We start from the raw sequence: 550,567 nt of genomic DNA, 5'->3' as shown, positions 1-550,567 counted from the left end.
TAGTCCTTTAGTCTTTAAAACTAAAATATAAACGACTTAATGTTTTTTTCTGAACTTACGTCCATTGTTATGAGGCTTATTAGTCTTCATCTACCAAACAGTTCGGACTGGGTGATTTCAGCTTTAGGTTTCAATTACGAGTATTGCAATTAGTCAATGAATATAAGTAACATTGTTATCAAATTAAAATATTTCCCGATGGCCCTAAATAGGCTTCTGTTGCGGGTTCGAATCCCACAGCAGACTAGAATATTTCATCCCATATCTCAATGTCCAGGAATGCTTGATAAACGACTTGATTTGGTATTACTCATTCAACTGGCCTGACGTACTATGATTTATACAACATCGAATAATTTATTTTAAAGCAATTATAAAATCTGCTGCCCGCTTTCCTTTCAAAATGGCGGTGCCGGTGGCATTGACCAGGTACTATTCCTAACAACAAACACATTATTTATATAAGCTATTGCTGCCAGCCTATTTACCCTGATGAAGGCGACCTGTATAGGATGTCGAAACGTCGGAATAAAAATACATTTTGCCAGAAGAGCTCTATAAACTTAAACACATTATTTGACCAATATAAACGAGCATCTGAATATTATGACGTAACCATTAATGACGTAGCCACTAAGCAACATTCTTTTTACACACAGCTGACTGGGTTAAGGTAAAATATCCCCCAGACCAATTTCATATGGGTTTTAAATAATTTTGTGTGTATACATATGAAAAGCTTACTAATGGAATAAGGTGGAGGCATTGTCAACATGTATGCATTGAAAATTCCCATGAAAATCGCATAGAACAGCATATTGAGATAAAACACGGCCTTCACGTATGCTCTCCACTTGTGGTTCAACAAACTCACTACCAGAGGATGGCGCAAGAGATTCTTTCGCTTTGCTTCCACCTGCGCATAGAAATCACAGGATACAACAGTTTTAGTTCGGAACCTAAATCTTGCTTAATGACTTATACTAGCAGATGAAATCATGCTTTTTCTCACCATAATATTTAATGGATGGTTTTTAATGAGCAGATTCAAGTCATCAGTATAGGGAACTGCGCCTTTTTCCACACGACCCTCCTCATCAAATGCCTAGTACAAAATCACATGTCAAACTTCAGGTAATTTAAAATTGCAACAAGCGGCTCAAATTGGCGTGCTACAGCAACTATAAAATGCTACAAACCGATTTTTTTGTCGAAAACGGTTTTTGAAAATAGAGAATTTGAAGTTTAATCAGCAGCAGAGTTACAATCGTTACATTGTAGATTTATGCAACGTAGAAATAAAAAGTTGCTCATGAGACTATTTTGAAAAGAATCAAAAAGTTGAAACGGGCAATTGCGCATTATTTTTTCATTGCTCGTATATTTCGTATATTTTTTGATTAAAACAATCTGTTCTTGTGACTCCTGGTTCATAGAAAATACTTCGTACCTCTCACGACAAGTCAGGTCTAGGTTTAACTTCACTTGTAGCAAGGATTTCACTTGTAAATGTTGAAAATAAACAAAATAAGGACTTAAGTCAAGAACACATCCATTTCTTAGAAATAAGGACAAAAATTTTTTTAGCCCCTCAAAATAAGGACAAATCTTAGAAATAACACAAGGACGGTATGGCAACCTTACGTATAGGTATGACTAAAATTCGATTGGAAGCCAGAAAATTTCTCGCAAAACATGCATAAATTATTTCTTCACGGCCTCGCACTTACATCGGAACCTTTCTCGTCCTCGATCCAATTTTTGCAGGAAAATTCATCGTCCAAAAATACGTTTTCAAATACCACCTATAAGTATAAGAATCTAACCCATTAATAAACGTATTTTACTATTTTTACAAGTTTAAATATCATTTACAAACATTTTTCTTATCGAACATGTTTACCAGGCACGAACAGTTGCAAAAAAATCAAAGAAAGAGTGCACAACGTTGGCAATGGAAAGTTGCGTAACATCATACAACCATGAATTCCTCATTCCTACCTCTTTGCCCATGTCTTCCATGCATTTTGAAAATACTTCCTCGGCAACTTCAGGCATCGATCGAATCAATCCTCTCATAGGCGTGTAAATTACCCTATCTGTCAAAAAAATATTTGTAAATTGGATTGGTATATGATTAGAGCAGTGGTTCCCAAGGGAGGAATTTACAATAATTTACTATTTTTTTCACGTTTAATTTTTACATGTAGTTTCTGAATAGACACCTAAACTTTCGAAATATGACCTGTGCTGTTGATAAAAGATCCGATTTTAAATAATCTTTGAATGTTTAAGAATCTACTGTGTTTATTAAAGTGGAATGAAAATGTTATAAATTGTCAAGAGAGGAATCTGTTTAAAAAGGTTGGGAGTCGCTGGATTATAGGGTGTGATAAACACAGTAATGCTCCATGTTTGATGCTCGGCCGAGCAGTTGCACAAACTGACCCGAGCATTAAGTTCGCATATTTATGCCCTACTAACATACGAAACAAGTTTTCCAAAGGTTAACCAACAACAAAAGTGACTGTTTTTTATATGCGCTATAGATGGTGGAAACAGTACTTCTCGGGCCTGTAGAGTTTAATACACCGCCGCTGACGTAAGGGACATGAAAAGCTAAAAACTAGCGTGGAAATGTTAATGTTTGTGACGTCACAATGCCCCGAGCGTGCTCGGTCGAGCACCGAACACTAACTTAAGATGCTCGGTGTTCGACCAAACAGAACATTTGCAGTTTTAGCCCATTCCTAAATTACCTACCATCATCTATATCGCTTGATCTGTTTTTCAAAGCTTTCAAGTTCACGTCTTGACTTTCTATAATCAATCGAGCACACGAAGGATTTCCTGAATGTATTGCAAAGTCTAATGCATTCCACCCGTGGTAATCAGAACGATCCATTACATCAGCTTTTAACCTGAAAAAGATTTGTTACAGTACGCTAAGCCCGATGGGATTCGAACCAACGACAGGCCATTCCATATGATTTTTTATGGGGTTCGAACCCAGGACACTCCTGTGGACAAATCCCGAGATCAGGTTTTTTTAGGTCTGTACATGGGTCAGGCGCCGGACCATTCGACCAAGTTCCTGCCCAATGCCACATGATAATGCTGGATGACCAGCTGATTCGGTACAACGCCTTCAATCGGCCTGGCATACTATGATTTATACATGAATGTGCCGTTTCTGCGTAGACGGTTCAGGGCTGATCCCAGTTTATGTTCATCTCAATTAAAAAGGATATGAGCAAAATTTCGAATCCATTAAACTAAAAAAGTGCTAAACTGAATGCTTGACTTAAACACATACAATTGCATTTGCATTTAGTGCAACACCAATATTTGTACATGATCAGTTTCATACAATGTTACATTTTTACAATTCGCATTTTAATATGAAGTTTTTCTAACACTTTTGGCCTTCAATGTAGCACGCTGAGATAATGTAGGAATCTAATCATATAAAAACTAAATCACGCAGATCATGCTTGTGTCAAAGGCATTTTTGGCTTGCACGTGATTATTAAACTTACTGTAGAAAAACACGAACTGCCTCAGTATTTCCCGCCAAGCATGCGCAATGAAGTGGAGTTTGCCCATCATTGTTTTTCGTATTGATGATGGCTCCTGCACTAAAGAGTACCTGAAGAGAATTGACGCTAGGTTCATGCAATTTTAACGTTTATGCTCAACGCCAGTGTGTTGTTGAAGTTACGTGGTGGAAGTTTAGATATTAGACCATTTACAGAAATTAGACTATTTACAGATACGCAAAACTATTTGCAAACATTTAGGCCAATGCTTCAAAATTTGGGTTTGATTAACAGTATCATATAAGATCAGCATGTTTTCAAACGTTGTTGTTTTTTAGAAGAAACTAAAACAATGTAAAAGAGCTACATTACTTCAAATATATTTTTAATAAGTTGGGTGCTTTGGGGCTTTTTGTCTTCCGGGTCAACTAAATATGCCGCAATATGAAGAACAGTTTTGCCTTTATTGTCACAAGCGTTGACATCTGAAAAAGTTGGATTCAATCAACAGAAGATTTTCTATCAGCAGAAAACTGAATTGACAAAATTGCTTTGAGACTGACAATTTACAGTTAAGTTTCTTATAAAAATAGTACTTGTTTACGACTTTCCAAAACAACGTGGGCTCTGTACAGTAGCGACAACAATCTTTGTTAATTTACGTTTTAGCAAAGAGGGTTGCAAAATTTAGACATTAATTGCTTTCAAACATTTAAAAGTTCAAATGCGACTAAATCTTCAAAAAACATCTTCAAAACTGTATATTAGATTAAAATGTTTTGGCCAGCCTTAACTTTGGTGCACCACTACTCAAAACAACGTTAATTGCCTATGTTACTTACCCGCTCCATTCTCCAAGAGTAATTTACACATCTCAACATGTCTGTGTTCAACTGCGTAGTGTAGAGGAGTGAAACCCTTAGTGTCTTTGAAGTTCAGTTGTTTGCTAACAACTGTCTTGTCGAGCTGTTTAAGTTTTTCCACCATCTCTTTCTTAAAACCGAAACGTGCAAACTGCGATTAAAAGAGGTCTTGATAAAACTTGTGGAAGTTAGTATACGAATGGTGTACACTTGTCATGTTGTGTGTCATATAATTCGTTTCACAAATTCCGCCTAGCGAAGTTTACTAAACGCATAGTCCGGGCATGGTTAAGTTAAGAAAGCCTGATATAGATTCTTCAGTAATAAAAAATTACAAGAAAATAACATACACAATAAAGGAAATAGAGAATATACTTGCCCAAATGAACGCAAAAAGGCGCTTTGTTTTATTCTCAAAAGATTTTACAAAAGCTTTAGGTCATAATAATCATTAAGCATTGGTCATACAAAAGGTTATAATCCATAATAGTGTAGACTTGGGTCGTGTCAAACAATTAATAAAAAAGCGCAAGGTAAACTATGACGTCATAGAGATCAAAAATATAATAGTTTCACCATTTGACAAGTCCATGACACAGTAGCACCGTGAACAAATGTGCAACGAACAAATTACGTGAGTAATGGGTTCGAACTGAGGCCATCCACAAAACAACAGTTCAATTAGTCACGCTGTTAGACACAAGACTGTCAACAACACTGTCACACTACTATAACCGAGTAAGTGCCAACAACAAGTATATCGGTTTTCAATCAGGATTTTTTTCTGTGTGTACTTTTTTCAGGCCTTGAAAATACCACAAAGTTTTTTAGTGGTTTCTTTCTTCTTAAACCCCACCCTCTTCCCCTAACACAGGGGTTCCCAAACTTTTTTGGTCTGTGGCCCAAATGTCTATTTAATAGCGATTCGTGGCCCACCACGTGCTGTAAATTTGGGCACAAACAAAAAAATAACTCAAAAACAGGCGAAATTTTCTAGCAATTTATTTTTAATGAGATACATGCTCCTGAAATTTGGCTACAAGATTCGGACTTCTTTGCAAAAATTACGTTTTTCAAAACAAAGCGCATAATATCTACAGTATAACAAAACAGTAGAATCTATTCAAATGGCTTTGTGGCCTATTGAAAATTTCTTGGTGGCCTAGTACTGGGCCATGGCCCACAGTTTGGGAACCACTGCCCTAACATAAGTGGTTGTTGTTTGTTTCACGACTGGTCCCACCAAATCTCTCAAGTAATATTTCGCCTTAGTGCGCCATATTAATCCGCTCTTATAAAACTTACATGACGTTTGTAATCACTCTATTTGTAGGACGAAAGTCGTTTAATTACCAGTTTTTACCCATGGTGCCCTTTACTTTTTACGCTTCATAACGTGTTAACTTCGCAGAGTTTCCGGCTTTGGAATTGTTTCAAATCAATTGCGTTGCTATTACATCTTTTATCAAGCAACATATACCAAACACTTGAACACGTAAATATTGAAACTATAGCTACCATATAAATGTGATTAATTGACTAATTTATTACCCACCTGATGGAACTCATTGCTAACCTCATTCCCATTATCGTCTTTCACCGTAACATCAAAGATCTTGTTAAGAAGTCGGTCTAACAGTTAAATAACAAACATTAAAACTATGTTAAATTCTGTTTTTTACGGAAAAAAACATTAACCTACTGTACTTTTGCATTAACCCTTCTTTAACTTGATTTTCTTGGCTTCCTTTACTTGAAATCACATTACCATTGTCCATATTTTACTAACTTACATTTAGTGCATTCATATCATATTGTCATGTTAGATAAACTGCATATTCAAGTTAGTTTGGCATTACTCAATGCTTGTATCATTATCAGCTTATTTATATCTCAGTTTAAACTCGGAAGTAAGCTAAGGATTCATTCTGGCTACAGTGCAACCTAAAGCCAGTGACGAATTTATAAATACAGTAGCAAAAAGTCTATTGCTGATAAGTGAAGCAGAGATATCTTTTCTATCATCTTTTGTAAGCTAAATCGGGCCTGTAAAGATCCAAAACAAACTGGTCTAACATTTGTTTACGCCTAAATCTTCAACAACAAAAAGGTTTAATATTGTTACACCTAACATTTTTAAACATTTTCACGTTTTGTGCCCTTATTAGATAATGTCAAAAGCTTACATAAAGTAATTCCGATAAGCTTACTTAAATCATTAATTATACAGAACAAAACAAGCCCAACTAGTAATCAAGTACAATTCAGCAGTTACCGAGCAAGTAAATGGACAATACCACAATCAGATATGAACACCTGCAACATACGTCAAAACAATTGCACATTCTACATTTCCTCTTTACCCTTGTTGCGTCATAGAAACACCATACTGGCTGCCAGGTTCGTACAAACAAAGAGACACTGCATACGAACAGTAATAACAAAGCAGTCATCTATTCTGATTAATTAAGTCTCGTTTTCACCAAGATTTAAAGATTTGTAAAAATAAAGAAATAATCAAAAGACGGTTTAGGTTTTGAATAAAGACTATAGGTCTGTAAGATTGGTGATTTAACCAGCGAGGTGACATTTACAGCTTTCTTATACAAGTAGGATGTTTAAATGTCGTCTCTCGAAGATTCAAATCTCTGTCATTTTGCACTGGACATCTTATTGTTGTAAAATTTCGCTGGATCTTATTACATGTTGTGTAGTTAATTAGCATGTACATGCCTCAACACTTGCCAGAAAATAGCCCAATTACAAATCAACGTGTATTTTTGTTTGCAAAGTTTTATAGTTATTTGCATAATATCGTTTAAACATTCTAAATGTCCAAATTCTAAACAGAATTTGTTGCAGGTTTTGGCATCATTTTAGTGTTGTAAACCTTCATCCATGTCATATCGTCGGAAACATCGCAAACAACCATATTTTATGATTTACCACTGGTCGATCGAGGGTAAAAGATGTTAGTGTCTCTTCTGTGTCCAGAAAGCTTAACTCCAATTAGATCAATTTTTGATCAACATTCTACTGCGATATAATTATCACTTTTGGCATGGGCTAATCATTACGGTTCCAGTAAGCTTATTGAATTGTCATGCTCACATTGCAACCGAATTTGGTTTCAAAGTGTGAATAAGTATAGGAGAAAGGCTTTCGGAAATACCGGTTTTTATTTTGCCGCACGCCACCAACTTTCCGCACAGCCTGCAAAAACAACCCGCGGGTAAAGTACGTCGGCCCTTCGTTGTGGCGTCATAGGCCTTCTCTTATGTCACAATAGTATATATACATAGGCGCGCGTAAAAGTGGACAGTGCAGGCCGCGGGCTATGGGATTGTGACTTTATAATCTAACTCGAAGGATAGATTTAACATTCAGAAGATATACACAAGCAGTATGAAGGGTGTTATTGCTTTGCTGGCTGTTGTTGCTATTGTAGATGCTAAACTGTTGGGCAGTTTGTCAATGCTGCCAAGTTTGGCATTTTTCTTCGGCTCGGAAAACAACACCTTGTATGATGTGAACGGAACAACCTTCACGAAGATTGCAACTGTAAAAAAGAACCAATTCTTTGGATTGAGTAAGTAAACCTTTACCAAGCTGACCGCCTTGGTTTAACCTAATGGCTTTGCAAAATCTTTGAATTGTTGTATGCAGATAACTTGGATAATCTCTTATGGCCGTTGGAACTAAAGGCAAAACTAGCTAAGCAAAAAGTGTTGCGAAAGAATTGCAACAGTTCTGCAGTGGACACATTACTAACATAAACTCGGTTAAAATCTTCAAACATCCTGGCACAGGGCTATTGGGCGATCAGTAGCATTTTTTTAATTTGGAAGCAACAGTAAAAAATTCGTCAGTAACTGCCGATTTTTGTTCAAATTTGATATGGCCCCAATGAACTCTTATGAGCCCTGATGCTTCATTATTTGATTGAAATTGCTTCGAAATTTATCTTTTTGCCAAAACAGAGGTCGAAAGAAAGGTTGTTTGAGTGAAGTTTGTTTTACTTGGTGCAAGAAAACATAGCGACAGAGTTTCACAGAAATAAGCACCAAAGAGCTCACAATAAAGTGATTTTAGCGCACGTCAAGCACAATATTGCGTTTTAATGTGGTGCGTAACAATCAAAAAGATACAATATGTATTGATTCAATGGTCAATCAACATTAATTGTCGCATAACTGTGGCCCAATAGGCTTGTTGACCAAAGTAACTGGAATAAAACGAAAACATTTTGCAGAGCTTAAGGGCAGAGTCCGTGGTGCATCGTACATGCTTCCTGACGAAGCCGCCGAAGACTTTCAGACATTCTTTTTCAAGGGAAGGCGTGTTTTTCTCAACAATGGAACTCACATGGTTCAAATGCCAGTTGGTTTGAAGGAACTCTTCGAGAATGGCCCGGTGAAATGTGATGCTGCATTTCCTGTGTAAGTTAAAATTATTCTCTGTATTTTTTAACATTTAGAAAAGTGTCTTATTTCACATAAAAAATGTCTCCATTTATTCACAGAGTAAACGGATCTAGAGATGTGATTGGGACCAATTTTATTTTGAAGAGGTCTATTTACGAGTGTGGGGCTGTTGGCAGCATCTGTGTCAAGTCTGATCTCGCCGACTATGCACAGTTTACCAATTTTTTGTCAAATAAAAAACAACGAGTTGCTGCGGCCCTGGGCCTATCTGATGGTGTGACTGTGCTATTTAAACAGGACATGTACGCCATGTAAGTACAATTAAGCAAGTATTTGCGCAAATACCGCAAATACTTACGTATAGTGTGTGTTTTTCAGCATTCGAGAAAAGAGTGGCGTTGCAGAAGAATTGGAATCCTTCTGGTAACAATCAAGCGGCGATCAAAGATGTACAAACGAATCAATTAAAACGACCAATCTTTGTGAATATTGTTGATTTGCAATAAAAGTTTTCGTTAACACGCGATGTACCTTGTTTAAAAACGCATGATTTTGCGCAAAGCAACTGCAATTCTTCGGAAATAAATATTGATTAGATATCCGACATGACTTACTGTTTATAACGTAGTCTTTTTAAGGGTGCGGCTGCTGCGTCTGACAATATTATGTCCTTTTTTGTAAAAATTTTGACATTGGCGTATTTTCAACGAGGTTTTTGCAGCTGTTTCCCGATTCCGTGGCGCTAGTGTAGTGTTTTCGTATTCCTATGTACCATTTTCATGCACGGTTTCAAAATTAATACAATACAATACAATACTTTTGTTGCAATAACCTTCTCTCATCGGATATCATAGTCTCGTATTTACAATCCGATGAGATCTTGGGGCGGGGGCAGCCAGTCAGTTGCAGATTTTTTATTTTTGGCAAATTGTGTCACTATTTTAAAACTGTTAACTAAAAGTGTTTTGCGTATTTTTTGGTTTGAATTAAGAGCATAGGTCGTATTTTAAAAGAACAACAGTTTGCTTGTACATAACGCCTAATAAACTGGTTTTTACAATGGACGATTACGAACGAGTTCTGCTGGTAAAGAATGAATGCTTCGTGTACAAACTGCCTCCAAGGCCTTCAAACCGAGGTTACAAAGCTGCAGACTGGGGACTGGACAAACCTCAGTGGACAGGCAGAATGAGAATTGTTGTCAAAGGAAAAGGACTCTCAGTGAAGTTAGAAGACAGAGATGGAAAACTTTTTGCCAAAGCCCCCATTGATATATATCCAGGAATATGTGTAGAATCTGTGACCGATTCCTCGCGATATTTTGTGCTCCGTATCATGGATGATAATGGCAGGACTGCATTTATCGGAGCCGGTTTTGCCGACCGTGGCGACGCCTTTGACTTTAATGTAGCTCTTCAGGATCATTTTAAACAGATAAAAACTGCAGAAACCATTGAAAGCACACCAGCAGTCCAACCAAACCTAAACTTGCAATTGAAAGAAGGACAAACAATGCGAATTAATATCGGAAACAAAGGGGCAAATAAAACACAAGCCAAACCACGGCCACAGGGTGCAGCAAAGGCTGGAGGGATATTTCTACCTCCACCACCGGGTGGGGCTCCTGTAGTCAAACCACCAGGCGGAGCTGTTGTTGAACCAAAGACAGACAATTCAGAGTGGGGTGAATTTTCCAGTTCCAGTGCATCGAACAATTCTGGAGGCGGCAATTGGGTTCAATTTTGATAAAAGTGAAATTTTAACACATGTTGTGCAATCTTAGCGTAGTTGTATCATTTCATTTGCTTGTATGCCAACTTAGTACTTAATGTGTGTATGTAACATTAACTTATAATAAGTCTCATTTCCTAGTATCTCTATCTATCAAATCATGCACAAATTTTGTATGTTATTTCAGTTTGTAAATGTGTAACATTTTCATCTTAGCTTGTTCCAGAACAACAAAATGAGTAGTTTTAAATGTTTACTAGTATTTGATAACCAAGCAAAATGTGTGGAAATCTCCGAAGGTAAATCAATGTGTTTGCATTAGTAGAAAAGCACAAGCCAGCGCATGGGTATCAACTTTTCAATGTTTTAAAATTTGTGCTAGTCATCTTGAAAGACAAATTATTCCCTAATAACTTTCAAAACCCAAATTGTGTGTCTAAATATGCATGCAGTTTTTTTTTTATTCCATCTAAAGAAAAAATAGAGAGATAAATGTTGTCTAAAATATATTATGTGTTGCAAATTCACATAATTGAGTCATAAATGTTAACTGTTGAATGCATTTTTAATTTTCATTGCTTTTCTAGGAACAACCAACAGGAGTCTTTTGCAATTATTGCGATCCACATTTCAAAACCAGTCTATCAGTTTGATTCAACAATGGAGGTCGGATTGGAACTCTTGGGTTGAAATTTCAGAAGATCATGTCGCAAATGAAGGCATGCAAAAATACAAGGGCATAAGTTGTAAGGTAAAATGATAATAAAACTTGTTTGCGTTTAATGAGAGTATAGAGATTAAACTTGATGTGACTTTGTCCGTTAAAAAAACGCAGGTTTGCACAAAACTCTGCCCTAACCATGAAAATATATCAAATCTTGATTTATTCGGATTAGTTTGGACCAAAAAATTAGTCCAGATTGGGTAAAGACCTGGATTAACGGATGTTGATTAGTTTATGTTACAAATCCTTTGTACCTTAAATTTGTTGGAATTTAGCAAAGATCCTGATTAATGAAAAGTGGGTTTAAAGTGGTTTAAATGATTATTGCCCCTCTCTTCTAGCCATCTCTAAACTATAAAAATGTTTTTAGTCTGTGGGAAACCTGTCTCCATCTACCAGTGTTGTATTTTGTTGTGATATGCAAGAACGATTTAAACCCGCAATCAAATATTTTGCTGAAATTGCTGAAGTCGGTAACAGAGTTTTAAAAACGTCAGAAAAACTTGGAATTCCATTGGTTGTCACTGAACAGGTCAGTTCTTAAGGTTTAACTGAATTATAAAATAAAATTGTCAATATTTAACTGTATGATATAACCTGAATTGCCTGTACAAAGTAGAGCTTGTAACTTAGATGTTGGATGTTTTTGGCATGCTTAATGGTTTACTCATTTGTTTTACATGTTAAAAAATTAGAACATTTTAGTAATGTTAAAAAAAATAGTATCTCATTGCTCATGTTTGAATATTTTGATGTATTAGTGCCACTCATTTCTGTTGCATACTTTTTGCATGCTTTCTGAATACTATTTAGTTTAACTGGTAGAAACCTAATTTACACACAAAAATCATTGTTACTTTGACATGACAAGTAAATTAGCGTGTTTAAAAGGTTCCAAATCTGAACACAAATTTACAAATATATACTCCAGACTGACAACTTCTGGTTTATATTGTAGTACCCAAAAGGTTTGGGAAAAACAGTTGAAGAACTGGATATTGGTCATGCTGCAGTCCTGGAAGAAAAGACTAAATTCTCGATGATGACCCCAAAAATTGTAGAATTTCTTACGTCACAAGTTCATTTGCAATCTGTTGTGTTATTTGGTGTGGAGGTAGGAAAGATTTCATACAGCTTTTCTGCAAAGCTATTTTAGCAAGACAAAACGCAGAATAATCACTACTGTTCATGGCCAAGTTAAACCAGAACATTGTTTATTAACCCAGGGTTTATGGACTGAAATGAGTTACCACAACTTTTTAATGACTGTAACGCTCCACACTTTTTGTAGAACACCAAATCAGTTTTGTTATTACCTTAGTTTGCCTGTACGATCTTATTCAAATAGAATCCAACGATTAAACACGATAATTACAGATACAAAACACACACAGCAATCTAGCCACACCACGAGACAAACGGGCGACAACCTCACGTAATCTCGATACCAAAACTTAAACACAGAAATCATAATCGCTTGGGCAAAAGTAGTCTAGATGCCCCAAAAGATTGAGAAACACTGAACTAAAGGTAGTTTTAAGCTTATTTTTTATGGTTATCTGAAAAGTGTTTGAACTAGGTTGCCATATATTTAACAGTCTTGCCCCAAAATGCTAACCCAAATGCACAAAAATCTTTCACTTAAATTAAATTTACACAAATTAAATTTTAGTAAAAGTAAACATGTCTTCAATTTTAAAGCAAAGTGATTTGTAAATTCACAGGCACATGTATGTGTTCAACAAACTGCACATGATCTTATTACACGAGGTTACGATGTTCATATAATTGCTGATGCAACCTCTTCGAGAACTCAAGCTGATCGGCATTTGGCTTTTGAGGTAATCATGTTGTTTCATTCAGTTCACTCAAACATGCAGCAGTTGATTGTCTTGGTCTTTGTGATAGCAGTTTATTGATTTGGGATAATTAACATGTGACAGTCCAAACTTCCTTTCCGTTCTACAGTTGCCAATTAATCTCTGTGTATTCTTTAGTTTATCATTGCAAAAAAAACTGCTAAAAAGTTAATATTGTGTTACTTTGACTGAAAAATGGAGCTCTTTTTAGGCTAAATTTTTTCTTGTATATGTTTTTGTTTTCATTATTTTTGCATTATGTTTTTAGAGGTTACGAAGTCTGGGAGCTTTTGTTACAACTTGTGAGACTGTGTTACTGCAATGGGTTGCAGACAAAAATCATCCTAAGTTCAAAGAAATTCAACAAATTATTAAAATTTCTCCGCCAGACACTGGACTGATCATGAAAAGCAACATCTAATTGAAGATTATCTGTTGGCATTTTAATTTTTTACGTTTTGTGCAATTTTCTAATAAACTGCTCCCATTGTTTATGATTGAATAAAAACGAAATTAGCGTGTTTTACAATAACACAGAAAATGATTTAAGTTTATTATCTATTTGTCCATTTAGCAGCCAAACAAGTTGCCATCGTTGATGTTAATTAGATGTTTGTTTTGAAAATTATTGATTTTCTTGTTGTAAATTAAAAACAGGCAAAACCAACTCCCCGAGAAAATTAATTATTCAGTCGGGCGCCAAATTGTGTCACGTGACTAATTGTCAACAGTAGGTAAAGTCCCAACCCAGTTTAGCAGATTTTGCAATTGCAAGCAAACGAAAAGACTTAGGTTTTGTAATGTAATAAATACGTTACGCACTATTTCATTGTAGCTTTAGCCGTTTTATTTGTGGACTAAATTTGTTAAAAATGTTTTAGATCCTACTGTTTATTTGCAATAAAATATGTTACTTATATTCCATCTGTAAAGCATTCAAGTTTCAGACAGCCCAAAATGTCGTATCCAAATGTAAGTAATTTCAGAATAAATGTTTTAGATATATTATTTCATAATTAGATTAACCCATGTTTAGTTTTTATTTAGTTATTTTTTAACTGTGAATAAGATGAATTCTACTTACAGCCCAAACTTCTATTAATTAATCTCTAAATTATACCTAAAATTGTTTTTGAATTATTTAGCAAGCACCTTATGGCCAGCAGGCACCTTACGGGCAACAAGGTGCTTATGGCCAACAGGGTGCTTATGGTCAACAGTCACAATATGGCCAACAAAGTCAATACGGCCAGCAAGCTGCGTATGGTCAGGGTCAGCCTTATGGACAACAAAACCCTTACCCGGGTGGCCCCAGCACCCCAAGTGCTCCAATGGGATCATACAACCAACAACCCCAATGCCCACCAGGGATCGATCCAATGGTTTTTGAATGGTTCCAGGTATTTATAATACTAACACAATTATATGATTTTTGATACGCATCATGCTAAAGTAGAGTTTTTTTGACACAAAATATACACTCATTTTCAAAGATTAAAAAAGGAACCAATAAATCAAAATAGAAAAAAATGTGGCATATTGTTGCACTATGAAATAAAATTAGTGGATTTTATAGTTTATCTGTGTAGGTGCGGTAGTGCTGCAGTTGTTCACCAAAATACTGTCTGTGAACCAGATGTGAAACCAAAGCTTAAACTAGAACAATAAAGCAACTACATAGTTGTTGTTGTTTAACAGGCAGTTTAGCTTCTTGATAGGCTCAACTATAATTGCTTAATATCTGTTCTTTTTCAGTCATTGTCTGCTGTTTCAAATAGTTTCACATTGCTATTTTGTTAAACCATTATCATCAATAAAGTTATAATGATGTCAAAAACGTTGCCTGTTCACTTGTTTAATGTTGTTCAATGTTCTTATTCCCCCTTAGACAGTGGACCAGGACCGATCTGGCAAAATCACAGCCGTGGAACTTCGCAAAGCTTTGATGAACAATAAGATGAAGCAATTTAACCATGAAACTTGTCGTCTTATGATTGGAATGTTTGACAGCAACAAGTAGATATATGCTATGTAGTACAGTTTAATTTATTACTTTGCAAAAAAACAGACACCCATTTCAATATTTGCTTTTGCATACACCCTTTACATATACACTCCAGTTGATTTTTCCAATTACTTTAAAAGTGCAATTTCTTTGTTTTTAGGGTTTGTTATTAAAATGTTTGTATTTTTTATTGGTAAATTTTATCACGATAACTGTATGAACAAAACAATAAATTGCTGTACAACCTTAAGCGAAACAAACTACTAACTTTTTCGAGTAATCTATTATGTTAACTTGTATCATGTTAGTTGTTGTGAAAAGTATTAAGAGTTTGTAACAAAATCAGGCAGCAATAAAGCGTTATGTTTTACCTTACATGCACAGAGACGGAACCATAAACCTCACCGAATTTCAGTCCTTGTGGAAATTTATTCAATCGTGGAGACAATGCTTTGATTCATATGACAGAGACAGATCGGGAAATATTGATTGCCAAGAACTTCACCAGGCTTTTACAAGTTTTGGCTATCGATTGTAAGTAATTAAATACTAACCGTAAAAAGTTGTTGCATCAAAGCATATCTTAGAAAAATGTAGATGCGATTATAATCTGAACTGTTGACAGAACTATAACAGAGGATGGTACCAAGCCAACTGAAGTACATAGACACACAGAATTGGTGGATTAAATGTAAGTTAGCAGGTGCTGGAAACATGTCAGGTCTTGACTGTATCCTGAAATCAGGTCAGCTTTCAGATGCAGCAAAGAGTAAGTACACCAAATCAGGTTGTTTTCTTGGCACTTCCATGTGGTAGGCCTCAAGTTCCAGAATGTTGTTTCCATGTGTCAACCTTTAGATTCTAGTTGTTGTGAAATGCAAACCCACAACACAAACTTATAAGGGGATTTTGATTTACCAACTGAGATGCACAGTCTTGTTTGTCAAACCTCCTTAAGGTGAATCGCATGCTTTTCAGCTTTTAGTAAGGCATGCATAGTTTGGAACCACTTCAACAAGTGCAGTAGTTATTGTTTATTTTCTGAAGACCGGTAAAATAGTAGCTACTGCTAGTAAACTAGTTATGACTTCATGAGGTAGTTTCGAGTGTCAACAACAAAAGGTGAGTATACTACAATAATGTTACAAGAGAAAAAAAAACTGGTGAGTTCTTTTCATTGTGAGTGAAAGTAGTTCTGATCCAGTGGAGTCAATGCAAATTTAAAGCAAACTTCTAGTAAGTGTATGTGTTAAAAGCATTAAAGTTAATTAGTACTAACATAGCTACATTTTGTTGTTTATAAAATTAATCTACAGTTTCAGAAAGTTGGCAGACAGTAGAAATGTTTACAAGGCTCAGGTTTAGTCACATTTTGTACCGTAAAATATGGTTTCACAAGTTGATGCAGCTAAAACTAGGATTATAGCTGTTCAGTTACTCTGTAAAACTTCCTGTTTTTATTCTATGCCTAAACACAAACTGAATGATGCATGCTTTTCCCTTTCCTGTAAACTGTGTAATACAAAACAAATTCTTTTTTGTTAGGTCTTTTGACTTTTGCAAGATGATTGTTCGTGTTTTTGACAAATCTTCTGCAAATACAATTGATTTTGATGACTTCATCCAAGTATCTGTTATGTTGCAAATTCTTACTGAAAAATTCAGGGCCAAAGACACAAACCAAAGTGGTGTTATTCAAGTCAGCTATGAGCAGGTTTGTTGAAATACTTTCTGCGAAACTTTGGTTGGAGTTTACCTTTTTTATAAGCTCAAACTACAGATTTACACACATTTAGTGTCAAAAATCACAAGGGTAAAATGCAAAAACATTTTGCAAACGCTTCGATTCAATTTTGTAGTGCCAAGATTGCTTTTTATGCATAACTTAAACTACTAGCTGCACAATATGGTTAAAAATGTTAAAGGCTTAAACTTTTTGCTTTATTATACGCTTTATTGTGTTTTTGCATTCATTTATTGCCACAATAATGTACAACTTTAAAACAACAACAATTAATTAAGCTAGTTTATAAAATTGTTATTTGTTTTTTTAGTTTCTGGAGATGGTCTTGGACAATACCTTGAATGTTGTGTGAAAAAATTACTGTGTATATAACCAATGACCTAATACCAACGATACCATGCAATTGCTTTTAAATGTGGTTTGTTTTATATCTGCACTACCATGTGTTTTTATTCATTTTATCAGATTTCAAATATGTTTCCTGCGATTGTTACTTAATGTTACCAAATAAACTTGTTTTTTAATTGCATCAAATGTGTCTATTTTGCATCCCATAGGGCTTTTGGGTGCCCAATCACCAAATTACTGTTTCTTAGTTGTTTTTCCTTCACTTTCATCTGTTTGTAGATATCTCTTGGGATTCCATTTACAGTCTTCTTCGACCTGCACAGGTAAAACAGAACATGTAGTAGACACTCTTATGCTTTTGATTAACTAAAGGAATATGTGGTTTATTAATTTACGCTGTTTTTTTGGCCTGAGTATTTAATATATTTTTATCAATCTACTGACTGATTTCAATACAATTTTAAGTTAAGTTTACAAAATTACATCTCAATCACGATCAGATGTTCCGAACCCAACAGGAGCAGGCCATATTTTTTGTTTTAACTAATGTTGTTCTAGTGCACGACAAAATTTAGGCTTTCAGTGGTTATAGCCCGTTATCAAATTAACTTTAACCCCTTGAGGACTTAAATAGTTAACTGCACATAGCTCGCCGATAAGGATATAAAATGTGTATGAATTAGTAGTGTTACCATAAGCACTATACGTCTATTTAAATGAGTTCAGTTTATTTCGCTTGATGAAAGAAAACATGACGGAAATAGCTGCACAACGTTGAAACGTTAAAACGTTGAGCGCAAAAAAGTTGATGGCATAATCGGTGGATCATGACTTGATGCGCTGCAGCTACGTTGTAAACTGCCGTTTCAATATTTTTTTTCCATTTACTTCATACCATGGTTTTAACGTTGCAGTTTCATTTGGAGGTTGCTGTAGTTTTGGGCGATATTGTTTGCTGAGCCAACAGGCTACTTTAGAACTGAACTGACTCGTACCCTTTTGAAAGATCATTAAGCACAAGATTGCATTTAAACTTACCCGCGTTCGTCTTTAACGGAGTTGAGATGTTGTTGCAGCTCCTTCATCTTTTCATTATGTCTCTTTTGTTTCATCTCAGCATCCAAATTTGCTTTCTCTGCGGCATTTCGCTCTTCGTCCTCCTTGAAAAAACGTCATATTCTAATTTATGACTTTTAAAATTAAGCTTACAAAAACTAGCAGTAATCAAATGACGTTTTTTCGGAAAAAAAAGGAAAGAAAACCTAGTAACATCCTCCCAAATAGCGGGCAACTCTACAGATGACCCCATGTCGGCATATAGGCTACGTGTTTAGATTAGGTATGTTCAATGACATTTGCAGCCAAATCGTGCCTCATTTTAAAGTTTTTTTAAAAAAAAGTTCGTCAGTTTTGGAACTATTTTTATTGTCAATATGGCCGAGAGGCTAGCGTAGGGGACTTGTGTTCGCAAGGTTGTGGGTTGTAATCCTGTCTCGGCTACTTGTATTTTGATGGACCGAACTAAATTAAAGTTACTCCTCGAGTCGAAAAAGTGCTAAACTTGGAATAAAACAGGCAGAACGCATTCAGGTGTTGCCCGCCCACCGAGGATAAAACGAAACCAAAAAGCATTTTGGCTACATCAGTAAAAAAATCGTTTTTAGCAACTGTTTGAAATACAATTACAAATAGTAAAGAAGATCGATGTTACAGTGTTTTGAGGACTCATTCAAGTCGCGTGCTAGATATTCAGCCGCTATGCGTACGGTCTCGCCACACAAAGAGTCTATTTCCAGCCAAGCACCTGGGAGAGGCGTTCCAAATCATTGTTCGCAACAAGTAGCGTTATTGTTACGAAACAATGCCCATTCTGTGGTGTCACATTGCGGGGATGAGCGATTTAAAGGCTAATCTTTCTTCACCCGTAACATGTTGATGTTTATTCTAGAACAAGTCGATTGTCTTCCCATTGTTGAAGCCCGGTCACAGCAAAACAACCTTGCCCATAGAGATCGTATGTGCTATGACAAAGTTTCTGTTTGGAATTTTTCTGTGCTTGGTAATGTTTTGACTTTGCAATTCCACTGTGTGGCAAAATCTTGTTTGTTTACCTTCATATACTTTTAGATAGCTGCAATGGACTATTCTAATTAACATTGCAGCCCAAAATTGCGCTAAAGGCGTCTGCATTTTCTTGAACTAGTTTTGGGCCTTTTTGTTTTTAGGGTGCAATTGAATAGGCCAATACTAGCATGGAGACGCCATGTTTTGGGCAATAAACGTCCCAGCATGTCTACAAACTTTTTTTGAGTCACCATTTTGCTGACCTTTGATTTTTTTCATCTTTAACTCTACGGCTATAAGTTGTACAGCTAATTTCCTTAAATGCATAAAGTTGTATTTTGTTTTTGACTGTAAAAAGTGCTACGGTATGAATTTGCAAGCAAAAATTAAACACCAATTAATAGAGTGTTTGCATTCATTCGGTAAATGCAAAACAGTTTAACATGACTTACCCTTTGTGCTTCGAGTCTTTGCAAAGCTGCACGTTTCTTGTCAATAACTCTCTGCCTTCTCAATGCTTCTTCATGGAAGGGTCCACAGCTTGATGCCATCTTTGCTCTGTTTCGTCACAATCAACAAGCGCCAGCCTTCACGATACTTCTCGAACATAGGTCTGGTGGTGGCAAACGACCACACACCGAGAATTAAAGGGGGACTGTTGAGGTTATTTGTTTTGCTCGAAAGCACTTTAAAGGTTTTGTGTTTGTTTGAAATAGTTTCTCAAGCACGTTCACGTTATTGTTTTTTATTATTATTATTAACTGTTTTCGTTTGGGGGAATATTATTGTTTTTTGATGCCTCCCCTTAAAGCTGGCTTTCAACGAAATTAGTCTTTGTCATTTCATTGTTTGTACAATAGGTGTACAATAAGTGTGGCGTGGCTACTGGGCAAGTATGGTTTATGTTTCCATCTCAGCAAATCCATTCAAACCAGTTTTTCAAAGCTAAATGTCTAGCCAAAAAGTTTTTATCAATCCATGGCTGCATAAATTCATCACCGCGGCCGCGCATGCCCATACACCTGCACTAGTTACTCCTTACCAAAGTCAACACTTTGCGCAATGCGAAACAACGTTTCTCTAAACCAGTTGTACTTGCTAATACTATCAGCCTGTTAGTCTTACAGGTGGTTTGTTGCTTATTAATGGGTAATATGACGTCACAAAGCATAGTCTTGCATTACAGTTGGTCGTTTCCAGTTTGTGCGTTCAATGAATAAATTGGACTAGCTTCGAACGGTACAAAACAGCAAAATGTCAAACGTTACACGGGAAACTATAACAGTGACCAGAGATGGTACAACTGCCGCAAATACCACAGTAAGCATGTGAAATAAGCATTGTAAATTTTTCTAACTAGGCTATTGGTAGTAATATCAGATCCAAGCTACATGGCTTTATTACTTAAAGATGCTGAATGATTTGACCTAGGTTGGTTTGGAACCGTTGGAAGTGATGAAATTGGTTGTTGGTGACAAACCAGATCAAACTGTGCAACTGCTTTTGACGTTTCTAATTCTCTACACTCTCATATATTTGTGCGCTGTGGGTTACATTGCAACTAAAACTCCATGGAAGACACCAAAGAGTTTCGCAACACACAACAGAATGCCAAAGGTGCTGATTGAAACTTGTTTTATTAAATTGTAAAAGGCATTTTCTTGAGTTTTTTATACGATTCTATATGATAGGAGTACAAAAACGAATTGCATTAAAAACACAAGTCAATAATAGTTGATTAAATTGTAATGCAAAAAACGTGACGATTTCTCAAAACATGTTTGTAAGTGCAAGCACAATATATTAGACACTTAATTTAGATTAGTGATGTACCGAATCGGCGAAATTTCGATTCGGCCGAAACCGAATATTCGGCGGTTTTGCCGAATAAATTCGGCCGAATCAACCGAATCATTTATGACGTCACGCGAAGTCGTACGGTACGCGTTTGACATTAAAACATAAGTTTATCTACCAGGCAATTAGTGCAGAATGGTTGTGTTTCGTCCTTATTTCAGTTCTGTGGGGTTTAACATTGCCTTAAGCATAATTTCCAACCCGGCAATGAATTACTATTTAGTTGTCTGCAGTGGGGAAAACGATAATGTGGTAAAAAATATAATAACTGACAGGATTTTTGTTGGTGCTAAGCAGGAAAGACACGCTTAACGCTTTAAATGTGTGTTCATAAAAGATTCGGTTTCGGCCGAATCGCAACAAATTATTCGGCCGAAACCGAATCTTTGCAAAAGTGGCCGATTCGGCCAAATAAATTCGGCAAACCGAATATTCGGTACATCTCTAATTTAGATACAACTGGAAGTACATATGTGTCTCCTATCAAGCAAAAAATACTTTGAGGTCATTTTGCTGCCAATGCTTTATTGCTAGTGCTTGCTGAAAGAAACCTAATGTGAAATTTTCTGAACATAACAAAATAAAAAGGCCTACTCCGAGTACAGTAATGTTCAGTTATATATTTTTTTCAAGTGTAAACCGTTGAAAATTATGTAATGTGAACAATTGTTTAAAGCACCCCTGTGCCCTTTGCCTAAATTTAAACCTTTCTGTACAGACAACGCGGAAATGAAACGGATGAGCGCAGCACAAACTCACGAACCCAACAACGAAGAAGCTAAAGCTGATAAACTGCCCCGTTCTCCGTACAAATAAGATTGCAAATGAAATCGACACAACGGATTTGTTGCGTCTTTTAGTAAATCATGCTTCCATACGAATAAGCTCCCGCTCCTCCGGCGCTCTGGTCATCCCAGTACGACCCATTATACGCGTAGGGGTCGTAATTTGCGGTGTAGGCCCCATTCCATTCACCCTGATACTGGGGGTAAGCTACAGACGGCGTTATAGCGTAGATCTGCTGGTCGTTGTACCCCGGAGGATTCCCCGCGCCACTTTGAGGGTAACCTTGGTAATAACCTCTCGAGCTCCCCCCAAAAGCTGATGGAGGCCGAGATGATGGTCTTCCAGCATCCTGTAAAAAAGTTTGTTGCATTGATAAATTCAATGTATCGTCACAAAGATTATTCGGTAATTTAATTATCGAGCCGTTTAATTGGGTAAGAAATAGCCATTGTGTTGTGTTCGAAATATATGTTACTAGCCACTGTTTGAAGTGAAGGTGGATTTTTATTTGTTTTCGAGTGCTTTTATTTCTCTAAATTATTTTGTTTTTCGCAAACACAAGCATCAAGGTCCCTTATGGCAGTGGTTCTCCACTGGAGGACCACTAGTGGTCTATGATGACTTTTTGGGTGGTCCATAGGACGTCCACTAAGTTTGGTGATAAACTAGAGATGATTGCATATTATATATTGAAAGAGTATCAAAATGTTTGCTGTTAATCATTGTATCTCATTTCTTGAAAATCGATTTTAAACAGTTATGTTTTAAGCCTAAATAGTAGTTTTGTATGCGTACTTCGATCTTGCTCAAAAATAAATTGGTCCACGACATTATTTTTACTGGGGCGGTGGGCCATGGCCTGAAACGAGTTGAGAACCACTGCCTTACGGGATTCGAACCCACGTCTGTGGGCACAACACAAACTGACCTGATATTGACTTTCGTCATCACCGTACATCCCCGAATCTGCAGACGTCACTGTGTGTTTTGACGTCACAGCTGCGTCATCGGAAAACCTTTCGTTTTCGTTGCGCTTCAGTATTCCTTGAGGATAAGTCCCGGTCCTTTTAGGGGTCCTGCTGAGATTGGGTTGGGACGCCGAACGACGGAGTTTACCCCTCCTGCCGCCGGTCGGAAGTGACGCAACGGACATTGCGCGTTCTGTGACGTCATAATCCGTGTCATAGGCCCCGATTTGGGGGGCGGTCCGGACCGACCACTCAGACGCCGTCGGTGATGGTGATTTTGAACCGTTCGCGTCTCGTCCTTGATAACGGCTGTTAAGGGAGAGAGTGGATCGGGTTCTTCTGATTGGTTGATTTTGTTGGTCGTTGCGAACGTCCAGCATTGATTTGGAACGATTAATCCGGCGGTTGTCCGAGTATTTCGATCCGCTACAAAAAAAGCATAAAATTGAACACAATGTTTGAGAGTTAAGAGGAACATAAGTTCATAATTGGGATCAGCTTTGGAGCGTTGATGCAGACCAGCGATCACGGCACACTCACATATAAATCACACTAGCCAGGCCTACTGCAGGAGCGATTCCGATTCAACCGGTCACTTAGTATCCCACATAGCAAGGCGTGGACTGGTAAAATCTAACATGGGTTGTGATTCGAACCCACTACTTAGCAACAATATTTAAGAGTTGTTTAATCCAAAACATAACTGCTAATTGTAAACCTCTGTACCAATTTGTTTCTGGTACACACAAACTGTTTTGCAGTTATTGTAGTTTTATATTTACCCAACAACAAATTTCAGCATATCACTATAGTGGGTTTTTTTTTTTATCAAACAACAGGTCTTATGGACCGTGTTGCCTGTTTGGCCGTTGTATAGGTACAAAACAACGAAGTTATTAAATCCGATTCTGAAATTTTTGGGGGGCAATATTAAACTCACTTGTAGGGTGGGGGCTCTCCGTAACTGGATTCGATTTCGTAAGGGCTCCCTCTGCTGGACACTGATCCTCTCACGGAGCCAGCACGGGAGTTTGTTCGATAAGTTCGACCTAAAACAAAACCATTTCAGTATGCTGGACGAGAAACTTTATCAAATCGCATGAAAACCTATGTTGGAAACGTACTCCTACAGCTTAATGCTATAAACAGGAAAATAAATGGTTTCCAATGGGTTGAACTAAAATTGAAGTCACCAACTGCCTAAAATCGAAAAAAAATCAAATACAAAATGATCATCGGACTTGCAATAAAACAGGCAGCTCGGCGGACTCATTGTGAGCATAACGCATTCAGGCGTTCCCCGCCCACCGAGGATAAAAATGAAACAAACAAACAAACAACTGTTTATTTGAATTTAGCAATTAGGACCTACTTTGTGGGGCTCCTCAAAAAGTATCTATCAGTTGCATATAGCAGTATAGAGTGTTTTGATTTTGCGCATATACGCAACTTTGCATAGCAAACACTCAAAAGCTTTAAATTGGACCAGTGCAAACCTGTATATTCAATGTACAGAGCTGCAAGTAAGACCGGATTCGATTCAGGCCTAACTGCAAACTAGGCAACATTTTATTTTGCAAAATTCCCTAGGTAAACCCAACTTTCAGACTTTTTTCAAAAGGCATCAGGCTGGGTTTCTGGCTCCCAGTCTGAGCTACATTTTGGTTTCGGCCACTTGTAACCCTTATTTACAGGTAAGAACTAGCATTGATTACAAACAAATTTTACCAGTAGTAGCTGTTGGAAGTAAATAGGGACGATATTTTGAACTTGATGTCGTCATCACCGATTCGGTGTCACTGAAATCAGACTCAGCTGGGGCTCCTGAAAAAAAAACGAAATGTTAAAAATATATACCATTTATATTGTAGCCTATTGGTTACCCAAATCTGTTGCAAATCCTTGTAAAATACCACTAATACACAAATACTCATAATAAAGTTAACACTTTTAAGCAGATTCAATTGTGTCCTGTAAAGTGTTTGTAATAAAGATTCAATATCAGAAGCCATAAAATTGAATGGCAGAAGTATTATCCAGTCTCGAGGTTTAAGTTTGCTTCCTACTCTTATATTATGATTTCTATGACACATTTTATTTGTAACAAGATCGATGAAACGTCTTTAGGTTCAATTTTGGCCGCATCCAGAAAATATTTCGCCAGTAAAGCTCAACAGCAAAAAATAATCCTTACCCGCATTTTTCTTCAATCTTTTCTTCCGTCTTTTTTCGAAATAGCAGCATCCACCGGCGCACAGCAAAATCGCTACAGCGAGAATCGGGAGGAAAATCGTCAGCACATTGTGATCTGTGACGTCACAAAGAGTTTGATTGTTAATCGCGCGTCATAATAAATAACATGTACTCAAGCGGTTATGAATTTGATGGGCAACATGTAGCTAATTACAAGCGATTGTTAGCGAACAATGTATTGTCCGTGAGGTCACCGACACGTCAGTATGCCAGCCTCGGGGCGTCACAATCGCTCTTTGTTACGTTTTGCCGCATACCTTACGAATCGATCGGGTTGCGAAGGTGTACGCTGGACAGTCCAATACTGGTTGGTCGTTAAATTTGCACATATGACTCTTGTCGTACAACGAACGGCCAATCGTAAAACAAGACCTTACCCTAACGAGCTACTTAAAATATAAACAAGTCGTATGAATTGATAACATTTTATTGCAAACGTTTAAAGACTGCCTGGTTTTATTATTAGTGTCAAAATTTTACCACACGCATATTATTGACTAGGCTACTTTTCATGGTTGGTTTAGTGATCCTAAAAGATCCTATCCTTTGGCTAATACATTTAAATTCGTTCTCTTCTGGCCAAGTGTTTGTCAATTCGTTTACAATAACTTTATTTTGTCAAATGTAGTAGAAACAATTTTGTAAATTAAGTAATAAAGAATGCAATATTGCACAGTACTGATAATGGCATTAGTAGTTGCTAAATCGTTTGAACAATAAAGCATGTCGTCTTTTGAGATCATGTATTCTGATATCTCTCGAAATTTTGGTGGTCAGTTAAACAGCACTACATTCCCACACAAATAGGAATATTTTGAGCTAATGCCTAATTTTGTTTGATAAAAGAATTAAAGCCCATACAGGTATTTCTTTTTTAAGTTAAAAAGTAAACAATAACAGCTGTGCAGTACTCAAGCTGTATCGTGTGCACCCAACTCTACTATAAATGAATTAACTGTAAAACCATCTACTTTTGGCAACGTGGCAATGTCATTCATGTCACAAGCAAAGAAAAACTTGAACGAAAATTGTTGGACTATGTTGTTGATACCCGGTATCTACAGTCCATAATTGTAACAAAGCGAATTATAACCAATTTCAAGTATTTTTTCGACCCTTTGCAATAACTTCGGCCACAACTTACCAGTGCTAGATACCTCAACAGTCGGTTCTTTTCCATGCGCCATTAAATCTTAAAAATTTTAAAAACTGTGCACAAACTGACTAAACTTTTGACAACAACCGAAAACCAACTTGAACAACAAAAACAAAACTCTGACTTGGACAGCGAGGCGCTTAACCTGGAGACGTTAAAAAACAAATGACCTTGAGACGTTGAAAAACAAATGACCTTGAAACCATAAAGTACACAGTACCCCTAAACCCTACTTCTATGACGTAATTTATAACTTGTTTATGGTACACAGGGGGGCAAGTTGATTAGTAAACAAACATCTGTACGACAATCGCAATTTAGTCGTCATAATTACAGATGATGATGTAATTAAATTACTAATTATGACGTAGTTACCTCTGGCCTCAGCGTTTCGTTTCCATCTTTCCGACATGATTATTCCGCGCGTTGTAACTACAGTTTAATGTTTGCTAACTTTCCAAAACCCGAACTCGCGAATCAAAAACTTGCCAGGCGGCATTCTTAACAGCCTCAGGCGAAACATTTTTGGCTTCACAACGGTTCAGACAAGTTGCTGCACACCGGTTGTGGACTGCAGCACGAATCTATGTGACGCAGATTTTCTGCTACAATTATGAATTTTACGGAAACTCTTTGCCGCTTCTTGTGATTATAAAGAAGGATCATTTTTTACCACTTGGTGCGCTGTTGCGTAATGTCGCCGAATGTACCTGATTTAAATTTTTGATGGACAAGATATAATGCAGCATAGTTTGATTCGAGTGTTTCTAAGTTTAATTTTATGCAGTTAATCTATTGTTTATATTGAAAGCTAAAATTTATAAATAAGTTCCAGATAATTCCAGACGTTCTAACATTTAAGCGTAATAATGCACGCTGAATGCTAATATTTAAAGTCTACTTGAAAATTAAGCGGGCATGTTTACGTGAAAATAGTTTCAATTTCGGCATTATTTTTCGCCCTATCGGAAAAATGGGGTCGCATGTAAATGCGGATTTAATTTTCATTTAAATTGGGGTCGCTTTTAAAAAAGGTTGAAGACCACTATTATACTCATTCGGGTAAATCATTGGCATTTAGTTGCGAAGTGTTTTTGTTTTTAAAGCAATAAGTACGTTTTAGTTGATTGTTTGTATTATGTAATATAATTTACAGCTTTACCACCACAAAGTAAGAAACCGCCCTAAAATTAAACCAATATCAAAAAGGGCGGGTTCGTTTTCTGTAAAAAGTCATTTCGGCGCAATTTAGCCAATGTCAAATTACTGTAATTTCCCATAGATTGGTCTGAATTCTTTTGTGGTGACTGGTACCCAGACAAGAAATTTTTGAAAATAGCTTTTACATTTTACGCAGAATCGTATGTCCACCAAAACGATAAATTCATTTTATTTATTCTATAAAAAAACATATTTGTACAACTACATATATCTGCACATATGTTACCCTACTCCGCAGTGATGTGGTTTTCTCATAAAACTTTGGTTTATTTTGGGTAGGACAACGTACTGTCGTTGTCACGTTATAGTTCTACGAAAACTTTGTCGCTTAACAAACACTTTACAAACACAGTTTATTACTTAAATTGTTGTTACGGCAAAGTTCAGTACTTTAACAACAAAGTTACTTTTTTACATTTGTTCAAACCACACTTAGTTTTCTTAAACTTTTTTTATTTAAATCGAACTTTTTTTGTCGTACTCCCATTGAATGATTTTGTTTTGTGTGTGTGTTTTTAAGAAAACATCTACTTTTTTGGAGGATTTTCGAAAAAAAGATACATATGATGAAACAAACAACTTTTTCATCGTTAAGTTTAAAGTCATTTAATTCTCACACTTTACTGCAATGTTAGAAAACGCGTGAAACGCGAACAAAATCTTAAAATCTAATAATTATACTGTGCAATACACAGCTGGTTTAATGTAACCGGCTTATTAAGTTCTAATTACATGTACTTTGAACACGCCTGCTGTCAACGACCGAGAACTAGTTTCTCCACATTTTTAACAATGCGGTTGTTCTCTAATCTGGGCGAAGGGGATTATCAAGCAACAATAGCGATAGTGACGTCACATACCATCTTCACTTTGATAGGAGTTGTTCCAAGCCTGACCATTTTTCACAAGGTTAATGAGTGTTAACCAGCCAATCAGGAGTCTTGTTGCCATAGTAACCTGTCCATATGCATTTGGGGTTTCAATAAGCAGCAGTGTGATTCCTATTTTACAAACCCATGCCTGAAAATAGACGTTTTTGTAATTATTTGCAAGACTTCTGATATTTACGAAACTTTATGTTGCTTTGTATCAAACCAAGACAGCTATGACCTCAAATTTACGTGCAAAAAATAGAAACCTTCTTTTGATTTAGGACTTGCATCAAACGTCTTCAAGTAGAGCACACTTTGATATTTCTCACAAAAACTAAACACCATATCAACAGTGACTAAAAGTTAAAACAAAAGCTTCACAAAAACGTTTTCTCCAGGGTGCTTGGACTATGCACGGCGATTGCATGTGAATAAAAAAAATTCATTAAGCGCTACTTTGTTTAATTGTTTGTAAAATGTTTGCATTAAAGTATTTTTGCAACATACAAGTTCTTATAACCTCACAAGTCAAAATGCATAGTTCATTAAAGATTACATTAAAGACTTGCAGGCAATGGAGTCAAACCGAATTATGGTCCAGTGACTTTCTCTTAACTTTGGGTTGACTACGTGCCATTAAAAACCACGAATACGTGTCTGATCGGATTGGAACACGATACGATTTCAATCATGGCATATTCAGATTTGAAACGTATGACATTCGTTCACTCCGAAATTGTGCTAAGATTTGTCATTTGTTGGATAAGTTGTGTGCCCTGATTGCCTCAAGGCAAAATATCTTGCAATTGTAGCATTTTTTTCGTTGCAAGTGACATTTTGATGCATCTTACCTCTGTTGCATTGTAGAAGTCTGCACGTGTGCAAAAAACTAAAAAATTTATGCCAAACTTGTGTGGCATTGGCTACATTCAAAAAAGTTATAATATATCAAAACTATATTAGTAATATGGCAAATTGGCTTTTCGTATCGTATTTACATTCTTTTATAAATCACCTGTCCTATGTTGCAAAAGTGGTTTGCCGAAACTTTTATCAAATAAAAATAAAGTTTTTAATTGCAGTATTAGACAGCCACATAATTATAAAATCATGAACAGATTCGCATATAGTTTTCTGTTGCATTTGTTTTTCTGTATTGCAAATGCAAAAATGAAAGTTATAACCTGAAACGTATACACTCTCATTGCCTGAAAAGTATAAATTCTTTGGCGGTATGTTTTTGAGTCTCTCATAAGCTTGCCCTCTAGCCATAGATTTCAAGTTCATTACCGATGTTTGATGTAGTTAATAACAAACACTAATTAATCCCCTACATTTCCGCAAGTCAGTGTTTTTGTGCTGAAACTGCACAACGCCAAATGGACAACTATGCGCAACAAAATATCATCGTATTTTCCATCTAAAGCTTCAATAAAACATCGGTATCGAAAAAATATACACAAAAGCCGACTAAAACATTTTTCCTTTCTCGTTTACAGTAGCACAAACGTTTTGCTGTTCGTAGGAACGGTCTTACTTAATTTCACTACTCAAGTGAACAACCTACTAAACATGACCAAGTGAGGTCTGATAATTTAGACGATAATTGCATCATTAGTACATTCCACCAGCTGAGCTGCTATAAGCACGTTTTAATTACAGGCAATAAGAGATAGCCTTTAACCTATATTAAAATTCCCAAATCACACGAAATATGCAGTTAAACAAGTTTTTTGTGTATAATAGAAATTTAAATAAAAATTGCCTTAATTTTTCTAAAGTATTTGTTTCGAAAGCTATTTAATAACTTTGCAGATCCGTGACTAGCGTTTCTGTTCAAAAGTTGCCCTGCCTTGCAAGAAATTTTCCATATTTAGAGTTTAGGACGCTGCACTGTGTATCAATAAAATGTTTGTTTTTAACCTAAAACAAACCACCGAATTTAGGTTAAATAATTGCGGACTAACTCTTTGCTATATTCTATTTCTATCTATATTCTACCTTTAAAATAGTCAAAATCTTTTAAACAACATGGCAAGTAAGCTAATGGAAATAAAGACGTTTTGAAAAAAATGGACTTTCTACGTTTTTATATTAATCACAAACACTTATCGAAGCGCATAAGTTGTTTCCCCGCGAAAGTATTGCTTTTTCTTTTTTCCAAGAAATCTTCAAAATATCATATTTCTGACTTTTTAAAATTTCAAATTTTCTTTTCTACAATAGCTTTCGCAAACTTTTGCAACACAAACAGTAAACAATTGTTAAATCATAGACGATGGTGTCAGCTCGTAACGAACGCTCTGCAATCTGTTGAAAATTGGTAATTGGGCGATCTGATAGGTTGATTGCCTCAAGCAATTGACAGTTGGCAAAACAAGCATTTGCATGTTTGCCACTTGGTAGCGCTGCTGGAGGCCAATATGGCCACTCTTGTCGTAACTAAACTTATTTAAATTACTAGATAAGTTGCTAATTGAAAATTGCAAGTTGAGCTCAGGCAATTGTAAAGTGGCTCCTGAAATTGTCTTTCATTTGTTTGGGGGAATTGCTAGAGCTAACTAACACCGCGAAAGTCTGTTCAAAACTATATGAAGCATTTTCATACATTTTCTGGATTTGTTAATACAGTGGAATAGTTAGACCTCGGTTTTTGGAAATTAATTGCAAAACCTAATTTAATGTTTGAAGCGTCGCCTGAACGTTTTTCTTTCTTTTTTACCAGTTCAAAGCCAGAACTCTTTCAACGACGTATTCTAACCAATTTTTTTAATGTTTGTATGGAGGTGAAGTGTCGCAGACTTACAGCACAACACAAGACCGTTTTTAACTTCGACTCATATGCCAAACCTTGAAAAAACTACGTAGGAAATAGCGTTTCCTATTCCCCTTGCGTCTTCTCCACAAGGGGCGCCATGTAGTTACGAACCCTGCATTTTTCGTGTGTTCAAACCATGGCGCGCCATGGTTTGAACCGAAAAGACAATTGACGCATAAACCACGCAGACGAATAATTTAATCGATATTGGTATTGGCACTTTTTTCTGTACAATCGCCGAACATTATATCTAAGCATATTTAGTTCAGCAAAATTGACGTTGTTGATTCTTTTTATTGTGCTTAAATCACAGACTGCGCCTTAACATGCAATTTTACTGCTAAAATGACAAAGATCCAAATTAAGTTTAACAATTTCTTTTAATAACAGAGTCAACTGTTTGTTTAAAATCCACTTCTGTTTGACGTTCTTTATGTCACACCCCTTTTCTCCAATTTATGGGAACTTTTATTCGGTCGGTCGTTAAATTTGTTATAAAACGTAACATCGCGTTAGACAAAAGCCTGCTTTTTACATGTTGGAGTTAACTGTCATTCAAACAAAACGATATAACTCGTGTATTTGATTTTCTCTTATAGCTAAAGCTGAAGTTCACAAACAAAAGGTGGCCTTTTGTTACAGCCAGTTCGTATGTATTGAATATTGTCTACTAGTTGGTTTCGCGCAATGGCATGTAGAAGCATAAATAAATATTTTAGTTGCGAAATTAAATGTTATTCTGACGAAAAATGTTGCCAGAGTGCTTTTATTTTGCCAGAAATGTCATCAATTGCAGCTGTCTTCTTATAAGAACTTAATAGTGACTGCTACTTGCAAATTACCAACAGCAGCGATTGTTTAAACTTTAACTACAAAGTGTAACTGAGTTTTCTAATCAAAGTTTGTCATGAGATAAAACAGCACAAACTCTCTAGTTTTAATAGTATTGTTTTCCTAGTATATTTTATCAAGTAAATTCACTGAAGGCGGCAGTTTAAATTAAAAAACTGCTTAAATTTTGGTTCCTTTGCATTGATTTGCTAAAATTGCAAATAATCACAGACATTTTCATGCTGCTTGTTTTTCTGTGTTAAGCTCAGGTGTCAGATAGACCAAAGAAAAGGAAACGATGTTGAGGTTCCTTGGTTCTGTGGCATGTTTGTTCTTATTGGTTGAAACTTCGCTTCAAGTCGGTATGCATAAGACATTGTATTTTTTTACTTTTTCAAATAGTTTGCTGGTTTATTGTAATGATTTGATGCTAAATTTAACCTCACCAGTAAATGTTTTCACTCTCTATTTGGTAAAATATCCTTTTCATGGTTCCCTTTGTCAATAAACTAGCCCAAATTATTAGACCAAGAAAAAGCAACATGCTAAATTATTTTATATAACTCATACGAATAAATGTAATAACATAACGACTGCAGCCGTTATGCTGCATTTTATGCACACAAGCGCAATAATAAGAAATATTACAACTATAAACTGATTTGTTTTTACTGGTCTGGATCATGTTTCCCTTATTCAAATAGAATCGCTCTCTTTTAACGTTGATTTCTATGTTAGGCATATGCAACCCGAAATTTTGCGACGTTTCTGACTCTCCGGGAAGTTTCTGTTGCACAAACCGAACCGACACAGACACCCTTAACCTCTACTGCAGTGCTACACAATGTGGAAGCGCTATCAACCAATACAAGACGTAAGGCCTTTTGTGTGATAAACTTTTTACCAATAACCAACAACTTGATTTTACTAAAGACACGTTTTTCATGGATGTAAAAATGCAACCCAATCCAGATCATTATTCTGAAAATGGTTTAATGGGCTAGCAAAAAGTTTGGAGTTTGGTAAACTTTCATGACCAGCACACATCATAACTACGTCATACCTGCTCATATACCAATGACCTTTGTATATGATTAATTATGTCATAGTGCGGATACGTCACGCACGCAATGACGTCACACATTTTTTTATAATCACATCAAAATTTGAAAAAAAAGTTTTAATGGACTTGAAATAAAACAGGCAGTCCGACGGCGTACTCGCTTTTGGAGCGTTGCCCGTCCACCGTGGATAAAATGAAACAAACAAACAAAAAGCCTTGACACTGTTGACTATGTGTTTTTTGTAGTGGTCTAGTTATTCTGGTGATTATTTTTTTCTTGGCAATCATTCTTGGACTCGGGTTTGTCATCTGCAAACTGGATCAGCGCTTTGCTAAATATCCGGAAAACGGATTTTATACGGACGGGAAAGCTGATGACGTCAACCGTGTGATAGAGGCTGGAAATACTAACCACGGATTTTCACTTGGAACTAGTATCTAGTAGTGTTGTGCTACGTCATAATTGTGTATGTGATGTCATAATTGCGTTGTAAATCAAACAATTGTTTAATAACATTAACTAGATAAGTCGTTATAGGAGTCTAGATAAGTCGTGAGAGAAATGTTTATTGAATGTTGACTAAGACTGAAAAATATTTTTTGTTGCGGTTTCAGTCATTTTGTGCCACAACGATTTCTAAATTATAATCGCAATTTCAACTATGCTTAAAATTAGATTACCGTGAATCTTGAATGCAAATTTCGAATTAACAAGACAAAGTCGTAAAAAATGGGATTTATCTATAATTTCTAAAACAAAAACAAACTGTGCCTAATCATGATAAACAAACGCCATGGAATGTTAATGTTTCGGCAGCACGACCTTGTTCGGTTAAGTTACTACTTTGCATACAAGATTAGAAACATCAAGTTTAAGGCCAATAATTTGCCGTCGCTAATCTTGACAACGCTTCATTATAAATTGCACAAAATAACTAAGAGTGGCAAATTACTAATTCACACGTTTTTTTGTTTGCAAAATTTCTCAAGCAAATTTGCGTTTTAGAACTCACACAATATATATTATATCACACAGGTATGCGTCCGCAAACAATGTTAACAAAACATTTACAGATTTTACTTCAACTGCTGTAACGCTGAGTTAGTATTTTGCTTGTTTAGAAAAATCACGGCAAACTTTGAAGATTAACCTAAATTGACTTTACAACCCTAATCCCGCTTACCTAAACTTGTTTATCTAATCAGCATGCCTAAAAACACTAAAATCCCCTTCGAGATAAAACCAAGATTTTAATAAATTTCCGTCTTGTGCCATTGATATCACACAAACATCTTACAAAAACACGAAAGCAGTTGACATCGAAATTCCAGCGCGAAACCTCAGACTAGACCAGAGTCAGTCAATTTGCATTCAAGAGCCTTAATAAGGTGGTGGTCGAAGTAAATGCTGGGCAGTTAGTCAGACAGAACGCACAGGGAAACATTTACTCTTTAGAAAGTCAATGAGAAAGATTTAGCTAAAGCTAAGCTTTTGTGCTGATTAAAGGTGTGAATTTGTTTAATATAAAATTGCCCTAAACCATTGGCATTTGATATAATTGGCTCTAGCTCTCTAAGATTGTATGCAGTGGGATTGTAACTTTGTGTTTGTTAAAATTTGCTTGTTTTTGACGACATCAGAAATTCATGAGCACAAGATGTTTTTGGTATAAATTGGTATAAATACTAGCCTTTAATTTTGTTTTTTTGTGTGTAGCTGATGTAACAGTATCTATTTTTGGTAAACTCTTAATAAGGTAAACATAATTGACAAAGCAAAAGATAGTTTTTGAAACATGCTATAAAACACAAGGTCGTTTGTCAATTAAATTTTTGCGCAATTATACTTTTGAGGTAAATTTTAGAATTGTCTGTAGTTACAAATACAAGTCTTGCAGAAAGAGTGAAACATAAGTGAGAAAGGAAAAAAAACGTTTTGAAAACGCTTAGTAACATTCTAATACAGTTTGGAAATTGGTACAAACAAAATAAAAAATGTGTATGTGATCGAAACAAATAAAAGTTATGTAATAACGCCAAATTATAACATGTGTTATAACGGGTAAAGGTTGGAAGAAAGGTTGTGCGGTAATATTTATGTTACAACAAAGATTGGAGAGAGAGAAAAAAAATAGTCTGCAAAACTAGCCTCGGGGCGGATTAGCAGCCTTTACTTCGAAACCTCATTTGCATACAAATATATTTCAATGTGCAATTACGGTGAAATTTATTCATGCTGAAAATCCCAAACAGTCTGGATCACCATAATTAAGTTTAAAATACAAGGTTGGCGGATTCGGTTGAGGTCTGCAGAGAGCTACCGCCGTTTGGGAAATCACAATAGAATGACTTCAATGAGCAACAGACTTTGATTGTTCTTTACTTAAGCCTCCTGAATGCTAAATTTTTGCAGATTTGAGATTTTATTTTATATAATAGAATAAAGAAGTCATTACCGCTATTGAAACTGAGATTAATAGTTAAAAATTAAAAAATGTAACAGAAATAAGACAATTGGCACTTCCGTTACTTTTTTATCAAGATGACAAACTTATTTTTGGTTTTTGTATTACCATTTAGGTTATTTTCCAATTTTCTACCTAAATTTTGCTAATTGTTTCCTATTATTTCAGATTTTCCGCTTGAAGTCTGTTATAGTAAACAAAAAATGAAAAAGTTTAACAGCACAATAAAAGGGCTACCTTGCTTTGCAATGTTTTGTAGTGTGCTGTTGTTTTCCAGTCCTTGTTTGAATGCAGAATCACCGAACATATCTTTGCATTATAGCGAACCACCAAAATATGGATTTATCTTGGACAATTTCAAAGGTATGCAAAACATAGCAGTGCTTCGTGGGGTTTGTTAAAGGATACTTTAACAGTAATAAAGGATACTTTAACAGTAATACTTTTGCTGTAACAATGTTAAAAAAATTTTCTAAAATTTTAGTACGGCTATACTTGTTTTTATTGTTATTTGATTATAGTTTTCACATTTTTACAGAAGCAGAAACCGGACCTGCCAAAAACTTGAAAGAACACACAAATTTTACGTCGTTTCAACCAAAAAATCCGAATCATTCCAACGAAGAAATATTTCCAATTGCATCACTTGTGACAATCGCTCTTTGTTTCGTCATAATCTGCCTTTCGATTACTTTTGCGGTGCAGTACGATCTTTGTGGACATTGCGTCAGATGCGCTTATGACGTCATAGAGGTACCGAAGGCGTCCAAAAGCTTTGGCTACGTAAGAGCTGAAACATCAAACGGGTTTAGTTCGAATGAAGGGTTTGTGTGACGTCAAATAATGATGTATATGACGTCCGAAATTCCACAATCCTTGCCATGTTATGTGTCATATTAGTTTTGCTGATTGGTGGGCTAAACAATGCACGTTTTTTTGTTTTGTTGATTTTCTTAGCCATAGTGTTGCGTAATAAACGTTTCTTTGATATAATGTGGATTTTTCTACTGATGGCCTTTATTTATTCTCCGAGTTTTCTATGTAGCAAAATTGCTTTTAAACATTGTGATGTAATTTTTGTTTTGAGCAAGCGCCTACTACTCGCAACCCTGTGGGTTCGAATCACGGCTTTACCTTTTGTTTTTTCTCGAACAAAAATCTTTAAGCGGCATATTGCTCTTCTAATTCGTGGTAACCTGGCGCGTTGAACTCAATCACCAGGACAGCCAAGTGGTTAGCGCAACCGCCCTGTGATCACAGGGTGATGGGTTCTAATCCTCTTTCGGTCGCTTGTGTTTCCCCGAGCAAGAAACTTGAGCGGTATTGCTCTAACCCAGTGCTTCCCGATCGGTTGAACTAAATTGAAGTTACCAACTGCCTAAATTAAACAATCAAATAAAAAAGAGTCAACGGACTTGCAATAAAAACAGGCAGCTCAAAAGTGGACCCATCGTAAGCAAAATGCATTTAGACGTTGTCCGTCCACCGAGGATAAAAATGAAACAAACAAATATCACTAACTTACCCAACTAGGACCATACGCTTATTTATTAATCAACGCGTCATTTTACTATTTTAGTTAGTTTACGCTAAACAAGCCATCACCGACATACGATCTGTTTAATATTTATGTTGTCAAGATCTCTCGAAAGTTTCCCACATCGCAAACGGAAAAGCTTTATTTTTCTGCTTACTTTGCAAAACGTGACGCCGGTCTTGTCGCAACACCTGCTGAAATGTTTGCAAACAAGACGGGAAGTGTATAAGGGCTCGTAAAACGAAAAGGCTTTGCGCGATCTGTTTCTGGATGTAAGCCGAATTTGATACTAAGAAACTTGTTGTTAAAGCGTAGTATAACTCTCGTAGTAGCTGTCGTCGAAAACAATGAAACAGAGAAGTAGTTCCAGTTGTATCTTGTACTTTAACTAAGAGAAAATGTCAGTCTTTTAAAGCAGTTTTGCAAACGTTGTTTTGTTAAATCAACTAAAAATAAAAATGCAATACGTACAACGACTTACAAACGATAAATTCAATTCTGATTGATCTCCTAAGTCCTTTTTCACATGTGTTTTTTCCATATCCTAAAGTGTTGCAATATTACAACGACATTCACCACTTCTCAATTTGCTACAAAGTCAGAAACCTTAAACGAATTTGCAATAAAGTACAGCGCCCAGTTATCGAAAGACTTTGTGCCTACTGTATTAACTATTATATTCGACGATCCAACGAAGTCTAAAGGCGACCCACTTTTACGGTTTCGACCCAGAACGCGCAATTTTGGAAAAAACGCATCAGCAATAGTCGTGAGACACAGCTTAGCTACAAGTCTACCATCAAGTAAAGTGTTTTTCTCCACCAGTTTTGCTCTCGAATTGCAAATTTAGCTGGAGTTTAAATTAATTTATGTCGTGATTGCAATGTCTGCATCGTAGAATAAGAAGTTGTCTGTTCGCATTTTGCATATCTAGGCTGTCAAAAACAACCCTTATGGTTTTCAGTACAGTTTGATTAGTCTGCAGTTCTGTAATTTTTCGGTGTATTTTTTAAACTCGTTTGCCATTGTTTCTGCATAAATGTGCTTGTGACGTTTGCATAAGGTTAATTCTGGTCTGAAAAACTTGTTCTGGTCTGAAAAACTGAAAAGCAATGTGTTTTAAAGGCTTCAAATGGAAGGTTGCTTTTCTGCTAAGGCTAGCAACTGACAGTCTACTAAACACACATAAAAACACAGATACAGAACACAGATGGTATCCTTAACCTTGTTTGCAATGGGAAACATACAGTGTGGCCTAATTGTATCATTAAACAAAAAAGAGCTGACAGTATCAATTTGTTACCTAGCAAGGCACAGGTGTATCCTTTAGTAAATGTCTATATGAGGCAAAGAGATTTGTAGAAAATGATAACGGCTTTGGCAAAAATTATTGTATGTCATAGTGGTCAGTGGCGTAGGCAGCCAAAAAGTTTGGGAGGGGCCAAATAATTTGATGTCTAATACAACTTTTTGCTAACGCTCGGCGTGCTTTTAGCAAAAACGTGACTTGTCAAACTGTGGTTTGACGGGACAACGAAACGCTTCATTCATTTATTCCATGTCTGCATAAATAAAAAAGCATGAATTTCGGCCTACAACTTGGTGACAAAAGTCATTTTTGGTAGTTTATATGTTCCTTTCATAGTTGAGAGACAATACCACAATAATGAAGGACGAAACTACACTAAATTTAAGTTTATCAATGTACAACTTTGAAAATTTGGGAGGGGCCATGGCCCCTTTGGCCCCTCCCTGGCTACGCCACTGATAGTGGTGCCGTCTTATTTAAGTAGTAACAAGTAAGCAGACGTATACATATGTGCAGTTTGATTGAGGTACCAATAAATCATAACATGTGATATAATAGTTTTAATCTTGTCAAACTGTACCTTAATATAAAACCGAAAATTACTTGGTGTGCCATAAAACTCACGCGTGCCAGGAGTTGCAGGTTTTGTTTTAGAACAAGAAATAAAATCTAGATAAAAACACATCATTGTTTTGTCATACAATAGTTTAAATGAAAATAACTGTATACACACAAGATTGCATGTTGTTTAAAACTGCGCAGAAAGGGGTACTTTATTCCAAAACAAACAAAACGTTTGAAGAAGTCAATGACACATAGGAGTTTGCTGTAGAAGCACTTTTTGTGATACTGGAGTCAGAATTTCGGATAAATGACTCACCCGTTCTGCTTGTCTGCACAGAACGTTTGCACAAGATTGACTTTCGGAGGTTTAGGGTAAATTCCATCAAATCAGACCTGATCGTCGTGAACAGAACAGTTGTTGACCCGTGAAATTGTAGTGCTGGGTTTGTGCTGGTTTACCACCAACACACCCAAAGGGCCAGGTTTGTTGTGATATTTTTGTGTTACGCTGCAAATCGTAGGGTTTTGATTTGCTTTCAGTTAAACCAGTGGTAGGTACTGAATGTGTGTGTTTTAAACCTAAAGGTAAAGAAAATGATTTGAGAAAAAGGTTTCGGGTCATTTGTTACAAAGTGTGGTCCTGCTGGAACTTTTTTCAGATAAAAAGAAAACAGCACGTGTAGTTTAATAGGCTAATATAAGTCGGTTATTGCTTTGTTTTGAGCTGATAAATGACAGAAGGTTTGATGTAGAACAGGGGTGTCAACTGTGAGGGCAAAAACACACTTTTACGTAAATCGAGAGACCGCATGTTTGAAAAGACCGCATGATTGACGCCCCTGATGTAGAACATGTACTTGCTGGTATTGGTTTACCACATTGTGGTGCATTCACATGGCAAAGTCTTTGGCGTTCTGGGTCCCTGCTATGTTGCATAAATGTGAATAAAGGTTTTGAACAGTTTTTGGCCACTTTCATTTTTATATCTATGGTTCCAGTGTATGCAATATTGCAATATGATTGACATTGCAATATGCTGGAACTGGCCATTTTTGAAAGAAATGTCAATCACTATTTTAAATATTACATAGTAACATTAACGCAAGTTATACGTCGTGCACAATGAGTGCATTTATAAGTTGTTTTGTTTAAAAATCGTCCTGTATCGCCTTGCGCTTAATACAGAAGATTCCAGATGTAAATAATTTGTCTTCAATAAGATTTGAATAAATATAAATTTGTAAATAATTGGATTTAAAATCACCCAATTAATACGTTGTTTTCACAATGCACGAGTCACGTTGCCTGCAAAATATTTTTGTGTTTCGTCTTATACATTATAAAAGGTGTTTAACAGTTTCACAATCGAATTAACTCTGATTACCAACAAACGATTCCTTTCAATACATCCATTAGGACACTGTTTTGGCTTTGTACATATTTGACTGAAATTGTTTAGCTGTTTGACTGAATATTCGGTTACAGCCAAACAATTTTAAGCGGGTTCTGTACATCATTATAGCTTTTCGGCCATTCTAACTTTGTTGTATGTAGGACAGTCTCAAGTTACATTAACTAGTAACTATCTTTTCTGTGTTTTCTAACAAATTACCGGTTTCAGAGTTTAGCAAAATGGATCTCTTTAGTACAAAAGAAAAAAGAAACAGTTTTGTAATGCTGCCCTCTAATGGTGAACCACCTAATAGACCACTGAGACATCATGCGGTTTTGTTGGTGCTTTCTATGTCTTTTTTCGTTGTGGCCTTGTTGTATGGCTGGCAACTTCACTCCCAATCCAAAGAGGTAAGTGTTTTTTTGTTTTCTCCAAGTTCATGAAAAACGTGAAGTCAATTATTCTTAAGATATATGTACTTAAGTTATTATATATTATTTACATATTTATATGATATATATGTCTTAATATCTTGAGGACAAATGATTCGATCCCCGGCCTGTTTCTCTGAGCAACAAAGAGTCTTTTGTTTCGACGAAAAAAATTCACATATCGTGTTAAAAGTACCAAGCCAATGAAAATAAATTTAAATCAAAAACGTATGTTTAAAAGCAAATTGTCACGGTGTCATATTTCTCCCCAATAACAGTTAGGTTTTTTTAAGGGATCTTTATGATATTTTTTAATACAGATTGCAGAGTTAAAGGAGGAATTCATGAAAAGTCAAGAAACCATAAAAGAGATGCAACAGAAATGCGAAACCCTGGTTTGTAGTTTGTATCTATTCTCAATAGCGTTTATATGTGTATGGAACAAAGCTGTACTTGTTATCAGTCACAAAGTGAGTTTTCGCGTTTCTAAGATTAATCAATGAGTCAACAAGTTTACGAATATTTTGGCGCGCGAAGTTTTAAAGCAGCGATTCTCAACCTTATGCTGACGACTTTTTTTAATCACTGCGTACCACCTAAACCTGTTTGAATAGATCTGAGTGAAACTGTCCAACAATCTCAATTGCTCTAACATCAAAAAAGATAGGCTACGATACTGAAATTTGGCGCCATCTTCTATCGCTTTTTAGCGCTCAAACTTTTGAAAAAAAGTTGAATAGATAGACCAAGAGATAAACCAAGTTTTCGTTTCTCGGCTTCTTGACCATGTGCACAAATCCAAGTCAAACCGGTCATTTTTAAGCGATAAGTCAACTTGCGTGTGTGACGTTAAAGCGATATTTTGGGCCATGATACTTTACCCATATTACATTAGCTCATCAAGGATAAACTTGTCAATCGAATTGCACTTTGTTTTTAGGTGCCGCATGACAACGCAACAGCCAGAACAAAAAGCCGACAAGAAAGATCTTTACCAGGTAATAAATGGATCGTTATTCCAATTGAAGCAGAAACTATGAAACTTCTATGATACTCACTCTTTTCTGTTTTCTGTTGTTTATTTATTTTTTTGCTTACAGAGGCTTTTATCGGTGCCCATCTCGTTGGTATTGGAGGAAGAAACACGCGTGTATGTGGAATTGACAGACATCTTTGCGAGCATCTGCAAATACCGAATATGGGTTAGTAGGTTTGTGGCACAAACTACAAATACTGAACTTAGAGTATTTTAACTGAACAGTATCTGACCCTTCAACAGGCAACATGCTAAAGTTGGGTCTCGTTATAACTTATCCACGGCTTTTGCCAAGTAAACTTGTAAAAAATTCTTGTTTCGGGTTTTTTAACTGTTTAAAATATGTCGGCAATCATATATGAACTTTAGAACTTAAATTCTTAACTTTGTGTGTGTTTTTTTTGGATTTTAACACAATATCTTCCTTGACCTATGAAAAAAAATTCACATACAAAACACGGTTTAGCCGGAAAACTGTATTCACTTTATCTAAAATCGTATGAATATTTCTCGCAAAAACCAATTAAACAGACTTCTTTTGGATTTGTAAATCCAACTTAAAAAACTTTGATTTTAATGTTTTAATTCTAATAGGAAATAACAAGCAGTTGAATATTACAGAAAAAGAATTACCAGCGACAGAAAAGTGTTTAAAATTTTTAGGAGAATACTTTTTATGGAGTTCGGATTCGGGAAGCACTTTTCCACCAATCAGAGTCGAAGTCATCGACGAACAGACGGATCCTGTCGGCACCTTTATTGTAATCAGAGCTGATGGATACTATTACGTATACTCACAGGTCAGTATATTAATCATTTGATTTTTCCGTTTTTAGGGTGATTACGATTGTAACTTATGACATTTTGATTAGTCAGTTATATTGGCTGACAGAAGTGTTCTTCCTAAAGAACACCTAGGATCGAAACGTTAGCTGTAATTTATTAGATATTACCTTTTAAAGTTTAATGCTTAAAATAACGGCCCAAATACACGTAAAAAGCGACGTGCTTTTTTGTTCAAATGTTTCAGCAAATGCTTATGACATTATAAGTGATATGAAGGGCCACATCAGCTTTTTAAGGCATATACCCCAAGTCACAAAACTTTGTCTCTACTCGAAAATGGAAAACTCCACCAAATTATTTTATTCGGGCTAGTGGTCCATGGCCTTAAACGAGTTTAGAATCACCATGTTAAGATTTTATTTTTCAATTTGCAGGTAAGCTATTCGGGAGCTGGAATGCATGGCACTGGTCATGAAACTGTTCAACTAAATGGCGTCGTGGAGACAGTTCTTATGAAATATATTGTTGCACAGAAAGTGTAAGTACAAAGCAGATAATTGTAAAACTGTCAGATATTATTTTCTTGCTCGACACATTTCAAATTTGCTTTAAACTTAAACGTAAATAAACTTTTTCTGACACCAAGACAATATTTTTTTTGATAGACCACTTTTTTATCGTTATTTACAACCCAAAACTTGCATTTATTGATCGTCTGTTTTAGAATTTGTTGAAACTGCTAAAAAGCTTATATGATAATGGTAAGCTGCAGACAGTGCGCACGTAAGGTCTCACTCTCATCAGTGCAGCTGGTGGCCAAAAATGGCTAGTGTAGTCATTCAACGGCACTCCAGTTTGTTGGGAGTAACAGGCTTATTTGCAAGTGTATTGTACCTACTGGGTAGTGACTGAACTAATTTCTTTGTAGCGGTGGTTACTGGGAAAGTGGACGCCGCCGGAGGGCGATAGACAGCGGTTACCATGGCGGCGTGTTTTATCTCTATGCCAACGACCGACTTGGAGTACGACCAGTGAATGTGAACGTTAGAAACGAAAGATTTGTTATGGAAAAATCGAAGTCATTTTTCGGCGCCTATTTTCTTCACACATAAATGCGTAAAACACTTACTGCTATCTGGCGGTATGTACAGGTTTACCACACCGTTCTTTTTTCTAAGATTTGTCCTTATTTTGGCAATGTCTTAGAAAAATAATGTACTTATTTCTAAGAAATGCCTTTGTTTGACTTTAGTAAAAAGTAAATCTAGACCTGAGTTCAATTTTTTGTCCTTATTTCGGGGTCCATGTCGATGGCAACCCTGTGTATGTACATATTATAAGTTCTAACACATTTTTCGTCTTAAGAATTATTTTGTTGTTGTAGTAATTACTGATTGACGGTAAATTACAACGGCCCGTTACAATCCACATCCCATTTTTGGCACTTGTAAGCAGTAGACTTTCGTAAACTGAAAGCAAACCAGTCCAAATAGAAACTCATTTGAAAATATTTAACCTTGATGTTTAAACCTATTCATTTCTTAACATTGCTCTTAAAATACTTTAAAACAAGTAGTATTTTTGATAACTCACTGTTTCCATATTTCTATTATCAAGTATTGTTAGTTTCTTTGCCTTGTTTTTTGTGCTATTTCTGTATTTTTACTTACACATATACATAATGCTGCCGCTTCAAACTGTTCCGTAACACACGGTTTGCAGTTTGCAGCTACATGTACCCTCGAGCGCCACCATTTGTCCATTTTCCTAATAAAAAAGTTCGTTGTTTACCTATTGGTGTCCTGAAGCGTTAAAAACAGGATTACCAGCGATCGCCCGTGTATGGACTTGTCACAATTAAAAGACAGCGCAGCAGTAGACAAACTAGGGTTTCTCAGAGCACCGGTCAAACATTACTGGTTTGGACAAACTTTGCAATACTTTGTCTTATTACTTTTTTAATGTCATTCTGGTTAATAGGCAAAAATTGCAGGAATAATTTTAAACTGAAAAAAACTCAAAAAATAAAAATAAAGCACAAATATATCGGTACACAACACCCGAAAATTGGTGAAATATTGCTAACCCGGCCTTCAACGTTTCAACGTCACGTAGCCACTACCTCGGCGATTGTTCCAGTGCCATTGTGACGCTTGTTCCAGTGCTTTTACAAAGCGAAATAAACTCAACTCAGTTTGCCGAGGTTAAGCTTTATACGTGCGAAAGTAACCGTAAAACCTGCTGAAGTCTATGTTTTTCTGCCACAATCGAAATATACTCGACTAAACGCAAGAAAGCAATTTAAAAGGTTTCGCGTTTTTGCAGTGATTAAACAGCAGTATTATATAAGTCGGAAGAAAAGATGCACAAATTTTAATATTACGTTTGGATAAGTTACTTTTGTTGCTGGCACATGAACGAAATACCCGAAATATCTCATCTCGTGAGTCGTGACATATCCAGACGTCATAAAAATCACGTGGCTGTGACGTAACACGCCCGAGTGGGTTTGTCTCGTAGATGACGTCACCTTGTATGTTTACCTTCTTGCCCTGTAGCGGTTAGGAAAGTTGGTTGTAAATTTTCTGCTGGATTAAAAGTTGTGGTTCATAACTTTGGCCAGCCAAGTTGTTAAATTCACTTTCGCTTTAAAGTTGATGCAGAGGAGAATACTAGTGGCAGTGTAGCTAAAATTTAGCAGAGAGATAAAAAACTTCTAATCTTCAGTTTATAATTGGATTTAAAATGTTTACGAAAAAAATGTAGACAAGAACAAATAAGAAGTGACTTTTTATAGTTGGTTCGAATTTGTTGACAAAGTTAGGATTTAAATGTCTCCAAAATATATAAAAAGAATGCTTGTTATATTTGTGTGTTTTAATGTTTATTTTCTGTTTTTTATGAAAATTAAATGCAATAAACCATTGGTTTGCAAAATATAACATAAATAATTATTGTAAAGGCCTTTTTCATCTATATGACATTCTTTTTCAATACTTTTCTCTTTTTTTTTCATAGTATTATTTGTTTTTGTGCCTTAAAACAAATTTTTGAAATGCAACAAGCTCCGGCACCCCCTCCAACTTCGTGCCATTCAAAAGTGGAACTGAGAGTTTCTTGCACTAATTTATTGGATAAAGATGTTTTGTCGAAATCGGACCCACTGTGTGCTTTTTTTGTAATGCAAGATGGACGCTGGTATGAAGTAAGTTGGCCGTTAAATAAATGAAATAAACATATTGCATGCGGACCATTTTGAAAGTTGATTGATTTATGAAATCCTGGTACTTAAATATTTTTCAAATATTTGTGACCACATTTTAAAATGCATTACATCCAGTGGTGGGATTCAATTTTTTTATCAGCCGGTTCTATCACAAAGGTCATATTTTCCTGCCGGTTCTGTTACAAAAAGTCTTAAAAAAATTCATTGGACGGTTGTATAGAACCGGTGCGAAACAGAAGAATCCTACCACTGATTACATCATCTTGCCAACTATTAAAAAACAAATGTTTTTGGTCAATAACAACCAATTTGCCAAGTTATTTTATAGATTGAAGAAAATTTGTACATACAGCACAGTTTGTTTCAAAATAATAATCCTTATGGAATTGTCTGAATTATATGATTTACTGGGTAACAAGTATCACCTGTGTTGCAATGGACAGAAATATATGTACTGCTGCTGCTCTATACCAATGGGACTTAAATGTACATGAATGCTGTTTATCTTGTGCTAAATTTTAAAAAAACTGAATCAATTTTTTCTGTCTTTACTTTAGCATGCCAGAACTGAGATGGTCCTCAACAATTTGAACCCAAACTTTGCAAAAACTTTTACCATGGATTATTACTTTGAGGAAGTTCAGAAAGTAAAATTCGCAGTCTACGACATCGATAATGCCAACCAAAGACTTTCCGATCATGACTTTCTTGGAGAAATCGAAGCCACTCTCGGACATGTAAATATAATTGCTTAATTTTTTTTTACCCAGTGTTTATAGTTTTGCCAGCTTTAGAAAAAAATATGTTAAGTGTTTAAACACTGCGAATAAATTTTTTTAAATGCTTACTTAAATTGAGGTTAACCCATTAACATTCTTGGCTTAACTTAAATTCAATATGTGTTACCAAATCGAATTACTGAATTATCACTTAATGTAAACAAAAACATAATATTTTAGATTGTATCACATGGAGTTCTTGATGAACCATTGCTAATGAAAGATAAGAAGCCAGCTGGAAAAGGCAGAATTAAGGTAAATATTATGTCCAAGGTAGCAAAGCTGAAATAAAACAGGTGAAATGTAAATTTAGCAATTTTTTTTTATATAATTAGTTGTTAGTAGCCCCAAATCAACATAAAAATAGATGTGCTGTTTTGTTGATCTTCAAATATTTTGATTGTTGATTGTATTGGAAATGTTTAATATTTTTGCCAGAAGTAACATAACTGGATATGACTTTATTTGTGGCAAAGAAATAAATTTTGTTGTTTAAACAATCGTTGTAATAAATTAAAATTAATTGATTGATTGATTGTTGGTGTTATTACTGCTCACAAAATATTGCTCAGATGATAATAATACTGACTGTCAAAACAATAGCCACAATGAGTATACATTGTATAAAGTCTTTCTGGTAGATTTTTTATAAATTTACATTTATATTAAGTCCCGTATTTCTAGGTTCATAATTCAATTGTGTAAAAAAAATATTGTTTCAGATATCAGCAGAGGAATTAGGTGGAAGCAATGAAGTGGCTTACTGCTCATTTAAAGGGACTAGTCTTGACAAGAAGGTAACAGTCACAACCGATTACACCAATTTTACAGTTGCGCAAGCCAAATGCATTATTTATGTCGAGGTTTTGTAACAAGAATTATTGATTTTGGAGGCTTTAAAATACCTGATAATAATTCAAAGCAAGCATGTATTTTGTTGGCATTTGTTACAGTTATCATGAGCAGCTAATACCAAATATTTGTTTTTGATAATAATATTGATTAATTTGTCCTTTTAATTTGGAAGTAATATAGCACAATTTCTGTATAATTTGTCACACAATATTATCTACCACAATAAGATGAAGATTATTTAGTGCAGCTTGTCAAAAGTTACAAAAGGAAAGAGTGTTCCTCTGAGAACAAAGTTAATTGGTTTTGCTCATTATGCATTATCTCACTTAGGATAACAATTGTTTTGTCAAAACATCTGAATGATAAAATAGCAATTATTCATCATAAAGCAGTGATTCATTCCGGAACGAAATAAATAATTTTTGACTCATATACCGGAACGAAATACTGAAATAAAAAATATTCAAAATACTGGAACGGAACGAAATACCGTTATTTTTTATTCCGGTATTTCGTTCTGGACATTTGACATCAAACAATTGCTGAAAATTTCGCGCCGTTGAGCTATAATAAAAATTGAAGTTCCTACAATTTACATCTGTTTGACCATCATTGACAAATGTTTGGTGACATAACAACTACCGACAATATTCCTTGTGTGTTACAACTTTCTTTCTTTTTTCGCTTTACAGTTGTAAAGACCACAAAGAAATGTTCTTTTGTTAAGACCGAAATACTGAAAAATACCGTTATAAATTTATTTCGGTCGGACAGGAACGAAACGAAAATATCGGTCCAGAACGAAATAACGAAATAAATAATTTGCTCAGAACGAATAACGTTATGTGGGTTCGTTTCGTTCCGGTATGAAACACTGTCATAAAGATATTATTTTTGATACAACCTACCATATTTAATTTTGTACCATTGATTTTAATGCATGTTTTATACAAAGACTTTCTAATCAACTTACCTATTTGTTTTATGTACATAGTTGTTTTTGGAAAAACGGAAATGTACAACTTTACATTTAAAAAAAAAGTATTTCTAGGATTTCTTTGGAAAGTCTGATCCGTACCTAGAAATCCATCGTGAAGGAGTTGATGGAAAGTGGATGATGGTCCATAGAACGGAAGTGATAAAAAATACATTAAATCCCACATGGAAACCTTTCAAGATTTCAACACAAAGTTTATGTGGTGGAAATCACGATGCTCAACTAATGGTAAATATATTGTCATGTATATCTTGTCAGCTTGTATTAAACTTTGCTTAAATGTGTACCATGTTTAGCATGTAGACAAACTGGCATTTCAGGAGCCAGACTCACTTGAAAATGTGTTTGCTTTGACTGACAAGTTAAAAATAATGTTTAATCTTGGTTTCTAAGAAATCTTTCTTTCTGGTTCTCCCTATTTTTAGCTGGAGATTATTGGCAGATTTGCTTATGATGATGTGCATTTTACCAATAGTTCAACATGGCAGGCTGTCTATGCTGTATAAGGCAAACTCACTGTTAAAAATCATTCAAAGCTATTTAGGAAATCCTGTTGAGCATATGAAATTTTGCATGTTGCCCAAATAAAGCCTTGCTAAAATATGTATTTAGGAAGTAACCATAGAGTTCGAAAATTAAATTTGTGCATAGTTTTTAGTGCAACACCTATGTCAAGAATGCCCAAACTAATTTGTGTTGTATACTTTTTGCCAAAATACACAATGTGGTCTTGTCTGTGTACCATGTCACATGTTCTGCGTTGAAATATTCCTAAAACTTACGGCACATTAAAGTTTATTAACTGGAGCAACTCCTAGGTCATTAATACCTAACAGCATATCAAGTGTGGTTTGGGCACATGTTGTTTGAATCTTTATGTTGCAACACAATTTCAACATGCTATTCATTGTGTAAAGCATCACTACATGTATTGATAATTAGGGAGGGTAAACAAAAGATGGTGTTAGGTCAACAATTTTGTAAAAAGCATTTCTTATAAACAACATTATTGTAACTGGCATTAAAGGAATTATCATTTTATTGTAAATGAAACCAATTACAGTCTTCCCTTTTTGCAGATCAAATGTTACGATTGGGACAATGATGGCTCTTCAGATTTCATCGGTGAATTTCAAACAACATTCCGATCATTTCTAGAAGCTGAATCATCTCCTGTAAGTTGATTCCCCTTTTTGTTGGTTGCTACGTTGCAAGTAATATGCAAAGTTTAAGATTTGACAATAAAAATGTATCACAGAAATTTAAGCATGACTGTTTTATAGCACAAGATTTTGCATTGACGTTTGTCGTTTATTGGCAAAATTCATTTATTATGTGTCCCGACAGCATTTGTTTTTGACATTTCTGTAGTGTTTAATTTTTTTCACATACAAAATGAATCGGTGAATTTCAAACAACATTCCGATCATTTCTAGAAGCTGAATCATCTCCTGTAAGTTGATTCCCCTTTTTGTTGGTTGCTACGTTGCAAGTAATATGCAAAGTTTAAGATTTGACAATAAAAATGTATCACAGAAATTTAAGCATGACTGTTTTATAGCACAAGATTTTGCATTGACGTTTGTCGTTTATTGGCAAAATTCATTTATTATGTGTCCCGACAGCATTTGTTTTTGACATTTCTGTAGTGTTTAATTTTTTTCACATACAAAATGAAACGAATTTAATTTCAACATGATAATGGCTTTAACCAAACATAACATAACTATGATTTGAAGATTGACAGCACAGCAAGACAGACTGTCACATTACCAGTAAATAGTAAATATTTTATATGCACAAGTACATTTGATAGTTTCTTATTCATTGGTTAATAGAGCGAGCCATAAAATAGTGTTGGAAAATGCTTAACTTGCAAATTAAAAAGTTTGAGAAAATTGAAACCACTGCAAATATGGGTGTCATATTTAGCATAAAAATCTTCAAAAACATTGTTTAACTATTATTCCTACGTATTTTAGGTAAAGTGGGATTGTATAAATCCTACCAAAAAGAGAAAGAAAGGAAGCAAATATAAAAACTCTGGAGTGATCCATCTAACTTCATGCAAAGTAGGTCTTGTCTGGGTATTTGTATGCTGTGAAAATTAAATGAGTGTTTTACAATTGTGTTTGTTTTATGCAGATAGAAGTGGAATACACATTTCTTGACTTTATACTGGGCGGATGCCAGATCAATTTTACTGTAAGTGGGAGAAAGTAGCAGTTTTTTATCAAAAGTTTTTTTTCCACTTAAACCCTTGAAACACTTTATAATAGTTCTTCTTGCTCAGGGGCCAAGGTTGGCACTTGAGGTAATTTTCATGGCACAGCAAATGAATGGCAGGCATCGCTTAAAAGGTTGCCGACCCCTGTTCTGGCCCATATATAATCCTTTCCTAAAGGAGATTGTTTTTGTCCACATATATTTTCCATTTTTTACATATGTTTTGCACATGTTTAGTCACAAAAGTTTAGTGTGTCAGATTTACATATGTGATAGGTGGTTTGCAAAGTTCTGTTGGCAGATATTTCATCATCTGATATGTAAAACTAATTGATTAATAGGTTTACATTTGGTGTGACAGGTAAAAACACATCTGTTTCAAGCATAAACGCAACCAGGCAATCTTCCTGCAGTTTGCAAATTAGCTGTGATTAATAAGTTTGTCATATCATGTCGTAAGAGTAATAGTTACTTTATCTAAAATTGATTGAGACTGCTGACATTTGCAGTAAGTAAGCTTTAAAATGTAAGTCTCGTTATAATAAAAGAGTAGACTGCATGGTTTTGTATCAATTGTTTTTCTAACATTTCAAAAAACCTCACCTTTGAAGGTTGCTGTTGACTTCACTGGTTCTAATGGGGACCCGAGAAGCCCCCAATCATTACACTTTATGGACCCACGGAACCCCAACGAGTACTTAAAAGCATTACGGTCTGTCGGTGAAGTTTGTCAAGATTATGATACTGACAAGTTGTTTCCTGGCCTTGGATTTGGGGCCAAAATTCCACCAACGTATCAAGTTTCATTCGAATTCCCTCTAAACTTCAACTTCCAAAATCCATTTTGTGCAGGTTTGTTTAAATTAAGGATTATTATGACTGGGGTAAAATGTGACCTAAAATGTAAAAAAATGAAGTATACATGTATCTGCCAGTTTTAAATACATGTAAAGTGATTGGGACATCCTTTTAAGTTACAGTTTCAGCTCTACTTTAATGTTACGTTTAACAATTTATTTATTCAGTCTGTTTCCATTTTATACAACTATAATTTGAATCATAGTACACCAGGCCCTTTGAAGTCATTATATGGAATCAATACAAAAATTCAATCCAGTTCTAGATTTTTCTAGCCTGTGCCTTGCCACATGGGAATGCCCTGGAGATGGGCTTGAATCATTATAATGCCTTCAATTAGCCTGGTGTACTATGATTTATGGATGAGTATGTTGTGATCGCTGGTCTGCATGGACGCAATAGGGCTGATCCCAGTATGAATGTATTCAATTTAGCTAAATTTAAACCATTCACATGTATGATTAGTTTACTTAACTTTTATAGCTAAAATTATATTTTCTGGAAACCCAGATATTTGCAACAAATTATTATTGTCTTGTTTTCAGGCATTGCTGGACTTGAGGCTGCTTATCAAACTTGTCTGCCGCAAATTCAGCTTTACGGACCCACAAACTTTGCGCCAGTTATAAATCATGTAATGCGGTTTGCACAAGAAGAAGCACAAAAAGGTGTCGCGTCAGTAAGTAATTTCCTTTTTTGTGTGTAAATAGAATAAAAAGGAATTGCAAGACCCATTTTGCTCAAGGCATGAGATACACTGCTCCTGTTGGCTGATGTATAGAGTTGTTTTGTTTTGAAAGCAACTTTTAACATGCCAAATTAAAGCCTTTGTATGTACATCCAGACCGATACGTTTAAGCTTAAATACTTTTTGTATAGATTTTGTTGCTAAATATTGGTTTTTAAAGTGTTTTAGTGTTGTAAATACAGTGCTCTACATGGTACCTGTATAAAATACGTAATAGATTTGTAGTATATGGCAAAGTTAGCAATTTAAAGATTTAGAAGATTGCAGTTTAAAAATTTGTTTTGATATTTTGTTTGTTGAAGTACCTGTATTATGTTTTGCAGAATTATTACATTCTTCTGATCTTAACGGACGGTGTCATATCAGATTTCCATCAAACTAAAGATGCGATAGTTGCGGCTTCACATTTGCCGATGTCGATTATTATTGTAGGAGTAGGTGGGTAACAAAATACTGGATCATATTAAATGTGAAGTATAGTTTGGTTTATGTTTCACTCTTCTGATTTTGATGTTGTATTTCCTAGCAGTAGTTAAAGTGGGGATCTTTTTTCTATGAATTAAACATTGTTAAATCGTTGAAAAGTTTTTCATTTAAAAAAAAAAATTTCATGTATGGAACAACTGACTCATTTCTTACTACAATACAACTTTTTAAATCAGTGTCTAGTCTTCCTGAAATGTTTTGTTGTAAATAATGTATTTTATTAGGTGGGGCTGATTTTACGGAAATGAATGTCTTGGACGGTGATGATGTTCGACTGACAGATCGAAGTGGTCGACCTTGTATGAGGGACATTGTACAATTTGTTCCTTTCAGGGATTTCAGAAATGTAAGCAATTGACTTGTTCTTTTTCGTTGTTTAATGCTTGTGTTGGAAATGTAAAATATTGCTTTGCTGTCTGTGTTGGTGTCGTTTTGTATCATTCTTTCAGAAAATCATTTTGTTGGAAAACGCTTTTGTTACAAATCTATAAACAAAAGCCAAAAACATTTTTTTCACAAAACATCAAAATATGGATTCACCACAAAGCATTTACATTAATATGCATTTTTTGCACTTTTTTATCCAACATTTGATTTAAATATCCCGCTGAAATATATTAAAAAATATTTGGCATTGTAGGTTAAGTAACAAGGGATCGATTAGAAGTTTTTTAGGTGGGGTATATAATAAAACATTTCCATATGTGTCAAAATAATCAACCTTTAAAAAAGTTGGCTTGCCATTTGACACCTAAATTGTACAATCATCCTTATAATAAATACACAACAAAATAAAAATATAATGTTTTTAGGCACCACGACATATTCTTGCAAAAAATGTTCTTGCTGAATTGCCCGATCAGGTCATTTCATATTATCGTTCACGCAAAATTCAACCTTTGAAAGACCCCAAATTGGCTCAGCAAAATCCATTTGGTTCTAATACATCGCCCCCTGCTTATGCTAACTCTTGAATTTCATTTGGTAAGCAGCGATTGTGGTATTGTGTTTGCTATGAGTTTTATTTTTTGCAATCGAAAACTCACCAACGAATGCTTGATTTTCATCCATCTCTTTGCTTTGCAATGACATTTATCTAAACACGTTAGGCCAATTTTATTTTTATTTTTTTGCTTTATTTTGTGGCATTGCATATAACTTTTGGATTTTCTTGCATTTCTAACTCGTTTACACTTGTAACGTGTAAAACAAGCATTCAAAAAAATCGTAAAAAGTGGGTAATTGCTCCAAACAACTGTAGAATTACTATAATAAAACACAAATACAACACACATAAACATCGGATGAATGTATGCATATGTATCTCCTGAACACATGTATATCAGGCAATTTTTCATTATATTTTTTCACATTTTTGCATTTAATAATTTCATGAATGCATTTTTTTGACAACCACAATTACCCAATCTACATTCATTGGTCATGCATTACTTGATCGTTCATTTTTCATCACATAGCAAAATTTACTAACAATCTTGTGCTTGTCCAGCTATTTCCGGCTTGGTGATTGTTTAAATGTAGTAGTGTGTTGTTATGTTATTTTTCACCAAGTGAACTGTTCTCAACCCAGTTCTACTCAAAAACAGTGACTCAATTGCAATTGCTTACCGCAAAATAAAGTAGCTTCTAGTAAACCTTATTTACAACAACTAAACCACAATGTTTTTTAATGCAGGCTGCACCAGCTGAACTGGCTAAAAATGTTTTAGCTGAAGTCCCCTCACAAGTTACATCTTATTTCAAAGCACGGAATTTCAGCCCATCTCCACGACAAAATCTTCAGCAGTTCGGTCAACCAATGCAAATGAACCCATTACCTCCAAACTAGCTTCATACTTATGTATGAGATATCAGTTTTGGCTTCCGAATATTTTTTAAGATGTTTGCTAGTACTACTTACTACTTTCAACTCAAAATCCAGTTAAAATTTTGCCAGTGTTCTGTGTTAATGCAAAAATTGTTTGCCTTTGAAGCCTTGTTTGCTTAAGATACACTATGCTTTGCTGAAAGCTGGTAAATCTATTTGCTTGAAAAAATGTATCATAAATGCAGCCTACTTAGAATTATGGCTGGTATTAAAGTTTCAACAGTAATTTTCACACTTTTTTCAACATTTGTGTTCTAGCTTGTGTAGTTTATTTTAGTATGCTTGGGCATTCCAAAACCTTCAGGTCTTAAAATTAATGTTTCATCTTTATTGTAGTGATTTGTTTTACATTTACACTTTTAATCTGTTTTAGTGTGCAGATTTTACATTATATGTTGCCATTTTTGTGCTTTGTTTCATTTCAAGGTTTATTGCTGCACTATAACCATTGTCAGTTTCATTTTGATCATGTTTCCAAAAGATTTTAAGTGATGTATAATTTGTAGCAATTTTATTTCTTTACCTTTGTCTTGCTACGAAAAGAAAAAATGTTTTTTTTTATGTTTCACTAATTTGGAGAAAAATGCAGATATCCCGTTTTTCCTTCATGTTTGCTAAAAAAATGTTTTGCTTTTTAACTTTACCTTCAGGATTTTATAAATATTTTTGCAGTGTTTAATTTTGACTTTGTATCGTAAAGAAAACGAAGAAAAACGTTTAAATGAAAAACGTACATTGGGTAATCATTTCTTTAAACCATGCTAGTGTACATGTGAAAATACAAAACAAATCTTGTACAATATATCACCAGTACTACCAAATCATTTTCCTGTACTAATTTAGGTGTTTTTTTGCAAAACTTGGCACACATGATATAATTCCACACAGTTTAGTATGTATTATCCCTCACTTTTATTAATAATATTTACTGTGTTATTTGACTTTGCCATAATTCGCGCATTCCGTTGTGTAAATGTGAAGGAAATAACTTTCAAAAACATACCGCTATTTTGGAAATATCTTTCAACGAAAAAAATACCATTTTGAAACTGTGATTTTTCGCGTTGGTTTCAAGAAAAAGAGAAGTTATGAAAGAAAACGTGGCAGTTTATTGAAAAAAATGTTCCAAATGTATTTGAGAAGCAACGGATAAAACAAAAAAATAGTTTGCATGTTAAGGATTACGTAGAAGTATAACTAAGATACAGTCAGTGTTAAACATAACATGCCTATTTTGCTTCGATTTGACAAGCTTTAAAATATTTGTAACTTAAGACAAGGCATTTATAGCTAAAACCCCTGGGAAGAAAAATAGCAACCACGACGCATGGGATTTATTGCGATTAGTGCCGTTTTTGAAAGGAAAAATGCGCTCGTAGCTGAGGCCAAATCCAAGGTAGGATTTATCAATTTTGTAAACAACCGTTTTTTCGCGAATAAATAACTTTTCGCGAACAGAATTGTTTCATAATTTATGTATTTTGAACCCACAAGGCAAAAAACAGCACGTTATAAATGTTGGGTGTTAAAAGACGAAATTAGGCTATTGCTTTCGTTGCTTTTAGTTGTTGAAAACTTTGGCCAAAGAGAGTGGAATGAATCGTTAAAGAAAGCACAAAACGGTAAATAGCTGCTGTCTGTAAGGTTATGACTGTTTAAATGTTATTTCTTTCTGGTACATATGTTTATCCATTAGTTAAAAATTGCTGCTTTTAATCAAACTGGCATTTGTAAAATTTTGTTTAATAACCCATTGGACCACCATAAGAAAAATCAAGTTAAAACATTGTGGAGTTTGCAGATAATTTTTATGGAGTGGAATTCAAACTTCAGGTAATTAATGTTTTAACTATTTTTTTATCATATTATACTTTTTAGAAGTGTTTTGTTGGTTTACCATTGTGAATCTTAGCTTTTAACAAACTACAAGGTAAGCTGCTATGATTTTTTTTTACTAATTTCTACTATTTTATGTAACATGTATGCTGATTCCTGCAGTATGTTATTACATGTTCATTAACATGTTAAACATATCTTTCTATTTCATCTTTAAAGTCCTTAACATTTCAGTTTGTTATTCTACAATAAACCTAAACTTACTTTGCTGACAATATTGCTATGTTGCCTTCACAAAAAGAGCTTTGACTTAACTGTACTCAAGCTTGCCACTTCTTGAACATATATTTGTAAAAACAGTTGCAATAGAAATGCTTTTTAATGGAGATACGTAAATATTGAACAACAACAGAAAACTATCTGCATGTTGACAGTGAATTCAACAACAACAACAATAGTAATATTCAGGAACTCTTGATGATAAATAGTGAAAAAACAAACAAACAAGCGGAGTGACAACAGGCCACACTCGCAATTGTGACTAGGTAAAGTCAAATAAATCAAAATGTGTTGCGACAAACCGTTCTGGCAAGTGGTTTAATGTTTTATTTTGTTGACAAGAATGAAATTTTTTTAAATGAAATCAAGTAGCTGATGTATGTCAAAATAATGTAAAAGTTGCTAATTCTAAAACTGTTTGGTTTCAAACCGAAAACGTAGAAAGCAGCATAGGGGAAAGTACCAAAACCACAACTTTGCATAAAAAAGAGAAATAAATTTGGACATGCACAAGAACTAGATGGGATACGGATACTTCCTTACATATTTCTTTAAAACCGCTGGCAGGGGTAGGTCCTCAATAACCGAAGGATTTTCCCATAGGCGACACTGTTTGTTTATACACGCTCGGCTGATTTGTTGGAGGCTGCGTACACCACCACCTACCGGCCGAACGAGTTGTATGGGAATTTCTTTTCGCGTGCCACGGTCAATGGAGTAACACAAAAACTGTCGTTTTTCGGATGCGCTACCGCCTCTAGTGGCGCCGTTGGAGTGCATGTTTCCGCCGCTAGGGTTCGCAACGGAGTCGTGGTGGTCTTCTATGGAGTGTCGTTGTTTTTTGGTTGCCAGAGCGTTGGTGTAGTGAAGTATCATTCGAATAACGCATTTCGTTCTCTCGGTTCGGTGCCGATGGGACTTGCTCGATTTCTTGCTGGGTTCGCTTTCTTCCGAATCGAATCCGAATCTTCCGTTCTTGTAAACGATTCGAATACTGGTTGCGCCTCGCCGCGTCATCAGACTCATACTGAAGAGGAATCTGTGAAACAAAAATTCAAGGATTAAACAAAATGTAACCACATTTTCAACCACCTTAAGTGTTTAAAACAGACATTTTTTGTGAAATGTGAAAATAATTTTTTTCTGTGACCGTCCAAACCAACTCAGCAGGACGTGTTGATAAAATGTAAATGCTAGTTTGTCAATTTTTGTTCTGGGGTTTTTACTTGTTTGTACCATAAGTCCTATTGTGCACATTTGCAAACAGCCAAAATATGTTTGTGTCAATTTGGGCTTTTGCAACGTAGAACTACGCAACACGGGCTTATATGCGTCAGTAGGGTGATGTAGACGCTGATGTAAATGTCAGAAACCGTTTCTACCTATTTGTCCGGATGCACAAAAAACACCTACGCTTACAACGGTAGCGTTCTTCTTGCGTAGTAAACGAAAGTAGGAAGTAGATGACGCTAGTTATGGGTCCCCTACGCTGAAGGGGACACATATTGATTTTACTCGAATTGTTTTTGTTTTTTTTCTTTTTTTTTCTTCCTTGTTTTTTTCTTCCCAAAGTTTGTCCGACTCGTTTTTCCATCAAATGTTTGATGGATTTGGCTGAAATTTACACAGATGGAAGATATAGTTATGTAGATGTGCATCCCACTTTGGTTTTGTTGATAACCCCAGTATTTACCCCGCTAGCCCCCTAAAATAGGTATTTTTTCCCGGAAGTTTGTCCGACTCGTTTTTCCATCAAATGTTTGATGGATTGGGCTGAAATTTACACATATGGGAGATATAGGTATGTAGATGTGCATCCCACTTTGTTTTTGTTGATAACCCCAGTATTTACCCCGCTCGCCCCCTAAAATGGGTGTTTTTACCCAAAGTTTGTCCGACTCGTTTTTCCATCAAATGTTTGATGGATTTGGCTGAAATTTACACAGATGGTAGATATATTCATGTAGATGTGCATCCCACTTTGTTTTTGTTGATAACCCCAGTATTTACCCCGCTAGCCCCCTAAAATGGGTGAGTTTTTAAACAGTTTCAGAATTGGCTGAAATTTGGATTTCTTGTATAGTATGCCATTTATAGGTGTCGATTGTTGTGTTCAACCCTGTAGTCCTAACATTTACCCCACAAGCCCCTAAAGTGTAAAACGTATTTGTATGTTACTGGGCACCACAAACGAAAGATTTCTTTGGAGCAATAGTGTTACAAGGGCAACCAGTTGTATGTTGCTCGTTGGTGGGTTGCTTGGTGGTCGTTTTTGCGCCATGGCAGTTAGGGGCTTGTTAACAGCCCTATGACGTCAGAAACAGTTTTGGGTTGTTGCTCAAAACACCTCTAGTGGTCAAAATTTTAAACATTGGCGGATTGGGCTGAAATTTTGCAGTACTATTGATTGAGTCATTGTGGTTTTTATATATTTTTTAGTTTGTGTGTCGAACCCAATCCCTAGTAGCCCCCTAAAATGGGTCAGTTTTTTAAAACGTTAAATAGGACATACTTCAAACAATATCTGGGGTGAATCTAATTTTATAGTTTGTATTCTACATAGTATTATTATTTAAGCCCAGTGCCGATCACTGTGTTTTACCTTACAACACCCGACTTTCTCATGGTTATCTCTTGAATTGCATTATTTTCAACTTTGCATGTGTGGGGACCCATGAGTTTTTGCCTGCAGAAACGACTTAAGTTATAAAAGACGATGGCTAATATGGGACCCAATACAAAATAAGCATAGGAAATATATTCATGTTTTAAAATAGGTTATAGTGTATATGCAAGGGCAATATGTGCTAAGCCACCCTTCCAGTTTAATTTTACTCAACTGACGCCTTAAGGCCTGTTTTAACGCCTTATCTGTTTTATATGAGGCTAGGAACAGTATAAAATTGAATACAGCTTCTTTAAGGAAATTGCAACAATCGGAATCACACATTAGCCGCCCGAAAAGTTCTTTTTTGGTTGCCAAAGGCTGGGATTTGGAGAAATATTTCATTTCTGCCCCTCTTTATTAACATACCTACTATTATAAGGACAGATCCTGTACATAGCATTTATATCTGCCCCTCCCTACCAATGTTATATCTCTACAAAAGTCATCCCGGATTAACCGAATGATTTTCAATCAAGTGACTGATATTGCCTCCCAAAATCGATGAGCGATTGAAAATATATAAGACTATTCAAATATTTTAATCCCTTTATGATTAAACAAACCAATGCCGCCCAAAAGCACATCGTTCATGTTTCGTAACATTTCAGTTTGTGCATACCAAATGTGACGTCACAACGGCCTTACATAACTGCTTCCGTTATGTAAGCGAAGTTTGGTCGAAATTTCTTCACTGACCTAGTTCGCCTTGGGCGCTTATGACGTAACAATCAGTATTTTTGTTGCATAACAATCGAACGAACTTATTTTCAAAAAACTTGGCAGGCAATGCATTTGCAGGAAAATTCTGATGGCGCTTAGTAGCGATTTTGTCGGTTCCTTTTTTGCTGTGTCATGACTTCGTAAGTTTTTATGCATCATCATGCTGGTGCAATTCTTTCAAACAAAAATTAAAAAATCGCTTTTTACTGCTGTCCAAAAAGTTTTTTGAAAATGTTCATTTTATTTCGATCAAGTGGTACTACTTCTGTCAGCAGGAGGCACTCGAGAGGCCCAACCTTAATCCGGACCTCTGGAGTCGAAATTAGCTGCGGTTTTGACCATTGGAGGGTGCGATTTCGCAGAAACTTTAGATCGATTACGTACTTCGGCGAAACGCATTAGGATTCGAGTCACACGAGGTCGTTTCCGAAACCACGCGAAACGATTTCCAAGTTCTGCGGAATTTCGCGTAAAAACGTGGCAAATAAACCACAAAGATGTCGCTTCTGGTTGTGAAAAACGTAGTTAGTGCCATTTTGCATATCTTGTTTAAATCTCTGCGTGTTTGGAATCTGCGATCGAATCAAATTTTTACGCTTGATGTTTCAACAGTTTATTCACAATTTCGCGGAAAAGCGGGGAACTCCCTGGCTTGCATTCGAGATCGAGAAAGTTGTTTTTGCACTTTGCGATGCGATCAAACGGTAAACGGATACAATTCCTATCTATTTCGAGCGTGGCATTTCCCCTAGCACTGCTTGAGCGATCAAACGAACACAAATTCGGTGTTATTTTCCCTGCAACTGTATATCACGGTGCACGTGCACGTAGCGGGGGTTTCTGTATAACAGGGAAACTATCGTCCAACGCAACCGAAACATAAGTGGAACTTTTTTAAAGTTTATGCAAATTTGTCGTGAAACTTTAATTACGTTGGTATACCCAGGCAAAACAAATCAAAATTTAATCACTCATCAGCCAAGTGTAATTGCCAGACAGCAAAACCCAATCCAGTATTTAAAGTGTTTGATGTCAACCTTGACTTTGAGAACGCGAAAGAGTATGATTGGCCGTCTGCGAAACCACGTGACTTTGGAAGTTACACAACCATTTTCTCAGAAACGTCAGTTACATAACACCACCAAACCGCAACCTTTTTGAGGCGTCGCTTTAATAAGCTTTGATTCGTCTTTCCTCGAAAAGCGAAAAGTGGAGATTGATTCACTACGTTATTTCGAACTTAAACCCAACGTCCTGACTCCCCGAATATCTCATTTATCACTCTTTGAATTACAAATCATGGCCACTACATTGAAAATATTGAATAATTTTTTTTAGATTTTTAGTATTCCATTCGCAAGAAGAAGCACGAACAAAACTGTGCTTTTGTGAAGTTTGTTCCGTGTTACGGTTTCGGGGTTAAAACATTTATGTAGTAGACACATATTTGCCCAGAAACAAAACCCTAATAATAATACTTGTCAAAATAAGTATTAACGAAAACAAAACTGGCCAATGACTGAATTTGCCGTGTCACCGGAAATCATGGCCAATTAAGCGTTATGAGAACACGAAATACTTGGCTCAATTGTAATCCACATGATTAATGACAGCCTTTGAAGTGCTGCCTGCCAATACGCAATTATTTCCTAGTAGAAGTGCCAATAAGCGTCAGATTTCCAGAAACAAGTCAAGATTTTCTGGAAAACTTGGCCTTTCCCACCTCATTTGTGGGAAATCCTTCACATTTACTGGTTTTGGTTTTTTTTTTTCAGTAAAAAAACGGGTTTTCGGAAAAAGTAACCACTACAATTACCGAATTCGTGATGTTTGGTAATTAAAGCGGTTCTACGAGATGTCAATTGTACGAAAAACTCAGGACATGGGAACCTTTCCAGGTAGACTGACACTACAATAGAAAGTCGCAAGCAACCACTAATCACCACTTTCTGCAACTGAAAAGGAAGACGCGACTTAAAACCGCGGGCGACTTCGTAAAACTGGAACAAATGTCAGGTGCGACATATCGGCGTTCCAGGAAAAAAGTTCGAAATTTTTAAAACGTGAGAGCAACAGCGCGGTGTCGATGTTTTACGTTGAAAGCTGGACGTCGATCAGAGAGAAGTGACCTTGAGATCATTTCAAGGTCACGCTCGTGATATGAGCGCGGGACATTTAGTGCTTCGCTCTCCCCATTGCGTGCGACCTTTGTGGACAAGTGGAAGGAATTATTCTCGAACGTTTTCGCAATATTTACGGCCTATGAATCGGGTTTCCTAGTAAGGAGCCAAGCTGCTCACCATATTAATTCCCACTCCTTGACTGGATACGCGTCTATATTCACACCAAAATTTCCTAATCGGTCCAGAATTTGGAAACATATGCAACCGTTCTTGGAAAACGTCGGATTACGCATATTGATAATGTCCATACATGACGTGTCAATTTCGATTTTTCTGCAATGTATATTTAGATTAATCGTTTTCTGGCTTTTTGACACAAAACTGATCCGTTTTATCGCGCTTAAACGTTTAATTTCAAGCAATCGGCTGTACAACTAACCACCTGGGATCAGATTTACTGCCTATCTTGGGGATATTATGTTTTTTTTTCAAATTTACAATTGCCTACATACGCTTTTGCATTACAAATGCCTAGTTTTAAAGCCAACGTTCTATGAACCGTTTCTCGTTTTTTTCTTGACAGCTTTTAAACACAAGTTTTGCCACCATGATTCTTTGACACACTAACCCCAAATCGTTTAAAAAAGTTTCATATTTATAATACCCTAAAAAAAACTTTGACTTAGGCGCTTCTATACGCTGTGAACATTTGCTGGTTTATTCCTAGAAGACACAACCGCAATGTTTGCGATTTGAGGCAACTTAAACCGATAAAATCAAGCTTTCCATCCTGAACTCAGCAATGACAAACCCTAATCACAACTTGGCGAAACCACAGGCGCATATTTTTAGAAGGGACAACCCTATCGAAAAAAACGGCTCTGTGGTGCTCATTTTAGAAGTTTTAGCCACTGTTTTAAGAGAGCTTTACCAATTGGAGCATGTTGCCTTTGATTCAGGTACTGTAACCATTTGGGTTAGGGATTTTAATTTCAAAAATTATAAATAGACCAGGACCTAATGGTCGGTTTTAATCAGGTACATAATATTTTGTTAATTTATTCCTTTCTTAAATACCAAAGGCTTTGAGAGGGAAAAACGTCTTGCAAGAAACTTTTGATTCTTGGGATTGCCTATGTTGTATTTAATGCGACTCTGTCTTGTTGGGCTTCAAACTCTAATGAAAAATTTAAATTGGCATCCTCTAACAAGGAATCGCCTTGATATTCTAAAACCGTTTGGACATAGATTTACGTCATGGCAACAGACCTTCTAACAAACGCGGCATTCTAAACCGCAGGCGGTCCATTTCCTAGAAAACTCTCACTCAGCTCTTGCACAAAGTGGCCGAAAGTTCCGCGAAGTAGAGGTTACTATGGTTTAAAAAAAGATCTGTCCGACTACGAGACAAAGGTGGTTCGTTGAAAACGTGACTTTTATATGCAACGGGAAAGCGCTCCAATTTACGTTTTTGGCTACTGTCATAACTGGTTAACTTCAAACTTTGTTTTCCGAACTAGAATTTTTTAAACATATTTTTCATTTTGCGTTCTTATTTGGTAATGTTTTTGTTTTTCCTAATCGAATAGCGCATACCGGACTCATTTATAGGCAAATTTTGCTTGACAGTGTTTTTTAATCGATTTTCACCGATCCTTACACATTTTCAAACCTATTTTTACGCACACACTTTACCAAAACTGTGTGCTTCCTTTAAAAGTTAAAAATGTGTTTACAGGGAAACCTTTTTGGTCATATTTCGCATTCATTTAAACTTTTAACAGACTTTCCACTAATGGGATTTCATGTGTGCTTAATTCTAAACTCTTACAAAATCTTAAACTTAATCTTACCGTGAGTCACTGCTGTCGCGCAGCAGGAAGGTCCCAGGCGGGGTTGAACGGAGTCTTATCTTGGCCTCCTGGCCCGTCATGGCGCCGCAGTACCAAGGGCATTCTTCCACGGTTTCAAACACTCCAGCCAAATGACAAAGCACTTGTGCGGCGTCCGAGACCCCAGTGGAAATAAAGTCGCTATCGCCGCGGATCGAGTCCCGAAAACCGGCGCGGGAATGTAGTCCGGCCCCGAAGTGTTGGTTCTCATCACGTGGGATTGTTGAAACAAAATCGCATTCACGGTCTTCGTTTGCACTGGAGTAAATGTTCGAGAGGAGTTTCTTAGCGTGGCAATAAGCAATTAGCCGCGCATACAACCGTTTCGAAAGTTCAAAATGCGACAGGGACGTTGTAACAATCGGCGAATCGTCATTCCCGCGCCAAACGTCGCCGGACAATCGTTTGTCGAAATTTCCTTCAAAATCGTTACGAAACAAACGCGGCTGTGACGTCATAGACTGTCGTCGACAGCAGCAATGACAGAAGTTCGTGTTGTTGTTATTTGTCGGCGCGGATTGAAAGTCCTGTTGCGTAGCAACCGTGACGTCACCCTCATTGCCCATGAAGCCCAACGACGGTGCCATGTTGGATGATGACGTAGAAGGTACAGATGATGATGTCACGAATTCGTTGACGTTTTGTGTTTGAAGAGAGTTGATGTTGCTGACGGGAAAGTGACAGTGGTTGCTATGGCGACAGACGCTCGAATCTGCAAAAGTGAAATAAAACGACTTAAGTAAGAAAATGTTTTCGGCAACACAAGGCGTTCAAAATCTTATGGTACCGAATTCAAAATATATGTGAGAATTTTCCAAAGTTGTGCAGACTCCAACTGCTACGAAGTACCGACTGAACCCTGCTTTAAGTTCACAAAACCGCCAATGCAACACACCTTGTCTATAACATCAGGTCTCGCTATAAGTCTTCCACAACCACTATCTGCGTCACTGAAAGCCTTTTAGGCATGGTGACGTCACAAAGCATGTCTGACGCGGTCTTTGCGGGAGCCCCACTGTTTATTGCTTGCTACGCGTAATTCCCAGTGCTATACACACAACACCTCTCCTAAAACCTTTGGTTCGGAACTGCGTTTTTGACCTCTGACACAATTTCTTTAATTTTACCCAACAACCTACGTCACATTATCAAGGAGCAGTATTGATGCGTTACCCGGTTTTAAATATAACTACAATGTAAATGCAGATATCAAATATGCGTAAAGAAGGTTATCATGTACCGAATGACAACCCCATGCTAAAAAAAACTTCTGTTGTTCAACAACTTGTGCGCGACTAAGTTATACGACAAAGTGGTTGATAACTTTACTAGCAAATCTGTTGTCAAATAACGCTTTAAAATTTAATCTTTTCTTCTTGCATGCATCAAAACTTGTCCCAAAAGTTGAACGATCTAATTGTTCTCATAAATGCACACCAACACTGCCTAACTAATCCCAATAAAAAGCACGACTTAATTTCTTTAAAACAACTAGTCTACTTTACAGCATAAGCTGATCTCTTTCCATTCGTTTCAGTCTTGTTTCTGGACCACTTCTGTGGCGATGTTCAGAGCGAGTGGTTGGCAGTAGTGCGTCAAAGGCGCCTTTTAAATGCCCGGCGCATCCCGCCAGTTCGCCTTACCAAGTCAAACATTTACTGCCGCTCAGTAACGCGTAAGGTCGTTTGAAGGGTTGCGGTTTGGGGGCGGCGCAGAAAGCGAGTCATTACTGAGAATTGTCCTGCCCGGTAAAAGGAACAGTGACGAACCTATATTCACGCTTGAATACGCTCTCATGGACCATTAAAAGTTCTTTCAGAACCAGTGCCGTTAACAAGTGGGGATTATGAATCCTCTGAAATAGAGGACGTTGAAATACCAATTGTTGATTTTTTTGTGAAAGTCATTATTGTTTAAGCTAACATGTTAACGTCCGGAGTAATAACTGCTTAACAGGAATACCTACTACCGCTGTAACTAAACCTTGGGTAAACGACAACCGATTTAAAACACTGTTACCATGAATCACTAGCTTTCAAACAACATGCTTTTCTTTCCTCGGTTTTATAGCAAGTCTGAGGCAATCTATTTGCATAGAATATTGCGCAACTAACTTTCTTTAGTTATTACTTCAATGTTAGGTTTGTGTTTTAGTATGGTATCGTGTCTTGTTGAATTTGACATCATTAATTCGTGGTCTTTGTGAGTATGTCGTCAGTAGCACGTCTAGTTTGCCGCCAAAACAATGAGTTCGAGGTCCCTTTAAGAGAAGTTCAAACTACTAATCATACCAATGACCAAGCACCTGTCAGCGTGGTTGTCACCTTTCCTGGTAACTCTAGTTAGACTTTGCGCTGTTCAAATTACTTTGTATACGAGACTGGCAATTTGCGCGATCAGCTGTTTCTGCGATCCTGGGAATCGCATTAAACAAGTGTCAGGATTCCTAGGAATTCTGCGCCAGTCTGGCAGTAAATTAAACCGCGCTGTATCCATAGGCAGTCGGAAGAACTCGTATTAAAGTGTGTGTGTTTTGACAACAGACAGCGCGCTGATGGGATGTAAAGCTTCCTGCTGGTGCGGAGTTTTTTTGTGAAATGTGAGATGTGTCTTTCTGACGATTGTGTGGATTTCGTAGTCAACCCTTCGGAAGTTATGATTCATTTGTCGCCTGTTGTCACCGCCGTGACGCAATTTCGCGGATTTTCTTTCCAAATTACTGGCTCTAGTTTCCACAAACCAACTGTGACAGTCAGTTTTCCCGCTCCCAGCAAAGCGTAAACATGAAAAAGCCTATTCGACGAAACACACATCAAGTTTTACGACCCCGTATTAGCTTGTTTCGTGCTTGACATTTACGATATCCACATGTTATGCAGTGCAACCGTTATTTTTGGGTCCTTAGCCTTCATAACATTTTGTTCAGCGCAATAGCACACACTCTGTAGGGTTGTTTGCAAGTGTTATGAAAAACAATCCCAATATTTGCAATCGTTGTTGTGTTCCCAAAGGTTTTATATTTCGTCTCTGCAATCTTCACCATTGTAAGTAATATTGCTTTTGCAGCAGAGTTTGTTCCCCAAGAGTCAATTTGCATTCGTAGAATTGCCTGCTTTGTGTTCAAATATGTGCTATTTTAATGTCACATAGATGTGTTTTAGTATGGTTAGGAACTTTGGTGGTACATTTTATTTGCAAAATCTGTCAATAGGTTAATAAGAGAAAAAAGACTGACAACCTCTGTTCTGCAGTAATGATGCATGGTCCTTTCAATCTTAACCACTGTAATCGGTATTCCTCTATAGAGTAGCGACGCCTTCAAGCATCCTGTTGTACCATGTGGTGTGGTGTGGTACTGCTTATAACATGGCGGTGGGAGTTGGTAAAGCTTTTCTTCAGGGAGTCCGAGGTTCTCCAACGAGGTTTCACAAACAAATCGGTCATTGTGTGGAAAAGCGTTTGTGTTTTTATGGTTGACTGCGAAGTTTAGTAAACAACCTGTTTAAGTTGTGGCAATTGCTAAAAGTTGTTGCATACGCGTTTTAAAACGATTTTAAAACGCTTGTTTTTGTAGAAATTTTAAAAAAGCGTCTAAAATCCCCGTTATATTGAGGTGAATTAATTTCAAAAGCTAATTTTAATGCAACTTGGACGTGTTATTGGTTAAGGGTAAATTGTCGTTCTATTGTCGATTGCACAAAATCCCAAAATAACCGACTTAAGACCTTCATGTAAATCGATCTGCTGTAAGACGAATGCCTGCTAAGTGCATAAACAACTTTGCTCAAATTCAAGTGAAAGCCTTATATACAGCAGGGCCGACGTACAGCGGTTTGCATTGACAAGTAATTCTTGCTCCACAATTCTGTTTATCAGTGAGGAAGTTGTACTGATATGAATAGGCAGATTTAAATGATGTGTGTATCCGCTTTGACTCAGACTTCACTCTTGTTTTTGCAAGAGTTCGTATGTGCCAAGGTTGTGCAATTGACCTTATAGCATTTGCTTGACATTGTGATAAACACTAACTCTATATATGAAGTGATTGTTTCTAGGAAAACATGTCCGAACTATTACCACTTTGCTTACGTAAAAACATAAATTAAACGTGTGGTAAACGGTGCATGAAGCAAATTTTTGGGGGACTGGAGATATGGAAAAATCGTTTTCCCGACGTATGGGGACTTAAAACGAAAAGTAATAAAATTATTTTCCCTATACACATTGCTATGTATAAGTTTTTAAGATAACGAAAAAATCTGCAATAAAATTACAAGCCCTGCCATATGTGGGGCTTAGACGATGGTAAGACTAAAATGATATCATTCCAATGCGTTACTATGGATCAGGACTTGGGTAGGCGAAAAAATATTTCCTACAAATATAAATACACATATACTTGCGGAGCTGAGATAGAGGAAGTGGTAAAAATACTTCTATGTTTCTTGACAGCTTGGGTTGTGTGTAAAACTGTTTCGAAACAAGTGCCTCTTTTGTGTGAACGTTGGAACGCGGGACGGCACGATCATTGTATTGTTATTGATCGCACGTTTGAATCTATGCACAATGAACCGAAAGGACTCTTGGAATCGCGCTTAACAATCGATAAAGAGACGCACAGAAGAAGCTTTCCAATACCGACGCCTTCAAAATTTCCAAGAACTGCAATGAGGGAAAGCCGGTCGTATTAGGTCTCGTGCGTTTGGTGATTTAAGCGTAGGATTATAGGTTTTGTTACGGAACGAATGACGGGTTCAGGGCTTTGCTTTTGCGGAACTTAAGCCCCGTACAGCGGGCTTTGGTGATTCAAGGCAATTCGATAACACCCAAAGCGTGCAGTTTCCTTTGAAACGCGAGATTTACAGCTGGTTTTTCTCACTGTAATTGACTTTACGTGGAAATGAAACTCACAAGTTTAAGGTGACGTGGCGACTGGATATTGGGTGCGCACAATTTTTACTGTTTGGTCGATTTTACTGTATTTGCTTCCTAATTTGTGTGATTTAACGCCTTAAAGTTGCAAATTTTACCTGACTTTTAGATTACGTACATGTTGTGACAATCGGTTTTCTAAATGCTAGTCGTGTTAAATATGCGATAAGTTTGCAAGGTAAAGTGTCTACAACCTTGGTTCAACTTATAAAACTCTTTCAAGAGTTTTTTTTCCGAAAAAGACATACAGATTACCAAAAGAACCTGAATGCTAATACGTTGACTTTAATTTGCGAAATTCTAAATGAACGTTTGCTGTCAAGTATGCGATGTTTAAATTTTGATCTTTTATCAACCTTCTTCCAGATAACTGAGGTACATTTTCCTCGACACCCAATGTCGGTAAATTTTCCCGCAATTCCCCTTTTGGTCAAAATTTGGCCGCAAAACAACAAACTTACGGTGAAATCAGGGCACGATCTGCTGCGCCCGGGGCAACGAAGCTAAAACCGACTTGGCCGAACACCTGGCTGTTAAAATCCAACACTTTGGCACAACATTTTTTTGTAACATTTTCCCAAACGTATTTTCACTATAGTACATAAAAAATGTCGATTTTAAATGGTTAAGATTTAGCATGTTTGGTTTCTTGAATATAAAAGTATTGTTGAATCTAGAACGAATCGCGAACGTATTAGAATTTTGACGAAATGCTTTCAAATAGATTGAAGCCTATGTAAAAAAGTGCCTTAAAAATTAGGAAGTTACGCGCCAATAGAAAGCTAAAACGTTGCATCGCATATGGAGTCATTAGACATTCCATAGTGCACTTCACCTTCTCCAGCTGTTAAGCGCTCAAAGTTTCATTACCAAGTCAACGCAAAATTCACAGAATTCGAGTTCCTGCAACAAAAGTGAAATAAGACACCGCATTCAAGGCTATACCACAAGTTTGTGGGAAGGGAAGGGCTCCTTGGTATAGCTAGATGTTTACACAACACAAACCGGCCGTAAAATACCCTTTTAAGAGGGCATACCCCCCGATAAAGAGTGTCGTTAAAATACCCCGCAGTGCAGACCACAGTTTTCCTACTGAGGAACTGCTCCTCACACGGCCCAATGACTTTTTTGCCGCGAAGTTTAAATACCAATGAGTACAAAGCGCAGCTTGCAAAACTTTGAACTGCCAACAACGCCGCATTTTTAGGAAATCCCCTTTAGAAAATCCTTTTCAGGTCACTTTACACCACAGTCTGGCTCGAGACTGAAACAAAAAACACCCCTAAAAGCGTTTTACAGTCTTTCTCCGACATTTAAAACCGCTTCACTTCATAAAATGCAAAAGTTCATAAAATGCCTCTGATGCACTCTAACTTCTTTTTGATAACAGCACAGTTTCTTTATTTGATACAAGTATGATAAAACTATCAAGGCACCGTTATCTGAGCCACTAAATTTCAACTACCCTGCAAATAATATTATCGACAAAAATGACTCGTTGCTTTATTTTCACGCGCTCAATCAATAAACAATCGCTGTCATTGAATGACCTTGCCTTTGCCGGTACGTTTACCTTTCACATGAATGTTCTAGGAACACCGTCTAAATTATCTATCCCACAACACACATACCATTCATAAAATTCTAACTCCTGCTGGAAAATTCGTTAATATTTAAAAGGGTACTGGGAAATTCGACTGTTTGACGTTCGAGCGTCAAGCGATCTGCAAATACTTCAGGTCGATTTACGTTTATGCGTCACAGCGAGCTTTATTTGACGTTGAATTGGCCCTGGGGCTAGACGTTGCGTCCGTTTTTGACGAGATTAATTCAGACTTACGGCAGCAATTACGTTGGTAGTGAACTATTTTTGAGCAATGCGTGTTTCAATTGAAACTGCTCCGAATTTCGATGCTTACTGAAAATACAATTTTGCCAAGTTGTATCTTTATAGAAAAACTTGCAAACTATTGACAAACTGCAGGTTTGTCTCTGAAAACGGCTGCAAATGCACTTGTTTGAAACTATGTAGTAGTTATGCAAAAGACAACATAGGTCTAAAATTTGACCCTGGCAATAGATCAGCGAGTGATTATCCGTTTCAAACACCTTTAACACCTCGTTTTTATGTGCTGTAACAACAACCTTCTGACATATCGCATTAAATATTTGAATATAATTTCTCTATACTCTTCCATTCTAAACGTCGTTCTATTTGGTGCAATGTCTTCTCTTTTAAGCTTAAATTCGGTACGCCTTGTGTTAAAACACATTGGAAAATGCAGCAATGAAGCTAAAGTTAAGGTTACTTAAGTTGCGGAAAATTATCCCTAAAATTTACCAGCAAAAACCGCTTTCAGTTTATCGGTTTAAAGTCGGGCTGTCACTTTATGATTGGTTCTTTCAACTTGTTTGTCAATAAACATGAGCAGCGTTAACGCAAAGTCCAGATTGTTTAAAGTTTAATCTTTATAGCTTTCAAACAACTATATGTAAAGCGAAAGTAAATGCAATGAATTTACAAGGCGATAAAACTTAACTGCCTTGATCAAGGTCCACATTTAATAACCTACATGTCAAAAGAATTAGCGCAAATGCAGTTTAAGCGCCTACTTCGGCTAAAAGCAAACTTAAAAGCTACCGCGTCATTGTGATACCACAATTAAGTTCTGTAGTTTGTTTGAATTCCGCTTCCTGTGCGACAAAAGATTAAGGGTGCTTCAGCCGCAACAATTAAATTGTATTTAATATGCAAACATATGGGTGGGCAACGAACCGCCACAAGAACCCTGGCCTTTTAAGGTATATCCTGTGACCTTTATTGCTGCTTCTATTTGGCTTGTGGCTCTTGTGGTAACTTAAGCGCTGTTATATGTCTGTGCAATCCTTTGCTGCATTGATTACCGCAACCAATGCAGCAAGGGATTGCGCAATTAGTACATATGACGTCACGACGTTCATACACTAAGTGAAATGACGTCATAGAATTCTCTCTGACGTCAAAACCAAAGCACAGGACCTAAAACCAGTGGTAAAATTCAATTTTTTTGTCAGCCGGTTCTATCACAAAAAGTCCATTGACAGTAACCAATAATGCTAACCGGTTCGCTGATCTCATGAAATTTCGTGAAACGGTTCCATAGAACAGGTGCGAACCGGCTGAATTCCACTACTGCCTAAAACCCACCTTCGTAGTCGTTCCAATCCATCCCGTCGCTGTGCATTGTGACATCACAGTGACAACAATCGCACTGACAATGCTGCGCTGTTCTGTGAGGTTGGGGAGGAGGTAGAGTTGACCAGGATTGTCCGAATTCTAGAATTCGCGGCCGACGTTCTAGGGCGTCTTCGTCCACGATCGTAAACAGAACAGCGACCGAGGTTCGAATCCGTATTGAACCTTGACCTTGCGCAACCGTTCTGGAATTGTGACCCGCCCCGACGCGCGACGAACAACCCCTCCAATGACGTTTGTTCCGACATTGTGACGTCATACAGCGACACGTCGAGGTCCTCCACGGGTTCCAGCGCTCGCGACCTCTCTGTGACGTCATTGTGCATCGATGTGACGTCACGTGGTCGCAGGAACAATCGTCGGTTGGTGAGTCGCGAGACATCGATATCCAACCCCAGTCGGCGTCGCGCTGCGAAAAAGACTCGTTTGAATCCGTCGAATTTTCCCTCGTTCGCTTCATCTCGACGTCGCAATCGCGAAAATTGTTCGAGAATTTACATTCCCCTTCGCGATTTGTCGTTGTCCAATCGCGTCGTTGTTCGAATCCGCTGTTGTCGTCTCGCGTCCTCTTATCAAATGCGAGAGACTTATGGTCGCCGTTGTCTTGCATAATGCCGCATGTTGTATAAGACGCCCTCGGGCGTTGGTTATGTAACTCGCATTTTGTATTCGGCACGGCTTCTACCGACTCGACGATAGCTTCGTTTCGCTCATTCGGATTCGCTCTGGTAGTTTCGGAAATGTTCGGATTCCGATCGGCACCTTCGGGTTGCACTGCCTCGAGTTTGATTTCTATGTCGCGTTGTGTGTTTTCAGGGGGTTCGATATTGACAATCAACTCGTTGCCCTTTTCCTTCTCGTTGTCGTCCAATGAGCGATTGTTATTTGTTCTGTCGCCACCAAGGTATACGTTAGGTTCAGCCTTGTCCCGGGCCGACAAAAGAGCCGGCAGGTCGCGCTGTTTCTGTTGAAACAAAATGCAAACGTTAATTATGGTTATTCACAGATAAAACAGTGCCAATCGGCAACCTGAAATGAACACAATATTGTTGCGGACATTGCAAGTTTATTGTCACATTACACAGTCCCGTCCTAAATACTAAGTTTTGATTGCATTTTATATCTGTGATATGTATGCAACGTTGTGATTTCTAGAGGAAGTCTTGATATCGCGGATTTGCCCACTTCTACTCGCAATCAGTCTAGAAATATGGAATTGACTTTCGTTAGTTCTACCCCCCCCCCTCAATTTTTGAAAGTCCATGTTCGACTACACATCAACAATGAATTTGATGCAATTGTCAACAACGAATATCCGCACAGGCACGGTTTGTCTAGCCTGGAGGCATTTATTTTATTCTAAACATACGGTTCAATGATTAATTTATAACAGAAGTTGACAAAAGCTTAAACATTCGTTACACCTCCGTTTACAAGTTGGTCCACCAAATGCGTTTGTTTTACGCGTCTACCCTTAAAAAAATGGACAAGCACAAATTTTCGCGAAGATATAAAAAAGACAACCTACAACCAGGAAATATTTGATTGCAGTTCTTACGAAAAGCGGTAGGATTAAATCTCACAGATGATACGGTTTAAAATCGTTCTCAAACGAAAACAAAAACCCCTAAAAATATGTTCAAAACGTATGAAGTTACCTTCGCAACCAGTTACAGCTCCTAATTTTAACGACTAAATTGAACAAGTTGGTTGCTACGATGACCAGAAAAATCGCTATAAAATAAAACACCCAAGTTGTGTTTTTTTTTTTTGCACTTTCCAACCTGTCATTCACAACAGGTTTTGTCGAAACATAAACCGAGTGCACAAGTGTTTATTTACACTTAAAACTGTTACCTACATTTCAGCGCGATTTACACAACCAATATTTGTCAGACGGACATCGCTGCAAACCAACCTTTTTCTTCCACTTGTCCCACATTGTTGCACACAGGCCCTTACAATGCTCAGTCAAATAAGGTTTCACAACAGACCCTAGTGGAAACCACACCCCTATAATTGGGAACAAAGTCCAAATAGACCAAACAGCAGATACAGACTGAAAGCTGCGTGAGAAAAGGACAGTTTTTGAAATATTTGACATTATGGTTCACAACCTGTCAAAAAGGTGTATTTTTTTCAAAACAATGGGCTGTTTACTTGAATATTTTAAATGCTGATACATCCGTTTGTTTATCGCGACGACCGTAATTTCTATTTAACCAAAACTAAACAGTAAAAACGATTGTAAACTTTTATTTCATCTTTCCTTTGTGAGGTTTTTTAACTATGTTTGCGCAAGTTTAACCGAAATCACCAAATTCTTTCTTCAAGTTTACAACATTCCCTATCTTACATTTACTGTAATTGCCTATTTTCTGTTCAAGCACTTGTTTAACGGAGACCGATCTAATACTACAACCTTGCATTTCTTGCACATCTCCGATTTTTGGTGTTTAAATTAAGGACAAGTGTCTTAATGTCTTGTCGCTATCTGATTTTACAAAACCACAGAATCACGGGAGGTGGCTTGTGGCTGTTTTACTACTTGTCAATCAAACCTGTTGTTTGCAGTGCTAACTTAACCTCATCCCAGTTCACTTTCTTTTCTTACTCGAAATCAATTTTTTTTTGGATTTAGCACCACTGTCTTTAATTGCAAGCACTTGATACGGAATAGTATACACTAATCTGTTCGTTTGCTTTTGGGTTATAATAGCTCAAGCAGCAAATAGACTTAAACGACGAAATGCGCAATTTTTAAACGTTTCGGCAAATGCTTATGTCATCATCATTGGTATACTGTATTTTGGGATATTATACACTTATAAAAATTGTCGTATTTCTAGCTGCTTTGTTTGGTTTCCAGCAGATATTACGTTAAAATCGTTAAGCCAGTGTTTGTAGCCCAAGCTGTAAACTAATGCACCTTCTTAAAGTTGCTTCTGCTTTAAGACCAAAACAACTCTTTTTGATCTTTTTTTGTTTTTTTGCATCTTTCCATGAGCAAGCGGTTAACTTCAGGACGTTTTGTGATAAATAAAACTTCCCGTTTGAAACAATTTATTTATATTTGGCTCATTAAGAATGTGTGGCCCAAGACCTTTTTGGTAACAGTCTGATTTTTTCATTACGACAACCTTTTTTGGAATGCTTGAAACTTGATGCTTATTATATGCCTATTTAGCTGAATTTTTGTCTGCTAGAAATATAAACAAAATACTTTTTTATTTGAATAAGCTAAGATATACTATCTTGCCCTTAAATTACAATGGCTAAACCGTAAGCATTTTTAACAGTAACATCTCGCATCCTATTGGCTTCAATCTGTCAACTATTGGTTTTCAGGAGTTTTACCTACACAACTGACTCTAGACCAGGCTGAGCTGTAGTGAGAAGCCTCCAGTACGAGCTGAATTGACCCCAGGTAACCTCAGCAATTCTCGAATACGTTTATTGTTTGCTTAAAACAAACATTTCTCGTCAAAATGCCTCAATGTCATTCACTGTGACGCACAAAAGCGACCTTTGTCCCTTCTTACGATTGTCCTTCAAACAACTCTTCCAGTCGATTAGTGTTTTACAAAAAAATGGAACCAAGGGCAAAGCAAGCATTTCGAAACCCATTGCTTAGGTCTTAAAGGAGACAAATATAAAAGTAAAAGTACCACTTTGAACTAATTTTGTAAACTCTTCTTTTTCGAGTTTACTTCGCTTTAGACTCTATGTTTAACACACGTGTATGCCTTCTGCTGTACAATTTTTGTGGCAGGTAACATAATTGCCTGCTGGCTACAAGAAAGGCTCACAGATTTAGCCAATGCAAAACATGTCCTTTACACAATTGCACTGTCGAAAACGCCCTGTTCACATTCACCAGCAAATACCAAACACCTAAAAAATGGCAATTCCTAAACTTTAAAATGGTTTACAATCCTGGCATTTCGAAAGTTAGATTGTAACTCTAGTGCTAATTATTCAAAAAAAAAAAAGTTTCAAAGCGTATCATCTATCTCGGTTTAAATTCGATTCGTACAGAAGTCCTATTTTTTTGTGATTTAACCTTAGAGGACTTTAGAAAGAACGTTTTCCCAACCCACCCTCCTTTCAAATGATGCAAAGTCCAACAGTTACTGGCTTAGCCTTAGCTTTACTGTTTTATAGAAAGGCCGGTTTTTGGTAATTCACTGTACTTCCAGTAAACGGAGCAGCTCAAAGAGAGCAAACATTTTCGCTTGCGCCGAACAACGACCTGTGTTTTATCGTGGCGTGAAACACTGCGATCTGTATTAGGTTTACATACATCCAACGGTCGCAGATTTCCACAAGTGCATTCCGAGAATTCTTTTAACAGGCAAATGCCTCTTTTCTGATAAATTGTTAGGAAATTTTTATTTGCCAAGATTCAAACAAAAGGAACATTGGTGCGCTAGGGGTTTACGTGACTTCGGTAATATGCTGAGTATATGTTATCGAAACTGGGTTAGAGTTCCGCTCATATGGCTGACGGTGTTTTTAGTTTCATTCTGGATGAAAGACCCACTGAAGTAGTGTTTAACAAACTCGTAAAGCTAAATGCAATTTTTTGTACACCTATAAGGTCAAAATTGCAACAAAATTAATGCACAATTATTTCAATGGGTAAAACAGCTTTGTCAACTTGTTAAACTCTGCAAAAACACAATGTTTTGTGCCACGGAGAAGATCTAACAAATGCTTTAGAGCGTTTGTTTTCAAGAAGTTTCATTTTCACGTTCAAGAAGTGTGTATACTCCTTGGGACTTCCTGGTGGGCTTTGTCTTTGGACCCGGTTCACATTTAAAGGATTCTGAATGGACATCCCTAATTATAAGGTATATTTCAAATTGTTTCATTTTCACGTTCAAGAAGTGTGTACTTGGGACTTTCTATTGGGCTTTGACTCTTTCCCCCCATCAACGACTTTCGTTAGTCAAGGAGCGTTTTGTTCAGTATTTCGAAATCCTGGTTTGCCAAGCAATGATTTGAACTTTGAACCGACAACCTTCATCGGGTAACAATGCATACAAAACTGCAATCGGAGCAATAATTGTTGACTTTCAATCATATTCTAACACAGTTCGACGAAATTCAATATTTTGCAATACTAAAACGTACATGAGGCACGTAAAACTAGCTACAGTGCCAGGATTTAAGTAAATTAACATTAATACTACTTCCAGAGTTTTTTTAACCTTTAGCACTAAAGCCTTAAAGCAAATAGCACATGTTAGTTATGTAAACTTTAATTCCAATAGAACAAATGATAAGCCAGTTTTTCAGGAAAGTAAAGCCCGGTATTCAACAAAAGTTCCACCTTAAAACTGGGAATTAAACTAACCAGGACAAAGCGAATGGCGGGACAAAATAAACATTGCCGTTTGCGTAACAATCATTATTAAACTTTACTAAAACTAGCGGCGGTTTCAACAAAGCCTTAACAGTTTTGTTTGGAGTATTAACAACTTGAAACTGTTCAAACTTGGTTGAACCCGGGGTTTTGAGAAAACAAACATGATGGTTTTTGGAACCTACTGGTTTGCGGGAAATCAAATTATTTAGCAGTAAAGATGAATCACTCGTTTGGTTTCATCGAAGTGTTTGTTGAATAGACTGTTTGTTCGATTTTTAAACGCTTCCAACGAATTTTCTTGGAACGTTTCTGGATTTTATGTAAATCATCTATGTTTTTGAAAAATATTTAGTGTTCATTTCGCTGAAAAAGTATTCACAAAAGTCTTGCGAGCGTTCATAACTAGTAACTGTAACCGATATGAGCATAAAAGCCAGAAGGCCGAAATCAACAACCTGACGAAGACCAGCGCTAATCTGAATGACAAGCGTACCTTGTTAAATTACCACGACATACCACGCACCTAGCGGTAATGTTATCGACTTTCACGAAACTGAATGTTGTTCAGGTAACGGTTGTTCAGCAAGCACACGTTAAAAACAGGACAACAAATTTTCATCATATACTTCGTCATTCAGACAACAATTCTGATATATGTTTTTGTGGCTTTGTTATCGACAAGGGACACTTTTGGTAAACACATTGGCCCTACAAAATTGTTTGCAGTCATTGATACCACTTAACTTTATTATAGTTTGTATTTTACCACCATCAAAATTACCCACAAATATGGTAAACAATTAACGCCTAAAAAATACAAGTTGTTACACAATACCGTCTTGCTTTATCTCACATAAACATCATACCTTGCTCGTGACGTCGTCAGTGTTGCTCGTCTTCCGGCGACGTAAAATTCTCCGTAGCTTCTTATTCATATTTCTCGCACAACAACGTATCAATTCTCATCCCGAAATTTCATGTGCAATTTCACCACAGTTAGCATTTAACTTACAAAACTCCTAAACAAATAGCCTAGATTTAAAATTTAAATGTTTTAGAAATTGGGGTAGTGTTTTGCCAACAAAACGAATTGTCGTTAAGTGTTAGTACATTGTATTTTATCCAAGTAATTTGAATTTGTTTTTCTGCAAGTTTCTACTGTTTTTCAGGTGTAGCTCCAAAAAGCTACTTACCAAATGATTAATTACCAAATGTATAAACTTTTTTTGCAAAAGTTACGAAAAATCATCATCTTTTTTCAACATTTTGAAATGTTACTTTGTAATGTCTCAATAAAACATACTTTTGTTTGAACTGATAGCAATAAAACGGGAAACAAAACGAACATTTGGTGGTTAGAATTCCAACAAAATAAAATCACAAATCAATTACAATCTGCTACTGTCAGTTTGCCAACCACAACTGTCAAACTTCAATAAACAAAGCAATTTTGTGTACAAAACACCATTAATAATGATAATTCCTTTTCGAGTGTAATTTGAGTCATAACCTTTAACTGAAAAGGTCACAGATGGCGGTATAAACCAAAGTTTGAACTTAACGCCTTCGCTTAAGCATCTAGCATCCTCACGTTAAATGCAAATTAAATCCCCCTCTTCAACAGCGATTTCCTTATTTCTTAAACTTAAAGGCTTTCCATTTATGCTCAACACAAACATACCTAACGCGTTTCTAGCTACTCTCGAAAGCCTTTATAGGTCAAGGCTGTTCGATTCGTGTGCGAATTATTGAAGCATGTAGCTGCGATTTTGCGAAAGGTCAAGCCTGCGCAGCCGCCGGATTTACGAGAAGCAACCACAGCAAGGCCGTCTCCATCGATGCATGACGCTCACGTGACGAAGAGAACGGTATTTCTCGCTGTTCTCATCCAACTTAAGTGACGCCCGGGGCTTTTAACCGAGTTGCATAAGCATAAGCCGTGACCTTTTAACCTTTGCGGGTGTTTCATTCGGCCTCGGTTGGAAAATTGCATCCAAGGGAGGCGATTGGCTACGATAGGAGCGTTGACCTTTGACATTTCAACACTTGTTTCGTGTTTCGTGGAAAACTTGAGTTGTCTTTGGTTTTCTTGGAAATACTGCGATGGCTCTTTCAACGAGGCTAATTTGAAACACATTACTCAATACTGTGGTATTTTTCCACTATTGCGTAAGGCCCTAAGATCGCAAGGTCGGTGGTTCTAAACCCACATCACCCCGTTGCGTGGCAATTAACCCAAGTACATTTACTACAAACCTGTTGACTTGGGTTTGGTATAACAAAATCCAACAACACTTAAGGTGTATAACAAAACCCAACAGCACTGATTTAAGTAAATGGTAATTTTACTTAAGCAGTTGGTATGGCTTGGCGACGCACTTATTATCAACGTTCGGCATTCAATACATAGTGCAAGTTTTGTAAAACTGTATACATCCCACATATCACATTCAAAAGAGGTTTGTAGCCTAAGAAGGGAAGGGAGGGCAACTCTTGTCAAACTTTGGTTGAAGTTATAAAGCGTCTTTAAAAACAGTCGTTGTTCACACATCGCGGTCAGCGTGTGTGGTAATGCCAACACACACACTATAAGCAGAATAATCACTTAACCGCAACCACATTTAACGCAAAAATACGGAAACCATGAAATCAGCAAATGAAATCATCGATTCCAGGATTATTATTGATCCAACAAAATGTCAAAAAACATCGCCTAAACCACGGGTTATTATTCATCACTTAATTACCAAGTTTTCCATGTGACCTTTGAAATACGGAACTGATGCGTACCTTGCACCTAAAGCAATTTTTTCGCAACATGCGTCATAATGGGGTTGAATGGGGTTCGCTTTCATAACAAGCTGCATAAATGTTTTTTGTGTGCACATTTTTTTCGCCTTGTTGGTCAAGCGCATCGAACCGCATGTGCCGCAAATTTGGTTGACCTTCAGTTTTGAACTTAAATGCCGAAATGCACTTACACCTATGACTGTTGCACAATTTAGCATTCTTCAGCAAAAAACGAGACGAATTTAGGAAGTTTACATTTTTCATGTGGGCCCTATCGTGCATTTAGCGACAATGATTACTTCATATCTCCAAAAAATTGCCAGCATTACCTCAACCACAGACCGAAAAACGTTCATAATGCCTAATCCACACAAAACAGACAGAATTACACAATCACCACACATCGCTCTGTTTTGTTTTGTCATTGAATCGTGACGCTGCATTTCCAGACACGAGTTACAGCCACTTCCGACGACTGGGGATTGTTCTAGTGCTTGTCGCTATGCGTAGTACCACCAAGCGACATAAACTCAAGTTAACTTACTCTAACCCAGTGGCTCTCAACTTGTGGTACGCGGCCCATTAGTGGTACACGGGGCTTTTCAGGTGGTACGTGAATAGCTTTTCGCGGTTCTTAATTCAAGTCAGATCAAGAATTGCAACTCAACTGACCCTTGTTAGCCCTGTTTTAGGCAAAACTCAAGCCTTGAACATTTTTTTGAAAATGCTAATTTGCTGGTTTTAGAAACGTGGTACTCTATAGTCAAGAGGAATAGGTTTGCTCTACCAATTCAAACAACCCTTAGGTGCTACGCAGCAATGGAAAAAGTGGCCAAAAACGCGAGGTTTAGAACCACTGCTCTAACAAATAGCTGATAAAGTTTTCTCACACTTATCTAATTTCTAGTTTTTGTCCTGCACTTTGTCTGCTGAAAACAGGCATAACCTAATCTGCAAAACTTTTGACAAACTTAGATCGTTCAGTCAAACAGTTTGACTTGCTACGTAACCAAATAATTTCAACCGCGACAGCAGGGAAACTGTCAGAAGACATGATGGCCTGTTCTTCGTGACAGGAAACGTCGATTGGGCCTGAGCTACTGGCAGCAACTACACTACGTACTGTACGTAGCACATCAACAACATTCGTCTAGTAGCAACTACTCGGGCCACATCCGACTGACAGTCGCAGACGTTAAAGGGCAAACTGTTGCCTATTAAGCATCGTCCGTCATTGCAAGACTAGTGACAAATCGTTTAACTAAACTGACACTTCTGTTTGCGATAAAACATGCTGAATTTATGCTGAATTCGAAAGATTGTTAACTTGCAACTAAAAAACTTTGAGGCATTCACAGATTCTTACCTAATTACTTTGGTACCTTAATGGCCTGGTAAACACAATTCTACTAAACATTTTCGCATATGTGTACCATCTCTGTAACCTTCCAACAACTTTTAAAGGGTTTGACTTCCAGAGGCGTGTGCCAACCGCTTTTCAGTCACGCCCCCTATAGTCTTTAAACCTAAAACAATGGAGAGCGCTGAGATAATTCCTAATTGCATTGGAAGGAAGTCATTTTTCAGACTGGAAGCTCAGTAGGTGGTCGCCCACAATTTCACAATTAACTACTTCCTGTAGTACGGCCGCTGGTCTATACCTATACACTCTGTTGGTGAGCTCTTTGTCAGCAATACTTTGTACTCTCTCAGTGAATTTTTGAACGAGTACTTTACCTTGGCGCTTTTGAAAGCGCGAGTGAAGTGGGTTTCAAAAACAATTTCATGCAGTCAACCCTAGAGTTTACTTTCTGCGCGACTTTACCTGACTTAGTTGGCTTCTAAACGGCATTGTGTAATTAACCAAAACTTGCAGGTTATGTAACGACTTAGTGTAAGATTAAATCAGGATTCTAAACAAGTTGGTGTACAAATGCATTGACCGTGCGCGATTAGTACGTCGCGGTTCGCTTCACTAAGATCGGTAATAAACCCGCTTCGGGCATTCGGTCGTGTCTGCAACTTACACACCAAATACCTGCTGCACATATACTTATAGGACTATAGTATGTTAAACCGCGACTTTGAGAGTACAAGTCGCGCTAACACCAACTTATAATATGGCTAAAACGCCAGTAATGTTTTTTATGAATGAAACGCGTTTTCCGTTCAAGCGCCAGTTGCGTAACAGCGTTCTGTTTTTTGGCACGCATCTGTTACGTAGTGTGTTTTTTCTGTCTGCTTTTATGTAACCTAACTACGTTGCCTGGTACGTGATATGGTGGTTGTTTGTTAAACACGTTAAACTTAATCAAAAAATCAGTAGTTAATGTGATCACATCTAAGAATGTTCATGAAACTGGATTTTGTATTTCAGTCAAAAATTCTCATTTTTCTGGCATGTATATCGCACTGTACTGAATTATCCGTTATTAAAGACTGATGTCAGTTTTAAATTCCATAATCTCGTTCTAGCTGTTACGTAACCAAAAATACCTGCCACAAAATGTCTAATTCAATTGTACTAACAACACAATAGTCCCTTTTACACCAACGACCTGATCATACATCTGTTCCATACTCTGTTGTATTGATTTGCAAGCACAGATTATATCCATATTTCTGCCTTAATTTGAATTCACTCTGCGTTACGTAACCATTTTCACAGCTTGGCAAAACACCATAAATTCAGCTTTAAAAGTCACTATTCTATAATCTCATTGTACCTATAATCCCCAGCTAGAAAAACTTTATTTTAATCGGTTCGAAGTACTTTTTGTTATCAATAGACGACTTTTACGAAGTTACGTAACCAAAAACCTGATCTGCTCAAAGTGACTAATTTCAACAAGAAACCGACCCTGATCACTAAACTCAATCACAACAACACATTATCGCCTGTTTTCGCATTTAAATCGTAACATTTTTAAGTACTTTGTTATAAAAGCGACCTTTTGTATGTTACGTAACCTACAACCTAATAAGCTCAGAGTATCTTGTTTTAACCAAAAAACACACTTGACCTTGCTGATTCATATTTGACTTTTACAGTTTCACATTTCTTCGACTTTTCACCCCAAACTTTTGACATTTGCGGGATAAAACACACGAAATCACTTTCATGTGACTGTGCAGGCATGCTATACCCTATACTAGGCTGGCTGCCGGTGCTTGGAAGTTTCGTCAAATCGCAAGTTACATAACAGAGCGCCTTAGGGCATGCTTTCACAGAAAATCCAATCTTTCTTGGGCGTACAAGCTCTCGTGGTGCTGATCCACGGCTTCGTCGTTGTGAGATTTCACTCGCTCTACGGCAAAATCCTTTGCATTCGAGGCGACAGCTCTCGTGGTTTACCTTTAACGCTACTTCGTTTCTGTGAAGTGCGAACGAGTCAGAATCACAAGCTCATAAGCCTGTCTTTTCGCTGAAAACCCGGCCACGCATAACACGCCAAGAGCAAGATAGCCACTTCGACAACCCAAGCTTATTAAAATGCGTTACGTAATAGACGATCTTTAAATTCGGTTCTATCCCCTTAACTGCATTTTTTTTTCAAAAACCTTCAAAAATCTAGGTAGTTTTAATACCAAGGAAACAATCATATTTCTTTAAAAAAGCCCTTTTAATCAACTTCCAAGAAACTTTAGAAAGTTGCGTTACGTAATGGACGATCTTGACTTTAGGTTCTATACCCTTAACTGCATTTTTTTTTCAAAAACCTTCAAAAATCTAGGTAGTTTTAATACCAAGGAAACAATCATATTTCTTTAAAAAAAAAAACGTTTTAATCAACTTTCAAAAAACTTTAGAAAGTTGCGTTACGTAATGGACGATCTTGACTTTAGGTTCTACACCCTTAACTGCATTTTTTTTCCAAAAACCTTCAAAAATCTAGGTAGTTTTAATACCAAGGAAACAATCATATTTCTTTAAAAAAGCCCTTTTAATCAACTTCCAAGAAACTTTAGAAAATTGCGTTACGTAATGGACGATCTTGCCTTTAGGTTCTATGCCCTTAACTGTTATTTTTTTTTGGAAAAAGCTTAAACAATGTGCGTAGATTAATACCAAAATTAATTCCTATTTTTTCTGAAAAATCTCGTTTAATCAACGGCCACAAAACCTTAGAAAGTTGCGTTACATAATAGGCGATCTTGAGATACGATTTCCTACTCTAAACTGTTCAGTTTTTTTACAACAATCTTAAAAAATCTACTTTGTTTCATAACCTAGAAAAAAAAATCCAAATTCTCATAAAAAATCTCTTGTAATCCACTGTCAAAAAACCTTGGAAAGTTGCGTTACGTAATGGACGATCTTGACAGTCGGTCCTATGCCCTTAACTATGAAGATTGTTTTTTGAAAGAAGTTGCTTAAAAAATATACGTAGTTTTAAAACCACGGAAAAATCATATATCTTCGGATAAAGCTCTTTCAATTAAATGTGAAAAAAACCTTAGAAAGGTTACGCAATGGACCCTCTTGGGATTCGGTTCTACCCTTTAAAGACTTAACTGTGGAGTTTTTTTTTACAATAAACTTAAAAAATCTACGTAGTTTTATTACCAAGGTAAAATCATACTTTTTTTGCGGAAAAATCTCGTTTTATCAACTGTCAAAAAAACTTTTAAAGTGGCGTTACGTAATAGGCGATTTTTAAAAATAAGTTTTTGTAACTGTAAAAGTTTTTTTTACGAGTAATATTTAAACAATATTAAAAAGGTTAATTAATTTCAATATCTTGAAAAAACTCCTTTATTCAAATGTCACAAAACCCAACAAAGTTGCATTACATAATCAGTGAACCTGAAATCAATTTCTCTAAATTGAAGTATTTTTTTTCAATTGAGCTCAAAAAATTTGAAAAATGTGTGCGGATTTTATTTGTGCAAAAACCGATGTTCCACAAGGTCATTCTAAAAATATTTGCGTTTATATTGTAATGCTGTAAAAGAACCGCTTTATATCTCAAGTGCAATAAGGTTGTCAACTGGCCTTTTGCTTAATAGACGATCTCTATAATCTAGTGTCTGTTTAGACTCGAGCGATTTTCGTTGTGTAATTCCGTTTAAAAATTGTAAAAAATAAGCATGTTGGCAGTTTCATGACTTGCAAGAACCTCTGTTGATCAAACCTTGCACAAATTTAGATTTACGTATCTGATTATTCCAATACTCGGTTCCATTTAGAGTAGATCAGAAAAGTTAAATAACAGAACAAAGGCACCCAAGTAGTTTGATACCTTGAATAAAATGTAGGAATTTTTGTACATCAAACGATATACCAATTTATTAGGTTTTATTACGAAATCTTGAAGTTCGGTTACCAATAAATGTTTTGGTGGTTTTAGCTTGAAATTGTATTATTTGGCAAACAACCTCATGACTAATTCAAAAAATGTAGGTACTATGTTCTAATGCCATGTAAGAACCGTTTTAAATCAAATGTCGCACAAGATTATAAAGTAGCATGTAACCTTTGGATGTGGTTTCCTTACAATTTCTGATACTCACTAAACAGTGTGTTTTTGCACCCGAGCTTTTACAACTTCCCAAAAGATGTGACACATTTCTGGTGACTTTTAGAAAACGTTTTAAATGTGATATCACACTGGCTTATGTGGAAATGTTACGTGATTATTTAATTGCAGGTGGTTGCGTTTAGATTCGAAAATAAATTGTTTATGAGCACAAAATCCCACACAAGGCACCGCTAACAATAGAATATTCTTTCAAATAAAATTAGAAGCAGTCAAATAAAATTAGAAGCCGGATTAAGGGTCTGTTGGCCTGTAGGCACATATAATAAGTGGCCCGAAAATCAGGGTTGCCAACAAAAAAATTAGAATTATCAGTGTTGCCAAATCATTGTTACAAACATCGTTGTGGCAACTATAACACAGGGTACCGTGCAAAAACTTGGTCATATGCCTAACTAAATAACAACTTTGCGCGTTTTGGCGATTGAAAACGCGTTAACTAGTTTTTGGATCTTACGGAGTAGATCGCTTTCAATACACAAAATAATTATTTTGAAAACATAACTAAATTTCTAATGATTTTAAAGTGGCCTGGATTTTTGACTGGCCTGTAGGCACGTGCCTACTTTGCCTAATGATTAATCCAGCACTAATTAGAAGTCATGTAAATAGAAATCGTTTTAAACAGTACTCAACTCAACCCTTTTAACACCATATTTCAACGGTCAGCGTTGGTTTATAGCCTAATTACGTAAATAATTTCAAGAAGGTTTAAATCAACTTTTTCTGTTAAAAAGTTGACAAATCGATTTCCTTGCTTCCATGGAAAACTGGGGAATTTATGGCAACAATTTCAATTTAAAACGCTCCCACAAGGGTAAATTCCCAATGTTGTGTATTTAACACGAACAATATGTTCTGAAAAGGTAAATTGGTAGTCAAGTTAATTGGGATCATTACGTAAAACGCTCATACATTCACGTTTAGGGGAACTACTGCTCTTGCTCGAGAAAAAAGGTTTTGCAACACAAGCCGATAAGAACGGAACTGACAGGTTTTATATTTGATCACGCGATATAACTAACATATCAATCAGGTTGTACACGTTGAGCTCTTGTCATAAACATCTTATTACAACCTGGACTTTGCACCAAATTTTTGTGTGCGCGGAATTAATGAACCTAATTGACTTTTGCCACATCACGTTTAGCCAAATACGTATGGCCCAAAATCTAGTAAGTTTTAGAAGATTATATCCCTAAAGCCACCAGCTTCAAGTATAACCGGTAAAATATGCGAGCGTCATACGGTTATGCAAGGATTTAGCATCACGCCGTTAGTTGCACCGCAGGTCGAGAATCTCCATTTTTTATGTTAACACGCAAGCGCTCAACTTACGTAACTCGATCGAATAACAAGTTGCCGTCAACCTTCTTTTCCCTTATTTACCTCTCGGTAGATAACTAGGATACAATTTTAAATTTTTTTACAACAAAAAATGGCTCAATATAAATGGTATGCACAGGACCTGTCCCTTTAAAGTAGGCATGTTAATGTCCACGATCACTGAGTCAAAATTGTTTCAGTCAATAATAATTAAGAATCAAATGCTTCTGACTCAAAATCAGTCCTTTATTTAACCTTCGTTGTTTGCAGTTTTTAGATATTGACGATGCCTGTCATAGGTGAAACATATATATATATATGTCTTGAGTGTAACAACTTCGTGTCTACTGATTTTGAGTCAGAAGCATTTGCTTCTTAATTATCATTTACCGAAAAAAATGTTTACCCTTAACCCTTAAAGTTGAGAACCGTTGCTTTATATGTTAGAAGCACAGAAACCCAAATTCATCGTGGTTTTACAAAGATAAACTGTTTTTATCCGCCATTTATAGCTGAAACATTTGCCACTGTATGATTGTATAATCATTTCAATTCATTGAACTAAGACTGGTAATGTCCAAAAGTTTATCTTTTGTTTGGTAAAATTGATTGACCTAAACACTTGCCTTTCTCTAAACCGAATTAAATAAACAACTGTGATCCCTGTCAAACATCTTAAATGTATGTGTAGATGTTTTGTTCACTGCTGTGTAGTTCTATTGTACACGTTGAATGTTTTATTCCCAGCCTTTAGTTGTTTTGGGTACAACGGATTAAATGAGATGGTTTCCTTTACTAGCTGGGTAAATGTAGGACATTGCGAACTTTAGGATAAACATAAACACTTGAGTTTTAGAGACGGTGGCATACTTTTGCCCTTCTCACAACAAAACAATGCTTTTACCATTTGTGCGTTTGTATGCTGTGAACAATTTTAAAAAGGTAGTTTTTATGATTGGTAAAAATCCTTTTTCGCCACACGATTGAACAAGTCCAAACACTATCTAATAACGTAAACCGCTACTGCCACAAACATTCGCTTGACCACACGACTTAGCTAAAAATATCTCACGAAAGCCAACCAGACCAACGTTACATGTATCAAAACACAAACCACTATTATATAAAGTGAAGAGAAATGTTAAAGCAAGTTTACACCCAAGGTCTGTGTGTGATTCACATATAAGGTTGGGTAGTTATTACTAACTCGGAGAAACGAACGGTGGTTGTGTATCCCTTGAGGATTTAAGCCAACCAAAGCCGGATGACTCAATCAAAACAGGTTTATCGGAAGTTTTTTTTTTCACTACTGGTCATTTAGACCAAAGTGTGGTTACTGGTCGAAAGGCTAATCGCCCTTGGTCTATCCGTCAAGATTTTCTTTTGACAGGAATAATTTAATGCCTTTAAACTAATGTTTTCTACTGTACTTCATAACGTCCAACAGCCCCGCAGCTATTTTCGTTTGTGGTTTATTGAGTGAAATTCCGTTGCAATGATATCTTTTACCAGCTGCCAAACTCAACTCGTCTTTGTGGGGATAATTTGAACAGAAGTCGTTAAGGAAACTGCCATTAAAAATACAGTCGTACCCATAGCATTTATTAAATAAAAGCTCACCAATTCACAATTGTTCAAATAAAGTCATTTTGCGATAAAGCAGCGCTTGGTGACCACTAGCGGAAAACCAAAAACGATGATATTTTAACGCCATTTGTTTTAGATTGTTTTGCTTGGCAGAGAAAACCCAAACATTAACGCCAAAAGAACAAAAATCCGATTGGAAAATACTATACTGTGGTAATTTATACCCTTTTGTGCTGGAATCGTCTTGTCCACACCAATATTACTAACGCAATCACCAAGAATGCACAAAACCTTACTTAGAGCCCGAAAAACTACAAATTGTGTTGATTTTTCTCACTTTGTGAACAATGCTAGAAAAAATAAATGTCCCTTACAGTACGGCCGGAAGAAATATTTTATAGCCAACTGAACGTAATTCGCCCAGTAGACAAATATTTTATACTTCAGGGAGGGGTTTATGACTCATTAAAAACAATTCGTTTCTGGTAATAACAAAAGTCAATAGGCCTCGAGGATTCGTGGGTAATTTTGTAGGAGAAACTGTTCAAGGTTAAGGACTTTGACCTCAATTGGGGTGAACCTACGTAATATCAAACACAACACACCTTATAAGACTCAACACAAACGTCATTGACTATCCTGTCTAAAACATTGGAGTGGGGTTCAAACCCGCGAAATCTAATCCAAAACTAATTTGCTTTGCGGAATTTATCCCAAAACCTAATTGTAAACTGCGTGGCCCAAACAGCATGACCACGTACATAAAACGCGATACTATATGTCAAATAGACTAAGGAAGCAATTTTTGCCCGATTTTCAAACCTAAAACAGTTGTGTATGATAGGGGTAATGAACAACCTTTTGCGAACAGTGTGTTTTCCTTTGCATACCTCATTTGACATTGTTCAAATAAAAACTTCAAATAATGTTTAAACACAAACTTTAAATAATTTTCAAATATAAACTTCAAATATTTTCATTCAGTTTAGGTTTTGAAAGGTTATAATTAACCTTCCGAACAGTTACAAAGTACCGACTGTAACAGTTACCTAGAAATTCTATTGTAACCCCGTTCCTGGAAACACGTGGCAACGGTTTAGAAGGGTGACATTAGAAGTGTTTAGAAAGAGGTCAAATCCAAGGTCACCGAATGTTAGCTTTACTCTCGCAGGTAAATTTACGCGAAGTACTTCTAAAACACCCAACTGAGGAGAAAATGAATTTCATGGTCAACTTTTCAATGTTGGTCACTATATAGTTTGTTTATCACACGCCAGCACGTTGCGTAACAGCTACATGTTATGTAAAAATATTGACATGTTTGTGTTCGGTTTATTTTTGGAAACACTTGCGTTGTGTGTGTTACAACAGTGGTTACATGCAAAGTGTTTGTTTTGTGTATAGGGCTTCAACATTTTTGCACAGAAACAAGTCGTTTAACCATGTTTCATGGCAAAACAAACATGCGTTTATGCAAATATAAAGATCAGTGATCGTAAAATACGGCCTCATACCAAATATAGTCCACAAAACAACATTAATTATAAAGGTATACGCATATTACAAAAACTGTGACTTTACTTCAAAAAATCAAATTAGGATCATTATTCAAACACTTATTTCAATGCCTGACGTGTTCTTTCACAGAAAATGCGGTTTTTCAAATGTCAAGTACAGTGTGTTAATCCACTGTTCACATACATGTGGCGACGCCAAAATAGCTCGAAATTTAACGTGGGAATGGCTAAGTATTACAAAACAGAACCCTGCTCTACAACACATACATGCGATATGGCTACAATTAGTAGCCGGATTTAGTTTATCCGGTGGAACATCCTTCAAACGAGCGAACCACAGAGTTTTACCCGCTTAGCGAAGCCCAATACATAACAAGAAATTTCCCAAAACCAAAAAGAATATTCGTAATTTTCAAATGCAACAGACCAAGTTTAACCCATGATGAATCGTCCACGCCCAAATGGTTGCTTAATTCCGCTTAGAAACACGTTTTATTTAAAATAGATTTCACCGCAAACGTTAGTAACGGAAAAACTTGTCAAAGCTCTTCTCCTATACAAAAGTACACACATTACGCCACAGAAAACCGGTTGTCAAAGTCAAACATGATATTACGTCATAGTTATGTCTGTGTTGTCACAATGGTGCATCAAGTGTTGTCCGCACATTCTCCTATGTCAGTGGTTCTCAAACTTTTTTGACCGCGACCCAAATCTGAGTTTTATGAATATCTCACGACCCAAGCCTCAAACATCAAAAAATTTAAATATTCTTATTAACGAGCCGAACTGCAATTTCGAGGCCACGCCGTCGCCGCATAGGAGTCTGCCCATGTCTAAATGGCTGCAGGCTTAACGAGGTCGATTCGTTTGACAACACTGCATAACAAAACGCACATTGTGGCTTTGCAGCACCATGATCATTGATAGAAGTGAATCCCAAATCTAAAAAGTTTCCTTGTATGAATACTTAATAATCCTTAAACGCTAACTGTTACATCTCCACGTCTAGTTTCGCAAGATTACCTTGTCCTTTTATTCCCCGTGCTATGACGTTACAATCGCTGAAAGGCTATTGTCGGTATGTTGTAATGATTGGTTCATTTACTGAACAACGTGTCAAATGAGGTGACTTTACTACTACATTAAGAAAATTCGTTTGTGTTTACTTAATACAGTAATAGTTCGTTTGGGCAGAATGGAATCACCGCAGCGCGACCCATTTTTTGACCCTGCGCGACCCATGTTTGGGTCGCGACCCATACTTTGAGAACCACTGTCCTATGTTAACGCTTTCTAAATAAACATGAATTTATTGCGTACAATAGAGTGTAATGGCAAATACAAATATGGAGCCACGTTTAATGAAAGAAACTAACGCTAGGGCGCTGATAAAACTAGTTTGCTAGAATTTCGTCCTCTCAAACTAGCTCTTATGCTTGCGTTAGAATTACGGAAAGATACAGGATACCACAGGTCAGGTTGTCAAGCAGGTTTTTTTGTTACAGTCATTTATTACATATACGAGTTGTTATTCGGGTCGGGTTCGGGCTTAATTTGCAAATAAAACCGGCTTGCCTGACTTCACACTAGACCTCATTTATGCCGCAATTCCACAAACTTAAAACGAGCATAATTCGGGCTTTGTTTATGAAAAAAATCGGGTTCGAGCCCGAATTTCAGGCCCGCTTTTAACTCTGATACATATATCTTGAAAAGTCACCCGATTTGCTTTGTAAATACTACACAGAAGAAAACACAAGCCATTCAGTTTCTCGGTATAAACTCTTAATTCTTAGTCCCATGTCTATGACAAGTAATTATCAACATGGTTAAAATAAAATTGAAAATTTCCAGACCAAAACGTGCAAACTATCTTCTGCAAAAACCTGCATTGTCACTTTACAAATGTAATTCAACAAAACGTTTTCTCAAACTGTTTGACACAATATAAGTACTATGCGAAACTGACTGCAACCATTAATAAAAATGCTTCCACGAAACAAGTGATATAATTTTGCATTTACTTTGCTGCGTAATGCCACGAAATGACCATAATAACAGGAAATGTTTATATGTAAATTGTTTCGTAAAAACTCAATGTGGCAAGTCATTTATATTTATATGAAATTAACTTGCTTAACCAAAGGCTACTTAAACCGTATGACAGTAGCTTTATAAACAAAATTCTAGGATTCTGTGTGAATAGGACACTGACGGTGGTGACAAATATACATATTTATACAATGTAGGCCAGGGGTCTCCAACACGCGGCCCGCGGGCCACATGTGGCCCGCCAGGCAATTTTCCGTGGCCCGCGGCGATATCAGCAAATGAAAAAATAAATTAATATCTCGTAAAATTTAAAGGATGTGTTTGTTTTATTCACCCTTCAAGTATTTCACAATTCAAAATCATATATCACTAAGTTAAAAAGACCAAATTTAACCTTTGTGATACATTATTATTATTGTTATGAAATAATGTAACCTTATTCTGATCATCAAAGCGTAAAGTTAAAATCCGTTAAGTTTTTGTGTCCGCTATTTTTGTTTAGCTTAGGGATATGGAACTTTTAGGTTCATGAAAGCCAACCAACATTTTGTTGACACTTATGTTGGCCGCATTGACTTTTTCAGATGCCTACAGGCCAGTGGTTTTCAAACCATTTCATTTACATAACAGACGTTTCGTAATTTTCCGCGGTCCACGATGAATTCAATGCTAAAACCAATTAAACAGCTTAAGCTGCTAAAAATAATTTAAACTTCCAAATTTATTTATTTATTTTACCTAAATATTATCAATTGGTTACGCATATCAAGGATCATAAGAGTGGGTTGTGACATCACAGACAAAACTAAGATAGGGAAATATGCGCAAACAATTGCTTTCTTTGTTGATTTTTATGAAATAAAAAAGCATTGATGAACAGATTGTAAACATTGTAAAGTCATGAGCTCTTGAAGGTCAACGAAAATAACGCCGTTAGCCACTAAGGGACCATGAACTAGAACATTTTGACATACAAGACTGCATGTGGCCCGTGGCCCTCAGAAAATTTGAAAATTGGCCCGGGACAACCGTTGAGTTGGAGACCCCTGATGTAGGCTATATATATATATATATATATAAATACAGTATCTCAAATGGACAAATGGCGTAACGTTTCATGCATTCAACTGTTATTTTCTATACCAACAGCGTGCACGTGCTATTTCGTAAACGGTACAACGACATTTATAGCCACTGAATTAAAACTTAGTCCTAATAGTTACAAAGTCATTGCCATGTTTAGGACAACGGCACAAAGCTTACAAGGAAATCCGCTTTCGTGCGTTTAACATACAACGGTTGCAAGTCCGCTAAAACATCCGCTTGAGTACTGCGAAGTCGTCAATGTATATTGCAAGTTTTTGCAGCAAATTGCTAAACAAATCACTGCATACGTGCACGAAAGTAACACTTAAAACCAGCGGTTATCAAGCCTTTCAATGATATAGCAGAAAACTTTGTAAACAAAAACACAAAAAGCTTGCTCAAAGAATCTAGTGGTTATAATGTGAATTCGTGACTGCTCTCTTTGCGCTCTAATGTACACACATAATCACTGCTATAAACAATTTGTTTTCGGCCAGCATTCGTAACGTTATAAGCAAACTCCTTTCAAAGCCTGTAAAAGCCATCGTGTGCACACCATACTATCTCTGTAGAGATCTTGTTCTGTAATTAATGTCGGGGCAGCGAGCGCCAACGTATAAGGACATCCTAGATAAACGACACTGCCCAATTTCCTATTTGTATGCATTGAAAAGGAAGAACTTGGTGTCATTTTACCACGGGGAATACCCCCTCTATACGCCTCTCTGTGTCCTGTGCGCATGAGGAGAAAGTCGTTTTTCGTGACCCGTGTTGTCCGTTCAAACTAAACGTATTTTTTGTTAGATGCTGCTTACTGCAGTGAATTTAACACTGAGCCAACCAAGTAGGTTATTAAAGGACATCAGAATGTATGTTGCATACCAAGACCTTTCTATTTTGTATCGAATAATGCATCTGTAAATTAAGCGACTGCGAATAGTTTATTCCTTAACCGGTAGAAACGTTAGCTTCTAATACCCCAAAATATGGTTAACTGCACAAAATTCTTTATAAACCCACTGTAACTGAGCTAGGATTTCTTGCAGCAGTCACAATAGTCTCAGTTCTGTTGTACTGTATTGCTTAAAACGCATTTACCATTTGTATCAAGAGGTCAAAAGCGTTTGTAAGGAGTGATGCATTATCTACAATACCAATTTGGACTACCAACATTACGAAGGCCGTTTATATATCTATTTATTTTAAGCCAGCTTTAACTCTAGTCTGAATCCAGTCAGTAAGTCTCAATACTAAGCGGTTTTAGAGACTCTAAACCGACCTTGAAACGCAAAAGCGCACACACCGGGCTAATTAATATTTCATTGGGCTCATTCCCCAAATGTCGTTTTTCCATTACTCCTGTGAGGCGCGCGAAAACGGGTTTAACCCTCAGGGGAATTAAAACTACGTCCAATCTGGCACTTTGATTCGTACAACAATGAATTAATAGACTGTCAGTCTATATAGGCCATTCACAGTTTTTCTCTTCACTGCAACAATAAAGAAAAGGACCCCAGTTGGTGTTCACCAAGGGATGTATATTTGATTAAAGGAGACAGTCGTTGCTATATTTTCACGTTTGCGTTAAATTTTAAAATTTTACTTTTAATTTTAAAAATACTTAAATAATAAATGATGATTTACACCTCATACTTGAAGTCACTGGGTTTTAAGATACAAAGCATTCTATTTGCGATTGCGAAAGGCTAAACTGAACCAAGCAACTTGACTAATTTTACGCGCACAGACCTTCACAAACCTTATACTATTGTTTATTTCACTGACAATACAATAATGTTTATGACAACTATATTTTGCTGAAATGTCCGAGTCATATGACTGCGTCTTATGCAACTTCAAAGACAGCTCTGTTCTTAGTTAACAATTATTTTACTCATGCTAAGAACAAACTAACAAATCCGTCCTAAAAAAAACTATAACAATACCTCATCAAGCTTACATAACAATACTGCAAGTCATTATAGTAGCATTTAACCACCCCATATGAAAAATTAAGCCCTTATCAAACATGTACAGCTAAGGTGAAGCCTGACATATAAAAACAGGCCTCCTAACGTGTACTACTATACTACGTGCCCACTCCTCCTATAATCACGTGATGCTATCATGCTCAATAGACATATATAGTGATTCATTTTAATCATGTCAATTCCTGAAAAGCCGACGGATGCACGAAATGTTTTGCGCCACTACAATGGCCCGTTCGGTCGTTTATTAGAGCAATCGTGCAATCCGACAGCCCTGTACACGCTGGAAAACAGCAAAGGATTTAGAGCAGTGGTTTTAACTATTTTGAGGTTGTTAACCCCAAGAGGAACCTAATTTATCTCACTTTACCCGCTGTTCTCAAAAATTGGGAATGCAAACTATAACGTCACAGAAAAATTACGTCATAAAACCAAAACATGATAACCATTTGTCAAATTATTGATTTGAGTACAATTACCCCAGATTAAGGACCACTGATTTAGAATACACTAACAAACAGTTTGATTACATTATGGAGCAATATGCGACCTTGGTTTGACGTTTCAAAATATATTTGCGTCGTTTAACACTTGGCTAAACCATTTCACGTTATGTTGTAGATCAGTGTTTCTTAACCTTTTTAGAGCTCGTACCCTTTGAGCTTTCATAAAAGTATCTCGTACCCTCTGTCTACAATGGCCGACAGAAGTAAATAAAGTTGTAATAATAGGAATTAAACTCAGTGTATTTATAACTTACGTGTTGAATGCATGCATTAAAACAGTCTTATAAGGTTAACAATATTTACAGCACACTAACAATCAGTCAAAAACATATAACATAGTAACTTAGCACGCATTCTTCACAAATATGCGTAAATAGCGTATAATTTCACACTGCATGTCGTACCCCCTGCTTTGGTGCCTCGTACCCCCAAGGGGTACACGTACCCTGGTTAAGAACCACTGTTGTAGATGGTGAAACACTGAACCAGTTAAGTGGGTTGCGGATGTGATTAGAACTTACCAATCAAAAGCCAACAGTGCACCTCTCCTAAAATCTTCAAAGTTGTGCACATAGCACGTTTGAAACGCAAAATACCTTTAAGCTTAAAAAATCTATATAAAACGTCAAATACTATTTTGGCTGCAAAAATCGTATCAAATAGCAATTCAATACTACATACTAATCGCGTAGCTTAAAAACTCTTCAATACCTGATACGTTTTTCCTGACAAGCGCAGTTGCAGAAAAAGGTGGTCCGTTTACAATGCCACATTCCACGCTAAATCTTACATTTTTAATCAATGTGTGTTTTTAAGTATACCCTGCAAACATCAAAATAACCCTATACTACACACTTTCGTTCCACCAAAACCACATTTGACATTTAAACCGTGCATCGATTTGCACGAGGTTGCTTGTGGAGCAAACTGATGTGAAAAACCGCTCTTTTGCCGCCGGCTGTAACTCTGAACCTTGTGTAACAAATGATTCCGTGTGAAACAAAGGACTTTACAACCTGTGTTGTAAATACTGCTGCATTATTTTCTGAATGAAAAAAGCGATTTGCTGGATTTCGTTGTAAAGTGAGAAGGCATTACAAAATAATATCGCGATCTTTGACAGATGCAAAACAGATCGAAACGACTTATGGGATATCTCAAACAATCACAACTCAAACTTATCAGTGTAAAATATACATAGGCCAATTTCCCAAAATCCAAGAACAAATGACCTAATGTTTTGTTCTAAACTTCAATAAAATTTACAGCAACTTTTCAACAAACTATAAGCAATTGTTTTATTGGATACAGTGTGTAGACTAAACCCGTACATTCCAAATAGTTAATAATATGACTTAACTGTGTCGCTATGTTTTCTTTCACCAAGCGAAATAAACTCAACTCAACTATAATCCCTCATATATGATTTTCGAATAATTAAGAAAATAGCACAATTAAATTTGTTATGTAGCCGTTTACGTTTCGGATTGTAAGCCTTTAAAATTTATTGTCTTATCGAAATGATAAAAGACCACATTCGTGTGTACTCATAGGTTACTTAGGGACAAAACAACACCCATCGTGTTTTGCTACAAAGAAGTCAGTCAAAATCTTTGTGAGGTGTTAAATTACATTCCACAACTTACACTCGTGATTCTTATCACAACGTTGTTTTGCATTTTCGAACTGAACTCGTTTGAACATCGTATCTAACCTTTTCTTGTTGACCCTAGACAAATGTTTGTCACTCGCTTTTCCAGAAAACGTTGTTGTTCAGCCCTTTTGACAACGTGTTTGCGAAAAACACTAATTTAACATGAAAGCTTTTTCAATAGGCTGTTCAATACGCAATGTTTGTGAATGATAAACAACAAGAGATTAAATGAGGTAAGATTTAAACATATGAATGGTTACTCTCTCAAACTAAAACCGTTATCTTAGATTTTAGCGAAAAAGTCATAGACTGATGATAAAATATTTGAAATTTGATGAACAGTAGCCATTTAATTAGGTAATTTAGCTTACCCAATACCACACCAAGCTTACATTACGTGCTAAAATATAACTTTTGATATGACTGCCACATGTCTGCTTTTTGGAGGCTTGAATTGACTTCGTACAACTGTCAGCAACTTTCAATATATGTTCTCATTTTAGTGATGAAAATGTGTAAGGTCTAACTTCTCAACAAGTCGAATGCGAAAACAGGATTGAAATATATTTTATTTTAAGGATACAACTGGAGTGTTTACAATAGCCAAATCGAAAGTAAGGGTTACAAGGGTATGTCCAGCGAAACAATTCAATCAAATACTAGAGACAAAAACACGATTCTGACGAAAACATCTTGTGTTGTTGTGAAACAATCGACCCGACAAATGGCGAGTTCTTTGAAACCACGATTAGAATGACGGACAAAATATTAAAGCGTAATAAACAGGCTCATTTCGTTTGCGCGTAACTACGTTATGAATATGCTCACGCCAATTTCCTGGAAACCACTAACCAGAAAAAGCTTCAAAACAAGCCTGAATGCAGTTGACCCCAAGTTTAATGTGTGTGTTTTTTTCTTTGTTGAAAGCCGCGTAAATTTGAATTGTTTGGATCCCAAATTTAAATCTATTTATACGCAAACGTATGTGTGTGTAATATCTACGAATAACAATAATCGAAAAAATGGTTGCTAATTGGGGGTCTCCCCTATATAGCGCCTCGCTACAGAGATCTTATATTAAATTATTTTTTGGCGTGAGCGTTTTTGACTAATTATTTTAATTTAAAAAAAATATATTTAAATCTGCACTAATTCAATTTTTGTAGCAGAAAAATACATTTTTCATTAATTTTTACTCGCAAGTAACTTTTAATTTTCCTGCTTAGATTACCCCCATGTACACCTTAAACATGTCCTGACTAATGCACTCTACTCGCAACAATTTATTGCACAATTTACAATAACCTAGAAATTCCATCAAAATTGAACATACTGTATCCTTCAAACATGCTAGAGTCTAGCAGCTAGACCTAAGTGAATTACACACAATTTTGGCAGTTTCTTGTGAAATCCACACAAGGTAATAACCTGAACCGCCATTTTGGCATAGTTAGTAAAAGTTAGAGAAAATACAAACAATTCTACCCGGATTTTGTGGATTAGTACCAAAACGTGAATATGTCATCATGCAGAAATATATTTAAAATCTAATTTTTACAATATTTTGAGAAAAACTTTACATATTGACAATTAACTACCCAAAGCAAACAAAAAAGTTTACACAAATGGTGAATAAGCACCTGATTGTCAAAAACATTCCTTGCAATATCCCACACAACAACATAAGAGGGCACAACAATTAATAACTTTCCTAAACTCGCGAATAAAAGCAAAAAAGTATAACCAAAGAAGGAATTTATCTCCTCTTTTTCTCCAATTTCTTCTTTTGTTTTTCTGTCAGTTCCACTGGTTCTTGGAATATCCATGGAGCTAGTACGTTTACCCAAAGCTTTTGCAGTGCTACTCCTGGAACCTAAATGTAAGATAAAAAGTTTATGGAAATGTGACTGTTGTTTTGGCAAAGGATTATAAAATGTTTAACTTGATTAAAAATCCTAATTTCTAGAATTGTTGGGAAACCTGTTTAATACAATTATTTTCTAATAGGAGTTGTTTTAAGGGTGATACAAAACACCATGAAAAGTTTAGTGTACTTCCAACTAAAAACATTTTAGGTGAAACATATCATAATGTTGTGCAGTGTATTAAGCTTAAGACTTGTATGTAATAGGTAAAAACATCAAATACAATGTGTGGTTTTTCACCAAATTTAAAATTTACAACATAAACATTTCATGATGCTTGTTATGTTTTTGCAACATTTTCCTTGGCATCAAGCCTAAAAAATAGATTCGGACATTTTAGACTAGTTCAGCACTCTTCCGTATCTTATAATACAGGGCTACTCAATTAGTTTTGTGAAAGGTCCAGATAGGAAAGGTAAAAATACCAAAGGTCCAGACACATCTGTAAATAATGCAACATGTCTTAGCCAACTTTGGTTATAGATAATGAGGAAAATAGTGGTACAAAATAAACACATTTCTTCAAGTCAAATGTTTCTGTCAGCAAAACAAAAGCTTGAATTGGGCACTGACCATAAATTAATTTTTGGCACGACGACATACAAAACACAGTTTGTCTAATTTTGCAGGATTACTTCCTAAGCCCTAAGGTAGTAATTCAAAATTCAGTTATTGCGTCATAGATACAATTGTGCGGAAACAATTGCCGTTTCGTTAATAGTTTATTGGAGTTTGGAAATACTTCATGCTCCTAGCAGTACTCCGAGAATCGATATGCGGACTTGAGTTAACTGTCGATACATAGCAACTATCAAGAAATTAACACACAATATAGCGCATGTGGCCGCAATCAAAAGACCGTCGGGGTCCAAATCCAACGCCCCAAAGGGCCGGATTTGGACCACGGGCCACCATTAGAGTAGCCCTGTTATAATACATACCACAAGCCACATGAGCCAGCAGTAATACGAGTAACAACTTGTAGCTTGACAAACAGCTGTCACCAGTAGGATGTCTTTTACATGTCTGTGAAATACAAGAAAGATTTTGTAACATTTGTGTCATCCCTAAGCTTATTTGGATGCAGTAGTATTACTGTATTGCTTTAGAATGTGTGTTTCAAAACTCACAGCCGAAAACTAATACATACTTAAATACAGAAAATATAATATTTTTACCCAACCATGTATTCAATGTGTGACTAACTGTCCATAGCCCACCTAATTTTACAAAACGAGACTGTTAGATTTAAATGCAGAAGCCTTAATTGCAAAAATACAGCAAACTTACAATACATGAACCATTTACATTGTTTTGGTACTTACTCTGACATTCCTGACTCCATGTTTAAATCCAAACCACTTGAAGCCATGGAGGTCATCATTTTAGCGCAGATTGCATAAATAAGTGTTGAAAATAAAAACCATCCCTGCAACAATGAAAAGGGTAATCACTCCTATATAAACATAATTGATTACGGCGGCGTGCTGTTAACAACTACAAGTCTTATAATTTAACTACATTCTAGTGTAGTAGAGAAACATGTTTATTGAACAACTAACATTTCAACTTACAATATTGGCAGTTTTGAAAATGTCATAATGGCTTGCGACTTGGACAATCACCTGGAAAACCTAAATCGACAAGTAAACAAAAGTGAATATAAAAAAATATTCAAAGTCATTGTCAACTAGTGCTTACATTAACTCCAATAACAATGTAGGCATAAAATTCCAGAGTTTGCTGATTTTCTTGCTTGATTTGCTTTGCTCCTTTCGTACCTTGTTTTCCCTTGGGCTGTAAATAGCAAAAAAATCTGTCCAGTTAAAACTTTTTTTTACTATTCTCTCTATTTAATTAGTGTACATGAAAGGCAAGTCAAAATTATTCTGCTGTTTAATTGTTGGCTCTCTTGGTATTGTTAAAATTGTTGGGCAACTGAAAGTCTTCATGTTGAGAAATTTTAAATTAACAAGCAATATAATTGATTGCAGTTTGCGGACATTAAAGGATTGTACTGCATGGTAGCTTTCAACCTTTCGAAATATTCTATTTAACCTAAAACGTGAAATTATTTTTGAAAATAGTAATAATTTAGACTTTAGTTATTTAGTGTTGTTACATTTTAGAAATATCCTCTGCTCGATTAACTGGCAACCATACCGCAGCATAATTTAACGCTTTCAAACCCACAATAAATAAGCCAAACTTACCGGCATTTTAAGTGAGAAACGATATTTTGTTCGTAAAAACAGACCTCTTTTTCTAAAAAAATATATGCCGTAAAGGCTTTAGTGATGTCTAAAACAAGTAAAACGTTACACTATGACTAAACTTTCCTACACTTGACAAAACAATATCTGCTGCAATTAAACACTTTTGTTTATTTTAGAGTCAGACCTTTGAGCCTATTTTCAATTTAATTACGGTACTTTTACCGGTGTCAGCGTTTTACACGTGCGCTCATCCGAATACTTAAGTTATTATCATTTTTAGGGGGCTTGTAAACTTAGAACCTTAATGATTTAGTTACAAGTATCAAGGCTTTGTTTGGTTCTTGTTTATCAAATATAAACTAAAAAGCACCTGTAACAAACAAGTCGACCATCACACATAGAAATAAACCTTTTTTGAACCCTGTCCAGTTCGTTTTATTACGAGTGTCATTATACAACGAATGCATAAGACTAAAAACAGGAGCAAAATACATACATGGCAAATGGCCCAATAGTCAGTAAAGCGGATAAAATCGTACAACAGTTTAAAACTTCAAAACAAGGTTGTCACTAAATAAGACCAAACTTTTTTTTCCAGTGGATAATTATGTACAAAACAACATATTGCTAAAAGATAGATGCCAAAAGGCTATGGTTTGGTGAGACCTAGAAGGTTGGTTGTTAAAAAATCAAAATGTGGAGAAAAAACTTACACTACATGACATTTTCTAGATGACAATTTGAAGCACACCCAAATGTTAAGTGAAAAAGTTTTGGAAGAAAATTTGTTTGCAATATGGGTATTTTTTGGTGAAGCAAAATTCTACCACTAAAATATGTACTGAAAATGGACCCCCCATGTGACGAAGTTGTATAAAAACGCTGTTGGTGTTTTGACTGGAACTAAAATCACACAAATACAAAAGGAAACATAACACAGACAACTCGTAAAATTGATTCAACAGGATTTGAATAACCGACAATTGCTTGTGACAATTTGCATTGTCTGTTGAACATTGAAGAGAGCACAAGACTATTTGAGTTTTCAGTTTTTAAGTGCTTAGTTGACTTTCATTTCTTCCCGGCTTTGCCCTTTGGTGCAGCGTTCCTTGGTGGTGTAACAGGTCGCCCCGCATTTAATCCCCCATACGGGAATTTTTTCTTATCAGCTGGCTTCAGAATCTAGAAATTTAAATAATTTTTGGTTTAGTTTGTTGCTAACATATATGGTACTTTTGCTGGTTTAGGGTTTTTGTGCTAAAGGTTTTTTTAGGTGCTTTGGATCTTTTTTTACTGGCAATTCAACTGTGGATAAATCTACCAACGATTGAAATTTATAAATTAATGCAGTGGCCAGAATTACACTTTTTGCATGACCTTGGAAAAAAATGTTTCAAAAGTTCACTACACCACTGCTACAATTAACATTATTTTTCAGTACAAAAAAATGGAAAACCTTTCTTTCATGCAAAATTTACAGATACAGTTTTAAGGATCCAGTTTTGATAGCAGTGAGCTAGCAACATTTATTGCAGAGTTATAAGTAGGGCAAATTTTAATCAGGGAAATTTTTGCAAGACTATTTTAATGCCAGGTATCGGCCAAATGGATTATAAGATTAAATTGTCGACAAACAAACGTTGCAAGACTAAATTTTCTTGCAACCGCCATGAAAGTCAGAAATTGGTTGCTGTTAATGGTGAAACCACCAAACAGATGATTCTTATATCTAACCTCCTAACACCAGACATGGGGTCGAATACAGGCGTCCTGTATTCGAATACTTTACGAATACTTGCATGACTGTATTCGAATTCATGAATACTTCGAATGCATTCGAATACGAATTGCCCCATGTCTGCATAACACCCAAATGGGCCTTGTCATTATGTTTTACCGACATAACAATATTTACATTTTTTGCATATCTTATATAGAACACCTCTCAAAACAAACGAAATTTTAAGATGAACGGACTGGCCTTTATTATTACATGACTTCCTTTTCATTTGTCAAAGGTTTTTGAGCATGTTTTACCATCATTAGTAAATGTCAGTGGGTCACCCTATTTTTTGACAATGGTTTTATGTTTTTAAACTGACACTTCAGTGAACAGATCGACAAATAGTCTTTTAGGTAGGGGGTGATTATCTACTCAAGCATATAGAGTAACATAGAGACCTCAAAAGAATGTAACATAAACACACCTGAAAGGAACACATAAGAGTCTCATCAACACTCATCATAGCTCCAGCGTTATCAAATTCCCCACAATAATTAGGGGCTGAAAACAGAGTGACTAGTTGGCGCTTGGCAAAGAATTCGTAACCGTCCTCTACAACCTGTAACAACAGCATCAAGTTACAACCAAACTCTGTGACAATTGTAACAGATTGTTTTAAGAATAAGTTTACAGCAAATTAGTGACGATTTTTTGTGTAAACAAGTGGCCATTGTCTGGTCTATTGTGCCAACAGGAAAGAGTTATTATTTTGACATCTCAATGAGTTTTAATTGAAATTAAATACCAGGGGATTGTCTTGAGTCAAGCGAAGTAGATTATCGTGCGACACAAAGTTCATTACTCATAAAAGTTTGACTACATCATAAAGATTTTGCCATTCTGTATTGGCTATTAAAGATAACTATTGTTTGGTTGTAAATGAACATGTAAAGGCTTGTAACACATATAGGCAAATAAACATAATGGGTGATAAAATATTTATTTAAGTTTGTGTTTCTAATGACAAATGTTTACCCAGTCATAAAACAATTGTTAAGCCATCGTAAAACATGAGCACTTTGTTTAATGAAATTTTACAACCTGTTTTCTATATTCTTAGCTTTAATACACTTTTAAATAGTTTTGACCTTTTTGAAGGGTGACAAAAATGTGAAGTGATAATGTGTGTGCAGATTATTATGTACTTTGACAATATAGGTTTATTTTATTACATAAAGTAAACCATTGTTTTCCAACCTATCCATAAACAAGCAATATTGTTAATGGGACACATATTAAAAAGGCTAAATATTTTTGTCTTATATCTCAGATTCATGCAAACATAGTTGCATTCTTCGATTACAAAATGTTTGTGGCACACTTGTCAATTTCTAAAGAGGCACATTAGTGTTCCATGACACTGTGGTTAAAAACACTACTGTAAACCCAACTAACACAACATGTTAGATATTTAATTGAGAAACTTAAACATACCTGATGGGCCCTACATATTAAATCCAGATCATGTTTGTGCAGAAATTTGGCAACAACTTCGGCACCAAATGTAAACGAGACCCCTCGATCGTTTTCACCCCAACCTGACACTTCTTTGTCTGGATCTGACCACAGGAGGTCACACAAGAGTCCCTGGTCCGGGACGTCTGTTGGTCGCATGATTCGACGGATTTGTTCCATGGATTGAAGATCAGGAGACAGACCTTAAAAGGTTATTTTACATATTTATTTATGTTTTAAGAAAAAAAAACTATATAAAAACTATATATTTTGGTTTTTATTTATGTCCGATTTTTATTCAGAAATGCGAAGTTTTTGGAGTTATTTGACATTTTATACTTTTTTATGATGCTTTTGCAATTTTTTTGCAATTTTTCACAAATTGCAAATTTATCTAGCACAAAACAATTATACATGCCAAAAATTTGACTTAAATATGACAAAGAAAAAGAAAAAAGAAGAAAACCTACAACAGTAAGCTACATTGGATGTACAAAAATAAACAAATTTGCATCTTCTATTTTGCACATTCTATGCAGCAAATTTAAATACGCAAATATGTTTTAGTCATGTCATGGTTAATAAACAGTAGCGGCTCTTGTTATGAGCATGTGTTACTACATTAGATACATTCGTCGCATGACTGTTACACGGCAGTGGCATGACACCAACAAACCAATTGGTGATTACACACACCATTAAATATTAACACCCAGAAAACAGGTTCCATTAAAGCTTATGGCAGGCCATATATTTGTGCATGTAATTTAAAACATCCATAATTTATTAGTTATCTTGGGTTATTTTTTCAATCCAAAAACAATAACATTTAGTGCATACATGAAAAAATCAGAATGATACTTATGTTTACAGGTGTTATATACTTAAAACTGAACACGAAACTGTTAACATGCAATTTCAAACATTTACAAATCTGTTGAATGTAATATTTTTTGGTTAAATGGATTTTTGTCATTTCATGATCAACTTTTAAAATTATGTTACATATTTGTTTATACTTGCATATCTTTCAATACTACATCTTTTATAGATGCAAATTAGATAGATATCAACATACAGAAATTTGATGTTATAATGATGTTTTGAATTTGCTAAGTATGATAATAAGTACGTCACTTGAGACAATCATTAACTTGGTGATTGTTTAGCTTGTCATATAAATTACAGCACCCAAAGGCAGTAATGACCATCATTATATGATTAGGAATAACATGAACAGTGATGTAAGATTGGCTGCTTCCATTCGACAGGTAATACTTGCAAAACAAATTGAAACTTTGCACTAAGGGATTCTTCAGGCAGAGCAAAATCAATACTAATTAACTCAGAGCGATGTTAAAATAGTTGAATCAATTAGAAGTAGTCTGTTCAGTAACATACAGACCGCAGTGCATTCATACAGGCACACCTCATGTACGATGGCTAAAAAGATTACATCAAACAATAACAACAATAGGTTGTTTGTATAACGCCATTCCAGCCATATACTCTTAACATCCAGTATTGTATGTGTATATTTAAAGCCACACATTTTGTCCAAGTGAACAAATGTGCATGTTTTTATTCACCGTCACAAATGACAATTTGTTTCGTTAAATACACAACATCCATAATTTAATACTATGGACAAAATGGTTTAAAAGGACACCTAATTCAAAATAGCATATTTTAATGTGCAGAGGTGAGTGTAGCATATAGCAACCCACACAAAATCAGTTCTTATTTCCTAATATGTTTCCTTACATATAATGACTGCAATAATCGAGTCCAATTTTTTAAGAACAAATGCAGATACAAATTTTGTGCTTATTTGTTTGCAATTGACCACAACTCTTACCTCCGTGACAGCAGAATATTTTTTCATCAATAATAGCGGCCAGGGGAAGGCAGTTAAAACAATCTGTGAAGGTCTTCCATAACTTGATGTTGTATCTTCGCTTGCCTGTGCAAAAAATTACAATCATTTGACTAAATAATAATAATAATAAAATTAACAAAAATAAATCATTAGCAATACAGGTGGTAGCAAAGTGCAACTTCCTACAGGAGTTTAAAAGTCATTTCAAACCTCATGTTAGACCAGGGGTCGCCAAACCGTGGCCCTGGAGCCGCATGTGGCTCTTTGGTCCCTCTGATGCGGCTCAGTTTTTGAAATTACCAAATGGTTTGGTTACAAATTCTGTGACAATTATTTTGATCAGAATAGCTCTTAGAGTGGTAAGGTTGGTGACCCCTGTGTTGGACCAAATCATTAAAATAAAAGCTGTTTATAGCTGTTTCAAGTTGACCTCACACAGTTGCTTAAATAATTTGTGTTTCTTATTGTATATATATACCACATGACATACAACTTTTTACCAATGACAAAACATTTGTTTTACAAAAATCAGAGACTTACATTCATCATAAAATCCGTAAATTCTGTTGATGCTTGCACATTCGTGGTTCCCTCGCAACAAGAAGAAATTTTCTGGGTACTTTATTTTGTATGCGAGCAGGAGTGCGATTGTTTCTAATGACTGCTTCCCCCGATCAACATAATCTCCGAGGAAAAGGTAGTTTGACTCTGGAGGAAAACCGCCATATTCGAATAGCCGCAGAAGGTCGTAATACTGGCCGTGCACATCTCCTGCAAAAGTATGACCATTGTGTTTAAAGTTTACACAGTTCCATATCTTGACATCATCATTTAAACTTGTTAATATTAATTGTTTGAACGTTATACGGCCAAAAATATCTATGACTGTGGTGTTATTGCAAAATAGGAATAATTCAACAAATTCTATTTCCATTTTCAATTAAAACAAGGCACAAAAACTTACCGCAAATTTTCAAAGGCGCTTCTAGTTCCAGCAAAATAGGTTGGCTTAAAAATATTTCCCGTGACTTGAGACATAGTCCTCGAATTTCATTTTCTGTTAGTTGGACATTTTTTCCAGGTCTTGATCCCCTCACTGAAAAAAAAAAAAACATAACAAACATCAATTTTCAAAAAAATAGTTTATAACTGGTGGCACATCAAAAATAGTTTATAACTGGTGATGTATTTAGAAATATAACTACTGTCTGCAGCTTAAATATGACCTTACCTTCCAATAAGTTACCGATGATTTTGTCGACATCCAGTTTGTTGGTCTCAGACATTTTGTCTTTTTGCAAAAAAAACAACCCAACCTACAATTTGCATACAGTGGTCTGAAAAGGTAAGTTTAAATTAATTTAAGGGCTGAAATTTTCCAACTTACTGGCAATGTTGGCATGCACAGGACATTTAAAAGTTACAAAAGCCGTTTCTTACAACCTTGAAGCATTTATTGTGATAAACATTCAAATATGGTACAAAACAAATCTTATGTGCTGGTCAATAACAAATGGTTTAAGTTAATTTCAAGGGAGATTTTAAACATGCACTACATTCTTAAACCAAACCTAAGGTTGTTTCCTATTTAAAAGTACTAGCGCGGAAAAACAACTACAAAAAAACACGGGTGAAACTGACAGTTGAAAAGGTGTTTCGTGTCTGTGCAGTTTGTTCCATTTGCAAGTGCAAATCGATTGTAACTCGATTATAAAGCTTGCGATTCGCTAAATCGCGTTACCAAACTTCACAGCAACAAATCAATCTGACGCAACGGCACAGAAATGTTGACAAAGTGACGCAATCGGCACATTTTGCGCAACACAAAATCATTCCCAATACTACGGGTCAACATTCTACTATTTCAACAAACGTCTGCTGCCGCGATATTTGAGACTAGCAACCGAGCTACTGACGTCATTAGCGTAAATTTGCGTCGCAGTTGCCATGTTTGTATTATGACGTCACTAGGTATAAATTACGACTGATGTGAGTTAATTTCATTTCAAATCGTCACCTTTTTGAAAACTTTGGGAAATGTACTTTGCTAAAAAAAATTAACGCAACTGCGCCATATTTTTATGACTTCTATGGTGAAAAACAAAACTTGTTTTTTGTTTAATGGTTTTAGTATTATCCTGGTTTTAGTTTTTTTACATGTCATTTTACGCAAAATATTTCTCTTCTGAACAATCTTAACTTTTTTACCATTTGTCCGGTATTCTTACCAAAATTTGTTTAGTAATTTGCGGTGACGTAACAAAGAAAATAAATTTTCCCGCGCTTGGGAAAATAAGTTTAAATTAAGCGTAACTAATTTCAATTGCATTTTTCTGCTCTAGTACTTAAATATTCCACACAAGTAGAACAGAACACACATAGGCGATTGTATTTCATTTGTTGCACAGCATTTTCACGAGTACAAGGTAACTTTTAAATAACATATTGTTCTGAGTACATAAAAACGAGTACAACGTATATTCGAAACATAAAAAAAATGCAAAAAGTGCGCTACGATATATTATTTGAAGACTTTCAATTTATAAAGAATAAAGAATGCTTCATTCTTAACATACTGGCCTATATCAATACCAGGTAAAATGTTTGTAAAAAAACAATCACAGGATTTGATCGAAAAAGCCATGTTAAAAAAACACTGTCGCAAACCCAAGTCTTTAAAACTAACCTTGATTAAAACAACTGCAGTTGATTGTTCCTTTAAATATACTTTTTAAACGTTTAGTTACATAAATTATACCTATACATATTAAAATTGCACAGAAAAATCAGCAATAAAGCAAAACTAAACATTGGTTACATACTGAAGGGTGCTCGAAATTTTGTGGTTAGTGAACTTAAACTGATATGAGCTATATCACACTTAACCACAGTTTTTAAAATTGATCTACTCGTGAAAAAACAAAAGAAAGTAAATTGAATAAATGTGGAAGACAGTAACAGAGGTCATCCAGATTGCCCTTTGCAAAAAATCTTTCAAATATCATGTAGGGACCAAATGTCATGTCAAAATAATTTTTAACAGAAACAGTTTTTAAATGTATCAAAATGTTTAATCACAAGAAAAATCCATTATTCTATTATTAAATCAGGTTTTGTTTTTCAAATTACTCTTTTTCAAAATTAGGCAAAATCTAATAGATGTTCAAAATAGGAAGATTCAAAATGATATAGCATAGATAGTTGACTTGTTGAGAAATGTTGAAAAAGAGAACAATGGAGGTATCTTCTAACTAATTTTGTTTACGTTATTTGATGATGTTTTGGAAGCAGGGCAACAAAAAAATCTAACAAACAGTCAAGCAAAAAAACGGAATGTTTGCAATAAAAGACACAGCTAGGAAGATGGAAACATCAGTAGAAATAACACCTCAAGTATTTCAAAAACTTTATCTCCAACCAGTTGGATTTGTGAGATTGTTTCTTATCGTCGACTTACGACGGTGTTGATATGTCAATTTGTAGTCTTGTAGGTCTGAGACAATGTAAACTGTCAGGCAGACTGTTCAAACTTTTTCATGCAAAGTCTTCATTAGCTTTAGCTGCATTTTACATTGTTATTAGTTTTGCCAAACACAGTGTTAATGCAGCTTTTGTTACAAAGCCACTTTTTATCACCCAGTTTGTACATTTTCTTGCAACAGTGGTACCACATGCGAAGGAGAGACAGTGCAAACAGTTCATTTCTAGCATGCATTGCAGTTTCTGACAACAAACACCATCAATTCCAAGCAGTCTTGATGCACAAACACTCATTGCAGGTTCGGGTTAGTACAACAGCAGCAATAGTTTCAGGCAATCACTGAAAATCGGTTGCAGTCTGGTATTAGTAGATTCTGGCATGTTAGTGCATTCCTGTTTGTTGTTAATTTCTTTTTTTCTTGTTTTTCGTCAGCCTGTGCACATCACCTGCTGTATCCTGTGAAGTCAGAGGTTTTGTCATAATATTCTTTATTTCGCCAATCCACGATCTTTGCTCTTCTTGGTCCTCACAGCATAGTAAATAGTCTCTGCATAAAAATGAAATCCTGTTCTTTATTTGAGCCGAAAAATGGACAAGATTAATACTAAATGACGAGAGAAAAAGAAAGCGAAGAAAAAAAGCTTTTCCATCCTAGTTGGTTTAAAAAAAATGAAATACAAAAACTAACAAATAGATTTACAAAGCCAATTTCAGAGAGTAAAAATTAAAAATATCTTTTTTATGTGTTAAGATATACAACTAAAAGCCGAAAATACACATGTTGAATACTGTTAAATGGTGAATATCTTTGCCTAAACAAGAACATTTTTCGCATGATTTTTGAATCTTGCCCACAATAGTGTTCATACATTATGTATGTCAATTTTCTCTGCACGTCATAAAATAACTTTGACATGGACAGAAAATACCGAAATTTTATTGCAGTCAAATTGGTAGAAAGCAAATTAGGCAGCTGAACTGGAAGCAAAGTGGTAGGTAACTTAATTTTGGAAAACCTCTTTCCATTGTTTAATCCAGTTACAAAAACTGGCAAGTTAAACTCAAATACAATTAACATTGATTTTACCATTTGGATAGCGGACTATTTGAACCACTTATGGCACAACAATTCCACTTGAGATGTTACAGAACAATTAGGCAAGCATGTGTAGAACTGATGGTATATCATGTAATACTAATTACATGTTATTTTTTGCAAAAACAGACCATTGTTATGTTTCTATTTGTGCTTTAAATGTTTTGTCAAAAGGTGATTTAAAGTTAAATTTGCTAACAAAGTACAACACAACTGTAAGCAAAATGGTTAGTCGCAGGTTTTAAAGATTTCAGTCCCAATTTTAAGTTTCTGAAAAAAAATTTTGCACATTTGAGAAAATAAAAATAAAAGACATTAAAATTGTGATTTAATAAAAAAAACAGAATACCACCAAAACATTCATGGTTATTTTAACCTTAACATTGTCACATCATAAAAAAACATCCCATTTTTTCATGAATACCATGGTATACATTCTCACCTTTCTGGTGTAGTGATGGTAATTCCAAATCCTTGTTCATTTTGACCAGCAGGTAAACCATCTCTTACCATGAAACCATCAGTGCCACTGCCTAGGTAGATTTCACCTTTTGGATAAGCATCCTAAAAATATAATTCATGTCACAATCATCACAGTTGTAAAAGGGCTAAAACCTAGCCCAAACCAGAAGTGTTTTTAAACAAAGCCTAAATTAGGTCAAAAGTTAGTGAAGCTAAGCACAGAGTTAGGTTTAAATCAAGCCAATTATATTCGAAACAGAGCCTGAACCAGCTCCAAAACGTTCTGACTAACAACTCTGCAATTAACATTCTATGAAATTTGAAAGTTACTTTTTTTATAAATAGCTCTCCAACAAGTTTCATGATTTTGGTTTTCACTAAGCTTTTAATTTTACTTTATAAGATATAGAAAAAAAATTTTCAATTAAGATGGTGACTGTAAATTGTTATTCCATTGGCACTAAAAAGCAACAATGAATAAAAATTCAATGTAGCTAGCAAGTTCAGTAGAATTATAATAACCCTAGATGGCCAACTTGTTTAACATATTGGAGAAATTAGAGCCTCATTGAAGAACCAAATGTATGAAAACACATTACAAACTACATAACCTCTTTTTAGAGGTAAATGCATAAAAATAGCATGTTGAAAATAATGAATACCAGTTAAGTATAAACTACAATTAAATGGTATACCAAAGGATTTGCAAAGTAAAGGAGTTTTCTCTTTTCCAGCGTAAACCATCGCCTTCTGTAGGCTTCTGTGTGCTGTGTAGAAAACAAAACAAAGTTTAACTTAGTATCAGCGTCACACAGGAATTGATGATGTAACGAACTGCAAGTCGCAATGATGTGACAAGACAGGTTAATAGGTTTAAATAATTAGGTGCTATTTAAAGCAATGTTACCAAATTTGATGGCGTATGTCTAAATACGTAAGGTAGATGGTTTGAAGTGTTTTGTAATTGAAAAAAAATCGAGCTATTTCGATAAAATTAAATGTATTTTTGACAAAAAATACTTAAAACTGGAATTGATTAATTAAGAAGCAAATGCTTCTGGCTCAAAATCAGCAGACACGAAGTTGTTAAAATCAAGATATATATATATATATATATATATATATATATATGTTTCACCTATGCAGGCATCGTCAGTTTACAAAACTGTATTGTATTGATAATCTTTAAAAAAATAAAAAATAAAAAAATAAAATCAGTAAGCAGAGTCAATATATGCATTAACTTTATTATCTTTCAAAATCCCAAAAACTTTAAACCAAGGAAATGGCCTTTAACTTGTTGCATAAACTGCACAAGACAATGACATGAAAACAACCAACCTTTGGTCCCGTTTTCATCATCCATCCTTCCTTTCCTTGGTGGCTGTTTAACCGATCCATAATCTGTAAAAACAACAACAATGAACTGTAAAGACGTGAAACGGTTATACATCCTATTTATAACACATGTATGGTAAAAGATAATATTACTTTTAATGGGCTTAACCTGCACAGTCAACAAGATTTGCATTTTTGTGAAAACACACCTGTGATAAGTGATATTAGGGTCATCTTTAGTTAACACTTTATGACCTGTTATAGAGACAAAAATGCAAAACTGCCACATTAAGTGTTACTGTATAAAGCATATTTTCAAACTTTATCAATATACAACTATCTACAACATCAAGTAGTTGATTTGCTACAGTGAAACGATCTGTTAGCATGACAGAATAAGTAATATGAGTTTGAATAATTTGCTTTTACCACGTCAGTGTCGATTCCAGGATATGTCTTTCTCAGGATGTTGAATGCTGAAGCTCTTAATGTTATGTACCAATCCCCTGTGTCCTAAAAACACAGAAAAAAACTGTTTTTTAGCTGAAAGAATTTGAATCATAAAAAATGGTTTTAAAACCAATTTTTGATCCATATTTTTTGTTTTGTACATCCAAATGACTTGTACTTTAAATACTGGTGCCAAAAAGGTTTTTAGAACAACTGTTGGAAAAAAGTTCAAATTTGGTATTTCACCTTTATATGACTTCATCCAATTCACAAAAATAAAGTGGCATCCTGCAATGCCAGTACATATCACAATTTAAAGCCCCACGTACAAAAATAGAAGGGTGGATTTTATACTGTGCATCACATGTTTTATGATTTCATAATTATGCATTACGTCACAAGGAAATGGGCTCAAACTAGACTTTGTGGCATAATCGACGTCCACTAATGATTATAAATTTGTTTTTCGTGGTGCCTAACAATAATTTACAAAAACATGACAATTACGCTCATATATAATGTTGCATGTTACTATATTACTTTGTTCTTTTAAGAAGGCCTATTTTATCAGTGACAACAGTTTATTTTTTTTAATGACTTTTAATAAATTTTTAACCCCAAGCTAAATCATTGGTTTTCATAAAAACATCAAAAAACAGCACACCAGCGTTGCTGTGGATTTAAAACAAACAAGCACAATGCATGATTATCTTGTCATAATACCGCAATATGAGTCAGTTACGTCACAATACAAAACTGTTGGAGACATGGGTTTGAGTCATAACTACTGGACGTTGTACCTAAATAGCTACACAGACGTACAGCAGTCAAAACAACATCCAAAAGCCTTTACATGCTATTAATTGGGCATAAATACACATAATTTTAGTCATTTATTCAAAATGTTAAGTTGTTTAAGATGATTATAGTCTTTATAAATGCTATCACTAACAAATCCAAAATACTTTAATTAATGTAATCATTTGGTGGCAAAAAAGGTTAGAAAAAAATAAATTAAATAAATCAGCTATTGTGGGCCATAAAAAACTTATTGCTTCTTAATTAATTAATTTATTCTGTAGCGATAACCAGTATATATTGTAATGATTTGCATTGTTTGGAATCCTAACAAGCCTGATAATTCGACACTAAGTATACATGTGTGCATCAAATCAACAATATTGGAACTGCCTTTTATGCCAAAAAACATGGATTTTAAACTATAAAAATTATCATGCTTGCAAAAATTATACCATCGTGACTTTTTTGTGAATGGTTTGATAAATGTTTTACCCTAAGTACTGATTTGTTCATTTATCGCTACAAGTATTTAGTTTGATTTAGCCTATGACAACCTTTTTGTATTAATCAGTAAAATAGTGGTAAACATGAAAGATGACACTATGTTGTGTAAAAAACAAACGTTCCAGCAATTAACCACTGTTTATCAATAAATGTTGAGAAATCACAACATAAAAAAGTGACATGCTCATCATGTTTCTATACCAGGAAGTGGATACCAAAGGTGATTAATCAAGTTAATTGAAAGAGTTTACTATGATTAACGACATGAAAAGTGTCTAATGTACAACGATAACCAGCAGATGCTGGCATGAATGATTAGCATCTGTGGGATTCAATGGCATAGACTCAATAATGGATAAGCAATCATGGTTAGAGTGCTATTAGATACTATATAACACCCAGGTGCAAACAACATAAAATGAGCAACTCATGGTGCATTTACCATTTTGGGATTTAACATAGTGACCAAAAATTATGTGCCTGACTATATAACTCTTACTAAAAATTTATGTACAGAAACAACTGTGCAACATGGACATAAAATCATTTTTATATGTTTTCATTCTTGGTTTGTATTCAATGGGTGGTTTTTACCAACTTTTTCTTATGTCAGTTATTTTGGTTTGGATAATTAGTACACAAAACATTAAATGCACAATAGGTTTAAATATCTTCCAATTTGACATGATTTTTACTTATTTTCACCTAAATGACAAAACATATCAATTGGATCTGCTCATATATTTGTTATTTAACCCATATTATAGGACTTGTGTGATAAACAGCTAGGGTCTTATCAGAACTGGCTACTGTTTTTAAGATGCTAAAACAGTGTTGGGAAATTTTACACACATTTTGAAACAGCAAGGAAGTTTCAGTTGCACAATGGTTTCTGTTCTTAGCATTCATGGAAAACAAATGTGTAAAAAACCCACAGCATAGAAAAATTCCCCAAAATTTTCTTACTTTGCCCTCATCTGCATAAACATAGATTTGTCTCGTGAGATTGTCCGTCTTAAATGCAAACTGTAATCCATTGGGATGGTTGATTTTTTCCGGAGCTAATGTTGCACTTAACGACGCCAACGGGATTGTTTGTTTGGGTTCTTTTGCCTGCAAAAACATAAAACATGAAAAACGATATTGTTTAAATGGTTGCATAAAATACTTACTTCCATGGCAAAAGAAAACCTAACACAAAAGATAGTTTACTTTTTAAGTTTAAAATTCATGCCGTTTATACAAAAGATTGTATATTTATTTAGAAAGTAGACTACTTTATCAATTACATTAAGTTCCAAAAAAATATATATATTGTTTCTGTAAAAACTGAACAAAATTACCAAATTTTATCTTCACTACAAATAGGAAAAACCTAAAAAAATGTAGAGAACAAAATTACGTCATCTTTGATATAGTATTTGAGAGTCCCTTCTTCTGTATTTAAAACAAATTTTCTTGGTTTAAATTGTTTGTCTTCTTTTCCTCGTTTCCATAATTTTCCAGTCTTGGTCCCCGTCTCATAGTGAGCTGTTCCTCCCATTGTCTCAAATTCCTTTCGGTCATACTTGGCATGAATGAAATGTTCTTTGTATACTCTATGTCATATAGAAAAAAAAGAAGATTTAAGTGCCTAGTTGTGGCATCACACAGAATAGGTAAGGCATGGCTTTTTAGCCAGTTGATCCCAACAAACTGAAGACTCACTAGCCAAAACAGCCACCAGCTGCACTGATGAGACCTTGCAGGTCGAAACAATGTGAACTGTCTGCAGTGTATAATTTATTGGTTTCATGCTTTTACATTCAAAGACTTGAGTGTTTCATAAAAGTGAAAATAAAATGTCGAAAAGTATGTACATTTTTGAAATGTTTTTTTTCATGTTTTTATAACACCAGGTAGCTTTTAACTGCTTTAGTATTACCACTACTCTTATAATACCAAAACATTTGAAAGCTAAGCGAGTTATATTTAATTTTGGGGAATCAATTTGAACTTACTGAGGGTCAGAAGGACTTGGTTTCTTGTAGTAAACAGGAATATATCTTTCCAGGATCGCGTTAACTGCATCGTTTCCACTTTCACACATCATCTACACAACATTCAGAAATCATACAGTTGCATGGGCAAATACCTTGTACATCTGGCGTGTCAAACTATAGCAAGAAACAGCCAATTAAATCAGAGTGTACATAAACAAACTATTTTTGCAGTTTTAAATTTATTTTTGAGGTGACAGCTTATACATATATATATAACAATTATTTCTTAACATTAAAATCTCAACCACATGAACCAGTAATTCAGGGGAGGAATTTCACTTATATATTAAACATGGAAAAGTCTTTATTTTGGTAGTAAAGTTAAAATGGAGCCTAACATTAAGTATTGTTTGCTTGATTTTTTCTTGTCTATTAGGTTTGCGTTTTGCAGAAAGAAAATAAAATTGTCAAATGAGATATTTATTAAAAGATTGGGAACCACTTCTTTAACATGCACATCTTGGATTAAAAAAACACCCCCAAGAATGGTTTTGCTCTTTAGTGTTTACTCAAAAACAAGAAGTATATTTCACCTGTACAGCATCATCAGCCCATTGGTCCAATCGACATGATTTTACTCTACTGACATGGGTTCCGAGCATTCGATGGATTCCCGAACAGTTTACGCAGATAAAAACACCAATATTGCTTGATGCCCATTCTGGATCTAACAATATTTTTGTTGTAAGTTTGTTGTACTGGCATAAACATACAACAACAAAAATCATGGTAACATAAGCCATGCTTTGGATTGCTTGGTTTAGCTGAATTTTGCTGTCATATATCCATCTGTCTATCTGCTTTTACACACAAAGCCAGCAAAATAATTTTGGCCACCATTAGCACAGTTTATTGCTTTTTGAAAAAAAAATGATCATAATGTAATGACATGTAATGACTCACAAAATTTCAATGAATGATAATTTACTTTATGACCGAACAAAAATAAACTGAATGATACCTTAAACGCAAATGCATGCAGTGTTATGAGATTTCTTCTCAGTGAAGAAAAATTGAATGCAAAACAGCAAGCATCTAAATTCATACATTAAAATAAATGTTGAAAAAAGCAGTTAACAAAAATATAATAAAAAAACAGATGGATACACTTCAAAACTTAATATACACAATAATAATTGTCTTCAAATATTGATGGTTTGTTTAGTAAATGTTTGCGCTTTTATCTTTTGAAAATATTTTAATTCACTTTATTTTAAATCTTTTAGTGATTGCCCAGTAACACAAGTATTATATTGCAGATTTGAACATATCAATTACATAACTATCAGTTACATCAAAAATCTACATCAAATTTCAATGATTTTATTTTGTCAAAAATTATTGACCTTTATTTCGTTAATAAAATGAGCAACTTTCTTGGTTACTTACTGTCTGATGAGCAGTCTGCACAAATATTATTTCCAGGTTTTTGCAGTAACTCCAAAAGTATCTTTTTGTTACGTTCTCCCATTCTGAGGTCAAGGCAATAGAGACAGAAAAGCAGCAATTTACAAACGCATTGTTATTGGAATTGTTGCTAAAAAACTAATAAAGTAGGTACATCTGAATCAAAGCAAAAAGTTAATTTAATAAAAATTAAAATAATCAGCTCATTGAAATCTAAACTATAAAATGGTTTGTTTGTATAAGGAACAGCAGACATTTCAAGAAATGCCGTTGCCGACATTAGTGCAAGTATTATAGTTGGTTTAATTTTTATACTCAGTGGACAGGCAAGACCTGAATGTGATATGCTTAACATGAGTCCAGCGCCGAGCTGCCTGTTTTATTGTGTTCACTAAACAAGTATACAACTAATTTTTGTGACTAAGGCAGTTGGTGACTTTCAATTTAGTTCAATCCATCGGGAACCACTGGGTTGGAGCAATGCCGCTTAAGTTTCTTGCTCAGGGAAACACAAACCACCAAGATAGGATTAGAACCTACAACCTTGTGAACAAAAGGTGTCAGTGACCGAGTGTTTAGCACTTTTAAATAAGCTACTTTTAAAGTCCATTGAAGTTGAACATTTTTTATTAGGCTGGTTTAAAAGTGCAACAGCCAAAGCATTTAAATGAGATAAATACTTTACATTTTGAATGTTTCAACAATGGCTGTGGCCATAATCAAATACAAAGTGTGAAATATGAGAAACCAAGTGCAGTTTAAAAAAAACGTCTGACAAAGAGTAAGACAAAAACTTTTCTTGAAAACAAAACACGCCAGCTGTGTACGACCTAACCATTATCTGGGGGCAAAACCAAAATTTGGTGCCTAATTTTCGAAAACGGTCGGCTGTAAAACCTAAGCCCTGATCTATAATGAATCTACCTTTTAAAAAGAAATACACATTTTTTAATAAACTAGATCGTGTATAACACCTATAGTGCCTCTTTATTGTCAAAAATACAAACTCGGCAACTAATTTGCCGGTGAATTTACTGTCACATCTGACCAACTAATCGAGATGTTTTGTTTTGATTAACCGCGTCACGGTTGGCTGCGGACACCGACAAACGTTTCCGTGTGAGTGATTTGGTCCGTTTTATTTTTATCTGTCACTCTATCCATATACCGTATTTGCTCGATTGTAAGCCGCGGCTTATATTGTTTTTTAGCTGCCGTTTGTGCGGCTTATAATTGAGGGCGGCTTACAATCGAGGGCGGCTTATATTTTAATTTTATACCGAAATCATTTCTGCACTCCAACATTTTAAATTATTTGGGGTTCAAAAAATGTATGCGTGTACAGATTATACGTCGATATACGTTCTGTCGGGTACAGTTATCAACGTAACTAACAGATATGGGCAAATAGTCATACCATATAACTACAGAAAGATGTATTAGGAAACAATCGTATCTAAAATTCCAGCGTGCGGCTTACATTTGAGGGCGGCTTACATTATTTTTTTAACACCTCAACATGCGGCTTACAATCGAGGGCGGCTTATAAACGAGGGCGGCTTACAATCGAGCAAATACGGTATAGGCCTACTACAAATCTATGCTCTATCTTTACCACTTCGTTCCAAAAATTTTTTTGTTTTTATCAACATTCCTAGTTTTGAAAAATCGCATTTTGCTTTGAAAAATAACTAGGCTTTTTCATAAACCAACCAAACCATTCATACCGAACCTTTAACTAACTCATGCAACTTGTTTGGTACAAAAAGTAAAAAAATGCAATTCTGCAAACCGATCAATCATATTTTCATTTATACCTCATAATTTCTTATCTAGGTTGGTTTTAATTAAAAGGTTATTGTCGGTACGGTACATTCGGTCGTTACCGGGCAACGGCAACTTTTGGAATTTACTGTCAAACACTACGTGAATCGTTGCCGCAAAACATACTAGAACTAGACCCTTCGTACTTTTGATCAGAATTGGTTGTAATTATTACCGCTTTAAAACATAACACACAAAAATGTCACTGAAAGCTATTACGATAGACGTTATGAGCCGTTTTGGATAAAAGTGCTTCTACACTTTTAGTTATTCATTTTTATTTGCCTGCGGGTAATAGCACCAATTAACAATATAGCACATACACAGTAACACTCGTGCAGCATAACACAAAGCATGCAACAAATATATACACATTACAATTCTTCAGTAAATGCACATTTGTGAAAACCTACTGAGGAGAGTCAAATTAAGTGCGCTAGCCAAACCCTAACAGGTTTCTTTATTTCTGTGCATGTGCACCTATTCACGAAAATACACGTTTTAGAAATAAGGTTATGTTCAACAAATCATTTCTACATATTTGCAGTAAAAAATATATTCATAGAGTGCTATGAACAAATATGTCATTTTACAATGGCAAAAACAACAAATGGGTACTCAGCTTTAAAATTCAACTATTTAAAAGTTTATCCAATATGAATTGCTTTTATACATCAAATGCACTAAATAAAATACACACAACTGCCAAAGTTCAATACAAATCAATTATCGTCATTGCAGTAATTCACACTTTCACAGTTGCGAGCAAAATAAAAAATTAAGGAACTTGAATTAGTGAAGTATACTACAATTACAATACAAAGTTTTACAATTGAAATCTTTCGTATCTATTTTGCCTCGATGGGAGACATTTTTAGACTCAAAACATCCACTTTCGGTCTAATACTCGCTGTAGAAATGATTTCCAAAGGTGGTTCCTGTAAAACGAGGTAAAGGTTTCACTTATTTTGATCATAAACTTACTGCACCACATGGCAAATTCAAGTGTGACATTTTGTTTCTTAAATGACAGAGAATAGAAAGTATGAACTGGTTTGTGTTTAGAATGCATGACAAAATGTATGTTTAGTGTTGCATGATAAGAAATGTATTTAGCAACACTATGATTAAAATACTACAAATTAGCTATAGCAAGGTTGCTATCAGCATGGACCTCAAAAAGAGGACAACCGAAAATGTAATTTTTATACCAAACAAAATAAACGTTTTTGAACATCTCTGAATTCATTCGAATCGTTTTGGTATGTTACGCAACACCAGAGAAAAAAGGTGGAAGTTTTGTAATTGTTGAAAATATGACAAAATAAGGACCCAAGTCAAAACAAGGACATTTCTTAGAAATAAGGGCAACATATTTTTCCAAGACACTGCCCTTTAAAATACGGCAAATCTTACAAATAGGGAATGTATGGTAACCCTGGCTATAGAAAAATGTTTTGAATAAACATAAGTTTAGATATGCATCAAAAAATTTACTATAAAGTGAATCTCCTAAAAATACATACTGGAGTGTCATCAGCAAAATCAAGATAAAAATTTTGCAGCACATTGCAGATTGTTAACTTGACAACTATAAGTGCAAATCTCATTCCAATGCAATTTCGTGGTCCACCTCCGAATGGTTGAAAAATCATCGGGTCAATTTTGTTCATATCCTCCATTCTGGAATATAAAATTAATAATGAGCACAAATCTGAGGTCTATATTGTAAATCGGAAAGAGTATTTGTGAAGCTGACATGTGCAGCATACAAGGCAGGCAACGGTTCTTGTGATTCGACTTTCGGCGGATTCTCCACTGAGCCTGTGTAGCTCAGTTGGTAGAGCGCGAGGCCAGGAAAGACTTCGAATCTCACTGCAGGCTAGATTTTTCTAGCCTGTGCCTTGCCTTATGGGAATGCTTGGGAGACCGGCTGATTCGGTATGATGCCTTTAACAGGCCTTGCATACTATGAATTTATATTTGAGATTTTCACAGAAAAAATGTATTATAAGGACCCTCCATTTCCTTGACATTGTTCTGTACTGTAACAATTTAGACACCTTTCTGGTTTGAACTTCATGGGTTCTTCCCAGTATTCTTCATCATGGGCCAACCCATACATGGGAATAATAATAGTTACTCCTTTTGGGATAGTTATTCCATTCATTGTTATATCTTCTGAGCAGTGACGCGAGTTTCTGTAATGCAGTAAAATGGTTATTTTAATTGCAGTATATTCAATGGCTTTGACATTAATGTAAACTTTGTATATGATAACTGAATATCGTAACAAAACTGCTAGGTGTTTTTAAAGTAGTGGGCTGTACTCCCAGGACTGCTGTTTGTGCTTCCATAACAAAACTTCATTGCAACCTTGCCTATTATTTAATTAGGGGCGCTATTGTCTAATACAAAATAATTTAAAGATCTTATACTGAGCCTTTTTCACACTTTAAAGGTTATTTACCAAACTGGGTGGTGGTAAATTAACTTTAAACTTACACTGGTACAGCAGGATATAGTCTCTGTGATTCATTAATGCACATCGTCAAATACTTCATGCTGTTCAGGCCTTCATATGTCAAACCACCCTGTAACCAATTTCACAAAAATGAATCAAAGACATACACAAAACAACAAACAAAGCTATGCCTAAATTCTGATAGAGCATGTCATGTTCATAGTTCTGAGGATCACATTCCTTACATATTCTTGTACAGTGTCTTGGATTTCCTGCCTCAATTTTTGTTGTACATCTTTGTGGGCAGCAAGGTTATAAGCCAGAAATAGTATAGTGCTAGATGTTGTATCGTAGCCGGCAAGAATCATTGTTATACTGTTCGCAGTTATCTCGTTCTGTGTAATACCTAAACACAAATATCAACCAAAAACACATTTTACTCATAACCTGACTTTATAGCATCATAATGTTGTTGTTTTTCAGACTTGGTGATTTCATTTTTGTCTTAGCTCCATACACACATAGAGGTTCTTGTCAGAGATTTGTCAGAGATTTCAGAGAAATCAGAGATTCTGATTGTCAGAAATCAGAATGATACGACCTTCAGAATGTATAAACCTATTCCTATTTATTTTAAGCAAAGTAGTTCTACTTTTAAAAAAAAATCCTATGTTAGAGTAACTTATATACATAACTATTTTAAACTATTACTGAAATGCCAAATTTCAAATACATTACAGTTACAACTGTAATTTAAACACAATAAGTTCACATTCATTTGCTGGTAGCGTATGTTCTTAGAAAAACAGACTGGTATTCATCAACTAACCAGATTTTTAAGATACTGTCATCAACAACAAAAATATTTTGTACCTTTCGCATTTTCATGTTTAGATTCCTGTTCTGATATTTCAGATTTAAGCATCAATCTCATAAAATCAACTCTCTGTAAAAATTTTAGAACACAATTTTTAACATTTGCTTTGTTTTTATTTCATTTTGATAAATTTTTGTGTGAAAAAGCAAAATTTAGCAGGATTAAGAGATTTTCTACTGCTCAGTTTATAGGTATGATATAATATATGTATAAATGTTGTACATAGATAAATCAGCTATAGCAACTAACATGTTTGCACACAAAGTGGTAGTTCTGTGTTTCCATGGCATGCAATACTACTTTTAAGTAATTGTTATACTATTGTGGCACATACAAATGATATCACATAAATAAACTTACATCAGTGCTTCCAGTTTGGGATTTTTCCTTTATAGCATTAGTTAGCGAAACAAAATATTGAATGGTACCCTTTGGGTAAACAGTGTAATTGAAAAAGCGCAAAACTTTTTCAAACGGAGGAAAAATAACTGTAAAAAACACAAAAAAAATTAAAATTCTGTTTTTTTAGAAATAGACATGTTCTTCTATAAGCATGCTAGGAAAAACATGTTTTTTTATTGTGAACATTTCAAACATGATCCACAAATTTAATTTCATCTTGGGATGTCACCTAGAACTGGTTTCTATGAATTTTTATAATTTAAGGCCATAAGGTGGAATTTTCTAAGAATGGGAAAAAAATTATTTTGTACTTTTTTTTATTATCCTAGGGCTATTGTGGGGTTGTAAAAAGAGTTTTTATCATTTATGGGTGAAATCAGTAAGCTACATTTAAGATCTGGGTAGGCTAAATCAAAAATCTGTACTTTGGACACACACTACAAAGACAGCCGAGTCAATATGCTCAAACCTATATTGGCTTGGATCAAACTTTTTATTGATTTTGTTTCCTTTTGAGTTGGTGATTTAGTGTATTCTAGTCTTACAACAAATATTTTTTTGACATGTTATGTAGTCTCTAGTACCAGTAGTAAAAAATACTCACCGGTAAGAATAAACCAAATGTTAAAAGTTCTTTGTAGATCAAAAATCTTCTTCACCATTTCTATCAGTTTTAAGTCTTTTCCTGTTTCCTAAAAATAAAGTTTTTATTAAACTAAGACCAAAATTTCATGTCTTTCTTTCTTTGATAAAATTTTCACACAATAAAATTACCTGAATATGGGTGTCAATACCAAACGCAGCTGCACATATAGAATCCATAGCCATCCTTCCAAATACCCTAAACATATTTGATGTCCATATAACCATGTGGTTTTAGCTACCAAAAAGTGCATATAGCTTGGCCTTACTCTTTAACATCAATTTTTCCATCATTCTCCTCTGATGTTTTTTTGATTTGCTTCACCATTAGCTCCACACATTTTTCAACGGTTCCGTACATTCCTTTTAGTTTTGAGGTGGAAAAATAAGGTGTTAATGTGTTCCTAACAAAAATATTGTGTGTTATGTAAAGAGCAATCATAGTACACCAGGCCTATTAAAGGCTTGTACCGAATCAGCTCATGTAAATGTGAAAAGCAAGTTAAACATGTTGAGGCAATTAAAAGTAGTGATGTACCGAATCGGCGAAATTTCGATTCGGCCGAAACCAAATATTCGGCAGTTTTGCCGAATAAATTCGGCCGAATCAACCGAATCTTTTATGACGTCACGCGAAGTCGCATTCAACGCGTTTGACATGAAAACATAAGTTTATGTACCAGACAATTAGTGCAGAATGGTTGTGTTTCGTACTTATTTTAGTTCTGTGGGTTTTAACATTGCTTCAAGCATGATTGCCAACCTGCCAATGAATTACGGATTTTTCGTCTGGAGTGGGAAAACGATAATGTGGTAAAACATATGATAATTAACGCGATTTTCGTTGGTACAAAGCAGAAAAGTCATGTTTAACGCTAAAAATGTGTGTTCGTAAAAGATTCGGTTTCGGCCGAATCGCAACAAAATATTCGGCCGAAACCGAATCTTAAAAAAAACGGCCGATTCGGCCGAATAAATTCGGCAAACCGAATATTCGGTACATCTCTAATTAAAAGTTTTAAAAATTTAGTCAGTTTAAGCAGAAACAAAAACTAAAGTCTTCAAATGATTTAAAACAAAACCAGTTATTTTACGGTAAGTAAGAACAGTTGGTAAAACAGCATTTTACCTTATTCTTTTCCATTTGGGCCCAGAAACACTTACAAGCTGGTTCTTCATTACTTCTCCATTCAAAAGATTTGAAGATGCCTTAAAAGGGTAATAATGCTTGTAATACATACCAGCCTTGTATATTCTACATTATTAAATAGTCAAAAGTTACTATATTGTCCTGTTCATTACAAACAATTTATTGCATTACAACTGTTTTGAATTAGTTTTAAAGACTGTTTCAAAACACATGAACCTAAAATGCAAAATTATAAACTTTAGACACATGACAATCGAATCAATCAGGTACAAACTAACACAAGCATTTTTGGGGTTGAATTTTCTGACAACATATAGCAAAAACAATCATGACACAGTTTGTTTATCTATTGTATATTTAATGTTCTAATATCAACAAGCTTTTTAAATACCTTACGGTCAGAGAAAGTGGAAAATTCCTTGATATAAATCTGTTGTAGCACATCAGTATCCCAGATCGTAATTCTACTTTTCAGGAATACGTAAGTCCTGTAAAAAATAGACGCAGGTAATGATTGAAAATTATGCTGCTATGTAAAAAAGAAAATCAATACATACCCATATACTTTACCAAACTTTTTTTTGTTCTTCACGTCATTGAGAAAAAACTGCAAATTTGCAAAGGTGTGGTAAAAATAAACTAGTATAGCTATTATTAAATTAAATAACCTGTTGAAAATTTTTCATGGCTGGCACTAAATTTCCCAAATTCAACAATGTCGGTGGATCATGTGGAATGCCAAGTTGTTTAAGGACCTGCCATTTTCGATGAATGTAATACCTGCAAAAAATATAATTTTATTAGGAACAAAATGGTTGAGAAAATATAGCATAAGCAACCAATTTTTAAACAGAAAATAATCTTTTAAGGCCTTATTTTTAAAAAGTTAACACTAATTTAACAACAAAAACCACCTTACCGTAATAATCCCAAGACTGTTCCAATTAAAATCCAAGTTTCAAGTGACAGTATGTCTAAGGCCGTTATCATTCTGTCTCTCAACGGCTGCAATTAGTATTCTTTTTAATATTTCAATTTGCAACAGACTCTACCAATCTTTTAGCCTTACTTGAGCTTTGTTTCGATGCCGTTTTCACTTTTCAGTAAGTCACGTTACGTTTCTCGTACGTTTTTATTGTGTGCGGCAATGTGCAATCAAGCATATAAATCATGTGACATTTAGCTGTTGCAATACCCCCACTTGGAAATCTTACACAAAAAAGTTAGATGTACGATGCATAGTTTTAGGAAGCCAAATTTGCGACATACGATGCCACGATGCCTTGAATGGGAAAACTGAATGTCCGAAAATGCTGCAAAGAACATGTTTATGGACCTTTTTCGAACCATCTCATCCATGCTTCTAGTACAGGGGTTCCCAACCTTTTTTGCTGCTCGTACCCCTTTGTCAGATCAGAGCATTCTTCGTACCCCTACAAAATTCTCATGGAATTTTTTCAGGAATATATTGCTAAATTAAATTGCTTTTATAGCTCAATTAAACGATAAACCGGTATTTCACACAGAAATTACTGGCGTGAAGTGAAAAAAGCATTGTTGTGAGACAATGAGGCTTCTTACTAAATAAAAGCTGCTTTGTGGCCCAAGGATCTTCGTACCCCTTGATGTACCATCTCGTACCCCCAAGGGGTACGAGTACCCCCAGTTGGGAACCCCTGTTCTAGTAGGTCATATCACATCTCAATGCTGTTTCCCATCTTCTGCTAATATACACACCCATTGTCGGACTTAAACCTCAACCTTATAATCATAAATTGTATTTAAATCGCCTTTGGGTCCATGTTTTGTCCTGAATCAGTCCTATTGTTTAGCAAAACTCACACAGTTAAGTTCATAATTTGCAATCCATTTCTCACCATTGCTGCTCATATACACTTGATACCAGGGAGTCGAACCGGAACTGAACCCGAACCCGCGAACCGGTTTGAGCGGTTAATTTCATTAAACCCGAACCCGAACCCGAACCCGAACCCGAACCGCTATTTACGATTTTCTAAAAACCCGAACCGGAGTTGAACCCTATATTTTGTTTGGCGTTGGACCCGAACCGGAACCGAACCAGTTAAAAAATGCAGTCTGTTTTATATTTTATGATTTTTTGTGCAAAACAGCGCACTGAAGAATACGCAAGATAACACATATAGGGCGTGTCAAAGATAACCGCACACTGGCAAAATTATTTTGGTGTTTGATAAGGCCAGGTAGATGATGGGTAGAATTGAATTGAAACGAATAAAAACTTGAAAAACTGCAAACCGGTTCGGACCGGATAACTTGCCCAAACCGGAACAAAACCCGAACCCGAAAATATACATTTTTAAAAACCGGACCTGAACCCGAACCCTTAAAAACAAAACCAAGTGAACCCGAACCGAACCTGAACCCATATGACAAGCGGTTCGACTCCCTGCTTGATACATTCAGTTAATGAATGTTTTTTTTTCATAACGCAAATGCAGAAATTAACAGTGAAATACATACAGTAACATTTGAGTACGATTGTACAGCAAGTATTATATGGCATGGGCATAACTTGTGCTTATCATAAAACAAAAAACGATTTGTATCATTCAATAATAGCACAAACATAATGGCAAATGACCATTCTGGTTGTCATCTAGTATGCAGAAAAGCAGCTACCCCTGTGTGCTTGTGCATAAACTTTCAGTCCATGTGCAACAACAATTACACCAAGTAAAACGCAAGTGATAAACAAAACTGGGCAGTATTTTATGCTAAATTTTCATGTCCAATAAAAAAATTAGGAAGCATTTGTTTGAAAAACATCTTGCCATACTGCAGAAATCATAAAAAAGGTTCCACAGAATCAAACATACTTAAAACATCAAAAACTTGCTGATTAACTTAAAACATCAATTGCACACAATGAAATCTACAAAATGAAATTAAAAGCTCTAACCTAAAACCAAATACTTCAACCGATAAAATTAGAAACTTGAATTTGTAAGAAATTGTTCAGCAAGGTTTTATATCTTTTGGATCTATTCTGTGTCAATTGGAGTCAGCTTTAGACTCAAAACATCGACTTTTGGTCTGACACTTGCTCTGAAAATTGTTTCCAAAGGTGGTTCCTGTAAAAAGTAGTCAAAGTTTAAATGGTGTCACTTATCAATGTACATGCATTAAAACAGAGAATACGATTTCAGTTGCATGAATATTCATTTTTAAAGTACACAAATTATGTTGATGTGTACTACTCAGATAAGCTAGTTAAGGCTTCAGGATTATTTGTTATTGGGCATTAAATGTCTTTAATATACATACACTTTTACCAGTTTTATTCAATTGACATTTTATGTCTATATGAGAGGCATACTGAAATGCTTTACCCTTTCTGAGAGTAAGTTAGTAAGTTACAAATTATTTTAAAATACATACTGGGGTGTCATCAGCAAAATCAAGATAAAAATTTTGCAGCACATTGCAAATTGTCAACTTGACAACTATAAGTGCAAATCTCATTCCAATGCAATTTCGTGGTCCACCTCCGAATGGTTGAAAAATCATTGGGTCAATTTTGTTCATATCCTCCATTCTATAAAATAAGTTTTAGCATTATCACTATTGTTAGTATAATTTTATGTTCGAAGTTGATTTTACTACTAGTGGTTTAGGAGAATGTGTCTCTCTAATAGTAAGCATATCGTCACTAACCAAATACTAAATTAGTTATGAGTACAAATGGTACCAGTGGTGGGATTCAGCCGATTCACACCGGTTCTATAGAACCCACCCATCACATTTTATGAAATCAGCGAACCGGTTAGCATTACTTGTTACTGTCAATGCACTTTTTGTAACAGAACCGGCAGAAAAATGTGACTTTCGTTAAAGAACCGGCTGACAAAAAAATGAATCCCACCACTGAATAGGACCACAAGCAGTTTTTTGACTCAAAATCAACTAACAGTTATTCTGCTTTTCCACAAGTTAGGTCAATCTTTTAGAAACCCTTGGATTTGGTTTACACTATTACACTGTTTAATATGTACACTATCAATACAACGTTTCTGATGAAATTGCCTTTCTGGTTTGAATTTCATAGGTTCATCCCAATATTCTTCATCATGCGCCATCCCATATACAGGAACATTAATAGTTACACCACCAGGAATTGTTATTCCATTAAGTGTAATTTCTTTTGAACAAAGTCTTGAATTCCTAAAAAGTGGCAAAAAGTAACAACTGTAATTTGGAGTTGCAATCATCTGCATTTCATTCTTAGTTAAGCAAAGTAGATCCTTGTTAATTTTAACCACAGGCTTTAAAAAGGGTTAATTTTAATCTAATCATTCATTTATAATAACGTAACTACATTACACAAAAAAACAACAGTATATATGTAACATCTTACATTGGTGTTGCTGGATAAAGCCTTAGAGATTCATTGATGCACATCATTAAGTATTTCATGTTGCTTAAACTTTCGTATGTCAAATCACCCTGCAAACAACCACTCAAAAAGTTACAAAATTGTACTACATCATAAAAACACCTATTACCAGTGGTGGGATTCAGCCGGTTCGCACCGGTTGTATAGAACCGTCTCACTAAATTTTATGAGATTAGCAAACTGGTTAGCGTTACTGGTTACTGTCAATGGACTTATTGTAGCAGAACTGGCTGAAAACTATCACTTTGATAGAACCGACTGACAAAAAATTTGAATCCCACCACTGCCTATTACCATTCATATTTATTGAGATAAAGTATGTTGTTTTAAACGCAAATGGGTTGGTTAACCATTAGATTTTTGTGACTAAAACTTTACTTACATATTCTTCTACAGTGTCTTGAATTTCCTGCCTTAGTTTATCCTGTACATCTTTATGAGCAGCCAAATTATAGGCCAAAAACAGTAAAGTGCTTGAAGTTGTGTCGTAGCCAGCAAGGATCATTGTGATACTACTTGCAGTGATTTCATTTTTCGTAACACCTAGAATAGCATACCAATTGTATACAGAGGCATAAGTTGGTTTCTTTTTGAAAAAGGAACTGAAGATAAAGGCAAAATATTTGCTGGATTTTCTAACACATCTTTGTTGAATAATTCTTATTCTCAAGTGTATACACATTTTATTGACAAGTATTTAATCGTAACATAACTTTTTTGTTTAAAAAGGAGCAGTTTTACTGAAAGGTGATTAGTCAATTAGCTCAAAATGCCAATTCAAAAATACACTTTGTACAATTTTAATTTTCAATGGTTGCTTGTTAATATATTTTCACTGATAATGAATTTGTTAAAGTATTGTAAACGCAGTTCCTATTTTATGCTCATTTGGTTTTCAGTATAAAGGGTATTTTCAAGTCAAGAATCAAATTAAATACAAACTGTTATTGTTTTCATGCAACAACAAACCATTACTTACCTTTTGCATTCTCCTTCTTAGAATCCTCTTCAGATATTTCTGATTGAAGCATCATTCTTATAAAGTCAACTCTCTGCAAGATTTTAAAATTAAATCAGCTAGATTAATATTTGTTTGTAACATGCAAATTTTACGGACCCACATGCTAACTATGATGTTGTTGTAGCATCATAAAACAGTTATGAATAGTCAGTTTACCCTCCATAAATTGTGTGAAAAGCATAACACAGTACACTTGGGCTTTAGATTGCACGACATCATATTGTTTCATTACCGATTTAATTAAAACATAAAATTGTTATATAAAGTACAACATACATCAGAACTTCCTGAGAGGGATTTTTGTCTGATAGCATCAGTAAGTGAAACAAAGTACTCAATGGTTCCCTTTGGGTAAATGCTGTATTTGAAAATATACAGGACCTTTTCAAACCATGGAAAAAGAACTGTAAAATAAAAATCTTTAAAGGCCATGGTTTAAATTCCCTGATCAAAATTCTTTGAGGAGTATATATTAAAACAAAAACATACATCTATACATGGACACAAAGCTACACAGTGATGGGACACTATTAAGTTAATCAAGTTTTCAAATGACAATTATTTAACAACATACTCAACACTATTTGTGTCAAACGTGTACACAACACTTGGTGTTTTTAGTTTTACATTTAAACTAGTGGTTATTTTGTGTTAAGTTTGTGATTTATTATTTTTAAATTTCAAACAAAAACCTAAAATTGATCAATTAAATTTTCTTGCCTTGCAAAAATCTAACTTTTAATAACACTTAATACGGTCTGTTGAACCTGTGCTATAGAAAAACAAACCCACTTACAGGCAATCATAAACCAAAAGTTGAAAGCTAATTGCAGTCCAAAGATCCTCTTCATCATTTCTACCAGTTTTGACTCTTTTCCGGCTTCCTAAAAATAAAATATGTTTTGAAATTCATTTGTGATTACAGAAGCACATCTGAATATTTAACATTAGTGTCAGAACACCTTACATGAAAACATACACTACTAACAGATTTGACAATTAAGTACATGAGGCATTATGCTTGTAATAAGCGTCTTTCTTTTAAACATAAACTTACCTGAACATGAGTGTCAACCCCAAAAGCAGCTGAACACATAGAGTCCATAGCCATCTTACCAAAAACTCTGAAAAGATTTTGATGCAATTATAATTGAAGTGTTGTATTATTGGTTTAAGATTCACTTATAATAAGATTTTCTACAAGGTGAATAGTTTTTCTGAACATGTTTAATTTTACATTGTTCTTACTCTTTTATATCAATTTTTCCATCATTCTCCTCTGATGTTTTTCTGATTTGCTTCACCATGAGTTCTACACATTTTTCAACAGTTCCATACATTCCCTTTAGTTTTGCCGAGGAAAAATAGGGTGTCAATGTATTCCTAGCACAAAAGCATGAACGATAGAAAAAAGAAAAATACATTACAGCCTGTAGAGAAATACAAAACCCATAACAGTACTTAAACATTAAAGAGTGTAAAGCCGCAGACAGTGCACACTGTTTCGAGCTATAAGATCTCAGTTCATCGCACAGACTAGGTGAGGCATTGGTTTTTTAGCCTGTTACTCCCAACAAACTGGAGTGCCGTTGAACGGTTCAAATGGACTTCAAACTGAAGACTCACTAGCCAAAACGGCCAATATCTTGTCATCACCTGCACTAATAAGACCTCATAAGTTGAAACAGTGTGTACTGTCTGCAGCTTTCCTTCATTGGCTCTATGCTTTTGTATAAAAGAGTGTGATTTTTAAATGTATGTCATGAAATTAAAACAATAAAAATTTGGAATAAAGAAAAGAGGAAGAACAGAAATGAAGTCTTTGGACACTTTATCCAACTTTTAAAATCAAATAATCACTACTAATTAAGTCCTAAAACAGCACTTTACCTTATTCGTTTCCATCTGGCCCCAGAAACACTGATAAGTTGATTGTTCATTATTTCTCCATTCAAAGTGTTCATAGACCCCTTTAACAAGTTATAAAAGAGTTATGTAACATACACTAGCACTTATTAAAGTCAACATTCCACTTACGGTAGTTATTTTTTTAGTTAACAAATCTTTTTTACAGCACATTCCCAGAAAACAGTGGGTAGTCTAAACTTTAAAGCTGTTAACAGCCATTGTGCAAAAGTCATGCAAGTGTTTAATACTACTTTTCTGTGTTAAGCCATGGTTATTTTTTTACAGACTTTTAAACACCTGACGATCGGTGAAATTTGAAAATTCCTTGATGTAAATTTGTCGAAGCACATCTGGATCCCAGATTGTTATTCGAGGTTGAAACAATACATAAGCTCTGCAAAAAAATTATGCAGGTAAAAAATACACACTACTACAAAATCGGGTTAAAATCACTGCATACCCATATACTTTGCCAAACTTTTTTTTGTACTTCAAGTCATTGAGGAAAAACTGCAAATATACAAATTTCACGGTAAACACCAAAAAGTACAGCTAATTATTTAATTTAAGAAACCTGTTCAAAGTTTTTCATGGCAGGTACCATATTTCCTAAATTTGACAATGTAGGTTGATCATGTGGAATGCCAAGCTGTTTGAGAACCTGCCATTTTCGATGAATGTAATACCTGCAAATAAACACAGTTATATAACATCACAATTATAGCTTTGCAATAAAGTTGCACACAGTGACAACAGTTTACCAGAAGAGAACATACAATGAAAATATTCTTAAACTTAAAACCATTTGGATTTGGAGACAAAAATTTTAACCGATTTAACGAACAATCAACAGCTTACCGTAATAATGCCAAGATTGTCCCAATCAAAATCCAAGTTTCAAGCGACAATATGTCCAAAGGCGTTATCATTTTGTTTTTGCAGCTAAGCAAAGGCTTCTCTACTGTCTTTGTTTCAGGGTGAAGCGTATTCTTTCTTGCAGTTTCTTGCAGTTTATTACGCGGACTTTAATCGCTCGTATTTAAGTGAGCGACATGTGTTTACGCATCGGCGTCACGTGACTTTGTTTACTTGAGGTTTTTGAAACGAGATTAGTGGTGCGTTTTCCTTATTTGGAAATCTATCGGGTAGGCAAAAAACAATTCCTACACAAACCAGCTACATAAATGATGCATCGGGTGAGCAATATCTAGTAACAGCACACGAAAAAACGAAAGTCAAAAACGGAACCATATTTGGGTTTAGCTTCTCGATATCACATAACCCATTTCGTCATTTATATGTATGCTGCGTTTGGAACTAGGCCAGGGTTTTGCAACTAGGGGAGAATTTAACGTAGCATTGCTGTCTGACGTCAAATGTTGCTCCATTACGTTACCAACTTATAGAAAACACTTCATGTGCAAGTTAACACGCCATATCAAATTCTGTTTATTTACAACCCACGGACAATTTCGTCCATGGTGGGTTAAGGAGTTCTTTAGATCTTGCTTGTTTAATCCATTTTGCATTTAAACCTTACACCAAGAAACTTAACTATCTTTTTTTGCAGTTTGGTACTTTTTAGGCCAAATACAACTTCATAAACTACATGGATGTATGTTATTTTAAACTATGGCAACAAATGCAGGTTTGGTGTTATTTACACATTTCACACAGTCAGCTTCTACCTGGTCTTTGTACTACATTATTTACACTTCCTTTCCAATAGTGGCAGAAAAAAAACAAAGTAAAAAATGACAAAATTAGCAATAATGATCAACAAAACAAATTTATTTGCATAATTGTTTTCAAGGTAACAAAAAATTAATGACACAAATTAACACACTACCACAAGACTAAAACACTGCTAAGATATCTTTCGACAAGTTTTTAAACACTACAATCCCACAGCAAACTCAAAAGTTGCATTTCCGTTCCCCCAACAGAAATTTGCCTAATGATCTGCTGTTGCAAATAGAAACACACTGAAAAAACAAGCACAAATAAAATGAAAAACGATTGCATACATAACTTAACATTTTGTGAGGCTCCTGGACAAAGGTTTGATTGCTTCACTTTTGTCTTCAAACATGTAGATGCCTAAACAATTATTTGCATTGTAAATAGCACCAACTATGCTTCAAAAGTAATTGCATCATCCACCAAATCATGTTGGTAAAATTGTTTCTAATACCTATACCGATCTGACTTAAAAGGTCCATTGACAGGAATACCAAGATACTTCGACTGTTTTGGGGTGAGTTTAGTTAATTCCACCCCTAGGTGATCAAGGTGCAATCTTGCAACTTCCTCATCTAAATACTTGGGAAGAGTGTAAAGCTTTCCTTTTTTGTAATTTTTGCAATCTTGATTATTGGTCCACAGTTCTATTTGGGCCAAAACTTGATTGGTAAATGAGGTGCTCATAACAAAACTAGGATGACCTTTAGCACAACCAAGGTTAACCAAGTGACCATCAGCTAAAACTAGGATGTGTTTTCCATTGGGCAATAAATAACTGTCAACTTGGGGTCTTATTGTGGTTTTCTTCAAGGCAGTTGCTTTAAGCCAACTAACATCAATTTCTGTGTCAAATTGCCCCATATTGCAAACTACTGCATTGTCTGGCAGCAACTCCAAGATCGATCCATCTATTACAGATGTACAAGCAGTTGTTGTTATCACTAGGTTTGCTTTAACTGCTGCATGATGCGCAGTGAGCACTTCATAACCTTCCATGGCTGCCTGCATGGCCACAATTGGGTCAATTTCAGTTACTAAAACCCTACATCCAGATCCGCGTAATGCTTGAGCACATCCCTTTCCAACATCTCCAAATCCTGCTACCATGGCAACTGAACCAGCAAGCATAATATGGGTTGCTCTTCGAATTCCATCAACAATAGACTCCCGGCAGCCGTATAGGTTATCAAATTTGCTCTTTGTAACAGAATCATTGATATCAATTGCTGGAAATGCCAAAATTCCATCTCTAACCATGGCATTTAAAACTTGTACTCCTGTTGTGGTTTGCTCAGAAATGCCTTTGATTCCATTCAACAACTCAGGATATTGTTTGTGGACTAGTTTTGTCAAATCAGCACCATCATCCAAAATCATATTTAGTGGCTGTTTATCGGGAAATATAAGAGTCTGTTTGATACACCATTCATACTCTTCCTCTGTTTCACCTTTCCATGCAAACACAGAGATCCCTGTTGCAGCAATCGCAGCTGCTGCCTCGTCTTGAGTGGAAAAAATGTCACTTGAACACCATCGCACTTCAGCACCAAGATCCACCAAAGTTTCAATAAGCACTGCAGTTTGAACTGTCATATGCAGACATCCAGAAATTCTTGACCCTGCAAGTGGTTTGGTCTTTCCTTGTGTTTTACGCAAAGACATAAGTCCTGGCATTTCATTTTCAGCAATTTCAATTGCTTTTCGACCAGCCTTGGCCAAACCAATATCAGCAACTTTGTAGTTGGACATAGTGTTATGTAAAACTACTTTTAAATGATGACAATCTAAAATATAGATTTAGTTAAGTGAACTTAGAAATAAAACATTTAAAAAGTGTTTTGATGCCAACAATTAGTATAGTTGGTACCTATGCATTGAAGTCAAGATTCTAGAACTGTACAAAATTCCAACTAAGGTAGCATGAGATTAAATTGAGTGTCATAAATCCCTAAAAGATAAATAATACATAATAAATAAGTGAAATAAAAGTGCATAGCAATGCACTAACTTCTTTATGTAGCATGTTTTTTTTGTGATTGTCTTGTTTTTACGGCCTTTCATTTGTATTGGAAACGTATGTAAACCATATAAATCAAATTATGCCATTAACCCCTCTTGTAGCACCTCGAATCTCACGTAACACGTTTGTTTTTAGCCCTAAGATCTGTTTTTATGGTACTGCTACTGCTAAATGTTGCTGTTAATCGTTTGCCTAATTACCAGAGAATGACAGACAAACTGATTTCATTATGCCTGAGTTATTGTAACAAGTTTAATAAACATCGAACTAAATCGTGCTTGTTGCTACGTAATTTCCACATCATGCCGTTTATTGTAAGTCCTGCTGTACGTCTAAATTAGTACTCTAATTACTAAGTTTCAGGAATTTGTTGTCATTGGTAGCTATCAATGTCTAATTAAGATCTTGTATGTGTTTGAAACATCTGTCAACAAATGCCATGCAAGTTGTCTGGGGAATCACTCTTGGGGTTTGTGACGTGTAAATATTTAGCGACAAGGAGAAAAACTTAATTCTGCGACTGACCCACAAATTCTTTTTTTGTCACAAATTTGATTTTATTTTCAATTTAATTTATGCAGGTTTGTTAAACAAAATGTGCCTTGGGGGAAATTTCGAAAAAATGTGGCCCCCAAAATTTTATAATTTTATTGTCCCCACTCGACCAAACCAAATGGCGCGTAACTTAAGTTAGTGCGATGTTATTTCTGCTCTACTCCAAAATACGCAATCTACCAATAAAACTAATTAAGATATTGACGGTAAGGGCTGTGAGGGTTTGTAATACAAATAACTGATAATTTAATCTCAGATACCTTTTGGGCCTAATTTGTGTTAATATGAGGTACCATACGGTGTTTAAATTAGTCCCCCTCAACACACATGAGAATAGACCCAAACTGGGCATCTAAAACTAAATTATAGTGTTATTTTTGTTATAAACCCTCACCTAGACCCTAAAAGCCCTAACTGTCAACATTTTTAAAAGTTGCAGAGTCGATGCAAAACCGGTAACTGGACTAAACTTTTTTGGAGTTAAGGCCCGTTTACACTATGCTTAGCGGCGCCTAACCTAACCTTACCTTGCGACCCCTTCCGTTTACACTGCGATTATCGGTGCGTACCTAAGTTTACTAAATAGTGTACTAGACGCCTTTTTTTATCTTACAGCAACTGTTGATGACCAGAATTTACCACGTAAATTTGTTGTCACCTATTTCAGATCGAAAAATGTTGTATCTATCTAAATTAAATCATATTTTGTTAGTAAACATGATTTTGATTCTTGGTAATCATACAGGATTGTTCTTGATGTTGTTGTATAAATTAGTGGCATGTTTATCTCACTTTCATGTTTCTATAACATGTAGTTCTCTGTGCTAGGCTAAATGTATATTTTAAATGCAATTAATTACAATATTTGAACACTATAAAACACAACATGCAATTATAACCATGTAATATTTACTTAAAATGAAGGCAAATAGCGTGCCATCATTTATTTTTGGAAAATGAACCAACTTTTTCCAATCAGAAACTCGTACACATCGATAACACAGACCGCTTGCGCAGGTTCAAGCAGCTTGATACGCAGAAAAACGCTCGGCAGGCGATCACTCGCTCATTTCTACGAGACATGAGCGCCTGAAATCAGTCAAGCGCGAAACCAGGCAGAAAAAATGAAACAAACAAACTTACGCAGGTTTGAGCGAGCGTGCTACACATAGTGTAAACGGGCCTTTAGTTGCATGGTGCAGGTTACACCTGAGATAATCTTGGTCAAATAGTGTTTATCTGGTTTGCTACTTGGTCAAAGAATGATTTTTATACAGTGGAAGAAAATCAAGAGAATTTGTGAAGAAATGAAAAAACAAAAACGATTTACACATGGAAATTATTTTCTAATAATAAAGGCCCATGTGAAGGAAATGTTGTAAAATATGTACATTTCGAAAGTTTACAATCACACTAAATATAAAAACTAAAGAAGTGGAACTAATAGGAATAAAGAATATAGAACATACTTTAATGGTGGTTAAAAATGAAAAAAGTCATTAAATACAAGAAATATACAGAATCTAATAAAACACAATTAAAACTGTGATGTAGGAATAGTTTCATGGTACATCCTCTAGTCAGTGCAGGTCTAATAACTACATAAATTGTGCTGAATTTTTGAACAGGTCAACAGCATGCTTTACAAGTATTTCTTCCGGCAATTGATCTATCCAGTTGAATTCCATGTTTCGATCATCAGCAAAGGGCTCCAAGTAGTATTTGAGCCTAAAAAAAAAAAAAAATAGATGTACATGCATATCAAGTATTTGTTTGGCTGTGTTTTTAGATAACATGGTTTTATGACATGGCTTTCTCTAATAGGTAAGGCAAATAGCAATACCTAGTAGAACATATATTGATGCATAATGTCTACAAGAGAAAATTTGAGACAACTGTAGGGTAGAACCCATAACGTGCATGGATTAGGCATAGTTGCAAACTAGCATGTGCTTTTACTGTTACTAATACACAAATTGTGACAAATTCCACGCCTTGTACAAAATACCCACCCTGATTCAACATTTAAGTCATCTTTCATGATGAGAAGGGAGTTAATTTCTATTTGTAGCTCTTCAATGTTGATTTGTGACAGGAAATCTTTTACACTGACTTCATTTGGAATCAGTTCTTGATTCTCTGTTACAAACAAAGGTAAGCATATAAAAATGTACAGAAAAATAACACGTCTCTAAATGTGTTTCATTACACATGTTGCACTTGTAGGCTGACATTACAGTTTACAGCAAACTGTTTGTCACTCTGTATTTCAAGAATGCAAAAGATGTTTGTTTTTTAAGGTTTATACCTGGTTTAACAATGTTACGGAATGGGTCCTGCTCCAACTGAGAATACTTAATTGATCGTTGCCAAGCAAACCACTCAAATAATGCCCTTGTGTGACAAAGTTTGGAAGAATTTGGAATTAACTCGGCCTCTTCTGGGGACAGCATCAAGTCTTTTCGGATGTAAGTGTTCAGATCCATTTTTTCATCGCTTTTCATCTAAATTGGAGACAACACGGTTTTGAGCAAATACAGTTACATCTAACTTTTGCCTTACATGTCAGTACAGCTTGGTACGCTTAATTTTACAGGGTATACTTTCTGATTGCTACATAGACTTTTATCTCTTACTTTTGTCTAAATTTGGTAAAACTGCGTTAATTGTCACTGCACTGTGTGTTACAAAATATAATGTTTTAAGCTAAGAAGCATTGGTAAATCACTCACCTTGGATAAGTACTTTACCACAAGTGTTAGCGTACGAACAGCCTCACATATGGCTGGCATTGTTGTTGTCCCTTTTAGATCTTCAAGCTTCTGAACCAGTTTAACTGAAAGCTTTTCCTGAAAAAACATAAATCATCCTGTAAAAGAAGATCTAGGATACTGGCATGTCACAATGGTGCTTTCATTTTGTATGGTACTAATTCCCTTTTTATATCTCAATGTTTTATGGTATCATAATAAACAAGAATTAAGCTATTATTCATTCAGTGGGGTATTAAGTTTTAATTCACCTGCTTTACATTCTTTTGCAGCATCAAAAATTCTTTTGCCATGCCAGTGTCTTGAAGAAACTCAACACATGGAACGCTCTGAAAAAATCTGATTGTCAATGGGAAATTTGTGCATGTAGATAATTTCCATTTTACACAAATAATGTGTTTCAATCAGTGGTGTCAACAGTTTTGTAGTGGCAGAACTCTTTTAAAAATCTGACAAACCTGTGGCTGTCGTGTAAGTACCCCCTTTTAAAAAACTAGAAAATCATTGTAACATTTTAGCATTCATGGAGTTTGCAAACTCGAGGTCGGGAACCACTGGTTTTCTGCATAAGGATTGGAATAACAATAAACTTGTACTGGTTTCTGATTCAGGATAATCACTTAAATAGGCTTAGCAATAATTAGGCGCATGATGAACAAAGATTTTCTGTTACAAAGAAACTATCCTTATAGGTCGAAACAGTGTGCACTGTCTGCAGCTTATCATTTATTGGCTCTATATGCTTTTACAACTATCCTTTTATTGTGTAGTTTAACCAACACAAAAGTTGTTAACCTACCGTTCTATCAATCAGTTTCTTGTGCATGATGTATCGTTGAAGAATCTAAAAAATTAATCAAACCATTTGTAAATAAGGTGTTTGTAGTGCAGTGCAACTAAAACAGGTAATGCATTTCTAAACTTTTAAATTATTTCTTAACTATCAATTTTGCCAACCTGTTTTTCTAGTGCTGGAATTCTGTACACAATTTCATGTTTTGACCCAGATGGAGTCATTGTGGCTTCATATTGTGCATTTGCCAAGATGTAAGGTAGAAAAATTTGCTCGTTTTTTATGGAAACAATGTCACTTGATGAAAGTTCAGAAATTTTGACTTCCTCAAATCTAAAACAGAAAAACTTCTGGTAAAGTATGTTTTGCACATAAAGTGTCAACAAATAGTTATAATTATGGGTCCCCTTCCCTGAAGGGGACACATATTGTTTTTGTCCGTATTTTTTTTTTCTTTTTTCTGTCTAACGCTGGTTTGTTAAACGCATTTGGTCAAGAAAGAGTGCTTCAAATTTATTCAAATTTGGACAGATGTTAGTTATTAATCTAAATTTGATCCTCCTGAAGTTTGACCCCGAATTACCCAGTGGTTCACCCACAGGCCCCCAAAATGCAAATTTTTTAAAACATGGTTTGTTATATGCATTTGGTCAAGAAAGAGTGCTTCAAATTTGTTTAAATTTTGTCAGATATTAGTTATTAACCAAAATTTGATCCTCCTGAAGTTTGACCCTGAATGACCCAGCGGTTCACCCACAGGCCCCGAAAACGTAAAATTTTTAACGCTGGTTTGTAACGCTGGTTTGGTAAAGAAAGAGTGCTTCAAATTTGGACATATGTTAGTTATTAATCCAAACTTGATCCTCCAGAAGTTTGACCCCGAATTACCCAGCGGTTTACCCACAGGCCCCCGAAACGTAAATGTGTCTAACGCTCGTTTGGTCAAGAAAGACACTGTAGGCAGAAGTCCCAAGAGAGTAACTCACTGGTTTACGATAGCAGGAGGGCTCAGCTTGACGTCGGACAGACGTTTTACGAGACGTCGTTTCGGTGATTAGAAATCAGCTGTTTTGCACAGCAATGCTATTTCGTTTTATTAAGTTGTCACTCACATTTTCAGTTTTGGCGAAGGTTTCACACCTATGACGTGATTTAAACCTAATAAGCGTGCTTCGGTTTCAGATATGTCAAGCAAAACTTGTTAATCAAAATAAAGTTGAAAAATCAAACTTGACATTTTTGCAAGATAAATGTGTGTTTTTTTAAATGCTCGTTGTCAGGTTGGCCGCCGCATGACCATGGGTTACTTAAGGTCAACTAGTAGGTATTACTAACACAGTTCAGAACTTTCTTTCATCATAATGTAGTGTTTTTTTGCTATCAATTTAGGAATCAACACTCAAGGCATGTATAAATTAGGTTAAACGGTTTTGTTGAACAGTAAGGACGGCGTGCTATTGAAAACGGTGTCAATAGGTCAAACAGTCGTTTGGCGTGTGCACCCTGAGAGGTTACTGCAGGTCAATGGTACGACAATATCTGGGTCAAAGCAAGAGATTAAATTAAAGTATTTGTTTCGTTCTTTTTTAATGTTTTTGTAATTATATGACAATAATAGTGCAAAAAGAATACGAACAATTTTTTTATTGTTGGGTTAATGCTTTCTAAAAATTTGTTTTTAAAAATCTAAAAGTCACCGCAACATTTGTTTACCGTAAATCCGCACAAACATGAGTGTGGGGACCCATTAGTTTTTGTTTACAAAAACAATCATATGTGTGGATCAAATGATGTGTATAGTAAATTGGTAAATATCGTATAGAATATATAAAATGGAAGTATATCGGAAAGCCACCCTTCTAGTTTATTTTGTTGTTGCATTGCTTTTTATTACAAATAACGATTTTCTGTTAAGGACTGGCAATGCCATATTTCTGGGTGAAAGCGATATCCCCAGTGTTTCGTTAGAAATGCACAGACTGAATTCAGTGTGTGGTGAATTTGTTACCTAAGTAATGCTTTTTATTGCATTATTCAAATTATAAATGACACATGACAAAATGTATAGTTCTGCATAAGCTGTGTAGTTGCACTGTTTTACTGGCTATTGTACTGGTAAATGATATCAAATGCCCTTAACACTCTTACTTTGGTCTTGGGTTCATCATCTCTGCACATTCCAGCAAAAGTTTGTTTTGTTGCTGGATAACATATTGGGTAAATAGCAGTGCACATTGGCCTCTGTCCACTGGACTGGGTAAAAACATTGACACTGGGCTTCGAAAGTGTAGGTCTTGTTCAAAATATTCACTTGGCAGATGCGATCCAATTTCCATTTTTAGTTGATGTCTCACCTGTTGGTGACAAGGTTATATATTTGCAGCTTTGCATGGTTTATTGTATGGCTTGAGTGCCATATTAAAATATCAAGTAATTTAGACACTGAGATAATATAATTTAGAGATAATATCAGTTGTTAAACCATTTTCTTGTTGTGCACATAACTATGTTGAAATCCGTTCAAGCTTATGAACCAGTTTAAGTGCAGAAAGTGCACACTGTTTCGGCCTATAAGGTGTCATCAGTGCAGTTGGTGACGAGAGATTGGCCGTATTGGCTAGTGTTGCCATCCAACAGCACTCCTGTTTATTGGGAGTAACAGGGTAAAAACCTATGCCTCACCTAATCTTAGAAATGCCACAACGGGGGCATACACCACAGAAGAAACTGGTTCTCAATGACCAAGCAAATGCTGGGGAACCAAAGTGAAGCTTATCATTTATTGGCTCGATGCTTTTACATTGATACCGCTATAAGTGGTTTTTGGGGCATGCCTTTGATTGCACTTGCACTCCGACTAACTATAGCAAAGTATAACATTTGAAATCACAATTGCTAACTATACTTCAAAACAGTTATGTTCAGAATTTACTATTACTAGTGTATGCCAGGCATCTGGAACCTTTTTACATCTGTATGCCAATTAACTTTTTTGGCTATAATGGTTATGGCTTAGAATAGCAATCAGAAAGCACATTGATTCGTGCATTTGAACTCAGTTTGTAAAGACCATTACATCACAACAAATGAAAAACATGCAATTACACATTCTCACTTTTTTACATTTCATAGCTGACTTACCTCATTCCAAAGGTTTATGTAGGCATTGAATTTATCTTTATGTATAATGCAGTCACTTGATTCCAAGTAACTTTCTATAGTGATGGTGTTTACATCATTTACATCAACCCTTTGCCGATATCTACACATACAAATCAGTGTCACATGGAGTGTGGTAACATATTCCAATCTCTTATGATTGACCCAAACATGATTTTGTTGCAAACAAACAATTTATAACTTATTGCAGAGTGTGTAATATCATCGATAGAAGAACCAGGATCACTTATATTTATTTGAAATAAACAGATTTTGCCTGGTTTACTTTTTATGTGTGTTTTAATTATGAGCATCCATTCTAGCACAGGGAATTATTGGAACAAGTTATGATCTACCATGTCAGTTCAATGTATTTAAACATTTGAAATATCAAAATTACACAACAGGGGCAAACCTTTCAACCAGTGCTGTTTGTATTTCCAGTATAAGTTTCAAGTGGCTAAGAATTGGAAGATTGTGGCTTTCCAAAATCAATTGCAAAACTGCACCTTCATCTAAAATAACACCAGATGATTAACATCAGTCCAATTACCAAATTTGTTTTGTTTCTGTTTTTGTCTATTTGTTGGATGGTATATGGAATGTTTTTAGGGATTTTGTAATACTTTTTTAACATGATTATGTTGTGCTATCATACTTGTTACTGTATCCTAATGCAATTTGCACAATTTCTTGCCATCATAGTGTGTCCATTGACAGGTGTGGTCAAATTGAATCATTTGTTTTTGGCTTTTGTACTGTATCTTTTTGTGGACTGAGGAATATCTCACAGATACTTGGTTTGTTACATGTTTTATATCTTAGTTAATTTTATGCACCTAGTCTGCACAATACTATTTCTCCAAGTTTTATGTTCTATTTTATATGTATCAGGGATGTGTCATCCTTATCAGTAAGGGTCCAAATACACATGACATATTTTAGCGGGTCTCTATATGATACCTGATTTGCTGGTCACTGTTCCACTTAGGGTTTGGCGCAAGTGTTCAAGGGTTATGTTGATGTGATACTGCCACAATGACGGATGGTTCCAGGAAACAATGTCAGCAACAACTTCATCTTCTTGTGTCTCTCCATTTGGTATTTCAAACACAAGCCTAAGTGATAATTCAATTATATTTTAATGCATAAGATTAAGCTTTTTACGCTTACAAACACCCCTGGAACCATGTCACAGTCCAGTTAGGGGCCACAGGTTTTTGCAAACTATCACAAAGTAACTACAGGTTCTGAACCACTGAATTAGCTAAAAATTGTCACTATTCGTTATCTACCATTTAGCTCACCCTAAAAAATGTGTTGGTGTCTTTGTAATAGTTTGCAATGTTTGTACATTTTTTGGAATTTTTTGACAGGAGCAGGATAACTGTGTTAAATATCAGAGTCAATGTAGTAGACTTTCGTGTTAATAAAAAAATGTCTAACTTACTTTTCTAAGTCACTTTGTTTTTTTGCATCCAAAACCAAGTTTCTTGCCTCATTGATCATTCTGTCTGCTTTCGCAAATATTGGTGTAAGATAGCAACGCTGAAATTCAGTTTCCCAGTTTTCTCTGGATTTCATTGATGAGAAGCCTACATCCAGACAGTTGTTTTGTTCCTGCAGTAACATATTTTGCAGTTTAAAATTTTGTTTGATTAAATATATTTCAAATATATTTGCCCAGAAACTGAACAGTCGAAATTGGTAACTGTAAGTTTAGGCTACAGTTATTAGGACATCATGTAGTCATGCAAAACATGTAATTAGTAGTTTTGTAAAAGTAAACTATACTGTTTATCATGTTTTAAAAGATGAAGTCACAGGAAGAAAGTGTTAAATGCTTAAACTGTTAAAAATTGTCTATAACTATGTTATAGTCAGGTTGCACTGGGCTACTTTTTTGTCTTGTACTTGTAAAGTTTCAGACTTAAGTGGAGGCTTTACTTTAATTACATTGGATCATTTATTGTTTTTCAGGCATTGCATTTTAGGATATGTATGTTGTAGTGTAACTACCTCTGATTGTGATATTTGTTTGAAAATTTGATGCAAAAGTAAAGCTGAGTCTTCCACACTTTTGCCCATTGAGTTCGCAAGCTGCTGCAAGTCTTTCTGAAGATGTGAAACAAGCATTTGCTTTGCCTCAGTGATCCCAGACACACCAAACATTCTATGGATATGAAACAACAGAAACAGATTGAGTAAGTAATTTAAATTTTGTTATGTATACTGAAAAGTATCTGTAACGTATACTGAAAACTAAAGACGAGTTTAAAAGATACAAAATATAATTTAGTGGTTAGTGTTGCAAAATAAAGTTGCATTAAGCATGTCACGAAATTATTAAACAGGAGTTATAAATTTTACAAAAAAAACTTCTTTTGGTTTACCTTTGAACATCCGAATTTTCCACATTAACCAGCAAGTTGGAATGAAGAAGAAATCTGATAACGCAGACACTCAGTTTGTTGCACTGTCGTTCAGGGGCAGATTGCTCACCACGATCTTCAGGTTGTGGTAACTTGTATCCCGCTTGACTTTCTTCTGTCAGTTCACCAGCTCTGTTTCCAGGCATCAGGTCCCCATCTCTTTTTCCTTTAACCCCTCCGATGGGCAGCTTACATTCAGGACAAAGAGTTCCAGTGTAAACCACTTTTGTGCAATCACCCACTAAGTAAGGGTGGTTGTTTGGGCAAACATACATTTTTGGTGGTTGCTTATTATAATCACTTAGCCATGTTTGAACAAACGATTTTACTTTGAAATAGGAAGACTCTGTCATTGTTGGCAAAAACTTTGTGCTGACATTTTGATCAATTTGTAGGTCATGTAAAGGCAACAAAAGATTGTCAGAACATGAAGCTGTTGCCATAACAGCGGACATAAATAATTCAGAGATAATGTTATCCATAAATTGGCCTTCTGTTCTGACTGTTGATAGGTGGTGGCGTAGACCATTTGATGCGTTGTAAACCTTATTACTGATGAAGGCTTTTTGCTGCATGCTGTCAAGTATAGATCCACATGTTGAAAGTTTTATTTTATTTCCAACAGTTTCTGATTCAATTCCTGACCACAACAAAGTACCAAGGATTACTTGCACTGCCGATTGTTGGTTAACCTCAGTAAAGATTGCATCCAGACTGTCAGGATTATCATCATGCATGATTTCATTCAGTTTTTGCTTTGTAGTTTCCACTGCCTTACCAGCGACAATCAAAAGACTTGTTTGATTTAGTAGTTGGTCATCATAATCGGTGAGCAAATATTGTGGGATAACCTTCTGGAAGTGCTCATGCTCCATCAACTGTGGAAACATACCAATCCCATAGCGCCTGCAGAAACTTTTTGTGACAAAAGCTTTTAAATTTTCTGAAGCTAATTCTGACAGGTTTTGTATGTTGTTGTACAAGGATTGATCTTCCTCTCCATTAACTAGTTCCTGGTACATTTGGGCAATCACGGTCTGCAAGATGTACCTTAAATTGGCTACCACATCAAGATGCTGCAACTGGCCATTGAAATCTTCATTCTGCACTTTGACAATTTGTTCTTGTAGCAGATGAGGCATCGATATATTTTCCACTTGCTGGTGCAATGAGTCTTCAATACAACGAATATAAACCATCATCAGATCCTGTTTACTTTCCAGAACTCGACCAACAGTTGTGAAATGGGATTCTAGTTCTTCTTGGATTTCATTACGGTCATAACGCAGCAGCAACTGCAGAATAAATGACCTTACTGTTGGTGTGTCATCAAGTGCTGATGATTGTAGTGGAGACAATTTTCGTGTTGCTTTATCTTGGATCACAAGGTTGTGCAAGGCATCGGTAACATGTTTCTTAGCATCTGCCTGAATGGCCATTGAGCCTGGAGCTGGAAAGCAAAGCGTTGAAAGGTATTCTAAGAAAAAACTTGTGCAGTTTCCTGAAAGCACATCCATGTCAGATTTTTGCTCTGGTGAAAAGACAGATGGTTGAAACTCAAAATCTTGAGGAATCTCAGCTCTGCATGTTGGACAACAACGGTCCATCAAAAGGAATTCAGTGCACTTTAAGCACATGAAGTGTTTGCATGGCAGAACTACTGGATCAACTACGGTAGCACGTTTGCACTGCTTGCATACAATATCCTGCCAGTCAAGTAAACACATCACTCTTATTTTGTTGACACTTCCATTCAGGTTTTTGACCAGAGTGTTCAGATACTTCTCATTGTTTAAACCAACTTTTAATGCACCTTTCCACAAACGTTTTGATGAAGGTAGAAGAACCTCAATGTAGCCCCTGTATGCTTCTTCATTTAAACCAGCAGGGACAAGTTGTTCCAGAAAGAGTGCACCAAATGCCAGAGCCTTCCAGGTTTTTCGTTGAGTCTCAGTTTCAGGGTTTTTCAAAATTGATTCTGCAACTGGCCCAATCTCTCTAATCAGAGAAGCCCAATCGTGATAGTTTTCAACCGTTTTTAGCTCATCAGACTTCTGTTTGATCAAGTCCAAAGCAGCACTAAATACTTCCAGTTGAATTGTGGGTTTGGTTTTTCCATTTTGCTTGTTCAGCCACATAGCAACATTGTCTTTCTTCAGTATGCTTGGAAAGACTTTCAAGATAATGCCTACTTGGTTTAACTGTTGGGAAAACTGTGTCATTAAAACAAACAATAGAGCAGGGAGATTGCTTTTGTTGGTTATATCATCATCTAGGTCCCATTGCTTTTGCCCATAAATACTGATCAAAGCATCTGCAATGAATTGATACTCCAGTGGTTCACCTGATCCACATTTGTAGTACAAATGCACCAGGTCATGGACAAAACATTTTAAAACCTGAGTAGCCTCAGTTTCAAAAGTGTATTCTAGCAATCCGTTCAGTTTTGTGCCCTTTAATATGGTGTGAAAGTGCTCAGAAGCATTTTGCTGATGTTGTAAAAGTTCCCAATGTTTCTGAAAATGCCTCAGAAGTTTTCGACTGAAGGGAAATTGGCAAACAAAGTTTTCTGACCCTTTGACAACAAACTGCTGCACTTTGTCATAGTTGTCCCATGAAAGTCCAAAAATCATTTTCTCCATAAACATCTTTATCCAAACCTGCTTTAGGTGTCGATTCGAGTTTGATGTTAGTGGACCCCAAAGTATGTTAAGATTTTGATCCTCGTCGATTTCACTGATGATGTAAGCCAACATGGTGGATGCAATTTTCTTCAGATAAAGCCACAGAGTTTTAGTAAAGCTTCCTCCTTCCTGAAGAGACATAGAGGATGCTGCTAAATTTGAAATCCAGTTTGAACCCTGGCCTTCTCTTTCATTTGCCAAATCAACTATGTTTTGCTTGATAAGGTTGACAAACTCCCGGCAAAAAATGTCATCAGTAGAAAATGCAGCAAATAAGTTACCATATCTGCTGACATCGGCTGATGGAAAATCTGGTTTGAGTTTGGTTATGGCCAGAGATAAGGAATGGCAGAGCAAATGGTGAAGATCAATTAGAAAATCTGGATTAGCAAAGTTGGTGGAAGTTTTTTGTCCTGGATATTCATGTAACTTTACTTGGGCTCCAAAAGCAAACAAGTCTCCTAAACTCATGTTTCGGATTTTGCTAGGCGGACCCAGATAGTCTGTGGTTACTCTTAACTCATCAACATACACATTGGTCCACTTTGCGCTAATGTAACTTTTGACTTGATTTCTTGCATCGTGTGTAGAATGTCGCTCAACAGTGAAGAGAAAGGCAACAATGAGGCGAGCATAGTGTGATTTGAGTTCCTCTTCCTGATTTTGAAGTACATTTGTTACTGCATACTTGGCACAAGCTGTAAGATTTAGTGGTGTGTGAGCCTGTGGACACTGGATAAGCAAAATAAATGTTCGAACCTCATCATCCATTGGTTTTGTTGATTTGATTTTGGTGATAAAGTTTCGAATTTTTTCAGAAAACTCATCAGCGGTTTTAAACTGCTGTAAGGTGATCAGCATGATTGCATATTTCTGCAAATCTAGTGACTTTTCTAGGATCCTTTGATCAGTTTGTGATAGAATATGTGAGAATGAGGTTACATCTATCAACAGTATACCAGTCTCCCAATGGGCTTCACAGCAACTTTTAAGCAAACTAAACAAGTTATCATGATGTTGGCTGTCAAAATATTTCTTTTGCCATTTTTGAGCCTCTTTCCAGAGCCCAGAGCTTTCCAAGCGTAGCACACTGTCGCATGTTGCTGTGTTTAAGAGCAGGGTTTGTGCAGATTCATAGGTCTTGGTTCCTTTTCCAGCGGTCATGACTGCAGATCCAGCTGTGTCATCCATGTATCCAACAAAACTGTCTTGTTCTGTGAACTTAACTTCCTCCTTGTTCCGAGATTGGGTGATGTGCGAGAATTCTCCAACCCATTTCTCCAATCTCTGAGCGTCTGTCTTTTGTTGAGGATTTAAAAGACTTCTTGTGGTGAAAATGTGTTTTTCAAGTCTGTTAATGAGAGGAATTGGAAACTCGTCATAGACAACATTCTGATTTTCCATTACGATGAGTCTAAACTCTTTATGCACACGGCATTTTACTCTGTGGCCACCAAGACCAAGATCCACATACCTTTGACCTGCAAAGGTCACATAATGCTGGTTCAATGCATCATACAAAGATTCATAAAGATCCTTCAAGTTAAGCAGGAGGACTGTGTTACCAGCTTCCATGCACATCTTGATTCGGTTGATGTTGCGACATTTCTCAGTGTAGTTGTTATCTTGTGGAAAGCTTGAGCCAAAAACCACCTCAAACTTTTGTGTTTCAGTGATATTTCCAAGAAGATCCACTGCTGCCAAATGGTTGGTCATCAAAAGAAGATACCGAGTCTCACAAAAGTGAGTGTCTTCTTCATCCTGAAGTCGTAAGTTATCTTGTATCATGGTTTCCAAGGTAACCTCTGGAATTTTTTCATCTGGCCATATTGGTGCAAAGTTTTTGATGAAAATATCCATACAGTCAAATTTGGCTCCATTAAAGTTTCTCTGCACTGCATAAAAGACATCAAAGAAATGTGGTGTTGTCTTGTCATCACAAAAAACAGCATAAATCATCTTTAGAAGACCGTAGTAATCCCTCAAGCCAAAGAATTCCCTGTCACACAGATTAAGCTCACCACCAGTTTCATTGTGTCGTTGCATCCTTTCCTCTTCAATTTGCAGATAAGATGTTGTTACTGCATCCACTATTTTTGAGACCTCATCATACTGTGTGGTCTCAGAGGAAAAAATGCCTCTAGCTGTTAGTTTCAGATCATCCTTAGTTGGTGCCCCTCTGTGGACAAAGAGACCCCTGTTCATCTTTGCAGGGTCCAGAGCCCAGTTCGAAATCCCAACAAAACCAACTCTCTTCTGAGTTTGACTTTCGTTTTGGCGACTATCATAAGTGGTTAGTTCACTGTTTGTGACACCACTCTCAAGTAATGGATGCAAAACTTTCAACGGCATTTTTGGTGAATCCTCAGCCAAGCCGATTTCGTCCAGGACTACAACAGCCACAAATTTTGTAACATCTTGCTTTTCCTGCAGACTGGCACATTGTTTGAACACACTTTCAATGCCAACTGCATCGGTTACTGGACTACACTGGAAAGACAAAACATGGATCTGTTTGAGTTTCTGAAAGACTTCATTGTTTGAGTTGGAACCTTGCATGGCATCTGTAACAATGGTCTTTGCCAGGGATTTTGAACTTCCAGGTTTACCGATGAGGAAGAGTGGAATCCGCATCTCAGTGCACATTACAATCATAAAAACATTTTCTCTCAGTGCTTCATTGGAAGCAATATCATCTCCAAGGGTAATAGCTTCTAGAAACACAGACTGGCAGGCTGTGATCTCCTGCTCTATCTCCGATTCTGTCATTGTGATCTGAAAGTTGGCAAGACAATTGGAAAGCATTTGTCTGTAATCGGTCCTCTCAGACAGTGTTACATGGTAGCACATTCCAACAGCTTGAATTAAGGATTTGACAGCTACAGTAGGTTGCTGATGAGTTGAAGTATCCCTGGTAACTTTATCCAAATCAAAGAGCCACTGTCTGTTGTGAAAGAACCACTTGAAGCTCACCAGACATCGCTCGACATCACGCAAACTGACAAACAAACATTCCTGGCGATTTTCTCTCATGTAAGCCTGGGATGAAGTTAGAACATGAACAATTAAATTTCTCTCACTCTGTGAGGACACACACTGGCGGATTGATTCATGATCAACCATTTGCTCAATGTAAACCTTCTCTGCAACATTCTTTAGTTGGCCAAAATCCCAAACAAGTGGGTGCATGCTGGGTGGAAGAGCTATTACTCTATAAACAAGACATCTCATGGGAATTTCACCAAGTTTGTCTGTGGTGTCATCTGTTTTCACTTTAAATCCAAGTCCAGCATTTTCCATTCTCTTAATAGCTTCAGGGCTGTGTTTTCTGTATGGGTTACAAGCAGCAACAATGTTCAAACTAGATTTCTTGATCGCCTTTCCACAGATGCTTCCATCACATACAAATTCTTTGATAGCATAAATTCCTTCTGTTGTGTTTGCCTCATCCAGAAACAGCAAAGTGTCAGTCTTGTCCTTGTTCTCTTCAGCAAGATCTGATGCTTCAGAAACTTTCTTCTGAATGTGCGTAACTGTAATACCACCATGCACCTTCACGATCACCATGTTCCTTATCATATCTTCTGGTTTGCAATCAGCTGAATTCACTCCAGTAGATTTTAGTTTGCTCATGAACTCAACCATCCTGGTTTTTCCACATCCAGTTTCTCCCATAATGATTACAGGAATATCACATCTGAATCTCATATGGATTGCAAGCATTTTAACCACATTGTCTGTTGTCAGTTCATATGTTGGGTCTGGATCCTTCACAATGCCCTTGATTCCAAACACCTGGTACAAGGTCTCAAGTTTTTTGTGGCGAGAGAAGTTGTCAAAGTTTTGCTGAAGATCCACTCTCTGTAGTTCTAGCCCTCTTACTAATTTCTTGTCCATAATTCTTTGCTCTATTAGCTGGTTTGTTTTGGAAGCAAGCAAATCCCCATTTGGATTGATTTTGAAATTCAGGAACGTCATTGACATCCGATCCTCATTGAAGAAAAGATATGGATGATTGCTTTGCTCCCAGCTTCTTCTTAGCTGATGCTGCTCAAAAACATCCTTCCCCTGTCCACGTCCTTGACTGACATCATCCAATGATGGGGTTGCAAAATCCTGAGACATACGTATCATGAATTTAACGACAAAGTTTTTAAAACCAGTAAGACCAGAGTCATGTCCCATGAGCTGGACATTGCAGAACACAGACTTTTCACAATCTCTCAGCTGGCAGTTAAGAAAGCTGGCAAAGTGTCGGGTTTCAGACCAAGATGGATCTTTTACACTGCAGTGGTGAAGAAGAGTCTCCAATAGTTCTTCTGGATTTCCTTCAGGTGGGTTTGACTCATCCTTCTCCTTTCCTGTCACTGCATCTATAACTGTTTGTGTGTAGCTGAAGTTATCAAGGTTTTGCTTGTGTCTTTTCAAGTACTGGTAAGGTCGCTGAAATGTTTCACTGGCAAATTCCTGCTGGTCCATTCCGACAGTAGCTTCATTCTTAGCCAACTCACCTTCAATAATTTGTTTTGGAGACAAGCATGTTACCCTTGGAAGGAGAAGCAGCAATTGGTCGAGAACATCCACCTACAAATTACAAAAAGTTTGTTATCACTGGCCAGTGGAGAAAGCTTTGTTTACAGAAAAAGGTAAAAAAAATATTATGTAGATGAAAGGCGTTAAAAGCTGCAAATAAACATCCAATTACAAAAAGCAAAATGGTTAACTAATTATAAAATTTAAGCTAACAAAAGTGTTTCAGCATTCAATACAACACCACAACCATCAAACCTTTTGCATGCAAGTATATTCAATGCAATAAACATGGGAGTTATGTTTTCTCCACAAAAATCCAAGACTGTCTTCAAACGACCCCAGGATGACCAGGTTGAAAAGAAAATAGTTGATTCCATTTTGCACCTTTAAAATCAAGTATTACGATGAACTGAAAAATGGGGTCACACATTTGAAAAAATCATTTTGTACTGTTGTTGTTAAAGCAGTATTACCTAAAAGGCAGGGCACTAATATCTGCAAGAATGTATAGACCTAAAATCAGTCACATTTTGTATGCCCCTGGCCTTACCCAAGATCTGTGAAGTTGCATTGAATGTAGCTTACAAATAATTACATTCCGTTCACTGTATATGGGTTTGTCGAACTCTAAATTAAAACGAGACTTTAGGCAGTGATACTGTCAACTATGTTAATGCAGAATTTGTGTGAAATCTAGATGAGAGCACCCAAAACAAACTTAGAACAGCATGCTTGCATTCACAGATAAATCAGTGTAAATGATAGGCTTGTTCTATGCAGTGTTTCATACCGGAACGGAACGAAACCAAATAACGTTATTCGTTCTGAGCAAATTATTTATTTCGTTATTTCGTTCTGGACCGATATTTGCATTTCGTTCCGGTCTGACCGAAATAAAATTATAACGGTATTTTTCGGTATTTCGGTCTTAAAAAAGAACATTTCTTTGTGGTCTTTACAACTATTAAGCGAAAAAAAGAAAGAAAGTTGCAACACACAAAAATTATTGTCGGTAGTTGTTACGTCATATAACATTTGTCAATAATGGTCAAACGGATGTTAATTGTAGGAGCCTCAATTTTTATCATATCTTAACGGCGCGAAATTTTCAGCAATTGTTTCATGTCAAATGTCCAGAACGAAATACCGGAATAAAATATAACGGTATTCCGTTCCGGTATTTTGAATATTTTTTATTTCGGTATTTCGTTCCGGTATTTGAGCCAAAAAGTATTTATTTCGTTCCGGTATAACGTTCCGTTCCGTTCTGGTATGAAACACTGGTTCTATGTTAATTACACTGATAACTAGTAGGTACAGTATTAATTAAATAAACAACTTACTGATGGTGTTATATCCAAATGTACAAAATGTGGATCAGTATTTCTTGCTTTGGAGTCAAGAATTGATTCCAGGACCATGTCAGGTTTGCAGTCCTTCTCCAAAAATCTCACAGTTGTTCTGTGGCAATCACCAGCCAATTTTTCTTTCATTCGAGATATATACAAGGATTTTCCTGCATTACAAACAAGTCAAGTCATAGAATAAGAATAAAAATGGATTTTGTTCATTTTCATGATTTTGTTTCATAAAACTTTTTTTAATAATGGAAGAAAAAATATTCACAAATTTTTGGCTGTGTTTTTACGTTCCAAGCTGGGATTAAATAATTTCAATTTTAATGTACCTAATCCTGCTTTATGGCAAGTAATGAACAATGCAGTTGGGTGTCCATTGGTAGTTTGGTCATCTATATTCAACTTTTCCTTAAGATATAGTTGGATTTCTTCAGGGGAATGACGTTCTGAGTAGTCAACCTTTTGCTGAAAAATGAAACAAGATTAAATTTATTGTATGTCTTTTTCATTTGACACTGTCTTAAAAACTTTTCAGTTTGCTTAAACGTATAGCCTAACCAATGCAACTAACTTTTTATTTGTTCCTGAATTGTCTATGCAGTGTAAACAAGTTACCTCATGAAAGAGTGATGCAATGAAGTGTCTCTGGTCAGAACACATTATGACCAGCTTAAACTCATTACAGTTTTCCTTTTTAAGTTGAGTCAAAGTGGTTTGCACAGAGTTGGCAACTTCAAAATCAAGTTTTTCTGTGTGAACCAAGCAGTAAATGCCCTTGCCTGAAAACCCCCCCATAACATTATAAGGTTTGCATTTCAGAACAGTAATAAATTACTACACAAAATTTCTGTGCATAGATACCTTTACTGGGCAAAAGTGTAAAAATTTAAAATAACCTTTCATGCCATTTTCAGCAACTGCCCGATGAAGTAACAAGCTGACATCATTCTGTGTAGTATCATTTGTGCATAAAAGCACTTCGGAAGCTGTGGGCAAAGGTTGTTCTGGTGAATTCATGTAGATAGAAACAAGTGTGGTGAAAGTATCTGCTTCCGGGCAAGTCACTAAATTCACACTTTCCACAAGGGCTGTTGGCACTTTTCTGTTAGGAAGTGTTGAAGGATTGACCATTGAACTAATGCTGTTGAGAAATTTTCCCAGGTGATCCAAACTGATGCAGTCAGCCAGTGAAGTTTTCTGATAAAAAACATCAGCTCAATTTGATAGAGAATGTGGTATCTCTTAAATTTCACAACAGTATGTCGGTTTGTACAATAACTTGGTCACACAAATCAGATATAGTTTTGTTGCTTTTAGTTAAAGTTTGTTATTTTTAGGTGTTGTACCGATTCTTCTTCCATGTAGCGCTTGCAGATTGTGTTGACACAAACACTTGGACGGTGATTTTTAGATTCCTCTTCTAGAAGTTTGTGGATAACTTCTAGTATTGACAAAGTTGATTTGTCTTTGACCACGGACTCAACAACACCCACACTTATGTTCAGATCTGCTAATCCTGCAAATATTGTTATTGTAATCAATTCACAGCTTTGCAACGTTGTAGTTAAAACCAATGTTTTATATGTTTAAAATTTAGTTTTTAGGTAGGCTAAAAAATTTATGCTTGCAAGATTTTTAGGACTTTTGACCTGAAATCAAAGACACAGAACAGAAAATAAAAGGATTAACAAATGTACAACAAAAAAACAAGCTTTATATTGCATATCAGCAAGTTTGTACCAATGTCACTGTCAAAATGTGCAGCATATTCCCTTATCAGATCATCTTCAGTTTCATTATCCAAACACCACATAAAAACTTCATCATAGTCTAGGTTTGTTGCTTGGTGTACTCCTGCTTTGGCAACAGAAGGTGACACATCATCATTGATGAGTTCGTGGAAAAGCTTTCGTTTTTGTTCCAATTCTGAAAGTTCCTCTGGTTCCTCAGAGTCTGTGGTACAAAAAAATGTGATACAGTTATTGCACATAAGTTGTATTGCTCCCTTTTGCTGTCGTTTATTCTGAAGTAACAGTAAAATGAGATAACCTCAAGTGGTCTATTACAAATTTTTGATCCCATGTACTTTAACAAGTCATCGCAAAACAACACCTCTTTTAGGAACTAAAGCTTTGAAAATGTACAAAAAGAAACATATTGACTGCACTATAAAACTCCTATTTACCAACTGTTTCCTCCTCAGGAACTCCATTTTCTTCTTTTGTGGTGACATCGCCCAAACATTTTAAAACATCATCATGGGCAATATTGTGTTTGATGACTGACATCAGTGTGTAAACTTGGTCTGGTAGATATTTATTTCCTGATGCATTAGCCAGTTGATGACATAAATATGTTATTTGTTGAATGTTGAAGTGGTTTAGGTGGTAGAATTCTGAGCGCTTGGCTGACAAATTTTCTCGCCAGCTAAAAATAATAACAAAATGATTCAATAAGGCTACATAATTAAAATGCCAGGACTCAAATTTGTATGTTTTGTTTTCATACCTTATTATATTGCTAAAAATAGTGGCCCTCTTTGCATTATTTAAAAATTTACACAAAAAAATTAAAAAAAGAATCTCTAATTGATAAAAGTTAGAATCATCTGAATTCCCTGTTCTTTAAACATGTTTATACCTAGCCAATGTATTTTTCATAACAAGGATCAGGTCTTGTAGTTCACCCACTGCATTTTCCCTGCATACTATCGGTGGGCTGTTTGCATCAAAACTTATCCGTATTATCATGCTTGGTTTGTCATCGTTCTCACATTCATTCCTGCAATGGTTGTCAATAGAGTAATTTTTGTCATTTCTCTAAAAAAAAACCTGGATATGTTTCTGCACATCATGTTGTGGTTGGTACCAGGGGTTTAATATCATAGCATAAAAGTGTATTTTATGTTACAGACATTAAAGTATACATACTTGATTTGAACAGTCCAATCTTTAAAAAGAAGGCATCCTGCCACTTTTAGTGCCACATATGCCAGAGCAAGATTTTCAACATGTGACAAAGTGTCAATAAAAAGTTGCACATCCGATAATCCCTTGTCCTCAATTAACATTAAACGTGACTGCAAATCCTGAAGGTCAGTCAAGGTCATTTCATTCGCATCTGGGAAACACCATTAGTTTAAAAGGACAGTTATGCCTGATTTTCGTGGTGATCACAATGTTTTTACCCATTTCATCAGTTTTGGAAACAAATTTCAGTTTTACTGAAGTAGCAACAGTTGGCTTCTTTCCGCCGCCCCCAATGATGTACATTCCGTTTGCATTAATGTTTTGTGCTTTGAGCAGTGAAGATTTCTCAACAGACCCATGAAAATCTTTAATCCCCTTCAGCCATTCTAAACTTAATGCTGTGGCTTTCTGTATTAAAAAATAATCAATTGTGAAAATATGATTACTTTTGTTTTTATCCCGGGTGGGTAGAGATAACATATTGCAGTTTAACATGTTCATTTTTTCAATGTATTTGAAGGATGAATGTGTTTTAGCATTAAATATATTTTTTTTGTCTGATTATGCCATTATTATTATCATTAATGTATTTTGCCAATGTATTAAATGAAACTAGAAGGGTGGCTTAGCACATATTGCCCTTGCATATACACTATAACTTATTTTAATACATAAATATATTTCCTATGCTTATTTTGTATTGGGTCCCATATTAGCCATCGTCTTTTATAACTTTAATCGTTTCTGCAGGCAAAAACTCATGGGTCCCCACACATGCAAAGTTGAAAATAATGCAATTCAAGAGATAACCATGAGAAAGTCGGGTGTTGTAAGGTAAAACACAGTGATCTGCGTTGGGCTTAAATAATAATACTATGTAGAATACAAACTATAAAATTAGATTCACCCCAGATATTGTTTGAAGTATGTCCTATTTAACGTTTTAAAAAACTGACCCATTTTAGGGGGCTAGTAGGGCAACTAATTGGGTTCGACACACAAACTAAAAAATATATAAAAACCACATGGACTTAATCAATAGTACTGCAAAATTTCAGCCCTATCCGCCAATATTTTAAATTTCGGCCACTAGAGGTGTTTTGAGCAACAACCGTTAATGTTTCTGACGTCATAGGGCTGTTAACAAGCCCCTAACTGCCATGGCGCAAAAACGACCACCAAGCAACCCACCCACGAGCAACATACAACTGGTTGCCCTTGTAACACTATTGCTTCAAAGAAATCTTTCGTTTGTGGTGCCCAGTAACATACAAATACGTTTTACACTTTAGGGGCTTGTGGGGTAAATGTTACCTAAATGTTAGGTTAAACAAAACAATCGACACCTATAAATAGCATACTGTACAAGAAGTCCAATTTTCAGCCAATTCTGACACTGTTTAAAAACTCACCCATTTTAGGGGGCTAGCGGGGTAAATACTGGGGCTATCAACAAAAACAAAGTGGGATGCACATCTACACAACTGCATCTACCATCTGTGTAAATTTCATCCAAATCCATCAAACATTTGATGGAAAAACGAGTCGGACAAACTTTGGGGAAAAAAACCAATTTTAGGGGGCTAGCGGGGTAAATACTGGGGTTATCAACAAAAACAAAGTGGGATGCACATCTACACAACTGCATCTACCATCTGTGTAAATTTCATCCAAATCCATCAAACATTTGATGGAAAAACGAGTCGGACAAACTTTGGGGGAAAAAAAAAAAAAGAAAAAAAAAAGAAATAAAAAAAACACAATTTCAGTAAAATCAATATGTGGGACCCATAATAATCTCTAAATAGAGAGTAAAAGTTTCCATTATGCCCAATAAAAAAATTATACACAGAAAGAGAACATTTGTTTCAATTTATGGCATAAGTTTGCTTTCAAAACTTCATTAAAAGAAATTGTATCATTAGTTTTGTTTCTTACCCATTTGGTCAAAAGTTCTGGGTCTCTTTCCTTCTGTTCCCACACTTTCTCTACAGCTTCAATAACCTCTTTAAACCCTGAATCATTTTTTAAGTCAAATATAAATGGTGCAAACCCCATGACGGCACTTAGAAAGCATGAAACTCGATCAACATCCTGAACTGATTCCCCAGCAGATATCATGGCCAGGTCACTCATAACTTTCACCTCACTGCGATCTAAACATAAAAAAAGATTTAAGAATTATCTCTTTCTTGTACATGCACCAAGGGATTGATTAGCAATGTGGGGAAAATAAGCCTAACTTGCTTACTGGTCTATGTATGTAATATGAGACACAATTAAACAGTTTTAACATGACCACAGCAATTACTTTGGATTGTTAAAGAACAATTTGTACGAAGAAAGTGTAGACAAACTGCGTTGCTTTTACCTTTCATTATTTGCAGCCACTCAATTAGTTCCCCTTTTTCCAAAAAGGATTCAAGCAAGACACATTTTTCTTGACTGACACCTTCAAGTGAGCTTCCAGCTTTCATAACAGACACAGTGATGGAATTTAGAGCTTTTTCACCAGACAAAATTCCTTCATCCTGCAAAAAGACCTTATGTCTTGGGCATAAGCACTGAACCTTTTTAGCCAGCTGTCCTATCTAAAAAGTCTAAAGCATGACTTGTGTAATTATTGTTTGAATAAAAGCAATAAAATTTTTCCTTAAAAAATATGCAAGTAAAATTGTTTTTTAAACACACAGCGCCTACCATTTGTAGAAATTGGACATTATCAATGTAACTAAAACATCACAATCATACATACTGCAAAGGATTTAATTTTGCCTTAACTGGCATTTTTAGAAGGGTAATTAAAGTAAAAGATCACCAAGGCAATTAAAAAAGTCACAATTCTGTCTACCAGTATTATGATCAAGCATTGCAAATGACAGGCAGGCAAACCCTAAGATGCAAAATTCTGCCCAGATTGGGGATTGTATTTTTTTACTCAAAGTGAATTTAAAAGGGAATGTTTTAATTTAAAAATGTAAGTCTTAAAAACAATTGATTGGTTTATTTTTGTAAAATTTACCTCAATTATCTCCAGAATGTCAAAGTCACCTTCCAGTTTTAAAGAATCTTTAAATGCAACAAAGTTGGAAAGATTCTTTTGTTGCTTTTTTAGAGAAAAATAGTTGCATATTTGATTTGATCTCTTTTTTATGTTTTGGTTGTCAGTTGGTGCTAAGGCTGTTGGGTCTTTACTGGAATTGTTTGCTACAACTCTTGTTGGAAATCGCAAAATTGCCTCCAATAATTGTGTTACTGAAGTTTGTGATGAACAGCTTTTGAAAAGGCTTTCAACTTCACACAGCAATATAGTCCCTAAAATAAGAAAAAAGTTGCTGTGTTAAGTGGTAAATAATCATTTTATCTTTTTTGTTAAAGTCCCATTTTAGAGGTTAAAAGCAGTTTCGAGGTTTCATGTTCAGAGAGAAACAACAGGCCCGGTAGTATGAAAACCAGCAAGCTTTTACTTATTAAACATCCCAAATTTGCAAAACACGGTAAATTTAGAAACAATATACACACCATCTGTCAGTCGTTGCTTCAATGGGCAAAATTCTGCTGCTATTTTTTTCCACACACCTTCAATTACATCATCAATAGAAAGTTGGATATCATTGTTTTCTGTGGCAGTTTTCTTTTCTGTTAGTGCTTCATTGTAGAGATTTGTCCAGTAAGACCAAATGGTCTCATTTTTGTCCAGCTATTAAAGTTTTATTAAAAATATGTCGTTATAATACAGCTCTATTTAGTGTTTTATTTAATATTACTCACTAAATCAGTTTTTTGCTCTGTTAAAAAGATAGGACTGACAGAAAATGGTAATTTGTTATTCACCCATAGCATGGACTTATTGAATAGCTAACCTTACCCTTGCCAGTATTTAATGAACCGTACCTTTGCTTCATGTATTTCCTGTATTGCTTGATGTTGATCACTTGTCAAGCCAAACAATGCAATTTCAGGAGGATGATCAGGGTCTGATTCCTCATCACTACCATCATAGCATTTTATCACATCACACCATTTAAGATTTGTAATGTCATTTAGAAGCCAGTCATCTTGAAATGACCCTAAAATTAGAAAAAACGAAGCTGAAATAAAACTAGTGTAAAAAATCTTTACTTTATTGTACAGATAATAAACTATCACAGCGAAATATTGTTTGAAGTTCTACACTGTGAAACCTTGGGCTGCAGATTGGCACATGTTGACAAAATGCTTGTTAGTTTCTTGAAATTTTTGCAGGGTAGCCAATTCGCTTTCTCTGGTTTGAAACAATGTCCTTAGAATATCTTCATCTTCTTTGTTTTCTTTGTCAACATTGGAATCCTACAAAAACATTTCCAAAAATTTGTCGTATTGCATAATCACATTGACAGCAGATAAGGCTTACTTGATTAAGAACAGACACTGCAACAATGAATGTTTCTTCACTTTGAATAATTTCCATTAAATTCTTGACACTTATGGATCCTGTTTTGAACATCTCCAAAGCCAAAGATAACCCCATTTTGCACTGAGATAAAGCTTTCTGACTTTTACTCCGTTTTGCTTGCTCACCATTACCTGACAAATGAAGTTTACCCTGTTTAATGCTGACAAACATAATCTCTGAAATAACTGATTTCATATTCACGAGTTACAAAAGTTGACTACTCTGATGGTGTTAATACATTATTAAGAACGATAAAAACAATTAAAACATCTGTTTGTTGCTTACCAGCGAATCTAAAGTAACTGAATGCAACTTGTTGGTGAAGTAAATGTAAGACTTTGTCAATGACATTTCCATGTGCTGTAGCCCAGTGTTTTGAAAATTTTTCCTCAATTATTCCCAAAACACCACTATTGTTTGTTAGGGTATCTGTTATTCCCTGAAACCAACTTTTGTTCTACCCAAACAATGAAGTAATTAGTCTTGTAAGTCTGACAAATAAATTATAAAAAAGTTTTGACAGAACTAGATTTATATGAAAAATGTTTGTGGTCGCTTTTTGAAGCAGAGCCCAGCACAGTGTAAAGATTGAAATAATTGGTTTTCGAGATTAATTCAGCATTTAACAAGCAGAAACGAGTAGGCCCTTACGCTTGTGTGCACACAAACTGACAACACTACACAGTTTAGGTGAAATGCAGAAAATCCAGCATACATATCATTTGGTGGGTTTGTTAAGTGTACAAGTGTTTAAGCTTTGCGCTATGACTGTCACATTACAGATTCTTGTTTCACCAACAGCCACCAGTGTATCCTTGTTTTTGTATATAAATTACCGATGTAAATAAATAGGTTTCGCTCTTACATATTTTCCAACATATGGTGCCTGAAAAGCTTTGGTTAATTTCTTACTTCATTCATGGATTATTCTAAACAGTCTAATCTCATCTATATTGTGGTGTTTGTGGTGCCTGTTTTTCGCATTGTTTGCACATGTTGGGTTTACAAAAAGTTTCACGCATAAAAACTATTTAGACCAGGTTTGAAATCCAAATATCTAGTAAAAGTTTAATTTAAACGGTCACAGCCGTCAATAGATGTAGTTTAGTATACATGTTCTCAGCTGCACAAATTCGTCTCTGCGCCAGCATGTTGTAGTAGTTTAGTGCATAATTAAAAAAAACTGCAAATTTATACTGCATTGACTTCTGTTGTTGGTGGAAAGTGTCTGTAAGAGTAATCGCTGATCTGACTGGGCTAAATTAAAATTGTTTCGCACTTGAGGAGTTGATTTCTGACTTGGGTTTAAAAAAGGTAAATGTAACTAAAAGTTAGAAAAAGATTTGAAACATTTTGCAATGCACTGACCAATGAAGTATAAAACTAAGGAAAAATACAGATCAAACAGTTTGTGTCCCCTGTAGGGAAACGGGGCATAATTACCTGCGCTTGCTCAATGTATGTCACAATAGCTTCATGAAAACAAAAATTCACAACACTGTTTGGCTCAACCTCAAGTTGGCTGGTGTTATCAAAATTTTGGATAAAACTGGTATCAGACTTCATTTTCTGAAACAAACCCGTATTATTTCATACATGGTTTTCAAAAGACTTGTGGTAATAAAATTAGCATATCCTTCTTTATCCATTGTAAAATAATAATAAAAAAACAGATACAAGAGACTGGTGTTAATTAATATTGTTTTGTGGTGCCACATATTTTAAGCAATAATTACCTCCAAAAAGAAAGTTTTCAGGAGACTTTTCACTTCTTTTTTCCACAGTTCTGCTGTTACTTCATCATTAACTTTCAAATCAACAAGATTGTTAAGAATCTAAAACAACAGGTTTATAAAAATTTGAATTGGGATCTTATTTTTGTCCCAATTAGAACTGTACTACTCTTTCTTACCACATGAGTGTAAAATGAGTCTTGAGTACAATAAAGCATTTGTAATAATTGCTTAAATGAGGTAGCCTTGTTTTGTTGTGAAGTAATTGTCAATAGGAACAAATTGTATTCACCTGTATTTTTCTGCTGTGTAACTGTTTTTCAGTGTCTTTCTCAATCCAGGCTTCCTTAATCTTTCGGAAAATGTACTTGAAATCTTCTTTGTCCTGTCAATGCATAATCTTACAGTTTATTGAATGCGATGTGTGGAATATAGAAGATAGAGTTTATTATAACACCTGCTGTTATATTTGGTTGAACAAATGTTTAGTATTAACATATAAATCAACACATTTTTGCTTTTACCTGAAAGTGAAATGTATTAGCTTTGTACAGGTACTGTTTATGAACGTTTTTTTAACTTTTAATAATTGGAATAACTTTTATGTTAAAACCTATAATAAACATTTTTTGCGTATTTTGTGCCAATGTCAATTGTATATCTACCTGTGGCAACAAAAACACAAGTGTCAAACTCCACACCAGTAAAGTCAGATTTTTGCTTCCATTTGATTTAATGCAAACTTGAGTGAACATGGATTGAATATCAGTCCTTATTTTGTCAATTTTATTCACACTGCATACATAAATGCAAAATAAGTTAGAAGATAATACCCTTTTAATTACTGTGTAAGACTTGCTGCTTACTCATCCAAAGTGTCAGAGATTTTAGTTTTAAGACTTTTATAAATCCAGTCAGTAACAGATGGGTTGTTGGCAAGAATCTGCGAAAATAAGGGTTTAAGATATGTGATAGAGCTAAAACAGAAATATGGTAAATACCAAATGATTGTCATTTTGGTCAAAGGTTGATTTTGCTAGCCTAAAAAGTTTTGTTCCATCAAACAAGTCTAAAAACTCTGCATCCTCTGAAAGTAGTTTGCAAATTGATTCCAAACTAAAAATTTCCTGGTACAACTTTGGAATATCAGGAAAATTTGGAGCCAACTGTTTCACTTTTTTGTGCAATTTTTTGGATGGGCTGCAAATAAGTGTTTATTGTTTGTTTTTTTCTTGTAAGAACCAAAACAGTATAAAAAAATATGCCAAGGAACCAGTTTTAATACAGGTATAAATTTTTGTAGAGCTTGAAGATATTTTCGCACACTTACGTAGCTTTTTTAAGCTTATGCATGAGTGACAATAGCATTGCTTTAGATATGACTTGTTTCCATGTATTTTCACAATAAGTGTGATCTCCATTGTTCATAAGAATGTATATCAGTGGAATCAGAAGTAAACAGTTTGGACTTTCATCTGTGTTTTTTAAGATGTGCAGCACACCATTCAAAATTGAACTATAAGCAACAAACAAAGCACACATATTGTTGTATTATCATAAATTTGTTTTTAATTGTTTTTTTTAAAGGCTTATCAAATGTATGCAAAAAAGGTAACTGTTTTTGTGGCTGAAGCAAAGTATTGTTTATAAGCAGTGAAACTGTAAGCAGCAGTTGTCACAATATACTTCCTAATTTTGTGTAAACCTGTTTTCTTCTTCGCAAATCTGAACTGCTTCATATATGTTTTTGTAGTCATCGTTGCTAAGTTTTGAAATGTTCAATCCAGATCTGAGTTTCTTCCAAAACTCTTTGTCACTATGTGGAGGGGTAATTTGAAATTTGCAGATAACACTGCACAATGCAAGATGTACTGCCAATAAATTGAGAGATGTAGTAACTTTTGGTATGTCTTCAAGATATTTGCGAAGTTTTTCATTCTGTGAAATATAGGAAGTTTGAACGAAACAATAATACATTTGCCGAAAAGAAAATTTTACTTACAACAAGGTGTATTTAAAATTCCTGACAAAAATAGCATTTTTAAAAAACTTATATGTTACTCTTAGGACTGTTGAAGACAGGGGTGTGTAACCTGTGGGCCAAATGCGGCCAATTAATTAAAGGTTGTGCAGCCCAAGGAGCGCTTGGATTTCAAATGTACTGGAAAATGAGTCCAATTATTAAATATTTTTGAGTAGATCAATGCACCCGGTGCTTTTCTGTGACCCGACAATATGCTAGAATCAAATGTGAATTTACTTGCTAACTTGACATAGGCAAACTTGGTATGCAACAAAATAAAATCACCTTATGTTATATACAGGTATGGCCTGCGATCTAATCATGGTAACTGTACTTAGCCCCACAGTGGCAAACATTGCACACCCCTGGTTTAAGAGTTTGTTTGTAATGTCCAGTAACTTTCATTTAAATCACATGGAAAATCAATTTCTGGGTGTTGTAAAAAAGCTACATACACAAGTAGCTTCATAACTGGATTTGGCTGAAAATGAAATTCCAAAAAAGGCAGAGGTCCACCACTGATCAATGTGTTCATAATATTGTTTAAAAGACTTGTTGTTGGCAGGCAACTGCATTGTTTCAAATGCAGGCAAATGCGTTTGCATGTGTTTTGCATACAAACTGTTGAAATCTCCCAGTGGTATGGTTTCACTTTCAGTTAAAATTTTGCACACATCAAACAGTATGTAGTTTCCTGCAAAAGGAAAAGATTGATTACACCTCTTTTTAATATATAAATATTTATAAATCCATGTGCAGGACCTCTATTAAATAAATGCACGACAATATTTCCAAAGCAGTCACATACAAAGCAACACTTACAAGAGCCACAAATAGTCAAAATATACCAATCTGGAAAATACATACTTTTTTCATCATAACTTCGTAATTTTCGTTTTCTGTTCACTATTTTTGATTTTGAATCCCAAGCATTTCGGGGTACTGCTTCCCAGTAGTCTTTATCATCAGTTTTGGTCAGGAATTTGTAAGTAAGTTCTGACAGATGTTTTGAAACACATACAAACGTGTGAAAACACTGTGACCTTAAAAAACACAAACAGTTCAAAATAAGTAATTGGGACTATTTTATGGTCATAACTAGTGGGATATTAATTCCGACTTAAATTAGTTTTAAACTGGTCACAAATACATTATTGATGGCAAAATTGTGACATTTTGTTCACCAAAACATAATCATGCCCTTGGACAAAAAGTTAAAAAATTTGTGTTTACCCACCTTTCATCATCTTCATGCAACGGAAATTGTTCTTTTAGGTTGTCAACATAAACAAACAAACCATTGGATTTTTTTAATCCGCCATCAACAATTACACGAATTTCGACAATCATTTCTACAAAAAAACAAACAAGAGATAGCACAATTGCTTTACTGTCTTAAATGACATAACCTACTGAAATTGTGGAAGGTATCATTATTAACATACATAAAAAGACAGGGTACCTTCACTTTTTGGTTCAGGTGACTGTATAAGTCCTAGATTTTTGCATTTATATGGCTCCATGCAAGTCATATTTTCACAAACTTTAATTTCCTCTTTGCCCCTTGATCTTAACATGTGACCATGATCCGGACCTTCAAACATTCATTGATAACATCCACTTTATTGATAACAGATTATTTTTTAGCTACTTTACATGATATTATGAATTTTGCAGTTAGACCATACAACATAAATACAGTTTGAGGACCTATACTGTTAAAACGTGCTGTCTATGTTTCATTCACATGATGATGTTGCATTGCATTTATTTTAACGTTTGCACCATGGTGAGTGTAGTATTTACTGCCTCTTTGATTTTACATTAAATTGAAACCAAGGCTTCGGCTTATATTTTCTCCAACTTTACAACTCGAAATGGCACCTTTCTTTGTCTCCATTTCCCTGTTTTCTTTTGGTGACTCATCGTTTGTTGCCCCATCTTTCTGCTTATTTGCATTTGTCTCCTTTCTACTGGATGGGTGTGGTTGGTTTAATTGTGCCTCATTAGTTTCCTTTTTTTGATGGATTTTATCTATATGAATGTACCAGTCAAAACTAACCACACAACTAAGAAGGTCTTCTATTTATTCCATCACTTCTCACCACTTTTTCCTGTAACTTTTGAAGTACCGGAAGTCATGTCGTCATTTTTTGAAGTCTGGCCTGGAGCAACAAATGAATATTTTATTAACCTGAAACTACATTATAGTGAATTTAAACTAACAAACCTTTGTTTGCATTTTTTTCATCTTGTTTTAAAATGTCTACTGCAAAGACATAGTTATTTTTTTAACTTTGTCAGAAGCAAGTTTGTTTTTTATTAGATGTTACTACTTACTACATTACCAAATAAACTGAGTACTGGAGCAGAAACAGACCAATGACAAATTAATCATGATATATTTAGAAAACAATTAATGTTTGTTTGTTTTAATTTTAACATTTTTAAGTTTGCAAACAAGTACACACCTTGTTTTGCAGAAGGGGTTGTGGATGATTCTAGGGTCTCACTAGATCTTTCTTTAGATAGTTCATCAAAGCCACGCTCTTAAACAAAGTTGTAACAAACTGACATTTTATTTACAGTTTAAATCTTATCAGTTTGAAAGAGAGTTTGCAAATACTTCTAATGTGTTCAAGTTTGTTGTGCTTTCAAATATAAGGCACATATTGAATAGTAACGCTTGTCTTTTGTTTGGAAAAGAATGGTTTGATTTTGCAAGTTTTGGAAACAAAAGTCTAGTTGCTGTATAATATGATTCCACAGTAGTTGACATTCTCAAGCATTTTGTTTTTACCTAATTTAAAAGTTTCATCGTGAAAGACAAATGCAGAAGGTGGACCTAAAAATAAATGTTAACAAAAAATTACTAATCACCTGTTATATGCTGATTTCAGCAGTATGTGATTTTGAATATTTTTGTAAATTGTCTTAATAAAATTATTTTGGGGGGAAAAGCAACACCAAAATGGAGCTTGTAAAATGTTTTAGTTATTAATAAAGTGTTACAATATTTGCATATGGTTGTTAATGTTACAGATTTACCCATAGGAAATCAAATTTTAACAAATATTAATTTGTATGTTTGTTCTAGGTTACTCATCATTTAACTTCATGGAGCTCACGACAAAAGCTTACTCAGACCAACAATCCTGAATTTTACCTATAGTAGTGTCTGCATCAGTCCCTTCCATATTTATTCTGCAATCATCCACATCTTTTAAAAAAAGGGATAAAAATGGTATTTTAAAATGCACAGATTGGTGTTGTATCAAATTGATAATAAGCATTTTTCTGATTAGACAGGTCAATATTGTAAATTTTTTGTTCAAATTAAAAATTGGGGTCTGCAATTTTGTGCAAGTTTAAAGTTGATGTTATTTTACAAACAAAATTGGGTAACAGCCTATTACAAAAACCTTCATAAGGAAAAAACAAAGGCATGGCATTCAATTGAAGGATTTGGTTGGAAAGGTTATTAAATTGCCACATAATCATTGTTCCTCCTAGAGACAAATTTCTAACAGGCCAGCACTAAATGCCCACTCAAGCTACTTTTTTGTCGAAAACAAGGGGGCAGGTAAAATGTTGTAACCATAAGAAAAAACATGATGTAAGCATAAATGATAAACATTGTAGGCAGAACAAACCCATTGGCGTTACTGAGGCTGCAGGGGTCATTGAAGCCATTTGGTGGTGCTGTTCCTGCAAGAGCAAACATGTTGTTTTGTATTTACAGAAGACTATTTTTTACCCTTCATGTATAATACAGTTGCAAAGGATATGGGGCAGTGTTTAATCAATTTTCAATGCTTTTTTGTGATTGGTTTATAAACATAGTTCGTTACTGTTTATAACATAGTCTTTTTAAGGGTGCGGCTGCTGCGTCTGACAATATTATGTCCTTTTTTGTAAAAATTTTGACATTGGCGTATTTTCAACCGTGAGGTTTTTGCAGCTGTTTCCCGATTCCGTGTCACTAGTGTAGTGTTTTCGTGTTCTTATGTACCATTTTCATGCACGGTTTCAAAATTAATACAATACAATAGCTCTACAAAATCCCTATATACCATCAAAAAAGATAGTTCGGGATTTTCAATCCATGCAACTAGTATGTGATAATATTTGTTATTTACTAACAATAAACCTTGCAAAATATCATACTTGATAAAATCCCTGTGGTGCTAGTGGTGGTCTGACCAGAGATTGGCTTTGAAACTGAAAAATAGCAGCAAAATACCGTGTTTATTTGATTGTAAGCCACCCTCGTTTATAAGCCACCCTCAATTGTAAGCAGCATGTTAAGGTGTTAAAAAGAACTGTAAGCCCCCCTCGATTGCAAGCCACACGCTGGAATTTTAGATACTATTGTTTCATAATACATCTTTATGTTGTTACATATATAATTTTTTGCCTATATATGTTAGTTAAGTTGATAATTGTTCCCAGCAGAACGTATATCGACGTATAATCTGTACATGTATACAAGTTTTGAACCCCAAATAAATTAAAAAGTTGATGTGTAGAAATAATATTAGTATAGAATTAAAATGTAAGCCGGTTACAATCAAGTAAATATGATAAGAAGACCATCGTCTTGATAATTGCGTCTTGGCAAAAGTGAGATATTAAATTATTTTATGAGCTCAATTTTACAACAAAACTTGGAAAGGTTTTAAATGTGCAAACTAAAATGCAATGGTATTTTACAAAATGTCAGCTTACCAAGTTCTGGAATTGATGGACTGGTGATAAGGCAGGTAGATTCCCAAAGCTAGGTTGAAATTGCGCTTGAGACTGCATTTGATTGAAAAGGCTCAACATTGCTGCCATTGCCTGTTGTTGATGCTGTGGACTGTATTGCTGCATGGAGTTTGGATTTATGACTGGGTATGCACTTTCACCAAATGTTGTTGGGATAAAACTTTGTTGAGTGTTTGGTATAGAATGCATTGATGCTTGCTGCAGACTTGGGGATTCCAACGCAGCTTCCATTTGATTTAAATTTACAGAAAGGTATTTTACAAATTTTTGGACATTTTCTGGGTTTTCTGTAAGCATTTTATGTGTGATCTTCAGCAACCATTCTGGACCCTTTGAAAACCTACATATATGTGGGTTTTTGAAAGATTACATGTTGTTATTTATGTAGAAGAAACCTGCCAACAAGTTTAATAGACACTAGGGGTCAAACAAATCACACACCGAGTCTGTTCATAGTCAACCAACATTGCTTGTTTGAAACAGAGTATTTCTTAAATAGGCTATTAGAGCTTGTTCACCAACCAAATCACAAAAAGCAATAGCTTGCAAACAAAACATACTCTTGCGTCAACCAACTGTACTAGGATTGGTCAGAGAAAAGTCAATATTTGTCATCTTTAAGTACAATTACCAAAAGTCCTATAAATAGCAAAAGTTTGTCCTTTTTAGTCTTTACACATTGATTTTTTTTTTTTTATCATACAGTTGAATCCGGTTAATGGCAAATAACTTTACATGAAAAACCAGTTAATTGGGACAGTTTAGTGAATCCCAAATGGTTGCCTATCATTTGCCAAGACAAACAAGTGAGTTAAATGCAATCCGCTTTATTGGAGAAAAACTGTAAATTGGGACAATTTTTAAATTGTTAACTATCAGTTGCTAAGTGATAAAAAGATGTGTGTGGCATGTTGTGGAGTGCCTGTGGGTTGTGCATCTCTTTGTTAACAAGTTAAACAAAATTGTGATTGTTAAAATAAATGAGACTAGCCTGAAGGTTTTATCGTGGTCAAAGAGCCTTAACGTCTACTTTTAGGAGCATCTATATTGCTTTAAATATGCACAACTTTATTTTTGCTGAGGTAGCGTAAATTCACAACTCTGATGACAATTTGTTTTGTTCATGCAGATTTCAGACAGGGCAAATTTTGGCAAATTCTGATTAACTGTTTCATCTGAATTGACACCACTATATTAGCACCATTTACAAGATTTTATCAACCATTGGTTTTACTGTTTTTAAGCTCATATATGTACTATCTAACCAAAATAAAATAGTACACCAATATGCATCAAGTGGTGTGTATACAACTTTTGAATAGGGTATTATAGGATCAGTGTCATTTGTGTATCATACCTGCTGCTAGTATGAAAAAATGTCTCATAGGCAGAGCAAACCAAATCATGCTTGGTTTTTAATCCTTTCCAGCATATAGCCATCCATCTAAAAGCTATTGCTTCCGGGTGATTAAAGCAAGCATCAAGAGCATGGGCAATTAAAATACCTGCACACAATAGTTTTGATTTTTAGCTAAACTAAAAAAAATTGATTTTTAGTTACAAAACCTCCAAAACGTAATATAAAATACCTGCTTCATTGTTAACACTTAAACGCAATACACTTTCCCATCCACTTGTTTTTGTTTTGTAGATTCCATCAGCAATATGATTGATTGCTTTGGATTCACATCCTGGTTGACAAGAACTGTATAACTTTTCAATTTTTTTGACAATATCTGTATAGATTGTAAAAAAGTATCCAGGTGCCAAGTTAACTTTTTGTGATACTGTCAGTACACAAAATGCCACAATCAGGTCACCTTTTGGGATTATTTTTTCTTCACACAAAATACTTGAAATCGTCAAAATTTGTTGAATAGATAATTCACATGACAACATAGGTTCAATGTTTCTCAAAAGATTGGGATCAACAAAATGCTTTGTATAAGATTTTGAACTCTTAAAGTATTTTGGAACAAGTTACAAAATAAAAATGTTATTGTACAATTTAAACCAGTGGTTCTATAACTTTCATATTTCTAAGAGCTTTTGTCTATAGAGGGGAATATATTACTCAAGTCATAAAAAAAATTATGATTATTATACCAGAAAATTTATGATTATTATACCAGTCTTATCAACTTTTTCCATGAGGGCTGCAAAGTCGAAGGTATTACAAAAATAGCGTTTTTTGTGACAGGCCCATGTGACCCAAGACAAGCACCTCATCATAAACTACAATGAAAACCTTAAAGTGTCAGATTTCATAGTTACTAGTCGGAAAAATGCTTTTAATCTGAGTCAGCATCCTAGTTTCACCGGAAGTGGGGCCCTATACCACCGGACTCATCAAACCTAGTTAGAAGTATCCGGCATAATAGAAACATATAACTAAATAACATACATCAGTAGTTTAAAGATATCCATGACAAAATTGTTTTTGTTGTATACGGTGCCAATTGTTGTCTTGCCCACATGTCTCTTTTTTTGATTGTGTCCTCAGGGAGCACTGATATTTTGATTGCATTAAACACATGTATCTTTGCCAAACCATGTAATTGTCAACTTATTATTAAACATTTTGTTGTGGACATTTGAAGCGCAATTCTATTGGCAAAATTTTGATTTGGTGGAGCCTCCTCCCCCCTCCCAAGACGCTAAAGCTCCCAGTTAAGAAACTATAGCAAGTGGTCCAGGGAATTTTAACATGTATGTGAAGAATAAGATTTTGTTTTGACACTGGTATCTAAAGTATATGTAAGTCATTTTGCAAGTTTTGTTAAACAGTTGCCAAGCAATACTACTTACTTTTTGTGGCAGGTGCTTTTGCAAGTTAGATTTCATCTGTTCCACAATGAGATTGTGGATGTTGGAATCGTTTTCAGACTGTGTGCAATCAAATGCCACATCAAGCAACTGGTTAGACCTCCTTATCTTTCTGTTTCAAAGGTAGGAAAAACACATTTAATATGACATAACAATGGACAAATTGCAAACAAGACTTCTAAATTGGATGTAACTGTTTCTAGAAGTAATTTCCTAATTTTAAAATTTTAAGCAGCATGTAACCTTTGACAAACCGGTTAGAAATGTTAGGGGGATGTACCCATTTTCAAAAACACCAACAGTGTATCAACATATACATACATATCATGTAGCAACCATTCCAATCCATCAAAAGTGTGCTTAGATTGCACCAGATCATACCATTTTGTTACAACCCACATCAGCTTGTTGTTATTTTCCAACAAGTAACTTCTCACTACCACAGCTAACTTTTCTTTGCCTAAAGTATTATGACAAGTTTAGAAAAATAAATGTACAAAATTCTTATATAGCCAGCACTGCATTGCTGCACTTGCAATGTTTAAGTTTAAAAAGTTTTGAACAAAAGGCATTGAACAAAAATAGGAAAGCATATTTTACATGTGGCTTACGTGTATTGCATACAATATACATACCACAGTTTTTTATTTCTTGCACTAATGCCTGTTTCCATTTCTTTTCTTTTGAAGAAGTTAAAGCCGCTGTAAGTGCCTGTGAAAGTGAGCAGTTTTTCTTGGCCAAGTCTATAAAAATATTGCGATTTCAGTTGGTCAGTGAATACTTGGGTATACCAATTGGCAGGGCTTGGTTCTTGGATAAGATTCAAGCATATCCTAGCATTTTAAAAAAACTATTACCATTGTACAGGATAATAAACTGTGTAGTATATTATAAATCACGAGTCACCAGAGACTCAGTATGACAGATGGAGACAACAGTCGCATATAATAACAGACTGAAAACTTTGACAAGTCTGAAGTCGTCCACCGTTTTATTAGACATATATATTTCGCCTAAGTAATAGGCATCGTCAGTATCTAAAAACAAAACAGCGCTAAAAAATGGTATGCAGGTATAACTATAAAGCACAAACAAAACATATTAAAAACTGCTGACAGTAAGGTAGAACTAGGACCTGCAGATGGACCTCTGAAGTATACTTAGGAAACCTTTCTCGGGCCAAAAAGAAGTGTGAAGAAAAAATCATAAACCTTCACAGAGATAACGTTTTAAGCGACATAATGCTATGGCACACACTCGGTATAAAATGCAAGGGAAATAGCTATCAACATGTTCCTGGCCCCTCGGCTAAGCACTTTTCATGTTGTACACCATCATACGCCTATCCCTTGTTCAAAACGCACAAGGTGGGTTTGAAGCAACTGGTAGAGATGGACGTCAGTGAAATACCTGTTCGGTTGCTGCAATCGCTGAGTCACACACCCATGTCCAGAATTACAGCGTTCTTAGAATATCTGTTAAAGCCAATAAGTGTCTCATACAACCAAGCCGTTGTTCCTGAGTACTGCCGGGACAGTTCTCATTATTTACGTGAACTTTTAAATTGGAAGGAAAAGACAACATCAACAATTGAAAAACAACTTGCGGATACGCCTCTGTTTATCGTAACAGCAGATGTCAAATCACTTTACAACAACATGGACCGGTCGCACCTGCGTGCGGCGCTTAAAGACGCGCTTGCAACGGAGAGCAACTTCAGCAAACATAGTATAGAAAACCTCATCGAACTAACATTCTTATGTTTGGAAAATGCCATCCTCAAACACGGGGACAATTTTTACACTCAGAAAAAGGGCATCGTAACTGGTGACAACCATTCTGTCTCGCTCGCCAACATTGGCGTTCATTATATCATGGTGCAGGCAGCGTGCTTTATACAAAGAACAGAACTGTTCATGAGGTTCATTGACGATATGATTTATCTCTGTTTTGGCTACGATATCTTCAGAACAACCATTAGGGGTATCGAGAGCGTGTTTGCCACTCACGGTTTGGAAATAACCCACAACTACCTTACAACCGCCCAAACCGAGGGGCATATTCCATTTCTGGATGTAAACCACGTCATCAGCCGACAGAATAAATTTAAATTTAAAACAACAGACTACGTCAAAGACACCGCAACCGGCCGACGATTTTTAAACGGATGGTCCCACCACCCTCCTTCCGTTTTTAAGTCCATTATACATGGAGAGTCAAAACGACTACGGCGCTTAAACGAACGTGACGATGATTTCAGAGCCAGCCTTGGCAAACTGCGTATCAAAGCCAAACTATCCTGCTTCCCTACGTCAATGACAAATGACGTCATTGAAAAAGCAAGTATGTGGACAAACAGATTTCCACCCTCGAATGGCAACAGCTCGCAAAAGGCTCTGAATGTTTGGGCAACGAGCTTTCCATTACTACTACAACCTTCCGCAAAAGACCGAAGTTTGGTAAAAAATATCACAATAACATACAAACGACCACCAACACTCGGAAACCTCCTTACCCGCTACAGACGGCTAGCGCAAGTCGGGGAAAACAGTTCCATGCCTATTGGGGGCTCATCTGCACCTTGTGGACACTGTGCTTTGTGTGGACACTTTGGAAATCACAAAGGAATGGTTGACTATACCACTAACATAGAAAGCAAAAAGGGTGTAACAAAGTTACGGCAAACACTCACATGCCGCAACTATGGCATATATGCTGCCACCTGCACAATATGCCAAAAGCAGTATGTCGGTCAAACAAAAAATAAGTTTTCAGTACGTTGGACGGGACACAGATCTATGTGGAATTCTTTCAAACCGGGTGATTATAACGAAAAGGCAGCCCTTTGTCAGCACTATGCCACAGAGCATAGCGCCAACGCCCGTGACCCTATCAGCACGTGTTTTCGGGTGCATTTTTTGGAGCAGCCACCTATCCATCTACTGGACATCTATGAAAGTAAGTGGGCCAGCAAGATTGGAGCTGAAATAAACTTACAAAAAATGTTTTTACCCTACATTAAATAACATTTTATTTGTTTATTCCTACGCGTTCATTTTTATCAGTGTTTCCGCCATTGGTTTTTACAACGCTTCTGCCGTCCTTATCTACCTTCTTTTGCCCCGCGCCACAGATTGAGCGTTTTTCCTTTTCTTTCCATCTTTACTAGTGCGTGTTTGGCCGCGCCATCTGCAGGTCCTAGTTCTACCTTACTGTCAGCAGTTTTTAATATGTTTTGTTTGTGCTTTATAGTTATACCTGCATACCATTTTTTAGCGCTGTTTTGTTTTTAGATACTGACGATGCCTATTACTTAGGCGAAATATATATGTCTAATAAAACGGTGGACGACTTCAGACTTGTCAAAGTTTTCAGTCTGTTATTATATGCGACTGTTGTCTCCATCTGTCGTACTGAGTCTCTGGTGACTCGTGATTTATAATATACTACACAGTTTATTGTCTACAAGCAGCGACGTCCTGTGTAGCTCAGTATGACCAACAAGCAGTTCTTGCAGTACGTATCGTACAAACAAAGGACGGTCTTGCTCAAACGTTGTTTATCATGCAACGTTCTACTGCCATCAAACCAACGCAAGGGTATGGATTTTGACTTGCTTTTAATTCAACAACAGAGAAGAATTGCTAAAGACCTTCCTCGACTGCAAAACGCAGCGGCCAAAATAGAACCTTCTTGGCACAATCTTACGAAGGTTGATCGGGAACAATTAAGATACGCCAATGTGACATGTAAACGGAAACATATCAGGAAATTCAACTTTTTATACAGAAAACAGGAAAAAACGCGCTTAATGACCAATTTATCTCAATTCAAAACACCCACCAATTACAGAAATACGTCAAAAAACAGGAGAAACAAGAAAGATAGAAAAAGATACAACAACCGACGTGATACGTTAAGAAAAGCAGCGTTAGTCGACAACCTAGGACAAACCGTTATCAATAAGTCCTCCGTGACATTGGATTTTAACGACAAGCTGTTGCTTAGTTACGGTCTCAATTTCGCTCCTACACCACGGTGGACGGAAACAATTGAAAATCGCGAGTGGTTAAATGCCTACCAACATGTTCGGAGGCTCGAGTGGAGTTCACTGTTCGAAGAAAATCACCAAGAACCAGCGATACCCGAAAAACTAAAAGTGCAAAAATACTCCAGACCACATAAAGACCTTCTTGGTGACGCCATTAAAGTTTATGGTGATATTGCCTTCGCCAAGCTGCGTCAATTAGGAACAAAGGTAATGCAACGGTATCACCAACGATGCAACCTTAATACCAGCATGAAGTGGAGTCTACGCAAGCTGATTCGCCTGACATCAAGCCACACAATTGTCATTTGCAAATCGGACAAGGATGGCAAAATCATAATCATTGACTATGAAGACTACCAACAGGTTATGGAAAAATCGCTCGAAACACACGTCAAGCTGGAATATTCCTCTGAAGTATACTTAGGAAACCTTTCTCGGGCCAAAAAGAAGTGTGAAGAAAAAATCATAAACCTTCACAGAGATAACGTTTTAAGCGACATAATGCTATGGCACACACTCGGTATAAAATGCAAGGGAAATAGCTATCAACATGTTCCTGGCCCCTCGGCTAAGCACTTTTCATGTTGTACACCATCATACGCCTATCCCTTGTTCAAAACGCACAAGGTGGGTTTGAAGCAACTGGTAGAGATGGACGTCAGTGAAATACCTGTTCGGTTGCTGCAATCGCTGAGTCACACACCCATGTCCAGAATTACAGCGTTCTTAGAATATCTGTTAAAGCCAATAAGTGTCTCATACAACCAAGCCGTTGTTCCTGAGTACTGCCGGGACAGTTCTCATTATTTACGTGAACTTTTAAATTGGAAGGAAAAGACAACATCAACAATTGAAAAACAACTTGCGGATACGCCTCTGTTTATCGTAACAGCAGATGTCAAATCACTTTACAACAACATGGACCGGTCGCACCTGCGTGCGGCGCTTAAAGACGCGCTTGCAACGGAGAGCAACTTCAGCAAACATAGTATAGAAAACCTCATCGAACTAACATTCTTATGTTTGGAAAATGCCATCCTCAAACACGGGGACAATTTTTACACTCAGAAAAAGGGCATCGTAACTGGTGACAACCATTCTGTCTCGCTCGCCAACATTGGCGTTCATTATATCATGGTGCAGGCAGCGTGCTTTATACAAAGAACAGAACTGTTCATGAGGTTCATTGACGATATGATTTATCTCTGTTTTGGCTACGATATCTTCAGAACAACCATTAGGGGTATCGAGAGCGTGTTTGCCACTCACGGTTTGGAAATAACCCACAACTACCTTACAACCGCCCAAACCGAGGGGCATATTCCATTTCTGGATGTAAACCACGTCATCAGCCGACAGAATAAATTTAAATTTAAAACAACAGACTACGTCAAAGACACCGCAACCGGCCGACGATTTTTAAACGGATGGTCCCACCACCCTCCTTCCGTTTTTAAGTCCATTATACATGGAGAGTCAAAACGACTACGGCGCTTAAACGAACGTGACGATGATTTCAGAGCCAGCCTTGGCAAACTGCGTATCAAAGCCAAACTATCCTGCTTCCCTACGTCAATGACAAATGACGTCATTGAAAAAGCAAGTATGTGGACAAACAGATTTCCACCCTCGAATGGCAACAGCTCGCAAAAGGCTCTGAATGTTTGGGCAACGAGCTTTCCATTACTACTACAACCTTCCGCAAAAGACCGAAGTTTGGTAAAAAATATCACAATAACATACAAACGACCACCAACACTCGGAAACCTCCTTACCCGCTACAGACGGCTAGCGCAAGTCGGGAAAAACAGTTCCATGCCTATTGGGGGCTCATCTGCACCTTGTGGACACTGTGCTTTGTGTGGACACTTTGGAAATCACAAAGGAATGGTTGACTATACCACTAACATAGAAAGCAAAAAGGGTGTAACAAAGTTACGGCAAACACTCACATGCCGCAACTATGGCATATATGCTGCCACCTGCACAATATGCCAAAAGCAGTATGTCGGTCAAACAAAAAATAAGTTTTCAGTACGTTGGACGGGACACAGATCTATGTGGAATTCTTTCAAACCGGGTGATTATAACGAAAAGGCAGCCCTTTGTCAGCACTATGCCACAGAGCATAGCGCCAACGCCCGTGACCCTATCAGCACGTGTTTTCGGGTGCAGTTTTTGGAGCAGCCACCTATCCATCTACTGGACATCTATGAAAGTAAGTGGGCCAGCAAGATTGGAGCTGAAATAAACTTACAAAAAATGTTTTTACCCTACATTAAATAACATTTTATTTGTTTATTCCTACGCGTTCATTTTTATCAGTGTTTCCGCCATTGGTTTTTACAACGCTTCTGCCGTCCTTATCTACCTTCTTTTGCCCCGCGCCACAGATTGAGCGTTTTTCCTTTTCTTTCCATCTTTACTAGTGCGTGTTTGGCCGCGCCATCTGCAGGTCCTAGTTCTACCTTACTGTCAGCAGTTTTTAATATGTTTTGTTTGTGCTTTATAGTTATACCTGCATACCATTTTTTAGCGCTGTTTTGTTTTTAGATACTGACGATGCCTATTACTTAGGCGAAATATATATGTCTAATAAAACGGTGGACGACTTCAGACTTGTCAAAGTTTTCAGTCTGACCATTGTACAGGTTTAGGTTTCAGTCTAGGGTAGCGTAATCTGATTCTAAAAAAAGACATGCCAAGTTTATAAAAGCACTACTAACCAGATGTGAGAATACGATTTCTGTACAAATTTCCACAAATATCCTTCAACTCTCCATTAGATAAAAATTCTTCAAACAGAGGAGCTAATGAAATAATGTATCCCTTTATGGACATTGTTTTTCACACATAGTTCAGTTTGCCTAAACCTAAACAACTAAAAGAAAATGAAAAGTTTTTGTGTTTGCTTATGTAAAGCACACAATTTATGGTTTCAACAGCAATAAAAAAAAAACGGACAAACCAACATCTTTGCATGAAACCTAATTTTACATTAATTTTGTTGCCTTTTAATCAAAGATCTGCCGAGTATTCGGTTTGCTCAATATATTCAGCCGAATTGGCCTTTTTTGCAATGATTTGGTTTCGTTCACATAATTAATTAGGATTTGGTCAAAACTAAATCTTTTAAGAACACAAATTTCAAACGTAATTGTTTTTTTCTGCTTTATAAGGTACCACACAATCTTTTAAACTATCCAATAACTAAAAATGCGTAAAGTAATTCATTAATTCAAACCCCACAGAAACAGAATGACAATGAAACACAACTATTCTGCACGGTTTGTCTAGTAGGAAAACTAGTTCGAGCCCGTAGCGTACGATTTCGCGTGACGTCAAATGATTCGGTGCTGTCAAAACTGCCGACAATTTGGTTTCAGCCTAACCCAATTTTTGCCGATTCGCCGAATCTCTACTTTAAACTGATCGTTAAAACCATGCAATTTGCCAACCCACAAACACAGCTGATAAGGACATTTGAACACTGTGTTCAGGAAACCTTGCAACGCTACAATTCAGCTGTTTGTCAATCGCCGCACCTTAACCTTTGTTTCCTACTTTGTGCGACCTGTCCCCAGCCGCCTATTCAGAAGGTAAACTCTCTTCATGAATACTAAAAGTCACGCGCAGAGGTAGACGCGCTCGGTGTATGATCGTCTGGTGTTTTAAAGAAAAAGGCTGCCTGCGGGAGTCTAGTTTCCACTGGGGGAAAGTCCCACTGTCGAAACATTTGTTGCCAATCGACGTGCGTCAGTTCCGGTTTAGGTTGTCAGGCGGCCGCAACAGAAAAAATGACAGTTTTTCCCCACCTGTTATGTCCGACGCTTCAAAATTGTTTGCGTAATTCAGTCTGGTTTAACTAGTTTATGTTTCCCTTGCTGTTTTTTGTAAGGATCCTGTTAGGAACTGAATAAAGAAGCTTAATTGGATTTTTGCAAAAATATCTGATCTTCATGCAAATACTGTCTGTATATCCGACAACCAAGGCTTCGGTGGAATGTAGTTGTACCACATTAAAATGTGTGTGTGAGTATAAGCCAGGTAAACAATGAAACAAAAAAAATCTATGTATCACATACTTTGCAAAAAAATGCGATAAGGTCTGAAGCCGAGCAAAGAAAAACACGATTACAACTGCAGCTGGTGCAAAGAGTACACAAAAGAGGTTGGTTCCGCTTTCGAAAAATTAGTTCCTCTTTGATAACGTTTGCCACATGAACAGAGGTTGACTCTTGACTGTATGACGACACCAAACAAAACAGTGCGTTGGCTTTCCTTCCTCTGGAGTTTAGTCATCCGTGACGTGTATTGCTTTCCTTTTTCGCACCAAAGAAAACGCGATTATACAAGACATAAACATACCACATTATTTGCTGAATCAAATTCTAATCAATTCCAAGTCGGCAGCAGTTATGACGCTTGGCGTTGAACTATCCCACATAAGAAAGGCTCCAAGTGCCTTTGCCATGTTAGCAGCTTATGGACGATTGGACGGCAACAGTTTGACGCTGACTGTCAATTAGCGATAAACTACTTGCCGCCAAAATTACCTGGGTTTCTCTTTTTTATCCTTGATGCAGGTCCAACGCTACAGTCCGTCATGCTCATCCACCGTAAAGTTGCATGTTTTATTGCAAGTCTGTTGTATCATTTTTTAAATTTCCAAGGTCAGAAGTTGGTTACAGGTTGCTGGGTTAACCTTTAAAGAAAACCATTGCCTTAATTGAACAAGTTTTTGTGACATTTGTATGATCCAAAGAGCACTGTAACATGTGTTTTCCGCCTTATGCACTGGTTACCGAAGATCTTGTTTCTGAAAAAACGAGCATTTGCAGCGGTCACACGACCTTAATTAATTATGCTTTTTCTTGATCAAAAACAATACTACCAGAGAGCTTCTATGACACAGAACATCACTAAACGTAATGTAGACATTTTAAGAATCGTCATTGTCATTAGTTCACTCGTCTATATCGGGATAATTGTACACGTTACTTAGACAAGCATGAACGCACTTAGTTTAAGAAATCCATGTGATAATAATAGAAAACATGACAAAAAGTGTCACATTTTGACATTGTTGTTAGCTGAATAAAATAACTTTAGAACAATCTAAAACGTGGCTATAAATATGTCCAGTTGACGCCGCTTTTGGCAATAGTGTTTCATCAAACAATTTTTATTTATTTATTTTCAAACCAGCATACTAACAACACAAAAATGCACCATTTTGCGCACTTCAAAAGTTGGTTTCATTATTAATTAAGTTTACACTTCCTCATAAAACAGATCTACCCATTTTGATGTAACAGCAAAAGAGCATTGAGAAAACAGTAAAAATGCAAACACAGATAAAAAAAAATACATAATGCATCTTCAAAACGAATAAAAAGTGATAAAAGCTGAAACAGAATTCATGAAAACACACTTACACATCTCATCAAATATGTACAATAAAACACATAATCATTAAACTAAAAAGATTGCATATATCATGTCACACAATTTGAAGATTATCACCACATTTTAAATCAACAAAAATTTAGCATGTATAGAGTAATTGATGTAAATTTCGTAGGGCAGCATTTTTTTGTTCTGTACTTCCAAAATCTTCGCTTTGTTCAGTCATTGATATGGCATTAAAAATGACTTGTTCGGCTTCTTTATTGCGACCCAAGCCTATGTAAGCTCTCCCAATGATGTGGTTACAACAGGGGAATAATGATAACTTTTCTGATTGTTCAGTAAAGGCGTCCAAAAGTGATTTTGCCTGAGTTGCCATGACCATTGCTTCACCAAACTCACTGAAGTGCAAATAACAGTCCGCTAAAAAGCACAATAACTTTGCCTCAAGCAATGATTTAAACCTAACATTGAAAGGTAGGTTTCTGACTTTCTCTAAAATAGTTTTGACTGATTGAAGAATTCGCCCATCTTGGTTGTGATGAGATTGGATGTGTGTTGTTGCAGCTTTACAAAATTTGTTTATTTCTGTCCAAACGTTTCTTTTTGTAGACAACGTACAGTCATTGTTGCTAACAGTGATATCCAATGTCATTCGGGTCATGAGCAGTGCTGTTTCCAAATCATTTGGTTGATCTAAAAATTAAACACATGTACATTTGTTACATTTTAAAATAGATGCAATAAACCAACATAATTTCCGATTTACATACTGCATATTTATGGTTTAGAATGGAAGCTTTTTGCAAGTGCAAAAAGGTTATGTGAATTTAAAGGTACAAAAAGCAGTACATTTCAAAACAGTTGACTATCTAAAAGAATGCATATGATCAAACATGCGATTACCTACAATGAAGCTGACATGTGCAGCATATGAAAAGTGCTTGTGATTTGATTTTTTAAAGGCTTAGACAGCCTGGATAGCTCAGTGAGTAGAACATGAGTCTTTTTTACCCTATGCATTGCCTTACGATTATTTGGTATGACGCCATCATTAGGCCTGGCATACTATGATTACAGTTACTTGAAGTTGTTAATTTTAGCACTAAAATATGCTTACCATCTGGGTGTTGTCTGGTGGTTTCTTCTTCTGTAGCTTCACTTGGAGGAAATACAACCTTTGGAGCAGTTGCATCATTGGGATTGAATCCTGAAAAAAAAATGGGTGAGTTGAGTTTATTTCACTTGGTTAAAAAACTAGTAACGACAAAAAAGCACTAAAACAATCACAAAGCCATATATAGCTGTGTAAGATAAAAACATTTTAGAATGTGAAACAGTGAAGGGCCCAAAGAATAATGGCTAAATGCGCTGCAGGTACACTGTATTATAAAGCAACATGTGACTCATGCTCACAAGAAAGTGAGGTTGGTGCATTGTGGGTAAACACGACCAATGGTTGCTATCATAACTAATGCTAAAAGGTGTCCATTTGTCACAAAAGAAAAGGCCCATGCAAAACAAGTCTGTGCAATTAAATTGTATTATCGAATAGTTTACCAGTATGGTGTTGTCTGGTGCTTCTTTCATTTCCATTTGGAGGAAAAACAATCTTTGGTTCTGTTAGATTGCAATTAAACCCTGCAAAATAGAAGATAAACATATAGTGAATATTGGTTATATAAGAAATTGAAAAAGAATGGAAACATTTTTTATAAAATCTGTTGCATTATAAAATAAATTGTTTACCACTTGGTTGTTGTACAGTGTATGTTTCATATTCATTTGAAGAAAAAACATCCTTTGGTGCTGTTGTGTCATTGGATGCGGAGTCTGAAAAATTTCAAATATTTTAAGCCCTTGCAGAACATGAAGTAGTAAAAAAGTATAAGTGTGCTTTTTACCTGAAGACTGTAGTCCGCATCTTGTTTCAGGAGCATTTCGATTTGAAGAGCAAACAACTTTGGGTGATGTAGTGTTATTCGGTTCGAAGTCTAAAAAAGTGAATAAAATGCTGACAAATAAAAAAGTGGATAAAATGCTGACAAGTGGATAAAATGCTGACAAATTGCTAGAATCACCTCTTTGAACAATGTTTTTGTACATATCTTTATATATGTTTTATTTTGAGCTCATTAAATTGGTAAACATAACAACACATCAGTATGGCTAATAATAATAAACTTTTCAGAAAATTACCAAAAAGGCTTAACTGAGCATTGTAAACAATGCTCCGGCTTGTCACAAGATAGTTACTGAACCAGCTTCACAATATCTAATCACTTATTTACCATTTGTGAGTAAGTCTCCTGAACTAGAGAGAAAAGTTTGGAGAACTGCCTTTGGTGAGGTTGTATCTTCAATATCTCTTACCCCTAAAGTAAGTATAGGCAGCTTTTATGCATATTTTGTTGCAAAATTTAATCATTTTGTTGTAATTACCAGCTGCTGGAGACAGAGGAAAAACGTTGATGCTTTCAGTGCGGTCTTGAGTGACATTATTTTCATCTTTACTTTGTAGATTGATATCTGTGTACAAATAATTATCTTTGTTAAGGTCTTAAGCCATGTTCCATTGCATACCAGATTAGGTTTAGCTCTGTGATGGTTTAGAGTGGAAATCTGCAATTTGGCACTATCATTAAACTTACTTGCAGAAATTACAGAAAAACATAACACATAGGTAACTGGTGGGCTAGTGCAAATCCCTTGGCTTACGAAATTGTCAGTTCTAACCCTAATTACTGAGCTCAATTGCCCTGGCCTAGTGGAATCTTGTGTTCAACACCATCATAAAAAAGGTTAAATCCATTTTTTTAAATCCAAATATTAAAGATAAAAATATTACAAACACAAGGACAGTTTTTGGTTTGTTCCACATGATAGGTATATACAATTTTGGTATGACATACCTAAATCCTCAATTTGGATCCAATCATTGTGGTTTGCAAGAATGGGTTTGGCAATTTCATATTTCTCAAGGGTGGCTTGAACACATTGGAATATACATGTGTCACTGTATAGGTCTAATTCCTTTTGTAGGTTGTCTCTAATTTGCAAAATTTTCGGCCGATGTAATGGATTCTGTGCCCAGCATTTTTTTATCTGCGCTACAATCGTGTGAATAATTTTTAAACTGGTAAGATCATTTTGTAATGCTTGTTTTAAACTGTTGATTTTTTCCATCCTTGGCCGTCCACCCTGCTGCAAAAGCATGCAATATATGTCCATACCACAAAGCTCACGGCACAATAGATAGTAAAAGATCATGCCAATACTAAAAACATCCATTGCTGTATTCATTTTCATGTGTGGATTCATCAGACGTTCAGGAGCAGCATATATTTCTGTAAAATCATTTCTTTCCATTCTGTCCCTAGCTGAGTTATGTCCAGTATTCCATGCAAGTTCTGAACTGCCGAAATCGCCAATTTTGCATTCAAGGTTACTTGACAGTAGTATGTTTTCCAGTTTTAAATCTCCATGGGTTAGTCGCTTTTCTGGCTGCAAATTGTGAATTCCTGCAACTCCATTGCTGATATCTCGGCAAAATCTCAAGGAAAGTAAAGGAGAAATAGGGATTTCAGTGTTAAAAGCCAAATCAGAAAGGCAGTTTCCTGGTAAATATTCCATAACCATTCCCATAACTTGTGGAGATTTTAAGACACCGAACACTCGTACGACATTTGGGTTATTTGCTTCTTGGACAGGGCCTACTTCATCATGCAACCTAATCAACAATGTTTTTTTTTAATTTATAGCAAAGACAGATTATCAACAACTGGTCTTTTTGACCTTGGCAACAAGTTTCTGTTCTGCAAATGAACTTAACACCAATCAAAAAATATCAGTTTGCTATTATCAGTTATGTGCTTATGTTTTTTAAATGGCCCTCTAAATAATAGAATCTTTCAGTAAGTGTACAGAATTTCAAATAAAAGAAGTGTGTTTAAGTGGTTTGTGCAGGATTCAAGTGTCTGTTAATAAAAAATGCATGTTTTCACACAGAAAACTAAATGGTAAAAATACTCACTTTTCTTCCACATTGACCTTGAGACATTTTACAGCCAGCCATTGATGTACTTTGTGATAAGCAAGCCTCACCACACCATATGTGCCTGTTCCAATATGACCTCCTCTTCCATGTACGAATTTGATTTCATTGGCTTTGAAGTTTCTTATCTGCAAACAAAAGGTTACAAACTACAGTAAAAAATATACTTTTATACTTTACAACCACAGACTGTGCTAGGTACTATATTTGATCCATGTCTGAATGCATTAAACAAATAGCAAAATTTTGGGGATGCCGCCTACTAAAACTACAAGCCAACTTAGCCTACACTGAGTCAGCGCTAAGCTTGTGCAAAGTCTGCACCATACCCAGGTCCTATAGAAGATTAAATTATAGCATTATTTTCATTACAAACCCTCACCCCAAACCCACTAGCCCTAACCATGTGTATTGTTCAAAATAGTAGAAAGTTATAATTATCATGTAGTGGCTTTGTAGGCTCTTGGTTTAAGACGGTAACAGTAGATTTGGTGACTTTGGCAATCACTAACCTTATGAGCAGCTTCCATACTTCATGTTCTTCAAAAACTATTTTCAGTGTCCAAGTGTACAATACAGTAGAAATAAGCACCACAGAACAAAGCGTTTAAATCACAGGCTATCCTTAATTCCTACATCTTTTACTTTATTGATTATAATCTGTTGCTGAAACTGATACTGAACAATCAACCTGTATCATCAAAAGATTGTACAAATCTAATTGAAAAAGTAATACTAAGGTATGTTCACCCCTAATTAAGTACGTAGGCAGGCCTTTTTCATTTAATCTTTTCTTTGTTGCTTCAAAAGAGCAGCTGGCAGCTATTTACAGTTTGGTGTTCTAACTTCCAATACATATTTAGTTCCGATAATAACTTACAAGTAATACGCACTTATACAGTGTTGTTGATCAATGATTACATCACCAACTATGGTTTTTCCCCTTTTTCGATACAGGTTACGTTGGTCATTTAAAGTTTGAAAGTGGTTCTGCTTTAAAGACAGACCTATGTAAAGTAAACAATTTAATTTATTTCGCAGCAACCGGAATACAAAATATTAACCTGAAACAAAACAATAGACTTTTTCGAAGACCCAGAAAAAAATCCCTGGGACTTCCCCAAGTTTTTTTCCCGTGTGTTTGTTGAAGGTTACGTATTGGAAAAAAACAATTTTTTAGTTCCTCTTTAGGTGTTCAAGTTACTTGGTTACTGCACATAATCTCGTAAGGGTGATTTTCACAAAAAAATCTTGCGCAATAATCGGTTGCAACGGCTATGAGTTTCCTAAATGGACAAAAAGTCACACGTACACAGCTCAAAGTTACAAGACGATGCAGAAAACTGTTACCAGGTGATTGCATAGTTCATTACGTAATAATTACACACATGCCCAAACATTAACAGTGTTTTATTTAGTTTAAACGTCAAGCCTATACTTTCTTTATGAAATTGGTAGTCAAACTAATGAAATCAAATTATAGGTTGGAATATTGTATGCTTTTGTATGGCTATTTTACCTTAGTAATTGTTGTTGTATGTGGTTTTGTTTTACATGGTACTTTTTCTACACAATATTTATCATTTCAGGATGCAAAACACAGCACTGTTCGACGGTTTTTGAGCAACAACAAATGCATAGTAGTGCCCCTATGGAACATTTTGATGTGGCGTGAACCATATTATGCTGGTGTTGTATTTTTATGTATATCCGCCATGTTCATGTAAGTAATAAGTAATTATGCCTAATATTACATTGAAATGCACAACAAAAAACAGCATTTGTTGAAGGTAAAACAAAACTGTATACACATACAAAAATATTTGACACTGGATCTTGTACAAAATGTCCTATTTTAATAACATATAAGTACACAAAGGCCCTATTGTTACACCAATACTAATTGACATTTTCAGAATTTATAATAAAAAAGCAATTGCTTCTGACTTACAATAAGTAAACACGAAGTTGTTAAAATTAAAGTATATGTTCTGCCTAGACAGGCATTGTTAGTTGGTAAAAACTGAAAACAATGAAGGGTAATTAGAGGAGAACAGATATACAAGTAAAATGCATTTGCTTCTTTATTATCACTTACTGAAACAGTTTGACAGAGTGGTCGTGGACATTAACATGCCCACTATTAGTGGGACAGTAGAGCACTTAAAAAAAATGTTTTTTAAGAAAAGTTTGTTTTTGTCTGACATGAACTAATGACTACTTTTGCCCAAAATTGGGTTGTATCTTTTCAGAACATTGTCGTTTGTCAATTTATCTGTTGTAACTACTGTAGCGTTGTTCATTTCTGGCACTCTTTTCATGCAAATGCTATCTGATGCCTTTGCCACCAAAATGGAAAGGTAACAATAATTAGTTTATTTATGCTTAAATTCAATAGTGCATACAGTTTTGAATGTGAAAAATTAACAACAAATATACTTTATATGCATTTATATAAGGAAGCAAGCATGATAAAGATACACTATTATTAGATCAGCTATAGCTCTATTGGACTTGTTGGTAATGTTTAAATATGGTTAAATCTCGTTTCCCATCACTAGTAAGTGGTAAACTATATAATTGTATTAAACTTATTATAAAGGCACTTGGTGGAATGGATTTTGGTGCTTATATTACAAAATCCAAGCTGTGTGCCACTTGAATGGATAGTTGTGTCTTTGTTTAAACATGCTACAGTAACTGCACAGTATCCCATAAAATGAATGATTTTGGTCCCGTAACCATGCTTTGTTTACTTTCACTTTCACAGCAAATATGTAGACGAGGATTTGACTGTTGTTTGTGACAACATTGACCAAACAGTCCTTCTTCTCAAATCATCGTTTATGGATTTGTATGAACTAAAACAAACCAATCCTGTTGCATTTTACATAACTACAATTGGTAGTGGTTTGTCTATTGCTTGGCTGGGAACATTGATTTCAACATTTCTGTTTGTGTACATTTCAGGTAAAGATTCTTTATTACTTTGTGTGCGCAAGCTTACGGTAGAATACTCTGGATTATACTAAAGTACATCCATATTTATAAAGGAAATAAACTGTGCTACACTAAGTTAAAGCACTTTTACCTTACTATTTTATCAATGGGGAGAAATGCGATTACCAACTTAAAATTATGAGGGTTCCATTCTTAAGATGTTGGTGAAAAAATAACAGGTTCTGTTGACATCTAGCAAAACAACAATGGCTGACGATGTAACATACTTGTTACACCCAAAATTAGGCCCAAAAAATCTCATTTTTCCCCACCATAATAAAAGTTAGCAAGCCTAGATAATAGGATATCCTTGTGGATGTTTGTCCAAAGTTTTCAGCTTATAATATAAACAAGTATGAATAGGTTGGCTATTGCCCACCACAGAAACTGCTGCAGTTAGTTTGGCATTTTTACCCTAAATCTTGCTATGAGTACTTTTTAAAGCTTAAAATCATTGTATTAGCTAACCAGCATGTTGTATAGTAAACAGGAAATATTAATCATGTATTGATTTTGGTTTCTAGTGCTTGTCATCTTTGCAATCCCTGGTCTAATACACACTGGGAAGCTAAATCCAACAGATGCAAATGTTTGATGTTGTAATATTTTGCTGTTTTGTCCACAGGATAAGGGTTGCTATATCACATATTTAACATATTATTTATTTTGTATTTGCCTCCCATTTAACCAGGAAACATATGAAAGATTTTTAATTTCAAGACGACACTTTTTTAATAAAATGTAAAAATTAGCAATAGTTATGTTCTGTTCAGACAGATACTTTTTAGTGAACTGCTTTCAAAGTTAAAACTGTATTAAAAACAAAATAATGATGGCTAAAAACTTGTTTTCTGCAACTGTCAACTAAAATCCTTGTGTGCAAATGTCAAAAATTATATGTGCATTATGATTTGCAGAATAATGGTAAAAACCCGCTGAAAAATTAAATCAATATAGCAAACAAAACAATGGACATTGCACTGCCAATAGTTGCTTCAAATACAAACACAATAGGTTCTGATTTGTATATTGTTAGGGGGATAATTGTTTTAAAGGTAAATCAAGCGCTACAACATTCCATATGCAAACTGTAAATCTATTGTTTAGGTTTCTTTAGTACATGGGTGATGAATAAGTTTTTTGTATAGAGCAGAGTGAGCCTGAGAACCAAAATTCAATTAATTAAACCTTTTATAAAGGGACTGAGATTTAATGCTTAAATCTGTTTAAACTATACCACATTTAGCAGCCGTAAGTGCACAGACAAAATACAGGGTGCAAAAAACACAACACAATAAACATATGTTTCCTTTATGGAATACCACCTCACAGATGATGCCTATTAAATCACACACCCAATTTGCCAAGCTTTTATATGCAGTTAACCAGAATATTTTCTTTACTAATTCAGTTTGGAAATCAGTATGCAATAAAATTGGAATATGCAAATAAGCAGAATCAATTGCGCCAAGTATCAACAAAAATCAATGATTGCTTCAACAGCAACTTTAATAAAAGTGCTAATATTATACTTCATAGTTATTTTAGAGAATAAAATGCATTTAGCAGAAATGCCACTGGTATAAAATACTTTGATGTAAAAAACAGTGAATATTATCCAGTGGTTTACACAGAAAAGTGCAAAGCAACAACATAAACAAAATACTGTGAATGTGAAACAACAGTTAAAATGATGCTAAATTGTGATTCAATCATTATAGCAAATATTGTTATGCTTTTTGACAGGATTTTAAGTTTAAGGCAAGTAATGTAAATGGGTCCAAAGTTACAAATAACATACATAAACAGTTTTACAATGAGGGGAATAAAATGATGTTGTTTACAAGTTGAAGAAACAGTGCGATTTAAAACAAATGTTGATTAAGTATAAAATGTTGATAGAAAAAAAGAGTGAAATAAAACATGGTGTTTACAGTTTCAGTAACAGTAAATTTGAAGCAAAACTCAAATCACATATTCAACTCTTTCTTGTGACAAATTGAATGTTTAAGAAATGTAAAAGATGTTTAGCCCTTGCATGCAGTTTTTATTATAATATGCCAATGTTTAACAGAATGTTGTTTTTGGGACATTTAAAAGGTATTCCTGTGCAACTAAAGGTTTTAATGTTAACCAGAGTGATAAACAGCAAACTCGTGCATTTTTTAACATGTAAAATACCAGTGGATAAACACCTTGTCTATACATTTAAACAATAAATAGATGGTAACGGCAGGTTTATGGCTTTTGGATTAGGTTTTAAAATATTTTGGGCAAGAATTTAGAATTTGAAAAGTTGAAAGTGGATCAGAAACACATTTTGATGCTGTTAGTAGTGTTAGTGATGCTGATGCTATTAAAACAGTGGGCAATTTTGATTGTGCAGAAAATGTGAAAATAGTAAAGATTTTGTTTGCGAACTGTAATGAATGTAAAAAAATTGAAAAATAGAATGCATGCTAAAGAAATACAATTCATAAATGTGAGGCATTAAATTCAGAAGATTGAGATGTGTGTACAATATTTTTCCGAATTCAGTTAAAGCAAATCTTTAACATGTTGCATAAATTTTGAAAACATGTTGTGAAAATTTGTTTGAACATTAACACAATATATGTATGGTGAAATTTATACAGGATAGAGAAAGCTTCATTGGGAATATAAATGAAAGTAAATCCCATAGTAGTGTGTGAATGCACCACAAGCAACAAACAGATGCCAAATAGCATGTGCATAGGGTAGTATGCCGTCACACTTAAAAAATATCACACCAGTCAGGTAAAATGCCCCTCCAATGGCCAGTTCGGGCATTCCTGATCTGAAATGGATAAACACAAAGACAATGTTAGACTTGTCATAAATTAAAAGACATGTTTTTTTATTTTAGTTTAGCAAGGTAACGTCTACAATGTATTTTATCACTCTTTACTTCCTACTTGAAAATATAGTACGCTCCTAGATTTAATTATGTTTTTGCCAAAATATGTAATTGACAGATTACTAAATGATATTTAACGAAAATACAAAAAAGCAAATCAGTTTTTATGTCGATTTTGCCCATTAGGATTCTCATTACACCCTTTTGACATTTTCTTGTCCCTTTTTTTATCCCACATATCCCTGCATAACATATAGCATTTACAGAGTTGGCTGTGTACTTTAACAAATGTTGTGCATTTATTAGTATATTGGTATGTTGATAAAACTCATATGTTGTCATACTTACACAGTGTTTTCTGCCTGAAACAAGACCATGGCAAGGCCCGGAAACAATCCAGCTACGATGTAAAGCACAGTGTCCAAGAGCTTATATTTCTCAAAAAACAAATAAGAATATGTAACCCCTCCAGCAGCACCAAGCCACACAATCCATCTGTAGAATTATAAAAGGGTTTATTTAAAATATACATGATCTAGGTAGTAACAAGCTCTATTCATTATTTATAGCACTCAAAACTGTTAGCCTTAAAGCAAGATTCAGTTGCATAAGTTTAGGATGCAGCTCTTTTTTGTTGAATTTGATTTCATAGCTGATTACACCTTTGCCATGGATGTTTGGCCCAAATTGGAAGTGTACTTTTTTATTTGTACAAATAATTTTTGACCTAATTACATATTTGTTCAAAAATGGCACCGAGTTGGCATATTAAAAACACCAATTTCAAGCTAGTTTAAAAAAGTCAAACAAAATGTTCAAGCAATTAGTGTCAATTAATAATTAGTGTCAATTAATAAACTAAGTGTCAAGTAATAATTTTAGGGAAATTTAGCATTCTGTATGTCTTACTGTAGCCAGACAATGCTTGGGTGAATCTTGCGTAGCATTAACCAAGGAGTGTATGAGCCAGCAATGAAGAAATAAATAGTTGTTCTGTCACAGTAGTGGAAGGATTTGTTGAGAGATGGGCGCCGTTCGGCACAACCTTTATGTCTGCCCTAAAGAGGAAATAGTTGTTTGTTAAGTCCAAACCTTTTAAGCAATTACTCCAAGACTATAATTTAATATTTAATAGGGTAACAAACACACATGCATTATATATATATTTCTAGTTTATTGAACCCCAAATTTGCCAATCGTAAATATTTCAGCTAATCAGAATTATCTGCAAGCAGAAACATATTGAAAGAAGAAACAACCTGTTTTCACCTTCCATTGACTTTGTGTCCAACAAATCCAATGGTACAATGTTGAAATCAAAAACAGACTGATGAGTGATGCACCGTAAGTTCGAGAAGTAAACTCAAACTCAGCAAATGTTGGATGAGATTGGTTGCCATAACAATATGAGGTGATACTTTCTTTAAAGTCTCCGTCAGAACAACTGAAAAATAACAACATATCAGTGTGTTTTATAAGTATGATGAAACAAAAAAGAGCAGCAAATCAAAATTTTGGCTTTTATCCTGACACACCGAAGCACTGTAATGTGGCTACACTAGCCTATCCAGGCAATATATTGTCACTAGCTACACTGATGAGATCTTACAGGCTGAAACAGTGTGCACTGCCTGCAGCTTAATTATCAAGTAGCTCCATGCTTTTGCCATTTTTGGGGGTTTAAAGTATACAACAAACTGTTTCACTTTTCAAAGTGCATTTGGAAATTAAATTTGTTTCACTTACTTCATTGCTAAAATTAATAACTTGGGTCTAAAGTAGATCAATACAATGGAATTAATTTATCACATGCAAGATACAAGCACTATGCTGTTCTATTTTTATTAATGTTAAAAACAGTTTTTACCCAACATACAAAAGTTGCAATGTAGCAATATAATTACAGTAATACTAGCATAAATAGCAATAATCACCTGTCTTTCCAATTATTCAAGGTGTTTCGAATTTGCTGCGATTTCCAAACAAGCAGTTCGTTGGCAAGAATACTTGGAACCACCATCAGCCCATGAGAAGCTGTGTTGGCCCAATGCTCATTCTGTGTGGGGTTGTACATTAAGTTTGGGGCAGCTCTGTGGTTCATGGTTTTATTTTTCCTTCCATTTTCGCCTATTTCTCGAATAGACTCTGACAAGCGGCGTTTTAACAGTTCATGGGCACTTGCTGCTTTGACCAGAGTCATACCGATGTCATTCGCAGCATTTCCATGATACGAATACGGTGATTTTTTTATTACGTTGGCATTAAATACTGATTAACTAATTCTACCCATTGTTTAATTTGAACCACTTTTCCTCTGCGACACAAATTCGATTGTTTACTCTTAATCGGAAATGACGTCGGGCCAGCTGATTAATCAACCGCTAGCATATCCGGGTCTGTACAGCATTTTGTAACTCTTTTTTTGTATTGCACTCGGTAAAGTACAAAATACTGCAATGGTCAACATTTTTAATATGACATTAATTAAATTAGGTTTGGGTTTTACTCCTAAAATTACTGTGTATATTGATAGTCACAACATAAAATAATTGTTTTGTAATGGATAATTTCAACTTAAACATGAATAATTGTTGCCAAGCATTTTGATGCGAATGCAACACATACAAAAACATGTTTTTGTTTCAGTTTGTATCTGTCCGTGTACATGTTAAGATTTATGTTAAAAATTTGGTAATAATTGTGTAACTTGATGTATGTAAAAACTCAACACAACTAAATCTGTTTTGCTGTTGAATTATTGCCGAATGCCTGACAAAATTGCAACGGGGGACGACTTGAGAGAAAAAAACGACAATGTGTTCAACAAAACGAATCCAATTTATTGCCTCTATCTGATGTGTTCGTTTTCGAAACAAAAGATCGGAACGTGTAACATGATACACTTCGGTTGGAGACGGTATCTTAGTTACGACAATTCTAGCTTCAGGTAAGTTGCCTGATGGTATAAAACGATTAACTGTTAGTGTAAGGCAGTGCCGGGCTAATAATTAACAAGCTTTTGACCCTCTGCGGACGACATGTACTTGATACTGTTTGAAGGGTCGGTAGTTAATATTGATTGTAATATCTGCTGTTATACCACCATGGGTTAGATAGTGTAGCTTGCTCTAAATTGATGTACAGTCAAAATAGAACTAGACAGCTTTTTTTGAAAAACTTTGTGCTTCTGGACAACAGTTAAATGACATCAAGAGAAAGAAAACCAAAACGAAAGTAGCGCTTTTACATAATTAATCTCATGTAGGCTATATAAGCACATGTACAATTTTTTGTAGTGGAGATAAATGTCTGTCACAAAACAGTCAAAAACAATTCTGTGTCTACGATTTATAAAACCTTGTTACGTAGGCTACCATGTGCTTTTGCCATTATGTTAAAGCTTACCACTTTAACACATGAAAATAGCTCGTAGCCTATACCTTAAGGCTTAAGCGTTCGTATTGGTGGATGTAAACGTCCATGTAACGGCATTTATTTAAAACCCTGTTACGGCTTAGCTTTAAAAATATGAACGTTTTCATTTTCGCCCCTGAGTTCATTTTTTTATGCTCAGCGATCTGTGGGTTTCAATGAGTTCTATTCTCAGTAACAAGTGTTGATATTGTGAGCTTTGAGGCTGACAATTGAAGGCTCGCTATGATGCAGCACAATAGCTTGCCACCAAACCACAATAATACCATCTGTGAGTCCAATGTAAATAAGACGTCGTGTATCTAAGGCCAGAGTGGTGACCGTAGCTGGAAGGGATTAAAAAATAAGACTTACACAATGTATCGTTTAGTTTTCAGCAGAACAGGCGATTGTTTATGTTGCTACATGAACGTTTTTTGCATTTTACCAAGTGCAATTTAGATAATAAGGTTTGCAGCAGAAGATATTTGAAGCTAACCAATATCGATTGCAAACTATTTTTAACCTGCGATATTAGCAACTGATTTTGAAATGACCAGTTAATAAGCAAAACATGGGTTGAAGTTATTGTCCGTGTTTTGCAATTTTTAAGGCTAACGTACAGGCTAAACTTATTTGTACCGGCTAAATGGGGCCATTTTAAGGCCACAGTAGACACATTCAAAGCTATCAGCTTTAGAAAACCGTTAAGCATTTGTTCTCATAACCAGCAGGATACAATTACGTTGTTTCCCCACAGAACCTAATTCAGACTTCGTACGACTAACTTGACCCCCAAAAAACACAATGAATAAATCGCGGAAAGTCAAGCTTGATAAGTCAAAGGGAAAACTTCTAGCTCCGTCAGACAACTCTCCTATGGACGATGGTAAGGATTTGATGTTTTGTTTAATCCATAGGTCGTGGGTTCGATTCCCAAAGTTGACGCGTACAATAAGTCGTGGAGTAGTGTTACTTTTGTCCTCATTGAAAATAAAACCAGTGTTTGCAATGACAGTTCCAAGTGTCACTTAATAACAAGGGAAACATCAAATGTGTGATTAATGTACATCGGAACTACGTAGTACAATAAGACCACTAGAAAGCCTTTTGATATCATTGAGTTTTTGTCGTTTTAAATTCCTTTCTTTTACATTTTAGGGGATTTCCTCAGCAAATCTTGACAGCATTACGTTTAGCATAGTGTTTTCCCAAATTTATTTTTTTACAGTAATCACGGTAATTAAAAACTCTGTTTTTTCTACTGATTACACGCGTCGTTCGTTTAGATACGTCACCTGTACTAAACAAAAATATAATATTTTTTTTTCTTTATTAGCAACAGACGAGATCCGATCACAAAGGGGCGCTAGTGAGGCGTCGTTTGTCATGCAACCCAAGAAAGTACAATACGAAAACACGTACAAGATGGATCCTGACGTAAGTTATGATGTCATACCTAAATTTTTAAAAAAACTTAACGTGACCCTTAACCAGGGACCAGCAACCTTTTTAAGCAAAGCGTTTCAATTTACTTGTCATTCCATGTGGTAATGACTTAGCGTGCCAATGTTGTTTTCAGTAATAGTTTTATTTGCGAGTAGGCTGGGTTTTAAGACTATTAAATGTTTAAGACTGTACAAATCAAAAAAAGTAGTGTAACAGTTTAAAGTATAACTTGAAATAAACATTCGAATCGTTTGGCGTGCCATACGGAAATTTGCATCGCGTGCCAGGGTTGCCGACCCCTGCTCCAAACTCTGACTGTTAAACCGTCAAAAAATCTATTCTAGGCCTTTAACTAATCCAGAACTGCGACCAATCCAAGGAATGAATGCATATCTGTAACTTTTACAATTCCCTGTCTCGAATACTTTAAATTAGTGATGTACCGAATCGGCTAAATTTCGATTCGGCCGAAACCGAATATTCGGCGGTTTTGCCGAATAAATTCGGCCGAATCAACCGAATCATTTATGACGTCACGCGAAGTCGTACGCTTCGCGTTTGACGTGAAAAAAAAATGTTTATCTACCAGGCAGCCAGTGCAAAATAGTTGTGTTTCGTCCTTATTTCAGTTCTGTGGGGTTTAAAATTGCCTTAAGCATGATTGGCAACTTGCCGATGAATTACTAATTTTTTTGACTACCGTGGGAAAAACGATAATGTGTTGAAAAAGATAAACATTGACGCAATTTTCGTTATGTTTGGACTTTTGAAAGATTGCGTGGACCTTAATAAGCAGAAAAGACACGTTTAACGCTTAAAATTTGTGTTGGTAAAAGATTCGGTTTCGGCCGAATCGCAACAAATTATTCGGCCGAAACCGAATCTTTGCAAAAATGATCGATTCGGCCGAATAAATTCGGCAAACCGAATATTCGGTACATCTCTACTTTAAATACAAAATGTTTTGTTTTATTTTTTTAATGAATTATGCCGAATGTAAAACCAGGCCCTCACCAAGCCCATTTGATTCAAACTAAGCCTGAAACTGGTTCAAATCGGATTTCGGCCCGAATAGCTTTCTGGTTTGCACTATACTCATGTTATATAACAGACGGTATACGAACGATTTGTTTAATATCCTGCATTTGTTTTCCGCAGTCGCGTTTTAAATCCTATGAAATCGAGGGAACAGCCTCTAACATTCTGAAACAACACATCGGAGACAAATCGTACGATCCGGAGCTTTGTAGGTCCGAGTGTCAAATCATAGCCGCCAAAATATCCGAAGCGTTGAAGGCGAAGAACTACAAAAGATACAAACACGTTGTAGTTGTTAGTATTGGGAGTATTAAGGAGAGACCGGGTGTTTATTTAGGTAGTAGATGCTTGTGGAATGATAAAACCGATTCTTTCGCAACTGTTAGGTACCAAAACACATCGCTTTATGCAATCGCTATGATCTATGGACTTTATTACGAGTAAAAATGAAACTGAATGCCTTTTAGGTAAAGGTTTTTAATCGCAATTTGCCTAAAATGTATTTTGCATTCTAATCATCCCAGGAGATCGTTATTGATGAAAAAAATTTGTCGTTATTTACAAGAAATATTTTTATATGGGTCACAAAAACTAGTTTTATTTTTGTGTTGTGGTACCTGTTGTTGTACCTATTTCGTTAAATCGTGTGTACTTTTTTCGTAACTTTCTTTGTAAGTGTTCATGATGTTATATTGCTCGTCTGAAGCCATACAGGATTCACTGTGAAATCGTAGCGAAAAATAAACAAAATGAGCTTTATGTGTCCGCTAGTAGGCGCAAGTAAGCAGTAATTTGCTTTTTACCTTGATAATGCCCAATAGCAAGGCACTGTATTGACTTAATGAAGGCTATAGATGTACTTTTGGGCTGAAACTGAGTCATTATTTTCTCTAACAGTCAAAGGGAAACGTTTACTATGATTTCAAAGAGCTAACGTATTTAAAAAGCATTCTATATTACCAACTGGATGTGAAAAAGGATTGGCAATAACTTTGAAAAGCAGTGAGAACGGTGTATAAAAGATGTACATTGACAATAAAATTCTATGTCACATATTTAAATTGATATAGATATATTTCGTCAATGGCTCATTAATATAGATTCATATCAATAGGGAAAATACGGAACCTGTGTTGACCATAGACTGCGACCAGTTACGATTTTGGTGGGATTTGAACTCACCACCTTATATTTTGTTTGCAGAGGGCTTGAACACTAAAGACTACACCTGAATATGTTCTCGTGTATACTTGATGGTCAAACCTAATGTAACTTTTTTCCCTGGCACTGGTCGACATAAAGTCCAGCCACTAGAGGCGACAGATGGTTAAAATGTTCGTTAAACCAAAATTTGTCCAGGAAAAAATATCCCGTGCAAATGACAGGCGAAAAATAGTTCGAGACAGTCGAACCGTTTCCTCGTCAATTAAGAGCCCAAGTGTTTTGACAATACACGAGCAATTAGAGTGGAGGCCGAGAGGGGCGCATCAGCCCCCTCTCTCTTACCCCCTCCCCCAATTAGCAACAATATTTACTGGGGCACAGTTAACGACCTGAACGTCGTCACGCTTCACCGCATTCGTGGGAAAACCAATCAAGAGCGCGGAAATTGGAGTCAGGTGATAAGGGTCGCGAAACTTCTGTGATGTCCTCACGGGCTCGTCACGCCGTTCTAGAACTAGTTATGCCGCGCGCTTCAATTAGCGCTTCTCGGTACCCCGTTCGAGCTGATTAAACGCGACGCGGCCAACTTTTTCGCGGGTTCTTCGCTTGTTGCGTAACAATTAACGTCTGTTTGTTGCAGGTTCTTGTTTTGAAAACTCGTTGTTCTGTTTCGCATAGCGTTGTTGAACCCTTTTTCCTGGTATGCTGGCAAATTGCGACGAAGCTTGCAAATAATTGTGTGACTATATTTGGTTTTCGCGTTGATATTTTTAAAGGTATAGTGTACAAATTGATCTTGCATTCTTAGCCTTATTAAAGCTTGGACAAAAGTTGACAAATAAACAAGTAATAGCCAACACTTTTAGCATTTTCAAATAACCACGTACAAACATCATCGGTAAATGATGACGTCATCGCTTGACAAAAGAAAAAAAAATGTTGCTGATAAAAAATGATGATTAATGATGACAACAGCACTTGTTAATGTCCAAAACAATGCATTCTATTCAAGTTTACTGACCGCTTTGTTTTGAACACCAAACCCTCCCTAAACTTCTGTGTTGCAGGCCGTAAAAACAACATGTAGAAAAACCTGAAGTGAAACAGTCATGTCGAGGGGTATTCCCTTAACCGATACCGGTCAGATCTTTGTCGAAGCGCAAACAGACTTTGTTGCATTGAAGATCATTTCTTTTCTGTTGCTCGGATTTCGACATTCTCGTGACATCATCGGTATGACGTAACGCCAGAATGTGACGTCTTTGTCCGGCCTTTCAGTCATGGTTCGTTGTTTTGTCTTTATTTGCATGTTTTTAGAGATAGAAAAATTGCATATAGCCAAAAGTCTGCAACTTACAAATATCGGCGACCTAATTAAAGATTATATATCAAACGCAACTTTTGCGTAAATATTCTCACAATGTCTTTAAATCATTCCATGAAACGGATACATTGGCCGAGTGGCTTTTAACTCTTTACCGTTCTTAACGTTGCTATGACTTTTCCTTTTCATACCCATGGTCTGAAATGAAATGACATAAGTAGACAAAAATACAGTAATTGTGGGTAAATGGATGGATTTTTACCCATTTAGTGGCATAGTTGTGAAATTGTTCTTTAATAAACATTCATTACCATAACCGAAAACTTGACGTAAACAAATGGACCTTCAACACCACTATGTTGAAACCATATCTCGTACCTAGGTGCTTCGTACCCCAGGGGGCACACTTACCCTAGGTAAAAAGTACCTACAGTATCTACAGAAGTTTTTGTGACTTGGCAAATTATGTTTCAAATGTTGATTTAACGTCCCTAGAATCTTGGTTGTAAAGGTAAATGGAATGCTTGGACGTCTTGGAAATCGCATTACATCACAGAACCCCGTAAATCGTTTGTGTTTGGGGATTTTCAGCCTTTTATGCAAATTTAAGGGGACCTTTGTGCTTAAGATCCTCAATAGTTTCTAAATCATATCCATGCTTTACCACCTTGTCAGAGTTTACAAAGCGCAAAGCAGAAATTTTGTAGTTTACATACTTACTAAAGGAATGATTTTGGGAGTAGGGTAGTGAAATGCTATGACTTTATATCCTAGGTCTCGTTTGTACTAGTTCAGATTTTTTAAACCACAACCTGCTAAAGGGAAGTATAAAGTCGTAACTTAATGTCATTTTCGGCGTTGATTCACTTGTAATATTATCTTAGCAGTTTTTCACGCGACCTGACTAAACAGTTTAATATTGTTTCTATTACTGCCTCGGGGCGCGACGACACCGCGTTCCTGGTTCCGGGTTCCAGTTCAGGGCTTAACGTAATTGCGAATTTAACGCTTAGAATCAGGTTGCCAAGCAACGGGAGGAAGCAGGATAGAGAGAAGAAGAGAGATTTATCCCGAGCGCCAGGGGCGAGGGTGTCGATTTTGACGTTTTGATAATTTAATGTCATTTTAATTTGAGTTTGCGAGAATAAGTGTATAGTTGTGTTTTAATACTTAAACGTACACTTGTCGGCATGTCGCTGGTCCGAGAGCATTGATCCGGTGTACTGTGACCAGGTAAATTGCACATGCGATATTCCGGCGGCATTTTAAATACGCCCGATTGATGGAGAAGTAAAATCCCTTAAACGCCATGACCTTCGTCGCGGCAACGCAGGAGCGATTAGAAAGATCATGTTGCGCAAAAAAACGTAATAATTTCTCCGTAATTGCGAGTTTTGATCGTCACGTTAAGACATCAGCGACACGAAATTGCTCTTCACGCCAATTTTTGTGGCCCCCCCAAAGCAACTTCAATTACCCCCCCAAACTTTGCGATAGCATCTCAATTACCTTGCTTATATTACATCGCATGCATTAATACCGCTCCTCTTGCCGTCGCACGCTATTCGGTCGCCGCCTTCTAATTATCCCCCTACGCGCTCTGTGACGTCACAATGAAGCGCATTCTAGAGAAGTTGTTTTCTCGCGCCTCGATGCGCTCCGAAACCATCAGTTGCATCGTTTATTTTTTTGTTTTTTCCTGATTTTTGAGTTTTTCGAAATCTTCTCCCACCTAGTCTATGGGTTATGTTGTAATAATGTGTTTCATTATGACGACGTAAAGCAGGGAAACAAATGGATAGGAATTTTACCCGTGTTGTTGAAATTAAAAACCTTTATGGCCTTTTTCTATTTCGGTGTCAAATAAAACAAAGATGTTACAAAACAACCAATAATTCAGACTTCATTTTTAGGCTAAATTGTTTGAATTATTTTGGCCAACAACAAGCTTTTTGCAACAAGAAACCAAATATTTTTTACTGCTACAATTTAGTGTATTCTGGTCATTAAAAGTGCATGTTTTGACTTTTGAAACAAGCATAGACATTATGTTTCTAAAAGATTTAGAAACCGTAAAAACGTGTTTCAAACGAACGCTCATTTGGAGCTCTCAAAACATCAGAGCACTTTTATTTCTCCAAAACAATTTTATCTCTGCAATTCTTTAAGGCCGATTTAAAGCAGGCCCGTAAATTGTTCGGCCGTGTTTGATTACAAAAGTAAATTCAAGCATGAAATTGTTGAATATTTTGCCTTATCTGCGACTACAATCGTCCAACTGATGTCTTGAAAGCTTTACAAGACGCTAGGCCGGTTATTTTAATCGGTGATTGCCTGTTTTTGAAGTTCTTTTCTCCGGGCATTTATATCAGCCATCTGTGCTCTTTTACTTTTTACCGAATGCATAATCGCTTTTGGGTTGATATAATGGTACGGTTGAGGTATGTGCGAACATAGATAACATTTGTGAAAATTTGATTACCCTCATGGCCAAACAGCATTGAACAATAAACAGTATTAGATTGAGAAACACTCTTTTGCAAAATTTGAACCACAACTGCAGTTAATGATATTAGCACAAACACTTCGGTCACGATTGTGTTGAAAAATTATGATTTTTAACCATTTAGTCTTATGATGGTGTAGCTAAAATGCGACAGGAAAATGGAACAACCGTTCATCAGAGCACTTTTATTAATGAAATAACCGTTGTTAATGCTTAAAACTACCCTCAAGCCCTTTGTTTAACGCTTGGTCGCTTCCGAAGATAGTTATATATATCCCCTCACATTTTACTGCGTTTTAATTGTCAACGACTTACTTAACAGTATGTGTTGCTATAGTGTTCATGACATTGTTAACTTTATGGACCAAATCACACAAATCATTTCGCATCGTACAAGGAATGTCCAAAATGACGCTTACTTGAATATCTCATAAGTCGTATATTTACCCCTGTAAATTTGGGGGTCAATTTACCCCTGGTTCAGGACCCCTTTTAAAATTCATTAAATTATGAAAGAAAGAAATTCAGTTGTCAAATAATCTGACGGAAAAGTTACAAGATCATTTATTTATTGTTTTAAACAGCCCTGTAAAAGAGGATTTAAGTTTAGTAGCGTGGTCTTTTGACAGAGAAATAAAGTTGCCCCAATGCAAATATCTCAAAATGTAATTTATAGAGACGAGTTACTTTAAATTTACCACTATTCTACCGAAAAAAAACGATGAACTACACGTGCCCCTCAAGGTGACCTTCATCGCAATCTTTCGTCACTGGTTATCATCTTCATTCATGCGTAACGCGCGATCATTAGTCTCAAACCAAATATCCAGCGGCAGACTTCAATTTTATGCCGGATTGCACTCAATAATCTCTAATCCGTGCCTCGGCCCCAATTACATGGGTCTAGATGGGTGATTTAAAGCCCCTCATTACAATATTTGGCCCCTCGGAATTTCGGGGTTCTAAACTAAGGGTATTTTGTGACGTATGTAAACGCCCCCTTTGAGCACCCCCAATCAGTGGGTAAAAAATAGGGTCCGGAATGCCCAAAGGGTCAATTTTTATGATTGGTCCTAATATTGCAATGTTGTCAATCGTTGGGTTTGACAAACATGAATTCGTGCCAGGTAAATAGTATGTATTTTTTTCAAATCCTTTAAAACGGATGATATGAGAGTTATTGTCCGAGCGGCCTACAACAGCTGGGTGATACATTCAGTATAATTTCTGCAACACTCATAAAGATTGGTGGATTGTTATTTTTTGCTGTGGTCAAAAAATGCGTGACGATCTTAAGTATATGCATAAACTGTTGCTGCAAGGCATAAAAATAAACTAACAGAGCTCGTTTTTGCAATTGTTCTTTATACCTATGTTTGATATACTGTATCATGACGGTAAAAACCTTTAAACGCCTTTTTTGAAAGGCTGTGTGGGTGTGATATAACTTATTTGAGCCTGCGCAGAGAGAGTAGACAAACACGAACCACGATACAACATTGAGTCGTCAACCAAGAGTTAGTGAAAGCGTACAACAAACAAACGATAATCGACCCCCAAAAAATAGAAAGACCTTTTAAGTTTAACTCAGAAATTCAATTTCTTTTCATTTTCGAGTAAGATAAATTTTAATCCTTAGTAGGCTACCTGGTCCAACTTATGTGATATTACAATGGAAATTCCTTTTCTTCATGGAGTAATAAACACTCCCTTCCCCTCCGGACGTTATTTAATCAGCTGAACGAGTTGGAGATTTCTTCCTCCAATCGACGCACTCGTCACGGATCACCGGCGCTTGTCGTCACGTGGTTTTTACGGCGCGCGAAGTTGCAAGAAAAATTCTCGATCTGATGCGTTTCCGCGAAAATCGGAAATGCCACAAAAATAGCGCGCCTACAAAGAAGAACGAAAAAATGCTCTAGCAATGACGTCACGACGCAATTTCCCTTTATTTGGCTCAACTTTTTTAAGTCGTCAAAATCACCACTAAATGTTTTATTTGGATTTGTTTTATGATTTTAGATTGCTTGAGGTCGCATCTGTACCTAATTACTGTCGAAATCGGATATTTTAACATTATGTACAAATTTGTTTAAAATTAGGTTGCAATTTTAATACAGAGATAATCTACTAGTTAAAATGGCTCAGGTGGCTTTAAATAAACAGAAACATTGGCACTTGCGAAACACTACAAAAGTAAAAATATGTATGTTGCTTGTTAAGAATCTAAAAACGTAAATTTATTTTTTGTGGACAAGATAGCGACCTTATTAAAAACTCATCGGTCACCAATTTCTTTTTAAACAAAATCAAGCATATTTTCATCAAAACGTTACCAAGAGTCGCAGTAATTACCATCATTTTGTTAAGTCTTCCCTATTCAAACCATCTGACGCAACCGGCCTGGTCAGTGGACCGTACGGGCCCTGTAATTCCGCGATTAGACTCCTTAATCTCCAGCACCTGGCTGTTGATCAACGGTAAAAGTAATATTGCCACAAAAAAGCGCCGTTTCATGCTGCTTCGTTTTGCTTTTTAGTCCGATTGTTAGTCATTAAAGTGACGTAACAATGCCCGTTGTGACGTTTTCCCACGCAGGAATCAGTGAATGGAATTTAGTGTTCCCAGATTTTAATCTCCTTTAAACCGTTGGTGGTATATTTGGGAAACCGTCTGCGAAAGGTAAATGGCAATTTTCGGATTCGGTTTCAACTCGTTTTAAACATTTTAATCACGTTTTACGAAAATGAGCTCCCAGTAAAGCATTTTTTTTTATTACTCGTTGCTGGGGGCAACGTTTTTCGTGGTAATTACGCAATTTCAGAAGTATTTTGCATTTTGAAAGCATTGAAAGAAATTTACTGGCTTTGGTGGTAAATAAACAAAAAAATGTAATAGTTGTGATATAAGAGGTATGTTTAAAATTAGGAGGCTTATTTTATGTACAAAATTTGCCAATTAATGGTAAATAATTATTAAAAAGACTTTGTTTCAATGCTTGTTAAAACGCTTTAATAAAAGATACTATCATGGGTACCTGGGTTCTGTATATTCACCTTAATTTACAAGCGATATAATACAAAAACAACTCACGCACAGAAAACAATTTTGGATCCAATCATATGATCAAATTTTAAGTGCATAAAAATAGCTGCATGATTTTACCATATGAGCGCAGCGCGAGTGTCCGTAAGGAGGGGCGCCGGCCATTAAAATAATTAACCCACTCTGAAATGCGACACCTGTCCTAGCATCAAAGAGCCCATCCTTATCTTATCTTTTACAACAATGTTTATCGAAAAACAGGCCCCTTCCCGCTATGGCTCTCAGAACCCGATCAAAATTAACGAGGACCTATTTTCGACCGAATCACGAACGTTCTGGCCTTATGCAGGTGCATGATGCGTTGACAAACCCTAATTAATGGGTTGAGGAGTCAGTTATTTTGATGTAAAATCTGATAAATCCTCTAGTGTGGGGCAAAGTGCTGTTTTTGCGATGCTCTTTTTTGTGCCTATTATTTGCAGCAGTCAAGCGAAAACCGAACGCTTTTTTGGTTTTGTCTGGAATGAGTTGATCACTATTGATCTCGAAGTTCCTCAAAAACAAAGCATGGCGTGTTCAAAAAGCTGTCTTAAATCTTTAAAAAGAATTTTGTTGAAGTCATTACTCAAAAAAGCCTAATTGTCTTGTTTTCGATTTTTCAGACACTTACAATGCTTATAAAAGCGACATGCATTCGTTTTGAAAAACAATAAAATACAGCGAGTGGTTTAGTGTTTTCACTTCGCAATTTCCTGCATTACTGACCCTGAAATGTCGCAGTATTTTCTTTATTTGCAAGGAGATTTCACCAATAAAGAAAGATTTACTAAACCTAATTGTCATGTAAATAGGAAATAAAATAGCTTTGTGCGTCATGTTTTCATAATACCAGCAGGTCTACGTATTCCAGTTTTCAAGCTATTACGTGAGTTTCAATTATGTGTTTTTTGTCAGCCAAAGTCGCATTAAATCGGAAACGAAAAAATCCACCCATATAGACGCCATTTCCATCGTTTATCATATCATAATGTCATAATGGGACTCCCGCATCGCTGCACATGTTTAGAGAACCGTGACGACCGGTTTTCAATTAGTTTTCTGCATTTTTACACGTGATTTGAGTTGTTTACGGTCGGATTTAAGGTTATTAGGCAAACGAATAAATGAACTTGACAAAAACTTGCCGAAATTCTTAAAATCTTTGTAATGCGTGGCTGCAGGTGTTTTAGTTTCTCACGCGTGGTAAAGCAACCAGTTTAAGGTAAAAAATATACGAATTTGTAATCTAAATATATTTGTGTGCGCCAAATAGCGCAAAAACCTCAAAATTCAAATTTCAATTGCAAGCTGGTGGTAATTAACGATCAGTCAAGGTCAAAGTCAACAGTTAAGTCCACTTGGCAAAAAGTTCAAATTTTCATTAAGCCAAGGCTCTTAACACTTTACAAAGACAAAAATCAATATAACAACGCTAAAAATAAGTCCCAAGCAAACGTAATTACAAAGCTGGGAGTTCTTAATTACTCACCTAACCCCTTGTCCCCCCAATATCCATTCGTGAAGTCATCTAAGTCGTTTATTGCGTTGTTCTAGAATACGAGGACAATCGAACAAACCGCGACGCTTCTTTTTCCACTAGTTGTCGAACACTTGACACCGCTCGAGTATTCCCTTGTGTGACGTCATAATTGAAATTCGAATAACTGTGTTTAGAACGCGAGACGAAGCACGAATTTCTGTTTCTAAAGTCATGTTATTGATTGAATAAGGAAATTTTCTGACAATAAACTTTAGTAACTCATGAAAACCCAGCATAAGTCGCAGAAAGATTTCGGTTTTGTAAATATAGAAATAAGCTTGTGTGTCCAAGCTGTGATCTTGCTTGGGTATGTAGATGTGTCTATTCCTCAGCTCAAACTCCATTATCAGTATTTTATTCTTATTTAAAACAAGTAAGAAAACGACTTGGGACACATAATCAGAGGCACAACATTTTCAGTATAGTGTCTGCTATAGTTGGTAATATGGCCCAATCTGGACGTTATGGATAATCAACGCCTTTTAGGAGCTCGGCAAATTTTACAGCACCAATAATGTCTCTTCATTCTACCCGGAAAAAACAACGTTTCAGGCCAAACAACATTATCCAAATTGTTACGGAATTTTCGCGACAATCAAGGTTTGGGGGTGTGGGGGGTTCGCCCCTAGGGTAGACGGGTATATTTCTATTTTCGTTCCGTCAATTAAACGCAGCAGCACACCTACGGAAACTAAGGGTCGACGCTGTTTTGAAATTACAGTCAACCCAGCGTGGAAAAACGAGTTGTTATGGAAACAGACGAGGTCAAAGTTCAATTAATTGCCCCTCTAGCCCCGTACAATGGTCGCGCTCCATTTCGTGTCACTTGTCCATGCATTCTAGAATGTCACGCGTGCTTGTGACGTCACAATGCGCTTTTCAGGTGCTTCTCGTCGAGGTATTGTTTCATTGGCTCATCGGGTTTCCATTTTCGATGACGTAACAATGCATGTTGTTCTGTAATCTACAGGTGCCGCGCGGTTTTCGCATAGTGACGTCATAGTACTTGTACGCTTTTTTGATTGTTGTAGATTTCGATTGTGGATTGAGTTACATTTGTTTTTTCCGCAACAACATTTTTCTGCGCTGGTGTAACGTTGATTAGATTGACCAATGCTTTTTTAAAATGTTTTGTACTTGTTATGAAATGCCTAAAAGGTAAAAAATTGTGTTTGGTTTTTTTGGGGTTATTTTTTAATTTTTTTGTATAGTTGACCACTCTTTTGATTAAAAAAATAAATAAACAAGACAAAAACGATAATGTATTACTCTCCAGCCTTTATTTCGTAAACGCAGTTTAAAATCGAAATTACAAAAGCATCGGGCCCATACATGTTAAATGTAGACAGCTGTAGACAGTGCACACTGTTTTGACCTTTGCAGTCTTATCAATGCGGCTGGTGACGAGACATTGGCCGCAATGATAAAGTTTATACCCTCCATGTTTTATTTCATGCAACATAGCTAAAAATTTCAGGCCCTACCAGCGCAGTGTGAGCCGAAATTCAAGTCGCGATTCCCTTATAACTGGCATCTAATTATAGCTCATTGCATTACGCACTACTTCTGGCCCCTGAAGCATTGAAAAGTCGGCCCTCCACGCCAAATACATGTCATCAAACGGTTGTCATAGAGCCCTGGCCAAAAATGTCGGCCATTCACACGCCCGTCGGCCCTAAAACCCGGCGTCTGGGCCAAAACCGACGCGTGCTTCACGCAAATCTGACGCCAAAGTCATTCTAAGGTCATTCTGCGTTAATTGCCACTTCCGATTGTCTGCCGTTGGGAGCGTGGGAGTTTTGAGCATGTGAAACCCGGAAGTCGTGCTACGTCCGCTTTTGATGGGAACTCTTGACGCATTTCTGAAAGAAAGTATTGTGTTTCTTTTCTTGGTTTGTCACTTTAAAATGTTCGATTGTGTCATTTTTGGAAGGTTTGGATTTTGAAGGTGTACGTTATATATTCTGATCAGAATAGGTGATAAACAAAGTTTTTAGTTCTAATCGTTTTGGTTGATGTTTTAAATTTATGGGTTGCTTTTCGAATTCCCATCGAATTTAGAGTGTTTCGTTTGTGACTTCAGTAGGTAATTAAATTGTCAAAAATGAGAGATTACAACGCGCAGCAAAGAAAGCGGGTTTGCAAACAAGTTTGTGCAGTCAGACGTATCCAGTCTTCTGAATAATTTGCAAGCGATTAAGATGAACATGAAAACTATTTCAGGCAATTTCAGTTCTTGTTTGTAACCGACTACGGGCTTATGAAGTCGGTGAGTCTAAATTCTAAGGGAATTTTACAGAAGGATTTTACCTATGAAATTATTCCTAGCCAATATGAAGACATTTTGAAATTTGTTATGCTTCGTTTGTGTGTAGTGCCGCGAACAATCGCTGATCAATTTTCTTTTGCTATTCGCGTTTATGACAATAGAAATAGAACTAATGAATCGCAAAACGGCATCTACTCCCCGTATCAATATTATTTCAGTGCGCATTGTGTGACCGAGGCCAATTAAAACCAGTTACACAAAAACTAGCGTCGTCGCCTCAACGGAGCGTTGCTTTCAATTAAACGCATAGGAAAACAAAACAGGCGCTGGAATATTTTGATAAACGGCGCGAGAAGAAAAGAAGGTCTTCGCGGGTCGAGCCTTCCTTCATCAATTAAACGTTCCGGCGCTTTTTGCTCGTTAATTCATAATCTATTTACTCTCGTGCTATTCGCTGTATTAATACCTCCCCTCCACTTCGAACGCCCGCCGTTCCAAAACGTCCCACACAAAAAGCTTCTCGTTTATTTTTTCGCCGCTCCCGTCACGCTCGGGCGAGTTCGAATGGGCACGGCGCTTAATTACGCGCGGCGCGATTCGCGATGGCCTTTGTCTTGCCTGTCGAGGAATACCTAGATTATCCCGTGTCTGTCGGTCGCCATGGCAACGTAATAACCCTCCCCCCACCCGCCGCGAATCGCGATTGCTTCTCGAACCCGACGAACAATAGAGCGTCGGTCGCGCATGATTGGACGCACCTCTTCGTGTGTGTTTCCCCTGATAGTCCGACATTTGCTTGATTGCCGTCGGGTTTTTGGCTTTCAACGCTGTTTTCGAATTTCTCATTGTCCCCCTTTTTGTTCCCCGGATCAATCGGTTTTGTACTAGGACCTCCTACGCTGTTGTAATGCGTGTTTGTTAGGTACGTTTACGTTGGATAGCAACAACAACTTTTTTTAATGATAATTAGAAATATGTTTAACTATGTAACATCATACACGGCCTGTCTATATGTTTCCCGACGAATATAACGGCCCAAATGGACGTAAAAAGCGACTTGCTTTATCTATCTTTTTTACGCGCTCCTTGTTTGCACCTTTTCATCAATTTTTTATGCGACTCATGGGTTTAGTGGTTATAAACGGGTATAACTGATGTGGCATTTCATATCACTGATGATGGCAAAAGGGCTTCTTCGAGGGTTGTAACGCAAACAATTTTTGTGTGTAGAAATTAGTGGGGAAAAAAGTAACTCTAAACTAATTGCAGAGACATTGTAGAATGCTATTTACCACATAAACTCGAAACTCAAACCATTATCAAGCCCACCATCAAAGTCACAATGTGTTGTGTTGACTTAATGTTGATGCATCCGGTTAGACAATATTGTCACAGTGAAGTAGCCAAATATTATGGCGCCATCAACTTGTCGAGGTTTTGATGATTTCATTGCGATTCAAACTGGAACAGGATTTGATGACACAAGTTTCGAAACGATTATTCGATCTGATTCATGTTCTGCTTCCCAAACGATAAACATTGTTATTGAAGTCCCCATTTCTATCAAAACCAAAGCCCCTTTGTTCTATTTATACGTTAAACACAGATCGCCCCGTTTAGGCTAAAGAAAATTAGGAGCAAACTGACGTTATTTGAAAATGGATAGTGACGTGATTACTCGGGATTGTAACTTGTGACGTCATACAGTAACGTTGCGTTAAACAATCATTGCTCTGTGAATTTTAGATTGACCAGTCGCCCTTGGAAGCGTTTTTGTTATATTTTTGTTTGATGCTAGAACCTTTAAATCGTAATATTTAGGCATACAACAAATGCTTTCAATTGTCGTCCGAAATTTGAACGAAAAATGCACAGCTTTTTAAGCATTCAATTTTATGAAAAACTTGCTTATAGAACCAATGATGCTGTAAAGAAATATATTTATCTTAGAATCTTAAGGATGAATGAATTACAAATTTATCATAAACTTGAATCAATAAGTATAAGGCTCATTATATTATTTATCCACCAAGCAACGAGCTGGGTGATTTTAGTTTAAAGTATACAGGATTGTTCTCAAGCAATGCAAAAAAGCTTGCCCAGTGGTAAAATTCGAACCCTTTTACCTATTACAGTCACATGTGACAAAATGCCGTGAAAAAAATCTATTTTAATAGCATATTGATTACGCAAATTAATTTTATGACATTACAACGACCGTCCTTGGAGATGTTTGTCTCACAATCGACTATTCTAATCACCCTCGCCACATTTTGTCAGATTATTTATGAGAGGTCTATTATTGGCGCGAAAATATGGGACCTCTATTTGTTTACGTCGTAAAATCCCCGATTGGGTGTTAATGTTACGACGGTTGTGGGTTCGATTACCACGAACCGATCGGGCTTGAATCGATCAAAACAACGCGAAATCTGGCGACCGACTGCAGCGATAAACTAAACGATTTAAAATCACCCGTATGTTAAATTGGCAATAAAACAAAATTGGACGTTTGGCGATTTTTTCGTCTGCAGTGCAAATAGCACGTAGTCTTATCCTTGATTTTAGATTTACAACAATGTGTATTTCGCCTATCAACGAATAAGGTTGAAACTAGCTTAAACAATAATACCAAGTATTATTACATAGACCCACAAATTCTGGCATAAAAATCTTCTAAAACCTGATTTTCAAATCAGAAAAAGCCATACTTACTGTTGCTTAATTCAGAGCTCGGGGAATGAAATGACTTTTTGTGAGTGTTCGATTGACCGACTTAATGACATACAAAACACTTTTGTGACTCAATTCTTGTCATATTAATTGAAATTTTCGTTTGGCCGGCTCAGGGTAATGTAATGCTAAGACAAAACATGGTTTTTAAAAGTGAAAAACTAATACACTGGCAAGGTCCTAGAGAGTTGAGTACAAGGAGCTTGGTTTTAGACCCGCTGTGCATTTAAGATCCTACATTACGAAGTCAACTGTCATTATCCGCAAAAGGTATCTAATGTGGTTTTCAATTTGTTTTAAATGGAAGCATTACTTGAACTTTTGATCTTGCTGTTTTTAGTAGTAAACAAAAACTAAATACAACTCAATAGTTAAATGTACGTGGGCGGAACCGTTCCATGGGCGAGATTATGAACATAAAACTTGATTGAAAACGCGTTTGGCGCTAAAGCAACAATCGTCTATTCCCAAACTCCCGAGCGATTGTTTTCATTCGATAACCGTCGTGTATGACGTCACAAAACACTGTTTCTTATCGCGCTCGACGGCAAAAACCGAGGAGGCATCAAGCTTTAATTTAGCGGAGTCGCGCTGAGAGCGTTAATGGCGCGACTTTGAAAGGAATTCGAATCGTGCGCGGACAATGGTTGTGGAATACTTTTGCCTCGGCACCAAACAGGATGTCGAAAATGCTTTTGCGCCTATTGTTACGTAGGCAATGGGGCGTTGTGACGCATTAAAACAGCGCCGCGTAAATCGTGAAACATACCTAATTGCTTGGAAGTGTTTGCTTTAGCAAGCCTTTGATTTTTCGAACGTCTCGGCGCCGTAGAAGCGCGATTGAGGTCTTCATTAATAACGCTGGGAAACCTTTTGCCCTCTAGAACATCACGCCATTGTGGGAAAACCTCACAGATTAACATCTCAAGATTTTACGTCGCCAGAAGGTATTAGGCTGGCGTTGGGGGAAAAGAGAGGGGGGGGGGGGGTCGCTCGATTAAAAATGCCAGACAATAGTTCTGTCGACCCGTGCGATACACTTATTTTCGAATATTAACGCGGTCACTGGGCATTTTGCGAATTGTGCAAACAAACTAAATGGAACGAAACAATTCGAGCCGTTCCATTTAGATGCTGAGGCGGGATTAGGGAGGCGACAATACAAGCGACACGTTTTTGAATTGAAATGCCGCGACTTTGCGACGGAAATCTCTTTGATCATTCTAGAGATTTAATGTGTTTATTAAAAAACCTCACCTGAATCGCGAATTCAATTGTGACCTAATAATGCCATTTCTTCCTACGCCTTTATGTGTAATATTCTTAGTTGCCCTTCCCAATAACCTATCCCCGAAAGTAATTTAGTGTGGATTATTTTTTCATCAATATTTATTTGAAACGCGTGGGTTTGTGTTGTTTAGTTATTTCGGATGAGCCGATCCGTAAATTTAAGCAGTAAATCTGCATCCGTAAACTTTGGGCTACCCTATGTGGAATTATTTAGCTTTAACGTAATTCGAGGGCATATGTCGGTGCTTATTGCTTACCGGGTGGTCTTCATAATAATGTTTAATGAATAAATGGTTTTCTGTTTATTGCAAAGGTTTTCAACTTGGGCTAAATCATCCCCAAGGGGTTAATTTAACATAGTTAGGTAAATGTTAGTAAGCAAACCTTTTTTGAGCATGCGTGTTCAAGAGTCTTAAACCCCAACTTTTTCTTCATAATCTATCAAGGGGTTAAAAAGGTCAAAATGTTAGCTTATTATTACAAAGCAGTTGTGCAATAATGTCGTAATGGTCATAACTGTTTGTTTGACGTAGTTACATAATATCAGAAAGGTTTCAAACTCGTCACAAGAAAATTGTGAAATATATTCTTCTGGAAATCCAATTGTTTTGAACAGTTTTCATACGAATAGTTTATTTTGTAGCAACACCTACAAAATTTTGCAAAAATGAATTTTTAATTCGTTTGCCATAAAACGTCCATTCCCACGCTATGGCTTCCATTTCTCCTTCAAGTGCTTCTAGAACGAATTAAATTCGCCTGCTAAGTCACTGTGACGTAATAATCAAGGTTCTTGGCAAACAGACGTTTCAAGATTAACAATCGATCATACAATTAAAAGTTTCCTTCCGTCAACAGCGGGCTGCCGTAAATTTAACTCCAGCTCATTAGTTTAACAGATGTGCCTCCTTTGTCCCGAAACCTTCTTTTCATCGATTTTTTATTTTTACAATTTTCGCTTTGATCATTCGAAATACGAGGAGATTGTTTGATGTTGCCATGGTTATTCATTCACTTTCTGTAACAAAACAATTCACATCACAAAATGTAGAAAATTTGGTAACGCAAAACTAGCACCTATATAGTAACGTTGATTTTGTTGTTTGTTGGTTTATTAAAACATTGTACTTTAAAACGTAAGAAATAGCAACTGGGATGTCACATTGAAGCTAAGTAGTTGGAAAACGGGAAGAATTGTTTTGGTTTTTATGAAGTCACAAGTTGCAATTGTGAAGTCAGGCGGAAGTTTGAATTGAGTTGAGTTTATTTCGGATGGTGAAAGACAACATAGCGGCACAATTGCACTGAACAATCACCAAGCCGGAAATAGCTGCGCAACGTTAAGACGTTATTGAGCGCAAAAAGTGGAGGGCACAATTGGTGGATCATAATTAAACCCGCAGCTACACCGTATTATGAAGATTATACCAAAAACATTGGCAATCTTAAAAAAACGTTAGTATGAAAAAAAAACAGCTTCTGGATATTGCGAACAACAAAGTAGAAATTCGACGATTCAGGAATTTCATGTGTTTTGTTGAAAATCTGTCAACGGTGGCAAAATTAAAATCCGCTGACTGCTGGCAGTCATTAGTCGGGCAAAAGGCGCGAACAGACCCGGTGATATTGATTTTCATGGCAAGTGACTTTATGCTGATGCGATTGCAATGAGCCGATGTCAAAAACACCTTTGGTTCCCAGCGCGATTGAGTTGGGTTCGCGAACGAGCTTCGTCCGATCACCCGTTAATTTTTTTTGCAAGCTTTAAAAATAAATAAAAATATCTTGCAAGCGACTTTTATGGTTGACTGCACAAAGCTTGTTTGAGCAACCCGCTTTATTCGTATCGTATATGGAAACCTAATGTTTTATTGGTTCAATTTAAAGTCAACGTGACTTCGATTGTATTTCCCAAGACGCAAAAAACATGATTTAAACGACTTCACTCTAACGACAGAACCTTCAGTTTTTTCACCGTTCCGATTCATTTCTATCTCCGCTTAAGCTCCCCTGTCTCTCTCGTTAGAGAAGAGCTCTCTCTCTTTTAAGCTCCCTCGCCGCCCCGGATCTAGGCGTCTTAATGCCCCTACGGTTGGCTGCCGAATTGTTGGGCCTGGGCGAAATTAATGACTGGCGATAATAAGCAGACTTTTTTCCCTGTCTTGTGCGACGATCGCTGTGTTCTAGAGAGAAATATTTCGCCCGTCTTGCTGAAATTAGCTCAGCGTGGCGTTTTAGAGCATCATGCTGCTGAATTTCGTCCAGTCGCCTCCAATTAGTTTGTTTTAAGCGACAGTGGATATTTTAGTTTTATGATTTATAGTTTAAGACAGTTTTAATGTGCACATCATACAGGCTCGTGTAATTAATAATTAAGTGCGTATGTTTCATTTTCGATGAATAATTCATTTCTAATTAATGTACATCACGTGTGCTCTCTGTAGTTGGGATGATTTTTGTTTATTTACTTCAATTTTGGGGGTTAGAGGAGCGGTCTAGCAAAATTGGAGCAGGCAATTTTGGGTTCTCTTTATTCTGTAGCAAGCAAGGCAGTAACGATTACTTCAAGCACCTAATAGCGTAATTGAGGTCAAACATAGGTCACTGCGAAATTCGTGAGCTCAACCCGGAAAAGAAAACGTTTTAAAGTCAGGTGTAGCCACTGTGACGTCATAAAGTTTGTTAAATTAGTTTAGGCTTATTTATCATAAAAGTCAATTCTAATACACATTTTATCAAGGTATTAAGATATTGAACGGAAAAATGCAGCAAATTTAAAAATAAACCTTAAGTATGCCATTGTGATGTCACAATTGCACAGACAAAGAGTCTGCAATTTCTACGGTCTACAAACTATGGCGTGACAAAAGCAGCGCTCGTCTGATTAAGCATGTGAAGAAACGATTCAAAATTGAATTCAAAGTCATTTTGCTCTAGTACAAAATAATAGTGTAAATAACAAAATTTATGCTATTATAAGCGAACAATCAAATTTCGTACTTGAATAAGCATGTTTTGTGTATTTGTGTGATTTGGTAATTCGTACTTCTGGAGAATTTATTATGTAAGTGTAGCAAAACGGAAGAAAACATTCGCATGCTTACAATACATGTCAAAATGTCCTTTGTTTTTTCGAAACTACAAACGTGTTGCAAAAGCTGGCGTTTAGTTAAGAAAAGGTACATACGGATACCCTAAGGTGCAATTTGAAAATGTGTCAAAAGACGTAGAGAGTTTAAACAGCGAATTTATAAACTCTGTTTTTATCATTGTGACGTCAAACACAATTACGTGCAACATAAAGCATGTTCTAAAAGCGGCCAATTAGTTGCCTTTAAAACCAAAATGTCGCATATGCGAGTAGCCTGTGTGGCAAAGAAACAGCCAGGAAAGAAAATTAGTGCTGTGTTTCGACTTGAAAGGCTTGAAATTCCCATTGGGTTTATTTTGCCTTCTGCCGACAACTCTGTCATACGGAGTCGTCTAACCGTGACGGGATGCGCCAATTAAGCGTCGGGGGGCAGCGATGCGTTACGTGAATTTCCGCTGATGTTGAAAGATCGCGAATGTCTTTGCGCTTCGTAAACTTTAAAGACCTAATGAGTCTCAAAAGTAACATTCATTATACCCACCCACTCTTTTAATATTTTTGACGCCAATTTTACACGTAACAAGAATTTGTGTGTGACGTCATAATAGCATTACGTTACCACCTAATTTTCACCGATCATTTTTTTGACAGCAAATTACACATTTTAAACATAAAAAATGGTTTGACCTTATCTAAAAAATCCCCTATATTGACTTAGTTTCGGAAATGCACTTTTTAACTTGAAAATAAATTTTATCTACATGTTTGTTTAGAGCCCTCAAATTGACTTGAACATTTTATATTATTTCTTTTATTCCAGCAGCTTGGCATTTAGTTTGATTTCCAGCGTACAGGGACTTTGTAATTGTGATTGATTTTTTACATTACAGTACTTTCTGTAATTCGATTTCAGCACACTTTTAGCTGGTTAATTAACATTCTTTTCCAATTAACTGTCAGCTTTTAATTACTCCTCCCCTCTACAGTCGTTTGAACTTTCCAAATTCGTTTTTCACCATTTTTATGTTTGCTGTTAATTTTGGACTGGCATTAAATTAGGTAAATATTGAGTGTCAGTAAATTGACTTCTCCAACGTAAAGTCAAATCCCTTTCGTCAAGAGTAATTGCTTTTTTAATGACCCTGCTTTCCACAGTCGCTTGTCTGATTTTAAAAGCCTCCATGGGGTGCGTTATTTTCACAACCGTTGGTGCGGACGTATTTTTACGATCTTTGTGATTAAACGTTTCAAGCAATAAGGCTTTTGTCTGTTTTCTATCGCAAATGTCGTCCTAAAGATTGATTAGTTGGCGGTGTTGAAACTGTTTGCCTTCGGAAAATGTTAAATTGCGTTGCCTTAAACGATTTAAGTAAATCGTATACCATACAGTAGTAAAACAAAATACATTTACGTTTTTTTTTAATTTTCTGACGGGACCCTTTCTTAAAGGAGTAGAATATTGTTTATGCACTTGTTTTTTGTGCCCAACGCTGGCCAGTTTCTGTTTTTTGGGCAATAAAACGTGGTTTAAACTTTGTAAAATGTACAGAAGTAATAAACAGGCTCTTACAGTCGACAAACAATAACAACAACAACAACACAAAAAGGTGCAACATAATTTGTACTATCAGCATCATTTAGTATCTACCGCATTATAAAAATCAATCAACATTTTTGGCATTAATAAAAACGGAATTGGCATTTAAAAGAACATCCGGAAAGGAGAGGGGGTGAAATTATTTTTTAATCATCCAAAATACCTTTAACCTTTCTGGTGATAAACTCAACCTCGTTACAACGCATTGGGATTCCATCTGCAATGCGTTGTTTACAGATCATTTACGGCAAAATGGATCGATGTTTCGAGTTTATTGCCTTGTACTGATGAATTATTAGCTGAACTGTGTCGGACATTCAATGGAAAATCAATGGAAAGGTGTTTAAGAGAACATGGCTTGGGTAGTACATGTATATTTAATTTGTATATCCGCCATTTTAAACAATGTAATTTATGTGTTTTTGTTGTTAAAAAATTGTTAAATTTTGCTAAAGACGGTAATAGCTTAGTGTTACAATTCTCAGTTAGGCTATAACCCTTTTGTGCGAAGTTTTTTTCCCAAACTGTCTGACTTTGAACTAATGCTTGTAAAATAGCGATGCAAAATTGTCAGACCCTTTCCAATTACGCCGTAACAATTGAATTCCAAACAAAGCAATTCCGTTGGTCAAAAAAACAAGCGAATCACTCCACAAAGGATTTCCAATTTGTAGCCGAAATTTCTACGAACGGGCTTTAACGACTCATACTGGCTGAAAGCCCGCGCCTGGCTTGTTTGTTTAACGTTTACGACTTTAATTATTCTCCTAGCGCAGAGTAATTATTCCAAGCAAAGACCACCAAAGGCTAACAGTCATTAGCCCCATTCTCAACTATATGTTGGGATTGCCAGCATTCACGTAACAATGTTGATTCTGACGTAACAATCAACAATCACAGGTTGTGTGTGTTTGAATTGTGCGCGCCGTAAAAAGGGATTTCGCTTTTTGTCTTGCTCTCCGCTAGCAGAGCTTGACACAAATTAATTGTTTAATTTCGTGATTTTCTGATAGGCGCCTCGTTTGTTCAAAGGCGTGGTGCGACCATTCATTTGTTCTGTACAGTATAGGCCTCGTAGGGCTTGACTTAAAGCTAACAGCACCTATAAAAAATTTGCAGTTTTATTCTGCCAAATCAGTTCTTTTTTAATAAAAAAAACTAAGTTGTGAAACAGAATAGGCGGATATAGTAACTGTTAAAGCTGTGTTATGTACTTGCTTCAGGGATTTACTGTTACATGATTAGTTTAATTCAAATACATGTCTTAACTGTATTGTTTGGTTTCTTCCAATTGTTCTGTGACTTCAACTTAGCGTAAAAAACGTTGCTGTAGTTTGTTTATGTACTGAATGTTGCGTTGTGTGCTTAGGTTAGTATTCAGTAGTAACTTTTAGTAAGTATTGTTGTAAAAGTTGTATTAATTAATCAGTATTAAAGCTTTCTTTAACAGATATCAAAAGCGGCAGCTCTGAGTTTGTTTGTCAACATGAGTTCACTGTTCAGTGCCTATAGTTACTGTTTATGCGCCAACAATGAGTCAGGATAACTGAGCTGCAATTTTGGCACGTGAGTGAGTTTTATAGTGCAGATTAAACAGTAGAACATGCGTAACTATGTTCTACTGAAGGTTACAAAAGTGTAGTAAACATTGCCAAATGTTCTTATCTCAAGTGGATTTAAAGAACATACGTTAAACGAAGACACGAGGAGCTTATTTAACAAACCTTTTTCTAAATGTCTTTCTCTTAACTTGGTAAACAATATGACCTTGGGTTGTTAAACTTTTGACACCAGACTTGTCTTCTGCAAGGATGATTTAAAAAGGGGCGAACCGCCGTGTAATGTGTTGTTGACTTATAATCCGCGCTTCCTATGCACTGGTGGAATAAGATATTGATCAGCAAATGTATTTTCCCAGACGTTTTATCGCTTACTGATGTGAAATTTTACCCATTTTATTTGAATTTCAGATGTTTCTTAAAACACCCCAAGTCTGTGAAAGATAAACAATGACGTCACCTACGCATACTCACGGATCACTTCCATGCGTGGATCAGACAGAGCTTACTGATGTCACAAACTCAAGCACTGTGACGCAATCATCCTCTCCCGACCCACCGTCTGGGGCAAGGTCATTCCAAGGTCAAATCATGTACCGAGCCAACGGTTCCGCGCTGTTGATTTCGAACAACGTCACCGATTCTGACCTTATCTCAAAGCTTTCTGACCTTCATGACGCAGCGTACGATGCCTGTGACGTCACAATTACGTCATCTATTAACGCGAATGCAAACAACAACAATATTAGTTGTGAATCAATACCGAAAATTCCCAGGTTTCTTACGTTTTTTAATAATTCTGCAACCACTTGGTGGAGTCAGTGGGAGAAAGACCGTGGGAAAACGGAAACAGTGACCGGAAGTGAAAGTAAGTCGGGTTTGCGTTTGATTTGAGCAGACAGTTAGTTAAAAGTATTTTCTACTGTAGTTTAACTCGGTTGGTTTTTATCAAAAAAAGTCAAATGTCTAAAATTGCTTTTTCAGTTTAAAATCAGTGACTCCGTAAGTTTTGTGCTGTAACTTTATTGCACCATTTTTAGGTGGAAATTCTTTTGAGAAGATCGCGAAAAGTTTTCGAGTTCTGACTTTTAGCGAGGGAGATGAAAATCTGAAGTCTTGCGATTCCGAGTTCGATCGACTGATGCAGATAAATGCTGCAGAAAACGATGCAACTTCTACCGAACAGCGAAGGTAATTTAAATCGGCTAAAAATTTGCAAACAAAAACAGGGTTCTAATAGCCTTTCGTCTTTTTCAGTGAATCCCAGATACTTATGTGCTTTCCATGCCGCCTGACTTTCGACAGCATGACGTCATTCCAGAAACACGTGACGTCAGAGCATGATGTCACAATGAATGAACGAGAACGTTTAATATCGGAAGGAAAAGGTGCTGGAATCGTATTGCAGGTATTTCCATTTTGTGTCATATTTCTTTGAACTAATTCGTCTCTATGTGATGTCACAAACGTATTTGTTGAAATCGAATGCCGCGTTTGCTAAATTTTAAAGTTTTGCTTCCAGAAATCCTCGACAGGAAAAAGCATACTTTGCTTTCTAGAGAAGATACAAGCACCGAAACAGGACGTCACTGGCACTGACGAACCTCCGGTAGTCATGGAAGCGGATGTAGCCATGAGTGGCGATCAGGTACAGAACAGGCAAATTCGATTTTAGGGGATTTGCTCAATTAGAAGACATGGTATTGTGCTAAGATAGGCGTTTTAACAGCATGATTGTTTTGGAAATGGGCGTTAAAGTTGTGTGTGGAATGAGAACCAATGATAGAAGTAGAAAAAAGTCTAAACTAACTGTTTTCAAAAATAAATGATTACATTTTTCGCTTGTTACTTGTAGAAACAAAAGTCGCCCATTAGTGATTGATCTTGAAAGCAGTTGTCTACTTTATATTGGTATGGGCTAATTTTAATGATTCTGAAAAATTCTATATATTTTGTAAATTCAAGTTTTTTAGTGTAAACATTGCGTTTAAGTTAATTCGAAAAAAGACTCAACCATGTGAACAGAGTCCATGCGTAATCCGGCGGTATTTTGTACGATTGGTTGTCCAATCAGCGGCAATACATTGCAATGAGCTGCGCATATGCAATGTTACTCCCACCATTGAATGCTACCACCGACATTTGTGACCGCAATTTCAACAGAGACTTAATTGCCTTCAAAATCACCACAGTGATATTCCTTTTCCCATGCAGCCTGCTCCACAACCTGGCAATGTTCGATGCTGGCTGCAAGGGTTGGTGTAATAATTTTATATGATGGAGGTGTAGAATGTAGGTTTGATGCTTCTTTGCGGTTTTTAGGATTTGTTTTGTTGTGAGGATCAGGTTTAAATGCACTATTGTTTGTTGCATATGTGTTGAAAAGTATATTCAGAAGAGAACCACAGTTTGTGAAACCTTTGAATATATACTGTAGCGGTCACATTCCAATTTTAAAACAAAGTGGGATATGGAGATAAAATATAGACAAAATATTGAAACGTATGCCCGACGCAATTTTACCTTTGAATGTGACTTGTTTAGAAATTATTGCATATTATAGTAATCAGACTGTAAACCGTTTTAGTTTTCAAAAATATAGCTGTTTTTATTCAAATTTTACTTCAAAGTTAATGGTTGGACACTATATGTTGGGATAAAATGAAAAGTTGGCTAAAGAATAATACATACCTTATGAAACAATTGTAAACTTAAGACGTCACTTATTTTAAAATCATATCATTTTTAGTAAGCAGTCGTTGAACTGTATATTATTAAAAAACAAAATCTGAGTGTTTAATTAAATTTTACTCTTAAATTAAATTTTTTAACTAATTGGTTGGGTACCATATGTTGGGGTAATTTGACTACCTTGACCCCCCTTCGGTTCTTTAACGGCGCCGGGCCATTCACAAGTCGATGTGTGAGAGAAAGCGAAGCCTGGGTTCGACAAGACAGGGCAAGTGCAATTGTTTCCGCCCATCGCAAAGCTTTCTTATGCGAAAGATTACAAGTCTTCCACAATTCGCACTCAGTATTGGCCGCCTTTCAAAAATTACTGACGTTGGTTAAACGTTTCACACCGCTTTTGCAGAAGCAACTTTGCAGCTCAGAGAAAATGTTGTCGCAGTTTTTTTCCCTTGTTGTGTGACTTAGAATTTATGAGCAATTTATAACAAAGTACTTACTGTCAGTGGAAATTAGGCGACAAAGGTTTTGGAATAGCCAAGTCTGTAGAATTAGTTAAGTTTTACGTTAAAGTCAAGATAGTAAATTAGTGTGTACCCAAGAACGAAAGTTTATGTTCTGATTTATTTTTGCCATTAATTTTTTATGGTAGAAAGGTTAGGACGAACTTATGTTCTCTGTTTACTTTGATTTGGAATATATTATTAAATTTGTCTAAATTGCAAAAGGTGTTGTGCATCATGTTTCTTTTAACGAAATGTTTGTTTGTGCAAAAACATGAAGTAAGTACGCTAGTGATTTAATTAGAGCAATCAAACAAGGAAAAGGAGTACCAGAATCACATTTGGCAAAGTTTTATGAAATTTGTAAAAAAAAATCCCTAAACTTTTTGTTCCATTAAGGACCAAAAGGTTACCAATTGTAAAGTGCATAAACATTAAGTACTCAAAAACAACAGTATACGTATTTCTTAAAATTTACAAGTGTTAAGTACAATCTTCAATAGACATATATTGTTAAAACTGCGTTAGATTCTATATGATTGGTGTTGACCAGAGTCAACCGTTGTGTTATTTCAGTCTTCAAAACGGGGCGTGCAAAGCGAAAAGAGAGAAAAAATATGAGATTAGTAACTTCCGTTGTGCTAGTTTGTACTTCCTAGCAATGGCCAGCTCTCTCGCTTAATCACAACAAACACAACCTGATTTGACAAGGTCCCTGGCCTCTTTTCACACTATGTAATTTCCAAGTGTTGTTTTTCAGGCCTAGCATGCCTCAACCTGTCTCATAATAACCCACATTACTTGTGTTTTGATTTGAATCAAACCGTATCTTTAGTCAGTCGAATCTGTTTCTGGGTTTTATTTCCTGTTCTTTGTAGAAGGTCTATGTTTTCTTTCGAAGTTTTTGTTCCTGTTCGCGTATTGTTAGCTAATAGTTTCCATTGTTACGTCATTGTGGATTTGCAGAAACACAGCCAGAGTCGCTCTAACCATGTGGAAACGACTTTTGAGTGCCAAATGTTGGCGAGAGATAAAAATATGATGGTATTTAAGGATTTAGTGTAACTTTTTGGTATAAATTGCTAAATCAAGTGCAGAAATTGTTTGCAACAAGACCATGAAGTAAAAAAATGCGTTTCAATATAAATTAGGTAAATTTCAATAATTTAATTATTTTGATAAAATTGTTTTTGTAAGTTGCCAATTCCGTACTGCAAATGGCACAAGTAGTCCATTAACATCAACAACTTCCAATATTAGCAAAATAAGGGATTTAAATGAACGACAAGCAGTCCCGAAATTAGGAAAATCTCAGTCGCTTGCTGGAAGGCTTATTTCATTATTTGCCAGCAGACGTTTCCTTTTCTCGCAAACAGCAAGGCCAAGCGATTCGTTATTGGTAATTTTAATGACATTTCCCTGTGGACTGTGCCTGTCATAAGCCTAATACGCGATAAGGTGCACGCAAAATGGAAATATAACAAAGAAATTCGAACGCGTCCCGCGGGAGGCAGCGTTTTCTCCGTTGGCACTGAAATTAAATTAGCTCCCGCGTTTGCGGCCCAACCGCGGCAAATGCCTGCGCGTTAATTGGCCCGAAAACGCGGTTTTGATGGGTGTTCCCACGATATTCGCGCGAACCATTATTCGGTCACAATGCAATAACTGCTGAGTTTGACTGTTGTGAAACAACTACATATTGGCTTGGTGGGAACGAATTCGAACGTTTGCATTGTTCGATTGTTATGTTCTGGAATGTAGTAATTGTTCCAGCAACTTGCTTTATGCGTAACGTATAGTCGGAAATATCAACATATACGGGTCTACATAGAACCCAGCGCTTTTCAATCTTTACCTTACCTAATCCATCAAAAAATGATTTGTTATTTCTATTTGATATGTCTTTTTGAAAAAAATGTTAATATCCTTTAGGTTAAAACTCAAATTATGTGGTTTAAACACTGTTAGAGTCGCGTGCATGTCGTCTTAGTATAACTAATGTAAAGTACAAAAAGAACTGTACTTCCATTTGAATTATGACTGTGAAGGTGTTACGCGCATTTGTGGTATTGTTATGCTTTGGCTTTCCTAAGCTAGCAGACAGGTAACATATAAACATCGTACAAAAAGCCAAAAAACAACAGTCTAGTTTTGTTCCTTTGCCGCCAATGTCTAATTAAATGGCATTTTTTATCTTTTTACGCTAACTTTGTACAATGTAAAACTGTGTGCTTCGGCACTTAAAATCTGTTGTTGGAAAAGCAGGTCTTTTTGTGCATAGAAAACAAACCCTTATCTGCCATATTCGAGAATACTGATTTATTCTCTATGACGTAATCCCTTTAACTGTACTTACATTGTTTAACTCTTTAGTGACATCAAGTGGCAAGCACTTGGACTTGAATTAATTTGTGAAAGATTGGTTAATCATTTTTTTTGCAAAATTGCATTTCTATTGTTTTGTTAAAAACTTTGTTTTGCTATAAAAAATATCTTGGATGTGAATTTAGACTGCAGCCTAAATTTTGTTGTTTTCAAAAGTTTTAAAAATTAAATTTTGATTTGCGGAATAAAAATTAAATTTTAACTTAAGTAAATGCAGTTGTTCAACCAACAGTCAACCGATTCCAAAACTAGACAATGTTTTCAGATTTTCGTTAACTATTCCAACACTATCAACAAAATCAGTCTTTCATTAGCTCGAATTTAAATCGGAAATCGAGATTTTCTCTCAAAGTAAAAGAAACCTCTGTCTTCCGCTTACTTTAACAGTGCCGCCTAAAGGCAAATTAGGCAACACCTGAGAGTAAGATGAAAGAAAAGCTCCGCCGTTAATTGGTGTCGGTGTCATTTTACAAACACAACCCGAGCAGCGAATTTCATGCAAACATTGATCGTGAAGTGTGATATAGATCTAACTTTGATACTGATCATAAAAACAACAAACGCCAAGCGCAATTAATTTCGTCTCCCGGCCTTAATTAATCACCCCTCTCCCCCCACTTGAATCATGCCCTCTTGAGCGGTTGTTACGTCATAGACAGTTGTGATTGTTGGGCAAACAAACAGTGATTGTGGCACGACGGCGAAAAAAGTTGGCTGTAATTGGAAGGTTAGTTCGGTGCGTTGATTGAGAAAATTTCGATCGCGTTTCGGAAACCTTTGTTGCGTAATAATAGCGCGTAAAGTTTAGTAAAAGTTATAGACAGAGAAGCTTGGTTGCAGTTTTAGATTGTCGAAACATCTACATTACGTTGTTTTACAGTACATACAAGCTCTACAAGGCAGTTATGTTCTTGATGAAGTTACTTTAGTTGCATTGTTTTTTGGTCAAGTTGTGTAAACAAAATGCAAATATGTGGTTATATCAGCTAAACGCAAATGAGAGCCTCTCGTAATATATGTTTTCTTCAACATGTGTAGATTTTAGAATGTCTTTTCTCTTAAACGAAGAGGTTTAACCCGTTATAAATGCCGACCCCATCAACAGCAAAACGTTACTTTCTATATTGGACTGTTTATTAGCATTAGGAATGTACGTTTTAAATTGTAAGCCAGTGTCACAACGTTACATTTTGTAAAGTAGCGTTTTGATGTAATCCTAAGAATATGTACTTTAAAATCTTTGACGCAACGATTCACCACTTAAAATTAGTTATAATAACCACTTAAACCTACAGGGTTGTGCATGCGATTAAAACAGACAAAAATATATTTTAATCATATATGTGTCCTGAATATATATTCTGACAATATACCTTTCGTGCTAACAATATTTAACTAAGGTGTATTTTGGGACAGCGTGTGCGGCGACCCCTTGGTGATTGGCGTTTCCTAATTAACGAGACTTTTAATTAAATTCTTTGCGCAATATATTTCATCACCCGTTTGTGCAAACACTTACCACCGGCGCTTAGCCAAGGGCAATGACATTCTCTGTGTGTGTTTCTCTTTGGCTTTTTGTGCGACTAATCAATTTCGGAATTGAATTACACTCGTTTTTGAAATTTAAATGTTGATTTTATTCCTATATTTTTTGCTTACGGTATTTTATGTAACATTTGAAAATGGTTTTGGCCAAAGATGACTTCACATAACGGCTGTAAACGCGTACTGCTCTTCATTATTTGGCGAATTTATCAGTCACATACTTCAAACAGTACAGATAAAAGAAAAATATATAAAAATGTACAAGCATTACTTGACAAAAAAATGCATAACTCATTTGCATCGAAAAATAAAAACAAAATATTTGTCCCTTTACAACGCAGGTCGACAACCGTCTTTGCCTAATTGCACCGAAACCGGCAAAAAATTCGCACGCCTTAAAATGTCACGTGTGTTGTGACCACACGGCGGGCCGCCCCCCATCACCTTCCCCTCAGCCCGCTGCAAACAGTCTTGCAAAAGAGCGCGGTCCTGGGCCAATTATGTTGCTCCCAATTTAAGTATCAGGTTTTCTCCAACTCATTACCATCGGCGTTAAAATGTCACAAGACTTTGCTGTTCTTTATTGCATCATAGAAACTGCATTGTGTCGAAAGTATTGGTAATAAAGTAACACTTTAGCTATTTTTTTCCATTCTAACTACAAATTTTTTAGAGCTTTTGGGCATGTGTGGCCGTTGTGTGTCATAAGTAGGTAAATTATCGATTCCAGACATAATGAAAATCCTATATGGTCTCCTATTAAATGTATTTTTACACATTGACGTCTTTTTCAAGGAAATACCTCTGAAAGCGTGAAAATTTTTCGCGTATGTATTGTGTATTTTGTTCCCAGCTAAAAATAACCTTGCATGAACCTTTAAAACAGTTTGACATAGTGTTACAATTGCCTATTAAATGAAACCAACTTTGGCAATTCTTTTTTAAAGTTTACAATTTTAGTTTGCTTAAAATTTTCACCTCAGTTAATGTATACACCCCCCAAAAAGCTTTGTACTTTATATTTGATCTTCAGAAAAAGTCGAGCGAAAATAAACGGCAAAAAAAAAAACGGATGCACTAATCATTTCCCTTCGACCAATTTGAGTTGTGATGCATGTAACGTGTCGCACCGCTCCTTTTATCTTTTCTTTCCTTTCCACCGTGACAGCGCAAAGTGGCGACAATTATCCTTCATCACGTTCGAGAGTCGCGATTTTATCAAAAAGATCCTCCCTCCGAATTGAAGTCTGTTCTACGATCATTTCTTCCACCGAAAAATGCGGTCACTTTCCATCGGAATGGCCGAATTAAATTCTACAGCATCGCTGTGCCCTGTTAGCTTTGCGCTTGTCTCGTTTTACATTTTTCTTACACCGCATTGGAAAGATTTCCGCGTGCCTTTCTACCTTTCTCCCAAGTGCGTTAATTGCGCTCCACCCAGCTGAGTGAGTAACGGCGGGGTTTCAACGCCGGTTTGGTCGCGAAATTCTTCATGTCGAGTCGGTGTCGATGGGTTAACGATCCGCTGTCAGGCATTTTTTCCCAGGGTTTGTGTTGTGACTGCCAAGTACCTACCCGCCTCTCTCACTTCGCCACACACGAGTTTAGGCCACAACGTGAGACTGCAGAGCGATGTCGAGACGGTGTTTTCAGCGTCAATGCTAAGGTTGTGAAATATGCTTGCACAAAATGAGAGAAGATTTAGGTGTCTACATTTAGTGTTGTTACATTTTACAGAGAGTACAGTTTAGTTGTTTGCCCGAAAGGTTTACTACGGTTTAGCTTGTATTCTGTCGTTTTGGGATGAAAATATTTCTTAAGTAATATAATGCAAACTTCATTAACGCAAGTTAAGTTGGTCCCATCGATGTAACCAAATCGTTGCACTTTGGTCAATTTCAAAGCAGGTGCCTTCAGAATTGTAAGTTGGCATACGAAACAATACACGGTAAACCAGACTACCCTGTTGTATAGAAACAGCTAGTAGGTTGTAGGAAATTTCCATGTTTATTATTTGCTACTCTATATGTGAGAAAAGTTACTTATACTTGAAATTTTTATGTTCCAATTAACGTTTAAAACCCTTGAGCATTTAGCTAAGCCCATTTAAAACCTGTTGTAAACGTTATTAAATGTTAAACAACAACTCCCAGTAGACATTTAAGTATACTTAAACAACCTTTAACCCTGTGACACGGTTGGCTGCACGTTACTCGTTCGAAAACCCGATTTGTGGACACATGTGTTAGGTCTGTTGGCCGCTGCATTTGGTAAAATTCTGGGAAATTCGATCACCGGATATTTAGAGTTACGCAACAGTTATGTGGTACCGCATGAATAGTGGCATTCAAAATTACCGAAATTGTTTTGCATCGGATTATATTGTGTTGTCGATAGACTGCTGCTCATTTTTTATGTTTTTTTTCGAGTATCCTAATTACCGACGTAGTTGTGTACTTCTGTATAAACGCATGGCAGCAATGAAAATCACAAAAGGTAGCTTACTTTTAAAAACGTGTTAACTTTCCAAGCACATTTAAGTGCAGCATAATGTTTATTTGAACAATTCTGCGCTTAAAGCAGGTTACTACAGAACAAGTTTGTACTGCTTTAGAAAAGTATAAAGATTGTCATATATGGAAAGTTTGTACTAGTAGTGAACGAATAAATAAATAGTATGGGATTGTGGAATCATTTTTATTCCAGTTACCGCGTATTGCCTATTGTAAACATACTAACTAAAAACAAACTTCGAAACCGTACGCGCGAATGGCTACAGAAACTCCTGCGCAATGAGTTGTCTTAAACCGTTATGTTTGCCAAACTGCGCTTCACGAATTTGCCTTAAATCCACAGTTGAGATTAATTCGTCGCAGCCAATTGTCGCAAGTTCTGGAATTGCCAATCAATGCAGCGCGATAATCGGCTTATACCGCTCGGGGGGATCATTGTCTTAATTCTTGTTTATTCCGAATTCCGCTTGAGCTTTGTCTCTCCGCTTACCACCAAGCTCAATTCTTGTTTACTCCAAGTTTGTGCCAAGTGGCAGTGGCATGTGCCACGGTAACTGGTAGTGGCAGGTGTCACGGTGACTGGCAATGACAGGTGCCACCGTTTCCCCCCGTTTTGGGCTGTTTGTTTATCCTGCTCCAATTTCCTCCTTTCTAATCGCCTCTGTTTATGTTTGTATTGCAAACCGACTAATTGAACTAATTTCTGTCTCAAGGTACCATAACAAAAAAGATTTAAATATCTTTTTACTGAAAGAAAAATAGTATCAAGTTTATCTACTTATGACTTTGTACCCAATTATTACAACAGTCTTGTATTTATTGAATCTCCTCATAATGCTTCCCGCGTAATTAGATGCGTCATATTGTGACGTCACCAAGACTTTTGTTTGTTTCTTTTGTGAGTCACAAAGCCGCCCAAAACAGGGGCAATTACTCGATAATTTGACTCGCTTCAGTTATTCGAGACCGAATATTCATAAAGTTCACAACGGTTCGTACGTATTTTCACGTTTCCCCACAATAATGACCTAATGATTTCTTTTAGTGTGTAAATGGGAAATTTTTAGTGTGTTTTTAGGCATTCAGTAGGTATTGATCTGATGTCATTTGCACGTTTTGGGTCTAATCGACATTTTTGGGTATGAAAGCATACGCCTATCCCAAAACGTTACCCGCAGAAAAAGACACATCGAAACCTTTTCTGGGTATTTCAATCGAAAATTATTGCGCCAGCCTTGAAATTTTGTATCTGTCTTCTCACGTATCATTTCACGTTTTGCGCCCCCGCAGGAAAAGCAAAAAAAAAACTTTCACGCAGCAAAAGATTTTGCCCAAGGGCGATTTATTATTACGTAACAGGTATGAAACTGCAAATTGTCACACCTCTTAAGGTTTAAAAGTAGGTTTCTGGTAAAAACAGCAAACGTCTATACCAGGGCTACTCAATCAGTTTTGTCAACCAGATAGAAAGGGTAAAGATTATCGAGGGTCCGGACACTTCCGTCAGTAATGTATATGCAACACAGCCTGTTTTGGCGTAGAATCGCGGTGCAAGATGAACACTTTTGTTCAAGCAGAATGTTTATGTCAGAAAAACAAAAGCTTAAATTAGGCAATAAACGCGAATTTACTGCTTGTGAGAGTACCTTGGCACAACGACATTCAGATTACTTTTATCTGGATTTGCAGGATTGCTTTGTACGGTAATGAATCACAATTCAGTTTATTACATCGCAGATATAATTGTGCGCAAACAATCGCCATTTTGTTAATTGTGTAATGGAATAACGGACTATTTTTTCTTCACAGTTGAAAAAACTGACCTCACATAAGATTTTGCAAAGATTTAGGCTTCTCGCAGCCCCTAACAATCGTTATGCGGGCCCCAGTTTAAAAACTGTCGATACATAGCAATGATCAAGTAATTAACACACAAATAATAGTGTGTATGTAGCCGTAATCAAAACACCGTCGAGGTCCACATCCAACGCCTCAAAGGTCCGGATATGGACCGCGGTCCGCCATTTGAGTAGCCCTGGTCTATACCAAAAATTCGCCCAATTTTCGCTTTTCCATTGTTACCAGGTGCTACGATTGTTTCGTCACAATAATTAGAGCAAATTTATTTATCTCTGTCGCGCATGGACGACTTGCTTTGTCACGTCACAATAGGAGCTCTTTTCCTTTGTTCAAAGGGTCGGAATTTTCTTGCCAAACGTTCGCAAAGTGCCCAAATGAGCATCCACTATTAGTTTGAAACCCCAATTAACAAAATGCCCCCTTTTTCTTATCTGTAAAACCCAGTTAAAACCAATTCCCCCATTATGTTGACAAGATTAGCCTATTTTTGTCAACTATGCGTCTTTAAATATAATCGTCTTATCTCCTGTGTTTTCAAACTTCAAAGCAATTGCATTCACTAGGAAGATTAAGACCCCCTTGTGTTTGCAAATAAGGCAAGTTCCAATACACAACAAAGTTCCTCTATAAGGGCACTAAACCACTAATCCAAACAGTCCTATTTTTCCCCATGATGGCTTGCCGTTTGTGTTTTGTAAAGTGGTGTATGTAATAGGTTGAGCGTGTTCAAATAATGCATCAGTTTTAAGGAAAATAGCCGATTTTTGAACACCGCATTAGGTTTCGCGCTACGCGCATTGTGGCGGTAATCTCGAACGATGGTATTCATGACGTCATAAAGGTTATACGCTTAATTCATTAAACACCAAAAATGCGTGTTTTCGAATTATAGAACTTTTTTCTGTAGCTAAATTTTCATAATAGATCATTTGGAAAATAAAAAGCCTTGTATGAGTTTTACTGTTTTTAAGTTTTATATTAAATTAAACGAGTCACAAAAGTGTTGTATTAAACTGCCATTATCTCTACGGGCTAAGTTTGTTTTTGACATTAATTGCATGTCACCGATTTTGGAAGGCCGCAAACCATTGAAAACTTCGACCTTGCTATCGCCCATTTTGTTTTTGATTTATTTCAAGCCTTAAGAGTTAATTGTCCTCTTCACGTGCAATAATGCGCTATGTGACGTCACAAACGATCCAGGTGCTGTCACCTTTGTTTGACCCCTCATTAAATCCAATCTACAAAGTCATGTGTTAACTTTTCTGGGGTATAAAACGATTTTATTTGTTACATGCGGTTAAGGCGCGCCAATGGACCCATAAGAAAATAAGAAATCCATTTTGGCTTGCTTATGAAGTTTTTTAAAGGTTTGTTATTTTGAACACTGACAAATGCATTTAATGACCAAGTTAACCGTCTAAATTTTAAACAGTTATTAAAACTATTTACAAAACAAGCGAAAAGTATGAATTTGTACTTTAGTGTGTTAGAAACACATTTCTTGGCAGCAAGTAGAAAGAAAAAACGCTTTTAAACCGTTTAGGGGTACTTTTGCACCCCCGATTTCCGCCAGAGTTCCTGTAATCTATCTCCGGTCGTTTGCAGAGTCCAGAGACTTAATTAGCGCTAAACAAAGGTGCCATTAACGATCCTGAATGGATTTCAGACCATTAAGTGCAATTCACACCGGTTAAGCACATCCACGCACTACGGTGTCGCGAAGCGGTGTGAAACCAAACGCTGGGCCGTCGTTTTAATTATCGGCGTGTCCGAAAATAGAAAACCGCTGCTCCTAAGCCGCTCAGAGCGAAAGCCAATTAGCCGAGGCGTTGTGATACCAAGGTTGAGCAGTTTAATTACCCGTTGGCGAGGTGTTAAAAATGTTTCACTGCCTTCTGATTGCCCGCTATAGCCCAATTTAGCCGCTGTAGTCAAATGTTTTTCGACCGTATCTGCCAACGTCCGGGAAAAACGACGGAGGAATTTGTGCGATAATTGCGGGCCCTCGCAACATTTTGCCATCATTAATCTGCTGTCAAACGGATATTGGTTCAGCCGGATTGGAACAAGTTCAAAGCAACCTTAAAGCCGGTTTTCCCTAAAATTTGCAAGTTTGTTGAAATAACCTCCGATCAGCTAAGTTGGGTTCCGTGTGACAATTACATGTTTTAAGCTGATCCAATTTCTTGCAAAGACTTTAACGCTGTTTTTTCTCTCATTTATTATGTTAGCAACGTAAACATATGGAGCCATTATACGATAATTCAGCTGCAGATATTGCACACTGTTTCGATCTACTTTATGAGGTCTCATCAGTGTAGCTGGTGACAAGACAGCGTATTTTATTTGTCCAAAGTATGTTATACCGACGTTTTTTTTTTGCACAACAGAAGTTTCTGTGACGAAAATACCTCTTTCGACTTGATTTAAGAAGGTAAAAGCGTTAAAATTACAAACAAAATTTGCCCAAAAGTAATTCATCGCATTGCCCTCAAAATCTTTCGGTTTGTTTCATAATCTCCGATACGAAAATTTGCGATATTTTGCGTAATTTTTTCCGTAATTTACCCCGCGACCTTAAAAATGAAAATATAATTCCTTGTTACATCTTAAGGTTCCGGGCAACTTCACGTGATCAGCTTTAATTGAAACAACGAATCAGCAATTACCGTCACACAAAACATAGAAATCACACCTTGCTGCAGCTTCCTACAGCTACAATTAATCACGCGACGTGGAGGTGATACCCCCCCAAAACCGCATGTCGCAAGTTCAAAGAACCTCGTTTCGTCCTTAATTTTAGATTTTTGTCGTACTCTGGTTGAACTTTTCAACTTTCAGTACTAAATTTTCGAGTGATTTTGCGGGTAAAAAATGGATCTTGTGACTGCTTGTCCGCATGCGCAGACCGTTGCAAGGAGATTTGTCCCCTAAACTGTGTGAAAAAAATTTTGACTCATATAAAAAAATCTTTGGACGCACAAATATTAAGAGTGCTTTCTTAAATAGTTTCGTTTTTAAACCGAAATAAAAACGCCCCCCAAACACGAATTTAGCAAAAACTCTTAGACGCAATTTGACCACAGTCCTGACCAGAAACATAACCCATAGATTATTCAAAGGAATTCCTTGCAGTGCAAAGGTCGCGACCCCTGTGACCTTCAAAACACGTGGTCAGTTTCCTCGAAGCTAGCCTCCTCCCCAAAACGCAGACCACATCCGATGAGCGGTGTGTTCGCTGCGGTTAATTCACCACAACAAACAATCCTCACCGACAGGGCATCGCAATTAATCGCTGATCGGATCTCTCGCGTTAATTCTGTCGCCTCTGCGGAACGATTTCTCATTAAGCAATGTTTTCTCGCTCGCTCGTGAAGACCGCTGTTTCGTTTTGAGGGCGCTCGGTTAAAAATAAACAGAAGGCAAAATTCGAATTTCACGCCTGTCTTTCATTTCCGCGGGAACTTGTTAGCGGAAAAATGTGCACCCGGTCGCTCTTCATAAGAACGTGATTAAGCTAAATTGCTAAGCAACGTCTGCTTCCAGCTAATGGCTTTGACACAGCGGGAAGAAGGCCCCATAATGGCGTGGACCTAACGGTCGATGTGACCTTCATGTAACCTTGAAAATTGGGTAGAACATTTCAAAACCATCCTTTAAATTCGCTTGTAGATGCGGACTTCAAATATAAGTAAAAACATTGCTAGCACTTAAACTATTGCTGTAGTTGTGAAGTACAGACAGTTTGTAGAAGATAAATTGAGTACCCTAATGTATGCTTTTCAAAAACAAGCCATAATGCATTTGAAATGGTAATGGTCCAGTGTTCAGTAACAAACAAATTGTAATTGTTAGGTGGAGATAAACCTACTGGAGTTAACATGGATAAGACCACGTGGTGAGAAACGTGTACTGAAAAAAATGAGTGAAGTTTTTTGCTGCACGAAGCCATTCTAAAGGCAGCAACTCGATTTGAAAGGTTATTAAAGTAGTTTTCGGCGAATCGAAATCGCGGCCAGATTAAATCAAGTTGAATTCTAGAATATGACGCGACATTCGCGCGGCTGATGGGGGAGGAGGGCCCGCCAATCTTCGACGCTTTAATCTATTTCGACAGTTATCTCAATAAAGGCGCGCCCCGCTGGGCAAGGGGTCGACTGCCTGTAGATTTGTCAATAAAATAACATCCAGCCATCAATAATAAGCAATATCGAAAAAGCGCGGTCACAATTGTCGCATATAATTGCTCATAAATATCGATTTCGTGTGTCCAAATTGCGTTATCTTATAACCTCGATCAGGGAGAAACTAACGTTTGTGGTGCGTGGTCGGTTATCACAGCACGGTGATTGTTCGTTCCTTTCAAGCTGTGACTGCTTCACGGGTTGTCCTCTCTTATTCTCTTTCATTCTCTCACTTTCTCTTTATCCCCTGATGCAGTTACCGGGAAAATTGCCTTGATGAAATCATTTTCGCATTTTTAAGACGTTGTTAATGGCAACTAAATTGGACCAATAAGGCTCGAAGGCACTGGACCGTGACGAAATTGGTAATCGCTGTAACGACCCCCGCTGACGATTCGCTTGGCGCCAAAAATGGCCAATTACCCGCGAAAAAATGTATTGCTACAATAATCTGGCTTAATATTTCGGGTTTTGTAGCACCAAGTGTGTTCCACATTTGCAGCAATATAGTCGTACTTTATACACTTGTGATAAAACTTTCAAAGGCCTAACTGTAATCCCATAATTTCCACATAAACTTTGCATTATGCTAAAACCGATTTTGGGTCCTAAAATACCTCAATAAAAGCAGTAGCAGGCCGTCGAATGCATTTTGATGCAAGGCCTTGTACCCAATTCGGCGTGGCAAGTAATAAAACAATCAACTTCTCATCAAACGCGAACGACCAAGCGACTTGACGGGACTAGTTGGAATTAATAACAAGCATTATGACGAAATAATCTCTGACAGCCGCCTTTGTGACGTGAAGGTCACGTGATGACACGTTGGCTTGTCAATTAGCCTTGTAATGAAATTCAATATGGCGTCGGAGATCGTGTTTTTATTGTGGCGATATTTGTTTTTGCCAAAGGCATTGTTCTGCTTTTTTGATTTTAGATATATTTTTTGACAAGCATCTGGGCGATTAATGCCACTAAACGTGGAATTAAAATGGGCTTTTTTTGAAGTTGACAGTCAAAAAGTCCAAGTTTCAGAAAATCTTATGGGTGTTAATGCTTTTTCTTTTGTAGCCAATTGCGAGCAAATACTAAAAAAATATGCACTTTTTCCCAAAAATCAACCTGGAATGTAAACCGCACTTGACCTCGTCAAGTATTCCGAAAATATTATTGAAAAATTACAACCCAATTTCAAGAATAGATTAGTTAGTTCAGACCCTGTGAAAAAAAACACCCAAAAATTTTACCTAAACATTTGTACATTTTACAGCAAAATCAGCCTCAAATGTAAAATGCTCTAGACACGGTCAAACCGTTTCAGAAAATATTGAAAAAACTTTAACCCAATTAAGGAATGATTCACCCCGTTGAAACCCAGTAACACTAATAAATTTTTCCGACCTAGGCATGTCGAAACCTTCCATCAATTTCAAGTAATTCAGTCACATTAGGCCTGACCAGTGCTGAAAGACTTAAACAACCAAACCCCAACATGAGCTTGCTGTCACCTCCTATGTTATTAATTCAACCTTTCACCACTAATTAGTCTTTCTAATATCGATCCTGTCTTGCGACCACGCGTTATGAATATCGTAACTTCACAACGCTTCGCCCGACACTCCACGCGAACCGAATTCGGTCCGTGTGAAAGTAAAATCTAATTTTTAGCCCAACGATTTTGGGTGTTTTGATCCAGTTTTGTTAGATATTGCTGATTTCGCGTTCATAACAATAACTTTATACTTTTTAGGTTATTTTGCTACATGATTTTATCGGAAGAAAAATAATAATTATGTGTATTTTGCGCGAAAAAACAAACAAAAACAGATCAGGCCTCAAAATACACTGTTTTCACCCATATAGATCGTTTTCTTTGTGTATATATTTGAATGTTTTTTTTTATTTCTTGGAATTAGGTCGTACTATTGTGCTATTGTCAAATTTCAACTAAAATAATGACCTGAAAGTTTTACATCTTCACAATTCTTCAAGACAAACTAAATTAAATTTCAAGTGTTGTTTAATTGCACAAAAACAGCCGTTGGAATAAATATAATTCTTGTGATACTTAAGTTGGGTTCAAGTCTTCCAAAAAAGTCCTTTCAAGTGTTGGTGAATTTCAGTGGGTTGGAATTGAACCACACAGGCTACATGTAGACAGAGCACATACGACATATTGAAATACACCAATGTGTTTTTATGCTATTTGCTTCCTTCATTTTTTTTCTAAACAGCACCTCCGTTGAATGAGGTTCTCAGAAACACCAAAAAATGATCCAAATTACGATTTTTTCATAATTGTTTGTTTTCCAATCCATTTTTCACGTAATCCTGACGTCACAAGTGAACGCGCGCTATCGTCACGTGACACAGTAACCCGCGTCGGCTCGGGAATTACATGAAGGAGGGCGGGGGGAGCGTTTAATTAATAAATAATTAAATTTTCTGCCGGTGCCGCGTATTTCGCATATGGCGGGCGCGCAAGAAAGTGAAATTCAAGACGAAATTGTCGTTGGTTCGGAAACGAAGCGGAGGCGCAATTCCCATGCCGAGGGCCTTAGACTGGCCTTGTGTGCGGTATATGTTGATTAAGGCACTGCAGAAATATAGTTCCTTGTCATAAGAGAGTTTTTGTAGTAAGCATACGTTTCTAGTTCAACTGTGTCTATGTCGTATTGCTCAAGTAAAAGTTTGGGACATCGGTTTTTGAAGAGTCTGTAACACATTATTTTCGGTACATACAAACTCTCTATCAGTTTATTCATTTATTTGTTGAACTTTTTTTCTTATCCTTGTAATATGTTCTTTTGTCATAGTTTTGAAGTTGAAGAAAATGGACTGTTCGATTTTTATTGTCGATTTTGGAGCAATAACTACGAAGAATTGTCGTATTATTATGACTGTACAAATACAGAAAAGCGACTGCTAAATGGAAATTAGTCTAAACATAGCGTCTTGCGACAAAGTGTGGTCAATTTTTTTCGAACTTTACCTTTGGTATTTAGATAGTAGTATTTAGGTAGTATTCGAGGGTAACCTAGGCAACGTCTCTTGAGGCATTTTACCACGTATTAACTCTTGGCTATAAAATAGGCACAAAGGAAAAATTGTTTATGTCAAGAAAAATATTTGCAAAAGTTAACGCAAAATACTTGGTTGGTGTAACGTTTAATTTCTAATCATTTTATGACTCATATGCTTAAACGCATACCTAGGTCTAGTGCTATCGTTGTGGTCTGTAATAAGATTGGATTTGGGAGGTAGACGACTACAAGGTACCAGCGAACGCAATGCATGTTGGTGTATAGGCCAAACCGAGTCAAGAGAAAGAAAAAACGAGCAACCGCTTCGAGTTTAAAAGACATCCGCCGTCTGCTCAGTTCAAATCAATCGTGTTTCATTCAACACTGAGCATCAGCTATTCAATTAGCCTTGCGAGCCAAATGAAAGACCGCCATTAATAAGGAAGTATGTATGTAGAAGAGGTCCTTTCATTACTTTGCTTAGTCCGCGGCTACCAAGTCTGTCAACATATTTTAATCACGCAGTTTCGTGTTAACGCGAATGTACACGAGCTGATAAGGAATTCCAATCTATGCTCGGAAAGGAATCGCTGATTGAATTACGCATTAAGCTATACGCCCATGCTCGACTTGAACAGTATTATGGAACGTAGACAGCTTGAGGTTTCATATTTTGTGCAACGGCTAGTAAATATTAGAAGAATAGTAGAATAGAATTTTGGATCTGTTTGTTCGATGATTTTCAGACATTTATTTTGCGTTTGAGGGTTTGGCTAACTAGTGTAGTTGTTCAAAAATATTTTGTTGAGTGCATCTTGCTACAATATGAAGTAGTTGTGAGTTGATACATGCTGATGAAAGTTGTTTTTAATTAAATCTTATCCGTTGGAGATCTTAGACATTATTTTTTCGTTGTTGTTTTTTTTAAAAAAAGCTGAAAAAGAATTGAACCTGATCTAACATGTTATGTCTTTAACGTAAGTTTTGACCGCGATATGCAGAAACGGGACGAATAGGGAAATTAGTTTTTGTGTGTGCCCTATTTACTGTTTAACGCCGTTTTTTTACGTTTGCTTAGAAAGGAATAGCTTATTTTCTCACACTAATCAAAATCTTTACACTTTGTTGATTGGTATCGGAAGTTTTGTAGACTGCAATTTGGAGTCTAGTTTATTAAATGTCTAACCAACAGTCACCCCTAAAATTTTAACTCAAATTTTCTCCGGTCGCTAAGTTTGAAATTACAGTTGGCGTAACATGTTTGTGTTTGTAGAAGCTCAAGTTATTGTGTTTGGACTAGGAAATAAGGTTCATCTCAATTTTTGTGTCGATTGCTAAATAAACTTTAACCCCCAACCGTACGTTTTCTTTGGCTAAACCCTGCACCAAAAGGATAAAGCCAACAGTTAATGATGCAATTTTCATATTTTCGATGTCCTGTGTGTTGCGTTTGGTGATTATATAACTTTCAGGGCCTTGAATTCCTGATTCAGGTTATAGGGAATTTTTTACTTCTTTGGATCTTGTGCGAGCCTCATGACTTCATGTGTATTGTACATGTTGTCACATGTTTTAATTTACCGCAGATTAGAATAAAACCTATATAGGCTCCGTTTTAGTTTGATGATTGATCAACGGGAGGCAAAGAAATGTGAAAGGCTTTCTCATTTCCCACATTCACAAACACGATAAACCAAGGACCATGGACTTGAAAGTGACTCAAACCTTGATCAAAAACAAAACTGCTCTGAATATATAAAGACAACAGCGTTTATTGATGAAGGCTACAAAGAATGTATTCATCATATTAAAGCTGTTTGTCACTTTTCTTTTCATCAAGTAACTTCCCAAGTTGGTAACAAGCGCTCTTGCATTTCTGTTTCTGATCCAGCCAACTATAAAACATTCTTGTTTGAGCAACTCTGACGACATGTATTCAAATAAATGACGTCATTTTTGCCGAACGAGTTGAAAATTACATTTGTCGTAAAGCGGTACTCAATATTTTTCTTTTCACAGTTCAATTTTGCATTAATGTTTGCAAACAAGTTTCGCCCAAAATCGAATCTAATTTTACGTTACAGTCCAGTTTAAAATAATCTAAACCAAACAAAGTCCAAATGTTTAGGTCAGAAACCAATTTTGATTTCTTAGAAAACGTTCAAAACATGCTCAAAAAGTTACAAAAACAAGTTCAAGGCTTGTATTGTGCGTTTGCTCTCAGCCTTAATATCCACGCCTCCAGTGGAGCGTGTCGAATCAGTGGTCATGCGTAACGCTTTAATTAGTTTTTGTCACACAGCGGCTCTTAATGAGCTGCGGCTTTCACCTCACTCGCCCCGCTGATCTGTCTTCAAAGACGCCTTCTCTTCCAAACCAATTACTCGGGTTCGCTTTGCTCTGAATGCGCTCTATAGTTCACTGTGCGAGATTAGATTGCTGATTTACTCTTGAGTGCATTCAGTCTGTATTAAAACTGTTAAGATTGTGGATATATATGTATTCAGTATCACTTAGTATGTCAGATGTGTGTTTATTTCGCCTTTTTTTATGAATAAGAGGCTACGTATTCTGAAGGACTTGCCGTGTCTTGAAAAACTAGCTGGGTGTATTTATAGTCACTTGATTTCGTAACGTGTTGTGTTTTACTTTATAAACGCGAGCTAAATGCTTGAACCGCAGACCAGAAGCGCTTCTGCTTTGAAAAGTATATACGGTACAGCTACAGTTTCTGTTGAAAACCAGGCTCAACTGTTTTACGTTGCGTCGCAGGCTTCGTTTGATAACCAATTTCGCTTGAGGTTTAGACCGTTTTGTAGTTTGTTCAAAGATTATCGAAACTACTTAATATGAAAAATGAACTTTTACCGAACCCACAGATGACCATTACACTATTACGTCACGTGTGATTAAAATTTCTATGTTTGTTTTAACATTTTATGCAAAAATTTTAACTCAAAACTGTATCATATATTTTTGCGCAGAATCTACACGGAAATAAGCAAAAAACTGAAACTGACGTCATAAAACTCGGTGGATCCCCGTCGCCGAAACCTGACAAAGACCACGAAGTCGGAAAGTACCATTGTGACGTCACAACCAGTCAGAGCGACGTCACACCTAAAGCCAATGACGTCACGCAAGTACTGGATCTCTCTAACGCGAACAATCTAGTCTCGTGTCAGCCTCAGGGAAGTATGCCCTTCTCTGGTGACGTCACTAGTAGCATCAACCTTCCCACAATGCTGGTGGGCGCACCAGAGCGTGACGTTCTTCGTTCGAGCGTGTCGGTAATTTCGACAAAGGGGTTTTCCCCGCCGTGCAACCTCGAGGAACGACAGAATGCGGTGAGTTGAAAAATGGAGTTTTAGGCTTTTTACTATTATACTTAAACGACGTGTATAACCTAGTATTGCTAATCCAGCATTTTTATTGTAAACAATCGACGTTTCGACGTCCTATACAACAGGGGTCGGCAACCTTTTTTGCACTGCGGACTGTTTTTGAAAGTGAAATTTTATCTCGGACCGGTCTTCAAACAACTACAAATATTTAGCAATAAAAACACTTAAATTAGTTTATCATCCCCGGGATACATGGGCAAAATGTTTTATAGCATTTAACCGAAATTATACGGCCCGGTAACAAACTCCTCGCGGACCGGCGGTTGCCGACCACTGCTATACAAAACGCATTCATCAGGATGATGGCTTATCTTGCAAGACGAAATTCTTCGTTTGCATTTTTTTGCTTTATAAGAATTTTCTCTTGCAAGATATGCCATTATCCTGATGAAGGCGTCTTGTGTAGGACGTCGAAACGTCGATTGTTTACAATAAAACTGCTGGATGAGCAATACTCGGTTATACATTATGCTTGGCAGCAATAGCCTATTTCATTTTAAAATACATGTGTTTACAATCAGCGCACAAAAAAACAAGTATATTCCGGGTTTCGGAAATAACGGTAAATGTAACATTTTGTTAATTCGTTTGCAACTTTCGTATTGGAGTCTTTAAAATCTTGAATTGTGTATCTAAGTTTTGTTTGAACATTTCTATCATAAGTGCAAACTATTTTCGATTGGACCATTTCTCAGAATTTGCGAGTATATTTCACATTTCGGAAATGACATTAAATGTAACGTTTTAAATTTTTTGTTTTAAAACCTTGAATTGTGTATCTAAGCTGTGTTTTCAAATTTTTATCATGAATGTAAATTATTTTCGATTGGACCATTTCTCAGAATTTGCCTACGACGGACACATCACCACCACGCACTTCGTCAGCAGATGAAATTCCTGCTTCATCTATGAAAGAAAATCGTTACGTGAGTGCTCACGAAGATGAGCATGAATCACGAGGACTTTTTAGAGCACAGGTATTGTGAAAACTAAACTAAACTTCATGACATTTTTTTTTAATTTGTAGTTTAGTGACAAACGTTCTTTTTTCACAACCGTGATTTTCGAAGTCGTGATTTGTCTGTAATCATATGATATTCGTGATTTTGTTCTCACCATCACAGGAAATGCAGAAAAGTGACGCCATGATGTTAAACACTTCAACTTCGGTGGATCCTATGTTTTCGATGTCACTCTTTCAATCAAGGAATTCCTGCAAAACCCTTAAGTGTCCAAAATGCAACTGGCATTACAAGTACAGGTAAAGGAGACGTCATTGTCATTTTAGTGACGTGTCAGTAAGAAAAAGTCGTCGCAATAAGAATTTGTCTCATATCAATAGAAAAAATATTTAGTCAAATGTACCGAAAAGTTTATGACTTTTTATTGTTATGTTGTCACAAAAACAAGTAATTGAGTGACATAACACGTCATACATGACGTAATACCTGTTATGTCATTGACGTTTATTGCTGTTTTTAGACAACTTTATAACAAGGTATTAAAAATTCGATTAAGTTGCACTGCAATTGCATAACAAAACGATTAGGACGTCACAAATTTGTTACGTCATAAGTGGTTACGTCATCTGTTGTAAATGTGTGTCGCAGGCAAACGTTGGAGGCGCATATGAAGGAGAAGCATATGGAGGACACGACCGATTGTGCTTACTGTAATGCGGGTCAAGCTCATCCCAGGTTGTCCAGAGGAGAAAGCTACTCATGTGGATACAAGGTAAAACTCCTTATATGGTACTGTTTATTTTATGAGCCGATAAATAAAAGAAAGAAGAAAGCACCATTCGTTGTTTAATATCTGAATATTTAAAGTTTTTTATGAAAATGCTATCACAGAAAAACGATTTACTCTCTCGCAATGTACGCCAGGCTTATTGAAGGCGTCATACCGAATTAACTGGGATCAGTCCTAAAGCGATCGCGGCACACCCACATATAAATCACTTTGGGCCAGACCTATTAGAATTACTTTTTACACGCTTTTCTTTGCAGGCTTTTTAACTGGTCTTATTTACTGTCTTTTAATAATTTGGCTGCCTTTCAATACTTGCTTTCTTTTTTAATTAACTTCTTCTTTTTTATTGCCTTTTCCAGCCTTTCAAGTGCAATGTCTGCAATTATTCCACAACCACGAAAGGAAATTTGAGCATTCACATGCAATCGGACAAGCACTTGTACAACGCACGTACCATGCAACACAGACAACAAGAATGCCTACGTCAGGCCGCCACGTCAACTTTTACTCCACCACGTGTTCAAGGCAACCAATCAGAGACAACTACGTCACTTATGGACGATGTGAGATATATTTGTGTCATGGAAAATCATATTTTTTGATGTTGCATTAAAATTAATCGGTTTACACTAGATTGGACTTTTGTGTGGCATGTATTTGCAGATTTGGTTTAGATAAACCGGATAAATGCATACCACTTATTTGCATAATCAATTTAATTGCATGGGGATCATAAATTTCAACTGACATTTGTTAATGAAATCACCCGGTTATATCGCATATAGTTAATTGCATAAAAAGGCAAATTGGGCATTTATTCGTTTGTTTACACCGTACAGACATATGTTCAGCTATAAAACCTTTAATAAATCTAGTATTTGTTTTCAGTCATCACAATAAAAATTGATTTTGTTTATGTTGCAACCATTTTTTTCAGATATAAAATGCTTGAAAACTGTTTTAATGTTTTTTTGCTCAAAATCAAAATAAATTAGTATTGGTCCTACCTAACAAGAACAAAACATAAATATTGTAGCAAACAACAAACATAGATCTTACTTTTACACAAAAATAAAACCTTATTAATGTAAAATAGCAATAAACTAAAACATAAAAATATTGTAAAAACATAGATCATACTCTAATACAAAAATAACACATTAAAAATGTAAACGTAAAACAACAATAAACAAAAACATTTAAACAGTGTAATACTTATTCCATCACAGGTTCAATTAACCAGTCGGTCGCCAAGCTCAGAAAGTTACAACTCCAATTATCGCGATAGTTCAAAATCGACACCAAACCGGCGCCGAAGAACCTCAAGCAAGACCAACAGCAGCACCGATGGAAACGTGTCGGCTTCGTCGGTTCCATCGGCGCGTCGGGAGCCGTCCACTTCCGGAAAATGGCGCTGTGACGTTTGTGGCTATGAAACCACCATCGCACGAAATTTGCGGATTCATAATACCAGTGAAAAACATGCGCAAAATGTTGCGCTGATGGAACGCGGGTTAATGGGGAAAATTCGACAAAACGGAGAAGGTAGGATGAAAGTTGGCATTTTCTTTGGCTAGATACAGTTTTGAGGTTATTAGGCAACGATAAGGTGTTTTTTAACGCAGTGGTTCCCAACCGGGGAGAAATTCTTCCTATGGCACGGAATTTTAAAACTTGAGGAGGGAATTTACTTTAATTTTTACATGTGGTTTGTAAACAGACACTAGAGCGTTCGGATTATGACCTGCGAAGTTGCTAAAAGACCAACTTTTTGCTGACCTTTATATAGTTTAGCATCTACTATGTAGTATATTAGGGATATATGAAAATGTATTGAATTGTTAAAAAAGGTTAGGAACCACTGCCCTAGCGGTTACTAGAATGCTATTGTAATAAGCAATATTACTGCAATAATGTAAAAAGTAACAAATTAGGTCTCTGGATATCAAACCACAATTTATAAAGAAAACAATTATGTCATAAAACGTAGATAAGGCCCAATGGAAATAATACAGTGATTCTTATAATTTGAAAACTGGCACGCGTACAATGTCAGCATTGTAAAAGCCTGTTTTGTAGTTTTTACAAAAATCCTTCTTATACATTTTGTATTTCATTGTTTTTCTTTACATCTCAATCTTTTGTTTTTGGCAGATTTGCAGACAGAACAAAATGACGCTAATCGTCTCGGCGCACCCCAGGGCATGATGGACTACTACACCACCGCCCTTAAGTCGCTACAGCAAAATCACAACCTGAACAATGACGTCAACGGTCGCATGGCAACGGACGACGCCGAAAAGGCGCGAAAACTTCAGGCTGACTACCTTCAGCAGCAACTACTTATATCACAGCAACAGCAGCTATTGCTCGCCCAGCAGTATCAACAACTGATGGTGGCCGCGGCTGCCGCTTCGACTCTTCAACAGCGTTTGTCCTCCGGCGATGAAGATCGGGGCGCCGCAGAACTGCTTGTGAACCAAGCTAAACAGCTCCAGAACGCCCACTTGTGGAAGCAGTTGTTCCCGAATGTTGCGAACAACGACGGAGATGCTAATGCTAGTTTGCCTGCCGGAAAAGCGATGACGGTAAGTTTTGAGCTTTGTGACGTCATAAAGGTTTATTATGACGTAATCACATTTGTACGTACGTTTCAAATCAAAAGAAAAAAAATGTACTTTTTTGTTTTGTTTAAAATTTAAAATCGTAAACCGGAAAAGCGCCCGAGTTCCGTCATAACAAACAAAATCATGCAAAATTTACAATTTTCAAAACACAAATTACGTACTTATCACCAGGGCAACAGCGGCGTTAACAGCAAAGTGACGTCATCGTTTATGTTCTCCTGTGACGTATGCGGCGTGTTTGGGACCGACGATCTAGCGTCACTGGAGGCGCACACGCGCAGGATGCGTCATAGTGACGTCACGAACGACGCGTTGAACAACGAGTGGATTATGAGAACACCACGTGATGGATATTTCTGTCGACTTTGCAAGTACACAACTCCTGTAAGTTGGTGGTTTGATTTGAAATTTATTCTTAGGGAATACGTTAAATTTAAAAAAATATTGTTGGATTCAATTTCATCTCGAACGTTTTTTTTCACAAACCCTATTTCTGAGTGCAATCTAGATTTTGATTTGTGTTTGGAATGTTTGTTTTTTTTAGCAGGAAAGTTGAGGGAAGTTACGTTGAGTTGAGTTGAGCTTGAAGACGCTAAGTTGGGCACTTGAGTTGATGCAAGTTGGGTTGAGTCAAGTTAAGCAATTCAGTTAAGTTAACTTAAGTTAAGGATTTGAGGTAAGTTGAGCTGAAAGAAATTGAGTTGGGCACTTAAGCATGAGTTGAAGTAGATTAAATTGAGTTAAGTTAATTAATTCAGGCCAGGTAAGGTGAGTTGAATTAAGCACTTAAGGTTAAGTTGAGATAAGTTTAGTTAAGAACCTGAGTCGTGCTGATATTAGTTAAGTTGAATTAAACACTTAAGTTAAGCGTACAGTTCACATATGCAGCTAAACCTGTGTCAATGAGCATGTCAGCAGATAAATTTTTGCCTCGTTTTGACAAAAAATGGGTTGTAAATTTATTTGCCAAAACATGAACACATTTGAGGCCATTTAAGAAAACAGTTTCTTCAACATTTTAGGCTGTCACTTACTTTTTGAATTACGTAATCCTGTCCATTTTGGCAAACAATTAAGGTCGCAAATTTATTGTCAGTTGCAATTGGACAGGAAAACCACAAACACATTTTTTGGTCTCTATTTTCACCCAAGTAATGAATTGTATCCCTGTTTTCATGAAGCTTAAAAAGTTCCAGCCATGCGAATCTTTATCCACTTAACAGCTTCGCGCTTGATATCATCACAACGGGTGGTCCTTTTCCCATTTGCGTCAAGCTAATGATGCTATTCTGTGTTTTTTCTTTCATCATGTTTGGTCTCGGTCAATTTTGTCGTCATGCCTTGAGAAAAAACCTCACTCTAATTGATTGCTGATTTTCCTGTTTGTATGTGGGTGACTAAAAACTATTTTTCAATACTGATTAAGCCTAAACAAGGCCAAGTAGCGTTTGTCTGCGCGTTAGAAAACTTAGATATTTTTCGGAATTTAATGGGAAGTATCTTAAATGCAAATTTAGACACTTTTGGTATTGTTACAACTTTAAAAAAATGACCTTTTCTCCAATTCTTATGAACCAGAGACTTTCAAAACCTGCATTATATTCTTGGCCATAACTGGTTTACTTTAAACATATATATTTTCTAAATTTATATACTTGGTCAAGTAGAACTGAACTTGTTTTTAGCTTCAGTAATGAAACAAAAAAAGTGTGGTGGTATGAAATAGTTTTATGCGTACGTTGTATTAGGCTTATTAGGTTGGCATCTCGAAAACTAATAGCCATCTAAAACATATTTTTTTCCTGTGTTGAAAAGAATGCAATACCAAACGAGTCGGCAGATTCATAAACACTAACACCATTTACGTTCCAACCGTAATTGTTTCGTCAAAAACTATTTTTCGAGACTCAATTCTGGCCGCGACAAAGCAAATTTTTGACCTTGATCTTAAAAGTAAACTGATTTTATAGACTGTTTGGCGTCTACTGACACCGTAAAAGTCTCATCTCACTTTGATTTTAAATTCGATAGCTGCTTTAAACTACTCTTGCCCAATTTCTGTCTGTCGTTGTTTCATCTTGGGCTCATCCATTTATCTGAAACTGGCGACGGATTTCAAGGAGTTTTATCCGGTTGTGGCCACTTCAACTATATATTTGCCACAACTTTCATGTTCTGACAATATTAAAAAAGTAAATTCTTTTCGAACCTACACCATCTTGAGTTAGGCGGATTAAAATGTATTTCCCAAGTCCACACATACTTGTAACTCATTTAAACTCAAATTTCTAAAAAATGTTCTGTTGAGAAATTGCGAAAGTGAAGCTTGAAGAAGAGATTGGTTTGTCGAAATGTCGTTACAACTTGCTTAAAAGCAGTCACATGTGATTTTTTTAAATAAATGTTCTATTTGAATAAGAAACACACGATATGGTATAGCCAAAATTTATATTACTTATAGTTGTGTACTTGTGTGTATTGTCTTAATTCTGTTTCTTAAAAAAGCACACCTATTCAAACATTGTTTTCGTTTATTCCATTAGTTAAAGACCAACTTCAATCTTCATTGCAAGACTGAAAAACACACAAACAAGTTAAACCTGATTGCTCATGTACGAGAAGGAGGGGCAGCCACTGAATGGATGATCACACACGTCATCAATGGAAACATCACACAGGTAGCACTATGACGTCACAAAACCAATTGAAAAAACTTTTTTATTGTGTTTTTGTTTTGACCCAAATAAATGCGATAAAACAAAATACCTCTATTATTTTCCCAAACAACTTTTTATGACGTCACAATACTTAGTGATGTCATGCTAACGTATCTTGACATTTTTTCTAGAGTGTGGCGTGCAACACGTGTCAATTCGTGACGCACAGTTTAGAGAAATTGAAGCAACATTGCTCATCCGAACAACATCAAGGTGTTCAGACCGTTTGCCAGGTCAGTGTTTCTTATTTCGATTACCACAACAGTGTTTCAATGACAAAAAATGACATTAAATTAATTGGACCAACAGTTTCTCCACAACTACATGAAACGGCGTTGTGAGGCCATAAACAAAACCGGAAGGAGTTCTGACCTTAACTTGACCTTAAGATGCCTGGCTTGTGGTGACTTCAAGACTCCGGTACACTATATAAAAGTTTTGCGATTTGATAAAACGTTTTGACGATTTTAATGCGATTTTGTGTTGCAGTATATTGTTGAAATGGTAAGACACATGCAAACATCTGAACATCAGATTCAATTGCAGCGTCACAATAACCCTCCTATGACGACACTTCAGGATGTGGTTGCCATAGAAGCGGACGGTAAGGGATTAAAATAACTTTTTCGTTAGGCACACGAAAGTTACTGCTATTATTTTGTTAACCAGCGCTAAAAACTTGTTTTGGAATTCGGAAAAAAATGTTTTTTTGACAAATTTAAAGGTACTTTGCAAAATACATAAACATACAATTTGCAGAAGAACCAGAAAATCCAAAAGAAGAAAATTCTGTTAAAATGGAAACAGACAAGGTAATTTTACACCGATGAATAAATTAGATGATAACTTTCAAGCTGTGGTTTTTACCAATCTTTTCTTTTTAGGAGTGCCATTATTGCAATTACGTCACAGACGACGATGACCGTTTGAAAATGCACATTATGATGCAACACAGCGACCAACCACCAACACAATGCCCCTTGTGCCAGGTACAGTTACTGCGTTATTCGTTGGTTACAGATCCCAACGCGCTATTGAAAAATCTTTGACATTTTTTGAAAAGATATTTTTCTTACGTGCACAACATAGAAGTGACGTGAAAAATAAAGTTTTTTAAAGCATTTTTGTTACATTGTTTAATGCTTAGAAAAAGTGAATTAAAAAAGACATTTCATTTTGTATGTTTCGGGTCCAAATATAATTATATTAGTTAAGTTTTTTTTTTCTCACGCAGGAGTACTTCAAGGACAACATGCACCTTCAAGTGCATCTCATGCAGTTTCACAAAATCTCGCTTCCCACTGGTGCTGATGACGTCACAAATTCAGGTATTTTTGCAAATAAGATTTTAAAATATTCTAGTCCTTGATAAAATCTCGAACTAAACTTCCAAATATTTCCACAGAATCTCCCGAAAAAGTGTCTTCACGCCCTGGGTCTGCACAAGAAAGTTCAAAGGTTAATTGCTGATGATGGTGTATATTTTTTTTTTGCTTATTCAAATAGAATCATAAACAAGATATTAACCGTGATCGCCTATAGTAAATTCGAATCCACCTGTGGTTTTCTGTATTTACGGGAAATCGAGCGACTTTGTACAAAACCATTGGTGTCTACACAGAATTAAAATTAAGAAGAACATAATATTTACCAAGAAGCTGTAACATTAATTGGATGCTTTGCTTTCAATTGCAATTGCAGACAGTTCAATCTCGTCTGTTTTTGTTTACAGAGTCCTAAAGAAGCGGGAAATTTTTCACTTTCGATCGACCAATCAGAGGTCAAGAATGAACCACGTGCCAGCTCTATATTCAAGGTTTGTTGTATAAAACTTTATAGCCATACATGATACATTCTTTAACAATTGTTAGGGTAAAATTAGATTTTCAGAACACTTTGAAATGAAACAATTAATTCAAACTTTATTGATTTGCAGCCAAATGAAACAGAAATGAATGTTTCTTCTGCCATGGACGTTGAAGAATCACCAAAAAATGATTTGAAAGGTAATTGCAATGAACTGGTTACTAAAATTTACGAGTAACGTAACAAATCGAAGAAAGAAAATGAAACGAATCACATCAAGTTTATGGGGACTTCGGCTAAATTGAGTTGCTGATTCCGAACAAGACTTTAATTTACATCCATAAAAGGACTGGTGTACGAAACTGTATGAAGGGTTTATTGACATACAGTTAATACATTAGCTGCGCTAAAAGTTGCACTTCTCAAATTTAGAAACCATTTGTTGTTGAACAATTTCAACATATTGCAAATAGATCTAATACAACAAATATTTTTTGACAACCAGAACTGACAACCAATTTGGACCCCAAACAACTCATGACGTCATCACCTCATGACGTCAAAAACCAAATACAACAACATAATGATGTCATAGCTGAGCAGCGTACCACTTCCACGGAGAACGAAAACCAAAATGAGATCGCCAATCGACCTTTAAGTCCATCAACTCCTTCTGACAGCTATTCACGATCCTGTCCTAACTTAGCGGCCATTTTTGACCACGATGCTAAACCGTCAGATAGCGCTAAAGAGCAAGATAACATAGGCGGTTTTCCGGATCCCAGTACAAAGCCGAAAAGGACCAGGATTCGGTCATGCCCGGTTGTAGAAAGTTCTAGAAGCCGCGCGTGCCTAGATTTGCTGACGAACTACGGTTTGGAGCAGGCACTGCACTACGTAGAAAACCGAAGTCCTGAGAATAGAAATAAAGCAAAAAGCTTTAAGATAGACCAGGAGGAAAAGAAGTCTCCACCTCGGGAACCGCAGGATGTGAATTCAAACCCCAACGAAGGTGGTGCCCCTGTGGCCGAAGACCGCGCTGAAAATGTTCAAGTTAAAACAAGTATGGAAAGCACCGAACGGGGATCTCCCGAAGCTGGAAGCGAGGGCGTAGGGAAAGGTAATGATGATGAAGTGTTGTCTTGTCAATACTGCGGCAAGGAATTCACTGGACTTTGGATTCTCAAAGCACACGAGGAAGTTGCCCACGGAGTTTGTATTCCAACTAAAAAGATCCAAAAAGTCGCTTCGGCCTATTCCGACCAGTTCTGGGTCAAAGTGAGAGATCAAATCGGTGCTAATCCGGACCAAGGCAGTGCAACTGAACAGAACGACCTTCTTATGGCACAAGCGACTCCACCGTCAGGGATAAATGGTGTTAATCAGGAACAGGCTAAAGAAATGCAGCAGCAGATGGTTTTGAAGGCGATTCTCGGTGCACAAAGCGGTGGCAACCAGTGGGAATCAGCCGGAATACAAGATGCTACTGGAAATCAACTGTACATGAACGAAGCTTTGCCTGGTAATGTCCTTTCCATGAATCTTTACTCTGCTCTATTACAAATGCAGGCGCAGTCCCTTGGCCTCACACCGTTTCAGCTTCTCGCAAACGCCGCGGCTGCTCAACAGATCCAGCAACAGATGAACATTGGATCAGGAGTTGGAGGACTTTTGCGACATCCGGATACGACAGGAAGAGCAGGGGCTACTCCTCTTAACTTTGCTCCTGGTTTGACAGCGCTTCCCAACCAAGGCTTAAACCAAGTGCCTAGTTTTGATAACTTTCCCAAGAAGGATCTCGGAAAAACGAGCACCTCTTCTTCTTCCCAACCTCCGCAGATGGAGATTCCGGTAAAAAGACCGCGGACTCGGATAACAGATGACCAGCTGAAGATCTTAAGAGCCAATTTCGACATCAATAATTCCCCCACTGAAGAACAGATTGAGCAGATGGCATCCCAAACCGGTCTTCCTCCTAAAGTCATCAAGCATTGGTTCCGAAATACTCTCTTCAAGGAGCGACAAAGGTCAAAGGATTCCCCGTACAACTTCAACATTCCTCCAATCACCAGCCTTGAAGATGCTTACAAAAAGTCCTCCATCAAAGAAGAGCCAATGTTTAGAGAAAAGACGGACACAAAGCCGCAAGATGCAAATCAGTCTTTAACTTCTTCCCTAAAGATGGAAGTTCCGTCCCAACATCGGCGCAATCTTACTCCACCAGAGGACACCAGCCATGAGATGAACAACATCCTTATCAACGATGCCTCGCGTATTACAAACAGTGGAGAGATTTTGAGAAGATTAGCAAAGTCCCCATCTTCGGAGGAGACTGTTAGTACCCATCCATCACTCCTTAACAACGCTCTTTCACTTGTTCCGCATCAGTCCTCTTTCCAGCAGCGCATGAAAAAAGAGGAAATAAGTGTCCACCAAGAGCAGGAAAACAAACCGCAACCTAAGCTTCCATCCTATAACTTTCCCAGTCTTTCCATGGACACCAGGAACGACTCTTACTACTATGACAACCACAGCACGACCGACGCTTCTATGACGTCACAATCCGGCTCGTGTCGCCGCACACCGCGGACACGCTTTACTGATTATCAACTACAGGTCTTGCAGGAGTTTTTCGACCGCAACGCTTACCCGAAAGACGACGATTTAGACCGAATGTCCACAGCTTTGAACCTGAGCACTCGCGTTATTGTTGTTTGGTTCCAAAACGCCCGCCAGAAGGCGCGCAAGAGCTTGGAGCAGCAACAGCAGACTCAAAACGCAGACGGGGACAACCTTCAAGTCAACAGCGCGTCGCCGGATCTGTCAGAAGTGCGTAGCATGACTCAGCAACAACAAAATGACTCAGCATCTCCTGGCGTTGAAGATCTTGCCCGAAGAGCTTTGAACGAAGTGAGCAAAACCATTTCTCGTCGTATTGTCGAGTCCGATGGGGTCAAAGAGCAGCGGCGGGGGAAACCAAACCCGGAAGTGAACGCACTGCCGTGTCAGTACTGTGACGCAACGTTTACGTCATCGGATTCATGGAAACAGCATCATCAGCAGCACGTCATGGCATCGATGTTCGGCCAGTACATGTACATGCAGGGTTTGGTCGGGGAAAACACTGGCGATGAAAAGCCTATGGGAAACACTGCTGATGGTAAACCGACCTTTGCAGAACAAACCTACGGCAAAATTCCCAAGCAGTGGAATCAGAGCAATATGATGGGATCGCAGAGCGGGATAAAAGAAGAAAAAACTAATTCCTCTTCATACAAGAGGAAAATGAGCATTTCTCCCACTCTCTCTTCCTCCTCTTCGACGAGTCCTTATCAGAATTCTCAGCTCGGCTCGTTTAAGTCAAAAGGTACGAAAATGCTGCATATATTAACTGTATTGCCATTCGTTTGGGTAGCAATTTGATCTAAACCTCCAAAATTTTAGAAGTTTACTCTTTGAGCTGGCTAGTAAACAAGCTTCGTGCAGTCAACCACGTATTTTGACAAACCAAACCTGGCCATTGTATTCGATGTGTTGTGTTTGTCTAAAGCTCCAAAATGTATGACTGCACGAATCGTGATCGCCAACTTTCGGTAATCTCTTAGAAAAAACTCGTTGACTAAGTCTACTTTTTAATTATCATTGATCACATTATGCAAACACACATGCATTATCATTCATTTCCGAACACACATGCATTATCATTTGTTGTGTTGATCCAGGGCCGTTCGACAACGACAAAGAGGGGGCGGGGGTGCAGAAAGACCCCAAGCGGCTTCGCACCACCATCACACCGGAACAGCTCGAGTTCTTGTACAAACAATATTTGATTGATTCAAGTCCAAGTCGAAAAGTCATCGAACAGATCAGCGAAGTGGTCGGACTGAAGAAGCGCGTCGTGCAGGTGATTATTATAACAGTGACGTTTTTATGACGTCACACAACAGTGACGTTTTAGGGTCAAAAGTGTTATTGGAAGTTTGTTTCCATGTTCTTTGAGTTTGGAGCTGAAAAAAAGATTTTGTTGCACTATTACGTCACAGTGTTGATTATGTAGGCAGTGATGACGCAATTCACTTTAGTTGGCAATTTTGTGGACAAAATTAGTGGGCAATTCTTGGTATTTGCGCGTATAAATCACAATGCTTTAAATTTCTGTTTCAATATGACGTAACGACATAATCTATGACATCACAATAGGTTTGGTTCCAGAACACAAGAGCACGGGAACGGAAGGGTCAGTTCCGGTCATCGGTTGCTCGTTGCGTCACCGGACAGATGACACACTACAAGTTTTGTCAGCTGTGCAGGATGGTCTTCAGGTCGAAGGTTGAACTTGACGCTCACCTGCAGATTAAACACGGACAGGATGACGTCAGCAGTGCTTCCCCGCCAGAGAAAAAGGTACTGTGTCAAAAAAATATGTTTGGAAACACTTTTTTTTAATTTTCTATTGATTGCGAAATTTTAATAAAACATTTTGTTTTTTTGGCAGTTCAAAAGCGAACTTTCGATGCCCACTATCACGAGCAATGACGTCAGTAAACCTGAGAATTTCGTTCAAATTAAAGGTGAAACGTCATCAAATATGCAAAACCCTATGGATCAAGTGAACAAATCTTTTGGAAACATCACAAATGGTGCGCATTCTTTCTAAAACTTATTTTAACCATCAAATGTAAAATAATTGGCGACAACCTTTCACTGTCAAAGTCATACAGTTTCCAACTTTCAAATTAATAACAGAAAAGTAAAAATATGTTTCCTTTAACATTTTACTAAAATTTTCTTACAGCTGCATCAAGGGACAATAACAACAACGTTGCATCGACTTCGACCAATCAAAGCCAAGCATTCTATGACGCAATCGGCCAACAGGGCGTTGACCTTCAAAAAAAGTTGGCCTCGCTCTATTCCGGTGGCGCCAAAGAGTTTCCAGCTCCGGCTTTGTTTAACTTTCCGCCCACTGGAGGCGCTGCGGTGCCAAACAGCGCGGTGAAGTCCCAAAGTAGAGAATCGACTTCACCAAAGCAAGAAGTTTCGATCGAACGTCAACCGGTTGTAACGCAACAGTACGATCACGCAGTCACTTCCGCTGTACTGCCGTTCAGTCGCAACAGTATGCCGGAAATGACGTTTGCATCTGTATCTAAGCCAAGCAGTAGCGTTTCCGGAACTTCCCCAACCAGTGTTGGTAAGTTTTACAAGAAATATCAAACATATATTCTATTGCTGCCAGGCGTAATATCAAGTTTATAGAGCTCTTCTGGCAATTGTATTTTTGTTCCGATGTTTCGACGTCCTATACAGGTTGTCTTCATCGGGGTAAATAACACGGAATGCGAGTTGCACAGTGAAAAAATAATACATTTGCCAGAAGAGCTCTATAACTTGAAGAAATATCAAAAGTTTCATTTTTTATTAGGTCAAAAAAGTGCTAAAAAAATTGCAAACTTTAATCTTTTGAACAGACACAAAAACCGAAAAATTGAAAAAAATGACTGATAAGTTTTCAAAATAATACGCCACCACATTTAAATGTGGATATCGTCTTAACGCGAAGTAACACTTTTTTCAGCCCCAGCTGAGTCCGGTATTCTTCCGCCGCCTAAACGTTATCGCACACAGATGAGTTCTAGCCAGGTGAGGGCACTGAAGAGCTGCTTTAAAGCTTGCAAAACTCCGTCCCTACCCGAATGCGAGTTAATCGGATCCGAAGTCGGGTTACCCAAGCGAGTTGTGCAGGTAAGAGTCCTTGAAAACGGAGTTCAAAAAGTCTCAAATTGAAATAGTAAAAATGAGTACAAAAACACAAAAAATGGTTTAGTTGAACCATCAATGCAAAATTAATAATACCAAGTCTACTGAAGATGCCAGTTAGGTGAAATATATATATTCCATGTAAATTCATTGACTGATTATGTTAAAATATTTTTCATTATAAAGTCTATTCATAATATAAGTTGTATCTTAATTTAAACTGTATTCGTTTTCAGGTCTGGTTCCAAAATTCTCGAGCTAAAGAAAAAAAATACAAACTAAAACAACCACAAAATGACGTCAACGGCAACTTTGTTGAAGAGTAAGTTTACGTTAAACTGTATGAGCGGACGGTTTAATTTCCGTTGTAATCTAGTTTTTATAAACTAAAAATCAATTTATGAAATCTTGTTCAAAACTAAAACTGGATAAATGTCTTTGTAAAACGAAGAATAACACATAACCAAACAAATGATGTAACCTTGAATTTCATGATATCTTTGTTTCGTCACAAACAGGTTTTTGGTGAAGGAATGTGAGATTTGTTACCCAGCCGTCCACTTCGCGTCTCAACAACACGCAAGAGAACACACCTTCTCTCGATCTCATCTCCAACAACTCGTGCGTCATCTCGAATACGAAGCCTCCTCAGGTACAGCGTCATGCATTGTGACGTCATTTTTGTCAAACATTTGGATAAAAAATGGCAAACTTTATCCATGACGGAATTTTGAACTTAGTTGTTAAATTCAAAAATTAAAAAAAAAGATTTTTTACATCATGTCTGATGACGTCATTATCATGTAACATTTACGTAATATCTGAAGATATCAATGTCGGGCATTATAGACGAAATACCAATTGACATCATTATCATAACTTACAAAAAATATATCCATGGCGAAGACGTCAGCATGTGTTTTTATGACGTCAGGTTGCGGAGTCTCCCAACACAGTCCTGCTTCTTCGTATGACAGTTCAGACGCCGCCTTTTTATCCGAGCCCTCTTACTCCCCTCCCACACAAGTGAGGGCTCCTTCCCCATTGACGTCATTCGCCGCCACAGGGGGAGGCGACTCCCAACTGAGCGGTCACGTGACTTTGACTGTAAGTCGCGTGGGCGAGCGTGGGAACTTTCACGCCCAGCCCGGAAGTGAAGAGGACCGAAGGTTTAGCAGCGCCCCTAGTGACAACTCGGCAGAAGAAAATCGATTTCAACATGGTAAGAAACTTTGTCTCGCTGTTCTTTTATATTTATTCCACTACTTCAAGCGGGATATAAAAAAAATTCCAGGGAGTGTATAAATTATAAGAGCTAAATGAATAATTTTGCAGCTAAAGAAGGGTAGGGTTAGGAAGTAAGTTTTAATTAAGTTGTATTAAATTTTAATAATAACACCTAACCTCAACCCTAAGAGCCCCAACCGTCAGAATTTTTTGGAGCTATAGCGTTCTATATGTTTGCGCCACCTAACGAAATGTAGCCAAATGTACGGCTGACGTGAGTTATGGTGTTAGTAGATTTTTCATAAAGTGAACATAATTTTAAGAAAAAACGCATTTTTTAGGTGAAGAACAAAACTCAAATTCGACAAATTCTGCTGTCTGTCAAAACCGAAATGAATTGCTCGAACAATATCAACAGGCAATGCAGCAATTTTTAGCCAACCAACAACAGGTACATACAAATAAAATTGGTTAGTTTGCAGTGCTGTAACAAAACTGTTTCACAGGAGGGCGCCACAGAAGGAACCGACGAAGACAAACATAGAAATCTTCAACAGATTCAAAGCGCACTTCAACAATCTGTATTTCAGGTCAGTAGAAATTGGATTAGTTAAATTTGTCGGCAAATAATGAATAAAATTAGGTTAAAAAAGATGGATGTTAAGCTTTACCATCAAAACGTTTTTTAACGTGCTCTGTGCAAAAAAGCAAACCAAAAAAAGACAAATACAAATAATACAAGTTATAAGGATTATCTGTTTAGTTGCATAAGTTGTAACTGTAAGTTCTTGGCAAACTTTACTGCTGCTGCCGATTCCGGATAATCGCATAAAAAAGTTTGTCAAATTGGTTATGCGATTAACCAAAGCTGTCTTCAGTTTTTGTGAACGTAACAATAAATGTTTCTTTTGTTGTTGTTAGATGTTCCAACTTTCACAAAGCTCTGGCGCGGAACTTGCAGACAAATAAGGTACAATGACTAAATAGTCTCAAGTTACGGTAAAATCAGTTTGCTGTTGTATACAGAACAAATTGATTTTGCTTAAACAAGCATCTTTAGTGTCTTATTTAAATAAATATGTCTAAATAGTCTCTAACATTACAACACAATAATTTGCTGTTCTTAAAATGAAAAAAATTTTTTTAAAAAAAAATTTCGGAAATAGCTAAAACTATAAAAATGTTATAAATGTAAAGGTGTGTTGTTCACGATGAGTGTGTGAATCCACAAAATAACATGCCTAATCATTGATATCAACAAACAAACAACATTTTTTAATTTTAGGTCAGTAATATTGTTTTTTTCTCTTGCAGAATGTTCCGTTTTTCAATTTTCTTCATCGTACAGTGACAAGTTCCAATATTTCAAGTGTTTTTTCATCGCAACCATCATGACATCACAGTTGTTACGTCATAAACGTCCCTATTACGTCACATACACCCGTCCAGTATTGAGCATTACGGCGCTTCTGCAATCACTGTACGAATTATGATTTTTCACACCAGTTAAATTTATTCATCGCTGCCGCTACCAACCAACAACGACGTCATTAAGCGTCAACGTCAACATTACGTCAGTGCTTTGTGACGTCACTATTCTAGGAGTTACCTTTTTCGTCTTCAAATGTTGTAGCTTTCAATCATTTTCCCATTCCTTCGTCAACGCAGTTTAAAATTACGCGGCATTTTCATTCATACGTCACAGTATATCCCCGAATACGTCACAATGCAATAGTGAAATTCGCGCGAAATGCAGTAACCGAGCTGGTAGCCGAATAAACCATTTGTACATATTTGTAGCGTTAGCAGTCCTTCGCAGTATATACAAACCACGCTTTGTTCATTACGTCGTTGGTTCGTGGTGGCTACGTCATAGTGCCATTGTTCCGTCCGCGCCTTCTACATGTATTGTGACGTCAACAAGCCTTGATACCAAACGCTTTCTTGTTTCTACCCTAACTTTTTTTCGATGCCTATTTTGTTATGTCACTATATGGAATGTGCCTTTTTAAGGGCCTGTCGTCATTAGCAGTTTGTGGCATAGTGTTGCCTATTGCTGTGTAATTACTGTACTTTTGCTTCACCCGATAATCAAGTGTCTCTATATGATTGGACAAGTGCACGTTTCTATTGCATATATAGCGAGTATTACAGAATTACGCACATGGTTTTGTTTGTGGTTTTTGAGAAAAGAGACAGCATTGGCTACGACTGGTTGTTTGCTGCAAATTCAGGACACAAGTGGTATTACAGCAGATTAAACAGCGACTTTTGGTGGATGGTAATCGTATTTTTGGAATAAAAGCAGCAGACCCATCTAAAGCAAAGTGAGAGCTGTTGGCTGGCTACATTTCTCACAAAATAATTTGCCATTAATATTGTTAATGATATTTAAATAACAAACATTAAAGGCATTTATTGCAATAACCGTGGTCAAACTTTGGTTGGAACAGCATTTAAACTTAAAGAATACGTTTGAACAATTTCGTGGACAATTGAAACGTTTGAGATTACAGTTCCATTGATTCACTACCTTTGTTTTTTCGCATTTCCCTGTTTTAGTTAAGGCAAAAATTGGAAACAGTCCTATTGAAAAGTCTCGACAATTTGGCAATGCCTGGAAGACGCAAAGCGCACGAGACGTTATTTGCTCAGAGGCAAAACACGTTTCCTATAAATCTTGTTGCAATTAGCAGATTCCATTCGGCAAAAAATACATAGGGCTGCTGTACATTTTACGCTAGTACTACAGTAAGAGTAGAAATATCAGTTTTAAAGAGCAATAACTTGTTTTCTTCAGATCAGATTACTGTAAACAACTTCAAACAAGTTTATTTGGGCACATTTCGTCAGTGCTTGAGTAAATTTAGGCCAAATTTGCACAGAAATTCATTACAAAGCGCAGAACTGAAGTGGCAAAAGTGGATTTTTGCAATCTTTCAGCCTTTGCTGTATGACATAATTTTAGAGACTGTGACGTAACAATTACAAACCTGACATAACAAATTGAAGCAGGTTTTATTGACTGTGAATAATTTAAAGCCTTGTTATAAGTGGAACTAAACTGTGACAAATGATTGCTCAAGACGACTTTTAAAATGGAATCAAGGGCTGCAAAAGAAAGAAAACTCGCACCGTAAAAAAACATGCTGCTCCCGAAACAAATTGCAGCATCTTATCATTATTACCTACTGGTTTTACTGCGTCGTGCTGTGGGCTGTGTCCGTTTTCTGCCTGCTTTTTTATCTGGTTGGTTTCTCATCGGTTTAAGGCTGCTTTTCTTCAGTCTGCTTGGTTTTGCAGCTTGGGTTCGAAACTTTTCTGACAATTTGTTTGCTTGCTGGTTTCTGCTTGCGTTGGGTGTTTGCTTCCTGTTGCAAAAAAGTATCTGTGGCAGAGAATGCACCCTACAAGAAAGGTAGGCTGTTTCTTAACATTTTAACCGGTCAATTTTTTTCAAGTTAAATACCCCAACCACACAAATTAGTAGATTTACGAATGTTAAGACCTTGTAAGACTTGCAATGTCATTGTACCTTATGTGTTGTGCTTGCTTTTTAGTTTTTGCCAGTGATGCACCGAAGTTTGGGTTGGCCGAAACATTTCGACCGAATACGCTGTTTTTTGATGTTTCGGTTTCGGCCCGAACTTTTTTAAAAATTCAGCCGAAACCGAACTTTATGATTGCATGGAATTAATGCCCAAACTATCATTTTCGCCAATACAAAACGTCATAAATTAACTGATTTTGTGTCTATTAAATACGAGCCACGTTGTCTGCAAAGTATGACAAGTTTAGTAAAGCTTCCGCATTGTGAAAGTGTTTTTGATTTGTCATAATTCATTTCACTCGCATCAACGACACAAGGTTCAGTTGAAAACATCCATAGAAACGGGAATTTTAGGTTCGGCCTGATTCGGCCGAAGTTATTCGGCCTCGTGGCCGAATATTCGGTTTCGGCCCGAACTTTTTTAGGCGAGTTCGGTGCATCACCAGTTTTTACTACAAATATTGCTTGTAAACTTCATCCTAACTTTAGGCAAATTAGTTTTTATTGTGAGATTTTGAAAAAAGGGCATCATCTTTTTAACCGGTTGTTTTGTGCCAATTAAAGTTAAACACGAATTGATGTATGTTTCTTTTCCAGATGTGATGAATGTTCTGGCAGCGAAATTTTACGTAAAGAAATCGAAACGCAACGTCTCATCTGTCGGACTTTAGACCATGTAAAAGCCGCATTGGAAACTAAAAGTTTAGTTGAATACCAAGCTAAAAGTTTAATTGAATGCGAAAAAAGTGAAGAAAACGCAACAAATCTGCTCGCAAAGTATGAAGACAAATCAGAAAGCCCAACTGAAAAACATCTGATGTCAAAAAAAGATAGAGGAATTATTGATGAAGGATTAGCAGAACATGAACTGTAAGTAAAAATGTATTTTCTGAACGTTTGTAAGTTATTTTATGCTTGTCCCCAAGGACAAAACAATAAACATTTTTTGTGAACATATAAAAGACTGGTTATACAACAGTTCCACCGTACTGGTACGCATATTAAATGTTGATTAAACGGTCATTTTTGAATCGTTGCCATTTGCAGATAATATCAAAATTGTCTGAAACTTGAATTTAAGTTGTTTAAAACATGATTTCATCACAGTGTCCCTGTCTCAAAATAGTGCTCAAAAAAGTTTATGACGTCACTGCTTAATAATGCGTGCTTACTATGCAAAAGGAGGGTTACGCGCATAGGCGCCGAGTGGGCGGTGGCGGGGTGGGTTTGTAAGACACGGTGGCGGCCACCGTGGATATTTTGATTTGTTTGTAGCGGTATAGTATGAAACATCGTAAAATCTGAAAAAAATTGACAATTTTGCTCTTAAACAAGCATGCTGGCATAAAAGCAACAAAACGCGTGGAAACTGCAACGTGTTTTGGTTAGAGCTTTGTTTATGACGTCAAACAAATTGTTGGCAGTGAATGTATGACCATTATTATGTACAATGTGATCGTACTGTAATGCAGGGGTGTGCAACCTAATGCCAAATGCGGCCCGTCGATTAAGGGCGTGCGGCCCGCGGAGACTCAGGAAAATTTCTAATTGGCATACGAGTTCAATTATTCTACATTTTTGAGCATATTAATGCGCCCGGTGCTATTTTTCTGCGATCTTGCAATATGTGGCTAGAATCAAATGCTACTTATACTTGTAGTTAAAGCATTTGGGTAAACCCAACAAAGTAAAATCACCTTGTGTTATATAAAGGTGCGGCCCGCGATCTAATCTTGGCAATTGTATTGGGTCCCACAGTGAAAAAAGGTTGCACACCCCTGCTGTAATGAATGGGTGATACAAGAGCAACAATTTGATGAAACTTTTTCAAAACGTTGCTAAACCAATAAAACGTTAAAGCAAACTGTTTTAACTGAATATTATTCAAAAAATGTTTTTTTTTTAAAGAATTTAACGAATGTTACATTCCATTGAAAGTTTCTTGGGCTTTGAGTACGCTCTACGTAACGAGGTACGTGGTACGGTCAGCGCAATACGTACCGTACCGTACTGCCATCCTTGCATACAAGGTCTGTCAGTTATGTTTTAAATTCATTTTTTGTCCAGCATTGCGCAATATAATCAAGAAATAGAGAAAATCCGCATCGATTACGCCTCTCATTTGGGCAGATTACAAAGCAAGTCAACCGAGGCAAGATGCTTGGCAAGTAACAAAACTCACTTGGAGGCGCTGTTGAGCTCCGCACAAGAAAACGTCGCAATTCTGGAAAAGGAAAATGGGATGTTAAAAGCCACAATTGAGGTAAATGAAATTTGGGTTCTATTATTTTACTAATTTTTCTATTATTTACAGTATTAAAATCACACCCTATGTGGGTTAAGGGCTGAATTTAAATGTAAAAGTAATGAATGTAGAAAGTAATTGACTATGCAGTAAAATGGTACGCGGGTACAGCGGCAGTCGAATCACAAGCACCGTTGCCTGGCTCGTATCCTGCACATGTCAGATTCGTGGTAGAGATGGCCAGATTGACCAGTAATTATTTCATGAGTGTGCCGTGATCGCTAGTCTGCATAGACGCTTCAAGGCCGACCCAAGTTATGAATTTATGTTTAGCCTGAGAAAGTGCTGTATTTTTAGTTAACTAGTATTTTTTTAGATAATGATAAAACAGCGAAAGGAGATGATTGAAAAACACACGGCATCAGTAAAGCGTGTCAAACAGCTCTCTTCGGAAAACGACTCACTCTCCTCCAAACTGCTCCTCCAGGAGCAGAGCAGAGGAGACGAGTTGAGGAAGGATGGGGAATTAAAAAAGGTAAAGCGGTGTTTTATCTCTTCTACAAATTTATGGAAAAACACAATACATCTAACTTATGGTTTAAGATACAGAACTGATTAGTGTATTTTTGCGACATACTTATTTATTACTTTTTTTGGTCCCAACGGGTCCGGATTAACCGAGGTATACTGTATTTCTAATATTTCAGCCATTGCAACATTTTTCTCTCCATACTTTTCCAGTTTTGTTTTTTCAAACTCCATACATTTCCAGTTTTGTCTTTTCAAACGCAACAGAATATCCAACTTTTATTACATTTTCGAAATCAGAAAGCAAAAATGAAAAAAAATACCAGGGAGTCGAACCGGAACTGAACCCGAACCCGCGAACCGGTTTGAGCGGTTAATTTCTTTAAACCCGAACCGAACCCGAACCGCTAATTACGATTTTCTAAAAACCCGAACCTGGGTTGAACCCCATATTTTGTTTGGTGTTGGACCCGAACCGGAACCGAACCATTAAAAAATGCAGTCTGTTTTATACTTAGCGATTTAAAAAAAAAACAGCGCACTGAAGAATACGCGACATAACACTTATAGGGCGTGTCAAAAATAACAGTGTACGGGCAAAATTATTTTGGAGTTTGATAAGGCCAGGTATGTGATGGGTAGAATTAAATTGAAACGAAAAAAATTTGAACCGGTTTAAAAACCGCAAACCGGTTCGGACCGGATAATTTGTCCGAACCGGAACAAAACCCGAACCCGAAAATATACATTTTTAAAAACCGGAACCGAACCCGAACCCTTAAAAATAAAACCAAGTGAACCCGAACCGAACCTGAACCCATATGACAAGCGGTTCGACTCCCTATTTTTAAAATACCCACACAATAGATAGACACAATATCGCTTTTAATCCGGTACACTGTGATAATTTAGTTGACAGAAAGAATGCAGAACTCACTACTCACGGCCAAAGGACATTTAACTCGTGTTGGGGGAGTGCTAAGCAGCGACATCAAGCGGCAGCCGAGAAAGAGGGGCAGAGCACAGGAAAGTTTATCAACCACGTGACTTTCAGATTCGATTAGTAAGCGAAATAAAGATGACGCAGCAGAAAGGCAGATGTTTTTCTCAGGACGGGTCAAGAGAAATGCCAGAAAAAATACAGAAAACGAGTTCTTAAAAAAGTGTACCGCAAAATTTGTGATGCGAAACCAAAAAAACGTATTTCGTTGCTTAAATCTAAATGTTTTGCCAACCATATTCAAGTATCTGTTTTTGATTAAAAAAAATTTACACACCCAATAAAACTTGGCAGAAAGTTTTACGTTCACAGTTAAGCTTAAACTCCCTTAACGTATGAATGACACATGAATTGTCGAAACGTTGTTATATACAAATGGCTTCGTGTGTTTTTGCCAGAATTTTGTAATCCGTTAATTGTGTCTTAATTTTTTTTTAAATGCGAAACAGCTTTGAAAATTTTTAAACGTTTCTACCAAACGGCGTCAAAACACTTTATAGGCGGGTGACAGCTTGTTGGTTGTCGTGGTTACAGCAACCGATTCTTTCGGATAATTATCACACAAAGATTCACTCAAACGTACGTAGCGCGCGTCACACATCGGCCAAACCCGCGCCGGTGACGTTTTGTTGACGTCAGGGTCCTCTGACGTAGCGTTCTGCGCTCTGGCGTCATCAGACGCGACCGAGGTGTCAGATCGCGCAAGGGCAGCGAGGTACGCATCTTTTTGCTGAGTCACGAATGGTGACGGTTCAGTTTGAGTTTGGTCACGTGGTCCAGGAATGGTTGTCGCAGCTTTGGGTTGCCTCAAGACAATTTTTTGTCGCCTGTCGCCCGGGTTGACTGTCGCGCGTCGCATGTCGCTTTGTCGTTGCACTTTACCGTTCAAACTGTCGGAGAAGGTAGTGACGTCAACGTTACGTAATAGGTCATGCATGACTGCGGTTTTTCGTTTTTGTTTCTCGAGGAAGAGTTTTCGCTGCCACTGACACTGAAGAATGAAGTTGAGTCGTTGTTTCGACATATCGTAGAGTTTCGAATCGAGCATCTTTTGTTCTGTGATGTTCTTAGAAGGTTGTGACGAAACGCGAGAAGCTCCCGCTGTGAAAAACAATGAAAAAGGTTTAAAAATCTTTTGTGGATGTAAATGTGTGTTTGCTGGTGCGAAAAGAGAAGACTTAAAAATATTGCCTTTTTAAGCCCATTGGGTAATTTTGTATAAAATTGGAGAAAGCGCTTAATTTTACCTAAATTTTTCCACAGCGTACCCCTCGTATCGTTTTTTGATGATTTAAAATTTAATCGTTTTTTTTTCTTTCACCAACAGTTGCTTCACCCCATAAGTTAAGTTAAGTTTATTTTGCTTGTTGAATGAACACGTAGCGACACAATTGCACTAAAACAATAACCAAGCCGGAAAAAGCTTAGCAACCTTAAGACGTTATTGGCGCAAAACAGTGGAGGGCACAATTGGTGGATAATGACTGAACGTGCTACAGCTACAGTATTATTAAGCGTTATGTGACGGGCGCTCAGTAAGTTTGGCGCACTGTAATTATAACACGAATGGGGGAGAAATGTTGGTGGGACCAGTCGTAAGGGCCGAAGAGCTACCACCCGTGCTAGGCAAAGAGAGTGGTGTTCGAAGTTACATGTCAAGCAATTGACTACAGGTATATACGAAAAAAAAAAAAAAACGTGCAGAAAATGAAATCCAAACTTTAAGGTTGCAAAAAAGTTATTTTGCCACGAGTTTTACCTTTAACCGTCTCCGCTCTGGTCTCAGCAATCCAACCCTCAATTTCAGCTTGTGCTTCTTGTCTTCTTCCCCTTATAAACCGGTTGCTTCCCGACCTAGCCGGTTTTGTCTCCATGGCAACAAGCATCAGATGTTCAGATTCTTAGAAACAGTCCGCACACGTTTGCAAAACCTCAAAGTAGATTGTACTTAAGCTTGCAATAACGTGGCTTACGTATAACGGTAACCCATGTGTTACTGATAAAAAAACAAGAAGTAATCATATTATTATTTTACTCCGCATATACTCAGTGTCAGCGTTGTAAGTGGCCCTGAAATTGTGGCCAAAACCCGAAATACAAGCGCTAACACGACATAAAAAAATGAGTCTCGATTTTAGCCCAAAAGTTGATGAAATTTGGCACAAAAGTGAGTTTTATTAAAACTCCGGCAAAAGCCGTTTTCTGAATCCGCGACTATACCCCACTTCATTCAATAATATTCGTCAGCACCATTTCTGTTTCGTATTTTTTAGGTCCGCGAAAAAAAATCCAGATTTCAAATTAAAACTGCTTACAACCAAGTGGTAAAAGGTGTATAGGATACGCTAAAACTCGAACTATGACACTGCAGTCTTGTAATAGCTGGTGATCTGCTAAAACAGATTAGGCCTGCAAAAGTTAAATTATCAGCGCGTAACAAATTGGAGTAAGAATACGCAAAAACAGTGATGGCATTGCTAAGGCAAATTTGGCAAAGAGTCTGACGTTTTATGAAGCAAAGTTTATTAACTATGCAGAATACCAGCGAATCATTTGCCACTAAACACCACTAATTCAAAGTATACTCTCGCAATGTAATGTTATCCAAAAAACTCCGCCATCACACGATGCCCAGTGTAATACGAAATAGGAGAATTTTATGTGACTGATGTGTGTATATTTTTGGTTTCAGGGCTTAAGTTATTCTGGTAATAGAGTAACACTGCCTAGCCCTACTCGCTTATTCTCAATACATATACGGGTGTCAATTAATCGTTTTCTTTTTGTTTGCTCCCTGACAATTCAAAGTTGACTCGACTGGGCGTAAAGTTGAAAAAGGTTTCAAATTCGTTTACTCGGTGTCAGTTGAGGTTTTGGTCACTTGAAATTCGCCGCTTGATATCTGCAACTGTTAAACTAAATGCTTTTAATAATACAGTGTCGTAGAATCAAGTACAAACGAACCAGTCCAGATAACAATTTTTCTTTCTTAATATAAGCTAATACACATATAGTATATTTTGCCATTTCCATTTCTCTGTTTATAGCTTCAATACCAAGTAGCACTTTATGTAGACTTTTATTAAGCCTAATGCCCCAGCTGTCCCCGAAATAAACAAACATCTAATTTAATATTTAACCTGTTTTTGTTTTTGTTGTTTCATAACTTACCTCAAATGACCAGATAAACCTTTTGCCCCATACAAGAGGCCTTTGTTTCTCTGCCAAACCAACAATGGTTTCTGCTCAATAAAGACACACGCCGAAATTAAAGTAAATGCTATTTGAACAATGTAAGACATTGTATAGCTACAAATACCGGTTATCAAATAGAACTTTGTGCTAATTTGTTTTCACGTACAGTCAAGTAAATGATGACAACACGATTATTGTTGGACAAATTTTCGTTGATACGCCAAGTTGTGGGAGGAAAAACTGATAATTTTTTACATTTTTTTACCTTAAATCTGGCAATGTAACATTTTTACAAGTTTTCTTTACATTTTTTCTGACAATGTAACACAATAATGAAAGAACAAGATTAAAGTTAATGTTTTGTTAATCCCATTCTATATCTTTTCTGTCTTTATTCTGACAATATTCCAACAATAGCATGAAAAAACACTTTGGTAACTGCTTCAATATATGTTCTCTATATCCTGAGACGGTAACTTATAAAACGCGAAAGTAACTCTTTCTGTGGTTTCCTTCCGTACTACAACGCTTCTGCCTTTCACCTGGCAATGTACGAACAACACTAACGCAAACCACTTCAAAGAAAGATTAATTTCAGCATCGTGTGATCCGAACCCTTTCAAGTGAATATTATCCCACCCGGAGAAGGCCTCCAGCCTCATAATCCACTTCTAAAGTATTCGACTCGTTCATTTTCAGCAACAACACACAACCAGTGATTGTGGCAGTGTTTAAACGCGCTTGGAACGTGTTCGTCTCGTAACACAATCAGCACGTTCCAAATCGGACCTGTTCCTTTGTGACGTATCAATTACCCGGGCGCGCTGTGACGTAATAATCGTACAAGCTTCGGTTTTGCGCGCGCTTATGTTTAAATGTTTGCAGTCTAAACAGTGATAATGGAATATTACCCCTATGTTATGCTCCGAGAACTCAGTGACCTTCTGTTTTGTAGCAGTTTGTCTACTGGGCTAAGGTCAGGACACGGTAGACAAGCAGTGCCGGATTAAGGGTCTGCTGGCCTGTAGGCACATTTTATAAGTGGCCCGAAAATCAGGGTTGCCAACTAAAAAAATAGAATTATCAGTGTTGCCAAATCATTGTCACAAAGATCGTTGTTGCAACTATAACTCAGGGTAGGCCTACCGTGCAAAAACTTGGTCATATGCCTAACTAAATAACAACTTTGCGCGTTTTTGCGATTGAAAACGCGTTAACTAGTTTTTGGAGGTCAATCTCACAAGGTAGATCGTTTTCAATACACAAAATAATTATTTTGAAAACATGACTAAATTTCTAATGATTTTAAAGTGGCCTGGATTTTTGACTGGCCTGTAGGCACGTGCCTACTTTGCCTAATGGTTAATCCGGCACTGTAGACAAGGATACATAACCACAGTCTGGAATGTCACCGATTAAATTCCCTTTTATATTGCTTTGCAAACAAAACACTGGACAAATCTAAGCAAGATATTTAACTTTTTTCTCCAAACAGGCTCACACATTTCGTGAATTTTTATCTTGGGAGATTTTTGTTTCAAAGTTTACAGACCATTAACAGCAACAGAACTGAATTTGGCAAGAAAATAGTTTTTTTCTAATGATTACCGCCAAAAAGTATAAACGGAAACAACTTTTTTTTATAAGTTCAATAATACTAGTAAATTGGTTTTTTTATATTTACCAAGCCGGAAACTTTGCAAGTTTGAGAGAATTAATTGTACGCATCATCTGTTAGACTTAGTGACAGTATTCAATTTTTGAATACAGGAATTTCTTATTTGAGGGTACGAATGCACCGTAGTGGTACGAAGCACAAAAGCAGGACGTAAAGGCTGGCTCTCATTGCGGACAAGTAAGGTTATTTGTGATTAAAAATTTTATCGAATAACATACCTAAAACACACTGAATACGAAAGAATGTTGTCAATTTCAGTTTAGAATTTTACGTCAATTACTGAGACTCGATTTACTTCTGTCAGTTATTGTAGAGTAGTGGTTCTCAAACTTTTTCATTATTTTTTTAAAACGGTCCCTTCCCATTATTTTGAGGGCTCGCGGTCCTTAAGCCCGAATGTGTATTTGAGAAAAAACGAAAGTTGATTGTAGGATTTCAGCTAGTTATGCAAAATTCCGCATAACAATGATGCAAAGACAGTGTGTGACATCACAGACAAGACAAAAACAACAACATTACGATTGTGCGCGAACAATTTCATTTTTGTTAATTGTCATGCAACAAAGGCTATTGTTTAGCAAATGGAGACAGTCGATTCTCAATTCTATTTTGATTTAAACTTATTCAGTGGACAAACTGACGCCATATAAGATTACAAAAGTGCTTTAACCGTTTCATGGTCCCCCCAAAATTGCCCCACGGACCCCTAAAGGACCGCGGACCCCTGTTTGAAAACCGCTGAATGTAGAGCAGGGGTGGCCAACCTTCTACATACCATTCGCCAACTTTTTAACATACTGTGTTGGATGCGACATAAGTGTCTCGTACCCCACCTTCTATGACTACTTCTTGTGTATAGAGAGAAAGAGAAAGAAACAACTTTCGCATGAGAAGGATAGTAATAGGAAATAAGAACTATCAAGTAAAAAATAACTCTGATAAACTATATATACATATAATTAATAGGGCTGGCTTACTTTATTTATTTATTAGTTTATTAATTTGATTTTCATGATTATCAAAAGAAGGAAATGCGCCCTTTCTAATCATGCAATGCGCCACGTTTGGCGCATGCGCCATAGGTTGGCCACCACTGATGTAGAGTGTAGTCAAAGGGCACGGATAACTTTGTTAAAAGCTTGGTAACAACTAAAAAACGGGCTATGGCCACTGGTCTAATGGGTTAAAAATGATCGTTTGTTTGATAATAATAATTATGTCTTCACACAAAGCTTTGTCAGCGGACCGGGGTTGTCCCTAATGTAGGAATCGGCTTCTTCCATGGTTTCACACATTTTTACTTTTCGTGTATCCGGCAGCAGAAGAATTAGTAGACCTAAAAAATAATACGTGCTTCATTGCAGTTATAAAGCGCTTTTCTTATGAGTATTTGCTAAACTTTTTATTTGTTGGACAAAGTTTAGAAATTAATGCTTATCCTTTTCCCAAATGTAACTGCCCAATAAATAACATTTGCAGAAAAAATATTTAATTTGTGTACACTGTTAGCACCCAAACATAAAAACCCATTCTTTTTGCAGTTTTTCGCTGTTTAGTCAGGACGCAGTAGGTCTTTTAATTCCCGAATCCCAAACTGCACTATCAACCATTGGCCTACCTCATTCCCTTTCAAAAAATCACTTTTCCCCAATTGTATGTTTTAAATCAAATTGCGTAGAGTTACAAATCTTTCCCCCCCCCCCAAACAAATGAAAATTCGTCCCAAAAATTTTTTTTTCGAAATATTATTACCTGCTAGAAATGTAATCAACCCGAACATTATATTGGGAAGGGTCGGGTATAACACCTCAGTCATCGCTATAGCGGGAGCCACTATTGCACCAACCCTGGCAATAGAGCTGCCATAATTTGATGCAGTTGACCTGTGAAGATTATTGAATAGCTTACTTGAAAGTGAAACATTGCGAAAATATATTATTTTATTAGCGTAAACACCCCAAACTTTTAGACAAAATGTGATAGACAAGTTTGCAACACAAACAACCTCATGTTTTGATGTCTACTAGAGTCGACATGAAAATGCACACCCAAGCGTTTTAAAATACTAAAACATTTCCAGAAATGAAAAACAAAAATAATGAGTTATTTAAAAAAAAATCAGAACTGTATGTTGTGATTAGTTTTTTTGTGTTTTTAGATTCTCGTGTTCAAATGCGTCATTACCATTCATAAAAAAAACTATTTGTCAAAATTTCCCTATATGAATGCAATATCTAATTTTAAAAGGAAAATTATACTTAGAGCCAGTAGTGGTACACTTTGTTATTTTTGTATGTTAAATATGTTGTGTTTTAAGTCCTTCACCTGAATTACCTGATAACTGTCGGATAAAGTTCAATGGTGAAAAGAAACAAAGTTGAAAACGGGATCATTGAAAAGAGTCTACCGAACAGAAACATTGTCACTTGAAGACCAGTGTTCTCTGCAATAGAATGCAGCAGTTGACGTTAAAATTTAGGCAGAAATTTTTAGTCCCTTCCCAAAACTAAAACCTTCAAGAAACATAGCTGACAAAAAGGTCACGTGATAGCACTGACCAATCACGTTCAATCTTACCGACTGGTATAAAGTACATGGGGATGCAAAAAGCGCCAACGAGGATAAAACTGGAGGAAATCACAAGTCTTCTCCCAAGTTTTTCGCAACAGAAGATTGCAAGGGGATACGCCGGGATTGCCATCGAAGCCATAATCAACGTTGTGACGTAAATATTCCCACCTACACTGGCTACGTTTAAGGTGAGACCGTAGAAGGCACAAGAGGTGGCGAACCTGAGAAAGAAATATCAGCATTTGTTTGTGAATTTAGATCAGCCAATAGGTACATAGTTGCAGTAATTTTAGTTTTTGATCTTATCCGAATAAATTTGAATATACAAGCCCAAGTTAGATCCGAAACCTTAGATTAGTCTACATAGAGCGCCAACTTGGTCGTCCGACATGTCTACGGATATACGGGAAAGGCGGTGGGCAGTGGGCTGTTGCACAACAAAACAGTACACATCCTGTAGCACGTAAAAGTGCAAATAAAATAAAATTACGTAGTAAATATGATAACGTTTTTTTGTTTGTCCGACAACTCTAAAACAAAAGCATGACTTGACCTATAAGCTTATAGCAACATCAACTAAAAAAACGTTCAATAGGACAATTAATATTTACCATCAAAAAAGAATTGGCGTAGCTTTACTTAATGAGACCCAATCAACAAAATATCTTGGGTTGATCAATGTTTTGTTCTGTGGAAGTCTCTTCTTTACTCCGTTTGTATTTAATGCCCAGTCATGCTTAAATAGCACCCACCAATAATGGCATAAAATATTTTTTGTTTACCAGATTTACCAGGCATATGTAAGCACGATGGTTGCTTTGCGCAAATGTGGAACGCTCAAAGTGTCAAGCATTCCCAGATTTTCCACTTTACGTTCCGTTGCGTTAATCCTGTTTCCATGGTGATCTTGCAACAAAGAATGCTCAACTTGTATTGGCGAGACGATCAATTCTTCACAGAATCTGGGCAAAAACAAAGCAAGAATTTATATTTTATTTAGATTTTAAGTCACTATTACTCATTTCGATCAAGGTTTAACAGACAGTACACAGATTACAGCCGTGCAGAAAAAAGACGGTTACAGCCGTGCAGACACTACTTCTTAAAAAAGTGGCTAATGAGGTACTGATGCCCAATGCTGTTTTTTAAACATATAAGCTTAAAAAATAGGACTTATCAGAGTATTAAACTTATAGGTACTTAAAACTTTTGCGACTGTTCGTTTATTAGTTGTAAGAAAGGAATTATAGGTGATTCTTACTGCCTGCAAGTAAGCTTACGTTACATATCAAGAGCAAAATAAGCTTCTTGCAAGCCCCTGAAATTTATGGAATATTCTGTTGTTTTATTTTTGTGTGAGTTTTTTTTAATGCATTGTAGTTTCACCCTAAATCATAATAAAACGTCACACTGTAAGGCGATTTTTAACAAAGTATTGGATTAAGTTAGTTAGTAAGACATGTCTTTATAGATTGTGACCCTGTGGTCAAAGAGACTACGAACACAACTTTAAACAGCACTGTCACCTGTTTACTATATCCTGAGCTTCTGGGTCGCAATTATTTCTCTCCATTATTTTTTGAAGCGTTTCTATAGCTTGGGTTTCTTTGCCGCGAGAGATTAGCCATCGAGGCGACTCGTTCAAAAGCCTGGAAATTTAGTGCTTGCTAAAATATTTTCGAAACACTGAAACCACAAAATGCATCGAAACATATTAATTTTCTTAAAACTTTTTATGGAAAAAGAAATCACGCAATAAAGCCCATGTTTTTATTTTAAAATGTATGCCTGACTACTGTTTGATTTAGTCATCAATACCTTTTTGTTTATTTTTCTAATCTAGTGTTTTTATATTTCTAACATTTTATTCTCACCACCAGAGGGCAATGCAGAGAGCATATAATGCCGTGAGCACCAACTGCAATGTGATCCAATCTCGTACCAGATAAGCGATGGGAACCAGAAGCATGTTTCCCACAGAAAAACCAAAACTCCCGACAAGGACAACCATGGAACGTCTGTTGGCCATAGCCGTTTCTGAAACTTGAAAAAGATAAAACGGGTTTGTTAACAACAGTAAGGTGCATTTTATATATTTTTGGGATAAATGGTTGTTTTTTGGTCAAAATTAAGTGCTTAGGGGCTAAAACCGACAACACGCTGTTAATTTTTGCGAGTCTAAGTGCAACAACGTAATTTGAAACACATAGTTTATTTCGTTTTTATTCTATTTTAAAGCTTTATAGAGCCGCAAAACGTTGGATGAAATAAAAAAAACATTTTCCACTTTCATGTGAACGAAATGTGCTTCTAAAAATGAACTAAATAGCCATACTATATAACAAACCCAAGAAAAGTAACCACTATATTAACATATTTTTGTTATACTATACGATCCACCTATTACTTGTTAGTTTGCGTTTAAAAGCAGCACTTTTAACTAAATCACGACCAAAAAACGTAAGAAAACGTAAAAACTTTGTCCCCATTGTCACAAATTTAAAAACAGTACCTAGCACATAAACTGTTGGTCCATGAAAACAAAAAAATCCCACCAACCCCCTCAGAGTGACGTAGGCAACGAATGATTTGACAAAGGCAATGGCTACTGACACGACGAGGGCGCACAAGGTCATGAGAAGGACAATATTCTTTCTTCCAAACCTAAATTGGAAACAAAAAAAAATTCGCATTGAAATGGTAATATATAAATGCAATTCAATTATGCAAATCGCAAATAACAAACTCTAAAATGCATTCTGTATGACGTCACAGAACATACAGAACGTGTATTTTTCAATTAAAACTATTAATTCAAATGCCTTTATCACAATACATTACTATGACGTCACATACCGTACATTACGTCACACCTGGCAACAGCGTGAAAGCAACGCCACGAAAAAAAATTGTTTTCCTTTCCAAAAACAAGCAAATTTTATTTCTTACAGTACAACAATTTTATGACGCCACTTATAGAAAAAACATTCTAACGTCATTTTTATCACAAACCAAAACTAAAAGTACAACATTTAAAAAGTGCAACACAAAAATTATTACCTGTCCGATGCTTTGCCGAAAATGATGCCTGAAAAAAACACACCGGCCATAAAAACCGACTGCAGCAAGTATTTGTACGACGCCCGGTCGCACACCATGTTAAAATCCTCAACTGTTGAAGTCAAAACCGTCCCGTCGCTTGTAAACGCGTGCTCATCACATTTATCGGTCTGTGTTGAAGCGCAATATTTGCAAAAGTTCAGAATCACACATTTTAATGATGTGGAACGTTTTTAGGCAGTCATTTTTTATGACGTGTATTTAATTTACCTTTAAGTAAGGGATTTGTGAAGAAGACGCGTTACCAAGTAACAGGCAAATGTCAGTGTTGTTGGAATCTATCCAGTGATCGGTGTAGTTGTAGCTAAAAATATAAAACAACAAATTTGGTTTAATCGCATTATTTTTTATTACGGATTCGAATCCGACTGCTTAAAGCGACACAGCGCTATATTTGTTTTTCTCCTTGACAATAATGTTAGACAGTTCAAATACTTATATTTAATGGTCAGACTTAAAACAAAATTGCGATAATTTTTGACCTGTATTTATTAATAAAGGTGTTAAATTATAATAGAATATACATTACGTGGATTTTACTCAAATGTTTCTGGGTAAAATTTTTGAAACAAGCCTACACTAAAAATCAGCAAAGTAAAACCAATGGACGATAAAATCCTTGGTAAAACAGAATCAGTCGGTTTAAAAAGGAATATATGTTTCGCCTATGTGGCATCATTAGTTCCTGTAATCGAAATACAAATCGGTATAAAAATGAGTGCTAAAACAAACATGCTAAAATGAATAAAATAAACTAAACTCATAGCAGCAAAACAGTATAACAAAGAAACACAGGGGATGCTGTTACCAGAATTTACGTGCCCTGTACCGCTGTTTGCTGCGTTTATTTTTTACTTTATTTGCTGTACATGTTGGCTGTAGACATTGCCTTTTCTTTCTTTGATGGTTTTGATCTATTACTAAAGTTGTTATTTTGATCTAAAAATCAGCATTTCTTTCTTTGAATGAATTCACTTTTGTGACTTACTATTTGCATTGATCTAAACCGTTTTTGTTTGTATTGAATGGTACAATCATCTGGCTGTATGTTTCATTCCAATTTTCACCGCATTCCTGCATAAGAATGCATCATCATGATTACGTCACCGCATAATCTGACGTCATCGTGCAATAAATCTTCTGAACACTTGTCAACTTCATTACGTCAGCACAAAATTTTGTACTATGGTTTTATCAAATAAACCATGTTTAGGCTTTCTTAATTTTCAAAATTTACAACCGCCCTAAAAACCCATAAAAAAGCTGTACCACAAAAACTAATGAAAACGCAATAATTTTAAGTTTTCCATCGTTTTTACTATAACATACGTTAATTTTTTGTCGAAAAACCTAACTTACTTTTATTAAACTTATTTTGCTCAAATCATACCTTTTGAATTTGCTGAAGCTTTTTGCATTCGTAAGGCATTCGGTAGGTTGTGAAGATCGATGACAACACATGCATTGAAGTGAGGACCATAAGCGCCGATGCTATTAACATGTTTGTGATTTGGTATCGGCCCCAACCGATGTGAGGAAGGAGATCTTCAAAATTCATGCTCAGAGTAACAGTTGACAGTAACAAAAAACAGTTGTGTTCGATCTGTTTATGTTAAACCTAGTTTAAGAGACCGTTGTTCTGTAAATCACACATTTTAAAGCGGTATTTCGCGGCCTTGTGTTAAAAGGTTCACCATGCAGAATATATACATTATGTTCAAACTGGCATAAACGTACTAATATACGGGTATTCAGTGGTGTGATTCGGCCGGTTCGCACCGGTTCTATAGAACCGTCTCACGAAATTTCATGAGATCAGCTAACCGGTTAGCATTACCGGTTACTGTCAATGGACTTTGAAAAATATGACTTTTGTGATAGAACCGGATGGCATAAAATTTGAATCCCACCACTGCGGGTATTATTAACTGCTTTCACATCTAGGTAGGAGCACCCTACTGCAACTAAACAAACCTGTACATCACTAAATCTTCGCTACATTGACTGTTCCAAAATATAACTTTTTAGGATATATCTATATATTCAAATAAAAACATAAAATACTAAATATACTTTGGCCCATAAAGTGTGCCTTGACTTTTTAAGCTTAGCAATTTCAATTTTAGCAACGTTGCCGCAATAGGTTATTAAAGATACTTAATTAAACCACCTATTACTAAAACGCATTGAGTTATCCTTCAAATCGCCCTTGCCTGATACTACATTAAGAACTACTAACTTATGTTCACGGGCAATTTAGCACTGCATGTCCGATTTTAAACTGTGTTCATAAGACCTCAGCACGCTTGCTTTGCACCCTCAAAACAAGAGAAAGTTGTTTGCTAACTGTTGCATAAATCGCCCGCTTCCGAACTAAACCATGTTAAAAGCTGTGAAATGTTGATTTAACGTTGTTTCAACCCACCAACCGTTTTTAACTTAAATTTCAAAGCAAAAATAGATCTGGTCGGATTTTCTATACCCATTATAAATTTACTATTGTGCCCTTCTTCATTAAAACGCATTGAATCTATTAGTCAGTTGAATGTATAATATTGGGGTTAAAAAGTTGCCTTGACCAGATTTCCACTAGCTTGCGAATTGGTACTGAATTGAGCAGTGTAATTTGAAGCCAACGTGGTTAATGCTTAACAGCATTAAATACTATATATAAGTGCGCAATATTATGCCACAAAAACCGTTTAGCAATTATAAGGCCAATGGCAAAACAAAGGGAAAAGTGGCTAAAATAACAAACAAAATTATACCGGATTACTTGACAGCAGCTCTTTAAGTGCATTTACGGTTTCGTTAGGATTTCACAATTTCTTATGTACAGAAACCTGGTGATATAGCCAAAACCCTAATTTTTTTTAGTTCTAAATTTAAAATTTAGACTAATTTAGACGAGTCAAGTAGTGTAGGACACATGTCCAAAATAACTTTTTATATAAATATGAATCGGCATTCGGCAACAGGCTTTCAAATCCTGACAAAGCGGTTGGTGAAAAATAAATCCGAACAATTAATTTATTTCATAGTTCGTTTGTGATAAAAAACGAAATAAACACACGTTTAAATTAAACATATTATTAAATAAACGGAAAAGCCACGTAAAGCAATTCTAAAATCGCTAACGTTCTTACGAAAAAAGAAACAACAACAAAACCCACTTGTTGCAACCTGAAATCAAAAGACAGCCAGGGGTACAACAAGATGACGTCACGCGTTTGTGACGTAGCTAACGTGATGATTTGGCCAGTGTAAAAAAGGAAAATGCAAATTATGTTTTTAAGTCTCCAAAAATGATCCCTGAAAAAGTGGCACGTCACAAAATCCAATCACCGCTATGTTTGTTTACACCGAGTCAGGCGCAGTCACGTGATCGTCCGTGTCTGTGTGCTGCAGTTCGACATAAGTGAGAGAGGGAGGACCGTCGTCGGGGTAGATTACATCCGGGACCATCCAGTCGGCTTCGAATGGATGCAAATTCACCGGTGATGACGACACGGCCTTCGTCATGGCTGCTTTGGGCAGGGGGGCTGCCGGGCGCACTGGACGACTAGATACGGTTGTCATATATGGGGATGGTTCGGTTTCGGCATCTTCGTAAACTTGAAAGCTGCTTGTTGTTCCTCCGGTTGACCTTCGTTGTGTTGCTATGCTGCGAAGTATGAGTATAAAGCAGTGATTCTCAAACGCGGCTCTTAGGGCCGCATGCGGCTCCCAACTACTTATTTTACCAGACCTCAGAAAACCACCAAATATTGCTATATTAGCTTTCAAGGTAATAATCTTTAGTGATTTTCTCAAGGTTTCGTTTTTTTGCGCCTCCCTACACACTTAAACTACCATTTTACCCCGACAATCAAAACGTTTGAGAACCACTGGTATAAAGGCTTAACAATTGTTTTTTATTAGTTTTTTACAACAATCGTTGCCTACTATGATTGTACTAACCACGCGGTAAGGGTCGACATTGTTTAAATAGGAGGGCCTAATAACATAACTTCATTGAATTTCGCTAGATTTGAGCAATTTTCAGTCTTTGTTTAGTTTTTCTGATCATAAATTGACAAAGGCTGGGAACTTAATTGGTATGGTATGGCTTGTGCAAACGGTCGTTGAGATACTAATTGTAATTTCAACGCAAAATTGCTGTACAACCGGAGAGTTGTAGTTGCCGTACTTAAATCGCTTTGTATTCTTGGCAAAAAGTTTGATTTGGGTTTTAAAATTCATTTCAAACACGTCAACAATCAATTCACATTTATTGTAAAATTATTCATATTTTTGCTTTTTAAACCAAATAAATAAAAGTTCTGCAACAAAACAATAAAATAAAGCGTACCGAAGTAGAATAAGATAACAAATAACCAAGAAAAATAACTTACTAGCAGTAATCGTGTTCATAGTTGGCAGTATCTGTCGTTTGGTGTACAGTTGCATTGTCCATACACTGGTCAATCCTGTTTTCGATTTCCAAAGGTCTTGCTGATGGTTTTACTCCGTTCTTTTCTTTCCGTCGCCTTGCGTACGCATAAAACAGCACAACAAGCAACACCAGAACAGCCCCCACCCCAATCAGGGCATAAACTAATCCGTTTACACTATTTTCGTTTGCACCAGCAGTTGTCCCTAGGCCTTGAGGCAGATTTGAGGCCGTTACTTCTACGTTTGTGACGCCATTTTGAGTGTTTGTTGACGTCACAGACGCTGGTCTTTGACAAATGTATCTCAGTGCCGAGTTGCAATCTTTTTTAGCCTCGGTATATGGTGAAGTCGTTGTAAAACAGGTACAGGTGCTGCTTGTTTGACCTGGCAATGTTACCCAGTAGGGGTTGCTAGTTCGGCAGCAGGTAATAAGCTGGTTTCTAATAGCTGCGCTGCTCACTAATGCTAAACGACCACCAGGCTGTTTTTGACAGTCGCTTGCTGCATCAAAAAATGGTTTATGTACGTCTCCACTGAAAATGTACTCTATGCCGGAATAAATACAGCTTTGACACGACATTTTCCTACACAACAACCTAGCTTTAATCAATATTCGGAAAAAAACAAGAAATGATAAAAGTTTGCTTATTTTTTTGTTTTCTAGGCTGCCCTAAACCAAGCAAGTATAATTTATTGCAGTACACCTGCAAAAACTGACATGAAATCAGGATTTCACAACAAAACAAGAGCTAGGTAAGTGTAACAGACAGTAAAATGTAAACAGTATTATGCCTGTTGTATGCAGATCCACATTCTTTTGAGGGTGGATAACATTTGAATTTTATTTCTTGTTATTGTGACGTCGTTGTTACGCACAATTCAGTGTTTGTACGTAATTACTTCAAAAAATTGCCGCAACATGAAGTAGTATGTAATAGTTAAATTTACAAATACGAATTGCCACATTATTAAAATGTTGGGTTTAATTAGATACGAAATCTTTAACTGTTTAAATAATAAGGTTAAGTAAAAACATTAACGCAACTTCAACTTAATACACAAATATTTAGGCATCTATAGACAGTAGTCAGTACTAAATTCCTTGGATCAAAAAACATTTTAAATAATGTCGTTCCCATAACCTATATATACATCCTCGTTATGAATGAATCTAACTTCCTCATGTGCCCTAGCATTCACTTCTCACATGATTTTACTTATTTCAATGCAATTCGGAAGCTAATAGAAAAAGTACCACAACACACCGCTTGACCCAAAGTGAACTAATGTGCCTCTATTCATATCTGCTCTGACGTCACTTTAACCTGCAGTGACGTCATAATCAATTGTGTAGTATCGCAGTGTTTTTGATTGGGGATTTTGACAGGAAATTTGGGTATTTACGTGACAGGTCAATTAAATGACTTAATTTTGATATACTGTTACTTTAAACCTATTTGTGGTCCTGCCTAATCGCATTGCCGTCATTTTATAAGCCCCATATTTGACCCCTCCAATAATGCCTCAGATATAGTAAAAAATGAGGAAATTAGAAGACGCAAGCCCCTTTAAAGTTATATTTGATGAGTTTTTTGTCGGTTTGCTTCTTAAAACATAAAATGTAATTATATATGTTCCTGCATTGTTTCGTAAAACTCGTCTCTGTTACGTAATAAATACATTAAAGTATAACAAAAAGGAGTAAAATCTGCGACTTCTTGTTTTCTTTAGCGGTAGGCCGCTTGTTTTCCATCAAGCAAAGCTTTATGAACAACAATGTCGACTCCAATTCCTCGTATTGCTGAAACTGAAAACATTACTTGGCCAGCAGACGGTAAAGTAATTTTTAGTTATTTGTTTGATTAAAATTTAAGTTTTAGTTATTATTTCAATGTATTTGGCACCATACAATCTGAATTTTAGACAGTGTGTTTTTGTGCACAGCACATCTTTAATACTTATTTGGGCTGATTGGAATGAATAGTCTGAAAATACGAAACAAAATTTTAAATCAGCGGTTCTTAACCTTTTTTGTCCACGCCCCCCTAAGATGTTTGTCCGACACTTCACGCCCCCTTAGAAACAGGCAAAAACGGCTGTTTTTTCAAACACTTGCAGCAATGGAACTGCTAGAAGTCTCCCTTGTCTATGTTGTAAACCAGGGGTCACCAAATTAAGGACCGGCGGCAGTGGCGTAGGCAGCCAAAAATTTTGGGAGGGGCCAAATAATTTGTTGTCTAATACAACTTATTGCTAACGCTCGGCTTGCTTTTACCAAACACGTGACTTGCCAAACTGTGGTTCGACGGGACGGCCAAACGCTTTATTAATTTATTCCATGTGTACATAAATCAAAAAAGCATGGATTTCGGCTTATAACTTGGTGACAAAAGTCATTTTTGGTCGTTAATATATTCCTTTGATAGTTGAGAGACGAACCACAATGATGAGGGACGAAACTACACTAAATTAAAGTTTATCATGTAGGCTACAACTTTGAAAATTTGGGAGGGGCCATGGCCCCTTTGGCCCCTCCCTGGCTACGCCACTGACCGGCGCAGAGTTGCAAGCGGGCCCGAAATCTGAGCCCGAACCCGGCCCGAACCCGAAAGTATAAGCCCGAAGCCCGACCCGAACCCGAAACGTTTTTGAGAAGCCCGTTTAGGCCCGAAATTTTGATTGACAGGTCTATCCACGAAAGCCTTGCAACAAAGTATGAGAAAGAAAAAAAGAGAAAAGACAACAAACACAATGAACAATAGTAGACAATGGGGTAAACAATACGTTTTAGACCAGGGTGGGCATTCGATCAAAGCGAGAGAATTGTTACTAAAAAATGACGGAAACGGAACGTAAAGTCAGGCCCGTTTTGAGCCCGTTTTCTGACAAATACCTAAGCCCGAACCCGGCCCGAACCCGGCCCGAACCCGAACCCGGCCCGAAAAGCCCCGCCCGACTTGCAACTCTGGACCGGCGGCATTAAAGATTGTGCAAACATTCAAATACATTTCAGTGATAATTTTACCTGGTCTAACAGGATTACAAGGTATAAGTATGATCTAAAAGCGGTTTGTTAAGTCACATACAAAAGCAAAGACTAGTAATTGTGTGCGAACAATTGCTTTCTGTGTTCCTTGTGATAGAATAAAGATGCATTAGTTGGTAGATGAGACACTTTTATATTTTTCATAATTTTACAATTAAACAGCGGCATAATCTGAATACAAATAAGATCGTGGGAAGACATCAACCCTTTACGGCAGGGGTCGGCAACCCCTGGCACTCGTGCCAAGGTTGGCACGCGAGGTGGTTTCCGTGGCACGCCAACCGATTTGCGTGACTCTGCTTACTCTTTATTATTAATATTTGTTGGCACGGACCAGTATTGTTTGGAAATACGTTGGCACGCGAGGTCATTAACACATGGAAATAACAAGAAAATTGGCACGCGTCGCCTAAAAGGTTGCCGACGCCTGCTTTACGGTGTCGTCAAAATAACCTCGCGAGTGCCAGTTTGGAAGAGGCTGCGTCAGGGCTTGTAACCCATGCAGCTCTCGAGCGTGATTATTAAAATGATCCGGCCCGCAGTTAAAAAAATTGGTGACCCCTGTTCGAAACTGACAAACTAAAAACTTTGCCACGTATGTCATTACTCAAAATTTGTGTTACGTCAAAAGGTATTGCTTTATAATATTCGTTTCTGTTTAAATGTCGTTTGCTCGCAAACAATGCACTACACTTGCGTGCCTCCCTGGTTAAGAACCACTGTTTTAAATGTTAAATTAATGTCACATATTTGCAGCTGTTTTATGTGGCAAAGAAGTGACCTGTGAGAACTTTGACTGGTGTTGCTACTATGACGATGATAATGGCTTCTGCAGTAACACAAAGCATTACGAAAATTGCTGGTACCAAGGTTGTACAATGGAATAATTACCTTTAAGCAAAATATTTGACTTTTTCGATTCGGGGAAATTGTTTTTTTTTGTATATGCAATAAGTCTCCAACTAGGTAACTGTTTGGTTATACTTAGTGGAGGGATTCAGCTGGTTCGCACCGGTTCTATAGTCTCACGACCGTCTCACGAAATTTTATGAAATCAGCGAACTGGTTAACATTCCTGGTTATTGTCTATGGACTTTTTGTAACAGAACCGGCTGAAAAATAAGACTTTTGTGATAGAACCGGCTGACAGAAAATTTGAATTCCACCACTGGTTGTAGTCACAAGAAATTTATATTTCTAGGTGAAATATGTGGAAGAGAAAATGAATGTGAATCTCACGATTATTGTTGTTACTTTACCGAAGACGCTGGCTTCTGCAGTGACGAAAAACATTACGAACATTGCTATGAACAAGGAGACAATATTTGGGACAAGTCCTGGATGTAAGTCTCAATAGTTCGTCACTCAGTTTAAACTATTGTAACAATATACATTGTTTGTTTAGCCTTTATTTTCAGCACTTTTGCAAACCATAATAATAAATATTTGTATCATTTGTCTGCTGTGGTGAAGCTCAAAATTTTTGCAGCCGGTTCTATTGCAAAGGTCATATTTTTCAGCCGGTTCTGTTACAAAAAATCCATTGACAGTAACCGGTAATGCTAACGGGTTCGCTGATCTCATAAAATTTCGTGAGACGGTTCTATAGAACCGGTGCAAACCGACTGAATCCCACCACTGTTTGTATGGTACATTTTGTCGCATAAACTTTATATGTCCCTTTTGTCAGGATCACTTTTTGTTGGTATTTGGTCTTCTGTGCAAAAAAACTAAAAGAATTTTTCTTGGCATTAAGTTAGACGTGCTCAATCTGAGCAAATGTTTACTTTGATTCAAATCACATATTATATCTCTATGTATAATAATGCAGGCTATTAATAAGTCTGATTTAAATTATATATTTTTGTTGTCTTGAAGCAATGGCAATTCGCTTTATTTTGTCATTAGATACAACGTGTTGATCGGTGTCCTTGTTGGTGTTAGTGTCATCTTTTCCATGATCTGCAAGTATTACATGTTAAAGAAAAAGCGACAAAATATGCAGCAAGTGCAAGGAGGTAAGGAAAAACGGTTTACAACATGTTACCTCTGTATGTTTCAAAAAAAGTCACAAACTCAAATGTCGATTTAGTCTTTTGTGATCGTTTGCCAGGAATGCGCGAAAGTGCCGCTCTTATTACTCAAAGTTATGCAGTTTTAGACTTTTTAGTTCTCCAAGGGAAAATGCTTACAGCCTTCGTGATTTTTTTATACGGCAATTGCAACTGCTTGCAAACATTTAATGGTCTTTTAATACTGATTCGTATTGTGACTTCATTTTGTTTTTCGTAATGTCATCAACACAAACGTTTTTTTTTTGCTTTTAAAAAACTCAAGTATTTGCAATTCCTTTGCGCCCCTGGTATAACCTATTAAAGGGGTTCGAACTTTTTGAACAAACTTCGAAAAAGTTTAAATCAACTAGATTTGTCATCTTTATATACGTACATGTCATTGTTAGAAAATAGCTTTTAAAATTCGTTTTTCTGCAAGTGTTTATATTTCCGAACACCTAAAACCAGTGGTGGGATTTAAACTTTTTGTCAGTCGGTTCAAATCACAAAAGTCATATTTTTCAGCCGGTTTTGTTACAAAAAGTCCACTGACAGTATCCAGTAATGCTTACCGGTTCGCTGATCTCATAAAATTTCGTGAGTCAGTTCTATAGAACCGGTGCGAACCTGTTGAATACCACCACTGAACGCACATGTCATTGTTAGAAATTTGCTTTTTAAATTCGTTTTTTTGCTAGTGTTATCATTTCAGAACACCTAAAACTATTGCATCAAATCATAAAGTTGCATAACTATACTTCAAATACAATAGGTGTTCCCGGTACTTTCCCAGTGCCCCCTCCACCACCAGGGATTTACCCCGAAGGTACTCCCCCTCCCCCACCATTTCAGGGGTACAACCAGGGTCCAGGAGCCCCACCGCCGCCCCCTCCGGGCTTCTACCAGGGCTCAATGCCCCCACCCCCGCCAGGAAGTTACCCCCAAACACAGTCAGCCTTCCAACAGCAATACGGGTTTAACTAAACCGAATGAGAGCTGCGTTTTTGTCCGAAAAAGAAATTACTAAAGTTCATTTGAATTTAGTGTAATAAACATTTTGGTTTTAGAAATTTTGATTTATTTTTCTGCAAAATGGCAACGAAACTATGCATGACAATAATCTAAATGATATTTTTTATTCATTCTGCTGTTTCGCCTTTTATGATCAAGGTCACATGATTCTGCTGAATATGATACACATAAGGAAATTTTGTTCATGCATTGTTTCGTAAAACTTTTCTCTGTGACGTAATAAACAAAAACAAGTTTAATGAAGAAAGAAGCTAAACTTGCCTTTTTCTGGTTTCTTTTGCGCGGTGGGCCGCTTATGTGTTGCGTCAAGCAAAGGACTTTGATCAAAAATGTCGACTACGAGTCCTCGTGATGTTGAAACTGAAAACATCACTTTACCAGCAGACGGTAAAATAGTTTTTGGTCATTGGTTTGATTACAAAAAAACTCGTTTAATCCGGATTCGGTTAATCCGGATCTTCGCCTAATTCGAACAAACAGGTCCGGATTAACCGAAGTTTACAGTATTTTAGTTTATTTTAAATGTTAACTTAATATCACACATTTGCAGCTGTTTTATGTAGCAAAGAAGTCACCTGTGAAAATTTTGACTGGTGTTGCAACTATGACGAGAATAACGGCTTCTGCAGTAATACAAAGCGTTACGAAAATTGCTGGTACCAAGGTTGTACAATTAAATAATTTTTAGGCGACAAATATCAACTTTTCGTAACTTTTGTGGTAAGCCTTACAAATCTACATGTCCTAGGTGAAATATGTGGAGAAGAAAATGACTGTGAATCTCACGATTACTGTTGTTACTTTACCGAAGACACTGGCTTCTGTAGTAACGAAAAACATAACGAGGAATGTTACGAACAAAAAATCTCTGTGTAAGTTTTGCTCGAAAATCTGTCACTCATTTTTAACTATTGCAACAAAATACTTTGTTTGCTTCACCTTTATTTTCAGTACTTTGGCAACTATAACGAGAAATCTTGTTTTGTATATTGTGTGCAAAGCTTTTTATTTCCCTTTTGTTTGTATTTGGTATTCTGTGCAAAACCCGAAAACAGATTTTGCTTGGCATTAAGCTTACAGTGATCCCTCTCTACAAATGTTTCATTTTATTCAACTGTGGATAATAATACACCCAGTGATGGAATTCAATGTTTTTGTCAGCCGGTTCTATTACAAAAGTCATATTTTCCAGGCGGTTCTGTTACAAAGAGTCCATTGACAGTAACCAGTAATGCTAACCAGTTCGCTGGTGTCATAAAATTTCGCGAGACGGTTCTATAGAACCAGTGCGAACCGACTGAATCCCGTCACTGAATACTTAATGTGGAAAATATATATATATATCTGTTCAAATAAAGATGGGTTTAGATTTACATTACTTTGTTGTATGAAAACAATATCAACCGCCTTTATTTTGTCCGAAGATACAACGTGCTGCTTGGTGTGCTTATTGGTGTTATTGCCATCTCTTCTATGATCTACAAGTATTACATGTTTAGGAAAAAGCGACAAAATAGCCGGCAGGTGCAAGGAGGTAAGGAAAAACGGTTGAACGTCTGTATGTTTCAAGAAATGTCACAGAAGTAACTTATTTGCAATTGGTATAACCTATTAAAGGGGTTCAAACATTTTGAACAAACTTTATATTTTTTTAAATCAACTAGATTTGTCCTGTTTATATTTGAACGTACGTTGTTAGAAAATTGCTTCTTAACTCGTTTTTTTCTGCTAGTATTAATATTTCAGGACACCTAAAACTATTGCATTATAAAAAACAATAGGTGTTCCCGGCGCTTTCCCAGTGCCCCCTCCCCCACCAGGGACACACCCCGACGGGACTCCCCCTCCCCCACCATTTCCGGGGTACAACCAGGGTCCCGGAGCCGCACCGCCGCCCCCTCCGGGCTTCTACCAGGGCTCAATGCCCCCACCCCCACCAGGAAGTTACCCCCAAACACAGTCGGGCTTTCAACAGCAATACGGGTTAAATTAAACCGAATGAGAGCTGCGTGTTTGTCCGAAAATGAAATTACTAAAGTTCACATGAATTTAGTGTAATAAACATTTTGTATTTAGAAATTTTGCCTTATTTTCCTGCAAAATGGCAACAAAACTATGCATGACAAAAATCTAAATGATTTTTTTATTCTATACCCTTTCAGGATAACGGCCACACGATTCTGCTGAAAATGATGTAAACATAGGGTGATTTCTGCCGATGTTTGCGGTTTTAGGTTGACATTCACCAATTTGCAACATTTAAGTTATTAATTAAGGTACTTTACGTAACAAAGGCTTTTGAAGCGAAACAAAGCCAAGTTAAATTTACAAAAAAAGTACACAGCAAATTCAGCAGTAAGTAAAGATGTCGGCAAATTTTACAACAACGTATGACTCGACAAGTGTTGCAGGTATGATGTTGTTTGAGTTAGTAAAATGTTACCTTGCCAATTTCAGCGGCAAGAATCACATTTGCATATACTAGTAATCCAGTGCTAACAAGTTTCAAAAATGTAATTTGTGTTTAAGGTAAGATCTGTAAGTGTGTTGGTTTGGTTTGTAATAGGGTTACAGTCACCCGAGTGCCCGATTTCGACACAACTACTGACGTTGTTTTTTATTGAAGTAAAAATTTTTATTACGTTTTTTTATTGAAAGGCCGGTTGTCTTTGTTTGCTAATTTCCGATAGGTAGCGCAACGGAGCATTGGCGCTTGCAATGGCAATTGCGTATTATTCATTAGCAAACGCCTATGCTCCGTTGCGCTACCAATTAAAAATTATCAAACCTGTAGTGTGACTTACAGTGTTAGTAGCTCTACTTTAGGAAGGTAAATATAACAGGTGGGTTATTAAATTGATTATTTTATTATATTTGCGTATACTGCATTGTTCATTCAATGTTTTTTTGCGCTTCCGACAGACAGCAACTGTGGATCTGATATAACGTGTAACGTTGGGGAATTTTGTTGCCAAGTTTATGAAGGCACGTACCAGTGCGAAAATAACGACGATAATTATGACGATTGTCGAGAAATTGGGGAAGGCGGAATTAGAAGTATCGAAGCTTTTTTCGAAGAATACTTGTAAGTAGTTTGTGAAAGATGTTTTTTTCAAATCAATGTGTTTTTAAAATAAGTTAGAAGTGTCTTTACGAAATCAAACGATGACCGCAATCTGTTTCGAGTTTAATATATTCGGTGATTGTCAATATTTTCTGTCCCGTAACTATAAGAAGTTTTGAAAACAAAATGTAGTCCAAAGTTTTTTTTTTAATTTTGCAAGCTTATTTATTTATATTTGAACGTACATATCATTGTTCAGTAAATGCTTTTTAAATTCGGTTTTCTTTAAGTGTTAAATATTTTTATGTCACCTAAACTTACTGCATTCAAAAATGTTTAAAACTCAAAATATCTGCATGCTTATTCGGCAAGACACTTTGAAAACCTTTGGGCCTAAACTTACTTCTGATTAAGAATCGCTGATCGAAAAGCTCTACGTAAGCTAAATCAAGCTCTTCATGCTAAGTTTAGTTTGATAATGGTCATGGTTATCAAAACTTGTCATACGTCCATAAGGTCATTAAATTCCATAGCTTCCCCGGAGCTTTAAAACGGTAGGCCTACTCTAATTCCATCCCCCAAAAGGAGGACACATTGTTTAAAAAAGGACATGAAAAAATACTTTAAGGGCCGCCAAAAACGCCTCAGAAATTAGACGACATTGGATTATAGTTAGGATAAAGTTTAACGTTTATCACATCACTACACGAAAATAACCTTGTTTTTTCAAAAAAATGTAAAATCCACATGTATGTAAGTTATTCTTTAAAAAAATAGCTGAAGATGTATATTTGGCTGTTTTCACAGGCATAATTGTCACTTATGTATTTAGTAAATCAGAAATTCTTTAAAAAGGAGGACGTTTGGGCACTTTTTCTTGTCCTCGGAGGACAACTTGGTTTTTGTAAAAAGGAGGACATGTCCTTAAAAAAGAGGACGTGTGGCAGGCCTATCATACGGCGTTCTATACCGGGCCGGGCGTTTTAGTAAAACGGTATACATTTGGGCCTTACTTGAATAAATTTGGTCACATTTGTGTCTTTGAGCATAATTTAACAATTCTTTGATATTATGTTTGAATAAAAAAATCAACAATGCCTCTTTGACCGCAAGTTTTTGTTTTGTGGCTCAAGGTTTTAGTGCTTTATAAAACTTTTAAATCTTATTTTGCTCAGATTGGAAGTTGCTATTGCATCTGTTTGTATCACCGTTGGATTGTTTATAGTTCTATACATTTATTACCGCAACAGAGAAAGGAGATCCAGAAATGCTACCATGAACATAAATAACGGATACCCACAAGGTTTGAATTTAATTTAGCTTCTCTAGTACAGTGCTTTCTATAGGTTTTCTCTGTCGCCTATTTTTTTTCGAATAATATAGCTCATGTATATAGGTTATACTTACTATAAGCCAGCAAGCACTGTATGGCATAAATTCCTACCTCATCAACTCATATTACCCAGAAATAGGTACTAACACCGTAACCCACGTCAGTCGCGCATTTATCTGAGTTTCGATAGGTGGCGCAAAGAGCACACATCCAATTGAAAACTGTATATCTCAAAATATGCTGACGGTTAGGGCTTTTTAGGTTGGGATGAAGTTTAATAATAAAAATAACAATAAAAATAACTTAAAAACTGATTTCCTAACTTTTAATTTCGTCACTGAAGCTGAAATTAAGCCAATAATTGTAATTTGAGATTTCAAGTTAATAGCTCTACTTGTTCTATGACTGTTTTTGACCTTTCTAAATTTGAGTATTTACATATAGCCCAAGTTTATTGATGAAAATGACGGCCCAGATAGACGTACAAAGCGACATGCTCATATCACTGATGATGGCATGCGCATTTGCCGAAACGCTTGAATTGCAATAAAGCATTTCGCGTCTATTTGGGCCGTTATTTTCTTATAAACAGATCCGTATGTAATGTTTCAAACTAGCAGGTTTTGTATTTAAAAAAAATAAAATTGCATCTTTTTTTCATTATGTTTTTGAACGTTTGTTTATTGTTAATACATTTCAGCACCCCAGCCAGGTTTGCTACCATCCTACTCCACGCAACCTGGGGTTTACCCTCCGCCAGGGATGCCTCCTCCACCCCCAATGCCTTACCCTCCCCCAATGCAACAACCCCAACAAAATCAAAACCAGGATTTACTTTTAGCAGGAGGGCTAATGCTGGGAAAGTCGGGATTCTTGTAAAATAAATCAGGGAATATATACCACGTTGCAATATTTTACTCGTTGTGCCTGTTGAAATTAATTTGCGATATTTTAAACTGTTTTGAGTTTAATAAGAAAGAATTGAAATTTACAAACAACAAATAAAAAAAACGATATTAGGCAACCACTACTTCGAGCATGATATTTCATTCATTGGGTTTTTCGACAAAATATATTAACTTTGAGGTAGGCTACATTGCGCTTTTTTGTCCTTACTTAAAATCGATTACATTTGTTTGAAACCGCCTAGTTTGACCAAATGAATAATAGTTTTTGTTAAAACTCTCAAGCTAAAAAGGTTTAAGGTCTGGTTGTCTGCTAAGTTGTAGGCTACCTAATGAAGCGTAGCAACCACCATCACTCGAACAAAGTGTCAAAAAATTGATGTTTTTCCTTTTCAACACACAAAAACGTTGCGAATGATTCAATCGGAAGAGAAAATCACAAATGAAACGTTTCTCTGTTTTTCCTCTGCTGAGTGTACTTTAAGGCAAATGAGTCACGCTTTTATGAAAGCATAGAAAACCGCTCGATTGCCAAATATGGTCACAGCAATGGGGGAATACCCTCCAATGGTAAGGAGAATTTGTTATCTGGCATCGAAGATAGTTCCTCGCACTGAGGGCTAAATTGAATACAATACATTACTTGCATTGCACGCCGCGAAGCTGTAATACGCGAAGAAAACAAACAAAAGATGTTTTTGTGACTAAAACGGTACTTCATATTGTTTAATTAGCGGCTAATTCTCTTATGTTTGGAGGTTAGGTCTGAAATCAACGTTTTTAGATTTTTTTTTTGCAACCAAGTTAGTTATTTCTGCTTTGCTGGAAAAAACACGTAAGAACTTATTTACCTGAGTCATGAGTGCCTTCAAATGGTCGGTAATCAAACGATAGAATAGTAAAAGGAAGTAATACAGGTCCAATTTAAAGCATTTGACAGGTGTCATGTCAGTTAGGTATAATTATTTCAGGAAAATCAGACATTGCTTTTTTAATCGTACAACCAAGTTAGAATATGTGTATTTCACTGGAGCAAAGATGTTATGGACAATGCCTTTGATGCTGTAACTTATTAAAAATGAATGTTTGGTGGTTGGTCTTTTGCCATTTTTTTATGTTTATTTACATTTTTCTAGTTTTAATTTTTACTTTAAACAAGCGAAAATGCTGCTTTTATCTGACAACTCACTTCATCTGCAAGCAACAAATCAAAGAATACATATGAAAAAATCTGTACTTCCATTTTATCGACATTTTATCACTGCACTTGTATTCCTGTTTTTATTTGATCTTCGCAATGTAAATGCCTTTAACTTGGATGCGGAGTTTTCAACGTTTGTATCAAGTCCTTTAGACTATGAAGCATACTTTGGATATTCAGTGGATTATTTTGCAGGATCAAAGCAGAACTGGTGAGAAACAAAATGTACTAAAAAAAATTATTATTGTGAGAAACTGCGAAATTTGTGAATAAAGAGAAAAGCAAACATTTTTAGGGCATTAAAACTAAGTTTTTTTATTCTTTTTATATGATAACTTTGTGCCATAAGGTCCTTGTTTATTTTAGGATAACCATTGGTGCCCCCAAGACAAGCACTGGTGGCGAAGTGTACAGATGCAATTATAATCCTGGTTCAAATACAAGCCTATGCAAGGTTGTGGCGATTAAAAAAGGTGAACCATTTTGTTTTGGAGTTGATAGGACATCGGTAGTGTTTCAATTTCTAAATGCTTACTCATATTTCCCACCTAAAGCTACAAGAGTTAACTTTTATGTACTGCATTTGTTTGATTGTAAGCCACATCATTTTGAAGTTTTTTTTTACACAACCGTTTGTGCAGCTTACAGTCAAGGACTGGTTACATTTTAATATCATACTTATATTATTCTCACACCCCTGATTTTGTTTTGTTTAGCATTTACAACTCTTTTGCATATTGGCTTTACACGTCAACTTATGCTCTGCTGGATAGAATTATTAGTGTAAATAATACTTGTTGGCAAATAGTTGTACTGTAGCAACAGAAAGAAGTGTTAGAAATGCTAGTATTTAACATCCCAGCATGCGGCTTAAAATCGAGGGCTGCTTACATGTTTTTGACACAACAACATGCAACTTACAATCGAGTAAATATGGTGTTAGTTGTTGATTGCTGTTTTTTTTATATTACTACAGTATTTAGGGTTATTTTCTGGCTGTTTTGGTAAAATTTTGTGCTATTAACAAACAATAAAATTGTCATTCAAATAGCAAATACAATAGTTATAGCTTATAAATCAAACATTTTGACCAACATCATCAAAACAATTTAAACTGAATCAGCACATCTAATCTATAGAGACAGAGCAATACAGAAGAAAAGGTCAACAGTAGTGTAAATAAAGACAAAACTTAGGTACACAAGACACAGACTTGAATAACAGCTTTAATAAAAAGCAAATTGCCAGCGATGTAGAGTAAAACGTATTCAGTTTTGTCGAAACGTTTGTTTAAATAAAATAAATACGTTTTACTCTACGTCGCTGGCAATTTGCTTTTTATTAAAGACAAAACTGTTCAAAGCTTTTTTGTGTTGCATTTATAGAGACAACAAAAACCAATGTGACGCCAATGATGGGGATGACAGTTGCTGTGGGTCGTGGCAGGGAACTACTGACATGTGACCCCCAGTATGCACACCTGACAAAAACAGATACACAAGACTTCTACAATCTTATCGGGATTTGCTACTACCTAAAGGACTTTACCAAGTCAGATCCAGTGTACAGATATAAACCCTGCGTTGGATCAATCACTGCCAGAAATGATGGTGATTTACATACCTACTGCCAAGCTGGGTTTAGCTCCGCCTTTACCAAGGTTAGTTATGGAATATAGACAAATCTGGCCAATTGCATAATCTGTTTAATTGCATTAAGATCGGTAATTCCAACCTGAGCATGGTAAGACTTGTTCAGAATATTGTCTTGGTTATTGCGTAAAAACTTGACAAACTAATTATGCTATTAACTTGATTTGTCTGCATATATATCATATTTGTTGTAAGTTGAAGTTTATTAAAAAGATTTGAACTTGTCTTGTGAATTTAATTTATCTTTGATGGTTTACACGCTTTCTCCCTTAACCCGCAGGCTAAGTTAATGAAGCCATTAGTAATTGGCTTCAGGTGCTATCTTTTCCATCGAAAAAGTGGTATAGAATTTCAACGCTAACGAATTTAATTTTAACAGGGAAACAAAAAAGTTTTGCTTGGTGCCGTGGGTTCCTATTACAACCAAGGTTCGTTAATGCTGATTGAAGATTTGTACGACAATATGACAACCTTGCCAAGTCACACTGGTGAATTTACCCCTGATGTCCCCCCTGGGTGGGAGGATGAGGCTTACTACCAAATATCATACGACACAAACTTTATGGGTAAGTCTTGTAAATATCAGAGCAATCAGTCAACAACATAAAAACTAAACTGTAGACAGTGCATACTGTTTTGACCTGTAAGGTCTCTTCAGTGCAGCTGGTGCCAAGACATTGGTCATATAGGCTAGTGTAGCCAGACTTGAAAGACGTTATCTTTTGTGGTCACTGTGTGTCATTATTGGACTTGTATTGTTTTTGTCCATTATTCTTTTTTTTACGTGGTTAGAACTTTACACACCTTATTAAGCCATATCTGCAGTTGGTCTTTGTAACCCATTCAAACCCTGCAATTGTTGAAAAACTCTAAAAGAAACTCTTAAAAATAAATGAAAAATCAACTAACAACATTTTGATAAAAGCATGCTTGAAAAAATGCAGTATATTGTTTTGATTTATTGCTACTTAAAAAACTATGATTTTGAAGTGGTTTTATGTATGGTAGATTGTTACTGACATTCTGGCCTTATATTACTTTCCTATTGCCCTGCAGTATTGCCAGACATTCAGGAAGTAATTAAGTGTTAGTATGGGCAATAGGAAATGTATCATTTAAAATCTGTCAGTTTTACTGAGTATTGGGTTAACACTTGACGAAAAAACTTTAGTAAGATTTAGGTTGCAATAAGAAACAAAAATACTTTTAAATGTCCTTGGTTATTTTTCTGCGAACTATTATTAAAACAGTCAGCTTAAATTTTGAACACAAATTTTTACCAGCTTTAGTGTAACTAATTACATGCTTTCCTAAATAAGTATCGTTTAAACCAATTATGCATTCAAATTGTTATTTTAACCAACTAAATGTTCAAATAATTTTTGCAATTTTAAGCATGTTTGACTTCATAGCAAAAGTGAAAAACATTTAAAATGTGTTCATTTAAACTTTTACATTTTATTTTTACGATCAATTAAGTTCCCTTACGGGTTTTCTCATGAGAGCAAAATGATAAATTATGCATGGTTGTGGTTTAACGAAATCCAATCAATTTAATGTAAGCTTCAACACAGTTTATTCCTTTATAACCAGAGAGAAACACCTTTAAAACTAAATTTTCCATCCAAAGAAACTTTTTTTTGGCAATAATAGGCAAAATTAAAAAAAAGAGTATGGAAGTCAGAATATAGGCATGAAATGATTTTACTATTTGCTAATGTCAAAAATTTAACATCTCAATATCCAAATTCAGACCTTTATGTTTAAAACCATCAGAAGCGGCATTGCTTACTTGCTATGTATGGTAGAATAACAGTTATTCTGGTAAAAGATGGTTATCAAAATCAAGCAAACACATTACACAACAGGAACACCTAAGGCATTTATAAAGGTCTGAAGCGTTTACAGTATTCAAACAGCGGGTCTGTAATGTTGCCTAACATGTGAGCCATTCAAGTTTATAGAGCTCTTCTGGCAAGTATTTTTATTCTGACATTTTAACGTCTGTTACAGGTCTACCCTGATGAAGGCGACCTGTAAGGTATAGGACGTCGGAACGTCAGAATAAACATGCATTTGTCAGAAGAGCCCTATAAACTTGATATTATGCCTGGCAGCAATAGCTTATACATGAGCCATTCTTCCACCATAATTTTTTTACCTCGTTTTATTTGTGATCAAATGATTTAAAATATTTTTCTAGGTTATTCTGTCGTTACTGGGGTTACAATTAGTCAATTGCCGCTGCTTGTCACGAGCGCTCCAAGGAGGTTTGGATATGATTTGCTGGGTTCTGTGATAATTTATGATGAAAGAATGGAAGCCCCGCTGGCCAATTTCACTGGTGAACAAGTATGTGTGATAACTGCTTACACTACATTGTTAACATATAGTAGTTATGCTTGCAATAACACTTGTAACTACCAGACTTTAAACTTTTATACTGCAACAGTACTATATATTTTGTTTGGTATGCTTAGCGTGAGTAACCCAGATTCCTAGCTATATTTTTAATACTCCCAATTAAAAATACAGTAAATATCAATTAAATTTCCACCTAACTTAAGGTACAAATTATTTGTAATGTGGTAAGGGTTTAGGTCAGTGGTTCCCCTTTTTTGTCGCGACCAAAATACTTTTGTTTATTTTTATTTTTTGGCTTCTCGCGACCCATCGATATGCATTCTTACTATTTGGGTTGTATTTTTGTTTGTAAATCAGGAAAGTTTTTCGAAAATTACTACGCTAGTTTGAAAAATAAAAAACATCAAACAAAAATTATTCGTTTTTCGGCCAACTTTAGAGCTGGTTCAATGCATTATGAGCCAGACAACGCTTAACAGTGATCTCACACAAACATTATGACGTCACAAACAGAATAATTCACTATCACGCCAAATAGCCATGAAATTGTTATTGGGAAACAATTCATAGCCTTGGGAAATAACAAAATAACGCTACGAAACGTAGATGCTCTAATTGTCACAAAAACTGGCGACCCAACAGAATTTACAGGCGACCCAACTTTGGGCTGTGACCCATAGGTTGGGAAACACTGGTTTAGGTAATCATAAAAGATCAAACAATATTTTTGCCAAATCCAGACAATTTTTTGGGTCCAAACAGGTCTGGATTAACAAAGGTTTACCGTAGTATGTTTTTTTGTGAAAAATTATTGGATAAATTGGTTTGAGTCAAGAAACAAATATCTCACATGACCCCACTTTGTTTAGCAAAACTGTAAAGAGCACCTTTGGTTTTAAGTTGTAAAAACTTATTTTTAGACTGGTGAATACTTTGGTCAAGGTCTTGCTGTGGTGGATTTAAACAATGACGGTCTTGATGATGTTATAGTTGGGTCACCACTGTATTCCGATGTCGATCGCAAGAAACCAGAAATAGGAAGAATTTATGTATTTTACCAAGGAACAGGTGGAAACCTAATGCTACTAAACAACTTTATAAATAATTTTGCAACAGTCTCAAAACCATGTGATATTAAATTATCAAAGTTGTTTTTGTTAAAGTTTTTAACCTCTCTGGTTACATACAAATTGAACTAAATTTATTACATTTCAGTTGAAAATTTTATTGGTGGTTGTTTAGTTACGAACTTTTTTGGCACTAAAAATGTTTCATATTTGCATTTTTAGGATGTTTTTGAAGAACAAATAGATAATGTTGTTAATAAAAGGATTGCTTACTAAAATAAAGCTATTGCTGCCAGGTATAATGTATAAGCGAGTATTGCTCATCCAGCAGTTTTATTGTAAACAATCGACGTTTCGACATCCTTTACAAGACGCCTTCATCAGGATAATGGCATATCTTGCAAGACAAATTTCTATTAAGTGACAAAGTCAATTGTTTGCTTGTTTGTTAGTAATCTTACCCATCAGGAACAAAAAATCATTAAAATATGTCATCCTTTTACGTCATGCAAAAGACTTTTAAGATTTTCTAATATTTTAAAAACCAATTTCATTTAATCTTTTTGAATAGGAGCTGGGTCAAACAATCAAGACAGACATTTGGAGTTTTCCGATCCGATTATCATTAATGGTAATATTTCTATGGCCAGATTTGGACACACTATTGCAAATCTTGGAGACGTTAACCTTGATTCCTACCCTGGTAAGTTTAAATTTGTTAGTTTGTTTGTAAAAAAATAAATTTGGTAAATTGAAATTATTTTTTTTTCTTGTACAGAAAGTTATAATTTTTATGACATGTATGATTTTGTCCTGGGTAAAAATTCCAACCAAATTTTAAACTGTCTAGTTTTTAAACTCGAAATGATGTATAAATGTGAATAAGCATTAAAATCCATACAAAGTATGAGAAAGAGGCTGTTAAAGTGCCGACTTTTTTGACTTAGTTTAAATTTATGTCAAATACTGACAATTTTTTGTGCAAATTTTTATTCAGAATACAGAGACATTGTAATTTGCATTTTTTTAATATCCACATTCTTTTTTGGAGGAATACTGGATCAAAACCTAATAAATTAAACAAACTTTATAAATAAATGAAAGTTGTTCTACACAAGCTTGCCCCCTGCAACTCTAGAAGCCCAATCTTAATGTTTACGAGCAGCATGGCCTCTTCCAAAGCAAATATCCCACCCACTGTTTGGAATGTCTAACATCTACTCAGTTCATTGCCACCTACCCAAAGCATGTCAAATATATTTTAGTATGTCCCAGTAGAACATGTCATGTTATCAGACTGTAGTCACACCTTGTTGACAAATGTGTGCGTCATGTTATAATTATCTTTGCTTGTCGGTTAAGAAGTGTGATAAAATATCTTGGGTGGTTACTTATTAACAAACATAAGGCAACCGTGCCAAAATTATGTGGAAAATGTTTAGTCTGAAGCATATTTATTCTCTAAAGTATTGATTCCATATTTGCTTCCTTTATTCTCTAAAGTATTGCTTCCTTATTTTTAAACAAGGTTTTCAAACATGAAATATTGTAAATGATTTAGGTATTTTTTTACCTTAAACACAATTGCCTGCACTTTTAACACAAAACTTTGTGGCAGTAAAGGGTATCTATCACACTCTAATCTCCTCCTGTATTTTATGTCAACTAGTTTTGAGCTGGTCCAAGTTAAAAAAAATATCTGGATTGCAATGGTCTTTTGCAACCAACCCCCAACTTTAGATTTTTAGATTATTAGTGAATAAAATGCTGAGCTGAAATTTGATAAATTTAATTTATTAGAATTTTGGAAATGGTTGCAACATAATTTTAACTTTTTACCGATTTCAATGATTTTCTCTCCAGTTTTAATAGCGTTTACTTTTCGTTTTATAAAATTGGTTTTACAATGCAAAGAAGGCAACAGTAGGTTAAATTACCCTATCACCTTCTTAAGTAAACCAAGCAAATGATAATTTTCATAAGCGCAACTTTAATTAAAAAGATTACACAATTTTTTTGTACCAACAGACATGATTGTTGCTGCTCCTTATGAGACGAACTCCACAGACGAGTCGACTGACATAAGGTTCGGAGCACTTTACATCTTTAACGGAGGTCCTGGAGGCATTCAACCGTATCCATCACAAGTCATCCACGGAGCTGACCTTGAAAAAGCTGCAAATTTTCCTCAAGGTCAAAAGATTCGAGGATTGGGATATTCTATGAAGGGAGGAAAGGATTTGGACGGAAATCAATATCCTGATGTTGTGATCGGATCGTATTTATCGGATAAAGTTGTGGTTATGAGGTAAGTTGTAACGTCAGAATAGATTATGCGGGTTCCATACAAGCTTTGTGCAGTCAACAATAACATTTTCGGGAATAGATTAAGACTTAACAAAACGTTGATTGTATGGTTCATATTTATTGTCTGTGGGTGGGCAGTGCTTGTATGCAGGTTTTTTTTAAGGTTTGGTTTGGGTGACTGCTAAGTAGTTTTTAGAGACCGCAAGTGTTTCATTTAAATACCAAAAACTGTAGTTGTAGTTGCAAGTCCAAATTTTGGGAAACCGCTGGAGAAATTTTAAACACCTTAATAAAAACACTGCTTGTATGTATGTTTTATTTAGGTGTGTTGGACCATTGTTTAGTAGATTTTTTAAACTTTGAGAATTTTACTTCAACCCATTAGATTCCTCTGGGTTGGAGCAAATGCTGCTCAAGATGGCCGAGTGGTCAGCGCAAACGCTTTGTGTTCACAAGGTTGGGGGTTTGAATCCCACCTCAGTTGCTTGTGTTTTCATGAGCAAGAAACTTGAGGGCATTGCTTCAGCCCAGTGGTTTCCAAACAAATTGAAAATTAGTCAATGAACTCAGCTCGGCAGTGGACTCATTGTGAGCGCAACACGTTAAAGTCTTGCTTGCGCAATAGGACAGAAATGAAAGTTTTTTTGCTCAGGAAAACACAAGTGTCTAAGAAGCGACTTCATGTTAAACATATATTTTACATCACAAACTTTTGAATAAATATTCATGTAGTCATAAAAAATTATAGAATGGCAAAACATATGATAAAAAAATGTCCAACACATTTCAAAACTGGCATTTTGCTAAATTATGTTAGCTAACAAGTTTCACTGGCAAGCCACTTAGCTTTGTCAGTGTTTTATTGTTAGGTCATTGTTCCTATTATGACTCACAGACATAAGCACCCAAATACTCAGACATGCTACGTCACATGTGTATTAGTTTAGGAACTTTTCTCAAAATCCCAATAAATATTAATGAGAAAATGCAGATTACGTAACAAAGTCAAGGTGGTTTGTATGATGTCATCTAGATTCTAGAAGCAATTAAAATTAATATTTAACGAGAAAAATAGCATATTTGTCAGATGCCTAATCTGGACAAAAAAATTATTAATTAACTCACTACATAATTACATATCAAACAGAAACGTGGCTCTGTATGGTTGTAACAAACAATTACTTTTTGTAGATGATTCGTTTAAAAAAATCCTTGTTTATGAAACATAAAATATTTTTCTAGGAGATGACTGTCTTCCAAAGTTATTATTGGTTACCTTACTGAAGGGGATAGATATTGTTTTTCGGGGGTATTTTTTCCTGTTTCTGTCCGTATTTTTTTTCTGTCTATCGTTGGTTTGTTCCTCGCGTTTGTTCAAGTAAGAGTGCCTCAAACATTTTCAAATTTACACACATGTTAGGTATTTGTCCAAATTTGAACCTCCTGAATTTTTTTTCATTTTTTTAGATATTGTATTAGTTTAGGCATTTATGTTTTGTTTTAAAATTATATCCATTATACAAAATCTTTGCTTTTAGGGCACGGCCTGTTGTGAAAGTTATTGCTACGGTAACCATCACACCCAACAAAGTTGACCTTGAAACTTTGATGTGTGACCTTCCTGGCTCTACAAGGTCAGCATGTTTCCACATAAATACATGCTTCTCATTTACTGGAGAGGGTCTTCCTGGTACAGTGGGTGAGTGTGGTTTTGAATTTGTGATCTTTTAATTTGACCCTGCAGTTAACGACTCCACCGCAAAACAGCTTAACGACTCCACCGCAAAACATATGCAATATTTAAACATCGCTGCCTGATGTTATGTCAGTGAACCCAATTAATGGATGAGTCATGTATATTAGAAATGTTGAACTGTATGGTGAAACTAAAGCAAATTTGGATCAAAAATAAAGGGGGTAATATATATCCAAAGGAGCGATTTGACATTCCAATAGATTTTCGCTTTTTCAAAATTATACTTTCCAATCCTAGTTTTTTGAAATTGGGGTAAATGAGGTCAATCAAATTCATCTAAAGGGCAACAATCAAGAACCACTACATAAAAACTGTGGATGGGTTTTTAAGTTGTAAGTTTTTGTTATTTTCAAGTTTGCTACACAGCACCATAGGTAAGGCAACTATCATCTCTGTGATTAGCACTGTTTCTTGGCCAAGGAGTAGAACCCTTGCAATATAGTCTTCATTGTGCAGTTTCATGCATAGAAGCAGCGATTTAGAAAGTCACTTTTTTTCTGCAGAAATTTCGTACTCGTATGATGTTGACTCCACCAAGGGGACAGATGAGAAACGATCGTTTTTACTTGATTCCACACCAAGAAATCTCAGTCTTACAGCTTCCCAGGAGGAATGTGTCCATGAAACTGTTTACGTTAAAGTAAGTTTAATATCTTTCTCATCTATAGTTAGTTGTATGTATCAAAGATTAAAAAAATTGTTGGCTGTTTTGCAGTTGGCAGTTAATGCACCTCTGGTGGTTAAAATGTTAAACATTGGACGATTGGGCCAAAATTTTGCCGGACTAATTATTGGGTCATTATGGTTCTATATTTTGTTAGTTTGGGTGCAGAACCTCTTCGGTTACCCCACTAGCCCTCTAAAAGGGATGAACTAAGTTTAAAATGAAAATATTCTTAGTTTTATCATGAAAGACTTAAATATATTTTCCGAAAAGAATAAGACAAAATGAATAGTTATGGAGAAAAAAATCTGACAAAGTACTCAACAAAACTTTGTTCTAAAATTGCTTTGTTACATCACAGAAAGACATTCGAGACAAACAGGGTGATATTGCTGTCACGGTTACCTACTGGCTACTTGAAACTCACCAACCAGTTGAACCAATCATAGACGAGCTTACCGGTACCACGGCAACCACACAAGCTGCAATTTTCCAAGATTGTGGTGCAGATGAGATTTGTACTCCAGAACTGACAATTACTGGAAACCTGTAAGTATAAAATCAGCATCTTTTCTCTTGAATAAGATGAATTAGTACAAAACGTTGTACAAAAATGTTATTAAATCTTTTAAATGTTTCACAGTTGACCATAGAAACAATACAATTGTGAATGATTTTAAAACCTTTGGAAAAATAACAATACATAATGTAGGTTCCTTCTATTTTGCGATGTTTGAAAAAGACTTTGTTTCACATTTGCAGTAAATGCTTGTAACAAAAATTTGTGCACAAAATCACGCATAATCGTTTGAACCATTTCAATCATTTTTATTTTAAAATAAAAAAAATCAATATTTTAAAAGCAAACAGAATTTACAAAAAAGTGATACACAGACAATGGTAATTTAAAACTTGATGCACATTTATCAAGTTGTATTTAATGCAATAGGGGCCTGCTATGTTAATATTGTTTTATTATCTATATTTTGTTCTTCAGGAACCCTTCAGTAGCATATGTGGGAGCGTATACAGAGGTTATTTTGTCGGTTTTGGTTGCTAACAAGGGAGAGAATGCATATCTTACCACACTTGTCATCCAATATCCTGACAATTCTAGTTTTGTTGGAGTGCAAGAGAACGCTGTAAGTTGACTTGTTGTCCATTGCTATTTGACAGTTCTTACGATACAAAGACAAATCTGGCGAAATTCTTTTAATTGGATGGGAAGTTTAATCCATGATAAAATTGTCTGGTTACATTTATAATCTGGTTAGTTCAGTGGTGGGATTCAGCTAGTTCGCCCTGGTTCTCTAGAACCGTCTCACGCGATCTGGTTAGCATTACAGGTTTCTGTCAATGGACTTTTTGTAAAAGAACCGGCTAAAAAATATGACTTTTGTGATAGAACCGGCCAAACAAAATTTGAATCCCGAATTTGGATTAGTTGCATAAAAAATAGTGAGCTATATTGCGGTTGAGTTTATTGTAATGACACCAAACCAGCACCCTGTGTTATAATATTTACATTATCTGATTTTTTCATGTACAGAATGGCTTGTTGAGAAGTTGTGTGGACTCTCCTCCCATCTTGCTGTGTGAAATGGGAAACCCAATGAAGAGAAGCACGCAGTCAGAAATAAATGTGAAATTCGGAATTAATGACCTTGTTGGAGATGTCAGTAACTTAGTGTTCAGGTAATGTACAAACCAGAATAACGCTTTTCTTTTTTCTATAAATTCATTCATGACAGACAACTTTAAACATTTTTTTTTGGCTTTTTTTCAAAAACTTGCCTTTACATGAAAAACACTACTATATAGTACATCACGAAATTATATAGATTTATCTAAATGATAGCGAACCTTTCAAGCAAATAAAGTGTTCATTCTTAAACAGTATATACTTAACATACTCAAAATACGTATTATGTTGATTATCATGTTTAACATAGTGTGTCAGGCCTATTAAAGGCATTATACCATGACACCTGTCACCAAACTTTCTAAGGTATATGTTAGAAAAATCTAGCCAGCGGTGGGATTCGAACCCATGACACAAGCTGTTCTGGGACTTGCGCTCCGCCAACTGAGCTACACAGGCTCACCAGTAAACCCGTTGAAAGTCGAATCACAAGCACTGTTGTCTGCTGCATATGTCAGCTTTTTAATAGGTGATCGCCAGATTGACCAGTAATCAGTACCTACTTATTTCTAAATGTTAGTGAGCCAGACCTATCGGAGGTATGATAACGAACAATATGGTCATTGCTCATTGTTCATCGTTATAAGTTCATTTTAACAGTGAGGGAGACCGTAAAAATTACTTTGTTGAGCTACATTAAGCCTGTATAGCTGTAATTTGCTATGGGTTGCATAACAATATTTTGCAATTTTATGTTATTACAGATATCATGCAAATTCAACCAACATTCAAAACAATACAAGCAACAAACTGCAATCCAACCTGAGAATCGAAGTGCATGCAGACATTCAGATTTTCAATTCTTCTGTGTAAGAACAATTACTTTTTTACTATTGTTGCAATCAACTCATTTATAATAATGGAGTGTGTGTAAAATCTATTGTGCATTCGAGTCAAAAAAGCAGTGGAGGGCACAATTGGTGAAAAATGGCTGAACACGCTGTAGCTACACTACGTTATAAAGCCTGTTGCTTTGGTTCCTGTTACTAGGCGAAATTTAACTGCAAATATTGTTTTTTAAAACTTATTTTTTTCCAGGCCTTCTGTTACAATCTTAAGTAAACCAGAAGAGTCAGAGAAACAGGCTGTCAACAAGACTGCATCGAAACCTGTCACACACCTTTATGAGGTAACAAAACTTTGTATGCAATATTTGGTATTTTTGGTTATGCAAAATCAACACTTCAAAGACTGCCTAATAGTTTAAAAATTCGTTGCTGATGGCTAGGAAGTAGTGACAACAGTATTAAAAAAATAAAGTAAATGTCTTGAAGCAAATTTGCAATAATAAGGACAGATACATGAACGTGATTTAAGCATAATGTATTTAGGCTTTTGGTTGCCAACAAAGCATACAAATGAACAATATTTGTTCATGGATAGTTTATCAATCACAGTATGCAAGCTCCATTAAATGTGGAATACCGAATCAGCTGGTTACCAAGCATTCCCAAATGGCAAACTGGAGACTAGAAAAAATTAAGACTGCGGTGGAATTCAAACCCACAACAGGAGTCTTTTCGGGACTCGCACTCTACCAAGTGACCTACACAGGCTCAGTGGAGAATCCGCCGAAAGTTGAATCACAAGCACCGTTGCCTGCCATGAATACTGCACATGTCAGCTTTGTAGTAGGAAATCAGCCAAATGGAAATGCTTAGTGACCAGCAGATTCAGCATGATGCCTTCATTGGGCCTGTTGTACAGTGATTTACATGAGTGTGTTGTGATCGCTGGTCTGCATGAACGCTTCAGGGCTGATCCCAGTTATAAATATACAAGCAGGGTTTTTTTAAGGTTTGGTTTGGGTGACCGCTAAGTAGTTTTAAGAGACTACAAGTGTTTCATTTAAATACCAAAAAATAGCCATATTTGCTTAAACAAATTATTTATTAGGCTACTGGCAAATTTTGGGAAACCGCTGGAGTTTCGGTCCCCCAAAACACCTTAAAAAAACACTGTATACAAGTATTATTTTTTAGATAACCAATGAAGGACCATCAGCGATTGAAAGTGCAACTATCTCCCTTTTGTGGCCACTTAAGACCCCTAATGGAAACTTTTTGCTTGCACTCAAAGAAGTTGTTGTGACTGGATCTGTATCGTGTTTTCTGGACAACATTATCAACGAAAGTTTGGCACTTGCAAAAGATGTCATGGTTCCCTCTGACTCGTTGGTGGTTGAGTCAAATGATGGAAATATAAATTATTACGTGAGTTGTGTCTAACGAAAAATATTTCTATAGTGTAAAATTGTAAGTCAGAACTACCATATGGTTTAGTTATGGATTTTGCAAATAGTGTTTTGGCTTGCATTTTTAATTTTTTTTTAATTGCTTAATTTATTGGTAAACCCTCTCCTCATGAAAAATTATCGCAAAACAATTTGAACTTGAATAATAGATGTGGCATTTTTTCGTTTGACTCAATAGCCCCCAACATTTACCCCACTAGCCCCATAAAATGGGTGAATTTTTGAACAAAGTCTGAATTGGATGAAATTTGGATAGCTTGTAGGATTTTTTAGAACTCTATTTCACATGCTATTTTTGTGAAATAGATGTTTAACCCTGTAGACCAGGGGCGGGCAACTTCTCCAGTCGGCGGGCCTGATAAGGGAAAATGAAGTACTTGGTGGGCCGGATTCCTGAATCGATACATTAATCGCTAATATATCCAGTGATTTAAAACGGATTTTTGACCACCTAAACCAAATTCATTCAAGAACATCACAAATACAATACAGTCCAAAACGCGGGCCACATTATCATGTAAGACCTGAAACTGTCTGCGGGCCGCTCAAAATCCCGGGCCTCTTGTTGCCTGCCCCTGCTGTAGACCCACAATTTATCCACCAGCCCCCTAAAATGGGTGAAATTTTTAAACAATGTTCCAATTGAATGAATTTGAACAGTTTATCTGACCACCAAAATTTTTGCACGCAGAACTGTCACACAGTATCGGAATATTGTTTCGAGATGAAATGCCGGGTGGAAAGTATGCCAGCAAAAAGTAGCGTTCTTATTCAATTGAAAGGATCACTGATGATGGCACCTCTTCTTGCTAGCTCTTCCGATTCTTACGTCACTTCCAGTTTGAAATTTCAAGTTAATTCTTATCCCTATGCAATCGCCCCACCTTCTGGAACTATGTATCTGTCAGAGGTATTGTGAGATTTTTTAAAAATATTTCCATAATTTTTGCTAAGTTGTGTTGTTTTCTGTTCTGTCACAGACTATTGATCTGTAATATATACAACTCAGTTTTTTATAACTTTTTTGCAGAAATGCCATATTCAAAAATCTGTAATATGATTAGGTCATGTATATAATAGAACAATAATCAAATAAACACTCAACTTTTTTAAGTAATGAACGATGAAGCTTTGAAATAAAACACTTTACCAACTGAAGGATGTTAACAATTCCTACTTTTCCAGCAGTTTTTGTATAAAGTAACTGACCACTATATCTTAAATAGCTCAAAAAACATTGTTTGTAATTTGTAACAGGGCATTGGATTTGCACAATTTTTTTGGTTAAATCCAAATCCAATGAAAAAGTTCACACTTTTAAAACACAAATCAGAATTCATGTGTGGGTTAACCAAAATCAACTATAACATAGCAACGTATTTAATTTGGAAACTTTTTTTTTTTTTCAAAATAAATCATTTACAACAGATTTGTTGGAACAAAAAACAAAACCGACCTGAACTTGTCTTGTGAAAGGTCCAAGTCAGAAGTAACAACCAAGTCCATTTGTTACATATCATGCCTGGCACCAGTGTTTTTGTTTATTCTTTGCCCTTCAGAAGGCCTACCGTTCTGGTGGGCGAATCGTCAGCAAACATACAAGTTCTTAAAAACAACTAATATTTTGTTTAGCATCACACTAGCTTGATGACAATTTTGTTGGTTTGTAAAGCAGCCGCGTATATGAATTTATTTTTTCAATTTTGTTAAAAAAATTTTTCAAAATCACCTTTTTGTTTCAGGTGAGCTTAAAGGCCACATATTCACAAACTTCAGAACCTACTTCAGTAGAATGGTGGATCGTGGCTGTTTCGATCGCAGCTGGAGTAATTTTCCTTCTTCTAATTATCCTAATACTGTGGAAATGTGGATTCTTCAAGAGGAAGAGCATGCCAGTGTCACAGGAAGATGAACAACAACAGAAGAGACTTGTTGAGCCGGAGGATAAGGATGACATGCAAAAGGAGTTGGAGGAGCATATTAAGTAGAAGATTCTGGAAAATTCTTTGGTTAGTAACCTCATTGATTTGAGATGGTGTGACTGTTTGTAATTTCAGCAAAACCTATTAAAAACTGCTTAGTCGGTTTGTTAACGAATCTTGGACCAAATTTGAGTTGTTTCTGGGGTTGTTGAGTGTATTACATGAAATACAGCATTGTTTTAATATGAATCCCAATGTGTATGCAACAGTTTGGAAATTTTCAACTTTTTTGTACTTAAGATTATGAGATAATGATTAGGACCAAGTTTCTTTATCATTAAAAATCCAGAATGTCTAAACAAATATTCATTACTTGTCGTTTAGGGTAAATTTACCCATCACTCCACCAGTTGAAAACTTTGACATTTATTCCATGCAAAGTTGCAGCCTAAAATCAATCATTGTAATGATGAACTGTATCATAGTTTGAATGCAGGTTCTGAAAGTATTGGGTGTTCCTTAAACTTTTATTATTCGATTGTGTAGCCTTGTTTTTTATTTTTGTGTATTACTTTTAATCTATCGTAAAATGTAACGATAGTATATCCAACAGTGCCATATTATGATACAGTATCCATAAATTTTGTTGAGATTTTTGCATTTGGAGATGTGTCATAGTTTCATCAAAAAAGTTAAAAAACTGTGCAAAAATTTGTGCTGCATTTTTCATTATTTTATAATATTTGCTTTGGTACAAAATAAATAGTTTTTGCCAAAACTGAAATGTTTAAACAAATAGCTAATAAATTGTTTCATATAGGATTAGCTGTTTAACTGTACAAAAATGTCTTTGTATCTTTTAGTATTAACCTGTACTGCAGTAATAACTTAGCATGCACCGGATTGTGTTAAGTATTGTGTTTTTACTTTTTTATCTAGTCCACATATTTGTTGAAAAACATCCTGCCTTTGGTAATGCTTCCTTGGTGGCTACTTTAGTTGTGTTAGCATTTTTTTTAACCTTTTAATTGTTTCTACCATTGTGGTGCATCAAACGAACCTCAAGGCATCATCCAAAAACAGTACTTTGTCCTCGTTTAACTTGTTTTAGACGTAGTAGCGATACTAATATGTGTTTATGTCCACAAATAAGCTTTGTGCGGCTAAACAATTCAAAAATGTGGTCTATGGATACTGACACTTGAGGGCGCAAAAAGGGACAATTGCCAAACTTTTCAAATTCTGTTAATTGTGTTTTATATGTATACACCTTTAATCAAACAATCTTATTAAATAGTAGGAGTAACCTTGAACCATGTTAAACGGAAATATTTAGACTGGTGACCATGCTGTGTTTAATGCAGATGGTTTCAAGTAAGCTTAAGACCAATTAAACATTAACCAAACTGAGCAAATTGAACAAAACTAAATCAATCACACGTTTATTTGTCATGCTTTTAAAGGAAGAGAAGTAACACCCTACAAAAGTGTGAAAGGCCAAGTGTTGGCAACCATGTCATTGACCCATTATTGTATAATCAATAATGATGAGAATCAAATGAATAATTTTGTTCATGTACAAAGCTTTATTGTTTACGTTTTTTGGGACTTGAATGAAATAAGGTACAAAATCCTAAGACTGCCACTGTATTTATTGCTAATACTTTTTTAATTACCACTAACTGCCTGTGTTTCATATGGGAATCAATTAAACTGTGATCAGCCTTTTCATTCTATGTTTCATATTCTTATAAATCCCTAAATTGCCCTTGGACCGCCATATTTTGTGAAAAAAAATTTGTAGCACTGGTATAAAATCAATAAAAACAGTAAAACAGTTGTGGTTAGACAATTTTCAACTTTTATTTTAGCTTAGTTTTACCTCCGGTTCGCAAACCCTAATCTATTTAACATCCATTGCTTAATAAATAGCTGCTGCAAATAATTTTACGATTTTAATTTTGTAAATAGCGTTTTTGTTTGCATACACCTTTTTCTCATTTTTTGTATCTTTTGTTGATTTTAAACCATTTAACTGTTGTTGTCTAGTTGTATTGCTAACGGACCAAAGTAATTCTCTTCCATTTAATGTACTGACATTATGCTGTTTATGCAAAGATTTTCGCAAAGGAAAGTTTTTGCCAAACATTTATTTTAGGTGCTTCATTCCGATATATGAAAAATTGTGCAAGCATAAAAAGAACTGGGTTTCTTAACTTCTTTTCTGCCAAAAGCTTGTTTTGCCATCAGTACTCTAGTACTATAGCACCAGGTGCCAATTTGTCTGATCAAAAGTTGATATTTCAAATGTTTTGTTGTGTTGTGGAATTTTGCAATGTTTTATCAAATGATTCCTTCCACTCCGTAATTTTCCCACAGTTTTTGTTGAGCACTCCTGTATTATTTGCTTTGTTGTTTTGGTGCACACGCGTTTTACTTTAAATACACTGATCTTATTGTTAAACTTGCTGTAGTCACTGCGGAGAAAATTTAGGGACTAAAAAAGTGCTTCCCAACCTTTTCACACACAACCCAACAAGGCACCCAAAAGCCACACAGTTTCCATGAGGTAAAAAAATGTATTTTCATTTAAAATACTTTATGTCAGAAAATGCAACGTTAAACGGCAGTACTTTGGTTTGAAAAAACATTTGATAAACATAGCATCCATAAAAATAAAAAAAGATTGAGATAAAGTTCAGAATAATGCCACCTTACACCCGCTAAGAATCTCTCTTGAAGATTTGAATTGTTTGAGGTGTATGCCCACGTTGCTACCAATGGATTAAGAATTTAGGACAACTCTAGTTCATATGGTCGTGGGTTCTAACCCTATTTCGGTATTGTTGTGTTTGTCTGAGCATAAAACTTGAGCAGCATTTCTTTAACCTAGTAAAACCAGTGGGAAAAAAACTGGATCGAAATTAAACGTGGGCTCCCCAACTTGGAAATACTTTAACATTGCCTAAACGGAATAGCAGAGGCGGACCGGTTGACCGCTAGCTAGTTAAAATTTGTTGGTAGTGGGTGCGGCAAATTCAGAAATATGCATGGTAACGCAAATGGCAATTTTTGTCAGAGTCAATAAAGAGTATGAATTAATATCTTTTTTATATATTTTAAATTGTATAGGATAGTCAATGCCAAATGTATAGTCAAATCGGTATGTAGTGTTTCACGTTCATTTTCAGGCAAGGCAATCATTTGTTTTTATGTTTTCACGTAGAGAAAAAAGGCCCACGCTTTTGTACACTCACCCTTTATGACTCAAAAAACAGGTATGACGTAACGGACACACTTGACTTCGTGCAACCAGAGCCACGGCGCAAAACAGGTGTTTGAGGAGAAAATGGCAGATCCAGGAACATTTGGGGCCAACAACGACTTTATCTGACCTTGAAGGTATTTGGCTGGGGAGAAATTTAAACCAGAGTTTTGCTTTGACTCTCACGGTTATAGTTTCAGTATGTTGGCCCGGTACATTGTTGCTAGAGTTGTAGCGGTGCTGTGCTATGTTCAGTTTGCTTAAGTTTTCTGAGAACTTTTTAGTTTCTAAGAACTGGTTTTTGAAACTATAAATAAAATGTTAAACGCACTAAACAAAAACAAATTTTCATTGTTTATGTATATGATGACTTATGATGTTTATTAGTTGAGAATATTTTTCAGCATTGCTTAAAGTCTTTCATGTCAAACGTAAACAGAAAACCAAACAGCCTGCTGAAATGTATACTGGAGTGTTAAAGAGTGCTTTAGTTTACCGTCAAAGGCCATATTAACTATACTTTATATCGAGACAAGCCAATAGGCAGTTTGATCGTGATTTTACTCACATCTGCAAGTGGGCAATTGCAGACAACCAATACGTCATTAGCAATAAAAGCTTCATTGCGACGTCATATATAGTCAGACATGCTATCAGCACATTTGTGTCCAGTAATGCACCACTTCGGTTCATGGAATAGCTGAAATTGAACGTTTTGGTGAACCCGTATGAAATGTTTTTTTGCAATTGTTTGGAAAGTATGAGCTGCAAATCAATTGCTTTTAGACACATTAAAACGTGCTAAAACGTTAAAATTTTAACTAGACAACAGGTAACGATTTTGTGATAGGGCCTACATTGCAGTTGTCTTGTAATGATTGCAAATGGGTGGTTGTTTGTGAATTAACTGGTCGCTTGTTATCGTTCAGTACTTATGTTTAAGGTTTGGTTAAAGTTTCAGCCGAGTTGAGAAAAAGTAATAGGATAACAACGAAACGATGAGAAAAGCGATTTTGTAAACCGAAACTTTAATCTGCTTAAACGTTTTGTGATGCAATCATTGCTGGAAGTCTCAAAGTTCAGTACAAGATAGAGAAAACGTCAAAATCCACATTTTTTTATTGAGTAGTATTTAAAAGTTTTGGCACAATAGGCAGGTATGGCGTGATCGTGCGTATTACATCATATATTTTGACTGGCAGATTCGGGGCTACTACCCCTCTTCGCTTCAGTTGCTCTTGACAAAACATTTCGGGACTTCTTCGGTTCTGCTAGACCAGTTACAAGTGGCCACACCTTCTCAACCTGCACGAAAGTTTCATTTTACTGCTGCACATAACGTCAAGAGTTTTTGGATCGCGGCTTTTCCGGTTTATTTGTGCTCTGTCACGCGTAAATACGGAAAAGTACCGAAAATCTCTTGTTCTCTCTGGTTATCGCTTGCATGAAAATAACTTTTAGACGCCATTCAAGCTCCGCGGGGCAGAACAGTCTTTAAAGCCGCAAGGATTAAAGAGCGATAAAGCGGTTTAAATATATTGCATTCGTTGGCGTTTGGGCATGACCTGTACAAGATAAAATTTTACATGCCCACAGCTGAAAATAGTTCGTTATTTTTGCAAAATGAAACCGATCTTTTATTGGAGGCAACCTGATTACAAATATTTTCATGTCGCGAAATTTGAGTGATAAGTGGGAAAGCCCCAGGTCACGGATCAGTGGTTTGCAAACAACCAATTCGATAAAAATGATTTTAGTTTCTCTTCGAAAGCAGGTGGTTTTAATGACGACAGATGTCAACAAAAATGTCCTTAGTGAGCATATATACTTATCGAACTTGGCAGGTGTGCAATGGTTTAAGGTCTTGTGACAAAGTACCAGTTTAAGAGTACTTATTATGTATGATATGCATTGACTGCATTCGTTGGGTTGATTTGAGTTTATTTCGCCGGGCAAAATCGTAGCAGCACAATTGCGCTAAAATATTTACCAAGCCGGAAATAGCTGCCCAACGTTCAGACGATTTCATATTTGAAATACGTTGAAATTATAGCATTTTTTAAATAACTTTAGGATTTTTTTGGATTTTCTTTGTTCAAAATTTGCATAAAATTTTTGGATCAAAAAAATAATGTGTAAACTTTTCTGCATTTGTTTTCAATTAATATTGCAAGTTTAAGCTATAAACTCTTACTAAATAGTTAGCTATCACTAATTTATGGCATAGAATGTTTGCCTTGTTTAAAAAAGAAATTGCAATTCAACTGACAGCAATTCAACTGAATTATGCCTTCAAAGGGAATTGTTTCATAAAACTTACTGCAATCTGAAATAATCTGACTGTCTATTATCATACCCCATTACCACTTTTTGAAGGAAATGGATTGGATTAGTTTTGTAAATTCATTTGAAAAAAATATTATTATTTTTTAATACTTCTAATTCTACATTTTAGTAAAAAGAGCAGCAGCTCCTAATTGTTCCTGCATAATGTGAAATAAAACAACTTAAATCATGAGTACCGGCGACAACATGGAAAATTGGGAAGAGCATGAGATGATGTGGAAAGATGATTTGCAGTCGTATCGAATGCATCTCGTTGAAAGCGTTAACTACCAAAAAATTTGTCCCGCTCTTCTGACACATAAAGTCATTGATAACGAGGACCATGAGGAATTATCAAATCATTATACAATTCGGACAGAAAAAATGAGAACTAGTATGTTTTTGTGATTTTGTTATTGGTTTTAAAAGTCGGATGACTGATTTTTGTTTGATAATTATTTATCATAAAAATATATTTATCTTTAGAGTGTAAATAGCCATTTGGTCTATCAACCATTTCTCCAAAATACTGTCATAATGTAAAAAATTATCCACAATGTAGTTGTTAAGAATATGTTTTTTTACTTTAATTTAAATTTTTGATGTTTTCAAAAAACAGTTTACATTGTTCACAATTTAAGTTAAAAAAATGCATGGTTTACAATCAATATTAACTATAGTTAAGTAAATATCAAAAACAAACTAAAATCATAACTTAATTTATTCATTTGTATCTACTATACACTTGTAACTGGTTTGACTTTACAATATCATACAAACACAGCTTCAGCTATCAATAATTTTCTTTGTTTTGCAATAAAGTTTAGGAGTAAACTTACTATCCAAAACTGACATGTATATTTGTGTGGTTTTGTTTTCAATTTTGCCTATGTGTTTTTTCAGACCGCCTCATCGATATTCTGCAACGAAAAAATGAACAGAGCTATCTGAAATTTCTGGATGTGCTTGGAGCTTACTATCCTATTGTGTTTACAGAAATGACTGGAAAAGAACCCAAAACAATCGGTAAGTACACATTTTAAAGTTCAAACTTGACCCAACTTTGGTAGCAATGAACTTAGCAAACTGGATTTTACCTTTATCATTTTTCTATCAAATTTAAAATTATATATACTCCTGTTTTTTACACATAAAAACAATTATCTTGGTGACATTTTTAAAGAAAAACGATCTAGATACCTAAAAATTTGCACTATTTTTACTGGAGATGCACAAAATCAGCTTAGTTGTGTTCGGCCAAATAAAAAAATTGGGCTATTTTGCAGAATAAATTCAGCCGATTCAACTGAAATATTTATGACGTCAGGCAAAGTCGTACGCTACACGTTTGACATTTAAACATAAGTATGCAGTTTGAAAGATTCAGGGGAACCTTGTTGAGCAGAAATGACACAATTTATGCTTTAAATTTCTGTTTGCAAAAGATTTTGGGTTCGTCCGAATTATAACAAATTATCCCGCTGAAATTGGATCGTTGAAGAAATCGCTGATTCAACCAAATATATTCAGCAAACAAATTTTTGGTACATAATTTATTTGTTTCCATTTATTTCTTGATGCAGCATCAGACACATCATTATTCGATGTACCAAAAGACGAACTATGTCCCTTATTGATGCAAGCGCTTGATCGAATGCAACAAGAAAACTTTGATTTTTCGAGGAGATTAAGCAGGTGCAGTCATGCATTGGAAGATCGAATCCAAGAGTGTGAAAGATCGAATAAAAAAATTAAAGATCTTCAGCAAAGGTGGGCAAAACTTGTTAAACTTGAAGAACGACTTACAACATAAACCTTTGATGCAAACTCACTTGCTAATTCTTAGTATCTGTAGTAAGTTTTCTTGGAAAATTTGTAACTATTTTAAAACTGACCTTGAACAGCAATATCGAGGTCAAAGCTAGAGATTAAATTCTCAAATGATTTAGAGCAGGGGTCGGTAACCTTTTAGGCGAGGCGTGCCAATTTACTTGTTATTTCCATGTGTTAATGACCTCGCGTGCCAACGTTTTTCTAAATAATAGTGGTACGTGCCAGCAGATATCAATACTAAAGAGAAACCAGAGTGTTTTGTGCACATAGGGCTGAATTTTAAGACAATGACATGATAAAAACTGAAAACAAGCTGTGCAACTGGTTAAATTGTTACTTCAATATAAAAACGCAAATCGGTTGGCGTGCCATGAAAACCCACCTCGCGTGCCAACCTCAGCACGCGTGCCAGGGGTTGCCGACCCCTGATTTAGAGTGTTTTCTACCTTTCTTTTAAACTACTTTCATAAATATATGACAGTATAATGATGAAAAAAGAATATGGACAAAACTTTTTTAAGTTTGGATTGGACCGTACTGATTTGTCCTTTAGAATATAAAACATATGCACCATCTTTGTACTGTAACCAATTCACATGAACACTCTTTTGTTGCAACAACAATCATGAGCGTAGGTTGAATGGTGTACATAGTAACTCAGTTAAATATGATATAGAATGTATAAAATGGAAATATATTGGAAAGCCACCTTTCTAGTTTCTGTTTGTGGTTGAGAAAAGATAAAGATTAATAAATTTTCCAGTATTTTTATTTTTTTCTCTAAAATTATTTCTTTTTTTAGCTGGTTAAAATTAGGCATAACAATGATCTAAACGTAGTTTGTGAAATTACAGACAAATCATTATAATTGTGCATGAACAATTGCTTTTTTGTTAATTATGATTCAATGAAGGGCAATTTCTGCATTTTTGTTCTACTTTAATTTACATAGTAGCACAATGTGACTTTAATAAAGATTTTAAAATAACCTCAGCTCTTGGGAGTCACAACTAAATTGCCTGACTCAGCAGTGATAGAGTTACAAAGGGTTAACATAAATTTATATACTTTTTAGAGTTGATCGCTATGACAACATCGACAGCGAAATGGCAACGCTACGACAAGATGTTGATCGTTTGAAGACAGAAAACTACACAGTCTGCATGAGAATGATCGACACCAACAGCGAAAACTCAAAACTTCGAGACACAAACATGAAACTGAAAAATGACAACGACAAATTAAGAGTTGATTTGCAGAAGGTGGGCGGTTGTTTATTTTGACCTGTAACATGTTTTTGTTTTCAAAGGCTGAAGAATTCCTATATGTAGGGTTCCCATACCATCCTTATTTCTAAGAAATGTCCTTGTTTTTGACTTGAGCCCTTATCTGTCTCATTTTCAATAAGTACAAAACTTCTATCATTTTCCTCTGGCAAATGGTCTATCTTATACATACCAAAATAAGTTTTTTCGCCGATATTTTGTGACATAAAAAAGGTTGGTGGAGGTACACATCACAGCATATCTGGAACAGATAGGTTCTGGCAATAATGTGGCATGTGATATGCCATGGCTAGTATTAAAAGATATGATCAAAAACGTTTGTTTCATTTCACTTGAAAAATAAATTTTCAGTTGTCCTTACTATGGAGTCCATTTGGATGGCAACCCTGCCTATATGATGCATGCTGTGTATTATTTTTGTACAATTGACCCCAAAACTGTGGCATAGAATTGAATATTAAATTTGGCAAACAAAACATCAAAATACATAGATTGCTGCTGCATTTGAACACACAATTGTAACCAATATACGTTTTACAGTGGTTAATTATGTCATCAAGTTTGAAGTATACTAAAACACAAAAGACTTTGCAGTCTGTCAAGTCAGTGTGATTAGGTGCATGATTTCAAAATCCCCATGTGCAGTCTGTATGTGAAGTCATAGAATGCACTATGATGTCACAGTGAAAACTGAGAGGGCTGTTGGTCATGTAATGAACTATATCAGGAAGTCATATGCACAGGGGGAATGTGTGCAGTCTGTCACATGCAAACCTATTGTGTGGTGTATATGAACGACGACCCTTTACAGCAGTGCTTCTAAATTTTCTTTGCAGCGACCCGAATTCTAAGTTAAACGAATAGCCAAGCAGTGGCAACCCAAATTTTGTTGCACATTTTTTTTTCAAAACCTGCAATGTCATAGAACTATTCACCAAATAACTTTTTACTGCAATCATTTGAAAGACATAACGTCAAATGTATATGCAAAAAACACTGCACTTAGTTAACAAAAGCTTTGTGTGTTATGGATGACTCAATAAATTACATGGTGATTTAGGTCATGACCCATGGGTTGAGAACCACTGCTTTGCTGAAATAACATACCCCTCTCATGATACTTACTTACACTATAGGTTTTGCACAAACTGTTTTAGTTTCGGTTTTTGACTTATGTAGATGGCCTAAATGAAATTATAAATTAATTCAGTGTATAAATTACAAGCACCAAACCTATAAACATAGAATATTATCAAGATATATATTCTGTATGGGTAAATGTTTGCAAAATGGGCTTCTAGCAAAACAATAGAATAAAAACTGAAAGTAATTAACGCTACTGATTGCACAGTTAAATCTGAGAATAAAATCTATCATGTAATGGATATTTTTTCCTGATAGATTATTAACCCATTATAAAATATTTGCACAACGAAATTCTTTGTTTGAATACTTTAACATTTTTGTTTGCAAACAGTTTGATTATTATAAGTGTGGCAAAAATGTTTTTTGGCGATTATTCATTGACTGTTTAACATAATTGCCCAACCCCAAAAGAGAATAAAATTGCCCACACTATTGCTTGTTCCAGTGTTTTTCACTTTTTGTTGTTGAATTTTTCTCTTCAGAATTTAAAACATATTTATTCCTCTGTAATATACTACATAGTAAATGCCAAACCGTACAAAGATCATTAAAATTAGGGCATTTTATAGTGATGGGACGATACCAGATTTTGAAGCGAGTACCGATACCGAGTACGAGTACCACATGTATATATATACCTTCGATACCGAGTACCGAGTGCGATTACCGAGTACTTAAGTGTAGTGTTGTACTTAGTTGTATATCACTAGCTAATTTATCTGCCATGCTCGGGGTAAAGGCGTGCGCACACACATGCCGAAAAATGTAATCACCACGTGATAGCGAAAAAGACGTACGTAAACTGGCGGGACTTTTTTCCAATTTTGTGCTGTCCGAAGCAAATATTGACCAAAAGTTGCCCGTATTCTTATGGTGTAAATCGGCCTTCGGTACTCGCACGTTGGTATCGAAAACTGAGACAAAATATTTCGATACCGAGTACGAGTATCGATACCACTGAAATCGTTCGATACCATCGATACCGAGTACCGGGTACCGGGTACTCGTCCCATCACTAGTATTTTATAAATATCACAGATCATATGCGGAGAACTTGAGTGTGTACATACAAACCACATGTAAAAAGTTAAAGAAAATTCTCCATTAAAGTTTTAAAATTCCTCCCCGTTTGGAAACCATTAAAATAAATTCAAAAAACACAAATATTAATGACAATTATTTTACAGTTGGAAAGTTGTGTTGCCCTGGAACGAAACCAGTCGGTGAGATTACGAAATCGATTACAATGCAGCCCTAGCGACCGGGATATTATGGAAATGAAGAAAGAAATTGACGAACTTAAACTAAAACTCGCTCAAGCCCACAGTCAAAGTGTAAGTTTTTCTCATATTTACCTGAATTTAAAAGCATCAAGCGAATAAATATGACTTTCGAACAGTGCACACTGTTTTGACCTACAAGGTCTCATCAGTGCAGCTGGTAACAAGACATAGGCAGTATTGGTTAGTGTTGCCATCCAACGGCACCCAGTTTGTTGGGAGCAGCGGGCTAAAAATCCATGTCTATTTTGTTCGATGCCACTGGGCAACACCAGTTAAATGTCAACACTAGCCAATACCACCTATTTCTTGTCACCAGCTGCACTAATGGGACCTTATAGGTCGAAACAGTGTGCACTGTCTGAAGCTTACCTGAATTTGGTGTTAAAAATAGCATCAACGCATGGTGAGGTGCATTTATATTATTTTGACTGGTTGTGGTGTTCTCTGGTTTTATTATCCAGTTGTACAAAGCACAGGATTGATTATTTTAGGTTGACTTTGGAGGTGTTCCCATGTGAGTACTAACGTAAGTTAAACATGGTCAGGGTTTAAGGCAGGAGTTTACAATGGAGAATCCTAGTGCCCTATGAGGTGTTTGCAATAAGAGGAGGTGCTGCAGATAAATGAACAATTGAGAAAGCTTTGTAATATATCTGGACATTTAGAACATACTACAGCCTTAAAGGAAAATAGGATTTCTACCTCTTTAGGAAATAAATCACAGTACGCCAGGTCACCAAGCATTCACCACCATATGGCAAGGCGAAGGCTAGAAAAATCTAGCCTGCGGTGGGATTCGAACCCACGACAGGAGTCTTTCCGGGACTAACTCTCTACCAACTGAGCTACGCAGGCTCAGTGGAGAATCCTCCGAAAGTTGAATTACAAGCACCGTTGCCTACTTGTATGCTGCACATGTCAGGTTCGTAGTAGGGGATCGCCAGATTGACCAGTATCAGTTAAGATGAACATAAATTTATAACTGGGATCAGCCCTGAAGCTCATCTGTAGTAAATGGTTGTGAAAATATTATCTAGTTTCAATATCAGATTTGGAGTTGATAAACTGGCATCAGTTTATGAGCATAAAATGTTATTGAGGCTTTATTTACCTAAGGGGGCAATCAACAAGTTGCCAAGGGGGTGGTACAGTGATAACTTGGCTAAAGACTGGTTTAAGAGTTGGATATGATTGTGTTGTACTAGACTCTATACCAGTGGTTCTTAAACTGTGGTATTTGTACCACTCATGGTACGCTGGAACTTTTCAGGTGGTACGCGAGTGGCTTTCTGTGATACCTAATTTTAGTCTGGTCTAAAATAACTTTACTGATCAGCCCTGATTTGGGCAAAACTTTAAATTGCTAAATATGCTAGCCAAGTCAAGGATATGCCTATTTGTTGGTCTAACTATTCAAACAGGGTTTAGGACGTTTTTCGCAGCGATAGAAAAAGTTGTCAGGTGTATAAGATTGAGAACCACTGCTCTATGCAAATGTGGACCTTGCATATATTGAATACAGTGTATTGCGCCAATAATAATAGTAGCATTCAGCAACGGCATGTATTTAATAACTACAAGTTGTAAAAGTATGTTAAAGTAAGAAATAATTACTGCAAACTCCAATTACAACAAGTGGGATAAGTTACAATGTGCAAAGTTAATTTGGTGCACCCACTGAAGCATGGACTTGACTCAACTTCGTGCTTGAGTGTCTTGTGTGTCAAGTTTCAAACCTTGTTTGTAACACTTTATTTAATATTCTACTACAGAGGATGCCAATTTCTTGAGATACAGTTTTTACCCTTGTCTGTTGTATTGCAGTGCTATAATTATTGCATACACATTTTCTTAGAATTACAAAACAATGCTGAAAATTCCAGTCAGCCGTCATTTTCACTTCCGTTGAATTCCCCATAACTTGTATGCTTGGAAATTTTGTACTTCCCACTATTTGAATTACATCACCTAGTGAGCACAGGTTGTGCCCATTGTTTTGTTTTAGGAAAACTTAAATCGCAGTGCTACTAACACAAGAACTGCAAAATACCGATAGATGATGTGAAGAGCGCAGTTATTAAATTTAACAGTAAAACTGGGATGGGGTCAGGGACTGAATTTATCTGGGTTTTTGAGTTGATTTTTTATTGTTATTATTTTCATGAAACCTTATCCCTAACCGTCAGCTTTTTACACAAATTTTATTTTCAATATTTGCTACAGCCCTGTGCGCTACATATCGGAATTTAGCAAACCTGTCCACTGTGACTGTTAGTATCTCTACCTACTTAAACATACAAAATTGGACCAGATGACAAACTATGCTCAAATACAGCTTTACTACACAGTAGTCATACTTGTTATGAATTCCCCATTTTTGTTTGTGTCATATGTGAGCCTGTTGGCATCTTTTCAGGAAGAAAATGTGGCTTAAACTTTTTTAATTTGCAATGTAGGTAGCCAAAATTGGTCCCTGTTATACTTCAGTAGTAATTAATCATACTATATGATGTGTAGTCATATTATGTTGCTTGCTAAACAAAGATTGATTTGCAGTAAGGAATCATACATGAACTACTTAAGACCTTTTTTAGTAAAAATATATTTTTTAACACAGCTATACTAAAAAAAATTAAAAACACAAAGTCAAATCTGCCTGTAAAAAATCGGGTCATATAATATAATTTTTTAATGTGCAAATTGTAACTTTTTATTGTGAAGATATATAAAAATTACTCAGTTAATGAAAGTATTTTTAAAAATATTAATGAAAGTACCATCAATTTTGTTTTTGGATTATACTTGGCAAGTTTATTGATTAAAATTGATTTGATGAGCTGCAACTAAAACAATAAACTGTTTTGTTTTAGTATCGCGACGAGGACAATGACATGAGAATACAGATTTTAAAGCGAGATAAAGATGAGGCAATTGAAATGTATGCCGAAGCTTTGGATAATTTAAACAAACTCAGAGAAGATTGTGCGAATGCTGAGAGTGCAAGAGACAAGGTAATATATCTATTTTCTTTCAAAGACACTTTAACAAACTTATTGTGCATTTTACTAGATTTTTTTTCTCAAAATCATTTAATAAAACATTCATGTGTTTTGATAATTTACTGGAAAATGAGTGGGCAACCTCAGAATGTTTTAAAAACACTGGTTGTGCTCCCAACACTGAACAAAAACTTTTATATCTATTCAAAATAAACAACTAAAGTTATTTCTGAGTGGGTCTTATGTAAAATGACAAATGCATGTTATGTGGCCCACAGCTGTTGTTTTAAATTGTGTTGTGTATGGCCGGCTACTGTTTGAATTAAGTTTTTGGATTGTGTAAACTTTTGACTTCACTTTCCATAGAACTTTATTGACCGACAAAAAGGAAGTATACATGATGCTCACACAAATATCATATATTTGTGTTCTAATTCTACTGGTAATTACTTCGCCAAAAAACATTGGCCCATTAAAAAGTGTTTCGGACACCCCTTTTATAGGTTTACTGTGTTTAAACAGAACATCTGTGTCATGTGACCGGTTTACTGTTTTGTAATTCATTTACAGTAACTTTTTTGTTGTTGAAAGTATTTGGATGAAAAAGAGCAACTAGACCTGACTTGTTCGGTCCTCCGAAGCGATTGTGATATGTATAAGATGAGGAGAGACACTGTGTGGCAGCAACTGCAAGAAGTCGAAAAGGAACGAGAAATGGTGAGTTTGATTTTCATGAAAAATGAAAGGTTTACATTTTGTAATCTGCGCATTCGATACATAGTTGGTTTGATTATATTGAAAAGTTTTTTTATTTTAAAATCTGTATGTTATATAGTAAACATATTGCAGTACATTGCTGCAATTCAAACTTTTTTTAATTTCGTGTTTGAATCTTCTATTTTTTTGGAAATATATTTGTGTAATTTACAGTTCAGCTGGTTAAACTAAACAAGGGACAAAATATTTTTCAAAATTTTGTTTAAATTACTTTGTTATTTTTTACTGCATAGAGCCAAACAAAAAAATATTTTAAACTGCTTTTTATGCATTTCAAACAAATCTAAAAACTGCTTTCCATGTGTTTATCCTTTTTGAAACAGTTATATTTGAAAACTATATAGTCCTAATCATAAATTGAATCACATAGATTTTTAGTTCACAGTTTATATGTTTTCATGAATAACTACTCGTAATGTACAACTCTAATCACTCTCTTTTAAGGCAACATGAATGTGTAATTTTACATCTAATTTGATTATGAATTTCCCATCTAATAATAGATTTGCTCATATATCGCTCTAATATGATGCATTAGGCTTGTGCGATAGGAAGTCTACAAAATGTCGTATGTCAGCCAAACGGAAACATGATATTTATAATCTTGGTTGCAAAGCTATTTCTATTCTATCTAAAGCAATGCACATGTATATGGTGCTTGCTTAAAGACTTGCTAATCATTCAATACATTACAGCTATCTTATTTGCATGTCTCTATACTATATTTTAACACATTGTTTCCCAACAATTGGGTCATGACCTAAATTTCTGTTGTCTGGTTTTGCAACAGATAAAAAACAGTACATAATAACAATAATTCTACAAAAATGTAACAGCATATCCCACTGTTAAAGTCAATGGGAATTGTTTAATGAAGTTTGTACCAAAAACAGTACATTTTAAGATTCCCTTTTACTTTATTTTGTTCAGCTTTTCTTAATTTGGTAAAATCAGCAAAAAATACAAACACTAAATGAGTGACATCAATTTAAACACTAATGTGAGTAATATAAATACCAATATGAGTAAAATATAAATACTAATTGAGTAGCATGAATACTGTACTGGTGCGACTAAAATGTAAATACTAATTGAGTAACATAAATTTAAACACTAATGTGAGTAAAATACCAACACTAATTGAGTAACATGAATAATGTACTTATGTGAGTAAAATAAATGTTAATTAAGTAAAATGAATATAAATACTAATTGAGTAACATAATACTGTACTAAGTTAGTAAAATATAAACACTAATTGAGTAAAATCAATATAAATACTAATGTGAGTATAATATAAATACTAATTGACTAACATAATACTGTACTAAGTTAGTAAAATATAAACACTAATTGAGTAAAATCAATATAAATACTAATGTGAGTATAATATAAATACTAATTGAGTAACATAATACTGTACTAAGTTAGTAAAATATAAACACTAATTGAGTAAAATCAATATAAATACTAATTGAGTAACATAATACTGTAATGATGTAAGCAAAATAAAAATACTAATTTAGTAACAAAAATACTGGCATTATGTGAGTAAAATATAAATACTATTTGAGTAACATGGACACCGTGCTAATTTAGGTAATATAAAGATACTAATTAAGACAATTATAATTAATTTGCTTTTCACAGGTTATGAAAGAGAGAAATGAGGCACAAAGCTTTGCAAAAGCCTGTATGCAGGAGAAAGCACAATATCGCACACAAATTCGACAGCTTGAGGAGAGGTTCGACCAACAAACACAATCACTCCTTGAAAAAGAAAGAGAAGTTCTTTCAGTGAAGGCGATATTAAGAGACCAGAATCGAATTGCTGAGGTGTGAAATTGTTTTTTCAGTTCAATTTTAGGGAAACAATATTAAGATGAAATTAAATTTCAAGAAAGTATATGTATTGATGTATGGCATTGTAAGTTAATTACATATTATTTGCAGATAAATTAGATGTAAACACCATGTTTCTGCAAAAATCTGACTTGTTATATATAGCAAATACATAATACATTTTTTTTAATTGTAATTTTATAACACATAAAAAGATTGATAATATATAATTTAAACTCCTGTTTTTGCTGCTTTGTGTAGAAACATGATTTTAGATTTTCTCAGAAACATGATCATATATTGACATTGCATCATAAAAATAACAAGCTGCTTTTGGTTGCTTACACTCTCAGCTTTCATTTGGTCACAAAACCCAAATACTGTAACTGTGACCTGGCTGGAATTTATTTTATGGCAAAAAAATCCTAAATTTTATTGTTTCGCAAATATTTAAAAACAGACACAAAGCTTGTCATATTAACACTGTTTTTATTTGGCGATATTAGTGAAACATAATATCTCAAAAATTTGCCTCATTTTAGATACTTACTTTGTTATGTAAAGTAGAAAATAACGGCCCATATGGACAAAAAAACGACATTTTTCAAGCGTTTCGGCAAATATTTTATTATTTGAACTGTTCTATTTTTTATACTTTTGTGCCTGTTTAAGGTTAATTGTTATTTGTACAACTTTCCATTTGAAAAAAAATGTCAACACAGCACAGTTGCATGTTTTTCACTTGTTCATGCAGAAAAAGGCAAAACAGATTATACATTGATATAAAATAGGACATATGAAATTTAGCCATAGGGTAACTTAGCTTCTTCTATATATAAGTTTAATAAAATGTTTCACAAAAAACTCACAAAGTTATTTTTAGGGTTGTTCTTGGCCAAACACTTATAAACCAACTACAAATTCGATTGGAACCAGCAGTAAGTAACTTCTCAAATATTATATAAGTTGTGTTTTTTATTTCATTAGTCTTTTTAGTAACATTTTCTTTGTTGTAATTTAAAAAATAACTTTATAATGCCCGTAAATATGTGTAAACAAATTTTGTCGTAACAAGATTTTTTCCAAAAAATATTAAAGTTTTGATATAATTGTTTGTGGGGTTTTTTTTCTGATCAGTTTTTGCTTTAAGGAATAAAAAAAATGTTTGTTAGATATTGAGTGAAAAAAATCCATCATAACACACTAAATACTTTTTGCAAAATTTTATTTCTCAAACCTAAATTGTTCTTTTGTTTTTAGCTGCTTCAAGTACTCCTACAGCTCAAACCGATTCGGTAAGTTTTTGTCAATTAACATTTTACAAACTTTTACAAAAAACAGTTTGCAGTGGTTTTGGAACTGATTTGAAAACAAAATTGTGACATAATTGAATTGACATGCCAATGTTTTTTGCGGTTTTGTGCAATATATAACTAAACTATACCACCAAGTATTGAGACTGTAAAACGGTTTGAAAACATCAACTTGGACTGGAAATACATAACATACAAAATAAAATTATTATATTTCTGTTTACTGCACAGCATGTTTCAAAGATGTTTAGCATAATTAGTTTAGGTTGTGATTTTTCAACATTAGCAATGCCGATTTATTGGTCTCATTAATTTTTTGGTGCTTGCACTAGTCTAGTTTATAAACTGTGCACTTTTACTTATTTTTTTACATATATTTTGGTGTTAATCAATTGATTTTAATCTTAATCATGTATCTAACATTTTTTTGAAGACTACCATGAAATATTGCTAGATTGAATGATTTATAACATATAATGCAAGACAATTTGTTTTTTATTTTAGTTTTTAGTTGTTTTGCATGGAATACACATTATATAATGGTGTTTATTTCTAACAAACCTCTATACTGTACAATATTTTAAGGCAAATACAAAATCTGGCAATAGGCTTATTTATATGCGTGTACAATAAACAACAACAGATGGTATATTTTCAAGATTATTTTTGAAGTCCAATTCCATGACCTGACCATATCACTAGACGATTCATTGATTGTTTGTTTACTCAATTTGGAGTAGTTTCTGTTTTTTATTTCGGGATATTTATTTGTCTGACGTAGGTGAAATTTCTCTATAAAAGAAATATTTTATTGAGTGGGACTAAAACGCATAAGGGTAACATTTCTAGTCGTTTGAAAATGCCTTTAAAAGCAAAAGTGTTCATTTTTCTTTTATTTACACCCATTTTTAGATTCTGTAAAAAAGATACTCTAGTTTTTTTGACCAACTAATCTTGCCTACCTAGGTTTTTTTTTACTTTTTTTTCATCTCCAAAACATATCAAAGTTACCTTTGTTGAGAAATAGCCAAAATGTAAGGTTTATTAACAACAAGATTTCACAATTGTGAGTTTAGCCACAATAAATTGATCACCCATGACCATGCATGTTGTCTAGTAAATACATGTTTCACAAAGTAATGAATCAAAACAACAAATAGTCACCGGTCTACTTTGAATCACTTTAAATGTGGCCTGCAACATAAAATTATTCAATTATTTGGTAATTGATCAATTTGGCTGTCTAGATCAGTAGTTCCCAACCTGTGGGTCGCCAAGGTAGTGGTTCAACTCGACTTTGGCCATGGACCACTAGCCCCAATAACTTAAATTCATGTCAATTTTAACATGTAGCTCTGAGGTCATTACAACTTGGCAAATGTTATGAAGGGGTCATGGCAGCAAGGAGGTTGGGAACCACTGGTCTAGATCATTGTTTATGTAATGTCTTCAGTCTATGGACTTAAGTTACTTTGTGATTTGGCCACCATTTACAAACAGAAATATTTTTTGACTGTAAACAGTTTTCATTGCTTTTTTATTTTTCTGAAATCTTCAAGTGTTCATCCTACTTATGCTGAGGCAAAAACAACCTAAGGGCTAAGAAACAATAATTTGCATGTGACTATGATGTAACTAGTTTTTAAGAAGTATTTTTAAGTGCCTAAACCTTCTACAGATGGTAGTCTGAATCATTATCATTCGTCAACAGTTTCGCTTGACTTGATCACTGTAAAATTCACACACAAACTCATTCAAGCTTTTCTAAATGGTAGTGTGAATCACATTGATGATTCAGCACTTTCGCCTGACCCAAAACACTACCCAGCTAGCACCAGTAATGTTGAAAGTTGTAGTGGTGTGTTAATTTGAATCAGTCCTTACGTTTCACCGCATAGCCATCTTACACTTTATTTGCATTACAAAAAATGTGATAGTTGATAAATAAGAATATGACAAATGCGATCTGACTAAAAAAATGCCTGCTACCTAACTATCCCTGTTGGGGTCCATGTTTTTGTTTTTGACAAAATTAAGAAAATGTCATAGTATGTTCTAAGTAACATCAATATGAAAATAAGTAACAACAATAAAATAGTATCAGTATAAAAACATTAATGTTCATTGATATTAAACTCTTTTTTTCTATTTTATGTATTAAGTACCAATTGCTTACCTAAACTACATTACCAACTTTTATCATAACTTAAATCGATAAAATAATATCAGTATAAAATTCACTGATGCTTAAACTGTTTTCAGTTTTATTTTTTTGTCCCAATTGGCTACCGGAAATTCATTACCATATATTCCTCACTACTCTATGACCACAATTCACCGTATTTACCACAAAGCAGTGGTAAATTGTGGAAATGCATGGGTTTCCTGTTAATGCTGCATTTTTGACAATGTTCCAGGTATCACTATGTCAGCCACATGATCGAATTATTCTGCCAATTTCCACTAACATGGTTGCACCATCCTCAAAAATTCTATGTTGCCAACCATCTTGCCAAACTTAAAGTTATTCTTTGGCACATTATAAATGGATCTGTTCATAAGTTTAATGACGAAAATAGCGGCCCAAACAGACACAAAAAGCGACATGCATTGTTATTCAAATGTTTCGCCAAATGTTCATGCCATCATCAGTGATATGAGGGGCTACATAAGTTACACCCGTTTATAACTACTTGAGTCTCATAAAAGATTATTCTTTTCCTGAATATTTTAGCTGTGTTTACCACTTCTACTGCTGTTTAGTCCAAATGTTCATTTCACCAATTACGTATTCACTATGTGTCCGTGAAAAGTCTGCTACAAAAATTTCAGCAAACTTGTTTTTGGTGTGTGTTTTGAAAAGAAATCATTTTTCGAAGGCTTATGATATTTTAAAATCTATGTATATTTTTCATTTTTTTCTTTTCAAATTTTTACAATATGCACAGATTTACTTCCTCCTACAAGTTTTATTATTTTTTCTTTGGCTCGATATATCTTATGATTTTCTATTATTATTTGCACCTTTGTAGGATGAGGCATCTGACCGCGGATTTCGAAAACGCACCCATAGAACTAAGTACTATTCCAAGGTTTGTGTTTCTAGGGAACAAGACTGCTATTTCCCTGTGTCATCATTTTGTGCATGACTATCATTTTCATGAAATGTTTTTCAAACTTATTTTCTTTTTCTGACGCAGTCATGTAAAATAACAGTAAAGTTTTATGCCTCATCTCATAAAAATGATGCAAACTGCTGTGCTGCTGTGATTTAGTATCACAAACAAACCAACAAACCAAAAAACATTTAAAAAATAACAAACAGACTAATTTTTTGCATGTGGCAAGTTTTAATTTTCTCTCTTGAATTGACTATTCTGTGATTTTTGGCAAAATTGCATTTTAAATAATTTTCCCTGCATGTTTTCTATTTGCTGTGTGGTTCTGTTGCTTGAAGTGGAGTATGCAATTTCTTGTGTTTTAAAATAACTTATGATCGAGAATTTGTCTAATATTGGTATGTTTAAAAGATACTTACCAATATTGTTCGGGTTGCCATAGATTTAACCAACAATTTTAGGTAAATCATTATATTTAAGTTGTTCTTACAAACTAATCTTGCAAGTTGCTTTGTTAATAATGCATCTGTACTGAAATAAAACCCCCCAGGTTCTTAAAACTAGGTAAAATTAGGGATGCAGGTATTATAAAGGACATTTTTTATGGAAATCATATTTCCTGTCCATTAAAACTGGAACCAATTTTAGAAATAACAACTGTATGGCAATCCTGCGCAGGTGTTTTTTAAGGTTTGGTTTGGGTGACCGCTAAGTAGTTTTAAGAGACCGCAAGTGTTTCATTTAAATACCAAAAAATAGCCATATTTGCTTAAACGAATTATTTATTAGTTGCAAGTCCAAATTTTGGGAAACCGCTGGAGAAATTTGGAGGACTGTTTCGGTCCCCCAAAACACCTTAAAAAAAAACACTGATCCTGCGTATAGTAATGTAAGAAACAACATCTATTACACCTGATTAAGTAACAGCATATGTTGTCATTACTGTAATAATTTTTGTTTCTAGATGGGCAGTGATTTACATACAAATGAATACATTACTACAATATCTATTCTAGGACAGACTTAGTACACCATGTATAAACTATAATTTTATGCAAACACATTTAGATTTTTGTAAACTTTTTTGTCATTCTGATATGTTTTCTATGTTTCAGTTTTTGAAAAGTTCGGAAATATATTCTCAGCCCGATGTTGGAGTTAACCTTAACGGAATCAAAAACGTGTTTCCTGAAATACCGTTAGCCCCGAATTACGGCCCCAACGACAAAGATGGCTTAGCTCATCCTCAGGCGCAAAATGTAAATATTTACATTTTAATTTGTAAACTGTGCTTTTTATATGTAACTTGAGGTTAGCTTGGTCTGTTATACAAACTTTGAGCTGGATTTGTTACGGGAAATGTAAATGTTTGCCTTCATAAACGTAAATCCGAAGAAATTATGATGACTGGATAACCTTATTAAATTTAATTCATAATGCCAACTAATTTGGTTAGGTGGAATAACGGTTCTCATGCTTTATCGGTTAAAGGTTTGCTATGTTTGTAAATTAGCACCAAATAAAAGCGTTTTGTGATCCCTATGAAAACACAAACTATGCTCAATTGCAAAAATCCCAACGTTTCCAACATTTTGGAGTCATTTGGCATGTTTTTTTAATTCATTTAGTTTTAAATGCACCCAAGACATAATAATATTTGTGCTATTGTACAAACAAAAAGACCAAACTACCTAAAGTTGTTTTTTTGTTATGACCAGTGTTTTAAAAACTCAAATGAACTGTTAAATTGAACACCTTTTAAAGTAACTGCACAAGTTAAACTCTTTATAAATGTCAAATTTTTGTCTATGCAAAGTTAAATTTGTCACTTTTTGTGACACTAAAACATTGGTCATATTTTTTCTTTTTTTCATCAAAAGCGAAAAAGACTTTACAGCATGGAATATTATTTGAAGGTTTGTTAGCATCATTCACTTTGCATGAAAATCATCATCGCTTTTGCATGTTAATATTGTCATTTGCCAAAACTTTCACTTTTTTAACTTTGAGAAAGAACTTCCTTGGTTATATTAGAAAAATGCAAATTGTCGGTGCAAAAAAAACATATAGTTACTGGTTACTGGGTCAAAAGAACAATATACAACTCATAACTACGATTATTTTTTGACTTGTCAAAATTTTTAGAATAGGTCAAAAATTGTCAAAATTGTTTACAAAGTCAAAATTTTTTACAAAGTTAAAATCGTTTACAAACTGCAATGTCATGGTGTTGTAGAGGTTGCACTACCAGTGAAATATTCATTTTACACCTTGTAGCTTACTTTATATTGTTATAATTGGCCCATTGCCTAATTATTGCGAATCATAAACTATCAAGTGAGTGAAATAATTAGGTTGATATGGCGTGATGCTCAACACACCTCAAAACGTGCAAAGTTTCGGTAGGTCCCAAGTCATTTTACGGCAGCTGGAGTTTAGGTGCAGCTCTTGCTTTGTTTTTGTTTTAGATACTTCATGTATCTTTCGTTTCGACAAATGTATTGAATAATTTTCGTTGTGTCTTAGCTGCAGTTTTTTGGCAATGATTTTTAATTAGCTCATTCCCTTTTCAGAATAGGCTAGGTCTGTGTTCAGATTTTTGCCCTTCTGTTAGACTTTTGCACATTCTTTCGCTCTAGTTCAGTGGTTCCCAAACTTTGTCATATTTTTTTCAAAACGGTCCCTTTGCCATTATTTCGAGGGCTCGCGGTCCTTAAGCCTAAATGTGTATTTCATAAAAACGAAAGTTGATTGCAGGATTTTAGCTAGTTATGCAAAATTGTGCATAATAATCATCCAAAGACAGCATGTGACATCACAAACAGGACAAAAAACATTACGATTGTGCACGAACAATTGCGTTTTTGATAGTTGTCATTTAATAAAGGCCATTGTTTAGCAATGGAGACAGTCGATTCTCAAATCTACTTTGATTTAAACTTATTTAGTGGCACAAACTGCTGCCAAATAAGATTATAGAATTACTTCAACCACTTTGCGGTCCCCCCAAAATTGCCTCACGGACCCCTAAAGGACCGCGGACCCCAGTTTGGGAACCGCTGCTCTAGTTAGATTAGCCGAGCCGTATTTTAACTTTTTGAACAATAATGCGTAATTTAACTACTTGAATTCTTCATAGGTCAAAATTTTGTCAAAAAAAAGTTTTTTAAAGTCAAAATTTGTCAAAATTTTCAATTTGTAGGTCAAAATTTTTCGTTTTTTAGGTCATAAAATAATCGCCCTACTCATAACCGTTAGAAAACTAAAACTTGTTATAATTTTATTTGTCACATATTTCTTCATACTCTTTACAAACGTTTCTTGTTGGCTGTAGGAGTTTAAAAGACTGTTCAGTTTAGAATCCAGTGAGCTATGTTTTTTTTACAGTTCCTGGCCAAGATTAGGGTGATGTGTTACCCTCTTTTAGAAAAAAAAAATTACAACTCCTTGTGCAAACAAAGCACATAGCTAATTTCCCAAGTGTTTTTATGCTCAGGTTTAACCAGACTTCACAAAAAATGGCTGATTTTCTTGACACATGGCTATGGTTATAATATATTGCCTCTATGCAATCAAACAGAACATGCCAGTATCGGTGTGGGGTTAACCAGATTTAACTGTAGCGAATTTTAAAGGGGAGGAAACAACAGTATTATTAAACCAGTCAGATCACAAAGATCTTTAATACATTCTTGTCAATAGCTTAACACTTAACATTATAGTCACATAGTTGAGCATTGGAAGTGATGTCATTTCACTGACACATCACTATGTAATGTAAACTTTCCATGACTCTGTGGTCTGTGTATTATTGAGAAACAAACACACAACACACTGTGTTTCGCTTTTCATTAGTTGGTGGAATATATTACTATTAATAATTTCCTGATGTGTTCCCCGCATATACTTTCCGAGATGTTCCTGCATTGTACAATTTTATTTTGGATTTCTGCTTCGTTGTGTCAAAACTATCATACTTGTGATTTTGGTTGGTTTGGAAATGTTTGATTTTTCTAGTGTCGGTTTCACCCTACGAATATTCATAAAAATGTAAAATTTGATGCCCTGGTAAAATTGCTGCATGGTTAGCATTTTTTGTATTGCTTTAAAGCTGGTTGCCTTTTCATATACATTGTTCTAGGTTTGTTAAGGTTAAGTTTTGCTGTTCTGAGGCTTATGTAAAGTTCAAGTTTTGCTGTTCAAGAAAATCATTGCATGTTAGTTTTTGTACACTTTTTAAAAGCTGGTTGCCTTTTTCACATAGATAATTCTAGGTTTGTAAAGGTCAAATTTTGCCATTCTAAGGCTTATGTAAAGGTCACATTTTGCTGTCTAAGACAAATTATTGCATGTTAGCCTTTTTTGCATTGCTTTAAGCTGGTTGTCCTATCACATACATTTTTCTGACTTTAAAAAAAGGTTTTCTTGGTTTGGCTTGGTTTGTTAAATGTTAGTTACTAATAAGTATCTATGTCACATAATTATAAAACTGTCAAATCCACACATACTGCTAACATATGCTTTGTCATCAAGCTTGTCATGTCATTTATGTTTTTTCCAAGATGTTTTTAAACAATTCCAATAAGTATTGGCATGAAAACTTTTTAGACAAATTGGAGAAAAAGCTTTGCATCATATGCGGTAAGCAGTAGCATGGTCATTTGCTTTCAAATATCATTTTGTTCGGCTTTTTATTTGGTTGGCGTGCTGCATGCAGAAATGGTTTGTAAATACCTGGTTATAATATGTTGGATTAATTAATAGGAAGATTTGACGAATGTTGTTCGAGAGGAAAGAAAATCTAAGGTACTTCAAAATTTGGTGTTTTTGTTTTTACTAACTTTCTTAAGTTAAAAAAACGTTTACAGTTGACATGAATATATACTGTAAGCTTTATGGTGGTATGTTTTTTTTTAACATGTTATTCTGTTACAGATAGATTTTCAAATTGATTATATAATATGCTTGGCAAAATGGTTATACAATTATCCATATCCGACTACATTTGCAAATACAGTGAACCTGTAACAAGTAAAAAAAATGTTGTAAGTGATAGTGAAATAGGTGGAGTTATAAACTTGAATAGGAAATATTTTGTTTTCTCACTGCATATAAAATTAAATTTATAAACAAAGCTTAGAAAAATGCTTGGCAAAAACAAACAATCTAGACAAATTTATAAAAAAATTGGCAAATGGTTTGAAATACCACAATTTCTGCCGATCACTGTTTTGCTCTTCATAGCGTTTGAAAGCTGCATAGCTATTACTGGCTTGGTGATTGTTTTAAGGCTATTGTGTTGCTGTGTGTTCTTTTACCAAGTGAACTTAACTCAACCCAACTGACTAGCCTTTCGTTTTCGTAAGATAGGAACTTATTGTTATATTTTTAAATCTCCCCAAACATGACAATGGGCTGATTGACTAAGAATTTCTCGGTTACATTGATCACAAAAAACTAGTGTGTGCTATTTTAAGCCAATTTTTAAAAGATTGTAATGTGTGAAACTACGACTGGTTTTCATTCTACTGTTAATTATGGGTCCCTGTTTCCAGAAGCATAAATTCCAAAGTTGTTACTAAGCTTTTTAAACAATAGTTTTCCTGACCTAGTCCAAATATACACATGTGGCTCCTTTTGTTGAGACAGAGAGCATTAAAAAACATCGAACTTTTGAACCAGTTTTACAAACATCACACTGTAACTATAAACCACTTGTGTGCTTGAGTAAACAAAGGATAAAGAGTGTTAAAAATAGCACATTTTGTTGAACCATATACCTTCTTTTTTTGCTCTGACGTCAAAACTTTTAGGCCCATGCTAAGATAAGCATAAAAAAGTCTTAATGTTTTATATTTGTAAAACTTCTTGTTCTCAAAATTTGTAGCACAAGGTTTCTTCAACTTGGCTATTCTGCCCATATATTGGCATTTTTTAACTTAGGTATATGGTACAGGATTAGTAAGGGAATGCATCAGGTTTGGGGACCATTATCTGTAAGAATTCTGCCTAATATTTATACAAATGGGTGAGATGTAACAGTTCACAAAGTCTGCAATAAGTAATTTTTAAAATCTCCAAAAGCTTTCTTCTAGGATACTGTTAAAGAAGGCTTTAAAACATTTTTATGGGTCCCTGACCATCACAAAAACTACAACTTTTTTTAACCTTACATTACTTTCATTATTACACGTTTTCATAGAGTCCCAATAAGTAAGTTGTTATATAGAGGGAAAAAAGCAAAAGTCTGGGACCTAAAGAGAGTAAGATACATAAAGTAGAGGTAGTGTAATTTATGAAAAACTTTTTATTATCAATATTTCACATTTTTCAGGAGATTAAACGACAACCTGCACATCGTCGCAAAAAAGTTCAAAACAACTCATCAAGTAGCAAACAGCGCTCAAGCGAATCAATGTCGACTAATTCCAATGAAGACTCTCCGCCGGAGCAAAACGACAATGTCATGCTATCAATGGCATCGCTGTCATTGTGACCAGTTATGATGCCAATTTAAGTAGCTTGATAAACTATTGCAGTGGAAGTAGTAAAAATTGCAATGATGTTTTTGGTAGACGTTGATGCAATAATTGTTGTTTGTTTGAAACAATCACTCTTTGTCAAGTGATTGTGGACAAAACCTTGTTGTTTTTATTTGAAGTGCCAATCTTAGCAACTTTATGCAGTACCTACTTTTAGAAAACACTTCCATTAGTTCATGTAACTAGTTCTTTGTTTTAGACTAAACAAAGCCACTGTATTGAAGGCATTACCAAACCGATAACTGTATTTTTACATTAATGCTGTATCATTTGTTAAATTTCATTAAATGACTTTGCCTGTGCCTTGCTTTCTTGTAGAAAACTTTTGATAACTTCTTGAAACCTAAAAACTAAACATAATTTTTGCCATTGGTTTAAAACAGTGAAAATTCTTCAAAAAACACCAATTTTTTGTTGGTCAAATCAGTTAAACCTAAACACAACATGATCTTGTTGCCCTTGCAATAAGGGATTTATGCCTGAATGGTTCATTAGAAGTTTTGCCAATAGTAGCATAATAAATCGGGTGGTAAATTGGCTATGTAGTTTTTCTAAATGTAAAGTAAATGGGATAAAACCATGCTGCCAAAAGATTCTCGCACTTTAGCATCTTCTTTTATATTTAAATTGTCAATGATTTGCCACAAATGGCAGTAAGGGCCAAGGGACTGTACAACTGAAAAATCACCCCTGAAAAATAAGGGTCAAACTACGCTTTACAATTCCGTATATGATGCTAGGCAAAAGGTTAAGTACCTAAAATGCATTACCAGACACATTTGGATTAATTTTTTTAATATAGGTTATGAAAAGTTAGCTTAATGGTGTCTACTGGCCCAAATAATCACATTTTGTACTTGACGGCAATATGACAATTCTATATATTAGTTCCAGCATAGAAAAAAATCTCTGAAACTGCATTTTTGTTATGAATCTAAGGGTGAACTATGTTTTAAACCTTATTGTGCCTTTTACTCGTGTTGTGCTTTTCCCTTTAATCGCTTAAGTACTGCTTTTCTTTGTTTACTATCTTTGTAATATATATGTGTGGCATTTTTAAATCTCCTTCATGCCCAAAATGTTTTTTGTGTGCTTGCTCTTCAACACTCAAACATTCAGAACTAAAAAAATACTGTAAAACGTTATGTCTCTTTTTAATCCCGTTTATAAAACTACATGAAATTAAACCAAAATATTTGTAAACCCTTCTCTAACCTAGACACTGCACATTTTAGAGAAAACAAAAATGTTAAAAATTTAGACTATGGGAGCATTAATATTTCAAAATCAGTATTTTTGTGAAGCTTTCTTCAATATGGGTGAATTTTCCACTGTGGTGTCAGCTTCTACTGTATGTTGCTATGTCCCCTCTTACCAAACCTACTGTAACAACAGACAAACTTCAAACTAGTACAGTGACAACAAGTATTTTTTATGACTCTGTTTTGATTGTTTAATACCTGTAACCCAATGTTACCCTTACCAACAATACCTTTTTCAGACTTATTGTATTTTATTGCATTTAAGTTCCATAAACAGCATAGCAAAAAACGCTGAAATGTCCTCTTTTTATATTGCCTTTGTGGCTTTCAATGCTTACGAAAAGAATAAAATGCTTTGTGGTAAGTAGTGGACAATTTGAGCTGTTACATGAGAAAATATACCACACATCAGTTTGATTTATTTTTTGCCGAACAAATGCGACTTGACATTACTATGTCTGTCATATTACAGTTTTAAAGCTACTTTTTTGCGTTGTTGGTAATCTATGGCAGGGCTCTTCAACCTAGATGCACCACAACAATCACAGAGGTAAATGGGTACCAAGTTACCAAAAATCTAATATTAGTTTAAGTAATTTGCAGAGCATGTATTGTAATGAACATACCACCACACTTTCAAACAGTTTTGTTGTCTTGAAAAATGTCACCTTTTTTCATTTAGCTTACCATTTGTATTCCATATTAGTCAAATGGCCATTAGAATCCCTTGATGGTCACATAAGATACAAGGGTGCCTGAAATGGCAGCAAAGTGAGCATTAGAGGAAAATGGTTTGCTGAGCACTGACCTAGAGTATGTTCTGCAGCCTTTTTTAAATCACTATTACAAATTTCACCAAAAATGTTAAATAACAACATAGTAAGCACAAAACACTTTGTAAAAATCATTATTTTATTTCAACACTTGTGTTTAACACACATGCCTGTTTCTGTCAACAACTTAACATTATAAATCTTAAAGTTGTTTTTTTGCTACCTCACACTTCAGCACTACACACTTAATGTAGAGTACTGATCAGGGGATCACCATATATCTCTACAATGAAAGCTAGGTAAAATAAAAACAAAGATATCATCAGTTGTTTAAAGAGCTATAATTTGGGTGACATAGAACATGTGATTCTGCTAGAATTGCAAAGTTGACAGTTTGGGGTGTGTAAGTGTTTTCAGAAGTCCTGTTTTTCATGAAAAGTTTGTGGTAACTCCAATCAACTTTTATGTCAGACAGACCTTACAGTTAGGTTACCAATGATTTTGATCCTTGAGAAAACCAAGAAATTAATGACATCTAAGTCTTGGGACAGGTTTAGATAAAAAGCATCTCTTCTGTCAGCATTTGAGCTAATTTAAAATGACAGAGTTAAAACCTTAGGAATAAAAATCACATCTGCAAAGAGCAAACAATTTTCTTGTTTACACAGAGAAACTAAACCTCACATCAAGTACAGTGCAAGTTATATTACAAACTAAAATCAATCATGCCAATAAACAGGCACTGGAATATGGTATCTATGGAAGATAATATAGGGTTGAACACAGATTAAGGCACACAGTTTAAAGCAAAGCGAATGGTTTATAGCAGTTCACAGTGTAACATTTTTACTTGTCATAAAATACTTTGTTGGTTCCTTTGTTAAAAAAATATACCTACGAAGCAATAGGTCATTTTGGGAATGAGCAATAAACTCATAAACGAGCATCTAGGCATGTAGAAAACATTGCTGAATAAAAATGCTAAACAAACGGTAACACTTTAGACCAGTCAACAGGGGTGTGCAACAATTTTTTCTCTGCTTCCTGACAATATACGGATAGAATTGGATGGAAATTTTTCTTGTTGACTCAATATAGGCACATTCGGCATGCAACAAAGTAAAACTACCTTGTGAAAAATATAGATGTGAAGGGCGATCTAATTATGGTAAATGTATTTGGTGACAAAGGTTGCACACCCCTGATTTAGACTGAAGAGCATGTTATGAACCTAGTATAAAGTTAACACTAGGGGGTGTCAATGCAGCAAAATGGATTCTGTATTGAAAAACATGCATAGCTACCTGGTTCTTGCAACTTCAAAAATATGGTATGCAAAGTAATAGGATTAAAGAGAGAACCAAACTGTTATTAATAGGAATTATCCGGATTGTATAGTAGGAGAACGTTTTGAAGATAGTCGAAATTGTTTTGTTTTAATATTGTAGAGTCAGAGATATACCATTTCAGCTACGCTGTTAATAAACAGCAATATGTTTAATTATAAAAATAAAGACCCAAATACACACAAAAAGCAACTTGCTTCATTATTGTTTAATTGTTTCTGCAAATGCTCAAGTCGATTGCAGTTCCACCCATTTAAAACAATATAGCATGTTGCTTTTTACGTCTATTTGGGCAGTTAATTTCATCATTAAACTTATGAACAGATCCAGATATAGCATTCCAAACAGCAATACATTGTCCGAGAGCACCATAAAGGTATTGCTTTTGGCTGGACTTGGAAGTTTTTAACTGACTTTACAATCCTGAGCATTAAGTTAAAACATTTGTTTTGGCACTGTAATTAGGTAAGCAAATATGGTCTAAATTAAAAACAATATCAAAAATGTTTGGGCTCAGGTTAAGTCTTCGATTTCTTTTCTAATTGGTTCACTGGATCTGAATCTAGATGACACAGCATTAACACTCATCACATTAACAGATGATGATGACGAAGAATAGGATCGCCTGTAACGACCCGCGCGGAAATCACTGGCGGTTTGGGGCCTCTGGGGTGACCGTGGCGGCGGGGTTGGAGTTTTGTAAGGTTGTCCACCAGAGGCAATTGGAGATGGAATCTAAATAAGTGGGTATTTAGGTTTTATGCAGTAGTTGTAAGAAACCAAATGTAACACAATATTTAGAAACCAAAATCTTGTAAATGTACCGAGCCAATAAAACTTAAACAAACATTTTACTTTTCCTTCACTACTTTTACTATGTTTTATATCCATTTGAAAAAATAACTTTTTGTCCATAACCGTAGTTCTTACATACGCCATAAGAAGAAATATCACATTATATAGTATAATTAGATTATCCTCTTTTTGTTATAGACTCTCTTTTCTTACTATGTCATTTTGTATGGGGGATAAATAAAATCCATTAGGTTCTTTTTAGGGATAACGACAACAAAGAGCTTCAGAACCACTGGCAACCAGCCAAAGATTATTTGCCAAAGCAGTCAAAGTTATTTTGAAACTGATTTTCCAAATGCTAAGATACTAAGTGATGGGACGATACCAGGTTTTGAAGCGAGTACCGATACCGAGTACCACATGTATATATCTTCGATACCGAGTACGATTATCGCGTACTTAAGTGTAGTGTTGTACTTAGTTGTATATCACTGGCTAATTTATCTGCCATGGTCGGGGTGCACACACACATGCCAAAAAATGTAATCTCTGAGTGATAGCGAAAAAGATATACGTAAACTGGCTGAACTTTTTTCCAATTTTGTGCTGTCCGAAACAAATATTGGTATGAAGTTGCCCGTATTCTTATGGCGCAAATCGGCCTTCGGTACTCGCACGTTGGTATCGAAAACTGAGACAAAATATTTCTATACCGATTCTGAGTATCGATACCACTAAAATCGTTCAATACCATCGATACCGAGTACCCGGTACTCGTCCCATCACTACAATATACAAAACGGTGCATTTTTGTTCAACAGAATATATCCAAGAAGCATAAACCTTTCTAGATGAAGTTGTCGTTGGAGGAGCTGTTGAATCATTTCTTCTTCCAGGTGAAAGCCGATCACTTTCAAGATCCTTGCTTCCGTCAACTAAATCTTCAGGTGATGATGCACCAGATTTAATCCTTTCATCTTGGAAAACAGAAGCAGACGACCCAGTTCCAACTTTTAACGGTCTCCTTTGCAAGCCCAGTAAAGCTAATGGCCGATGAAGGTTAAGAGTTGTCTTTTCATCATCTATGACCTTCAATAACGGTGATGTAACCTTCCTTCGATTTCTCGCAAGCAATTGAATTGGGTTTCCACAAATAACATCGCCTTGCGTTAGTGAACTGGAGTCATCTTGTAGGATTCCCCCTTCAGAACCTGAGGAGCTGGGTCTGGTTTGGGGACTTGAAATTAACTTTCGACTGTCCGGAGAAACAACACTCACAGAGCGCTGTGCACCAGCTGTTGCTGGACGCGGTCGAGTATGAGATAATATTTTTGTGGTTTGTAACACTGAATTGGACTGCTGACTATGTGTATCTGACGGTAATGTATACTGTGGTACTGAAAGGTCTCCATTTTTTAAAATTCCCTCTTTAATTGCAGTATTTATGATATCTATGTCTTCCTGTGAGTGTGATGAGGCTGCGGTGCTCGGCCGAAATTCATCACTTTCACTGCTTAGAGAGTGTTCATCGTTAAACATTTGTAGTCCAGGCATTTTTTCTAGCACAAGTTCACGAAATGAGCACATTGTTTTGCATTGTGTCTGATATTGCTGACAAATTGGATTTCCTGACAAAGTTAAAGTAGTTAAGTTTGTTAACATTGCCAAATAATCCAACTGTTCAACATCAGCTATTTTATTTCCTTCCAGGTCTGCGACTTCGACCGATTCAAGAAAACTAATAGGACTTACGTCCGAAATATTGTTGAATGCAACATAAAGTTCTTTGAGGTTTTGCATTGAAGCTATTCCATCGATATCCAATAAACCACACTTGGACATCCAAAGAACTTGCAAATGTGTTAACGAAGTGCCAATATCACGAACAGAAGGTATCAGGCTATCACTAAGTTTAAGTTGTTTCAAATTTGGCAAATATTGTCCGAAGTTTCCAAGTGTGGTTTCTCTTGAGTCTGCCACCATTTCCAACGATGTGACCATAGTGAGATCATCAGTGTTTGTGATTTCTTGTAGTTTTGAAGGAGATAAGAAATCATTTATAATCACATCAGATTCCTCCAAAACTATTGGTTCTGGGTTTACAAAACTGTCATTGACAGCATGCAACCATTCATCCCCCATTGTTCTAAAATGCTTGGTTTCTTATCACATCACAATCCTTGTAACACACTTTCTTAGTCATCTGGATAAATAGCTAACTGCGATTGCAAAAAATGTTGAGAAATAGCAATTTTGCTTGTTTGTAATTTGGTTCAACATAAAGCACCTGATATATATTCCACAGTTAGTGTTTTAGTCTCAATTAACCAACTCCCAAAGTTAATTTTCTCATATTAATTACGTTGCATTATTTATATTCCTTGATAAAAATATGTGTAATTGGCGTTAAACATGTACTTTTTAGTTAATAGAGTGAAAACAAAGTTAAGAAATAAATTTTATAAAAAATCTTCAAATAATTGTGTTGACATTTTTTCCTGAGCGGTACAGTACGTTGGTATGCAAGTACGAGAACGTAAATGTATTATTTGCTACTATTTACAATAAAATTACCTGTACATGATTTTCTGTAAGCTATGAAATTTTGCCACAATTGAAGGCCAATATGTTGCTTGTTAACTATTCATGATTGTAATTAAGTAAAAAACAAGTTTTTTTGTTTAATTTGAATTATCATAAAAATCTATACAGTTTTGTTATTCAAGCGTGTACAGTAATTTACCAGTTTTTATAGAAATGTAGTATTTATCCCAAAAAATTAATACTTGTATTTGTACGAAACAATTTGGAGTTAAAACTATATGGCGAATTACTACTTTTCTATGTAGTTATTCAAGCGTGAAAATCAACACGACCATTGTTATGTAACCACGACTTATTACTTGCACTCACAACCATATTTGGAAATCTTTTCGTGAACGAATTTGCCAGTTTAACCCGACCAAATATGTCCTTTGCAGCAGGTTGTCGAAACCCACTTCGAAAGTCCCAGCAGCTACACTTTTTTTCCAAATAAGGGCATACATGACAACAACGGCCTCAAACGTGACTGCGCTATTGTTTGCAAAAACGAGTTTAAGTCTGCACCACAGCAAGACAATTAATGATTTAGTTTATTTGTTACTTAAAAATGATAAAGTACAGAGCCGTTTTATTTATATTGTAATAGATTTTGTATATCACAAGTTCACAACCTTATTAAAATCAGCTTTTTTGTCTTGTCTTATACAAATCCAAATAAGGAGTTAAGAAGGTCTGTTTACCTTGCACGTTTAGATTTAATGACTAGGGGCACATAACAGCACGTTTGGGTATTCAGTACAATTGCAGTAATACTGAAGCCAAATGTTTAATTTCAAACCAGTGATTTTTGTTCGAAAATACAATAGAATGCTGCATAGAGGTCAGTAATTTTGTCAGAAAAATGAATTTGCAGTCCATACGCTTTAGGGCCTATATAAGGTAAAACCGTATGTATGATGAACGTCTGTTTAATTTGCAAGGCAGGCAGCCGCGCCCTAAAAAACATGGGTTGTTTCACCATCGTTTCTCCAGACGTTTTTTGTTTAATAGTTGGCCAGATGGGGCGTAACGCGTAAGGATTAAATGAGAAAAGTACTTTAAAAAACAACAACAACATTTTTGATTACAACACCAGTTACGCAAACTTTGTGTCATTCAAGAGGGTAGCAATTTTCTTTATGTAATCTACGTAATCGACTTGTTTTTCCACTGTGGCTTCAACAACAAAGTAAATAATACCGCGCAGCGCGCACCTTTGTGAGAAAAAATGTCCTTATATGGCGCGACCACAAGACAATATAAACCCAACGAAATTGTAACCGAAGTACCATTGCGAAGTTACAGAAATAATGAACAAGTTCTACGGGAATGTTAGCCTCGTATATATGATAGAAAGGTGTCTAAATTACGACCCAAAACATTTCAGCGCAGAAAATAGATGTTGCAAAAGTAGCCTAGTGGCGATTTTATTTAATTGCTGTTCGTTAAATTAAGTTTCCGCAGGCTTTGTTTCAAAAAAGTAATCTACATGGGTCATACATATTCTAAAAGGCTTCGGCATGCAAACAGTCATTTGCTGCTGCATTAAACGTTTTTGTGTTGTTTCTATTTTAACACGCGCGGCATTTAAATGCTGAGTCATGTATCATGCTTTTTTTGTGTTTGTGGACTGTGTAAGATAAATATATCTTGTTATTGTGCAGAATGTTGCTTTTACCATTAATAAAAGATGTTGTACTTGGGGTCTCTTAACATTACAGTCGCATTTTTTACTTTTCAGAAACCAATTAAATTGTTCGTATTACTTGCGCTAAAGTTTGTCATTTTTGCAAAACGTCAAAATGGTCACTGGATTGGGCGAAGCAAAGCATTTGGCAAAAGGTAATGTGTATGTTTTAACTAACCAAGTCTCAAAGAATATGTTTTCCCTTAAATAATTAATTTCCTAAATTTGTTCTATTTCCTGTTTTATATAGTTTTTCTTCAAAACTTTCTGTAACCACTGTACCATGATTTTAAAAACATAACCAAAAATCATTTAAATTTTTAGATCAAAAAAATTGTGTTTTTTAGATTCTGAGTTGCCTGATCCTCCCAAACAAGATGTACTTAGAGTGTATGGGATGAAGTTTTCTCCGTTTACTCATCGCTTGAAGTTGGTTCTTGCTGCAAAGGGTGTTGAGTAGGTTTCAAAAGAATTGTAATACGTAATACATATAATTGTAAATAAATAAAATGATTTTTGAGTTGTGTTTTAGTTATTAAGCTCGCTGGTATTTCATTTAACAAAGAAAGTTTTAGCATGTTCATTTAATTGTTATTAACTTTGCATAAGAAGTTGAATCTCATACAAATTATAATTAGGTACAAAAGAATTAGACATTTCAATATGCTTTAAAAAAATTATAATTTTTATGCTTTCAACTGTGTAAAATTTATTTTTGTTAACATTAAAAAAATTAGTGTTTATTTAGTTTTTGAAATTCTGATTGATGACAACCTTGTATAAGTATTATAGCAATATAAAAACTTTCAGAAACAAGCATTTAAAATAAAAATGAAAAAAAGGGTTTAATATTTGTTTTGAACAGGCACGAAACTGTCAACATCAATCTTGTGAGCAAGCCAAGTTGGTATTTGTCGAAAAATCATCGAGGTGAAGTACCTGTGATCGAAATCAACGGTAACATTATTCGTGATTCGATCGTTACATCACAATATGTGGATGATGCTTACACTGGTGACAAGTTGACGACAACTGATCCAATGAAAAAGGCTAAAGAAAGTGTTCTGCTGCTTGACAATGAAAAGGTAAGACATTTTATGAATTGGATTTGTTTCTTATGGGCTTAAATACAAAGTTATTAAAAGGTGCAATGAGAGCAATTATAAAACAAAATCAGTACCAAAAAATCCTGCAATGTGCTTTTTGAGAAATTTCACTTTTATATTAAATGACAAATTTGTCTTGTCCACATTTTAATGTATTATCTTAATGTAACTAGCATTATCTATTGCAGTGAGTTGGTTTCAGTTACAGAGATGCTTCTGTGGCATCTATGTTCAGTTGTATGCTGAAATCTCAAACTGCTCATTATTGAATTAAAAAATATTTTGATTATTAAATATTTCAGTTCACAAAGACTTGGCAAATTGGTGTTAAGGTCAATTAAAGTTGTCAGCACTCTGTTTTGTGCGTATTGTGAATTCATTTAAATTAATATTATTTACTGCAGACAATTCGTGGCTTCATCGAAGCGGCTTACCACACACCGGATAAACAAGCACGAGGTCTTATGATAATGAAAGAGGGATTAGAAAAAATTGACGACTTTCTGAAAAGCACTGGTTCCTATTTCATATGCGGAGATAAACCTGGTTTGACCGACTACATGATATGGCCCCATTTGGAGCGCATTCGTGCCTTGTGGCCCATTTGTATTACACAGTTTTTGTTTGTTGAGGCCTATTCTAGACGCATGCTCCGTGATTCAGTTGTTAAGCAATGCCAACTGCCTAATTCAATGCATCGTAAGTTTGCTGCCGATTGTCGTAAGAAAAAGGTTAATTATGACATGGTTGAGGAAATTGAAGAGTCATAAAATGGTTTTTGTTGTACTAAATATACTACTGAAATAGAAATTTAAAAGAGCCCACTTTTTAATTCAATTTTATTGTCAGACTCTTTGATGGTAATTACAAAAGTAAAAATGTACAAAAATTTTGAAATGCCTAATAAAATCTACACAATTGTTTTGCAAAGATACTTTTTGCAACAAGTCTTTGTGTAACTACAATACAATTTGCATCTTTCAATTGTGGTTGGTCTAATGCATATAAACTTCTTTAATACTTCTGTTTAAAGGAATTGTCTAGTGATAAAACTGGCACTAAACTGTAATATGTTCGTGTTTTTGTGATGTTCATTTTTTTTCAGGACTGTATCGTTCCATTGCATTTCATGCTTGCACTTATGTTTTCTATCTTGAAGTTAATTTGTTCCTCACAGTTTAAAAAACAGTATTAGCATTGCTCTTAGAAACAGTATTAGTATAAACTGTATTGCTCTTAGAAATATTCAGACCTGCATGGTGAGGTTTTTGAATTCCAAAACAATTTCAACCTTAAAATGTCATATACTTTACCCTAGTGTTTCAAAACTGTTTTCTCTTTCGTGTCAAATGTTTTTGAAAAATGTCTGTTACAAATATTGTTCCTCCCTTTAAGAATCTTTACCAAACAATGGATGAAGTAAATTATGTTTAGTTTGCGGTACTTGTAGCATATTGTCAGCACATATATCTCTCCTCATGTTTTTGTGATTAACTATATTGTGGTAGTATAGTATTGTGTACCAGTGATTTTGCTGTGTGTATTTTTTTGAAGTACTGTTCCATTTGATGTAGTTTACTTTAATTTTAGACTGTTAGAAATTTTTAACAGTTCAATGACAGAAAATTGTACTTGACTCAAGCATAAATATATGATAAATACTCGGACTTCATTCTTGTGAGTATTTGATGTTTATTATTTTGTTCATGTGCAGTGATTTCACGTGCAACAGTTCAATAATCAAGAATAAACTGCATTAACAATCGTTTTCTTGTAGTTGATCTGTGGTTTTCTGTGGCAGAATATGTTATGTATATTTTTCGGTTCAAATTCGAAACTGATGTTTAGGTAAGCATGTTTTTCAGCTAACTAATTCAGCAAAAAATGTCACAAGCATGTGTAACACTATTGACCAAATCAGATGAACTATTTATTTCATTTAGAATTTATTGCCTTTTCCGGCCTCAATAGACCACACGCCCTTTCCCTTTTCTCCTATGGCTAGAGCCAAATGTGATGAAAATTCCGGTTTCGCGGGAATATTCCGGTTTTGACCGGTTTCTGCCTCCTACCGAACCTCCAACCCGGTTTCAAAAATCGAAAATTTTGACTCGATTCTTGAAAAATCCCTGAGGCTATCGCCTTTCCGTTTTTTTCGATTTTGAGGGTCAAAAAATCGAAGAAAAAACGGTTTTGAGTGGGTTTTCGCGGGAATATTCCAGTTTCAAACCGGTATTCAAAATCGAAAATTTTGACCCGATTTTTGAAAAAACCCTAATGCTATAGCCTTTCCGTTTTTTCGATTTTGGGGGTTCAAGAAATCGAAGAAAAATCCGGTTTTGAGTGGGTTTTCGCGGGAATATTCCAGTTTCAAACCGGTTTTGACCGGTTTCTGCCTCCTACCGAACCTCCAAACCGGTTCAAACCGGTTTTCAAAATCGAAAATTTTGACCCGATTTTTGAAGAAAACCTAAGGCTATAGCCTTTCCGTTTTTTCGATTTTTGGGGTTCAAGAAATCGAAGAAAAATCCGGTTTTGAGTGGGTTTTTGCGGGAATATTCCAGTTTCAAACCGGTTTTGACCGGTTTCTGCCTCCTACCGAACCTCCAAACCGGTTCAAACCGGTTTTCAAAATCGAAAATTTTGACCCGATTTTTGAAAAAAACCTAAGGCTATAGCTTTTCCGTTTTTTCGATTTTGGGGGTTCAAGAAATCGAAGAAAAATCCGGTTTTGAGTGGGTTTTCGCGGGAATATTCCAGTTTCAAACCGGTATTCAAAATCGAAAGGTTTGACCCGATTTTTGAAAAAACACTAAGGCTATAGCCTTTCCGTTTTTTCGATTTTTGGGGTTCAAGAAATCGAAGAAAAATCCGGTTTTGAGTGGGTTTTTGCGGGAATATTCCAGTTTCAAACCGGTTTTGACCGGTTTCTGCCTCCTACCGAACCTCCAAACCGGTTCAAACCGGTTTTCAAAATCGAAAATTTTGACCCGATTTTTGAAGAAAACCTAAGGCTATAGCCTTTCCGTTTTTTCGATTTTTGGGGTTCAAGAAATCGAAGAAAAATCCGGTTTTGAGTGGGTTTTTGCGGGAATATTCCAGTTTCAAACCGGTTTTGACCGGTTTCTGCCTCCTACCGAACCTCCAAACCGGTTCAAACCGGTTTTCAAAATCGAAAATTTTGACCCGATTTTTGAAAAAAACCTAAGGCTATAGCTTTTCCGTTTTTTCGATTTTGGGGGTTCAAGAAATCGAAGAAAAATCCGGTTTTGAGTGGGTTTTTGCGGGAATATTCCAGTTTCAAACCGGTTTTGACCGGTTTCTGCCTCCTACCGAACCTCCAAACCGGTTTAAACCGGTTTTCAAAATCGAAAATTTTGACCCGATTTTTGAAAAAACACTAAGGCTATAGCCTTTCCGTTTTTTCGATTTTTGGGGTTCAAGAAATCGAAGAAAAATCCGGTTTTGAGTGGGTTTTTGCGGGAATATTCCAGTTTCAAACCGGTTTTGACCGGTTTCTGCCTCCTACCGAACCTCCAAACCGGTTTAAACCGGTTTTCAAAATCGAAAATTTTGACCCGATTTTTGAAAAAACCCTAAGGCTATAGCCTTTCCGTTTTTTCGATTTTTGGGGTTCAAAAAATCGAAGGAGAATCCGGTTTTGAGTGGGTTTTCGCGGGAATATTCCAGTTTCAAACCGGTTTTGACCGGTTTCTGCCTCCTACCGAACCTCCAAACCGGTTCAAACCGGTTTTCAAAATCGAAAATTTTGACCCGATTTTTGAAAAAACCCTAAGGCTATAGCCTTTCCGTTTTTTCGATTTTGGGGGTTCAAAAAATCGAAGAAAAATCCGGTTTTGAGTGGGTTTTCGCGGGAATATTCCAGTTTCAAACCGGTTTTGACCGGTTTCTGCCTCCTACCGAACCTCCAAACCGGTTTAAACCGGTTTTCAAAATCGAAAATTTTGACCCGATTTTTGAAAAAAACCTAAGGCTATAGCCTTTCCGTTTTTTCGATTTTTGGGGGTCAAAAAATCGAAGAAAAATCTAGTTTTCGGAGGGTTTTCGTGGGAATATTCCAGTTTCAAACCGGTTTTGACCGGTTTCTGCCTCCTACCGAACCTCCAAACCGGTTTAAACCGGTTTTCAAAATCGAAAATTTTGACCCGATTTTTGAAAAAACCCTAAGGCTATAGCCTTTCCGTTTTTTCGATTTTGGGGATTCAAAAAATCGAAGAAAAATCCGGTTTTGAGTGGGTTTTTGCGGGAATATTCCAGTTTCAAACCGGTTTTGATCGGTTTCTGCCTCCTACCGAACCTCCAAACCGGTTTGAACCGGTTTTCAAAATCGAAAATTTTGACCCGATTTTTGAAAAAAACATAAGGCTATAGCCTTTCCGTTTTTTCGATTTTGGGGGTTCAAAAAATCGAAGAAAAATCCGGTTTTGAGTGGGTTTTCGCGGGAATATTCCAGTTTCAAACCGGTTTTGACCGGTTTCTGCCTCCTACCGAACCTCCAAACCGGTTTAAACCGGTTTTCAAAATCGAAAATTTTGACCCGATTTTTGAAAAAACCCTAAGGCTATAGCCTTTCCGTTTTTTCGATTTTTGGGGTTCTAAAAATCGAAGGAGAATCCGGTTTTGAGTGGGTTTTCGCGGGAATATTCCAGTTTCAAACCGGTTTTGACCGGTTTCTGCCTCCTACCGAACCTCCAAACCGGTTTAAACCGGTTTTCAAAATCGAAAATTTAGACCCGATTTTTGAAAAGAACCTAAGGCTATAGCCTTTCCGTTTTTTCGATTTTTGGGGGTCAAAAAATCGAAGAAAAATCCGGTTTTGAGTGGGTTTTCGCGGGAATATTCCAGTTTCAAACCGGTTTTGACCGGTTTCTGCCTCCTACCGAACCTCCAAACCGGTTTAAACCGGTTTTCAAAATCGAAAATTTAGACCCGATTTTTGAAAAGAACCTAAGGCTATAGCCTTTCCGTTTTTTCGATTTTTGGGGGTCAAAAAATCGAAGAAAAATCTAGTTTTCGGAGGGTTTTCGTGGGAATATTCCAGTTTCAAACCGGTTTTGACCGGTTTCTGCCTCCTACCGAACCTCCAAACCGGTTTAAACCGGTTTTCAAAATCGAAAATTTTGACCCGATTTTTGAAAAAACCCTAAGGCTATAGCCTTTCCGTTTTTTCGATTTTGGGGGTTCAAGAAATCGAAGAAAAATCCGGTTTTGAGTGGGTTTTCGCGGGAATATTCCAGTTTCAAACCGGTTTTGACCGGTTTCTGCTTCCTACCGAACCTCCAAACCGGTTTAAACCGGTTTTCAAAATCGAAAATTTTGACCCGATTTTTGAAAAAAAACATAAGGCTATAGCCTTTCCGTTTTTTCGATTTTTGGGGTTCAATAATCGAAGGAGAATCCGGTTTTGAGTGGGTTTTTGCGGGAATATTCCAGTTTCAAACCGGTTTTGACCGGTTTCTGCCTCCTACCGAACCTCCAAACCGGTTTAAACCGTTTTTCAAAATCGAAAATTTTGACCCGATTTTTGAAAAAATCCTAAGGCTATAGCCTTTCCGTTTTTTCGATTTTTGGGGTTCAAAAATCGAAGAAAAATCCGGTTTTGAGTGGGTTTTCGCGGGAATATTCCAGTTTCAAACCGGTTTTGACCGGTTTCTGCCTCCTACCGAACCTCCAAACCGGTTTGAACCGGTTTTCAAAATCGAAAATTTTGACCCGATTTTTGAAAAAAACATAAGGCTATAGCCTTTCCGTTTTTTCGATTTTTGGGGTTCAAAAATCGAAGAAAAATCCGGTTTTGAGTGGGTTTTTGGGGGAATATTTCAGTTTCAAACCAGTTTTGACCGGTTTCTGCCTCCTACCGAACCTCCAAACCGGTTTAAACCGTTTTTCAAAATCGAAAATTTTGACCCGATTTTTGAAAAAACCCCAAGGCTATAGCCTTTCCGTTTTTTCGATGTTGGGGGTTCAAAAAATCGAAGAAAAATCCGGTTTTGAGTGGGATTTCGCGGGAATATTCCAGTTTCAAACCGGTTTTGACCGGTTTCTGCCTCCTACCGAACCTCCAAACCGGTTCAAACCGGTTTTCAAAATCGAAAATTTTGACCCGATTTTTGAAAAAACCCTACGGCTATAGCCTTTCCGTTTTTTCGATTTTTGGGGTTCAAGAAATCGAAGAAAAATCCGGTTTTGAGTGGGTTTTTGCGGGAATATTCCAGTTTCAAACCGGTTTTGACCGGTTTCTGCCTCCTACCGAACCTCCAAACCGGTTTAAACCGGTTTTCAAAATCGAAAATTTTGACCCGATTTTTGAAAAAACCCTAAGGCTATAGCCTTTCCGTTTTTTCGATTTTTGGGGTTCAAAAAATCGAAGGAGAATCCGGTTTTGAGTGGGTTTTCGCGGGAATATTCCAGTTTCAAACCGGTTTTGACCGGTTTCTGCCTCCTACCGAACCTCCAAACCGGTTCAAACCGGTTTTCAAAATCGAAAATTTTGACCCGATTTTTGAAAAAACCCTAAGGCTATAGCCTTTCCGTTTTTTCGATTTTGGGGGTTCAAAAAATCGAAGAAAAATCCGGTTTTGAGTGGGTTTTCGCGGGAATATTCCAGTTTCAAACCGGTTTTGACCGGTTTCTGCCTCCTACCGAACCTCCAAACCGGTTTAAACCGGTTTTCAAAATCGAAAATTTTGACCCGATTTTTGAAAAAAACCTAAGGCTATAGCCTTTCCGTTTTTTCGATTTTTGGGGGTCAAAAAATCGAAGAAAAATCTAGTTTTCGGAGGGTTTTCGTGGGAATATTCCAGTTTCAAACCGGTTTTGACCGGTTTCTGCCTCCTACCGAACCTCCAAACCGGTTTAAACCGGTTTTCAAAATCGAAAATTTTGACCCGATTTTTGAAAAAACCCTAAGGCTATAGCCTTTCCGTTTTTTCGATTTTGGGGATTCAAAAAATCGAAGAAAAATCCGGTTTTGAGTGGGTTTTTGCGGGAATATTCCAGTTTCAAACCGGTTTTGATCGGTTTCTGCCTCCTACCGAACCTCCAAACCGGTTTGAACCGGTTTTCAAAATCGAAAATTTTGACCCGATTTTTGAAAAAAACATAAGGCTATAGCCTTTCCGTTTTTTCGATTTTGGGGGTTCAAAAAATCGAAGAAAAATCCGGTTTTGAGTGGGTTTTCGCGGGAATATTCCAGTTTCAAACCGGTTTTGACCGGTTTCTGCCTCCTACCGAACCTCCAAACCGGTTTAAACCGGTTTTCAAAATCGAAAATTTTGACCCGATTTTTGAAAAAACCCTAAGGCTATAGCCTTTCCGTTTTTTCGATTTTTGGGGTTCTAAAAATCGAAGGAGAATCCGGTTTTGAGTGGGTTTTCGCGGGAATATTCCAGTTTCAAACCGGTTTTGACCGGTTTCTGCCTCCTACCGAACCTCCAAACCGGTTCAAACCGGTTTTCAAAATCGAAAATTTTGACCCGATTTTTGAAAAAACCCTAAGGCTATAGCCTTTCCGTTTTTTCGATTTTGGGGGTTCAAAAAATCGAAGAAAAATCCGGTTTTGAGTGGGTTTTCGCGGGAATATTCCAGTTTCAAACCGGTTTTGACCGGTTTCTGCCTCCTACCGAACCTCCAAACCGGTTTAAACCGGTTTTCAAAATCGAAAATTTAGACCCGATTTTTGAAAAGAACCTAAGGCTATAGCCTTTCCGTTTTTTCGATTTTTGGGGTTCAAAAAATCGAAGGAGAATCCGGTTTTGAGTGGGTTTTCGCGGGAATATTCCAGTTTCAAACCGGTTTTGACCGGTTTCTGCCTCCTACCGAACCTCCAAACCGGTTCAAACCGGTTTTCAAAATCGAAAATTTTGACCCGATTTTTGAAAAAACCCTAAGGCTATAGCCTTTCCGTTTTTTCGATTTTGGGGGTTCAAAAAATCGAAGAAAAATCCGGTTTTGAGTGGGTTTTCGCGGGAATATTCCAGTTTCAAACCGGTTTTGACCGGTTTCTGCCTCCTACCGAACCTCCAAACCGGTTTAAACCGGTTTTCAAAATCGAAAATTTTGACCCGATTTTTGAAAAAAACCTAAGGCTATAGCCTTTCCGTTTTTTCGATTTTTGGGGGTCAAAAAATCGAAGAAAAATCTAGTTTTCGGAGGGTTTTCGTGGGAATATTCCAGTTTCAAACCGGTTTTGACCGGTTTCTGCCTCCTACCGAACCTCCAAACCGGTTTAAACCGGTTTTCAAAATCGAAAATTTTGACCCGATTTTTGAAAAAACCCTAAGGCTATAGCCTTTCCGTTTTTTCGATTTTGGGGATTCAAAAAATCGAAGAAAAATCCGGTTTTGAGTGGGTTTTTGCGGGAATATTCCAGTTTCAAACCGGTTTTGATCGGTTTCTGCCTCCTACCGAACCTCCAAACCGGTTTGAACCGGTTTTCAAAATCGAAAATTTTGACCCGATTTTTGAAAAAAACATAAGGCTATAGCCTTTCCGTTTTTTCGATTTTGGGGGTTCAAAAAATCGAAGAAAAATCCGGTTTTGAGTGGGTTTTCGCGGGAATATTCCAGTTTCAAACCGGTTTTGACCGGTTTCTGCCTCCTACCGAACCTCCAAACCGGTTTAAACCGGTTTTCAAAATCGAAAATTTTGACCCGATTTTTGAAAAAACCCTAAGGCTATAGCCTTTCCGTTTTTTCGATTTTTGGGGTTCTAAAAATCGAAGGAGAATCCGGTTTTGAGTGGGTTTTCGCGGGAATATTCCAGTTTCAAACCGGTTTTGACCGGTTTCTGCCTCCTACCGAACCTCCAAACCGGTTCAAACCGGTTTTCAAAATCGAAAATTTTGACCCGATTTTTGAAAAAACCCTAAGGCTATAGCCTTTCCGTTTTTTCGATTTTGGGGGTTCAAAAAATCGAAGAAAAATCCGGTTTTGAGTGGGTTTTCGCGGGAATATTCCAGTTTCAAACCGGTTTTGACCGGTTTCTGCCTCCTACCGAACCTCCAAACCGGTTTAAACCGGTTTTCAAAATCGAAAATTTAGACCCGATTTTTGAAAAGAACCTAAGGCTATAGCCTTTCCGTTTTTTCGATTTTTGGGGGTCAAAAAATCGAAGAAAAATCTAGTTTTCGGAGGGTTTTCGTGGGAATATTCCAGTTTCAAACCGGTTTTGACCGGTTTCTGCCTCCTACCGAACCTCCAAACCGGTTTAAACCGGTTTTCAAAATCGAAAATTTTGACCCGATTTTTGAAAAAACCCTAAGGCTATAGCCTTTCCGTTTTTTCGATTTTGGGGGTTCAAGAAATCGAAGAAAAATCCGGTTTTGAGTGGGTTTTCGCGGGAATATTCCAGTTTCAAACCGGTTTTGACCGGTTTCTGCTTCCTACCGAACCTCCAAACCGGTTTAAACCGGTTTTCAAAATCGAAAATTTTGACCCGATTTTTGAAAAAAAACATAAGGCTATAGCCTTTCCGTTTTTTCGATTTTTGGGGTTCAATAATCGAAGGAGAATCCGGTTTTGAGTGGGTTTTTGCGGGAATATTCCAGTTTCAAACCGGTTTTGACCGGTTTCTGCCTCCTACCGAACCTCCAAACCGGTTTAAACCGTTTTTCAAAATCGAAAATTTTGACCCGATTTTTGAAAAAAACATAAGGCTATAGCCTTTCCGTTTTTTCGATTTTTGGGGTTCAAAAATCGAAGAAAAATCCGGTTTTGAGTGGGTTTTTGGGGGAATATTTCAGTTTCAAACCAGTTTTGACCGGTTTCTGCCTCCTACCGAACCTCCAAACCGGTTTAAACCGGTTTTCAAAATCGAAAATTTTGACCCGATTTTTGAAAAAACCCCAAGGCTATAGCCTTTCCGTTTTTTCGATGTTGGGGGTTCAAAAAATCGAAGAAAAATCCGGTTTTGAGTGGGATTTCGCAGGAATATTCCAGTTTCAAACCGGTTTTGACCGGTTTCTGCCTCCTACCGAACCTCCAAACCGGTTCAAACCGGTTTTCAAAATCGAAAATTTTGACCCGATTTTTGAAAAAACCCTACGGCTATAGCCTTTCCGTTTTTTCGATTTTTGGGGGTTCAAAAAATCGAAGAAAAATCCGGTTTTGAGTGGGTTTTCGCGGGAATATTCCAGTTTCAAACCGGTTTTGACCGGTTTCTGCCTCCTGCCGAACCTCCAAACCGGTTTAAACCGGTTTTCAAAATCGAAAATTTTGACCCGATTTTTGAAAAAAAACCTAAGGCTATAGCCTTTCCGTTTTTTCGATTTTGGGGGTTCAAAAAATCGAAGAAAAATCCGGTTTTGAGTGGGTTTTCGCGGGAATATTCCAGTTTCAAACCGGTTTTGACCGGTTTCTGCCTCCTACCGAACCTCCAAACCGGTTTAAACCGGTTTTCAAAATCGAAAATTTTGACCCGATTTTTGAAAAAACACTAAGGCTATAGCCTTTCCGTTTTTTCCATTTTTGGGGGTTCAAAAAATCGAAGGAGAATCCGGTTTGAGTGGGTTTTCGCGGGAATATTCCAGTTTCAAACCGGTTTTGACCGGTTTCTGCCTCCTACCGAACCTCCAAACCGGTTCAAACCGGTTTTCAAAATCGAAATCGGTTTGAAATGAGAATTTGGATATTATTATGTTTTCATGATTGATTCTGTTGGTTGGGTTTCGTTTGAAAGCCATTGCACCACGTCAAGGTACCAACTAGTGATGGGACGATACCAGGTTTTGAAGCGAGTACCGATACCGAGTACGAGTACCACATGTATATACCTTCGATACCGAGTACCGAGTACGATTACCGAGTACTTAAGTACAGTGTTGTACTTAGTTGTATATCACTGACTAATTTATCTGTCATGGCCGGGGTACAGGCGTGCACACACACATGCAGAAAAATGTTATCTCCATACGATAGTGAAAAAAATATACGTAACCTGGCGGAACTTTTTTCCAATTTTATGCTGTCCGAAGCAAATATTGGCATAAAGTTGCCCGTATTCTTATGGTGTAAATGGACCTTCGGTACTCGCACGTTGGTATCGAAAACTGAGACAAAAAATTTCGATACCGAGTACGAGTATCGATACCACTGAAATCGTTCGATACCATCGATACCGAGTACCGAGTACCGGGTACCCGTCCCATCACTAGTACCAACCATCACAATGGTTTTCTCTAAGACAGTAGAGAAACCCTCGTTTGGCCCAGAACCACAACCCTGACGAGGTAAAGAGACTGCTCTGCTTAACCAAACGTAAATAAGTTTTGAAAGTGTTTAACACCAGAAACAGAAACAGTCAAGGCCGTAAATTTGGTTCAGAGCCATTGATAGAGTAGGAACCTGAAAAATAGGTTTTGAATCTAAAATACAGACAAGTGGATTAAGCCAAACCAGGACCAATTATGTAACAATAAAAATAAATATTACAGCTTCTCAGTTTGTGAACTGTGTGCGTGAATTTGTTTCTTCCATGCCCTTAGAATAAAGTATTCGTTAAGCGGAAAAACCACATAACTCAAAACTGCAGGCACTTACCCTATACAACCGTCTGCCTTTTAACTCCAGTCGCCAGCCACCTACCAAACCAAATGTCTCTAGTCCAAAAATAGACAGATTTGACCCGCGGGAAACTATAACGCTGATTGGCTGTGACCTGAGCAGACTTTATCATGCGTGTCAAATACGTCATGAAAAAAACATTTTTGTCCGTTTTAAGTTTTAAACAAACAGTCACCGATAACAAACCTGCCTCAAATATTTTTAAATTTAAGAATGGACTGACCAATTTGTTTTGTGTGTAAGAACTTTGTTTAGTGTTGGACAAAAATACAATAGATTTTTTCACAATAGATCATATTGGGGGAATAACCTGTGGTTATCTGCTGCGTCATGATTTGGTCTGTGCTGTGATTGGATAAAAATTCCTTACGTTGCAGCAAGTGAGCAAAAATATTGCAGCTTGTGCAGATTTTTTAGCAAATCTTGAAACAGTTGAAAGTTTCAACTTGAAACGCAATTGAATGGCTTGATTTAATAGATACTTGCGCCATCCTTTAAAGCTTGTTTTTTGAAGGAGTTTTTGCGGAACATTTGTGGTGAATGGCATTCTGAATAAATTTTGTGGCATTTTACAAAATAATATTACCATTTTGTTGCAGTTGTCTAATATTATTCACGAGCAGTGTTGGGATTCAGCCGGTTCGCACCGGCTCTATTGAACCGTCTCACGAAATTTTATGAGATCAGTGAACCCGTTAGCATTACTGGGGACTGTCAATGGACTTTTTGTAACAGAACAGGCTGAAAAATATGACTTTTGTGATAGAACCGGCTGACAAAAAATTTGTATCCCACCACTGCATACGAGTAAATTACATCCATCTTAACATGATGGTTTTTGCACCTTACTGCATAATGTGTTTTTTATTGTTGTCCCATTGATTTAAATTGACTTGTTTGCAGTTTGCATTTCAATTTAAAGCACCTCCTACAAGGAAAATCTGCAAAAATGCCTGGACAATGTTTTTCTGCTACTGTTAAGTTGCTGGAAGGCTACAGAGGCAGAGATAAAATCATTCGGACAGCTAGCTATGTTGCCTGCCTTGCTGGTGGATTGACTGAATCGAACCAAGCTCTTTCAACTAAGTTTCTGACAATAACAGCGGAACTAAATGCTTGTAGGATGATTCTTAGATTATTCGATGACATGTCAATGCTTGCATATACACTGTCTTATGGATGGGGCAAAAAGGTTGAAAAATATGTTTCTGATTTATTATTTAAATACAGTACTGACTCTAAAATGTCTGACAAGATAAGTAATACTATAGAAAATGTGAATTTGAATGCTGTAAAAAAAATAAGAAATTTAATGCACATAGTTTTTCATATTTCCCTAAAAAGGAAGACATATCCTTCAAAAAACGAGAAGGTATGGTGGGCCTAACATCATATTGTATGCATTTCTTCTTCAGGAAAAAGACCAAGTCCTTCGGGTGATGAACTTATTGAGCAACCTTGTAAATCAGGCTTTCTTTCCTATTGAACATATAGCGTGGGCTGCTCAGAAAGGCCTGATATCAGCCAATGCTTCTCCTTGGCTGATTAGAAGCCTTGTTACATGGATAATATCACTGTGTCTCAGTATTTTAAGGTAGGAATATTGTAAAGCGAAATATAAATTTAAGGAGTCAATGCAACTGCCCTCTCTTTGCACTTCTGTTTGATTTTAGTATTGCCTTGGTCTGTTTTGTATTATAGCAGGAAATTATAATTTTATTGGCCTGAGAACTTGGTGGATTAAATCAATTTTGAGAAACTTTTTTTCTTTGATGTAAAATACTTAAATGCCTTTCACCAACTCAACTTAAGTTGACTTGAATATGAATATACTTTTGCACAGAATATTGACATGCCCAGGAAAAATGAATTGAATATTTTAACCATATGTTGTATTTCAGGTCATTCTGGAACATAGCCCATGCTCGGTCCAAATACTTCATGGCTAAAAAGTAAGTGGTACATTTTGCCCACCAAGTGTAAAAATGTAACAAACAACGTTAATATACAAAAATAAACAAAACCTAAAGCCACCTTTATCGACTTACAGATCTGATACTGAAGGAAAAGTTAACAAGTCCATGGTGGTCAACACATACAAGGCAGAGCTTGTCACGATCGCACAAAATGCCACCAATCTTGGAATGGCCATCCATTGGTTACCTGGCAACCAACTGTGGTCAGGAAAATTAAGCAATACAGCTGTTGGGGTTCTTGGTATCGTTTCATCATCCATTGGGCTCGTAAAGTTAATGTCTTCTTGATGAGATTGATAATCATTTCCATGTTGCCTAATGCACTTAATTGGTGTTGTGTAATTTTTCAGTGATAACTGAACAGAAGTGTTTTTTGATTTTGTGTATTTAATGATCATTCGTTAGCATATTTTTTTAATCTTTTGAACTTGCTCACAACAGTTGCATGTGGTTTAACTAGCAAATTACAGTTTTAGATAAAGAAGCTTTGCAATATCATTAAGCAGATAAAGAAAATTTGTCATATTTAGAGATCACAAGTGTCTATCTTATAACGATTAAACCTGCTTTGCAAGTCAACCACGCCTATAGCTTAATGATTTATAACATTTTTATGGTGCCTCCCTTTTGAAAAACCTTATCCAGTTGTTGCAAACGTCGCTGTATCTTCTCTTTAAATCAAGGACCCCAATGACTAAACACTCTCACATCCTTTAGCCAATCCATTTCCAATTGCCAAGCATTAGAAACCAGTGCAATGTATAACAGTGTGAAAACAAATTTTAGGTTTTGTCTATTTTGGGTTACAACATTTTCAACATGTTAAATAAAACAAAAACGCTACATACCTCTAACAATACATGTTGCAATTTTTAGACACACTTAAATGAATATATTGTATTTACAACAAAACTTTCAACAATAATAAACTATTTATGCTGTACTTTGCGAGCTTGTACAATTGTTGTTGTGTACTATGCAATTTTGGTGGAAATAAACACAGAAAAGGGCATTTGTGTGTACAAATAGAGAGGGTGTATATTGCTTTGGATATTTTGTTGAAAATAGAGCAATAGTATGGCAGAAAGACATGCAACAAATGACCAGAAATATGAAATGGAAAATAAAGGTAAGATTTTACATTCGGCAAGTGTGTACCATTTAAGTTCAGTGTTTTTAAATATGCCAGACTTCTTGTGCAACAAACATTTTTTTCCACCAAATCTACCATCACATGCAAAAAATTTAAAACAAATTTAATTCACATGCACTCTTGTCACAAAGTTGTGAATTCGGATCTTGTAAAGGTAGCAGTATATTGGGATGTAATTTCAAAGATTTTTTTCTCAATGCGAAAAATGAACCAAACAAAAAAGCAATATAATTGGAACTAAATGGCAATAAATAACGGACTTTTTTGTTTTGTTGTTTTCAAACAAAACATTATGGCAACAAAATGTGCAAGCTCTTATTAATCGTTGAAACTAGAAAAGGGCCAAATTTGCTAGAATTTATTTTGGTTAAGCAGAACACACTTTATGTTAATGAAATGTGCTTGCTTTTGTTGTGACTCATAGATTAATCACCAAATACATTTTCCTGCGCTATTTTTAGGGAGAAACATTTGTTGAAGATACTTGCCAATCAATCGAAGTAACAATCAACCTTAATTTTTATCAGATTTTGCTTAGGCATCAGAAACCATACTTATTGCCCCTTTAAGCACCAACAACCATAAAAACACTTGGCATGCCAAAATCATAAAACAATGCTTTAGCCTAGTGCAATGGTTCACAACCAGGGGGGAATTCCTCACTCAGGAGGGGGGATTTTGTAATTTGTAAGGAGAAATTTCTGTCACAATACTAATCTCGTACTGGTTGTCTGTGCTATGTGTTATTGCTGCATTTGCCATATATGAGCTGAGAAAAAGAAAGTTCTCAAATAATCGATTTAAGGCAGCAATGCATTGAATTGTTAAGTGTGGAATTTGTCCTTAAAGTTTAGGAAACCACTGCTTTAGCCCCATTCAAAGTTTATCCCAGGAATTTGATTCAATAAAAATCATATCTGGCAATAAAAAGTATTTGCAGCCTTTTAATTGGCAGATGATGGTCGGGGGTTGTTGTTATTAAAAGCGTTGATCGCTCCAAGACTTCGTCTAATCACCTGGGTCGGCCGTAAATGCTCTGACCGCTAAAAAATAAAACAAAAAAGATGCATGCACATGCAGAAAAAACTTCATCACTCCACCAAAACCTTGCTAAACCACTAAAATTGCACATGTAACTTGCACAAGAGGTATAAATAAATAATAGGTAAGGCAGCGTGTATTTGACAGGTTAGGAATAATTTATGGGTAGTGTCTTAAACAAGACATTGTCAGTTTACTAAATCAACCACAAACATTAGAGAGAAAAAGTGGCATATTTGTAGAAGTAAATTTAGATAGACAGGTTTAAAATATAAAGGGTAAAGAAATTAGTAAGACGGTCATTGATGGTTCGTCTATTTTTCAACCTCATTCAAATCATCTACCTGCTTTTTAAGAGCTTGCATTGACCAGTAGTTCAATTTTCCAGTTTCAACTTTCACCCAACGCGGAACTGTGGGGATTAACATTGAAACACAGTAGCGTGCAAATAAAAGGACATGCTGAAAAATGAGAATAAAAATTAAGTGTGACATATTTTTAGCTCTTTAATATGGCAGGGGAAATATTCACTCAAACAACCACTTTACACATGGTTTGAAAACATGCTAGACTTTTTATCCACAGGCATAAATGTGCATTGTATGAGTAAAGTTCGTATCACCAACCAAATTTTTCTGAAGCATGTAAGTGCCGCAACCAAAAGTAGATTTTCTAGTATAGAACCTGAAACTATGTACCTGCTTTCATTTATCCTTTACAGGGATTCCTATAAATTTAACATTTATCGTCCCTATGTCACTAAATTAGGCATTAGGGATTGGGAAAGTTTGTGATGTCACGATGCACCAATGTTGTTCGATCAAACAGAACATTTGCAGTTTACTGTCAGCTGTTCAAGCTATTGAATATTTTCAAAAAATATTTTGCGCTGACACAAACAAAACTGGAAAAAAGCAAACACTATTTTTACAAATTTATTTTCTAAAATCTAAAAACATTTGAACGTTATGTGGACAAAAAGATGCATAACTTTGCACAAAAGTTTTTTACTGGCTGCTTAACAATAAAACACATAAAGAAAGAAAGATTAATGACAAAACATTTGTTTATGAAACTTCAAACTTTCATTTTTATGACTCAAATCCTCATGTTAACATAATCCTTACCTCTAGTACTAGGAAAGTCATCAACACAGTCGTAGGAGTGGCTGATGGCACAGTCTTGTAAAACCATTCAAGGAACTTAGGTGAATTAAATATAAGTGCAAGATTGGAAATCACAGCAAGATACGACAAAGCTTGAAATGCAGTCTAAATATAATTAAACACATTTAGAATAATCTTAAAACCATATCATTATTTCCGAAGTTTAGCAAAATTCAAACTCTAACTAGATTTGTGTCTGTATTGTATTTATTGCAGTAAAATTTTGGTGTGCCATGTTCTCATACGCAACTTTACCTTGCAAAATTTGGCAAAACACAAGTACAAATATTAAAAATTGAATACATAAACTTTTGTATCAAAAACTGTTTTGGACACAAACATGGTTAATGGTCACTACTGTATAAAACATTTTGGTTGCAAGCAAGTGTCGAAATTTCTGAATGTTCGATGTTGTGAAATCTAAATTAAAATCCTATATGTTATCAGTTGATACTTTTTTATGTGCTCAATGGTATGAGCAATAAGTTACAGAGAGTTAATTTTTTTTTTTTTACATAATTTGCAATTAACCAGAAAAGCCTGTATTTGGTGTTATAGAATGTTGCGAAAGCTTATGTCATATGATATCAAGTTTAGCAATATTCCACCCTATATAATTAGTACTAAAAGGTTTTAGACCAAGGGTGTGCAACCCGCGGGCCACAATCCGGCCCGCCAAGCCGTTTAGTGTGGCCCTTAACAACACTCTGATTCAGAGCAAGAAAAAATGCACATTTTAGCAAAAAAACTCCGCTAGTTTTTGGAATCTTCCAAGTTGCTATACGTAACAAGAATAAGCTAAACCAGTGCATGGAACTTAATTCACCGAAACCTATAGTATTCTATTTGCAATGCTTGCTTGTTGCGTATCTATACCGAATGTGACGTAATATACCTCTTTGTTTAGTAAACAATTACTTTGTTGTGAAAGGCAGTGTTGCTGCAAAACTTACTTGCACCTAACATTTTAAAGTTGATTTTAAATGCAAAATAAAACAAAATGCAGGGGCGTAGAAATAATATCTGCACCAACAGGAGAATATAATGCAAGCTGCACCAACAGGAGAATAAAAACGTATAAATACAGTACATGAAATAAATTGTGTGGCCGTCGCTTGATGTCCGAAATTGGTTATATAGCCCACCCATGAAAAAGGTTGCACATCCCTGTTTCAGACTGACCTGCCATGCTCCTATTCCGCTGGTACGATAACCGAATGGTCTACGAAAGACGTTGGACATTTTGAACGCATCTGACCTCTCTTCAACAATGTTATTGAGCAGCGCAAACAATGCAGCAGGGGGATAAACACATGAAAATAATACAACATAGCCAAATTGCAACCAAAGTTCAAGGTAGTCATCGAATGTACCCTGTTAAAAATAATAAAGATTTTGTGAAAATAAAACCATTTTTCTGAACAACAAATATTAAATAGCATATGGTTTTCTTAAATGCATAATAACTTTTTCTGCTTTGAAATGACTTGACACAAGATAACGATATTTTTTGTTACCTTTTAACTCAAAATAAAAGTTTGAAATAATGTTACAATTTGAATAAAAAATGTGTTTGAATAGATTAGAACATTTTTTTCAATTATTTACATTAAAAAGCACAAACACAAAATATTTTATTTTGTTTTTTATGCATTGGAAATAATTTATCATTTGGCAAGCAAATTGTTCTTTACTTTCAATGTAAGTCTAAGTACAAACAGAAATAAAAATAACATTTGGAAATCCTACGATTTATTACATGGGGTTACAATTTACACAAAATAATTCAAGCTTATAAATCAAACAAAGCAATTACTCCAGTACAAAGAAAAACAAATTACAGAGTAAACTTCTCTTTTCAGTTCTCGTTGGGTTTGCTCAGCGATTGAAAGTTCAGTCCTTTCATGATCAACATTCGCTCTTGCATGCACATTGTTTGTAGTATTAATATTGCGGGATCTGATCTTATATTGCCAGTAGGGCAAAAGAGTCTCCATGGCCTGTGATATTACCATGTGAACAATAAACAAGTTTCTCAAAGTCTGAAAAAAATTGAAAAAAAAGATTGATTACGTAAAGTTTTCACATGTATGCACTTATTTTCATTCTAGCATGGTAACATTAATTCGAGCTTTTATTTATTAATATTGATATGGTATTAATGTGAAAACTTAAAAAAAACAATACAGGAACATTATTTTTTTGTATCATATGCAGATGAACAATGATTAAACAAATTATACCCTTCTGAAATTTCCCTAATTAGAGTATTAGAGTTATTATTTTGGTGAAATAAAATTAAACAAATACTCTTGTGCATTTGTAACAAAGCTAAAAAATAGTAGGCCATTTTGAATGTTGTAGTTTTTATACTTATGTAAGATGCCATTTGGCGAAATATATATTCCAAGATTTTTATCGACAGATTTCGTTGCTTGGAAAATACTTTCCATTCTTAGTTTTTATACTTATTTTCTTTTTTACTTTTAAGTAGTCAACCTGTGGCATGATTTTATGTTTGTACAGAAACTGGTGTGTTTTAGTGTGTACACTGAGTGTAGTGGTTTGTTTGACTTGTAGGTGGTAACATGCTTGCGTTTATTTGTTGATAATACAGCACCACATTTTCTACATAACTTCTGATTAGGAAAAATCTGCTACAAAGACTTACTCACATATAAAAAGAAGGCTCAAACAATTATGTAGTAATATTTATTTTATTTTTATTTTTTTTATTATTATTATTATTTTTTTAGACTATTTATTCATTAAAATCATAGTAGACAAGAATTTTGAATAAATTATAACAAACTGGCAAAGCATACACAATGTTGTAGGTTGCCTTCTGAATAAAAGGTATGCATTTTTTAATTGTTTTCCTATGGTAATAGAGCAACTATTATTTAAAAGTTAAACAGTGCTTTACTCACCATTCTAAGCATTCTCATGTCCTCATAGATAAAAGCAATGTAGAATAAACAAAGAAAACTGTTGGCAAAATGAAACTGAAACAAAAAATTTCAATTTTGCTGCTATATACTGTGAAAATTTTGTTTAGACATTGGGTACATTAAACTTTTAAAACTGGTCCTTTCTACATCATTATCAACTACTGCACAACCAAGATTGCCTCAACAAAAGAATGAGAAAAAAACAAAATTACCAGCAGAATTTTGGAAATAAGATGATTTTGGTATGTTGATTCCAATCTGTGGTTTTCTGTAACAAGTTAATTGCATGAATTGCTCAGTTTAATACAAAAATCCAAAATAGTGTTAAACAACCAACAATAAAAATCGCATAAAATCACAAAGAGTTTTGAAAACACCACTCAATTTTTGAGCATTTTTCATGTCCTTTACTTTAGATCAGGGGTCACCAAACTTTTCTCACAGCGGGGCGAATAAGTGTAGTAATAATTCGGGAAGGCTGCATAGTTTACAAGCCCTTACACAGCCTGTTTTACATGGCCCCCGAGGCAATTTTATTGGGAAGATATGGTCTTTCTACAATCTCATCTTCTAAACATTGCTCCCATATTACATCACAAGCAACTAAACAAGACAATTGTATTTTTATGCACAATTAATGCTAGAAGTTGTGTCTGTGATGTAACAAACAGTCTTTAGATTCTTCCTGGGCCTTGCAATCCCATGAAACAAGGTAAAATTAATGTCGTTGTAGAAGAACTTAATAGATTAATTGTTACTTTACAAGTGTTATAAAGTGTTCTTATAATAAAAATATTGTATGATTTGGCAAACCAAAAAATAAGACTGCGGGTCGGACAAAATGACCTGATCTGGCCTGTGGGCCGTAGTTTGGTGACCCCTGCTTTAGATTTACAAGTTTCGAACACTAGAATTGGAAATTAGGTTGAATTATAACAAACTAATTTGTAGTGAGAATTAGTTACCTTGGTCTGTCAAATACTCTGCTAGACTTCTGTACAAAGCATTTGCAATAATTATCAGAATAGAGTAGGTAACGCTAGGAGCATTTTTCAGCAGTGGAACCCAGAAACCTGTTTCATTTGCAAACTTCTCCATAAGATAAAATTCCCAACTATGTAGAAAATGAAACATTGTGTTATTATGTTAAATACACAAAACACTAACTAAAAGTATGTTTTGAAATAGATATAAATAGAAATGCAACCTAAACATATTTTACACATTCAGCATAATCGGATAACCAAAAATGCCACAATGTAGGTTTTTTAAGCAGAGTCTATGCAGTCATAAGTTTTGTGAATTGTTTTAGTAATGCTCCAATGGCAATTTTGTTTTTAGTGAATGTCTTAATACTGTATTCATACCATGAAACTACTATTGTTTGTTTATGTGAGTATGGAATGATAGATGCAGTGTTTTTTTAAGGTGTTTTGGGGTGTCAATTTTTTTAAGTTGTTTTAAGGTGTCAAATTTCTCCAGCGGTTTCCCAAAATTTGGATATGGCTATTTTTTGGTATTTAAATGAAACACTTGCGGTCTCTTAAAACTACTTAGCGGTCACCCAAACCAAACCTTAAAAAAAAACCTGGATAGAGGTATAATAAGGACAGTGGTATTATAGCTAATTTTCAATTCGTTCGATACGATCACTGTTAATGTTATGACAATACATAACTGAGAATGGAAAATATTTTTTTAAGTAACAGAATTAGTCAATGAACATACATAGACTATTTATAAACAAATTCTATTTAAAAAGGAACTGAAAATGCCAGTTTGGCAAAACACATATACTCCATGTACATTCTGTTTCGTTTAGTTGGAAAATATTTTTCATTCTCCGTTATATACAGATTTGTTTACTAATTTCATGACACAGATAAAAACACTACATATTTGTCATTTAGACATTTTTTTAACTCAACAAGATTATTTTACCTGAAATAGTAGAACATAAGCCAAACAGCCATCGCTAAACAAACAATGACTATCGGCAAAGATATGAAGTACATCCGAATATAACGCTTCCAATATGGGTATGTTGGCTCTTGACGTTGAGTGATCTCATTGATTCCTAGTTCACCTCTAAACCCCGATCTTGGTTCTTCCCATTCCTGAGTTCAAAAGGTCAGACTGTTATTTATTGTAAAGAAACCAGGCTGTTCATTTTTTTGTCAAAGACATTTTTGAAGAAACATAAATATTTTTATTCTATGATTGTTTTTGCAACCGTACAGTAATATCAGAATAAGACAGGCAAAGATATGTAACAAATAAATCTTGTGACAAAGGAGACTGTTCATTATTATGTCTCCAGTATTATAGTAAGGTACTGTAATATCCAAGGCATGCAAAAATCGTTTTTTTTTTATAAGAATGATTTATTTCTTTTATATGACCATTGTCCATTCTTAGGCATGTTTTAATGGTATGCTTTTGCTGTAGTGGTTTGCCTTAAAAAATGTTGCAAACACAGCAAAAAGCTTTTAACTAAAAAACTGGATCAATGCAGTATATTTGCGTACATTTTTATTTGTTTTCATATTTTACATGTCTAATTAAATGATCCTTTTACCAAAAGCCAATCATGACAGTGGAACCAACTTCCTAAACCACAAAGCAGTGAAACATTACCTTTAATCCCAGACTACCCCATTTATATGACAGTTCATTTGATTTACGGTTCCACATTTCAAGCAAGACAGCTGACCACAAAACATGAACCGCTGCAAGTGACCAATTGTCATCTACTTGCCAGGCGTTTAGCCCCAAAAACCAGACCAAAAGGCCATATAGAACCAGAGGAACCAGTCCTACTGTGTAGAAGTTTAGGAATGCAAAATATATGCTGATTGTGTCCCCAAAGTATTCACGAACTGAATCTAAGAATAAAAAAAAATTTTTTTTTAAAGATACTTTAACATATTGCTCTAATAATGTTCATTGTGCTGGTGGGTAAAGGATTAGCTAAATTACAATTTCTTTAACTAAAAAACAAGAAATTTCTACCAGTTTTATAAAAAACTATCAAGTCTGCAACCTGGTGGACAAAATATTGGCTTCAACATTTTTAAGTGTAAGTCAAAATTGTATGTAACAAAAAGGACTGGTTATGTGGTAATATATACCAACTTATTTAGTATAAAGTGAAACAGGATACAGCCGTGTCATGGCATGCATATTTGATTTGCTTCCTATTAATTAACTTATGGTTTCCACATTTTCGAAAGGAAACCTGTAGTTACTAAGCTTGAAACTGACAAGCCTTATGCTAACAACCACAAAAATATTAGATAATATAAAATCCGAAATTTGCAACTTAATGTGAACAGCATTACATACAAAAAGCCTGTTATTTATAAGCCTCAAACAATGCAAATTTTAATAAATAAATGTTAAAAAATAATACTTGTCAAACACACCCTTTGACCATTCATTTTCACCAAAACATTAGCTCTCAAATTATCAAACAAAATTTAAAAGTATTTTTACAAAAATTTTAGTATGCATATTTTTACAAAATTAAATTGTAAGATCACTCAAAAAAACAAGTGTGTTTTTTTACCCAGTGGTGAGCTCAATTTGGGGTCAATGTTCCTGTACCATTCCAATCTCAGTCTGTTTAAAGCTCGTCGGTTGTGCAATGCAAAAAGATCAGTGATCAGCTGTTTTGACTCCATACGTCGAACTTTAAAAAAAAAATTGTCAATTACCCAGTTGTAAATGTGTATGTTTAAATTTGATTTTGATACCTAGATCTAAGCATTAAACAGCATTCATAATCTTAGCAATAATCTTCTTTGGCATAAGCATCTTGGCTTACACTTTCTTTTTTTGACATAAACTTGGACTTCTTATACTTGGATTTAGAATGTAAGTATTAAAGAAAGTTTTTGTCTCTTTGGCAACAACAACAAAAACAAATATATAAATGTTAAATGTATATTAAACATTAATTTTTACAACACAAAAAGTCCTTTACACAAAAAATTTTTTAAATAAACTTTGCAAGCATAGTAAAACATCAAAGTGTAAGCAACAACCACAAGTACTTTTGTATAGATTCTGATTGTGTTTATTTAAAAATCACAACACATATTGTGTGTGAGCAGTGTTTTTTTTTAAGGTGTTTTGGGGGAAATTTCTAATTTCTCCAGCGGTTTCCCAAAATTTGGACTTCTACAGTAGAAAAGTAATGGTTGTTTCTCGCTATGTCTTGTCGATAATACGAATATAGCCTACAATCAATAGTTCACATGCGGAAAAAAGAATAAGTGGAGGTACAGCTAACAGCTGAATCAAAGAGTTATTCACAAAAGAAGTGCACCTTCGATACTCGTCAATGTTTATTTCTGATTTATGGCGCATAATGATCAGTTTTTACGTGTGGAAACATAACAAGCGGAAGCCAACAAGCACACTTTGTTTGATTGTGCAGCAAACTTGTTTGGCGGCCGTGTTGGGCAGGCTGTTTGGTCGCTGTCACAATCATTTAAGCTGTGCCTTGTCGGATAATTCATTTTATGTTGCGTTGATTGTATGTAGTTTAAATGCCTAGGTTTGTACCGCATCTTTAGAGATTAATGTTTGTCCTATGGAAGCTGGTGGATGGGAACGGGATTGCGAATCTGTTTTGTTGCATGAGATAGAACCTGAAAAATTTGTTCTGTGATTGTGCACTGCCTAATAAATAATTCGTTTAAGCAAATATGGCTATTTTTTTGTATTTAAATGAAACACTTGCGGTCTCTTAAAACTACTTAGCGGTCACCCAAACCAAACCTTAAAAAAAACCTGTGTGTGAGTATTATAAACTGCTTACAAATGGATTTTCCTGGATACAGGTGAACAGATGGGTGGCCAGGAATGCATTTTTCATCTTTTGCTCTCAGTCCATCCAACTCAATTTTGATGATGTAATGAGCTTCACTTTCCAATAAGAACTCATCATCTAAAATTTCATACTGTAGTGATTAACATGGCATTTCTTTATTTTGCTTAGTGAGATGTTAGCATATATTTTGACATATTATAATGGACTGCAGCCAACCGTGAAGGTCATAAGATAAAATGGTGAACCACACAATGGTAGTGGGGTCTCTTCAGAAAATTCCTCTTAAAGAAATTGCCAAACCTTGCTGTTCATAAAAGTATGATTAATTCTTGTAAGATGGCTGTGCACTTTTGGTTTGGTTTTTGGCATCATAATAACAAAGCGGACTTATACAAACATAAAAACTGGTTAAATATATTTGCGCCCATCAAAAAGACTTTATTTAGCATTTGTCCAACCAGTAATTATGCATTTGTCCAACACCTAAAAATTATTGAAAACTAGAAGGGTGGCTTAGCACATATTGCCCTTGCATATACACTATAACCTATTTTAAAACATTGATATATTTCCTATGCTTATTTTATATTGGGTCCCATACCATCCACTATCTTTTATAACCTTAGTTGTTTCTGCAAGCAGAAGCTCATGGGTCCCCACACATGCAAAGTTGTAGATAATGCATTTCAAGAGATAACCATGTGAAAGTTTGGTGTTGTAAGGTAAACGCAGTGATCGGCACTGGGCTTAAATAATAATACTATGTAAAAACATAACATTTGAGTATGTTTAATAAACTTTGCAAAATTTCATATAATTAGAATGTTTTTTAAAAGTTCATTTATTTTAGGGGGCTAGTTGAGTAAATGTTGGGGCTAAAGGTAAAACACATCAACTGAAACCTACAAATAGCATAGTCCACATACTACCCCAAATTTTATCCAATCCCGACACTGTTTAAAAAACTGACCCATTGTAGGGGACTAGTGGGGTAACTAATGGGGTCAGACACTCAAACTAAAAAAATATGAAATCCCAATGACTCAAAATTTCAGCCCAATCCGCCAATGTTTAAAATTTCGACCACTAGAGGTGTTTTGAGCGACAACCGTTAATGTTTCAGATGTCATAGGGCTGTTAACAAACCCCTAACTAACGTTCACTAAGCAATCCACAAAGTCATAAAAGAGTAACATACAACTGCTTGCCCTTGTAACACTATTGAGCAACAGAAATCTTTCGTTTGTGGTGCCCAGTAACATACAAATACGTTTTACACTTTAGGGGCTTGTGGGGTAAATGATGGGGCTACATGGTTGAACACACCAATCGACATCTATAAATGGCATACTCTACAAGCTATCCAAATTTCAGCCAATTCTGACACAAACTCACCCATTTTAGGGGGCTAGCGGGGTAAATACTGGGGTTATCAACAAAAACAAGGTGGGAAGCACATCTACATAACTACATCTACCATCTGTGTAAATTCCATCCAAATCCATCAAGGATTTGATAGAAAAACGAGTCTGACAAACTTCGGGGGAAAATACCCATTTTAGGGGGCTAGCGGGGTAAATACTGGGGTTATCAACAAAAACAAAGTGGGATGCACATCTACATAACTACATCTACCATCTGTGTAAATTTCATGCAAATCCATCAAGGATTTGATGGAAAAACGAGTCGGACAAACTTTGGGGAGAAGAAAAAAGAAGAAAACAAAAGAAAAAAAAACAAAAAAAACAAACAATTTGAGTAAAATCAATATGTGTCCCCTTCAGGGAAGGGGACCCATAATAACACAGTTGACAATCAAGAGAAATGTGTGCCAAAAAAATAAAATATTACAACTGACCTTCAAATTTTTTGAAATTGCTTCCATCTGAAAAATAGAATTCCCTCATACTTCCATCTTTGTATTCTTTCTTTAAACCAACAATTTCTGCTCCATACAAAAGACGATTCTTGGAAGCACTAAACACAAAACCCATAAAATGCCAGGTAAGTTTTACCAGACTTGAAACCATGGCTAGCAGACATATGGTCAAACAAAGTGTTTCTTTTAAACTAATTAAACTAGTTCATTGTCAAACTTGGTAAGTAAATAAATTGGGGGGAGGGGGCATGTACTTTGCCATTACTTTCATTGTATGAAACCCAAAAAAGTTTTAGAAATGTGGTTTCAGAGCATGTTCATTTAGTATGTATATATATATATACAGGAAATGTAAAAAATTGTGATTCATTACTGGACATAATAATGCTAAATCAAACAAATAGTATGTCTGTTGTAAAGGTAAAACCAAACTATTGGATTGTCAAGTGTTTGTTTCATTTTGTTATACATACTATTTACCAGATATACAAAAATATAAAATTTCATCTTTAAAAAGTACCTGATATATAACAAATTGTCTTCTTTTACCAACTCCACCTCAAGTTGGCATCCACCATCTTGTTTATCACTCGTTATTCGTTTAATTAACCAATCAACCGCTTCCTGAGATATTTTTGGAGACAGTTTTACAACAACTAAAGGTTTTGTTTCCAAGTGTTCCATTGTTATTTCCAAAATTTTCACCAATTATAAAATAGTTTCATTATCAAATAATTGCCCCAACCCAAATCCTGAATTAAAATGTACACAGGAAATAAAAATCACATGTACAGTGTACACCTCTAATCCGATTGCTAAATCTGAGTCACTGCAGAAAAATAGAACATAAAGCAACAATATTTTATAGTTCATCAATATTTGCAATTATATGAATCATATCAGCATCAACAAACTGTAGTTAATGATGTTTAAATGCTTGTACCATCAACAAGCGCCAATTTACATGTAAAACATAAACAAAAATGCAACATGTTAAATTGTTGACACAGTTGAACTACATATAAGGATAATATAGCCCTTTTTCGGTGGACTGTTCTGTTTATATCCTGACATAATACCGCTGTGCTAACAATTAAATACGGATTTCCAAAGCAATTTCCTGATAGCCCTTAACAGGATGCAACCAACGCTCACTCAATTTCCGTTCCTGCGCACCTAAAGCTAAAGGTTAATTTGAAAACTTACAAATGTTGCACAAATAACTTATTTTTTACGACTTTTCTTTACAATGCTTCGCCAAGCGTTGCTACACAGAACAAAGCAACAATCGCCGGGGGCAAAAAGTAATTTAATTAATTATTCCTAGAATTGCAGCTATTAATTATGGTAGGTAAGGATGGGTCTTATACCTCAGTAATTTGTCAAAACTTGCAGAACCATCTACTTTTACTACAAGCAACAAATCATAACAATATTTGTCGTAAATTTAGGCGAATCTTTTTTTCGGTACATACTTTAACACCAAAAACTAGCGGCACTGGAGTCCGGTTCACTTTAGGTCAAATGACAAATAGTTTATGAAACTTTATTAGTGTTGTTTAAACCATTGGAATGCAACTGTTGCTGTAGTGTAGTGGAAAAAACAATGCCTCATGCGCACAATTTTTGGGTTCAAATCCCGTTTAATTTTTGTGTTTTGTTTTTCTTTTTTTGCAGACTTGTAGAAATGCCTGCGGTTAGGGCTATTCGGGTCAGGTGAAGGTTTAAAATCATAAATAACTTCAAAAACAAGCTTTTTCAAACATTTGACCTGACGTTACCTTCTTGACCTAAAGTGAACCGGACTCCAGTGCCGCTAGTTTTTGGTGTTAAAGTCTCTACCCTTTTTTTCTTACAATTAGGGTAATTACCTAAAGACGTAGCTTGGCATAGAAAACATACTAAATGCCACGTAAATATAAATACAAATTTATTTATTCAGAAAACATGATTGCTAATTTGCCATTACGTTATTCACATATCTTATCATATCCGTTTGTCTGGTGGACTAAATTTTATTGCAATATACAGCAGTTAAGCAGGATATCTCGTTTGAGTGATGGCGTCCTATTTCAACTATCGGTTGTCTCTTTTGGCTGCTTTTCTTTGTAAGTTTATCTGAGCCAATGGATTTAAGTTTACTTAAGTTTAATCTACAGGCTGCAACAAATTGTAATTACCGTCATTGCATAACCTTGTTCAGCTCAGAAATACAAAATTAACATATTAAACTGTAGGTAATATTTTCCTGTAACATATGTTTTGAAAGTTACGAGTTAGCTAAAGCATTTTGACTTGCCTGAATGTCCATTACTTGCGTTTGCAATGAGTGCATGATGAACGATATAGTCAAATAGGCTGTTTTGTGCAATAACCGTGCTAATTGGATATATAGCCTATAAGCTCATAAGCTCGTCTATACTTCGTTTTGCTACAGGTTTTGCTTCTGCACAAGAATGCCCAACTGAACTATTTTCCCACCTCAAGCAAAACCGACATGTAACTGTCTCCATATCAAGACATCGGGTGAGTTTATTTAATTTTGTGCAACAGCCACCACAGTCGAGCTTGTTTTTGCTAGTTTTTGCTAGATTTGTAGGCTATACCCAGAAATGCTTAACAAATCGCAATGCGCGATGTTAATAAACCGGGATGCCTTATATTTCAGCTTACACATTTAATCAGCAAGAAACGAAACAACCAACAAAGCGTAAACCAATAAACGATTTATGCTCATAATGCTAGCACCAACATATTCGCTTGTTTATTTGACAGTGCTTACTTACAGGCTTTAAATCCTCCCAGGGGAGCATATTAATCTGCTTTGAGAACCCATGAGATTTTTATTGGTTTTAATCATAGTGTAACTGTGCAATACAGTGTTCTAAATTAGACCGGCCGGTTTGGGCTTCCTTTGTTTATTAGGGCTGCAATTTTATAAACTTTCAGGTCTATTCGGCCTTGGTTTTTCAAAAGACCTACAACTTTGCAGATTTTTTATAGTTTTAGGTTGTAGTATCTTATGTTATTCGTTTGTAAATGTTTGTTTTGCCTACAGGCCTATCAGCCGCTTCAACAAACGGAAAAAGTGGTTATTGCGAACCAAGAAAATGATTTTACACTCCTGATGCATCGGATTAAGAGTATTGTTTCGCCGAAGTTTTCCACATCACACTTTTCGGCGGGAAAACAGATTTTCAGTCAAAAGGTGAAACTGAAGGATAACAAAGTTGCCACAGAAGCTCAAAGTTTTAAAAACAAACAGTTTCGCATTTAAACACTACATGGTTTTGCACAAGCGGTAATAGTTAAAACCTACAACTGCCGAATTGAAACTGAGAATGTATAAAGTCTGTGTTGTTCATATTAAACATGAATATTGTTTTTGAAACAAATAGTTTCGCACATTAACACTGGAGCTTGCATGGTCTTGTGTAAGCAAACTGGTGATAAAAGACATTCGTTGGCTGTGTTCTGGTTATTACTATTTTTCCAGGCTTGTTCCTCAAGGTAATAGTTAAAACTTGACATCTGGACTATATTATAAAATGTATGTGATGTTAAAATTAAACATGAATAATGTTTTGGCAGACAAAACATGCCGCTATTGATTGTAACTATCAGGGGTCTGTAGAGCATTGTGAAAACACCTCAGTGGCTTTGAATCTTTGCAACGACATAAGGTAAGTAAACAAGCATTAGCACATATACATGTTTGTAACCTTACTAAGACGTTGTCAAAGGTATCTGCAGATATGACATGATTACGGCATTTGATCATTAAAGTATACTGACCTTCCAACACATAACTTTAAACTAAAGGCGGAAACTCAAAGTCCAATACAAAAGCATAACCGCATTTTATCCTGTTTTGTGCTTTGTATTTCACAGAGGGATAATTACAGTAAACAGTCGGAGCCTTGTGTTGTCACCTTCCCATGCGGATGGAAGCAATAAACCTAATTCTTACGTACTAAAGACGGTGGATAAAGAGTTTACAGCGATGAAACATGATGTTGTACCGTTTGTCAGAAAAAAATCAAAACACCATAAAAAATTTAAAAGTAATGATTCCATGGAAACCTATACCTGTTACGTAAAAACCAGATCTTTTTTAGATTTTATCCTCTATTTATATTCTGTATTGTGCTTGCCTATAAGTATAACCGGTCTTTTCTGCAGAAAGAAAGCCACGCAGTTCAGAGAATGAATTCTTGTTTGTCGAACTTCTTCTCGTTTGCGATAGGTCAGAGGTAAATAACATTTAAAGTACATTTTTTACCCTAACCTAAATTATGGTTCTTCGCAAAAAAAGAAATTCTAACCACGACAATCCTAAACAATAACTAACATACTCGAATATAGTCTTCGTTAGGAGAGTCTAGTCCAGTGGTTATCAACCTTTCGTGGACCGTGGCCCCCTAAAAGTAGCTTTTGGGTCTCGTGGCTCCCTTCAAGTAACCCTGTAGGTCCTGTGGCCCCCTTAAAAATGTAAATGGCAATCTCATGTTGAAATTCGGTACTAATTTCGGCGTTAAACAGGTCGAACGGAGCAAACAAGAATCCCTAATCGTGATAAACCTCAATGCAGACATAAAAGAAAATGGCTTTTAGTGGGTGTTTCTGGTGAATCTACACCCAGCCCGAATCCGGCCCGAACTCGAAAGCACTAGCCCGAAACCCGGCCCGAACCCGAATCGTTTTTGAGAAGCCCGTTTAGGCCCGAAAGTTTGATTGACAAGTCTATACAGTGAAGCCTCAGGAAAGACCAAGACAACAAACACAATATACAACAATAGACAATTGGTCTTGAACAAGGCGTTTTAGGGCTGTTTGACATAAGGTCAGGTCTAGCAACAAACCTTTGGGGAACCCCTGTAGAACCTTTAGACTTCACAGAACCCCTGTGAGTGTTGCAAAGAACCCCGGTTGAAGACCACTGGTTTAAATAGCATTAGCTGTTTAAGCTTGCTTTAAAAAACATCTTAAATATTATGCGCTTTAATGTACACAAACATGTTGTTCCGTTTCCGTCAGCACTTGGCCCAAGGTGCAAACATTTCAACCGTAGTAGCCCGCTTTATCACGATGGCGAACGTACTGGACAGTGTGGTGAAACAAATTGGAATTCGGGTGGTTTTATATCACATCGAAATTTGGAGTGAGATGGACATGATCAAAATACGTGGTCCAAATGTTGATGTAAGTTGGTTTCTAATTGATATAATTTTACAATAAAGATTTTTAAAGGTTTTCAAACTGTCTAAAGTCTGAAATAATTGAGAAATACAAATTTGTTCATTTAGTTTAAATTTAGGTTTTCTGTTTTCGTTACCTTGTTCGGAATATAGTTTCCTTGATTTGGCGTAATTGTTGCTTTTTGTAATATGCAAAACAACGTAAAATCCAAGCACGCAATATAAAGTGTGATTTTGGAACGCTGTGTGTTTCAGACTCTAGATAACTTCAATATGTACAGACGACGAAAATTGCGAAATTCAGTCGACCCTGAGGATCCATGGATACAGACGGACAATGCACAGTTGATCATCAATCAAGCTTCAGCCTCCATCTTAGTTGGAACGGCTTATATTGATGGGATGTGTTCGTCCCATTCTGTCGCAGTAGTTCGGGTACATTGCTGATTTTCTTGAGTGGCGTTTGTTTAAACACTTAAAATAGTTTTCGAACCAGCTTCGCGCGGTAAAGTGTAACAAGAAATGGATGTAGATGTAAGTTCAGAAAAAAACACTTAGTCGTTCACCCAAAACATCTATTGCTATAAGCAGGGTTGCCATCGACTTAAAACAAAAAAAAATGGGCAACCGAAAAAATAGTTTTTATATGCAACGAAACAAACGTTTTTGAACAAATCTTTGCATTGGTACAAGCTAAGATATACCATATGGAATATTTTGGCCAGAAACAATCTGTTTCAGCAACTTCTTGTTTGCAGGAAATACTTTGTGCATCCCACAACAGCTCAGGTCTGTTGTTTTTTTTACTTGTAGCAGGTATATATTTGACTAGTAATTGTTGAAAATAAGGGTGAACGACTAAGTGTTTTTTTTTCTGAACTTACATCTATTGCTATAAGGCGCATTATCCACCAAGCAACGGACTGGGTGATTCCAGCTTTAGGTTTCAATTACAAGAAATCGATGTACTTGAATGAAAACGGGTTCACAACGCAGTTATTATATAAGCCGGTATAAAAGTTGTCTGAGATTAGTAAACATGTTTGGCGTTACACCAAATCACGCCGGTCTTCCAAGCATTCCTTTATTTTAAGGCACGGGTTCACATTCCACCGCTAGCTAGATTTTTCTCGCCTGTGCTTTGACATATTGGAATGCTTGGGAGATTGGATTGATTCGACATGACGCTTTTCATAGGCCGGGTGTACTATGATTAACGGATAAGTATGTCGTGATCGCTGGTCTACATAGACGCTTCAGGGCTGATCCCATAGTATGAATGGATTCATCATAGCTGAACGTGTTTGCGTACCATTTTTTTGCAACCAGACGAAGTGACTGGTTTTAAAATTGCGTGAAAAAATAGCTTCTGGAACTCGTTTCTTTAAAAGTATTATTTTACAAAAACCGGTTTCTAGTTGACTGCACGAAGCCCGTTGGGCGACCCCACTTTGGCGGAAAATTTTTGTGGTTTGATGCAAAAACATTACTGCAATTTTTCAAATAAACATATTTTTTCCACAAATAAATAATTAACAGTGCAAAAATTAACAAAAAAAAAAAAAAAAATGAATAATTAACAACACAAATAATAATTAACAGTGGAAATGAATCACGTCAAGCATCGATTTTCACAGGATTTCACGAGTCACGAACCGGACGTAGCACTCACGATGACTCATGAACTCGGTCACAATTTAGGTATGATTCACGATGACATCATGGGATGCAACTGTACCAATGACCTTGGTTGTGTTATGGGAACTTTTTTCAACGGGTGAAAAAATAGAAAGATTTTTACATGAAAATTTTCCGTTTTGCTTATTTACAGTTTCCTTTTTTGTTCATGTCCACAAACCTTTTGGGTGATGAGATAGGATTAGAAAGCCATATCATGTTTCACAATAAGTTAAATTGGCAAGAAATATTTAATAAATAACCTCGGCCCTTTACAAACATTTAAATTTTTAGAACATAAAAAAATATAAAAATCAGCTAACCATTCGCTCCAAGTGCTTTTTCTGTTTTGTTTCTGTTTCAAAAAACAGATTTTCATTTTTTGTTTCAAGCCTTCATTGTGTGTTTATTTTGGTATAGCTACTAACACTGTGTCTCCGGGGTGATCCAAAAGTGCTTAATTTTCGATAGGTGGCGTAAAGAGCTGAATTATTTATTTAGCGGCTAAAGAGGGTTGGTTTAGGATGCAAATGTTTAAATTTTTTACATTAGTAACTAATTTTTGGGGTTAGTTTTATTGAATTTTAAATGCTAATACCTTACCCCGACCCTAATAGCCCTAACCGTAAGCATTTTTTGAGATATACCGTTTTAAAAATTAGGAACTTTTGGATCACCCAGGAGGCACCGTGTTAGTAGCTCTACCGTCTATTTTATTATGTATAACCCGATAAAATTGTGAATTTGTGAATGTGACTCTGAATCTTGGGATATAACGTTCTTCCTTATTTGATTCGTCAGACAAACAACTTGGTCGGATTGCAGCATCAACGAGCTTCAGGCTTTTCTGCAAGACCATCAACACTCATGTTTGCTTGACCTCCCTGACGCACATCGGATAATCACAGATCCAAGTTGTGGCAACGAGATTATTGAAATGGGAGAGGAGTGTGATTGTGGAACACCAGAAAGCTGCAAAAGGTAGCATACTTGTAGGTTTAGAGCAGTGGTGGGACTCTATAGAACCGTCTCACGAAATTTTATGAGATCAGCGAACCGGTTAGCATTCTTGGTTACTGTAAATGGATTTTTTGTAACAGAACCGACTGAAAAATATGACGTATGTGACAGAACATGCTGACAAAAAAAATGAATTCCACCTCTGATATCAAGTCCCACCGCTAATTTTAGAGCTAGCGTAATTGTCAAGTAGCAATTTCTGGTTGCAAGAATTCACAATTCAGAAACGATAAACGTATTCATTAAAGTACGGTACTCAGCTATCGAAAGGCTGCTGAAAACTTGTAAATCGACGACCCGTCCAAATGTGAGTAAGGAAACTCTGTAATGGTCCTAATTTATAATTTAAACTTAAAGGTTTAGAAAGTTTGCAACTTATTAGTTTTGGTTAATAGTTGTTTAGCTGTAGATAAAATTTATAGGTAGGTCTTATAACTGTAGGTTACTTACAACAGCTTATAATTTCCAATTGTTAGGTTTTTCAAATTAGCGTTTTGGTTTTCGTTAAACTCTTATGTCTGCATCATTGATAATTTCAAACCAACCGAAAGAAAAATTAAGACATTTGTTAGTTTTTATAGAAAAATTTTCTAAAAAAAAAATTTCTTTTTTTCTAATTTAGTTTTCACGCCCGACTATTTGATTGTTTCAGGATTTGTTTCTCTCACAACTTTGTTTAGTATCCTTTGCTACTGTTTAACTTCCTTTCAAATAGATTCATATGCTTTTGTCGTGGGTTCGATTTCCACCAAAGGCTAGCTTTTTGTACCTATTCCTCTCCAGATGTGGTAATGTCTGCGAGACCGACTTGTATGTCGTTATCGCTGGTCTAGATGTATAAACGCTTTAGGGCTGATCCCAATCATGAATGTTTGTATCTTAGCTGTAACATTTTCATTTAAATTTCAAGGGTGTTAAAATTCGCTTTTAATAATACCTACTGATTGCAACCGATCAAACATTTTTCTAGCAAATGTTGCAATGCCAGTACATGCACTTTGTTTGAATTTGCTGAGTGTTACGAAGATTTGTGTTGTGATGATGGATGCCAGCTAATAACGGAAGCAACTGAATGTCGAGCAAGCGAAATGAATGAATGTGATTTACCTGAATATTGCACTGGAAAATCAGGACAGGTAGGTTAAGGTTATTTTTTGTATCACAGTTGTAAGTCGGGCCAGGTTCGGGTCTGTTTAAATACTTTAAAACTTTCTATAAACCGGATTCTGGCCAAGTTTTGGCCTCATACTTTCGGTAAAATAACTAACACAGGAACTCATTGCACGCAGGTTTGCTAAATTCCGGTGGGTGTCGCACTCAAATATTTTAAATGCAGTTTGTGTAAACGTTTGGGCAGGGACTTGGCCGAATGGTCTGGCGCGCCTGACCCACATACAGACATAAAATAAAAAACCTTGATCGGGATTCGTCCCCGGGAGTGTCTTGGGTTCGAACCCCGTGAAAAGAAAATGCTGACGGTTAGGGCTTTTAGAGGTTAGCCTGAGGTTTTAATAATAAGAACAAAATTAACCTAAAAACATCGTTGTTTTTGTTAAATTTAGTCCCTAACCCTATTCCATTTGCACTGTTTTTTTTTACTGCGCTCTTTACGCCCTCCATCGGTATTTAGCAAACCGTGTGTGCTGTGAGTTCCTGTGTTAGTAGCTCTACCCAGACTTTCGAGTTCGGGCACCCCCTTGCAAACCTAATCTGAAACCCAAGTTGTTATCTTAAAAAGTGGCTATTGGGAAACATGATAAAAAAGTTTAAAAACTTAAAAGCGACCTATGGGCTTTCTGACCTAAAGTGTGACGTTCATTTGTGCTTCAGTGTCCTGAGGATCGATTTGTGCTGGAAGGAACTAAATGTTCGAGAGGTACTTGCCTTGGAGGATTGTGCTTGTCCAGGGATTTACTTTGCAAGGAATTCTGGGGCCCAGGTAGAAACTAAAATAATAAAACAGCAAAACAAAGTGTATCGGTATCTTATTTAAATAGCATCTGCCTCAGCTATTATTTACCATCTCAATATTTTGATTTGAACTCCGCTGTGTAGCCTACATCAGTGGTTCCCAACCTTTTTTGTCGCGACCCAAATGCTTACCAAAATTTTGTTTTGTGGCTTCTCGCGACCCATGGATATGCATTCTTACTATTTGGGTTGTATTTATGTTTGTAAATCAGGAAAGTTTTTCGAAAATTACTACGCTAGTTTGAAAAATAAAAAACATCAAAACAACAACTATTCGTTTTTCCGCCAACTTTAGAGCTGGTGCAAAGTATTATGAGCCAGACAACGCTTAACAGTGATCTCACACAAACATTATGACGTCACAAACAGAATAATTCACTATCACGCCAAATAGTCATGAAATTGTGATTGGGAAACAATTCATAGCCTTGGGAAATAACAAAATAACGCTACGAAACGTAGATGCTCTAATTTTCACAAAAGCTGGCGACCCAACAGAATTTACAGGCGACCCAACTTTGGGTCGCGACCCATAGGTTGGGAAACACTGGCCTACATGTATGTATGTGTGAACATAGACATACTGGATCGTGGCTCCTGGCATAAACCGAAAAAGCTATTGTTGTGCAATTAAATGATTACCGACTTTCAACAGATGCATTTGAAGCTTCGGAAGATTGTTATTCAATCAACACATTTGGACGACCTTTTGGGAATTGTGGTAGAGATATTACTGGTAAAAACAGACGGTGTTCAGAAAGGTACGTTTGCTATTTAAGTTACTTAGTAGAGCCACTAACACCATACCACAAGTCAGACCCACATTTAGCTAATTTTCGATAGGTGGCGCAAAGAACTGAATTATTTATTTTGCAGCTTAATAGGGGTAGGGATAGGATGTAAGTTTTTGAAAATGTTACATTAGAAACTAAGTTATGTTGCTAGTTTATTAATTTTGAGTGCTAATACCTTACCCCGACCCTGATAGCCCTAACCGTGAACATTTTTAGAGTTATGCCGTTTTAAATGGCTACAATGCTTTTTGCGCCACCTATCGTAAATTAGCTAAATGTGAGTCTGCCGTGAGGTATGGTGTTAGTATATTTTTTTAGTAGATAATTTACTTAGTCCTTTGAATCGGGGCTGTTGACTAACTTAGCACAGTCCAACCAGATATTAACTCTGCCATAAATATGTATACCACGTACTTTACGCTAATCACGTTTTCCAATTCCAGCAACAAATACTGCGGAACATTGCATTGCACCTTCGCTGATTTTGAAGGTTTACACGAACCGGTCATGTCACGGATTAGATGGACTGTAACTCGTGTGATTTTGGGTGGTGAACTCTGTCTGTCTCTCAGGTCAAGAGGCAGCGATGTAGCTTTCGATGGGTTGATTTTGGACGGGACTGGGTGTGGCGATGGTCTGGTATGGATTGTTGTAGTGTTTTAACCAATTTTTGTTCAGTCCTTAATTGAAATCTGTTTTCGACACACGCCACAATGATTAAACGTTTAGAATTCGGTGGCTTACATCGATTTAAAATGTAAGTCACAAAAAAGGCAACACAAAAAATGTGCTTGTTACAACATTGTTGTGGGTTTGTTGCCCAATCGTGTAGAGCAGGGGTGGGTAACCTTTGTTGCTGTGGGCCCAAATACAATTGCCAAAATTAGATCGCGGGCACCCGTGTATAACACAAGGTAATTTTTCTTTGTTGCTTACCAAACATGCGTATCTACAAGTAAAATTCGCATTTGGTTACAGCCACAAATTGCCAGGTGGCAGAAAACCAGCATCAGGCGCATTAATCTGCTCAAAAATTTACAATAGATGGACTCGTTTGCCAGTACATTTGAAATCCAAGCGTATCTGCGGGCCGCACTACGTTTAATCAAGGGCCGCAGGTTGCCCACCCCTGGTGTAGAGAAACAGCTTTTTTTCACCCACACTTTTAAAATTCAGAGGCACGCCTGAATTTAAAACGTAATTAACAGTATAGGTCCGAAAAGATTTTAAAAAAAAACGTTTGTTATCATATTTATCTGTTGTCAGCAAACACATAAAGTATTGATTGGTTGTAAGTCGAATTTTTTACAGGTTTGCCGCAACACAAAGTGTACTGCTGTGTTGAGTGAAACGATGTGTTCTGATATGTGCAGTAATCGTGGCGTAAGTTACCAAATGTTTTTTTTTTTCAGAAATAAGTGTACAATAATTTTCTTGCTGGAACGATCCATTTTTTGTCAATAATGTCGCGCAGTTTTTACCTAGTTTTAACCGAGACATAGAAATAAAAACAAAATTGAAGGCTTTCTAACATAAAAACATCAATGAGTCAAAATATTTTCTTTTCATTTTTAAATTTGCGTTCGCTAGTAAAAAATCAAAACAATTTATTGATTGAAATATTGTGAGCATTCCGGACCCTTTCAGCATACCATTGGTGCTACTGCAGTTCATAAAATACTGCCACTAAATCTTGAGGTGGTATTGTTCAAAATCGACTTATAAGTTATAACACATATTTGATTTTCTGACGGATTTCTGCATAGACGTTTAATACAGCTCACCTAAACCTAATTTCCATAGGTTTGCAACGATTTGGGAGACTGTCATTGCGATGTGGGTTGGGACCCGCCATTTTGCAACATAACCGGGGTTGGTGGAAGTTTGCAAAGTGGACCGGCAGCTGTAATTGGCCCCGAAGTTATAACAAGTAAAAAATAACTTATTTGCTTTGTTTCACATTTTTTGCTGAAAAGCTAATGCTGTTTGTAGTGAAAGTTTCGTTGTAGTTTTTGATCTTTGGAGGATGACTAACTCGATTTAAACATTTCATTATACAACCCTATGTGATCAGTCATTAGCAAACTGTTCGTATTCAACAGAATGGTTTAAAGCTTAAATTGCGCTGTGAAAGGCGATTATTAAATCAACTTCTAAAGTAGGCTGTACATGTACAAACAAGATTTCTGCATCCATACTTATGCGGTATCCATTGTTCACCGGAGAAAATTCGCCCGCTTATAATCCCCCAAAAATGTAAAAATCTTTGATCAGTTGATCTCGACCCGGTGATCGTTGATTTCGAGTTTGACGTCACGATTTCGTCAAAGGATCAAGTCAGCACTAAGGGTCACGTGATTGACCCGATAACCGCCCCGGTGGGGTCAAAGTTCACCGCAGATGTTTCCACGCCGGCAGAATTCAAGAATCGGGTATGTGAAATGAAAATCATTGTTGTTGAAAAAGGCAATTATTTTTAAAGTATATTTTGACGTGTAGTAAGGTCAATGCGTTATATAATTTTGAAAGGGATTTGCCTTAATTTAGGTCAAAAGTAGAAAACTTTGCTCTGCGGGCCACAGACCTGTAATAAGAACTTGTGGGGCTCATACCCTTTTTTTCCAATGTGCGAATAGACGTATAATCAGTTTTTGCATATCGTAAAACCTAAAAAATTCGTCCGGTTAAACACGAAATCCGGTTATTTGCTTCCAAAAATTTTAGATAATGTCCATGCGATAAACCGGATTTGTCTGGTGTTTTAATACGACCCACACTGAAGAGGTTAAAATAACTTACTCTAACAACGCACAACACCAAAACCAACCAGTAACAATCATGGGCGCCGGCAGAAAGAGGGGGCAAATTTTGGCTCATACTTTACCGCATCAAGAATTTGTTACATATGAAGGCATAAATCGTGTTTTTTACAATTGAGTTGCCTAAAAGTTAAAACATTAAACGATGTTACAAAACCCCGCGCTGCCACTTTAATTAGGTTTGCTACAAAGTATGATAAATTGAGGTACACTGAAAATCCAAGGGGGGTCAAGTGCCCCCTCTTGCCCCTACGTGCCGGCGCCCATGGTAACAATTGTTCCAGTAACAAGCGTGAACTTACTTGCATTTTTTCATATAGTTAACTAACTGCTGGGGGACATCAACAGCAGACCCTGAATCCACGAGTGTAATGGATTTGATAACAGACAGGTTTGTATATTTTCACCAGGAGTCTGAATTTGTGTAAATCGTCGTTTTCTGGTGTTTTGTTAAAAGTTTTTTTTTCCGTAAAAATGGACAAAATTCATTTCTCAGCTGTCCCGTGAGGGGAACCACCGTAAACGATACTGGAGGAATGGTGAGAATAACGGCCAACATTAGCCGTGAGCTGAACCATCAGCAAAATGTGTTCGTGCATTGTTTCTACCAAGTGTGCATCAGTGAAGAAGACCAGCTATGTAATCCTTGTTAAAAAGAGCAAGAAAAACCAAACTTATAATTCCACATAAGGACGAAGCCGGTTAATCGCATAATCCGTTTAGTTGAATGAAGATCATATATCCCAACCGTAAAGCCATTTATTTAAACAAATGTCCAGATTAATGCATAAATAAGCTTTTTATATCACACTTTTTTATGTATAGCTTAAAACTTATCAGGAGTCATGTTTCATTAACAAATCAAAATTTTCGTGTTGATTGAAAATTCATAAGTGTGAACAACAACAAACAAGTTAAGCTTTGTGTTAGGCAAATAGTTTGATTGTTTTGCTGTGTAATAAAAATGCCATAATATTGTTTTTTGATTAGTTTTTGGGTAAAAAAGTGACATCATCAATGATTTATTGAGTTGTCTGCCACAGCAGTGTTTCCAAAACGGAAACTTTCATAAAAAAAACGCAGCATAAGACGCCTGTTATCGCACATAACAAATGTACACATGTGATCGATTACAAAACAGGCAGTAAGTAAGAGATTTTAGAAGTACTTTCACATCAACTTTTCCGCTCCATTTTTGCTCTACGCCAGCCAATATCGCATGGAGCAATTGACTTCCGATTTTTTGTGTGAAACACTGCATGGATTTCATAAACCAAAACGTCCTGGTGTTCTTCTCGGTGTAGCTGCTCCCTTTTGACCGGGAGTAGCAATTCGATTTCTGTTAAAAATACATTTGAGTGTTAGACCAGGGTTGGATATAGAAGGGAGGGTAATATTTGAAGTGCCACAATGAGCAAAAGTTTTCACACATACACCGGAGCTTTTAAGGTGGTACGCGCATAGCTTTTGGCTCTACTTAATTCAAGTCAGGCCATGAAATGCAACATAACTGAACCAACTAAATAGTCCTGGTTCGGGCGAAACTCGTGTCTTAAGCATTCCGTTTGGAATTGCTAACCAAGAACAAGCCTATCTTTTGGTCTACCCATCCAAACAGGGTTTAGAATTAGATGGTACGCAGCCATAGAGAAGTCGCGATCCGAATAAGGTTGATAACCACTGTCTTAAAATAAGTCAAGAATTTTTGCTATTTTGTCCCATCTAACTCTATGGATGCATTCGGTCTTCTGTTGCTGTGATTACAGCGCAACTTTTAAACTTTTACCCAACCTAAATTCTGCCAACGTTTCCTAAAACGACCTAAATTATGGGGCAGCTGTAGGCCGCTGTCTTCTTATGTTAATAATTTGTTTCAACATTTTACATTTAAACTATTGTGCAAATGCGTATAATACTGTTTATGTGAAGGTGTGTTAATTCTGCTTCTTGCAATAAAAAAGTTCCTCTCACTTTTTTGTATCTCCACTCCTCTCATTCTCCTGCTCCAACTTCCTCCTCTTAATCTGCTCATCAGCAAGAGCAAGCTCCTCCTCCATTTGACTCAACTTTACTTTGGTGGCTTGTCGCTTTTCCTGTAAAGAGGAAAACGAAATGTCAAAGAAAAGTAAATAAGTTCGCAAAACGCATTCACCCTAGTGCAGTGTGGCAGATATATACATATGTTTTTACATGAAGTTAATCAAAAACAAAAATTACCAGAGAGTTGTAGATATTAAATAAATTGTAAACAATAAATTTGTCCATAACTCATTTTGTTGAAAATGTTTTTTTGTGTCTAACTAAATTCCATTGCACTTGTGTGATCTTGCAGTCAGTAAGTCCTATAACTGCATTAAATTTAATTAGTTTTTTCTGTAAATGTGTTTTTTATGTCAAATATTGTTTGGGTGATTATGACTATTAAACATCCGCTTCTATTTGAATAAGACAATGATGTAAAATTACAACATTCTATTTCAAACGTTTTAGGCAATCTTCGTCTTATTAGCGTCAAAAAGCGTCAAAAGTTAACACACATTAGTTTTGAAGAACATTGGTGACGTCTTAATAACTTCAGCAGACTCTACCGAGCACAGAACATTTAACACTCTTACTTACAGACCCATTCTATCGAATTCCTTATTTCCTTACCTTTCTGGTCTTTGCTGATTCCTTAACACTGTAAAACATGGGACCCAGTTCCGCCAGCCATTCTCCCTCTACGGCCGTCACCGATTGCATATACTCCCGTGACGTCATCACCAGTTCGTGGTAGACTACGTAATCGGGTGTGAATCCCATCCCGAAGAGGGCAGAGGTAGGATGCAAGTGGCATGGCATCCCGTTACGAAGATTTACATATTCGCCGATTCCCTAGTGATTAAATTGTATATGGTTGTGTTTCGTAAGCTTGTGGGTTCTGTCGAAACTGTTCTCAAAAACGGGTCATTCCAAAATGACTAGTTTAAATTTAGAGTGAGATTTACAGTGGCCTAATGCACTAGTTCCTCCTCCCTTAACGATTCAAAACATTTTCGTTCCTTCCTAATATACTACATAGTAGATGCTGAACCATACAAAGATCAATTTAAATTGGGTCTTTTATCAATTTTACAGGTTATATTCCCAGAGCCAGCAAATTCCTTCCCTTAAGTTTTAAAATTCCGCCCCGTTCGTAAGATTTCGTGTAAAAAGAATACAATTTTGCATCCTAACCAAAAGAATATCTTACCTTTAACATTGCTGCGTGATGGAAATAAGCGGCACAAATGCATTTTCTTATCGCGTCCCAATCATTTCCAGCTGATTTGAGCGGCATTTTCTGTTGTTCGGCAATTTCCTTTAATTGCGATCTGACCTCTCGAACTTTGCGCATCGCTTTGGCGTGGATGAAGTGTTCGTTACACCAAGTAGCTGAATAACTGAGGATAAATGAGAGTTAGAGGATCGGATGGAATGGCTTGGTCAAAAGCAAAACTACTAGAGAGCTTACACAATGTGAATAGATTCAAAAGCAAACATTTAAACAATCGCTGCTGTCATCAATACAACATAACTAATTTACAGTACGCCAGGCCCACTGAAGGCACCATACATCATACTACCATCATACTAAGGAGCTTGTATATAGTGGATACAACATCTATACGCCGATCGCTGTCGCTATCGTCAATGCAAAGCTTGAATTCAATGATTTTGTTCATCTTTCATATTAAATGTTACAGTAAATATTTTACATACATTTTATTCGGGTTTAGTTCTTGTATTGGTGGGTTAGAATATTTTATTATTATTATTTATTTTTTTAAGATATCTGTTTTGAAGCATATAGGCTTCATCTTTGAACGTCTTTTTCATTACTATTGAAGGTGTGGATTTTTATGCGATTTTTTTAAATCCTAAATTTTGAGTTAAAATTTTGTCTAAACAAAGAATAAACTATCGAACACGATCGGTAAGTATTTCAAAACACAGATCCCCCCAAAAAAATTTAAAGAAAGATTTTTTACGGAACAGTTTATGTCTGATTCCGCTTTTCCGTTATTTCCTCACCCGTTCGCTTTCCACTGTTGATAAACATTGAGCAAAGTCATGTGATCACTTTCTGGAACGCAAAACTTCTCGCGTTTTGCGTCACTCTCTTCTTCTCTGCCGGTTGGACGATAAAATATCGCCGGAACCGATAACATGGATACAATCGTCTGAAACGATATCGGGAAATGTTACTATCAATTTTTAGGGATGTTTCTAAATCAATTTAATTTATATTTTTTAAGCCACAATTGAAACCAGTGTTATAAAATATTGCGCATTAAGTCTGGTTGGATGAAATTGTTGTGTCTAGCGGCAGAAATAGACAAAAGAACAAACGTGTCTGTAACAAGGAAAGCAAATATATTTAAGTAAAACATTGCAACGTTTAGAGTCTAGACAATATTTTAGTTATTCTTCACACTTGTTTATTTGATGTTGGAGTCTTCAGAAAGTAATTTGTGTTAAAATATAAGTTTGACAGCATAAAATATGATAAAATATTTGACAGTTGTAAAATATCAGTTTTAATATAAAATTAGGTTTCAAACTGGAGCATCACCGGGCAATTAAGGGTAATACTGAGCCCCTCCTAAAAATATTAATAAAAACCACTAAAATGACTTAAAAATCGGGCTTTTCACACACAAAAAAACGTTTGTGTGTTAAAAAGTAGTAATTTGAAAAAAAACGTATAAAATTTACACTTAGACTAGCAAGCAACAAATTACTAATTCTTAACTTACCAAAATTTCGTCACAACAGCCCATATCACATGCTACAATCATCATTTTTGACAGTGGGGGATCAAGAGGGAACTCAACCATGGTGCGCCCACAAGTGGTCAGTGCTCCTGTGTTGTCAAGAGCTCCCAAGTTCCACAATTGATACATCGAATTCAATATATTGTCCTGCATTTCAAAGTTTTAGAATAAGACCATTGTTGTTTGTCAACCGTTACGTCACAATCCGTAAGTAGAAAGAAACCATGGTTGTTTTTACATTTTGAATAAGGTCATGTTTTTTTTTTAATTTTCAAAACTAGGAAACACCAACTTTATCAATGATTATTGCAACTGAAAGAAACATAAAATACATCATGTTCAGAATGTGTTTCTAAAATGTAATATTCTGAAACTAGATCATTGTTTGCCAAATAGACTGATGAAATTGTTCTTTTATATTTGCATGTGGTCTCTAAGTTCCCCTATTTTATTAAAAAAAATCTGTGTTTTGTGTATAAAACCAAAAAAAGTTCTCTATTAAATGAATTATTGCAACTGAAAGTAACGCAAAATACTTCAGAATATTGACCTGCATTTAATTTCTAAAATTAGACCTTAGTTATTTGTCGACTTTTACGTCACAGAGCGAAAGTAGAACGACGCCATTGTTGTTGTTACATCCTGGCATCGGTCTTTAACTTTTTTTCTACTAACATTTCAAATTTTTAACTATTTTTAAAATTTTCCTTTTTTTTATGAAACCCGGAAAAAGTTTCATATATTACACAAAATTAACAACAAAAAGGTGCTCAATGGCGCCCTCACCTGGGGAGGAGGATCCATAAAATGAAATTTGAGTAAATCCTGAACACCCAGTGATTTCAACAGAAGTACCACATTGGCCAGGTTGGTCCGTTGTATTTCAGGAATAGTTGATATCAACATTTCATTCTTGTATTGATTGAGGGTGTACAGTCGGTAGGCAACTCTACAATACATAATAAATCAATTTAAAAACTAACATTTTTACCTACAAGCAGTGGTGGGATTAGGCCGGTTCGAACGGTGTTATAGAAGCGTCTTAGGAAATTTTAAGAGATCAGCGAGTCGGTTACCATTACTGGTTACGGTCAATGGACTTTTTGTAACGGAACCGGCTGAAAAATGTGACTTTTGTGATAGAACCGACTGACAAAAAAAATGAATCCCATCACTGCCTACAAGTAATCATTTCTACGAGACACTACTGTTAAGCATCTTAACGCAATAACTATAAATCATAAAACGCCAGCCCATTAGGCGTCATACCGAATCATCAGGCCACCAAGCATTCACCACCATATGGCAAGGCAAAGGCTACATAAATCTGTCCCACGGTGGGATTCGAACCCACGACAGGATTTTTCCGCCACTCGCGCTCTACCAACTGAGCTAGACAGGCTCAGTGGATAATCCGCCGAAAGTCGAATCACAAGAACCGTTGCCTGCCCCGTAGGCTGCACATGTCAGCTTCGTAGTAGGGGATCGCCAGATTGACCAGTATCAGATAATATGAACATCAATTCATAACTGGGATCAGCCCTGAAGCGTATATGTAGACCAGCGATCACGGCACACTCCTATATAAATCATAGTACGCCAGGCCCATTTCAAAACGCCATATCGAATAAATGCTTGCTGACCGACTAATTCGTTCATCACAGCAATACCAATCAATTTTCAAAATTATTTCCATAACTATTCATAGGCAACAGTTTTGGATTCGCGATTTTACCACCGATTGTGCACCCCTGATATAGACGCACTGATATTATTACTTACCCTGCTTCCGTACGACCCGCTCTTCCAGACCGTTGGTTGGCATTTGCTTGCGACACAGGAAATACGGATAATGCGTCCATTCCAATACGAGAATTAAATACCTTCAGTTTGCAATAACCGGGGTCGACCACGAAAGCTATTCCATCCACTAAAAACAACAAGTAATAGGTTTAATCCTGGGTTTTATTTTAGTTTTTTTTGTATTCTTGTGTAGCTTATTGTATTAAAATCATGTCATGAATGTAAGGATTTTACAAGAAAAATAGGGAAAAACAGCTTTAATGCCAGTTGTTTTTATTTTGGGTTTAATGTGCTGCACTCCACAATATATGAAGTTGTAAACCAGCCTGAAATTTTGAGCCCGCCCCGACAATACAAGACTGAAACCCAGCGGGGACCCATTTTTGAAAAAACGAACTTATTAAGAAGTTAGATTTATTCCATGGCGAAATTACGGCCAAATGTGAAGTCAGGCCCGAATGAGCCAGTTTTATTTAAACTGTACCCCAAAATCCCGACCCGGCTTACAACTTTGATTCGGAACACCAGCTGTTAAAATAGGTATATATTTATATGTTCTAAAACAGTGGTTGGCAATTAACCGCCGGTCCGCGAGGAGTTCGTTACCGGGCCGTATACTTTTTAAGTTTAAATGCCATAAAACATTTTGCTCACGTATCCCGGGGATGATAAACTAATTTAAGCGTTTTTATTGTTCCAAAATCTATTTTTTAGGGGCAAAACGTTTATCAATGATATTTTTACCAGTTAGTGAAGTCTCAGCGATGTTTGTAGCCACAACACACTTTCTCACACCGTCTGGTGCTTTCTGGAAGATCTTAGCTTGAAGATCGGATGGAAGTTGGGAGTAGATCGGGAGGACTGCAAGAGGAGCGACGTCATCAAGCTCATCAACTCGCTCTAACGAACAAAATAGAATCATTGTTACTAGGGATGTGCCAAAACTGCAAATGTTCTGTTTGGTCGAGCACCGAGCATCTCACATTAATGCTCGGTGCTCGGCCGAGCACGCTCGGTGCATTGTGACTTCACAAAAAAATCCCCTTTCTACGTTTTAGGTCTACAAGGTCTCTCAAGTCACCAGCGGTGTATTAAGCTGTACATGCCCATGAAGTACGCGTTTTTTCCACCATCTAATACATTTGAAAAATCATTCGTTTTTGTTCATAGAAACCATTTCGAACACTGGTTACATATGTTAGCAGGGCATGAATATGCAAATTTAACGCTCGGGTCAGTTTGTGCAACTGCTCGGCCGAGCACCGAGCATTGAAAACAGCGATGCTCGGTACCGAGTACTCGGGTTCTGGCTCGGCTCGGCCCATCCCTAATTGTTACGTTACAAACTGATTTACTTTTTCGAGAAGTTTTAAGCCAAGGTGACCAAAAACAAAGCATTAGTGATGCACTGTTTTTTGTGGAGCAACAACGTTTTTTTGAAAAAAACGCGGAAATTTAAACGATATTATTTATGAAATAACTCAATAAACAGTAAAGATTGTTTGCAATATGTTAATACTCTTCAAACCATTAACTTACTAGTTTAAATACCCACGCTTTTAAGTATATTTCCAATTGTGGTCAATTGACTAGTATTTCCGGCTTGGCTATTTTAGCGCAGTTGTACTGCTACGATTATGCCAGGCGAAATAAACTCAACTCAACTGTATTTGTGTTTTTTTTGTCTTCCTGGGTTGATTTTCAGTAACATTATCCAGTTTGCATATGTAAGCTATTGCTACCAGGCATATTATCAACTATATAGAGCTCTTCTGGCAATTGTATTTTTGTACCGACGTTTCGACGTCCTATACAGGTTGCCTTTACCAGGGTAAATAACACTGAATGCACGTAGTACAGTGCGCGATAAACAAAGGAAAAAAGAAGTAAACGCAAGCACATCGCAACGAAAACACTGCGCGATAACGAATGATTGGGACTCCGTGTGGTTTGTGTTGACCATATTACACACTAGAGATTTCATCACAACTTACCAGTTAAAGTTTCACAAGTCACCTCGATATCTTCCTGACCAGGCATAAAGACAAGAATGTCACCTGTTAAAATATAACACGTCGCTATCAGCAACAAAACCGCAAAGGTTACATGACTTTGATGACGTCAGAACTTTTTCAGTAAGTTTCTGCATTTTCGGAATTTAACCAAAAACGTAAACTGTGACGTCAGTTCAGTGAACAATGACGTCACGCAACATGTAGATTAATTTGTGACATCATAAATATTTAACGAAAACATTAAATTTGAAAAAAGCGGTATGACGTCACTTTCTGCCTGTGACGTAGAGGCATCAGGGGAAATACCTTTTCTGGCTTGTACATGGATTTGTAGCGCTTGTTTCACCGCTGCCTCCACATAATCTTCCACAACTGATTTACTGAAGAGAACATCCACTGGAAATGTTCGGCCGGGAATCTAAACGACACAACTTTATTACACATGAGAGAAAGGCGAAGTCTGTGTGTATTGGGCCTCGGTTGTTTGTATGTTTATATTCTATTGGGCCTCGGTTGTTTGTATGTTTCTATACTACAGCACGTCGATGTGTAAACAGTTTGGCGTTATTTCAGTATTAAAAATGCTGCCCATGCATAAAATTAACACGAAACGAAAATTGGCACAAAATTCTACCAGAGCAGTGGATTTTAACCTGTAATAAGCGTATATTCCACTAGTGATCCTTTTAGGTGATACTCAATTGAAGTCGGATCAAGAATTGCAAACTTAACTTACCCAACTGACCAGTCATGGTTTTGCTGAAACTGGGTGTCTTGCTAGTTTTATAAATACGCTGACCAAGATAAGATAACAAGCCTATCTCTTGAAATTTTGCAAAAAGAAGGAAAAACGACGCACTAATTTAACCCACCGTATACATTGGGACATTCCCGAAAAAACGTGAAAACTTATCGGCGTCCATCGTAGCTGACGTCACAATCAACTTAAGATCACGCCTCCTAGCGGCCACTTCGCGCAGCAATCCGAACAAAACATCGGTGTTGAGTGAACGTTCGTGCGCCTCATCCATTATAACGCAACTGTAGCCATCTAAATCGGATTCGCGCAAGGACTCTCGGAGCAAAATTCCATCAGTCATATACTTTAGGATAGTTTTCTGTAAAGAATGTTTGTATTACATTTAAGGCAAAATAGTTTGGGGCTTAACCAGCGATGAATTTATGTTCTATTTAGCATATCAATGATCAAATTGACAATATCCTACTTTAAAGTTAACATGTGCAGCAACGCTGCCTAAAATTCGGGCTAACCATGGTCGGTGCACTGGGTTTGAGTAGATCAGTTTGAGCAAAAGCCGTGAGTTCGAATCCCACCGCAGGCTAGAGATTTACATAGATGGGTATGCGGTGATCGCTGGTCTGAATGGACGCTTCAGGGCTGATCTCAGTAATGAATTTATTTTCATCTTAGCTTATTACTGGTCAACCTGGCGATCCCTACTACGACATGTGCGGCATACAAGGTAGAGGCAGCGACCTACCACTGAGCCATTGCAGCTCAGTTACTGGAGCGCAAGCGCTGAATACGCTCGTGTCGTGGGTTCGAATCCCACCGCAGACTAGATTTATCCTAGGAAATCTTGGTGACCGGCTCGTTCAGTATAACGCCACTTGTGGATGAAATGTGATGTTTTTTAAAATTTTAGTTGTTTTTAGTGATTTCTGACAGCAGATTGAAAAGTATTGTAAAATGCATTGATGTTTTAAACAAAAGTTATTGGAGCGTGTAAAAACCAATATACTGAAGTAATTACCCCAAAATGCAAATTCTTATGTCTAAGTTTAGTTGGAAAAAGGTAAGGTAATGTAACAAATAATATTGCTTAGTCAACTCATCAGCGCATTTAACATTTAACAATGAAATTACAAAACGATACTTACATCAGAGGTTACATCTTCGAATCGAATCGCGTAACCGACTTCTTCACCCAAAGTTACATTCATTTCTTCACTAACTCGCTTCGCAACTGACATTGCAGCCACACGTCTCGGTTGAGTGCACCCGATCATACCGTACTTGGAATAACCGTCCTCATGCAAGTACTGAAAAATATAAAAAATATTTTCACACAGTAAAACCCAAAATTTAAGCCTTTTATGGACAACATTTCTTATCTTTCAAACCACCAGCGAGCCGCATTGTATTTGGCCAATAAGTGATAAAGGTTATACACCTCTGTTCTGAACAGTTCTCATACAAGATAAGGATTACAACAAATAACTGATTTCCGCATAAGTGTCCTTCTAAAGAAAGTCATGTCAAAAACGGCACGAGCTTTTTATAGGCGTTTCTTAGTAAAATAGAACGCCCGATTTTCTATCAAAAATATACGTAGCTTTGTTTTTACTGACCTGCGCAAGTTGTGTTGTTTTGCCTGAACCTGTTTCGCCAACCACAATTACAATGTTGTTTTCACGAATAATGTTTAAAAGCTGCAACAAACAACAAAATAGTTCAGTAAAATTAGACGAACAGTCGCATAAAGTATTTTGAAATAATTTTCAAATTTCCACTTAAAAAGGATTGCATACATAGATAAAACTTATGGAATGAAATCAAAGTTTAGGTATAAAGCAATTTCTTAACCTCTTCTTTGACAGCGTATATTGGCAGGTATTGCCTTTGTTGCTTTAAACTTTTGCTTCTGGCAAAATCACTAGACGCGTCAGACTTCTTGCCCATGTGTTGTGCGAAACGTTGTGAAGATTTGAAGTCTGTGCTTTCGCCCATAGACGGATCCTGCAAAAAATATCTTTTATAAACACTAAGTTGAGTTGAGTTTATTTCGCTTGGTGAAAGACAACATAGCGATAAAATTACACTAAAAACAATCAGCAAGCTGGAAATTGCTGCGCAACGTTTTTTTTAAAAATTTTTTTTCACGGGGTTCGAACCCAGGACACTCCCGGGGACGAATCCCGATCAGGTTTTTTATGTGGGTCAGGCGCGCCAGACCATTCGGCCAGGTTCGTGTCCTGCACAACGTTGAAACGTCATGAAGCGCAAAACAGTGGAGGGCACTATTGGTGGATCATGATTAAACGCCCTGCAGCTACACTGTATTATGAAGCGCTATATGGATGGAGCTCACCAGAAAGTGAGTTTGGAGCTTGGGGAACGTTAATAGAACCAGTCAAAAGTCTTAGAAACTAATCATCAGCGTTAGGAAACGGGTTTACATCTAAATTATTTTTAGACAACTGTTGCTGATTTTTCTAAGAGATCTGTAGTTAAGTAGGCCGATAATTTGTTTGCAGTAAATAGCTCACATTGAAACCTTTTTAACGACAAAAGAATCCAACGTTGTTTAAAATGCAAACGTTGGGTGATTGTTTTACAAAGTAACAAAAACATGTTGTTCAAAAGTCGTGCTCCGCTATACGTATACCGAACGTAACCGTGTAAAAACTGAAATAACGAAACCCACATCATAGCATCAAAGCTTTCGGGGTTATTTTGCTTTATTGCCTAAGGCTAGCCACAGCTGCGGCATGCATAAATATCATAATTAAAAACATACGCCGTTTATTTGCCGTCCGATGACAAAAATAACGATATTGATAATCGATAATATGCAAAATATCGGTGCTGATAATATAATCAGTCTATCCCTATTTCATACTTCTCACCTCACGATCATCTTTTTTCTTGACTCCGAGAATATTCCCAAGATTCGTCCCAGCTAATTCCCAATCTTTGTGTTGAGCTTTTTTTCTTTCCTTTTGTTCCCGGAATTTTCTCACAAGTAAACTTCCGTTTCTCGACACCACTGCCATGTCACATGTATTGTCCTGTAGAAAGACGAACAAATGAAAAAAAAAAATCATTTATTCACATATGCTGGATCATTAAGAGTGGGCTCTTTAAATTCTGTTTAAAAAAACCAGCAGTTGGAAAACTGCTACAGGCTGAAAAGTGAAGGGGGTCTAATCCCATTTTTTTCTAAAAAGGAAACCTATTGCTAATAAAAACACAAAAAAGGTAATCACTCTTTAAATATGTTCTTTTAATATATTAAACGTGGTAGCAGTGGGTTCTAATCTTGTCTCAGTTAAACCTAGGGCCAATGCTACTTACAAGAACAAGGATACCCATGTAATATTCAAATGATATTTTTAACACATTTGCACAGTAAAAACTAATACCAATTTGCTGTACAAAATAGTTGCAGTGATGTAAAACTCACCCTAAGTGGCACAACTGGTTCAAACTGCTTCGTAAACACAATTCTTCCATCCAGAAACGGAGGAACAATATTATGAACAAAGAGATGAACCCTTGCACCAGCTTGCTCATTCAGATCAATCTCTTCCAGTTTGGTTTGAAGAACAACCCCACTTCTCATCATTCGATTTGCCTCCCATTTCTCGTTGTCCTGAAATCAATTATTGTGTCATAATGCAGTAACGCTGTCCATTGACCTGGAGTACTATAATTTACATTAATGTTTAATATTTGACTAAACTCAAAGCGTAGTACTGACAACTTGAATGCACAAAGCAGTAATTTTAACTTGTTGTTTTGTAACAGTACTTAAACCCTATGATTGTCATCAACATGTAGTGTCTTGGTGTTTACATTATAAATGTTACAGGTTTCTTTTTGTACAAGAAAAAAAAACATGCTTGCATTTTATATAACTTTTAATCATTTTTAATTGGTTTACCTCGTTAATTTGTTTTCGTCGTGCTGACATGCGTTCTGTCTTCTGCTGTTTGAGTTGTTGTTCTCGCTTTTCAACATAATCATCCGATGTCGATGAGAATGGATTGTGACTTTCATCGTAGCCCTCATCCAACATATACCTGCAAACATTTACGATTGCTGAATTTTGAAATTTATTGAGTTGTTTATAGAGCATTTCTGTCTCATTACGTTGACATGCTGAGTGCTAAGTTAAAGGTTTGAAAGCAGGTTTTGTTTAAACTGCAAAAAGGCAGAGTAGTTAAAGCAACCGCCTTGTCTTTACAAGGTCATAAGTTATAATCCTATCTTCGCCACTTGTGTTTTCCTGAGCAAGTAACTTGTGTGGTATTGCTCCAATCCAGTGGATCGCAATGTGTTGAACTCATTTGTGTGATTCAAATTTTTTGTCAGCAGGTTCTATCATAAAAGTCATATTTTTCAGCCGGTTCTGTTACAAATCCCACCACTGGTTGAACTAATTCAATGCACTTGTAATAAATCAGGCAGCTCGACAGGGGACTCATTGGGAGCACAATGCATAAATGTCTGTTGTAAACACAGGAATTGTTTTAGCTCAGGCTTACCAATCACGATCTGCCTTTAATTGTTCCTCTTCCCATTTACTTCTGTCTTGATCACCGAAACCTGAATCTCCTTAAAAGAAAACAAATTTAATTTCGAAATAGTGAAAATTGGTTGTTGTAAGCCTTTTACCCTGTATTTGAACACCAAAAATATATGTTAAATTCTATTTTACTTATTATTATAAGACTAAAAGAACAATAGACCCACAAAAACAGGTAACCAACAGAAAATTTTAAGGAACTGTTAGTTTCAAATGGTTTCAATATAATTTATTGGCGTTGATATTTCACCTTGTTCTAAAAACCAAGGTTTATTTTAAAATCTATTTTACCCATGATTATCACTAACAAAAAAAAACACTTCTGGAACATAAAATTAGCATTCTTCTTATATATATGTTCAGCTATGTTTTGGTTTGGTAAAGTTTGTGAGCAGAAACTAGTTTACAACAATATTTCCTCACCTTGGGAAGCAGGAGTATTTCCAATATGTCTTCTATCTTTATGCCACTTGTTGTATTTGTATGAGGGAGTCGGCAATGGTGTTTCATTGGATCTTCTTGACCTGAGTGGCATAATTTTTTTTATTATGTCTGAAGAAGTAATTCATCTTTTGCAAGTCAAGGCAAAGGCTGCTGACAAAGGTCTGTATCCCAAAGCAGAGAGATTTGTCAAGTCTGTGTCTTTACAGACTCATGCAGAGGTTCTTAACTGATGGTAAATTTAAAGAATTTAAGGGGAAATAAAAGTAATCAAAATGTTTTTAGGTTAAGAAAAATTAGGGTATGGAAGAAAAAAGGGAATACATTTTACTATCAAAATCTGCCACATACTATTAGTATTATTTTTTATAGCTGGTGTTAGCTTGATATTGTTGTAATAAAACTTGTGCTTGCTATAACTTAAAACTTCATCACAAATTAAAGACACAACATTTTACCTATTGCCTGTGCTCTCTCGTATTGATCGATCTGAGCGGTCTCCCCTCCTATGTATAGAGGGAGAGGGGGATTCCCATGATCGCCGTGACGACCCTTCATCATCGTCGTCCCATGTTGAACCACCAACATCATCTAAATTTGACAAACTTGCATAAATTTTTTTGGGGGAAAAGAAGAACATAGCACAGCCATTTGATGCCGTACACCAGGGGTGGCCAAGTTGTTAGTCGTCTAGATTGACAAAAAAATTTCTCAATTGTACACGATCGACTGATCTGTAGTAATTTAGGCTGCCACAGACACAAAAAAATAACGCAAATTTCAGCATGAAAATTTGATTGACAATTACCACATATTTATAGTCATGAGTTTTATTGTCAAGCATCACCAAGTTCTCACAACAATGAAACGTCGCATATGTACATATTTTTCATCAAAGTAGTCAGTGGGAACTTTTAAATCTCCCCAATCAATTACAACTGCTTTGTTAACGCAAACACTCAAGTTGTGACGACAAACATTGTAGTTGTTACGACATAATTTAGAGCCAAAATCACAATTGTTACGCAACAAAGAAAGTGACATTTACCTAATTATTGTCTCATTGCACATTTGTGCGTTGTGTCAAAATGTCAGAAGTGCTGTTTGATATTTATAAATTTGTTTTTGAACTAGAAGAGTGGCTTTCTGATATACTTCCATTTTATATATTCTATACGATATTTACCAATTTACTATACACATCATTTGATCTACACATATGATTGTTTTTGTAAACAAAAACTAATGGGTCCCCACACGCATGTTTGTGCGGATTTACGGTAAACAAATGTTGCGGTGATTTTTACATTCTTAAGGACAAATTTTTAGAAAGCATTAACCCAACAATAAAAAAAATTGTTCGTATTCTTTTTGCACTATTATTGTCATGTAATTACAAAAACATTAAAAAAACGTAACAAAGACTTAAATCTAATCTCTTGCTTTAACCCAGATATAGTCCTCCAAGGTCGGGCAATTTTTTTTAGAAAGCTGTAACAGTTGTGTTACAGACACTTTAAATTAAAAAGCAATTTGCTACAAGTGTATACATAACAAATTGTTTTTCATATAACTTTGTTTCGCAAAATGAGTACCATTGACCTGTAGTAACCTCTCAGGGTGCACACGCCAAACGACTGTTTGACCTTTTGACACCGTTTTCAATAGCACGCCGTCATTCGTGTTCAACAATACTGTTAAGCCTAATTTATACATGCCTTGAGTATTGACTCCTAAATTGATTGTTAAAAAAACGCTACGTTATGAAGAAAGTTCTGAGCTGTGTTTGTAATACCGACAAGTTGACCTTAAGTAACCCGTGATCATGCGGCGGCCAACCTGACAGCGAGCATTTAAAAAAACATTTATTTGGCAAAAAAGTCATGTTAAATTTTTCATCTTAACTTTTATTAACAAAGTTTTTCTTGACATATACAAAACCGAAGCACGGTTATTAGGCTTAAATCACGTCATAGGTGTAAAACCTTCGCCAAAACTAAAAATGTGAGTGATAACTTAATAAAACGACATAGCATTGCTGTGCAAAACAGCTGATTTCTAATCACTGAAACGATGTCTCGTAAAACGTCTGTCCGACGTCAAGCTGAGCCCTCCCGCTATCGTAAACCAGTGAGTTACTCTCTTGGTACTTCTGCCTACAGTGTCTTTCTTGACCAAACGAGCGTTAGACACATTTACGTTTCGGGGGCCTGTGGGTGAATCTCTGGGTCATACGGGGTCAAAATTCACATGGACCATCTTTAGACCAATATCTGTAATGTGTGTAAAATTGAAAAAGTTTGAACCATTCTTTCTTGACCAAAACGTGGGAACAATAGCCACGCTAAAAATTTCACGTTTTGGGGTGCTGTGGGTGAACCGAGGGATCAAACGGGGTCAAAATTCACATGGACCATCTTTAGACCAATAACTATTATGTGTGTCAATTTGAAAAACTTTGAACCATTCTTTCTTGACCAAAACGTGGGAACAAATCCGCGCTAAAAATTTCACGTTTTGGGGGGCTGTGGGTGAACCGAGGGATCAAACGGGGTCAAAATTCACATGGACCATCTTTAGACCAATATCTGTAATGTGTGTAAATTTGAAAAAGTTTGAACCATTCTTTCTTGACCAAAACGTGGGAACAAATCTGTGTTAGAAAGAAAAAAAGAAAAAAGAAAAAAAGAAAAAAAAATATAGACAAAAACAATATGTGACCCCTTCATGGAAGGGGACCCATAATTAATAAGCTTTTGATTAGTAGTGGAGAATTCATTGGCGATAGACCAGTCCACCACGATCGACATGTGGCCACACCTGTCGTACACCACAACACAATTGATCGTTTCTTATAAAAGTGCAACAATTATGACAAAACCATACTTCTTCCATGAACCCTTGGTGTGTCAGGATATAAATTCTGTCTGGAACGTGATGGAGTTTCTTCCCAATCATTTCTCCTCTCACTTCGTTGACTTCTTTCACTCCTTTCACTTCTGTGATTTCTATCTCTTCTGTCATATTTATCTACAAGACAACACAAAATCTTCTGTACAAATGTGTATGCCAAAAAATAATGAATTTGAAAATGTTCCAAAAAAGTTTGTTTTACCACTATAGATAAAACAAAAATTTGCATTGAAATATTGTTTTATGTTACATGCTATGCTTTTTACTTTAAAGAAATAAATGTAAATGCTGACAAGTTTACCAATACAAAACGTTTCGTACACAAGTATTGCTCAGTCAGTTACCTTTGGAGGTGGAGGCATACACTCCTTCTCTTTCTCTCTTCTTTTCTCTTTTCTTTTGTGTTTCTCTGTAGGTTTTGCTCACACCACCAGTATAGGAGGGTGTTTCGACCCGAGCAGGGCGATACTTTCTGAAAAAAACAAAACATATCAAATAAACCACTAAGCATTTGTTACTGCCCCATATACAATATCCACTTTCTGTGCAGAACAAGTATTAAATACATGTCACCAGTTGAAAATCAAATCAATTGATCCATGGAAATGAAACTACCTTAGTAAAGGCAAATACACCATGTGATCCACCTTGCTTACATTGTCAAAACAGTAAAAATTATATCTAAGACCTAAAAAAATCAACATTCACTCATTGAAACATAGTCATGGAGGCATATAGCTTGTGTATTGCAAAACTGCATATCCTTCATACTGTAGACACTTTTATTGGTGTCTTATTAGTTAGGAATGGTGAATTATAAATCCTGGGAAGTAAACTGAAACAGAACCAGTATATACATAGAGTTACTCTTTAAATCTAAAATGAAAAAAACAATATACAGTAAAACCAATAAGGCAATCAAAATTAGAGTAAACTAGAAGGGTGGCTTTCTGATATATATACTTCCATTTTATATATTCTATACGATATTTACCAATTTACTATACACATCATTTGATCTACACATATGATTGTTTTTGTAAACAAAAACTAATGGGTCCCCACACGCATGTCTGTGCGGATTTACAGCAAACAAATGTTGCGGTGATTTTTAGATTCTTAAGGAAAAAAACAACAGCTGATTTCTAATCACCGAAAAGACTGTCTCTTAAAACGTCTGTCCGGACGTCAAGCTGATCCCTCCCACTCTGCACAAAACCGTTTTAATCGTTAACCAGTGAATGACTCCCTTGGGACTTCTGTCTGACTGACAGTGTACACGAACTATGGGGTGTGAAAGTCATTATTTGGCCGATTAAGGCAAATTTTTGAATACTAAACGAGTAAACCACTGCAAACAAATGTTTCAAATTTCAGCACATTAGGGCTTGTATTTCTGGCCTAAAACCAAAAAAGATTATTTCGGGATTTAAGGGGTGACGATTATTTCGGGGTTAAAGGAGTAAAAATGGGTAAATCCAATAAAAAATTAGAAAATTATTTAGAATACTTTACATTGCACCAACCAACAAAGCATGAAACTCTTAGATCATGTACTTTAGTCAGTACAGCCGTTTTAAAATTTTTACGTTTTGGGGGCTTGTGGGTGAACCGCTGGGTCATTCGGGGTCAAACTTTAAGAGTATCAGGTTTAAAACGATAGCTAACATCTGTGTAAATTTGAATAAATTTAAAGCATTCTTTCTTGACCAAACGCGTTTGACAAACCAGCGTTAGACAGAAAAAAGAAAAAAAAATACGGACAAAAACAATATGTGTCCCCTTCATAGAAGGGGACCCATAATTAAAATGGTCAAAGATTCCTGAAACTTACCTATCCCTGCTACTTTGTGATTGCGATTTCCAATCAGCATTCTGACGATCAACTTCAGCTTGCTCTCTCTGAAAAAACGCAAATGTTATTTAAAAACAACTTAAACAGGCTCAAAATGTGAAAAAAAACATACAAGCAAAACTATTTTATAAATGTAAGTTGTTTTGACAATTAAGTTGAGTTCATTGCGCTTGGTGAAACAAAACTTAGCAATACAGTAGCATCAATACAACCACCATATGGAAAATAACTTCTCAACATTAAGGAGCACAAAACAGTAAAAGTGCACAATTGGTGCATAATCGCTGATTGTGCTGCAGCTACACCACAGATACACCATATTCTCCAGTCTGCAGAGTATGACAGCTGCATACACAATATTTTTTGAAAAAAAAGGCATATTCCAAAGGCATTTTTAAGAATAGGTAAAACTAAAGCCATTTGTAATTTATAGAAATGGGCCGAGCCGAGCCAGAACCTGAGTACTCGGTATCGAGCATTGCTGTTTTCAATGTTTGGTGCTCGGCCAAGCAGTTTTTTCAAACTGACCCGAGTATTAAATTTCCATATTCATGCCCCTCTAACATACGAAACTATAGTGTCCAAAATGGTATCCAAGGAAAAAAATGACTTTTTAGTGCATTAAAATGTAAAAAACGTACTTCTGGGGTCTGTACAACTTGATACACCACTGGCAACGTAAGGGACCTTGGATAGCTACAAAACTAGCGTTCGTGACGTCACATTGCACCGAGTATTAATGTGAGAAGCTCATGCTCGACAAAACAGAACACTTGCAGTTTTGGCCCATCTCTAGTAATTTATAAAGCGAAAACGGGTTTTTTTAAATAGTACTGCTTATAACTTGCCTTTATAGCTGCCAATTTATCCAATCCCAGTAAAGACTCTTTAATCTCCGGTTTCTTGAAGACAGGTCCATCAGTGGGTTTTTTCTTCTTTATAACCAAACCACCGACCACATTTGTGGGATCCGTACCCTCCAAGCGATGAATTGACTCTTCATCAACTTGCAGACTCATTTCATGGACGATTTTGATTATATTTTGCCTTCTAGTTGTTAATAAACGATTTAGAAACGAAATAAAGTCGCAAAAACGACCAAGAAACGTTTAGTTAATAATATCGTCACGCTTAACTGCGTAAAACATGTCACGGTCCATGAGCACAATCATGCATGGCTGATTAAAAGTATTATTTTAAAAAGGGCTGCCCACAAAGTTGTAAAGGGTACGTACAAAAACTATTGCATACTTTCAGCGTAATAATACTACCGTACATTTGTACTGTACATAAAAGCATTTTTGGGCCCTTTCATCGTATGTAAAATAAACACTATTAAAATGCAATTTAGGCACTTTCTAATACTAAATTAAATCAAATTTAAATGCATGATGAAAAAAATGCGTTTTTATTATTGTCGAGCAAACCTGTTTTGCTTGTAAAATAAATGGCAATGCCTGAAGTAATGCTTGACTGCACACGCATGTTGCACTTTGTGCAAAATTTTTCCATTGCCGATTTGTGTACCACTGTAAAATCAGTCGAGTAATTTTTAAAATGAACATAAGATTCGACGGGAAGCGTGCCCTAGTGACAGGCGCTGGAAAAGGTAAGATGAAACTTTTTTTTTAGATTTAGCCCTAGAATTAGTGCAACCCAAATGCCCATTGACAGGTGCAAAAAATGTTAGCAATTGCAGCATACATGTGTATTTGTAAGAGTCTTTGCTTCTCGATTTCATACAGGTATTGGAAGAGACGTTGTAAAAAAGTTGGTGGAATGTGGAGCTGAAACAATTGCTCTCAGTCGCACACAATCTGATCTGGATTCATTAAAGCAAGAGGCAAGAATATACTTTACAGTTTTACACTGTCATACTTAAAGTTCTTTTTTGGAAAAATGTGTGAATTTAACAAATTCACAAGCAGATGGTTATACAATACACTATGGACAGAAACAAAACCAATACCCAGAACACCTTTGTTGATTTGTGGGGGCTTGTTGTCAGTCCACAACATCTGAAAATGACAAAAATGGTTTATCTAATATATAATCATATTGTTTTTTCAGTGTCCTTCTATAATTCCTGTCCTGTGTGATTTGGCTGACAGTGAATCTATCTCAACAGCTTTGAAGGATTGTGGACCCATTGATTTACTTGTTAACAATGCAGCAATTGCAATTTGTGAATCTTTTTTTGATGCAAAGAGAGCTGATTTTGATAAGTAAGTGGACAAGAAAGAAAATAATGATTCCATAAGAAAATTATATTCTGCCAATTGTGTATTCGACTGCGAAATGGACTTTCTAAAATTGTAGATTAGTGTGATGCAAAATATTATAAAGTTTTTGACTCAAAGATTTTTTTTCAAAACTGCTCCAAACAGATTTGGGGCTTAAAAGAGTATTATCAGCTTTTTGTACCCCTTAAGGCATGCATCACAATGTAGATGGTGACAGCATAAACAACAAAGACTGATCGCTAGACTGTTCAGCACAAATATTACAAAGTTGTTGACCCAAAGATTTTTAAATATTTTTATGTACCTAAAGCAACCAAACAAAAAATACATTTCAAAATTAAATCAAAAATTCAAAATAACTTTTGAAATATACCAGCTAAAAAAGCTTTATGTTGCAGAACATTTGATATCAATGTCAAGGCTACAATTGTAGTTTCTCAGGTAAACAATAGTCATTGTGAACTTTTGTTAATGGAAACTAAAATAAAACTCCCTTTAGGGGAAATTGTTACAAAGACTCTTGCAATGTATATTGAAACTTTGTAATAAAAACTTACTTTTTGTGGTTACTACTGAGCTGATTGACAATTGAAATGTAATGTTTTCTGCTACTTATCCAAACTACTTTGACACAGATTGTTGCAAAAGGAATGATTGAAAGAAAGGCTGGTGGCAGTATTGTCAATGTTTCCAGTCAGGCTTCGTTGAGAGGATTAAAGAACCATCTTATTTATGCTGCCAGTAAAGCTGCTGTCGATTCTGTGACAAGGACCATGTCCCTTGAGTTGGGGCCCCATAATGTAAACCGTATTTATTACCATTATTTTTCACATGAGCTCATTTTTTGGACTTTAAAGTTTACTTTTAAGTTTTTGTTGTCAAAATTTTACCAGTTATTTTTTTTGTGTCTTATAGAGTACATATTGAGATTACTTTTCAATCAAGCCAAACTCATTTCTTCCATTACATCTTTTAAAATCCAATGGTCTAGTACTCTAGTTAATAACTGTTTTTTATTTTTTCATTAGATAAGGACAAATGCTGTAAACCCAACTGTTACTAACACAGCCATGGCTAAAGTTGGTTGGAGTGATCCTGTAAAAGTCAAAGCAATGACATCATTGATACCACTTGGTAGATTTGCAGGTAAACATACAATTACAACAATAAAAAAGTATTAATATAAAAGCATCGAACCAAAACATAAAAAGATGTAGACAGTACACACCATTTTAACATATTAGGTTGCTGCCAACAAAATTGAGTGCCTTAAGATTTAGCTCATAAGGCTGATCTCTTGCCACCAGCTGCACTGATGAGACCCTATAGATTAAAACAGTGTTCACCATCTGCAGCTTAAAAAACAACTTTGAAAATATGCTTTATTCACATTCAAATGATATTAAGACAAGAAAAAAACACATTTGCATTTTTTTTTAAAACGGAACACGATTCTTGGTTAAAAGCATGTAACAATTTTTAACCATTATTTAAGTACTGTAGAATTTACCCTAAAAAAGTTGTATTTAATGCATAAAAGCGTCAATAACCCAAAAGGTTTTGCGAATCACATGAAAGCGAAGAACTTTAAAAGTGTTGTGATTTCTATGTTTCAGAGGTCAGTGAAGTTGTGTCCGTGATTTTGTTTCTGCTCAGTGATTTTTCAAGTATGGTTTCGGGATCATGTGTTCCAATTGATGGTGGTTGTGTTGCAAGTTTGGGCACTTAATTGCACAATGGTGCCCAAAATTTGTGCATGCCTATTTTCAAATTTCTGCAGTAATTGTCAACTTGCAATTTCACTACACTAGCAGTGTATTGTTTTGGGCCAAATTTTAGCACATTTGTAATTTTCTTGCATTTATGTTAAACATTTCTGTTTTTTGTAGTTTTCTTGGTGGCATATTATATAGGGTGCTTAATAGAAGAGGCATGCTTTTGTAAATTAGGTTACAACCAGTGGTGGGATTCAGCCGGTTCGCACCCATTCTATAGAATTGTCTCATGAAATTTTATGAGATCAGCAAACCGGTTTGCATTACTGGTTACTGTCAATGGACTTTTTATAACAGAACCAGCTGAAAAATATGACTTTTGTGATAGAACCGGCTGACAAAAAGTTTAAGTCCCACCACTGGTTACAAACTATATATTAAAAAACTAAATCCTTGGTAACTATGGGTTAGTAGAGATTTGTTTGGAGGGAAGGTAACTAATTAGTGACAAAATATACGCTTGTGATGATTTAAGAGTCTTTTTGACTGATGTTGTAAAGCAGAAACAACCGTTAACATTTGAATGCACTTATGACTACTATACTGTATTTACATTTTGGTGAAGTTTGCAAATAATGTATCTAATACCTGACAATCCAATGTTGCGTACTTTAATGTACTAAAAACAAATCACTTACCTCATCTGTTTTTGTGATTGTGTTTCAATTTTTGTACAGAAAAACACTCATTTTGGCTTGTGTTTAACAACAATTGGCTAGTACCACTATATACGTTTATGATTTTAAAGAAAATGTGGCTAAAAAACCAAGATTTGTTGCGTTTTGGCATGTCTTTACTCTTGTACATTTGAAGTAATTTTTATTTTGTGCAATTGTATTCAATTCTGGTTGTAACAATCATGTTTTTGTAATGTAGTAGTATCATTGCTTTTGTGTTGCAAACTAAACTGCAATAAAGAAAAGCCTGCAAACCTCACATCAATTTGCCTGGTCTTCTCTCCAAACAGAACAGATTAAGCCCAACATAACACAAGCAGCAAATAAAGTTCAAACTAGTAAAGCCGCTTGTCAAAATCTATCTGTAAAGCGTTGGTAGGAAATAAAACGCAGGTTTTTTGTTTCTTCCAGTTTTATATCGTATGCCGTGTCGCATTGTGTTGCTGATTCTCTTCAGGCGCTTAACACATTAAAACGTATTTTTTTAATGGGCTATTACAATTTCGAGGCATTACCGTTTTGTCCACTTCAGTTCAGACCAATAATCGGTAAATCATTTGTGTGCCAAACGCCTCTGTTTGCCCAAAGTAAAACATACGTTTTTATGTCAAAAGACGTCGGAAATGTTTCAAAATTCTTTGGTTCATAATGCCGAATATTCGGTTTCGGCCCGAAAGTAATTAGGCCGATTTGGGACATCACTAGTTTAGGCGAATTGATTCGGCTAAGCAAAGTGTGAGGGCAAACCGAAGTTCGGTGTATTCCTATGATGCACCGGGCAGCAGCGATTTTGGATTTTGAAACGAATCAACACCGCCTTTATTTGTCACATGATTTTGAAACCAAATTGTTTTCTACTATTTATAAGAAACTATGCCAATGTTATCAACCGTAGGGCGATCAAAACATCAAACACACTTTGATGGGACTCGTATTTTTAACTGTTCACAACCTAATTATAGTTAGAACTTGCTGCCGGTAAAACCTGCAAAGATTATGAACTCACATTGTATGCCATCAGTTTCGGTTCCGCAAATAAAAGGGAACACAATTGCACAAGCACGACAGCAGTAATTTAGTCAAGCGGAATCGCTAAACGCATGTCAACAAAAAATGGGTATTTCAGTGACGTTTTTTGTTTGCTAGGTGCGGCCATTGTTCTTTGTTGGTTACGGTTGAATAAGCCAACATACCTGGAAAGGGAACATTTGCCTGTTAGGTGGATTACTGGATTGCTGTTTTCACTATTCAACCAGAATAAGAGCAATTTACACAATTCTAGTGTGAAATATTGTCTTCAACAGCATTATAGTATCAAGTACAATTAAGATGTCTGAACAAAAAGACGTAGAATCTGTAACAAGTGAGGTAAGTCTGTTTTAAGATCCCTTTGTTGTTCAATTTGTACATTCCTTTTAAAGTTGTACTGGTTTAAACAGGCTTTCGGGTAAAAATTGGAAACTTTTTGTGTAGTTCAGTGCTCTTCAACCTTTTTTTCTGTTGTATACCTTTTACAATTTTCAAGCAACTTTGTATACCCTGCAGGGGTGCACAACCTTTTCAGTACGATGGCTGCATCGCAGATCCATATTTTGATGCACAGATTCATTGAACAGTACGCTGTTTAGTCTTGTCTGTCTATGATGTCATAATCTATATTGTGACGCTTGTGGTGGCTGTTTTTGGGTATTGTTTGCAGACAATCGGCGTGCAAAAATCTGACGCGTCTGTTTACTAGGCTTGTAATGCCCTTTCCAGTCCCACTAAATCTGTTTAGAGCAGTTTGAAAATCAAAATATTTAGCAAAAGAATTTTATTTTAAATACATGTACTAGCGGCCGTGACGTAAAAAAACTTTGATGTTACATTTTGGATTACAAGAGTGTTCATCTCAATCTGCGAAACAAGCTTGAAATTAAATTGGCTATCACGCAGGCACCATTAGAAAGAGTTTACGACGCGGCCGTCACTGCAAAAAGGTTGTGTACGCCTGTGTTAGGCCCAGGAAATTCAGCACACAAAAGTGTATAGACGTAAGAAGTTAATTCAGCAATTTTGATATAATGTGGTCTTGACTTGTAAAATACCCCCTATATCAATTAATTTTTGTTTATTTGAGGTGATCTCAAAAAGATCGAAAAATCTTTATCCGTACCTATAGATATTAATGACATTTTTCGCAATCCTTTACTCCAGGAAAATTAAAAGCAAAATCTCTCCAGGTATGTGCTTTTTGCTTCATAATTCAGATTACTGACGCAACAGTCCCAAACTGATGGTGATGGGACGAGTATCCGGTACTCGGTATCGAACGATTTCAGTGGTATCTATTCTCGTACTCGGTGTTGAAATATTTTATCTTAGTTTTCGATACCAACGTTCGAAACCCAAGGCCGATTTACACCATAAGAATACGAGCAACTTTTTGCCAATAGTTGCTTCGGACAGCACAAAATCGGGAAAAAGTTCCGCCAGGTTACCTATATTTTTTTCGCTATCATGTGGAGAATACATTTTTCTGCAAGCGCCTGAACCCCGGCCACGGCAGATAAATTAGCCAGTGATACACAACTAAGTACAACACGATTTTTAAGTACTCGGTATCGTAAGTATATACATGTGGTACTGGGTATCGGTACTCGCTTCAAAACCTGGTATCGTCCCATCACTAGAAACTACTAATATTCACAACAAGCAGGTCAGTCTTACATAATTCAGGATGCAATGCCGACCTGCATTTCATAAAAACGCAATAGTGACCTTTAGTAACACTGATCTCAGCTGTATTCCCTTCGTATATACCTTTCTTCAGTTGTATACCCTAATTTTGATGCGGTATACACTTGGGTATACAGTATACCCGGTTGAAGAGCACTGGTGTAGTTTGTTAGTTGATTTATTTGGTTCTTAAAAATGCGTTGTGGAGCATAGCATTGTGGTGTGTGTTGGACCAATAAAGTGACCTCAACAAATAAAAGACTTAATAAAATAAACAAACAACTAGGCTAGACCAAGAAAATTACGCAATGCGTACTAATGCGACGTTTGAGAACAAATTTACACTGTGCTGTCCGCAAATATCATCTTTTTTATACATCCACAGTTGCAATTTTCGGTGCAAAATGACCAAGCCCAATCTTCTTCCCAATCAGGTTTGAAATTACTATAGTACTGCTTGTTTAAAATGTCGATATTACGATATTTGTGGCTTATGTAAGGTTACATAAAATATAAAACCACTTTGTTTTGACATTTTTAGCCAAATCTGTTGTTGGAAATATTTCACAAAGTTTGTTTGTTAACTCAACTTTAAACATCGTGGGTGGCGACCAAAGTAAGGTTTTGTTTTTACATTTGTTTGCATGCAATTTGAAGGGCTATAGCGTCAGAGCGCTTAATGGTGTTGTAAAACGCGCAATTGTATATGAGTTTAGAGACAAAGGTTTTATTACATATGTTCTCTCTAGTTAACCATTAACGAAAGAGTCGTTCCCACGTCTTTAAAATTTAGTCAATATGTGCCTTTCGCAACACGGCTGCCGTTTGCTTGCCATGTAAGCTTTGGCACAGAAAAGATAAATCCAAGTCGAAACTATTTATTTCGCAGGTGTTAATTTAACACATTTTTTTCGACAAACGTGCTTACATCCTCCACTTGGTCATTGCTCTTGGAAACTGGATACTTACAAAACATTTACAGAGCCCGCCATGTTTTTTATCGTAAAAGTTTACAACAAAAATTTCTATTTTACAACTCCTTGTAATATCAAAGAAGACTCTTGCTTGATTTGTGACAGGTGGCGATGGATAATGCGCGCTGCCCGCCTCCTTTGTATGGCACAATAGTAGTTTACTCGTATATTCTATCAATAATTAACCAATTGTTTTGTACAGACGTCCACCACACCAGCAAGCCTTGCGACATGAAATCTGAAGGTAGACTACCGCAGACAAATATGCGTAATGTCCCCCTCAATCTTATTGGTATGTAAAACAAAGTATGTGACTTACAGAGGTTGAGCTTCAAGAAGCTGCAGTGGAAATCCAAAGGCATCAGCTGAAAGATCTTGAACCTGACGTTGTTCTTTGTGACCCGACGTTGAATCAAGCCGAATTTCCCCAAATCCATCCAAAAATGGCAGAGATTGATATCTTCGACGAAGAGGTGCCACAGGAAGAAGATTTGGAGCCATCAACGAGCAGAAAAGTAAAACAAAAGTTTAAGAGCATCGGACCAATCCAATTCGAGAATATATTTGATCTTCTGATGAAATTTCGAATCTTAGCTATAGTTGGTCCCCCAGGTTGTGGAAAAACCACTTTGTCCAAAAGATTAACAAAGTCCTTAATCTTCCCAAATGTTTTTGTGATTCTCATTAGATTTATGCATTTGGGCTACAAAGGGACACTCACAATCCAACAACTTTTACTTGATTTCCAGTTTAGAGATGTAGATCAGTCGGTCCGTGATAATGCGTTTAAATGGATGTTAAATAACAAGGACAAATGTGTTTTTGTATTTGACGGCTACGATCAGTGGAGCTTTTCCCTTAAAAATGAAAACCCTCCAAAGGTATCATATAGCATTGAGTTATCAATGCAACAACTTATAGCAAATCTTTGCTGTGAGAATTTTTTCAAGGAATCCAAGATTATTTTAACGAGCCGACCTCATTCTATTCTCTCCCTCCCACCTATTTTTCGTCCTAAACGTACAGTTTCTGTCGAAGAACTTCCAACAGAAGGTGTGAAAACATTGTTTTGTCATTTTGCTGGGGAACACGGATGTGAATTGTTTCAAAACCTAAGCACCAAAACTCCTCAGTTTATTGAACTTTGCCGCAACCCACTTCTTATGCAGTTTATTATCTGTGCCAGTTTGGAGAAAGGTTGGGCTCAAGTACAAACAATAACTCAGGTTTTCAAAGTGGTTCTTGAAAAAATTCATGGACTTGCCTTAAAAGGAAATCGTGACATTCACACCATTTTAAAAGGAGTTAGTAAAATGGCATACGAGGGAATGCAACGCAAATCCGTTGTGTTTACTGACAATCATCTAACAAACAACGGTCTTGATTGTGTAAATGTCCAAGACATTGTGATTAACGTATCACGACGCCACAATATATTTGAGGGCGAACAATCGTACTTTTATTTCGTGCATCAAATGTTGCAGGAGATGTTTGCTGCTGTTCACATCTGTAGGTTTATGCCCGAAGCAGATTTCGACCAAGTAATTCACCAGGTGGTCAACGAAAGTCGCTGGGGAATGGTTCGACGCTTCGTTTGTGGACTTTTGCTCGGAAATGGAAACGATAACAATAAAGGTAATAAACGCATGTCCATAGGATTTTTTAAAGTAACGTCAGACGGAACGCAGGCCAACGAAAGACGTATCCAAACAATGTATGCAAAAGACGGAAACGCCTATTCTATGTTAAGTAGGATACTAAAAACAGGATAAACACCTATGATGCGCGATTAATTTCGCATTATAACCGTACTCTGTTGATATACATCTTTTGCATCGCGGTTGCTTGCCACATTCCGCTTACTAAAATCGTATGCCACAAAAACTTTCTTCGTAGGCTATGTACGTAATGCACTCTTCCATTTTTCGTTCTTTTACCACTTTACTTTTTACTTGTAATTGCGTATATTTCTTTTAGGCAGAGTCGAAAAGTTTCGCGACAGCCTCCTCAAAGCCAAAAGAGTTAGGCTTATAGGTAAGATCGAGTTTGTTTTAAAATCATTTTTTTAAAAACATGTTTTTTTATCAGTGAATTCTATATCTTGTTCTAAGCGGTCCAAGTGATTTTACAAAATCCATCGAAAGCATTAAATTAAGGAACAAAACAGTGTAAAAACTGTGTTGGTAAATTTTATTGTTCCATTAGTTTCTGTAAACCGAAGCAAGGCATGACATGTTTTAGGGCTTTAGTAAAATGATTTGTGTGCTTGCTTTAAAATTTACATGTTGAGTTGGTAATTTTTGACTGGTGTCAACAACCTATAAACGGTCTTAAACAGGAAAGCATATATTCCATCTTGAGTTAACCTATATGTAAGTGGTGAAAAAAATCGACATAATATAATTTTTAAAGCATCATCGTTTTGGACATTTTAACTTGTTCGCAGGCAGGAAACCGAAGCAATCTGTAAACCAACTTAACTTAGATTATTATACATTACTATTATCCTGTTGTAGTAATACTATTGTTTTTCTAAATAAAAAAAACTTACGTGTTATGTTCAAAACATCACTTGAAACGTTTCAGCCGATTTTTTCGACAATACTGACGAGACTTTAGTTTTGGTTCAAACCGAGTTTAGCTGATTCGGTGTATCACTGGTACAAAGACATGTAAATGCCCACAGTTTGGCAATTTTGTTGCAGATTTTTTGATGGATATGCAGGAATGCTCAGAGGTTCATAAAGATTTTCTTGCGAGTCGTTTTCCTCCGAGCTTAAATTTCGGCCACACCCTTATATCATCCACTGTAGCACATGCCTTGGCTGAAATCCTCCCAAGATTGAATCGACCAGTTAGCACACTGGTATTTGAGTATTGCTACTTAAACCCGGACTCACTGAAGTTGATTTGTGATGGTATAGTGAAAATGAAACACGAGGTTTGTCATGCCTCGTAATATTTCTGTTTTGGATATGTCACATTTTAGTGTTTGTAAAAGTTATGGTCAAGGAAACATTGGTTGCTCCGCGTTATAAAATACAATTACAGATTTTCTTTAGTTTGACTTACAAAATATTATGTGACAACGAACAGTCAAAAAACCTTTGTTTAGATTGAACTTCTTGATCTGAGTGACAACTATTTTGGAGATGCCGGGATCGAAAGTATTTCTGGTTGTTTACACAAAGTGAGAAAGTTGTGGCTTTGGAACTGCAACATTTCTGATACTGGATTGGCATTTCTGTGCAACAAGGTTAAAAACCTGCAAAATGAAGTGAGAGGTTTTAGTATTTAAACAAAAACTTAATTACATACTCATTACACCTTTGGGCAGTGCCGGATTAAGGGTCTGCTGGCCTGTAGGCACATTTTATAAGTGGCCAGAAAATCAGGGTTGCCAACTAAAAAATTTGAATTATCAGTGTTGCAAAATCCTAAAGTGGCCTGAATTTTTGACTGGCCTGTAGGCACGTGCCTACTTTGCCTAATGGTTAATCCGACACTGCCTTTGGGTAACTTATAACGTGACATTTAGCTATTTTTAGGTATAGTATAGCTACCATCACCATACCTTCCAACAGACCAACTTTTAGCTAAATTGCGATAGGTGGCGCAAACAGCTGAATTGTTATTTTAGGCAAAGAGAGGGCCTTACCCCTAATTACTTAGGACCAGTTGTCAGCATCTTTAAAGATATATTGTTTTAAATCGATGTTAGTGTTCTTCGGGTCGCCTTTCGGAATTTAGCTTAATATAAAGGGGTGTCATGATGGTGTTGGTGGATTTTCCCTTTTTAGTAAAGCATTGAAAAATTAAAACTCATTGTTTCTCTGTAGAATAAACCCATGTCGACCCGGAACAAATTTGGAGACGTGTCCAGCTTTATTTCTCGTTGTTTAAACACAGTGATACTCGAATCTAATTATTACCAAATTTCTGGCGAAGAACAGTTTTTCTGTAGAGAGTTACGGAAAAAAAAATCTTTCGTAAGATTCTTTGCTGAAATTGTGGATAAAACAATTTGTATTTTTAAACAATATGTATATTTTTGTTTGTATTTTTCAATGCTTTGTTTTTCAGTTGTCCCGGAATCAATATGTTTTCTCCCCAATTCCAGAACACATCCAGGATAAAATATTTGACAAAGACAACATTTTTTGGGGACTGTCGGTACGAGGTACTTGTTGTGCATATTTATTTTTTCGATTGTTGCAAATTTGGTTAAATGTTCAATTAATTACAGGAGGAAGAAAGAAAGACATTTCTGCATGTTTGTTATTATACAGTTACCGGACCACCACTCTTTTCTTTAATAAGAATATTTCGCCGCTAGGACGGTTTTCTGTTTTTCCTTTTTAGACGCTGCAGCCAAACGTTATTTATACGTCAACTCCAGTTAACATACATTCGACGTTAAGTTACTTCCAATATTACATTATAAATACGTTAAATTGAAAGTGATTGAAAATGTTTTTATATCACGTATAATGGCGTTTTTTAACATTCAAGTTTGCACGTTGTTTTGCATCTCAATTTAAATTATTTTGGTGTATTTGATGTACTGTATGGTGTACTGTATGGATTTATTTGCTTTAGAACTTTTCATTTTTGTTTCACATCTTTTCTTTGTGTTCGTGCGTTGATTAAGTATGTAGTTCCAATAAGTAGTGATGCACCGAACCTGCCTTAAAAGGTTCAGGCCGAAACCAATTGTTCACACCGAACCTAAAATCCCTTTTATAGTGGATGTTTTGAGCTAAACATTGAGTTGTTGATGTAGTTGTAGAAGCTTATTAATGACACTTTAAAGCAACTTTTACAATAGATAAGCGGAACATACAATAAATTGTTAATTAATGGTGCTTTGCGATATTGAAAATTAATATATCAATTTCATTCACGCAAGAAGTTCGGTTTCAGTCGAATTTTCAAAAAAGTTCGGTCCGAAACCGAAACGTCGACAAAACGAAATATTCGACGTGGTCAAATCGACTGATATGGCCAGGGGTGTACAGCCTTTTCGCTAAGACGGCCGCATTGCAAAACCGTATTTCATCAACTGCCGCCAAGTGTGTTCCTCTTTTTATTTGTATATTACTGATGTAAATTAACAAGTTTGTTCATATATGAGATTCATCTAAAATCTAAAAAGAGGCAAACTTTAGTTGATCCAAAGGTTAAGCTAAGCAGACTGGCGTTGAGTCTTAATTGTCTGTGACGTCACTACCTATGTTGTGACGCTTAGGGTTCCCTTTTTGCATCGTTTCCCTACAATAGGCGTACAAAAAATTTAACGCATAACTACTCGATTGTTAATATTTTTTTCCAGACGTACTATAATTATTTAGCCCAATTTTAAAATTCCAATGTCAAGCAAAAACCTTTTATTTGTGGCACGGCCGCCAGTCCATGTATTTTAGTATACATGTTTGCGGCAGCATAAATTCGTCTCCGCGGCCGCATTTGGCCGTAGGGACGAAAGTTATGTACCCCTGGACCATATCTTACTTGATACACCCTATCAAATGACATTAATGCTACTCACTACCAAGGTGCGTTTTTTGACATCCAAAAAAAAAACTACCATAAGCGTAAGGTTTGTTGTTCAGGACGCCTTGTGTAGATTAATATCTACTTTCAGACACCATAGGATGGGATTTTTGAAGATAAATCTTCATTCGTTTAGAAGTGTAAACAAAACACGGGGACACTGGTAGCCGTTGGTTAAATAAAGACTTGTGATGCGGCCGTCAATTTATAACTAAAAATTTTCGCACCCCTGGTCTATAGCGTCGGTTTACAACTGGAAACCGCATGCAAAGCTACTTCTTAGTGGTGTTTACCTGGCGGTATGTTGTTTGTTTCGGCACAAAAGGAGATTTTCGAGACGACAATTGAATAGTCATTTGATTGTTTCCGTTACACTCATTCCGCTTGTTAGCGTACGTGCAGCAGCCCTCTGTCAATTCCTACCTGTATTAATACGCTGTTGTTAGTAGTTGAGAAAAACGGTTAGGCGGTTGACTGTGTAATTAAAAACTAGTTAAAACGACAGTGCAATTACTCTTATTTAACTTACTCAGGGGGGCACAACCTGCGGCTGTGAACATGTATATCAAGATATTTGTACTAGCGGCCGTGACGTAAATACGATTCTTTTGCTAAATATTTGGATTTCATGACTGCTCTAAACAGTTGCTGAGGGGCTGGAAAGAGTAATTCCAGCCTAGTAGTCATCTGTGTCAGACTTTTGTACGCTTATTGTGTTCAAACAATGCGAAAAAAACAAGCATCACTGTATAGATGATAAGTTAAGACTTACGGTCAGGCTGTTCCGATCAAAACTGTGCATCAAGTGATCAATTAATTAACGCTTTTCATGCGCCATTTGACGGTATGCAAATGGAGTAAATCGTTGTTGTTTTTCGCATCAGTAATTGTAAAACAAGGATCTGCGATGCGGCCGTCATACCGAAAAGGTTTTGCACCCCTAGACAAACTACTTAATGGCACCTATACACCCTTTCTGTCTAGATTAAAGTTTTCTAAAAACATATTGTTGTCAAAAATAGGTTCAGTTGTAGTTTAATTCAATTCAATAAGTGTTCTAAACGAGATAAAGTAATACAGTTACGTCACTATGCTGCTATGTATGCTGCTTATGGCGTCACTGTTGCATCTAGGGCATTGTGGGTTTGATCCAGGTTCGTATTTTAATGCTAGGTATATATAAATTGATACAAATAAATATTTGTAACTTGCTATTTCAATAAACAATGTTTAATCTTTTTTTAACTTTTCAGAGGTCATAACTGGTGACATCGGTGGCTTGGGTAAGTGGTTTCTACATCTGAAATACACAAGATCACTTAGCCTTAGATTTGTTACTAGGTTTGCCTATTGCCCAACACAGAGGTCGGCAACCTTTTAAACGCTGTATGTCAATATAATTACTACATCAAAAGCATAATGGTTTGGCGCGCCAAAATATTTGTATGTAATAGTGGTTTATGTGAGCTGACTAGAAGCGCATTAAGTAAGCAGACATACTCGTACAAACTTATATGTAGTGTTTTTGGGACCACTTCATTATAACTAATGCAAAACAAGTAAACAGAAAAATATCTAAATAGTCTTTATGCGTTTTTACTCCTTTACAAAACCTTAACAAAGCTTAACCTTTTTATTGTCGATACTGTAAGAATGTTAAGATACATTAAACCTCGGTTAATTCGACCCCGTTTGGAACAAAAAACTTGTCCTGGTTGGGCGAAGATCTGGATTAACCGATCGAAGCCGTGCCACATTACAAATCATCTGTACCTCAAGTTTGGTCCAGTTTAAACGAAAATCCGGATTAACCGATGTCGATTAGTTTCAGCCTTAACACATAACAAATCATTGGTGCCTCGGGTTTTGTCAGAATTAGGCAAAGGCCCGGTTAACCTAATCCGGTTTAACCGAGATTTACTGTATATTATTTGCACAATTCAACAAAACCATACCATTTTGTACAAAACGAAGCCGCGAATCATAACCGTTTAAGGTACCATAACAATTAAATTACAGAATTGGAGTTCAACGGAACAATTTACTTTATCGCCGAAAAATACCGTGATTTTCTGGAGGCTTCGTTTTACTGCAATAGATGGGGTGGAAAACTGGCTACAATTCCAAACCAGGAAGTATTCGATTTCCTGAAATATGCCATGGGAATTCAATACAGGGATTACGACACCTACATTGTTGGCATCATGGGAGATGAGATACAAAAAGCACTGGTGGAACTAACTGCGCTTCCCGAATTTTACTACAACTGTACAGCTGATCCGGACTTGTGTAAATATGCCGGTGCAGGGCCACAAGACATTAATGACACTGTGTTCGATCAAACCTGCATTTTTATGGTAAGATATGTAGACCTTATAGTTCGGCTATTAAAGGTGTATAACATGATCAGGCATTCCACTTTTTGGGGATAATTTAGGTTGTTTTTTATTGTTAAGGAAAAAAATATAAAACTGCATATAAGCTGTTGCTGCCAGGCATAGTATCAACTTTATAGCTCTTCTGGAAAAAGTAGAATATAAAGTAAAAAAAAAATATTATTAGTAATAGAATACTGAACGCCATAAACCCAAATAAGACAATGGGTCAAATCGCCGATGGATTTTTTTAACACGTTTGGCTGAAAAACTTAAATTAGATTACGGAAAGATTTAAGACGACAAGAGTGGTAATTGTGAGCTAGGCTAAAGCCCCAAAAATGAATGATTCAAAACCAATTTAAAATATGTAAGACGTTCATACTTAGTTGTTCTATTTCGCAAGATCATTGCCGTCACATAAGCGTTCAAATTAATCGATACCGTTCAACACGTTTGAGTGAATTGCCAACGCCAGGGCAATGGATAAGCAAGGTCTTATTTTTTTAGGGAAATTGCAACAGCACGAAATACGTTGACATCGACGGAAACGACGTAACTTTTTTGCCCTGGATTGTGAACATGGAAATGTACATTAACATGAACCAGTGTGTTCTTATGGACGTCTACGATTGTAAGTAAACGACAAACTTTTACTTCTGATTGACATAGGTTGCCCATAGCATACAAAACAGGTTGTCAAAATTTCACTTTACAAGTTTATGTATCATGCCTAACCTTGGGAAGGTTTGTTTGTTGTGTGTTTTCAGTCTCCCTATATTATTTTGCTAGTTTCGAAAGTCTTATTGAGAAACTGTCGAAACGCACGATCTTTGCTAACATAGGTGGTTAGTTTTTAGGACTCCCTCGACTGGTCCCGCCAAACGTTCCCTCCCCAGTTGTGTTTAGCTACAATGCGCCAAACTCACTTTCCTGTAAGACCCAGTCACATAACGCAGGGGTCACCAAACTTTTTTCACTGCGGGCCGGATAAGTTTAGATAATTGTTCGCGCGGGCCGCATAGTTTACATGCCCTAGCGCCGTCTTTCCAAACTTAGCCCTCAAGGTGATTTTTGTAGGGGCGCCAAGATTTGGTCTTTCTACAATCCCATTTAAAATCTAGTGATCCGACTGTTAAACTGTACAGTTAGTTTCATCTTACGAGCAATGCTTGTGTATTACGTCACAGGTAACAAAAAAGGCAATTGTTTGCGCACAATTAACACTTGTAGTCTTGTCTTTGACGCAACAAACTGGCTTTGGATCAATCCTGGGAGTTGCAATCCTATGAAATTAGGTAATATCAATTCTAAATATTGTGACAGGGCAACTTTAGTAAGGAGTAGATCAATTTGTAAACGTTACAAAGTTATTAATACGACTTTACAAATCAAAAGATTTCGTCGCGGGCCGGATCCGGCCCGCGGGCCGTAGTTTGGTGACCCCTCACATAACGCTTAAAAATACGGTGTAGCTGCAGCGCTTAAGCCATTATCCACCAATTGTGCCTTTTGTGCGCTCCAAGACGTTTTAACTTTGCGCAGTTATTTCCGGCTTGGTGATTGTTTTAAGGTTATTGTGTCGCTGTGTGTTATTTCACTGAGCGAAATAATATTTAGAAATCTCATCTTCAATACACACGATCGTCCACCGCGCGTTTCATTGTACGTTTTGGAGTAAGACTTTATTCTGCATGAAGCGGAATAGTGCATAAAGATTTGCTGAATGAACAGTTGTGCACCACAACTTATTAATTAGTTTACACATCCTGTGCTGTGCACTAGTTTATTTGTCACAAGAAAGCGAATTTTAAATGTAAATGTGTCAATGAAATAATTTATAGATGCATACACCAGTTTTTGTTTAAAAAAATGGGCCCACACCAAAGTCAGACCCCAAAAGCCCGGCGCGAGTTATAACTTTGAGTAACTGCTTGGGTGGTTTGATTTCTGTACTGAATGTGTTTAGATTTTTTAGAAGTAAAAACATGATGATTTAACTTTGCTTATAAATAACTGCTGTTTAGCGAATATCGAGACGATTTTTCTAACAAATTACTTTAGTTGGGTTTTACAAACGGTATATCAATTAAAACGGTTATGCGCTTAACCGATAGAATAACAATTTGATTAATTTTGCGCAATTTAGATTGATACGAATTCGGTTAATCGCAATATCTGCTTAACTACACACCGAATTGCAACCGTATCCTGTTATTAGTTACAAATATCCAGTAAGTCGCATAAAAAAAACAAGTTAGGTTACCAAGAAACATCCATACAGTCCCTTATCTTCCATTTTGCAGGCGAACATTTGGATGGGTGTCACTACGCAGAATTTTATCCTGACGACTGCTCTGATCCCCAAGAATGGGCGTTTATATGTGAGAAACCCGAATCAGGTAAAATAAAATGAAGAGAGCCGGTTAAAAATGATCACCAACTAGTATTTAAAGTAGAATTGGCAGTACAAAAAACACAAACAAAATGACGTCATGTTTAAAGTCATGACGTCATCAATTTTTGAAAAATTTGATACCCAACAACTTTTTCAAAGAAAGTTATAGTCTATCTCTTATGAAAGTAATAGTGTACCAATGTTTATGGTTGTCACAAATATTCTAGACCGCCCCATGATAATATCCCACGACCCAATTACCACGCATCACGGGTAATGTCTGTACGTCTAGAGTCTTTCGTTGCAGGCGCTATTGTGTTGTCATTGTTGTAGTGTCCCAGTTTTATCGCTTCGCCGTTGCAGTGTCCATTGTTTTATCTAAAGGAAATCGTCACGGCATGTTAGCGCCTTTTACCCTTTTCATTGTTGCATCAGCTTTATCATAGCGCCCATCTAACGATAAGAGATAACATAACAGAGAAGAAGATAGAGATAACTGCGAAGTAGTGCTGGATTGTTGTTTTGGTTGTGGTTGGACGTGAATAAATGTAAAAGAAGAAGTTTGCTGTCGATCAGAGTACACGAGCGTTAGCTGTTAAGGAACTTCCGATAGTCAGTCCCAAACTTTTGCGTACCCGTGAAAACGGGAACGTGACATCTCAACCCCGTTTTTAAAAGGAGATTTTCCTCGAACATGAAAATCTCGCGCAATCTTTCACAAATGTTCCTGCAACCCGGTGCCAACCGAAGATCTTTGCTTGCCGAAGGTGTTGCTTTTTCCATCCACCGATTTCTTTCGTTGCCTTTTCCCTGCATACGTCTGCACCGAAACCACGTGTGGAAATCCCCCCGGAAGTGACATGGCTTCGAATCTCGGAAGGATGATTCCGCACATTCGTCAACTGACTGCATGGGCTGTTTCATCTGACGGCGGGTTGTCACGGACGACAGAACACGGATACATGCGCTTTGTATATTGTACTCACTGGTGGGCGATACAACGAGACTGTCATCAGTTGGTTTCTCGAGAACCTGTTGCAATGAATTAATTGATATTCTCTCATCCAGTGTTTGCACCTCAACACCAGGGCGATTTTGAACCAATTCTTGATCTTGTTCATTGATGGCAGCGTGTGCTATGCCGCTCTGCTTTGTCGCCGTCCTCTGGTTCGAAGAACCCGTCTCGTCTCCCTCCACCGAATGCAACTGCGATTTGACCAGCTCCTGCGATAACTCAGCTTCTTGCTTACTGATTACCGTTTCATTCTTCAGCGTCACTCATCTCCACTTCCGTTTCAGCGTGACCTTGCGACAAGTCCGTTTGCTCGTCTAGCGATTTGACTTTTTGCTCCACTGATTCGCACATTTCCGTCCTCCCAACAGAAGTTGTCAACGGCCGTTTATTCATTGGCCCTGGGATGCGCCCTTGCTCATCTTCCACCAGATGGGCACGATCCAGGTAGACATTCTTGTTTGTTTTTTCTCTACGGCGGTTCATAGCTTCCAGCTCAAGCTCTAGCTTCTTCATAGCCAGTTCGTGCTCGCGGACTTGTTGCCGCTCTTCCCTTTCTTGTTTTCTTTGCTCATCTTCACGTTCAGCGTCGGCCTCAAGTTTCCTCTGCTCGATCTCCAGTCTCTTTCGCTCAGTCTCGGCTTCACGGTTAAGTCTCCTTTCCTCACGTTCTTCTTCCTTATTTATTTGCTCATCGACGTATTGACGCAAGTCTTGGTCAACCAGTTTTCCCGCCTCCACATAACGGTTTATAGACATCATTGCCGATCTTACAGGGGTTAGTGTTCAACTTCGCGTTTTTAAGTCAGTATCCCGGACGAGCCCCCAGATGTCACGTTCCCGTTTTCACGGGTACGCAAAAGTTTTGGGACTGACTATCGGAAGTTCTTTAACAACTAACGCTCGTGTACTCTGATCGGCAGCAAACCTCTTCTTTTACATTTATTCACGTCCAACCACAACCAACACAACAAACAAACAACAATTCAGCACTACTTCGCAGTTATCTCTATCTTCTTCTCTGTTACGTTACGTTATATCTTTATGGTTAGATAGGGGCGCTTATATATCACGCGTTTACAATTATTGAACGAAAAAAGGCGTTAATTCGCTGTGACGATTTCCTTTAGATAAACAATGGTGATTGGCACCTCGTAACAGCGCGAACTGATAAATTGGCACATTAAACACAAACAAAAGAAGTGATGGTGTGAAACGGCCATTCGCAACAAAAAGGCTTGACCCACACAGTAAAACTCCAGCCGTTTTGGGATAACGTCGCTTGAGAACTGGGTGGCAGGATATTGTCATGGGGCGGTCTAGAATATTTGTGACAATGGTCTACCCACGGACCCTCGAGAGCGCGAAACGCAGGTCGGAAACCACTGCATTAAATAATTTTTTTCATCAAAATGTATGTGTCGATTGATTGGGTGGTCCTCAGCATGATTATAAATGTAAATTGTAGCATATTACGATAAACAGTTGTACACTCCTGCCTTTGGATTTTTTCTAACTAGTAAAAAAACGTATTTTCACTTTAAGGTATAAAGGTTTGATTTGCTTTGTTTACCTATCGATACATGGTAAAGCATCAATCAGGGTGAAGTCCAAAAATAACGAGTTTTAGTTTAGGTCGCACCACATCATACTTCCGTTATGAAGTAAATTTTAGAACCATTAATATGAAAAGCAACGCACAGGCTAGAATTATTTTTTGCTGCGTTAGATAATTCTCTTGCATTATTAAGTTACGTTTCAACAAAGGTAATTGCATGCGTTTGAACTTTTTACCTTTAAATTCATAAAGTGTTGAATTGTTTTGGCTTTTTACAGAATGTCCAACAGTTATGGAAGCACCTTCTCTGGAAGAGACAGATGAAGATTACTGGGAGGATTTCTTTGGTCTGGAAACTTATTGCGGCTACAGTTACGTCAGAGTCGTGTAAGCTTTTCATATTTTCTATTCGAATAAGAAAATTCAAGTGGGTACATAGTTTTAGACTTAAGTTTAAAAAATCGTACAGGTCAATTCAAACGTATTTAACATGTTTCTTTTTTGTAAACTGAAATTATGCAGGGTAAACGAATGTGCAAAGCGCTACTTAGATTTAAGAAACATCCGCTTGGGGGTAAGTTTTGAACCGGGAGAGTTTTGTGCCGCTGCGTTCGGAAATGTTGTGGAAACCAGACTTGGAAATGGGACCTGCTCAGCGGAGGGTCGGGTCAGTTGTTTTTCTATTATCTTTTAAAGCGTACTCAACTCAAAAAGTTCCTCGTTTTTACAGTAGTTCTAATGCAGAGGTTCCCAACCTTTTTTGTTACATTCCTCCCTTTGCCCATTTTCGAACTATTCATTCCTCCCCATAAGACGAAAAACAAATATAACATAAAAAATTATAGCAATTTGAAACAGACCTTATAATTAGGGATGTCCATTTCAGAATCCTTTACAACCAGTTCCAAATGTGAACCGGCCCAAATTATAATGGAAAAAATAATGTAGGTACGAAAATATTCCAATGTAATTTTTTTTACAGTTTTTGTGAAATTCCTCCCCTGAACTCATAAAATTCCTCCCTAGGGAGGAATTTCTCCCCGGTTGGGAACCGCTGTTCTAATGCAAGCATGTCCATCCAGAACCTTTATAATTATCTTTTAAATGATGGAATACATTACGTTCAGTTTAGTTCATTTCACACAGTGGTCGGCAATCGCCGGTCCGCAAGGAGTTCGTTTCGAGCCGTATATTTTTTCAGGGTAAATGCTTTAAAACATTTTGCCTATGTATCCCAGGGATGATATCCTAATGTAGTCGGTTTTATTCCAAGATATTTGTAGGTTTTTAAAATCGCGTCCGCGATAAAAATTTCCGTTTCAAAAACGGTCCACAACGGAGTTGCAAGTCGGGCCGGGTTCGGGCTTAGATATTTGTGAGAAAACGGGCTGACTATGTTCCGTGTCCGCCATTTAAAAAAAAATCACTCAGCTAAGTAACAAGTCTCTGGCTTTGACCTAATGCCCACCCTACTCTAAAACGTATTGTTTACCCCATTGTCTATTATTGTTCATTGTGTTTGTTGTCTTTCTCGTTTTTCCTTTTTATCCTTTGTTGCAAGGCTTTCGTGGATAGGCCTGTCAATCAAAATTTCGGGCCCAAACGGGCTTCTCAAAAACGTTTTGGGTTCGGGCCGGGCTTCGGGCTGACACTTTCGGGTTCGGGCCCGCTTGCAACTCTGGTCCACAATACAAAAAAGGTTGCCGACCCCTGTTTAAACACACATTAGAAATTGCTTAAATGTCGATACAACCAACAATCTTGGCTTACGTATAAGCACCTGGCTATCATTAAAGCCAGTGTTGCTTGTCTTTTTGACACATAAACCAAATAAGCGCAAACCTAATGCTTGCTAAACTTACGATGTTGGTGCAGGTATTTGGTTCTAGGTTGATCTACACCTATTACATTTCGGGGGAATTTGGTGAATTCCTGCCACCAGGTCCAGGGGATTTTATTAGCCGAGCTACGCCGATGCGGACGAGCTTTAACTGCATATACAAAAGATTTAAAGTAGCCGAACTCAACCGAAACGACAGAGTACAAACTTATAGAAGGTTGGTGTTGGTATGTTTTTGTGCCACTCGAAAAAAACCCTAACAATGGACTATAGATGGGATTGTACGAATGAATCTGTTAAATTGTAATTTGACCCAAGATACAAATTCGGTTTGCATTTTATATTGTGCTTCAACAACGTTATAAGCACATCAAGTAGCGAGCGCAATTAGTGTGTAGAGGTTAAACGCACTGTAACCGTACGGCCATTTCAAAACGTTATGCGGTGAAGCTCTCAATAAACCGTATTTTACGTACTGTGTGTAAACCCAACCAAGGCGTAAATCAAAAAGTGAACTTCAGCAACTAAGAGTCAATATTGCAAAAATCTTTTCTAAATTTTGACAAATACAACATACATTGTACTCAAACATGTAATATCGTAATTGTTTATTACCCGCAATGGACTATAAACTCTTTAAAAATCACAACTATTTCAACGACGGTGTAGCTGCAGCGTGTTTAGTCATGATTCACCAACTGTGCCCTACACCATTTTGCGCTTTATAACGTTTCAACGTAGCGCAGCTATTTCCGGCTTGGTGATATAGTATACTGCAATTGCGTCGCTACTTTCATGCTCTCTAAACGAAATATATCCAATGTGATTCATTTAATTGATTTTAACAATTTAACAGGATTCGATTTCAAAATCACACTGGAACGATCTCAGAGATCACTTTGGAGATGGGAGCGTTTTCAGACTCAGGCTTTACAAACGACTTAGCATCAGACCCGTACCCAGAAGTCATGGCCAACTCCCCGCTTTATTTCCAGATCAGTACAGCTAACGATTTGGTCACCTTGAGGGTGAGTTTTCTGTGTCAACTATCCCATTGTTAAGCACGACTTGACACGCTTTTATCTGTTACACAACAATTGGCGACCTTGCGTGTTGAATATTTAACTTTTGGGCCCGACTTTACACTATGTGTCAGTATTTTTTGTAAATATATTTAACTAGCTAAGTAGCTAGTTGCTGGACTTAACCTAATATCAAACAGCCCCAAAACGGCATGTTTAAGACCATTGTCTATTGTGCTTGTTGTTTTTAATCTTTTTTGTGACCCCTTTGGTTTGAACTGTCAATTAAACTTTTGGGCCTAAACGGGCTGCTCAAACCGGTTCGGCTTCGGGCTCGAATTTTAGGCCCATTTAAAACTCGGAACTGAAGATTTGACGCTCATTTTAAAACCTGTCCTTGTTACACTTTACATTACATTACCTATTTCGCAGGCCATCGCTTGTTGGGTCTCACTAATACCGAGTCCAACAATGACCAACCCACAAGAAATTCTAGCAGAAAAGTAAGTTTAAATAAATTTAAATGTTTTGTGTTGCAATAACGGTGCAGAATATCAACCGCTAGGTTGCGCAACTTGGTTGTCACTGTGGCCCAATGGCGTAGAACCAAATTTTGGCAGGCAATTTCTTTAAGATGAAAGACTAAAACGAAGTGACTCTATACAAAATGCTTTAAAACATACAGTTATACAACCAAAAATGTACATGGTTAGTTTTTGGAACTTTCAAGCTTGCGAATGCTTGGACTAGCAATAAATGGTATAAATCTCCTGATATTAATGCATTTTCGCCTTTCTTTGTAAGGTTACGTTTATAATAATTGGTAAATTATAACAAAACAATGCTGTATATGTAGTTTGCCTGCTGAACAACAAACTTTACACTTAACTAATTGAAAACATACAGGCTCACCTTTTTGTGTTTATTAGCTGCTCATTCAGTGTTGATGTGTCAGTTATATCCAACAACGCAACAAACATCCAAGCTTCCTTTCCTGCATTTGTGTTCACTGACAGTCCATTAGATCCAATTTACCTCCATTGCACTGTACAAGCATGCCCAGCTGATACAGGCTGTCAAGGCACGGTAAGCGCACAATCACAACGTTCTTTTGCAACAATGGCTATTGTTACGCGCAAGGTGTAAAAGCACCAATTTATCTGCACGTTTATCTTCAGGCAAAAAGCGCCCGGCAAAGCGATTTTGGTTATCCAACATTTTAACATGTTTTAAACAGATCCTCTTGTTTTAACAATACGTTTTGTGCTTTTAGCTAAGCATTTTTCAACAACATAATTGTGGAAAGAAATTACCTTCAAATTTGAACCTTTTGCTTTTAGGATTGTCCTGAGGCAAAGAGAAAACGTCGTAGTGCTGACACAGACAACCATCAAACACTTTCTGTTGGACCAATTCAGGTTATAGGTGGAACCGGTCGACATTTTTTTAAGGACTCGTTCCGTACTTCGCAGCAACAAGATAAACAGGAAAGAAAAAACGCCATTTGCCGTCAGGTACCATACCAAGTATTTTAAATTTTGAGCAAAAAAGAATTTACTTGCGAAATGAAAAAATGAATAGTATATTATTATTAAAACTTGCACAAAACAACAAAAAACTGTAGAAAAACTACACTCAGTTTCAACGTTATAAATAATTAAGTTTCTAAAGGGTTTTATTTGATATTGGATTCATACTTAAGGTGTTTATGTTTGTTTCAACTTTGGTAGAAACAATGTGCTTACGAGTGCAAAGCTCTAGGGGACAAAGCGGTTTGTCTGTGCCCGCCTGGAAAACAAATTGCACTTGACGGGAAAAGTTGTGATGAAATAGACGACAAAAAATACTGGAATGTTTGGGATGAGGAAGGTATAAGTTGTTCGGGATCCAAATGCTTGTTACAACTGTCTCATTGATATGTACAGCATTATTTTCTACAATTTATTGCATGCATTTTGTGTTTTTCCCTTTTTTATCCACAAACGTGATTTTTACCTTTCAACAGGCTTGTGGCGACTATTTGAATAATGTGCTCACAAAATGTGACTTAAAACTTTGAGCAAATGCCACTCAAGTTAACCAACACAATTGCCGTTTTTTTTCAGTTTTTTGTTAAATCCTCAAGTTCTTTTTCGGAAATATTTTTTGATGCATTCGAAACTAGACCAGTTAAACATATTTTTAAGTACTCGCATCCCCGTCTCCAACTTTTAGTAAAATTTTCAGACTTTTCTATGGAAAATGTAGCCATAAACTTATTTTTGTTCACAAAAAGGTTCATGTGTTCTTTTCCTCCATAACCATTTTGCACTCCGAACCCTTGTTTAAAGCTAATTTATCGTTTAAATAATGTTTAATTTTGGAATAACAAAGTTAATCTCTATTTTCGCTTTTTAACAGCCTACGAGGACAAATTCACTGATGGGGAAGCAAAGAGGGAAAAAATTAAAATGCACAAAGACCTTCAACTTAAAGCTGCTGTTTGCACGTTTATCGCTTCTCTTGTGCTTTGTATTGCATCTTTCCTGGTTTACAACAAGTCTTCTGAGTAAAGAGTAAAAATTGCCCTTGCTATTTCACTTCTGTATGTATAATACGTATTATTTATATGGAGTAAAATAACGTTGTTATGCATAAAGTGTTTTGTTTCTACCACAAGTTTTAAGGAACATTGACCACAGCTTTTTAAAATTACAAGCATGTATCCATAGATTGTCAGCTAGGTGTTTTTAGACGCCCTAGTCCCCCGCCTTAGTATAACAAAATCTTTGACAATTTTTGTCATTGGTCTATAATACGGTTGGTAACAAGCGCGATTGCACGATTGGTTGTCCAACGGTGCATGAAATGTGTCTTAAGCTGTTATAAAAGTGAAAGGGACGCTGCTTTGGGCACAAAATACACTTTTTTGTTTTTGGAAATAAAAAGCAAGAAATGATAAATAAAGGGTTTCAATTTTTTTATTCACCAATTTCCAGGTATAAAATATGTGGAACACAGCGTACAGTTTCTTCAATGAGGTTTAATCACGTAAATGTGACAACATACAGATATGATGCATTTGTTTTGAGGTAACTCTTTAACACCACAAAACTTATACTCAGAGGCATTTTGAGCAACAGCATAAAAGGTTTTGACAGCTTCCAAAAAGTTGGACACGCTTAAAATAATGCTGGCATTCTGAACTGGTTAGAAAAGAAAAAAATGAGCAAGCAACAAGAGGTACGTTTGTATAATGTGAGGCCAAAATCTTTTTAAAATTAAACCACTAGTGTAAAATACACTACAGAGACTGGCGTCTTTTCTCGTTGTGAACTTGATAAAACAGAAGACCGGTAACGATGCAGAGAAGTCCGGAGACAAGGAAGAGAAGGACAGATATGTCAGGTGAAAAGTCCTCCAAGAAACCTTCATCCAGATGATCCTCCCCAATATCAACTTCATCTACAACTAAACCCAGTTTGAGCGATTAGGTAAAAATATACTGTTATTAATATAAACCCCCTTTTTGCTCTCCAAATGTTGTAACGTTCCATCTATTTCCAGCTTGGTGATTGTTTTAGTGCAAAACGAAAAATAAACTAAACACAACTGAAAACTTGGTTTTTATATGTTTTGTTTTAGTAAGGAAGCTTTGAATGTCAAATATTAGCAACATTTTTGAGAAAAACATCCAAACCCAACTACAACTAAATCAAAAACAACGTCACAATTTTTAATTGCAACACATTTTTTTATTTTAGTTGTTTTTCCCTGTAGTACCTACTATTCCAACATCATTACAACTTAAAACAAGAACAGAACCGCCACTTGACTTACCATCAAATTCAGAAGGACTATAGCAGGTTGTTTCGTCAGCCATCAATTTCATGGGAGCTGAGCAAGAACATATTGTTTTTCCAATTCCTGCATCTGTGCATATGTGGGAGCAACCACCGTTGTTCTGCAAAAATGAGAGTATGAAATATCTAGCAAAAACGTTCACAGAAAGTACAAGAAGCTTGTTGATATGAAACATGTCATTAAACAATTAAACAGTTTCTTTGAAAATGTACTGTACTTGAATTGCAAAATGGCCAAAACAACCTCATTACGCATTCACATGAATACTTGAGCAACTCACCAATGCGATCACATACGTATTCACATGAAAAGCATAATACCTCATGCTGATCACAATTTCATATAGCTCACATGAATAGTCATGATGTCGTGATTCACATAAACTTACGTATTCACATGATTTTGGTTGCTGTAAGTGGATCACATCAGAATGAACCTCGTACAATTTTTCACCAGGACCGAGATCACGCCTTTTACGCTTACCCGGGCAGTTCACCTATATGTGTGAAAATAAGAAACATGAATTTGGTAATGATTGTTGCTCAAGTCCCAAAACTATTTTATTCCAAAGAAAACTGATAAAAAAGAACATTATATGTATTTACGAATTATAATGCAGTTTTTGTAAAATCAACACCCCTTAAACACCCTTCAGTTGTCTTTAGAACAGAAAAAAAGTTTAGCAACATTTTTCTCTAAAAAAATGACAGTAAGTCAGTGGTGGGATTCAGCCGGTTCGCACCGGTTCTATAGAACCGTCTCAAGAAATTTTATGAGATCAGCAAACCGGTTAGCATTACTGGTTACTGTCAATGGACTTTTTGTAACAGATCCGGCAAAAAAATAACTTTTGTGATAGAACCGGCTGATAAAAAAATTGAATCCCACCACTGCAGTGAATTACAATGATCATGTTAACTCATCAAAGCAACTTACTTGTTGTCTGCATCCACTGTTTGGATAGTTGTTGTCGCAGACACCCACATAACAGATCACTTTAATTTTCTGATCGTTGAACGGATTTGCCGACCACATAAACGAAGAAAAAGAAAATCTTGCCCTCGAACTGTTTCTATCCTCTATGATTGTCACGTGTGAATCGTTTGTACATCTAGACATGACAGACAATGCTTACAATAGTAGGTAAAGCTACTGGCTACTTCTATGTAAAACACAAGATGTTCAACTAGTTACGCGATAGAGTCTCATAGACGCCATTTTGTGTTCAAAATAATGCACTGGGTATAAGGAAAAAATGATATATAGTTCGATTTTTACAAACTACAAACTATAGCGCAATTTTGCTCGGCCACATTTAATGAAACTTTTGGACTGTAACAATTAGCCAATCAAAATCGCGTTTAAGTAGACTTAGAGCTACTACATAAGAACTCACGACAGAGTTTTTCGCCAAATTCCGATAGATGGCGTAAAAGGCACGACTATTTAAATTCACAGTAAGACTGAGACAGGGTTAGGGACTTAGTTTATAAATACAGTTTATTGTTTTTTTTATTATAATACTTCACCCCAACCCTATAGCCCACAGCATTTTCACTCACTTTGCTTTTAAATATTCGCAAATGTTTTTTGCGCCACCGTCGTATTCAGCAAACTTTGGTGTAAGTTATTATGGTAGAACCAAATAGTGCTGAGGGTTATCAGATCGTGTTATGGTCACTTGGGCTAAATTAATGTTTAGTTGAGTTATTTCGTTGGTAAAGAACACATAGCGACAGAATTGCACGTAGGCCGGAAATAGCTGCTCATTGTTGAAACGCTATGAAGCGCAAAACAATGGAAGGTACAGCATAACGTGGATCATGACTAAACGCGCTGCAGCTACACCGCAGTTCATTGAACAAAATCCATTTTAAATTGAACAGTCTATATGAATGAAATGCGTTTTATATATTATCCACAGGTCCTTATCAAAGTGCTAAAAGCTAACAAACACTTGGTTTCAAAAGGGCTGTTTTGGGACTGAATGCTGTATTTTGATTTAAAAAAACAACCAGTATTTATTAAGCACAAAATTCCATGTAAAAAAGCCGTTTTTTGATAGGTTGCCAGTACATTTTGTAACTGGATAATAATAAAAAACTGTGTCGAAAGCGAGTACTTGTTGATAGGTTACAACCATACCTTATTGTAAGGGTCGTGCGTTTCTGCAAGCGCGCACTTGGAAGAAAACGGTAGAGCCACTAAAACTAGTGCTGGATTAACCATTAGGCAAAGTAGGCACGTGCCTACAGGCCAGTCAAAAATCCAGGCCACTTTACAACAACGATCTTTGTGACAATGAATTGGCAACACTAATAATTCTAATTTTTTAGTTGGCAATCCTGATTTTCGGGCCACTTATAAAATGTGCCTACAGGCCAGCAGACCCTTAATCCGGCACTGACTAAAACCATACCTCACGGTAGACCCACATTTATCTAATTTTTGATAAGTGGCGCGAAGAGCTTTATTTATAATTTAGCAGCTGGGATGAAAATTTTTGGAAAATTTTAAATTAGAAATTAGGTTACATTGTTGGTTTGATTTAATTTTGAATGCGAATACCTTACCCCGGCCCTAATAGCCCTAACCGTGAGCATTTTTGGAGTTATGTCGTTTTAAATGGGTAAAATGCTCTTTGCGCCACCTATCGAAAATTATCTAAACGTGGGTCTACCGTGAGGTATGGTGTTAGTAGATTTTCCGGGGAATACATTGCTTAATTGTAGAAAATATGTTAATAACAAAAACTAACTCACCCCTGGTAAAGGAACGGGTAGAGACCAGAACAAAAGCAAGTATCGTAGGCGAAACATTCCACAAGCTGAAATACACGAAGTAGTCTCAGTAAAATAACCAGTAAAAATCCCATCATTTTTTGCCTTTAATTCAGAAACTTAACAAACCCATGCTTTATTATCCAACCTATTGGCATTTACTTACTCCATCGTTATTGACATAACCTAAACCCAAAGGTTATGTGTTTTTGTGGTAAATAAAAGTATTTAATTCTTTAGTTGTGTGAAATTAGGTGTTAAAAAACAGGAGGCTTTTTGTTTTAGATCTGCGAAAGGGTTAAAGAAACAACAAAAAAGCCATTAAAGAACCTATAAACGTGCAGTTTTATGCGACTATTTAAACAAAAAACATTTTCATTACAAAATTCTGATACAAATCAAGTGTTTATTAACTTCTATTGCAGGCAATTTGTTGCAAAAAAGCAACTGTCATTAAAGGCCACATTTCATATATCTATAGGACAGCGGTTCCCAAACTGGGGTCCGCGGACCTTTATGGGCCTGTGAAGCAATTTTGCGGGGTCCGCGAAAAGGTTGACGTGCCTCTATAGTCTTATTTGGCGTCAATTTGTGTCACTGAATAGGTTTAAATCAAAGTACAATTAGAGATCCACTGCCTCCATTACTATACAATAGATAGCCTTTATTGCATGACAACTATCAAGAATGCAATTGTTTGCGCACTATTATAATGTTTTCTGTCTTGTCTGTGATGTCACGAACCGTCTTTGGATCGTTGTTATGTGTAATTTTGCATACCTAATAAGCTAAAATTCTGTACATCAACTTTCGTATTGTTAAAATACACCTTCAGGCTTAAGGTCCCCGAGTCCTCGTTATAATGGCAAAGTGACCGTTTTGAAAAAAACAATGAAAAAGTTTGAAAACCGCTCAGTTAGAAAGTTGTTACTTTAAAAAGAATCATGACTGCACTAGTGTACAAGAAACAATGCTTTTTTCCTATAGCATTGTTTGATTTTTATAGGGCCGCGAAATATCAAAATAATTGCAATAGTGTCCACCAGGCAAAATTTTCAGAAAAGTTTGGGAACCGCTGCTATAGGACATCAGTCTTAGTCGGCGTTAAAATATTCTTTTACCTTTGTGTAATAAAAATGTTTAATAAAGCGACATAAAGTTCAGTTACTTTTTTTTAATGCATTATACTAATGATTTTTAATGCATTATAATTTTTAAAACTGCGCAATAAAGTTCTAAATTCTGCGCCCCGGTGTTTGAACCCCAAACCTTAGGACTTGTTTACCTACCCCGATCACGAAGGTAGCAGGATCAGATTCAATCAGTTTAACTCCAATATAGATTGGGTCTGGAACCTTGACCGACATATTTTCGGCGCTCACTGTAAAGTCACTATCAATAAATGCAAAGATGCGTATGTCGAATTTTCCGTATTCAGGTTCCATGAAAAATCTCAGCGATCTAGAAATAAAAAAGAAAAAGTTAGAGATAAATTTGAACGGATATAAGTTAAAAGTAGAAGGTGAGTCTGTCGTGTTTTACAACCATCAAAAGTCATCGCCCCATAACAAAAGTTTGTAAAATAAGTTATTCAAATTCCACGAGTGAAATAAAAAAGGGTGGATTAGTGAAATTGAAATTAGGGCGATTTATAAATTAAAAGGAAAAGTTGGTGTTCAATTTCAACAGATAGACAAGTTTTATAACTTACAAGCAGATTTGACCTTGTGTGTAAAAGAGTCTACGTTTATTCAAATCATGCTCTTACTTGGAAGTACGACGTTCTCAATGTTTTTTGGAACATACAAGTATAATAAGAAAAAACGGCCTAAATATCGTGTTTACGCGACGCTCGTTTCGCCCTTTTTATCAATTTTTAATGACTTATAAGACTCAAGTGGTTACAAACGGGTGTAACTAATGTGGCGCATCTCATCACTGACGATGGCATGAGCATTTGCCGAAAAGTTTAAATAATAAGGCACGTCGTTTTTAAGTCTGTATTTGGGCCGTTATTTTCCTTAATTATATTCTTGTTTTGTCTTAGTAACGTTACATTCATTTCCCTTATCTCTGCTTTGATCCATGAGTTTAGTCATACAACATATTATTTGCATACAATGTTAGCGTTGTGTCATAAACATAATATCTTATTTGCATATACTGCACTCCGTGATGTCATAAACGAGATTATTTGCGTAAGTAACACGTGATTCATTCGATAACATTCGTTTGAGTCGTGTTTCAAAACGCATTTTTTTTGTTCCAATCCCGGGATTTTAACAAAAATAATTTCCTGGATGGCGAGGTAATAGTTAACAGATCTGATTAGTAAGAACTTACTTCTGTTCCGACATAGCGTTCGAATCGATTGTTGCTTGATTGTCGATTTCGCAAACCAGGGAAAGCCTGATATCGTGACGTCGTTGAATCACTTGCGTGACGTCATTTTGGAAACGCGGTGAACCGCAAAGTTGATACTGGTAGATGATCGACTCGTTCAGGTTCTACAAAATGCATTATTGTTAGAATACAATAGGCACAATAAAAACATTTATTAAGTTATTCACTTTATACTTTTTGATATTTTTTAAAATTGTTTTGTTTAGAAGTTTTTTGTTTAGAAGAGAAAAGTAGACAATCGTAAATATACTTTTGATAAGGCTGTATTGGTTAACAAGAAAGAATATTTTTTTCTGTAAATTCAAGTTTCCTCGGTACAGGGTTTACTTTACTTAAACAAATGCGGGATCACATGCTACATCATTGAATCTATGACAAAAAAATCTTGCAAAATCCGTTTTTTAATTTTGAAATTAGACAAATCCATAAAATTCATAACAAATATTTAGGGTCTAATGCACAATACTCACTGTAATATTAGGGGCACATGATGAAAGACGAGGCAAAGTAAGATGTTGATCGTTTTCGTGTAAAATACACGGATCAGTTTTGTTGTCTCCAGTCCATAATTTCCCCAGATTAATGGCAGTTCGAGCGCAATAGTTAATACTGAAAAACATGAAAACATCAAATTTATATCACAAGTCCACTAATTGTTTCATTACGCTACTCCAGAGCTATAAGTCGTGTTGGCCCTTTCGGCCCAAGATCAAGGTTGAATTTGAATTAAACGGACTTGATTCGAGGCTAAGTCCATATTGTACTGCATTTTCAACAAATTTCAAGCGTAATTCAAGTTTAAATCCGCGTTTGGCCGGGTTTCGGGCTTGTACTTTCAAGTTTGGGCACCAATTTTAGCTCCTCCATAAATTCTTAATTAGCTGCTGGATTTTCGGCTGAAAACCTATTAATCCGGTGGGATTTACATTCTGTGTCAGTAGTGGTGGGATTCAGCCGTTTTGCACCGGTTCTATAGAACCGTCTCACGAAATTTTATGAGATCAGCGAATCGGTTAGCATTACTGGCTACTGTCAATGGATTTTTGTAACAGAACCGGCTGAAAAATATGACTTTTGTGACAGAACCGGCTGATATGCAACACAATTAAGTCGGGATAAGTCCTCACGTAAGACAAAGTCAGCAGTTTCTATGTTTTATCTATAAATTTACGCAAAAAACAATTGGCCGAACTAAACCTGATAGTCTTTGACGAAAGAAGGAACTACTCAACTAACATTTGCTAAGCACTAACTAGCATTGAACGTTATGTAAATTACGTAATAGCTGATCCTCTCCCGTTGCAATAGATGTTTGCTCCAAGGTAAGTTGAATATTCAGAACTTGAAATCATTATATCATTGGGATCCAATGGTACAGTGTCAGTCGGGGGACAAGCTGAAAAATTTACATGTAAAGCAAAACAGAAAAAGCACTAATTTAAAAAATGTAAAAACCATCGTTTATAAAGGAAAATCCACTAACACATACCTCACGGCAGTCTCACGTTTAGCAAACTTCCGATAAGTGGCGCAACGAGCAATAACAACTATTTAATACGACATGTCTCCAAAAATACTGACGGTTAGGGCTAATTGTGTTGAATTAAGGTAGTATCAATAAAAATACAAAAAATCTAACTTTAAGACTGAGCTCCTAACCCAAAATTTAAAAAAGTGAACATGCGAAACAAATAAATAGCGTTAATAGCACGACTGTTTGTAAACCTGTGTGTTAAGTCAAGTAGCGCTTTATACCAGGGGTCACCAAACTATGGCCCGCGGGCCGGATCCGGCCCTCGAGGTCATTTCATCCGGCCCGCGACCACGTTTTTGGTTTGCCAAATCGTATTGATAACTTTGTAACATTCAAGAATTAATCTACTTCTTACGAGAGTTTTCCTGTCGCGATATGAAGAAATAATGTTACTCAGTTTCATAGGATTACAACGCTCAGGATTGATCAAAACCCAGTTTGTTACGTCACAGACAAGACCACTAATGTTAATTGTGCGCAAACAATTGCCTACTTGTTACGTAATATACAACCATTGCTCGTAAGATGAGACTAACTATACAATTTAAGCCACTTTAAATGGGATTGCAGAAAGGCCATATCTTGGCGCCCCTGAAAAAATCGCCGCGCGTGCTAAATTTGAAAAGACGGTGCTAGGGCATGTAAACTATGCGGCCCGCCCGAATCTTTTTTAAACTTATCCGGCCCGCTGTGAAAAAAGTTTGGTGACCCCTGCTTTAGACAAATAAACCGGTACTGTACTACTGTATGGCTTCACTCTATTATTCAACCCACCAGATTTTTGGCAGATGAAATTGTGTTTCAATCTACAGTCTCTCATCATCCATTGTGACGTATTACAGCCGGTGTGTATGTCACAATTGCTGAAAGTGATTAAAGAACAACTTTCGTTGGTGGGCTCGTTCGGGCCCCAGTTGGTGTAACCGTTTGCAGACAATAAGATGTTTGCCGTTTTGTTGCATGTATTCTGCAAAATTGTGTTTTAGAAGTAAAAAGCAAGTAGAAGTTCCAATAGAAAAGTGTTTTTTGTCACCACTATGTAGCGATATATTAGTACAAAGTTGTCAGGGACCTAAAATTAAAGAAAAAATATTTTTTTATACGGAGCCCGAATTAGCACAAAAATTTTGCTACAAGAAATGAGGCCGAGTTTGACGCTATGTCCTAAAAAAGCCACTTGATTCTATTCCAACATTAGCCCGAACCCGAACCTAAAAAGCCTGACCCGACTTACAACTTTGTACTAAGTGTTCAACTGGCGTCTAATGATTTAGGACTTAATGACCAAATGCTGGTGTGCTATTGGGTTCGTTTATATTACTATTCGTTTACTAACTTAATCAAGATCAGTTACAGCCGGTTGAATCTTTACCAAATCTTTATGATGTATTTAAAAGTGGTGTCTAAAACTGGATTTAATAAACCTGCTTACATCCGCAATGCAAGTGGATTGATAGGTTGCATTGTCAAAGTGTGGGCCATCCGTATTAGTTGTGCAAAAGTCAGGTTCTGTGGTGCAGTTGACAAACAAAGGGTTCAAATTTCTCCAGGAATCCAAGATAGCAGCTACGTCCAGTCTGTCAAAAAAAGAATTCAAAATTTTGCAAAAATGTTTTTTTCACAAAAAGGGTTGTCGCATGGTAAATTTAATTGTTGTTGTTTTATTTATGTCTGGCTGAGTTTCGTGCATGATTCGGTTTGTCCAAGTGGCAAGTGACAACTTACACGACCTTGTCTGAATGTCGGTGTAAACTAATTCTGTTCATAAGTTTAATGATGGAAGTAGCGGCCAAAACAGACGCAAAAGGCGACATGCTTTATTGTTCAAACCAAAGGTGTAAGTCAGGCCGGGGTTTTTGGCCGGGTTCGGGCTTAGGTTTCTTCAGAAAAAAATGGGCCTGATTCGGGCCTGACTTTACACTCTGTGTCAGTATGTGTTTGAATAAATTTAACTAGCTGGACTGACCTAATGTCAAGCAGCCCTAAAACGCCTTGTGCACGACCAATTGTCTATTGCAGGGGTCGGCAACCCCTAGCACGCGTGCCAAGCTTGGCACGCGAGGTGGTTTTTCATGGCACGCCAACCGATTTCCGTGTTTATATTGAAGTAACAGTTTGACCTGTTACACTGCTTATTTGTAGTTTTTATCAAGCCATTGTTATAAAATTCGGCCTTACATGCACAAAACACTCCGATTTCTCTTTAGTATTGATATCAGCTGGCACGAACCACTATTCTTTAGAATAACGTTGGCACGCGAGGTCATTAACACATGGAAATAACACATAAATTGGCACGCGTCGCCTAAAAGGTTGCCGACCCCTGGTCTATTGTGTTTGTTGTATTGGTCTTTGTTCACAGAAAAAAGATAGCAATGTGTCGTTTGTCCTACCTGTAAGAACCGAACCAAAATTGTCTGTAAGAAGTTCTTCCTACAATTTCTGCCATAAAATCTTCCGTTCCCACGTCACCGATTTCCAATAGCTTTCCGCCGTATCTTGCGCAGTAGAGATAAGCTTCAGGTAAAATCATTTTGTCGTGGCTGATCAGGTAGATTGTATTGTTGTAAAAAACCTCTGTACAAAAAAAAACATTTTTTATGTTAACTTTCAGCCTATAGCTGCAAATATTTAGAGTGAACTACTTCAAGTGACATTTTTTTCGTAAGATTAGTGGATTCACAACCGTTTTTTTACTTGCAATTGTTAGGGGCTCTATTGGCCTATATAACATTTTTTTAAATTGTCTTGACAGATATTTCGATCAAATTGCTTTAAACAGCGAATATAAAATAATTTAACCCCAATATATTTAAATATAACCATCAACTATAGCCCATAGGATTGTAAAAATATTTACTAAGAAAAAACATGACGAAAATCAACAACTAAAAAACAACAACAATAATACACAGATCAATCTAAAAACAATGTCCCCTTAGTAGTTTAGGTTAGTAGATAGAAAAGGTTTATGCAGAGAAATATTTGGATTTCTTATAGCTTATCTTAGATTGATTTACTGCATGAAGGTGGATAAAAAACGCAAACAATAGTGGACCCAGATCTTGAAAGAAATATGCGTATAGTGACTTTTACGTTGAGAATTTTTGTCAGGTAAAATAATAGCCTACTTACCAATTCCTCCGACATTTCCACTGTTGGGATCTGAATAATAAAATATATTTTTTATGTGCAGAAACCAAAAAGAATAAGAAACATTGCAGCAGGAGTGGTGCTCGCTATAATAGGGAAGTAATAAAATAGGTGACGGATTCTGAATCTATAAACATTCGGAGTCGGAGTCGCGTGAAGATTATGAGTCGGAATTTATACCTTTTTACGTCACAACCCTGATTAAAAACGCAGAAATAGGCCTACTTACGTACGTCATACAAATAAATAAATATTTGACACACAAAAGAAGGCTCTAGCTAGTGTATTGGACACACCTGTAAGCTTTGTAACCTTAGTTTATGTAGGCTGCTTGAAAAAAATAAATTAAATATTTTGCATGCCAAAGTTATCGTTCAACAGGGGTGGTGCTCGACAAAAGACACTTTGTTTTTAAAGAACTGGTAATTTTGCTGACGTTTCGTTCACCAGAACGATATGGCTTCTTCAGAACGATGAAATGAATTCGTGCGAGCGCACAAGCGATACCACAAAAACAAGTTTCTGGCATGCCACAGAGTTGTAAGTCGGGGTGGGTTCGAGCTTAGGTTTTTTTTTGAAAAAAAACAGGTTTGTTTCGCGCCTGACTTTACACTTCCTGTCAGTATTTTTTTCAATAAATTTACCTAACTAAACAGTCACATGCTAGACCTGACCAAATGTCAAACAGCCCTAAAACGCCTTGTTCGAGACTAATTGTCTATTGTGTTTGTTGTCTTTTTTAGGCTTGAAGTTTCGGCCTGTCAATCAAACTTTCGGGTCTAAAAGGGTTTCTCAAAAGCGATTCGGGTTCGGGCTCCAATTTCAGGCCCGTTTACAACTCTGGCATGCCACGTTTATAAGAGAAGGCGTTTAAAGCAAGTTTTAAGAAGAGCCTCTTATTTATTATGTTGCAAAAAACAAGATATTGGTCGGTTTATGCGGTGTTATGCAACGTTAGCTTAAAGAAGGAAATGCGCGATCTGATTCCAAAACTGCGATGAAAAGGGTGCAAGAAACAGGTTTTATGGTGGTGACGAGATTATAGGCGTTACTCTTGTAGAAGAATGTCGGCTAACTAAAAAAGGAAATAATTGCAAGTGTATAGATGACGTCGGTAAAGGTATGATACGCAAAAATAAACATATTAAAACACACTAAAAATAACAAACACATTGCTGCAATTAAGTACCATTTAACACGACGTTTAACAAATATACTAAACTAAGCACCGACCCAATAGAATCACATTAAATACAAATGCATTTTATAAAACAATGGTTTACACTTACGAGGAAGGGCTTGACTGGCGTTCAGAACTGATAAAAAGACAATGAAACCCAACACACATCGCAACATAACAGTCATGTTGGTCTAAAGACAGAAAGCAGATCTGTTAATAAATCCTGTTATCAGCGGGTTGGCTCTATGCGTAGTTTAGGCAACAAACTAATAGTTGTCAATGCCAATAATGTCTACTTTCTGACAGCAACTTAAATACAGTTGTATTTGTACAGTAGTAGCACATTGCTTTTTTCGCCACTGTTTTAACATCAGCCAAACTTTTTTTCAGCTTTTTATCTACACGTTATACATAGCCTACACATTTACGTATATATTCGAAGCTGAAATAAGTCATATAACATGCATAACTAAAAACTTATCCAATAAAGTGTTGAGAAAAAAATTCTTATTAACTCAGATTAAAGCACAGACAATTTGGCATTGACTGTTTATAAAAAAATATTCGGTTTTTGTCACTTTTAGGCCTACCTTAGGGCTCGTTGCTGGAAGCTCTTTATGCAACCCACTTCAAGCAAATAAATGCAAACTTTCAATATCAACCCACGCTGATCAATTAACTCAATAATAATTCACGCATCTGAAACGCAATACGTTTGCCGTCCTAGATTGGTGTGTTAATTGCCGTAAGCCTTTCAGGAAATAACAAAATAGGTGAGTCACTACGATAGCCCGTTTTACTCTATGTAAACGGTAATGCTGCTTGTATTGATAGGCCCGACATATGTATTCACCCTTCGTGCTTTTTCCCTCCATTTTCTATGTCCATTACTTGTGAAACACTGTTCGTTAAAATTACAAGTTGGGTTACAATAGCAAAAGTTTGTCACTTGCTGAAGGATTTTTAATTCTGTTTCAACTAATTCAGTGGTTCTCAACTGGTGGTCCATGGACCACTAGTGGTCCACACTCCACAGGACGTCCAGTAATTTTTTTGATAAACTAGAGATGATTGCATCTTACATGTTAAAAGAGTATCAAAATGTTAGCTGTGAATAATTGACTTCTTGAAAATCGGTTTTAAACAATTATGTTTCAAGCCCAAGTAGTAGTTTTGTATGCGTACTTCGATCTTGCTCAAAAATAAAATGGTCCATGATATTATTTTTACTGAAGTGGTGGTCCATGACCTGAAACGAGTTGAGAACCACTGAACTAATTGCTGAATTGCAATTGTGTATCTGCTTTTTTTTCACCAAGCGAAATAAAGTCAACTCTTGTTATACAAGTGGTTTTATTTGCTCACCATGTCGTAATTTTTTTATTTTTATGAAATTTTGGAAAAACTGTCGCGTTTTGCGCATAACTAGAACAATATGTCATAAGATTTGACTAATGTCAGTCAAAGCCATTGTTGAATTAAATTTAGTTAAGACTGTATTCCTGCTAAGAATTTCTTTAGCTGTAACCGGATACACCAATAGTGACGTCATATCAAGCGATCTAGTTTCTATGTGACGTCACCAGCGGTGTCATGGCAACGGCTCCAGAAAATATGCTTGTTTCACAAAAATGGAAACCACTCAATGGTTTTAATGACACCATTCCTATGACCACAGACATACATCTCAACTAAATGAGCTTTTATCTTTACTGTAAACATTTTCTTGTTGTGCAAGCAAAATAGAAAAATAAACTGTGTACGTGTATAATATGATACAATATACATCATGTATGTAAAGCAGCTACCAAACTTGCATCATAATACGGTAACAACTCATTAAGCAAATAATCTAGAACACAACTTTGAAGGCATTTGGTATTGGGCAGGTAGTTTCAACTTAGCAGTACAGCAAAAACGTATTGCAAAGGTGTTGTTCAATATATTTCAAACAGAATTAAACTTATTTGGTCAAAATATAATGTGAAATAAACAATGTGTGAAAAAATTTTTTCTGCTTCTTTTTTGACACATTATTGCATTTTATAGTCCAAAACTAATTGTTTAAAAGCCTTTAATTATTACATTTTCATTGTTTTTTTTATAGTTGCTACTAAGTGAAATAATACAAGTGTCACAAGCAACAACAATCATTCCAATAACTGTTTAAAATCTTTCACTAATTATTTATAACTAGGTGATTGGGAATTTCACATACAAAAGTAAGCAAAAAAATGTACAACCTTAGCTTAATTTATAAGTTACAATTTAAAAAGTTGAACAGACAAAAGTACACCAAAACAGACACAGTGAAACAAAAACCAAACAAACCGCTTATCTATGTTAGTTCATGTGTTTTATGCAAATGTTTTAGTTTTATCTTCAAACAAATAAATTAGAATTGCTAGTGACCTTAACTTAGACAGCATAGAAACAGAAAAATGTGTAAAAACAGCAAAAATGATTTGATATTGTGTGTACTAACTAACAATTTCGTGGTTGGTTAAACTTATTTCTGTGATTTCAGGAAATGAACCAGATCTTAATGGAAAAGCATAGTAAGCACTTCCCTGTGAAACATACACATATGTTTCCTTGTATTTGTAGAGTCCGCTAAGGAAGGGACTTATGAAGTAAGCCAGCCACTTGATGGGGTACATCTGACCACCATGGGTGTGACCTAAAATTTAAAAATGACACTTACAACTTGTTGAAAGAAAAATGGTTCTTGAAATAAGGTTTGCCTAACTGCTGCTTAATTTGGGTTCAACTGAAACCAAATATTCACTGAATCAATCAAGCCATTTATGACATCCTGCATCCAGTTCGACATGAAAAGATAAGTTTTTTTTTTTATCACACAACAAGTGGTGTTTTTACAACATAATAGTTGTGTTTCATCATGTTTTTAGTTCTGTGGGTGGGGTTTAAGGCATGCCATTGAATTACTTACTTTGTCTGGAGTGGAAAAAAAGATCATGGTTTTAAAACCGTAATAGTTGACACAATTTTAGTTACGGCTTTGCAAGTTTGTGCTTAAAAATGGTGTTTGTAAACGATTCAGTTTCAACTGAGACGTGACAAATTATCTGACTGAATCGCAACAATTTATTTGAATCAAACTGAATCTTTGTAAAAATAGCCAATTCCAATAAACTAAACTCAACAAACTGAGTATTCTGTACATCACTACTTTTAATATTGCATGAAAACTATGCGCTGTAAAGAGTCACCTAAAAAGTCTTTTTTGTAGCATACTAAAACAGGACCATACCTGATAGAATAAGTTGTAAATCAAAACCAGCATCAATGGCCTGTTTTGCTGCTTTTGGTTGGTGTGCAACTAACACAGATGCATGTGAAGAGTCACAACCTTTGTAAGCTGAATTCAAATCCATGCCATGGCCTTTATACCTACAGTCAAAATATTAAAAGGGCTTCTAATAAATAGGTAAAAAAATTGTCATCAAGCAAATACAACTAGTAAAAGGTATCATTGTGTATTTCTAAAAATGCCAACATGAACAAAAAAATATGGTTTATTGCCTAACAGAACCAAAATTACAGATATATTAGTCAGGGTGTTCCTGTAAATTATCAAAAACAAGTTCAGTAAGCTTGAATTACTCTAAGCCACAATTAACTGTACTGTAGTAAAGGCATAAATTGATGTTTATATTGACAGGATCGGCTACAATCTAAAAGTTGCATTTTTTTGGATAAAGTTGATAGCTTACCTGACTTGATCTGCTTGTATATCATCAGTCCCAAGCAAACAGAACCAAGAGTTTTCATCTTTACCAGTGTGAATTTTCACATTGGAATTGTGCAAGAGCTGAAAACCTGCACAAACACAAAACATCACTGTTACAGCTAAGTAACAAAATTGCCAAATCATAACTGTAGATAAGAAAAAATCTGAGTACTTTCAACCAAAATATTAAGAACGGTATGATTAATTGGACTCATTTGCACTGTGGCACAAATTGACTTTTTCTCTTTTTACCACTTACCTAGTACTTTGAGCAACTTAAACCATTCATCAACATCACCAGTGTAATATTCATGGTTTCCTGTGAAACATGCACGAAAAATTTGTTATTTATTATTACCTTTCACCTTTATTTCATAACATGGGGAGGGGCATTAACTTACATAGGCCTAGCATTATCCTATCTAACATGTGAAAAACGCTAAAAACTATATTAAATAGTACCAACAGAACAGCAATCAATATACATCAAACAAGAAACAAGTTTTCTTAATGATGCATCCTTACCAGTAGCAAAGTATTTTCCATGTGGGGCAGAAAGTTCTTGCAATGGCATAGCTGCTTCTCCAATTTCTGCAACCGTCCCATCAGTCAAGTCACCAGCCATTACAATCAGATCTGATAGATATATTGGAAGAAACTTTTAAATTGGCATTTTGCTTTATTAACACATTTGACTAATTTGTATCTCTATTTATTACTTGTTAACACTGTTATATTGATAAGCTGCAGACCTAAGGCCTCATCGGTGCAGCTGAAAACAAGACATAGGCCTATTTTTTAGCATGTTACTTCCAACAAACAGGAGTGCTGATAGATGGCTACACCAGCCAATGAGGCCTATCTTTGCCACCAGCTGTCATATTAGGTTTGCGAAAAGAGCAATGCTGGAAATATTATTATTGCCATGTCAATGCACATTTTTAAGTCATACTAAAAATTATAAATTAACATGTATTGTTGGCCTGAGTTTAAAATGTTTCTCAATTTTACTCTTCTTTACGAATTTTAAATGCCACAAAATCCAGTACAGATAATTCTGGATAATCACAAATCGCATTAGGCAAGCTTTTTGTATGCCTAAAATATTTTCCTACATAATAATAACTACAATTCGGAATTTAGTGTAGTTTGGACACAGACATACAAACAAAGTTGGAATCATCTTAAGTACAAAAATCAACACAAATACTAACCAGCATCAATTGTTTTAGTTTTCTGTACAACTCTGTTAAGCATTGTGTAACCAACAGTTGGTCCAAGATGAATATCACAAATCAATGCAAGCTTAAAACTTTTCACTGGTAGGTTTTTGATCGGAATTTCGACTCTAAAATGCAAAAATAGAAAAAATTTTTTTTTTGTGAGTGTGCTATTCCCATTTTTTCTATTACTGAAATAATTTACTCAGTTAATTTACTTAAATCCTACCTAACAATCCTTGGGTCACTAAGAGCCATTGTGACACCCCAAAAGGTAAACAAAGTTGTGGCTGCAACTGCAAAAAAGGCTTGCTTGCGAGCACTGAAAAGGCGAACTCCCTTAAACTGATACAATACATCCAACGCACATTTCAAAGGAGCATGAATGAAGAACAATATAATGTAGGCACCAAAGCAAGTCCATGATGCCATTCCAATAAATGTAGGGTCTTTTGATAGAAACATTGTTGTAAATGGGGCGATATGGGATAGCAGTAAGAAAGTGAAGACAACAATTTTCCATAGTAACTTTAGAAAATAGGGTGTTCCTTTCTTCAATACAACAGTCACCAAGTTTTTCCACAGGTATGTTGATCCAATGTAAAACACAATGTTCAGAACAATGTAAAATTGAAATCGATACAACTTGTATTTGCTGCTCGCGGGCAATGCCACAAAAACAACCACTTCAAATACAAAAACTGAACAGATTCCAACCAAGGAGGATGTAATCATTGCAAAGCGATTGTCGTTTTGTGGTTTTGATTCCATGTTGCTTTGAAATATTTTTTTTTTACAGAAGTGACTTTCAAAGTAGGTAGCTTACAATCTGGTTAAAAAAGCATTAGGTATATTTCTTTGGACAAAGACCTGTAAAATTTTCATAGCTGTATTAATTGAGTTGAGTTTATTTCGCTTGGTGAAAGACAACATAGTAACACAATTGCACTAAAACAATTACCAAGCCGGAAATAGCTGCACAACGTTAAAACGTTATGAAGCGCAAAAAAGTGTCGGGCACAATTGGCAGATAGTGGTACAACATGCTGCAGCTACACCGTATTAAAAGGCGTTATGTGTCGGGTGCTCACAAGAAAGTAAGTGCGGCGAGTGAGTATAACACAACTGGGGGAAACGATGGTGGGACCAGTCGTGGGGGCCCTAGAATCTAACCACCTGTATTAGGGAAAAAGGGTTGGGGTCGACAGGAAAAGAAACCACCGAAAGAAACCCTGCCGGATAGTTGCAAGCGCCGGAAGTAAGAACACACAACAAATCCCTAGTCGCCATTAATAGTTAACTTTGGAATCATTTGCAGTTAAAATTATTAATGAAAGTGTTTTGGCAGTTAATTTAGACATTTAAAATAAAAAATTGAAATCATTGCTTTCAAGTTTAACACACAAACGTATCTTTAAAGACTCTAAGCCTGGACAAAAGTTTGAAATTAAATCTACAACCATTTATTCTTAATTATAAGCATCGCATATAATGCCACAAGGGGTCACGTCTAAAAGCGGTCACGTCTAAAACTGCGGGCCCACTTGGATCACTTGGCCCAGCACTACATGCAATTGAAAAACTGCGGGCCCACTATATCCAGTGCTTGTCGCGTCTCTTGCAAGGAAAAACTGCGGGTCCACAATATCCATTACTTGGCCCATCTCTCGCAGGGAAAAACGGGCCAAGTACTGGGCCAAGCGGGCCAAGCGGGCCAAGCGGGCCCGCAGTTTTAGATGTGAGCCCGTCTAAAACTGCGGGCCCATTTGGCCCGCTAGGCCCAGCACTTGGCACGCCCCATGCAATAGAAAAAACTGCGGGCCCACAGTTTTTATACTTGCGAGAGACGCGACAAGCACTGGATATAATGGGCCGCGGTTTTTCCCTGCGAGAGACGCGACAAGCACTGGATATAGTGGGCCCGCAGTTTTTCCTTGCAAGAGCCGCGACAAGCACTAGATATAGTGGGCCTGCGGTTTTTCCCTGCGAGAGGCGGGCCAAGCACTAGATATAGTGTGCCCGCAGTTTTCACACTTGCGAGAAGCGTGGCAAGCGGGCCCGCAGTTTTTTAATTGCATCAATAAAGCAAGCCAAGTGCTGGGCCAAGCGGGCCAAGTGATCCAAGTGGGCCCGCAGTTTTAGACGTGACCGGTGCCACAAGCAATCCAATACACCTTGAAAGAACAATGAACACATTAAACTTGTTTTGAATTAGCCTGTACCCTGTATGGTGCAACCTAATCAACAAACCGTGCAGACAGACTTAAAAATCAACCTCCGGCTTAAACTTGGTGCATCAAACAAAAATGACTTCATAAAACAACTGAATATGAATGCATTTGCATTTCTTTTATCACGTTGCACAAATTTACATTTACCTCGCAAATCCCCGAAACACTAAACGCATGACTGCACATTTTACTCATAGAAATCACACAAAATTCTATGATTTCTGTTTTGTATTTTTCAGGTTGTGGAATGTTTACTGATGTTGCGTCTTGTGTTGGTGTTACGATGAATTTAAAAATTTAGTCTTTATCAAGAAGGCATTCCGTTAAGTACATTAAAAACAGTCCTAAATCGTTTTTGCTTGAAACACAGTCTCCTTTTCCACAGAGTGCAAGTGCAAAATTGCAACGGGAAATATTGTGGAATGACAAGCAATGCTTTTTGTCGGTCTTTTTTGAAAGAAGTGCCTAAAATATGGTAAGAGGAAAGAGACTAAGGATTTTTTTATGCCTTTTACCCAGTGCTTGTACTAATTGATGCATTTAATTTAAAAGGGTTTGTGAAAAATGGTTTTAAGTAGAAATTTAAAAACTAGAATAGCGAAAAATGTAACCATTGTTGAGTTAAAATAGCAGGCATCATTAGATTAACAGAAAAACTTTTTGTTACTCATTTAAGATTAAATGTTGTTCAACAACCATTTATTTCTAGTTCATTTCAAACCAAGCTACCTCAAGGATTTCACACATCTTGTCAAATGTGTGTAAAGAGGAAAGTCAGAATCAGAATTTCATCTAAGAATTTTGTGGAAACTGCAATTAAAGGAACTCCACAATTTATTGCTCGCCACTTGGCAGATCCATATGTGAAAAGGAGATTTGCACAGGGGTATAGGTAAGAATTTTTATTTGCTTGTTAAGGCTGTTTTTTATGATGAAAACATTGCTTGTTAAAAGATTAAATATTGTTTTGTTTTAAAATATTTAGAAATGTTAATTATGTGGTTTCTGTTATCTCTGTATTAAAGACGGCAATTTCAACCAAATCTAGGTGGTTTGTATATGTTTTGTTTATTAATATGTTAGAAAAAGTGCTAAAACTTATACCTGTACTAAGTCTGGAGTGCAGCTTTGTAAAAATTTTGACTTGTGATGTGGGTTTAATTTTTTTATGACTTGCTATTGCAACGCTAAAAGCTTTTTAAACTGGAAAAGCTGTTTTTAGATATTCTGGATATATTTTTAAAACTGTGATTATCTTTGGTCAATAAAAATGCCTTAGGTAAATTGTCTATTGTAACATAAAGCTAAATCATTTTTTTTCAATTTCACGATAGGTGCAGGAGTGCATTTAAGTTGATAGAAATTGACAACGAACACAAAATTATCAAGCCAGGAATGAAACTGGTTGACTTGGGGGCATCACCTGGCTCCTGGTCACAAGTGGCAGCAGAGAGAATTTTTCCAATCATCAGATCCGACTCTGGTCAGTACTGTTGTGGTGGTGTCTTTACACTAAGTCAGGGGTGCCCAACCCGTCGATCGCGAGGGATGTAGAAAATCATATAAAATATATAGTTGTTTCGTAACACGTTATTGAGGTGTGTCCCTGTACATCAGTGGTTCTCAAACTGTGGTACGCGTACCACTAGTGTTACGCCGGAACTTTTCAGGTGGTACGCGAGTAGATTTCTGTGATACCTAATTTAAGTCAAATTTAAAATTGCACCTCAACTGACCCAACTGATCAGCCCTGGTTTGGGCGATACTTGTGTTTTGGACAGTCTCTTGAAATTGCTAAATACGCTAGTCGGGTCGAGAAAATAGGCCTATTTCTAAGGCTATCTATTGAAACCGGGTTTAGGTCAGTGGTTCCCAACCTCAACGGGATCCGCGAGATGGTTTCAGTGGTTCCATGGGGGCAAATATGTTTAGTATCATTTACCAACAGAAAAATACATTTAAGTTTCCCAGCCGTTTTTACAATCCTACATACAAATGCAAACTTTTGATCACCCCTTAATTGGGCAAAGAACACTGAACAGTTACTTTTTGTGATTGTTTTTCCGATTGCGACATCATAACACACGTGGACAAAAGACTTTATAGGACAGGTGTTGTGTCAAGTTAAATAAATATACCAGAAAATGTATCAATTTGTTGTGTTGGCCGCTACAATACAGAAACCTCTTTGAAATTAAAGAACTGTGAAGGTGAATGAAAATGCTTCAAAAGCATAATAACGTATAATGCAAGAAACGAAAAACATAAAAAGACCTGTTGGAAATTACGTTGGGGGTCCGCAGACTTTAAATTTATAAAAGGGGTCCGTGACTACAAAATGGTTAGGAACCACTGGTTTAGGTGGTACGCCGCGATAGAAAAAGTTGTCAGGTGGTACGCGATCCGTATAAGTTTGAGAAACACTGCTGTACATGGATGACCTTATTATTAGAATTATTCATCAGATTATGTTATTTGTTCACACAAATACTCAGAAGGCTCATTGTTACGTCACAAAAGTATTAGTTGCAGCAGTAATTGTTACTTTGCACTGGTAGTTTCTCTCTTTATTTCAATTAAATGGGTGTTTTGGTCTAAACTTTTTTTCTCAGCATTGTATTTTAAAGGTAAGTATTAGATCAAATTTATAAATAGCTCTTATTGCACTGGGAAGCAAATCATACCCAAACGACGATAAAGCACAAAACTGGGTTGGGAAAAATGCCAGTTAATTATCCTTGCTAATCAATACATAGTCTTGTATTGTATTGCAAATTTTTATTAAAATGGTGGATCCCAAGAGTTTGAATACCTCAAAAGTCGATCTTGAGTCAAAAAAGGTTGAGCACGCCTGCACTAAGTTTTTGACTCATTGGTTTTAGACTTGGACAATATTATAGTTGACCAAATGACCATTTTTGTAGATTACTTAGCCTTCTTCAACATAAAACACAATTGCAATTGTAATTTAGGCAGAAAAAATGCATTATGTCCCTCAAGTTTTTAGCTCAGGTACCTTAAATAGAACATGAGGAAAAATATCATAGTACACCATGCTACCGTTTCAAGTTGGCCTCCCAAGCATTTCCCTATGTTAAAAAATAGGTCGGAAAAATATATCTTACAGTGGTATTCAGATGCACAATTGAGGCCTATTCTGGGGCGAAACTTTACAAATATACATCATATCCATGTGTTTCAAAACAGTTTGGCTAGATTTTGTGTTTTTTAGATGGGTCAGAAGTTTTGTCAACAGATGGGATTGTCATTGCTTGTGATCGTTCCAGATTTACTCCACTGCCTAATGTTGTTCAGGTTATAGGCGATTTTACTGACCCGCAGACCCAAAAACAAATACAAGATATGCTGAGAGAGGTAAGTAGGATCCAAGCTTGTCATGATCGAATAAAATCAGAGTGTATAAAGTTTTTTTTGACGTTTCCAATCCAAATTTTTGAAGTTTTTTTTTGACAAGTGTTACAGACAGTGGTGGGATTAAATTTTTTTGTCAGCCGGTTCTATCACAAAAGTCATATTTTTCAGCCGGTTCTGTTACAAGAAGTTCAATGACAGTAACCAGTAATGCTAACCAGTCCTCTGATGTCATACAATTTCGTGCGATGGTTTTATATAATAGGTGCGAACCGGCTGAATCCCACCATTGGTTACAGACAGATGTACAGAACTGCCAATCTCTAATGACCATTGTAATACAAAACGGATCAAAATATTTTATTCAAATCTTTCAATTTCAGTTTTGTATCCAGTCTTGTTATTCATAAACCTTTTTGTTGATTCAGGGATTTAGTGATGACAAAGCAGATGTTGTAATTTGTGATGCAGCAACTAATTCAACCGGTTTTCATGAGCAAGACCATTTTTCGCTTACTAAGCTAATCATTTCTGCAACAGTCTTTGTGACAAAGGTAATATTTATTGACCTTTTTAGCACCCTTAAGGTCAATTTTGCTTCTTTAGAATTTATTTCTGTCAAAATTTAACATTTTAAGTCAACTAAATGATACTTTTTATAGGGTTCTGTGTAAAACTACAAGCCTACCAAGCCCACTTGGAAAATTTGTCATGATAATTGGCCTAGGGTGTGCAGTTTTAGACATTACCACTTTTTATATTTTGCCCTAAATACAAGTAAATTAATAACAGCACAAAAACACATTTTATTTTATTAAGTTTCCATAACACATGTGATGTGAAGTTAAGCAAGTTTTAATTCTGTATTGCTTCTACAGATATTAAAGCCTGGCGGAACCTTTCTGTTCAAAATGAGAACAGGAAGTGAAATACAAAAAATGCTCAGCACAATGAAAAGATTTTTTGGCAAAGTTCACATTGTAAAACCCCCTGCAAGCCGAACCGAATCAACTGAAACTTACTTTTTGTGTAAAAACTTTAAAAACAAATAAAAACTTGATTTATTTTTTCTTCTTTTGTAGCCCAATATGTTCGTACTGTGGTTTTCAAAAAAGAAAGCACAGTAATGCAGTGAGGTATAAATGTACCAAAGATGGTTCAGTGTTGTCTTTGTGTTCAGTTGGAAACTCATTTATTGCACTAAATATTGCAATGCTAAAAATAAGCAGCACTAAGGAACAGCAAGCCTTTAAGTTCACCAAAAGATCCCACCATAATGTAAACAAGCTTTTACAATGTCAGAGGCTTCCAAGAGTTCCAAGAAAAAACGATTACTTGTGTGATTTTGATTTTTTATCATTGTTTTGAATAAATCCATGTTCCAACAAAACACTACGGGCAGAATTATTTATGTGTTTAAATCGATCTGGTCCTAATTGAATTCCACCATACCAACGTGATACCACAACTAAAACATTTTTTACATCCAAAATTTGCAGTAAATGTAGCATGCGGCCACCAGCAGCAGTTTCTCCATCATCATTACAATCTTGCAAATAAGTTTTCGTTTTTTCATTGTAAATCCTGTATGCCAATATGTTATGGGTGGCATTGGCTATTTTACGGTTTGTAAGAAGTTCATTTAAAACAGTTTTTACTTGTAATGCCTCCGTAACTTTAGCTACATGGCCTTGAAAGGTACTTTTTCTGTCAGTAATTGGGTCTCCATGGTATATTGTCGGACCTTCATATGCAGTACTTAACTCTACTTTTTTCTCTTTGACATCAATTTTTCCGTTTGCCTTCAACCATTCAAAATCCCTAACTTTGTCGTCAACAAATTCCCTTAAGCATTCTATCCATAGGAAAAGCACGTTTTCGCCGCCGTTGTCCTTTCCAATCGTTTCGATTTTGGCTTCAACAGCTTTGCGGTCGGGCGGTTTCAACCAAGGCGCGGAGATTGTAAATGATGGCAAGTGGATTGAAGGATAATCGGTAGGCAAAGTTACTTCAAACTTCAGTGCAAATGGGGTTTTGTTTCCAATTCTCAGCTCATAACTCCTGTTAAATTCGTCAACAACAGACCACTCGTTCTCGTATATTGAAGAAATCGCCTCAATTTCCTCGACTTGACGACTTAAATCATCCATGGTGCAGAAAAGTTTTAATTTTGGTTTTTTTAATGCCTATTTCCATCACAGAAAAAAAATGTACCAGGTGGTTTCCCTAAAACTATTTTATTTTTAATCCTGAGCGGAGAGGTTCTTGTGATTGAGGCTGCTGATTTTAACCTTTTAAAATATATGAACAAAACAGTTCGAATTAAATGAAAGTTTATTAAACGACAATTTAAAGCATCACACTCTTAAATATCCATTTGCTTTACATATCAACTGAAAAAAATTATATCCAGTTTTTCTCAAAAGGGATGGATAGTCATGGATTGCCCGCTGCCTCTGGGCAAGGGACCACTGTAATCTCTTTGTTTCTAAAAAATAAAATAGGAAGAAACTATCACGCGGCAAAATGTATATTTAAACATTTGTCAAAAGTTCGGTACGTAAGTAGTTCAACAGTCATGCGTATGGTACGCGGTAGCCCAAGTGTGGGTGGAGCTACTTAGCCAGGTTTGCTAATTTCGTGTAGGTGGCGTACGCAAATATTTTAAATGCAACTTGTGTAAAAATGCTGACGGTTGGGCAGGAGCTTGGCCGAACGGTCTGGCGCGCCTGACCCATATACAGACATAAAAAACCCTGATCGGGATTCGTCCCCGGGAGAGTCCTGGGTTCGAACCCCGTGAAAAAAAAAAAAAAAAAAATGCTGACGGTTAGGGCTATAAGGGTTGGTCTAAGGTTTCATAATAACAATAACACTAAAATCAATTTAAAACCCCAGTTCTCTATCCTTAAACCTATCCCAATCTCAATGCTTTAAACCAAGGGTGTGCAACCTTTTTCGTCGGTGGGCCGTATAACTAATTTCGGACATCAAGCGAGGGCCACACAATTTTTTTCATGTACCGTATTTACACGTTTTTTTACGCTACTGTTGGTGCGGCTTGCATTATAATATCATGTCGATATTATTTCCACACCCCTGCGTTTTGTTTTATTTTGCGTTTAAAATCAACTTTAAATTGTTAGGTGCAAGTAAGTCTCATTGTACCACTGCCTTTCACAACGAAGTAATTGTTTACTGGACAAAAAAGTATATTATACGTCACATTCGGTATAGACACGCAACAATCACCCAGTGTGTTGAGAAGACCAGGTCTGGGTGAATTCAGTTCCATGCGCTGGTTAGGTTTAGCTTATTCTTGTTACGTATAGCAACTCAGGAGATTTACCGAAAACTGGCGGGGATTTTTTGCTAAAATGTGCATTTTTACTTGCTATGAATCGGAGTGTTGTTGAGGGCCACACTAAATGGCTTGGCGGGTCGGATTGTGGCCCGCGGGCCGCGGGTTACACACCCCTGCTTTAAACACTATCGGTATTTACCAAACCTGATTTACTGTGAGTTCTAACGTTAGCTCTCTCGTAGCTATGTTGACAAATAGGAGACTTAGGAGAGGTAAAAGAATTTTCAAAACCTAGCATTACATAGGCTACAAACAAAATGAAATAGGTGTTATTTTGAAACAGTATTTCTACCGTGACTTTCATTATTATGAGAGCTTTGTATTTAATTCTTTTAAAGTGTTTGAGGCCAACGCGCTTAATATCTATACTTAAAGCTTTTGACGACACTGGTTTCCAAATTGTGGGACGGTGTAAAACCATTTTGCAAACAAGGAATTGCTGTCAAATCAATTATCTTCGAAAATACTTACGCCAAGCACGCAGCAACTCCCAGATCGCATGCGCTTGGATATTTAATTCCATCAGAGCCACAAACTGGTAAGTAGATTCTTATACAAGCGCTAAAAAGAATAATATATTGTAACTGAAATGCCAATGTGACCCGCTGGTATTCCTTTGCTTTTTTGAATTTAAACAACTTAAGTATGATTTTTAGTGTAGTGTTTCTGTACTGTTATGTAATATTCTCTTGTCCGGTTTCAAAATTAATAAAATACAATACAATGAGCAATATAAAAAAAAATAAAGTAAATAATTTAAAAACTTACGTTGCACATTCGGGACGAGCTGACGAACCCACCACTAGAAGTGCTATTAGGATAACAAGAAAAGTGACCTTTATTATTTCTTTATCACTTAAATTCCACCTGCAAATCTGCTTAAAACACATAAAATATTTTATTCTCTTCAAACGAGGATATAAGTGGTATTTTTGTTCGATTCAACGAAGGGTTTTCATATAAACTTAATTCTCAACTTTAAGGTAAAATGCAAATCATTTTCGCCCAAAATATTTGTAATTTAAACTTTTCACTTCTAATTTTGAATTCCTTAAAATTTTCGATTTGTGCAAGTGAAACGAAAAAAGTATATAGGTGATTGTAACAGTTCATTAATAAGCCTAAGGGACTCGACACCTTGTCGTTGGTGTAGGGGCTTACAATCACTAAGATCGTGTCCTACACGTTACCCAAACGGCAATGTGCCATCCTTGGTATGCGTCTCTGAAATCATATGACAATACAAAATATTAAAAATCCTGTTTTCAATTGATCAAATCAGGTTTGCATTAAATTACACAAGTTTCAAAATGTCAAACGCCATTCCCCGACACATTGAGGTTACAACGCTTGCTGAACATGAAATAAGGATTGGAAGTCTTTAAAATCGTGTATCTTTGTCACATATTTTTTTACCTCTGTCACATAAGTAGGTCTGTACATTTCATGTTAGTCTAATAACAGTTTTGTTTCATTAAGATTGCCGCAATAAGAGCGTTTTAAACTTCAAGAAAGAATAAATTCTTGTCTAGATCATAACTTTTGATTCTTTCTGCCTCTTTTTGCAACTGATAAGAATTGCCGACAACTCATTGAACATAAACTGCTTTGACAGATCTAAAAAGATACCAGCTTTTAGCGTTCAGTAAACTTTTTTCTTTAGACGTTGAAAGAAAAGTAGACACCATACCCTAACCGAAGTTGTAAAATGCAGAAAGTTAGCCACATCCAAACAACACTGGGGTGTCGAATCGGCGATTCCTGAGCTTGCTTCATGTTGTGGTAGTAAACACGGTCGAGGACAAGTGCAAAAACATTTTGTCTGAAAGTAAGGACAAGGCGCCCTGTATTGGAATAGATAAGGCAATGAACCTGTTTTTGAATTTCAAAGGGAGAACTTGTTACGCCTGTCATTAGGAATCTCGACGCACTTCTCGACGAGAAAATTTACGTCGTTGCACTTCACAACACAACAACGAACAGTTTGTAACAAATACAACTGGTAAATACAACTTTTCGTACACTCAAGTTTGGGTTTGTGTTGAAAAATTACCATTTCACATCCACATTAGGAGAATTCACATCAGTTTGTCAATAAAGTTTTTCTGCCGATTCCGATTTAGACCCAGATTAGAAAAGGTGACGGTTAGCTAAACATGTTACCTTTTTAATGTTTCACTCTGTTTTTAATTTTGAAACTCCCACAAAACAGAATTTTTCACCATGCAAAACCCCAACGAATCGCCATTTTTTCAGATGAGTTTGATAACAGGACCACAACAAATTTTACCTGTACAAGTGTTTTAGAACAGTGGTTGCCAAACTTTTTTGACGTGACACAAATACTTTCAGTAACTATTTTTTGTGTTTTTTTATGACCCGTGTATGGGCGTATTTCTATTTCAGTTGCGTTTTCTTGTAGGTATGTAAGAGAGAAAAGCTTTTCGAAGTAAACACCCTTGTTACTAAAAAAGACAACTCAATCACGGGCAACGACCCATAGTTTAAAGAACACTGTTTTAGAGCACATTTTATAAGGTTCTAAATTGTTTAATTTAAATTTTTTAAATAAACACTAGTGCTGTACTACTTTTACAGATAATAAAGCCTGGTGAAACATTTTCATCAAAATGAGAAAACGAAGTGTAATCGAAAAATTTAAAGAGATGTTTTGGCGAATCTCACATTGTTAAACCCCCTGCAAGCCGATCCAAATCGACTTTTGTGTTAACACTTTTAAAAACGAATATATATTTTGTATTTCATATATTTTTGTAGTTTGTATCTAATGTATTCATAGTGGTTTTCAAAAGAAAAAGCACAATAATCTGGTGATGTATAAATGTGTCAAAGATAACTTAGTTGTGTCTTTGTTGCAGAATCAAGTTATAGTTCACCAAAAGATCCCAGATCCCATTTGCCGGAAAGTTTATTATATACAAAGTCCTTAATGGAAAACATTTCCCATGTGTTTTTTCCTTAAACTATTTTATGTTTAATCCAGAGTGATGATCACTGTTGTTCAAGCTGTTGGTTTAATTCTTTTAAATTATATAAACAAATCATTCCCAATTGAACGAAAGTTCATTAAATATCGGTTTGTTTTGCATATCAGCTGACAAAAAAATTAAATCAAATATTTTTCATGGAGTGAAGAAACATCATGGCGTTCCTTCTTGTTTTGGGCAAGGGGCAATAACACCCACTTTACCTCTGAAAAATAAAAATAAAATGGTAAAAAATAACACACATTGGCACAATATATACTTGTACATTTGTCAGGCAGAATTACAGGTTCGGTATTAGACGTACTTAACTTGAGTAAAAGCGTATAACATTGCTACAAACGAAAGTATTTTGCTGCTCTTTTAAAACACTATTTCTGCCGTGACTTTTTCATGAAACGCTTTGTAATTTTTAATAAAGGGTTAGGGAATAATGCCCAGAATCTCGAAAATACTACTTACGCCAAGCACGCCAAACGTCTAAGTTCGCATTCGTTTGAATATTCAGTTCCATGGGTATCACAAACTGGGCGGCGAATTCTGCTACACCCGCTAATATGAATAAAAAATGCAATTGAAATATAAATGTAAGCCACAAATATCCCATTTTAATCATAAATATAAATTTTAACAAAAAAAAATAAAGTAGTTGAAAACTTACATTTTACAATTGGGACTAGCTAAAGAACTTGCCACTAGAAGCGCTAGAACGACGACAAGGAAAGTGACCTTCATTATTCTTTTATCACTCAAATTCAACCTGCAAATCTGCTTAAAACACACCAAATATTTTATTCTCTATAAACGAGGATATAAGTGGTATTTTTGTTCGGTTCAACAAAAAGTTTTAATGAAAATCTTATTGCTTACTTTAAGGTAAAACGCAAATTATTTTTGCTCAACATATTTAAATTTTCAAATTTAAACTTTTTTGACTTCAAACTACAATCAAACTCAAACTAAGGTATTATGCGACCATAGCAGTTCAATAAAACATTTGTTTTCAACTTTTAAAATCAAGTTTTTCAGTTTACCCTAAATCAGACAAGTTTCAAAACTTTAAATGCCATTTGGTAACGCTTTAAAGTTATAGGTAAAGACAAAACTAAATCACTGGCTTTTAAATATGACAAATATAGTGGCTGGTCTGTTTCGTTTCTAAATCTTAAAACCGTTAATCGTGTACCCTTGTCACACGGTGTTGAAAATGTAGGCCTATACCTTATAACAGTTTTGTTTTTATTTAATATTACCGTAATAACACCAGACTGTTTAAACTTCAAGGCAACATAATTTGCTTCTCTAGCTCTTAACTTTTGTCTAGTTAGCATTTACTGGCCACAATTAAGTGAACGTTAACTGCTTTGACAGACCTTCTTGTGGTCAAAGACAAAAATGTCACCAACTTTGCCTTCAATTACCAACAGTGCCCTTTTTTCGTGCTCGATTTGTTCGAATGAAATTAGATACCATACCCTAATCGAAGTTGTATATTGCAAAACACGAACCACGTCCGAACAACATCGCCAGCATGTCGAATCAGCAAATCTTTAGCTTGTGGCACGTCTTGGTAGTGAACACGGCAGAGTACAAGTTGAAAAACATATTTTGCCTTAATGTAAGGACAAGACGGCCTGTGTCGGAACAGACCAGGCCATTAACCTATTCTTGCAGTTTTGTCGAACTTGTTACGCATGCTATGGAGTCAAATAGTACAGAAGTCTTTTTTGTGTTTGCCTGAAAGACACGATACTTTACTCATGTAAACCCGCGAAAAACGAGTTTCATCACTTCTGAAACGCTAAACTACATGAAGCATACGTTGTTATTTAATACAAAAAGTTCAAAAGGTATATTCTCTTTTGTTTAAATCAGGCGTCGGCAATTTAACACGAAGGGTGATTTTTATGACACGCTAATTGATTTGCTATAATTCATGTTCACGTAGCCATCACTGATAATGGCATATGCATTTGTCGAACGTTTAAATAGTAAAACATTTTGCTTTTACGTCTATTTGGACCGTTGTATTCCGAACAGATTCTTTTTTGTGATCTATGTTAACGTACTTTTAAAAATGGTTTTAGGGACATTGTTAGAGCCAGTTTATTCTGATGCAGGTCTAAAGTCAGGTTGTACGCACGATTCTGCCTCATCTTGAAATAATGAATAATTGTGAATGTGGCGTTCAAAAGTTACCGATTCTTATTCCGACACTTGCCTTGGTCTACTACACTACGGGATGTGAACAAAATATTTCGATTTGGTTTGAAAGCCTGCTTCGGCGTTAACGATTGCGTTTTCACAGTATCCGATACCGTAACATTTAGTTATTTGATACAGCACGTGTCTCTTTGATAGCAGGTATCTTAAGTCATTTTATTAACTATGTTCATTGAATAACTGTTTTTTTTCAGTATTATTTATGACGAAGCAGCATTGTTTCCATACTAGTTTCAGTCTATAGAACTGTCTTTAAACGAGACGTATAAATGACATGTTACATCATCATCATCATCAGTCTTAACAGCAGACACTTTTTTTACTTTGCATGACACTTGTACAGTAAAAAAGCGCGTTTCTTCACCTTTTTTATCTGTAGGTAGTTTATTTAAAAAAAAATCGGAATCGCGTGGTCGCGTTTATCAACGCCAATATCCACGGTAGAGGTCGTCATGCTACTGTCTTCCTAATTAACGCTTATTGCCCTAAAACAGATCATTCGCTATCTTTAACCGGTCTGCTATTACGAGGAGCTGTTTTTAAGGGTTTTTGGTTAAATCATTAACATTTTTTTCTAAAATAATTTATTTTTCGGTCAAACAAAATTTTTCCTTGCTTTAATAAAATGTTATGACTTTCGGTTAGCCGGTTTAGTTTTATTGTTTATACCTAAAGGTGTAAATAAGGCATTGTGCTATCATATTTAAACCGTTGCTGCAAGGCATAATATAAATCCAAACAAAAAGTCTTCTTAAAAAAAAGTTCTAAAAAAAGTTTCTTAGTTAAGCAAGTTTTAATTCTGTATTGCTTATACAGATATTAAAGCCTGGCGGAACCTTTCTGTTCAAAATGCGAACTGGAAGTGAAATACAAAAAATGTTGATCACAATGAAAAGATTTTTTGGCAAAGTTCACATTGTAAAACCCCCTGCAAGCCGAACCGAATCAACTGAAACTTACTTTTTGTGTAAAAACTTTAAAAACAAATAAAAACTTGATTTATTTTTTTTCTTTTGTAGCCCAATATGTTTATACTGTGGTTTTCAAAAAAGAAAGCACATCAATGCAGTGAGGTATAAATGTGCCAAAGATGATTTAGTGTTGTCTTTGTGTCGAGTTGGAAATGGTCATTTATTGCACTAAATAATGCAATGCTAAAATAAGCAGCATTAAGGAACAACAGCCTATAAGTTCACCAAAAGATATCACCATAATGAAAAAAAAAAGCTTTTACAATATCAGAGGTTTCTAAGATTAAAAAACAGGAAAAAAAAACAATTACTTATGTGATTTTGATTTTTTATCATTGTTTTGAATAAATCGATGTTCTACCAAAACACTACGGGCAGAATTATTTATATGTTTAAACCTATCGGGTCCTAACTGAATTCCACCATACCAACGTGACACCACAACTAACACATTTTTTACATCCAAAATTTGCAGTAAATGTAGCATGCGGCCACCAGCAGCAGTTTCTCCATCATCATTATAATCTTGCAAAAATGTTTTCGTTTTTTCATTGTAAATCCTGTAAGCCAATATGTTATGGGTGGCATTGGCTATTTTACGGTTTGTAAGAAGTTCATTTAAAACGGTTTTTACTTGTGATGGCTCCGTAACCTTAGCGACATGGCCTTGAAATGTACTTTTTCTGTCAGTAATTGGGTCTCCATGGTATATTGTCGAACCTTCATATGCAGTACTTAACTCTACTTTTTTCTCTTTGACATCAATTTTTCCGTTTGCCTTCAACCATTCAAAATCCCTAACTTTGTCGTCAACAAATTCCCTTAAGCACTCAATCCATAGGAAAAGCACGTTTTCGCCTCCGTTGTCTATTCCAATCGTTTCGATTTTGGCTTCAATGGACTTGCGATCGGCCGGTTTTAACCAAGACGCGGAGATTGTGAAAGATGGCAAGTGGTAATCTGTAGGCAAAGTATTCGTCAACAACAGACCACTCGTTCTCGTAAATCGCAGAAATCGCCTCAATTTCCTCGACTTGACGACTTAAATCATCCATTGTAAGAAGTTTTATTTTATTTTTTTAACACCTTTTTTTTTTTTCCGTCATGGAAAAAAATGTACCAGGTAGTTTCCCTAAAACTATTTTATGTTTAATCCGAAGCAAAAAAGCACATGTTGTTCAGGCTGTTTATTTTAGTCTTGCATATTATGTAAACAAAGCAATCACAATTAAATGAAAGTTTATTAAAAGACAATTTAAAGCATTAAACTTTTCACTATCGATTTGTTTTACATATCAATTGGCAAAAATTAAATCCAATATTCATCATAAAGTGAAGGAAAATCATGGGTGACCAGCTGGTTATGGGCAAGCGACCTCTTTAATCACCCTTCCTCTGAAAAAGAAAAAAGAAAAAAAATAACACGCTGCAAAATATATACTTTAACACTTTAACAGGCTAAAGTTCAGTATGTGAGTAGTTCAGTAAAGGCCGGTTTAAGCGCGTGCGAAGCGAACAACGCGAAATTTCTTTCTCTGTTTAAGCAACGCTTGGGGAAGTCCCATTTCGCGCTTCTCTCGTTTGCGCGCTTCGCGTCTGTCTGGGTTGCTTCGTGAGCAACAGAAACGGCCTTTTGCTCGAGAATTTTGTCACAAATATGTAAAAATGATCAGTTTTGGCCTTATGTTGGATATTTTGTTGTTGTATAAAAGTTTATGTTCTGCAACTTTATTCCACGATGTCATTTGATGCTAATAGTAGTATATCACACATGAAAGTGCAGTCATAAATCTTAAATGTAATTTATCATATGTTTGAAAGCTTTAAGCCCTTCCAATAAAGCTCCTTGAAGTGAGTATTTTGTTGGACAGTTATCTTTTTCTGGCGTAAGGTATCCAACAATCCAGTTTTAACAGAAGTATGGACACTACAATGTCAAATTATTGGAAGTAGGCTACAGTACTTCAACAATAGAGTACGAGAAACGTGCTGCACTCCCGGGGAAAACTATGATTCACAAATACACTGCTAAACAAGATCCAACTGCTTTTAAATGTACATTTCTTAAATTAGCTCTGCAGAGTAGAGTAGTTTTGTATTACACAACAGCGGTTTTAGTTTAGAAGCAATTCAAATTTATCAGTTGCAAATACACATATTTGATGGTCAACCTTTACATTCAACAGCTAAAGGTGCATTTGGCCCATAAAAAATTATTTTACACACAATTCCATGAAATTAATTGCAATCCTTTGTATATACTGGAAGTGCACCACTGCCAGATGAGCGAAAGAAACGGCCTTGTTCGCAACGTTTGCGCCTGGTGTAAACCTCAAATTTCGCGTCATTCGCGCGAGGAAAAAAGGACCCGTTCGCGTTCGCGCTTGATGTAAACCGGCTTAATGCTCAAGCGTACGGTATACGGTAACAATAAGGACAAATAGGAGATTTACGAGAGGTAGAAGAATTTCCAAAACCTAGCATTACATAGGCTACAAATGAAATGAAGCCGTTGCTATTTTAAAACCGTATTTTTACTGTCACTTTTATCATAAGAAGCTTTGTATTTAATTGTTTTTTTGAAGGGTTTGGGGGCAACGCATAATATTTTAAAATTTTTGCGCCGGTCATGAGATATTTAAGGGCTTTTGACGACACTGGTTTCCAAATTGCGGGACAGTGTAAAACCATTTTGCAAACAAGGAATTACAGTAAACTCAATTATCTTCAAAAATACTTACGCCTCGCACGCAGCAACTCTCAGTCTGCATTCGTTTGAATATTGATTTCCATCGGAGTCACAAACTGGTAAGTAGTTTCTTGGACAATTTCTAATATGAATAAATATTGCAATTGAAATGCAAATGTGATCCGCTAGTATTCCTTTGCTTTTCGAATTTAAACAACTTAAGTATGAAGTGTAGTGTTTCTGCGCTGTTATGTACTATTCTCTTGTCCGGTTTCAAAATTAATAAAATACAATACAATGAGCAATATAAAAAAAAAATAAAGTAAACAATTTAAAAACTTACATTGCACAATTAGGACGTGCTGATGAGCCCACCACTAGGAGCGCAAGTAAGACAACAAGAAAACCGACCTTCATTATTCTTTTATCACTTAAATTTAACCTGCAAATCTGTTTGTGAAAAACACAAAGATTTTATACTCTTCATACGAGGATATAAGTGATATTTTTATCTGCCCCAACAAAGGATTTTAATAAAATCTTGAATTGTTTCAAATTTCGATTTTATAAATAAAACAAAAAAGTGAAAAAGCGGTTATAACAGTTCATTAATAAACCTGTCATCAATTTGTCAAATCAAGTTTAATAAAATTATTAAATTACACTAGTTTCCAAACGTCAAACGCCAACATATTCACACTCTAAGATTATAACGCAAAGGCAAAACACAATCACTGACTTGTCGAACATGACAAAAGGATTGTCAAAACGTTATGTTTTTTTACAAATATATTGGCTTGTTAGTTTCTTTCTTTCTAGAGTTTTTAAAACCGTGCATCGTGTATATTTGTTATATAATTTAAAAAGTAGGTCTATGCATTTTATGTTAGCCTAGTAACAGTTTTCTTCAATTACGATTGCCGCAAAAATATTGTTTTTGATCTCCAAGGCAAAATAAATTCTTGTCTAGCTCTTAACTTTCGTTTCTTTCTGTCTCTTTTTGCAGCTAACAAGATTTTATTTGCCGACAACCCAATGAACATTTAATGCTTTGACAGGCCTTTTTATGCCCAGGTACAAAATACCAGCCTTTCAGCGTTCAGTAACCTTTTTCCTTCCTACGTTCAAAGGAAAGTAGACACCATTCCCCAACCGAAGTTGTAAACTGCAAAAAAATGGACCACAACCAAACAACCACACCAGGATGTCGAATCAGCGACTCTTGAGCTTGCTTCATGTCGTGGTATTAAACACGGCAAAGTACAAGTTAAAAAACATATTTTGCCTGAGGCGGCTGTGTTAGAACGGACAAAAGTACGGACAAGGCGGCTGTGTTAGAACAGATCAGGCCACAAACCTGTTTTTGAATTTCTGAGAGAGAACTTGTTACGCACGGCGGGTCAAATAATACAGAAGTCTTTTTTGTGTTTGACTGTAAGACACGATACTTCACTCATGTCAACCTGCGGAAAACGAGTTTCATCACTTCTCAAACGCTAAAGTACATGAAACATACGTTGTTATACAATACACGAATTCAAAAGTTGTATTCTCTTCCGTTCAAGTCAGGCGTCAGGAATATTAACACGCGAGGTGATTTCTTGTGACACGCCAACTGATTTGCTCATTCGTGTTCAGTAGCCGCTTATATCGTTGATAATTGCATGTGCATTTGCCGAAAGTTTTTCATGAACTATAAAAGGGGGAAAAAAGAAAACGTCACTTGTTGATATGATATCTATATGCTTACCAGTCACGTGGAAAAATCTACTAACACCATACCATATGAATTACATTTGGCTAAATTTCGATAGGTGACGCTAAGAGCACGAAGCTATTTTAAATGGTACATCACCAAAAATGCTTACGGTTAGGGTTATTTGGGTTGGGGTAAGGCTATGATTTTAACTGATGTTCTGCAAAAAAGTGGTAAATTGTAGGGGTGCATGTTGATAAAACTTTGGAACTGTTTGCTCAATAACCTAGAGGCCGCAATCATAGGCGCCGAGTAGGCGGTGGCGGGGTGGCGCCGCCACCTTGGGTTTTTAAAGCACGGTGGCGGCCACCGTGAATATTTTGGTTAGTTTGTAACGGTATCGTACGAAATATTGTCAAAGCTGAAGAAACTTGGGAACATTTTTGCTTTTAAACAAATGTGGTGGCGACACAGCAACACAACGTGACTTAAAACTGCCGCCTGTTTTGGTTAGAATGTTGGGCCATTGTTGTGTACAATGTCAATGTGTTGTAATAAATGGTTAAATTTGACGCAACATTTTTTAAACGTTGCTAAGCCAATGAACGTTACAGCAACGTGTTGTAATTGCAAACTAAGCATTATTTCAAACATATCTTTTTTCTGATTTTGACAAACGTTGCATTCTATGGGAAGTTTGTTTGGCTTTATATTTGAGTTCTTGTGGTTACACGCATTAGTGACGTCACATAAAGTGATGTCATATTTTATGCCCGCCACCTTGCATTTTTGTAAAACTCGGCGCCTATGGCCGCAAGTTTAAAAATAAGGTGGCATTATCACGTCATTCCTGCATGTGACGTAAGTGCGCTTGGTTTTATTGAAAAAAATTGGAACTATGGACACAATGTTTTAACAACATATTGACGGAAAGTACTTTGTTGTGGTCTATACTAGGTGTGAACAAAAGTCTTCGACTTGTACAGTAAAAAGTGTATTTCTTCACCTTTTTTATCTGTAGGTACTTTAGTCAAAAAACTTAGAATCAATTGATTGAGCAGTATCTGACCCTCTGACAGGCAACATACTTAACGACGATCACTGTTATTGTTCAAGTACAACTCTAAATATGGAAACAGGTTTCCAAAGAAACAGAATCAGTCGTTAACGTCAGAAATCAGTCGTTAACGCGTATGGGTCTGGCAAGCAATGACGCCCAAACCCGCGCACCAATCTAGTCTTATCAGAGACCCGGATGAAACGCGCCTAGCAGTCGAACGGGCACAATATACAAAGGAGGGCGCAACAACAACGAAAACAGAAGAAACAACAAAAACAAAATACAAAAAAGGGCAGGAACTTGGCCGAATGGTCTGGCGCGCCTGACCCATATACAGACATAAAAAACCCTGATCGGGATTCGTCCCCGGGATAGTCCTGGGTTCGAACCCCGTGAAAAAAAAAATACAAAAAAGCGACATACGAGGCAACCAATAAACTGACTATCTGATTTTAGACAGTAGCATGCGCTGAATGTTTATGGTAGCGCCGGTTAATTTTAGCCATTTGGCTTCAGCCTGGTCCATCAGGGCGGCATCACGACTCTTAGCAAACGTTACTTTAAAACATTCAGCGAGGTCCGGTTTTTTTGAATACGCGATGGCGTGCTTGAATACGTAATGCTGGCTAAGTGACGCATTGTCACTGTGTTGATTGAAGCTGTCTAATTGGAAGGAATTCCAGGTCGTACGATGGCCCGTCCAACGTGTACAGAATTTATTTTTGGTTTGGCCGACATATTGGCTGCTGCAGAGCAGACAGGTTGCCACATAAATCCCGTAATTCTTGCAAGTGATGAGACTGCTTTAGCCAGATGTTCCGTCCGTGCTGAGTTCTTAGGCTACGTTGTTCTGTCACCATAGACTTGCGGAAAATCGGAAACGGGTCGTTTTCGTCAACGTCAATATCCACGGTGGGGGTCGCCTTGCTACTGCCTACTTCAGGGGTTCCCAACCTTTTTTCGATCTCGTACCACTTGGACGCTTTGTACTGCCACGCGTACCACTTCTTGCAGAACAACTTATTTAATCGAATCATATTTTATTAAGAATAATAATATTGGCCTACTAAAATAACACTAAAGCAAATTTAATGATATTTTTGCTTTTGTTTACTGTCCACCAATTGGCTGAGCAATCATTTGCCGTAATCAACCCCACTGTCCCACAGCGTTGTACGGCTTTTCAAAGCAACTGTGCTTCTTGTTGGCAATTGACATGACCTGTAGTTTGTAGATCGTAATGATACGAAACAACAGAAATAGTTACGTAACAATAAGAAGGCTTGGGGAAATTTTTTTTTAAACAAAATAGAAAGTTGTGAATCCAAATTTTTGTGAAAAAAAAACGAAAGCTACTCGCGTACCACTTAAAAAACCTTCGCGTACCACTAGTGGTACGCGTACCACCGGTTGGGAACCCTGGCCTACTTAATTAGCGCCTATTGCCGTAAGTCAGAATGCTCTTTGCTATCTTGAATCAGTATGCTATTACCAGGAGGTGAATTTTCTACATAAGTACTATAAAGCTTTTTTCGTTAAACCCTAAAAATCTTTCACTTAAAGTTTAATAATTAGGGTAGCACATTGTTTACATCTAAAAGTTGCAATAAGGCATTGTTCTATGGTATATTTAAACCATTGCTACAAGGCATAATATAAATCCAAACGAAAAGACTTCTCAATCGTGTTGTTTTCGTGCGATATATAAGACAACAAGAATTATGACAAATGTAATTGACAAAGTGAAAACAAATGACACGAATCCTGTCGTTTATAAACAATCGACTTAGCAAATTGCTGACTCAGCAATTATTGCCACTGCAAACGCCTATGCTCCGTTGCGTCACCTATCGGAAATTCCCAAACCTCTGGTGTGAGTTCCTGTGTTAGTAGCTCTACCCAAGAACAGCTATTTAGAATAGTATATCTTCAAAAAATGCTGACGGTTAAGGTTATTTGGGTTAGGGCAAGGCAGTGATTTTCAACCGGCGTTCGTCAGGTGTTCCGCAAGACATTTATCAATGTTACTAATGTCCCATGGAACACCGGTCGAAATCACTGGTTTAAGTTAAAACCGTTTAACGCAATGGTGGTAAATAGTTTTTTATTTCTGAAGGTAATTATCCACTATGACTAGTTTGAATGTTCATTTGCGATTTACTTTATTTATTGTTTTGTAATAGTAAGACTCGTTGTGTGATAGTAAAACAGATTATTCGCGGGTAAATATGCTGACGGTTAGTGCTATTTAGATTTGGGCGCGGTTTAGTAATAATATAACATTAAAACCCTGTCTCTGCCGGAAAGATTTTCAGCAAATTTTTTGACGTAAAGCAAAAGCGTTTGTGCGAAAAAGTCAAAAATTTAGAAACTGCTGCATCGCTGAATCATGGGACACCAATGGGTAGAAATTTTCTTTAGATATAATTGTAGTTTTGATGTTATGTTTTTGCGTAACTTCACCCTAACCTTAATTGTACCATGTGGACATTTTTATCCATTTCAGCGATCACCTGATGTGCGATTTAGCGGTTCCCGAGATTCAGCGTTTTAGTGTTACCCTAAGTTTTATTGCATCGAAAATTTCATTTGTTGTTTCGCAAGATTATTTCAATGCATAAAGTGTTCGTCGGTTAAAAAAGGTTTAAATACACTGGGGCACGGTATTATCAACAAAAATTTGGTAAAACGAGCTTAACTTAATTACTTTCCAAGTCTACTTTTTTTTAATCCAGGACACTCCCGGGAACGAATACCGATCAGGTTTTTTATGTCTGTATATAGGTCAGGCGCGCCAGACCATTCGGCCAAGTTCCTGCCCAACCCTCCTCCTCTTTAGCTGCTAAATTAATATTTCAGCTCTTTGCGCCACTTACCGGAATCTCACCAAATGTGAGGCGGACGTGAGTTATGGTGTTAGTTACAGTCACATGGACAAGCATGGCATAGTAAGAAGCGATTTTTTCCTAATTAAAAATTAAGCTTAGATTAATTTCTGGGCGAAACATTACGACAGTATATAACAGGTATCTTTGACTTTTTAAAATGTTACGACAAAGACCATGTTGGATAAAGAGTTGTTAGTGGGATAGCCTTAAACTTGACCCGAATCGGTATTTTAAAACCGTAGAAAAAAAGCCATAATCTATAGACGCGAAAGTTGGCACTTTTCTGTGACTGCTTTGTCGCCAATCGTTTCGTAATTTATTTTGAAGCTTTTCGAAATTACTGACTTTCGTGCAGAATTGTAAGTCGGGAGGGGCTATTTTTGGGCCGGGTTCGGGTTCAGGCTAGGTTTCTTAAAAAAGGGACTTGATTCGGGACTGACATTACACTCTGTTTCAGTATTTTAGTATTTTTAAATAAATTTAACTAGCTAAGTGGCCAGATGCTGGAGCTGACCAAAAGTCAAACAGCCCTAAAACGCCTTGTTTAAGACCAATTTTCTATTGTGTTTGTTGTCTTTATCTTTCCTGAGGCTTTAATATATTGGCCTGTCAATCAAAAGTTCGGGCTATTCAAAAATGATTCGGGTTCGGGCCGGGTTTCGGGCTTGTACGGGTTGGGCTCCAATTTCAGGCCCGTGCACAACTCTGCATAGGTGTATAGTTTATTATGGATATTTAAATTGAGGAATAACTGCACTAATTCACAATATAATTACGCAATACATGATGTTCTTCCCAGCTCACAATCGTTTGAATGTACATTCCCGTCCGAGCCGCATACTGGAAGGTATATACGAGGGCATCTTCTAAAATTAGGAAACAAACAGCACAAATGAGTAACTGACCAGTTGCCAGCATAGCAAGAACAAAATGGCCTGTGCACTACGTTTCTTATGTTTGTATTGATAGCGAATCTACTAAAATCACATTTTTATCATGATAATAAACCCGTTTAAACACTCTCTTTATGCCAATTTCATTCGATATGGTATTCTTCAAACTGATTTTTTTCTTATGTTCTGGTAGCTGAAAGTATTTGTTATGCTTGCATTGACTTCCGGGAAATCACATTTTTACCATGATAAACCCGTTTTAACAGACAACAAAAAAAAACGAGCGAATATTTAAAACACACATATTGGCTTTCATTTTTTGCTGAGATTATTAAGAACCGTGCATTGCGTTACCTATAAATTGCTACCTTACGTGGAAAAGCTATGTGGATTTGTTTTAAACGATTGTAAATACAAATTTATATAAGACACAAGTAACAAAATATAAAAACCTTACATTAAACAAGGTGATTTGACCCGAGCTGACGAGGTCACCGCTAGAAGCGCTAGTAAGGTAACAAGAAAAATTGATTTCATTTTTTTACTCAGTTAAATTTAATGTTTAAAATCTATTTAAAACACAAAAAAGATTAGTTTGTAATCTTTAAACGTAGCTTGTTTGCAGCTAACTTTGCTTTTAAAGAAAACATAGGTGTTATTTGCTGAAAATATTTACAATTAAAATAAAAACTAGCATTAAATTGTTACAGATTAGGAGTTATACAAATTCGTTAAAGAGGTTATAAAGAGTAATGACTGTTGGTTAAGTTTATGGAAAAACCTGTTTTCTTTAAATCCAAATCTAGCCGTTTACGTTGAACTACACAAGTTTGAAAACGATATTCGCCAATACCTTAACACATTTAGTTCCTAGATTTCTACAAATTATACGACCAGTTTTGTAAAAAAGTTTAAACAATAAAATGAGTAAATAACTTCTATGATATATTGTTTTCAAAAATGCTCAGTTTTATGATCCGACAAAGTTGTGCCGGACTTCGAATTACTCTATACTGCTCCTTGTACGCTAAACAGCTTGCAACCTTCAACTATAGGAACCAAAAATCACGCCTCTTTTATGCCAACTTGCAAACTACGCACAAACAATTATCATAAACCACAAGCATTGGTAACTTTTCCTCGTTACATACGTTACAACGAAAGCAAACATTAGCATCTAATCTAATTAAGTTGTAAATTTATGATAAATGGCGAGCAAAACAACATGGCGATTTGCGCAGTATCAGCACGTTTTATGCTAGATACATGTCCGATGAAAAGTGAACAAGGGTCACTAACGCAACTACAAGTCAACAAGCATGTTTTACCTAAAAATACGGACAACGTGGTCTTTGTGGAAACGCATCAAGCCAATTCTTGAAAATCGAGGGCACCGGATTTGTTATGAGAGTAACGGGGGTCAACATACATAGAGATCGTATGGATCTTTCACAGAACGACAACTCAGATTTTTTATAACTCACTGTAGTGCACGTCACAATATGATTACACTTCACGTCATAGTGACTGCGACTAATGGACACTATGATGTCATAACAAGATTCGAAGAGATAAAACAGGGAACACCATTTTCCACAACAACGGTTTTAGGAAGTCATGAAAAAAACTACTTTATTATTATTATAGTTTCCCGCGCTCTTGGGCGCATTGGGCAGCAAGATTGTTCCACTTTTTCCTGTCTTTTGCAATTTCCTTCATGTTTAACCCTCTCATTTCCAGATCTTTGCGAAAAGTCTCCCTCCAGGTAAGCTTTGGCCTTACTCTTTTTCTTTTCCCTTGCGGTGTCCATCATCGATTTTCGGAGCCCGTTCGTCTGACATGCGTAACACATGTCCCGCAAGTCTGAATCTCCGTGTCGACATGATGGTACATAAAGGCTTTGTACCGCTAATTCGGTACACCTCATCATTGGTAATGTGGTCCTTGTATGTGATATTTAAGATTCTTCGGAGATAACGCTGATGGAAGGCGTTTATGTGTTTTTTCAGCTTGACTGCTGTCATTTTCCAGGTTTCACTGGCATATAGAACGGTGGGCATTACAATTGACTGGTACAGTTTGATCTTTACCAGTTTCGAAACTTTGGAGCTTGACCAAACTGTTTTGAGCCTTCTGAAGGCAGAAGCAGCTTTTCTGATGCGGGCATTTATGTCCGCCTCCACATCAGCATCTGTTGTAAACACACTGCCAAGATAGGCAAAGCTTGTGATTTTGTTAATAGGCTCAATTCCATTGATGGTTAGATGTACGTTGGACTGAGTTTCCCCTCCAACTCGAAGTAACTTAGTCTTGTCGCTGTTAATTGTCAGACCGGCTGTTGCTGCATTTTTGGCCAATGAGTTGGTCATTTCTTGAAGATCTGTCATCGCGAGCAAGGCAATGTCATCTGCAAAGTCGAGATCCGTAAGGCGCTTGTGGTTTGTCCATGAGATGCCGAACTTTGGATAGTTCATTGCCTTTCTCATCACATAGACGATAGTAGTAATGAACAGTAGGGGTGATAAGACACAGCCTTGGCGCGCACCTGTATTGATTCTGAAGAACTCTGTGTTTCCTGACTGTACTTTTACGCAGCAGCTCGATCCTTCGTAGATGTTTTAAAAGATATCTATAAACCTGAGTGAAGCACTATATTTTTGTAGCACCTGACATACAGTGTTGCGGTGCACGCTATCAAATGCCTTTCTAAAGTCAATGAAGTTGACAAACACGGGTTTCTGAAATGCAAGGCACTGCTCCACAATGTTCCGAAGAACAAAGATCTGGTCACAGCATGACCTGTTGTAACGAAAGCCTGCCTGCTCTTCTCTCAACTTCTCATCTAAGGATGTCTTTAATCTGTGCAGAAGCACGCAGCAGAACACTTTCCCTGGAACAGAAAGCAGTGTGATTCCTCGCCAATTACCACAAATGCCTAGATTTCCCTTTTTTGGAAAACCTTCAGCAAATATCAGCAAATATTTCAAATCTGTTTTTCTCCATATATCCTGCTGTGGTGCCATCAAAAATCGCTATTTCAAAACAAAACAGTCTTGCATATTGTTTGATTCAGCATAAAAACATATTAAAAGAAACATTTCAATACAAAGTTAAAACCTGCCGCATCAAGCCTAAGTAAGACAAAAAAATGTTTTTCCCTTACTTGCCGACTCCAATCATGAATTATAAAGTTTTTGATCGAAGTAGTCACAAACGTTTTACATTCTGAGCTAAAAATGTTGTTTTAGTGGTTTTCCTAAAACTAATTTGTTCTGATTTCTATCAAGGAGCATCTTTACTTGCTTGAATACACAATCGTGAATTTTATTTTAGCCTGTTTTTGTATTTTGTTTAGAACTGAAGTTCATTCTTTGAAATAGTCAATTGTTTTATTAGATTAGAAGTAGAATCACCACTTTCACAAAACCTAGAAATTGAACCAGACTTCGCATTAGAATTAGATTGAAACCAACCAACCTTAGTTCATTTCAATTTTTTTAAACCCCAAGATTCGCACTGTCTTCGCTTTATAATTCGCTAGCGTTTGACGTGGGCAGCCAACTACAATCATGCCCTTCGCGATTTTGCATTCATATTTTGTCGTTTTTTTTTGTTCGGGTGCGTCCAAGACAAAAGCTTTCCAGTTAGACAAGGAATTTTGGAAAAGGCGAAGCGACGGTGGGAGCTGTTTTTATTCTCACGAACATTTGTTGACATTTAAATTGCCTGAAGCTTTGTCATTTTTACACCTTGTATATAGTGTAAGTCAGTGGTGGGATTTGTATTTTTGTCAGCCGGTTCTATCACAAAAGTCATATTTTTCAGTCGGTTCTGTTACAAAAAAAGTCAGTTGACAGTAACCATGCAGTAATGCTAACCGGTTCGTAGAACCGCTGCGAACCGACTGAATCCCACCTCTGCCTGTATAGTGTAAATACACTATATAATACAACTGACCAACTAACTGCATACTCTTTTACTATCAGACTGCATTATACTGCAAAGCCCACGAGGTAGTGATTGCGATTTAGGTACTGACCGTCACAATGCCAATTGCGAATGAAAAACATGTTTTAGTGATGTGGATTGACTTTGTTGGTAACATAGCTTTGTGCGCTTTGGACGGGTAGAGCTACTTGCACCATAACTCACGTCAGCCGCACATTTAGCTAATTTTCGATAGGTGGCGCAGGTGCTGAATTAATTATTTATTTAGCGGTTAAATAAGGGTAGGGTTTGGAAGTAAGTTTTTGAAAATTTTACATTAGGAAAAAAATTAGGAATTTTACATACGCTTTGTAATACGGTGTAGCAGTATAGCGTGTTCAGCCATTATCCGCCGATTTGCCTTTCACTTTTTTGCGCTCCATAACGTTTCAACCTTGCGCTTTTACACTTATCTCAACTCAAATTCTTTACTTTGAGGTAAAAGGTATTAACTCTTTCACCCCGTCACATCCGGAATAACTAAAATTTCCCGTCTCACAATTACCTTAAATACAAAAAATAGTCACTAATTTTAAGGACCATACTTTTTCATTTCATTTTCGCACCAACATCGTCTCTAGTTAGTCTAATTTTAAGGACCATACTTTTTCATTTCATTTTCGCACCAACATCGTCTCTAGTTAGTCTAATTTTAAGGACCATACTTTTTCATTTCATTTTCGCACCAACATCGTCTCTAATTAGTCTAATTTTAAGGACCATACTTTTTCATTTCATTTTCGCACCAACATCGTCTCTAGTTAGTCTAATTTTAAGGACCATACTTTTTCATTTCATTTTCGCACCAACATCGTCTCTAATTAGTCTAATTTTAAGGACCATACTTTTTCATTTCATTTTCGCACCAACATCGTCTCTAGTCACCAACAACGTCTCTAATTAGCCTATAAAGACTGCGATATCTATCTCAAGTCTAAACTGACGTCACAAATTAAAATACGATTTTTGTGTTAACAAAGATTAAGTCTTGCAACTTATACTTAATCAAGTGTGAGTTCACTCTTACGCTTATGGATCTTTGTGTGCTAATATCAGTTTAAATTCGAGTTAAACTATTTAGCAGCGCAATACCTATTCTAAATGCATACAACTTTACACACTACCATCTAATTTTAATAAATTAGATGCAATATAACACCAAGGGAAATAATTTTAGACTATCTGATTACACACCTAATATGACAAAAATCCTAAATATTAACAACGCATTATAGATTATACAAACACGGGGCTTGAACATAAGACTGAACACTAGGTTTCAGTCTCAATACAACCAATTTCAAAACTGCTTCACATAAAACATCTGCCCCGACGCAGCTAAGGCGATGAGCTATGCCTCTCCCCAGCTTGCTTCGTAGGTTTCTTTTTTAAACTCTAAAAAGAGAATACACGCAAATTAAAGTTACGAGAGTTACGAGAAAATATACATCAATCATCCATTTTTGAAATGCATGGTTCCAGATTCAACGGCAAGCCTTAGCGTTTTTGTCACAATCCGAGAAAACCGAGCCGCATGCAAAAGAACAGGACATCCTGCTTTCTGTTGGCAAAATGGAACGTGATCACATTTCAAAGGAAAAGGAAAAAAAGGCCACAACGCCCAGGCGCACCATTTTACAAGCACTGTACTAAAATAATTATAAAAGTACAGAAAATAAACCACGTTCAAATCACATCGCACCATATAAGCAAGTTTAAAGCTTATTTTGTGATCGGGTGGTAATGCACATGAACGCCTACAACGGGGGTGTTCAACTGGAAAACACTGCCGTGCCAATTTTGTTTTTTAAATATACTCGCGTGCCAACGTTTAGTATTTTTTTTTGTTAACGCTGGATATTTTACCGGGAAATTATTACTAGGCGCTTCCCTTTCATCCAAATTTTCACCACAGTTTGTAGCCCAGCTCTTCACGCGTAGGTTACTATTGTTACCCTTAGAAGTTTGTCGAGCTTCCCAGACAAAACTGAAGCTTATCCAACCTTGCTAACTAATTAAGGATTCACGTCAATTCCAAATATTCGGCCAATATGTAGAATGTTAAAAGGACGTCAAGGAAAAACCTCATGTCAAATACAAGTAAACTTGTTTAGACAAAAAAATGGTTGGGTGAGAAATCATGAAATTTATCATTTGAATGCTGGCAAAAGCTCGAGTGCCATACTCAAATACTCTGCGTGGCATATTTGGCACGCGTGCTACGTGTTCGACACCCCTGGCCTACAATTTCAAAACTATTTTTATCTTAAAGTAAGGTGTACGAGTAGATGAGGTCATCAACCTGTTTTTTTTTAATCTAGGACACAGCGGACCTGTTATGAATGCAACAGGGGGCAACTAATACAGAGCTCATTTAGATCCTTTCAAAAAATCTCAGAGCACCTGTTTATAGAAAATCATCTCACTTTACTCTGAAAACGTAACAACGAATATAGTATTACATGATAAGATGTAACAAGCTTCAACCGACTTAGTCAGTTAGATAAGATATACCGTAAAAACCTAAAAACGTTTCAAACTTGCGTGAAAATGCTAAGGTGTTAGTTGTATAAAAAAAAACTAAAAACTTAGTATGTATAGCCTCAGCAAGTACCATGAATTTGGCCACTGTTTAAATTTGTTTTAATTTTGTGTCTTGTGTCAGGCCAAAGTTGTGTTTTCAGGCACCAGTGAACGAAAGAAATATACGAAACTCAACCTCAAATGCGTTTTCGAAATCTGGTGCTTGCTGGTTCAAATCCTGCGTGTGTTTTCTTTCCACTTAAAAAAATATTAACATTTAAGAACTCAATTTACTACTTTATAGACGTAAATGGTTCAATACCGTATTTACTCGTTTATAAGCCGCCCTCGATTGTAATCCGCAAGTTGAGGTGTTAAAAACATTATGTAATCCGCCCTCGATTATAAGCCGCACAAATGTCAGGTAAAAAAACACAATATAAGCCGCGACTTATAATGGAGTAAATACGGTAATTGCTATTTTGCAAACAAAATAATTTTCCCGCCTTTTTTTCAGACCATACTATCATTTCATTGTCAATCATATTCATTATTCCAACATATTGAAGGCCTCGTTTCAAATCTGCTTTGGATAAAATTATTCTGTTTAATATTGTATTCGATCAATCACATGACCCCTATGTTTAAATTAATTAAGTAAACAAGTGAGATATTTGCACTTGTGACGACCGAAAACACGTCATCACGTTAAACTCCTGACCCGAGCGGTCAAGTACTTTGAAGTAGCAACTGACAGCACACAACAATAACATGACAAATACAGGGCGGGCCCTGCTATTGTTTATCGACATGGTCTCTGTGTTTGCCTCCGTTCTGGGCCCTGGGACCGCAATTGGGCCAGTGCCCGTTGACGCCAAACTGTTAACAACGCGTCCAAATTCACTTCTGATTCGTTTTTTATTGTAGTTTTGTCGCAGTTGGTTGTTCCTAGAGAGACAAGTTAAAGTTATTGGCAGTTGATGAGTTTTTGATTTGGTAACACGCAGCTTACACATTTTTAGTTAGAGAAGGATTTTCCTTTGAGTTTTGACAATTGGTTTATTACGCTATAGGTTGCTGTTATTACAAGAAAAGCTGTCTGTTTGTTGCGAAGTATTTTTCTTTTAGGGGAATATAAAAAAATTGAGGTTTTAGCGTTCGACACAAAATAATTACCGAAAGACTTTACCCCAAAACGGACAAAATCGGGTTTATTTTGTATGAGTTTAAGTCGCTTTAATTTCTTTAAACATGCAAACCTAATTACAAGCTATAAAATGGACTTGATTTGCCCCTTCTTATCTTTAAAATTAAATCCAATCAACTACAGCTTTTTTAGCCGTGTGAACACTAAAATACCGGACTAAGATGTTTTATTACAGTTCAAAAATCCGCAATAGCAAGGCTTAAGCTGATTTTATTATTGCAGTAGTAAATACTCGAGGCATAAAATCGCTTGGTAAATGCCAAAACAAGTCGTTTGATTAGGAATATATTAAATATCAATTATAAATATTGAATGAAGAAATAGCCAAAACGTATACGTGATTTATGTTTTTGGGACCTAAAGATTGTATAATACTGATTGCAAAATTTAAGTGATAGAATTTCAGTGTAGGTTTTTGCTGTATTGCTGTACAATATAAATAAATAAAATAATGCAAAAAACATCTAGAGCTTTTACTGCAATACATTTACATGTGAAAATGTAATTGCGTTAGTTTAAAAAAGGTTTTTCAAAAGTTATTTGGCGATCCTTATTGCGCAATGCCAAAGCTGCATAGAGAACTGCAAAGTTAGGGCAAATATGCTTAAGACCGAAAAACCTGTTACATAAACCGCGTACACATTCCAGTAACAGATACCTTCCCAATTTTGCGGTTCAAATCGGGTGAACGTTGTGCAGCTTCAGCATTTTTTAACACTCATTCCTTTTCGGGCTCTTTGATGTTTATTGGATGCAAGAGGGAAATATGGAAACCGGTTTAACCGCGAGCAAGTCTGTAGACAGGTTTTCGTGTAATTCATCAGCGTTGAGATTGATCAGTTAGTTTGCAACATCTAGTTTACTGCAAGGGGGTCATGCTGTTTTTTGCAACTGCATTTTGGCGGTATAGATTTCTAATATGGCTTGTTTTTTGGAACGATATTTTTGTAAGAGTATTAAGCAAAACTGTATCTATTATGTAGATTATTAAAAGTCTAAACAGTTTTTTATGTGTTTTTTGAAAATGTTTTAATTGTATTCGGCAACTCTTTTTTAATCGCAATTAGTAAAGTTTCAAACACTAAAACACAGTTTTGTTTTTTTGCCATTGCAATTTCAAGTCTTTTGGCATAAATCGACAACTGTAACATTTTTTGCATGTGTTCAAAATACACTTTTGAACTTTAGATAGTAGTTAGTCAAGTTTTCAGATGTGTTTACTTGTAAATGTCAAGCACATATAACAATGCAACACTGCTCAAAAAGGTCAAAGCCCCGTTAAGTTTATGATACAGGTTAACCCCGGTCAATTGTCGCATTAAACCGGATGGGTGTTTTACATTTTTACGGCCTCATTTGTCACTTGCATCGAAACAAATCGTTCGCATTGCTTTGCGGTCATTGAGCAATGGAAACGCGCAGAGACAATTAGATTGTTATTGTTAGGGAGCGGCGCCATTGTCCACATTCGAAACAGGTTTGTCGTGGCGCGGTTAATTGTTACGGGGCCGTGCAAGCGGAAATGCAACGGATTTTGGAGGGATTAAAACTGGAGCGCATTTTTGTCCCGCACCGCAATCGAAAGTGTTGTGAAATGGTGATTGGAATTTCATGCAAATTAGGTGCGGGCATTTCGTTGCTGGACAGACACGTATAATGTCATTTGTTCGCGTCGTTGAGATAGTAAAGGTGTGAGATTTAGAATGGTTTAAGGTTGATATTGCAACAGAAATGTAATTTTATGTGAAAGAGCTCAAGCATTTGGCAAAAATAACAAAAATAGTGGTGAAGAAAAAACAGTTAGAATAACGGATTTAAAAAATTTGGGAAAAAGTTTTGTGTTGTTTTATTCGTAATGTAGGTTAGCATTTGTGCTTTTTTACTCGGGAAATTCGTTTCTTTTAGCGGGGTGATATAAAAGTGTGTTTCATCTGTTCCAATGCGATTTAGCTAGTATTTTTAGTACAGAAGTATAGGAATAAATCTAATATTTTGCCTGATTCTAGAGTTGACAGTATCTTATGAAAACCTTGCTTGTAACTGTAACCAGTGGTGGGATTCAGCCGGTTCGCACCGATTCTAAAGAACCGTCTCACGAAATTTTATGAGATCAGCGAACCGGTTAACATCATTACTGGTTACTGTCAAGGGACTTTGTAGCAGAACCGGCGGACAACAAATTTGAATCCCACTACTGACTGTAACGTTTAATTATGGGTCGTTATTCTGAAAGTAAAAATGCTGCATTAACCCGAAGTTAGAAAAAAACTCGAAAAGTCAAAATTCAGATATGCTGTCAAAATCACTAATTTCGCGGGAAAGAATGTTTTTGAAGAAGTTTTTAAGTCTCGGCAAAACGATACTTTCAGCCACCATAGCGCAATAAATTTCACAGTTATACTGCTCCTTATTTCCTGTGGCGATTTACTGCCAGAGGTCGTGGCAGTGACATGGGTGACACGCTGTTTTACAGCCAGTGACAGGACTGACGTGTGACAATGACAGATGAACTTTGGGGCCCTTGTAAAACACGTGGAATGGATTTGTGCCGGTTTTTAAACTCCTTTGAATGGTGACTTGTAATTTTGATCCATGAGATTATTATGCAAAACAATATCCGGTTTATGTGTGTTAGGAAAAAAGTTTCGGTCGCATTTATGTTTAGGTTGCACATAAAAATAGGCTTTTTGTTTGTGATTATCATGGTTGGGTGATATTTGGATGTTCAGTAAGCACTAAGGAAATTACCTATAGTTGTGTTGTCGCCTTTTGTTTAATAAGCCAAGCAAGTTGCAAGGTCGACAATATCAAAGTTTTGTTATGCTTTGTTAAACTGTGTCTGAATTCTTACTAACTTTTTATGATGGAAATACCTAGAATGAACAAAATAAACGGTTGTTTTTGAGTTTAAATTTAAGCGTTCTGTCAATTGAAAACAGCGTTTCGAGGCGGTATAAACAACTGTTTAGTTTAAAAGCCTAGTGTTAAGCCTATATTACCAAGGCCTAATATAAAACGCGAGCCTTAACAATTTTTGCTTTTTGTGAGGTGACAATTGGAAAAAAAATATTAGAAAAATACAGAGCCGTTTTGCTTGGTAAAAATATATCAGCAAAAGTATCATTTTCTTAATGATTTTATACTTTTAGCTTTCCAGGATACCTAGTAACCAATAGTACCAGATTAATAAGGTGGTTATGGCGCCGTCTCGTCGCATTGCAACTGCGGCAGCTTTGTGCTTGGTCGCAGTTTCTTGTTTCCACATGACAAAAGCTATAGGTAAGTCTAAAACAGTGGATTAAAATTGTGATTTAAAAAAATCTAAATTCGAATTTGAAAGGTCTTTTTAATATGTAAAACGTCATGTGTAAGTCAGACGTAATTTGTTTGTTAAACTCCTAAAGATGACGTCATAGTTGTATTATCAATACATGCAGAAAGCATCATAACTTTAACCGGTAATTTTATGCAACTGCTAGGTAGCGTTGCAGTACAAACAATCTCGTTTGTACATTTGTTGCTGCATCAATCAATTGAAACACAATTATTACAGAAATTATTTTTTTCTTGTAGTCAACTTTCAATTTTTCCGGCATTGTAGTATGTATTCAGCGAACGCTTCATTTTTCCCTTGTCACCTCTAACAGGTCGTTAAGTTTATAGCAGGCCTTCAAACTAATACTATTTCCTTATTCCAGGCGAAACCGAATGGTTCTCCAGTCGACCTCGTCATATGCTTTGGTCTCACACCGTATTCAAGCTCACGAGCGCCACTCCCGACGAGTGTGCGGAGCGATGCATATCCATGAGAGGGCGCTGTTTGTCCTTCGATTTTCACAGGCGTACTCGGTCGTGCTTTGGAAGACGCAATGGAGACGAAGTCCTCGACAGACGTCATCGTCCTCACGTCAAGCGGAACGACCACTACGATTTCTATGTCTCATCAAGGGGTTCGTTATCGCATCTTAGTTTTGAAGAAAGATAAATAGTTAGGTGCTTTTTCCCAAAAATGTCGTCCTTTACTGGACACAATAAAACAAAACAATCATACAGTAACATTCCTTTTGTTGTTTTTGTTTTACGGGGCAAAGACAGCATTAAATGTCTAAACCAGCGGTTCCCAAACTTTTCTAAAAATTTTGCCTGGTGGATCCTTTGCAATTAGGCCTACTTTGATATTTCGCGGCCCGTTAAAAATCAAAGAATGCTATAGGAAAAATGCAAAACCATTGTTTCTTATAGTACACTAGTGCAGTCACGATTCTTTTTAATGTAACAACTTTCTAACTTAGTGGTTTTCAAACGTTTTCATTGTTTTTTCAAAGCGGTCACTTTGCCATTATATCGAGGACCCGCGGACCTTAAGCCTGAAGGTGTATTTTAGCAATACGAAAATTTTAGCTTATTAGATGCAAAATTACACATAACAACGATCCAAAGACGGTTTGTGACATCACAGACAAGACAGAAAACATTACGATAGTGCGCAAACAATTGCATTCTTGATAGTTGTCATGCAATAAAGGCTATCTATTGTATAGTAATGGAGGCAGTGGATCTCTAATTGTACTTTAACTTAAACCTATTCAGTGACACAAATTGACGCCAAATAAGACTATGGACCCCTAAAGGTCCGCAGACCCCAGTTTGGGAACCGCTGGTCTAAACGTTGTAATGTTTTAAACAATGAAACAAATCATTTAAACCCATGACTGAATGGCCTGAGAAACTTCGATTGTTATGAGAACTTATCGGGCTTGGTACCCGTATGTGACCTAGATTCAGACATGGCAAAAATATTTTTATATAATTTTGTAATAAATGACTACTATAATTTTGCAGATCGCATACAATCCGCACTGAGAACCCCACGAGGCCCGGCTCGTGTCGTTGAGCGCCCTCGCGTGTCACAACGCCCTCGTGTAGAGCGCCCCCGTGTGGAACGCCCTAGAAGGCCGTATGCTCCAGTCACTCGCCCAGCCCGTGTTTATCCATCAAGGTACCAATTATTACATCACTGTGCAAATTTGAAAAGTAGAATGTTTGTTGTGAAAAATTTTATTTAAAAAAACTAGTGTTTTACAAATTTCCAAACAATTGCAAATATTTCAAAGGCGTCCCGTAGTTATAGCCCGACCTGTAAGGCCAACACGACCCGTCAGACCAACGCGACCAACGAGGCCACGCACAACTCCAACTACACTTCCAGCGACAACGATCACTTCCGGAGGTAAAATAATATTCCTTTTCTGCCCGTACAAAACTCACCCCTACATTACTCTTGCGGCTTAGTTTGATGATTAGAAAGCCGATTTAGTTTTGTTAGTGGCTCTTGCTGGCCTGGCGTATACTGTTATCGAATGAGATAGAGTCAGTTTCTCGTTTTGTTTACACTTGTGATGATTGGGGGAAGTCGTAATGATTATTAGGACTTTTAAACATAAATTAATACTTGAAAGGTTTAACCTATTGTTCGCTTAAAGTAAATATTGATCATTTTTTGTTATGAAAGCAGTTAAGTTTGAAATTCAGTTTTAAGTTAAATAATAAACAAATCTGTTTTGAGCTGATACCTTACCTGCTAGAAAAATCCGCCTAAATTTTATTTCATCATTTTCATCCATGAAAGCTTGTTTTCAAACCACAGAAAAACTTACCATTATGGCTAGTGGTTCAAACTAGTGATGCACCGAAGTTTCGGTTGGCCGAAACATTTTGGCCGAATACGCTGTTTTTCGATATTTCGGTTTCGGCCCGAACTTTTTTTGAAAATTCGGCCGAAACCGAACTTTTTGATTGCATGGAATTAATGCCTAAACTATCATTTTCGCCTGTTCGAAACGTAATAAATTACCTAATTGTTGTGTTTATAAAATACGAGCCACATTGTCTACAAAATATTACAAGTTTAGTAAAACTTCCGCTTCGTGAAAGGGATTTTGATTTATTATAATTCACTTCACTCGCATCAACGACACAAGGTTCAGTTGGAAACATGCATATAAATGGGGATTTATTAGGTTCGGCCGAAATTATTCGGCCTCGTGGCCGAATATTCGGTTTCGGCCCGAACCTTTTTAGGCGGGTTCGGTGCATCACTAGTTCAAACACAGATTTTTTCCCTTTTTTGCAGCTGTGTGTCTTGACCCCGTTGGTATCGAATCAGGGGTGATACCTGACCAAAACTTTGAAGCTGTCTCGTCCTATTGGCGCTATACTCCTGAAAAGGGACGACTTAACGGAGAGTTTACTTGGATGGCTGAAGTGGCAACAGAAAATCAAACATTAGAGGTAACATAAAGCTTTTTGTCCGTTACTGCTAAAACAAAAAAATGGTGTTTATCCTTCTTCAATAATGTTATCTGGATAATATCAAGTACATTTTTTGAAAAACGTCCTTGTAAGTTTACAGACTAACATTTTCACATTCTTTTGTATTAGTACTGTAAAATATTAGGTCGGTTTACTGAAGCGTACTTAAACACAAAATTTAAACAATTCTTCACCAGGCAAATTGGTACGGGGGTTTATAAAAATATACTTTTTGTGTACAACACAGCTGCTTACTGACGAAATCATCCAGTTATAATTGCATAAATAACTCGACAAATTGATTATTCGATTAACCGGATTCATCTGTATGTGCGAAACTAATTTGTTTACATAACACAGTTTATTTTGTTTCAAAACTCAGCAAAAAGCTTCTTTGTTAAAATCAAAACAATTCCTGGTGTAACACAGTTATTCTTTGAATTGCAGATTAATTTGGGCAGGGATACCAATGTTATTGCTATCGGAACCCAGGGGTTTTCATACTTCTTCAGAGACAACTATGTAAAAAGTTATGAGATCTACTACGAAAACCGACGGACAAACGGAAGGTTCTTTGCTTACAAAGAAGGTGGTAAAACAAAGGTAGGTTTTGTTGGGTAAAACGGACCCCTGTCTTAACCAAAAACAAACAAACAATCATAAGTTTAACTTAAGTTAGTATTACTTGTCTAAATAAATGGATGCAAAGTCAAGTATTCAAATCTCTACAAAACATTTTAGTAAAAATAGAATGTTTATTAAGTAATATTGGACAAAGTGCTATCCACCCTTTGGTGATGGTAATACCTCAAAATGACCAATTTTGGATTTTAATATTGTTTATGCCTATACTTGTTTTATTACAAGTGGGAACTGTCTTTGTTGAATTTTTGACGCCTTTTTGCGACATAAGGTTAGTAGCCTATGACATTCTTTACGATTTGTTTAGTTGTTCGATGGCAACACAGATGCTTACACGGAAAAAGTCAACTATTTCCGCAACCAACCATTCAGAGCAAGAACGATTAGGATTCGACCAATTTCGTGGCAATATAACATTGTGCTTAGAGTTGAAATCTACAAATTTTGTGAAGACTAAAAAGCTTCTAAAATCGCTGTTCTTTTTTCTGTTGCTTATAATTTTTTCTTGCAAATTGTTGTTTCTGCAATTGCTATTTGTGCGCTGTATATATATATGATCGAAATAAATACAATGCCCTTCTAACTAGAAGCTTTAGGAAGTGTTGATTTGCCTAATCTAATTCATGTCATTCATGTTGTTACATAATATAAAAGAGGTAAAACTAATTAGGTGAGCCCTATATACCAGATCAGTGGACTTAAAGTTACCATTGCAAACGAGTAGCCTAAACAATTTATATATTCACGGGACTTAATTCAATTCCAATTTTAGTGTAACCTTTGGGATCGTTACCCACCAACACGAGCCATAGGGAAAAACATTACGTTTAATCTTAAACATTTTACATTTACTAATGTTAACATACAAAAAAGTTGTTAAACATAAACTTAAGACGATTTTCTATTTGATTCCAATTACATATTATTGGTTGCGTGAGTTTTGCATTCTGAGGTTTCGGAAAAAGTGTGACACATTATGGCGCGATTGAGACAAACGTCATTGTTACCGTCGTTCGCAAAATAACAAGGTTTATTTATTTATCTACATACAGTTTATGGATGTTTATTTATTAAATTTGGTTGCAAAACACATTTTTTTGGTTTGAAAGTTTTAAAAACTGCGTCCAAACTCTACATGACAACAACAAAATTCTTAAAAGAATCGAAAAACTTGTATGGAAAAAGATGGCGGTTCATTCACTTCATTAACGAATAAAGGTAAATTGTTAACTGTTTGGATTTGTTTGTTATACCGGTATGTGCAGTAGTATCTATTACCTTGGTCTTGGGTATGCTGTTTGCTGCTAAGATACAAAATCTAAAAAAATATTGTTTTGAAAAATAAAGTGATACTTTTGTTGTTTGCTTAGTTACTACAAAAATATATGTATTTTTTGTGAAAAAGCATTGTTACTAAAAAGGGCAACTTTACATAACATTTTGTATGTTGTGTTAAATTGTTGTGGCACAAGGAAATTTCAACATATTTAATTTTCTTGTACTACTTTTGGTTTAATGGCCAGGTATGCGCTTTGTATTCAGCTTTGTACAGACTCTATAAAACCATCGTTTGTATTTAGTTGTCATTGTAGAAGTTTAACAGTTTTGTTGGAAAAACTACTGCTATTGTGTGGTCAATCTGAGATAATTCTGTAAATAGCCTGGGGGCAAATGACAGCAGGGAAATTCTGTCTATTGATAATTTGAAGCAAGTGTTTATAAAATTGACTGTTGGTGGTACAGATTTAAGTTAGAGTTAGATTTATGTGTATTTAATGCTAAAAAGTAATGTATAATGAATATTTTTGCATTTTTATGCATATACAATACATAAAATCATATACTTAACATGTTGAATACGGTGTATGCAAAAATACGTGGTATCCGTCGATCTTGTTTATATGTAAGAATTTTAACTAAGACAGGGTTACCAAAACTAACAGAGGAAAGGAGGTAGGTTTTTTTTCTCAGGCACTTTTTACATTGGCTTAATTTAGTGTAATCATAAAGTAAATTACAAGAGGCTTAATTAAGTGTAATCATAAAGTAAATTACTATTTGTTTTACATATTTATACCAGCTTGTCGTTTTATTTGCAATGAACTTGGTTCGTGTCACATTGATATTCCTCAGTCTTTTTATGTCTGTTTCTGGATGTCCTTTGGGCTGTGAATGTTTGAAAGACAAGAATTTAGCAAGTTGCACGAGTGCTGAGTTTGACTCTGTACCAAAAGGCTTTCCAACCTACATAACGGTAAGCAATTACCTTCCAAATTAATATGAACTGTAAACATGTTAAAAAAAAAATTGTGATCACATAATATTTGAAAACACCTCAGCAACATAGTTATGTTTGAAGTTTGTCAGTGTTGTAACTTTGTTTGTAGGAAATTTCTTTGGTTGACAACAACATTCAGACACTTGGGGCAAAGGCATTTCAATGGCAATTGCCACTGATCAAGTTGGATATGTCAGAAAACTCAATATCAGACATAAATCCAGAAGCTTTTGGTGCTAAGTCAAAGAAATATGGCAGTAAAGGTGAAATGACGAACACTCTACAATCCTTGTCACTTCGGTCTAACAAACTCTCATTTATACCCACGGATGCTTTGGAAAAATTGCATCAGCTAAGAGAATTGTCATTAGCTGACAACAAAATATCAGTTATCAAGTCAAGTTCATTCAATAGCCTGTTACATTTGATACAATTGGATTTGTCCAAAAATTCGATTGAAATGACAGCAGTTGATGCTTTTCAGGTATGAAATGTGTTTTTGTGTTAAAGTTTTATTGTTTAGAATAGTGGAATATACAGTATATATATTTTTTATGTTGATAAATTCTTGACCTTAACATTGCATTATTTTGGGAAAAGGATTTACAAGATTTGGAAATATTAGATCTTTCATCTAATTCAATCTCAGTTCTGTCTCCAAGCACCTTTGGTCACCTATCATCTTTAAAACAGGTATACATAGAGTACCAAAAGGCATATTATGACTTGTACCTATGCTGGTCTCTTGGTTTACCACTATAAATCATAGCTTGTTTAAAGCTTTGAGAGCTTACAAACTATTCACAATACAGCAGCAGATAAAAGTTAAATTTTGTACAGCGCACTATGACATTTATTTTCTTACATTATCAGTGTTTTTGTGTGTTGAGAATGACTTCCAGTTATTCACATATTCTGTTGAATTGAAAATGCAAAACTTGGCAGATTAGATATGTGATGAAGTAGATTCATCTTAATCTCTATTCTAAAGATTACAAACATATCTATATAATGTATGTTAGTTTTCTTCCATATGCTGTTAAGGAAAAGTTTTAACATTTTTTTTTTTTATTTCTAGCTTTACATGAATAGGAACTCAATTCGAAAAATCCATCCATTGGCATTTAATCACTTTACGATGTTACAAGAGCTTCACCTGGCAGTCAACAGAATCGATGAAATACCTGATGGAGTATTTGCCTTAACTGCATCTACTTTGCTTTTGTTGGACATTTCTAGAAATGAAATCAAGAAACTAAAGTCAACTACATTTAAGGTGCCAAAAATTTCCAACTTATTACAATTTGGAAAAAAATTAAAAGCAAAAAAGCGAATCATAAAGCGAATAAGATGGCACCAAAGCTTGAGTTTAAAGCTAAAGCAGAAAATAGCTTTATGTATATTAATAAATATGCAAGTACATATTAGTTGACTCATATGACACTTTGTTTCTATGACTTTTTGCCTAGTAACATTGGTCTTATTTCCAGGGATTAAAACTGCTGCAAAGTTTGAAACTGAGTCACAATTTGCTGACTCAGCTTTTTGATGCACAAACCAAAACTGGAGTCTTCATGCATTTAACTTCACTTAAAATGCTGAAACTGGATTCCAACAGAATAGAAATGTTGCAAGATTTATCGCTGGAGGGACTTCCCCAACTCCAGGAACTTACGTTGACCGGAAACCTCATAAAAGTGTTTCCCAATGTAAATTTACCGAGCCTGGAAAGGCTGGACTTAAGCGCGAACCTACTATCAAACATTAACGAAAGTCATCTTCAGGAATTACCGTTTTTGGAGCGGTTAGACTTGTCGGATAACGTCATAATTGACGTCACTGCTAACGCTTTTTCCGAATGTCATCGGCTACGAAGCTTACACCTTGAGCGCAACCGTTTGAAAACGCCATATACGACATGGATGACGTCACAAAGATTTAGGCACAAACGTCCACACATGAATTCGTGTGCAGGACACCTAGCGGGCAATGCGTGGTTGTGCGACTGCCGCACGATGGCGTTCGCGAGATCTGTTGCCAAATCCCGAGCGGCCACAGTGGAAAACGAAAAAATCTACGTCAACTCTGACGTCATGATGTGTGATGGACCGGAACAATTTAAAGGCCTAACTTTGACTGAATTCGCAGTAAATTCCAACTTGAAGTGTGACGTCACAATATCGTTGAAAATGCAATACTGGTTGTGGATTTTATTCGGATCAGTTGTACTGTTTGTGATTTTTTATGCAGGAAAGTATTTTTCGGTCCGATTTACTTGTTGGATCGGCGACAAAACATTCACCAAGCCAAATTCAAAGCATTTGTGATAGTTTTTTTTATTGGTTTTATGTATAAATTTATAGTTAATTGTCGCTTTGTCTATGCAAGTTTTTACACAGCGCACAACACAAAAGACATAATTTTGCGTTTAATAAACTTTGTGTACTTTTTTATTGTTGGTCTTAGATGGTATATGGTACAAATAAATTATGTTACAAACCACTCTAAAGTTGTTTTGACTTGGAATTCAACGTATGTTACACTTCTGATCTGTGTTTTGTGCTTTTACATCACAAAAATAATATGTTATGCTTAGGAAAATCCCCAAGATCCACATTTGCGCAATGCTTTAGTTAATTAGGGGTAACCGTTCGCCTAATGATGCTTTTCGCTTTAGTTGACTTTCATGCACGAATACACATCACGTCTGTGTGTTTCATGCTGATTTATTGATATTTTCTGCCGAATAACCCCAAACCTACACAGGGATGCGTTAATCGATGTTGCGGCAATCTGTAGTTCATGTACGGGAGTTTTGGGCGGACGATTTTACCTCAATATCTCGCTGTGTTTATCAGCAATGCATAACAATACAGTTTTAAGCCAACGGTTTAATCTGAGGCCTCTAAACGTTTTTGCTTCACCATCCACAATGTTTTCGCCTACATATGTATATATAATATGGACTGGCATGATGCTTAGGTCAAAATATACTGGCTCATACATACGTAAAAAGCGACATGCTTTATATTTAAACATTGTATGACTGACCGTCGTTCCGCCTGCAACGAGTTTACAAAACTTAGGTAGCCGCCTATATAAGTTTAGCAACACAGACATGACTTCATACGGTTACATTTGTATCGTGATTTTGCTTCGATAAATCTAACTTCGGGCTTTTTTGACCAAAATTTTCAGGTTGTAGGAACCATTTTAACCTTCAGTTTGTGAACCCTATTTCGAGCCTGCTTAAATTCTATTTCTAACCCTGTTTTTGTTATATCAATGAACGGTTCCGTTTGATTTTTACAGAATTAATAGGAGCTGTAACTTTACATCAATTTAAGCGACTGTTTTGCAGCCGTACCTGAGGGTTGCCATCGACACGGACCCCACAATAAGACAACCGAAAATTTAATTTTTTATACGAAACGAAACAAATCTATGCATTTATACGAGCCATGAAACTTCACATGCCATTTGTTTAGCCAGAAACAATCTGTGTTCACAGAAAATTACTTCGTGCGTCTCACGACAGCTCAGGTCTATTTTTTTTTCTTTTTGCAGGGATTTGACTATCATTTCACTAAGTTTGACACATAAGGAATCAAGTAAAAAACAAGGACATTTCTTTGAAGAGAGGACAATTTTTTTGTTGAGACATTGCCCTTCAAAATAGGGATAAATTTCCGAAATAAGGACGGTATATGACCAACCCTGTGTACAAGGCGAACATGCATTTTCTCCCAAGTCGTTGACTGTTTTCCGCGTCTGTTGAAATCAGAAATGGCAGTTTAGATTTTGGGACCAACTGTACAGCTGCATGTATATCACGTTTATGTTTATCTTGCAACGAATCTAAAATCGAAACGTATCGCATGTTTTAGGTGTACAGCGAAACTAATGTTGAATGTTTACTATCTGGACAGTTCTTATCTGATTCCCGGCTATTCCCTTGCGAAACAAGTTCGGTACGTTCGTGTTTTTTGTTGTCAAGGAACTTTGTATGTAATGTCTGTGGTAAATTGTCTGATAAGACTTAGAGTATCGATTACGACCCATATAGATTCGAATCAAAATTTGTAAATTTCGGAGAGATATCAGGAACTGATTGAATTTCCTCCACAATGCGTTGTACTGAAAGCGGCACTTTAATTGTATACCTGACAGCATGCATGGTGCAAATATGTAACGAAAATCAGTTTGTTGCTACTTACGTGCTGCCAAATTTGAATGTTTTTACCAATTTGTGGCCACAAGTGAACATGGCAGCTTACTTTTTCATATAATACTAAGTTATATTAGCTTTGTGGACTAATGGAAATGTATCTTTGGACTACAGTTTAGAAACTAGTGGCTTAAGATACAACGCCATTTGTTACCTTGTTCAGGCATGAAGACGTGGTCCATTTGTTGCGGTGTACTAACTGCACAATATGCTGTTAGCAACGTCTGTCTCGCTAAGCTTTTGGAATTTTCCCTGTAATAACAAAAATGTTTGGGGGAATTTTTCTAAACTTAATTGCCCTTGTGCGCAAAACAGGCGTTGCATCGTTATCTCCTCGTTTGATAATCACGAGTCTGAACTTTGAAATTGTTGTTTTTAAGAGTCTAAAGCAGTGGTTCTTAAACTTTCAAGCATGCGGCGCATTAACAATCTAAACTTTCGTTTCGTGGCACACTTTGCAGACCAACCCAGAGTTGTAGGCGGGTCCAAAATTCGAGCCCGAGCCCGAATTGTTTGTGAAAACCCCTTTTTGGTCCGAAAGTTTGATTGACGGGCCTTTACATATAAAGCCTACAAAACGCACTAATGTACAGCATATAATAAAAACGGCGTTTTAGGGCTGTTGAGCATTAGGTGAAGTGGGTAATTTAATCTAAAAAAGGACACAGAATTTAAAGTCAGGCCCGAATTAAGCCCGTTTGTTTAACAAAACCTAAGCTCGAACCCGGCCCTTTTCGGCACTTAAAAATAGCGAATATTTTACGGCACAATTAAAAATCTTTCACCGTGTGCAGTTTAAAAATCACTGGTCTAAAGGCTATTTACTACCGTTTTTGGAGACTGTTTAAAGTTAACTATGTTTTTTTGCCAACTTTTTTTCAAGCAGTTAAATTTGTTGCATCAACTTAAATCTTGGATTCGAAGCAATTGTTTCAGAATAGGTAACGTTGCAACAAACAAGTGGGTAACTGTTCTTCTGTTATTATTCGTTCCTTTTAAATATTCAATAACTACTGCTTGTCTGAAATTAGATGCAGCTGTTCATTGTGGTAGCAGCATTCGTTTCTGGTTGCAGACAACATTTAGTGCTTTGCTTTTTAATTTGTTAGCTATACACATTAGCTACCGTTAGCTGAACGAACAATAGCTATCCTTCACGGAACCATTTTCCTGATTTTTACCTTCAGTTCTTAGTCAGTATCAATTTGCAGAAACTTGCGTTTAATTTTTAATATTGAATACATACATTTTATAAACGGAACTTACGTAAAGTGCAGGTACGATATATGGTATATATGACGTCAGAAACACGTAACCATGTGTATGTGACGTAACAAGCGAGATAAAAAGGCACTGAAAAAACGTTGTATCATTGAAATGAAGCATTCGGGAAATAAAGTTACACTCCCAAAACGGGGAATTAACCATTGTTTTGAGGAACTATTGCATCACAATGTAGAGCCTTCAAGCGCCACAAGGGTATTGCAATAAAAAACAAACATTATCGATGACGCAAAAACGCATTTGTGACGCAATAAAATAATCGTGCAGGGCGACGGTTTCAGTGCATTTAGGAGAAAAACGAAACAGTAAAAAGAGAAGTGCATTAGGTGTGCATTTTCGCTGCTTTTTTTTATCTTGCATACAACAACAAAACAAAGCAAAGCGCAATTTGATTTATAATTTCTATTTTCACAAGCGTAAGCTGTAAGGATGTATTTAATATCATCGACACAACGTTTTTCGTTGAATCTCGAGACAAATTTCTTTCGTTAATTAGGGGTTTTACATTTCCACTCTGTCGCCATTAACTCAAAGTTTGACCTTTATGATGCTGAATAGCAATTATTACGTCACTGTGCGTTGGACTTTACTTACAGGATTAGCTTTAGAAAGTTGCTTCGAAATGTTTTTTCTTAAGTGCAAATAATAATTGGTTTTAAACGTCTTGGCCTTTGGAAAGTTTAATTTCAAAACGAAAATGACGTATTGTAGGAAAATTCTGAAATAAGTTCCGTTACGAAAACATATTGTCCCTTCATAAATGTCATTTAAAACTTCCATAATTTGGTCACAGTACGACGTTTGACTCATTGCAAAACTACATTGTGGCTTATGAGTCAAACTTGTATTGCTAGTTCGGTAAATCCACGAAACCTATAAAGATTGTGATGTAAGGTAATAGTTCTAAGTAAATTTGGTCCATAGACGTTCAATTTACATCGATAGATACTTTGTGTATTTTCAAGTGTCTTATAATGGTGATGTAGTGTTGTGCGGCCCTTGATTTTTACAAAAAAACTTTGTGCCTATAGAAGACAATAGTTTCATAAACGCTTTTATAAAACGTGAGGTAAAGCAATGAAGAAAGTGGAATCGACAAAAACAGCAAAAGCTAATAAACACAAGCCAAGCTGCAAAATTGCAAGCGAGCTATTTGCCTGCTGCTTGCCAACTATTAAAAATTAATTAGGTGTACTAAACCTGCAAACGGTTTTCTCCCAGTAGCAAGTTCATGCTTAGCGATCAACCGTGACGATTTTGCCAGTCACGTGACCTCAAAACAATTTGTCACTGTAGAATATTGTTCAGTAATGGGCTGTAGAAAACTTCTTGAAGAGTTGTCTTTTCCTTGTTGCAACACAAAGGTTCATTGTTGCGTAATACTCCTCGCTCGACCTGCGTGCAGTCACGTGCCCAGTGTCAGTTTTTGACGTCATAATGTTCGTGTCGCTGCAATAGAAAGCAAAGTCGATCAGTAATTGCACGACTGGCTTTTTAGCTTGCCTAAGGTCAGATTGTAATTAGAGAAATTATCTGAGATTAAAATAGACAACAAAACTTCGTTGGATGAATAATATGTTTTATATGGAGCGAAACGTTTGTTTTTTTGACTAGAATGCAAATATTTTGCCTTTAACAGCCTTTTTAACCTAATATACATGCATATTAGTACAAAAAGTAATTAGAAGAATTGGCAGAAACTTCGTAGAAATGGCATTCTATTTTGCAAAGACCAAAAGGCAATTAAGCCTCCACCCACTCTTCGGCCAATGCGCTAAATTAAACGCACGACCCTATTGTGATCAAACAATCGCGTTAAAAGTTGTCGATCTGCTTGTTTGTGATGCGCAGTGAGTGGTTTTGTGATGTCACACACAAAAGACACCTGGATTTCTCGGACAATGCGAAAATACGCGCCTTGTAATAGCGTGAAGTCGAATTGTTGTGTTAAAGACCCGTTAGCTGGCTTGTAAACACAACTTCGAATTGTACGTTGCCCGTTGCTCGATTCAATGTTTTTGGCTAAACGAGTTTTTAAAGCAGGACCCAACATAAAGTTAAATTTGCTGAATTGATTTTAAAGGCATGTAAAAATATTTAAAAAACTCACCAAATTTTAAGATTTTAACGTAGGATCAAAAGTAAAGTTAAATTTACTGAAACTGTTTTTGGCATTTCTTTTTGAATGTTGTCACTTATTCTTTGTCCCACAAAATAACAGTTACAATGTACATTACATGTAGTTAGTGCACAAAAGTTTGCCAAAGCGGAACAATTGACCAGTGAAAAATTCCCGGGGCTGCTAAATTTGGATGCCATTGCCTCCGCCAAAATTCCCTTTCAATAAATTGAACTTATAGGCGTTGGGTAACTTTGTAAATCAAGCACCAAACCAATGTGTTTACGCTGACATTTGTGTTTCTACATCTTAATTAGTCTGTTTATTGCAAACCTACGCATTCTTTAGTTTTTGTTACGACATAATCACCTCTGTCGAGTGCTGATAATATACCATTGTTTACGACCCACTGAAAGACAATTTAGGCGTTCTAATGCCATTTTTACGGTTCTCACGGCAATTTGTACAATAAAGCGCCTATTTTAGCCCAGCGCGGCAAACCTTGTATCATGGTTTATCCCACACAAATTTTTGTGCCAAAAAGACACTGTTAGTTGAATAATACCATTTTACGCGTCAAGCGTAGGAATTTATCCCATTTCTAAAGGTATCGCAAATAACTATGCACATTTTTGATGAAAAATGCAATTTTACTGCGTTCATTAAAACTATTTGTATATTTTTTTGAAGAAAATGAGCATGCTTTATAAGCAGAATCTTTTTTTAATGAGTTCTAAAATTTTAAAAGACTTGCCTATTATCACGTGACTTTTCCGGATTGATAAATCACGTTTGAACCAGAAATAGTTGCAATTTCGGGAACAAACGCTTCATTCTCGAAGCCGCATTCCAAATCTTGCACCACACAGTTGTTGCTATTGTTTTGGTTGACGTTGGCCGCGCGGGAAAACAGAGCACTGTCATTGGACGACGAGCTGGCGCTGCGCAACGGTTTCTCCAACGAAGCATCTTTTGCTCCCGGGAGTGACGACTCCTTCTCGTAGGCCAAGTTTTCATAAACTGGAACTTTCCCTTGTTGTCTTGACTTTTCTAGGGCCTCGGTGGTAGCTTCCATGTTAAGAACATTGAGATCCCAGTCTCTTACTTTCTTCTCAAGGGCTGGGATGGTGATCATATGCCACAGAAACAGGAACATGACTCCGAAAAAGGTGCTCGCTCCTCCGACATATCCGAGAAAGTCGGAGTAGATTTCGGTCGTTGCGATACCGACTATCATAAGGGGAATCCCTGCAATGAGGAACACCAGGCCGACGATATAGATCGGAATGCATTTGCTGAAGTCTCCTCTCCGGCGGCAGCAGGCCATGGCTAAGCGGAGACCCTGCTTTATTGTTAAGATTGTTAATATGACCTGCGAACATTTTAGGTTGTTAGCTAAGGATACAAATACATAAAACTTTTCACAAAACGCTTAATTCAGGTCTTTAAATTCAACAACATTTTGGCATCATTCAAAATTCTTTCTTTCTGCTCTATAACTATTACCTTACCAGTAAAAACCTTTAAGATTCTTCTAATTTCAAGATTAGTTATTGGTCATATTTAGTATCTAGTTTTCTTTGCAAAACTCTAATGCAAACTGAAGCACGCACCAGAAAAAATAATTCGGCATAAAGCCATGGTTTTGGCGCAAGGCAAAATATGCATGGTATGCTGCTTGCTACATGACTACTTGCTGTAGAGAAACTCTATGTAGCTAAACACGCCTCCAGTTGTTGTTTACAACAAGGCTGCAGTAACTCAGACCTCGTGGCTTGACTTTTCCAGTAGTCCACAACATTCGCATGCTCTATCATTAGTGGCTGATGGTGGTCTAACCCGCCTGACTGTTTCCCACAGACTTTTAACACGAAGTTACGCGTGGCAATTTTAAGGAGTGGCATCAGGTCCACTGTCTGTTCGAACCTTTATCTTTTTCGGGCCAAATTCTCTCGTTATCTCCCTTTTTCTCGAATTCTCTCGTTTGCCTATCGAGAGTTCACGTGATAAGATTGCTGTTGTCGTGACAACGCTAAATAGATTATTTAAATAAAAGGGACATGGTAAACGAAATACATGCAAATGGCGACTTTTTTAATGGTTGTATTTGTTTTACAAAATTGTACTGATTTGATGCATCGAATGGATCAAACCCGACTGATAAAACACTGTAAGTTGGGTTTCTTATTAAAAAATATATTTGTCCAACTTACTCAAGTGACAAAATATTATCGGAAAAATGCTTTTAATTCTAAGATTACAACAACAAAAAACGATTTGCCTTTTGAAAGTGCAATAGTTTGCGTGTCTTCACAATACCTTTTTTCGCAAGCTAAAAATCATTTTTTCACAGCAAAAACGAAGTATTCTTGTTTAAAAATAGACACTGTAAACACCTACAGAAAAAGTAATATATTTTTTACATTATCACTTTACAAGTTAATGAAACAGTAATCATTTTTTCGCAACGTTTTATTGCACCCTGTTTAAACAACATCGTGTACGCACCTACAAAATCACTGAACACCTTCGGAACATAAACAACTGGCAACTATTCTGCTGACCGCTAACGCACCCGCTCTCACAAATACCCGCGGGACGTCATAATGCCCTCTGTACACGTCACAAGCGAAAGATAAACGTCCAGCGAAAAACAGTAACACTGCACACGACCTGCGGTTGACCAGTTCCCATTTGCGTGCAGCAGTTGTTTTTCGCAGTGTAAAAAGCTCTATACCATAGTTGTATCTAGGTAGCCTGCGGTGTAGTTACATCTTGCCTAGACGGTTATATGCCCCATAAACAAACGCCAGAAATGCGATGTAACAACCGCGACTGTGCAGACAGCTCTTTACTAATTTGTATATTTTGTTTTGTAAGAATTGCTATTTCGTTCTGTTTGTTGAAGCAAAAGCCCAAATTTTCCCTTTTTCTAATTTTATTGCTGGTATAATATCTTTTTAAGGTGTGTAAAACTGGGACCTGCCTGTTTCTTTGAGATAAAAAGTATACACGTCTAAAGACAATGCAAAACTGGCACCTGTTTTAGACTCTTCACAATTACCTCACAGTAAATCTCCTTTATGAGAAACCACCTGTTCATTGAAATCTCACAGAAAAGAACCGAACAAAAATCCTGCCTCAAGGCAACAAAACAACCTAATCACAAATTCGAATAACTGCTCAAAGGACAGAGGAGAAACGCTTGTTAACTTTAGTATCTGTGTCGTCATATACAGACCTGTAAGCGTCACTTTCTTTATACGTGACAGCGGAATAGGAATTATTTACTTTGTCATGTGATATACCTTTGGGAGTTGGAAATATATATTAAGTTATTTGTTTATTACTAAGTATTACGCAGGACATAAGTGCAGTATAGTACGTACAACCGGGGTTTCGAAAGCATTTTCTCTGCGATTTTGGAATGTTATATTACAATAGGTCAATATGATATCTTAATTGCCTAGCATTTTGTCGATCAAATTACGGAAAGTTTGCATAATTCCCTTGTCCGCCCCTTGGAAAATTTGCGCATATTTAAACTATTGTAAACTTTGATGCTAAAGCTACTTGTAAACTTAAGATTTGAAAACAAATTTTAAATTCGGCTGTACGTAAAACTTTAAAATTTCGACTGCAATTTTCGTGAGTTTTGAATACGTTTGACTTACTCCAATGCTGTACTTGTACTCATGGTTCACGGTGTCAGTCTGCATTGTACGGTCTTTGCATAATTTATGCAAGTTTCACACACACAACTACGCATATTCTTATTAACCTTTTCTTCACACACCACAGATGGTAAGTGTGGCTGTAGTTTCATACACATAGAATTGCTCTTGACGTAAATACAGTTTAATGTCAAATCAAACATATTGTCATATATTTTGACCTACACGCAGTGGTGGGATTCAGCCGGTTCCAACCGGTTCTATAAAACCATCTCACGAAATTTTATGAGATCAGCGAACCGGTTGGCATTACATGGTTACTGTCAATGGACTTATTGTAACAGAGCCGGCTGAAAAATCTGACTTTTGTAAAAGAACCGACTGACAAACAATTTGAATCCCGCCACTGCCTACACGTCTATAACATTGAATTATTTTCGTTTTTCATAAGACGAAATAACTATTCGAAACCCCATAACTGCATTAAACATATGCTCCTAAATTATCCAGTGTCTTTAAACTATATAAAGCTTAATATCTAATAATACATTAGCCCATGTATTTTCTAAATTGGGAAAAAGTCAAAGCAACCAGCAAGTTACCCTGACGTCATGTCACGAGGTTCGGGTTCATGTTATTGCAGCAAGTTTGAACCGCCCGAAGGCACAAAATTATATAATGACGCAATCGTTGCTCTGTTGGCACGGTAACGGTTGTTATGGCAAACTACGTGACTCACGTTTTACAGTTTGTTTTATTCAATGTCGACGTTGCATTATTTGCACCAGTTCGTTTAGTTAGGTCAGTGGTTCTCAAACTGTGGTACACGTACCACAAGTGGTACGTCAGGGCTTTTCAGGTGGTACGCCAATAGCTTTCTTCTAAACTTAATTCAGGTCATATCAACAATTGCTGCTCAACTAACCTAAGTGATCAGCCAAGTTTTTAACAGAACCAATGTTCAGGACGTTTTTTAGGAATTGGTAACACGCTGGTTTCATAAATAAGCTAGTGTAGTCAAGAAGAACTCTTGGTCTACTCATGTAAACACGATTTAGGTGGTACACAGCGATAGAAAAGTCGCCAGGTGGTACGCAATCAGTATAAGTTTGAGAACCACTGAGTTAGGTTGACTAAACGCATGTGGTTAAGTTAGATACCCTTCAGTAGCAACAACGATTTTTTGACATTAACTTGATTCTACAACTTGTGAAAACTCTGAAATCACAGTCTATAGAGTCTATATCATAGTATATAGAATTCGAATAAAGAATAGTTAAATCGGTTCACCCGTTTGGATGAGTGCATTAGCAGAATAATAAACGCTTGAAATTATAAATTGAGTTTTCAGTTTATCTTTTGAAATGAAAACTTTAGCCTAGCACGCCCCGAAAACGAAACTTGTAACAAACTTCTGAGTTTCTGGTTTGTAGGAAAAACATGTAAACACAACTTGTTTAATGAAAAACAAAACTATCGAGTCTGTGACAATGTCAAAGGAGCCATTGCGCAGTTAATTCGACCGTGACCCTATTTGCTCTTTTTGAGCTGAAACGCGGAACGAATAAATGCATTTACCTCTCAACCACATACCCAGAACGTGTATGCGTGTTTTTTAAATAAAATGTGAAAAAACGTTATCATGTCTTATCTCCACCGCCTTACAAGCCTTGGGCGAAACTTCTTTTGGGGCAAACTCATAGGCGTTTTTTTGTTTGCCCTAAACTCTGTTTCCAAATCAACAAAAACACAACCTACTGTGTTTATCTGAGCCAAGGTGTAAATTGACGCGTCTAAAAGATATATATATATATACTCATAGAGCCTGCATACATCGATGCAGCAATGTACTCAAAGTATAAACAACAACGAATAGTATGACTTGGCTATCTGCGATCAGAAGCAACAATACGGCTTATTGTTTGCATTATACAAACACACAACAAGTATATTCATACCACCCTTACATAAACCTAATAAAAACTTGGTTAAATTTTCAATAGCTACACTCAAATTTGTTCAGTTATTGTGTATGATTAATTTGCATTAACCTTGTTCATAAACTAATTTGGCTACTGTACAAATTATGTTATCACACGAAGTTTGTACCTCATAAACCTTCGTACTAAGGCTCCGTACCGTATCTATAAGGTACCAGTAATCCGATTAAGTTCATTTACCTTGCTCATGAGAGGTTCAATTCATGCTGTCAACTCGTGTTTCGGTGGCTTGCTACTTTTAAATAATGAATAAGTCTGCAGCGTCAACTGGAATAAATCATAGTGCTGTCTTATTCACTGGTGTTCCATCACGGAATTCCGGTTTTGTGGTGATGTTTAAATGGTGGTCGTTTAAAAACCATTTGAAACTACTGTTGAATTGTCGCTATGGTATCTCGTGTGTAAATCGCACGCCGTACTTTAGGTTTAATGTGTCACTTATAACTTTTAACTTGTTTACAAAGCAAGAAGGACAATACATTTTTTAGTTACTGTGTTTTGCAATCAACTGCTTTACGAGTTGAAAAAACTTATTCTTATGCACGCTTAACAATAACAAAAAACGCCTCCCAGATATGAAAAGTTTCTTAATGGGTTCAAAGACACGCTTGGTTTACTTAAAAAGCGTCGCAAACTGGTTTGGATGGATAAGCTTGTCATTTCAGGCAAACATGATATGCTTCGATAGAATGGGCTACTTTAACGTAGAAAACGGTAAACGTATTGACAACCATATTGTACTTTACATCTCTTCCAACATAACATGTATTCTGCCAATTTCATGCCAAATTCTTACCTATCTTGTGCTAACACATTTGTATTATACTAAACAATGGCTGTAAAATGTATCAACACATGTGATACATGACCTAAATCCAAACACAGTTTTCTGAATGAATAAAACTGCCCTAGGTCTGTAAACAAGTGTGAAAGGTGTGTGCACTAAAGCGTAGAGCCAGGCAGTATACCTGTTTGCGATAACACGACACCGCTTTTATAACCTTGCGCGTACGTCACAATGCTTACACCAGGTCACAATGGGTTGTCATGGACAACGATCGTGAGTCACTTTACAATGTTTAATCGCCGTTTAACAACGTGATCGTTGGATCCAATGTAAAAAATGGAATTTTTTCCATAACCATTGTTCATGATAGCACGGCGTTTCACTTCCAATTGTGTACAGTAGTGACGCTTATGAATTTCCCGGTCCAAGTGTTTTAGCCTATAAAGGCTGGTTTCGATTAAACTCTTTTAAAGCGCTATTGTATAGAGATCTTTTTTATCAACTTCAATTCTCTGGCTACTTGCTTCTCAACATACCCCTTCATGGACTCAATGAAAATATATAATAATGAAAACAATATAGACGTTCGTATGTCGTGAGAGGTGGCCATAAACTCACGAAAACCTTTCACAGACTCATTGTAGTTCGTGAACTCGGGATTAAAAAACAAAGCCATAAATACTTTACACTTCGGAAGGTATTGCAAGTTTGGTGTTACACTTGACACAAAGCCATGTTTATTAAATCAAACCATAATCTATACACCACTTTCTTATATTATACTTTATGCATGGCGATTTTAACTTATTCTAATACTAATATAATCAAAACATCTATCTGGAATAAAAACAAACAACGCTTTATGAAACAGAAACAGATTTACCGCCAAAACTGTACTGTCGCATTTGTTAAAGCTCATAATAAGCTAAACCGGCTAGTTACTGTAACTTGTAGCTATGTATTGTTGAATATTGCAATTTCTAATTATCCCTAATAATTCGCTAATACTACGTTCGACTTCCTGGCACACCTACCACTAATTTACTACCTTAAATTACGTTTTTCACTAGTAGCTTTCCATGAACCTACGTAACCAGCACATGAGTATGTTATCACGTCACAAAATACATACAGAATATGTGGCGTGTACACCAGATGTTTAATACATGCACAATTGACAAGTTTGGCGAAATATGTGATCTGCACGTCTGTGAATCTAGACTTTAAATAAACTATAATTTGAAAACCTCTGCTCTATAACGAAGTTGTAGCCTCTAACACACCCATTCAAACATGTAATCTACACCACATTAACCACAGGTAAAAGAAAAACTTGACTAAACGCTTTTATTCATAGACAAACTCACGACTTTTTACGGCTAATTCATTTACACGCTTTGACTTTTCTATCCCCCTTCGGCAACGAGTCTATAGAATAACGCCATTCAGTACTGTAGCTAATGCCTAACGTAAACAGAGAATGCGTTTGTAATTTGACCCAACCTGCAATACGATACCGTTGCTTGGCGGCGGAATTCTGTATAGACTGACAAACCGTTGTTACAATTACAAATTTACCAGTCCAATTCCACCTATAAGTTAAGCATGTAATAATTTTTCTCTCTGATAAGCTATGCTTTGCGCGCTGCTTGCTAATTGTCAACGCATGAGGATATCTGTGTCCAGCGTAACCTTAAATCTTACACAAACGAAGCTAACTTTACAAATGCTTGAAGGTATCCCGCCAATGTAGCTTGTATGTATGTTTATACACACGGAAAATTAGGGGAAACATTCGTTTGATTACAAATGTGTGTTTTGTACACCTAGAAAGATGGGGCTTTATTGTAAAAAAGCCTACACATAGTTTACTTCTAAAAACTTTACAAAACCCAGACACGATAGAATAAGGTTGCTTATCTTAAGTGACACCGTGGTCTACTGTCTGCAGTATTTAAACCAATTAACATCTTAAAACGTTCTTAATATGACAACAGTACTTTTGTGTGTCGATTTTAGAGCATTTCAAAAGCCAACTAGAAGTTACATATATTCTTGCTTTAAGCCTAAACCTTTTTCCACTTTGCGTGCAACGTTTGTAAAAGCTTCTTATGCTGTTCATATGCTGTTCATACCATTTTTGCGACTATGTTGACACTGCAACCTGTCTAAGGAGTTTTACTGTTACTAGTTTCAAAACGTCTTCAGCACTCAAATCAATAGAAAGCGAATCTGATTCTATGCCTGGTCGTTGTCAGGTTACTTGTCCTGACAAAAACTCACGCCATCGTGACGCTGCTATTTCGTGTGTGACGCCACAATGCCCCGTTCCGCGTGACTTAAACGTTGGGGTGCGCTCAAATACAGGTGTAACTATGTACACAGAAAAGCTAGGATCTATTTATGGCTTTATCGCCCAACAGTCCTAAATAACTGCATATTTCGTTTTTTCCTTGTTGTACAACAGCTTACATGTAAAGAAATAGTCAATGACGCTGCCTATAGCTAACGGACGCCTTGTTTTTTTCCTACCACTTTGCTAGTTAATGAAGGTTGTTATGGCTTTAGTACATGGCCTGGAGACATCATTTTTTGACCCAAAAGCGCTAAGCAACTATAAATTTCTTTCATTATATGTAGTACAACTGCTTTCATATTAAAAGCTAGTCAATGGTGCTGCCTTTTACCACTGGCCGCCTTGTTTTTTCCTACCACTTTGCTAGTTAATGAAGGTGGTTATGGTTTTAGTTCTTGCCCTGGGGACATAATTAAACTTGTCGCTACCGTTTCTCTCCTTCTTATTACAGTATCACAATGCCCAAGGCTTTTCTGCTATGAAACAATAGTGGTTTCGGTTTACAATATCCACGGAATTGTGGCTGTCATTGCCCTCATATTTTGTGATATTTTACAATCGAGGGCAAATCCCCTTACAGCGAATGCCTTGTCATGACTATATATTTATGTTTTGCTGTCAAACAATGAGCAGACTCCGCCTTTTAGATGTACATTACACATCTAAAATGTAGCAGGAAATAAATTCTTATCCCTTTGTGCATAAAGTTCAGTATATTGCTCTCAAAATTAAACCTCTTTTATGTCGCTATTCTTTTCTTTAGGGTTATAGATATTTGCCCAGGAAGCAATTTTAACGTCTAGTCACGCTGGCTTCTATTTGTATATTCTTTTGTATTAGTGTCAATATGGCTGGAGTCAATTCCAATTTTATACGCTTGCAGTCCATATTTTTGACGAAAACATCTTTTCAATACTTTCGCAAGGACTAGGTTAGGGGTGGGCAACCTGCGGCCCACGGGCCAAATGCGGCCCTTCATTAAAGGTTGTGCGGCCCGCAGAGACGCTTAGATTTCAAATGTACTGGCAAACGAGTCGAACTCTTATATATTTTGAGGTAGATTAATGCGCCTGATGCTAGTTTTCTGCGACCTGGCAAAAAGTGGCTAGAATCAAATGCGAATTATACTTATATTCGAGCATATTTGGTAAGCAACGACGTAAAATCACTTTGTGCTATACACAGGTGCGGCCCGCGATCTAATTTTGACAATTGTAATTGGCCCCACAGTTAAACTGTACTTTAAGGCTAAAACGGACCATACCGTGCCCCATTAAAGGTTTTGGAACTGTGCGAAAACCCATTGTGGCACCGAACGTGGGTTCATAGCTGGCTACTGTGAACACGAATTGTTACGTACTTTTGTATTAAAATAAGTTATCTGCTGCTATTAAGGCCCACGTACAAAGTGTATGTCTCTCACAACTGAAATACTATTACACATAACAAATAGGTCGCAAACTTTGCCGTTGTTGGTACACACAAATTCGAAAATATGATAGAACACTTTTTTTTCTGAAACATTAAAAAGTAAAGGCTGTAGCCCTAAATTTTTAGGTCTCTATCTATACTAGCAGATGTTACATGCCAAAAACCGCTTTTTTGGTTTGGAAAGTGATTAGTTATAAATTATTTTACAGGTCAAACGACGAACCTAGCCATCTGCTGAACTTGACCTAGTGGGGGCAATAGCGGCCTAGTGGAATAAAAGTCTGGGATGCAGCCAGCAATAGTAAAGGTAATGGCCGCCCTGTACCATAAGGTTTCATTGCATGTTTTGCATGGCAAGCGTGTCTTACATCCACGCCTTATTTAACACGTAACATCCGCCATACACAACGATTATGTACGTAACAGGGATAAACACCAGGCAACTAGTTTGTTTACACTATGCATGAAAGAATACTGCCACAAAACATCTGCTTGTAAAGGTTTTAGGACAAAAACTAAAGTACAAACTTGTGCTTATTACGCTACTGTGTATAAACATGATCCAACTTGTTAATTCATCTGTGACGTAAGATCGACGACATGGTATATTTGCGGGGTTATATTTAGAAGTATATGTGAAATATTGTTGCCCAGCAATGGCTTAGCTTGGCAACTTAACTGACTAATGACCCAAACATATAAAGATAAATTAATCTTTTGATTAAAAATTTAATTGCTATTGGGCATTAATGAAGTCTTTTTACTGCAAAACGTTTTAATAATTGATGTTGTTAATATCAAAATGCAATAAGAAGTGCGAAAATGCTGTGCATACAAAAACTCCTGCTGTATTTATTTTAAAATTAATCTCTGCTTATAATATTGAAATCAACAATGTAAATAAATAAATAAATGTAAACATGTTGTAGTAAATGGCTACAAATGTACAACGTATGACACCTGACTCCTGTCTAAAGTTTATCCTATATTTAAGAGGTCCTCACTTGACTTTTCAAATCATGCTCAATACTAAAATAATAAATAAGCTTGCGGCAATACTTCTGTCATAATAAACATTACCAAGCGAAACACGCGCTTTGCATCCGTTTCAAAACAGCAAAATACGCGCAGTGATCATAAGCAGGTCCTTGTAGAGCCACCGAGTTCTAATTATGCTGTCACAATGCTTCGAGCAGTCAGTCATTGTGACGTCACATGCAAAACAGCGAACCTTGTTCCGGTTTTATTACGTCACTGTAAACGTTTTGTGTTGACTTTTAGGGCTTTTAAAGTCAGCACGTTTTCGGTTTTTTATCCTTGTGTTTTTCTGCCGTGGTCATGTACTAAACACGCTTTTAGTTTCCAGCCTATGTCTGGTCATCAGAACATGATATATTGTCTTTTTCTCGATGTGAAAATATGATATTACTGCTAAACGCAAAATAACCAACTTTGGTGTCAAGGTAGCAAAACATTGTGAATCGTTTTGCTTTAGTATTTGGATATCAATTCGATAAATGTTTATTCAGAAAGTGGCTGACCTTTTCTGGCTTGCTGTTGGATTTCAGTGGTTTCCAACTGTGGTACGCGAAGGCCTTTTATGCGGTACGCAAGCTTACTTTAGTTGAGAGGAGAACCAACCTAATTAGCATGAACCTTCAGGCTGTCGATGGTGAACTCGTGCGCACGTTGTGCCATAGTTACTTTTCATTGGCATTTGACATGTTTTTATGACAACAAAGAATAAAAAAGAAGACTTAGGCTAATAAGTGATTGTGGCTGTTGTAGTGTAACCTATTTTCCGGATATGTTACACAGGCATATATTCTGGAAATTGTTTGTACTTAACACTTTGAAACCTCCGGATGTACGCTACTAGAAAAGTAAGTTCGTAAATCACTGGTTTTAGTATAAGGATGCACTGAATTGGCCTAAATAAATTTGGACCGAAACCGAAAATTTGGCAGTTTTGTCCGAATCATTTGTGACGTCACGTGAAGTCGTACGCTATACTATATTGACAAAAAAACATAAGCTGTTCTTCCAGGCAAACAGTGGTGTTACTACAATAGGATTGTTTTGTTTTACATTAGGATACAAATTGTTCGGCCGAAACCGAATCTTTGTAAAAGCAGTTGCTTCGTCCGAATGAATTCGACAAACAGAATATTCGGTAAATCACTAGATAAGTCTATCAATTTTAGCTCTTTAGCGTCACCGCTTGGCGATTTATTTTTATGTACGAATGCGCGTGGCATCAGCAAGGTGAAAACTCCAACAGACACTATAAACGTGTCTGGGAGGGCAGGAACTTGACCGAATGGTCCGGCGCGCCTGACCCATATACAGACATAAAAAACCCTGATCGGGATTCGTCCCCGGGAGAGTCCTGGGTTCGAACCCCGGAAAAAAAACGTGTCTGGGATCTGATCTCGGAAGCGTCGTGGGTTAATAAATTTATAACTTTGTGTACATTGATGTGGAAGCGTACCAAAGTCTTCACAAAGTTTTGATCTGGCCTTCATTGTACTCTTTTTTTCGTACCCCTTTTCTACTGGTGTCATATTTAATGTTTCAAAATCCTATCTGGCACCCCTTACTTTGGTGCTACATACCCATTGAGGGGGGGGGGGGGTATACCCCTAGTTAAGAACCGCTGCTCCAAACAATACCTTGCTGCATATCGATACGTTTGTTGACTCTACCTTTTAAACTAGGCCTTGTTCACAATGACGCAAACAAATTTAGGTTTCTTCACATGGTACATCTTGTTGCTGTTCTCCATAATGTACCATTCTATAATAACAAAATTTGACATCCCCAACAAGAAAACTGATTTAAAAATCAACGTAATTTTGATGTTTTTGCCCTAATTTTTAAATCTGATGACTTCATTATGTTTTAATAGTCTGTATCTACCAAGCAACTGACTTGATGACTTTATCGTTTAGTTTTTTTTACAACAAGTATGGATTTGATTTGTGTATTTATTCAACTAAACAACCGAAACAGCACACAATAGCAGAGTACACAAAAAAGTTGAATTGAAAACAACATTTGCCGTTACAACTACGGGTGCAGATTGACACGAAAAAATACAAAAACAAACAACAAAAAAGTTGACTTGTGTTTGAATGACGCAACAGTAATTTATTCGACAATTTTGCAAGTAAGAGACAAAGTTTCAACTGTATATATCATTTTATAGCCAAATTGCCCTTAAAGACTATCAGCAGATGCTTTTCACCAACAATTTTATGAATTACTCGATGGGGACTTATGGTGGGCCTGTAGCCTTGGAATTTTGTACCACAGTGTTGAATGTTTCAAACTTAATTGCACACTCCATTGTCACTGCTTTATTTTCAAATGTAGAAACCTAATATTTTTGTGGTTTTAACATATTATGAACAAATACAAAAAAATAATGACAAGTAGCAGAATTTATGCTCTGATATTTTGTTTCCAATTTTAACCAGGAATATCGCAATATGATTAGGACATTTGTGACACACACTTAATGGAGAAGATTGTACAGACAAAAACGACAGTGTAACAAACGTGTATTGTACCCTCCTGTCATATTCTAACAGACATAAGTAAAACCGCAAAAGCCTTGGGTCGAAACCTTGTTGCACTAATTTTTTACAGTGTTTTGCTTTTGGGTCGGTGTATGTTTAAACATGTATCTTTCATACAGTGCTGTATTTTGTTCAAAAGCGGTTGTTTGAGATTTCTATACCAGTTTAGAACCGTTAAAATATTTCAGGAGATCATACAAGCAACTAGTGACTGCACAAACTTGTTTAAAATACATTTCGCTTAATTTTGAAATATTGACAATAAACGAAGTTTTCAACAAAAATTGTTTTAAGCGTTATTTAGGCGGTAAACCGAAGATCGAATTTTTCGCGTTAGAATATCGGATTGATTTGGGCCGAAGCCAAATTTAGCAATTTCAATTTAAAACCCATACAAAAACTTGCTGACACCCACAGCTACAAGCTTTATGCGTAGTCAACGAAAACTCAAAAGTAACAATATAAAAAAATGTAACATATTGTTTAAACGGCCTAGTGCAGGACAAAACGATACTTTATCTGTGAATATCAATGTAACAAGCGCATACATTCATTTTGATAGGGTTTGTATCCTACGTAACGTGTGAAATAAATAGAAGACAACGTCATAGGTTAGAAAAACGAGGGATAATGTTTCAGTAACGTTTACTTCTTTTCTAGGCCCTTCATTCTCTCCGTGATCCCGTTTCTGAGAGAGGAGAAGCATTTTATCCAGGCCTGTATGGTCGGAGAGCTCGACGAGAGATTCAATTTGGTACCGATCACGTGGAGAAGCACCGGAAAGAGGTACTAAAAATGTTAAATAATATTTCTTTAAAATATGTTGCGGGAAGTCTTCGTTTTGCGATTAAAACTTGGCCGCCTCTTTAGTTCTTTTGTGTTATAACACATAACACAGACGTATACTTCTGTTTGATTTTGATATCTCATTTATGACCTGCAACAGGGGTAGGCAACCTTTTTGTACTGCAGACCGTTTTTGAAACTAAAATTTTGTCGCGTACCGGACTTAACTACAAATATCTAGCAATGAAAACGCCTAAATTAGTTTATCATCCCCGGGGTACATGGGCAAAATGTTTCATAGCATTTAACCTGAAAAAATATACGCCACGGTAACAAACTCCTCGCGGACCGGCGGTTGCTGACCACTGACCTACACTATACCTGTCTTACTATGTCTGGGGTCAGCAACCCCTGGCGTGTGGTCCAATGTTAGCACGTAAGGTGCTTTTACTACACGCTGACACAAAAACGTTGGCACTCCAAATTACTGTCATTCTGAGGCAACGAGAAATTTGGCATGGGGCGTTTGAAAGGTTGCCGACCTCAGTATTACAGGAAGCACTGACCAACAGCGCAATTTTGTTGCTGACTATTAATTAGTCCATGTCTGTACGCAGAGTGACAGAAAAAAAGGGTTACCACTGGTCTATATTAAAAAAGGAGCACTTTGCTTCGACTAAAACTTCTGTCGCGCATTGATTAAATAATGAGACCAAATCCGGTGATTAATTTTCATGCAGGGCGGCGTTCCATTTTTGCATGCGCAGTGCTTTTAAGTTCGGGTGCCAATCAATGCTTCTAAGTATAGCATCACCTGAACAGCAACACAGAAAAACCGTGCAAAAATTAGTGTTGATGAAAAGCATGCATGTTGAGTCTATTGCATACTTTTTATAAATCAAGTTTTATTTCTATAATGATATTTCTATTATGACATTACAAAGGAAATTTGTAAGTTTTTGAGTTATCTGATTTTCGTGTTGCAGAAAAGTGTTAAAAGTTTTTTTTTTACACGAAACACTGTTTCCACTAAAATATTTGCAAAAAATTGTTCTTACCTCGAAATATTCGGGATCAATTCGCTTTCTAAGGTGAATATCTCCAAGTTCTTGGAGCAGTTTTTCCAATTCTTCTTCGTGATCGAGGTAATCTACGTACTTTGTGATTGACATCGCAATGCTAAAAATAAAAATGAAAAGAAATATAAGTGAAAAAGTTTTGTTAGACTCAAAAACATCTCAAATCAAATCATTAAACTGGTTTGTAGAAACTCCGCGACTGAAAACAGAGCTTGTATTACAATGATGGTAAAAATGACAAAAACTGAAAATTTAACTCTTTTTTGTTTTAAATAATAAAATATTTTTAAAACAAAATTGCTATAAAATACAGTGACATTCTTTCTAAATGCGCATCATTGCTTTAAAAAAATCGTTTTAACAACATTGAAAAACGAAAAAAAAACAATTTTTTTGAAAAAAAGGAAAAATAATTTTAGCTGAAACACAACAACAATAAGGTTTGATATATCGTATCAAATCCCACTGGTTCATATCTCCGGCTTCACGTTTTTATATCGATCGGTGTTATCGAGTCTATTCGACATCCATTCTTTCGATTTTGCATTGTGACAAAGTATCACTATGACGTCACAATGAACATGCGCGCACATCAATAATTTATTCACGAGGTCTGCGTTCCCGAACCGCCTCGCAGGTGAAGTGCTAGTTGATGGAACTGCCAAGTAATAATGGCCTCTGTGACCAACGAATTGAGATAACCCATTAGCGGAAAAATTATTGTCTTGTCAACTTCACACTGTCCTTTGTTACATCACAGACGTTGCTTTGTTAGAAAATGTATTACAAGGAGTTATTCTATTAAGGTATCGATTCGTTAGTCGCAAATTCAATCAAAAAAGTGTTAAAAAAATTGCCCCTGTCAAATCAACGCAAGTAATTCTGACGTTTTAATTCTCCTGTGTGGTTGGGATTTCCGCACTTTTAATTAGGTTGATGTAATTCTGGATTGGAGTTCCATATGGCTTTGGATTTATTGCGGACGTGATCATGTTGGTCATAACCTGTCAATCAACTATTTTTTGTGACGTTGTTCACGTCACAGTCCCTTAACCTTTTTCACTCCCTTAATGTCACACAAGTGTGAAACAAAAATGACGTCACACTACTATAAAACAAAAATGACGTAACAAAGTTACAATAAAAAAAAAATCATTAAAAACAAAAAAAGACAACTATAAAACAAAATATTACGAAATAAATTTACATTAGACTTCTGCGAAATACAAACTACGTAACACAATAATAAAATTAACGTTATACAAGTAGGAAAGATTACCTCGTCGCATGGGATTTAACTTTTCGCCTATTCCTCATCTTCTCTAAGGGCAGATCTTCTTCCGGTGAGATTTCTATGTTGTAGAAAAGTTTTCGGATGAAAGTCGACTCGTTCAGTAATCTAAAACCAAACACATGGAGTTAAATAATCACTGCATTGAATTTGTCGACGACGCAAACTCAAGAGGTGGTGGGTTCTAATCCCACTTGAACTTATTTACTGAAGCAGTCAATACCGAAATGAACCGCGCCAAAACCGACACAAAATATCATTCTCTAAATGTCTCTATCATGCATTCTCTAATTGCATTTGAATAAAAAAGAACTGATTATTTTATGTGCTTCGTAAAGACAAGAGGTTGCAAGTTTTTTAAAAATAGTAGTAAATATGTACACAATTCACGGTTTTAAAGATTCTAACCAGAAACAAACAAGCCAATATATTTGCATAAAGCATGACGTTTCGACATCAACTTGTGTCATTCTCAAATGAATAACTAAAAGAATGACACAAGTTGATGTCGAAACGTCATGCTTTATGCAAATATATTGGCTTGTTTGTTTCTGGTTAGTAGTAAATATGCTACAGTCAGGAGGACATCAATATTTTCCGACCCTCAAATCAGTTCTCTTCAGCCTCCTCCCCTTCCATGCACCCTAACTAACCGATGACGTGTCTCCATGCTTCCTTGTAATGGATGAAACGAATCAGGGTCAATTTTAGCAGGTTAACTGACATGATAGAAAATGTTTATGAGATAAATAGCAAATATAAATTGATAGTTTCAAAAAAAAGGAAACTGTGTTGAAGTGGTGGGTACGTATTTATCATACACTGAAAACTGTTCCATATTTTGTAAATAACCTTGCAAACACGAAGTTGGTCATAAAATTTTTTGTGTTATTTGAAACTATCTAAGGTCTTTGGTCAATGCTCATGATTTAGGTGAGATTTATATAAGTGTCCCCATAACAACCCAAAGCACATGGTTTTGAGGGCATATATATCATCAATTGTACATATGGCTACATATCAACTTTTAACTATGTGAGTATTGGGATGAGGTTTTATAATCAAATATAATAACCAATTTATATGACAACAAACTCAGCTTAGTTTCTTGCGTCCCAGTGTTAATTTAAATAACTAAGCCCTTAACGTAACCTATCGGAATTTAGCAAACCATTTATGTTGCATTCTTATTTACTAACTCTACCCTTCCCGTTGCGGTGATAACGCAAGCAAAAGAGCAAAATAACAAACCTATGGTTTTGGGGTCAATAAAACAAAACAAGCTAACACGCTCCGTGTGGGTGACGGTGAAAGGGGAGAAAAAAATCAATAAAGCTTTTGTCGGTTTTGGCGTCTAGACCTTTCAGATACTCAGCTCTGAACAGTTGGGGGTCGATAAAAAGGCGGAAACGTCTGAATTTCACGATTATTTCGACAATTATATGAGGTACCTACAAACCTTTTCGATTTTGTGGTAAATCTATGCACTTTAATGTCGGCTAGGTGCCAACATGTTTAATGGAGACTAGAGTAGATTTTGTCCTGTTGTGGAATATGCCTGTCAGTCCTTGCAATTCCTATTTTTAAAGCCTTTGTTGACTTTTGACTTTTTTATTAAAAAAACAAATCACGTTCGTGAACAATTTTGTGCTCTTTTTATCACAATTCAACTATGCCAAAAAACCATCATGACGTAACAGGAATTTAGTGACGTAATTGCCTTCACTGCCGCTCTTTGTCACTTTGTCTGTGTTTTCTGAGAAAGCCCCAGAAAAAAGTTTTTTAGGGTCCCTTTACTTGTCCCACCAACGTCCTACCCGCTTTATAATAAGGTGTAGCCGCAGCGCTTTTACCCATTATCCACCATTTGTGCCCTCCACTTTTTTGCGTTCCATAACGTTGTAACGTTGCGCAGCTATTTCCGGCTTGGTGATTGTTTGAGCGCTATTGTGTCACTTATATGATTTCATTTACCAAGGAAAATAAACTCAACTAAACTCAAAGCAACCTAAACAAATTTAGGCCTGACTCGGCCGCAGTTTTACATATCGCTGCGTCTCTTTTCCATTTTCACTGTGTGTTTCTCTCGAGATTCGAACACGCGCCCTTCGTACCTGTGAAATATAAGTAGGCCGAGTTCTTGCATGCCCATCTCCTTCATTTGTTCCCATGAACCTCGAATCAATTCGATCTGTTCCTTCGTATATTGCATTGCAAGAATTTTGTTTAAACGTCGTTTTATGCAGTAAAATAGTTTAAACTAGTTGCAACCTGTGAAATGGTAAATACCTTGTTAATTGTTGGTTCGAAATCTACAAAGCAAAACGCTGCAAAACGTAGCTGCTTTCATTGTACAGTGCTAATATACTATAACCAGGGTTGCCATCGACACGGTCTCGAAAATAAGGACGGAAAAAATAAGTTTCCATTCGAAACGAAACAAACGTTTTTAAATAATTTTTCGCGTTTAAACGAGCCATGGTATATCATATGCCATATTTTTTGCGAGAAACAATCTGTTCCAACAACTCCTTGTTTGTAGAAAATACTTTGTGCATCTCACGACTGCTCAGGTCTATAGGTTTACTTTTACTTGTGGCAGGGATTGGACTTGTAATTTTTAAAAATAAGACAAAATAAGGACGCAAGTCATAAAGAAGGACATTTCTTAGAAATAAGGACAATACATTTTTCTAAGGCATTGCCCTTAAAAATAAGGACAAATCTTAGAAATAAGGACGGTATGGCAACCCTGACTATAACCCCATTATGTTCCAATCAAACGTTAACTATATTTATCGTCCCAACATCAACTCAGAAAAATAAATCAAAAAGCAGTACTACTGCTTGGAACATACTGCTTGAACGCCAATATAAAAGCACTTTCATTTCTTGTGTTTTATTTTGTACGTGCGTACTAACGTGCGCCAAACCACTGACAAAACCCTCCAATATTCACACAATAACATTAAACCAAAGATTAAAGATTTATTAACATACGTTTTCTCATACCTCAACTCCTAAGCTTTGGTGCTTAAACAGTAATCAAGAACGCTTAAAACTTTCGCTTCCCTTTTTTTCTGCTGCCGCTTTAATTTGAACACAATGTCAGTCTTGGCCAAGTGCACTTTTAAACCTTCAATGAACAATAAATTTTCCCCGCGATAACTTCCGCAAACACGTACTTTTAGCGCCTACGACACAAGCCATTAAACAATTCTAGGTTCTGTGATACCAGCACGACCTTTAAAGCTGTCGATTGCACTAAATATTTTTAACCGTGTTGTACTCTCATTTTATCAATTTTCAGTGCTGAATCACTATTGTTACGTAATTGCGACGTCATCATTTAATAAGCCAATTTAGGGTGAGAGGGATTTTAAAAGTTTAAAAATTTCGTTTTTTTTAATTTTATAACCGGTGTAAGCATAATAACTTGCTGTTTTGTCACAAATTTTTATTATGACATCATTTTGTGCTTTTTACGCCATTTTTAAACGTATTTATTTCAAGTCGAACTGTTTACTAATCAACTGTGTTTTGTTATTTAGGGCGAACTGGTTACTCTTTTTGCCGAATGAATAATCAGCTAGTAACCAGTACAACGGATATAAGGCACTTGTTAATGACTAACAAGTAACAACTATTTGAAAACGGAAGTTTGTCGTACGTTGATGTAACTCTTTCGACTGAAAGTGAGTTCGTAAACATGTGATTACCCCAAGTTCGTCATAACATCGTGACGCATGAAAAACACCACGTCAATTTGTCACGGGTCTATGACGTGTAAAATAGAAAAATACGAAGTTTGCTGCCAAAAATACTATTTGTGCTGCAAATAGTTTTGTTTTCGGGGATTTTTGCGATGAAATGTATTTAGAAGTTTTACCAATGTTTTCTCTAAGCTGGTTTTTGTTGCAAAGTTTCAGCGTGTCAGAAATTATATGCTGTACAAAGCTTACGTGGGGCACAAACGTGCTCACAGTAAGCCTCTGTGTATGCCCACATACGTTTAAATACCTGACAAGTTTGCGACGCAAAAAGGCAAACAGTTGTTCCGTTGTTAAGGCCACAAAACAGTTCACCTTAAATTCCAAACCGCCAGTTATGAATAATTCAAATTTGCCACTGTTTTCCCTATTGCCACTCGCCTTTGTTCCTTACAATTCAAGGATTCCGGAACGCACAATGCACTGTTTGTGACGAAACTGTTGAATATTTTCTGTCCAACTGTCCATTATGAGTGGTCCTGTGGTGAAAACGCATTGTGGTTGGTCACTAATGACCTAAAATGTAGGTCCTAAATGGTCCGTTCTATACAAAAAATGTCCTTTGTTACATCCGCAATTAAATAGTCACTTCATCGCCAATACGATCGACAAAATCAACGATTTTCGTACGATCTTACCCTTCAATTAGTAAATTCCGTTTATGCCGACGATCACCTTTTTTGCTGGTCACAAAATAGTTATAGTACAGTTGTGCATCTGTCTACAATTGTTTTTAAAGATACTCTAATATTTGTATGGTACTTGTCAAACGGAACGTATTAAAATTTTCAAATAAAGCAGAAACGCCGAAGCACAATTTGCAATATGTTCAAACGGCTAGCGCACCTGACTTACTCTCAAAGTTGACGGTTCTGATCTTAGCTCGAGGTCTCTTGTTTTTAACGAAACTTTCGCGGCATTTTTTACATTTTGTCGAAACCCGATACGTTAAACTTAAATAAGGTAACTAACTTCCTCGAAAAAGTCCTGAAAATATGCAGAGAAACACGCCTTGACTTAAAATAGCGGACTTAAAATAAATAAACAATGTGCATTCGTAGCCGGTATTCCGACCGTTGAACTTAAAATGAAACAAACGGAGAAGAATCAATCAATCAATACTATGAGCGGCAAAATTTTCACGTTTCTATTTTTAGATTTTACAAAAAGGGTGGCAACCATCCGTCAGTTAATCAACGTAATTGCCAATTAACCGAACTGGCAGGTGTCGGCTAAATATATTCAACCTTTTCGGGTGTTGCAACCGTGTTAAAAATCTTAAGCTACATGCAACTCGCAAAATCAAACTCAAATAAATTTGTTGCCAAGTTGTTAATTTTTAGCTTGTTATTTGAGCAAGTTTTTAGAAAGTAATTCTAAATAAATGCATTGAGTTCCAATTTTAAGGTTATAATGTTTGCTGGGTGACTATTTTCCAATCACATATGTTACATTATAGTCTATATATTATAGTTGTCGAACGGCGCGAAACAAATTAAACCTTATTGGGAGTGTAATACACACGTGAATACGGACACCCAGTGTTTTTTTAAGGTGTTTTGGGGGACCGAAACGGTCTCCCAAATTTCTCTAGCGGTTTCCCAAAATTTATACTTGCAACTACAACTACAGTTTTTGGTATTTAAATGAAACGCTTGCGGTCTCTTAAAACTACTTAGCGGTCACCCAAACCAAACCTTAAAAAAAACCTGCGGACACCTATGACATCGCTTCCAACTTGCCAAATAAAAGTCTCATGAGATCGCATGTCATATACAAGTCATAGTGGGGCCTTGTCTACTCGTGAATGAAAACGTGAATGTTACCTCTATACCGCTATTTTGTTTTACATATCACTTAGTAGTGTATATTTTATAGCTTCTATCGTGTCTATAATTTTTGTTAACAACCAAATAACTCTTATAACCACACAAAAACTCTAGTAATTCGAACAACTGTTAACATTCGGCTAGCAGTTGCAAATTAAAATAATCTGCAAAAATCTAAAAATTGGCATTAAATGCTGCGTTATTTGCATCAGATTTTGGTCAGGTTCGGGCTGCAATTTGATCTTTCCCTGTTATTTCATTGCAGTTTAACTTTACTTGTCATACATTTTCAACAGCATTGTTAATTGCTTGTACCCTAATCCCTTTGCAACAATCATTTTCTATGGAAGTACTTGTAACTACAAATGCTGTGAATGTGCACGACAATAAGTATCTACAATGAAATGATACCTTTTTTATAGTTTTTTCGAACACTTGTGCTTACATTCTAAATGAAAACTGTACATTAAATTTTAAAGCCTGGTATCATCTCTCCTGCCAGTTTCTCGTCATAACATCCTTTGAATATTGCAAGATGCGCTTTAGCGATAAGCCTTGTTTACGCTATTTAAAAAGGTTAATTTGTCATTGTAATCAATGCTAATATCGCTTCGAGGATCGTTGATAAGGTTATATAAATGCAAACAACATTGTGTTACAAATTTAATTGAATTATCTCCTTACGGATTGAATTTTAACAGCTCACCGCTTTTTTAAGGGCCTCTTTTGACCTTTTATTTACAAATCCGTTTAAGGCTTGCGTATGCTGACGTAAATGTATTCGATTCTCTTACCTTACTGTCTGCTTAAATTCATTAAAGAATAGTAATGAATATATAGGAGATGCTCGCAAAGATGTTAAGTGTTAATTTAAGCTCAATTGTAATGGTTTAACTGGTATAGAGCACTTTTTATTCTTATCTGCAAATTGCCACAAGAGTAAAACGCTTTAAAACTTGCCAAAACATAACTCCAACTACCGAAATTCAACGCACACGGGTGCTAACGGTCTGTCAGAGCCTTTCTATCTGGCTAAATTCTAAGATATTTTGTAGACCTGGGAAAATGCGCATTAAAAACCTGCTCTGCTCGCCAAACTTTTTGGGTAAAAAAACGAAATCAAGTTGACTAAAGTAATTAGTAAAATTAAATTATCCCCGAAAGATACACTGTTCTGAACCATACGGCTCGTTATTACAACCAAGAGTACACCACGAAAACCGGAACAGTTGCAAAGTGAACTGAAAATACAAACAAACAAGTACTGATATATCCGAAATATCGATTACTGAGATCAAATATCTTATTCGCACTAGTCTATTTTGTGTATTCATGTAACCTTCATGCATCTACGTTGAGCGGAACCTACTATATTAAATTACCAACATACCATTAATGGTTTAGCTGGTACGTGTGTATCCCTTCCTTCGTTTTATGTTGTGTCTGGCTTACTGCTATTCAACCCTTACTTCAGCAGATGGGAAATGCTGCCTGTCTAACTCAATTAAAGTGCTGCGCCGAGTTGAACCCACAGTACGTTATCACAGATCGCAATTGAACATGAACCTGGCCTGATTGCCATTGACTTACATTTGCCAGACAAGGACATGACATGTAGTCATCGACAGCATAGATGTATATGCACATGCAATTGAGTCGCCTATTCCCAATGGACATGTTTTCAGGATAAACCTAATTAATGCAATCTATAAAGCTTTATTGCCCGTCGTGACAATAAACTAGTTCCGGCAATCAATAAGTCATCTACATGTGCACGCCTAAAGTGGGTTAGTTGACAAAATCCAATAGGCTTGAAAACAGTTCAAGCCACATTTTAAATAGTACAACTAAGGTAAACGTTGTTATTGGTTTCTCTGCAACAGACCTTGTTGTCTGCTGAGATTCGGATTTTGTCAACGACCTGTGTAATTTGTCATTACATTGTAATATAATTGGCTTCTGAGTTGACCAGAAAAAAACATGCCAAAACACAACAACCTGAACTATAAGATAGTTTTCTTTCTAAACATCATACGAAAAAAACCTTTTTATCACATGACGTTTAAATCCATTGAGTTAATTTATTTCACGTGGTGCAAAAAAACAAAACAAATGGAAAGTTTGCTATAAGCGACATTAAAAAACTTGTTTATTCTGTTGTCGTAAATCTTTTTTTTTCACCTGATCCAATATACGCTTAAATCAAAACAAATAGCGGCCCAAAATTTTTACAAGTCCAAAATATTGTGCTAAAATTGCAGGACGGCATTGTGTTTAGTTTTCGAGACATATGATTGTGCGCTTGTTTCTCTTTGGTGTCCACTATACCCTCAACCATTGGCGTTCTCACGCCTTTTTTTCTGTTTTAAGAAATGACTGACTTCACTTGTCACCGTTAAAAGGGCATCACCTCGGATTTTACGCACCCTGTCTGAAAACCCAAGACCAATACACCTGTCTCTATTGTCAAGTTCCTTTAGTCTTTTTAATCAATGTCGTCTTGCTACAAGTGCTATGCGACCCACAGTTGCAAAATTGAAAAAATCTAGCCAATTTTTTCATCACTACATTGACAAGGCAATTAATTCCACTTTATAGAACAGAAACGCTTTGAACCGAAAGTGAGTGAAATCGATAGTAAAGTGTGACAGGTTTTCACTCCGCTTGATGCACTGTGCTAATTATTTAAGCGAGGTTCATGTCTTACTTAAAAGGTTATAACCGTTGGACAATTTAACTTGCTTTGTACCCAAATATAAGTCAGCGTTTTTGGACACACTTTTTAAACATTTCAAAGAAGCTTTGATGTAAATTTTGTCATGAAATATAAGCACTACGTTTTGTGCCGACAATGGTTGTGTGCTGTGTGGCCTACATAGTTCCACACCTTTTAAAACCAGACATACTGCGTAAAAAGGATCTGCAAAGAATACATGTTTTATCGACAATTTAAACGCTTTTTATTCTATCAAAGTTTAAATAGGAATGTAGTTTTACATTTAGAAGCAGACCAATGACTGTTAAAAAGATTTACCTAAAGTTTAAACAGTGTAACATGGTTTCCGAAAGTTATCACTACACTGTAACATACACGGCAAACCAATTAATCTACTGCTCGGTTCGTTTTAGTTGACAAATACCGTTGGGGGCGTTGATTAACTATCTGCTGGTCGGTTGTGTTTAGTGACTGCAGGGTTATACCAAGCAACTAATATGTTCAGTGAAAACTGATTTTGGTATCTTTTCGCTCTGCTCCTGTGTTGTACTTTAGGTCGGTTACAATCAATATTTCCACTAGAGATATTTTGCAATAACAAAACACATACTGGAAGAGCTATACGAAAGTAAAACTGATTTTAAGCTTTAGAAGCTGCAAGTTTATCTACAATACTACACACTAAAGACCACACTTCACCAAAGTCTGCAAAACACAACAGGCAGACTTGAAAGTGCGTATAATCAGTAACAAAACTGACCAAAACTTGAGCAGATATAATAACAGCAGCGATCGGTAAGACTGCACTAAATATAGTTACTTCATACAAGCTTTTTCGTTTTTAATGGATATGCTTAAAGATTTAAAAGCGAGACGAAAATACCCTTGCTAGCTGCTTTGGTTGTTTTTCTCTCTGCCTTTGAGTTCAATGTGCTGCCAATAAAATCCTCCGCCGCTGAAGAAGCCCAATTTCATTGTAATTTTCGAGGAAATTCTGTTAAAAAGCGTGGCTGCGACATTTTATGCGCCATTGTTGTTGACGCGAAAGATAATGCCAGCACAGTTAAATTGACGTATAAAAACGATCTTTTCTTAAATTGGCAGATGAATATTCAACGTCTTAGGTTGAATTATTGGTCTCTAGCCAGGGACTGGTCAACAATTTTGAAAGGAGGATGCTTTCTTTTGGTCAAAATTTTGGGCTTGCCTTTGTCATGGCAACTGTTTTCGCATGTTGCGTGAAAAACGTGCAGAATTCGGTTGACCAAAGAACTTTGAACAAATCACAGTTCTTTCTAATTGTGGGCGTTGCTGTAATGCGAGGAGAAATAGCTTTTTTAATGATTGAAACCTTTTCCGCTTCGAGACTGAAAATAGCAACGCAACAGCCGCTACAACAAATACCAAACTAGAAACTGCCTTGAAACGTTGATTTGTTTTTGACACAGATTTGTCATTACGCATATAGTATAGTCTTGCCAACCATGCAAAGTCAATAAGCTAATAGAGTGTCTGCGCTATAAGCCATGTCACTAATACCAAAAGCCAATTAACTTTTGCCCTAATTCCTGCTGTTTACGTAACATACTTTACGTCACCGCTGTAGTCTACCGTATAAGCACTTTTTCGACAACACATGCTGTGTAGTCTCAGGGGTATAAGAACACTGACCCCCCCGCAAAAAAACATCTTACTTTTACGCCAAGCCGTTCATCAAAACTTGCGCCCCTGTCAAGCTTGCCGTTGTGCGCAGTTCGGACGCTTTTCAACGCTCGCTGTGACTGTTCAGCTTGATGTAAAAAAACGTTGTTGGGTAAAAATTAGTGAGTGATGGGCCAAAAATGCAAGTACTCTCTTTGGCTGAGTATTTTACAAAATGTGACTTCACACACATGTACATTAACGAACTGTATAAATTAGTGGTTGCGTTATTGTTATTGACCGTTTTTTCAATATGACATTTAAAAATGTACGTTTGTATCAAGAAATAAACATGAAAATAGTGTTTATAAGCCCCGTCAGTGATTAAGGGTTTGCAGCCAGGGACCCCACATGTAAAGGGGGATTATCTAAGTTTTAGTGTTTACGGCATAATTTAACAGTTTTATATGTTTAGCTATATGCAACTTATGAAATGGAGGCCCAAATCTCTAATTTTAAGTGTTTTGGCAGTTATAGAAGCCAAATTTCAAGTTTTAGCCCCTCGCCCCATACAATCTTAATAGAGATGTCGTAAATTAAAATGATCTTCAAAGTTTTTTTAACAGCGTATAAATTGTCCCCAAAGACTTACATGCTCTGGGGGTTGGGGTTAACTTGAAAATGTTAGCTTTGTTTTAGAAGAAAACCTCAGAAAAAGCGTGACCCGAATTCTGTGGCACTTAATTGAATTTCACCATTTGTTATTGATTGTCTTCAAGTGTAAACTAAGCTATATTTGTCATTGATTTGGTTTATAGGGTATAAAATACGCGAGTTTAAAACGAAAAGTAGGAGGCCTTTCAATTTGTAGGTAAACGTATAAGCTTTCGAACACCCAACTTTCGAATTTAGCTGATTTTGTTTTGCATCACGTTCAACGATATTGTCAGGTTGATGCTTAACTGTTATTTAATGTCTGCTTACTCAATCGATTAGTGGAGGGTATCACTTAACTCCCATCTCAACAGTTAAATTGAATGGAAACTGTATTTAGGGCAAGTTAATGCAGAAATTCACCGAAAGTCGACTTCCTAACTTGCAACTGGAAACAGTCGATCATTCTCATATCTATAATAATCATTTATTCAATGTCAGTCTGCAATTTGTCATTATGGACTGCGGCTTTATGCTACTGAGAAAGAGTTTTTAAAACACCGCAAACAAGTTTTTTCACATTTTCTTGTTTTGGCAATAACTGTTTGAGCCCAGTTTTTATTATAACTAGCCAACAATCTGTTCTTATTCCTATACTGGAAGCTTGGTTGTTACATGTTTATACTCTATATCAGGGATGGCGAACCTTTTTAGTTGAATGGGTCAAACATGATATTAAAATTCGGAAAGAAAACAAAGTGGGTCACATATTTTATTACATGTCAATGCTAAGATGCTTGTTGCTGCATCATTCTGCAAGTCTTGCAATCCTAGGTAGTTTTCAGTTTATTACGCGCAGCAGTCCTATCTGAGCTGAGACGATTCCTGGCACTCGATTTTATGAAATTCATGTGTGAAAACAAAGATTCGCATAAATATGTGGAACCGACCAGCATCAACAAAGGTACAACAAATCGTTTACGTTTAAATAAACATTTCTGTTGCCTCACAATTGACTCAACAATCTGTATTTTAAGACATTAGGAAGTCTAAAGTTAACTGTTGTGTTGCTTTTTAATCTTGGAAGTCTGCTAACCCTACCTATAGTAATCAGTATAAATTTATGAAACTACAAGTGGGTCACGGGAATTCACGTGGTGGGTCACTTTGTGACCCGCGGGTCAGTGGTTCGCCATCCCTGCTCTATATGGTACACTGTTCCGAGGGCACTGCTGATGTCAAACTGTCTCCAAATAAGTTATTTTCACGGAGTTCAAACCCAGGACGCTCCCCAATCAGATTTTTTGTATCTGTAGCCTATGGGTCAGGCGCCTTGGACCGTTCGGCCAAGTTCCTGCCTTGAATATATTTTACGGGGTTCGAATCCCGATCAGGGTTTGATTGTCTGTATATGGGTCAGGCGCGCCGGACAATCCGCCAAGTTCCTGCCCCTACTATTTTAATTTGTTATTTGCTCTGTGTTGCCACCTACCGTTGGTTTTTGCAAGTTTGATATGACCTGTAGGTGTCCGTCGTAAGCTTAAAAGTTCGGTTGGTTGCGAACTAAGTTGAAGTCATTTCACACGTCTTCCCTTTGCCATACCCAATTTGGTTAAGCCCAGCTCATGTAATAACGTTGCTTGTGTGTTGTTTGGTCGATTTAAAACCCACCGGTTTAATTTAGTGCTTTTAAAAATAAGCTTGCGGTTTCATAGAGCCAAAATTAAATATCATTTAAATATTTTTTCTTCCCTTTTATACATCGTTATTTTAATTTTCTTCTCTTTGCTACAGTCACCATGAATGGTGGGTTGTAATTTTGATAAATTAAATTGGCAACTGCAACAGTTTAAAATCTTGCGAACAGTCTCCGAATCACCTTCAAATTCCTTCTCTGGCCATATTTTTTTTTTGAAACTGTATGGTATGGACTTATCCAACCCATATTAAAAACCACAATACACTCAAAGTTTGTTTTTACGTCTGTAAATTTTGTTAGTCATCAGACATCGGTGAAAAACAAACAATAAAACACATAAATAAATAACGAACCGCCGTATGTGGCAATGGCACGGCTATTGTAAGGCACGCAAAGTCGGAAATAGTTAGTTTACCACAACATCTTTTAAGGTGCAGTCACGAAAAAGTAAAAACATGAACGGGTGTGAATCTAAAGCTCAGACGTCCATGGCATTAATGATTCCGGTCCTAATTACTCCGTAAAATTTGATCCAGGCCTGAATGATGGGAGAGTTCGATGTGATTTTAAGATTTTCGCCGATAACTGCAAGCATAACTGGAGCAAGGTACTGTAACAAAAAAAAACATTTTTAGTAATTGTTTAAAAAATGAACACAGCAAGAAATAGCCTAAAAATCATAGTTAAAATTTACTTGTTTTTTAGCTGATCATATTAAAGCCTTGGTTTTTCCTGTTTTATAACTTATTTAACCTGACAGTTTCAGCACACGAAACTTAAGGTTTGTACTGGTGCTTACACATAACAGAAAAAAACGTTACTCGACTGGAAAGCACTTTTTAAGTAGAGCAACTATGAGGGTTTCAAAAAATGTCATTGAGTGATTGAAATTTTAAAATGAAGATCAAAAAAAGTTTTTTAGCACTGGCCTCTATGCAACTGTATTTTACATGAACTTTTTGATGTTTGACTTTTATACAGTTTCGGAAATAAAACTCATTACCATCGGTAATTACCATTTTTTGATGGGAGAATGTCACAGCCTAGTCTTTTTTGTTGTTTTGGTTTTTGATGGTTCAACTCACCTCAAAGTATTCAGGCTCCACGTTGTGCTGGGCGTGAATCTCACCAAGCTCTGTAAGTTTTGCTTGCATCTCATCTGGTTGCTCAATAAATTTCACCAGCTTTGAGATAGATGTTGCCACTCTGCACATAGTAACATATGTGAGTTGCTAGAAACGTCAGGTCAATGCGCACCACCCTGGTCACATGTCCTAACATTGCGACAAAATCTACTATACTGTGAAACTACAATTACGACATTTTGGTGAACATGCTTCATGTTGTAGGGGTTTGTGACTTGTAATTTAAAGCTATGTAAAATTTGTTTGTTTTAATATTGACAAATGTTTTGACAAACAAATACGCTTTTTTGTGGAATGCTTTTAGGTTGTTATCGAAAAAAGCTATTAGTTCAAATAAACTGTTTTATTAAAAAGGATGTTAGAAACATATCTTTCGAAGTTGGTTGTATTCTAGCGAATCATTTCTTATTAATATGTACGTAGTGCTAGCGTAATAGACATAGTAGTTGTTAAAAGGTACACAGGTTTTAGATTAAATTACCGGGTTGCGTGGTTTTTCATGGTCGGATTGTCCCGCAATTGATCCACGCTCAATTGTTCATCTTCGGGAAAGTCAATCTTGTAGAACATGCTTCTCAGAAATGGGGCGTCGTTGAATAACCTGCAGGTGGCGTTAGAGGGTTAGTTTTTTATGAATTTCAAGTGCAGCGCAAGTGCAAACATCTGCCAGTTGTTTTTGTTTGTTTTTCTGTCTAGTTGATGGCTCTTTGGCACTGAACTGCCGTTATTGAACCAAACAGCCTGTTACTTAAGCTCAAAATTGTTCTTTTATTAAATTATTAACTTCACTCATTTTTCGGAACCGCTTTTTTGGTTGATTTTACTGTTTTGTTGTGTTTTGAATGAGCAATTCCTAGACCCAAAATTCATTGATGTGACTTTTGAAACAGGTGCATTACAGTTAAACCCTGTGTGTCGCGCAATCAGACCAGATAGAACAGGACATAATCTACAACCGAACCTAAATGAGACAACCCTGTTATTTGCACAAGATTAACGTCGTTCGCTTTGCCCTTGTAAGTGATATTGGTTGTTGCGTAACAAGGTTAACCTTCAACAAGCCATGTTTTGTAATTCCAATGTCAAAACCCTGAAACTTTCCATCGCGCGGTCTTTGCTCCGTTGTGGTTTTTCGCTCTAACCAGTTTACTTATTAACTTCCACGCTTTTGAATAAATTGGCTTTTGGTCGAATTAGGGATGAACTCTTTACCCCTTTTCTGGTTATAGCACATGAGATTATTTTACAAGGTTTTGGCTTCATGTATAAGAATTCTGAGTTACATTTAAGAATTATTTTATTACTATCAAGTTAAAAAAGATTGTAAACAGATTGTGTAAACAAAAAACAGCTCAAATGCTGTAAAATGTATCGTTTCAGCTTAATACCATTAAAGAATTTTAAAATGATTGTGTTGATATTCCTATTCGGTTTTTCAGTTTCCATTTTGGACACTTTTTTCCAAATTTTTTTATGTTGGCTGGTTTTCCTTTGTAAACAATACCAAATATTAGTTCGGTTTGCCTTTAACCTCTTCAGCAACAGACGTTTCAAGTCCCACGTTGAGGTAAACCAGGCTGTTCAGATAACGCTGTTTGCTAAGTGATACCCATGAGGGTATACGTGGTGATGTGCGTTTTACCAGTGTTGGTAACATGACCATGCACGTTTAGTTTGTTTGTGTATTAATCGGTTCAGGAAGTTTTCATTGCTGGTTTGGTTTCTTGCGGAAACGCTAGCCTTGTAAGGGATGTCGGTGACATGTTAAGTGATTGATAGTTTCGTTGTTTGTTGTGCCGCCCTACATTGCAACCTTTGTGCTTTGGTTTTAATGAAATGCGAACAGTGTTTTACACATGACTACTTGATTTAAAGCCAGAAGACATATTCTCGAACAACAGTACATGATGCTGGAGATAAACGTAACGCAATTCGAGGATCATTTGCTACTATCATCCAAATGTGATAGGATCATATTTTTGCTGCTATATAATCCTACGCCTCAAAACAATGCCACATCCAAACCGGCGATAAATCTTACCGATTCTAACTTAAATGATAAACAGATATAACATGTGCAAATAAAAGTAGTTGTCAAGCATTAAACTAGGTTAAAAACAACTAATTCATAGCTTGAATCATACACAAAACCAGCCAACGCTGTCAATTAGAAAAACTCACCTTTGAAATATCAGGAGTCCAACTTCCTGCATCCCCAACTTCTTCAGCTCTCCCCAGCTATCACGAATCAGCTCAACTTGATCTTCAGTGAATTTCATGATTGTTTGTATTTAGGAATTAGCTTTACGATTTCTAAGATTCGTTGAATTTCTAAACAGACGAAAATCGAATGTTTTTTGGAGTCTCCTATATTTCAGTAGATTTTTATGAAATTTTTTTTTAGTTAATCGTCCTTAAAATTATCAGAAATATATGTGCTTTGCCTTAAAAGCACCACCGGTATCTTATTCCACAAGAACTTATAAGCAAATTCTGTACTTAATTTCTACTGTTTGCCAGGCATTAAATATACAGCTTCACAGTAACTATATGGTCGGCTTTCTTGCTATTCATGACTGACAAATGGCAAACATTTAACAAAACTAAAACCAATGCGCTTTTGAGTGCAATAATATACGGACAGGCTGATCACAAAAGTACAGTACTTGTCTAGATGTTTGCTGGAATTTTATAACTCAGTTCTGGAAAACATCTTTAAATCATTGTTCAAACAATCGCCGCTTCAGGTGGACAAGCGGTCAAATAATACCAATTGTTTGCTCACAACCAATATGTAAACAAAAATACTTCAAACTTGCTAGGTTTTCTAACAAGCAACGTATGTTTGTAAATCGCTCATTAAGAAGTGACAGTAACTGGAAAATTCTTGTCCACACAAGCCTGGGTTAGGTCGATTAAAACGCGATTTAAAATGATTAACCTACTAGAAACTACTTTCATTTCGTTTGCTGTTAAAACTTGATTTATTCAGGCCTGAGTTTAGAATTTTTTTTGCATAGTAACTTTTAGTATTTTTTCGCCTTAGAAACGCTTGTTGAGAACAGTTGCTATTTCAATTATGATGCATTTTGGGATATTGCAAACAACTAAGTGACCTTAAATGGCGCAAAAATCGTATCCCACCAATATAGAAACAAGAAAATGACCCACACTAAGCTGTAATATACACATTTGCAAAACATAATATCAAATAAATAGCAGCATGCATGCGTATCCAACAAAAAGTTGCTTTATGCATATTTTACTGCCCTAATTTTAAAGCAGCACATTTCTTCAAAAACAAGCATACGCAAAATTTCTTGTAGCATATTGCGTTTTATTTCGAAGCCCAGAAATTAGGTTACGTTGCACAAATCCAGTTTAGCTTCTCTAACAGCCATATGTCGCTCTATTTAAGCCTTCATGTCGCCTTTTTCCTACACTGGCGCCGGTATTCACACCCACAAACCACCCCAGTATGCCCTCTGTGACGTAACGATGCCGGTACTGTGTGACGACGTGTTGGAAAGCAAACATTGGTGGAAAATTTAGCTTGTGCAAACCTAATGTGTGAATGGGAGTTCGAATTGAGGGTTAAGGGGCTGGTATTAGGGTCATGCACTTTGTGTGAACTATGGCTTGACATATTTTTTTATGGTAAAAAGGTTTATTTTTCTCATAAATTTACATATTTTTTCAACCTATAATTAGATTTTTCTATTTCGTTTTTTTTCTGTAGCTACAAATCAAAGGTAAAATTTATTAAGTATCAATTTTGTCTAACTAGCTGTCTGGTTGAAAAGTATAATCGCACCTTCGAAAAGCAAAAAAAAAACATGTCATATATGTTTATAAGAGCTTCATTTTTATCCAAAGATTTTAATTTTATTTTCAAGGTACAAAAAAATACAAATATGTCCTATGTTGAGTTAATATGAAATGTGACTTTTGCTGACGTCAAAGAATGGGCATTGTTGTCGAGATAATAGCGCACGTACTGAAAATGACTAAACGATTACGAAACCTAATCTACAAGGATGAGTTCCGGCTGCTTAATCAGCTGGTTTGTCACGTAGACAAATACTTAGCTCATGCTTTTGTGGCGTCACAATGCCCTAAAGGCCTTGTGAACGTGCAATGGACATGTGGTCAACTTAAAACTAACAATCACATTTGGAAACCAATGTGACTTTGTCATTGCCATATTTGCGGTTGCTTTGGTACAACGACTAGATCGTGGATTTGAACTTACTGGTCGAATACGTACATAAGACCAGTGGTGGGATTGGTTATGGCTTTTTATTATAGTTTACCATAGTTTGTTGCAGTTGCTAAAGAAAAAACTTTCCAGAATTTTTAAACGAATTCTGATATATCTGATAACATTTCGTGTGACCTGACAAGCGGAAGTCTTTCACCTTGTTAATGATGCGCTGTTATCTCCAGGGATGTGACGATATTCCGCTTTGCTACTTGACCTTCACGCTATGGTTGTTTATTGGCAATGTTGTTAGGCCACTTTTAAACCAATTGCAAGTTATCTTAAGCTGTTCACTTTTATTTTTCCGTTTCATCTGTATGCTTGATGTTCAAAAACATCTCTCTTTGCTGTAATATCATTTCAATGTGGTTTTAATAACATTCAAGTGTTCCAAAACTTGGAATCTTGACGTTGTTTGATGACTAATTCCATTAGGACCTTAAAATACCCAAACACAGAAGCGCAAAACAAAATAAGGGCAAAAATACTTTAGGAATTAAAAACACAACTTTGTGATGCCATGAAGTAACGTTTGTCTCGTGTTTCTGAAACCTAATATCTCTGTTTGCCGGTACCAAGGGGGTGTGCCCTACTATTGCGTCACCCGGATCCTCGTGCTCTCGCATGACGCAACAATTGCGAAACCGCCGCGTCATTGTGACATCACAGTTCGCGAAGAGGGTTGGCGTGTGAAGGCTGCGGTATGTTCAACTTTACCTTGTTGTGGCTATACTTGCTAGCTGCCAAGAACATTGTAGGTTTTGTTGGTGTTATGGCAAGTTATAATGAATTGAATTAATGAAAGCTGCTTTTTTGTATTGCTAATAAACACGAAAAAAACCTTAAACCTGAAAATATATTACCCGTGAAAAAACGGTATAATGTGCACTGTTTTTGCAGAGCGACATTTAGAGAATATTTTTGGTTTTCAGGAGGAAAACGAGTACATCGTAAAAAGTAAGAATGCTTTGAAGCTGTAAGTCCCAAAGTGATTTATTACAATCCTGCGACTCTTGGAGCTATTATAGCCAAATTGGGTTGAAATTGACCCAGTCGTGAACGCAAGAGAAAAAATATGGCCATAAACCTAAAATCAATAACCTTCAAACAGCACTTGAGCTGTGAGAGTCATTTACTGAAAAACCAAGCCTGTACCACCTGAATGTACTTTGGTTGAACCGCGGCCTCAACGCGTTCTTTGTGTTTGAGTTCTAGTAATATTTGCCAAGGGCTGCTGCGTCACCCTTCCATTGCGCAACCCGTGACGCAATGATTGCGAAACAACAGCGTAGTTGTGACGACATAAGGGGTGTGTCAATAGTCTAGCCATCTTTTTCCGTTTCCACTGAACCCTGTACCTTTGTGGTTTAATGACTTGGCGCGAAAAGGAACCTTTTGTAGCTTGGCCGCACGTACGCCATGAGTATATTTGTTCTATTTTGCTGAGTGTGCGGGTTTGGAGGTTAATTTATTGGGTAGTATGTCGGCAAAAGTACGACACTCGTTAACTGTGGAGTGATGCTTGAATTTGTTTGTTACGTTTTGGGGGTTTCAATTTTTGGTTTGTCAACATTTTTTTAATGTAGTGTCCATTCTTTAGCACATATTTGTAGTTTTTCAGTTAAAAACAGTAACAATCGGTAGACCACACTTTTGGATTACGACACGAAGTCATTTCAATGTCTAAAATATAATTGTAAAGAAAACAATGGCCCATCAAAACACCTAAAAAACGGCATGCTGTATTGTCAAGCGTTTTGGCAAATGCTTATGCCTGATCAGCAAATTAAAAATGCCAATTTGGCATCTATTTGGGTTTTTACATTCCCCACGGATTTATGTAGGACCGAAAAATGGTAAAATTTCGCAAGACTCTTTCTCGCTGTTCTACTAGACATTTCGACTGTATCCTTACTACTGCAAGTCAGTAAGGCAAATTTGTCAGTGTTACTCTTGACTGATGGATTGTTTTTCAGGTTTTTTTTCAACGGTCAGCTCGACCTGTTGATCTCTTTGCCCAAGTCAGTCTTATCGCTATGACAACAGTGGTGACGTCAAACCGCTTAACCCCAATCGTTGTTGGTTTTGTCTGGCTTGTTGCTAAGTTGTTCGTGGCGTATAGCGGTCTACGTGGTGTGTGCGTTGGTTAGTTGGGAACTGTTGGCTTTGTGTGTTTAAGCTTCATCGTGAATCGCTCTGCAGTCTACACTTTACACTTCTCGAGTCTTGCAACGGTAACTCTGAAAAGACCAATTGCTGAAAGTCGAGGCACAAATTGAAAATAATATCCATAAAAAACGTTTTTATTGCCCGGGTGGGGGTTTGCTACACAATTGAAACCGTCTATAATGTGGCGTACAACATTTTGGCTGTACTCAACCCCCTATTATAGGTTCGTATTACACTAGCAGTCGCCAATGTGTCCGCTGACCATAAAGTCTAGCAGCTGGGCATAGCCTATACTTCTAAACTGGGTTTGCAATATAAAATCCTGATGTTTCTATCTAAAAATAGACTCTTTTCGACATGTATCAAAAGCCTAATGTCTAGAAAATAGGTTTAATTAAGGTTCGGTTACCAATGCATATACATACATTTTAACACACATGTGCATGGCCGCAGGTTTGTGCATCATTGGGTTTAGTATTGTAAACCAGGGCTCCGCAAATAGTGGGTCGTGACCCAAATTTGGGTCGCTAGACCTTTCAGTCTGGGTCGCGAAATATTTTACATTTTCCTTTAATATAAGCATCGCATCTATAGTTTATTTAAATGAACTTCAGATTTTTTCAACCTCCTAATTATGTTTGCATTGTAACATATGCAGGGTTGCCATCGACATGGACCACAAAATAAGGACCACCGAAAAATGATTTTTTTATATGAAACGAAACAACGGTTTTTGAACAAATCTTTGCTTTTTATACGAGCTACATATCGCATGCCATATTTTTTGCCAGAAACAACCTGTTCGAGCAACTCCTTGTTCGTAGAAAATACTTAGTGCATCTCACGACAGCTCAGGTCTAGGTTAACTTTTACTTGTAGAAGGGATTTGTCTTATAATAGTTGAAAATAAGTCAAAATCAGGACAATTCTCAAAAATAAGGACAATACACTTTTATAAGACATTGCCCTTCAAAAAAAGGACAAATCTCAGAAATAAGGACGGTATGGCAACCCTGGACATATGACCACGTAACTGTTCAATGCAGTCTATGTAACAATGCAATAAGTGCTTAGGTCGCGAGAATTTGCAGCATTTTTTTAGGGTCGCACCAAAAAATATTTGCGGACCCCTGTTGTAAACGATCAAGTTCGAACATGCAATGTATTCATGTTTATTATCATGAAAAAACGTTATTCGTGTTTTAAAGTTATTTCGATTTAGGCTTTGTTTTAAGTCGATTGCTTGAAAATACTTACTTCGTAAAGTAATCCATCTTTGAACGCTATTGCTCACTAAAAATAGTAACACCGTTTCTATGTAACTAATAATTTGATTTTTTCTATGTTTGAAAAAACTTTTCAGAAATATCGTTTGCTTAATTTATTATAACAGTACAAACACTATTCAATCAACAATAATAATATGATAGTGACGTAACAATATTGTTTGTGCTGCATTTGTGACGAAAAAATGGCAGTTTCTCGACTTTACAAAAATTTTACAAAGCTTTCAAAATTTTTAAAACGAACAAAAAACTAAAAAAGTTACAAAACCCTCGAAGTACTACGTCACTGGGGTATTCTTGCAGCGCCACCAAGTGTGTAAAAAATAAACTTTCGTAACAAGGGACAAATATGCTTGGATAATTTTTTAACATTAGTGAACCCAAATTTTTGTGTAATAAACTGAGGCCCAGTAGTTTGTAAACAAGTATTGCAAAAGTATGTTGTTTTCAGAAGTAAGTTTTGCGCAAAAATGTAAATATATTTCTGTCACCTTTCGTCCAATAATATTTTTGTTCAAGACAATCGACTTTGTTCCACATTCCATAGTGACGTCACAAATAAAAACGTCTCTCAAAACGCTAAAGACCATTGGCAGCGTTGCACAAGTGAACTGCATTCATAAAAACGAACAAGCAACAAACTATGACGTAACAGCTGCGTCACAAGTGTGACGTATTCGGAAGGGCTAGGATGAGCAGAAAAAAAGTACTTTATGACGTCACAAGAGCTAGTTTGTTGAAGTCACAAGCAGGGAAGTGGATTGCAACGTTTCGACAAATTTTTTTCCGCAAAAACTGTGACAGATCAATGGCTATTATCACGTAATAATAGGTCGAATGAGAATTTAGGAACTGTTTGGCACTTGTTACCCAACAATGGCAATTTTTACATCACAGTTGGCGCTGTACACAAGTAATGGAATTCGCAAACCAAGGCTAAAATTTCAATTGGAAGTGAAAATTTCGATGTGCTGCGGTTATCTGAAAAGATTACATCCACGAGGATTCGGTACCCTGGCCTTGTTACCATTGCAACCACGCGGCACCTTCCAACTATTGTGTGTGACATTGCACGCGCAACAACACTTTGCTATTACACCTCGTTAGCGCCGTTAGTGGCGGGTGCCGAAGCCTGTGGACGCTCGCCAGATGTCCTACCAGAGCTCGTTCTTCGATTCTGCACCGCTTTGATTCTCCGCGCATGCGCAGCGACCGCCTCGCCGTGCGACCGCGGTTTATTACTTGCCGCTCGATTGTTCTCCGCTAGCAACCGCTGGGTGTCGCTCTCCTGTCCTTGACGACGCCCGGACGCTTGAAGACGGGGTGACCGCTTAAACCTTTTCGAACCCTGGCCCCCGCCTGCCCCAGCTCGACCCCCACGACTCGAACTGCTTGAATTGTTACTACTTCCGCGTCCACTTCCGGATGTGCGTGAGAAGCGCTCGATATTCTCACGGTCCGGTTCCGGGTTCGAAGGTCGATTTCCGCGTTGACTTCGTCGTTGTTGGGCGTTGTCAACGTAACTGGGTCCAGGGGGTTCCTGGGTCCCGCTGTACCCCGCACCACTGCTCAGACCCTGTATGAGATCGTTTTGGACGCCGCCGGACGCCGGTTGGTTCCGGTTCGACACGAAAGCCCCACTTCCGGTTCTTACAACCTTGTGTTTGTCGGTCACCGGTTCACCCACACCGAGTTCCACACATTCGAAGTATGTCTGTAAGATAAAAGGTAGAAAACAAATTAAGACTGATTGGAAGTTTGGTGTTTGCTTAGTTAAAGATTTGTTTAGAGGTTATATACATGACAGTATTTACACAATGTGGTTTAAACTAGTGATGTACCGAGTCGGCGAAATTTCGATTCGGCCGAATGTACCGAATCATTTATGACGTCACGCAAAGTCGTATCTTACGCGTTTGACATGAAAGCAGAAGTTTATCTACCAGACAATTAGTGCAGAATGGTTGTGTTTCGTCCGTATTTTAGTTCTGCGGGGTTTAACATTGTCCCAAGCACGATTGCCAACCCGACAATGGAAAACTGATTTTTTGTCTGCAGTGGGAAAAGCGTCAATATCTAAAAAAAATATAATAATTCCCGCGATTTTCGTTGGTACTGAGAAGAAAGGACACGTTTAACGCTTTGAATGGGTGCTAGTAAAAGTGTCGGTTTCGGCCGAAACCGAATCTTTGCAAAAATGGACGATTCGGCCGAATGAATTCGGCAAACTGAATATTCGGTACATCTCCAGTTTAAACCTTTACTTGTTGGACAGTTGACTCGAAAACCCATGTTTTTTCGGCGGTCTTGCTGTTTTAACTAACTATTCAAGATGACAATGTCATGAAGTGACACGAACTTGATTTGTTGCGAGTAGCTCGCTTATTGTAACATCACTTGGTGGAATGATTGTACATTGCTATGTGTGTTTTACATTGATTTGGTAAAGTACAAAGACCTAAGATAGGCTAACAAGTTGGCCTGAAACGACATTGAAATAACATAGAAGGGCAGCATTTTGGCACTGTACTGTAAGAGTGATTAACAAAACAATCTGTTGAGCACCAAAGTCTATGACCAAATGACATTTATGCAGAGGTGTGTCAGACGGAAAAACGTCATATTTCATAAAAAGCATATGGCCAAAACGCCGACTCAAAAACTATTTTAGTTGCTTGCCAAGATTATAATCTATAGGCAAGTTTTGAGGAATTGCAAGAACATACAGGCTATTACTTCGAAGTAAAGCTTTCCAATTGACATTTATTGTTGCCAACGTCAGGTAATTAAACCAATCATGGTCAATAAAACTTGCTTGTCGCATATGACAGAATGTCTTATTTCTTCATAAACGATTAAAATGGAAAAACAACTCGATTTGATTAAACCACTCGTTAGGTTTAATGTTGGTTTCGTAAAAAATCAGACCCTAATTTCTGGCATAACTGAAATAACTCAATTTACCACCCACTGTACAATATTAAAATTCCAATCAAACCTAACCTCGCCCAACGCAAGCAATGCCTTATTAAACCCAAAAATCCTATCCCCTTTACACATAGTAATAGTTCCACTTAAAATGCACAGGTTCGGTGCCAAGCCTTGTAGCCTGTATTTGGTTTCCATATTAACCGCACGTATCTGTGCTCAGTCTAATTGAGGTGGCGATTTAATCGGATCAAGGCCAGCTACAAACCGAATACGACTGAGATTAAATACTCAACGGTACGGGAGTGTCAAATGAAAGGAATGACTAACTGCTTTTGTCGGATTGTAAACCGCGTTCAATGCATCTTGTGGTCGAAACCAACCGAAATCGATATTTTGGAAACCGAGCGCTATACATTTCATTTGTTGTGTTTTCTGTGCGGTTCATGTCATTCAATGCCAAGGTTAGTAATCCCGTTTTAACGCAACCAACCAAACAATTGGCAAATTTTTCGAAACTAAACATTTCCTAAACAACTGCGTAAACATTAAATCACAGTGGAAAGCAGCCCTGAACCCGAAAGTACAAGCAAAATTTTCTTTAAAAAGCTAGAATTTGGCGAGAAAATTTTGCATTGAATAAGCAACATTTGTAAATGTTTATAAGTTTTGTTCGTTTGTCAATTAGAGGTGAACATATATTTGCAAATCCCCAAAGGTTCTTACAAAACTTAAGAAGCAAATGCATTTATTCGAAACCTATATTTTGTGGTATTGATTGCTTTGTTAGACCGAATATGTTTTTATTGTTTGCACAACATAGTGATTGTTGTTTAAAGAGTATTTCACGATTTTCAGCAGAAATTTGGCCCATTTATTCTGTACTCTTCATGCATTTAACATTATTGTGGCTGAAATCTGAAGGAATACATCAGGGATGGGGGAACTTTTGCGGCCGTTTATGCAAAAGCAATAAGCCTTCTGTAGCCTTTATTGCAGCTAAATTCTTACATATTCTTAAAGCTTAAAGGCTGGGGACAACCTTACAAAACCATTGTCAGTGCAACCCTGTGAGGGTTTATGAACCTTTTGATGGCGTTTGTAAACAAAACGCTTCCACCCCTGTTCTATTCAATGAACTCAAAAACAAATCAATCAACTTACCGGAAGGCCATCATCGTTTTCCGTTTCCACCTGTTCATTTCTTGCCGCCTGGGGGATTTCCCGTTGGGGGACTTCCTCGATCCGGGAAACAGTTGTTGTTGGTGGGTTGCTCGGCTGAGTTGGGCGACGGCGGGAAGACGATGGCGCATGTCGGCTCTGATTGGCTTGTCTAGTGGAGCGTGACGCCTGCGATCGGGGACGGCGAGTCTCCCTCACTAGGTGAGTACGAACTTGCTTGTGTCTTCCGCGAGTAATAATAACTGCAAGAAGGTATAAAGTTATTCTATTTGAGTGAGGTTTTTTTGGCGAATTTTCGTTTGGCCCTGAGGAGATGTGTGGCCACGTTTTGTTATGGTTAAATCTCAACTACATTGTTTTATTGTTACACCATTGCTGATAAAGAAAAAAGACACCATTAAATTCTACTTTTTGTACACTTTGAAATAAAACTAATTTTGGATATATTTGTGCCCTGTACGTAATTAATACAAACATTCACATGTTTTAAAGAAAACATTACAATATTTCTAGTTCTATAATGCTTAGCTGAGCTTGTATATATCAATACGATTTATACTGCTATCGTTGGTCAAAAATGCTGACTAATAATCACATGTTATTATTACTGTTCGATTTATTGTAAGCCTACGTCTTATAGTGACTGACGTAGGCGGACAGATGACGACATATGTGTCAGGTCAGTATTTATTGCTTAAGGCTAAAGTTTGGAGTTTTTCTTTTGACTTACCGTCTGTGTGGTCAAAGCCTTTTGAAGTGACCTTCCACTGGAGTAAAGCACCTGCGACTAAAAATACAATTGCGTTAGAGATAAAATTTAAAGGAGAACCGCAGGTCTTTTTACAAACGACAAAAGTTAAAGGAAAACCGAAGGAATTAATTTTTTCAAAGAACCATCAACTTTCAAACAAAATTGAAACCAATTGTGACAGTAAAACTGTGCTTAAAAACAGAAATCGTCCTGAACCAAAGTGTGCTCAATTGACTGATTTGAGTGTACTGAAAGCTTCAGTTTACTACAATTGTGTGGGTGTTCGATAGGGTTTATGAAGTTTTTGGATTTGCCAGTAGCACATTCCAGAGAATGATCTACATTTTGGAGGTTCTTGGTTGCTTTTCAATTAACGCGAGTTTCTTTATTAAAGAGATTCCTTGTCACTGAAGAAATCTTTCGTAAGTTCCAGCTAAAGTTAAGGGTGAACTCGTATAATGGTCGCAAACTGTCACCTTCCCTTTAAAACAAGTTTAAAAGAATAAAAGATGTTCGCATTTTTCCAATGGTTTCTGCACAGTTAATAAGCGGCCAAATAGATGCAAAAGACCTGTGGAATAATGAATGTCGTGACAAGGAAATGCAAAAAAACGACGCAATTACTTTTTCACGTTGTTCAAAAATTTCGATCGTGCTACCACTTGGCGCTGGAAAAATCGTTGAATTAGTGGTAAAGTGATTTTTTGCCAACTAAACGAACGCCTAGTCTTTATACTAATGTCCTAATTTCCCCCCATAAATTTAGGCGTTTTACATCAGCGAACCACAGTCAAACATTGTTTAAACCCCCCAAAAATCGGAATTTAATGTCCATCTTCGAATGTTACTTGCTTTCCAGCGGAAATGCGCACACAGCAGACACTGACGTCATAATTAACGTTTGTCGTTAACGTTAAAATTTCTCGCCACTGATTGACCTTTTTTGTGTCAAATTTGGTTGACCTTTAAGCAAAAGGTCGTGAGTTTGTTCGTGGTAAACACGTACGTACCATCAGTTGAACTATGATATTTAAACAGTTTTTAAAGATACTAATGTTTTGTTGACCCCGAAACTATTAGTTTATTTTAAAGGTTTCACAGAGTTAACAAGCAATTCCGTTTGTTTGACAATTGTATTTAAACTGACATTTTGGATTAGGATTCATTATATGACTTTTTCAGATCAGGCTAAGTATTTTTTGAGGTAATTGTCCCAAAAATTATAAAAAATATATTTTGTTGACAAAATGTGTAATTAAAAACTAAAGTTTGAAGTATAGTGCAGAAAAAATATTTTGATCATGGCATACTTTTAGGTAAATTTTTGGATTGGATTTTCTGGTCCCAAAACAGGTTTTGAGGTTGGCATCAACTCATAAAGATTATTGGATGTAAAAGAGTTCCACTTACTTGCAAGAATGGGCCAAACCCCCAGAATAACCCACGTATACCAGCAGACTTCCACACTATCGCCTGCCATCAATGCTTCCCAGATGTAGCTGCAAAAATATGTCTTACATAAATTATTGTGTAAAATGGTTTAATTCAATTGTTAACCCCTTTTGGGATTTTTAAGTTTAGTATGGAAATTCCTTTCTCAAAAGCATATTTTCTTGACAAAAATAGTAACTGGACAGTTTAAAACTTTAAATAGAAGATGTATTAGATGCATCCTTTACAACTCATGCAAAATGTAAAGCAAAACAACCTAGCCAAGAAAACAACCAAGAAAAACTTAGCAACCACAAAAAAAAAATTTTGCAATCACATCACAACTCATGACAGACAATTATATGAGCGTGATGAAATGACATCACTAACAGGAAATAAAGCCCAATTAACAGCAATTATCACCCTATTTTGGTTCAAAGTTTGTAGCAATTACGCCGATGCATGATAGACTAATTCATGTGCTAGACTGGTGCTCAAAAACGTTGCTCAATGATCGGTGGAAGTGTTCAACCAAGTTGTTGACATCTTTTCTATGTTTACTTAACCAACAACTGGGTTGTAATAGTTTCCTGGAAGCCAGCGCAATGTTTTCGATGTTTTGATTATGCAACCATATATTTGGTCCCCAATTATATAAAGTATTTGTTTTGTAATGTATGCAGATAAATGTTTTTTATTTGTATTCGACTAAACCATGGTCATAATGTAGCACAAAATAAGTTTAAATCAAATGGTTTTGACATTTTATTGGTTTGACATTTTATACATGTTTCGGGGGTCGTGACCCACAGGTTGCACACCGCGAGACTAAACGAAGGGGAAACTGATTGTTAGATGCAAAATTTAAAACTTTAAGCCAACATACAGTAAATTCAGAAAAGAAGAAAACGGAGTTATTTTGTACAAAACCTTAACCTAATGTCAGATAAAAAAAAAATATTTTCATAACTTTGACATTAATAGCGATCTGTATGATGTTTCATCATTGAGAGCTAAAAGCCAAACCAATGTTACAATATAAACTGGTTACCCAACTTTACATCTGTATCATATCTTTCCACACAAGTCAGACATGTGACTAGAGTGCCCTTCTCATTACCCACACCTCTATATGTCTGGAACCAACTACAGCAAACAGTGAACTGACGTAGGTTGCTATGTTTTACATTGATCAGGAGCCATTGAACTAACACCCATGAGTAACACAAAAATGAAGTGTATATTTTGTCATAACTTAGTCACTAATCTGGATCCATTTGCCACTATATGAATACAAATTGGATAATCTTGGTGTTTTTGTGGCACAAAAAAAATCAATTTCCATTTTTGTTATCATTTTGCCATTTTAAACAAAAAAATAATAATATTGAAAATGTTGCCATTCTTAAATATAGAACTTTATTTATAATACATCAGCAACTTTATAAGAATTTAAAATAATGTTCAAAAGAATTCAAAAAAGCAGAAGTTTATGAGCTGTGTTGTAAGACCATAAATGCCCAGACTGTGTCACCTTAAGCCTGTATAATAAAAATCAGTGGTTATTTATTATGCAAGCATATCATTTAGAAGAGACACCATAAAAATCAAGCTCTTTAAATCATGTGCTTTTGAAACAGTTGGTGTTGAACTGGGGTCAAGAGGGAAGGGTAAAGACTGACTCATAAATCTCCTGTAAAGAGCTTAGCCAGCACTAAGAGCCCTTACTTGTGACAATGGGAGGGGAGACATATGGCAAGGGCCAGATTATAGGCCCTTTATCACATCAAATAAATTATTTTACGCATTATTCTGGCACATATTTTGTTATGTTACAGGCGATTGTGATGTTTTGAGGTTTAAAAGCATTTTTATGCACTTGATCTTTTCTGTTTAACAATGCTGTATAAAAATAGAAAAAAATACTCTTTTTGGGCCAAACCTTGTTAAAAGTAATTTTGTAAAATTATTTTTTTTCATTTTTAAAATTTTAGCACAAAATATAATATTGTTTGACTACTTTAACTACAAGTATAAGTAATTGCTACAAGAATCCCAAACCTATTCATAACAGGTTTTAAGTATACTGTTGCGCCAAAACTTGTCAACAAAACCAAAGAATACATAATTTATTCATGACGTTTCATTTTGGCTACTCTGAAAATCGATAGAAATTCATATAAAATGTCAACATTTGTTTCATTTTCCCGCAAGTATTTCTTTCTTTAATCCCCCATTGTTTGGGACCCCTTGTTTACTTTAATTGTTTGTTGAACTGTAAAAATGTCAATAAAGACAATCCCATGGGATCGTCCCTCTTGGTTTGATCATGATTCATCCATTTACTTAGATAGTTTACAATTTATTGAGTTATTTATCACTAGGTCACTGACATTACCACAAATAGATTTTTTTCTGTGAATAAATACACCCAGTTAAAAAAGTTTAATAACAAATCGCTGGACCTGTCGTAAGTAAATAGGTAATTTGGTCAATTATAAAATCTCCTTGTTGAGATTAGATTTGGGAGCTTTAAAAACTGATTTATTGTCGAATATAACGGCACAAATTGACGTAAAAAGTGACATGCTTTATTATTCAAATGTTTTGGCAAATGCTCATGCCATCATCAGGGATATCATTTTTTGTTTGTTGTATCTCACAAAAATAAATCATTCCGATTTAGAAAGTGTATCAATCTAAGTGTAGTGTATGACAACAGACTTTGACAATAAATCTTTTTTGATTGGGTAAAACATCATAAATTTTTGGACAAGCTAAGATCCATACATATAATTTCCTCACCGTAAAAGAAGAAACTGCTCCAGAAAGTAATCTATACAGACAGCAATTAAAGCTCCACCCAGAACAGCAGTGCTAATTATAACGAAGCTCCGTTGAAATTTCAGCGTAAGTAAAGAGAAAATGATTCCAGTCCCGAACAGTATTCCAACCGGTATCCATGCTGTCGTCGGACTGTATACGGACTGCAGTGCGATAATGCCTAGAAAATAATATTAGTTTGGTTACCTCATTTTTGAAACCGGTATTTATGTTCAAAATTGTAAGATGTTTAAGCTAGCATTTACTGGGATAAAAATAAAGCTGTAAAAATATTAGATGTGGTATTGTAAACGCTGTAGAATATCTGCATATTATGTCAGAAAATATAAAGGTTATGTTAAAATCTGTAGTTAATTTCCGCTTGACAAGTATGTTTCTAGTGTTGAAACTTTGTACAATTGAGATAAGCTTATGTTCAGCAAGTCCCAATTTCTGAATTTTACACTGTTACATTGTTAGGAGTAGAGAGGAAATAATTGGGGATGTTAATTCCTTGGGGAGGATATCAAATAACTCAGACATAACAATAATGTAGGTCACCAAACTTTTTTGGCTAGAGCCAGACATATGCTAAGGTTACACAAGAAAACTTTTCAAAAGTTCAATTAACATGACATAATAACTTTAAAACTTTTTTTTTACAATCCTTCACTTTCATTTATTGGGATTGTTGATAACCCCATATGTCAATGTCAAAGCAAGAGAACAATATGCATGTTAGGATGTTCCTGTGCTAACAACATGTGTGATATCAACATGCTGCAGCGACACAAATGTTCAAACAGACATTAATAGGTACAACAGAAAAGCATAATAATAATAGATGTTGTACGTTTGTGCCATTCTTACAACATACATTAAAATCAATTCCTAGACAGAACTCTCTTTTAGTAAAACAGTAAGTTAAGACTTGCTCAAAAAATAGCACAATAGTGGTAAGCGTGTGTTGCTGAAACAGCGCAAGGCAACATGCCCACGTTTTGTGAACAATTCTGGAGCAACAAATCAGGAACAAATAAAAGGAAGTCGGCCGCTAGTGATGCAGCTTCCTGTTTACCTCAGGGTGCCATGAAACAAATTTGTGATTGGCATATTAATGAATGACGGTGATTTCCTGGAATTTGTCAAGCACTATTAAGCCAATATAACACAAAAATATAAGGAAGCTGCAAGGACTGGAACCTAAGACTTTTTGTATTTTTTTTATCTTTGAAAGTCATTTAGTAAAAGCAGTAAAGAAAGGCTAATATCTAATGGTATAATCATACATGCCTATGTTGCACTAAAACCCAACATTCTTATACACAAAAACACACTCCCTCTGCATTTTTAACATACAAAAACAAACCAAATGTAGAACTGTATACATCAATCAACATTGTTCATGCTTAACAATTGGACTGGTTTCAATTGCAGATAAAACAACATATGTTGCTTTTGTGAAAAAAGATAATTACCTGCTACTGCAATAAGAAGACCAAGAAAAAACCCTTGTAGAAATAGACCGACATATCGAACAAGCATCGTTATAAAGCCACATAATACTCCAATGCCAGCTGCAATGCCTGCAAACAACATTAAAAATTCATAAGAAGAGGCTTTTAAAATGCTTATCACAGAAAGCCTAGACCTTGTCTTGGTACTGTTGTGCCAACTGTAAAATACCCTTGTTCATTTGCTTTTCTATTTTTTTTCACCACATACACAAAGTGATTTAAAAACAACTTAGTAAAGAAAACTTACATTTTAACAGATAAAAAAGTTGCTTTGAGGCAGGTTATTTTAATTTGCTGAAGTAGTAAAAAAAATTGTCTGGAGTTTTGTATTAAGTTAAAAAGGAACCTTTTTGGTGCTTATACAATTAAGAATAGATTTTATTTAGCTTACCTGCAGCTATTTCTATTGAAAATTGTTGTTGAAAAATTCGTTCTTCACGACACATCAGAAAAACTGTGGTACCTCCAAAAATTAATCCACTTAAAAACATGACTGCACTGAAACACCGATAACCTGAAACCAAAATGAAAAAGTTATCACAAAAGCAAAACAGTTTACAGTATTACACAATTGAAAGACAGAATTTATTTTTCTGAAAAATACCCAAAATACAAAAATAATCACTATTTTAGATTTTGCCCCCCAAAAAAGTATATTTACCAAAGGTGCCAATCAATACTGTTTTTTTATGAAATAATATTTTTAGAAATCACATGTCATATTTAATTGTAATTTGTTGCACAACAATCATTAAGTGCTTGTGGTGTAGAGTCTCTGCAATAACAGATACTTTCAAAAAGAGACCTGTCAGCTTTATTACGTAGTTGGAATGTAATTAAGGTGTTCGATCAAAAATTTGCGCCCACTTGGCCCACTGGAAACCTATTGATTTTCTTGTGATCAATGCCGGCACAATAACAGTGATTAAAAAAACAATACCAGCATCCCTGTGGCTTTTCTTATTGATTTTGCAACAACTCTTTGGCCCCTCTTGATCCTTTTTAAATTTGGGAAAGTATTATGGCGGTCAAAAAAGGTCTACACGAAAAGTGCATTTGTTACATTTCTTGTAGCACAATTAAATTAGGTCTCAAAGGCCCGAATACTCGTTTAAGTGATGTAAAAGATGTATTTGTAATCTCATGGGACCTTATTTTCATTCTAACCCCCAAAAAAATTAAGAAAAAGGCATACAGTAAACCTTGGTTATAGCAGATTCGGTTAATCCAGATCTTCACCTAATTTGAGCAAAACTTGAGATGAAAATGATTTGTAATGTGGTAAGGCTTTAACTAAACTCAACATCGGTAAATGTGGATCTTCGCCTAATCCAGAAATTTTTTTGGGATCAAACTGGTCTACATTAACCAAGGTTTACAGTGGTTACATTTTAGCACTGAAACAATAAACAAAAATAAAATAAAACAACATTGTCACTTTACTTACCAAAGAAGACGTAAACCAGACCGAAGACACACAGAGTCGCACATATTCCTGCTGTCACCCCTTCATAATTTGTTGCTATTATTTGATCACATATTATTGGTTCAGTTATATTAGCCCCTATTGTACTGGTCATGTTGACTGAAACCTGGGGCTGAAGAATATGAATTATATAATTATGGCAAACAAAAAATACGACACTGTAACTTATGGGTGCACAACTGTTGCCTGCCACATTACAGTTTTATTTCACTAACGGCCGCAATTACCCCGAAAAAATGTCTATAGACTGGTATACCAGTTAGTTGTGCGCAACTGTTTAAACAAAAAATTGATAAAATTCATTCAAAGATATAAACTTACAACACAAAATTTAAAAAGTCTGGTGACAGTATTTAAGTCATGCTGGTGTATTTAATAACTACACAAGATATATTCATGATAATTGACAACTGGTTATCCTCAAATTTTAAGTGCAACTTGGCAATCATAAAATCTCATGACATTCTGACATTTCATAAGTCTTAATATTTTTCCAACAAGTTCAAGATGTTGGCTTCAAACGTCTTACAGTCCGCTATTTT

The 550,567-nt window shown here is 36.2% G+C and overlaps 47 protein-coding genes, 4 long non-coding RNA genes and 3 pseudogenes across 73 annotated transcripts; 26 read left to right on the top strand and 28 right to left on the bottom strand.

Moving 5' to 3' along the window:
• Nucleotides 1–7,705: 7,705 nt before the first annotated feature.
• LOC145209120 (uncharacterized) lies at nucleotides 7,706–9,643 on the top strand. The gene is made up of 4 exons (XM_080079370.1): nucleotides 7,706–7,991; nucleotides 8,655–8,841; nucleotides 8,925–9,137; nucleotides 9,205–9,643. Exons 1-4 carry the CDS (start codon nucleotides 7,808–7,810, stop codon nucleotides 9,251–9,253), a joined length of 633 nt encoding a protein of 210 aa, XP_079935496.1. The 5' UTR covers nucleotides 7,706–7,807; the 3' UTR covers nucleotides 9,254–9,643.
• A 68-nt stretch (nucleotides 9,644–9,711) lies between these two features.
• LOC145209118 (adaptin ear-binding coat-associated protein 1-like) lies at nucleotides 9,712–10,773 on the top strand. Its single transcript, XM_080079369.1, has one exon. The coding sequence runs from the start codon at nucleotides 9,886–9,888 to the stop codon at nucleotides 10,570–10,572; it is 687 nt and encodes a 228-aa protein (XP_079935495.1). The 5' UTR covers nucleotides 9,712–9,885; the 3' UTR covers nucleotides 10,573–10,773.
• A 19-nt stretch (nucleotides 10,774–10,792) lies between these two features.
• On the top strand, nucleotides 10,793–13,632 carry LOC145209116 (isochorismatase domain-containing protein 2-like). Its single transcript, XM_080079366.1, has 6 exons — nucleotides 10,793–10,856; nucleotides 11,145–11,308; nucleotides 11,652–11,813; nucleotides 12,240–12,395; nucleotides 13,006–13,122; nucleotides 13,409–13,632. The coding sequence occupies exons 1-6, from the start codon at nucleotides 10,793–10,795 to the stop codon at nucleotides 13,559–13,561; spliced, it is 816 nt and encodes a 271-aa protein (XP_079935492.1). The 3' UTR covers nucleotides 13,562–13,632.
• Nucleotides 13,633–13,704: 72 nt separating this feature from the next.
• On the top strand, nucleotides 13,705–17,423 carry LOC145209117 (programmed cell death protein 6-like). 2 transcript variants are annotated; one of them, XM_080079367.1, is made up of 6 exons: nucleotides 13,705–14,112; nucleotides 14,286–14,540; nucleotides 15,029–15,156; nucleotides 15,530–15,679; nucleotides 16,691–16,859; nucleotides 17,200–17,423. In XM_080079367.1, the coding sequence occupies exons 1-6, from the start codon at nucleotides 14,098–14,100 to the stop codon at nucleotides 17,239–17,241; spliced, it is 759 nt and encodes a 252-aa protein (XP_079935493.1). In that variant the 5' UTR covers nucleotides 13,705–14,097; the 3' UTR covers nucleotides 17,242–17,423. The 2 variants fall into 2 exon arrangements, with proteins under 2 accessions (XP_079935493.1, XP_079935494.1); XM_080079368.1 differs by lacking the exons at nucleotides 16,691–16,859; nucleotides 17,200–17,423 and adding an exon at nucleotides 15,771–15,849.
• A 5-nt stretch (nucleotides 17,424–17,428) lies between these two features.
• On the bottom strand, nucleotides 17,429–20,068 carry LOC145209121 (uncharacterized). The gene is made up of 3 exons (XM_080079371.1): nucleotides 19,754–20,068; nucleotides 18,276–18,397; nucleotides 17,429–17,552 (listed from the first exon to the last, which is right to left on the bottom strand). Exons 1-3 carry the CDS (start codon nucleotides 19,850–19,852, stop codon nucleotides 17,429–17,431), a joined length of 345 nt encoding a protein of 114 aa, XP_079935497.1. The 5' UTR covers nucleotides 19,853–20,068.
• An 853-nt stretch (nucleotides 20,069–20,921) lies between these two features.
• On the bottom strand, nucleotides 20,922–28,719 carry LOC145209114 (uncharacterized). Of its 3 annotated transcripts, XM_080079361.1 has the most exons (7): nucleotides 28,681–28,719; nucleotides 28,403–28,562; nucleotides 25,107–25,220; nucleotides 24,641–24,736; nucleotides 23,853–23,961; nucleotides 22,873–23,338; nucleotides 20,922–22,293 (listed from the first exon to the last, which is right to left on the bottom strand). In XM_080079361.1, exons 1-7 carry the CDS (start codon nucleotides 28,702–28,704, stop codon nucleotides 22,015–22,017), a joined length of 1,248 nt encoding a protein of 415 aa, XP_079935487.1. In that variant the 5' UTR covers nucleotides 28,705–28,719; the 3' UTR covers nucleotides 20,922–22,014. The 3 variants fall into 3 exon arrangements, with proteins under 3 accessions (XP_079935487.1, XP_079935489.1, XP_079935488.1); XM_080079363.1 differs by lacking the exons at nucleotides 28,403–28,562; nucleotides 28,681–28,719 and adding an exon at nucleotides 26,697–26,785; XM_080079362.1 differs by lacking the exons at nucleotides 28,403–28,562; nucleotides 28,681–28,719 and adding an exon at nucleotides 26,310–26,496.
• A 7,045-nt stretch (nucleotides 28,720–35,764) lies between these two features.
• Nucleotides 35,765–36,581, top strand: LOC145208973 (uncharacterized). Its single transcript, XR_013854978.1, has 2 exons — nucleotides 35,765–35,954; nucleotides 36,130–36,581. It is a non-coding gene; the product is annotated as an uncharacterized LOC145208973 (long non-coding RNA).
• Nucleotides 36,582–40,633: 4,052 nt separating this feature from the next.
• On the top strand, nucleotides 40,634–44,427 carry LOC145232268 (uncharacterized). Its single transcript, XM_080096849.1, has 7 exons — nucleotides 40,634–40,804; nucleotides 41,146–41,220; nucleotides 41,766–41,823; nucleotides 41,926–42,027; nucleotides 42,525–42,661; nucleotides 43,082–43,185; nucleotides 43,576–44,427. Exons 1-7 carry the CDS (start codon nucleotides 40,634–40,636, stop codon nucleotides 43,757–43,759), a joined length of 831 nt encoding a protein of 276 aa, XP_079952975.1. The 3' UTR covers nucleotides 43,760–44,427.
• A 1,218-nt stretch (nucleotides 44,428–45,645) lies between these two features.
• LOC145230088 (copine-3-like) lies at nucleotides 45,646–55,765 on the top strand. 2 transcript variants are annotated; one of them, XM_080095466.1, is made up of 14 exons: nucleotides 45,646–45,852; nucleotides 46,431–46,610; nucleotides 46,833–46,907; nucleotides 47,375–47,449; nucleotides 48,559–48,732; nucleotides 49,584–49,679; nucleotides 50,487–50,576; nucleotides 50,650–50,709; nucleotides 51,342–51,582; nucleotides 52,134–52,267; nucleotides 52,660–52,774; nucleotides 53,047–53,168; nucleotides 53,635–53,806; nucleotides 54,519–55,765. In XM_080095466.1, exons 1-13 carry the CDS (start codon nucleotides 45,703–45,705, stop codon nucleotides 53,794–53,796), a joined length of 1,674 nt encoding a protein of 557 aa, XP_079951592.1. In that variant the 5' UTR covers nucleotides 45,646–45,702; the 3' UTR covers nucleotides 53,797–53,806; nucleotides 54,519–55,765. The 2 variants fall into 2 exon arrangements, with proteins under 2 accessions (XP_079951592.1, XP_079951599.1); XM_080095473.1 differs by lacking the exon at nucleotides 53,635–53,806 and having other exon boundaries at nucleotides 45,647–45,852.
• Nucleotides 55,766–56,234: 469 nt separating this feature from the next.
• Nucleotides 56,235–69,373, top strand: LOC145216565 (uncharacterized). Of its 2 annotated transcripts, XR_013857356.1 has the most exons (3): nucleotides 56,235–56,332; nucleotides 56,512–56,543; nucleotides 61,989–69,373. It is a non-coding gene; the product is annotated as an uncharacterized LOC145216565 (long non-coding RNA). The 2 variants fall into 2 exon arrangements; XR_013857355.1 differs by lacking the exon at nucleotides 56,235–56,332 and having other exon boundaries at nucleotides 56,347–56,543.
• Nucleotides 56,907–78,822, bottom strand: LOC145216539 (uncharacterized). Of its 2 annotated transcripts, XM_080084510.1 has the most exons (5): nucleotides 78,633–78,822; nucleotides 72,348–73,359; nucleotides 64,190–64,940; nucleotides 62,514–62,669; nucleotides 57,800–57,864 (listed from the first exon to the last, which is right to left on the bottom strand). In XM_080084510.1, coding segments are annotated over exons 1-5 (1,989 nt in total). In that variant the 5' UTR covers nucleotides 78,702–78,822; the 3' UTR covers nucleotides 57,800–57,863. The 2 variants fall into 2 exon arrangements, with proteins under 2 accessions (XP_079940635.1, XP_079940636.1); XM_080084509.1 differs by lacking the exon at nucleotides 62,514–62,669 and having other exon boundaries at nucleotides 56,907–57,864; nucleotides 78,633–78,819.
• Nucleotides 78,823–99,083: 20,261 nt separating this feature from the next.
• LOC145228487 (transmembrane protein 208-like) lies at nucleotides 99,084–102,111 on the bottom strand. The gene is made up of 6 exons (XM_080093558.1): nucleotides 101,954–102,111; nucleotides 101,442–101,537; nucleotides 101,315–101,374; nucleotides 101,066–101,169; nucleotides 100,682–100,766; nucleotides 99,084–99,688 (listed from the first exon to the last, which is right to left on the bottom strand). Exons 1-6 carry the CDS (start codon nucleotides 101,957–101,959, stop codon nucleotides 99,572–99,574), a joined length of 468 nt encoding a protein of 155 aa, XP_079949684.1. The 5' UTR covers nucleotides 101,960–102,111; the 3' UTR covers nucleotides 99,084–99,571.
• Nucleotides 102,112–102,360: 249 nt separating this feature from the next.
• LOC145228479 (serine/threonine-protein phosphatase PP1-gamma catalytic subunit B) lies at nucleotides 102,361–108,432 on the bottom strand. Its single transcript, XM_080093546.1, has 7 exons — nucleotides 108,305–108,432; nucleotides 108,038–108,169; nucleotides 107,614–107,844; nucleotides 107,053–107,157; nucleotides 105,174–105,397; nucleotides 104,164–104,298; nucleotides 102,361–103,138 (listed from the first exon to the last, which is right to left on the bottom strand). Exons 1-7 carry the CDS (start codon nucleotides 108,357–108,359, stop codon nucleotides 103,028–103,030), a joined length of 993 nt encoding a protein of 330 aa, XP_079949672.1. The 5' UTR covers nucleotides 108,360–108,432; the 3' UTR covers nucleotides 102,361–103,027.
• Nucleotides 108,433–109,439: 1,007 nt separating this feature from the next.
• Nucleotides 109,440–118,838, bottom strand: LOC145237039 (arf-GAP with dual PH domain-containing protein 1-like). Its single transcript, XM_080099754.1, has 11 exons — nucleotides 118,637–118,838; nucleotides 117,781–117,914; nucleotides 117,206–117,297; nucleotides 116,608–116,803; nucleotides 116,172–116,318; nucleotides 113,880–113,963; nucleotides 113,454–113,516; nucleotides 112,808–112,879; nucleotides 112,093–112,214; nucleotides 111,001–111,101; nucleotides 109,440–110,566 (listed from the first exon to the last, which is right to left on the bottom strand). The coding sequence occupies exons 1-11, from the start codon at nucleotides 118,716–118,718 to the stop codon at nucleotides 110,481–110,483; spliced, it is 1,179 nt and encodes a 392-aa protein (XP_079955880.1). The 5' UTR covers nucleotides 118,719–118,838; the 3' UTR covers nucleotides 109,440–110,480.
• Nucleotides 118,839–120,715: 1,877 nt separating this feature from the next.
• LOC145211378 (uncharacterized) lies at nucleotides 120,716–134,570 on the bottom strand. The gene is made up of 30 exons (XM_080080038.1): nucleotides 134,236–134,570; nucleotides 133,952–134,063; nucleotides 133,838–133,887; nucleotides 133,675–133,771; nucleotides 133,360–133,439; nucleotides 132,718–132,852; nucleotides 132,527–132,593; nucleotides 132,266–132,353; nucleotides 131,746–131,873; nucleotides 131,428–131,500; nucleotides 130,831–130,991; nucleotides 130,410–130,498; nucleotides 130,079–130,216; nucleotides 129,434–129,590; nucleotides 129,040–129,126; nucleotides 126,933–127,018; nucleotides 126,682–126,793; nucleotides 126,571–126,620; nucleotides 126,405–126,501; nucleotides 125,993–126,072; nucleotides 125,133–125,267; nucleotides 124,996–125,062; nucleotides 124,826–124,913; nucleotides 124,180–124,307; nucleotides 123,816–123,888; nucleotides 123,188–123,348; nucleotides 122,984–123,072; nucleotides 122,542–122,679; nucleotides 122,005–122,161; nucleotides 120,716–121,416 (listed from the first exon to the last, which is right to left on the bottom strand). Exons 1-30 carry the CDS (start codon nucleotides 134,304–134,306, stop codon nucleotides 121,327–121,329), a joined length of 3,084 nt encoding a protein of 1,027 aa, XP_079936164.1. The 5' UTR covers nucleotides 134,307–134,570; the 3' UTR covers nucleotides 120,716–121,326.
• Nucleotides 134,571–135,147: 577 nt separating this feature from the next.
• Nucleotides 135,148–136,933, bottom strand: LOC145224429 (adenosylhomocysteinase pseudogene; annotated as a pseudogene). Its single transcript, XR_013859648.1, has one exon. The product of XR_013859648.1 is annotated as an adenosylhomocysteinase pseudogene (transcript).
• A 1,675-nt stretch (nucleotides 136,934–138,608) lies between these two features.
• Nucleotides 138,609–144,900, top strand: LOC145209127 (uncharacterized). The gene is made up of 8 exons (XR_013855012.1): nucleotides 138,609–138,842; nucleotides 139,324–139,519; nucleotides 139,767–139,849; nucleotides 139,996–140,163; nucleotides 140,739–140,937; nucleotides 141,237–141,371; nucleotides 141,436–141,612; nucleotides 144,863–144,900. It is a non-coding gene; the product is annotated as an uncharacterized LOC145209127 (long non-coding RNA).
• Nucleotides 138,925–162,717, bottom strand: LOC145209126 (E3 ubiquitin-protein ligase rnf213-alpha-like). Its single transcript, XM_080079376.1, has 31 exons — nucleotides 162,579–162,717; nucleotides 162,289–162,464; nucleotides 161,917–162,094; nucleotides 161,417–161,709; nucleotides 160,766–160,925; nucleotides 160,333–160,550; nucleotides 158,613–158,802; nucleotides 158,356–158,545; nucleotides 158,066–158,206; nucleotides 157,611–157,852; nucleotides 157,166–157,378; nucleotides 156,772–156,941; nucleotides 156,322–156,622; nucleotides 156,041–156,204; nucleotides 155,755–155,890; nucleotides 155,411–155,583; nucleotides 154,323–154,451; nucleotides 146,812–154,118; nucleotides 146,438–146,591; nucleotides 145,869–146,038; nucleotides 145,382–145,536; nucleotides 144,834–144,933; nucleotides 144,401–144,521; nucleotides 143,408–143,613; nucleotides 141,424–141,592; nucleotides 141,266–141,310; nucleotides 140,718–140,795; nucleotides 140,428–140,544; nucleotides 140,004–140,199; nucleotides 139,708–139,834; nucleotides 138,925–139,423 (listed from the first exon to the last, which is right to left on the bottom strand). Exons 1-31 carry the CDS (start codon nucleotides 162,598–162,600, stop codon nucleotides 139,294–139,296), a joined length of 12,171 nt encoding a protein of 4,056 aa, XP_079935502.1. The 5' UTR covers nucleotides 162,601–162,717; the 3' UTR covers nucleotides 138,925–139,293.
• Nucleotides 162,617–164,780, bottom strand: LOC145211362 (uncharacterized). The gene is made up of 6 exons (XM_080080037.1): nucleotides 164,742–164,780; nucleotides 164,566–164,664; nucleotides 164,273–164,398; nucleotides 163,115–163,286; nucleotides 162,788–162,960; nucleotides 162,617–162,658 (listed from the first exon to the last, which is right to left on the bottom strand). Exons 1-6 carry the CDS (start codon nucleotides 164,778–164,780, stop codon nucleotides 162,617–162,619), a joined length of 651 nt encoding a protein of 216 aa, XP_079936163.1.
• Nucleotides 164,781–166,154: 1,374 nt separating this feature from the next.
• LOC145211345 (uncharacterized) lies at nucleotides 166,155–181,070 on the bottom strand. The gene is made up of 20 exons (XM_080080036.1): nucleotides 180,956–181,070; nucleotides 174,814–174,921; nucleotides 174,500–174,638; nucleotides 174,161–174,290; nucleotides 173,173–173,311; nucleotides 172,942–173,088; nucleotides 172,710–172,857; nucleotides 171,314–171,692; nucleotides 170,753–170,806; nucleotides 170,239–170,293; nucleotides 169,752–169,805; nucleotides 169,386–169,430; nucleotides 169,057–169,134; nucleotides 168,691–168,750; nucleotides 168,470–168,619; nucleotides 168,048–168,179; nucleotides 167,786–167,937; nucleotides 167,453–167,666; nucleotides 167,041–167,279; nucleotides 166,155–166,500 (listed from the first exon to the last, which is right to left on the bottom strand). Exons 1-20 carry the CDS (start codon nucleotides 181,068–181,070, stop codon nucleotides 166,252–166,254), a joined length of 2,787 nt encoding a protein of 928 aa, XP_079936162.1. The 3' UTR covers nucleotides 166,155–166,251.
• Nucleotides 181,071–183,427: 2,357 nt separating this feature from the next.
• LOC145208953 (uncharacterized) lies at nucleotides 183,428–188,380 on the bottom strand. Its single transcript, XM_080079198.1, has 10 exons — nucleotides 188,205–188,380; nucleotides 187,672–187,820; nucleotides 186,551–187,368; nucleotides 186,081–186,167; nucleotides 185,930–186,013; nucleotides 185,543–185,632; nucleotides 185,388–185,471; nucleotides 185,199–185,279; nucleotides 184,759–184,848; nucleotides 183,428–184,334 (listed from the first exon to the last, which is right to left on the bottom strand). Exons 1-10 carry the CDS (start codon nucleotides 188,220–188,222, stop codon nucleotides 183,778–183,780), a joined length of 2,058 nt encoding a protein of 685 aa, XP_079935324.1. The 5' UTR covers nucleotides 188,223–188,380; the 3' UTR covers nucleotides 183,428–183,777.
• A 458-nt stretch (nucleotides 188,381–188,838) lies between these two features.
• On the top strand, nucleotides 188,839–191,449 carry LOC145236521 (ADP-ribosylation factor-like protein 6-interacting protein 1). Its single transcript, XM_080099663.1, has 5 exons — nucleotides 188,839–189,045; nucleotides 189,282–189,415; nucleotides 189,945–190,052; nucleotides 190,463–190,662; nucleotides 191,217–191,449. Exons 1-5 carry the CDS (start codon nucleotides 188,983–188,985, stop codon nucleotides 191,285–191,287), a joined length of 576 nt encoding a protein of 191 aa, XP_079955789.1. The 5' UTR covers nucleotides 188,839–188,982; the 3' UTR covers nucleotides 191,288–191,449.
• A 254-nt stretch (nucleotides 191,450–191,703) lies between these two features.
• LOC145236505 (monocyte to macrophage differentiation factor-like) lies at nucleotides 191,704–195,934 on the bottom strand. Its single transcript, XM_080099662.1, has 5 exons — nucleotides 195,505–195,934; nucleotides 194,840–195,014; nucleotides 194,480–194,628; nucleotides 193,919–194,065; nucleotides 191,704–193,510 (listed from the first exon to the last, which is right to left on the bottom strand). Exons 1-5 carry the CDS (start codon nucleotides 195,768–195,770, stop codon nucleotides 193,342–193,344), a joined length of 906 nt encoding a protein of 301 aa, XP_079955788.1. The 5' UTR covers nucleotides 195,771–195,934; the 3' UTR covers nucleotides 191,704–193,341.
• A 226-nt stretch (nucleotides 195,935–196,160) lies between these two features.
• LOC145236537 (dynein light chain Tctex-type 5-like) lies at nucleotides 196,161–200,227 on the top strand. The gene is made up of 4 exons (XM_080099665.1): nucleotides 196,161–196,517; nucleotides 197,742–197,870; nucleotides 198,321–198,421; nucleotides 199,589–200,227. The coding sequence occupies exons 2-4, from the start codon at nucleotides 197,789–197,791 to the stop codon at nucleotides 199,910–199,912; spliced, it is 507 nt and encodes a 168-aa protein (XP_079955791.1). The 5' UTR covers nucleotides 196,161–196,517; nucleotides 197,742–197,788; the 3' UTR covers nucleotides 199,913–200,227.
• A 1,477-nt stretch (nucleotides 200,228–201,704) lies between these two features.
• Nucleotides 201,705–261,790, top strand: LOC145215056 (zinc finger homeobox protein 4-like). Of its 3 annotated transcripts, none has more exons than XM_080083710.1 (36): nucleotides 201,705–201,915; nucleotides 222,037–222,493; nucleotides 222,666–222,816; nucleotides 222,883–223,033; nucleotides 223,148–223,273; nucleotides 243,314–243,676; nucleotides 244,576–244,710; nucleotides 244,858–244,994; nucleotides 245,344–245,467; nucleotides 245,845–246,048; nucleotides 246,715–247,030; nucleotides 247,640–248,073; nucleotides 248,284–248,496; nucleotides 250,656–250,790; nucleotides 250,961–251,062; nucleotides 251,139–251,249; nucleotides 251,319–251,433; nucleotides 251,589–251,641; nucleotides 251,714–251,818; nucleotides 252,064–252,157; nucleotides 252,235–252,287; nucleotides 252,562–252,645; nucleotides 252,766–252,835; nucleotides 253,141–256,002; nucleotides 256,358–256,539; nucleotides 256,836–257,039; nucleotides 257,131–257,275; nucleotides 257,431–257,829; nucleotides 258,214–258,380; nucleotides 258,632–258,717; nucleotides 258,914–259,047; nucleotides 259,330–259,617; nucleotides 259,964–260,073; nucleotides 260,129–260,212; nucleotides 260,544–260,592; nucleotides 260,937–261,790. In XM_080083710.1, the coding sequence occupies exons 2-35, from the start codon at nucleotides 222,076–222,078 to the stop codon at nucleotides 260,589–260,591; spliced, it is 8,403 nt and encodes a 2,800-aa protein (XP_079939836.1). In that variant the 5' UTR covers nucleotides 201,705–201,915; nucleotides 222,037–222,075; the 3' UTR covers nucleotide 260,592; nucleotides 260,937–261,790. The 3 variants fall into 3 exon arrangements, with proteins under 3 accessions (XP_079939836.1, XP_079939845.1, XP_079939829.1); XM_080083719.1 differs by lacking the exon at nucleotides 201,705–201,915 and adding an exon at nucleotides 221,517–221,632 and having other exon boundaries at nucleotides 256,848–257,039; XM_080083703.1 differs by lacking the exon at nucleotides 201,705–201,915 and adding an exon at nucleotides 221,517–221,632.
• Nucleotides 261,791–262,542: 752 nt separating this feature from the next.
• On the top strand, nucleotides 262,543–276,338 carry LOC145234508 (uncharacterized). 4 transcript variants are annotated; one of them, XR_013861292.1, is made up of 6 exons: nucleotides 262,546–263,040; nucleotides 263,770–264,042; nucleotides 265,240–265,435; nucleotides 265,794–265,952; nucleotides 271,911–271,995; nucleotides 276,270–276,338. XR_013861292.1 is itself a non-coding variant. In XM_080099235.1 (5 exons), exons 1-5 carry the CDS (start codon nucleotides 262,769–262,771, stop codon nucleotides 266,990–266,992), a joined length of 972 nt encoding a protein of 323 aa, XP_079955361.1. In that variant the 5' UTR covers nucleotides 262,543–262,768; the 3' UTR covers nucleotides 266,993–267,124. The 4 variants fall into 4 exon arrangements, 2 of the variants coding, with proteins under 2 accessions (XP_079955361.1, XP_079955357.1); XR_013861293.1 differs by lacking the exon at nucleotides 276,270–276,338 and adding an exon at nucleotides 274,136–274,282; XM_080099235.1 differs by lacking the exons at nucleotides 271,911–271,995; nucleotides 276,270–276,338 and adding an exon at nucleotides 266,858–267,124 and having other exon boundaries at nucleotides 262,543–263,040; nucleotides 265,303–265,435.
• On the bottom strand, nucleotides 267,140–268,936 carry LOC145234527 (uncharacterized). Its single transcript, XM_080099247.1, has 2 exons — nucleotides 268,705–268,936; nucleotides 267,140–268,046 (listed from the first exon to the last, which is right to left on the bottom strand). The coding sequence occupies exons 1-2, from the start codon at nucleotides 268,829–268,831 to the stop codon at nucleotides 267,430–267,432; spliced, it is 744 nt and encodes a 247-aa protein (XP_079955373.1). The 5' UTR covers nucleotides 268,832–268,936; the 3' UTR covers nucleotides 267,140–267,429.
• Nucleotides 272,849–279,140, bottom strand: LOC145234497 (organic cation transporter protein-like). The gene is made up of 12 exons (XM_080099226.1): nucleotides 278,900–279,140; nucleotides 278,498–278,583; nucleotides 277,720–277,813; nucleotides 277,450–277,619; nucleotides 276,902–277,053; nucleotides 276,264–276,432; nucleotides 275,916–276,038; nucleotides 275,181–275,351; nucleotides 274,396–274,610; nucleotides 274,153–274,261; nucleotides 273,571–273,701; nucleotides 272,849–273,154 (listed from the first exon to the last, which is right to left on the bottom strand). The coding sequence occupies exons 1-12, from the start codon at nucleotides 279,065–279,067 to the stop codon at nucleotides 273,033–273,035; spliced, it is 1,710 nt and encodes a 569-aa protein (XP_079955352.1). The 5' UTR covers nucleotides 279,068–279,140; the 3' UTR covers nucleotides 272,849–273,032.
• Nucleotides 276,385–288,667, top strand: LOC145234537 (uncharacterized). Of its 2 annotated transcripts, XM_080099255.1 has the most exons (7): nucleotides 276,385–276,451; nucleotides 282,608–282,696; nucleotides 283,675–283,777; nucleotides 285,746–285,859; nucleotides 286,191–286,332; nucleotides 286,898–287,007; nucleotides 287,816–288,664. In XM_080099255.1, exons 3-7 carry the CDS (start codon nucleotides 283,720–283,722, stop codon nucleotides 288,025–288,027), a joined length of 636 nt encoding a protein of 211 aa, XP_079955381.1. In that variant the 5' UTR covers nucleotides 276,385–276,451; nucleotides 282,608–282,696; nucleotides 283,675–283,719; the 3' UTR covers nucleotides 288,028–288,664. The 2 variants fall into 2 exon arrangements, with proteins under 2 accessions (XP_079955381.1, XP_079955387.1); XM_080099261.1 differs by lacking the exons at nucleotides 276,385–276,451; nucleotides 282,608–282,696; nucleotides 283,675–283,777 and having other exon boundaries at nucleotides 285,794–285,851; nucleotides 287,816–288,667.
• On the bottom strand, nucleotides 280,699–282,523 carry LOC145211329 (uncharacterized). Its single transcript, XM_080080035.1, has 2 exons — nucleotides 281,904–282,523; nucleotides 280,699–281,173 (listed from the first exon to the last, which is right to left on the bottom strand). The coding sequence occupies exons 1-2, from the start codon at nucleotides 282,521–282,523 to the stop codon at nucleotides 280,867–280,869; spliced, it is 927 nt and encodes a 308-aa protein (XP_079936161.1). The 3' UTR covers nucleotides 280,699–280,866.
• Nucleotides 288,668–292,327: 3,660 nt separating the features above from the next.
• Nucleotides 292,328–293,414, top strand: LOC145212351 (uncharacterized). Its single transcript, XR_013856676.1, has 2 exons — nucleotides 292,328–292,442; nucleotides 293,173–293,414. It is a non-coding gene; the product is annotated as an uncharacterized LOC145212351 (long non-coding RNA).
• A 1,103-nt stretch (nucleotides 293,415–294,517) lies between these two features.
• LOC145233661 (integrin alpha-V-like) lies at nucleotides 294,518–312,730 on the top strand. The gene is made up of 18 exons (XM_080098442.1): nucleotides 294,518–294,789; nucleotides 294,945–295,051; nucleotides 295,964–296,238; nucleotides 296,610–296,796; nucleotides 298,434–298,582; nucleotides 299,515–299,662; nucleotides 300,233–300,364; nucleotides 301,690–301,969; nucleotides 303,507–303,667; nucleotides 304,228–304,364; nucleotides 304,750–304,937; nucleotides 305,386–305,530; nucleotides 305,938–306,083; nucleotides 306,795–306,899; nucleotides 307,129–307,219; nucleotides 308,073–308,303; nucleotides 309,036–309,254; nucleotides 310,087–312,730. The coding sequence occupies exons 1-18, from the start codon at nucleotides 294,542–294,544 to the stop codon at nucleotides 310,330–310,332; spliced, it is 3,195 nt and encodes a 1,064-aa protein (XP_079954568.1). The 5' UTR covers nucleotides 294,518–294,541; the 3' UTR covers nucleotides 310,333–312,730.
• A 3,254-nt stretch (nucleotides 312,731–315,984) lies between these two features.
• Nucleotides 315,985–339,622, top strand: LOC145222754 (caspase recruitment domain-containing protein 11-like). 6 transcript variants are annotated; one of them, XM_080088951.1, is made up of 16 exons: nucleotides 315,991–316,250; nucleotides 316,760–316,882; nucleotides 317,440–317,626; nucleotides 318,765–318,951; nucleotides 321,309–321,455; nucleotides 324,275–324,415; nucleotides 324,995–325,120; nucleotides 326,831–327,016; nucleotides 327,906–327,960; nucleotides 328,283–328,317; nucleotides 331,368–331,427; nucleotides 332,570–332,713; nucleotides 333,335–333,370; nucleotides 336,063–336,095; nucleotides 336,219–336,260; nucleotides 337,789–339,622. In XM_080088951.1, the coding sequence occupies exons 1-16, from the start codon at nucleotides 316,046–316,048 to the stop codon at nucleotides 337,948–337,950; spliced, it is 1,869 nt and encodes a 622-aa protein (XP_079945077.1). In that variant the 5' UTR covers nucleotides 315,991–316,045; the 3' UTR covers nucleotides 337,951–339,622. The 6 variants fall into 6 exon arrangements, with proteins under 6 accessions (XP_079945085.1, XP_079945077.1, XP_079945100.1 ...); XM_080088959.1 differs by lacking the exon at nucleotides 336,063–336,095 and having other exon boundaries at nucleotides 315,985–316,250; XM_080088974.1 differs by lacking the exon at nucleotides 331,368–331,427.
• Nucleotides 339,623–340,353: 731 nt separating this feature from the next.
• On the bottom strand, nucleotides 340,354–344,559 carry LOC145222790 (leucine-rich repeat-containing protein 56-like). The gene is made up of 2 exons (XM_080089001.1): nucleotides 343,016–344,559; nucleotides 340,354–342,112 (listed from the first exon to the last, which is right to left on the bottom strand). The coding sequence occupies exons 1-2, from the start codon at nucleotides 344,312–344,314 to the stop codon at nucleotides 341,891–341,893; spliced, it is 1,521 nt and encodes a 506-aa protein (XP_079945127.1). The 5' UTR covers nucleotides 344,315–344,559; the 3' UTR covers nucleotides 340,354–341,890.
• Nucleotides 344,560–346,001: 1,442 nt separating this feature from the next.
• LOC145209319 (glutathione S-transferase omega-1-like) lies at nucleotides 346,002–349,313 on the top strand. Its single transcript, XM_080079595.1, has 4 exons — nucleotides 346,002–346,597; nucleotides 346,790–346,898; nucleotides 347,308–347,527; nucleotides 347,953–349,313. Exons 1-4 carry the CDS (start codon nucleotides 346,558–346,560, stop codon nucleotides 348,316–348,318), a joined length of 735 nt encoding a protein of 244 aa, XP_079935721.1. The 5' UTR covers nucleotides 346,002–346,557; the 3' UTR covers nucleotides 348,319–349,313.
• A 9,425-nt stretch (nucleotides 349,314–358,738) lies between these two features.
• LOC145227708 (peroxisomal membrane protein 11C-like) lies at nucleotides 358,739–362,118 on the top strand. Of its 2 annotated transcripts, none has more exons than XM_080092607.1 (5): nucleotides 358,739–358,796; nucleotides 360,034–360,322; nucleotides 360,546–360,724; nucleotides 361,032–361,082; nucleotides 361,181–362,118. In XM_080092607.1, exons 2-5 carry the CDS (start codon nucleotides 360,080–360,082, stop codon nucleotides 361,392–361,394), a joined length of 687 nt encoding a protein of 228 aa, XP_079948733.1. In that variant the 5' UTR covers nucleotides 358,739–358,796; nucleotides 360,034–360,079; the 3' UTR covers nucleotides 361,395–362,118. The 2 variants fall into 2 exon arrangements, with proteins under 2 accessions (XP_079948733.1, XP_079948725.1); XM_080092599.1 differs by lacking the exon at nucleotides 358,739–358,796 and adding an exon at nucleotides 359,564–359,666.
• LOC145227698 (anoctamin-10-like) lies at nucleotides 361,989–374,913 on the bottom strand. The gene is made up of 14 exons (XM_080092588.1): nucleotides 374,654–374,913; nucleotides 374,113–374,231; nucleotides 372,243–372,371; nucleotides 370,986–371,108; nucleotides 370,055–370,302; nucleotides 369,359–369,534; nucleotides 368,383–368,531; nucleotides 367,630–367,685; nucleotides 367,397–367,471; nucleotides 366,308–366,508; nucleotides 365,649–365,840; nucleotides 364,428–364,571; nucleotides 363,645–363,761; nucleotides 361,989–363,302 (listed from the first exon to the last, which is right to left on the bottom strand). Exons 1-14 carry the CDS (start codon nucleotides 374,815–374,817, stop codon nucleotides 363,204–363,206), a joined length of 1,992 nt encoding a protein of 663 aa, XP_079948714.1. The 5' UTR covers nucleotides 374,818–374,913; the 3' UTR covers nucleotides 361,989–363,203.
• A 1,279-nt stretch (nucleotides 374,914–376,192) lies between these two features.
• Nucleotides 376,193–388,568, top strand: LOC145211313 (zinc metalloproteinase-disintegrin-like jararhagin). Its single transcript, XM_080080034.1, has 19 exons — nucleotides 376,193–376,241; nucleotides 376,571–376,659; nucleotides 377,192–377,341; nucleotides 377,725–377,816; nucleotides 378,025–378,197; nucleotides 378,316–378,386; nucleotides 379,171–379,335; nucleotides 379,587–379,766; nucleotides 380,969–381,108; nucleotides 381,810–381,989; nucleotides 382,999–383,164; nucleotides 383,859–383,967; nucleotides 384,655–384,760; nucleotides 385,237–385,432; nucleotides 386,105–386,176; nucleotides 386,597–386,723; nucleotides 387,068–387,225; nucleotides 387,933–388,003; nucleotides 388,109–388,568. Exons 1-19 carry the CDS (start codon nucleotides 376,193–376,195, stop codon nucleotides 388,263–388,265), a joined length of 2,451 nt encoding a protein of 816 aa, XP_079936160.1. The 3' UTR covers nucleotides 388,266–388,568.
• Nucleotides 388,569–388,618: 50 nt separating this feature from the next.
• Nucleotides 388,619–407,896, bottom strand: LOC145216481 (pre-mRNA-splicing factor ATP-dependent RNA helicase PRP16-like). The gene is made up of 25 exons (XM_080084505.1): nucleotides 407,617–407,896; nucleotides 406,748–406,815; nucleotides 405,258–405,385; nucleotides 404,887–405,030; nucleotides 402,459–402,591; nucleotides 401,983–402,083; nucleotides 401,519–401,585; nucleotides 400,915–401,053; nucleotides 400,435–400,623; nucleotides 399,878–400,039; nucleotides 398,835–398,987; nucleotides 398,600–398,680; nucleotides 398,129–398,290; nucleotides 397,099–397,344; nucleotides 396,533–396,644; nucleotides 396,206–396,268; nucleotides 394,956–395,111; nucleotides 394,191–394,338; nucleotides 393,195–393,357; nucleotides 392,391–392,555; nucleotides 391,666–391,814; nucleotides 390,845–391,034; nucleotides 390,265–390,486; nucleotides 389,584–389,705; nucleotides 388,619–388,951 (listed from the first exon to the last, which is right to left on the bottom strand). The coding sequence occupies exons 1-25, from the start codon at nucleotides 407,785–407,787 to the stop codon at nucleotides 388,879–388,881; spliced, it is 3,507 nt and encodes a 1,168-aa protein (XP_079940631.1). The 5' UTR covers nucleotides 407,788–407,896; the 3' UTR covers nucleotides 388,619–388,878.
• A 310-nt stretch (nucleotides 407,897–408,206) lies between these two features.
• On the top strand, nucleotides 408,207–411,722 carry LOC145216416 (L-xylulose reductase-like). The gene is made up of 7 exons (XM_080084501.1): nucleotides 408,207–408,377; nucleotides 408,514–408,611; nucleotides 408,839–408,993; nucleotides 409,410–409,452; nucleotides 409,647–409,811; nucleotides 410,040–410,157; nucleotides 410,628–411,722. Exons 1-7 carry the CDS (start codon nucleotides 408,326–408,328, stop codon nucleotides 410,738–410,740), a joined length of 744 nt encoding a protein of 247 aa, XP_079940627.1. The 5' UTR covers nucleotides 408,207–408,325; the 3' UTR covers nucleotides 410,741–411,722.
• A 1,070-nt stretch (nucleotides 411,723–412,792) lies between these two features.
• On the top strand, nucleotides 412,793–418,453 carry LOC145211297 (uncharacterized). The gene is made up of 8 exons (XM_080080033.1): nucleotides 412,793–412,831; nucleotides 414,567–414,615; nucleotides 414,723–414,797; nucleotides 415,358–415,399; nucleotides 415,477–416,790; nucleotides 417,133–417,189; nucleotides 417,861–418,096; nucleotides 418,271–418,453. The coding sequence occupies exons 1-8, from the start codon at nucleotides 412,793–412,795 to the stop codon at nucleotides 418,451–418,453; spliced, it is 1,995 nt and encodes a 664-aa protein (XP_079936159.1).
• Nucleotides 418,454–421,734: 3,281 nt separating this feature from the next.
• Nucleotides 421,735–433,849, top strand: LOC145205621 (uncharacterized). Its single transcript, XM_080078496.1, has 14 exons — nucleotides 421,735–421,862; nucleotides 421,962–421,991; nucleotides 422,728–423,065; nucleotides 423,594–423,717; nucleotides 425,390–425,485; nucleotides 428,330–428,438; nucleotides 428,574–428,718; nucleotides 429,927–430,108; nucleotides 430,748–430,919; nucleotides 431,346–431,416; nucleotides 431,843–431,999; nucleotides 432,254–432,427; nucleotides 432,644–432,782; nucleotides 433,314–433,849. Exons 1-14 carry the CDS (start codon nucleotides 421,799–421,801, stop codon nucleotides 433,463–433,465), a joined length of 1,953 nt encoding a protein of 650 aa, XP_079934622.1. The 5' UTR covers nucleotides 421,735–421,798; the 3' UTR covers nucleotides 433,466–433,849.
• Nucleotides 425,510–427,836, bottom strand: LOC145207101 (uncharacterized; annotated as a pseudogene).
• Nucleotides 433,850–433,855: 6 nt separating the features above from the next.
• LOC145209031 (uncharacterized) lies at nucleotides 433,856–452,240 on the bottom strand. The gene is made up of 21 exons (XM_080079311.1): nucleotides 451,010–452,240; nucleotides 450,775–450,908; nucleotides 450,086–450,196; nucleotides 449,820–449,879; nucleotides 449,544–449,649; nucleotides 449,081–449,220; nucleotides 448,296–448,486; nucleotides 445,916–445,997; nucleotides 444,609–444,638; nucleotides 443,867–444,050; nucleotides 442,906–443,050; nucleotides 442,248–442,440; nucleotides 441,218–441,335; nucleotides 440,410–440,548; nucleotides 439,880–440,043; nucleotides 438,826–438,997; nucleotides 437,519–437,583; nucleotides 435,693–435,867; nucleotides 435,145–435,252; nucleotides 434,733–434,856; nucleotides 433,856–434,363 (listed from the first exon to the last, which is right to left on the bottom strand). Exons 1-21 carry the CDS (start codon nucleotides 451,549–451,551, stop codon nucleotides 434,197–434,199), a joined length of 3,150 nt encoding a protein of 1,049 aa, XP_079935437.1. The 5' UTR covers nucleotides 451,552–452,240; the 3' UTR covers nucleotides 433,856–434,196.
• Nucleotides 452,241–453,246: 1,006 nt separating this feature from the next.
• Nucleotides 453,247–457,453, top strand: LOC145208521 (ribosomal RNA large subunit methyltransferase E-like). Its single transcript, XM_080079130.1, has 6 exons — nucleotides 453,247–453,486; nucleotides 453,721–453,903; nucleotides 454,346–454,494; nucleotides 456,244–456,386; nucleotides 456,812–456,937; nucleotides 457,262–457,453. The coding sequence occupies exons 1-6, from the start codon at nucleotides 453,434–453,436 to the stop codon at nucleotides 457,433–457,435; spliced, it is 828 nt and encodes a 275-aa protein (XP_079935256.1). The 5' UTR covers nucleotides 453,247–453,433; the 3' UTR covers nucleotides 457,436–457,453.
• On the bottom strand, nucleotides 457,180–458,606 carry LOC145208943 (protein IMPACT-B-like). Its single transcript, XM_080079217.1, has one exon. It carries the CDS (start codon nucleotides 458,531–458,533, stop codon nucleotides 457,715–457,717), a length of 819 nt encoding a protein of 272 aa, XP_079935343.1. The 5' UTR covers nucleotides 458,534–458,606; the 3' UTR covers nucleotides 457,180–457,714.
• A 7,632-nt stretch (nucleotides 458,607–466,238) lies between these two features.
• On the bottom strand, nucleotides 466,239–467,013 carry LOC145202971 (protein IMPACT-B pseudogene; annotated as a pseudogene).
• A 105-nt stretch (nucleotides 467,014–467,118) lies between these two features.
• LOC145233758 (PI-actitoxin-Avd5a-like) lies at nucleotides 467,119–469,104 on the bottom strand. Its single transcript, XM_080098542.1, has 3 exons — nucleotides 468,979–469,104; nucleotides 468,688–468,777; nucleotides 467,119–467,341 (listed from the first exon to the last, which is right to left on the bottom strand). The coding sequence occupies exons 1-3, from the start codon at nucleotides 469,050–469,052 to the stop codon at nucleotides 467,308–467,310; spliced, it is 198 nt and encodes a 65-aa protein (XP_079954668.1). The 5' UTR covers nucleotides 469,053–469,104; the 3' UTR covers nucleotides 467,119–467,307.
• A 16,914-nt stretch (nucleotides 469,105–486,018) lies between these two features.
• On the top strand, nucleotides 486,019–490,432 carry LOC145216400 (uncharacterized). The gene is made up of 7 exons (XM_080084500.1): nucleotides 486,019–486,168; nucleotides 486,588–486,839; nucleotides 487,732–487,888; nucleotides 488,004–488,119; nucleotides 489,023–489,180; nucleotides 489,649–489,804; nucleotides 490,151–490,432. The coding sequence occupies exons 1-7, from the start codon at nucleotides 486,087–486,089 to the stop codon at nucleotides 490,298–490,300; spliced, it is 1,071 nt and encodes a 356-aa protein (XP_079940626.1). The 5' UTR covers nucleotides 486,019–486,086; the 3' UTR covers nucleotides 490,301–490,432.
• Nucleotides 490,433–490,889: 457 nt separating this feature from the next.
• LOC145216338 (uncharacterized) lies at nucleotides 490,890–494,623 on the top strand. 4 transcript variants are annotated; one of them, XM_080084495.1, is made up of 6 exons: nucleotides 490,890–491,061; nucleotides 491,924–492,097; nucleotides 492,231–492,605; nucleotides 492,722–492,814; nucleotides 493,200–493,397; nucleotides 493,612–494,623. In XM_080084495.1, the coding sequence occupies exons 2-6, from the start codon at nucleotides 491,942–491,944 to the stop codon at nucleotides 494,446–494,448; spliced, it is 1,659 nt and encodes a 552-aa protein (XP_079940621.1). In that variant the 5' UTR covers nucleotides 490,890–491,061; nucleotides 491,924–491,941; the 3' UTR covers nucleotides 494,449–494,623. The 4 variants fall into 4 exon arrangements, with proteins under 4 accessions (XP_079940621.1, XP_079940624.1, XP_079940620.1 ...); XM_080084498.1 differs by having other exon boundaries at nucleotides 490,891–491,061; nucleotides 491,977–492,097; XM_080084494.1 differs by lacking the exon at nucleotides 490,890–491,061 and adding an exon at nucleotides 491,326–491,796 and having other exon boundaries at nucleotides 491,977–492,097.
• A 2,926-nt stretch (nucleotides 494,624–497,549) lies between these two features.
• LOC145216432 (uncharacterized) lies at nucleotides 497,550–502,157 on the bottom strand. The gene is made up of 2 exons (XM_080084502.1): nucleotides 500,507–502,157; nucleotides 497,550–499,082 (listed from the first exon to the last, which is right to left on the bottom strand). The coding sequence occupies exon 1, from the start codon at nucleotides 501,077–501,079 to the stop codon at nucleotides 500,513–500,515; it is 567 nt and encodes a 188-aa protein (XP_079940628.1). The 5' UTR covers nucleotides 501,080–502,157; the 3' UTR covers nucleotides 497,550–499,082; nucleotides 500,507–500,512.
• Nucleotides 502,158–512,969: 10,812 nt separating this feature from the next.
• LOC145216448 (uncharacterized) lies at nucleotides 512,970–519,027 on the bottom strand. Its single transcript, XM_080084503.1, has 4 exons — nucleotides 518,852–519,027; nucleotides 516,726–516,845; nucleotides 515,426–515,546; nucleotides 512,970–514,370 (listed from the first exon to the last, which is right to left on the bottom strand). Exons 1-4 carry the CDS (start codon nucleotides 518,947–518,949, stop codon nucleotides 514,227–514,229), a joined length of 483 nt encoding a protein of 160 aa, XP_079940629.1. The 5' UTR covers nucleotides 518,950–519,027; the 3' UTR covers nucleotides 512,970–514,226.
• A 10,290-nt stretch (nucleotides 519,028–529,317) lies between these two features.
• LOC145216464 (cytoglobin-1-like) lies at nucleotides 529,318–532,563 on the bottom strand. Its single transcript, XM_080084504.1, has 4 exons — nucleotides 532,373–532,563; nucleotides 530,673–530,792; nucleotides 530,132–530,252; nucleotides 529,318–529,656 (listed from the first exon to the last, which is right to left on the bottom strand). The coding sequence occupies exons 1-4, from the start codon at nucleotides 532,468–532,470 to the stop codon at nucleotides 529,525–529,527; spliced, it is 471 nt and encodes a 156-aa protein (XP_079940630.1). The 5' UTR covers nucleotides 532,471–532,563; the 3' UTR covers nucleotides 529,318–529,524.
• Nucleotides 532,564–537,987: 5,424 nt separating this feature from the next.
• LOC145216384 (uncharacterized) lies at nucleotides 537,988–550,161 on the bottom strand. Its single transcript, XM_080084499.1, has 8 exons — nucleotides 549,987–550,161; nucleotides 548,931–549,053; nucleotides 548,501–548,608; nucleotides 547,005–547,203; nucleotides 544,179–544,267; nucleotides 542,748–542,804; nucleotides 542,000–542,259; nucleotides 537,988–539,621 (listed from the first exon to the last, which is right to left on the bottom strand). The coding sequence occupies exons 1-8, from the start codon at nucleotides 550,117–550,119 to the stop codon at nucleotides 539,001–539,003; spliced, it is 1,590 nt and encodes a 529-aa protein (XP_079940625.1). The 5' UTR covers nucleotides 550,120–550,161; the 3' UTR covers nucleotides 537,988–539,000.
• Nucleotides 550,162–550,567: the final 406 nt, after the last annotated feature.

Source organism: Phallusia mammillata, chromosome 1 (genome assembly GCF_965637545.1).
Source record: "Phallusia mammillata chromosome 1, kaPhaMamm4.hap1.1, whole genome shotgun sequence".
Taxonomy (NCBI): domain Eukaryota; kingdom Metazoa; phylum Chordata; class Ascidiacea; order Phlebobranchia; family Ascidiidae; genus Phallusia; species Phallusia mammillata.
Note: the sequence above shows the minus strand (reverse complement) of the source record. Positions and strands in the feature narration are given on the sequence as shown.

Bases quoted from the DNA above. Each gene is read 5' to 3' on its own strand.
- LOC145209121 (XM_080079371.1), bottom strand. From the start codon at position 19,852: ATGGCATCAAGCTGTGGACCCTTCCATGAAGAAGCATTGAGAAGGCAG. The intron at 18,398-19,753 runs GTAAGTCATGTT...CGTTTTTTCAAG, and splicing joins AAAGACTCGAAGCACAAAGG to GAGGACGAAGAGCGAAATGC. The intron at 17,553-18,275 runs GTAAGTTTAAAT...TTACCTGTGCAG, and splicing joins TCCGTTAAAGACGAACGCGG to GTCGAAGAAGACTGTAAATG.
- LOC145211378 (XM_080080038.1), bottom strand. From the start codon at position 134,306: ATGATAACGCCTTTGGACATATTGTCGCTTGAAACTTGGATTTTGATT. The intron at 126,794-126,932 runs GTAAGGTGGTTT...TATTTTTTGCAG, and splicing joins ACAGTCTTGGGATTATTACG to GTATTACATTCATCGAAAAT. The intron at 122,162-122,541 runs GTGTCTAAATTG...TTTATATTCCAG, and splicing joins ATGAAGTTCAAACCAGAAAG to AATGGAGGATATGAACAAAA.
- LOC145211313 (XM_080080034.1), top strand. From the start codon at position 376,193: ATGGCGTCCTATTTCAACTATCGGTTGTCTCTTTTGGCTGCTTTTCTT. The intron at 385,433-386,104 runs GTATGGATTGTT...AATTTTTTACAG, and splicing joins CTGGGTGTGGCGATGGTCTG to GTTTGCCGCAACACAAAGTG. The intron at 386,177-386,596 runs GTAAGTTACCAA...TAATTTCCATAG, and splicing joins ATATGTGCAGTAATCGTGGC to GTTTGCAACGATTTGGGAGA.
- LOC145236521 (XM_080099663.1), top strand. From the start codon at position 188,983: ATGGACAAAAAGTCACACGTACACAGCTCAAAGTTACAAGACGATGCA. The intron at 189,416-189,944 runs GTAAGTAATAAG...GTATCTTTTCAG, and splicing joins TGTATATCCGCCATGTTCAT to AACATTGTCGTTTGTCAATT. The intron at 190,663-191,216 runs GTAAAGATTCTT...TTTGGTTTCTAG, and splicing joins TCTGTTTGTGTACATTTCAG to TGCTTGTCATCTTTGCAATC.
- LOC145209031 (XM_080079311.1), bottom strand. From the start codon at position 451,551: ATGGAATCAAAACCACAAAACGACAATCGCTTTGCAATGATTACATCC. The intron at 450,197-450,774 runs GTTAGTATTTGT...TATATCTATCAG, and splicing joins AACTAAAACAATTGATGCTG to ATCTGATTGTAATGGCTGGT. The intron at 443,051-443,866 runs GTAGGACAAACG...TTTTTTTGACAG, and splicing joins TTTTGGTTCGGTTCTTACAG to ACTGGACGTAGCTGCTATCT.
- LOC145228487 (XM_080093558.1), bottom strand. The intron at 101,170-101,314 runs GTAAGTTGAAAT...TCATTGTTGCAG, and splicing joins TTTTCAAAACTGCCAATATT to GGATGGTTTTTATTTTCAAC. The intron at 99,689-100,681 runs GTATGTATTATA...TCTTACATTTAG, and splicing joins GCTGGCTCATGTGGCTTGTG to GTTCCAGGAGTAGCACTGCA.
- LOC145216432 (XM_080084502.1), bottom strand. From the start codon at position 501,079: ATGGCCTGCTGCCGCCGGAGAGGAGACTTCAGCAAATGCATTCCGATC.
- LOC145205621 (XM_080078496.1), top strand. From the start codon at position 421,799: ATGCTGCTATGTATGCTGCTTATGGCGTCACTGTTGCATCTAGGGCAT. The intron at 425,486-428,329 runs GTAAAATAAAAT...GGCTTTTTACAG, and splicing joins ATGTGAGAAACCCGAATCAG to AATGTCCAACAGTTATGGAA. The intron at 432,428-432,643 runs GTACCATACCAA...CAACTTTGGTAG, and splicing joins AAAACGCCATTTGCCGTCAG to AAACAATGTGCTTACGAGTG.
- LOC145236537 (XM_080099665.1), top strand. From the start codon at position 197,789: ATGAATAAATCGCGGAAAGTCAAGCTTGATAAGTCAAAGGGAAAACTT. The intron at 197,871-198,320 runs GTAAGGATTTGA...TTTCTTTATTAG, and splicing joins CAACTCTCCTATGGACGATG to CAACAGACGAGATCCGATCA. The intron at 198,422-199,588 runs GTAAGTTATGAT...TGTTTTCCGCAG, and splicing joins CGTACAAGATGGATCCTGAC to TCGCGTTTTAAATCCTATGA.
- LOC145216448 (XM_080084503.1), bottom strand. From the start codon at position 518,949: ATGCAATATACGAAGGAACAGATCGAATTGATTCGAGGTTCATGGGAA. The intron at 516,846-518,851 runs GTACGAAGGGCG...GTTTGGTTTTAG, and splicing joins GGCCTACTTATATTTCACAG to ATTACTGAACGAGTCGACTT. The intron at 515,547-516,725 runs GTAATCTTTCCT...TTTTATTTTTAG, and splicing joins GTTAAATCCCATGCGACGAG to CATTGCGATGTCAATCACAA.
- LOC145230088 (XM_080095466.1), top strand. From the start codon at position 45,703: ATGCAACAAGCTCCGGCACCCCCTCCAACTTCGTGCCATTCAAAAGTG. The intron at 45,853-46,430 runs GTAAGTTGGCCG...TCTTTACTTTAG, and splicing joins AAGATGGACGCTGGTATGAA to CATGCCAGAACTGAGATGGT. The intron at 52,268-52,659 runs GTAAGTAATTTC...TATGTTTTGCAG, and splicing joins CACAAAAAGGTGTCGCGTCA to AATTATTACATTCTTCTGAT.
- LOC145216400 (XM_080084500.1), top strand. From the start codon at position 486,087: ATGGCGCCGTCTCGTCGCATTGCAACTGCGGCAGCTTTGTGCTTGGTC. The intron at 487,889-488,003 runs GTACCAATTATT...AATATTTCAAAG, and splicing joins GCCCGTGTTTATCCATCAAG to GCGTCCCGTAGTTATAGCCC. The intron at 488,120-489,022 runs GTAAAATAATAT...CCTTTTTTGCAG, and splicing joins GACAACGATCACTTCCGGAG to CTGTGTGTCTTGACCCCGTT.
- LOC145227698 (XM_080092588.1), bottom strand. From the start codon at position 374,817: ATGGAACACTTGGAAACAAAACCTTTAGTTGTTGTAAAACTGTCTCCA. The intron at 372,372-374,112 runs GTCAGTTGTAAT...ATGAAATTTTAG, and splicing joins CAATTTCAAAAAATTTGAAG to ATGATGAGTTCTTATTGGAA. The intron at 367,686-368,382 runs GTAACTAATTCT...AACTTGTTACAG, and splicing joins AGAGTATTTGACAGACCAAG to AAAACCACAGATTGGAATCA.
- LOC145211297 (XM_080080033.1), top strand. From the start codon at position 412,793: ATGTCTGAACAAAAAGACGTAGAATCTGTAACAAGTGAG. The intron at 415,400-415,476 runs GTAGACTACCGC...TGTGACTTACAG, and splicing joins TTGCGACATGAAATCTGAAG to AGGTTGAGCTTCAAGAAGCT. The intron at 416,791-417,132 runs GTAATAAACGCA...TATTTCTTTTAG, and splicing joins TGGAAACGATAACAATAAAG to GCAGAGTCGAAAAGTTTCGC.
- LOC145209126 (XM_080079376.1), bottom strand. From the start codon at position 162,600: ATGTGCCAATCTGCAGCCCAAG. The intron at 160,551-160,765 runs GTAAAAGCAACG...TTTTATGTTTAG, and splicing joins GTGGCTGCAAATAATGAAAG to ATCGCAGTGAGGTGAAAGTT. The intron at 154,452-155,410 runs GTAAGTTGTTTA...TTGATTTTAAAG, and splicing joins ATTTGGATATAACACCATCA to GTGCAAAATGGAATCAACTA.
- LOC145216416 (XM_080084501.1), top strand. From the start codon at position 408,326: ATGAACATAAGATTCGACGGGAAGCGTGCCCTAGTGACAGGCGCTGGA. The intron at 408,612-408,838 runs GCAAGAATATAC...TTGTTTTTTCAG, and splicing joins TGGATTCATTAAAGCAAGAG to TGTCCTTCTATAATTCCTGT. The intron at 410,158-410,627 runs GTAAACATACAA...TCTATGTTTCAG, and splicing joins ACCACTTGGTAGATTTGCAG to AGGTCAGTGAAGTTGTGTCC.
- LOC145209116 (XM_080079366.1), top strand. From the start codon at position 10,793: ATGAGTAGTTTTAAATGTTTACTAGTATTTGATAACCAAGCAAAATGT. The intron at 11,309-11,651 runs GTAAAATGATAA...AAATGTTTTTAG, and splicing joins ACAAGGGCATAAGTTGTAAG to TCTGTGGGAAACCTGTCTCC. The intron at 13,123-13,408 runs GTAATCATGTTG...TTATGTTTTTAG, and splicing joins ATCGGCATTTGGCTTTTGAG to AGGTTACGAAGTCTGGGAGC.
- LOC145209319 (XM_080079595.1), top strand. From the start codon at position 346,558: ATGGTCACTGGATTGGGCGAAGCAAAGCATTTGGCAAAAG. The intron at 346,899-347,307 runs GTAGGTTTCAAA...TGTTTTGAACAG, and splicing joins CTTGCTGCAAAGGGTGTTGA to GCACGAAACTGTCAACATCA. The intron at 347,528-347,952 runs GTAAGACATTTT...TATTTACTGCAG, and splicing joins TGCTGCTTGACAATGAAAAG to ACAATTCGTGGCTTCATCGA.
- LOC145211345 (XM_080080036.1), bottom strand. From the start codon at position 181,070: ATGTCCATAAAGGGATACATTATTTCATTAGCTCCTCTGTTTGAAGAA. The intron at 172,858-172,941 runs GTATTTTATATT...TATTGTGTGCAG, and splicing joins AAGTGTTAACAATGAAGCAG to GTATTTTAATTGCCCATGCT. The intron at 167,280-167,452 runs GTATGTATTTTC...TTCCTTTTGCAG, and splicing joins ACGAAGTTATGATGAAAAAA to GAAACTACATACTGTTTGAT.
- LOC145232268 (XM_080096849.1), top strand. From the start codon at position 40,634: ATGGATCTCTTTAGTACAAAAGAAAAAAGAAACAGTTTTGTAATGCTG. The intron at 40,805-41,145 runs GTAAGTGTTTTT...TTTTTAATACAG, and splicing joins TTCACTCCCAATCCAAAGAG to ATTGCAGAGTTAAAGGAGGA. The intron at 43,186-43,575 runs GTAAGTACAAAG...ATTTCTTTGTAG, and splicing joins TATATTGTTGCACAGAAAGT to CGGTGGTTACTGGGAAAGTG.
- LOC145237039 (XM_080099754.1), bottom strand. From the start codon at position 118,718: ATGGGAGAACGTAACAAAAAGATACTTTTGGAGTTACTGCAAAAACCT. The intron at 113,964-116,171 runs GTAAGAAAATTT...CTGTGTTTTTAG, and splicing joins TTTATGCAGATGAGGGCAAA to GACACAGGGGATTGGTACAT. The intron at 112,215-112,807 runs GTATACCATTTA...TTATATTTTTAG, and splicing joins TTTACTTTGCAAATCCTTTG to GATGCTTATCCAAAAGGTGA.
- LOC145209114 (XM_080079361.1), bottom strand. From the start codon at position 28,704: ATGCAAGTCCTAAATCAAAAGAAG. The intron at 28,563-28,680 runs GTTTCTATTTTT...GTCTATTTTCAG, and splicing joins AAGTCCTAAATCAAAAGAAG to GCATGGGTTTGTAAAATAGG. The intron at 25,221-28,402 runs GTATGTGACGTC...GTGACGTCACAG, and splicing joins CTCCTATCAAAGTGAAGATG to ATCACAATGTGCTGACGATT.
- LOC145234537 (XM_080099255.1), top strand. From the start codon at position 283,720: ATGTCGACTCCAATTCCTCGTATTGCTGAAACTGAAAACATTACTTGG. The intron at 283,778-285,745 runs GTAAAGTAATTT...ACATATTTGCAG, and splicing joins CATTACTTGGCCAGCAGACG to CTGTTTTATGTGGCAAAGAA. The intron at 285,860-286,190 runs GTTGTACAATGG...TTATATTTCTAG, and splicing joins CGAAAATTGCTGGTACCAAG to GTGAAATATGTGGAAGAGAA.
- LOC145233758 (XM_080098542.1), bottom strand. From the start codon at position 469,052: ATGAAGGTCGGTTTTCTTGTTGTCTTACTTGCGCTCCTAGTGGTGGGC. The intron at 468,778-468,978 runs GTAAGTTTTTAA...TATTCATATTAG, and splicing joins GCACGTCCTAATTGTGCAAT to AAATTGTCCAAGAAACTACT. The intron at 467,342-468,687 runs GTAAGTATTTTT...TTTCTTTTTCAG, and splicing joins AGAGTTGCTGCGTGCGAGGC to AGGAAGGGTGATTAAAGAGG.
- LOC145233661 (XM_080098442.1), top strand. From the start codon at position 294,542: ATGCTGCTTTTATCTGACAACTCACTTCATCTGCAAGCAACAAATCAA. The intron at 304,938-305,385 runs GTAAGTATAAAA...TTTGTTCTTCAG, and splicing joins CTGACAATTACTGGAAACCT to GAACCCTTCAGTAGCATATG. The intron at 308,304-309,035 runs GTGAGTTGTGTC...TTTTGCACGCAG, and splicing joins ATGGAAATATAAATTATTAC to AACTGTCACACAGTATCGGA.
- LOC145208953 (XM_080079198.1), bottom strand. The intron at 185,280-185,387 runs GTAAACAATTTA...TCTATTTTGCAG, and splicing joins CACTGTACAACAACCAAGTG to GGTTTAATTGCAATCTAACA. The intron at 184,335-184,758 runs GTAAGCATATTT...TTTAATTTTTAG, and splicing joins CACCAGACAACACCCAGATG to ATCAACCAAATGATTTGGAA.
- LOC145227708 (XM_080092607.1), top strand. From the start codon at position 360,080: ATGCCTGGACAATGTTTTTCTGCTACTGTTAAGTTGCTGGAAGGCTAC. The intron at 360,323-360,545 runs GTTGAAAAATAT...TTTCTTCTTCAG, and splicing joins CTTATGGATGGGGCAAAAAG to GAAAAAGACCAAGTCCTTCG. The intron at 361,083-361,180 runs GTAAGTGGTACA...ATCGACTTACAG, and splicing joins AAATACTTCATGGCTAAAAA to ATCTGATACTGAAGGAAAAG.
- LOC145234508 (XM_080099231.1), top strand. From the start codon at position 262,769: ATGCTGCTCCCGAAACAAATTGCAGCATCTTATCATTATTACCTACTG. The intron at 263,041-263,769 runs GTAGGCTGTTTC...TTTCTTTTCCAG, and splicing joins GAATGCACCCTACAAGAAAG to ATGTGATGAATGTTCTGGCA. The intron at 265,953-266,857 runs GTAAAGCGGTGT...GTGATAATTTAG, and splicing joins AGGATGGGGAATTAAAAAAG to TTGACAGAAAGAATGCAGAA.
- LOC145222790 (XM_080089001.1), bottom strand. From the start codon at position 344,314: ATGGGGGATGAATGGTTGCATGCTGTCAATGACAGTTTTGTAAACCCA. The intron at 342,113-343,015 runs GTTTATGCTTCT...CCACTTATTTAG, and splicing joins CGACAACTTCATCTAGAAAG to ATTCCATCTCCAATTGCCTC.
- LOC145236505 (XM_080099662.1), bottom strand. From the start codon at position 195,770: ATGACTCTGGTCAAAGCAGCAAGTGCCCATGAACTGTTAAAACGCCGC. The intron at 194,066-194,479 runs GTAAGACATACA...ATAATTCTACAG, and splicing joins CCAAGCATTGTCTGGCTACA to ATGGATTGTGTGGCTTGGTG. The intron at 193,511-193,918 runs GTAAGTATGACA...TATCCATTTCAG, and splicing joins TTTCAGGCAGAAAACACTGT to ATCAGGAATGCCCGAACTGG.
- LOC145211329 (XM_080080035.1), bottom strand. From the start codon at position 282,523: ATGTCGTGTCAAAGCTGTATTTATTCCGGCATAGAGTACATTTTCAGT. The intron at 281,174-281,903 runs GTAAGTTATTTT...CATACTTCGCAG, and splicing joins TATGAACACGATTACTGCTA to CATAGCAACACAACGAAGGT.
- LOC145208943 (XM_080079217.1), bottom strand. From the start codon at position 458,533: ATGGATGATTTAAGTCGTCAAGTCGAGGAAATTGAGGCGATTTCTTCA.
- LOC145216338 (XM_080084494.1), top strand. From the start codon at position 491,693: ATGTTGAATACGGTGTATGCAAAAATACGTGGTATCCGTCGATCTTGT. The intron at 492,098-492,230 runs GTAAGCAATTAC...CTTTGTTTGTAG, and splicing joins GCTTTCCAACCTACATAACG to GAAATTTCTTTGGTTGACAA. The intron at 492,606-492,721 runs GTATGAAATGTG...TTTTGGGAAAAG, and splicing joins CAGCAGTTGATGCTTTTCAG to GATTTACAAGATTTGGAAAT.
- LOC145208521 (XM_080079130.1), top strand. From the start codon at position 453,434: ATGACAAGCAATGCTTTTTGTCGGTCTTTTTTGAAAGAAGTGCCTAAA. The intron at 453,487-453,720 runs GTAAGAGGAAAG...ATTTATTTCTAG, and splicing joins AAAGAAGTGCCTAAAATATG to TTCATTTCAAACCAAGCTAC. The intron at 456,938-457,261 runs GTAATATTTATT...TTGCTTCTACAG, and splicing joins CAACAGTCTTTGTGACAAAG to ATATTAAAGCCTGGCGGAAC.
- LOC145234497 (XM_080099226.1), bottom strand. From the start codon at position 279,067: ATGAATTTTGAAGATCTCCTTCCTCACATCGGTTGGGGCCGATACCAA. The intron at 277,814-278,497 runs GTAAGTCACAAA...TTATATTTTTAG, and splicing joins GGTTTAGATCAATGCAAATA to CTACAACTACACCGATCACT. The intron at 274,611-275,180 runs GTAAATCTGGTA...TTTCTTTCTCAG, and splicing joins ATCGTGCTTACATATGCCTG to GTTCGCCACCTCTTGTGCCT.
- LOC145216384 (XM_080084499.1), bottom strand. From the start codon at position 550,119: ATGACCAGTACAATAGGGGCTAATATAACTGAACCAATAATATGTGAT. The intron at 549,054-549,986 runs GTAAGTAAAGTG...TTTTGGTTTCAG, and splicing joins TCTGGTTTACGTCTTCTTTG to GTTATCGGTGTTTCAGTGCA. The intron at 547,204-548,500 runs GTAATTATCTTT...ATTATTTTCTAG, and splicing joins TCTTCTTATTGCAGTAGCAG to GCATTATCGCACTGCAGTCC.
- LOC145209117 (XM_080079367.1), top strand. The intron at 15,157-15,529 runs GTAGATATATGC...TTACATGCACAG, and splicing joins GGAATGTTTGACAGCAACAA to AGACGGAACCATAAACCTCA. The intron at 15,680-16,690 runs GTAAGTAATTAA...CTTTTTTGTTAG, and splicing joins ACAAGTTTTGGCTATCGATT to GTCTTTTGACTTTTGCAAGA.
- LOC145216464 (XM_080084504.1), bottom strand. From the start codon at position 532,470: ATGAAATTCACTGAAGATCAAGTTGAGCTGATTCGTGATAGCTGGGGA. The intron at 530,793-532,372 runs GTGAGTTTTTCT...CGCCACCTGCAG, and splicing joins GGACTCCTGATATTTCAAAG to GTTATTCAACGACGCCCCAT. The intron at 530,253-530,672 runs GTAATTTAATCT...TACTATGTGCAG, and splicing joins ATGAAAAACCACGCAACCCG to AGTGGCAACATCTATCTCAA.
- LOC145211362 (XM_080080037.1), bottom strand. From the start codon at position 164,780: ATGCTTTATTGTACTCAAGACTCATTTTACACTCATGTG. The intron at 164,665-164,741 runs GTAAGAAAGAGT...CTGTTGTTTTAG, and splicing joins ACTCATTTTACACTCATGTG to ATTCTTAACAATCTTGTTGA. The intron at 162,659-162,787 runs GTAAGCCTTATC...GTTTCAAACCAG, and splicing joins CAGTGTCTGTTCTTAATCAA to AGAAAGCGAATTGGCTACCC.
- LOC145216481 (XM_080084505.1), bottom strand. From the start codon at position 407,787: ATGAGTCTGCAAGTTGATGAAGAGTCAATTCATCGCTTGGAGGGTACG. The intron at 405,031-405,257 runs GTAACTGACTGA...GTTGTCTTGTAG, and splicing joins GTATGCCTCCACCTCCAAAG to ATAAATATGACAGAAGAGAT. The intron at 402,084-402,458 runs GTAAAATGTTGT...TATGCCACTCAG, and splicing joins CGAGAGAGCACAGGCAATAG to GTCAAGAAGATCCAATGAAA.
- LOC145234527 (XM_080099247.1), bottom strand. From the start codon at position 268,831: ATGCTTGTTGCCATGGAGACAAAACCGGCTAGGTCGGGAAGCAACCGG. The intron at 268,047-268,704 runs GTAAAACTCGTG...TGTTTTTCACAG, and splicing joins CAGAGCGGAGACGGTTAAAG to CGGGAGCTTCTCGCGTTTCG.
- LOC145216539 (XM_080084509.1), bottom strand. From the start codon at position 78,701: ATGAATAAGAAGCTACGGAGAATTTTACGTCGCCGGAAGACGAGCAAC. The intron at 73,360-78,632 runs GTATGATGTTTA...TTGTTTCAACAG, and splicing joins CTGACGACGTCACGAGCAAG to AAACAGCGCGACCTGCCGGC. The intron at 57,865-64,189 runs GTAAGATTAAGT...TTTGTTTCACAG, and splicing joins CGCGACAGCAGTGACTCACG to ATTCCTCTTCAGTATGAGTC.
- LOC145228479 (XM_080093546.1), bottom strand. From the start codon at position 108,359: ATGTCTGAGACCAACAAACTGGATGTCGACAAAATCATCGGTAACTTA. The intron at 107,158-107,613 runs GTAAGTCTCTGA...TTTTTTGCACAG, and splicing joins TTACGGATTTTATGATGAAT to GCAAGCGAAGATACAACATC. The intron at 103,139-104,163 runs GTGTGTTTATGT...TTAAATTTCTAG, and splicing joins CTCTTATGTGTTCCTTTCAG to ATTCTGAAGCCAGCTGATAA.
- LOC145209118 (XM_080079369.1), top strand. From the start codon at position 9,886: ATGGACGATTACGAACGAGTTCTGCTGGTAAAGAATGAATGCTTCGTG.
- LOC145209120 (XM_080079370.1), top strand. From the start codon at position 7,808: ATGAAGGGTGTTATTGCTTTGCTGGCTGTTGTTGCTATTGTAGATGCT. The intron at 7,992-8,654 runs GTAAGTAAACCT...AACATTTTGCAG, and splicing joins GAACCAATTCTTTGGATTGA to AGCTTAAGGGCAGAGTCCGT. The intron at 9,138-9,204 runs GTAAGTACAATT...TGTGTTTTTCAG, and splicing joins AAACAGGACATGTACGCCAT to CATTCGAGAAAAGAGTGGCG.
- LOC145215056 (XM_080083710.1), top strand. From the start codon at position 222,076: ATGACGTCACCTACGCATACTCACGGATCACTTCCATGCGTGGATCAG. The intron at 251,063-251,138 runs GTCAGTGTTTCT...TTGGACCAACAG, and splicing joins GTGTTCAGACCGTTTGCCAG to TTTCTCCACAACTACATGAA. The intron at 259,048-259,329 runs GTACAGCGTCAT...TTATGACGTCAG, and splicing joins CGAATACGAAGCCTCCTCAG to GTTGCGGAGTCTCCCAACAC.
- LOC145222754 (XM_080088951.1), top strand. From the start codon at position 316,046: ATGAGTACCGGCGACAACATGGAAAATTGGGAAGAGCATGAGATGATG. The intron at 327,017-327,905 runs GTGTGAAATTGT...AGTTATTTTTAG, and splicing joins ACCAGAATCGAATTGCTGAG to GGTTGTTCTTGGCCAAACAC. The intron at 333,371-336,062 runs GTTTGTTAGCAT...AAAACTTTTTAG, and splicing joins GCATGGAATATTATTTGAAG to ACAAATTGGAGAAAAAGCTT.